This window comes from Pogoniulus pusillus, chromosome 21 (assembly GCF_015220805.1).
Source record: "Pogoniulus pusillus isolate bPogPus1 chromosome 21, bPogPus1.pri, whole genome shotgun sequence".
NCBI lineage: Eukaryota > Metazoa > Chordata > Aves > Piciformes > Lybiidae > Pogoniulus > Pogoniulus pusillus.
The window spans coordinates 12,850,367-13,427,082 of record NC_087284.1 but is presented as its reverse complement, the minus strand read 5'-3'; the positions used below and the strand labels follow the sequence as shown (position 1 = coordinate 13,427,082).

At 42.2% G+C, this 576,716-nt stretch overlaps 2 protein-coding genes, 1 long non-coding RNA gene and 1 other non-coding gene across 9 annotated transcripts; 2 read left to right on the top strand and 2 right to left on the bottom strand.

The window, feature by feature from the left end:
* Nucleotides 1-146,277: 146,277 nt before the first annotated feature.
* On the bottom strand, nt 146,278-146,367 carry TRNAY-GUA (transfer RNA tyrosine (anticodon GUA)). Its single transcript is given in 2 exon segments — nt 146,278-146,313; nt 146,331-146,367. It is a non-coding gene; the product is annotated as a tRNA-Tyr (tRNA).
* A 54,926-nt stretch (nt 146,368-201,293) lies between these two features.
* Nucleotides 201,294-434,765, top strand: JARID2 (jumonji and AT-rich interaction domain containing 2). Of its 3 annotated transcripts, XM_064160993.1 has the most exons (19): nt 238,647-239,301; nt 240,966-241,077; nt 302,133-302,268; nt 337,167-337,308; nt 368,402-368,571; nt 382,479-382,655; nt 394,645-394,874; nt 403,576-404,593; nt 408,624-409,123; nt 414,275-414,367; nt 414,796-414,914; nt 415,048-415,118; nt 415,889-416,003; nt 420,087-420,192; nt 421,028-421,210; nt 426,865-426,995; nt 428,963-429,146; nt 430,568-430,675; nt 432,728-434,765. In XM_064160993.1, exons 2-19 carry the CDS (start codon nt 241,039-241,041, stop codon nt 432,902-432,904), a joined length of 3,699 nt encoding a protein of 1,232 aa, XP_064017063.1. In that variant the 5' UTR covers nt 238,647-239,301; nt 240,966-241,038; the 3' UTR covers nt 432,905-434,765. The 3 variants fall into 3 exon arrangements, with proteins under 3 accessions (XP_064017062.1, XP_064017064.1, XP_064017063.1); XM_064160992.1 differs by lacking the exons at nt 238,647-239,301; nt 240,966-241,077 and adding an exon at nt 201,294-202,185; XM_064160994.1 differs by lacking the exons at nt 238,647-239,301; nt 240,966-241,077 and adding an exon at nt 205,943-205,984.
* A 658-nt stretch (nt 434,766-435,423) lies between these two features.
* DTNBP1 (dystrobrevin binding protein 1) lies at nt 435,424-505,564 on the bottom strand. Of its 3 annotated transcripts, none has more exons than XM_064160995.1 (10): nt 505,458-505,564; nt 501,985-502,035; nt 500,134-500,184; nt 497,490-497,550; nt 492,378-492,510; nt 486,133-486,265; nt 476,714-476,736; nt 440,709-440,864; nt 439,714-439,857; nt 435,424-436,348 (listed from the first exon to the last, which is right to left on the bottom strand). In XM_064160995.1, the coding sequence occupies exons 1-10, from the start codon at nt 505,511-505,513 to the stop codon at nt 436,101-436,103; spliced, it is 1,056 nt and encodes a 351-aa protein (XP_064017065.1). In that variant the 5' UTR covers nt 505,514-505,564; the 3' UTR covers nt 435,424-436,100. The 3 variants fall into 3 exon arrangements, with proteins under 3 accessions (XP_064017065.1, XP_064017067.1, XP_064017068.1); XM_064160997.1 differs by lacking the exon at nt 505,458-505,564 and adding an exon at nt 505,366-505,390; XM_064160998.1 differs by lacking the exon at nt 505,458-505,564 and adding an exon at nt 505,217-505,235.
* On the top strand, nt 504,996-572,309 carry LOC135184842 (uncharacterized). Of its 2 annotated transcripts, none has more exons than XR_010306211.1 (3): nt 504,996-505,253; nt 513,425-513,532; nt 544,565-544,704. It is a non-coding gene; the product is annotated as an uncharacterized LOC135184842 (long non-coding RNA). The 2 variants fall into 2 exon arrangements; XR_010306210.1 differs by lacking the exon at nt 544,565-544,704 and adding an exon at nt 571,376-572,309 and having other exon boundaries at nt 504,998-505,253.
* Nucleotides 572,310-576,716: the final 4,407 nt, after the last annotated feature.

The window sequence follows — 576,716 nt, the reverse complement described above, 5'->3', positions numbered from 1 at the left end:
TCCTCCCAATGGTGGGTAGAGGATGAAGATTAAGGTCTCCCTCTGTATGCATTTCTGCATGCTTTTTTCCCATTTAATAAAGACTGGGGTTAATTACAGTCCCTGATTTTGTCATCTTGAGCTTCCCGTAGCATAGTTAAACATTGGTATGGAGAGTAAGATCCAAGCTTCCTGGAATAGAGGGAACCAGGATGGACCACAGTCCAAAGAAGCAGTGTGTAGAGTTGTGGGTCAGGAAAAGGAATGTGGGAGCTGTGATATAAGCTACTGCCAATCCATTTTATCCTCAGATTCACACATCTACAAAAGCCAGGGCAGGTTGGAGACTTGGCAAATGACAGGGAGTAAGTGGCACACCATGCCTGGCTGCTGGTGCACCTGAGAACTAGCAATGAAGCCTCATGACCTCCAGATAAGATGTAACTGAAATAGGCAGGAATAACTTGCATTGACACACGATGCTGACCTTTAAACATGAGAAGAATAGCAAAGAAGCACCTATGAACCAAGTTCTTTCTGTTCCCAAAGCTTCTTTTCAAGTGCTTGTAACTTAAAAAGAGCCTGGCTCCTGGAAACAGTGGGAATTCTCCTCTGTTCCTCAGAGTCTCTTGCAATCCTTGAAGGTAAAAGAAAAGTCCTCAGATGAAGGGAATATCCAATTTCATTCCTGTAAAATAGCTATTCTATAACAGCATGATGTTCACATTTTGACTCTGTCATGGAAGGCCAATATAGGCCTAATACATGTGCTGGCTTGTCCAGGCATGATCTCATGGTCTCCTTCCCTCTGCTGGGGAGAGAGACCCAGTCTGAGGGCCCAAGACTTGATGAGACTTGTTCTGCTTTGCAATGGTAAACAAGGTTCATACATACAGACCATAAACATGTCCTGTGTTTTCTCAAATAAGGGAAAGCTAGCCCTAGTTTCACCTAATATGGTCAGTTTTGGCAAAGTGCCATTCTGGTTGGTGGATCTCTGTGGCCAAAGGAGCAATTACACTTGGGCAAATAGTTGGCAAGTTGGAAGCAATGGGCTTTTGCCACATGCTCTCTCTGCTTTTGCTGCTCTCTGCTTTACCTCCTGCTCCAAAACAGCTTTGCTGTATTACAAGCTTTGATGCACAGCTTGTCTACCTGGAAACTTGCTGTGCCTCAAGTTTACCAGGAGAAGGCACTTAGTGCCTCACACCATGACAAGGATCAGTCACCAACAAGACATTGTGCCTGCCTGAGCACTCTAATCCCTCCACTAACAAATAACAATGTAAACTTTGCTGGTTGTTTTTGTTTGCCTGTCTGGGAAAGTGGGGGGGGGGGGGGGGGATAGCTTTGAGCATTTCTGGGAGGGAATTTGGATTTCTGTATTATTTCTAATTAGTATATAATTGTATTTAATTGTAAATATATTGTACGTATATGCTTGTAAACCTTGCTTTGCTATAAATGTACCTTCATCTTCCTTTCAAGCTGTCTGAGCTAGTCTTGTAAATTTCAATAGTGTGGAGGGAGGAAGTTCCTAACCCACCATACAAGTTTTCCACCTACTGGGATTGAGTTCCACCTTAAGGTCCCTCAGTTAACTCTTAACCCACAACAACTACCCCCTTAGAAACAGAACTTGTCATATTTTACCTATTTAATAAATTCTCCTAATTAAGCCAAATTGCTTAATGAAGACCAGCAAGTCAGAGTTCCAGGTGGTGGCAAACACCACTAAGGCACAGCAGCACTCAGCTTAAATACTGTACAAGCTCCAGTCCTGTTTACAGTCTGGTGTAGTCTTAACAGTTTCATCCAAGTGAAAATGCAGAATGATAGCAAAAAAGTACTCCAGCAGCAGCCAGGTTCCTGCACAGGATAAACTACCCCAGGTAGAGGAGAGCCTTACCACTACAGTTATTTCCCTTTTAGTGCCTTTCACAATTGTCATGAGTCAGCTGCTTTCTGCTCTACATGACCACCCATTATGCAGCTGGGAGCATATGATGCCTATGGAGCAAGTTCAAGGCAGACAGAGGGAACTGGGATAGCCAAGAAGGTTGGAGATGCCCAGTGCCATGAAGCTACTCTTTCACAGCCAGAGAGAGCAAAGCTGAGTTCTCCTGAGCACCAGTTCTGAGGCACACTTAGGAAATGCCTCCTCTGAGGACCAGATGGAAGGCCTGTACTGCAGCAAGAGGACTGGGATGGGAAAGGATTGGAAAAACAACACGGAATAAATCCCATCCATCAATACCTGTGGCCAGAGGACACACAGTAGCCTTCCTGTGGCTGATGTACATGGGTGAGGTGCTTTGCACCCAGCTGCGCTCATGAGAAAGCCTGAGTACAGTGACAGCCTAGCACCAAGAGCTGCCCAAATCAGTACTGTGCATGCTCCTGCTCCACGCAGCTATTCTGCCCCAGCTGTGTATTTCTGCTTCATTTCCTAAGCTTTAGCTTACGTCTGGCAGATACAATATCCATCAATCAACCTCAGCAAGGCTGTTATTTGCAAGAGTAATAAGTCTCTCTCCATACTCTCTTCTCCAGCTGCCTCCACAGCCAAACTAAGCCAGACCATCCTAGAGCTCTCAGGACAGGCCCATATGCCCAGCATCTGGAGAGCGCACACAGAGAGCACAGCCTGTGCCTTGCCAGGGCCATAGTAACCGTTGGAGGTTTTCCTCTCTAGCACAGTCTGATCTGGATCCTTATGTAACCCACCAAAATGGGCAGATGGCAGCCACCTCCTGCAGGAACTCCCAGAAATCCTTAGACAATGTGACAAATGCTACCTGGAAGTGTCTCTCTTCTCACCCTTTCCACAGAAGGGATCCCCAGGTGATATATATCCCGAGATGACAGATAACACTGCTTGTTGGAAACTCTTCTGAAGATTAAACTACTGTGATCTTAATAATATTATTCACAGTGTCTCCTATAACATATTTAACTGCATCCAAGAAAAATAAACACTACTCAGTGGATCTAGTTACTAAAATGTGTCAGAAAAATCATTAAGAGCAATAAATTATGACAATGAGAGATAATTTTAGAAATGAAGGCCTAAAAATACCTGCAGTTTCATGATATGTTTATAAAAGTAGAGAAGACTGAAAATAAAATGCTCATAAAGTTAAGGCACAGAAATGAAAGGCAGTATGGAAATTAAATGATAGTATGTGATGGAAGAAAGCTGCATGTGGATACAGAAGTTTTAATAGTCACACTTCCTATGGACAGAGCTAGCAAGGGGCTTAGGCAAAGCAAGCAACTGCCTATGGCAATTTCCAAGCCTGCAAAACACCCAGTAGTGTTACCCACCCTCTTTTGCCTGTGCCAGCACCCTAAAGCCAGGGCGGCTGATGATGAATTGGGGGTGAAGGAACAGCAGCCTTTCAGATACTTGCCAACCCATAGCAGTGAGACCAGAGAGCCCACCCAGCAAACTCCATCCCTGCCCCAACTGTGCCCACCTTCCTCTGCCCTCTTCAAGGGGCTCACCTTCCTGGCCCTGCATCAGCTCTGTCCCTTGCCCTTTATATGGAAACATTCAGTGTTGCCTGTGCAGTTAAGGAGTTTGAGCAATTAACCATTGCTATTTCAGAAATAACATTTATGGTGTCAGGAAGCCAAAGTAAGCCATACCTTCCAAACTGATTTACTGTCTTGCACTTTTTTTAATGGAGGAAAAAGGCAAAGTTGTGCCAGTACTGCATTACTCAGCACTAGAACTGCTCAGCTTGAGATTTGTGGTCTTCCCATGGATTTGCTACCTTCTGACTTTGACTGGGCAGCCTGTTTAATCTCTAAGGAACTCACTTTTAAAGCAGAAGATGGACTATTTAGACAAAGAGCTTTGTATTGTGGGGATGAAATCATTAAGTCAATAACTACATAACATTAATTTTTCTCTTCAGAGGGGAAGGGGAACCAATTTAGACAGACCTACACAAATTGCTATCAATAAATACACATACTTAAAACTCATTATAAGAGGCAGTTCAGACTTGAGTTGGAAAGAAAATGGCAGTGAGAAGATCAGCATAAAATGGATTAGGAGAATTTTGAAGGAGAGGTTTGAAAAAGAAATGTGATTGGCATGCAGAAGGTGGGCAGATTTTCCAGACACAGAAAGCAGCATGAGAAAGACTTCCAGCGCCAAAGGAAACAAGCTAAGCGGCCTACCAAGCAAAGCAAAGTTGAAATGGGAGCTACATTTCCAGCAAGAGAGCTGTCACTGTTGCTCCCACAAAATATGTGCACGTATTTTGCAACATCTGTTCTCAAAATGTCACACTTGAGCAAGAATGGGCACTGCCCTCATGTGTAAGAACCTAACATGAACGCGTTTGTATTTTGCATGGTCTCATCATGTTGGTGCAACTAGAAGCTGATGTTTAAAAATTTGGCCCCAAATAACTTCACTGGAAGCAGAAAGCAGACAGATTTTCATGAATCTCAATGTGCTTTATTTTTATGGCACTATCTTTGCTGCCTCAGTTACCAGCTCTCCTGAACTGTGTGCCTAACCAACCACACAGAAAGAAGGGAAGCTTCATTTTACATTCAAATTAATTTATGTATTAGCAGACTACAGGACCCACGGTACCTAGAGAGTTCAATATCACCAATCTAACATGGTAGCAGGACTGCCACTTCTTGAAGCTGTCATCACATCAGATGGGATTGTTGGCTGGTCAGAAGGCTGGGATGAGAAACCAGATGGGGAAAAGGAGCAGGTAAACAAAGTGTTTACATGAAGATCTCACAGATCACCAATCTAAAGAAGCCTGGAAAAATATCAGAAAAAATTGTTTGGTCTCTGGACTTCAGTAGGCAGAGCAAGAGGTACCTCCATGACTACCTACCACACTCTCTCCACAGGATTGCTGCCTCAGCCAGCTACGGAGGTGCTGAGCACGGACCAAGACAGGGCAACAAAGGCAACTGTTCCTTGTATTGCTCCTGTCTTGCCTGTTGCAAGTCTCCTGAGACTGCAGTAGCAGAAAGGAGAGCAGACAAACACTGACCTGGGGAGCTACATCTGCCTGCTGCAGGACTAGGCAAGTCTCCCAGATCAAGCAGCTTTTCGTCCATCAACAATGCCACAATCAGAGCACTTTCTCTGAACTTGGCAGAAGCATTTGCTGAGCAACGGTAACCTAAGTGGAATCCAGTGAGCTGTATAAAATGCAGACACAGAAGTTAAACAGAGCATAGCTGGAAAGGGGTGAAGGGGGAAATTAGGTGTCTAAACCTTGCCTTTGTTCTGACCTTGACCCTGCCCTTTTTGCCACTGCTCCATAACTTAGCTGCTTCATAACTACCAACTATGTAGGCAGCTACATTGTGAAATTGATCCTCTTCCATCTTATGGTTCTGATACAAAAATAAAACCATTCATATTTTTAGAACATTCAGGATACCATCATGCTGAATGACAGCAAAAACTCTCTGAAGAAATTAATAATTCTGTCTTGTTTGCAATATCTGAACAGGATGATGGAATTAAAGGATCATCTCCTCCCTCCCCCCCATTAGGAAATGATGAAGAAAAACTACTGAATAGCTGCTTAGTGAAAGAGGACTGACAGTCCCATGAGCCACCATCCTGTGAAGCTCATTTGTAATTGTGTCCATAAAGCCAATGGCCTAATGCACCTCCACAAGGCAGCCAGGTTAAAGTCACACTGGCAGCTGAGCTCAGTCTGCATTTTCAGCAGGGACTGGCAGGGAGAGGTGGGAGAAAAAGCCTCTCATCTCCAACACATCAGGATTTCAATCTCTAGATTGGTTTCCACTGGAAAAAATCTGTCATCCTTACACATTTACAGATTATGCAAGGCAAAACACCCACCATGGAAAAAAGCAAGGGCTCTAGAAGGGACAAGATAAGGCCATAGAGGTGAAACAGGCTGAGTGTCAACAGGAAACTCACCTGGCCAGAGGGCGACCCCCAGGAAGCAAATCCAAGGGGAACAACCTCCAGGCACAGGCAGGGAACCCCCATCAGGGAAAGGGGAGGAGGAGTTGAAGTCAAGATGAGGGCAAGCTGTATGGACCAGCACTGGGGGAAGGAGATAGCAGATGGCATAGCTGAAAGCAGTCATAGGAAACTGCACACAGTGGGAAAGAAAGTATGCAATTCAATCAGTCCTCCAAAAAAAATTCTTAGAATTACAGAACTGTTTCAGTTGGAAAAGACCTCTAAGATGATCAAGTCTAACTGCTATATAACTACCAGGCCCAGTGCTAAACCATGCACATCAGCACCACATCTATACATCTTTTAAATACCTTGAGTACTAGGTTCAGTTTTGGGGCCCTCACAACATCAAGTACATTGAGGTTCTGGAGCAGGTCCAGAGAAGAGCAACAAAGATGATGTGAAAGGTCTGGAGAGCAGGTCTTGTAAGCAGCAGCTGGGGGAATTGGGATTATTTAGCCTGGAGAAAATGAGGCTGAGGGGAGACCTACTCACTGTCTGCAACTACTTGAAAGGAGCTAGTAGTGAGGTGAGGGTTTGGTTCCTTCTCCCTAGTAACAAATGCTAAGACAAGGGGAAACAGCCTCAAGTTGCACCAAGGAGGATTTAGGTTGGATATTAGAAGAAAATTCTTTACTCAAAGGATTATCAAACACTGAAACAGGCTGCCCAGGGAGGTGGTTGAATCCCCACCCCTGCAGGTGTTTAAAAGGTGCAGAGATGTGGTGCCGAGGGACGTGGTTCAGCACCAGACTTGGTAGTTAGATAATGGTTGGACTCGATGCATCTTAAAGGCAATTTCCAACCAAAGTGATTCTATGATTTGATATTAAAGACAACTGGTCCAAATACTGGTGAACAGCACTTGTGACTGTCTGCCAAGTGGATTTCACAACATTCACCACAACTCTCTGGGCTTGGCCATCTAGCCAGTCTTTTACACAGTGAAGTGTCCACGCAGCAAAGCCATGAGCAGTCAGTTTCCCCAGGAGGATGCTGTGGAAGCTTAAAATGTGGATGCTTAAAAGCTGTAATGGGGAAGGAGAGCGAGACCCTTCCCACACAGCTTCTTAAAATTGCTCCTAGTAGTGCCTAAGCCAAGAAACTCTACCAGCTATGTTGAAACTGTACAGGCAGGCTACAAGGCAGCTCGCCCAGGCAGGCACTGAAATCCAGGTGAGAAGTAGCTAGCAATCTGTGAGAGGATGTCACAAATCTCAATCCTTCCCTGGTCTTTCTGTGACCCTGAAGCTTCTTTCCAAAGCAATTCCACTTTCTCCAGCAGGCAACAGTGCAGAGAGCCCTACCTTGCACTTAGGGCAGGATGCCCAGCCAATGCTTTCCACAAAAGAAGGCAAACACCAGAAATTAGCACCCATCATAAATAAACCACCACGGGCTGAACCAAAAGAAGCTGTGACCCTGAGCCCAAAAGCAGAAAGCCATTGTTGTTTCAAGGGCTGGGTTTGTTCTCTATTGTGAGCATGGTACATTTTCATACACAGATCTCCCTTTCAAAAACGCCAGCCCTTTCCTAGGCCTGCACTTTGAGGTGATTGTTGCTATTTGTGAATGACTTGGGAATTAATTAATGTAAAGCCAACTGGCTTATAAATGGTTGGCATTGTGAACAGCCCCAGAACCATGGGGAGAGCAGTTTATGTGGTCAGAGCCACATTCAGTACTGCATGTCAAGGGAGAAGATTTATTATCACAGTAGGTCCGTTCTCCAAAAGTTTGCAAGGGCTGTTTCATAATGAAGGGACACTGTTCACAGCACAGGCAGCACCCTTCTTTTTTTCCTGGGCTGTATTATTATAAATCCCAACTAGAAAAAGAAGGTGGGGGAGGGTTATTTGGCACCTAAGGAATGAAATCTCAGCGTAAGAAAGGCATACTTAGTACATTTACTACAGAAAGAAAGAAGGTAGAAAACTGGAAAATACTTAGGGAAGATAAATAAACCCCAAAAGAATTCAAAGTAGTAAAATTATTTCTATCTTGATGACAAGGGTTGAACTCCCACATTAGAGCTAATTAAATTAAATTAGTCTACCAAGTTGGATTTTAACCTATAAATATTTTTGGTTCCTTACCTCCCCCAGAAACCATCTCTGATTTAAAAATATCACAGAATAAAAACAGATAGCTGATTATATGGCTAGGCACTTAAAAATTAGAAGGGGGAGGGAGGAAAGGCATATGTACTTTCATAGAAAAAAAATCAGATGGTTGTTTTTAACTGAAACCCAAACCTGAACAGACCAATGTAAAATGGGTGGTGGCAATACCCACTGAAACCCTTCCCACTCTGTTCTCCAAGTGAGGTTGTGTCTCAGGTAATGTTCTTGTTCATAGGTGAGGGGCTGGGAAGAGGCCAGGGTGGCTGTGGCCAGGTACAGGGCCAAAAGGTGTTTGGTCTGGCCACAGGGAACACCAGTAAGGTGAGTTGTACTCTGTGAGAAGCTATTTGGTTCCACCTGTACAACTGACACTGGCAATTATAGGCCCAGTGGATGCTGATGAAACAGGCATAGCAGCAGGATGTTGCTTTCTGTACCCATCCTTGCCCTTAATGACTACACAACCTTGGGCACATTTGCCAGCCTCTGTGCCCAGGGCAATATCCTTCCCTCCATCCTTTCCTTATTTGCACTTCACCAGGTCACTTTCTCATCTCCCTTGCCATCTGGTGCCTGTAGAAATTTGACTGTGTCCTTACCCTTGGGGCCAGGTACAGCAAAAGGAACCTCAGTAGCTGTGATCAACCTTACCATCTCTGTTCACCCAGCTGGGGCCAGTGGGGAGGGGGATGAAGTTGCTGGGCTTGGTCCAAGCTGACTGACAAAGAGGTCTCCTCCATGCAAAAAAAACACTGAAGTAAACACAGCTGGTACTCATGTGACCCCATTGCCTGGTCAGCACAATCTCCTCTCCCACCACAGTCTTGCATCTTCCCTGCAGCTGAGATGCTCTAATGCAGACGTTTATCATGGGGTTTTGCCCTGAGATGGCAGTCTTACAGTAATATAGGGATCACACAGCTCTTGATAACTGTGTGCAAAGGTATTTCCAAGAAGTACTCTATGATTTGCTTGACAAACATTACACCAAGAAAAACATCTCTATCTAATTCTCCCAGCTAACCTCTGTGTGTGTTATGATCCTCCCCAGAAAGCATTGCTATTGTTGTGCTCTCTTGAAAAGAGAATAAGAAACTGTGATAGCAATAAAAATTATGATGCTGCATGTTCTCTTGCTTCTCCCAGCAAAACTCCTAAAGCCATTTAACAGTCATCCTGTATTCTGACATAGCGGGGGAGAAAATGAAAGGTAAAGTGAAAAAAACCAAAGAAGTCCCATGAGGGTAACTTGAAAATTCATGCTTTTACCAAACCACAAGTGAGGAATCAGATAGTGTAATGTATATAAATGAGAGCAGCAGCTCTATTTCATGCTAGTTAGACCTTCAGATGTAGAGAACATCATCGCCAAGAACTCCCATGTAGTTAGCTTTAGAAAAGAAATCTCATACACGACGAAGCAATTCTCTGAAAAGATGGGGTTTGAATCACTTGTCTAGTGGGTTTCCATAGAAGCCATCCTGCTCTCAGAGCAGGCTAAGAATCATGTTAAGATCCTGACACCACTCACAAGAGCTAGAAAATTCAGAAATTAGAGATGCTGCCGGTTGCCTGGGTCACACCACATGCTCAGACTTTGTTACATTCAAATAACATCTCTTCCTTAAAAGGAGAACTTTGACAAAAGCTTTCCATCTCTCTCTGATAGTGATAAGAAAATAGAGAGGAAAAGGAATAAACACTGTAGAACTGACGAGCATGAAGGGCTTATCTCCTTCAGACACTTCACGTTGTGGGATTTCTCTCACATTTATAAGGGGATTAAATGTAGCACTTAAAAATAACAAAAACAAACCAACAAAAAAAATAACACCCAACCGACCCACCGACAAGTCCTCACTGTTCTGTATTTGTTAGCTTTAGGCTTCTAACTACACAGAACTTATTTTTACCAACAAAACCACAACCCTCCTGTGTTAAGAGTCTGAGCTGCAAAGATGTTTTCTCCGTCTCCTTGAGCCCGCTCCTGCATTTCCCCTGCAGCTGGTCACCCAAACACTGTCTCATCTACTGGCCAGAATGGACTTCCTCCTCTCCCTTCCTTGCACCCTGTTACTGCCAGTTCCTGACAGGACTGGCATTTGGGACACATGGAACTGCATGAACCAGCTTGTCACAGCAGTAGTTGAGCACTTCCCTGTCTCTCCTGGGGACCTGCACTGGCACAGGTGCAAGGACACAGCTTGAAAACGGTCACATGGAAGCTGTGGTGTCACAGGGGATTTAAACGAGGCTTCTGAATCCCGAGTGGCATCCTAGTCCCCTGGGTGACCCTTCTCCATCAGAGCAGAAGAGGAGGAAAGGAAGAGTGCAGTGACAGCCTTCAAAAATTAACTCCTCTGCTGCAAAGGTATCTCACTCTGGAGAGAGAAGGTGAAATTGCAGCTTCAGTCTGCTCCTAAGGAGAAAGTCCAAGCAGTTGCTCTCCTTTTGTTTGTTTTTTTTTACAAAGACAAATAAGAGAGGAGTATTATTAGAGATTTGGAAGTATTAAGAGCCTGCTCAGCTGTGTCCTTGATAACAGGTGTTCCCAGCAATGAAATGCAATTAATATGGAGAGGATTTCTGGGAACACAGGGATGGATAGGTCAGCCAAATAATCCCACATTAAAACTACAGGATTGTTTACAGCTTGTAGTGCAAGACAGTTCTGATAACAAATCCAAACATTCAGGTGGCACTGGATGGTTTTGAAACAGAATTATTAAGCTTTTCACACCATAATGGCAGTGATGATTCTGTAAAAACCTGGCAAGGTAACGAGCAAAGCCAAAAATGCCCCACTACACACTAAAAACAACTCTTCTCTTGCTTTACTCCTACTCTCTGTTGCCTTCCTGAGCATCCTGGTCTTTACCCTCTCTCATTTTCTTTGATCTAGTTCTCAAGAGAAGAACATCTGATCCCAGTAATCTCAAAAGAGCAACAACAGTGGGAGGCCCATTAAATCTCATTTTCAGCTTGTCCTGAGAAATTGAGAGGAGGGAAAGAACGAATAAGAAAATCCTAAGCATAGCAGTTGCTGTAAATAAGAGAAAACTGAGGGCACATCAAAAAGGAAAGAGGCTGTTGAAGGATCAGTGGTCCCAAGCTAGAGTTTATTAAAGAGGAAAGCAAGAGAGGGAGACACTCCAGCTGGCTTTCCATAAGAAGCAGATGTATGCAGTGAAGGAAGCATGAAACCAAATACTGGCTGAAGCCTGCATTGGTACTACATCAAGATTGCTAGTGTGAATTCAAAGAGGCCTTTGAGGGCCATCATTACACATCCTGTGTGATAACACTGAAGTGGGACTAAAGCAGGAATGAGAAACTTGAACCCTTTCACTTATATTTGTCTCTGGAGGCTCAGACACACCTCCACACCCTGGGTTCAGATGTCCCAAAGAAGCTGTAGAGAAAACACAATTCCCTTTGTGTGGGCAGATACGAGGGAGTCTCCTGGCAAATTAGCTTTATCTTTAAAAGTTTTTTAAGGAAGTAACCTTGCCAGGCTAACCAACAGTAGGGGAGACAAAATGCAGGATTCCCAGGAGTGGAGAGGAGGCTGAAGTAAATTAATCCCTATATAATGCAGTACTCAATAAACCTATTTACTAGATGTCAGGAAACCAAGACACTGCTTTGAATTCAGTACATTCTGCTCTTAAAGCCACGGTTCAGAGAAAGGGTTTTGTAGATTAAAAGAGACCACACAGGTTACTTCTGATCTTCAAAGTAAGTTTGGATCTCAGATGACCTACGCATTTGTGGAACGGTCCTGGGAGGAACCCAACTCTATGCACAGTCTTGGCACGAATGTGAAAAGCTGCATGGCTGGGAACCCATCAGCATTTCCTCTCCTCCTGGGGCTGTGGAGGCAGCTGATGAAGCTCAGTAACTTCTAGTAATTAAAGAAACAGGTGAAAAAACATCACGCTGTTACCCAGCAACTTAGCACACTACTTCTGCTGCTGTCCTCAGGCTCAGATGCTTTCTTTTTATTCCCTTCCCCTCCTCCCCCACTACATCCATCATGAAAATTTAATTTCCCTTTACTGGAGTTTGCAGGCAGGAGGGGAAGTTAAACAGTTTACACGCATTCATTTGTACTAGGAGGGGGAAAAAGTTCAATCATTGCAGGCCTTAGTGTAATTTAAAATTATGTAATCGCATCCACTAGCAGGGTAGAAACATTTTAGCTGGCAAACAGGATGGTAGAGCAGACATACCTCTGGAGGCTTGAAATAGCAAGTGGCAGACCATTACTTAAAATAACCATAGTGAAATATAGAAGATTAGAAGGGAAAAGGACTCTAACTATGGCTTGACCTTGGTTTCAGTTTACTCTAGTTGAAACAAATAAGATGCTTATAGCCCTAAGCCTCATCATTTAGTCAAGAATTGCCTGTGATGAAAGCAGTTGGAGAGAAACATTCTACACACATTTGTCTGCTCCAATTTTCCTCCAGCTGTTGCCTTTCCAAATTTGATCTCCAGGTGAACAGCTTTGAGACAGGTGATTTAACAGACTAAGCTAAATTGAAGTGACTCCAGCAGCCAGTGCACAAAACTGACATCCAGCTACCTCTAGTGAAGAAACCATTCCATGCTGGAGAATGGGGAAAGGAGATGAGCTTTGGCTCAGTAGCCGCCTCAGCCACTCCACCTCAGAGGTCAACTCACAGCTGGGGCTGTCCTGCTCTGCCTCCTGCTCACCACCCTCTCCACCCAGTGCACCCCTCAGCTTTGGGGCCTTCAGAGAAAGGTTGCATTGCTGAAACACATCATCACAATCTGTGTGTCCATCTTGAGTGGAGCTGCCAAAGTACAAGTAGTCCCACAACCCTCTTCCCTGTCCTAAGTGCTCTGCTCTCCCTCACTCATTATGTTCTCACTACAGCTCTTCAGCACCAGGATTCATGCAACCCTGCTGCAGCATGTCAAGGAGTCCAGAGCACAGAAAACTGTTCCTACAAGAAGAGGAAAAGTGTCTTGGCCAACACAGCCTCCCAAAGGATGTAGCAAGAGAGCTGCATGGCGATGGGGCCAGGAGGGGACAGTCCCCACCTAAGGGAAGCCTACCATCAGATCAAGGCCTCTGCACCACACAAGACACCCCCTGGCTTTCCACATCCTGAGATGTCCTTTGCTCACCATGCAGCCATGACACTGCTAGGCTAGGGGAAAAACACAAACACTGTCATTTCATCTGGGAGTGGATTCACCTTCATATTTCTTGCATGTATAGGCCTAGAGTAGAGATGACTCCATGAGGGACCTCAGAGCTGCCTTCTAGTACCTACAGGAAAGGACTTTTCATAAGGCTGTCTAGAAATAGGACAGGAGGAAATAGTTTGGAGCCAAGGAGAATAAACTTAGACTGGATGTTGGCAAGGGGTTCTTCAGTATGAGGGTGGTAAGATTCTGGAATATGTTGCTCAGAGGAGCTGTGAATGGCCCCTCTCTGGAGGCGTTCAGGGCCAGGCTGGATGATACCTTGAGCGGCCATGTTTAGTTGGGAGGCATCCCTGCCTGTGGCAGGGACAGTTGGAGTGGGTGATCTCCGAGGTCTCTTCCAACCTAAGCCATTGTGGGACACAGGATGAAAATGGGCAAACCTGATAGCAAAGCCTGCTCAGAATGAAAGTTGCCAGGCTCATGGTTCTCACCCAGGCAAGCTGACAGTGTTACACACACACCCCCCATGTCACAAACAACCACCAAGGCACTGGGCCAGAGGCAAGGGTCATCCCTCATAGTTTTCATAAATCCACTGCTTATGCTTCCCTTTCCATTCCTCAAAATCATCTCTACACCTCAAATGTACACGGGTATAATCAAAGCTGTGCTTGCTGGCAAGCAAACAGTTCCCATGGAGAGTCCCTCCATTCCTGTTTTGCTGAAAGGTACAAGCCCTGCTGTTTATGCCACGTTTGTGTGGGAGCATGTTTGCATTCTTAAGAGCAGTGGTGCAAGTCAGTTTTCCTGGGTATTATCATAAAAAGCTAGGTTTCCCCCAATTGCTTCTCTGTGCTTCACAAGATTGCCATTTTGGGTTTTGTGCCAGGGCAGCAGGGGTGAGATTAGCTTCCCAAAGAGAATTAAATCCATAAAAGAGGTAGAGGAGGGCCTGCTGCTGCTATTCAGGGGCAGTGGGAAGATACACTCCTCTGCAGACAGAGCTTCAGAAAATGCCCTCCCCCCCCCCCAGCCCCGACCTTTATTATTACTCTTTCATTGCCAGGGAACTTAATTGATCAAAGCAACCCAATTCTTGGCACAAGTGCTTGAAGGCGCAAATCTGTTCAGACCTCGAGTTTACAGCCAAAAATCCCCTAAAGTCACCGCTGGGTTTTGCACTCTTCTACAGGGAATGCATCCCAGCACTGCAGTAAAGAGGCAGAGATGAAAAATGCTGAGAAAGAGGGAAGAGAAAGGACTGATTAGACAAGCTCAGAATATTTGGACAACTGGGATTATCTGACCCATACAAGGCAGGAAGCCAGAGATGGCAATGGAGCACTGCCATTTCCCCAGGGCTGTCAAGCCTCAGCAGCACCTCCAGCCCAGCAGCACTTTTTTGTCACATTTGTTCTATGACACGATGTAGTGGGTCCCTGCTGGGGGTCCAAGATCGGTGCCACGAAGACAGAGAGGATGGCCACATCAGCTCCTCTCCTGTTTTGAAAATGCTGCTCAGGTGCTGTTAGTAATCACCTCAAAATTGGAGGAAGAGGAATAAAACCAATCAAGAGAAAAAATCCCATCCAGAGGCACACACCGAGGGTGCAGCTCTGTACAGTAACACTGCCAGGTAGGCAGCTCCTGGTGAGCGCTGGTTGTGAGCCACCTGAAAGGAGGTCGTAGGGAGGTAGCAGTCAGTCTCTTCTCCTGAGTAAGAAGCCATAGGATAAAAAGAACTGGCCTCAAGATGCACCAGGGGAGGTTTAGATTGATTATTAGGAAGAATTTCTTCCCCAAAAGGGTTGTGAAGCACTGGGAGAGGCTGCCCAGGGAAGTGCTGAAGTCACCACCCCTGGAAATAGTTAAAAGACTTGCAGATGTGGTGTTGAGGGACGTGGTTTAGTGGCGACCTGGCAGTGCTGGATTAGGTGTTAGACTTGATAATCTGAAAGGTCCTTTCAATTGCAACAACTCTATGATTCTATAGGAACCACTGATCACCATGCAGTACTTGTCACCAGTGTGTGGGCAGCCAGCAGCAGCAGCTGGCAGTTGCCTGGGACACTGTGGCCAACCCTTGCCTGTTTCTGTTGGTCTCCAGCACCCACAGCCCTGCTTTGATCACCACTTGGCTGTTACTGGTATCTACAAAAGCCACCCAAATTACAGCTCCCCATAAAACCCCAAGCTCGTTGCTAAAACAGACTTAGATCAGGAGCACAAACCTGGCCCGGTCATTGAAGCAATTGGCAGTGGCAGGCCTTTAAAATTATCTACCCAAATACAGAATTGCAAGAGAGAAACCAGAAGTTAAAAGAGTGTAAACCGTTAGAAATATTTGAGTGAGATGCAGGCTGGAACGAGAGCCTCTTGGTCTGTTGACTGTAAAGATGCCTTTTACATCTCCAAAACATCCTCTGCTACTCTTTCTCCTCCTGTGGCTTTTTCTAGTCTGACTTTATATAAAATCAATGGCACCTGAAAGGAAAGCTGCCTGTGTTTTATGCTGGTCTTAATTTTCAAGAAAAACAAATGTAAATTGCACCTTATATTTGCAAGTACTGCAGAAGAAAAGGTTAGATTTAAGGCTCCGGTATGCACAACATTGGACTCAAAAGGTATGGTGACAATGATTGGATACCTGAAAAAAATTATACATGTTTTTTAAGGTCTGCTTGGGGAAAAACAAGAAGGCTTGAACATGAAATATCCCTTCTCCTAGACCCACTCAGTATCTGCACTGTACCAAGCGTGGAGAAAGCTGGGTGAACGGACCGAGTATGCTGCAGCAATGTACTGAGCAATCACTGCTTATTTATTAACATTTTGATACAAGGTGAAACTCAATTTAGTTGATGTCAGCAAGCTTCCTAATAAGGCCTCTTTTTATTTTTTTCAGTCTTTTATTATGAGAGGGCAGCTTTGTGCCTCCTCTAATCAGCTTGACAAAGGACATATAAAAATGCAGAGACATAAATATTACTGTAATTACCAATGAGATATGGCACGGACAAACGCAGGAAGTAGCTGCAGATCTGCCTGCAGACATAGTGGCTGAATGTTGGAGGTTACTTGCTCTGCTCTGAAAAGGAGGAGTGTTTTGTAAGCCATAAACCATTTTCATCAATATCTATATCCAACCCCAAATTTGCAGCTCTTTCCCCAGACTCAGACACATTCAGAAAGTAGCTCTGACTAAACATGATCTATTTTCCTCCTTGCTAGTTCTGCAAACACTGATATGTCTCAGTTTACAAGCTTTCTGCCAGGCCTTCAGAGGGGCTTTCTCCTGCCCTGGCAGATAGGTAAAATTGCCCTTCAGTCCCAAACCCAGAGCACACATAGCCAAGTCTACAAAGAGCCTTAGAGGTGGCAACAGCAACGTCAAATGTAGGTGCAAGGGAAGGTATAGCTGCTAACTTAGGAGCTGCTATGCAAATTAAATGATGCAATGTAAGGGTATGTTAATGCCTGCATTAAGCCTCTCAACATGCCCAGTGTGAACCATTTCCAGAAGCCTAAGCAGATTCATTCTCAGCTGGAGACTTGTATAATTAATAAAGGCACCGTGCCTTCCCTCCTGACCCAAGTGGCTAGGTACCAGACCATTTATAGCTTTATAGGTTAACACCAACCTCCAAAAACGTATTGGCAGCCTGTGCAGATCCCAGCACATTAGTGTGATGTGTTCCCAGCGTGAAACGCTACTTAATAAGCGGGTCACTGCATTCTGCATTAGCTTCAGTTTCTGAGTGGGCTCGACGTATAGCCCCATGTAGAGTGTATTATGGCAATGACATCTCAAAGGGTCAAAGGCATGGATAACTGAAGCAAAGTCCATTTGAAAAGGAAAAGTAACCCTGTTCTCACTGGAGACAAAAGTGTTTTCAAAAGAGTGCTGCCACTGTTCAGGCATCCTGGAACATACTTCAATTTAACACACTGAAGCAGTTCACATGTGTTAGAGAAAAAGGTGGTTGCTCCATTGTATAACAGCCTGGACAGCTTCAGCCCTCTCCTCCCCTGGTCCCAACAGCAACAGTCCTCATTTCACCCACTTGAATGAGCAACCCATCTTGTTCTTAAGTCCAGCTCCATACATGGCTAGTTCACGGGACACTACTTCTTCACTGGAAAAGAGAGTTTTTAAGAGTAGAGAAGTGATTTAAGATGTTATTGGTCATTCTTCAAAGCAGAAATTGCTGCTTGGCAAGCAAGACAATGTCTAGCACAGGTCTCCATAGCTGAGTACAGAGTCACCTTTGTCCTTCACAGAACCACAGAATTCTTGAGGTTGGAAGAGACCTCTGAAATCATCACATTCAACTGCTTGCCGTGAGCTTCCAATCCCACCACTACTGCTAAGCTGCTACCACTAATCATGTCCCTAAGTGCCACATCTTTTCAAATATCTCCAGGGATGATGACTCCACCACTTCATGAGTGTTCAATGCTTGATAACCCTTCCTGTGAAGAAATTTTTCAGAGTACCCAACATGAACCTCCCCTGGCACAGCCTGAGGCTGTTTCCTCTTGTCCTGTCACTTGTTGCATGTGAGAAGAGACTGAACCCCACCTCACTCCAATCCCCTGTGACGTAATTGTAGAGGATGTGCCCTCTTCTAAAGACTAAACAGTTCCCTCAGCCATTCCTCACAAGACTTGCGTTCAGGGCCCTTCACCAGTTTGGTTGCACTTCTCTGGACATCCTCCAGCACTTCAATATCCCTGTAGAGAGGGGTCCAAAACTGAACACATTACGCTAGGTGTGGCCCCACCAGTGCTGAGTACAGAAGTACAACCACTTCCCTACTCCTATTCCTGATACAAGTCAGGATGCCATTGGCCCTCTCAGCAACTTGAACATGCTGCTGGCTCATATTCTGGCTTTGGTAAAGACGATCTGGTAGGGACCAAGCTGACTTTGCACCATAATATATCGGAAGATTTTGTACAGAATGTGCACAGTAGATGTGTGCAGTGCTAAATGCTCTCATTCGTGCAGTAACATGCTGGAAAACAGAAGTGATCTCTACCAGCGCAGATCAGTGTGCTCAAGTTCTCTGGGCTGGATACAGTCATAAAGTAAAGGAATGATCTATTACATATGTAGTACATTAGAGCTCTTCATTAACAGAGGGACTAATCAATTTATGGAACTCGTGAATCAGAAAAGCTATTACTTACAATGATTATTGGCAAATTAGTGTATCACAGTGTACTGACCCCAACTCATCTCCAGTGTACACCTACCCATATGTAGCTAGTGAAGGACCCAATACTCTATATACATTCAGATCCAGTGCCTGGGTTCAACCCACAAGAAAGAAAGAGGTCCCTTGACAAACAACACAGTCACAGAATATCAAGGGCTGGAAGGGACCTTGAAAGGTCATCTGTCCAACAGCCCTGCCACAGCAGAATCACCTGTACCAGATCACACTGGAACACATCCAGATGGTTCCTGAATATCTCCACATCTACATTTACTTTTTTTTTAATTGTGGTATTATTCAATCTACACTCAACCACAGAGTGCAGTAGGCCACATGGAATGATCCTTCACTAGCAATCCTCTGGCTTTAAATCAGAAGAGACACAGCCTTTCAAATGCCCAATCATTGTCTATTTAATTCTACTAGGCTTTTTCACAGAGGCTTTTTCCAGTCTAAACTGACATTCTTCTCTCTATTCATTATGGCATTCCTGGCCTAAAAAATGTATGACAAGGGAAAGGAAGTGGAAAATTAGGTTACAGTACAAACAAACACACTGAAAACATTGCACATTTGAAAAATAAATTAAGTTTAACTATGCTTTGCAAAGGTTAACTTCATAGGTTTTATTATTAGAAAATATCAAAACAGTGTTCATTTACTGCAGGGCTCTCCTGCCTGCTGCTTTGTTTCTGGGTCAAGCAAGTGTCACAAAGGGTCAGCTCCACATTACTTACAAGCCACGCTTGCTTAACAAAGTAATCCACAATCTCTCCCAACATTCACCCGCTCTTAAGAGCTCTCACACAGGGTGTGGGCAACATCCACGAGGTACTCACAGGTTCATCAACACAAGGAATCTCCTACCAGCTGGATTCTTGGCTCTCTGAACATGCACAGAAGGACTCCAGCCCACCTTAAATCAACACTTTCTCACTGCTCTAGACAGTAAAAACTCCATCCTTGGCATAAGTTATATTGCTTTTACTGAATTAAGATTTAATTGGAGGTTATCACTAACTTTGCTCATTCATTATAGCTTATTTTTGTCTTCAAAACAATAGCCCCATCAATACAAAATCGCAGGGTATTAGTGCAAGGCTCTACACTTCTTTGATCTACAAAGACAAACGTCTTGTATGTCAGCTACGCCCAGATGCACCTTCCAGCACTACACAGTTCAAGCCCTTTCTCTCTCTTCCTCTGCTCCAATTTTCATGGTAAGGGAGTACAAGCACCAGAGAAACTTACATGTTCTGTCCAGTCCCTGTTCAGGAAGGTCAGGAGATGATAAACACCACAATCCACTATGGCATGTCTGAACATGTTTAGAAGTCTTTGTGCCTCTGTTTCTCATGTGTTAAACTTGGACACATATTTGAGGTTATGTGTGCCAAGGCAGACAACTTTGTTGCAGAGGAGGACCATAACCACATGAAGTTAGCATCAGACATGATGACATAAGTAGAAAAAAAAGCTCAGTTTTTAGAGCTATGCAGGGTTTTAACAGGTTTCATCTCTGTGTGCAATTGTCAGTGCTGTGCCCCGGTGCCATCATTCCAGAGCTCACTGTTGCTGAAAGCTGCCCAGTCTCTTGACTAGAGCTACAAACATGCATGTCTTAATGATTGCCATCTTAGCCAGACTCCACAAAGTAAACTGCAGAAGCCCAGCTGCAATATTTACTTTTCTATCAATTAAAGTCCTTCGGGGAAAAGAAAGAGGTGGGGGATGGGGAAGGGACCCTTCCTTCCTTTTTTTCTTTCTTCTGAGCACTCACTGTAATTACATTCCTAATGGTGAATTTATAATATCTTATCTCATGCACAATGAACACCCTGTGTGGGTCACCAGATTTGATATTACACTAAAAAGACTGGCTCACAGTTAAACAAAGCTGGAGAACTGGATGGCCAAGTTTTTGTTCCATCAAGCACCAGCATTTCATCACCTTGAGGGCATTATTAAACTTGCCAACCCTTTTTGCTCCTCCTGTTAGTAGGACATTTCCTGAAGAACAGGAAAGGAGGAGGGGAAGAGGCACTAAAACATACTCTCCAAAGGCTTGAAGACGTTTGTCCATTTTATGACTCTCATTTGTTCTTGCTCTCTCTGGTCTTCCCATTGTATGCCTTCCTCATTTGGATCGTGTTGACATCACTCCTTTGTTATCTTCCTAAATTAGCTGTAATGAACTCCTTTGAGCTACATGTGCATGCCTTATTTTTCAGTTTTTGCTTCTCCAAACTGTCTCTGTTCACTTTTCCTCACACTGGAGACTCCCTCCCCCCAGCCCTCAGCACGCTTTCTAATCTGCTTTTCATTTGCTCCGTTTCACCTTTGGTTACCTGGTGGCCAATAGCTGGCATGCTTTATAAAATAAATTGCATTATAACTGACTCTCATTGAGAAGTGATAGGCAGCCACAGGGATAGAACTGAACAACTAGAACAAGGACCATCTGAAATTTCAGTGTCCCAAAATACCAGGACAAAGGGAAGAATCAAAAGGAGATGACACAAAAAAACCCCACCTGAAAGGGCACTTGTAATTTCTGGCACGTGCAAATGAGTCCAAGGCACATTCGTAGCCATAAAACCACTGGAGTGCAGATCATGCAGCCATGCTGCAGCAGCCTGTCTGGCCATGTGATCACCACTTGGCTAGATTGGAACCTGGTTTTATGTAGCATCTTTTGTAATTGTGGTATTTCACTGCACTTCACAGAATAATGAGTTAGTGTATTACAGCTATTACGCACTTAGCAATAGCACAGACAACCTTGCCCGTTTAGGATCAATTTTATTGAGAGACTGACGGGCAGGGCAGACAGGTTATTCTCTGCCTCTTTGGTTTGAGGAGTATCACGGATCTTTAGCTTGTCTCTTGCTCAGCAATACAAAAGCTGGGCTGCACCTTCAAAAGAATAAAGGAAAGGTGTGGTTTTACAGAGTGATAGCTTGCTAAAAGCGAGTGACAAGGACTCCCTAACCCAAGAAATACATCTTATTCCCTATAAAGTGATGGGAATATTTTGATCATTAACTACATTGAATAACATATTTTCATCATTCTGGATCTACTTGAGAATTTCCCTCAAAATATACACAAAGTGGAATAATCCAGGCAGAAGAGAGAGAGGGCACCAGCTCTGAATGGCATATCCCAAGAGCAGCAGCTGTGTCCTACACAGTCTATGGTTCAGCCATGATCAGAGGGCTGGAACACCTCTCCTATGAAGAAAGCCTGAGAGAGTTGGAGTTATTCAGCCTGGAGAAGCCCTTATTACAGCCTTTCAGTACTTAAAGTGGGCTTATAAGAAAGGTGGAGACAGACCTTTTAGCAGGGCTTGTTGCAACAGGACAAGGGATGATGGTTTTAAACTAAAAGAGGGGAGATTTGGGCTAGATATAAAGATTTTTTTTACAATGAGGGCAGTGGTACACTGGCACAGGTTGCACAGAAAGGTGGTAGATGCCCCATCCCTGGAAATAGTCAGATTGGATAGGGCTGCAACCTGCTCTAGTTGAAGATGTCTGTGCTTACTGCTGGGGCTGCTTGAGCTAGATCACAGAATGCCAGGCTGGAAGAGACCCCAAGGATCATCCGGTCCAACCCTTCTAGGCAATAACGGAGTCAAAACGAGCTATCAAGCTGAGTCTTACAACTGTCCAGTGTAGAGGACTCCACTGCTTCCCTTGAAAGAGTATTCCAGTGTCTGACTGTGCTCATGGGGAAACATTTTCTTCTGGAGTGCAATGGGAATGTCCCCAGTTGTAACTTCTCTCCATCACCCCTTGTCTTTTCCATGGGACTCCATATAAAAAGGTGTAAAGGGTTAACCCTCCTGGGGGAGTGGTTTTAACCCTGGCCCCAGGTGGTCTTGACCCCTCCCCAGGGGTGGGTCTGAACACTACCAGGTGATGGTAGTTAGCCCACTTCCTCTCTAAGATCCATAAAAGCAGAGGGACATCGTGGTTTTGCTCTCTCTCCCTGCTTACCAGCATCACCATCCTGTTCCTGGTTCTCTTTGTTTTACCATGTGGCCATCACCCATGAGGTGGACAAAACACTGCCATCAAATCTGCTTGTATTTACACATTCTGTATCGTGTTTTCCCTTCCCTATGCCTTTGTAACTTCCCTACCTCATATACCTTTTAGTTATGGATAAACTTTTCTACTTTTAACTTCCTAATCGCAGAGAGATTATTTATTAGAGTCTGCACACCTTCCTCTCTCTCTCTCTCCATCCAAATCCCTTTCTTTGGGAAAGAAGGGCGAGAAGGGAAAGGCATCCTATAAATTGTTATTGGTTCTATCAACTATATTTGAGTCTCTGGGAAATTTAAATTAGAACTGAGACAAAAGGGAGTCTCCATCACCCTTTGCGTACTGGTCCATGATAATGTCTCCCCTCAGCCTTCTCTCCTCTAGGCTGAAGAAGCCCAGCTCTCAGCCTCTCCCCCACATAGCAGGGTTCCCAGCCCTCTGATCAATCTTGTGGCTCTTCTCTGGACACTTTTCAGTCTATCCACATCTTTTTTGTCCAGCAGGGACAAAAACTGCAGGCAGGACTGCAGGTGTGGTCTGCTCAGCACTGAGTAAAATGGGTCAATGTCTTCTTTATCTCTGTGGTGATGCTCCTGTTGATGCAACCCAGTGTCCTGGTGGCTTTCTTTGCCTCTAAGAGAGTTTTCTGCTGTGGCAAGCAGCCTTTTTCTCTGTAAGCAGAGTCCAAATATCCAAATTCCTTATTTTTGAAGATTAAAAAATAATTATATTTTATGTATGTATAAGACCCAAACCCTTCAAGTAGAAACAAAATCTAAGTGTATGTTAAACTGCAGAATAAGGGAGAGAAGGTGCAGGAGAAAGAAAAACTGTTACGAGACGTGGAAGCAGAGAACAAAACACCAAGCTGCACTTGTCTTTCCAAAATGCTTAAAGTTGAAATCAAGTTTATCCTGCTCCCATCTTCCTTTACAGGCCGACTTCTCCCTGAATACATGGTGTCTGGAGTAGTGTGTTGTGAATACACCCATTACAAGCTCTGCTAGATTTCTCTATTGGCAACGTGAAATTTTCAGTGGCAAATTGCTAACTTGGAGATAGTTGAATGAACCATCAAAATTCCCCCTACATAAGTTGGGACCGACATTAACAAGGCCCTTAGAACAAGCCCTATCCTGCATAAGAGGAGAAGTTCTTCCAAGGAGAATGGCAGTTCATATACCAGGCTGCATTTAGGCAAGAGACTTTACCCAGGCTACAGCCAAGAGAAGATCTTGTCTAGTTGTCTTCATTAAGCACCTAACATTTGTTGCTGTTACTGCTTTGGAATTTTAACCCATAAACCTCTGAATCTCATGGTGCACATAAGAGTGCTGAAAAACAGACTTGGAGACTTTGGGGCATGACCTGTGCAGTAGCTTTATAACTTTATCCACTGGGGAACAAATCAATATATTGTGCAACCAAACCACAGAACACCTGGAGAATTGCAGCTTGCAGTCACAATAGTGTGAAACGAGATTGCTTAGTCCATGTGAAGAATCAGTACAGTTTGAAGCAGAAGCACACGTGGGTTGAGATAACAATTTGTAAAAAACCTCTGGCTGTCAAGCAGCTCAATAAAGCAAAATCCTGAACCACATCACAGTCACCCAGAGCCCTGACCTGCCTTCACACAGTCAGGATTCCACCTGGCACTGAATAAAGCAAGTTTCAACTTAGTTACAAAACAAGACAGTTTTAGCCACTCTGACATAAAAGAGTGTCAATGAGACTTGAGTTTTACTCCCTTTGCCTTGTTAAGAATTCTCAGACATTTCCTCCATGCTCATTCAATATTGCTCAAAATGTCTCACAGATTTGTTCCTGGTGTTGTTACAGTTTCACAAGTGAGCAGAAAGAAGCAGCTAAACTGAGAGGAGCTCAGCCTGAGGAGCCCCAGCCAGCCCCTGTGAGTGAAGGCAGAGTGACTATCAAGTCTCTGTCCAGCCTTTGTCCCAGTCCCCATCACCCAGGATGAACCATAAGGACTCACCATTGACGACAGGAGAAGAATCCTTCTGCCCAGTTGGGTAAGCTTAGGGCTTCTGCCTTCCTTGGGGCTGATTAAATAGGGGAGTGGAGTGGGAGGGCACCTGGGGTGGGAGGAGACTCCAACAGAACACAGGTGCTCTGGGGGACAAAAGGGGGAAATGTGAGCTGGGGAAAGGGGCAGATATGGTGGGAAAAGGGAGGTGGTAGTGAAAGCAGGAAGATGGAAAGAATGGAGAAGAAAGGGGGAAGATCACAGAATGTTAAGAGATGAAAGAGACCTTGAAAGGTCATCTAGTCCAGCACCCCTGCCACAGCAGGATCACCTATACCACATCACACAGGAACGTGTCCAGGCAGATTTTGAATATCTCCACAGAGGGAGACTCCACAACCCTTCTGGGCAGGCTGTTCCAGTGGTCTGTCACACACACAGTGAAAAAATTCCTCCTCCTGTTTGCATGAAACTTCCTATGCCTCAACTTCCACACATTGCCCCTTGTCCTGTCATTGGGCATCACCCAGCAGAGCCTGGCTCCAGCCCCCTGGCACTCACCCTTTACGTACTTAAAAATATTAATGAGGTCACCTTTTAGTCTCCTCCTCTCCAAACTAAGGAGCCCCAGCTCCCTCAGCCTCTCCTCGTAAGGAAGATTACAAAAGAGGTGTAGGGAAGGGAAACAAGATACAAAATCAGATTGATGGCAATGGATAGAGGTAGATTCAGGAGATGGTTGTCCCACCATGTGGTAGGGTGGCCCCATGGCAAAAGCAGAAGCAGCAGGAACAAGGATGCTGCTGGTAGGCAAGTAGGTCAAAGAGAAAAAGCAAGTCCCTTTGTTTTTAAAGGGGGTCTAGACAGGAAGTGGGCTAACCACTACACATGGAGTCAGGTACAGACCACCCCCAGGAGGGTTAACCCTTTGCAACCTATTAACCACAGCCCTTCTAATACACCCCAGGATGGCATTGGCCCTCCTGGCCACAAGAGCACACTGCTGGGTCACGGTCAACCTCCTGTCCACTAGGATCCCCAGGTCCTTCTCCCCTTCAGTGCCTTCCAACAGGTCAGTCCCCAACCTATACTGATACCCAGTGTTGTTCTTTCCCAGGTGCAAGACTCTACACTTGCCCTTATTGCACTTCATTGAATTTCTCCCTGCCCAACCCTCCAGCCTGTCCAAGTCTTGCTGAATGGCAGCACAGCCTTCTGCTGTGTCAGCCATTCCACCCAGTTTGGTGGAGACCTTTAAAGGTCTTTGTTAGCCACCTCCCTGGATATTTACATATTGCTCTTTCATGCATAGATTCATTAAAGCACCTGCATACCTACATGTCCCGTTACACTGTGGGGTATACCCTATGAGCTTGCCACACTAGACCCATTCATCCTTCTCCACTGCATGCTACCTGTAAGAGCAAAGCACTCCACTAGCCAGGATCTCTTTGGGAAAGTGAGCTGGAGAGGAGCTCCTCTCTGACTTCTCCCCTTTCTCTGCAAAACATCTGACAATGCCTTTTTTTTGGTCTCAGCCTCACACATCTCCACTGAGTGAGAGATGAGACAGATCATCAGTGAGTACATCTTCTGGGCCAACATCCTGTCCTGGCAAAGCTGTATGGGACCCAAACAGCTGAAGCCTTTGTTTTGGTTGAAAATTAGCTCATAGCTATTAACTCAAAACAGAGCCCACAGCTTCCAGCATAGGGTCATAGTAGGACCTCAACTCTTATTTTTTTAGCAAAGTTCTTCAGTGTGTTTTTTCTTGCTTAAATGAAAGGCAAGATCAGCATTAGTAGTGCACTACTTTTGAGCTTTCCTTGTTTTTCAGTTTTCTGAATGCAGGCAGTGTTCAGAAATTTTCTTATCACTCTGTTCCACAGTGGCTTTGTAATTCGCCTCGGTGTTTCCCAGGAGAGTCATAAATGCCCTGCAAGACCCCAGCAATGTTTGTAGCAGTGATTATTGGGAGGGGACCACAACTGCTAACATTAGATATCCTTTAATTTAGAAACAATAGACACAAGAAAGGCAGCACGGTCCAACAAAACAGTTTGAGGGACTTAGTCCCGGTGTCTACCCCCCCTCCCCCCCTTCCTCTTGTACTTTGTCTAGCTCATTCTTTTAAATGTTAAGCTCAGCAAAGCAGGAGTTGTCCTGCTTCTCCATACAAGACCTAGGATGTGGGGGCCCTACTAGAGAACATCAGGAGCCTTTTGCATGATACAGTTGCAGAGCAGTCCTGGTGGTTTGACAATCTCCCAGCCGTGCTGATAGCCCACTTGTAACTGCTGCATAATCCTTCCTATCCACCACAGGTTGCACGTAAGAAAGGTTATTCTCCAGCTTTTATGATTACAGTGAAACTTTCAAAACAAACACAATGCAGAAAGACATTATGACAAGTCACCTGCAAACCTGGAAGATAATAGCCCTCAGAGGTCAGACTAATCCATTTACTCAGAAGTGTTAACTCTTGTATCTGATACAATGTCACTATTCAATATGTGACACATTCTCTTCACAGAAATACAAAGACGATCCATTTATCCACTAGTGCAGGGTGTCACATCAATTTCTGGGGTAGATGAATAAGAGAAACTCAGTTGCTCTCATAGGTTTCTCCCAAAGTTAAAGTTGCATTGCTCTAACTTCAAAGGAAGAGCATCCTTTCCACATTATTTCACATCTCCACTGCTGCACAAAGACCCAACTGCCTCTCATAACTTCAGGGGGGCAAAATCCCTCAGCAGTGTCTTACCAGGATCTCTGTTACCCTGCTACTATAGGGCAAAAACTTGCCTTCAATTCACAGATCTGTGGTGCAAATGAAAAACGAAGGCTAGAGTATCATGCATTAGTGACACTCATCTTTCTCTGTCTCCTCTCATGCATGCATCAGGCACCATCATCACCATTTTAGAGAGAGAGAGGAAAGCTGTTGCAGCAATGAATGCCATTGTGAGGTAGAAGAGCAGAGCTGGTTATCTGTCAGGTAAGATTTGTGAACAAAGTGTGGAATATCGTATGAAAGGAGCAGAAGAGCAACACCAAAGTACACACTAATGTGACATTTTGACCCTCCCTTCCTCCTCTGGCCTGAATTTATGTGCAGTAAAACACATCATGCATTTATTTTCATGGATAATTGGGTGGGAAGCCCAGAGACTAAAAAATCAGTACTGCCAAGTACATCCTTAAGGGACACACAGGCACCCATCACAAAGATTTTCTTCTAGGTGACAAAGCAGCATCCTCAAAAGCTGTGCTATTTCCACAGGTCTCCAGTCATTGTAAAAGCTGATCTCAGGGTAAGTTTACCAACTTTCCAGTTCTCACACAGTATAGCCTGGGGGAGAGGTGAGTACAGAGAAGAGTAAAATGGCTTTCAGAGGCACTGGAGCTACATTAGATGTTTCTAATCTTGTTAGTCTGGCCTTATGGTTTGGGAGTCATACAGAAATCCCCCAAGGGCCAAGGCAAACCTGCAGTCTCTTATGCAGTATCCTAGATCCATTAAAACCCATTATTTATTAGCTTCTGAAATCACAGCTGACAGAATACCACGAGAAAGGCTAACAACAGCTTCACCAGGACTGGCAGATGTCAGAAACACTTGAAATCTGGTGAGAAACTTCCATCTCATGAGATTTCTTCAAACTAAGGAACTTGACACAACTCATTCAGCTTCTTCAAAGGTCCTGACCTTATCTGGAAAAAGGTACCACAAAGGCAAATATGAGATGTAGTGTTTGAAAAGCAGCCAAAAGTATTCCAGACTATGGAAATACCTCATTGACTCCAAGTTTGCAGGCCAGGCCTGTGGTTTGCTCTATACAGAGTAGTTTGATAAACAAGAGGGGGGTCATATGCTACAGAAATGCTTGGAAAGGGCAAAAGGCAAGCTGGACTTGTTGATATTTTCCATACTACATCCTTTTAAGAAAGATCACACTCCAAGTTTATCTGTATTTCAGAGGACAAGTTGTGATTCCTGAGCTGATTTCATCCTCTACCATTTCAATCCCAAGTGTCTTGGCACAGTTAGGGAAAACACACTCAACAGCAAAGCAGCTCCGTAGCAAAGTATGCACAGGCACTTTAGTCACACTGCTACTTCATGACCTAGGAGCCTGGAAAATGTGGTGGTAGCAGGCTGATTTCTTCAGAATTGGCAGGTCGGGAAAGTGATCCAAAAGATGCTATGTCAGCTCTTTACTAGAGCAACAGCTTCTGCTAGATTGGCCCATCCCACTCTGTGCACCCCCAGCCTTCTTTTTTGAGGATGAAAAGGAATGGAAAACAGCTGAGAATCTGGAATGATATCATGCCTCTCATCCCACAGTCCAGTGATTCAAGCAAGTTCCTGTAGGAAATCCACCTTCAGTTCCCTCCTCTGCTTCAGAGCCTGAACCCACACCCTACCTTAGATGGCCCCCATCCATGAGTACCCAGTAAGATGGTGGGTATTTCAGGAGTCACATTTGGCATAAACCATCCCAGACAGAATCAGAGAATCAACCAGGTTGGAAGAGACCTCCAAGAGCATCCAGTCCAACCTAGCACCCAGCCCTGTCCAATCAACTAGACCATGGCACTAAGTGCCTCATCCAGTCTTTTCTTCAACACCTTCAGGGATGGCAACTCCACCACCTCCCTGGGCAGCCCATTCCAATGCCAATCACTCTCTCTGCCAACAACTTCCTCCTAACATCCAGCCTAGACCTCCCCTGGCACAACTTGACACTGTGACCCCTTGTTCTGTTGCTGTTTGCCTGGGAGAAGAGACCAATCCCCACCTGGCTACAGCCTCCCTTCAGGTAGTTGTAGACAGCAATGAGGTCACCCTGGAGCCTCCTCTTCTCCAGCCTAAACACCCCCAGCTCCCTCAGCCTTTTCTCATAGGGTTTGTGTTCCAGGCCCCTCACCAGCTTTGTTGCCCTTCTCTGGACACATTCCAATATCTCAACATCTCTCTTGAATTGAGGAGCCCAGAGCTGGACACAGTACTCAAGGTGTGGCCTGACCAGTGCTGAGTACAGGGGAAGAATAACCTCCCTTGTCCTACTGGCCACACTGTTCCTGATCCAGGCCAGGATGCCATTGGTTCTCCTGGCCACACTGCTGGCTTACGTTCATAGTCTCCCTACTTCAGCAGAGCAGTTAGAGAACAGCCAAACAAGGTTTTGCATAACCCTGTTAACTTGTATCTCACCTTGTCATACACATTTTCTAAACTCTAAACTTTATTTTACCATCCATTTATTAATTATTGACTTCCTAATCAAGCACTGGCAAACAAGGCATTAAATAAACCAAGCAGAAGTACCAATGTGATAAACCAGAAATAACACATCAAAGGCTGGAGTCTCATGGTAATAAAAGTTGTAGTTAAAGGCCTCCCCACGCATATATGCCTTGATCTGTTAAGGTTTTTTAACTAGCAAGCACAGCTGTATTTTCAATAAATTAATTAGCTCCTTCAGACTGTCTTGAGTGATGTTCCTCATTTTAGAATCGACTCAAGCTCTGTCCCATGCAAAGCAGCTTATGACTGCAAGTTATCTGTATCACAAATGAAAGTTACAGTGGCATGTAAAAACTAATTATTAACTCAACGTTGTAATGGCTTGAACCTATAAAGTGTGGAGTCCTTGAAAGCCACTGTAATTCACAGGCATTAGGGTGTGATTATGGCCTCCTACCGAAAGCTGGCAGCTGCAGCCCTGCACCCCACCTCAAAAGTGTCCCCGGCGAGCTGGCGTTGGAAGGAATTTGACACTTCCTGCAGACAGCAGGCAGCCTCTGCCTAGCACAACTTTGTGAACTTCTCTACAGCAGGGTTAGTTTAAGTAATAATAATATTTATATTCTAAAGAAGGCTGTTTAAATTCACCTCCCACACAATGAGATTTCCTATTTTTAGAAGGAAGATGCCTGCACATAAGGGGGAAAAAAAAGTGAGTAGCAAAGATCAGAGCAAGAACTTTGAAGTCAAAACTCCAGTTTTATGGTTTTATTTTGGTTGGAGGAGGCAGTGTTTGTTAGCTTGGGGTTTTTTATTTTATTTTTAGCTACCTCCAGTTGCTAAGCACTTTTCACACAGAAGTCAACAGAAATACTGAAATTCCAAGTGAACTTTGTAAGCTTTGCCACAGATACTCACTGCTGCTGGGTATGGACTAAATGGCATGAGCACCACAGAGTGAAAATTAGCCCATCTGTGACATGCACAAAGCTCTTTGACTGACAGAAAGGGATCAGATTTAAGTTCTTCCCTGTCAGGAAGCACCTAATGAGCTGTATTGCATTCTGCTCAATCAGCCTGATCATGGTGCTACCCTTGGCTTACTGCTCAGCCCCATGCAGGGTGAGCAGCCAGTCACTAGTGGTGTGCCCCAGGGATCAGTGCTGGGCCCAATCCTGTTTAATATCTTCACTGATGACCTGGATGAGGGGATTCAGTCCTCCATCAGTAAGTTTGCAGATGACAGTATCACGGTATCATCAGGGTTGGAAGAGACCTCACAGATTATCAAGTCCAACCCTTTACCACAGAGCTCAAGGCCACACCATTCCTGATGCAGGCCAGGATGCCACTGGCTCTCTTGGCCACCTGGGCACACTGCTGGCTCAAACACCAAGCTAGAAGCAGTTGTCGATCTGTTAGAGGGTAGGAGGGCTCTGCAGAGGGACCTGGACAGGCTGGATAGATGGGTGCAGTCCAATGCCAAGAGTTTTAATGAGGCCAAGTGCCAGGTTCTGCACTTTGGCCACAACAACCCCATGCAGTGCTACAGGCTGGGAACACAATGGCTGGAGAGCAGCCACACAGAGAGGAACCTGGGGGCACTGATTGACAGGTGACTGAACATGAGCCAGCAGTGTGCCCAGGTGGCCAAGGCCAACAGCATTCTGGCCTGGATCAGGAACAGTGTGGCCAGCAGGACCAGGGAAGTCATTCTGCCCCTGTACTCAGCACTGCTTAGGTCACACCTTGAGTACTGTGTCCAGTTCTGGGCCCCTCAATTTAAGAAAGATGTTGAGGTGCTTGAATGTGTCCAGAGAAGGGCACCAAGGCTGGTGAGGGGGCTGGAGCACAGCCCTGTGAGAAGAGGCTGAGGGAGCTGGGCTTGTTCAGCCAGGAGAAGAGGCTCAGGGGACACCTTACTGTTCTCTACAACTACCTGAAGTGAGTTTGTAGCCAGGTGAGGGTTGGTCTCTTCTCCCAGGCAACCGGTGACAGAGCAAGGGGACACAGTCTCAAACTATGCCATGGCAGGTTTAGACTGAAAGTTAGGAAGAAATTCTTCACAGCAAGAGTGATTGGCATTGGAATGGGCTGCCCGGGGAGGTGGTGGAGTTGCCATCCCTGGAGATATTCAAGAGGAGTCTGGATGAGGCACTTAGTGACATGGCTTAGTTAATTAGAAGGTGTTAGGTGACAAGTTGGACTTGATGATCTTAGAGGTCTCTTCCAACTTGGTTAATTCTATGATTCTGTAACTCAGGGCCTGGGGAGGCCGCCCCTGGGCTTCTCTGGCTCCACCACACCAGCTTCTGTGCAAGCACGCCACATGCCTTCAGGTCAGTATTGAAACAATGGACTTGCACGGCAGTGGGAGATCCTGGTGCTTCAGGTAAGAGGGCATGAGCTTCTTGTGCAGAAAAGCTTGCAGCACTGCCTTGCAGCAGCACAGGCTAGCAGCACCTTCCCATTGTGGGTAACCATGCCATCCCACCCCTACTCTCCCTGTAATGGGAGCCTTTGGGGCTGCCTTCCAGCTTACAGGGAGTGAGCCTCATGCTGGGAAGAAGAAAAAGCACTTTGCAAATCCTACTTTCTGAATCTAGGACAAATCATTAATTATTTTACAACAGCAGTGTCTCAGAGTCAAAGATGACCACGCAGGCTGCTGAAATTAAGGGGTTTTGTCACAGACAGAGATTCTCCTTAGTCCTGTTTTTGTTGCTGATATGTTTGTAGAAGCATTTCCTGTTCTCTAACAGCTGAAGCCAAATTAATTTCCAGCTGGGCTTTGGCCCTTCTTTTCTCCCTGCATAGTCTCGTGATAATCTTGTAGTCCTGAGTGGCCTGCCCCTTCCTCCAATGACCATAGGCTCTCCTTTTATTCTTGAGCAGGCAACAAACCTCTCTGTTCAGCCACTTCTTTCTCTTCTTCCTCACTGACTCTTCTTCCAGCATATGGGGACAGCCTGTTCCTGCACCTTTATGACTTCCCTCTTGGACAGTGTCCAGCCTTCCTGGAGTCCTTGGCCATTCAGGATTGTCTCCCAAGACACTCTGTTCACCAGTCTCTGAAACAGGCTAAAGTCCCAGCTGGCAGCTTTGCTGACACTCCTCTTTACTTCAACAACCAAACCCACTCTCATTTTGTGATCGCTGTGCAATGCCCCCAGCCATTATGTTGCTCACAAGTCCCCTTTTCACAAAGAGCAGGTGCAGCAAAGTGCCTTCCCTAGTTGGCTCTATCACCAGCTGTGTCAGGAAGTTATCCTCCACACACTATAGGAACCTCTGGGACTACTCCCTCTCTGCTGTGTGGTATTTCCAGCAGCAACCAGGGAAGTTGAAATCCCCCACAAGAACAAGGGCCAGCAATCACAAGACTCCTGCCAGACGCCTAAAGAATAGTTTCTCTGTTTCTTCATCCTGGTTGGGTGATCTGTAACAGACTTTCATCAGAATATCTGCTTTGTTGGCCTTCCTCCTGATTACCCATAAACACTCAACTCTATAATCACCATCATCAACCTCAATATAATCAAAACACTCCTCAACAAACAGGACTACATCACCACTTCCCCTTCCTTGTCTACCCCTTCTGACAAGTTTATGGCATCAGCTGTGGCACTCCAGTGGCATGACACATGCCACCATGTTTCTGTGATGGTTGCTATATCATAGTTTTTCTTACAGACAATGGTTTCCATCCCCTCCTGTTTGTTTCCCATGCTGTGTGCATTAGTGTAGATGCAGTTCAGATGGCCTAAAGGTATTGCCATGTTTTTGTGGTGAGAAGTCCCAGTTTCTCCCTGGCTGGTCTCAGGCACTTCTATGCTGCCTTTGGGCTTATTTCTAGCAAGGCCCATTTTGTGCCTTTTTCCCTTCAAATCTAGTTTACAGCTCTTTCAGTGAGCCCTGCTAGCTCCTGGGCTCGGATCCTTTTCCCGCTCCGTGACAGATGTATCCTGTCTTTTGCCAGCAGACCTGGTGTTCTGTAAATCAGCCCATGATTAAAGAACCCAAAGTCCAGCCTGAAACACCAGGCTTGGAGCCAGGCATTGATCTCCCGGCTCTTCCTGTTTATTCCTTCATCACACCCTGTTACTGGGGAGATAGAGGAGAAAACTACTTCCACTCCCAGTCCCTTAACCAGTCATCCTAAGGCCCTGAAGTCTCTCTTAATTGCCCTTGGATTTCTTGCCTTCCTTCACCACTGCCTACCAGAAGGATCAGCAGTGGATAGCAGTCTGAGGGCTGCACTAGAAAAGGAAGGTTTATCCTCACATCTCTAACCCTTAAGAAAGGTAAAGTGATTACAGGAATTCCTAAACCAGAAAAGGTGTCAGGTAATCGCAGCAGGAAGGCAGCACAAAATCCCTGCAGGCAGGACATAACTAATGAAAGGAAAACAAGCTTTGCAGTAGATGTGAGCAATGACAGAAATAAAGGTATAAGAAAAGTTAATACATGCTTACAGAATCAGGACTTTGAGAAGTTATTGAGATTGTGTTTACACAGACATGCTCATCTAAATTCACTCCAAAAGTACTCTATACTTTAAGCAGCCTGCCAAGAATTAATGAAAAGAATATATGTATATTTTTCTGTATGTTCTCTTTTCTGCCAGTATTTCACATAAACAGAGCAGGGGAAAGAGGTGGGAAAACACACACACATATACACACAAATAAAATGGTCAAATACTGTACAATCCTTCAAGGTTTTTGGCTTCAAGATTTTTCATAGCTGCCAAAAGGAAGAATAATTTTTTACAAAATCAAATTTAAAAACAAGAAAGGAAAATGTTTTGACTCAAGCAATCAAACAGCACTCACATCCTATTTAAAATCCAGTGCCGGAGAGCCTTTGGTGTTAACTCCAAAGGACAGAAGAATCACAGAGACCTGAAAACCCAGCGGTGAGCATTTTCTCCTATCTGCTTATTTCTCACAGTATCGCACGCATCAACAGAGGTTATAGTGTTCCTTCATGTGCCAGCTGTGCTAAACTTTTACAGCTTCCTGCATCCAGGAAAATGTGCACGAGCATTCAGCCCCTTCCCCGTTACTTATCCCAAGGGGCTCTGCACTGGAACTGATTTATTCCAGTCCCTCTCTCCACAGAGAGGCTGCACGCAGCCGTGCTGAGGGCTCCCATTTTCCTTTGCACAACAGGTCACCAAAACAGCTTCTCTGTTTGTCAGCAGGTACCGTGCATGGATCATAACTGATGGACTGGACCTGTCACATAGGGAAGATACTGAAAAGATCAGTTTCCCTTCCAGAATACAGCCATGTCATGTAAATCTACTGCGCTGATTATCCCAGAGGCTTGGGACCGTGACACATGGCTTCTGGTCTGTTTTTGACCACCTGCATCTTCTTTCTGTATCTCAACAAATGTAAATCCTCAGAAATGAAAAATACTGAAGGAGCCATCCCTCCTGAGTCCACCCACATTTTAAAAAGTAAAAAGACAACCAGAAAAAAACCTCTGTAGTTTCCTTTTGAAGGTTTCCAAAGAGAACATATTACTAGAGGTATGTTGAGGCAGGCAGGAAACACCAGTTCCGTGATATGTGACTTCAAAACAGAGAAACAGATTCTGTTTTCTGAAGTCTTGCCATTTCCCCCCTTTTTGGTTTGGTTTTGGCTGAGTTGTTCTGGTCTTTCCCCACCCCTGCAAAGCTGTTGAGCTTCAGAACTGGGGACTTGGTTTCATTCATGGGTCTGGGTCCTGACCCTGGCCGAGCTCCAGAGGATGGGGTTCTGTACGATATTCCTAGATACTTTTTCAGGAGGCATTTAAAAGCTCTGTCAAGAACACAATGGTCTGAAAGCTTGCCACAAAAATTATTATTAGTGGTCAGCCTCACTAGCAGCGTTTGTAAGCATTGCCAGACTGCTCTGAGTGCAGCTAGACATGCTGGTCTGGCTTAGCCTGCATGCAGGTGTGCAGTTCTCCCCAACTCTCCCCTACCTTGTCACTACCTTCCTGCTTCACCTGCAATCACCCTTTCAGCCAGGCTGAAAAACAGTCAAATTAGAAGTGCTTCAGCAAACGGAGATCCCATGGGCAGGTGCAAGACAAGGGCAACTAGGAGGCAAGCAAGACAGGCAGGCTGGAGCTGTGGCAAGCTGGGGGACTACACAAGGTCAGCAGGGCTCAGTGATGAATCCTGCTTCAGGAAGACCTGAAAGGAGATCTCTCCTCTTGGAGGTTTCCAGCAGCTCCATCCAGCAGAGTAAGTATTCAACCACTACAAAAGGCCATTGCTCTACTGTTTCTAACACAATGTCCAAGAAACACAGCCAAAATGCTTCACTCACAAAGACAAATCCTCTTGTTATCTCCAGGCAGTTTTGGACACCAGGAAGCTTGCATTCGTCTCTATTAATAGCAGTAACAGATTATCTAGAAGGAATGAAAGGCAGCTCATGCTAAACTTGGTGCAGGGGATTGTCTGTAGACAAAACGTGTTGCCTGCTTTGTTGTAACCATTCTAGCATAAACACAAGATATTGAAAGAACAAATCTTAACTAACAGTGCATTTGGGTGGGGTTATCCTCTCTTTTCCCCTCCAAACATGTATAACTTCTTCATAAATTTCAGTCCTGGTGTTTCCTAAGAATTAGATTTTGAGGGCAGGAGAGGAGAGGGGATGGGTACTACCCCAGGCAGTGTCCTGAGCCACACAGTGCAGACCCCAGCCCAGTATTCTATGGTACTATTCTATGGGACTCACTAGAGTGACCAAAGCTGTCCAAAGCACAACCCTGTCCCCCTCTTCCATTTCTCTCCCTGTATAGATATTTCTACAGAATTGGCTCAGTCTTTATTGTGACACTATTTTGATCAAAACACACAAAGCAAATGGATGATTCATAAGGAAACCCCACAGCAAACTTCCTACAGACATTGGTTGGACTGATCAGCTATCTCAGCTATTAAATCCGAACCCTAAGAAACCCTGCTAGAGAGCTGAGACGTGGGCAGCCCTCAAAAGCACCTTTATAATTCAGCTACTCCCACAGCCTGCCACAAGACTGCTGAGGGCTTGCTATACTTAAACTAGTGCTTGAACTCCTCTTTCCCTTTCCACATCTAGTGCAAGTTTTTACCCAGGACACCTCCCACTGCCTTCCTTGCTACTGTAAAACTGAAACAGAACAAAAACCCAGCAATCTCTTAGCACTGCGACTACTGAGGTAACTCTGAGCAAGGGACCTGGGTTCATGAGAGGAGACACTTGCTCTTTAGAAAAGGGAGTGACACCTACCATCATTGGAAAAAGCTACAGAGATTATACAGCAATTCCAGGTGAGTCTGCATAAAAAAGCTCTGTCCTTAACAAGACCTTCATGGAATCTCTCTTTGCAGTGAGGTGCAACCTCTTTCCATGGGACTTCACCTCGCAGTAGAGGAGCAACAGGAAGTGTCACTAGCCCCTGTGCCCCGCAGGGGTACAGCACCCTACCTGCCAACTCACTCTCTCTTCCACTTTCAGGATCAGCAGACTCTCTTGACAGCCTTCTCTCCTATAGCACAACTCATCCTTAAGAGGATCACCTCTCCCCAGCAGGCAGATCAGTCAGTCATTAGCCCTTCCACCTCTTCACCACCAGAGCAAGGACAATGTCTTTCTGGCAGACAGGAGAAAGGAGAGACACATGTGATTTAAGGTAGTGAAACCATGGTGGGCACCAGAAGTCCCACAAAGTTGTGTTTCTTGTGGTAGTGATGGTGCCCAGTGTTGGTACCGCAAGTATTGGCACACCCAATCTGTTGTAGATTCACTCAGGAACTAATCCTCTGAGAGGTGCAAGCTGCTGCCCTCATCTCAAGATGAGTCACTTGGATACCAAAACTTTAAATGTCACTATTGTTAACTCACAGCTCAGCAAAACACACAAGGGACTGCAAAGGGGTGGATTAGGAAAGTCTGCATGATTAGCATGAGTCAGAACTCATTTTGACACCAACAGTGAATAGACCATGCACCCACCAACTTTTCCTTGCCTTCATGAATCTGAACCCCAAGGCAAGCTCTGTAAATCCATCTACAAAGAGCCTAGGCCTCAAATGAAGGCCAAAACACAGGAAGCAAGCAGAGCTCCTGGGCGTATTCCAGCCTCACAGAAGGACATCTCAAAGAGTCAAAAAAGACTTGCACAAGACAGTTTATCATAACAGAAGCATATGATTTTCCAGCTGTAGCCATCTTCACGGAGCCTTGAAGAACTGTTCACGAAGCCCACACAACCAAAGGCTGAATTTCTCTTTCCCTTCAAATCAGATACTTCTTCCAGCTCTCTCTTCACCGAGCAAGCTTCTAACTGGAGCTTTCCCAGCACAGCTAGCAAAGTGCACACCTTCCTTGAGCACAGCTTTGCATCTTACACCAGAAATGAAGGCAGAGGCTCGACAGGCACAATGCTGGATGAAACTTGTGTTTGCTAAGCTGACACAGTGCCAAGCGTGAATGGGTTTGTGGTTTAATTAGGAATCATTTGATAAGGAAAGAATTATAAAAATATAGGTACTTTTCCTGAAAATCCTTGCCCCAAAATTATACACAAAACTAGTTTTATATATTTACAGGTTCCAATTTGGTCAGGAATTTTCACAAGGATGCTTATGGGCAATTTTTGATAATTTTAAAAAGTCAGAAAATGGAAAAGAGTAAGCCACAAGATAGCTTTACCTCACTTGGGAATCAGAGGCAAAGCAGAGAGCCTAGGGAAAGGCCAAGAGAGCACCAATTTACTCACAAGGGTGAAGTAAGAACCCAGATCTCCTTTGAGGCAGCCTCTGGAAACTGCAAGTCATAATGAATTGTGGAAGCACACAGCATAAGTCCACTGTGAATGGAACCTGCCAGAGTCAAAGTGTCTGCAGACACAGCTTCCATGAGGCAGATCTCATGGAACAGCACTGCCTTAGCAGCACAAGGAAAAGGCACACTGTGGGCATGTTCCTGCAAGCAGCAGCAGTTTATGGCAGAGGCAGGGTTGGTCCAGCTCAGGTGTAGTGAGCAGGAAGCCAGGGAACGCCAACCCGAGGAGAAGCCAAGTCTGGGTGCCTCAGGGAAAACTCTTGAATGGACCTAATAGACTTATGGGACTTTCTGGTCACTCTACTCAAGTCTTTCCTAGACAATGTATCCAGTGCCAATATATCCTGGGCATGAAGAATCAGCCAATCACAATCCCAGATTCCAACACAGGCCTCCCAGGAGTGACTACACATGGGAGAGCAGGAGGAGAAGGACACCTTTTACCGGTTCCTGTTCAAGCCCCAAGGGGGCAGGGAAAGCAGTTTCATGCCTTCATCTTCCCCCATTCAAACCTCCACTGATGGAATGGGAGGAAAGGGAGTTTGGAGCACCTCTCTACAGTTTGCTGAGGAGCATGCAACAGTGCCTGTTGCTTTCTGTTGAGCACGAGTGAAAAAGCACAGTGGAATCTCTATTAAATACAATGAAAATAGAGAACTTGTGGTAGTGAATAAGTAAATTCCTCCAGACCAAAGAATCATAGAACCACCCAGGTTGGAAGAGATCATCCAGTCCAACCTAGCACCCAGCCCTAGCCAATCAAATAGACCATGGCACTAAGAGCCTCATCCAGGCTTTTTTTGAACACCTCCAGGGACTCCACCACCTCCCTGGGCAGCACATTCCAATGCCAATCACTCTCTCTGCCAACAACTTCCTCCTAACATCCAGCCCATACTTCCCCCAGCACAATTTGAGACTGTGTCCCCTTGTTCTGTTGCTGGTTGCCTGGGAGAAGAAACCAACCCCCACCTGGCTACAGCCTCCCTTCAGGTAGTTGTAGACAGCAATGAGGTCACCCTTGAGCCTCCTCTACTCCAGGCTAAACAATCCCAGCTCCCTCAGCCTCTCCTCATAGGGCTTTAATACTGGCTAGTGGATGTAGCACAGAGCAAAGTGCATAGTTTGAATAACAGAGATAGAAGAAAGTAATTTATGTTAACTACATGATATGCCATAGTGAGGAAAGCACATGGATAGAAAAAACCCTTCATTCTATTCCAAATCTAAGACTGCTGTGACAACAATACCACTTCATTTAACACCATGGCCACATCACAAAAGGGCCTGAGAACATGGAAAGCATAGAAACAGCACAGGCACTGCCATTCTCACCTTTTGAAAGAGTCTTGAGATGACTGCAGGGAGATTATCAGTAAATAAATGGGGCATGGTACCATTAAACATGTCAAGGATGTAAGAAAACGGAACAGGAGACAAACAAATGCATTTCTTTACATGCAAAATTAAAGCACCTGTGTGATTTTAGATTTAGGTTATCAAGGCTTCTCAGCTGAGGAGAGGAGATCTACAGAATCCTTACCATTTCTCCAGCAAGTAGATGTCACAGCAGTGCTGCTGGAAGTGCTACACTAAAAAAGGCATTGCATTTAGAGTTTGTGTTTTTGCAATTCAAGAGGCAAATGAGTCTCATACAATTCCTTATGCTTCACTATAATCTGATTTGGTTACCTTTTATTCCAACTCCAGCTTCACCAGCAGCAAACTCTGCTCCCTGAAGAAGCTCGCTCTGAAATTACAGAAGCAACAGTTTGAGGGTTCAGTTAGAAGTTAGCTGGTCAATACTTCACTTGTGGTTCTGTAAGGAGGAGGCACTGGGGTGGAATTCACACATCTCTGAGGTCACTTTGCAGCTTGCTTTCCCTGGCCATTGTAGAAAGATCTGAAGAGTCTTCTTTGCTCCCTTTTTTTCATCCACAAAGCACTCCATGCTTTCCCTCAGGACTACACTCTTCTATCCCTTACATATCAGTCTTCTCTCACACCCAATCGCAAACACATCCATCCTGCTGGGCTGGAGAACTTGTGCTTGTTCACTTCAAAACTAGCACCCTGTACACTGAATGGCATTACCTGTCAGACTAATTTGACCTAGATTAACTAGAACTTATCTTTCTCTTCGATGAATACTGCTGACAACCACCAAGCAGATTTCAGCTAGACCAGACTGTTGGAGTATTATAAATAATGGGCAGACCTGGTCTTATTGAAGGATTTAAACCAAGCTCTTGTACATATTGTCCTGATGCTGTTGACATGGCTTTATGGGTTTTCTTTCTATATGACTCAAAAAAACCCCCAAACCAACCACCTGCCCAAGGAAAACTAAATCTCATTTAATAAACCAATGAAACCATCCATTCAGAAGCAGATTCTCCCAAAGTCTTTCCCTGTCAGTGAAGTGTGGTGTTCAATATTGTCCTTTGCTTTTTGATGTGCTGTGAATGGAGAAAATGGACTAAGAACACTTCGCACTTGTTTTCTGCACAAAGTCATGTAAGCATTGTTGAAATCCACTGCAGATATGTGAGTTATGTTTGGATACTGGCTTCAGTGTCTCGCAGCTTTCAGGCATGCAGAGATTGACAAAGACAGAGTCAAAATAGCTCTTTTTAGTTTCCCACAGCACCAGTGTCATTCACCCGAGCACAGATGATCAGTGTTTCTCCTATTCCCAAGCATCAAAGTGCCTCTCACAGAGCTGAACAATCCTTGTGACAAGACAGCTTGGGGAAAGAGGATTTCCCAAAATCCAGCATGACTTTTGGAGGCTGTTAGTCTCTGTGTGTACCTGTCATCAATTCATTTTTCTCTCTAGGACTGTGTAAACCACCAATGTGCCAGAAAGTTGCTGTTGTCACTCTTTGCAAAGGTCTGGCTTATTTTCTGCTATGCTGAGGCATCAACATGAGAGAGCCTTTGAGCAGGTGTAGATCAATGTCTCTTGTAAAGAACTTACCACCACCTCCCAGCACACAATAAGGAGCTGCTGTGCATTGGTAGGGGGTGGGGAAAGGCAGGAGGACATTTATTCCATGTTGTTAAGTATTATAAAGGCATTGGTTAGGTTTATCAGTAATGGATGGATTTGGGGTTAGGATCATTAGGATAGGAGGATTCAAAGGGTCCTTCATTTCCAGTGTCCCTACTCTTTTTTTTTTTTTTTAATGGTGCCTTTTTTTCCCCCTCTCACAAGTAAATTAAAATTGTTGATGCAGTATTGCTGACCTCTTTCACACAGGGCATCAAATCTCCAAAGAATCCCTTAAAGCCCTGTCCTTTCCCAGTGCTGTATCCTATTAGTGCACTGACCCTTTGTGCATCCAGCAGAGCTGCTAACCAAAAAATGCCTTTGGAATCTGAAAGCTGTGGCACAAAGGCAGTCCTTTCGTTTGAATAGGGCAAAGTGGAGGGTTTATTTCTTGTTGGAGTGATCTCTTCTCCATGGCATGAGGGTTACAGTAGAGCAGGCAAGGACAGACTTTGGACCCTTCAACGGATTTAATTCTCCTATTAAAAATGAAACAAACTGGGATCTATACCAAGAGTTTCCCAAAATGGAGCTCTCACCAAGTGACTTTGGTTGCATAAGCAGGCTCAGACACAGCCAACTTCCAAGCCTAGCTCACTGCAGAGGACAAAGTCGGGGAAAAAATATGGGGTGTAATTTGTATCATAAAAGCAGCAGTCCAGTTATGTACCACAGAGGGGCATCCCATCCAGAATGTAATAAGGGAGCACTTAAAAAACAAAGTGTCTTTCAGGTATTAGAGCTACAGAAGTTTTCTTGAAACGTTCCTTAACCTTAAAAGATGGGAGCAGGGTATTTAGCAGCATTATCATGGCAGCTTTTAAATAAGCTGGTGTGAGTTGGTTTACAAAACAGCTTTTTCCTTCATGTCTCCAAAAGTTTTGAGAAAGAGTGGGAGACATCTATATGTAGAGAGCAAACATGTGTCCTAGATTATCTGGGACAATCTCAAAACACAATGACTGTTCTGGTGAGTGTAGCTGGTCTGCAGGAAGAAAAATCCAAGATTAAATGATAGGACAGATTAATGAATTCTCTCCTACACCCCATCACAGGCCAAGGATCCTGAGCTGACTTATTTCCAGTATCACTATAAAAGACCAATAGAACAGAAGCATTGAGCCACAAGGCTACATCCCAAATGCTTGCTTTTCATTCCCTTTACCAATCCCACCACTGAATTCTTTACACAAGAACATTTTCTTTCTCAGTAAAAAATTTGGGGGAAACAGCAAAAGACAGATGAACTTCTGAAGATAATTATCCTATCACAAACAAGAGACCACATTAACACAGCTGTGTTTTGCACTTGACTTGAAAGTTTTTTGTATCTACATTTTCATCTGCAATTATGTTTACCTTTCAATCCCCACTCTGTTCAAACCATGCTTTTTTCACAGGTAATTTGAGACTCTGAATTTCTCTCATCCTTCAATTCAGGTGCTTAACATAGGAAATAAAGACTTAAACACTGGATGTCTGCACCTATTACAATAATTTCTGCACTCTGTCTTTCACATTGTCATTACCACCTTCCTTCAACAGGCAAGTTAGGAAGCCCTGCCAGGTCCTAGACAAGTTAACAGGAGGTTTACAAAGATACACTTGTCACTTCGCTAGAGCAGTCAAAATGGAAGTCTGCTTTTTCATCCTTCTCCACTTCAACACTTAGTATTTATGTATTTTACTAACCTACCTAATTGACTGACTATGCCTTCCTGCAGAAAACAGATTTCGGTGTCTGCTCCCTTGGTTTGATGCGGCCCAGAGGAATCCTGGCTCAGCCAAACCCCTGAATCACCTTGGCTGCAAAGGAAGCATTTGACAAATCTCTTGAAGTTAATGCTGAAAACACAACACTCAGAAGAGCACTTCAGGTACAGAAAGGTTAATTTTCTGTAAAAGACTTTTACAATATTGAGGAAAAAAAGGATATGATCTTTTAATGTTGAATCAACTTTGGTTAACATGTCTCATCTTCAAAATCAAAATTAAAGATGAACATGTTGTGGATATTTGCAACTATAATTTGCACCCATAGCTGCAGAGAAAATGAAACAAAGACACATACTGTGGCCTCTACGTGGTCTAAAACATACATTTCTTACTGGGAGGTTAACTTCTTTAAATGAAGCTAGGAAAGATACAGATAAAATAATAATATTGAGGTTAACATAGTGAAAATAATTGGCTCTTTCCCTTCTACTTCCAAATATTTCTATTCTTATTGAAGAGGGCAAACTCGGGGACGAAGGGAGAGGTAGATGTGCCAGTACTATCATAAGCTTTAATAGCTGCACAGATCAACACATAAAAATCCTTCCACACTGATTATATGTTTCTCCTAGCAGCAGACCTTCTGCATGTAGACCTGTTTTCTTCACAGCTCTGTGGTCATGTAAGCCTTCTCTTAAAAAGAAAGGCTCTTTAGACCCTCAACTACTCTGGGGTCCTCAAAGAAAAGGGGTTTGGAGAGTAAGAGGGAACAACAGATTTTCCATTTCCCTTTCTTTTTGATTTTTTCCTGCTTATATTAGCCAGCTGTGCATGACCAGAAGCAACATCAATTTCATTAATAGTCTGCTAACATCCTTGGAGGCAGGAAAATAAAAGTGAAGCTCTGATTTCAAGCTTCAGCTGGAACAGGCACACAGCACCCACCACACAAAATAGAAGACAAAAGCCAGGGCCTCTGGCAACATCCAGACACCAGTGTGTCTAGCAGGGGGCCCACACGTAGCTGCATTTGTCACTCCAGAACCACAGGACATCACAGATCTCTGCAGCATTAGTTCAACGAGATCAGTACCATTCCCATAGCTGACTCTGCTTATAAATCACCAACACTGGTCCACCCCTACCCTTCCAGCCTTCCCTACTGCAATCATAGCTTAAGCAAACACCAGAAACTCACAGCCACACCGAAGAATCTAAAAAGCTGTGAATAAATCCTGTCTGGAGCATAAAGTTAAGGACTACAGCTAACAAAACCAAAATGTTTCTCATACTAGTCCTGGGTGTCTAATCAGCTTTTAGAGTATTTTTGCCTCTTGTCTTCTTACTTGGCACTTAACTAATTGATGACCTCAGCAAAGCAGGCAGCAGACCCATCTCAAATTCACCTGCTCCTGCACCCTCTTATCTAGCAATTCTCCTGATGCAGTTCACCCTATTTGCAATTAGATATTTCCTTTATTGCTAGAAAACAGGTGTACAAATTTCTGTTATCTCAAGGTAAACAGCATACTTGTGTTAACCTGTTCTGAGTAGACAAAGCAGAAAGGTAAACTGATTTCTTTGCCAATATCTGCATGCCATTAACTCTGACATGATTACATTTGTTACCATAGAAGTCATTCTGCATCATTTTCAGTGAGGTCAGTTCATTGAGTCAGCTGCAGATAGGCAGCACTCACCTCAGTGTAAAACTAGAGTGCTCTGTTGGCCCACGTCACAGGACAGGTCATATGCCACATAGGGTTGAGAAAAATACCTTCTGTTTGTCTCAGTTAAGAGCAAAGAGCCTGCCCCAGAACATGTTCTCCTAGTCAGAAGCCTTAGTAAGACTGACAGAAGAGCACCCCAGTGATCAATACAACTGAAAAGTATGAGGTAGCTTTCATCTCTTTCTTGCAGAGCTGGCTGCTGCAATCTGAGTATGCTGTCTAGTCCATCACTCTGCAAGAGGTCTCTTTTTGGACCCTCTTCTTGGTCATTATCGTCTTACACAGTTCAAATCAAAAGAGACTTATCAGGAGCTCCAGCTGCATTCAGTCACCATCTTAGTGTACATATCTTGTGACTCCTGAGGACAAGCAGGCAGAAGCCAAAAACAGCTTCCTCATCTTATTTACACAACAATCACAAGTGCTGTAATTTAACAAATAAGCTCTGATGAAGCTGCTTTATGAAATCACTTCAGATTTAAATACTTTATCTTCCACCAAGAAGGATAAGCAGAAGTGCTAGCACTATCTTTAAAACAATTACCACAAAGAAAATCATAACTGCTTGATTGTTTATGCCTAATGTATGTGTGAATATTGAAGATAATCAGAAGCATGGAAATTTTTTTTTTCCTCAAGTCTTTTTTTTTCTCCCTACAGTTCTTAGTTAAACTATCCCAAGCAAATATGTTTAATTCTTGCTTTATTTAGCATAAGCTGTGCTTCAGTTCCACTGACCCTAATGAAACTTAGACGAGCACTTCATTATTCCTTTGATTGAAGTGTTCCCCAAATCAGAATGCATAACGAAAGGCAAAATTAAACTACAAAGAAGGTAAACTGCAGCAGAAACATGATCCTGAGAGTGAAGAATTTTACTCTTGGGGAAATTGCTCTCTGCTTTGTCCATGCAATCAGATCAATCAGTTAAAAATTTACAAGGAAGAAAGTTTTCATGCTCCTATGGCATGCTGGGAAGCTTCAGTTCAGGGTTTTTGTTTCATGTGACTTTTATCAAGATTCCATTTCAAACACTTCGTAGTTTTTAAGTCCAGGACTCTGGAAACAAGGGAAGGAAGCTCTGAGCCACAAATACACTGGTTCTAGATGACTGAGCATGCATGGCAAAGGTACACTGGCCTTGCCTTACCAGATGAATCTTGTGGTCTTGATTTGTTTGGTACCAGAACTGTGATGAGCAAGCTGCTGTAAAAGGCAGAGTTGTCTCTGCAGCTGGAGAAACCACTCACTCCACAAACCCAATGGGAATACCATGCTTGCTTACAAAAGTTGAGCAATCTTCAAAGCCATGTGAGCTCTGAAAGCAGCAGATGAACTTACGGGGAGATCCTAATTTTAATCTTTGGTGGCACTATAAATGTCCTTGTAATCCCTGATCTAAAGCCCACACAAATCTGAGGTTTTTTTCCCTGCTAAAATGTAAGTGGACTGGCCAGAGTTTATAGAGACTGCAGTTACAGCCAATTCAAGCTTTATTCCATAGGACCTCTTTTGGTGGAGCTTGCATGGACATTTCCCACAAGGATCAGGTCTTAACAGAGGAACTGGGATTCCCAATCTCAGAGTCACTCATTTCCACTTCAAGTACTTCCCGAAATCTGAAAGGAACTGAGCATTGCCTTTGCACATTTCTGTGCCAGCATAACATAACATATGCTTGACACGTCTGGAAACATTATGGTGCTGCTTCCATTTCCTGCCAACCATTAAAAGTCTTCCTTTTCCATCCTGATTTTAGGTTTTGTTTCATAGCAGGAAGAGGAGGAATAGAAGAGCACTTCTGTACCTGGGAAAAGAAAGTGTTTAGAGGAAATGGGCAAAGCATGTGTTCTCAGGATCAGCTGGCAGAGGAGGCAGAAAATACCACAGAGCGTGACACAAACTGAGAAAAGATTTTGTACTTCCTTTTCATTTGTTCCCACAACAGATGAGTGCTGGTCTGACTCAAACACTACATGAAGCAGCAGCCACTGCATATGCTTCCAGATCTGTGTCAACCTAGCCAAAGGCAGATGCGCTGCCAGCCGAACACTAGTTCAAGCAGCAGCTTAGAGGCTACAACCATGATGGCTCCACATCCTCAGAGCTCCACCACAGCCTGAAGAACCTAAGGGTCTTCTCCCACCTCCTTCAAGATTAATTGGGTTTGGTTGTCTCTGCTGTGAGCAGCACTAGGTTCAAAGTGCACAGCAACACTGATAAACTTGGTATTCAGTATTTGGAAGACAAGAAGTGGAAGATCCACCCTTTAAACAGGTTCAGATTTGGAAGATAGTCAAACATTTGAATTATTTGCTTCTTATCTAAATGATTCAAACCATCTGAGTATCACACAAGTCTGTACAAATGGACTGAACTCCCTAGAGAAAAGCCTTTCTCATGAAATCTTGAGAATTTCCAACCCTGGCTTGGCAAGAAGTAACACAAAAGATGATTCTCTTGTGGTATTTTGGTATTTCTGATTCCAAACACAGCCTAAAAAAAACAGAGCAAAAAGATGGATTTCAATACATTATCTGAATTAGCCATATAAAATATATTAGGGTTTTCTTTAATGACAAACCCTCTAATATTTTTGAGCATAGACACAGTAATCTTGCTCTGTGTGACAGCTCAGTTCTACTGTAAGCTCTAAAGCCTGTCTTCTAATTATTGAGTGTTTGCTTGTTTCAAACATAATTGCATCATATTGCAAGAATATCTCTTTCCTTCTTCCAAAACAGTTACCTCAGTCCCGTGGCAGTCCACTGCTCAATAGAAAGGCAACAGTAAAACTCTGCTGACATTTCTACAACAAGAAGTTCTCTGCCTGTCATACTTACTATCAGCAAGGTGGCTCTAGCAAAGAGTGATGTGAACCCATCTACTCTCAAGGGTCAAAAGGGAACTGACATCTATGAATCTCAAGGCCTGTTTAAACAAAGTAAAAAAGGGCACAGTCTCACCTACTAAGGAAGGCAAAAGAGTGTGAAAGTTTCCTCAAAAATGGAACAAAGGTGCAGCCAAGACCAGAGAATAATACATACATCTTGACTGTCTACAGGGGGAAACCTACATTTTGGCAGAGAATGAAAGATGTGTATTTACATCCAGCCTACATAAAAACAAAACAACCCCCTCCAAAAAAAACCCAAAAAAGTATTTTACCTACAGTCTGATTCCTGAGGAAGTCTGCAGTGGCAGAAATAGGATAATTGTAAAAGAATAGCTCATAATCTTCTTCCCTTTTTTTTCCCCATGCTGCTAAAAGCAATTTACTCAATCAGCTGTTGGCTATCACTGAAATTCCCTCCTTCATCTCCATATTCCACTTAGGGAGTAGCAAATATAGGGCACTCAGCTCAGAACTTTTGAGGTTTTTTTCAAGGCAGAAATGTCTCAGAAAAATGAAATAAGCTGCTAGTTTACTGGCCATCAACTAAGCACAATAGTTATATTGGGAGCAGGAGATCTTTAGAAGTTCACTCCATGACTGTAGGGCTGATCGTCTCATGCTAAATGATCATGGCATGATTCCAGATGCAGAAAAGCCAATTCCTCCAGGATGGCTTGGTCTTGATTTTAGCTAATCCTCTCAGTCTATAGACTGTTCTGCAATAAAGCAATCAGCAAGTGGGCTCCTGGGGTGCAACACTTTGCTTCTCAAAACTTGGATTTGTATGCAGTCACGCAAACTAGTCTCATCCTACACCAAGGCATACATTTGCGCACCCACCACTAACTTCCAGAGAGCCTTTGCCACGGGCATTCTGGGAAAGTGGTTATCTTCCATCTGCAGTTTCTTTTCTCAGCTGGTCTTCATAATCAACTGGCTTCCTTATACTCCTTTTGATCACAGTCAGTATTTCTATAGCACGATCTGTACAACTACTTTAACCTGGCACAAGTTTGGATGTTTTCTACTTTTTCCACAGCCTTTTTGACAAAAGGTCTTTCTTCCCAGAACATACCAGAGTGATCCAGCCTGCAAATAATTCAGGACCCTCACTAAAATCATACAAGACTAGTTAAAAATAGAAGGGAAAAGGAATTAGATCTTGCATTTATTTTGTTTTAAATACATCCAGCAGACACATCTGTTAAATAAAGGCTAAAAGAGGTTAAATTTGACTTTATACAGCAAAAACCTTACCATAATTACAAAGACCAGGTTCTATGTAACAGCCATCTTCTGTGCCTCTCTCTTCAAGCACCCTCCCAGTAGGGAGGTTTCTCCTCTCCAGAGCATTATTCTGTCTCACAGGAGCCAACTATATTTCTACTATGCTCTCTCACAGTTTCCAGGAACAAGATATCCCTTCCCTCCTTTCAAACCATTCTGGGACTTTGTTACACACAATCAATATGCCATGCTCCATCTCAAAGGTAATTGAGGATTAAGAAAAGGTGCAAGGTAAGTGCTAGATATCATATAATTACTTTAATTAGGTGTCTGTCTACTAACAGCTCCTCACTGAAAGCATGAATTTAACACTGGATTCTACTAACTTCCTGCTCCATAATGCCCATTGTCTGCCAGAGACATCAGAAAATTAACTGGAGCCCGGGGAAATAGGAGACACTCAATTGACCACATGGTAAACATTAATGCAGGGAAGAACCCCTTTCAAATCCAGCACCCTGGTTTTGTAGCTCCCACGTGTTTCATCTCTCAGTCTACTGCCTCATTCTTCAGAAGTCCCAACATCTGAAATTAGTCTAGATGGTATGGATGAAGTCAGGTCATTCTTCCAACAGCTCTAAGTACTGCCAGCACAACACCCCAGAGCTATCAGCATTTTTCCTCTCCTTTCCTACTCCCTCCAAGACAGTCCACTAAAACAAACTATTTGTGGAAAGTCTCTGTAAAAGGTCATGCCAAGGGAGCAAAAGCCCTAACTGGTGAACCAGTCAACAGTCCTAGAATTATCACCTGGCCAAGTTGACATGAATTTCACTTGATCTGGCTAAGTTTACCCTTTATTTGCAAACATTCTCAATTCACAAATCAGTAACAATTCAGAAGCTATCACTGCTGCATTACACAATTTTCTAAGAACAGCATCACAATGCAGATGCTTGCTACATCTATGAGTATTTTATGGATAATATGCACAAGTCAAAGAGAAATACTTTCTGCCAGTGCTCAGCAGTTATTAACGTACTGAAAGAGTAAAGGTAGGCTAAAATGAGGACTGATTTACCCTTCATCTCTTGTGGCTTATATTTCTATCTGCTGAAAGCTCCAAGTGAATGGAGGCTGGCACACTCTTTGAAACAGTTCATTTGAGTTTCCACCCCCAAACCTATCATTTCCAATTTGGCAAAGTAAGAAAATTCTCCATAGAGGTGTAATACAAGTTGCTGCAAATCAGGACTCAGGTGCTTGGCAGGTATCTGCATCCAAAGTTCAGATAATACCTGGCTGTGTTGTCCTGTCTATAGCTAGAATGGTGATTGTCTATCTACTCTAAGTTCAAGGAAAGCAAAAATGCAGACATCTAGAAAGCAAGAACACAACAGATTCACAGAAGCCACTGGACCTTGAAACCTGGCGGAAAGCAACTGAGTCTCCTGGTGTGAGGAGGTAATCAGTTAACTTAGCCTGCTCTACTCCTTTCTCTTGCTCTTGGATACTCTAGTTTTCCTAACAACTGTTTTAAGAGTTGCTCAATAAAACATATTAGGTTTTCAGGATTTTACCTTAAACAGTTATATGATTTGTGTGCTTATTTGAGGCTTAGCTATGTAATCCCCTTGAGCAATTTTTCTGTCAGAGGTGCTAATACTTCTGGAGGTAGTATCAAAATTATGCATGTATTTATGACTAGATAAAAAGTTGGCATTATTCAACTGCAAATCTGTAGCCAAAAGAAGAATGGAAATTCCCTAAGCCAAAGATAATTTTAAAAAGTAACTTCTTTCAATCACATCTGGCATGTCTCAGGTTGCCTTTTTCCACCTGGTCCTTCTGCTTCTGTAGTCCATATCCTGTGGACTGAGACATGCAAGTCACTGCTCGATCCTTGCACTCCTGCTCCTGTGTTTAGGCTGCCATTAGTAAGAGGCAAGCTGGAGGAGACACACTCCAAGGAAAGCAGAGACAGAACACCTCTCTTCTCTGCAGCCAAGTACACTGTGCTGCCAGCACATCTGCTCTCCACCAAGCCAGCAAGAGTCAAGTTTATTTTGGGACCTACCTACTTCTACACCAAATGGTGGCACAGAGCACCAGCACTATAAAACACAACAGCTGAGACCTGAAATTCAGAGACCAGCAAGAACAAAGGCAACTAACCTCTGAAAAAAAAAACAGAAGGCAGATGTGTTTTCAGGGACACAAAGCCCTTCAACATGCTACCTCCTGATGCACTGAAGTGGGCACAGAAGACCCTCATAAAAAGGATTTGAGGATGAAGCTCTGAGGCCCTCCCTCCAATTTTGGTTGTGCCTTTACCCAGACAAAGCTGCCAGCAAGAAAGTGTGGCATGCATAGACTTCAGGCCATCAAAGACCAGTGCCTAGCTTGCTGGCCTTTGTCCCTCTCCCTGACAGATGCAGCAGACAACTCGCAAGACGTCATTTTCCTGTGTGAACAGATAAGGTCTGCTGCCCAGAGCTCAGCCAACCATGTCGGCCTTGAAAGGGAAGATGAGTAGGCATCATGTGAGGGGGGACAAGGTGAGTTCAGCAGGGAGCAGTCCTCCACTGTGAGTGGGCAGGCCCCTGGGACTGGCACTAGAGTGCTGGTCCCCTTCTCACAGCCAGAAGGCCTGCTCTATAACATCCTGCCTTTTCTGTTATTGTCGTTTATTTGTCATGGTGGTAGGGGAGGCTGTGGTCAGGTGCAGCTTTCAGTGAGGACCCCATGCCCAGTGGGCACTCAGCACCTAACTGCACAGGGTGCACTTACAACTGCATTTACACTCGTTGAAAGGAGAAGCCGCCTGCCTGGGTAGCTATCACCTGTGGGACACAGCATCAGTACTTGGTCCTGGGCTCGTGTACACCTCCACAACACTCATAGCTCACCTGCTTGAGCACAGGGGTAGCAGATACTCCAGGGGGCTCAAGCGCCACACACTTGTCCTCAGCTTTACTGTAGCTGGCACACACACCTGGAGCCATGCCTGCCTGTAGGGTCAGCACCTGGTAAAACAAGAGCGAAATGTGGCTTCAGAGGTGGGGAGGGAAATGTGGGAGACATGTCAGAAAGACATAGCTGACAAACAACGTTTAAGCAGAAAAAATGAGTTGTGACAGTTAAAGCTACAGGAGGCTTCACCCTCTCTTCCTAGAGATGCAGTGCAGTATTGCCTGAAATGCTCGCTCTCTCTCTTCGGTGCCGTGCCTGTGGGCTGCAGAGCATGCCTGCTCATCCGCACAACTACACCATCTGCTTCTGCAAGAATGCACCTCTCCATCTATACAAACCTTGCTCATTTATATTCTTACATCCAACACAGCAACGATGCTACTACTGCTAGAATGATTTGCTTGTTTGTGAAATTGGCGAAGACTGCACTTAAGGAAACAAAGTTAAAAAACTTGGAAACATGAGTACCTTAAACTCGAGAAGAGTTCCAGTCTCACTGCCTTCTGCAGACCTTCACCAGAACATTGAACCATAACAACACCAAGAAAAGTAAATAGAGAAGACATCTAAGCAATAAAGGTGCTCATCAGCAACAACCTTTCACACCCTTTAAATTTCCCTGAGAGCTACATCCCCCCAGCAAAGATCCTCTCTGCTGTGGGTGGCAGGAGTGCATGGTAGAGGCATCACCTGACCAGGATCCAGCCCCTAAAGGAAAAATGGGGCATGCAGAACTCCAGCCACAGCTGTTCCCACAGCCCTGCTCCCCCAGGTAAAGCTCCAGTTTTCAGGCTGGTGATATTTTGACAACACACTGAAACTGTGCACAGAAAGCAAGTGTTTCACATCATTACTTATGTAGATACTAAAAACACAGAGGGGTTTTCCCCTCATAAAAATATTTCAACAACAAAATTGCTGTAGTCCTCCTTTGAAAACAACAACAAAGTAGTACTCTCCACAAAGACATGAAGTGTACTAGAAACTGTATAGAACTTTGGTTTATGTAAGATATGAACACCAAGATCTGATCAAATCACAGTAACCATCTGCTTGCTGGTCAGTCTGTGATTTACATGCTACTGTACATGGGAACAGAAAAAATAAATGTTTATACTTCACTCAAACTGGCCTCTATACATTTAAATTTCAGATGCCAACCTAAATAAAACATTCATCCTGCACAAATTTCTATCCAGTCTGTTGTCTGAAAGGCCTTTCTGTTCACCACCTGAATAGAAATCTAGCTTTTGTTTGTTTTGAGACATGTTCCGAAGACTTACAGTTCTCAATTCTACCTCTGCATCATAACAGTACAGGAGTTAAAATAGTTTCTCTTCTTTTCACTGGAGAAAGTTTGGGTTTCATTTGTTTGTTTGAGGGGGCTGGGTTTTGTTTTTTTTTTTATCAGTCTTCACAGCTGCATTTCAAATGGCTTATAAAAGCATTACAGCTGCTAATTGGTCAAGAACAGCAACTAGTTTCTTGATATATCCTGGGGTTTGACACTTCTTATTTCCAGTTGCCTGTCATACAGACTTACTTTTGCAGCAAGGAACATCTTTTAATATCCACACAGAAAAAAAGACAGAGACTCGAGCAAGGTGGATTCACTGTGCTCTAGATTGCAACACAAAGAGCTAAGAGTGCAAATCTCTACTAGTTTTCACTTACAAAAATTAGATACTCAGGGTACACATCCAGGGGAGAATTGCCAGATGTTGACTTATTTATTGAAAACCCTAATGGCTGAGAGAGAAACTCTGAGGAACAGTGTTAAATAATTCTTACAGAACAAGCAGCCTGTAACAGAAAACCAGTTAAACCCTGGGAGATGTCCTAGTAAAGACTAAGTACAGCAAAACCACTGCAGTTGACTCGACAGGAAAACAAGCAGACAAAACTACTAAGTCGTCTTCTGCATCCACTCTGCCACGGGAGAGGTCAGGTCATCCTGTAGCCAACAATGTGGCAATAATTTCTATTACATTCTGGGGAAAAAACTCAACATCCGGGAAAAATAGTTTCCTTCAGCTATTGTTTCCTCTCCAAAGATCACTTTTTCAGCCAACAGGATGGGGAAAAAGGAAAAAAAAAAGAAAGAATGGAACTGGGTGAATAATGCTCCGTGACTAATAGCCGTGGTCTGACCAGTCTGAAACAGCTTCAAGTATCCGTGACCTTTTGAAAAGCCACAAGTTAGACGCTAACAAAAACGCATAACACAAACTCTCACACCCCCTTCCTTTTATCAGATAGGATGAATAAGCTGACAAAAACAACATGGAATTAATCTGCTGAGTAATTCCTCTAATAATCCACTGTGGGCTGGTTCTGAGAGTCTGAGGCACACAGCTACGACAGCACTGTGCTGACTGTATTTCAGGTGACAAATTCTCATTAATCACCCACAAATATTACACATTGTTCCACAGCTTACACAAATGTTCTCCTGAAGCAGCACTCAAGCCATTAAGAAACTGCTGAGCCCTCCCATTATGCAATTTATCCAAAAACACATGAATGCTCCCACCCAACCACTCCACATCTTCTACTCCCTGTTACCATCCTATGGAGCTTCACTCAGTGCATGTGTTCCTCACACCATTTAAAGGCCTTTTGTATAAATTCTTCTTTTGGGGGGGACCACCAGGTAGCTGTTGGAGGGATTAGTTTGTGTGTCTTTTCTGTTGATCAACACAAATCCATCCCAGGCTGCAGTGTCATTAGATCACACTTACTGTAAAGAATTTCTTCCTAATGTCTAGTCTCAGTCTGCCCTCCTCAAGCTTCATTCCATTATCTCTTGTCCTATCACTACAAGGCCTTGAATAAAGTCTCTTTCTGTCTTTCTGCTAGAAAGAGTCTAGCATAGAGCCACAAGAATGATTTGGGGACTTGAGCATCTCTCCTACAAAGAGAAACTGAGAAACCTGGGGCTGTTCAGACTGAAGAGAAGACTGAGAGGGGATCTTATCAATGTGCACAAATATCTGAGGGGTGGGTGTCAAATGGATGGGGCCAATCTCTTTTCAGCGGTCAGCAGCAATGGCTACAAATTGGAACATAGAAGGTTTCACCTTAACGGGAGAAGAAACTTCTTTACAGTGAGGGTGACAGAGCCCCAGAACAGGCTGTCCAGAGAGGTTGTGGAGTCTCCCTCTGTGAAAGTCACCTCCTGAAGACTTTCAAAGCCCACCTGGATGCATTCCTATGTGAACGATCCTAAGTGATCCTGCCTTGGCAGGGGGGTTGGACTTGATGATCTTTGGAGGTCCCTACCAACCTCTAAGGTTCTGTACTTCTATGATTCTTGTAGGCCCCCTTCATGTACTGGAAAGATGCTATAAGGTCTACCCAGAGCCTTCTTTTCCCCAGACTGAACAGCTGCAACTCCAGGTATAGGACTTTGCACTTAGCCTTGTTGAACTTCATGAGGTTGGCTTAGGCCAACCTCTTAAGCCTGTCCAGGTCCCTCTAGATGGCATCTCTTCCCTCCAGCATATCAGCTGGACCACACAGCTTGATGTTCTCTACAAACTTGCTAAGGATGCACACAATTCCACTGTCCATATCGCTGACAACAATATCTAACAACATTGGTCCCATTACTGACTCTTGAGTGGTGCCACTTGTCATTGGTCTCTCTTTGGACATTGAGCCATTGACCACAACTCTGAGTGCATCCAGCCAGACAATTCCTTACCTGGCAGTTTCATAGGAGACAGTGTCAAATGCTTTGCACAGGTCCTGGTAGACGACACCAGCTGCCCTTCCCTTATCCACTGATGCTGAAACTCCAACACAGAAAGCCATCAAGTTCATTGGGCATGATCTGCCCTTGGTGGAGCCATTTTGGTAACTCAAATCACCTCTTCTTCATTTTCTGTACACCTTAGCAAAGCCTTCAGGAGGATCTGCTCCTTGATCTTGCCAGGCACAGAAGTGAGACTGATTGGACTACAGTTTCCAGGATCTTTCCATCTCATTGGGTCCCGGGGACTTGAGATTTCCTGAGCAGACAAGAGCACAATTCCAGTTCAAATTCTGAAACAGTTCTTGAAACAACAACTGTTACAAAACAACACGATCCTTTCTGTAGTGAGGAAAAAAAATACTACTCTGGTTATATTTTGAATGCATGTTACCAAATTCTGTAATGATTGCATGACCAGAAAAAAATGCATACCACTAAGTAAAGCTGGTTAGCAAGGATATCTCAATAAAGCTTAATGGAAAGTGCTCAAAACTCCCAACTAAATCATCTGCTAGCTGTGAAAAATCAAATCATTATTCTGTCTTGTGGCGAAGAGAAACTTGAGTCACCTAAATCTCTGGGGAAAGTCTGGCAGTGTGTCCAGAATTCACACCTACCTAGCAAATGCTTATGTAAGGCAGAACACTAAAATCTGGATTCAAACCTGAAATGTAAGGGGAATTTAATTTTCAGACCATACCTACCTAAAAGGAAACTTGTTCAAAATTGGGAGCAAAACTCAGGATATTAAAACAATGCAAATGCACTACATAAATCTTATGAAGGGAACCAAGGTTGTTTAATATGAAGGAAAAAAGGCTCGTGGGAGACCACCTCACTCACTACAACTCTCTGAAAGAAGGCTGTAGCCAGGTGGGAATCACACTCTTTTCTGAAGTAATATGCCATAGGACAAGAAGAAATATCCTCAAGTTGCACTAAGGGAGGTTTAGGTTGGATATTAGGAAAAATTACTTCCCTGAAAAGTTTTCCAAGCCCTGGAACATGCTGCCCAGGGAAGTGATGAATTCACCATTCCTGGAGGCGTTTAAAAGGAGTATAGATGTGATGCTGAGGGACATGGTTTAGTGGTGACTTGGTAGTGTCAGATTAATAGCTGGACCTGATAATTTGAAAGGTCTTTTCTAGCCAAAACAACTCTATAATGCTATGAACTTCATGCAGCTGTTGAAGAACAAAGCAGAACATCAAGGTACAAACTGAGCCATGAATAACAGGAGCAAGACCACTCCTGTCTTGGGGACAGTTTAAGCAACAAGCATACCTAAAATAACATGGTAGCAGTATAACAAACTGTGGGAAACTTCTCAGTTGCAGACCTAAGAACAAGAAATCACAGATGAGAACAAAAGAGGGATGAGGAAATTAATGTCTTAGGCTCTGACAATTCTGAAGATGAGAGGTGACAGGAAAGATTTTGAAGAGAGAAGTAAACAGAGTGGAAGTCGCAAACACGAGAGCTGACAGCCAGAAATTGTTTGGATTTTAAATGAGCTCAGTGGACAGAGAAGGGGAAAGATCATTGAACTGTTACTCGTGAATGACAAGGATGGAAGTGGAGCACTTTGTGAAACGAAGACATCCAGCATATCTGGCAGCAATAGCTTTAGGAGGGTCTTGAACAGGGACACAGTGGCAACGGATCCTGCTTAGTCTCTGACATGTATCAAAGAAAAGGGAGATGGGGATAAGTGGGAAAGTGTCCAGCCTAGGAGAAGAGATGGAGAAGAAAGAAGCACCAGAAAATTCAGCTAAGACAAGAGAGGAAGGACTCTTGGGCACGTGCAGAATTGGCTGATGAAGTGTTTACCAATGAGTGGTGAAGGAATCTCGTCATGTCAGCTCAGCGAGCTGGGAAAAGTACCTCAAGACTGAAAAGGGACAGAGACAGTCCCTAGATCAAAGGCAGCAAACATGCAACAGTAACTCAACGCATTCTAAACAGGGGATTTGTAGTACAGGGGGGAACATCACAGCAGAGGCCATGGTGAACATGAAACCAATCACTTTTGTCTTGACCTGCAAAAGATGCACTTCTTCTCCCATGCACCCCAAAGAACAAGATCACCTTCTACATTTAAAACTAACCCTCAAGTATTTGAGGACATAAGGGATCTAAGGCAGGGGAGGGGAAAGTACTTCAGAAAACTTGTGAACTGTGGTTATAAATCTTTCTAAGGTCATGATTTAGTTGGGGCAATTACCAAGGCAGGAATTATTATTTTTATTTCCAGAAGCCCCACCCACAACTATATACAAATTACTTAAATTTGGGCTCTAATTTGGTCAGGAAAATCTTCACAAGGATGCTTATGGGCAATTCATTTAAGAGAACCAGAAAATTGGAAAAGTTTAGCCACAAAATGGCTTTGTCTCACTTACAAATAGGCAGCCTGCAGCCCTAGGGAAAGTCTGTTCTACTCATGGCAGTGGAGTAGAAATTTTGTGATAGTCCCTGGCTCCTTTGCAGCAGTGTTGGAACTGCTCAGACGTTGAGAGGCTTCCAGATCTTCCCAGGCTCTAACAGAGTGGTGGGAAAGAGGCAGACAATTTCTGACCTGCTCCTGGTGCCTCTTGGCACAAAGGTTTGAAGAGGTGCAAGCAGGATCTCTTGCAGATGTTCAGAGAGCACAATGTTGGTGGCACTTAATGCCTTCTTCTGGGAAAGTTGAGGCACTTAAATTTCCAGACAGTTCAAGCCCATAACATCAGGACTAAGCTGGTCTGAAGCACAAGGCAGAGCAGAACACACTATCCAAGAGCAGTAAGGCAGGGCAGAGCAGAACATAGAGCAGAGCAGCACACACTGAGACAGAGCAGTGAGGCAGAGGCAGCACAACTGCTTGCAGCTTAGCTCAGTTTATATTATCTGCCCGAGAGTAATGGCAGCTTTGGCTACAGATTCACCACTCAGAATGGCATTTGCAAATCTGACCACATCAGGTGAATCCAGGGCTTGCTTACCCTTATGTGAGCAAGACACTAACAAGTACCTAAACACCTGTGCGTACCTGTTTATCACTTTGGGAGGGGACATAATGGTCCACACCTTTGTTTTCCTCCCACCCTTGCTTTCCCCATCAGCAGAAGTGTGGGGCAAGCCAGGACATGTTTTAGGCCTATTAGCCTTCCATGACACTCCCTAGTAAAAGTCTCTACAAACATCAGCATGGCTAGCAACGGTCAGAGGTGAAGCACCATGCAGTGTTTGCTGAAGTAACACACTTACATTTCTCAGATAACATCCGTTACCAGACAGGTGTTGCACTCACTGTTTGTCCCCTCAGAAGATGGATCTCACCTAGGAGGACTGCGACCACCAGTCTCAGCTTTTGTGGCAGCTACTGTAATGTGCTTTGGTCCAGTGTGACAACACCAATGCGTTGTCATTTTTAAGGTGAGTAAAGACTCCCCTGCTCTGTAGCCAAGGTGCTGCTGGACCTGCACCTATTCAATAGGGAATGCTGCTGCTACTGGGATTCAGTAATCCTGAGCCTTGCTTACCTAGGGCAAGGCAGAAAATTTTAAACACTGTCAGGAAACCAGAAAGGGCAGAGGCAAGGGAAGAAAACAGCTTTGGCTTCTCCAACAAGAATACCTAGGCATCACCTGCTACATTTTAAAAACTTGGGTCATGGTACTTTACCAGGAAGGTCCACAGGCAAAGAAGATAAGGCATCCATGAACACAACCATACTAAAATACCCAGGCTGATGCAGCTGAACATGTCACTGAGCTGTTGCAGCTAACAACAGCATCTTTTCTCCTGAGGAGTCTTCTGACCTCTCATGGAACTCAATGCTCAGAGCATGCACTCAATGGAAGAGGCACCTCCATTTCAACCCACTCTGCTTCTGAGCCACCCAGAGGTCTTTCTAGACACGACAACATAAGGTGCTCTGTCCTCCCCACCAGACACTCTTTTCCCTATCTAATGGAACCCTCAGCCTTATATGGATTAAGCTCCCTGTAAGGGGAGCAGTGGAAAACGCAAGGTGGTATTGTATTGTATTAATGTCACTTAATGGTAACTGTCAATGACTGTGATGGAATAAATATGGAAAAGGAAATTACTGTAATTGATTGACAGTCTGGAAACTTCCATGTAGGAAGGTCTCTTTAATGAGAGAGACCTGCAAGAAGCTGCTGCAGTAGAGGCTATTAATGCAAATTATATGCACCATGCCTGCTCTCTGAATTATGCAATGCCATGTGAATGTCTAATCCATTTCACCAGGCTTGTCTCTATCTAGGAAGCCTATTCCACTTACATGCTGATTAGTATATTAGGAGAGTTTTAGAAGTTCAGTGCTGGAGCAGGTGCCATCACAGTGTTATTAATTTAGTTCAGAGCACAACAAACAGGTCTGTAGAACCATCCAAATCACTATGTAACACTACAAGATAAGTTTGTCACGCATGATGGGAATTTGCAGGAATGTCTGGTGATCTGGGGAAGGAGATAAATGAGTAAGGAGGGTATCACTTTCCTAGGAAACTACTGTTTGGAACTTGGAAACTGAAGACAAGGAAAAAAGCTTGATACAGCTTCACCATATTTTGCATGGATTTCCAGAAAGAACATTGTGATAACAGAAACAGAGGGGAAGTTTAGAGGTGGTAGCTGCCATATTTATATTGCAGCAGTGCTACATTGTGCTAGTTTGAGCCTAGCTGGGATATTTTGGTGAGAAGAATTAGGTTATAGGCTGTGAAAAGGAAACAATGGTGATGTCTACTTCACTCATAGGCTCGCTGGGATGTATAAGAACAAGAACACATAGATAGCAGAGTCTCTCTCTGGCTTTTGGGCTGCACTATTCTCTCTAACCTAGCTTGCTGTCTGCTGACTAATCTGTCTGCTTCCTAACCCCCCATTCCAACCCTCCAAACTCATCTTGAACGTAGGACAAAGTCTGGGGTAAGGTAGAGCGGTGGGAAGAAGGTGGAAGGGTGGTTGAGAGCCCCTCCTAGGAACTCTGGTTTGTGGGAGGGCTGTTGTGCTTCTGTATTACCTTTTTAACTTGTATATTTCTTTCTATAGCTGTATATTCTGTAAATATCTGATTGTATATTGTGCTAAGCTGTAAATATAAGCTTCATTCTTCAATTTCCAGCAGTTGAGTCTAGTCTGGGTGATTTTCTTAAGGGGAGGGTAACAGCCAAACCTTCATATACAGACACTCCATTTTAACAAGAAATTGGGCCAAGATACTGCAATATATACAGGATGTCTTGCTACTTTCTAAAATCAGACATTTCATGAGCCTGAAACCTAAATAATAAAGCTGAAAAGAAGGCCTGTGTCTTTCAGCCTAGCTAAAATGAACACTGAGGGCAACCATTTTGCCTCAATGTCACTTGTATCAAAGGATCACGGGCTAGCTCTGTCTTAAAAGAGGTGGAGAGCCCACAAAGCCATGGAAGTGAAAAATTGCTGAACACCTTTGTCTCAAGAAAACTGTTGCTCTCCTCTTATTTTGGCAACAAAGTCACAGCCCTGGGAGACACCTTCTCCTTTTGCATCTGCCTAGCACCTGCCAGGAGAAGGAAGGGTTCCTGGTGATCCATACAGAATCACTGTTTTCCACCAGTTCATCTGCAAAGCAGAACAGCAATAAACCTTCACTTCTGTGCAAGTGCTGTGATTTCACTGAGTTATTGATGTGCAGAGACAATTACAATACAGCCTGCTACAGCCTCGGCTTTACAGCACCTAGACATGCCTAAGGAGAGACGCTGGCAGCAAAGCCAAAGGGACCTTGAAAATAAGTACAAGGAATGAAGTAAGAGCTTCATATTTGGCACGTCAGCACTGGAAAAGCAGAGATCCACACGTCCTTGCAACATCACATACTCCTGTATGGAAAAGATGCTGGAGGCCTCCCTGGATTCAGCCATTGTTACTCTGTTAGTGTTATTTGCAGTGCCACATCACAGTAGAGCCTCAGCCACATCAGCTCTGCAAACATGGTATAAGGAAAGGGGGTCTTTGACCCAAAAAGCTTTCAAACACACCAACAGGCCATCAGTAGAAGACACTAATCTTCTGAGCTGCATGAAATGATCAGCTCTGAGGAATTATATTTGGGCATTACTTCTGGAAGTGGATGAAAGGCTGCTTCCACCCACACAGGCAGCCCATAGGCCAGGAGTGGGATGCTGGCTGGACACTGGGCAGTTTGGCTCAGCAGAGCCTTATGTACAGGAATACCTGCTTCAGACCTGGTCCTCAGCAGCATGATGAGTGGTTTCATGCCAACCCTAATGTACTGTGAGATACACCTTTGCAGAGAAATCTCAAATCTCTTCCCTCAAAAAAACAGAACAAAACAAAACAATATGTTTGGGAGCCAGTGGTTTAAAAGTCCTATGAAGAGATAAATGTAAGCTCTCAAGAGATCACACCTCTCTGGCATCTAAACAACTCCTGTTGAGGCTGCAGACACCCTAGAACCTGTAGATCACCAGCTGGGGACAGAAGAACCTACACTGGCATGGCATTTTTTCCTGGTTCTTGCCCCTTTCTGCACTGCTTTGGTAAGGCAATGTTTCAGAACATTTTGCTCAGAAATGCTTTGTTAACAGACAAGATAAACTCCCAATGACATTTTGATGTTTTGAATTTACACCACAAATTTATTAATGTATCCTGTGGGGCTGAATTGTCTGGGAGGGATGCATAATGCAAGAGTGGGAGGAAGGAGGGTTTTCTGCAGAGAGCAAGAGGAGTCTCTGGCCTTGGAGGCAATATTTGCTACCTAGAGGCCAACACTCACATTTTTGTACAGATTGATGTTCTCAATCCATAGAAACACTGAGAGGGAAAGTGTGTGTGTGTGTGCATGTGTGTGTGTGTGTGTTCAGCATCCAGGATTTCGTTATTTTACTTGCAGAACAGATTCATCGATCATCTCTGTACTCAATCAACAGAGGGTTTACTTTTGGGCAGGATAGGCCAAAAAGGCAAAGTCATTTGCCCCCAAAAGTGTAGGCACATGAGGACTATTAATTAACATTCACCTGACACTGGCACAGGCAAAATATCTACGGGAGAACAGATCTTATACCTTAAACCCCATGGCACACCACTCCAGGACCTGGGTAATGAAGGAGGATGGTATTAACATTCCAATCAAAACATCCAGAAGGAGGAAAAGGAGAACTGGTACTTCCAGTGTCAGCTCCAATTAGGAAGAAATAGAAGCCACAGATGAGAAATAGGAAGCATCTGTATGTGAAAGCATATTTAGCTTTGAAGCTGGTGTGGGAATATTGGCTTAGTCCTTACTTTCCCCAAGTGTTATGTCATCTCATGTGTAATGTTGACACTTACAAGGATTACTTATTAAATAATTCCCTTACAAACAACAGGGAATAATTCTGGCCTTTGATATAGACAGATTATGATCTCAGATGCTACTATAAAAATCTTATGTTCATCTTAGCAGGCTAAGCACATTAAGAATCAGGGAAGAAAATATATGAATGCAAAATATGGAAAGTAAACCAAAGAACAGGAAAATGAGAAAAGCCATGCTGAGCCACAGGTTTTAGTAGCTGAGAAAGGGAAATTAAGAGATTATACCAGTCCACACCAGTCTTCAATTAAGTAAAAATAATGTTCTATGCCAATCTGGGCAGAAGGTCTTCATTTTTTTTTTAAATAGTTTCCCATTTTGGGACTGCAAAGAAAAGAAAAAGGGGGAGGGTGTGTGTGTAAGAATAGCCTGCAGGTGTCTAATTAACCTGACACTGCCCTCAGGTCAGGCACAGGCAACTTCCAATTACCTGCAGGTGCTTTATCCAGGTTGTGGATGAAGTCTGGCATGGTGCAGGGACTCCCAGGCCAGCTCTGTATGGGTGCAATGCTCCACGTACACTGCTATCCTGCTTCTCCTAGTCCTGGAGCAGTTTAGCCTGTTTGACACGGCACAGTGCCAGAATTAATAAGCTTTGCTGGGCTTGAACCAGCTCTAAGGAGCTGTCCTAGATACTGCTGCTTTGCTGCAGAACCAGGATCACCAGAGGAGCACACAGTACATGGCCATCCACAGGCTCCCAAATGCTGTCAGCAAGTGGGGAGACCAGAGCAGTGATTGCCCCAGAGCTGTTTGTTCTAGGAAGGCTCATTATTCAGGCACAGCAATGGAGAAGCACAAGCCCATCAAGCTCATGCCCTCACAATCAAGAGTCAAGGCACTGTATCCATCTGCATGTGACAGGGTGCCCAGTAACCTCAAACTGCAAATCCTGGCATATGCATGAATCAAATGAGGCATTAAAGTTGAGCAAATGCATTGAGACCCTTCAGCAGCACTTCCTTCAGAGGAATGAGAATGGGAAAGGCCCTTTTCATACTGTCCCATTGTCCCACCTAGGTGTTCCAGCCGTGGAGCTCCAACTCGCTGCACAGTATGGGGTTACCCAGAGCAATGAGCATCAAACAACTTTCAACTTTTCCATAAACCTGAAAAACAAAAAGGCTTTTTTATCTCTCTTTTGAAAAGAGTAAACGAGCAGAGCCTCCATAACCAGAGCCCACTGCACCAGCTTCATCAGAGTAATCAAGCTGACCGTCTGACAGCAGACCATCAGCAGGCAGCCCCGTTCTTACAGTAAAGAGAAATCACTTCCCAACTGCCTGCTACAGAAAGAAAGACCCTTCCCCCTAAACCCCAGTATCCTACCTGCCTGAAAAGTAAAAGCTGCTGCTTCTCCTGCCAGCCACACCATCCAGAGGCACGGCTCCCTCAAACTCTTAAGTGTCACAGCAAAGCTCACTATTAGCCTCTTCCTAAGTTTTGAGGAGAAGCTCATGCTCTTTGGTAAAATAAATTAATCCAGAAACACTTTTTTATAAAGCAGTGAGTGGAAAAACAAAGCAAGAACTTTTACCCAACCTTGAGAGTGGCACGGGGGAGAGAATAGAGACTGAAATGACTGAAAGCCTGCGGAACATTTTATAAAACAGTTATTTTTTCCCCCCCAACAATGGTACTCTGTCCCTGACATGAATCAAAAATGTCACAAGGCAGTTTGGTGAGATGTTGTGTGAATGCTGGGTATTGAGCTGCAGCAGCTGCAGGCAGACTTTGTGGTTAACCCTGTGAGACTTTCACTGCTACAGCTGGCTTCGATTCTGTTGCCACGTCCAGGCGGCCGCTCCTTCCCACTGTGTTGCTGCTAAATATAATCACCACCCTATCAGTGTCTGCATTTCATTCCAGGACCAGTTCCATGGTAAAGATGTCAGATTAAGAGACATCTATATTACATATGAGCTTGCTTTCTTCTGAGGTCTTAAATTTATGCCTTAAAACCTAATGACCCAAAGTGCATTGAACTCAGACCTGAGCTTATTTAGGAAGCATCAATTCACTTTGAAAAATCTTGAAGAGAAGAATAAATCATCTCTGCCTAAGGAACATCTCTTCCTCTGCCATTTTGAAGCCTCCTCTTCAACATCAGTACTAGGAGGTGCATAGCCACCCCTTTATAATCCAAAGCCCTGAAACAGGCTACCCAGTTGCATTTTGGTCTTCGTGGTATCCAGCTCTACAACAGGACACTTCTCCTACAACTCTTAGCATAAGCTGTGCTCTCTGCTTCTGCAGTACCAACAGGTCTGACAAGGCAGTAAAGAGAGAGAAAAGCAAATACGTCTTAAGTGTCACAAAATTTTCTGTAGCTCTTGAAGCTGTTGTTAGGAGTCTAAATTATTACATTTGCCTGAGAAAATCTACATTATATCTGCCTCAAAAATTCCTCTCATGACATGTCATGTCTGTATTAAGAAAGGTAAGGAAAACAGCTGGAAAAAGTGGCACAGTTCAAAAAACACAAGCCTGATTTTGCAGGAAAAACCTCTGTTAATGTATGTGTGTATGTATATTTATATATATGAATATATATATTGGTTTTAAAGTGTAATCAAAACAACTTGGCTTGATACAGTCAATTGCATGTGTTTCTAGGCATCACTGGAAATCCTTGCACACTGATTCATGTGATGGTTTGGGTGTTACTTGCCCCCCCCACTCTTATGAAATCACCCAGACTAGACTCAGCCAGCTGGAAGTTAAGGAATGAAGCCGTATTTACAGCTTAGCACAATTTACAAGCATATATATATATACAGTTGTACACAAGTTGAAAGTAATACAGAAACACAATACCACTCCCAGAACAATCAGATGGCCAAGAGGGCTCCTGACACAAATGTCCTGCACCTCACCCCACCCCACTTCCCCTCCCTTCAGAAATAACCAGATCAACCCACATATATCTCACATGATAAATCTGGAGATCTGAGGTGAGATGCCAAAAAGACAACAAGGAGGTCAGAGGAAAAAGGCTTAGGTTGGATTAGAGTTAAGGCAGAGGCAATCACAGAGACCAGCCTGCCAGAAAGAAGGAGCAGAACAGCGAGCTAACCGGGAGTATGTGAGAAGTGAGTGTCTCATCTATATTTTGACTAGTTGGTTTCTCAGCAGAAGAATGGGTGATACAGGGTACTGCTGAGGGTTTTTTTCTTCCTTCTCACAGCTAAGGATTTAATTTCTCTCAGTAAAATATTTCAATCAGCCCCAAACCAGCACAATTAGTTACGTTACAGAGGCAAATGCTCCCATAAAGACAGCACATCTGACCAGAGCACTCCCAAATTAGAGTCCTGAGCAGAGGGAAAAAAAAAAAAGAAGGAAATGTGTAAGTCTTGCATTTAATCAATGCATTTATATGCACATAGGGTTTTAATCACTGGATCCAGGTTTTTTGCATTTTCATCTGCATGAGCTCAGGTTAAGTAGAAGTTCTGTTTGCTGCTACAGAAGTGATTTAAAATGAAGGCACTATCAACCTCCACCCAGGGCGTTTGCAGGCAATTTTGCTGAGGTCCTACTTTCCAAACATGTAGCTTTTTTCTTTACAGTGGAGGCTTGGCCTTCTTTAGAAGGTAAGCTGCAATCCTAATAAAGATTGTGTGATTTTTTTGGCACTGCATTATTGTCCTCTCCCAGCTCTGTCACCCTGCTGACAACTCCCCTCCCAGCAAACCCCTTTAAGTGCATCCCACTTCCCTGCAGTTCAGTCCACCAGACAGTATTGTTTCCAGCACACGCAGGCAAGGGGTATTTTTAGGAGCAAGGCAGAAGACACACATCAACTTAAACAGAAAGCCTTTCATATGTGGCCTCACAAAACACCATGGTATGTGAATGTGCATTAGCAACAGCAGCACCCCCCAACTTTGTCCCCAGAGTTTTTAGTAAGAGACACAAGGAATAAAAATGCTAATTCCAATGTAATGAGATTGCTTGTGAGCACATGTATGTGCAGGATGGCAGGGCAGCCAGGAGAGTTCCTGCTTCTCCCCATCACCCCAGCCTTCTGCTCCAACTGACAGGGGTTTAGCCTGAAGCATACCTAAGGGCTACAGCACAGACTGCCCACAAGAAGAACACAACCATGAAAAGCTTCATCACATCATTAGGCAGAATTTGTGCTAATCCTCTAAATTCTGGGGGAGAAGGTAAGCACTAGGAAACAGCCTGTCTTTACAGAGGAGAACTCATAGTTGAATTTAAACTACCTGCCATCCTATTCCTTCAGTTAATCACTTCTCCACACTTCAGCCTCATTTTTTTTACACTAGGAAAAAAAAAACAATTAGAAGTCCTCTTTTCCTAATTCTAATGCAAGCCTCCAACAGTGAGCAGCGTTGTTTTAATAAGCCTTGGCAAACTATGCCCATTTTTAATCACACAATAGAAAAAATAATTAAAAAAATAGAGCCAGTGAGAGGAAGAACAAAAGCAAGAGAGACACTGGGCTGCACACAAGTGACTGGAATCAAAATGTGGTGTCACTGAAAAATGTAGGATCCGCTAAAGCCAAAAAAAAAAATCCTGTGGTGCCCACAACAAGGCTTCAAACTGGGCTCTGCAGATAAAAATTGAGAGGGATGGGCAGGAGAAGGAAACCTTGGTTGCAGTGACAGGGTGGAGCTCAGGAGGGGAGTTCACCAGCTAGTATTCTGTCTCTCCCAAAACCTCACCTATCCATCAACTTGCCAGGCCACAAGCTTGGAGCTTAAGCAGCAGGAACTACCAGGGGATTTGTGGTAGACGTAGGTGGTCCATTCGCTTTCTCTCCCTCGCTTCCTGTTCCTGATTTTGGCTTGGTGAACATTTCACCACCATCAAGAAGGGCCCTGCCTTTCACATGGGAGGCAGAGCTGAGAGTCTGACTTGCTGCAGGCTGGAAAGCTCCCACAGCACATGCTGAGGGAAGGATGTTACCCTTTTGTCCCAGCCAAAATCCACCTTGGTAATTGTGTCAAGCAGCCAAGGTGTTCCTGTCTCCCTTACTGCAGGCAAGCCTCTGCTCCTTGCCTTTACTAGTAGGCACTAGCCTAGCCTAGGGGACAGAGGTGGTCAGCATCAGCATCACCTCCCCAGCACATTAGGTACAGCAAAGAAAAAACGTCCATAATCACCCAGCAGATTCGTGGCTATTCTTGAAATTGTCAGTCTGCCTAAAAATTAGCAGCAGAGCAAGAAAGGATCCCAGGAGTGACAGCAGAGCAGTCCTGACCCCATCCTACGGCTTCCCAGGCAGGGCCTGCCTTAGCAGCTGCTGTCAGAGGAGGGCAGGAAGGGCATCTTGAGATTATGCCACTCCAGAAGTCTTCTACATGATATGCAGAATCCTCAAGGGCTAGAAGGCTGCCTAGTTACATGGGTTTGAAGCTGGACACCACAAGGCTCTGGCCTTTTCCATAGAGCAGTGAAGCTGCAAAGTGTCTTTTTAGTCATAAAAAGGATTTATGTCACTTGACTAGCCCAACAGCTTTATGTTACTGATATTTTTTAAGCATGAGCTATCCTGTGGTAGTGAGCCTCCTTCCTTGGAAGTACATCATGCTTATATTGCTATGCTGTCAGCATAACTTACACCTGGACTTACACAATGCAAGCAAAACACCAAGATCAACTCCCAAAAGCTTCTGAAATGATTTATCAGCATTTTTCTAGGCTTTGCCTTTCCTTAGGCCCTGGCTCAGAGATTTTTGCCTGCACATAATTTTTCCACATTGATTTGCCCTGTGAAATCAATGGGGTAACTCATACAAGTCAAGGCAAAGCACTCACGGGTCCAGACACTGCAGCATCAGTGGATGAACTCAGAAGAAGAGTTACCATTGTGCAAGTGTGCTTTAGGTTCATACCCTCCACAAGGACAAGAGATGTATATTGCATTATATGACTAATTAAATTATCTTGGTAAAAGCACAGAGATTTAAAGAATCATACACTGGTTTGGGTTGGAAGTGGCCTTTAAAGTCATCTAGTTTCAACCCTCTGGCCATGGGCAGGGACACCTCCCACTAGACTAGGTTGCTCAAAGCCCCATCCAACCTGGTCTTAAATACTTCCAGGGAGGGGGCATCCTCAGCTCTTCTGGGCTTACATGTTCCTTACAGAATTCTACAACTTTATTGTCATTAACAGGTGTGCATTACACATATCTTTTAAAAGTTTATGAAATAGATGTTTCCAAATTCAAAATGTTCAGACAATTATTGATCAGATTGCACATAGAGGAGTCTGTTGCAATTTTTAGAATCAACTTTCTGCTGTAATGTAACATTTTAAAAGAGCCCAAGACTCACCACACAAGCATCTCACAAAAACTATCTTGGTCAGCTGTGCATTCCCATAATGGAAGGTACATTTCTCTGTAGATCTACCTGCACAAAGAGCAGAGCAGTGAAGAGAGGGTTAGTGTATGACAGAGCTGCATCAAATCTCTGCAAATCTCTGCATTTCAGAATGGGCAGGGGGGTATGTGAAATTCTTTTGAAACAGGATTTAGACACTATGAGAGTTTAGCTCTATTTGACTTTGTAGCTGAGGAACAATCCAACTTTATTGTGATTTGTACTCAGTCTTCTTGTATTTTTCATACTCAGCATAGAAATGAGTTGTGAGACCCTGGAACAGCCTAGAAAATTTACGTTGCAGAAGTTTGCTGCTACGAGATTCAGGGAGAATATGTTGGCTAATCACATTCAAGGACTATCCTAAGAAGCAAGAATTTCATCAACAGTCAAAGGGGAAGAAGGAAAAGAGGTTGTTCAAACTGTTAGCACTGCAAAGATCTTCTTAATGCTCTCTACAGTGATGAGAATCACTGAGATCCATCAGTGTGCCTCAGCAGTATCTACCAAGATACTGATATCAGTTCTGACACACACTAGCATCTACTTGCTTTAGTTTACTTTTGGACAAAGAGTAGCAGAATCCACACTCAGAGCTCAGCTGCTAAAGACCATTTCTGCTTGGTTATTAGTAGACAACACCAAACGTGAAATCTTAATATGAACAGCCATAACTGCAGGCCTTTGGAGGAAGGCTCATGGTTTTGTTCTGTAGCTGCCAAGTGCCTCATGAAGTTATGGTTGATAGCCAAGCCTCCTAGACGTCACTGCAACTTAGATAAGTAGCAATGAAGGCCAGAATCCCACTGGAATAAAGATTTGTTATTGAAACAAAACAAGAGGAAAATCAGTGAATCTCCATTTCAGTGGATTTGGGATTTCACAGGAAGTGTTTCCTCAAGACTTGCTATAAAACTTCTCTTTCACTCAAGCTTACCAAATTCTATGGACTGTATGGCCAAATAAGAACCTGCATGCAATGAAAGTCACCAAGGAAAAGTTTCCTCGCTTAAATGAAGCTTGAAAGGCAGAAAAGGATAAGTAAGCTCTTTGTTTCGTGTTACTTCAGACCAGACAAAGTAATTGTTAGCTTTCTATCAGCAGGCACATATTTTTGAACCATTTTATTGTCATCATTAGGTCCAAGAGCTAAAAGCATCACTCACTTAAGTGACTGGGAGGGGGAAGGGATAGAAAAAGTTTTTCTTTACAGCCTTCCCACTCCCACAACTCTAGTTGCAGCCCCCCCCACCTGCACAAGCTCTGGAAGTTCAGCCTGACTCCTGCCTCACGGTTGGTACCTTATACACCCAAAAAAGACTTCCCCCATAATGAGCTTGTTACAGCAGAGGGACTTCACAATTTAAGGTGCTCCTAAAGGACCATAGTTGGTCCTGCGACTGCAGGACACTTTCCAAGTTTGAAGACATATACTTAATTAGCATTTTTATGGCATTGAACTGGCAACTGAAGGAGCAACAAAGCCAGAGCAAGCCCTCTGATCTGCTGCCACATCCCCTACCTCCTGTCCACTGTGAGGGGTTTCGTCCTGCGTTAGCAGAACCATGTCCTGCCGGCCACGCTGCTCTGATCTGCTTGCTCTGTGAACTCGCTGGTTTAAAGGGAAAGGTGAGCAGTGCCCTGCCTGAAATCCCATTGCTACTCAGCCACAGCCTTTCCAATCCCCCTCCCCAAAAGCCACCGTGGTTCTGGCGGTGGCCCTGCGCTCCCCTCCGGTAGCCACCACTCGTTTTCCGCTCATTGTCCCACTCCCATTGTAGCGGTTCTCCTACTGCAGCAGGGCCACAGCAGCACTTTTCATCCCTGAAACGTGGCACACAAATGGGGAGCACAAGTCAAACAAAAGCTACAGCCACCCTGTTTACTAGGGGGAAAGATCAATGGGCTTCAATGAAAGGACAGGAAGCTGATGTTCACACTCTGACTTGTTGGCGAAGCAGTGAATTAGTGCTATCGAGGCTGACAAAGGCTCTTTTTCTCCCCCCTTTCCTCTTTTCTTTTTTTTTCCAAATGAAGAATCCAACGGAGAGTGTTATCTTGTCGTCATCAACAGGCTACGAAATGGGAAACACCAGCAAGTTTACTCAACAATTTCATTTGCTCTTTGAGAGACTTAAACAGAGGTCTCAAAGCCTCACACAGAGGGGAAAAAAGAGAAAGTTAAAAAAAATCCCAAAAGCAAAGAGACAAATTCTTAGGATTAAAAAAAAAACCAACAACAAAAGCAAGGAAGTGTGTGGCCAACTTACAGGAACAGCTAAGCCTGTGAGGCCACAGCTGTGACAGGTTAGCCCTTAGAACCCTGCCAGAAGCATTACAACTGGTGTTTAGATGATTGAGGCTCTCCAAGTACATCTGGAGTATGCTAGGATGCTCTAGTCTAGTTACCACCTACATCTTGGAATTTCCAGGCACCATAAAAAGGCAGCTGTAAATGTCACTGAATTCATAGATTCACAGAATGGTTTGGGTTGGAAGGGACCTTAAAAGTCAGCTAGTTACAACCCCCCTGCCATGGGCAGGCACAATTCCCACTGAAGCAGCCTGGCCTTGAACATATGGAATCACAGAATACACCCATTTGTAAGAGACCTCAAAGACAATTTATCAGCATTCCTGGCTCACTGGAGAGGTCCCTGAAGACTGGAAGCTGGCCAGTGTGGTGCCCATACGCAAGAAGGGCCCAAAGGAGGACCCAGAAAATAACAGACCTGTCAGCCTGACCTCAGTGCCATGCAAAATAATGGAACAGATCATCCTGAGTGCAATCACAGGGCTTCTACAGAATGGCCAGGGGACCAGACCCAGCCAGCACGGATTTAGGAAGGACAGGTCCTGCTTGACCAATCTGATCTCTCTTTATGACCGGGTGACCCAGCTGGTGGATGTGGGGAAGGCTGTGGATGTAGTCTACCTGGACTTCAGCAAGGCCTTTGACACTGTCTGCCACAGCAAACTCCTGGCCAAGCTGGCAGCTCATGGCTTGGACAGGGGCACTCTGTGCTGGGTTGAGAACTGGCTGGATGGCTGGTCCCAGAGAGTGGTGGTGAATAGTGCCACATCCAGTTGGCAGCCAGTCACTAGTGGTGTGCCCTAGGCATCAGTGCTGGGCCCAATCCTGTTTAGTATCTTCACTGATTATCTGGATGAGGGGATTGAGCCCACCATCAGTAACTTTGCAGATGACACCAAGTTGGGAAGATATGTAGATCTGTTAAAGGCTAGAAGAGCTCTGCAGAGGGACCTGAACAGGTTGGATAGATGGGCACAGTCCAATGTGATGAGTTTTAACAAGTTCAAGTGCCAGGTTCTGCACTTTGGCCACAACCAACCCCATCCAGCACCCTGCTGGAGAATAGCCAGGCAAAGAGGAACTTGGGGGTACTGGTCAATGGCTGACTGAACATTAGCCAGCAGTATGCCCAGGTGGCCAAGAAGGCCAATGGCATCCTGGCCTGTATCAGGAACAGTGTGGCCAGCAGAACCAGGGAATTCATTCCTCCCCTGTATTCAGCACTGGTTAGACCACACAGTACTCATACTGTGTTCAGTTCTGGGCCCCTCAATTTAAGAAAGATGTTGAGGTGCTTGACTGTGTCTAGAGAAGGGCACCAAGGCTGGTGAGAGAACTGGAGCACAGCCCTGTGAGGAACAGCTGAGGGAGCTGGGGGTGTTCAGCCTGGAGAAGAGATGGCTCACGGGAGACCTTACTGCTCTCTACAACTACCTGAAAGAAGTTTGTAGCCAGGTGGAAGTTAGTCTCTTCTCCCAGGCATCCAGTGACAGAACAAGATGACACAGCCTCAAGCTCTGCCAGGACAGGTTTAGGCTGGATGTTAGGAAGAAGTTCTTCACAGAAAGACTGATTGGCATTGGAATGGGCTACCTGGGGAGATGGTGGAGTTGCCATCCCTGGAGATGTTCAAGAGGAAGCTGGATGAGGCACTTAGTGCCATGGTTTAGTTAATTGCAAAGGTTAGGTGGAAGGTTGAACTTGATGATTTCAGAGGTCTTTTCCAATCTGGTTGACTCTGTGATCATCCAGTCCAATCCTTGACCCAGCACTGAAGGGTGCCTGCTCATAAGAAGTGTATTGTCCTTCCACAGATATGGCTCCTCTTCTCTTACGAAGACTTTTCCTTCACAGTGAAACAACATTTTGTACCTACTCACAAGAACATTCTTAAATCTCTGGATGTTTCAAAACTGTGATTATATGAATGACATCAGAAATGATGGTACTGGAAAAGGGGCAAATGTGAATAAACATCATAGCCCCCAGTATCCCTAACTACATGAATCTGTCAGCCCACGTGTATGCACTAAAAATAACACACAACATATGCATACACAGATCTGCAGTGTTGGTAAAAAATGAAAACACTACTAATGCCAAGTGTTTTGCAAACATGAGAAGCAAAAATCATTTTGCTCTCCCAAGACTCCTTCACGGTGTCCTACATATAAAAGTTCAGATTCCAAATTCAAAATGAAACTTAGCACAGGGGAAACTGATTTTTCCTTGAGGGCTCAAAGGAAAATTCAGGATTATATGAAAGACAGGAGGTTAGTTATTAGTGATGTTGATCTTCAAAGGACTATAGAAACTGAGAGGATTGATGTCATGGGAAAGCTAATTGGTGAAAATGTTTTCAGAGGTTAACCCTTTCTTTTACTGCTTCTGAAGAAATGTAAAGAGGCTCAATAAGATTTCCTTCTTGCCTGCCTCATGCCAAAATTACAATTCCCTGGACTTACCACTTGCAATAGGCCTGTTCTCCTACAACTTTCTCAGTTCTATTTTACACACTGGTATAAAGCTGGTAGCTGCATCAGTTTATCCAGCAGCCTGAACACAGCTACACAACAGCAAGAGCTGTCCTTTCCACTGAGCACACATCAGCTATTGCAAAGCCACAAGGAGTCTACACTAACCTTCTGTCTGTCAAGGTGTCTGTCATGTAAGACCTGAACATTTGCTTGTTTCAAAGTCCAGGACTTATACTGGAACTATTTGGCACAATTATTGTTTGAATCTCTTTTTCCAGTGCCCCACTTGCACTGACACAGGTTCAGAAAGTTAAACAATCAAATTGTTTTATTAGAGCAACAGATTCAGGACTGCTGGTGACAAATGCACTAACTGCAACATTATCTCAGGGCTGATAAATTCTTGGCAACATCTGAAAACTTTGGAGATGTAAACTTTTGCAATAGCTTCAATATATAATAGAAACACATTGGAAGTTAAGCCATATATTGAAGACCTTCTTACCAAGAACAGTGGCCCTGTCTTCAGCTAAGGAAAAGAAACACAGCTCACTGACTGTCCTTGCCTCTGTCTTTCTCCCCCACCACGTGCTGCTGATGGCAGTGCCTCTCCACACCTGTTGGTGCTTGCACCCAATCACATCAAGAGATGTTCCTCTTATGGATTTTATACCCTAGCCTCATCTGTTCCTGCCCTCTAGGTGACATTTAGCATTATTTGGGTAGAGAATTGAGCAACAGAGTCATATAAACTTAGCATGTACTCATTTTGGTTCATTAGCATACCAAGAGGTGTTAACTTTAATATTAAAATTTCAGTTAGACAAAGGTCTCCACTCAGGCACTTTAGCCTTCAAAAATCTGTTCTGAAGTTGTATGTTTATGTTATTTCAGCCTTGCTGCATCAGTTTTTGTCAAAGCAGGGCCATCTTATCTCCACAAGATTCCTTTCAGCTCTTTGGCAGGCCAGCCTCACAGATTTTCATTTGACACAAACACCTGCTGATAGTCAATGACCTCGTTCCCCCAGTCACCTAAATCAACTTGCCTTCCTGTCCCACACTAAGCTAGGCAGTTATCTCACAGGGTCCCCAGCAGCCATGGTTGCAGACATGCAACTTTGTTCACTCCTTGTGAGCGTTATTTGTTCAAGCAACTCTCATAAGCTAATTAAACTAGAAGCACGTGGATAGTACACTTTTTAGCCCAAACATCAGCTTGCTTGAAAAGCAGATGGGACATGTGCTGGCCTTGCAACTACCCTGCACCTGGTTACCTTCTGATGCTGCAAAAAACACAGATGTGAGGGAGGGAGGGAGGGAGGGAGGCGATGGCAAATTTGAGATAATCTCACTCACATTCAGGTTTGCTCTGCCTCCTGTGTCAGATCTCAACAGAGACAAAAAGGTAAAAAGAGTCTGCTTGCCCAGATCTGTGGCATATCTGCATGGACTTCAACAGCCAAAGATTGGTCCTCTTTCTTTTCTTTCTTATAATCATAGATAATGACATTTAAGAGGCCATTGCCTCTGTTAGGGTGGCTTGTACCAGGAATAGCGAATGTGTAACCGTGACTCACTCCAAATAAAGGACACACAATGCTCTCGTGTTAGTTCAGTGTTGTTTCCACTAGCCAGCTCAAAATTCTGTAAATTGCTTGTGGTGGTCCTGGCTATATACATTGCTTCAGGTTTTTCACTAAATAACCACACAAAGAAAATTATCTTCCAAGTAGAGTTGAAATGCATTTTGTATCTATATGCAGATAGTGTCAAAAAAGTGCTATCCCCTCAATATCTCTGAACATTGGTGCTTACTCCAGAATAAGAGCTGACTTGACGAGGTATTCAGCAACAGTTACTACACTTTAAGTGTACATCCTGCCTTAATCACAGTATCACCAAGGTTGGAAGAGACCTCACAGATCATCAAGTCCAACCCTATACCACAGTGCCCATCCAGCAGAACTTTCAGCTTTCTTTTAGAGGCATAACAGTTGAATTGATCTTTTATACAAGGAGACAAATTTAATTTTCCAGCTCTGATTTGGAAAAGAATACCTACTGAAGCCAACATCTAAGCCTCATAGAAGTCCATGGGACCTAAACACATGTTTACAATTAACCATGTGCTTAAGTGGTGGTCTGAACTGCGTAAATAAAAGTGAAATCAGTAGGTCTGCTTGACTAAGAGAGAATTACCAGTCTGCAAGACTATTACAGAATTTGGCTATAGCAGGCTGCAGGATTAGTAACAAATGTGTCACTCCTGTAAGTAATTTACCTAAAGCAAGGCCAGGACAGAGCTATTTAGAGTAGGCACTCTGATTAATTTGAAGGACAGACTTAGAGCATAATTATTAACTTAGGACAGCTGTAAATTTGTAATAATATATTAGAATCACCAACTGACTTCCAAATGAGATACACAGAACCAAACATCCAGCTCAGATTTAAAAAGCTCCATCCAGGCCCTGTCAGAGCTAAGTTGTGACTTCAGGCAGAAAACTGAATAAGTAGCAGCACAGGCCAGAGAAGTAATTGTGGTTCCAAAAAAAACTAAACCAAAGAATGTATGTAAGAGCCTCCAAACCTTTCCAAAATTATTTTTACAGTAGCTGTTTATGAGAAAAATATGGGAAGCCATCAAGAGGGCTTAAGGAGTTTAAGCTCCCAGCTCTCATTGACTGATAAAGATCCTGTAGACTGTTAGACGTTTCTCTGAGTATTCTTAAGACGATTTGACGGTGAGGATAAATCCCTGTATTGGCCATATTTAAAGCAGCATATGACTCCCAGGCAAGTTTATCATGTATCTCACTTAGACTCATTGTTCCCAGGCCTGCTCAGTATTATAGATGTGTAAATAGCTGGTATGTCGAGGTTTGATAAAGTTTGCATGCTCCTGTGTTACATAGAGGAAGGGGAATCATCTCCAGATGTTACTTCAGAGCTCTGTAAGATCAAGTTTAGTGATTAAGAAGACTTGGACCAAAAGAGTCTTAGTTTTGGGTTTGGGTTGTTTTGGGTTTTTTTATGCTCTGACTACATTTTAAATACATTGCAGTCACAGCTGGCTATGGAAGGTGACTCAAATTGGACTGACACCACTTTTTTTTTTTTTTTTTCTCCTGTTCCAAAAGATAAAATCATCAACCAGAACAACTTGAAGAGCATGCAACTGACCGCAGTTCTCAGAGGCAATGCAGGGCTTCAGCAGCTCCAGTTCAGCTCACAGCAAGGCAGCTGCGTCCTGCTGCCCCATCTAAGAAGGCTGCAAGTCCCTGCAGGACCCCGGGGCAGCAATGGGAGCAATCACCTCCAGACATCTCCCCTCCTCTTTGCTAACTCCAAGAGCAGCAGAAGCAGCCAGCCAGGCATCTGTGCTGGCTTTCCCCTTGGCAACAGGTAACACTGGTGTCCTTGTGCTCACGAAGCTGTATGCCACCATTCTAAGGCTTTACAGGTAATAACCCAGCTCTAGAGGCTGAGACAGCTTGGAAGTTACTAATTAATTCACTGCAGCTGCTCTGCCTTCTCCATAGTAACTAAATCTGGTAAACATGTGGGTTGTCAGGCTAAGGAGGGCAGGGCTCTGAGGTATGAGGAGGGATATACTATTTCCTCAGGTTTTCCTCTGCTGAACCCAAGGTATAACTCTCCAGGGAATCAACACCAAAACCACACATATTCCTTCAGATGTGTGCCAAGCACCTAGTACATAAGGCATACATGACCAGGGATAGCATCACTGCTGCTGAACTGATTTACATACTTCAGAGCCCTATTAGGGCTGTTACTATATTTAGACATCCTAGCTACCCAGGAAAAGCTCCATCTTCCTAGGATGCTCAAACATGTCCCAGTAGGAAGGCTCTCTACCTGCATACCCTCTCACAAAAAGAGGACTGTCCACCTCAGCTGCCTTGGGCTCCCAAGACAAGTTTCTTAAGCTTTTCCCCAGAATTTAGACATCACACACACATAAAGGATTACAGCTGGTCTCAGAAACAAGAAAATTGAAGCAGATAATGGTCTCATCTTCCAGTAGATCAAGAAATGCATCTGTCTAAACAGAAATTAACTACCAATACCTATTTACCTGCTGCCACTCCTTCAAGACTTTGAGACACTTCTGAGGCTGACACCAGTCTTTCCAGCACTGGAGACCTTTTTTCCACTACTCAGATCCAACCCTCCTGCTAAATCACCCGGTATAGTTCCAACCCCTACAGTCCCTACAACTACTGAGGAGGCTCTTTAAAGACATCACAGCCTGTGTTTTAGCTGTCCCATCTGATCAACATTAACAGATCATCAAAGTCCCAAACACATCATCTGATGCTTAATTACCACCAGTTGAAACTGGGAAACTACTTAGGAGGCCATGTCTTTGTCTAAGCATGCTCTGCCTTCGTTGTATGATCACCCAAATGCACTACCGTTACTGCCAGCTCTGGGCCAGGTGCAGGAATTTCACCTCCTGTTTGCTATGGAATTTAGATCACAGAATCACACAATCACAGAAACGTTCAGGTTGGAAGAGACCCCCGGGATCACTAAGTCCAGCTGATAACCCTGTTCTACCAGGTTTAGGGTGAAGCACCTAAATCCTTAAGCACCACATCCAAATGGATTGGATGCAGGATGTCTCTGACCTGCCCCTGCCTCTGCCTCACCAGCCCAACCCACTAATGACAACCAGCGTCAGGCAGCCATCATCACAGAGGAGCATAAGCTCCACAGCTTCTGGCTGGCTTTGGATGCACCAGCTGCAGCTGGTCAGCTGGCTGATCAGCAGTATTTGGCAGACAGACTCCCAAAGCTAGAGAGAAACCACAGCAGAGTGCTGGGAATATATGACTTGTCAGCACCACAGCGGGAGAGCAAGAGACAGGGATGAATGGAGGCCACTGAGCTGGTTAAATCCATGCTAGCACACAAAATGCCTGTCAGAGGACAGGCCAACATGGGCAAGGAGGCTGAGGCACGAAGGGTCGGGCAGCTCAGTCAAGGACACATGGCAAGTTGGCGGCACAGTTGGGTACCTGAAGAAGGGTCCAGGATTAACCTGAAGGGACATAAGGCTCGTGGTTTTGAGTCCACTCTCCTCACCCCTACACAAAGCAGCCTGCCTGACCATAGATTGTCTTTCTTCAGCTTGCTTTATTTTATCCTCATTGTAAGACAGTGCCCTGGCTTCCACAATGCAGCATCTCTTCTCAGCAGGTCCTGTGCCACTGATCGCCTGCTGCTTGCAAAACCTTCATGCCAGAATGCCATGCTCAGCACATCCTGCCGCCGCAGAAGCTGCTGCCATCAGAGCTATCTGTCACTCTGCACGAGCAGTGAGCAGCAGTGAGCTCACAGCAAGCCAAAAGAAAAAAAAACAGGCTGGAGTGGCAGAGCAAGCCCATCCAAGCAGCAGGCCTCTTGACCTCTTCTTTCATTAGGATGCTGCAGTGTGGTTTGGAAGCAGGAAAAGGCATGCCAACACCATGACTAGGGAAGAGATCATTCCACTCTATTCAGCAGTGGTGAGGCCACAACATGTTCAGTTTTAGGGCCCTCACTATGAGAAAGCCATTGAGGTGCTGGAGTGTGTCAGAGGAGGGCAACAACGCTGGTGAAGGGTCTAGGGAACAAGTCCCACAAGGAGCATCTGAGGGAACTGGGGTTGTTTAGCTTGGAGAAAAGGAAGATTGGGGGAGTCCTTCTCACTCTCTCCAAGTACCTGAAAGAAGGTTGTAGTGAGTTTGGGGTCAGTTTCTTCTTCCAACAAGTGACAGGGTGAAATAAAATGGCCTCAAGTTGTGCCAGGAGATGCTTAGGCTGGATACTGGAAGCAATTTCTTCCCCCAAAGGGTTGCCCAGTCCTGGAACAGGCTGCCCAACAGTCACTATCTCTAGAGGTATTTAAAAGATCTGCCAATGTGGTGCTGAGGGACAGGATTTAGTGATGACTTGGCATTACTGGGTCAACAGTTGGACTTGATGATCATAAAGGTCTTTTCCAACTGAAATGATCTTATGGTTCTATGATCCAGGGGGTACTCATCAGCCATAATTCTCATCATTTTCCTTTTCTTTTTTTTAAACTCTTTTCTTTTGGGAAGCAAACTTCATGGCACATTGCATGAAGTATTTTGCCTACCTCACCCATCTCCCAGCCAACAAATCCAAGACGTGCTGCTCACACTAACAAAAGGCTAAGCCAGGGGTGCAGGGAGGCAGCCAGGGAAATGCAGTCGATACAACATTTGAGCCATAGCAGAGACCTGAATAACATTCACCATCTGCAGCTGCAAGCTGGAATGACTGCTTAGGCTCTTGCAAGAGTGCACAAGAAGATATCCAGACTCTTGGGATGGTCAGGCAAGTAGAGGAGCGAGCGTGGTTTGGCAGCAGGAGGAAGCAGGATGGCCGTCAGCTTCCCTCCAATACCTGCCACATGCCCGGGGTTGTTGCTGGAAAGAGAAGGTACAGAAGAGCAGCTCATTGGCAGTGCATGTTGGAGGCACATTAGACACACAGAAACACAAAGAGGGTTTTTTCACTGCAGCCAGCAATAAATTCAGCAGTCAGCTCTTTTCTGTTCTGGATACAGGTTACCAAGTTGGATGCCCAAAGAAGATGCTGCAGATACCATTAGAGTCATTCCAGCAGACCAGGTAGGCAGGAGTCAAGTCACTCCTGACACAATTTGAAGCCTTCAGAGCTGAACTGGTGCAGATGCCTTTACATATTCTGAACAGAAATGCATCCCAGGGACTGTCCCACTTTTTGCTGTTTCACTATTACACACAATTGTTTGATTTTAGCCATGTTACTGAGCTCTCCCTATCTAGAATCTACTTGTAAGTTCTCTGGCAGGTGAACAGTAGTGAGCTGTTGTGTTTGGCATCAGCTGAGGAGGGGGAGCCTTAGGAGGAAAGTTGCTGTCTCCTCTGGGACTTCATTTTGGATGCTTGGGCTCTTCTCTGCAGTGGGAAGATGTGGCACTAATGCATGCTGGGCAGGACAGGGCATGCAGATCATCTGTCTATGTCAATGGAGGGAAAGTCCTTGCAATGGGATACTGTGGCATGAGTTCAAAAGGCAAACCAGGAAATTTATGACAAAGACATGCATGGAGGTCTAACAGCTATGATGACATCAGTTCTTGGACAGACAGTCCCTGAGTCACAAATCACTGGGAACTAGACAAAAGCTGAGAATGAGTGACACAATTTGCTTTCCAAGTCCTCCTGCTGCATCCCTGTAACCATGTAGAGACTGGACACTGAGCTGGGCGGACCATTTCTCTTAGTATGGAAGGAAGAAGTGGGGAGCAGCATTTTCCCAGTCTCTTTGTGTTCCAGACAGGTGTCTTACCCCTTGGGGACTCTGGGAAGCAGGAAAGCTTTGTAATCCTGCCAGGGAACCTGTCCTGCCAGCATGAGATGGGGGAGAGTATGCCCCTGCACACATGTTTCTACTGCATGCTGCTGCCAGTTCCCCTGGGACAGACAGGAATACAGCTTCCAGGACCCTGCTGCCTGCTGGCAGAAGGATAATGTCTATGTGTAACACTAATGACTGGCCAGAGCAATTTATTGAAGCTCTTTTGTGGCAGCTCATGCCCTGTGAAGACAAAAGAGAGACTCAAGACATTAGATCACCAAAATCAGGTCCTGACCCAAACTTTGAAATGCAGCTTCATCCAAGGGAGAAAAAGCAAGGAAATGACACATCTCTGTGTGTATGCCCACGTGTGTGACCCAGGAGACCTCCCTGCACTTCACCAGCTCTCACAGGACATTTCATTGCACAGCAGGATTAGGCACATTCGCACACATTGGGATGTTCTGGGAAGCAGAGCCAGACAAATTCGAGGGACAGCCCTGGGCTGCTAGCACGGTTCCTCCCCCACTGACACAATGCTGGCAGACTGAACAGGGAGGCCAGGGGTGGAAAGGACCATGGAGAATAGGCCTGCCAGATAGCTTTCTCTTGCTGAGCACATTTACCACTGCAGTGTTTGGAAAGAGCCCGTGTGGCACATACAGACTGTGCTGGAGGTGTATACAGCAGTTTTCTGACCTAGCAGCAGGCACAGTGCCAGTGCTTTCGTATATACATTTTATTTCTTTTCAGTTTGGCTGCTTATTTACTTGCCTGTCCTGCTTCTGGACAGGATCTTCCAAGCAGCCACTTGCAGTAATTCTGAAAGGCAGGAAACTGCTTGTTCCCACACTAGAGCCTAACCATGACATCACACCAACAACCGATAAGAAACACTCCCTGCAGCTGCCCCAGGAGCTTCACTTCACCAGCACACACAGACCAGCCCACCCAGTGCTCACTGGGACAACAAGGATCCTCCCTCATCACACACCCACCAAAGCCCAGACCAAAGTTACTCAGCAGCATTTCATACAGATGAGCGTTTTCAATGATGTAGAAGAAAGGCCTGATGGCCCGGGAACATCGACAACATAAGCAAAGGCTTCCATTTCTCCTCCTGCCCCCAGGGGAAAAGGCACAGATGTAGTGAACATCACTTTATTGGTCAGTCTGTGCTGAAGGACCCTGTGTGCACCCTGTCAGAGTTGCAGGAACAGAGGCAGCACGAGGCAAGTCAAGAAAGAGGTCTACAGGAGTGATGGAAATAGCCTGGAGAGCCTTTTGCTTGTGAGATTATTGCTCTGAATCCGGCCCAGCCGGTGGACCTCATCAAGCATTGTCACTACACAGCACCTATTTCACGGCCGTAAGCTAGGCTTCTTAGGTAGCAGCTGTTTGCATCCTTAAAAACACCAGTGGCAGCCACAGCAATCTCAGCAGTGATACTGAGGATTTAACTAAAAAGGACACCATAAATACTCTGCTTTTGTCAGTCTAGATGACACCTCAGCCAGGCCTAAGGCACAGAGATGGAAAAGCTGCTACCACCCTGCTCTGCATCTAGTGAGTTTAGTTGCTGGATTGGTAAAAGTGTCCCTGGGAAATATTTGTTTAAATGCTAAAAAAACCCCAGCAAACGATTAGCTAACATCTGCTGAACTGCTGGCAGTTTGATTTATCTCACCATTTAGAAAACTCTGTATTTAAGAAAAAGCTCTAACGTAGAGCTGGTGTGTAACAATATCAGAACTGAGGGCTTGAAGCAGCAAATTTTTGTTACAGAGGAGGACAGTTACTGCTTATTTTGTTACTGCTTTTTTGGTAATCACGCAAGGCAGTTTTTCTGCAGCCCCTCTCAAGCTATACTGAAAGGCTACTCCTTGACATAAGCCTTGCTCTGGTAATGAAGGGAGTAAATATGCTTTCTTCATTAGAGATGTGAAGGGAATTAAACTTCAGACTCACATCACTTTATCTTCTGTAATATTTTCCAGCCAGATTTCTATCAGCTCTGGGGCAAGCCTTCACCTCTGGAAAACAAGCAGAAAGTAAAGGATTGGGTGGAGTTGGTTATATAAGTTATTTCTAGGATTTTTTATCTCCCCCTTTCTCCTCACATCTGTAGCTAAGAAGCAGTTAGGATTTTACTTCAGAGAGTGAAAGTATAGATCAATACAATTTTCATACTTTATATTCATAATTAAGTGAGCCTGGACCTAACATGGTCTTGCTAATGCTTGAGTTCAGTAGTCAGAATTTGGCCATAAGTATCACAGCTATACCAGAAATTTTACTGTACCAGAAGCTTCTATCTTTGCCTCAAGTTTTGGAAAGACAGTCATCCTGCAGTTCTCTCCTACTTAGCTATACTTCCATTACTCTCTTTCCCCATACAAATATATTGTAATCATACATACATTATAATGAAGGATTATGTGTCCAGTCCATCTACATTATACTAAATACAGATGTTTAGTATCTATAGTCACATGCTACACATAAATAGGGGCTTCTTTAGAAATGCAGCACATGAATGTACTACCTCACTTTGTCATGTCAGTCATAAGTGACTGACACTGAACTGCAGCTTTAAAAACAAGAGGAATAACAATGCTTTTTATGATGTGTCATCACTTACATCCTCCTGCTTACCTAGTAACTCACAGTGTCAGAAAGGCTGTAAGGCATCCTCAGCTGTTAGTGTGAATTCACAAAGCTCCTGCTGTACACACAGCCTTTACTAATGCTTGCTTATGCCTTGAGCACTTAGATATTTCGTAGTCAGAGATCTGAACAAGAGGACTGGCAATTTTCACACTACAAAAGTAGCCCATAGTGAGCAGGACCTTGGCTGATACTAGATCCTGCCTTAGAAATCATAGAATCAAAAATGTTTTGAGTTGGAAGAAACCTTTAATGGTCTTCTAGTCCAACCTCTCTGCAGTGAGCAGAGATGTCTTCAGCTAGATCAGGTTGCTCATAGCACTATCCAACCCAACCTAGAATGTCTCCAGGAACGGGGCACGTACCACCTGCCGGTGTGGCTTTTCCAGACACCTTGGCCCCCATCTCCTCCACCAGCATCCATTGCCCTATGATATCACCCTGCTCTCTACCTGCACTGGGTTGCAAAGCACCTTCCAGGGCCCCAGAACTAACAAAATCCCTCCTCTGCAAGTCTAAAACTTGCACAGGGACCTGGTGGCAGCACTCCCATTGGAAGGCATGGGCAAAGGCCATGCTCAGGGTCATGACCAGGCCAGGACCATGGTGGAGAGCTTCCCTCTCAGGTGAATTTGCATCTGTAGCCTAAGGCACAACCACTGGTGGCGCAGAACAATCAAGTGTTCATTGTTGCTCTGCACAGCCACAGTGGAAAAGGATGAGTGTGAATATTGCTTCTGACTTAGACAGATCACTTCGGCTACAGAGGCTGTTTTAGAGTGCAGTTGCCTGTGTGTGATGTGCACATGGAAACAAACTGAACCCAGGTATGTGCTCTGAATGTGTTCACATCCCAAGGCTATAGAGATAAGCCTTGAAGTCATGTTTAGAGAGTATCTACCCCCCAGCACCAAGTTGAAGCTAGTTATTAAAGCTCAGGCTTAATCTTAGTGGCATGTTCTACCTTGTAAAGGGTTAACCCTCCTGGGGTGGTGTGAACCTGACCCCAGGTGTAGTGGTTGCCCACTCCCACTTCTTGTCTAGACCCCCTATAAAAACAGAGGAACTTCCTGTTTCTTTTCACCTGCCTGCCAGCAGCACTCTGGTTCCTGCTGTTCTTGGGTTTTGCCACATGGCCACCCCACCACATGGTGGACAACCCCTTCCTGAATCTACCTCTGTCCATGGCCATCAGTCTGGCTGCATACATATTTTGTACCTTGTTTCTCTTCCCTATACCTTTTTGTAACTCCCCTACCTTAAATACCTTTTGTTTACTGTTAAAGTTGTGTTTGGGTTTTTTTAACCTCCAAGTCAAAGCAGACTATTCTTTGGATGTTTTATCCCTTTTTCCTCTCTACATCTAATTCCTTTCTTTCCAAAAGGGGGAGAGGGGAAAGCATCCTATCATTGTATAGTTCTGTTAGGTATTTGAGTCTCTGGGAAGCTTAAATCAGACCAATACATACCCCAGGGCAATTAATGAGTACAACTCATCCTGAGGCAACAAAACAGCAAAGAAAAGGCTTTAGTCTTGCATAAACCAAGCCTGGCAAGGCCAACACTCACTGTTCCCAGGAAGGAGGAATACACATCTTTGTGGCTGATGTTACTACTGAGACAAGCAGCCTTAGGAAGATGACAACTTTGTGCCAGTTCCTGTTTTTCTGGGTGATGTTTTATGATTTTCCTTCAGTCACATATTGCTTTTACATATAAAGGAGGAGAAAGCTGAGCAGAACTCGGCAGCAATTAACACGCAGCACTGAGCTCTGCTTTGGAGAAAGTGAGTAAATTAACTGGCTGTTATGCAGAGACCACAGAGACAAAGCACAAAGATAGGAATGATGATGACCTCAAATTCAGGAAACTTAATAAAAGCTTGAGGCTGACAAATGGCAGCAATTCTATTCTAGCAGCTCTCTTTTGAAATCAAAATTGGGATTAAAGACATGTTTATAACAAATGACACCCCCATCCATCTGCAGCCCAGCAGCATTCACCTGGAGAACAGACAGAAGAGCTTGATTAACCACCAGCAAGGTAGGGAGCTGCAATGGGTGGTGGAGCCTCACCGATCATTCCCAGAACAAACCCCTTTGAGAAGGGCAGAGGTATTATATCCCAGGTGAAGTGCTCTCCCCACGGATTATCATCCATAAAACATAAAAAGAAGAAAAACAAGGACAGTGATTTATGCATTCCACTACTCATTCTAGCCAGCAATATCGTAGGGCAGTGACCAGCAACCCCTGCCATAAAATATCAGCTGACCTGAAAAGGAACTTTTTTCCTTTCTGCTTTTTTCTTATCTGAGCGGCTTACATGGAGAAACCACTTATCCCTCCCCAGCTCCCTCTGCTCCAGCAGGCAACAGAGCTGGCAATTCTTCTGTAGGTATTAAGGTCCTGATCTTGCTCCTAGCAAAGTCAAAAGCAAAATTCCTATTGCATGAAGGATCGCAACTAATTTCCTGCAAGCTCAGTGAAGTTGTTCAAGCCAGCTTCCCAAAACAAGCCAATGCATTTTTTAAACCACAGCTGAGGGTCTGTTCTCTTATAATGTGACTCCTGAGAGGGTAAAAATCGCTGCGAGGTGGGTCCTCCTAGCCGTTGTTTTAGGCTGCTGACTCAGGAAGACAGGGCTGCCTTATTTCACATCTGAAGGACTTTTTTATTTATTTCAGGACCACACAGGATAGAAATGGCTCAAGGTTGTTGTCTTGTGGGTGGAAGGGGGTGTGGGAGGCTTCTTCCATCAACATAAATTGTGAGGAAACTCAGGGTTCAGCAGAAGCCCCTTCCCAGTGCCTCAGTATGGCAGGAGGCTAGCAGGGCTCTTCTGAGGACTCCCAGTGGGTGCAGATGCTGGAAACTTTGGTAGCAGGATGGCAGGTGCAAGTGACAGTGTCCCTGGGACAGCTGAGTGGTGGGAGGGACCTTCTGGAGAATGTGGGAACCAGATCAGAGAGTGCCGCACAGGAAAATGCTGGGGACAGACAAGTTTGAAGAGGAAGCCAGGGCTATGATAGGCGTCATCCAGTTCCTGTGAGCCACTAATAAATGCCAAAGAGGAAGGGACTTGAGCTGGGATGCTAATTAAGGACCCCCTTGCTCCACAGAGGGTAGGGAAGGGCCTCCAACGATGCACCCTTTGTCTGTGCATGTCTAGAAAGCTGGCTGCAGCTGAGGTTGAAGCCATGGTGTACCACTGGCACAGCCTGTTCCATGCCCTCTCCAGATCTCCCAGCACAGGGACTACCAGTAATTGCTACTGAAGTAGGGGCTGATCAGTCTATCTTAGGCACGACTGCAAACGCTGCTGAGAGAGCCTTTGCCCAAGTCTGTTTGACTGGTCCTGAATTAATCCCCACCGAAACACACGCAGAAATAATATAGGACCATTGCTTTCCTATCAGCAGTTTATGGAACATTAGAGCCTGAACTGGCAAAAGTCCCACTTTGCTGAGAGCAAGATCAGGCAGTGGTGCAGCACTCCAAGTACGATTGCTTTTAATTCAGCTCAGTTACCAGTGAACTATAATGTCTGTGAGATTTTTTTTAGCAGATCATTTTGTCAGGTTTTCCTCCTTACACTTGCTCTGCCTTAGACACTTGTCACCAGTTTTATTTAATTAGCACCACAATTGTATTAACACCACTTTTTTTTTAATTTAATTATGCTTCTGCAGCACCCCAGCTTGTTTTGTGCAATTAGCGCTCTACTTTCATACAAATTAATCTCCCTGGAGAACTGCTTCAAAAATAGAGAAAAAGAGACCTCATTTAATGGAAATGACAACATCAACTGACTATATATGTATAGAGACCTTGTATGTTGCCAAACATGCAAGCTGAGGTTTGTGCCTCCCATATAGATGAAATGATCAAGTGGTTTTCTCAGGAGTGAATTCAGTCATCTTATTTTGCTGTGAGCTTTCTATCCTGGATGTAAACCAAAAAGTTAACTCTGTCTTCTGCTCTATCAGGCAATTTAATCTAAAGACAACAGGAGGAAGACTGGTTCCTGTATCTGGTAAACATTTGGCTTATCAGGGAAGGTAAGAATGCCTCTAACAGCCCTTTCTCACTTCAGCCTCAAAGGAGAATTTGAGGAGGATTTAGGGTATTTAAAGTGACTGACTGCTCAGTCTCTGTGATGCTCTTTCTGTGCTAAGGTTTGTTTAGCGTACTGACTGCCCTCAGCACAAAACAGCGATGAACCTGAACCACTAACTTATTCTTCAGCTTGCTCATATGCCAACAGCAAAACACGGCCAGTTCCTGCAGCAGAAGCAGCCAAGCGTGTCGAGTTTACTCACGACTCTTCTTTGTGCCATGGTGTCAGAACTGAGCCAGGAACGTGGCCCTGTAGGAAGTGTTTTGCCCAGTTGTTTGCTTTCAAGTGTTTTGTGCTGTCTTTTACATTAATTTGCCATCACCTGCACTTAAGCATGCATCTCTATTTAGCCTGTTTTGGGGGCTAGGCTATAGCAGTTGCTCTACCACCCAATAACGCCTTCTCAGCAGAGAAGACAGATCAGGAAAAGGACATAAGATCCATGTGCTGAGATGAAAATGGATTTAATGAAGCAACAAAACTAATGCTAATACCAATATAGAGTATATAACTTAGCCCAGTGAATGCAGGATGATGCCAATAACAGGAAAGTGGTCTTGAGCAGAATGGTAAATGAGACCCTTCAATGTGGAGAGAATGAGGAGGAGAAGGAAAAAGAGGAGGGAGAAGGAAAAAGCGGAGCAGAAAGAGGAGGAGCAAAATCAGAAGTCTCCTTCCCCTTTTATACTGAGTGTAAAGTTTACATCTGGGGTGCAACTGTAGCCAGCTCGGGTCAGCTGCCCTGTCTGACTCCAGTCTGCTAATGAGAGCAGAGTGTGGGACCAAAGAGGTGAGCACACACCTACACAGTCAAGTGACAGGGTGGTGTAATTCATCTGGAGTATCACAGCTAAGGGACACAGCAGAGCAAGTGGGGCAGTCAGTAAGTGTAATGAAAAGATAGCAAGTGTGATGGCATGGTGAGCAGCTGGTTAGTAACCATTCAGCACAAAACAAAACTTGCTTTCAAATTTTGTTAAATAATCGAAGAAACTTGACCTGGAGTGGACACCTGACCATGACTGAAATCACCAGTTAAAAAAAAAAAAGGATGTGGTACATTTGTGAGTGTTTCCACTAGCTGGGTTTCACAGCAGGTGATGCCCCCACTGCTGTCCTCAAAGACTACTGACTATGGGAATAAACCTCTCCAGTTACTCCAAATCTAGCAAGGTGGCAGAATCATATCATCTTCAGGTATCTGTCTTGGAGATACCTGCTTCTAGGGCAACTGTATCTGCCCCAGTTCGTCTCATCATGAATTGAGAGTCTGCAGAGTAATCCAAGCAGGCTCAGGTAAAAGCAGCATGGTGAAAAAGAGACAGAGAAGTTTGTGCCTGAAGCATGTTCATTCACATTCATTTCAGCCCTAAAGCCATGGTGCTTTTCTGCCAGTCTTCAGAGGAGTGAATTTGAGGGGCAACTGTGAGAGACTTCTCCTGAAAAACACTGTCTACGTCACAGAGGAGATGGAAATATCTGCGAAGGAGAGTTTGGGCAGTTCAGATATTATCCCAAATCTTTTTTTGTCTATTAGAATGGTACTAGAAATTTTGTGCAAAGATACATTCACTGTTTGATCAGAAATACTACCAAAAATACACTCACTGTTATGGCTTCTCCTGCTTGCTCAAACTGTGATGGAGAACAGATACATTGAGAAGAAAGGCACAAATAGAAAGCTGGTTAAAAAGCGGGGAAGAGTCAATCAGACACTCAGAACTGAAAACAGATCAAAGACTGCATCAATGATTAACAGGAGTGCACCGGGGGTTTGGTGTTTCAAAGCTTACTCTCAGCCAGCCAAAAATGAAATGTGATGTGCTGCAACCTTCTGGTGTGTTTTAGAGCAAAAGAAAGTCCTACTTAACATACATCAGTGAACTACAGGCTCAGTATTCCTTTCTTGAAACTTTACCCTTTATCCAGTCAAACAGGCTGTTTTGAGCATATGACAACTTTGCCCTAGCCAAGTCAAATTAACTATCAAAGAAATAAAAGGCCAGAATTTGCCTGGCTGTTTTCTGTGTTCTGGGATAGCTGAACATAAAAACAATGCCAGAGTGACACTTGGCTTCACCCTGCTGCTGCCAATCTGTGTTGGTTTGGGATCTTCCAGTTTTATATATATATATATATAGGACAGAAGGAAATTTGTCACCCCCCAATCACACAATACAGTGAAGAGATTCAGATTGCTATGGAAGGGTATCCAGAAGCTCAGAAACAGTCTTCCCCACCATCCCTAGAGACACTCTGGAGAACATTTGAGCTGTAAATGTCTGCAAAGAGCACACTGAAAGCTGTACCAGCACAGTCCTTGTGTGGATGAGCCATGAGTCCTCCAACACTCCTTCTGTGGGAACTGCCTTGTGCCTGTGGCAGAGGGTCTGTATGCAACCCACCTTGGGCAGCCAATGGCAGAAATGCACCCACCTGCATTTCTGAGCTGCTGTGGTGGGCTGCAGAAGCCGGAAAACACTTCTTCATGTGAGAAATTAGGAAAGCTTTAAAGCCACCTTTGCTTTTGCACTCCTCACAGCCTATATTGTGGTTTGACCTCAAATCTAGTGCTGTCTTTGTGGTCAACCATGACGTCTAACACAGGCAGCTTATGTCTCTGGTTTTCAATCCTCTCCCAGCCTACAGCAGAGTTGCCAGTGTGAGTGTTTAAAAGAGTTGTGCAGGCCTTTTTCTCCTCCAGGCCAAGGTGCAGGCAAAGGCCACATTTCATGCAATCAGTATCAAATTATTCCTGTTTCCCACGACAACACTGCTATCTTTCTAAAGCTTATCTGGTACATTTGAGTTCATGTTAGCAGTCCAGTGAAGGGCAAAACGCCTATGTGATACATCAGGTAGGCTACAGCTAGCAGCCCCAGGAAAACCTGGCACCTTCAGAGGTTTCCTGGGCAGTGACTTTCCATCTTCCCTTACTTAGACCCTCACGGCTAGCACTGGGAAAGATGTTTGTAGGCAGCATTGCCCTCCCTTAGGGTGCCTGGCAGAGAGAAGTGACATTTCATCCCTCTTCTCCACTCACCAAGCCAAGGAGGAGCACATCACCACTGCATTCAGAGCAGCTGCATTTCCCAAGTATTCCCATGGGCACCCCAAGCACAAAAGTCTGTGGCTAAGTGTCATGGTTTAGCTTTAATTATTCCTGAGAGGCAAACTGTAAGGGCCTCATCTATCCTGGGCATCTGCCTTGGTTGCAGCCAGCAATGATCTCACCAGCAGCAAAGGTCTTCCAGTGTAGACAGACACAGCCATGCCAAAACATCATTCACACCTCTGTGGTTTCTTTGGCAGGCACAAGCTGGTGGGTGAAAGCTGCATTTAGCAATCCTCTGTCAGGGGGCTGGTGTTACACGGGTGAAGCCATTAGCATTGCCGGCATTGGTGCCTGTGTACTGCTCCCTCTTACTTTCCTCTTGCAGGTGTTTGCTCTTTAGAAAGCTCAGACACAAAGCACTGGAGGGTCTTCTGACTATGGAAGCTTCTGCCAACCTCGCAGGACTGGCATTTCAAGGCTCAGCTTTATGCCTGGGTGATACCTCCTAAAGGGTTTCTCGTTAGCACATTAAAGCACGGCTAGCTAAAAATCCCTTATTAGCGCTGGTTGCACAGAGCAGTTGATGGCTTCAGCCGCAGACCAAGTTACTTTGGAGATTAATGACACAGTCATTCAGCTTTGTCCTTTCTATTTGTTAACTAGTTCGTTCTGCAAATAATAAATAGGAAGGGGGGAAAAAACCCAACTCTATTCTCCAGAACACCACTGTGAGGAGACAGGATTAGAATGACATCAAGTGGCTTTCAGCGTGACTTTGTGCCGTGTCAGGGTAGACATTCATACTGCAGTACAATTATTCAGTCAATCCCACTCCCTGTGAATTCAATGGATACTGTGCCAGGGACTTCAAAGGAAGAAGGATCATGCCCTCCTGTGCATTTTAGGGCTGTAGCAGAGGTTGCTAAAAGCAGTTTTTAAGCAAAGTAATCCCATTTATTTTTTCAGAGAAGCATGCAGAAACACCAGACTTCCTAGCTGCTAAGGGAATTCCATTTTTTTTTCCAAGTTAATTGTGCTCCTAAGCAGAATGAGAATGAAAACGAAGATCTTTCTTAATCTTCTGCAAAACAAAAATTCCAACGCCTGCAAAGCTCAGTTTGGATCAATGAAAACCTTGTTTTCCAGTAACATGAAAACAAGCTTTTTTTGGTTTGGATATCCGCTTCAGAAGAGATTATCCTTTTTCATAGAGCATGCAATGTAAGTCTTTCAGTGATGTTTTAGTTAAATGAGGTAGCACAACAGTCCAGTCTGACAGGTCCTGTGAGGAGTGCCTGGACCACACTGCAAACTTTGTGTTTGTTTGTTTGTTCGTTTGCTTGTTTTTTTAACCGAAACCCAGAATACATTGATTTTTCATTCTCAGATAGAGAAAACAAAAAAGGGGAGGTTTTGAGTAGTCTAACCACTGTCTACTAACCCACAACTTGCATTATGGGAACAGTTACAAAGAGTTAATAAATGACTAGCAGATATGACAGACTTGCTGTATTATAAATGCTCATAAGCATGCAAGTGTTACAGAATTTGAGAGAAGCCCATAGAACTCCTGTCTTCTATAGTAACCAATTAACCATATCCTAACCCAAATAGTTATCCTGCATTAACCATGGGTCCAGCTTAGTCTATTGATAAAGCCTCTCCCTCATACAAAGTGTGATCATGTATTTGAGATCTACTTTGCATCAGCATCTGGGTGACATTTCAGATGTGGAGACTAATCTCCACAAAGGCTTTGCTTCTATGCAGGACAAAGTACACTGGGTAAGATGCCAAGTGCAGTACCTGGAGTTCTTTATACCCCTGCTCACATCAAGCTGGATGTGGCATTGGAGGAGACATTGGAGAGCCAGTGGCATCTTGGCCTGCATCAGGAATGGTGTGGTCAGCAGGAGCAGGGAGGTCATTCTGCCCCTGTACTCTGCACTGGTTAGACCTCACCTTGAGTACTGTGTTCAGTTCTGGGCCCCCCAGTTTAGGAGGGACATCGAAATGCTTGAGCGTGTCCAGAGAAGGGCGACGAGGCTGGGGAGAGACCTTGAGCACAACCCTACGAGGAGAGGCTGAGGGAGCTGGGATTGGTTAGCCTGGAGAAGAGGAGGCTCAGGGGTGACCTTATTGCTGTCTACAGCTACCTGAGGGGTGGTTGTGGCCAGGAGGAGGTTGCTCTCTTCTCTCAGGTGGCCAGCACCAGAACGAGAGGACACAGCCTCAGGCTACACCAGGGGAAATTTAGGCTTGAGGTGAGGAGAAAGTTCTTCACTGAGAGAGTCATTGGACACTGGAATGGGCTGCCCGGGGAGGTGGTGGAGTCGCCGTCCCTGGGGCTGTTCAAGGCAGGATTGGATGTGGCACTTGGTGCCATGGTCTAGCCTTGAGCTCTGTGGTAAAGGGTTGGACTTGATGATCTATGAGGTCTCTTCCAACCTTGATGATACTGTGATGCTGTGATACTGTGATACTGTGAAGAAGATGCAAAGGAGATGGGAACAGAGTGGAGATCACGAGGCTGGTGGTTTTCACATTGTCCAACATAATGTACTTTTTAAAGGCTACAGCAGTGAAAGCATTGCTTGTAGAGTCCTGAGCACAACTGTCCCACATCAGTGGTCTCCTGAGGTTCCCTGTTCCATGCTGGTTCCTGATTTTAGAGCACAGATGCTCTCCATATGCATCAGGTGATGAAGCAATACTGCCTGGTACCACAGTGAATGCCTGTCAGCAATTCCACCTTCTACTGTGGCACCCACTGCTCTAGCTTCATTTATGAGATACAGAGATCTGATGACAACCTAGGACAGAGTAATTTATGTGCTTCTGATACAAAGAGACAGCTCCTCTCGATGCACCTTTCAGACTCTCCTCTCACCAAATGGAAACTAATGATCACAAAACCTAGGAGTGTGTGAGGATTCAAATGTTCAGAACAGCCATTTCCTACCCAGACAAGGAGGGAGACAGACAACCCACAGCACAATTGACTGCCCCAAAACAACCTCTTCAACTAAAGGCACAACTATAATTGTCGGTGAGAAAAAACACTTCCCACTAAGGTGTAAATGTGATTTACAATATGGCTCCCTTCCCAGCACAAGAGTTCTTGGCAGCCAGGAACTCTGGGCACACTGGTTTAGGGCTGTAGCATGTGGGATCACATGGAGATCTGAGGACCTTCTCACAAGAGGGGTGCTTTCTTCTTCACTAGCCTGACACTGCGCAGCCACAACACTTCAAAATGCATTCCTGCTAAAACACAAATTCAATTATGATAGCCATAATGAAGAACAGGGCACTGAAATAGTTTTAGCTTTTGAGATATTCCAGTTAATGTTTCTGGTTTATGGAAATCTTAAGCTTACTACATTAGGTCTGTTTCCTTGGTTAATCAAAATCAGCTTTAAATCACTCTTCCCCAGGAGAGGCAAATGGTGAGTATAGGTGGTGGGTATTAGAGGAGCTTGAATTGCACCAAAATTAGTTTAAATTAACACTGAAAATTTCACCACAAGTCTTTGCTAACTCACTCAAAATTGGGCATATATGAGTTTAAAGTGAAGTCACAGAGGTTTGCTTAAGCCATTACAGAATAAATTAGTTACATAGGCTTCCATCTATTCTAACAATTGCTAACAGTATCACTACTTCTAAACTGAACAAGACAGGCCAGGCTCAGGCTTCAATCTACTGCTGAAGGCTTCAAGGAGACCTTGTAGTGTTCTGCCAGCATCTGAATGGGGCCTACAAGAAGGCCGTCTGAGGAGGGACTATTTACAAGGTTTTGTAACAACAGAATGAGGAGTAATGGGTTCAAACTGGAAGAGGGGAGATTTAAAATAGATGTTAGGAAGAAGCTCTTTACAATGAGGGTAGTGAAACACTGGAACAGGTTGCCCAGGAAGGTTGTGGATGCTCCCTACCTGGAGGTGTTCAAGGCCAGGGTGGATGAGGCCTTGAGTAACCTGTTCTAGTGGGAGGTGTTCCTGCCTGCCTATGGTGAGGGATTGGAACTGGATGATCTTGGAGGTCTCTTCCAACTTAAACCATTCTGTGGTTGCAGAATAATTTAGTTAAATAGATTTCCATCTATTCTAACAATTGCTAACACTATCACTACTTCTAAACTGAACAAGGCATGCCAGCTTCAGGCTTCCATGTGCTGCTGAAGATGTCAGCGGTCTATAGTCATCTTTGAAATTAAAGTACCAAAGGCATAAAGGTGTGTATCTCAAGGAGAGACTGTGACACATGCAAAGCTTTAAAAAACAGTCCAGGAAGAAAGGTCTTTGTTGTGAAGAAACACACCTGCAATTTTAGGAGATGGAGGGTAAATTCAGCTTCAGTGCTCTTGTATATAAGCATACAGGTTTCAACAGAGCTGTGATAGTTCATCTAACGTCTGAATTTGGATCTACAAAATGGCCTCAGTGCCATCACAGGTTTTGCATAAAATAGCCTCTTCTTCCTGCATCCAGGTGGGTTTTAAAAGGCTCCAGAGAAGGAGACTCCACAACCTCTCTGGACAGGCCGTTCCAGTGCTCCATCACTCTAACTGTAAAGAAGTTTCTCTTGTGTTGAGGTTCCAGTCTGTAGTCATTGCTCCTTGTCTTACTGCTGCAGACAATGAAAAGAGATCAGCTCCATCCACTTGACATCCACCCCTCAGATATTTATAGACATTGATGAGATCTCCTCTCAGTCTTCTCTCAAGACTAAATAGCCCCAAGTCTCTCTGTCTCTCTCCATAAGGGAGATGCTCAAGTCTCCAAATCACCCTAGTGGAAAAAACTTAGACAGAACGAAACAGGAAACAGAGGGCAGGGTGGACCTCCATTTCCTAATTCTTAGTAGTCCATATATAAGTCTCCATATACTGCCCCACGGCAGGACTGTTATATGTCAGTTAACCCATACTCTGCCTAGTTCTTATTTTGCTGCAGAATTATGCCTATTTCATTACAGAAGGAGGAACTGCAGTTCAGAAAGCCAGAAAACAGAGGAAAGAGCCTTGCCCTACCTCCAGGATTGCACTGCAAAGAAGATATGGTACATTTCCCATTCTACCTGACACAAGATTTATAAACATTATCCATATGAATTATTTCCAAATTTTACCAACCAGCCACTATTGTTGCTGTTCCTACAGAAGCTGTTTTACTGCCAAGGATCAGTAACAGCAGTGGCCCTGAGAGCCACATCAATAAGCAGCAAGACAAATTTGCTGAGAGTATGCAATGAGTAGAGTCACACCTTCATACTAGAGCAGAGATTCTGGTTCAGTATTTTCCATTCATCTCATTGCCTTTCTCTAGGTATTTCCTGCACAATTACAGCCAGGTGTAATTCATCCAAAAGGTACTTTTATCCTACCAATTGATTTATCATTTGTCTTTCCTCAGACAAATATTAGGTGGTTGGGCAATCTGCAGTTGCTTTTTGAAACAGATAATCATCCCATCAATAGAGCAGTGGTGTCTTAATAAAGGATACAGCAAAAATAATTAATTTGGTCCTGAATGAGTGAATTAATGGTTTACTAGACCTAAATAAATAATCTGCTACTTCCTCATGTATCTCATGGGAAAGCTTCAAAGATGCCTACAGGGGCAGATTCGCTCATTGGTGGCAAAAAACACAAAAAAACCTACTTACAGGTGAAAGTCTGGGAAGTTGAGGGGGAAATGGTGAGGCTGGGTTACTGCCTATGGTCAGCTGTATTCAAAACCTGAGAGGGCTCAGATGGGAGCCTGCCATGTGAGTGCTCCAGGCTGCTGAGAGCTGGAGGGGCAAGAAGACACTGTATGGAGTGACTGGACTCCGTGGAGATCCTGGTGCTCTCCTGCATCATTGAGAAGCACCACAAAAATCAAGGTGCTAGACGTCAAAGAGAACACACTGGCTGGAGGTTAATTGTTGCCATCAGAGATGAGTGGTTATGTGGACATGCCCATGTAAAAATAATGTGGCAGTTAGCAGCTTCTATGGGTCTTTAAAGAAAAGGTTGTAGAAAAGGAGGGAAGCTCCTCAAAAAAAAATCTAAGCATTGTTTTTCTTGTTCTTCTGAACAAGATCAGACAGTAATAGATGAGCCAGTAGCATGCTAAGGTGGCTAAGAAGCCACCTTAGAGAGAGCACTCTGGCCTCTATCAGGAATGGTGAGGCAACCAGAAGTAGGGAAGTGATCATCCCCCTTGTACTCAGTACTGGTGAGGCTGCAGCTTAAATACTGGGTTCAGTTTTGGGGTCCTCACTACAAGAAGAACATTTTGTTGCTGGAGTGTGTTCAGAGAAGGGCAACAAAGTTGGTGAAGGGCCTAGAGAAAAATTCTTATGAGGAGTGGGTGGGGCAACTGGGGTTCAGATACCTCATTACTCTCTACATCTACCTGAAAGGAGGTGGGGGTTGATCCCTTCTCCCTAGTATCAGGTGACAGGATAAGAGAAAATGGCCTGAAACTGTGTCAGAGGAGATTTAGATCGGATATCAGGAAAAATTTTTTTACAGCTAGTGTGGTCAGGGTAATAGGCTGCCCAGGGAGGTGGTGTAGTTGCCATCCCTGGAGGTGTTGTAGAAACATGTGGACACAGCATTTTGGGACACTTTAATGGCCAAGGTGGTGTCAAACTGATGATTGGACTCAGTGATATTAGAGGTCTTTGAAACAATTCTATGATTTTATGATTCTATGATTCTAAGATACTGTCTCTCACAAATGATTATTGCATCTAGTGGAAAGGAAACCTTAGTGCAGGAGGAACCTAGACCTGCCTGGACATGTTCCTGTGTGATCTGGCATAGGTGATCCTGCTCTGCAGATGATTTTTCAAGGTCACTTCCAGCCCCTAACATTCTGTGATTCTGTGATTCTTCAGATACCTGCTTGGAACGAGTAACTTCACTGATAATCTCAATGGACTTAAGAAAAAATGCTGACCAGAGCCCACCAAATATAGAGTGGGTGCAATTCAAGATCCCTAGATTGCTCTTTTAGAATATATTCAGTGCTCCTTAGGACTTTCCAAAGAGGAAAGTAGGAAAAAAAAATGGACAAAACCCCTTGCTGCTACATCTTCTTAAAAACCCCTGCATGATATGAGCTAAGTATGGTGTGCACAGCAGCAGCTGGATATCAGTGTAACAACACTGATCTCCCATATAGCCACAGTAACCAAGGCTCCTTCATGCTGCTCACTGAAGGAACAGAACCCCCTTTCCTCCTCACCAGTAAACTGATTCCTACTGGTGGTGAGGCAATAGGTGACCTGCTGGGGGGTGAAACAGCGGTTTCGCTCTATCCCGCTGTGCTGCACAGGAAAGTGATGCTTACGTGTTTATGGAAAAGAAAGTTGTGCTGCCGTCAACCACTGCAGAAAATGAGAAAGATATTTCTATGCAACATTTTAGACTAGCCTCCTTTTAATGTTTGTATTCTGTTCAATTACTTAAATCCAGTCTGTGATTTCATGTCCCTGGAGGTACTGTAAAAGTGTAAAATAAAAAGGCCCTATCTCAAGGAGTTTGCAGTCTAAACACAAATCAAAAAGAGAATAGATGAACAGAAGTAGGGAGAATGGCTGAGATTAACCAGGGATAAGATACAGAGGAGGAAGAGGTGGGGATAAAAGGCTCAGCCCGATAAAACCCATACAAAAGAAGGAGGGAGATAAGAAGGTCCTCCAAAGGATGTGCTGAAGGAGATTAAAATGGTAGGAGGAGAGGAAGGAAATGATAGCACTGTAGAAGCCAAAGCAGAAGTTTTCTGGTGAAGAAGCATTGACAGGCTCAACGAGAGCTGGCAAGTTAAGAGGAAAGCACAGCAAAAACAGTTTGCCCACATTCCCACTGCCTTTTTCAATGTTTTCCAGTGAAAGTTCAAGGGTATCTGTTGCTGCAAACCATACTGGGGAAAGGGATTGTTGGTCTGAGGGGTTTGGTTTTGGTTTTCTTTAACAGGGATAGATCTTGAGAGATTCCTTGGAGCATATTCTCTTTATAATCCTTTTGGGATTAAATAACTCCAGACACATTTCCCTGAGGGCTGGATCCCCTTTCAGTTTGGCAGGCTGGATAGGCAGCTGCGAGCTCTCCCCGCAAAGAGAGAGGATGTTAACCATCTCCCTGCCACAGCTGGTGTGCCACATGCCTGGTATCTCTTAGCCCAGGATCAACCTGATTTTTAAGCTATAGGTCTGCTGCAATACACAGAGCAGCACAGCACTGTACTGCCATCCTTTGGGAAGGACAAGGCTGCAGAAGACTTTGGTGCATCCAGACACATAGCAGAGGAGCAAATGGCCAACAGAACCTGATTTCCAAGTATCAAGCTGAATGCTGTAGCACAACAGAGAGTCAGGGAGGGAAAGTGGTACTGGCTATTAGAACAAGCAAAAACTTTTGTGCATCTGAACACTTCAGTAATATATCAGCTTGTGTGTTTAGGACATATACTATACTACACCACTAGAAAACAAGTCTTGTTTTCCTGGTATGTGGAAGAGAACAGAGGACTCTTCCCTGCTCTGATAAGACAAAGCACTCCTGAGAATGTAAAGCCATATCATCTCATCACATTTGGAAGCTTACCAATTTAGCCCAAAATCCAAGTGTCCTGTTTGGGATGCTTTGCTGCATGGTGCAAGTGCATTCTCAGATTTCAAATAAATTATGATGGATCAGTCTGTAGGGCATGATGAAACCTGAACTTCCTTGGTTCAGAGTTTGCCATATTTACTTCCTCATTAAAAAAGCCCTACTACTTAAGTCAGTGAGAAGAAAGTCAGGGTAAGGCAAGCAACAACCTCCTTCATATTATTTTAGTCTTTCTGTTAGCAGCTTTGTTTTACACACACACACATACACACCCCCTTTCAAGAAGCTCCATGTTAGAACATGCCCACTTGCTTAGTTTCGGTATTAGGTCTGTAGCTAGCAATAAAACTGTCCAGTATCTCCTAGGAGAGGGCAAACGTGACAAACTTGCACATGGTACATTTCGTTTTGCAGGGACGTGATGGGTAGTGGAACAAGAATTTCCTACTGACACAGCAAGGGAGAATTGGAAAAGAGTCCTTGTGCTCCCTGAAAGTGATACCGTGAGGGGAGTACCTGGTGTAATAATTTACACAACTGGCTAAACTTCATTAGTGGAAGATCAAGTAAACATTGTTAGAACCTGAGCAGCCCCTGCTCTTTGCTGGCTTCGTCTGGGGAACTCACAGCACTGAAAAAGAACTGAGCAGAAGGCACGTTTTTCTGATCTAAACTGGAATGTCCCCACCACATGGGGACACATGCCTTTCCTCTCGGTTAAGCCGAGCTCCCATGCCGTGCGTGTGGGAACACAGCTATTGCTGCTTCCCCTTTGCTGCTGAGAAGGGGGGAAGCATCTGCAAATTTATAAAAAGGCTAAAATAGGGAAATAAATGTTTCAGCGACACCAGTCGTGCTGCCTGGAGTGTCATGTGCATGTGGTCCAGCAGATGCGGCATTTGCCTGGTGTTCCCCTCGGATGGAAAGTCAGCTCAAGCCCCATGCATCTTGCAGCCGTGGGGCTTGGCACTTCCTCCAGGCCCAGCCACACTGGATAATAGAGCTGCAGCTCCTTCCCAGAAGGAGGGTTTTAGCAGCCCAGCTGATTTTGTTTGATGTGCACTTAGGGGAGCAGGCACATTGAGCCAAAAGAGAGTAAAGCTCTGCACAGGAGAAAGGATGAGCAGCACATGGTCATTCAGGTGGGTGACGCAGCCTCTGCAGTACCCAGGACGTGCTCACAGCTCTTGCAGTCTGGTTTGATGCTTTAGGATACAAGCACTCAAGGCCACAGGGCTGGTGTGCTACCTTACTGCAACAGCGTCTGTTTCAGTCTGGCTTTGCATGGCAGATCCTCTGCAGGTAGTATGATCTTTACGTAAACGGCAGGTATATGTGTTTATTCTCTGTGGGCATAGAGTAAATCTGATTAAATCAGAAGGCTTCCAAAGTGCCATTAAGGCAAATTGGTGAAACATATCAAATTACACTCCCACCATTTTCCTGTGGCTTTAAGGTCCCCATCTGAAGGACAAGAGTTTAAAGCAGATAAACCGATGGAAAGTTCCTCAGTCTCCAAGGAAAGATGGGAGAACAAGTGGTCTGTTCACATTTTCCCATAAGTATCACAGTAGCAGTCTGTGAGGGAAGGGTTTATTTTAGGAAGAGCTATTTTGAAAGCTGAAGTGTCACATCCTGGCTGGCTCTTTTCATGGTGTTACTATAGTCATCCAGTTATGACAAACTTAATGCAAAAATAGCAATATTTTTTTTTTAATTCCTTTTTTTAGGAAAGAAAACATTGTAACCAGCACATTTTTGGACAAAGCCTGTAATTTTATTTCTTTTTCAGTATTCTTTCTCCGCCCCCCCCCCCCCCCCCCCCCGTCATCTAAATTCTATTTATAAATTGCCAGACATGAGATCTAGGAACTGCCTATCCTTTTGAATGTAGAAGTCCATGCTGGAAGCTCTGCCTAGTCCTGCACACTTCTTGGGAGGCTTTTTCAAGTCTAGCATAGCAAGTTCCTTTCTGTCTGGCACACAATGCCCCAAGTTCCCTGCTCTCCCCAGGCTGAGGCTGAAGGCAGGGAACCACAAATAATGAGAAATCATCATTTCCACTGCCTGAGTCAGCACTCTTCGATGTTAAATTGAGGCATTCAAAGATTGAAATCACCCTGAAGGTACCGGTTGCCATGTTAGGAGCAAGCCTGCTCTCCCCGGGGCAATGCAAGTAGGTGGGCAGCAATCTTGCTATAGATTCTGAGCTAGAGGAGCTAAGTCTCAGCTTAATAGGTGTGATTGCTGAGGGAAACCAGACTGCCTGGTCCTGCTGTTACCACACGCAGCAGCGATCAAGTGTTAGAGCTCCATCCTCCTCTCTGCTCTGCAGGCTGGACTCCAGATGAAGTCCGAGGCTGCTCAGAGCAGGAGGACGAAAAGACTGGGGAAGCTTTCATAAAATAAAATTCTTTTTGCAGCTGTAGTTGAAGCACAGTAGCTCATTCTGGCTTAAAGCGCATTCTCTGTTGACCAGGCACGCAAACGAGACAAACACAGACCGCATCTTTCCTCGCACTTACATAGCTCCTGCTTTGAATCCAAAGGGCATAAGTAGGAAATTGATATACTTTCCAATTTATTGGAGGGACAACAACTCTCAAAAATCAAGGAGACTGCTCTCAATTTATGGGAAGTGAACACTTTTAAACAGTGAATAAGCGAATATTGAAAGAGTCCTGCCTATAGAGCTACATGCATTTAATATTCAGAAGACTCACAGGAGATGCTAAAGTGCCCTCAGCTCAGAAAATTAATAAAATATTATCTCATGAGTGAACTTCAAAAGCTTTGGCAGTTATATTCATTCCATTTCAGATAAGCAGCCAAAATATTGCAATATCCTGCTAACCTGATGTGAAACATCCAGCTCTCCTTGGCCAGTAACATTCAGCTGGAAATGTGTGAACAATCTTTATTATTAAATATTTAGCCATTTCATCTGCTCTGTTACGCCTCCCAATGCATGAATTCAGCAATTTCTACTTCTAAAGGGGGATCTAGGCCCCAACAGTCAGCAGGGCTTTGATGCAACAGCAAACATCTAAAGACCTCAGAAATTACAGACTGCTCTTGAGCAACCTTGCAGTTCTGTATTTAAAGGTTGCCCTCTCAAGAGATCTTTCTTTCTGGGGCAAGAAGACCCTATTCGGCTGGTGAGTAAAATGACTAAGCTGCAAACGTCATAGCAAGAGAACACCATCTGAACAAAGAGCATTTCAGAGAGATCTTCAAGTTTGGCGGCTTAGTGCTCACCTTGTCTCTCAGCAAATCACCTACTCCCAGCTTCCTCTGGAGCATCCTGGACAGCCTTGGATTTGGGTTCTCTCCCTACACAGGTTTGTTTTTTTCTTTTGTTTTCCTCAGACTCCTGTTGCCATAAATTACCAGAAATGCTAGACTGTAAGCTATTGGTACATCCGAAGTTCCAACCAGTCTGCTCTAGTAGCTCAGCTGTATCTTTCCCAGAAAGTAGAGTAAGAGACTAGCTATGCTGCATGTCATCACCCAACAGCTACAACCTGTTTACGTGAGTCTGAAAAAAAAATCCAAAGCCTCCTCACCAACATCCAAGGAGTCATTTGATCAGACCGTTACCAAGTATCAGGCCACCTGAAATATCTACAACCTCTGCAGTTCTTTTTCCAATGCTACATCTTCTAATTTTGAGTCAAAAACTGGAGGAGAGAGGAGGACTCAGACCAAGGCATGCCAACATGTAAGGTCTGTGCTCTGGACTTAGGCCCAGTGTTTGCTGAGAACACAGGTGCAGGGTCTAACACTGAGATCTTGAATTAACCTGATGTCTGTGGGAGTCAGCATGTACTAAAGTTTCCCTGATACTTCCTCTCTGCTGCAACAGCCAAGAATGGGATGGTACATCTCAATGGCATGCCTGTGTGAATATCACCAGTGAATGATGTTTTGGCAAGTCAGTGTTATGCTGGCAGCATAATTCAGGACTGAAAGATCCTGTGTTCCTCACCTCCTCTCCATCACCCTGAGTGCCACTTCCCCAGGGACTCCCAGTGAATGTAAGAGATAGCTACGATGCTTCACTTTCTGCTAGAAGAGAAGACAACCTTAAGTAGCAGTGAATAAATTCCCACAAATTCCTCTGTCCATGACTGGATGCTGCTGTAAAATAGGACAGAAATCCATTCTCAGCCACCAGTTTAATAAGAGGCAATAGCAGTCAATATCCAGCATCAACTCAGGGCTGTCTGGTTATCCACACTGCATCAGTTGTCTCTCTTAGCCCAGACATTCACTTCACCCCTGCCCAAACTGACACTCTTCTCAGTGTATTCTACAGACAGAATGAAAATGAAATCCCTGTGGCATCTTATTCTCCTCTCATCCCTGCTGCTGGTCCCTCCATGAGGAAGGGAGCTCAAGGCAAACTTTATTAGCCTGCCAATGAACATAAAATGATTGCACTTGCAGGACTGTCAATCCAGAAGAAGTAATGATTTATATATACGTATGTGTGTGTGTGTGTGTGTGTGTGTGTGTGCATTTAATTGCCAATTCATCAGTAATTCCCAACAGATGGAATCCTTGCATTTCAGGTCAGCTTGACATCACCAGCACTCAAAGGTCCAAGCGAGCACTGCCAAATTTAATGAGCTGTAGTAACAATGTCTCCACATTATTGGACTAATTACTAGATTCTGAAAGGGGAAAAAAAAAGAAGAAAAGAAGAGGGGGAGGAAGAAAAAGAAAATCCTCTAAACAGATGAAACTTTAATTAACAGCATTTTGAGACATCACTTATTATGGAGCAAATGCAACTTCAAAGTGAAAATAGCCTCTAGGTGGATAATAGATCTAATGAAAGGTACAGTAGTCAATTTAGTACTAACTTGCTTCATATGTACATCTTTAAGCCTTTGGAATAACCAGACTTTACGGCAGCAGCCAGCACAGCATGCAGACCATCCAGAAGGGTTGGCACAAGTGCAGCCTGCTGCAGGTAGACCTTGTTCATTGAAGCCAACTATAGCACATGATCACTTCAACCAGTGGCCAGCAAAATGAAGGCTGGGCAACTCATGTGTCTTGTGCAAAATTTCCAATGCAAGATTTTTACATCAAACATCTTTTCATTAAAAGTAATGGCTACAGTCTTGGCCCTCCATGTCAAAAGCACACATTTCATTGAAGCCAGTGGAAATGTTGCATATCACACTTCTGGAACTATCAATAGAATTTAGTCTCAAATGAATGAAGCAAACGCAAGACTAATTTCTTCAAATTAACTTTCAGTAACTTTTGTTTCTCTCTCTCTCTCATATACACACACTCTCATTCATACACTTCTCTAAACAAACACAGAAAAAACAACGATCCTAGCCTTCAAACTAGTCAAAATATTTTCCCTGTGAACTGAGAAGGAAGAAAAGGAAGAAGTTTGTTGCTATTTCTATTTTTGAGTACTGAACATTGCTCAGATCTGCTATGGTGAGTGGCCATGTCAAATTGCCTAGATCAAGTAACAGAAGGCTGCAAAAACCTTTCCTTATCCTGCAGAGACCTTCATGAATCTGTTCATATCTTGCCCCCTACACGAACCAGTGTAACAACCTTTATATCCCCACAGATGTGAACTGCAACCACACCAGCAGAAACCAGGCTGGCAACTCCCTGCAATAAATTTAGATCATGCTTATTTGCACTTGGAGAGCTTGGCTGACACAACAGTATCTGCGTACATTTAGGTGCATTCCCCAGATGGGGACGTACAGAGCGAAATTCAGCACTCACTGAGATCCTGTGCAATCTTGCAGGATTTACCCAGCCAACCACTGCCCTCAAGGCAGGAGGCAGCGAATGATAAAACTTGGCATCCTCTGGCTCTGCAGAGCACATGCTTGCTGCAGACTGAGCTTGAATATTGCTTGGAGGCAGCGGGGGGGAAGAAGACATCAGATTTGCTTAGGCATAAGAACCCATCTCAATTTTCTCCTTGGTTTTCTTCCCACTTCTGCCCCAGTAGGCCCATTATTTCCCACTTTAGAATTAGCACCTTTGCCAGCAGAACATAAAGGCGATGGCTAAGGAAAGCTGCAGCCTGTGCCCTTGGAGCATTTTCTGCCCTGATGATGAGACCTTAATTGAAGCCATTTGCTGTGGGAACAAAACACCAAGTATACGGAAACACAGGGGGCTCTGTGAATCCATGTTTCCTAGGACACTGCCAAGGCACAACCTAGCAGAGTAGAAGAGAAAGCTCCACATCCCCAGCCACAGCAGGCATCCTGCTCTGTAGAGCTCTCCTGCACACTTTGAGTATTGCCTTAGGTAGCACTACTTAGGTTGCCCTAGGTAGCTCTAGACAGGTGGCTCTGAGGGACATGGCTTAGCACCAGACTTGGTACAGTTAGGTAACGGATGGGTTCAATGATCTTAAAGGTCTTTTTCAACCAAACAATTCTCCAATTCTATACATCATAGCTTCTTACCTCTCCTTGTGTAGTTCTCTGACCTTCCATCACGCAAACAAGATAAGCAAAATTTCTACACTTCGGTAAAGGCCCAAGACCACACCTACAGCCCCTGCAACTGGGCTAGTCTGAATCCAGGAACAGAATGGTTTAAGAGTTTACTTTATCATCATCTCTCCCACCTTCTCCCTCCAACTAAACACTTCAAAACGAAGAGGCAGCAGCTAAGAAGCTGGTGGCTATGTTTAGCTGGAACAGGATTTGAGATTTTGAGGGAAAACCCCTGGCTGTAAAGAACCTGGCTGATGCAATTTGAGAAAGAAATAGGCTTCTCCTTACCAGAAGAGGTGGCCGTTCGGTTGCTGAGAAGGGGATCACGCACGCAACATACCGAGGGGTATGACAGGAGAATGGATTGCAAAGAGTGCCCGTGTTGCAGGGGTCCAGCTGCTTGTCCCCTCGCTCTCTTTCAGAGGCCATTCAAGGGTCGTTAAGGCCTATTGAGCCTGCATAAAGGGTGCTTAAGGTGGGAAGCCGTTCCTCGGAGCGGAGCGCCAGGGGCTGGGGAGAACTCTGCGGCAGATGCCCCCCGCTACGTGCACTCTCCCCAGGCACAGAGCAGAGCCAGCACCGCCTGGGCGGGAAGGGCGCAGCGCGGCACGCGGGCACTGCGCGGGCACTGCGCGGGCGCCCCTCGCGCCGGCAGGGCAGGGGGCAAACAGGGCTTTTCCCGCCCGCTCCTCTCCTCTCCCGTCCCAGCCACAGAGGGACAGCCGTGGGTCTGAAACACGCAGACACGTATTTGATTCTTGTCTAGTTAGCTCTTAACACCTGATTTGCTATCAAGAAGGGTGGGGGGGAAAGAAAGATCAAGCAGATCATGCTGACAAAGGAGGTGCCTGCACCTCGATCGTTTCAAGTCCTCGGAAGCCTGTTACTGAACGCAAAAGAGGAATAAAAACCAAACCCAGCCATTAAAAGCAACTAATGTATCCAACTTTTATGGCCAAGAATAAAGGCACTGGAAGACAGGGTTTCTAATGGCTATCATTCCTCCTGTGTTATTTGAAGATCCCCTTATAAACGGGAATCCTGGGTCTGTTTTGCCATCTGTTCCCTCCACTCCTGCCTAGGAATCCTAAAAGGGTATTTATTGTATATGCAGGTTCAGTGAGGCCCACTTACTATAAACAAATACTGCATGAAATATGGTGGGGCCAGCTTTTCCTACAGTGTCTGTATTTATGAGGCAACAGTATAAAAACAAATATGTAATCTGGAAATAAACCTGTTCAATGAATAAAGAATCCTACAGAGCAAAACATAATGATTAGCAGAGCCATTCAGGGAAAGACCCTGTTAAGGGAACACATCTGCTGTCATCCACTTTGCCTCAGTGCTTTTCCCCCCTGATGAAAACCCATCTATAAGCAGCCATCAGAAAATCATGGGGGATGGGAATTGGGAGACGAGGGTGACCCAAACCTAAGAGCTACAAGGCCAGTCACAGCACTTTTGCTCTTGAAATGCCTCTCGAGTCCTGCACCCTGCTGTTCAACTGATATAATCTTTGTTATTGACAGCACGGACTAGGGACAGTTTACAGCCACTCTGCTGAAAGGAATAGGGGAAAAAAATAGGGGGGGGGAAGGAAGGAACAAGAAGTAATAAACCCCCCCCAAAAATCCCAGCAAAGCAGTGGAAGGCCAGCATGGTGTAGTGAACAAAGACTCAAATAAAGAAGTGCAACATGTTTGTTCACACATGCATCAAAAAAACTCCTATTTTTCCTACAGTGGATTGCATAGAGACTAATAGGTAGGTTATATGGAAGAGAGCAGTACAAGGTAAACCAGCTACGGAAATGCAGTTCAGTCATGACTTATGACTGGCAGCTTCACTTGTGTGCAGTAGCACTATTTGGATGCAGGAAGTACAATTCTAGCTACCTGTTCCTATCGACTCTCTATTTACAGACCTTGAGTAAAATCACAACCTGCTCCACACCCACTCCACCCACACAGGCAGAACCAGCTACAGACGGGTGAGTAACCACACTTGTCACTTTCTCTGTGACTGACATTTGCTCCGAGACGTTCTGTGTATTTCCTACTTCAGTTTCTGCTTTGCACTGTGGGTTGCCTGACCTTCCCCCATGGAGCTGGCTCTTAAAACCCTAGCCTCTACCAACAACACAAACAAAGTACGTACAAGCTGATGCAACTCTGGAAAGTGTTGTACCAAACACTGATGCAACCCTCCCCTCCCGAGAGCTGAGATGACTCCCACAGAGCAAATGGGACAAGGATGCCCTGCTTGCTTTCAGCTTGACTCTCGCTTTCACCTTTGCCTGCTGACACAAAACCCGACAAAACTCAGATCTTCTCAGTCTGCTGCTCTGAAAAGCTGTGGCATTACCCTCGTCATAGTTGTTCCCAAGTAAAAGCATTGTGCAGACAACGTGCTTTTCCTTCACATGTGTGACATCATGGTAAAACTAAAGTGCATTGCCTTGGTCACGTTTTTAGCATCAGGGTTATTTCTGCTTCTTATTTATCAAAATAAAGTAATAAAACTTTCAACTTCACAGTATCACAGTATCATCAGGGTTGGAAGCAAGGAAGATAATGCCTGAACATCTGACTGGGGAAACAAGCAGTAGATGCGTCTGTGGCTCCCCTTCGCCACCCAAAGCACAGAGTAGGGCATCATGTAGGCACCACATATAGCATAATTTGAGTACTAAATGGCAAACCAGGCAGAATAATTTGCTGTACTGTTTGCAAGTTACTAACCAGCAGAGTCTTGCTGCCTTTGGTGTATGTGAGGCACACACTGATGGATTTATATCACTACAGTTACTACTGGCTGACACATTTTAGTGTTTTTATTACCTTTTCATAGCTGACATGAGTCTGATGGTATGTAATTAAATATTTTACAAAGATAGGGTCTGATCTGACAACCTTTATGCACATGAATAATCTCATTATGTTCTGTGCCTCTACTTACTTAGCCAAAGCAGACAAGACTGGGTCCCTACTGCTCCCAAAGTATTTTTATTTTCCCTTCTGTATTCCCCTTTTGGGATTTTGATGGAGTTAATAATGGGAGAAAAAAAAAATAAAATACTCTTAAAACTCCATCACATTCATTTTATTCATTGAAACCTTTGCCTAGGATTTGAAGAAACAACAAGAACACCGTTGTGGCAGTTATGCTTGGCCAGGGATGGAAAGAAATAAGAGTTTGTGTTTTGTCAGAGCCTGAAAGACATATTGCTTTTTTTACAAGTCTATATCTTAGTGTGGTTTCCTGAGACTGATTAAGGGTTTAAAGGGGATTTTTTTTTTTTTTTTAAATTCATGACTCACTTGAAAAAGTAGTGTAGCTCAGGCACAAGGGGATTGCCCATGGGGTTTTTCAGTATTACCTGCACAATATGTCACAGTCATATGCTTCCTTCATACCGATATGGATGCAAAACGTCCAGGCACGGACTGTGCACGTACTGCTCCCCACTGATAACACATCTGTGTGTTCACTGGGATGTTTTGCTCGGCTCCAGCAAGAGGCAAGCCCAACCCAAAGCTGGACTGAGAGCTAAAGATCCTTCTTACAAAGCATGGTTTGGGGTTGACCTGCCTTAAAACCAGCCTTTCAAGTTGTGATTCAGACCTGAGCCAAATGCAGACCTGTGCCAGGTTGCATTGCCATTCTGACACCTGGTGAAACCCATTGCTACTCACCCAAAACAGCCAAAAAAAAGTTGTGTGTGAGGAAGGAGGCGCAGGTGAATCTTTGGGTCCGAATTTCAGGTGAGGATTCATTTAAGAAAGACATGTTTAAACTATTGTATCCACAATCAAAGCATCAGCAAATGAAGAGGGCATCTTGGCCACCTTGAATCTCAGGAAAAACACCAACCCCAAATAAAAACTTGTCATTCTGCAATGCCTCTGCAGCAGAATTAAGGCATTTTTCTGGTATTCCCCCAGCAGGGAATGTGGGAAGGCTCTGAACAGAGCTGAGCAAGACTTTCTGGTCACTTCACACACACTGTCTTGTTATTCTACTACCTCTTGGACCCCTGAAAAAAAAAACTCTCCCATCTTTAGACAGAAAGGGAACCAGATAGGAGTTTCTGGATACAAACAGGCCTTTTAAATTAAGCTCTGCTGAGTTATGAGCCTAGTATGAAAACTAAGATATTGCATAGTTTCACCTAATCTTTCACTGGGAAGCATTAAACCCACACACTGCAGTGTCCAAGCAGGAGAAGGACAACCCTCTGGCTTTTGGGGAGCTCTGTCAGACTAGTAACTCTGAGTGTCACTAAATCACAAGCCACGATATGATGTGATGCCTTTTCAGCACACAAAGTGCAGATCTTTAGTGCCTGGGCAGGGATACAATGACCTCTCCAGGTCCTGTTTACTCAGCCAGGGTCATACCACAAACTAATTCCATTACCTTTCAGTTGCTCCACCCTTTGCAGTGATTTACTGCTGCACCACAGAGGACTGCTTTGAAAAGAAGTTCAACCTAAAGCTAAACGTCACTCATGACAAGGCTCACGAATTTATCCCAAGACCCAAATTTAAAGGGAAAAGAACAAAAAGTCATTTATAATGTGAACCAGCAGTCCAAACTTTCTGGCTATACAGCAAGGGAATATTACCCTGCCCCAGTACCTAAGCCCAAAAGAGGATGCTCGTTTTGAGATTCACCAGTGTAGCAGTGCTGGGCTCTTTGCCTCCATCATGCACTGGTTTTCTTGGTTAGAAAAAGCCACGTCCCTCAGTCACCTTGTAGCTTGTCCATCTTTATTCAGTCAGTATGGGGAAATAGGCTCCCAGACCTGCCCCTCCTCTCCTTCCCTTCCTTTTGGATGAAGCACATGCTTGGGCTTCAAGCCTGCTTCCCTTGGCCTGACATTCTGCTGCCAAGTTGTTGTCAGGGACAAAACTGAGAGCACTGAAATGGCAGGAGAAAGCTCATCCCACATGACGCATTAGGGAAAGACAACTCACAGCAAGGTCTCTGGAAAACAGACTCTCTCCTGGCTTCCCAGCCTTGTGCAGATTTATGAAGTTTGAATGAAGTTCAGCTGAGACATTCAGGCCAAGAACTGATTATCTCAAATGAACTCAACCGCTGGACCTTTGTCCATTTAAGAGTCACCTGACCATGTTCCACCCTGCCCAGGTTAAGGCACGTTGGTATCCAAAATACCTCAAATAACATTAATCCTTCTCTTGGAACCACAATTTGGGACATACTTCAAAAAAGCCTTCTGAAAACATGATAAAAACACACATAGCAAGACACGAAAGTGAGCCCAACATGAGCCCTTCAACAAGTCAGGGGGAGCACAAGGTTTACTTGCCCATAGGAACATAAACACATAGATTTCTTTACATCCTGACTCCAGAGAAAGGGCATGAGACTTGAAAATGATCACCTGATTTCAGGAGTTATTTTCACATTTAGAATCATAGAATCAACCAGGTTGAAAGAGACCTCCAAGATCATCCAGTCCAACCCATCCCCCAGCCCTAGCCAGTCAACTAGACCATGGCACCAAGTGCCCCATCCAGTCTTCTCTTTAAGACCTCCAGGGATGGTGCCTCCACCACCTCCCTGGGCAGCCCATTCCAATGCCAATCACTCTCTCTGTGAAGAACTTCCTCCTAACATCCAGCCTATACTTTCCCTGGCACAGCTTGAGACTGTGTCCCCTTGTTCTATTGCTGGTTGCCTGGGAGAAGAGACCAACCTCCACCTGGCTACAATGTCCCTTCAGGTAGTTGTAGACAGCAGTGAGGTCACCCCGACCCTCCTCTTCTCTAGACTAAACAACATCTCATGTGCACATATTTTTTTGTTGCAAAATGGCAGCACAGACAATTTCAAAGCAAGAGAAAGAGGATTTCTAGTGACCCAGGGGAAAAAAATAAAGGGATGTCTGGGCCTGCCAAACAGCTGGTTAAACTTCAGAGCTCATTTTGAGGCTGTTCTGAGGTTTGTCTACCAACAGCAGAAAAAAAGCCATTCTCTTCTGTCTGCTTTTTTTCTGACACCACTCTCCTGATGCCAACATGCTGGTAGGAGCTCCATGCGATGAGATCAAGGCTCACCTGAGTGAAAAAGCAGTGCAATTTTAAACATGGATTTCTGAAAGCAGCACAGGAGCTTGGTCAGATGAGTGCTCAAATGCTTCTAATGTGCTACTACTCTTTCCTTCAGCTGTTCCTGGCTACTCCCATCCCCCTGGGCCTGGACATACTGCTAACTCATTGCACTGCAACCTGCACTGGGGTTTTTGAGCCCATCTCGGCACAACGCCAAGCCAGCCTTCATCTTGGCTAAGGTCCCAAGAAGAGACTGCAATACCTATTAATCATCAACCCTGCTGATTAAATCCATCTAGATAGTTCATTCAGCTACAACTAGGGGTGAAGGCTGTCCTGCAAACAGCTCTGTTCTGTGATCCAGCTGCCCAGCTCTGCACACAAAGCCACGGGAAGAACTAGGTCTTCAGCTATGTTAAATTTGCTGCTGGCCCTGGGTTTTCCACCTCCATGCCACCGTGGTCTGACATTGTCTAGTGTGAGATTTGTCAGGATGACAGGAGAAGCTGAAAACTTCCACCAAGTGCTGCAGGGGTCTGTTAAGTTTTTCACTGAATGTTTTCAGGGGTAAGAAAGGAAGAATGGACTGTGTTCCCATGCTGCTGACTCCATGTTTCATGCCCTTAGAAAATCATATGCTGGGATCTCAAGCACAAGTTCAGAGCTGTTCAGAAAATTAAAAACAAAGATTCCTCAAACACTTCTTTGTCTTCTAGTCATAACCACAATTTCATTTGCATTGATGTTTCCTGACCAATTCTCTCCTCAAAATAATTGATGTAGAAAAAGATCAAGACATGTGATTAAAAGAGAAACAAACAAAAACAAAGGGAAGAGGGTAAATGAGCATGTGACTTCGGGTCAGGCAAGGAAGAGGAGCAGGTGGTGGAACTGATGAGGGAGATTTAATGAACTGCGATTGACTTCAAATGACAAAGGAGGAGGAACCTAATCCTACCATTGGATCTGTACACATATGGACTTACCATAACAAATGGTAATCAATCCATCGGCCTTAAATTAAAGATAAGGTGGGTAGGAAGGAACAGACAGAGTTCATTCCCTCCTCCACCTCATCCCATCACACTAGGCTTGTTTGCGTGTGTCCGTGCTGTCAGAATTAGCATCTGCCATATCTCTCTTTTCAATCTAAGCAGCCACCTTCCTATGCCTCACTATGCCACCTCTTTGGAGACTGCTACAGGAACTGGGATCTTGGTTATCCTAAATCTGCTGTGGATTTCACTTGACAGCAATTGAGACCCTGTAGCTTCAGACACACATTCATAGGAGTCTGCATGTAAATGCTCACTGAGCTTTAATCAAATGCACATCACAGACAGTCCTGCATGACAGAAAGCAGAGCTGCCACTCTGCAAACTTGCCAATAATAGCCTCATCTGTGATACAAGCATTTTTCCTCTTTTGTATCACTTTGGCCCTCTTTTTCTCATTCTAGGTCAAGCTGCAGAGATATTCTGGGATTTATATGTTACCTTCTTTCAAGCTGAAGCAAGTTCACAAGATTTTCTAAATATATACCTAGGTTTTATGCATCCTCATTAAGTTTTCTAGGAGAAAGTTTCTATTTTAAGGCCTGGATCCTCCAAATAGAGCTGCACAGCTGGACACCCCTTTCCCACACATCAGCCAAGCACGGCTGTGTGTAGTTTTCTTCACAGGTGTCCCTGCCCATGGCAGTGGGGTTTGAACTAGATGATCCTTGGGTCTCTTCCAATCCTGACAATTCTGTGCTTCTATGATTCACCCTAGTGTTAAGGCCTGGCAGTTTCTCCAAGAGAAAATACTTCTAACCTGGTGTCTCCAGGGACGGTAACTAATATTTCTTTCTCTGCTTCTTTTGGCCAACGGGCAGAAAATACATAAGCAACTTATCAAGATCACTCTTGACATACATTTTAAAAAGTGAAAACATGTGACTCCCAGGATAGTATCAGGAACTAAGAAATACAGTTTACAGCTTTCTGGTCTTGCCATAACCTTCTTTTGTGATTTTTCTGGCATGATACTGTAAGCGCATGCCAAGAAAGTACAGCCAAATGCTTGGCAACACTGTGGTGTCTGGTCTCTGACTTTGCTTCTCCAAATGCCTTATCTCCAAACATCACCCTTCCTCCCTCCTCCAGCTTTATATGATGCCATATGGTATGGGATATCTATTTGGTCAGTCAAGGTCAGATGCCTGAGCCATCTTCTCCTAACTCCTTGTGTAGCCCCCAAGCCTACTTGCTGGTGGGGTGGTATGAGGAGCAGAAAAGGCCACTGCTCAGCAATAAATAAAACATCCCAGAATTATCAACACTATTTCCTGCACAAATCCAAAATATAGTCCCATAGTATCTACTGTGAAGAAAATGAACTCTATACCAATCAAAATCAGCACACCAGGAAAGCACTCGAGTCACTGTCGCTGAAGACTTGTAGCTGTGGAGCTTAAGGATATGGTTTAGCGGTGAACTTGGCAGCGCTGGGTTTGTGGTTGGACTCTTTATTCTTAAGGTCTTTCCCAATGAATATTATGCTATGATTCCCATAACATCACACTTGCGAGGTGAATTTGCACCACGTGGGTGTTTTAGCTGTCTTTTGTGTACTACATTGGCTGGTTGAGAGTAGAGATGGCACATTCCATCACCCCCTTCAGTAGGGCATGCTGAGGGCTGCTTGCTCTGCCACCAAGCTAGCAAGGATGGGTTGGACTTGATGATCTGTGAGGTCTCTTCCAACCCTGATGATACTGTGATACTGTGAAGTCCAGCTCCACAGGCTGCTGTGTCCAGACCTCATTACATCTCCACCAAAGTGGGCAACTCCCCCTCACCTTGCTGAAATGTGACCACATGACAACAGAGCATCCAGAGAGGTATTGTTTATCACCACTGGCTCCTGAGAAGACATTTTCCAGCAAGAGTACAGCACAGGATCACTCCCCTGCTCCCACAGAAGCAAACACTAGGGTTTTTGGAGAAGTGGCCATACATGTTTTCTCATGCACACATTAATAAGTCACCTTCACCTCCTTCTGTTGGAACTTCAATCTTACTCTGACTTTTTGCTAAAGAGCTTCTTCTCTTACTTATTGTTCAGCTGGGGCCTGAAGTAAAGCACGTCAATGATGAAGGAGGAGGGAGAAGATCAAAGCAGGATTTGGAGGTGCACAATCCTCCTCTCAGTGTTGCAGTTTTGGGACCTCTCATGTTTTCACCTATGAAAATCTGGCTGCTTGCCACAGCATAATATAGCAACAGGGGAAAGAGAGGAAGAAGGCTTAACTTTTATTTATTTTAGTGCAATCATTAGGATTATGTCGGGGAGAAAAAACATTAATACATAATCTTTTCCCTGCGCTATACAACACTGGCTGCTTTTAATTTAGAATTAAATTGAAACACTCTCTCAGAACAGCTTTGAACAGCAGCCAAGGCCTTCTCTTGCATTGTGCGAGCAGCTGGGTAGCCTTCCCACTCTTTTTTTTTTGCTCCATGCTGCCTTTTTTCAAGACCTGCACTGAGGACTGGTCACTGATGGTACTCATCATTTTGTTACAAGTGCTTGGGTCTCCTTGGCTTGGAGCTGGCACACTGACCACAGGTGAAGCCTAATGCATGTGTGCACAGCCCCCAGCAGACCAAACCTCAACAAAGAAAGCTCCATAGCTCCAAGTGCTACAGAAATTAAAGAGCAAAGGGACATTTTAAAAAGCACATCAAAATGCACATATTTAGAAGATGCTAGATAGCAGTGATGTCATCTCTTGACAGCACATGTCATTTTGTGTGTTCTGTTGCCACATGATGAGGCAAGTTCAACACAACAAAAGCTCACTTTGGAGGTATAGCATAGTGAACAAGGCTGGGTGGGGTAAAGCCAAATTTAGTTAAGGGAACGGGTCATCCTGTTTTGTTCATGTGACAAGCCAGCTCCAGACGGTTCTCACCAAGCCAGTGAGAGAGATGCCTTGGTCTCCCTGTTCATTTTGATCTGTATAAATACTAGGTTTTGTCAGGCTAAAGAATCCACTGTGAACTCAAAGCTTTTTCTTTAATTATTAGTATTCACTGAAAGAAAAAGTTTAAAGAAGGGAGGGGGAAGAGGGGGAAGAGATTGCCACCCTTTCAGTGCTGCTATGAAGGGAGCTCTGCTTATCACAACAGGTGCAAAGGCCACTCACAAAACCAGAAGCAGTTCAACACTGAAAGGCTAAGAAATTACTTATTCTCTTTGTCAGATGCTCACATAAGCAGGGTAAAGGCTACTTGGAAGGAAAGAGAGAGGGGGAAAAAAGGGTTAAAGTTTTTCACAGAAAAAAAGAAAGGGGTAAAAAGGTTACAAAGGTTACACAAGCCCAGGTTCACAGGAGTCTTCAGGAGATACACTGACCTTAAATTAAAAAATTAAATTAAAAACAAAGAAAGAAATCAGAAACAAAACTACCTCCTCACATAGAGCAGGATTGGGCAGCACCAGCAGGCTGAGGACTGGAGAAATTTTAACAGTCTACCACTCCAGCTGAATGGGGAGGGGAACAATGCCAGCTGAAAGCACAGCATTCCTGCCCTGCGCCCCCGCAGAAAGGGGCTCTGCAGGTCTTTCTGATGGCTGCCTCTAATTACGCCTTCTTCTGTATGGCAATTCATGGCCAGCTCAGAGAATGTACGCGTTCCCTGTTGGAGGGGTGATTTGTATACCACACCTACAGAGTCAACATACTGGGGGGAAAGAAATATATTTGAAAAGAGAAAGAAAACACCTCTGGTGAGGAGCACAGAGTTTTCAGGGTGCTGTTTTCCCATGGGTTCTTTAGCTAGGTTTTACTTCCTCCACTCCTCCCCTTTCAAGATAAGGCATCAGAAGTAACTGAAATTTCATTCTGTAACACCCCTCTATTAATCCCTAGATCTCTCTCAAGTACTGCATAAATTTCACCCTCTCTTCATAAAGCCTGAGGTTGTTTTACATCTGGTGCATCTTATTTTCTATTTATTTTAACCAGGCCTGGAACGCTGTGCAGACCAGCCATGCCTATTAGATGTCAGTTGTTCCCAGAACCAGATGGTCAGACATTCCTCCTTTAAGACAGCTGACTCAAAGCCATAAAAGAAAACACCAAAAATGAAAACAATCATCAACAGCAACATCAAAAAACACCCTGTGGTGTGGAAAAAAAATTCAATGTTGGCACTGTGAGACAGAAAAAAAAAAAATCAGAGAAAAGAGAATGTTTGGGTTTCAGATCCTGGAGGTCCAGCATGCAAAGGAGGGAATTTGCTCATCAGGAAGTTTCCACCAGTGGTAAGCTAACAGGAGGAATTCCCTAGCTTAAATATGACAGATGTTCATACCTCTGCTATCCAGAAGCAGTAAAACCCCCTGTGGTTATTCTGACTGCCCTGCTAAATGAATGGTGAGTACTAGTAAAACATAGTGATGTGAGTTGCCACCGCCCACACCTGCAGGTTCTCTGATATCCACACTGGCTTCACAATTTACAGTCAAACACAACACACTCCAGTCAGCACCATGAATAGTTTCTTGCCACCCTCACAGTTCTCCTCCTCAAGCCTTTTCTGACCGGTCCTAGTTTAACTAGGCTGCTTTGCTGTAAGCGGAAGCAGTCAGGCACATTTCAGAAGAGTCATCACACTTTTACAAAACCAGACTTGCCTATGGTGGGTTTAAGGAAGCAGAGGGGCTCTGTTCTTAAAACTATTCTAGCCTAAGGCAGAGAAACCCTACACTTAAACAACAGGTTGCAGGCAATGCAGTGTATGTACAGCCCAGTAGTGTGCACTGGTTTAATAGAGCCTGTTCCTCCCCACCTTGACAAAAACTTAATGTACATTTTCATAACACTGTACCTAAAATGAAAAATAATTAAACCCAAACCCAAAAACCCCAGTATTTACATTTTTTTTAATAGAGTTAAAAAAACAAACCACAGTCAGCTTATGGACAGTAACAATTAAGGTACCACAAAGCAGATTGTGAATTTTCCAAAGGTGTAAACACAGCACATCAGCTGCTCTGTAGTGGCAGCTGCCAGAGAGGCTCTCTCCCTGGTAGACCTAAGGTAGTTTTTCCCTTATTCCACTAACTTTCACCTCTCCAGAAGAAAACAGGCACACAAGCTGCCTATAAGCTCTGAAAAATCAATCCCTTTCCCTTTAACCATCTGAAGAAATAGAAAGCCATGTAAAAAGAAGAGATTCCTGCATGCCTTTCATCAGCTGCTTTTCCTTAACTTTCCTTAATATTCTGTAAGAAATATGTGATCCTGGCACACAAAGACTCTGAGAATATTTCAAGAACAGAAAGCCCACTTCAAACATTACAAAGAGAGGAGTGGTTTCAGAATTTTTCAGAGCTTCTCATTCAAATTTCGACAGTTCTTAAAAATGGTTAAGTCCCAATTTAAGGATATGTGCCCTGCGTTTGGATCACTGTAAAGTTTAGCTACACAGAGAACTAGGTTTAACAGAAAACATCACCTACCTGGCTTTTTACACTTGAGCTAAAATCAGCTGGTGAAGGGCCTAGAGAATAAATCTTATGAGGAGTGACTGAGGGAGCTGGGCTGTTTAGTTTGAGAAAGAGGAGGCTGAGGGGAGACCTCATTGCTGTCTACAACTACCTGAAGGGACACCATGGAGAGGCTGATGCTGGTCTCTTCTCACAGGTAACTGGAGACAGACCAAGGGGGAATAGTCTCAAGCTGAGACTGGGTAAGTTTAGATTGGACTTTAGGAAGAAGGTTTTCATGGAGAGAGTGGTCAGGCACTGTAATGAGGGAGGTGGTTGAGTCACCAACCCTGGATGTGTTTAAGGGTCATTTGGATGTGAGGCTTAGGGGTATGGTTTAAGGTGAATCTTGTAGAGTAGTGTTATAGGTTGGACTTGGTGATCCTGAGTTTTTTTTTTCCAACCTGGCTGTTTCTGTGATTCTGTAAGTTAAACTACAAAGATCAGATACACAGTCAAAGGTCTCAGTGCAAGCATATCATGGGAGCCCTAGGTTGTAAGTCTCTCCATTCGTGTCAGAAAAGTTTGGGTACAGCTGTTAAAACTCACTCCTGATGGCAGTTACAGGTAGGAAACCCAAGTTCAGCATCTCTTGCACATAAGCCTTCACATATGATATTGGCAGAAATAATTGTGTATCCTCAAGAAGTATTTCAAAGTGTCTTGTCATTTAAAATCAAGCTCCCTAATATGTGCCAAGTAAATAACACCACCACAAAAAACTTTAGTAGATAATGCTGTGATGATACTGCTGTTGAGGACACCTTGAGTACTGTGTCCAGTTCTGGGCCCCTCAATTCAAGAAGGATGTTGAGGTGCTGGAACATGTCCAGAGAAGGGCAACAAAGCTGGTGAGGGGCCTGGAGCACAAATCCTATGAGGAGAGGTTGAGGGAGCTGGGCCTGTTTAGCCTGGAGAAGAGGAGGCTCAGGGGTGATCTTATTACTGTCTACAACTACCTCAAAGAGCATTGTAGCCAGGTGGGGGATGGCCTCTTCTCCCACGTAACCAGCAATAGAACAAGGGGACACAGTCTCAAGTTGTGCCAGGGTAGGTATAGGCTGGATATTAGGGAGAAGTTCTTCACAGAGAGAGTGATTTCCCATTGGAATGGGCTGCCCAGGGAGGTGGTGGAGGCACCGTCCCTGGGGGTCTTCAAGAAAAGCCTGGATGAGGCACTTAGTGCCATGGTCTAGTTGATTGGATAGGGCAGGGTGATAGGTTGGACTGGATGATCTTGGAGGCCTCTTCCAACCTGGTTGATTCTTTGATTCTTTGACACTGTCTAATGTCTGCTCTGGGCTGAGGACGCTCTCTGCGTTTGCAAAGTCCCCTGAACAACAGGGCTCTAAGCTTCTTGCCATCTCTAGACTCTGGTGCAATACAGACGTTTAATAACAAGGACCACATGTCTGGTGCACACAACACTCACTTGTCAGTGTTCCATATGCTGAAAAATATTTTCTGTGCTAATTGGCATGGGCGGCTGTTAATCCACTATAGAAAAGCTCCCATGCAAACCTCAGCAAAATCCACTTACCTTTGAGCCAGACACACTTCAGAAAGTATTTGTCCTCTTTGCACTGGGCTCGAGTGGAACGTAGAGAGAAACAGTGCATGTGTAGTTGGGCTTTAGTAAAACTTCAGCAGTCCCACAAGCACATGAAAGAAGCCACAAGCTCTGCATGGAGAAGAGCAACTGGTAATCAAAACCTTGATACAGCAAGTCGTTTGAGTTTATTTAAATGTGCACTTAAAGATAAACACAAAGCATTTTGCTCAAACATTCTGAGGAGTATGATCCTTAAGCAAGATTAACAGGTCTTTAATAGACTTGTGTTATGAAATGTCACTATAATGAAGCAGTAAATCAATAGTGCAGTAGCACATGCTGCAGATGGCGAAGGCTGTGTTTTGAGGAACAACAGAAAGGGCAAGCTCCTCATCTTTTGTGACAGTGGTACATGTTACCTATACACCAACACCTTTCACACAACGATATTTTGGTACTTCTAGTCACCCATGAGGTCATCTTTCTACATGGTAAGGGGTGTATGGAAAGGGATAGTGACTTTTTCCTTTCATTTGCACAATCTTCAAAGCAGGCTAAAGGCAGGACTCCTCCCTGCTGAATGGCTCTCACACTAGTGGTGTGCCTCATTCTATTTTACATCTGCTCTGATCTGCTTTGAGAGCACTCCAGGGCAGCAGATGAGACACTGCAAAAACCACTGGTGGTCACCCAGCTTAGAGTTGCAAGGGGTCAGCTCCATCCATCTCATAGTGCCAGAGAGGGGACGCCCAGCCAGGGCCTGTGGTTGGTGATGAAGGAAGGAATACCTGCACAGAGGTTTAGCCTAAACTGAAGCTGTCATAGCTACCACTCCAGTGAGTGAGATAACACATGTGTTCCTCTGCCTGGCACAGCCTGAATTAATACATCTGGGGCCCACATTTACCTCTGCTTTGAGCACCTTTGCGTTTAACAGTAAAAACACATCCTGGAGGACATCAGGACTTGAGATGAAGGAGGCAAGAGGGGAAATAAGACACTTTGCCTCCACCCTCACCTTGTTCCTCCCTCCTCCTCCAAATGGCTCTGAAACACTCTGCAACTCGAATGCTATTAGTCTCCTTATGGGAGAAGTATATTTATAGAAACCCCCTCTCTGTGGCTGAATACTTTCATGGTACCAGATGTTGAAGGATGTGAAGATGTTAAAATAAAGCCTAGTCCAAGGAACAGAGTCAAAATTTTCTGTCACCAGCAGTGAGAATATGCGAAACAGTTCTGAAGTCCTACAAGTGCAGCCAGTCAATGGGGAAGATTAATCAACTACCTTAGAAGTATTGCCAAGATTAAGGAAGCCTAAGCCTAGAATTAAAATGGCTTCTACCACATAAAAGAGAAGAGTCACTGTTATATGTGACTCCCTTCTAAAGGGAACAGAAGGCCCAATATGTACACCTGATTCATTTCTAAGGGAACTGTTGCCATCCTGGGGCCTGAGTTAAGAATGTGGCAAGAAAGGTCCCTACCCTGGTGCAGTCCACAGATTATTATGTGCTATTGACCTTCCAGACAGGCAATGATGAACAAGAAAAAGAAAACTGAGGGCTGTCAAGAGGGATTTCAGGGTCCTGGGTCAACTAGTCAAAGAAGTGGGAGCACAGGTAGTGTTCTCCTCCATTCACCCTGTGTGGACCAACCCAGACAGATCAAGGAAGATCCACAGGATGAATTCTGGACTTTGAGTCTGGTGCCACCAGCAGAGCTTTGGGGGTTTTGATCACGTCTCAGTTTACATGATGCCAGGTCTGTTGGCAGCATATTTGACCCACATCTCTCAAAGAGAGAGGACTTTATCACAGGAGCTGGCCAGGCTCTCATATATAGGGCTTTAAACACACAGAAAGGGGAAGGACCAAGATCGCTGTAGACAAGTCTAGAACACCTGTGGGACAGTGTGATGGCTCTACTGCTGTCTCAGGGGAGGTAGAGGACAGTGGGCCATGTTATAAGTGAGATGAAAGGGCCACTGATGAGCTAGGACTCACAGTAGTGCCTGGGAGTGATTGAGCAGGCAGTAGCCTCCTACCCTGCAAAAAAAGTACAAACTGAAGTGTATCTGTGTCAATGCAATAAGCTAGAAAAGCTCAGATCTATCGCCCAGCAGGAAAACTATGATATTATTGCTCTGATGGAAACATGGTGGGATGAATACCATACCTGGAGTGCTATGCTGAATGGCTACTGGCTCTTCAGAAGGAATAGACCCAGAAGGAGAGGCAGTGGAGTGGCCTTATGGGAAAGTCTGTCTTGAGCATGACAATGACAGTGATGATAGGGTTAGAATGCTTGTGGAATCAAGGGAAAGTCAAAAAGGTAAATGTCATGGTGGGGGTCTGTGAGGTTGAGGAGGTTGACAAAGAGTTTTACAGGCATCTGAGGAAGGTCTCAGAATCACTAGCCCTTGTTCCTGTGGGAGACTTCAACTTACTGCGTATCTGCTGGAAATGCAATACAGCAGACGAGAGCTGGAAGTTCTTGGAGTGTGTGGAAGATAAATTCCTAGCACAGCTGGTGAATGAGTCAGTGGGGGATGGCTCTCTACTAGACCTGCTGTTTGTAAACAAAGAACTAGCAGTCGACAAAATGACCATGAGATGGTGGAGTTTACAATTCTTAGTGAAATTGGCAAGGCAGTCAATAGAACTACATCCTAGGAGATTGGTTGATGGCACTGCCCCGGAGGCAGTCCTGAAGGACAAAGGAGTCCAGGAAGCTGGACGTTCCTCAAGAGGGAAATCTTCAAGGCACAGGAACAAGCTGTCCCTGTGCACTAGAAAACAAGCTGGTGGGGCAGAAGACTGGTCTGGCTGAGCAGAGAGCTTTGGCTAGAACTCAGGAAGAGTACTAGCTATGGAAAGAGGGGCAGGCAACTCAGGAAGAGTACGAGGCTCCTGCAAGGACATGCAGGGAAAAAAGTAGAAAGGACAAAGTTCGACCAGAACTCAATCTGGCCTGTGCTATTAAAGATAATTAAAAGTACTTTTATAAGTATGTTAACAGTAAAAGAAGAGCTAGGGAGAACTTCCAGCTATTACTGGATGAAAGAGGGAACCTGGTGACCAAGGACAAGGAAAAGGCTGAGCTGATGAATGGCTACTTTGCCTCAGCATTTTTCAGTGACACCAGTTGCTCCTTGAGAGTTCAGCCGCTGGAACTGGAAGACAGGGATGGGGAGCAGAAAAACACTCCCAAAATCCAGGAGGAAATGATCAATGATCTATTGTGCCACTTAGACACAAGCTGTAATTACAGCTTCTCTGGCACTGCTCCATGGAAGTCAAGCTACCCCAGTGAGAACTGGGGCTGGGGCCTTCAAGCAGGTACAGACAAATAATTAGGCTGATTATGCTGTTTGGATAAGATGATGTTTGGCCTCTGCAAGGGAGATTTTATTAGAAAGGGTTAATGCCTTCTCCTTTGAAATACAGCTGCAGATGACATCAGATTTTCTGTCATACTGTTTTATATCAACACACACAAAGCACCCAGGGAAGACCAAGCACTGCTTGAGACTATAATGAGAGCAATGGTCAGAAATACAACAATAAATTGTATCATTTAGAGATTTCTTGATAGTATGGTTGTGTTTAAAAACAGGGACAGCATCAAAGTATCAGAGTATATGGAGATGAAGCAAAAGCACCAAGGTTCAGGCCCATGAGAAACACAAACTCAGGTACACATGTGAAACTCACCTGCTTTCAGCTAAAGCCAGCAGCCCAGGAAGATGCCAGGGTATGTAGCTGAAGGATCCATATTGCCATATTTTGGCACTATGCAGCAAAGCTAAGGAGGAGTATGTTAATTAAAATTCATATGTCATTTCCATTTCCTCTGCATGTCTACAAGACTGTTTATTCTCACCATCTGAAAGAGATTCTCACCATATGAAAGATATATTAATTGCTGCTCTTGGTTGGTGAGAATAAACACTACAAGAGATCAAGTTCCCTAGCAAAGGCTTCTCAGTTTTGCTTTTAAAACCTAACAAAACGTTCTGAAAGGGCTGCTTTTACCTGCAATCCCAGGATGAAGTCCATTACCACTTGTCCACCAAAATTTTCTTGATGAACACCAAATCTGGTTTTATCAGCCACAGTTCAATGCAGTGAGAAGATTTCATCTGTACATTAGATTTATGTGCTTTTCTTCAAAGAATCCCCCTCCTTCACCAGTTGTGCCAAACACTGTGGCTGCTGAAGTGATCAGGAGCAGGTAGGATTTAGAAACAGGACATTGCACACAACCTGCAAAGACACAGTACAGAAATAATGTATGTGTTTGCTCATCAGAATTTCAACATTGATGCAATATTGATGCTAGATGAAGTCTAAAAAAGGCTGTGCTGCTGCACCGCTCATGATGCGTCTTGGAGACTGCTTATCTCCTGCAAACATCACATAGCACCTTGTAGTAATGTAGTGCTCACAGATGTAGTAATGTAATGATCCTTCATACCAGAGATTGCAGTGGCTTGGGTGGATAGCACAGTCAGAGCCAGCCCAGAGCTGCAGACTACACATGACTGGTTTCATTTCCATTGGCACTGCTTGCATTGTGGTTGTAGGTGTGTGTTTAATTCCTAGATGTGAATGGTTTCCCTTTGCCAGCATCACTGCTTTCCAGATCTTCAGAAAAACTACAACTGCAAACCAGTAACAGGGGTTTCAACTGGCGTCTTCACCTCCAGGAACACAAGGCCAACAAAACTGGACAGAATCCAAAACAAGGTGAAATCTGCCTGCTGTCAGACCCTAGTCCACCTTACAGCAATGTTGCTCCCCATGCTGTTTCATCAAGGCCCTGGTGATAACAGTACACTTGAGATATGCAATAATACACCTACAGATTTCACCAGTTCCTGGCAGAGGGCTGATCCACAGTCCTGTGATCCACCCCAGAAAAAAACATGACAGGAAATGTTACTGTCCATGACAAAGCAAGATGCTGTAGAGTGAAACACTTCTGTCAGGCTTTGGCCAAACCAAGGAAGTAATAAGTGTGTACTACTGAACCACCCAGCAGGCACCAGGAGAGAAGTTACATACATCAGGCATCACTGCATACACTGATGCAATTTCACAGCTGAAAATAGCTCACAGGAACTTTTTAAGAGGATACCATTTTTATAAACCAATGTATTTCACAGAGACTTGCAAAAGAATACTCTTACCACTAAATGGCAGGTGATGGAAGAGATTGGCCATCCCTTCAGCAGCACAACAAATGTTAACTGCATGAGGGGCAGTGGGTGGAAGTTGAGGCATAGGAAATTTCATGCAAATATGAGGAGGAATTTTTTCACTGTGAGGGTGACAGAACACTGGAATAGGCTGCCCAGGGGTGTTGTAGAGTCTCTCTCTCTCTGGAGATATTCATAGCCCTGTGTGACCTAGTATAGGTGATCCTTCTCTGGCAGGGGGTCAGACTGGATGATTTTTTGAGGTCACTTCCAGCCCCTGCCATTCTGTGATTCTGTGAAAATGAATGGGGCTGTGCTTGTGCAACAGGGTAAGGAAGCTCTGATCAACATGCCTCTGGAGGCTCCTGGATGCATCATGTAACACCAAGGAGTTTTCCAGGGCTGTAGATCAGGCTCATAGTATTTTCAAAAATCAAACACACTACATAAATGTTGGAAGAAGTGCATTAAAACAAACAAACAAACAAACAAGCAAGCAAACTCTGTTTTGAAAATGTATCTCACAGTTGCCTATGAATATGCAAATTCAGAAGCTGGTTGTGCAGTATTTGTTAGACACTTGAGCTATGCATAGTGTGGGTGAAATGGATTTCAACTAAGCATGAAGGAAAGGAATTATTGTGGTGTACATTCAGAATGGAATTTCAGAAAAAGTACATAGATTATACATAATTAATTTCTAAGAGGGAACAATTACAGAATCACAGAATGTCAGGGGCTGGAATGGACCTCAAAACATGATCTAGTCCAATACCTCTGCCAGAGGAGAATTACCTATACAAGATCACACTGGAACACATCCAGGTGGGTCTTTAAATATCTCCAGAGAGGGAGACTCCACAACTCCCCTGGACAGCCTGTTCCAGTGTTCCATCACTCTCACAGGGAAAAAAATTTCCTCATGTTTACATGGAACCTCCTGTGCCTCCACTTCCACCCATTGCCCCTTGTCCTGTCATTGGGCGTCACTGAGCAGAGCCTGGCTCCATGCTCTTGGCACTTGCCCTTCACATATTTATAAACGTTAATGATGTCTTCTCTCCAAACTAAAGAGCCCCAGCTCACTCAGTCTCTCCTCATAAGAATCTGATAATACTTCTCCAAGTGTTTCTTCTGTCTCTCAATTAGTTATTAACCTCAACGCTTTGATTCTCAAGAGAATCTGGAGTGATGTAAAAAACACACCTCTCTTGCAGCATCTGTTTACAAAAGCTGTGCCTGCTGCAGAGTCCTCGCAACAAAACAAATTTGGCTTCAGTGCTAATTTGCACACCACAAGTGTCACTTGAGACAAAAGCTAGGCATGGAGTAATAGGTAGCAATCTCCATAAACACAGTCAAGCCAAATACTTCAGTAACAGGAAGTCTGCAAAACTTAATAAGCAAAAATACAGAAGTTTCAATAGTATTATCTATTGGGCATTTCTGGGGAAGCCAAGGTATATGCAGGACCTTCCCTCTCCCCATTCTTTGAGGGTACCTGCATCACATTCATTTTGTCCACAGCCCAAATGCTAGGCCAGTGCTTTACAACTCATTCTTGTTTTCTTGCATATACCAGCTTTAGCATTTTGTACCTGCTTCTGACCCACAAGAAGTTCAGACTTTGGCCACTGGGTTAAAGGCAGCAGGAGAACCTCTCACTGAGAAATAAAGAGAGGCTCTTTGTTGTGTTTGAATACGCTTTTGTCACACTGCCATCATCACTTGTTGCAATTCTCTTGGGTCTGTTTCTAACATGAACACATAAAGCAGCTCTATCAAATGCAAATAATGACAACTGTGAATAAGTAAATAAATAAATTAGTAAATCCTTAGGTTTTTGAGTAGAAGAGAGCACATTGGTGACTCACTAATCAACGCATGGACCCCCTTGTGAAGCACTCAGGCCTCTGCGTGGAAACATGTTATGGATACTTGATTTTTTCCCAACAAGTTTTGGCTACAAAATGACACATTGCAAATATATTTAATATGCAACATATATTTATCCCTACATTTTTGCAATAGTATAGCTTCCATTATTGCCAATGCAGGAATCAGATACTAAATCCTATCCATCACTTTAAAAATGTCACTCTGTAATACCAACCTGACAACTCCAATGCACAGCCTTCCCTGGAAATCCTCTAGCCCTTGTACAAACAGCTATTTTGAACATCCACTTATGAAGATTTGTCTTTGCCTCAAGGGCAAATTTTGCTTATTTATTATTATCTACAGAGTAACATAGGTTACATTTGTTTTGCATGTTTTGTTTTAAATGAACATGATGCCTTTGTCCCCCAGAAACAATCACACTCAGAGCTATCCTAGTCCACAGAGATGGTGGTGATCATCTGGAGACCAAAAAAGAAACGACATTTCCAGAGTCCCTTCTCAATAAAGTTCCTGATTGATGAGTATGCTTATTTACATGACTGCAAGGCATGCTGTGATAAAACGTATTTTCCCCCTTGACCAGTGAAACATCTGGGATTATCCCCAGGTGTCTGCAGACACTAGTCCTACACCCATCACAGTATTATTGCATGCATGGCAAAACTCCAAGAGCACCAGGAGCAAGGTTAAATATCATTAAGGGAGGTGCAACACCAAATAAAAGGTGAGACCCAGGGGGAGGAGAAAGATTACCACAGTGCAGGATCCTGGGGTGCTCCTGTTACACATGCATCCCGAGAGCTCCTCTGAGCTTTTGGTTTTAATTAGCCTTTGTTAACATATGGAGATATTTACCCAGAAGGAAGGTTAGTGGAGAGGTTACCAGGTACAGCCTCTCTCCTTTTCCCCCCATCCCCTTCCCACTGGAGCACAAGAGCCAGCTCTCCAGCTGGTATAAATCTGCAGTGCTCCACTGATTTACACCAGCTGAGCATCTGGCTTCAAGATATTTCTGATCAGATATATAAAAAGAACAGCAGCACAGCGTGCTGCTTATAAATCTTATAAATCCTGAGCCAGGGCTGTAGTCCTCACATGGGCCCTGCTTGGAAGTCTTGCCCCATGCTATGTCACCTCCCGTGGCGTCAGATGGACACAGCCAGGGGTCACTCCCAGATGCTGTCACCTGGGGAAAATAGGTGCAGAGTCCCACTTCTCATCTCCTCTTGCAAAATGGAGGTGGGAGAAAGGAATGAAAATCCCTGGTGTCTCCCTGCCCTGGCCGTGTGGGGAGGATTAGTTAGCCATGTTTATAAATTGCTCTGAAAGGGTCAAGTGTGGGAGTGATTGATGTCAGCTTCTCAGTGTCATGTTTAACAGCTGACTGAGGATTGCTTTTCATTTCTCTTAATAACTAAGCAAATAGCACCCACCACCCAGCTTTTGGCTTGCAAAGGTGAAGCATGGCCCCACACTGCTGTTCTCTATAGAACAGGAGGCAGCTCCTGGTCCTTGCATGGGTTCCAGGAAGGAGTGCAGGCCCAGCCACCCTCCTTAGTTCCCAATGGAGAGCACCCAGTTCCAGCCCAGGTCCAGTGCCACCCACAGCACCCCCTGCCCAGGCACTCTGCTTGCTTGACTTTCCATCCACTTCTTTTAATGCAGGAGAGCATCTTTCCCCCTGACCCTAGCAGGATTGTCATGTGCAGAGCACTGAGCAGTCAGGCATGCTCTCTAGAGTTCTTATCACCTGCCACAGTTCAAACCATGTGCCATAGCTGCTTTGGTTGAACTCATGCCCACAGTTCTTGCCAGCATTTCCTCATGGGCAAGTGACAGGAAGGTGGGCTGCCCACTTGGCTTTGCTGCAGGCCATCTTTGTGCATTTGCAGCAATGTTTTGTCCAGTCTTTGCCTCATTCTTCTGAAGAAAAAGTGATTCTCCTTATAACAGTAAAGCAACTTAATTCAAGATTGTCTGGCACTCAAGTCTTCTGGTTACTCTGGTTTTTGAAGTCACTCAATTTCTTTTCCTGCTTGTACTTTATAAGGAAAATCTGAAATTTATGTATGCATATTTTGTTTATGTTTAAAGGTGCATTAGCTTCAAAGGTAGCTTCAGTGTGAAGGAAATTAACCCAAAATTTGATACAGCAGGTCTTTTCACATTGTGGACACCATGTTTTGCCTATCCTTCTGCATTCCTTTGTCAAACGTGGCTAAGCCTGTATGACAGCACCCAACACCTCTGGAAGGAGGCCCAGAATAAGAACAGGAATTTTCTTAGGTGAAAACAACAGAAACATTTGCTTAGTCATACTGAAAATGGTCGGTTTGGCTAGTGCTACAGCCAACTGTCAGGCCAGGAGCCAGCCCCTGTAGCAGTAGACGGCAGAGAAGAACCTGAATCAGCAGCCACCCCATCACCTCCAAGGCCACCAGGGCAGCTTTGTTCTAGTCTCCCATGGCAGGTCGCCTTTCCTCTGGATCCCACAACACAGGGGCAGCTGTGTACTGCCAAAAGCTGGATCATAGTGTTCACCTGTTTCCCTCAGAAAGGTAACAAGATATTTGGCTTTTAAAGCAGGCAATTGTGCAGCCTCAATTCTGCAGCTCCTGAGATCCCTGGGACTTTTACCACTGCTTTAACAGAAGGGCAGTTGGAGTCATTTTATACTGCTTGAGCAGCCCCTCTGGAATCACAGCCCTAGACCGCAATTAGTGCTGATTTATTCTGGGTGACTACAGTTCAACACAGACCAGTACTGGTCTGGCTGCCACAATTCATCCTTGAGATTTGCCAGTAAAGGCTGCAATTCTTTTGATCTTCTTAACAGAGAAAATTGAAGAGGATACAATTAGCCCCTCTTTTCCCCCACCGTCATTTGTATTTGACTGCAAGTGGACTGAGGGGGAGCTCTGCTTGGAGCAGACTGCTCCTCCAATCTTCTTGGCCACATAATGTCAAAGAATTTAAATGGTCCTGACTCTATGTCAAACATGTGTGCAGGGAAAGACCTTGATATAATAGCGAGGGTGTTGCCCAAGGCAGAAAGGATGGAATGACAGAGGAACTCCTGGTATCATTTGACTGTAGAGCAGCTTGTTTTACACAGCTCACTCAACTTGCTCTAGAAGGGATCAAGGTGTGACCCACATCTCTTTATGACCAAGTTCACAGCCTGGTGAAAAAAGAGCCTCTGTTTTACCCAGTTCCTCTGACTGGGAGATGCTTGTTCACCTCTCCTCCAGTGGGGCATAGAGGAGGGTAGTTGTGGGGCTGTACTACATCAGATCTGGACAAATACAGTAGCAAGAGGTAAGCAGCAGATAAAGAGGAAAAAAAAAACAACAAAAAACCAACAAAAAACAGTTCTTCAGCAACAGGAAATGAGATATACCCAAGAGACATATCCTCCTGTACAAAGGACCCAAAAAAGATGATGTTCATTTAGCCATGCTCTTCACATTGTCCTTGTCCTTGGAGGTGTTTTCTACATGCCACTCAGCACTCATTCAATCTGTAGACAAGATGTGATTACATGGAATAGCTGCTCTAATGACAGTTCCAGGCTAAAAGGAGTGAACAATCACAAGCCCTTTCTGAAGAAGGACAGATGGAAACACAACTCACCACCCCAAGCAGTGGGTTAGGCAGTGAGGCTTGAAGAGAAGCTAAGCCACAGGAGCAGGATGGGGACTTCTGCAGCAAACTGGCAGTAAATTAGTTCTGTCCTCCCACCCTCCAATCTGGTCGTGATTATTTAAAAGCAGGGGAATACCAACCATTACATCTGTACAAACACACCACAGGAAACCAAAGACATCAGCAATCAAGACCAGACTCCTGGTTTGTTTGTGCAGATATCAACATCCACTAAAGACTGCCTCAATCCCAGCTATAATTGGCAAGGCAGTAAATGTTCCTGGGGCAGTGTGGAAGGTGAATAGGGCAAGATGGACACAGAGCAAACCTTGTCCCTCTGGGATCCCCTACTGTTTCAAGAACACCTTGGGAACTGTTGTGGAGCAGGACATAATGAAATTAGTCTGAGGAAGAGAAGGGTCATAAAAATATGTCCTGGTCAGTGTCGTTCATTTTGGCATTTCACTTGACATTCATCTTGATGTTCAAGACAGGAAGCTGCCAGAGAAACCATTCAGCTACAAGCTCTCCTTTCTCCTCATGAAAGCATCAAATAACCAGAACATTACTCAAACCAGAAGTGTGCCTGCTGTTCCTCACAAGTCTTGCAAAGTGTCAGGCATACTTTTCCCACCAACAATGATAAAAGGTTGGTTGGTTTATTTGTTTGTCTTTTTTGCCTTAACGATTAAACATTTACCCTACAGGGGATTTCTTCTTTGGAGGTTAAAATAATGAGAGAGATTTTATTTTAATTGGCCTAATGTGGCTCAAATTTTCACATATTATCTCTGTTCTAGAATCCTACGTGCCAGTTAAACATCATGCCTGCTAACACCCAGTTATAATGCAAGCATTAGCATTTAACAGACATTTACTCAGAAGAAACAAGCCCAGGAAAACTATGAATATCTCAACTTCAAAACATCCAGGAGAGTCTCTTTTAAAAACCTCCAGGAGGAGACTTGCTTTAATGTTCCAAGTGCCTTCAAGTCATTCACAAATTAACAAGCACAGAGTATTAATAAACTGAGCAGCTTAAAATGAGCATGTGGTCTTACCCTCATGGGGGCAGGGAGGGCAGGAGCCATGCCTTTCTGCATTAGAAGACTGTATCAAGAAGAACCCTGATAGTAAGACTGCAGGGAATTCAGCAACACAGTTTCCTTTGGTGGTCGTCCACTGTCACAGGCAGTCTAAAAATAAGAGGAAAATTCTGTTTACCCTTTGCCATCTGCACAGAAGAAAATCCATCTCTTCTGCACACTGCACATCTTGTAGCATATTGAGTCTTTGCACACACAGGCATGGAATACAGCAATGAGATTAACAACAATATCACTTTTTTTCTGCAAATGCTTTTTTTTTTGCATCAAGACCTCAAGTAAATTAATCACTTCAGTAAATACTTAACAACATGCTGAGGCCAATGGGACTTAGGTGTTGTGCCTCACTGTTCCCTCAATACCTGATTATGAGCTTCCATTTGATCAGCTTCCAAAATCACAAAAGTAGTAGGTTAAATCTATGCAGAACTCACCACAATTTGCCAGATCTTGCAACGCCAGAAACAGGACCACTGCTTGAAACTACTGATAGTTTAAAACAGATAACAAAAGCTACTTTTTTTCTTCCTCTTTTTTTTCCCCAGCAAGTAGTGATTTCTTGACTGTCCCTGCCTTGTCTTCTTTCCTGTCCCTCTTGGGATGCAAGTAATGTTGCTCACCCCTTAATCTTTTCCAAACCTCAGCTAGAGAAGAAAGAGAAAGAAATCAAGGACAGGAAAGCTCAGAACACCACATAGTTCTGCCGGGGAGAGCAAGAGAGACATTTAAGGATGTTGGGTACGTAGTGATAGGACTAGGGGGAATAGAACATTACTAGAAGTGGATAGATTCAGATTGGATTTTAGGAAGAAGTTCTTCATCATGAGGTGTGGTGGGACACTGGAACAGGTTGCCCAGGGAGGTGGTAGAAACCACATCCCAGGAGGACTTTCAGACCAGGCTGGGTGGGGCTCTGAGCAGCCTGATCGAGTGTGAGTTGTCCCTGCCCATGGCAGGGAGGTTGGAGCTAGATGATCCTTGAGGTTCCTTTCACAGTTCTGCAATTCTATGATTCTAAATTCATTCCCCAAACTAGAGAAACTCATACAGCAGAGAGGAAGTCTGCAATGCTAGAGAGAAATGTGAGAAGTTAGATAAGATACCAAAACCCAGGTATAATATTTCTCTCCTGTTTCAGTGGGGGGAACCTAAAAATAACAACAACAACAAACCCTAAAACCAGTTTGATCGAGTTATGATAATCCAGGCATAACATTTATATGAGAACATAAAATACAGCACACAGCTGTAAGTAAAACAATATGTGTGTTCCTGAATAATGTGAAAATAGCTTGCCAATAAGGATATATTTTGAGCAAAAGAAAGATGACCTGGAATTGACTCTGGAGTAACAACTCGATTACTTATAAAAATAGGAGGTAGGGGAAAAGAAAAAGGGAGAGGAAGCAGAGGTTGGAAAGAGTTTATGTTATGTGGTATTTGATGTATTTACTTTGAAAAGATTCCTTTTGATGAATAATAAAAACAATGCTGTAGTAGCCACCCTCATGCCAAAAAATAAGATTGGCTGGGGATTTTACAACTAATGTGGCTCTGTTCACCCAGTTTCTCCATGTCAGAAGGTCAAGTTTAAGCTCAGATGGTGAAACTAGAGCAAAATAGGTTGAATAAAGAGCAACTCTGAAGGTAAAAGGAGAGAAGAACATGTGGCACAGCTCCTTGAGAGAGAGCTTACCAGCTCTGCAGCCTGCAAATTGTTTCCATGCTGGTGTGCAGAGGAACACACAAGTGTGCCTTGGAAGACACCCAACACACTTACCAGCTAATGCATTTCTTTCTTTTAATATCTAAGGTGAACTCAGTGTGCATGAAAGTACAAGACTGCCAGGCTTGCTGGCTGAAACAATTCATCACTATGGGTGAGAAATTTCCCCCCAGGACCCAGAGGTCCTCCACATATGAGGCAGAGCTGGCAGAGGGAGGAGGGGGGGACAACACAACTCCAAGCCAGGTTATTGCTGGGAAAGCTTGCCCTGTATGCTTGCAAAATAAATGGGAGGAGTGTTGTGATGCAGGGCCTTGGAAAAAGCCATGGGTAAATGGTATCACATTGTCCTACATCTACCCAAGCAATTAATGCCCAAAGTAGCCTTCCACTTTCCGGGCCTCATCCCCCAGAGATAACTGCACTAAGGATGTCTCTATAAATCCTTGGATCTGCATCTTTCTGTTGATGTTGTATGAAGTCATATTTTCTGGCCTAGCAGTGACATAAATCAAGAAAAAGGAGAATCAGCTCATTTTACACTAGTTTCAAGCATGTCTACAGCTAAAGAAACTTTCTGTCTGATTTTTTCAACCTGTAATTGCATTATGATTTCATCTTTGTAAAGTAAACATCATCCTGTTCCTTGATCCTCTCCTCCTTTCCCCTATCTGTAATGGATCTTTTCTCTTTGCTGGTTTTCTCATCTTCTGGATCTTTATCCATCTCTTTCTCTTCAAAAAACTTCCTTATTTTCAAATACCAGCCTAAAGCTTTTCCCTCTAATGGCTGAAGAATGCAGTATTGAGATCACCTGCAATGCATTTCTGCCCAGCTCAAAAGGTGAGAGGCTTCCTTGAAACCCACACATTTGCTGTTGTAGTGAAGAAGGAGCAAAGTTCAGACCTTGGTCCGATTTCAAGCTAATCTGATCTTACATGAAAGCTCCCCATGACACACAAGGAAATATTTACTATATGAATTTAAACAATGTTTCCTGCTTTGCAAAAACAGAGTTATTGTTTGAGCTAGGTTTTCTATCCAGTGGGTTTCTGCTATATGCTGCTTATAATGGCATTCTGACAGGCTTCTTCACTTTCTCAGCTGGACCTGTTCACGGGAAATAGGAGGATGAGAATTTATGAACCTAAAGCAGCATTTTGTTGCTTTTCATGACTAATTCAACAAAGGTCAAACTGTGAGAAGCAAAGAATAGAGGAGCAAGTACAGAAATAATGTAGAGGAGCAAAACTGATTATTTTTCCCTTGGAAACACCAAAGAGAGAGTTGTTTTCCTTGGAGAACGTGAGTTTGTAACAGAGATGTTGCCATCATTACGAGGATGACTAAAATGTGGAGTGGGACTCCTTCATATTTTATATAGCTCTGTGTCCAGAGAAGGTAAAGCCTTTAGAAAGCAACAAGCCAGCAAAACATCCCAGTTATTAATCTGGGGTATTTTATCTGTTTTCCCTGGACGCATCTATTAGCCATGCATGTGATTCTTTAAACAAATCCCTTCTCCATGTCCTCTTCTCACAACCTCTTCCTTTGTTCTTTTATTGGTTTAAGCTGTAACTTAGCAAGTCAAGAAAATCATTCCCATTTTTATTGTAAGTCTCTATAAATAAGAAGTCATACATATGTTAGGAGTAAAAACTATGAGCAATTTTTTTCCAAGGCCTGTCTTTCCTAGCAAAGAAGAAGCAGACATCACCTGGGTAGTTTTTTTTTAATGAAGTGGACATCATCATGTGCACTGAGCAGAGGAAGGCTTCATCAGAAAGAAAGCAAATGGGAAGGAACCTGTTGGCACCTTGGCTTCAGTGAAGCCATATTTCAGAGGCCTTTTCACTTGGGTGAGGGGAAAGGGGCTCCAAATCACACTCATTCTCAAATCACCAATGATCCTGTATCATCCACCTTGACATCAGGCTTTTTCATTCACTTTTATAGCAGGATATGAGCTTTCTTTATAATTCATTCCAGCAGCCTACCTGCACTCCCCTTGTAAGGAGGTAGTTGATGAGAAAAATATCTCTGCACTTCAGCCCTAAAGGAGCAATCCAACTTAGATTAAAGCCTGGATTTTCCTTTTCTGTTCCTGTGTCCACCTGCACATGTCATGGGGGAGACCTGGGCATTTACATGATGACTGCTCCCAGGGCAACGCAGGCTCTCCACAGTGGAGCCCATTCTTTTCATTGGCATCCCCTTTGCTTTTTTTTCCAGCAAGGCTGAAAAGCAGCCACCCAGTTTTATGTACAACTTAAGTCTTCAATGTCTCTCTTCTCTTTTCTGAATCAACACCTATTTAAACCTGACACTTTGGCCATGTAGGCTGTGAGCCTTTCTCTTTATTCTGACCATCAGCCACCTTGGGAGGTAGACCAATGGTAAAAGCTATGGCAAAGTTTGTGGCAAAGCAGATTTTGTTTTTCTGAGTAAGTTTCTTTCTCTGCTATCTGCTGCTATGAATCACACTTCCTACACTTCCAAGGACTGTGCAGGCAAGGAAGTTTCCATACAGAAACACCCAGCATGTTGCTCCAGCATCGCTCTGCTGCCTTTTTATTTTGGATTTTTTTGTTAAATTTTACAGCATTTTACAACACAGACGTTGTTGCTACTTGTGACAAGCTTTTAACTAGTAAGGAAGAAGCTTTTACAATTGTACTTCTGAAAAGGCTCCAATTTATTTCTCATAAAGATCCCTGGGATAAAAAGCAGATTAACGTTCAGAAGTAAGTTAAATGAAAAATGGTGTCTGCTCAGAGGGAGATGTTAAAGGCTGACTGGCACAAAAGGGTACTTTCTGGCAAACTTCTCAAAGCACTAAAAGAAAAAGGTCAAGAGTCATCTGCTTAAGTAATGATCTCCAAGGCAAAAATATTGGCTGGCCAATCCCATAACTACAATGGGCTATTATATCTATGTTCTATAGGCTGAATGCATCGATTATACTCATCATGGGGCTTCTTGAACAGGCTTAACTTGCTATTTCCTTTTATTCAATGTGATAGGACATAAATTAATGTAAAAGCATATATGAGAGTAATTTTATACCTTTGCTTCTCTGTTTTGAATTTTGAGGATCAGTGGCTTCACTATGAATAATTTAGAAGAAAAAACTTTCAGAGCTGAGGCGGGTGGTAGGGCACGTCTGTGTCTGTGAGTGAAGTTCTGTCCACTAACCACACTTATGCAGGATGGGAAACAGCTTTGCCAATCAATAGAGCATCATAATTCCTCTCTTAACAGGAAATGAGGACTCAGTGCAATACTGCAGTTTTAATTTTAATGCAATGTAAAAGAAAAAAACCACCCAGAACCAGATGCTCATCAGAAGAGCATTAAGTTTTATTGCTATATGCTATTTCCCTTAGGAACTCTCATGGTTAAACATCAACAAGAAGTCTATACCTTCTTGCAGTGAATCTCTTCAACTGCAGTTCAGTTAAGAGAGCTGACAGGTCACAAGACACAGCACAAGTTTGATTATTTCTCGATAGGCAAGCTGAGATGAGGATAATTGCTATGTTTTTAGAGACCTCACCACAGAGTCCCCTCATGCTCACCTTCTGTCAGCCTGGTGAAATGTGGCTCAAACACAGCTTTGTGTCCTCTCTGCTTCTTTCCCTGTCCTCTCCTGGAAAACACGTGGTGTTTCATTTCTCATGAAGGACTGAGCACTGGCCTGGTAATGTGCATGCAGCTTCCTACAGGAAAGCAACAATACGCGTCAGTTGGTGGGTGACTGAACACACCTCTCAGCAGGGCTCCTGCGCTAGCAGCCCTGCTTGATCACTACCACCTTCCTCCTTCTCACTTTGACCACAACAAAAGGAGCTCTCCCTCCCAGCACACACCACGCAGCTCTCCAGGAATGGAGAGTCAATGCTGGAAAACTGGTGGTGGCAATGCTCTGAGATTTAATACAGCAATATCCTCTTAGAGTTTTACCCATTGGTAGTTTGACAGCTTTCTCAGAGAAGGAACCAAAGAGACCATGTAGGCTGCAAAGCTGCTGCAAAGTGGTTTGGGCCTGGCTGGGGATCAGATACACACCAAAGCTGCTCTATCAGTCCCCTTCTTGGGTGGACAAGGGAGAGGGAAAATATAACAAGAGGCACATGGATGGAGACAGAAGCAGTTTAATAGGGCAAAAGCAAAAGCTAAGGCTGCGCACAGAAGCCAGTACAAACAAAAGCATTATTCTCTTCTTCCCATCAGCAATGTCTGGCTGCTTCCTGGGAAGCAGGGCTTCAGCAAGCTTAATGGTAGCTCCAGAGGGCAATCATCATTAATGAATGCCCCACTCACTTCCTTCTTTTACTTAGCTTATATGTCTGAGCTGACATAGTATGTTATGCAATACCCCTTTGGTCAGTTTGGATCAGCTGGCCTGGTCATACCACCTCCCAAGATCTTGCCCATGCCTCAGCATACTGCTGTTGGGGGGAATATTGGAAAAGCACAGCCAGGGTGCCATGTGAGCACTGCTCTGCAGTAGCCAAAACACTGCTGTGTTACAGAACTAACTCCATCTCAGCCAAACCCCATACAACTGAAATCAGGGGAAAACTCACTGCTGCTTTCTTGGAGGGTTAAATCAGCAGTTTAGCAAAAGTGAGGAACTCAAGAAGCAAGGAAGGGTAGTCAGAACACACATGAGTCAGAGCCTTTGAAGATTCAGATTACTTGTCCCATTCTGCTGCAGCCGCTTACGAGCATCTATCAGCAGCAGCAGTCTTAGGGACTCACAATGTTATATGAAATAGGGACATTGATACTCCTCTGTGTTGCAGGGACATGAATCTCAGAACATTAGAGGTTGGGAGGGACCTCCAGAGATCAAGTCCAACCCCTCTGCAAAGACAGGATCACTTAGGGTAGTTCACACAGGAATGCAGCCAGGCAGGTTTTGAAAGTCTCCAGAGAAGGAGACTCCACAATCTCTCTGAGCAGCCTGTTCCAGTGCTGTCACCCTCACTGTATCATAGAAATATGGAATCATAGAATCAAGGAATCATAGAATCAACCAGGTTGGAAGAGACCTCCAAGATCATCCAGTCCAACCTATCACCCAGCCCTATCCAGTCAACTAGACCATGGCACTAAGTGCCTCATCCAGGCTTTTCTTGAAGACCTCCAGGGACGGTGCCTCCACCACCTCCCTGGGCAGCCCATTCCAATGGCAAATCACTCTTTCTGTGAAGAACTTCTTCCTAACATCCAGCCTATACTTTCCCTGGCACAACTTGAGACTGTGTCCCCTTGTTCTATTGCTGGTTGCCTGGGAGAAGAGACCAATCCCCCACCTGGCTACAATGTCCCTTCAGGTAGTTGTAGACAGTAATAAAATCACCCCTGAGCCTCCTCTTCTCCAGGCTAAACACCCCCAGCTCCCTCAGCCTCTCCTCATGGGGTTTATGCTCCAGGCCCTTCACCAGCTTTGTCGCCCTTCTCTGGACATGTTCCAGCACCTCAACATCTCTCTTGAATTGAGGGGCCCAGAACTGGACACAGTACTCAAGGTGTGGCCTGTAAAGAAGTTTCTCCTCACACTGAGGTGAAACCTTCTATGTTCAAGTTTGTACCCTTTACTCATTGTCTTATTACTGCGGACCACTGAAAAGAGATTGGCCCACTTGACAGCCACCCCTCAGATATTTATATGCATTGATGTGATCTCCTCTCACTTATCTCTTCTCAAGACTAAACAGCCCCAAATCTCTCAGTCTCTCTTCATAGGGGAGATGCTCAAGTTCCCCAGTCATGAAGGATGGATACACTACAGCTTGTGTGGTACTCAAAACATAGTGATCCCAGGAAAATGTTGACAGTGTAATTATTAAGGCTTCTTTTAGCTCCATGTACTCTAAAAAGAGCAATATGGTGAGTCAACATCTCAATTCTGAATTTGAAGAGGCCCTTTATTCACAAATATAGATCTTCCCAAGCCTCTACAATGTTATGGGGACTTACACTGCAATCATGCTTCACCTGCTCACATTTCTTTCCCTCAGCCTTCAAATAAGCATGAAACACACTGACCCAAGAGTCAGCAGTAACTTTCCTTCCATAATGCCTGGGAAATGGAAGGGCAGTGTCCTGTAGGAAAAAGGAATGCTAAGCCCCCTCTACACTCAACAAAGAAGCAGCTAAGACCTTTAGAATCCTTACTAAGCATAAAAGCACAGACAGACAGACAAAGACTCCCTGGCAACAGCAGAGTCCATCCAACTCAGAAATTAGAAAGAAGTGGTTTGCAATGTTGTGGAAGGATCTGACACTTCTTTCTGTGAGGACGTTGGTGTCATTTAAGTAATATTCTCAATGGGAATCTTGCTAAAGTCAAGGAGCTAATTAAATACACTGTCTAAATATATTGCTATTGGCTAAGGACAGGCAAGGTACGTTGCTAAACTTTGTCTTTTAGTCCTGTGTTTGGGTCATACAACTCTTAAAGTTTTGGGCTCTGAGGAACAGTTATCTGGTTCAGTAAGGATTTGGTACCAGCTCTGTTTCACAGCAGCTGCCTTTAAGTGGTCAGCTAAGGAACACCAATGCGGCATTGAGAGGGCTGAGAATCTTCTAGGCAAATAAACTATACAGCTACAGCACCTCATCACAAGGGAGCAATTGAACACCTTGATATGTTAATTGATTATTGTGCATTGATTAAAACTGACAAGAAAGAATACACTCTCCAGGTGACTTTCAAGTTACAAAGCCGCAAACTTCAAAGGTTATTTGGATTCACACACCAAAATAGATTTTGTTATTTACAATGTAGAAAAAAGTGCCCTTACAAATGAGACAAGAATTTTAAACCAGTGACTGGTGAAATGGCACAACCTAAAATAAGGAACTAATCAATGCTATCAAAATGGCTTCAATCTGTCCTGGGGACTCTAATCATTTCCAGATGATAACATGGGACTGATTGGATGTCTCTGGCAGCAGCTCTTATCAAGGCCTGATTACCACTACAATAGGGAGAAGAAGAAAAATTGGCTTGTAGAGGGTGGTTAAGTAGACCTGAAGAAATGTGCAAACAATTGCTCAGTTCAGTGTAAATCTACCTGATCTGGCGGTTGCAAGTAAGGGCAGCAGCTGCTGTTGGTCATCTCCAGCCACGCTGAGATGCTTTTCATAAATTCATCCAAAGACAGAATAGTTTTACTTCATGGTAAAAGCAAACCAGTTTGCAATCTCTTGCAATTTCTACAAACTAGCAAAACATCAGCAAAGCATCTTAACTTGCTTCCTGCTTTCAAAAGCCTTTTCAAGCCCTCCTTAATCACATTTATTTGTATTAGTACTCCAGACAGGAATAGGGATCATGTTTTCCTTGTCATCATGAAAAACTTTACAAAGATATGATCCTGCTCAAAAAGCTTTACTTAAATCTGCAAGACCAGAGGCAAGAGGTGGCTTCAAAGTAACCACAGCAGCACAAAAAAATTAGGGCTCAAAGGAAAGCTGTGGGCTCAGAATAAAGATAGATCTTCAGTCCTATCACTGCTGCAGTGCTGCATTTCATAGAATCATAGAACACATCAGATTGGAAGGGACCCTTAAAGGTCACTTTGTCCAACCCACCTGCAGTGAGCAGAGACATCTTTAACTAGATCATGTTGCTCGAGGCCCCATCAAATTTGACCTCGAATGTCTCCAGGGATTGGGTCTCCACCATCAGCCTGTCCCAGTGTTGCACTACCCTCGTTGTAAAGAGCTTTCTCCTCACGTCCAGCTGTTGTGTGTTAGATTTGCACCCCAACAAACTGGAAATTCACTCTCCTGAGTAAATTTACCCCACTTGTCCAGAATTTTGGAAGTTAAATGAAATTATATAGCAGACTAAATATAAAAGTATAAAAGGCAATAAACATGTACAGGACATATTTACATATATTTACAGCTCAATAACAATACAGTGTGCCCTTGTACAATATTTCAGCTCTCTCCCTTCCACTAGACACAAAAAGGTCCACAGGGCCTGCTGTCTCTACCTCTCCACCCTGTACCTTTTGCAAACCCAAACAAAAAGATCATCATGTGAGGTCACAGAGCAGAGAAGACAGAAGTAAAGCAGAAGGCAGTCAGAGACAGAGAAAGCAAGCTTGTACTGCAAAATATAGTATATTAAGCTGGCCAATGGAATTAGATAAACTTATATTATTATTATTGTGCTACATCCAATCCCTGAAATTGTTTATCCTTTAGACTGGAATTCTCTGGAAAAAAACTTATTCACAATTAAGACACTAGCCCTAAACTGCAACACCAACTTGAATCTGCCCTGCTCCAGTTTAAAAACATTGTCCCTTGTCCTCTTGCTGCATATCTCTGTAAACAGTCCCTCTCCAGCTTTCTTGTAGGTCCTCTTCAGATATTGAAATGCTGCTATGCAGTCTCCCCAGAGCCTTCTCTTCTCCAAGCTGAACAACCCCTACTCTCACACTTTCCTCACAGGACATGTATTCTGGGCCTCTATATTTGCAACCTGCCTCTGGACCCATTTCAGCAGGTCGATGTCCTTCCTTTGTTGAGGACTCCAGAGCTACATGCACTTCAGTCAAGGTCTCACCAAAGAAGAGCAGAGTGGCAGAATTACCTCTCTCATCCTGCTGGTCACACTTCTTTTGATGCAGCCCAGGATATCACTTGCCTTCTGAGCTGCAAGTGCACGTTACTGGCTCATGTTCAGTTTCTTATTCCATGAGCATTTCTGAGTCCTTTTGTGGAGGGCTGTTTTCAAATCTCATCATCCCCCAGCCTGCACTGGTACCTAGGATTGCCCTGACCCGGGCGCTGGATTTTGCATTTCCCTTATTAAAGGTCATGAGGTTCACACAAGCCCACTTCTCCAGCCTGCCTAGGTCCCTCTGGATGCCATCCTACCCCTCAATCTTATCAACTGCATCAGCCAGCCTGGTACCATCAGCAAACCTGCTTATTTCTAGGCTGAAGACCAGTACTGGAGCATAATTCAAAATGCTGAGATTACCCAGCTTTCCTGAAATTTCTTTAAGGTTAACCAAACTTCCTTAGGCAAGCCCTGTATTGATCAGTCATTCCACACTGGATCAGAAGAAGCATTCCCTGCAATGGCCTTGATGCAACAGGTGAAATCAAGTGTCTACACTGAGGCTGGGACTAATTTATATTGGAAAAATCAAAATAAAGGTCAGGATCTACAAAGTCATTCAAAGCAAGCACAACTGAAAACCTGGAACTGTGCCACTGCCAAAATTGCACTTTTAACTTTTTAATGAAAAGGTACTTTCAGAATGAGCACAGACAAGACCAGTCACAAACCACCTAACACTTGCTGCTTGCCAAAGGCGCACAATAACCCCAAAAGACATGCTGCAGGCATAGGCTGCAGAACCGATTCAGCAAGCTGTCCTAGAATCATAGAATCAAGCAAGCTGGAAGAGACCTCCAAGATAATCCAGTCCAACTTTTAAGGAGAAAGTGCAGATATTTTGCAATATGTTTATGCTAACTGTGTAAGCTATGTTTTTTCCGCCATGCATTGTTCTGCTTTGGGACATGAGGTGAGACAAGAAGAAAAAAGTATTTCAGAAAGGGAAGGAACATCCCATTCACCCCACTTATATAAATCAGTATTGTGTCACCACTGTATCATTACAGGGCAGTCCTAGCAGCTGAAATAGCATGGTATGAAACAGCCATAGCATAACAGAAGCTACCATGTCAGGTGGTGTTCTCCACCAGGACCCAGTCACCTACTAGTTTGCAATAATATGAGGGTGCACCCATGCTGCAAGAACTCACCCTTTCCAAATAGAGAAACATTTCCTACTAGAGCATCATTTCTGATAAGAACCCACTTTAAATTAATCCTTTCTCCCTCCATTCCTGTTTTGATTATACTTTGTGCAACCTGTACTGAAATATTAGGTCAGCAAAGGTCTGTACATCAACAAAAATGCCTGTGAGGCAGTCAGTCCACTCATCAGTCATCACCACACCCCTGTCTCAGAGAAAGCCTTGGTCCCTTCTCCAATACAAGCATAACAATTTACTTTTCATGATTATTGGCAGATTTTGAACCAAAAGCTTCAGGCTTATTGCAGCAATTAAATGCACGAGTCATGTATTCCCTCATTTGGAAAGGTTCCTACTTGGTCTTACTGCTCACCAAGACTGCAAAATGTGCATTGCAAAGAGGAAATCTTTCCCAGCTGCCATGGGAAAGATTTATTATCCAAACTGGTTTCAAATACATCTGAATTCCTCCTGTGGCATCACCCAGGCTCATATCCCTCACCTCTTCCTTGTGTAAAGTGATTGCCAGATTCCCAGCAGAGATGCTGCTGCTATGCATTCTCCTCCCAGAGAGTCCTGGCAGGACTGCAAAGGAGGCTGCTTGCCTTTCTCACCCTTGCTTTTACAGGTCCGTCTCGCTGTGGAAGGACCTATGGAGCAATCAGTCGTTGACCTGCCTGCTGCTCAGGGCATGGAGAGCTGGTTTTGTTGCTCCACTGGAGAGGCAGAACTACCTCCTTCCTGCTATGTGTCTCCTTGTGCTGAAAACCTATTATAGTTCTGAGGCTGCGTGTACCACTATGGAGGCTGAAGAGGAATTAATGCAGCTGGATTTGGAAGGACAAACAAAACCAGTACTCTGCTATGGCTGATGGTCATTAATCTGATGCTCATCAGAAGGAAAAAAAATCTTTCATAATGCCAGAATGAGATACAGTTGCTTGATTATTCACAGCTTACTCCTGGTTCTGTGATGCATCTGACTCTAACTTCTAATAAATATTTCTATTTAATAATAATTTTAAAATTTTTAATAAACAATACTAAGAGAGTGCAAGATAAGCCACAGAATAAAGCTGCCACCTCCTTCTCAGCCTAGCACCATGCTTTGCATGAGGAGATGTTGTGTGTGAGAAGTTTTGCATAAGCTTTGGCTTTTAGATTCCCTAATGTTGTCTAATTTAATGTAAACATCTAAACTCCTTCTTCAATAAAGCTTCGTACAGACCTCTCATAGTTGGTTTTGTCTTGTGAAAGTGAGTTCCATGAGTCAATTTCCTGTGTGAAACAAAAATTTTCTCTAGCACATCACAGTGCCTTGTTTCCTACCCTCTGAAAGTTTCTGGTGTTGGTTTCCGTGTGAATGAGTTCTTAGCATGCCTTGTAAACCTGGCCTGCTGTCTCCTTTCATATGTTTCTACCCCAAAACTTCAAAATGCAAGAATGAGATAGGAAAAGGGGTGAAACCAGCAACCAGTAACCAGACCTCCCCATATCTTTCACATTCATCTTAACTGAAAGAGGCTCTGCAAGCTGTGCACTGTGGGTCTGCTCTAGCTAGCAAGGGTCTATAGGTCTTGAGCCCTTGCAGATAAGAAGTTCATACGATGGGCATCAACTAATTAGGGCATAGAGGTGGCAAAGGTCAAAGCACCATTGCCCAGAGCATCAGGTGAAGCAACAAGGCAGGCAGTGAAAATTAAATCCTCGAAAGTGATATGTTTTAAGTAGACTAAATTTCTCATGGGGTCTCAATGAGCACATGGTTGGAGAGTGCAGCTGTGCAAAGTTATGAATTCCAGAAAGAAGTGAAAGACAAAGAGGCTCGGGGCGGGGGGGGAAGAAAAATTATAAAGAAAACTCCAAAACCTTTCCTTCGAGCCAGAATTGAACCAGCGACCTAAGGATTACTTTCTACACACAGCCTACAGTCCTCCGCTCTACCAGCTGAGCTATCGAAGGAAGACAAGGAGGGAGTGCCAAGAATGAGTCAAGAGTATGTCAACAATAGCCTTAGGCTTTAATGGGTTTCCATATGCATTGCTTTTCACAACATGAAAACTGCATCCAAAAAAAAAAAAAAGGCACAACTTTAACTTTCCTGCAAAATTGGATTTTGGTTACAAAGCTGCCAATTTGCTTCCAAACAGTTCACAGCTCCTGCAAGACTGCTGCTGGTGGTAGCATTAAGGTTGGAGTCCCTCTGATGACCCATATGAAATCTGTCTACTGCTTGACAAAGACATTTGCCCACTCTTGGGTGAGCTTGCTACACTTCCTAAATTAAGCTAGGAGAAGAGGGACAACTCCCCTCCACACAATCCCCCACAACAGTTCTCCAGCCAAATTCAATAACAAATCAGCAAATCAATCAGTTAACAAGCTCCCCTGCCGCTCCCACAGTGAATGCAAAGGAACGGAGGGAAAGGACAAGATGTGTGCTCCTTCAGGGCCATGGGCTACTCGATACCAGAGCACAGGCATTGTACTGACTCCTCTGAGGGAGCAACAATAAAAATGCAGCACACAGACTGGAAGTTTAAAGGGAGATTCTATGTACAAGCACCTCTGTACAAAAGGCATTCAGGGAGAATGAATACATCCATGAACTGGGCCAAACTTACCAGATCAAAACCTTCTAGAATCGTCCAACCATCCAACCTCAGCAGGCCTGAGAGTAGGCCAGAACTGCCCTCCCCACCTCAGGCTCAACATTCCCTGCCAGCCAGAAGCCATCTCCCACACAGACCTTGAGCTCAGCGGGGATGCACTCTGCTTGAGGAGAGGAGCGGGGAGGAGATGCAGGGAGGGGAAAACAGAGAGATCAACTAAGCACTGCTTTATAACCTGTGTGTGACAGATGATGATGTAAAATCAATCACCTCTATTAGTGTTGATATCCGGGCAAAGATTGCTAATAACTATGAAAATGCCATTAACATTAAAACTCAGCAGAAAACTTACTGACAAGGCTCAAAACCCACACGCTTTGGAGTCCTTAGACACTAGGGCTCCAGGTTCTTTTGTTCTCTTCACCGCAGTTGCTTCTCCCCACAGCCGCCGAGGGGAGAGCAGACAAACATGGCCTGGACAGAGCAGGGCACGCTGAGCCCGTTTGTGGCCTCTCAGGCCTACCACAGCACTGTGACGCTGGGAAGCTGACCAGAGCAACATTACAACCTCCTGGCATGTCCAGGTCCCTGCCTCTTTTTGCAGGACTTTGTCTCTGGGGTCTTTTTAAAGGGTAGCTAGCCCAAACCACCACAGGGAGAAACAACCCCGGAGACATCGACTCCCACCGATCGCCATGGTGCAAGTGAGACTCTCAGGAGCAGACGAAGCTGCAATGTCTGGCACCGCAGCCGGTGGCCTCCCTAACCTCTGCGCCTCCCAGGCTGCACTCTGGGTGAGTTGCCTGCGTGGGTGCTGCAACTCACCGCTGTGGCAACTGGAAGCACAGTGATTCATGAGCATCTTGGCTGTCTCGTCACCAGGGCAGGGCCGAGAGATGTGAGCAGGCGCCCTGCTTGCCAAAACCACGCAATGGGAACGTGTAGCAATGTTACTCAGTGTCCCACAGCATATTCCTCCTTAATCCATGCTTACCTCAGCCTTCCCCTCAGGATTCAACCCTGAACACTGTTGTTTCAGCAAGCATGTGGCAAGCAAGTTGAGGGAAGTGATTATTCCTCCATATTCCATGGCACCAAGTGCCACGTCCAATCCTGCCTTGAACAGCCCCAGGGACAGCGACTCCACCACCTCCCCGGGCAGCCCATTCCAGTGTCCAATGACTCTCTCAGTGAAGAACTTTCTCCTCACCTCCAGCCTAAATTTCCCCTGGCACAGCCTGAGGCTGTGTCCTCTTGTTCTGGCGCTGGCCACCTGAGAGAAGAGAGCAACCTCCACCTGGCCACAACCACCCCTCAGGTAGTTGTAGACAGCAATAAGGTCTCTTCCAACCTTGATGATACTGTGATACTGTGATACTGTGATATTCAGTACTCAGGAGTTTGCATTGGGAATGCTGTGTCCTGCCTTCCCATCTTGGCATAGGACAGATGAGGGCATACTAGAGTGACTCCAGTGGAGTTCACCAAGATGATCAGGGGAGTAGAGCACATAATGTAGGATGGGAGGCAGAGAGCTGTGCTTGCTCAAATTTAGGAAGAAGTTGCTGTGGTCAGCAACTACTAAATGGGAGAATATGGGGAAGGCAGGGCCAGGCTCTGTTTGGAGGTGCAGCAAGAGGATAAGAAGCAACAGGTGTAAGCTGCCCCCAGAGAATTTTGATGAGATATAATGGCAGAAAGACACTATGAAAACAAAAAAAAATCACTACTGGAAAGTTTTCCTGGAGGGTAGAATCTCCACCCATGGAGATACTCAAAGCTTAACTGGGCAAAGCCCTGAGCAACCTGACCTAACTTCAAAGTCTACCCTGTCTGCAGCAAGAGGTTGGACCAGTGCCAGGGGAAATTTAGGCTGGAGGTGAGGAGAAAGTTCTTCACTGAGAGAGTCATTGGACACTGGAATGGGCTGCCTGGGGAGGTGGTGGAGTCGCCATCCCTGGAGCTGTTCAAGGCAAGGTTGGACGTGGCACTTGGTGCCATGGTCTAGCCTTGAGCTCTGTGGTAAAGGGTTGGACTTGATGATCTGTGAGGTCTCTTCCAACCCTGATGATACTGTGATACTGTGATCTTCAGAGGTCTTCAGCAAACATACACAAAAGTGACCACCATGTCAGGAAGGTGACTTCACAGAGCAGATGAACTCACAGCAAAACTATCACCACATACTTATCTGTGTGGGAAATACAGCCTTTGTCTCACAATCAAGCTCACATACACATTTTTGGGTTTTATTTTCATACTAGCAGACATCTTAAGTCTCCTCCACTGCCAGAAGTATCACAGACCTTCACAGAAACTCAGTAAGACATCTCACTGTTCTTGTTCATGGAAATACAGGAAGGTCAGGAAATATTTCTTACCTATAAGGCACTATTCCAGCTTCTCAGAGGCCTAATCCTAGGACCTGTGATGAGTCCTAACATTCACATACCCACCAAAAACTATCAAGTCAGCTGATACTGTCAAGAAAAACATATAATGGAGACAAACAGAACTGTTGTATGCCTGTCAGAGCAATATCTGCACTCTCTGGGGTCAGTTGATCTTGGTGGGAGGAGGTCCCTGTGATTCTATATGTGACAATTTGAGGTTATCCTGTGCTGTTTGTGCCAAAGAATGACACAACAGATAACACTGGACCCATGCTTCTAAATTAGGGTAGATAGCATAGCTCCAAGGCTCTAATCTTTTCCAGTTTGCAGACCCCACAGCACTTTGCAGGGCCCCTTCAGGCTCCTTCCAAGGCAATTGTCATCAGTCTGCCTTATCTGAGTAACCCTTCACAGACTCCTTTAAAATAATTCTCTGCTCCCTCCCATACATTCAAGGACACCAAAAACTGCAAATCATTGCTCTATCCAGTTTAACTCCTCGGCATTGTCATCTAATACAGTGAGGTACCAAATACAAACTTTGGAGGAAGTCTCATCATCTCTTCACTGTCAAAAGTTGTTACTAGTGAAGAAAAGCTTAAACAACTTATACTTTCCTGCAAGAAATCAGTAGCAGTTGAGTCAAGATAAAAATTCAAATGGAATCAGATAAAAAGTGGATGCTGTTACTATCTACGCATGAACAAATGGGGTGCAGAAACCACAGTGTTGCCTTGACAGTAAAAAGCATTGGAGTTATCTTTTTGTGGAGCTTGCTAGTGATGATACCTGAGTGATTTGTGAGAGATACTCTCCTAAGCTACAAATGTACCCCTCAGGGCAGCTTTTCAGAGTGGATATTCCTAGGAATTTTTTTTCTTATGGGTTCGGTGGGGTTTGGTTTGGTTTTGTTTTGTTTTGTTTTGTTTTAACTTGGTAAGCTTTCAGTGCTTAACAGAATTAAATTTTGGCATGGAGTTCATCAAAGACCTTCGATTATTTTGTTTATTTTAAGTGATTAAATGAAGATAGGAAGCTTTGAGAGCCATGTGACTGGAGCCCTGTGCTACATAAAGGCTACAGCTCACCTGTTTCATGTGGTATAGAATAAGATGAAAGGAAAGGATGCAGCTTGAAAGCAGGATGGAGAACAGACAGAGGTAAAGCTACTAATAGCCTGACTGTGTAATTACACTTGGTAATGCTATGTGTTTTGTTAAGCTCAGATTAGCATATGATGGTCTCCAGTGTTTTGTATACTTACAGGATGACTTTCTAACACGGCTTTAAATGGTTTAAAGGGTGTTATTTTCCACTGAAAAGCTTTCAAAAATCTGGTTGATTCTGAGGGACTAAGAGGGATTCTTTTGAGGTGGCAATACACACAAGCTCTGAACGTGAGCATTAGATTAGACCTGCAAAGAATTTGTGAAATCTTTGTGATCACTTTAGTTTTACCCTGCATGTGTTACATGCCACCAGTTGGCTGCTGTGACCTCTGCACCATCAAGAGATAAACTCAGGATATCTCAGTCTAGTGGTGGTATCCCTGCAACAGAGGAGGTCTTCACAAAGCCTAAGACTCACAGCAACTTGAATGAAGAATCTGAGGCATCAGCAGAACAATCATCACCCTGTCTACCTGTTAAAATTCAAGATAGAAATCTCTTTGGACTCGTCTATCTTTGTACTTAAAGACCAAATAGCAGCTGGCACAACAGCCCCTCAGCCCCGTCTGATGCCTCTCGGCTCTGTTGTGATGTAAATAATATGTATGGCTCCTTGGGCCAGCTTCAGAGACAACTTTAATAACATGTCAAGGTGAATGAATGCCAAGTGACAGGAAAGTGGAACGCAAAAAGAGAAGAATTGGCAGAGTACCTGAAGGTTTCATATGAAGAAAGTTTGACTGCATCACACAGTAGGAGCTGCCTTCCAGGAAACACAGTTTACAGACCACTACTTGCAGCTATCAGGTTTTTGTTGTGCTCAGACAACACGCTTAACATTTCAGATGCTGCACCATTATCAGTAACAGGCTTCCAGAAGAAAGCATCCTTTGGGTACTCAAAACCCAAGCTGTATATACTTACCAAAAGATAAATGTCGTTTAATTTTGCTATATAACATTATATCTTTGAGCTGGCTTCTAATAAAAAAAATCTTCTTTACTACTACTTTATTTCAATTCAGGTTTCTTTCTGTGTCTGACCAATTTCATAAGCAGTTAAAACAGACACCATGGCAGTGCTCAGATACCTGATTCAGATCGCACAGCTCCCTTTGAGCAGTTGAGCACTAGCAGCAATTATACGAGTGGCCAAGAACTCACGCCATTAGTGGGCATGGAAAGGAATAGCCTGCCTGTAACATCTGGCCATGTTAAGTCAACGTGAGAAATGCAGTGAGCAGCAGTGTCCCATCTTCTCTCATTTCTCTTCCATAAAGGTTTCCAAGCATTGCCCTTCTCCTGGTGAAAGACAAGGCTAACAGTATGTGATGATCAGTCCAGAAAGGTTTTATAGCTGGGTGGCAATTAAGACAGTCAGGACATGCCATTCATCATCTACAAGGGACTACCTATTCGCTGCTGTCAGTCCTAAGTCATCAGAGAGCCCAATCCATACCGAGTCTATCTTAAATTTCTGTTCAACAAGTACCACATTGGAATTTTTTGTTTAAGCAAAAGGTAAGCTAATCAGGAAGAGACTCTCTATGCTCTGGTCTTATCCTGACAGCAAAGTAAAGGAGGGTATTTCTGATTGATACCTTCCACTTTCCAGCCCCATTTCCTCCCCCTCATAAGTAAATATTGCTTTTCAATAGCAGTTGTAAAGGCTGTGGTCTCATGCAGGCTTCAGTGTCAGCAAAACTCTGCATCTTCTGGGGCTCCCCAGAAGATGTTGTGGAGGACAAAAGCATCACTACCTAGGACACAGGAGAGTCAACGATCTCCTGTGACCATTTCCCTCCAGGAGGCAGCCCTTCCACCCAGACATTTCCCTTTCCCTTGCTCAGCAGGTTTCTCAAACTATAAAAGTCCTAATGAAAATGAAACATGCATGTCACATACAATGAGCAAATGAGGAGACTCAACTGCTGGCGAAAGAAAAGTGTAAAATCATAGTATCTGTGAGAGGGAGACATATAAGCCCTCATTCCTCAGGAGACAATTTGAAAGTGCATAATTTATTCCCATTCATAAGTGGCGCTTAAGGGACAGCTTTTGGAAGCTGAGAGGAAGCCCTAGACAAAAAAACAGTACTTAGAAGCAGAGTGAGTATTTCTGTCTTAAATATACGGAGAGATGAACACACACAGCCCTCACGAACAGGTATGGTACCTCATGTGTTCTTCTGCCCAGAGTTAATGGTTTATCTAGCCTCTCTGAAGACCAAATCCTATAGGGGTCACAAAAGCAAATAAAAATAGTTTTCTGGCTTTCCTGAAGGATTTAACAGTCCTGGCTAAGGAGCAGCCTTGCCTGTGTCAGGTCTGGCTGTGGTAGGGGATACTAGTCTCTTGCACTCATAAGAATCTCATTTCTTTTTAAAGAGCACTTTAATGTAGCATAACAATGTTACCACACATCTCGCTCGAGCAAAGAGTTTTTTCAATCTATAATCAGTGCCAGATAGAGTGACTATAAAATGAGTTACTGTATCTTAAATTTCTGGCCTGGCTACAGTGACAGGAAGGTAATTAGACAAACTGACCATGTCATCTGAACCCAAATTCACATTACTTGGACACATAAGAATTACCAGCTATGTGACAGCTTGTGCTTCTGGAAGAAGCTAGACTTAAAGGATGAAATAACAGGTAAAGGAGCAGAGAATGAAGGCCAAAACCAATAAAACAGCAGCAGCATTTAAATGCTTTTCCAGCTACACTTCTAACACCTCACAATGTGGCCAGAATATGTTAGAAGCATGTCTGAGGCCTAAGTACTGGGCTCAGACCACAGGTAAAAGTAAGCTCTAAACACAATTTGATTTTCCCAAATTATTCATAAATGTCAACCACCAGCATACTGCAGCCAGTGGAACACCCTAACCCTAAGGGACTCAGACCTAAGTTTCATAGCTATGGTGGTTTTGCCATGATTTGGACCAAATGCCCACCAAAGCTGGTCTATCACTCCCCTCTTTAAATGGACAGGAGAGAGGGGAGAGGGGGAAATATAACAAAAGACAGTGTAAGATAGAAGCAATTTAATAATAACAATAAGCAGAGCAATAGATCACACCAATCATCCAGTCCAACCTATCACCCAGCCCTGTCCAATCAACTAGACCATGGCACTAAGTGCCTTATCCAGTCTAATTTTTAACCCCTCCAGGGATGGCAACTCCATTGGCAGCCCATTCCAGTGGCAAATCACTCTCTCTGTGAATAACTTCGTCCTAACATCCAGCCTTTATCTCCCCTGGCACAACTTGAAACTGTGTCCCCTTGTTCTGTTGATTCCATGATTCTATGATTCTACTTCCCATCAGACTATGTTCAGTCTCAGGGAAGCAGGGCTCTCTACGCTTGGTCATTCCTCTGACAAATCTCCCCAAACTTCCTTCTTTCACTTTGTTCTTGTATCTGAGCTGACATCGTATGGCATGGAATATCCCTCTGGCCAGTCTTGGTCAGCTGGCTCAGCTGTGTCCCCTCAGCAGGGGCAGGGACAGGGGCAGGGACAGGGGCAGGGAAGTGTTGGAAAAGCACAGCCTGGGTGCTCGGTTCAGCAGTAGCCAAAACACTGCTGTGTTGTCAACACTCAGCTACAGCACTGCAAAACACAGCACTAGAAAGATGCTTTGAGGAAAATTAACCCCAGCTCAGTCCAAATCAACTACAATAAGCTACAAGCAACTGACTTTGACTCTGGCAAGCTTTGCTGGCTGGTGGTGGATCTGGGCCTACCAGGAATCAGCAGGCCAGGAAACAATAGTTTCAAACCCAAGCTCCACTTCGGCCATTAAAAGCAAAAACCTTTGGTGAGGTAGGAATGTTTTCTGATGCCTCTTTCGCAACATCTGAGTTTCTGGGAAATGATCCTTGAGAGATACTGTCTTCTTATGGAAAAATCATCTGTCCTTTTCCTGCTTCCTTATCAGAAGTTGGACTCCAAACTATGCTGAGATACTGTATGGTCCCCTCTTCTGGTATTCCTAATTCCTACCTCTGCATATTCAGACTTTTCAGTTATTTCTGAGTATTGAACAGAGAGAGGGACAGGGTTACTATAAAACTTAATCAGAGGTTGAAACATCCTTTCTGAAAAGAATGAGCAAACTCCAAAAGGTAAGAATGAACAGCCAGGATAACAGCTGCATCCATACATGCAGCAGAGTCCTTCCTTTTCCTCACTTTAGGCTCAGTCAGAAAAAGGGACACAACATTCAGGAGCTGAGTGAAAGCATCAGATTGCTACTATTTTCTCTGTATTATTGGTATTGGTATAGCACTCAGAAACCTCAAACGGGGATTAGTGTCCCATTGAACTAGGCACTATAAAAACAAACACCACAAAGACAATTCCCTCCCCTGAGAGCTAATCTTTGGCCATTTCTCTGCATGGTCAGGCTAGAGCAGGGCATAAGAAAGTGTATAAGGGTGTACTGCATAGACTGCATTTAATCTTATTTCTATAACCCTTGTCCTTCCTTAACCTATTGCCCCACTTTTGCTTGTTAATCTAAATCATCACCTCAGTCTAAATTTAGTTTATGAGCTTCTTGGACAATAATCCTTGTGCCTTTTCATTCATCCTAGTTTTGTTTGGGTTAGGTTGTTTTGGTTTAGGTCTTTTGGTTTTTGTTTTTGTTTTTCATTTTGTGTGGATTTGAGCCACAAAAACTAATATACATTAAGGAAAACATGAAACAAAATTACTTCCTTCCCTCTCTAAGAAAAAAACTGATATGATCTACTTCATTATGCATCTTGAATTGTTATGGTTTTGTACGTCTCTAGAGCCTAACTTAATCCCGTGGATCAACAAGCAACACAACTGGTAAGGCAATATGAACAAAGAAGTTTGGTCAACATGCGTATACATATCAAGTACTTCTCCAGATGATAGCCAGACAATCTGCAAAGTAATTCCTACTGCTTAAATACCAGAGAAACCTGCTGATGTACTGCATTGTGGTTGGATTTGCAGGTCCCCATAAATTCAGGGCAATACAACCTCAGCAACTGTAGGACTTCAAACAAAAAGTGAGCATTCTCCCATCTCTACAGTCACTCTTTCCAGGGCAGCGTCACACATGCAGCAGCCTCCCCAGACTGCTGCCACAGCAGCCTCAGTTGCATCAAGGGACCGTGTTTTGGCAAAGGAAGGTTTTGGAGCACTGACAGTTTCTAACCAATCCAGGGAAAAGGCTACCTGGAACTGAGGGGGTAGGTCCAGAGAAGGGCCACAAAGGTGATCAGAGCACCTCCCTTATGGGGACAGGCTCAAGATTCGGGGCTGTTCAGCCTGGAGAAAAGAAGGTTCCAGGGAGGCATCCTTCCAGTACCTGAAGGGGGCCTACAAGAAAGCCAGGAAGAGGCTTTTTACTAGGGCTTGTAGTGACAGGACAAAAGGGAATGGAGTGAAGCTTGAGGAGGGTAGGTTTAGACTAGATAATAGGAATAAATTCTTTATTGTGAGGGTGGTGACACACTGGAACAGGTTGCCCAGGGAGGTGATGGATGGCCCCTCCCTGGAGGTGTTCAAGGCCAGGTTGGATGAGGCCTTGAGCAATCTGATCTAGTGGAAGGTGTTCCTACCCATGCCAGGGGAATTGGAATGAGATGATCTTCAAGGTCTTTGCCAAGCCACACTGTTCTATGAATCCATGAAAAGGCATTACCTGGATAGAACATCTGGTAAGATGATAGAGTAGTGCAGGAGAGTCTAACAGCTTTGCCACCATCCATCCACCTTGAATCTTACATAACCCATTCGTGCACTAGATGAGAGGGGAAAAAAGTATTTGTTTAAAAGACGGTACTGAAGAACTATAAACAGTATGGGATGTTAGTTTACACAGAGTGGCAACGGTACAGACAGCTTAATGGTGCAATTCACTCCAGTTGTCAGCTTTAAACACAGCAACTCCTTCTGCAGGCTTGCAAACCTCAAACTTACTCTGCCCATGAGAGTAGCGTGTGCGTGTGATAAAGAGTCTCCAAAGGCGAGCACTCCCTCAAATATCGCTCTGCTTCTTTTTACGAGCAGCAGAGAAAGGAGGGATCAAAGCTTTTGAAGGTGTATCTGCAAGGCAGTGAAAGCCTGCAAACTTTGTGAGCATGCTGCCCTCCTCAGCCCCCGAGTGCCCCACGCCTGGGGAGGTGCGGGACAGGGGGGAGCCCCTTCACAGCTTGGCAGTCAAGGCTGCGAGCTATTTGGATTAGATGAGGAATTTCAAGTGGAAACCATCTGAATGTGTGTGCAGGCCTGTGTGAAGTTGAACTGAGTGTAAAGAAAACAAATGGCTTCTTACAGTACCTCACCAAGGTCCGGTTCTAAAGAGGGCATAAGCAAGCCTCATTTTCTCTTGCTATTGCAAACTTAAACGGGATCTATGTGGGCTTTTTTCTCCCTGTTCTGAAAGCAAAAAAAACCCAAAACCTATTAAAGACCCATGACAGCAACAGTATGAATAAATTGGCAAGATAAGCTGTAAATAGCTTTGATGCTAAACCAAAAATAAACCAAAAATTGTATTGCAGCCATTTTAAGATTTCAGCTTCCTTTTTCACCCCTGCCACTAAGCAGGCTGCTTCAACATGTGACAAGAAGAATACAGAGGGATGCTTGCCAAGTGTTTTCTGACCCAAATCCTAGAGGTATCCTCCATCTGCAGCAACAGACAGCTCACTGTGGTCTGTCATTACCTTCTGTTTGGTTTTCAACACCAGCTACACTAGTTAATGAAAGAAGATGAAACCAGCAAAGACAATGAACAGACAAATGTTAGCAAGATTTCTGGGAAGCTTTGAGGAAGACTTCTCTAATCTTGAAGAGGCCAGAATACAGAACAATAATGACTGACACACGCACAGACAAGCATATTGCTTTAATAAACTGGGTAAGCTCAGCTATTGGGAAAACAGGCTGTATAAAGCCTGCAGAAAGGATTTAAGGCCAAGAGATGAAGGGGAGAGCTAACCATTCCGTTTCTGTCACAGCACCAAACCTTCCTACTTGGCCTCTATCTGCAGGCAATAAATTTCATAACCTGAAAGAGGCAAGCAGTTAGAAATATTTCTTCTATAGGACTGAGGCTCATCTCCACATCCATAATATTCTTCTATGTAAATGTTTGCATGTGGCCCCTCACATCTAACGTTTGTAGCAATGCATGGTATTTAGCCAAATGCCATTCCCCCAAAGGGCAGCATATTTTTGTTCTTATAATCTTACATGGAAATTGAAATGGACATATTTTAACATGGGAAAAGTAAACACATTTCCACTCAGCTCGGCACTGCTGTATCACTGTGCTGGTGAAAATGGTGGCCTGAGATATTTCTCCACACTTTGCTGATCAAGATTCAGAAACCGACAAGGAAGAAAGATCCCCACAGAAAATTAACCCCCTCAGTTTGGTCTAGGTGCTGGGCTGGGGATTGAATCTACTTAGCCTGACAATATAGGCAGCACTAGTCTCATCAGCAAAGCTCTGTCATTTTGTTCTTCATCAAGCCTCTCTATTTCATGCAACAAACTCCCATTTAGCTACCACATAAACATGCTGTGCTCAAAATGCTTGTCTCTGATAAACCATTCTCTCCTTTGAGGATCCATTAGGCCCAATATGAATCAAACCTAAAAAGCTACTTAAAGCTTTTGGAGAATTCCAGCTTCACATTTCAGTTACTGCGATGTTTGCATTAAGATGCTTGTCTGAGTTCTGCCCTGCAGGATTTGGAAAAAGAAAAATGTTCCTTTTGTACTGAATGCAACCAGTAGGTATTTAGGGAGGTTTTTCTGTTATTATGACAATACCATCTGGCATTCATCTGCTGGGTACCTCAGGAGAATGTCCCCTTCCTACTTGTCAGTATGATGCTGGCCAAAATGATAAAGTACACCAAAGGTTAACTTCCTGTAATATGGTCTCTTGGTTTAACTTGAGCAAGACAATAGTTCCTTTGTATTCTTAACTTTGAATTTCACATATTCTTCTACCTACCTGGAAAATACAGTTACAGAAGCTTCTGATAGCTCTGACACCTCCTAATCCAAAACCAAGGAGAAAGCAAGCAAACTTATTAACAACAATCTATAAGGCCAGGTGGCAATGCACATGCAGAAGGAAATATGAAATAAAAATGGAAATTTGCCCAGTTAGACTCGTTCTGTTCCACTGAAATGCTTTGTACAGTGGAAGCATAAACAAACCACTGCTCTCAGAAGTCATGGTTCACCTGCTGACTCAAAGACTCATGTCTGTCAACCAGCGTGAGAGAGGCCACGGGGACTGTCTGTTTGGGTTTCTCTTTTGGTCTCAGACTAATCTATCTTGTCAGTTCCAAGGCCTCCATTCCTTTCTTGAAAGGACAATAAAGGAAGTTTGGCTTAGCCATGTCCTCCAATCATTTGATTGTTTTTGAGCAAACAAGTAAGAACTTAGCATGGACCAGTTCAAACTGAGAGGTTCAGACGTTGAGTAATGTCATAAAGCTAGTTACATCTTAGTCCCCTCCTCAAACGGCAGTTCCTTCATCCCTTTCAGGATATATATTTTAATATTCCCAACATGCTTCTTGCAAGTAGCCTTTTCAAAAGAAACAAGCCAGTCTTGAGCAATTAAGACCTATAGATCTCCCTTCACTTCCTTCAAAGCCATTGTGGAGGTGCAGCTGAAACCCATTAAATTCAATTGAGCCCAAATGGCCCATAAGTCATACGGAAACTTCCTCTGGGCTTTTAACAAAGAGCCTTGCTTTAAATTCCAAATTACAAACAAATTCAGTCTGTTCAGCTTTCACATAAAAGATGAAAATTAAAGAAAACATACAGGAAAAGTAGCATCAAATCGCAGGGAGCATTATAAGAAAGTGCAATCAGTTACTCTTGGTCTGAAGTTACATTCTTCAGCTAGCAATGTCATGTTAAGTCATGGCATATTTTCTTTAGTCTGGACTAGAGGCCAGCTTTATTCGGTGTATCACAGTAAACCTGGTGGCATTCACCATTCCATCCTCTCCTCTGAGTTTTTTCCCCACAAGAGCTAAAAATTACCTATACTTATGGAAATGGATGATGTATATATAGTGTATATATGCATAATTATACTACTTCACATATAGCTACCAGATTAATCTCAAGTTTGTATATAATAAGTAGATAGTAAACATTTATATAGTATATATTAAGTATTGCTTTACTATGTGTCAGTGTTTTATCAAGATGACACATCTATTAAGGTGGCTTTATATAGGAACTCTCAATCTAAGGCTAGGGATCAACAAATGTATGCGAGATCAGAATTCAGCCAATACATTAAGAGATCCAGGCAGATACTGAAGTTGAAAATTATATAGTAAAAATGTTCTACAACACATCTTTATTCGGATGCCCCCATGGGACTGGCATACTGTAAAATACTTTTAAAAGCCTCTACCTGAGGGTTAATTTCACCCTAAGGGCTCTGAAAATAACTGGAGGCCCAGGTTTTTATGACTTTGTATAAATTAATGGGTTTTACATTCCTTTTAACATGAACTTGATGAAAAAATATCCTGTTCTACTTATTCTATTTGGCACCCAAGTAACAAGTGATTAGAGGTACCTGAGTTATTTTTACAAGTGCTGTAGAGTGTATTGTCTAATGACAAATGGGGCTGAGAGGCAGACGTGTTTCTGGGGCATGTCAGATTGCACCAGAAAGTAGCAGGCGTCCTTCACGGCTAATCAGGACTATGCCGAGCACCATTCCAAGACACACAGATTCAGTGGCTGATTTCTTTTGCCGCGGTGCGGCAACATCCCTCAGAGCAGGGTACCAATACCTGCTTGCAGACTTCACACCACCTCTGCAGTTCCATCACGGCACTGGCACACCAAGCTATCAAACAGCAGTGACTGAGGCATGGACTTCTTCTTCTCATGCCCCAGCAGCAGACATCATATGAGCCGACTTTGTACAAACCCACTGGCAAAGGCACAAGGGGTTGTTGCAACGAAACAAGCATCTGTTTTTCTCATGCTTACTCCTACTTCCCTCAGCGTTTTCCCTTAAACCTGTGCTCTTGCTGCTCCCTCTCTAGCGGTCCAGAGCCACTCTGACAAAACAGGCAAAATAATTTAACAAAAGTAATCACTCACAGAAGAAGCAAAAATGATGATAATAAAAGGAGGTCTAACATGTAGCAACAGTGAGCAAATGGAAAAGGCAGCTGAAAAGTGTTAGCCTGCATCTAAGGCAAAACAGCAACCAAAAAAATCAGGTCAGCATAGTATATTTACAGCTTGACTCCCACCACAGTCTTTCCTCAACATTTCCCAAAATTTATTGGTGTTTTAACCTCCCTCCTGGGACAGTGATAACAGAAAGTACAGAACTTCTAAGTCTATAACTGAGATTTGGGGATATTAAACAGAAAACTAATTTCACAGCAATGAATGAAGTGACATCTACTGGGAGTGTTTTAGTGGGGGGAAATGGAAAGAAAGAAAAGATGTTGAAATATCTGTTTGGAAGAAGCATGTTTGATGGTTGGTTTGCTTGTTTGGTTAATTGTTCTGAATTGCAGCAACCATAGGAATGCCATAAATGTGAAGTGTAGATGTGACACACTGACTTTCAAGTAAGAGGGAGAAGGAGAAGCAAATGCTTTCTCTGCTTCCCCACCACCAGGCAATAGCGAATTAAGACTGCCCGAGAAACCAAGTATGCTGAAAGCACCCCTTCTGGTGGATAGAAGTTATCTGAGGACAAACTTATCCCCACAGCTGTAAACATGCTTCACAGCCCTGAAAATGGCAAGAATTAAAATAATAACAAAAAAACCCAAACCAAAACAAACAAACAAACCCTGAAAACACAGGGCAGTATTTTAGCCTTGTGGAAGGAAATACTCCTGTATAATTCAATGGATGTTATTTAAGGGGAGAGATGAGGAATCTCAGGGTGAGTCTTCAACATTCAACACACTGAAAGCAGTAAACATAGTGATGTCTATAGAGCCAGCACATCCCAGCCTCAAGCCTGGCTCTGACCCAATTTGTCTTGGGCCGACCTAAATACAGAAAAACACTGGCACTGGTCACTTTCAGGACACTTTTGTTTACAGCCTAACTCAAGAGTGCTTTTCAAAGCACTATTTCTGATTTTTTTTCCTCCCTTAGCAAACACCATGACTTGTAATTTGAAAGGAAATGTAAAAGTGGTTGTGATTCATGGGGATTTATGGATGTTTCCCAGGGAGTTTCACAAGCCTGGCCTTTCTTCCCACAACTCCCAGGAAATGCAGTCAAAAGTCTCCCACAGGTTCAGCACATTCAGACCGGCAGCGCAGGAAAGTCACCCAGCAGCCTCCACACCAGTGCCTGGATAGGGCAGGACCCCTACAAATGGTATCCAAGCCTGCATCCAAACCTGGGGGACATCTGAGAAAATTATTTCTGAGTGTTGATGCTACAAACATGAACCTGAGCAAGTTACTTGGCATTTCCATTTGTGCATGTTGCTAATTTCTAGAGAAGCAGTGTAGGACTGGAGGCCAACGAAACAAAGTGGGAGAGCAAAGGGATGCTCCTTCAAGGAAACAAGTGTTAGAAAATTTCTTAAGCCAAAAGCATGCTAAGGATGCCATTATATTTAACCTGAGAATAACTTTGCATTAATCCACATTTAGCCACCAGTTCTTTTCAGCTTCAACTGGTTAGAGCGAGGAACGCTCTGGAAAGCCCTGGGTGAGGCTCCTCCCTCACACAGAACTGGCTTCTAAGAGCTCTTTAAATGTCAGTTCCCGAGTGATGAGTTTCACACATCAGAGCCAGTTGCCTTGCACAATTTGAAGTAAGACCTTCCATGTTTTGCTTTCCAGCTACTTTTACTCTTCATCCTGAATTCTGCTTCCAATGATAAAGCTAAAACACCCCACCCTTGCTCATTACTCTAACAATATTTAATTCTGACAGCACATTCAGTACGCTTCATGATATATACAACCCTGTGACTAATGCAGTATTTGCACGTAAGGGCCATATACAGTAAATTGCAGGGCAATAAAAGGAAAGGAAAACCATGAACTGATCAGCCAGCTGTTAAAATGATGCACAGTGTGTCTTATTGCATGTGTTGTGTTATATCCAGATGCTGACTAGAACTCAGCCCTGGCTCCCTCCATAAAGCTTCACCTTAAAAAAAGCTATAGGTCTCCCTTTCTGTTATTACACATTAGCTGCCGACTTTTCAAACCCCGGTGAAAAGTTCACCTCTTTACTGCCTCCCTGCTTTCCACTCATCATGTTAAGGGGAGTACTATTTTGATTTTATACGTGTGATTGCATCCGCTCCAGTGCTAAGCATCCTATCAGCATATGACCAAATAGCAAAGCTGACATTTTTGCCATGATTATCCATGAAATGTGTTTCCTACCTCTGATTTACAAGAGTCCTATTCACGAGAAATGATTAATAGCTCACTAGTGCTGCCAAAAAGCATATAAATCTAGACATACTCTGTCCTCCTGACATGCCGCTCGTTTCCCAGATATGTTCAGATTTCTCTCCCTCTCTCCTGCTTATCTATGTCTGATTCCCCAGTGGGTACAAGCTCATGCTGAATAGGCAATACAGTTGCTGACTGGGACGATTTTAGGCTTATATTACTGATGGCACCCAATTAGAGGCTGCAGAAAGCAGCGTCCTTGATGGCTTGTACCAGACTAGCATGATTAAGTGTTAAATGCCTTCTAAATTAACAGGCAGCATCACCCATGTGTCTGCTACAACTTATCAGGGTAAGAAGCCAGCTCCATTGCCAAGTTTTCTCTGTTCGCAGTTAAGTCTCCCAGGCTGTAGACTAATAGAGCCGAGAAGATGACAAGCTTCATACAAGCGTTCACCTGACTCAGCTGATGCTGAACTTATTCAACAAGGTTTCATAGGCTTGGCAATAAACATGTCTTTAAGTGCCCCACTCAGATGTGATAGATTTAAACAAATGCCATCTGAACGGGGGCCCATGATATCAGTCTCCATTGCCTCACCACCCACACGCACACACACTCCTCCACCCTAAGTCTAATAAAAGCTCAGTTCTTGAGCATCCTTCTTCTGAAGACCCTAGAGTGGTTTGCAATTGGGAAAGAAGACATCATACCATGCCTATCCATTTTATTCCATCATTTCAGTGGAGTTGCTAGCACAGCAAGACACACAAAAAATGAGTAGCTCATTGTGCCTGGTACATGAAGAGAATATCAAGGTCGCAGTGCTTTCACTATGTGTGTCCACTATGACACAGGCCTTTAATTGTATGATTGTGTTCTACTTTACAAATAATACAGGGTACAACACATCTTTTCCTTGCTGACTTTGATGCGGACGGGTTATGGCTTGCAATCATTTTTCATTCTTGCATACACAATATTCACTGTTGTTACAATACAGTGCATTTTTCATTCAAGACGCTAGCATCAGACCTCAGAATCATACACAGCTCCAGTGACTTCTCTGGAAACCTCAGCTATTACCCCAGCTGCAATAAAACCCCCAATAGTATTGTTAATAACATAATTGCAAAAGAGCACTGATTTCTCTAGGTGTGTTTTGACAATATTCTTAGCACTGATGTTCCCCGCTCAGTGCTTTTTTTTCTTCTCAACTTCCTCATGAATAGTAACTGGTACAAGTTTACAAGCAGCTCTCAACTTTTGAATGTACCCACCCAGAATTTTGCCATTTCAACACTGCATTTTCAAAAGACTCTGTTTGCAGCCAAGTTACTGGGCTTTACCAAACTACTACTCAGGTAAATATCTGGAAAGAATTGCATCAAGGTGAAGGAATATCTTGTCTAGCTGGACAGTCTTTAGAAGTGTAAATGCTTATCTTCAAGCTGTCTGTTACTTTTGCTAAGTAACAGAGATGCTTTCTTTAAACCAGTACTCAACAGTTTCTCTGAAGAGTGGCCTATATAGCTTTCATTGCTGCCTCAAAGATAAGAAAGTTGTTAGTGCTTCTTCTCTGGCCACTGTATCACGAATTCTACCAGAAGCAGAGTATTTCGTTACTGGTTCTTGCCATGGCCTGATGCCCAGATATGTATCCTGCACAGCTGTCTGTGCACCACTAGCCATGGGCTACATCCCTGAGAAAGAAGCTGCAAATACAAACAGGTGTTCACTGCAGACATATTTTACGCAATGCTGTTCCCAAAGTATATAACCACACAAAGTGAAAAACCCAAACAACAACAGCTACTTTCATTGCTCAGCATGCCCAAGCCTCCCTGGCTGTTGAGTCATAAGCCCTGAAGGGTCTCAACTCTCCTCTTACTCCTAAGCCATGGTCTGAGCTTCTTACTTTACTAATTTCTTCTGCAGCATTTGGAAACGGCCTCTCAGACTGCATGGCCTAATTCTGCTCAGCCTCTGCTTGGCTTCATTGCTGCCTTCCTACAAGCACCTAATCTGTGTTTAGATATGCCTATCATTTAGCCCAAAGCAAAGCTGTTTCGCACCTTGTACAACTTTAGGCAGACCTGAGACTTTCTACAGATGTAAGAACCATCTGATGGCAGCCACTAACACTGTCTTGTATTAAAAAACACATTTCTGAAAGAACAGCTACATGCAAAGTAAACAGAAAATTCCTCCATAAAGTGATGCAGTTTGCTGCTGCAAGCACAAAGGGAGGTTTTTAATAATCAGCAAGTTACAAATTCTGAATGCTTTTTCACTCTCCTTCCCGCAATGTGTGCAAAGCAGAGCAGTTAGAATGAGGTGTTCATTTTATCATCTTCCAAATGGCACAATCGAGGCAAGTAGAAACTGTGATGAAACCTCTTTCTACTGAGTATTTACATACCACTCAGCTTTCCAGAGAACACAACTTTGTTTTCCCTCAAGACTGTGCCGAATAACTTAGAACTGGGCAGATCACAAACCAAAAGACTCATCTCAAAAACTTGCCATGTCTTTTTACCACTCTGTATCTTTTCTTGGCCATTTCACTGGGAAAACAACGTGCCAAGCTCTCTGCCGTAACCCCCCTTAAGTGGTGCACGTAGGAAACATCACCTATCAGGGTTGGCTGCACTATCTAATTAGAAATCTCCCAATCACTCATCTTCACCAAGTTTCATAATGACGTGATGCTGAGTGTCAGTGATCCTCACTCAGCAGTTCTGTGGGAGCTTTCTCGGTAGACATCATTTATCATATTTCTATTACTTTCATTCTTATTTCACCATCTGCAGTACTCAGAACAGTTTTCAGATACTCTGACATCCTTTTGGGTTTTTTCCCCAGAAGCGCTGCTGCTTGCTGCTTTGGAGACTCATAGTGAAAGAAGTGCAGAGGGGAATAAATGACATTTGGGGTATTTTGTTACAGCTATAACCTCAAAGGTAGGAAGAAAAAAGACCTTTGATTCCTCTTGTCTACAAAAACATACTGACAAATTACATATTTGTGTTTTGGTGATAGATGATATATTTACAAGGGCTCTTCTGCATCTCTTCTTTTTTATAACAAAATGCCCTTACCCAAGGTTTGGGTTATTTTAAGGATTGTTCAGTGCTGGCTTATTCCGTGGCTAATAAATGAATGATTTAACTCAGGAATGCTCAGAAGTGCAGGAATCAACACGCAGCTTGATCTTACCCTCTTTGGGCAGGTGCTACTCTTTCACAGACAAAAGTATTGCTAGATCAGCTTTCAGGGGAAAAAAAAGAGGATATTATTTTCATGGATCGTTCACCTTAACTTTCCAAACTTGGTTCCTATTTATTTATGAAAATAAGTACAAAATATCATTTGAATTCAAATAACTGACCTAAAGAACTGTGATAAGCTGAAGTTCCATAAAGCACTGTGCATGTTCTGAGCGCAGTTTTGGTCAGTCTTAAACTAGAAGTACAATTTGTCTAGCTGAGGTTCATGAGGCTGTTTAGTCAATAAAGAAATTAATGGATAGCAGTACCCAGTAAGACATGAAATATTGGAAGCAACTTTATCACTGCTCATTTTTCAAGAGCATGTGTTCAAACCTCAAACACTTAATGGGAGCAGTGTATACTCCCATCTGCTTGGCATATCTAAATGATACCAAATAAATCATGGCATACTTTGGGAGTATTTTATCATTAAATATTTTGCACATATCATCTTGACCCATAGACAGCTTGATGAAAAAAAAAATCTGAGCAACATGAAAGTATTTTCCTAGGCTAAGAGAGCCTTACATGACCTAAGCTCTGTTTTCTTTACTTACACAAACTAAATCAAACAGACAAACTGAAAATCCAAATCTTGAGCTTTCTGAATAAATTAATCCTACTTCAGTAAGGAGAACAAAAGTTGTGTGGTTGTGCAATCAACAGAATCCAAACACATTCCATTATTTAGCTAGTATGCAAGCAATTTTCTTAAACTATACCTTTGTTCTGTACATTTTGGAAGTTGGGCTTTGAACAGATATTCCCTGCTGGATGCAGACACGCCAAGGGAAGGTTATAGCCCCAGCCCTAGCTCTTTGCAGAGGTTACCGCTCCCCCACATTTGCTGGCAAAGCTTTCTTACAGAAACACTCCCAAACCTCTTGAAGTTAAAGTGAGTGCCATTACTGTTAGGACGGTTTAAGCTAACTAACACAGCTGCTAGAAGACTTGGTGCCTGGTGCCTGTGTGTACCTTTAAACCTGCGCTGTTCAGGAGACTTCCAAGTTTTCACAACTTGTTGTCAGGGTAGAAGCTTTTCTCACCTTTTTGTGTAGGGCTGAAGACAAACCTCAAATGCTACACTGGAATAATTAGCCTTAAATGTCTCCTAATTAAACGCTGACAATTGTGTTAAATGTGCTGGCAAACTACAGGTCTACTTCAACTCTTTACTTTCCTCTTTGTTTAACTTTCGAATCACTTTTCTACCAAGGTAGAAAGAACACTCAAAATTCATTATTATTTCGCTGTGCAGGAGCATGCTGCAGACCTGTGAGACACGTCTAAGGATACCAAACACTCAAAAAGCAGCTCTGATGCAGTGAGGTCAGGAGGCAACAGGCTGTGGGCAGAACATTAATTCTTTAGACATGCTGTGATGCTCTAACCACTCTCCTCACTTTTCTCTGCTGTTTTCCTAGCTACAAAATAGTGACATTTTTGCAGAGTTCTCTGAAACCCGATTGAAAAGTGCTAAGCACTTGCGTATGATAATTGTTATTAAGGATATGGATCCTATATTCATAGGATCATAGGATGTTAGGGGTTGGAAGGGACACGAAGAGATCATCGAGTCCAACCCCCCGTGCCAGAGCAGGCAATACCATCTAACACAGATCACAGAGGAACACATCCAGACAGGCCTTGAAAGGCTCCATAGAAGGAGACTCCACGACCTCCCTGGGGAGCATCTTCCAGTGCTCTGTGACCCTTACAGTAAAGACGTTCCCCCTTGTGTCGAGGCGGAACCTCTTTTGCTGCAACTTACACCCGTTGCTCCTTGTCCTATCACAGGGAGCAAGTGAAAACAGCCTGTCCCCTGTCTCCTGGCCAGCCTTCAGATAAGCAAATCCCCTCTTAAGTATTCTTTTCTCCAGACTAAAAAGCCCCAGGTCCCTCAGCCTCTCCTCATAAGCCATGCCCTCCAGTCCCCTAATCATCCTTGCAGCCCTCCACTGGACCCTCTCCAGCAGATCCCTATCCCTCTGAAACTGGGGAGCCCAAAACTGAAGGCATTATTCAAGATGAGGTCTCACCAGGGCAGAGTAGAGGGGGAGGAGAAAAGAAACCATGCCAATTTTTAATCAACCATTAGTATTGCTATACGAATGGTTATGATTTTAGAATAATTTAAGGTTTACTTTATTGACTGATGTGGTCTAGTGGAGAGCTATCCCTGCCCATAGCAGGGAGGTTGGATTAGATGATCTCTAAGGTCTCTTCCAGTGATTCTCACTCTTTTCTAAGCAGCATGTCTCTATTAGGAGATCCCAATATATTTGCAGTGAATGAGGTGCATTGAATTAACAACTGTTTTTTGAGGGACTTTTATCTGTTCTTTGGTTTGTTTGTTTTTTTCCCTGTCAGGATAGTGATTGAGCTGCCTAAAATGTCATTCACAGAAGGCTATTTACATGATGATTTTTCTATCCCAGTGAAATTGCTATGTCTGATACCTTTTCTCCTCTCCAAGGAAAAAATATTATTCTGTAGACAAAACAGAAAGTTATCCAAGGGTTTAAGAAAATAATTTGGTGTTTCTTTCCTTCAGTAGGATTACTTTATTTTTATGCATTTCACCTCCTCTACCTCTTGAGTTATAGATAATACAAAGTAGCAAATCACATTCCAAAAATCATATTAAAAGGACATTACAGAGAGAAAGTCAATCACTCAAAACTTACAACCTTCCAAGACTTCCCAGACAATTGGATTTCAGGGCCTTTGGCATACACATTGCATCAGGACTAGGGATGACATGGCTATTTTTTCCTAAAGCCATTTCCTCGTTCAGTGAACAGACTGGATGCTAACTAATACGCACACCAATGTTCAACTTTTTTCTTCTTCATTCTTACTGCTCTCTGTGAGGCACCAGATATTATTTACTGACCTGCACTCAAGATTTGTTATAAAGACAGAATTGTGAATGTCTTCTGACTCTTCTATCATGTCATTCTTGTATACTTGTGCTGGTTTGAGGCTAATTGGAATATTTTAATGAGAGAAATTAGATTGTTGGTTGTGAAAATAATGATGAAGTCTATATCATTCATTGGTTTGCTGAGAGTGCTCACAATCTCAGTAGAGGTACCTGAATACAGCACAGAAGCAAAAATGAGCATCTGAACCCCCTTCTCAACATTTCTACAAACAAACCAGTAAACCAGGGACGTAGCACTGCACAAAGAAGCCAGAAGGGAAAACTTTACTAACAAACAAACAACCCCCTTTGCATTAGTTCAGAAGAAGTATGTGACTTTGACCCAGCCAGTTTTTACTGTGGTGAGTCATGGCTAGACCTGCCCTGATAGGGCCAACAGTAATTACCAGACATATCTTCTCACGGTCAACACTGTCCCAGAATGAAAAGACCAGAAAGGAAAAGGCATTTCCCCTAATAAACTTGGTTCTTTGTCATTGTAAGGAACACCCCAAAACGTACCTAACACTTGCATTCCCTTTTGTCTTAATCTGCTACTGTTTCTAAAGCCAGCTTTTCTCCAGATAGGTTCTTAAGTGTGTCCACTGACTACAAAAGAGAAAACATTGCTCTATCACAGCTCATTTACTCAACATACTACGATATACTGTACACCCATAAAAGGCTAAGAAATCCTTGCTGATTTGAAAGCCTGTATTATACTACCACACTTAGAATCATTAGATAACAGTGAAATAAAATCTGTAGTTAACTGAATAATTGTTTTATTCCTCCCCATGGAACTGGAAGGAAGCATACGCACAGCTCATATTGGTTTATGGAAATGAAGACCAACACATGCAACTAGCTAAGAGGTTGTTTACCCCTTTTTTAAATCAGAAACAAATAAATTACCATTTATTTATGTTTTCAAGATTGTCTTGGCATCTGTTCTTAAAAAGCACAATGAAAGGCATACTTTTAACTACAAACAGTGACAAAATACGGTAACATTCTGTTTTTCCCTGCTGCAGAACTGCCAAGTAATAAGGATTTGCATGACTAAGCTTCTATTATGCTGACACATGCAAAACTGAGAAACAGTTGTTCTTTCTAGTTTGACAACCCTTAGAAGGCAAACACTCCTTTTACTCTCTTCTAGGACATGTTGGGCCTCAGACAAGATGAACAGTATCAGTCAAGAAAATCAATTCCGAAATAGATGTTTAAATGCTGAGTTCTCTTAAGCAGACACATTGGGATAGCAACCTTATTATGTGGGCTAAAGGTCAGGAGAGACTGGGTAATACTTGCAAACACAGAGTATTTTATATGTCTCTGTGCAGAAACTGGCCACACCATTTGAAATTCACTTGCTTAGATCTAAATAAACATTTAGATAAGTTTCTTGAAGCACCTTTACAAAAGTCCTGAATCTGTCAGCAAGATGTTGGATTAAAGCAACGTTAAGGATAAAAACATTAACAAGCATTCTCAAACTTGGGTGCTTAAGGTCACTTCCACACAAATAACTACAATTGGCTTCTCTGGGAGCAGCATCTCTGGGTCCAGTTAACTTGAAATGGCTCGGAGTTGCTCAGCTGCCTAATTTTAGGCATAAATGGTAAAATGTTGCCCTCTTTCAGAATGAAATTTCTCCTTATTTACTTAGTATCTTCCAATCACAAATTAGGTTCCAACAAAAATCACAAATTACATTCTAAAATGTAAATACAGTGTGATTTTGTGCTAAGGTCCTTGGGGTAACGAGGCACCATTTCCTTTCTGCACACCTAATCCATACCATAACTTACAGCATACATCTGCTTGAATGTCCATTACCCTGTGTGTATCTTTGACCTGTCTAGAGAATGTAGATGCTACATATATAGAATGAGACATAGCCTTATAATTTCTAATAAAAAAAACCAATAAGGTAAAGCTGTCAGTTGTAAAATGTTCAGAAACTGGCTAGCAGAGCACAACTATTACAGCATCTCTTTTTCTCACCTACTATTACATCATTTCTTGTTACTATCTCAATGTAATCTCCCAAATAGGGTGAACAGTATGTGGAAGTCTGTATGAAAGGCATTCCCAGGAAAAGCATAGGATGCCCACTTTTGTCAAGATGGAGAAAGAGAGATAGCATTCAACACACATCAGCCTCAGCCTCTTGCAAGGGATTAAAAGGACTTTGGATGGTGAGTCCAGTTTGGATGTTGATTATGATCACTGACAAAGAGATTTTGAAAGTTACTGGAACTATAATTAAAGCACAGGGGTGGGAGGGAGAGGCAACTGCACAATGTCCCAAAAGCATGGCAGGTACTGCTGCACCTTTGACATCTCATTGCTGCATTCTGAATAAACTTTCATTAATGGTAATTTTTAATTAGTGTTGTAGGTAATGAGGCTTAAATGATTGTGCTATCTGTGTTTTTCCATCTGTTTACCTCTTCCCACTCACTCACTCTCTCCCAGTCTCCCTCTCAGAAAACTTTCTGAGTTGTTAGCCAACCCAAATTAGAGATTGCTCTGAGGGAAAAGCAGGCAGAGCTCAGCTGCTGCAGCTGGCAGCAACAAATTGCCCAGCTTGTACTGGGCATGTAGAGAGCTGAGCTAGGCAACATGCACACCGGTCCCGACAGAACAACATGTCATGAAAGACATGGAGAAAGGTCATTGTGAAGAAGAAGGGGCAAAGGACACCACAACAATGGAAATTATGTTTTATTAGTCCCATTGCTCACCAACCTATTTCTTTCCGTGCCAATTCTCCCTTGTATGGTCTGTTTCCATTCTGTACGTACCCACCAATAGCACTGCTATTGGCAGAGCAGCACAGGAGGAAATGCACTGATGAGAAGAAAGATTTGCTTTCCTAGTGACCTATCAGTGATCACCTGGAACAGCCAAAAGATGGAGATGACATGAGAAATAGGAACCAAATGTAGTAATTCCAGAATAAGGGAACAAGCCTCAGTGCAAGTCTTTCCTAAGCAACTATGCACCTATATACAAAATTAAGGTGAGCTTTCCCCTTAGTGTTTTCTCAGCTTTTCAGCAACTCACTGTTATCTTAATGCTGAAAACAGTAATTTTGCTTAACACTTATCAGTGGGTATCAAGTGTGCTGAAGAACACACACATTTCCTTCACCTCTCTTTCTTCCTCTCCAGGACCATTCTCCTCAAGCAAGGAGTACTCTGCACTAGGATTTAGGCTGAGAAACCCATACTCAACAATCATAAGTCAATCAGATAAATGAGGGTGGAATTAACCCATTAATTAATTATTTGGTAATACTGTCCTCCAGATTCATGTCTCCTTTGGATTATCTAATAAACACTGCAGTTAACTAACTTTCTTTTGATCCTCCTACTGGGAAATATAGAAAGGCTGAGAAGGTGGGGGTGGAAAGATAATTATGCTCAAGAAGATGACTGTATCTTATCCATACTAGGAAGGTTAAACTCAAGTAGTTCCTTCTCAAGACTCCTACTACCAAGAAGCTGTTCAGCCAGTTTCGTACTGGTACATGTTCTCATGTTCTTGCGACACCTGGCATAGGGTGAATGCAGTGGGACTTGTAAAAACCAGTGATTCACTGTTAATCATTATGAAAAAAGCCAGAGACTGATGGTAACCCTGTACTTCTGGAAAAGTACATCTGCACCCCAACTTTTTTTTTCTGTTTTATGAGACAGAAACTGTGGGTGAGGTCAAGAACAGAATCTGGATCCCAATCCATTCTATCAGACTTTTGGGAGTGTCACTTAAATCCACAAGCAATTTGTGCAGTATTATGTGCAATGAGTTGTGGAAATTCAATAAGTGGCCCCGCAGTCAGGAAAATCTTTTTGCATAAACTGTGCACTTTTCAACAGCAGGTTCACCCTTACACTAATAGCTTCCTCCATAGGCTGAATCTGATCTCTTCTCTTTTGCACTGTAGCGTCTGAATTCTGATCTCCCAGTTTGACACAATTGCTTGTCACAAAACAATCACATTTCAGAAGAGAAAGCTCGAGGAGACCTTGTAATGGCCTTACAGTATCTGAAGGGGGCCTACAAGAAGGCTGGGAAGGGACTATTTAGAAGGTCTTGTAATGGCAGGATGAGGAGTAATGGGTTTAAACTGGAAGAGGGGAGATTTAAACTAGACGTTAGGAAGAAGTTCTTGACAGTGAGGGTGGTGAGACACTGGCAGAGGTTGCCCAGGGAGACTGTGGATGCTCCCTCCCTGGAGGTGTTCAAGGATGAGGTTGGATGAGGCCTTGAGCGACCTGTTCTAGTGGGAGGTGTCCCTGGCTATGGCAGGGGCTTGGAACTAGAGGATTTTTGAGGTCCCTTCCAACCTAGCCCATTCTATGATTCATGTGCACCTTGTCCAAACAAAGGTATTGATTTGCATTTGCATAAGGAATATTTAAAGTAATATTTTATCCAAAATTTGCCATTTCCCTCTTCCACTGTGCTTTTTCAAAACCAAATCTCCGGGTCAGAACTCCACGCTCTGAGATCTCTAGCAGGCCATTTTACCATTAAAAAGAAAAAGGCATGTTAATTACTTCTCATGTTTAATATAGCTTCAGAGTTGCTCCAAGCTTAGCAGGAGAAATGTTCAGATTTAGCAGCCCCTGCCACTTTCTTCGTGTCTCATCAACTGTCCTTAGCACCAGGAGTGAGGAAATCAAGAAGACAAGCCAGCCAAATTGGGTGACCCTGTGAAGGAAGTGGAGCTTATAAAAGATACAGAAGGCACAGGCACAGCATGTAGCAGACACATGGATTGAGGAGAGGGCTGAACAGGTCCTTGATGAGTTGTGGGACAGCTGGAAGGGAGCATGTAGCAGGCAGTTTGGGGAGAAGACCTAGGAAGTGAAAGCATGCATAGCTCTGTAATGGGAGGACAGGGAAAGGATAAATAGAAATTTCAGTTCTTGAAGCACGAAAGTGGAGAGTTTGCCTTGTGCTAACCCTTCAGTGACAGAGATTGGTCCTCCAGGCTCATGGCCATCCAGGTCCTGCAGGAGCACAGCATTTCCAGACCAAGTTATCAGTGCATCAAAGGCCTGAAACAGATTATTGACGGCTCCCAACAGAGCAATTGTGATGCTGCTCTCAGGAGGCACCAGGTGCAATGGCACCAGGGACTCTCTTTATCATGTACTAGCCTGCACTGGGGAAAAAATAACTCCTAAGAGACCACATGTTCACATACAGCAGGTACAAAATGCAAAGCTAAACATTATAAAGTCTTAGATCAAGCTGGGCAAGCTGTGGATTTGAAACCACACTTCACAGGGCCCAGGCTCAGTTCTGCTGTGAATCAGAACTGAGGCAACATCACCAACAAATAACATCATAAATCCTCTGCTTGGCTCCTCTTCTTATTGCAGCACACTCCACGGCACCAAAGTCACTAAATAAAAATGCACCCAAAAAAAAATGAATAAGCTTTAAAATTGTACTCCTCCTTCCAGTTCTTTAATTCCATTAATAACACCATCAGTATGCCAGAAGACAGATTTTTCTCTAAATAAATGAAATAAAAGCTTATTTTCAATAAACTAAAATATGCCAGTTAATCAATAAGGTATCAACATATCCAGGCCAGTAAAAAATTCACCCAGGCTAGCAAAAGTACTAGTAACCATGACTAAATTCAGCCTCTCTGTGTAGAGCACTGCCTGTATTTGTTTGTACTGTTAACAAAACACAAAATACTGAAGTTATTGTTGAAACATGTCTTCCAAAGAATACAGGAACAGTCAGGAGATGAAGAAATGTATGATGCAGTAGGGAAGAAGTTTACATTTTGATCAGTTAGTCACAATGCACCTCCTGGTTCTCTGGAAAATAGAAAAAGCAGGCAAGGGAGTTAGAAGGGGCAAGACAGCAAGGGGCACATAAGGCTGGGTTTGTTCAAAAGTGCTTAGAGCTATCAAATCCAACTTCACATCTGCTTCCAATTTTATAGCCTTCTGTGTCTTTGATGAAAATCCAATTTTTCCCAAAAGGAATCGCAGCACAGTTGAATAAAGAAAGGTCTATTGATAAATCTAATGCATCTTTTACAGAGTGTGATGCTTCAGGGGGTTGGCAGTGGGGGGGAAGGGAGTTGGCTCATAATGTTGTGCTGCATCTCTAAAGCTCCCTTTACATGTCACCACTTTCCTACTTAAGAGGTGGTCTGTTCAGAGCAAGACTGCATTAGAGGCTCCAAGGGAGATCCCTTCTCTTTTTAAAGTGAGAGTCCCTAGGCATTTGAGTCCATCTAACCAGACACAACCTGAGAAGTTTTTTTAGCATGGGTTTTTAAGCAATGTGAGGTAGTGCACATCCAAATCCACTTGACACTGACCTTTTGACACCCTCTCCAAAGAGAGAAGCAAACCAAAAATAACACTTCAACAATAAATAAGGCTTATTTTATTGTGCTTCCTTCACAGGCATTCCTTATCCTACAATAAGCACTATTCAGATAGTTCCTAGTGTAATGCCAGCCCTACCCATGGGCTAGTTCTCATTCCAGCTACTTAAATTAAACTTTTTGCCCTTTTAAAGGTAACAGAAATCAACAGGGAGAAGACATACTGCTCCTGTTTCAAGGCACATAAAAACTTTGGGGTCTTGTCTGTCATCAGCCCACTATTTTCTGCTCTGCAGCCTTGTTGGCAGAAACAGTCCCCAGGCTACACAGGACACATAGCTTTTCAGGGGGACATGAAAGGTACTATAAATTGCCATCTGACACAATTGAGCCAGAAATCTGACTGGTATAAGGATGCAAAATTCCACTGAAGTCAGGGGGGCTGTGCTCATTAATGTCAAGGTTTCATTTCACCCATTAAAAAAAAGTGAGCTGTCAGCTAAGCTCTGCTCTGTGAACTCTGGTGGGATTTCCTGCCTGCTTAGGTTACACATTTCCAGTTTACCTATGAGCCCAGTCTAGAAGCAGGCATTGAAAATAAAATGCATTTCTAGAGACACAGGCTGTCTACATTACATGCTGCTCCCACCCCGGGGGGGAGAGGGGGAAAATAAAACATTTAAAAAAATTAAAATGAATCCATTTAAAAAACCCAAACCAAGCCTAAAAATTCAAACCCAAACAAACAACAGCAACAAACAACCAAACAAAACCCCAAAACATCCCCAACAAACACATCCAAAAACTTTTTCGTGTAAAAGTGCACTTATGCTCCTAACCAGCCTGAGTGGAGGAAAGGCTAAGTATTCTTGCATGAGACAGGAAGGTCAGGTCAGCTGCAGAAGAAAGGTCATAGTGCTGATCTTCCTTTTTTTGCAATGCAAATCTACAGTGATTGTTGAAGTTAACCTGCTGCTTAAGAGGGACAAAAAAAACCCTCCACAACCTACCCAACACTTCAGAAACATTTTCCTTCTCCACAGACAAGACAAAGCAATGACTATGCCATACTAGTGCTAATTTACTTAGCATACTTTCTTATTTGAGCACCTGTCTGGAGGGCTGTGGAAGTATTGGGACTGGATAATCCGAGGAATGATCTTTAATCAGACAGTAATATTAGGTGCTAATAGCCCTGATAAAAGGGGCTGTTTAACTCAACTGCTAACACAAAGGTGTGCCTGCCACGACTATTTCAACAATGCATTTGCCAGTCATATTAATTAAAACTAATTCCTGGCAGGCCACAGAAAGCAGAGTAAACCCACATGGAAAATGCCTAGGTTCTACTATGGCAAATCACATTAAAGACTGAAAAAAAATAAAATAAGCCTAAGGCAATGAAATTTGTCTCAGAAAATATTCTCTCTTGGAAATCCTCAAATTGTAAATTCACAGCAAAGGTAAAATGATAATAAGAAATTCTTCTGCATGTGTAACTGCGTATCTGTGGCTCTATCCTCTGACTTTATAACCATCATTATAAGTTTTTAGTAAGTCAAATACAAAGCACTAAGCCTTGCTAAAGATCCTGAGGTGGCAGTTATTTACATATCATTTGGAGGACTGTCCAAGACTAGAGTGGTTTAAGTCAAGTATTACAGTTAAGTCACTTAGAAACATCAGCCAGATTTTATCTTCTCAGTCTCTGGAAAGTTTAAATCCATTTTATATATACATGTATCACACTACAAAGGAGTAAATTCTTAACCCCCTGCACAGAGGTTTCAGGCATAAAACTTGCAACTAATTGGTCTGGAGAGCCTTGGTTAAGATCATTCTCACAAATGATTCTCACTTATTCTCTAGAAGTGTTTGGTTTTCAGAAAAGGGTTTGGCTTTCCAAAAGTCTTCCTACACTAAAAGGAATACAGTAAAAAAAAACCAAACCCAAACCAAAACCCAAAAACAATTCAAGCAGGTGAGTAGTCAAGTTAATCCTCAAGGATATTTTGGTTGAGGTATACAGCACATCTAGGTTAACTACCCACTACACTTCTTTTAGGAGTCTGTGAATGGAGAGCTAGCAAAATGTAACGTTATCAGCAATGTGAGTGTAGGCCCCAAAGCTGTGCTCAGGTGTGATAACACAAACCTTTCTGCCAAGATCTGCAAGAGCCAGAAACTGGGACAACAAAGGAGTGTCATGAAAAGGAATATTCCAGAAATCTGTGCAATGTTCACTCTGCTGGTAAGATGTGAGTGGTGGACATAAATTTTAGGATGAATATGTGTCCTGGGTTAAGGTGGATCCCTCCCCCAGTAGAATAAACTCACTATAACATGGATTTTTTTTGGATAGTCAGGGGAAAATGAAATTGTATTTCTTATAGTTTAAATAGAACAGTATAAGGAGAAATAAACTACTAGAGAGATTTCTAAATTAAAGCTGTCTTGACAGAAGGCCAGTGACAGTTAAGTATTCTATCTCCAGGGTAAAGAAGATTAAAAGCCATCTGGACATAGTCCTGAGCAACCTGATCTAGCTGACCCTCCTTGTACAGGTGGTTTACACAAGTTGACTGTTGAAGATTGCTTCCAACTTCAATCTTCCAAAAATAAAACCAATCAAACAGAGAAATCAAAACCCACTGCAAGATGATATTCCAATTATTAACACTTGCTTAAGTACCTCCTGGGGAAGTCAAGGCAGGAAATCTGTGTAACTTTTGTTGGAGATGATGCAACACATCTGGAGCCCCATTCACTTCCACAGACTCAAACCTGACTCCAGGTGGGTAGGTAGGCATGTGAGAAATCTTTCCTTCACAGATTTTTTGGCAAAGTGTTACCACTACCTTAATGCAGTTTTGGTAAGTGAATTATTTATAAACTTGATACTCTTATTGGTCAGCACAGGCAACTAACCTCAAACAGTCAATTGGACATCTGAGTCCAAACCAATAGCAAGGATATTTTTCTTTTGGTGTTGTGCTAGTTTGAAGCTAGCTAGACTGTTTTGGTGAGAAGAACTAGATTACAGGCTGTGAAAGGGAAACAGTGGTCATGTCTCCTTCCCTCATAGGCTTGCTGAGATGTATAAGAATAAAAGTAAAACACAGATAAGAGAGTCTCTCACTGGGGCTGCTGGCTGAGCTGGTTCTTACTTTCTAATCTCACCCTCCATTTTGGACTAATCCACTTTGCTTCCTAACCCCCTGGCCCAACCTCCATACTTCCTTGGGACTGGGGTAAGGTTGAGAGGGGTAGGGGGAAGGTGAAGGGGTGGTTGAGAGCCCCTCCTGGGGACTCAGGTTTCTGGGAGGGGAGTTGTTTTTCTAATACCTTTTTACCTTGTATATTTCTGTATATAACTGTGTATACTGCAAATATCTGCTTGTCTATTGTGCTAGCTGTAAATATAAGCTTCAATCAATTTCCAGAGCCAGCTGAGTCTAGTCTGGGTGATTTCTAAAGTGTGGGGGAGCAGGGAACACCCAAACCATCACAGGTGTACATAGGGAACTCCCATTAAACAACAAAGGGAAATGTACAAGGAATTATCTTACTAAAGATCATGAAAAATTAATACAGATTTTTACAATACCCATTTTGGTGCTGGTTTGTGGTTTGATTTTAACCTGATCCACATCATACACTACTGAAAACTAACTCTGGCTAAGCTTTCCCATAGGATAGAATCTGTTTGCTGACTGGCATTACTAAATTTTTCACCATACAGGTTTCTACTTTTTCTTTAAAAATACATTTATTCTGGAATCACTACTCACTTTGTGAAACAAAGTCATTGTTACAGGCCTTAAACACAACCTTTATTATCAAATAAAGCATCCCTATAGGATGCTTTGTAAAGTTCTGTAAACTTGCTTTGTACAATTGTTCATCCCATAATAGCTGTGTCAGTTAGTGTCCCTGTGTAGGTATGTTCTAAGCTTAGCTGAGCAAAAATTTAAACTCTCATTAAGAGAAAGCTAAGTTTTAATGTTTTATTAAGGTTTATAAGCCAATCACTTCCTAGTTCTTAGTAAATTTACAGCACAACATTTGATGGACTGCAAATTGCTGTGTAGAATTATGTCAGTAGCTATTTTATTGTTTGGGAGACAAATTAATTTCATTCTGGAGCTGTTGGGTTGGTTTTTTTTTCCCCCCAAGGGAAATGCATTGAAGTCACTGGCACTGAGCATTAACAGAATGCTTGTGTTTGTCAAGAAGGTCACACAAGTGTTGACGCCTTCTGGAAGTAAACTTCTGTTAGAAATGCTGTTGTCATTCATTAAAAAAACCCAACCTTCCAAACTTACAGAAGCATGCCAATTTTCCACAGTGCTTTCACTCAAGAGTACTTAAATCACCTTGCACTTTTTCTCAATACTAACACAATTGCTGGTAACTCATGAATATAACTGTGTGACCACAAACAATCATTTATCTCTAATTTGGATATAAACATTTACAATGGTGAAGAACAGACAACTGCTAATCACCATAGCAGAAGGTCTTAGACATTTAATTGACAATTATATGAAGTGTGGCCTTTAAACTGGTGGCCATTTTCTTTGTTGCTTTGTTGTTCTTTGTTGGACTTGACCAACATTCCAGATCCTGCCTGCCTTCTGAGCCAAGCACAGCAATAGCTAGAAAAACATTAAATGAATATCAACATTAAATGAATGTCAACTTAACTTTTATGTATAAAACATTGGCTTTTGGAAGAAGAATCTCTTCTTGTGTGCATACCTCTCTGATACCTGCTCCTCGCTGTTGTATGTCACATAGACATTACCATCTGCAAACCTGATCACAGGTGAACTTTTTCCAGAAATATATGTTTCACTACCCCCATCACAAAGGAGGTGCAATATTGTCCAGGCCAGTGAAGGCACTGGCACAGTTAAATAAAGCTTACATTAAGAGAGTGTTTGCATATCCTTGTGATTGCAAACAAACTATCCCTCACTTTAGACTGCCACAACCCACAACCCCATTTTTCCTTCCTCTGTGGCACAGAACAGTCTGATGTCTAAAACCATCTGGAGAATTTTATTGCACTTTGGCTAGGAAGGAAACTTAGTCATGCCCTGACCTTCGTTGTTGACTTCCTGTAGCACATTAGGCTTATGCTATGTACTATTGATTCTAACCTTTCTAAAAGGTTCTCAGAAATGTCTTTTGTCCACCATACAGGGAGTCTCAGAGGGAATATTTTCTTTGTAGCCTTCTGGAATATGCAGCATATTTGCGATCGACAACAGTTTGCAAAGCCTAAACTGAAGACTGACTCTTTCCAATCTCACCTGTCTTTGTCAGTATAGATCTTTTCTGGGGATATCAACCATATGTGTTTTAATGGCATGTTTCAACGCTGCAGTGGAGATGGGAGAACTCCTCTGTGGCAACTGGAAGTTATTTTGTTTGAAAATAATCATATTTGCTTTTGTTTTACAAAGAAAAGCCAGTGTTGCGTGGTAGTGAGTCCTCGTGTGAATGAATTAGATGTTCTTGTCCATGGACCTGTTAGAAATTTCTAGATGAATCAGCAGCAGTAGGGTAGGTATAGGCTGGATGTTAGGAGGAAGTTCTTTACAGAGAAAGTGATTTCCCATTGGAATGGGCTGCCCAGGGAGGTGGTGGAGGCACCTTCCCTGGAGGTCTTCAAGAAAAGACTGGATGAGGCACTTAGTCCCATGGTCTATTTGACTGGATAGGGCTGGGTGATAGGTTAGACTGGATGATCTTGGAGGTCTCTTCCAACCTGGTTGATTCTATTCTATTCTATTCTATTCTATTCTATTCTATTCTATTCTATTCTATTCTATTCTATTCTATTCTATTCTATTTCAGCAGAGACCAGAATGTGGGAACACAGTGGAGAATTCCTGTAGTCAGTTTGCACTGGGTAGCAAGAAAGGTTTGCTAACACTGCTTAACAAAAAGGAGATGCTTTGCAACATGAGCCTCTGCACCTTTCCCTGAGCCGTATCTTTGAGATTACAGAAATAAGAAATGACCAAGTTAAAAAAAAAAGGGGCACTTACTTGTAAAACTGATCAAAAGTGATTGTAATTTCTCTATTTTTTACCATTCTCTACATGCTTGTGCATGCAATAACACAGATTTAACATCATAGGAAGGTATGCTCATGAAACTTCTGGAATACACTTGAATGTTACTTTATTTTTAAAAATAGTTTGGTTAGAATTGCTCAAAGATACATTTGCTTACCATCCATTTTTCAACTTTTACTCATTGAAAACCTAGTATATGAGAGAGATCTAGTGCATTTGTCATTCTTGTCTTGCAAAGCAAACTTAACTGGTCAGCCTACAGTTTCTGGATTGTGTAACCAGAAACACTGACGAAAATTTTCCAACCCAATGATTTCCCATCAAAATACTCTAGCCAGAGATTAAGGATGAAAAGCTTCCTGGTTCTTCTGGCTCCACATCATCCTACCAGGTGAACAACTGGAGCATGTATTTGATGTGTGAAAACGATGAGGTATGCCAGGTGTGGGAATAATTTCACATTTCGCAGTTGTGGTGTTGTAGAATATAAAATACACAAAGATGTTCCAAAGTGTGCTTTTCCTGAGCTCAGAATGGAAACCTTTCCCAATGTCCAGCTTTTCCTTTTTCTCACTCAGTTACAGTATACATCGATGTATGCCTTCTTAGAAGAAAAGCTTCACTGACTGAGACACTTGGAAATTACACAAATGTTAAATTTCAGTCTACAGAAAACCCCTCTCTGTAAAATCCTTTGATGACTAACTGCTACTGCTGAGCCTCCTCCTATACCCAGACCATACTACAGAACCTTGTTCCTTCGGGTTCTGAAAAGGATCGTTTCCAATCCTGCCCAATTCAGTTTCTTTTGTGAGTTCCTGGGCGTTTATTTCTTTGGCTAAGGGAGTACCAAAGGCTCAGCAGGAGACAAAAGCAAGGTGCTCACGGCCAAGCCTGCTGGCATTGTGTTAACAACTCCCAGGTGACAAGCGAACGCCTTATCTTAAGTCGTCGTTTCCCATGCCTTTTGGCAGGAGGAGGGATGGCCCCGTGGATAACTTCCCTTCCTGGAGGCCCGTTCAAACTAAACCAACATATTCCTAAAATTAACATTAAAAAATCTAGGGCAACATAAGGCGTTTCCCCATCATTCCCACACCATTCTGCTTCATGTAGTCAAACCCCATCCTCCTGCAGTATAAATGATGGAGGCGGTGGACTTAACGATCGAAATACGCACACATACACACCTGGGAACTACCAGTGAAACATCAGAGGAAGAAAACCACCTAGGATCACAAAGTGAAACTGGTTTACAGTTTGCTGCATGGTGTGGCTATGATTTGAATAATTTTTATTCCATCTGCCCCTATGCTTCTCATAGCTCGGTCTACAAATGTGTGCAAGTGTGAGCACATTGTTATTATGAACACACAGAAGCTGTGCTGAAAGCTGTCATAATGTTTCTGTATTAGGAAAGTTATTGGTTTCTTTTACACATCCTAGGACAAAACCCCCATACATATATGGGTAATAAGTACCATGGAATTCTAGTACAATTCACCTGCTCTCTATCATTCCTTCATTGCTTGTTTCAATGAAAGATAAAAGTCCCACGGATGTATCTTGAAAAAAAATAATATGGATATTTCAGATAAAAATTATACCCTCAGTGATACTGTGTGGTAACTCAGGCTTTTTATTTTGATTCTGAAGCTCATAGTCCCTTCATGTGCAGGCTGTTCTTTGCAAAGTGAGTATCCCAGCTGCAGCAATAATTCTGAAATTTTTAGTAATAAGGAAATGAAAAAGAACCTAATGCTGTATCCCTACCAACGACAGGAGATGTGCTCTCTAAAACATCCCAATAAAAACCACAGCACCGCTTATTTTACCAAAACAGAAACACAAAGCAAACATGCAGAGAGGCTGCACATAAATGTAGCTAACCCTGAATCAGGAGGATTCGTATTTTAGCATTTTCCTATCTGAGATCTTGCGGGTTTGTAGGACTTGGCGAGATCAGGGAGTTTGCCCTGACTCTCCCTTTTCTTTTTCTATGTGTCTGCCTTATACGAAGTGATATTTGTATGCCAGCAGGTAGCATGTTTATGGAGTAGTCACCCAGACCTGACAAGTACTGTGGTGTATTTCTTTTGAAAATTGCCCAAGGTGGGGTTATTTCCTCTGCTTTGACAAATTGTATATGCACTATCCACGTTACGCTGTCACATCTACCTAAGGTTCATCAGTGTTATACTAACTGATGCTGTGGCTTTCAAACCTACGGCACGGGGAAAGGAAGCAAGCACACAAACCTATCTCAGCAGTAATTTTAGAAACAAAGCCTGAAACAATGACACTGTGCATAGCCTTGAGTGGTTTTTTTATAGCTGTGTTCCAATTCTTCAGAGAACAGAGAGGGAAGCTTTGAAAAGGTGCTAATAGACCATGAATTTGCAGAACTGTAGTTCACAGTTAAGCACACTCCCGCTCCGAGCTCCTGCAGGAAAAATGAGGGCACCACAGAAGTGAATTAAAAATAATGCAAACGGTCCCAGCAACAACCAGGACAGTAGCAGCTTATACGATCAGCTTCATTTGGCAGGGTGCCCATCGCACCATGACCTAAGAGGGCCAGGGCGGGAGAACATCTTAGGGCTTGCAAAAGAGGATGGGGCAGGCTGCCAGGGCAAGGGAGGAAGCAAAAGAAGCATCTTTAAAGCCTGCGTCGAATTAACTTGTTTCACAGAACACTGACAGCAAACTTTTAGATCTTTCTGATGTGCTCAGAGAGTTATTCTATAATTCATTTCAGGCTGCAGACAAATATTGTCTTTGGATCAGCTGCGCTACTGGGAGAGATTATTACTGCAACGCCCCTCCTACTGCCCAGAGGTACTTCCCCTCACATCTCCCAGAGTTGCTCATGTGCATACTCCAAATGAGACCACGGTTCCATGGCATTCTAATCCTGCCTAAGCTGGGGCTGCCACAGCCCCTGTACCACCAGCTGCTGCCCTTTCTGTGCCAGCAACGATGCTTGTCTGGTCCCTCATTGAAGTGGTTCAGAAAAGACAGAACTAACTCAAAAAATCCTAAATCTTCCCTGTCGGTTAGCTCCCTGTGGAGTCAAACAAGCACCGGCACCGGTGCAAGAGATGGGGTAGGGATATACGTGATGCAAAGCCAGGCTCCGACAGCTCTGGTGTGGATCAGCTTAAACCAATTCGGACCCACACTTTAGGCTGCACTAGCCAGTGCCTGGTATTTAAACTGTTTGTGCTGATCTAGCTTTTTCTGCCTGGCACACATACAGCAGTGGTCTAAAAAGAGCCTCCTCATCAGATCAGAAGGGGTAGGCAGCCTCCCCTCACTATCAGTAGCCCTTTCCTCAGGCAGTCCTGTACACAGGGCTTTGCGGGAATGGCCTCATGTGATCATCCAAGCATACAAGGAGTTTCTGAATTCTTGTGGCTTGACAGGCATTGATGAGCAGTCTTCCGTGTTAAGATGGAGGAAGTCCCCTCTCAGGAGCAAAGCCAAGTTCCCAATCATCCCATAACAGCCAGAACACTCTGGGAAGCTGGGATCCAAGGACAATCTGAGAGATAATTTGAATTTTAAAGAGGAGTCAAGGAAAGATGGCAAAGGAAGGGACACATCAAAGTCTACCTGGAGTGGAAATGCAAATGTATTCTCACCCTTTCTGAAATTTACCAGCTCTTTCACCAGATCCTGAATTGTAAGGCAGAAAGCAAAGTGGTTTGATACCTGCTGACTTGTTTGCACACATCATAGAATCATTTTGGTTGGAAAAGATTACCAAGTTCAACCATTATCTAACTTTACCAAGCCTGGTTCTAAACTATGTCCCTCAGCATCATGTCTTTGAGTCTTCTAAACACCTCCAGAGATGGCGAGTCAACCACATCACTGAGGAGCCTATTCCAGTGTTTGACAACTCTTTCAGTGAAAGTTTATTCTACTATCCAATCTAAACTTCTTCTGGTGCAACTTGAGGCCATTTCCTCTTGTCATATCACTTGTTACTAGAAAGAAGAGACCAACCCCCACCTGACCACAGCCTTCTTTCAGGTAACTGTAGAGACCAAGAAATTCTTCCCTGAGCCTCTTTTTTTTCTCCAAGCTAAACAACTCCTCAGAAAACCTCACCAGCTTCATTACCCCTCCCTGGACCTGTTCCATGAATTCCATGATCTGATGTGTGCGTGCTGGCACAGAGATGGGGAGGAACACACAATATCAAACTGCAACATGCAATTAAGACAGTTTTGCCACCTTTGAAGGTCACTTGCTCTTTTCCAGAGTAGCCATGGAATACCTTAGAGCCGGAACTCTGCAGAGCAAAACCAAAGATAGTCAAATTAGCCACTAGACAGGGAGAACATCCCATAAAATATACCTTGTATCTTTACTTGGAAAGTGGGTTTAATTGCCAGCTCCTCCACTCTTTCCTCATGATCCTCGTTTCTTAAGTATTTAGTTCTGCTAGACTCACACGCATCTGAGAAGAGTACATTCTACTAAGTAACAGACACATCAGGAACTGTGAATGTAGAGTGATGAGGACTATACAAAGCAATCAAGTGAGAGAAAAAAGCCACCATCAAACTAAATTCAAAGAATGCGAGAGGAGAAGACTGGATTCACTGAGAAAAGCAGTTGAGCTTCTGAGGAGACAAAGGAGGAAACCAGTTAGGTTACAATAAAACCCCGAAGCCACCTTGTAGATCTCCGAAGTGGTACTGAGAGGCACATCTACACCTACAAACTCCCAGATTGTGATAGCATGCTTACAGCAGCACATCTGAATAGTTGGCTTGGGAAGGGAGCTGGAGTAACACTGCTCAAATTTCAAACTGTGAGTTAGAAAAATCTCAGAAACCCCTACAAGGATTGCTAGGAGGGAGGGGAGCAGAGAAAACAGGTATAGATGGGAGGGAAGGGGAAGTTTGCAGAAGTACTTACTGGAATCAAGGCACTAGAACTAAAATTACTTCTTAAAAAACAAGGAAAGCTTTCCATCTTATTGTCAAGCAGCTGGCTGTTTGTTGCAAATTGCTTTACTGTCTGATGCCAATTCATACCCTTGTGTTGAGACCATGGCCCTTTTCAGGGGTTAAGCCAGTGGCCAAGACAGAGCTATGCCTTAGGTGCACCTAATTTGTAACATAATAAAGATTTGCAATCTCTGTCAGGAGAACGCTCCAAACTATATTAACACTCAAGCCAAGAATGTTATCTGTTTCCCCTCTCCCATCCCCCCTCCCCCCCCCAAAAAAAAGTGGATTGAGGTCTCTTTTTTCCTTGATTCTCAGAAGAAATATAAAGATCTTCCCTGCCAGTTGCCTACGTGTTCTATTTTTTTCCCTACATCAGAGCTTCTGAATCACTCTTAATAATAGGCAAAGGCTATTCATACCAAATGGGGAAGTTCTCACACACTATTGATGATAAAGCATTTCATCCACTTGGAGAAAAAGGAACAACACAATCCGAAAAAGCGCTACCCACAGAACTGCAGCATCACATCATCTGCACTTTACTGAATGTTCACAGAACAACACTGGAAGTCATTGAAGTGTCAGATAGTGATTTCATCATGTGTCAGGCCACCCACTAACAAATGATTCATCTTTCTCAGTACTGACACCTCAAAGAATTAAGGAGGAGAAGAAAGAAATTCATAAACTTTAAAGTACTCTACTAATATTATACACCCCAAGCAAACACAAGTTTATGCAGTCACTAAGAGTGTGGTTAGAATTTAACCTTCCATTTATCTGAAGTGTACTTTTAAGTTTTAAAAGTGAATCTTCTACATTAAAAAAAAAAAGTATAATAGAATTCCATGAGTAATATGTAATCATAATACAGGCAGGTCCCAATTTACAAACAGGAGATTTCACATGCTCCACTCTCCAGCTTTGTGATCTGAAACTGGAATTGAGGATTCTTTCTGGTTTACACAGCAGCATGACAGGATGTAGGTGTAAAGGGTTAACCCTCCTGGGGAAGTGGTCTTGACGCTGAGCCCAGGTCCTCCTGACTCCCCCCCGGGGGTGGGCCTGAACCTTACTCAGGTGGTCAGCCCACTCTCACTTCCCCGTCTAGCCCCCTATAAAAACAGAGGAACTGCCTGTTTCATTCTCTCTTGCCCTGCCTGCCAGCACCACCTTCCCATTCGTGCTGCTCTTTGTTTTACCACGTGGCCATCAGTCCACGAGGTGGACAAATCCACTGCCATCAATCTGCTTGTATATATATGTTTTTTGTATCTTGTTTTCCCTTCTCTATACCTCTTTTGTAACTCCCCTACCTCAAATATCTTTTGTTTATTGTTAAAGTTTTCTCTTTCAACTTCCAAATCAAAGTGAGACTATTTATTTGGGTATCTTTTACCATTTTCTCTTTACATCTCATTCCTTTTCTTTGAAAAAGGAGGGGAGAGGGAAAGGCATCCTAGAATTGTTATTGGTTCTATTAACTATATTTGAGTCTCTGGGAAATTTAAACTAGAACCAAGACAGTAGGTGACAACTGGCCTGCCCCAACCTCCGAGTAATGATTTGTAAAAGCAAATCTATCTCCTCTTGAAGGGAATGAGCAACTTACAATTGACTCTAATGAAAATGGGACTGGAAGAGTTATTTGTAATTTTAATAGGACTTTACATAATTGTTCTTTGATGCTTCATAAAGCTAGAACATCTTCCATTGATGATAGTGGCTCTGCTGGATGAAGTGGACTAATTCAGCAGTCCAAATTTACTTCTCTCAGAAGGTACAAACTTAAATACAGACCCAAACCAGGCAATGTACTTAGCAAGCTCCTACCATTCTGGTTTGGTTTGCTAGGACACAGAAGTTTGTGTAGTCACACACTGAGTTTCCAGTTAATTTATTTCTATTTCAACTAAACGCGGTAGAGGTATAAAGGTCTCAAATTCCTGCATTCTTTGTGAAAAATAAATAGCTAGGAGAAGAAAGAGACTAAAAGTGAATTTAAACCTTATGAAACATTAAAGCAGCCACATGGGAGAGAGACCTAACAAATGACCCCACTGTAGGAAAAAAAAGAGACAATTGTAATTCACTGTGAAACTATGAGACACTGACCTACAGAAAACCAGGCTGTGCTGGTTCTGCCACTAATGGAGCTCCTTTGGCTGTAGGAGGCTTTTTTTTTCCCTCATCAAAACAGCATCTATTATAAACAAAATACTTCAATCAGCAGACTCAGAGCTGAAGAAGTGTATAGATACAGAATTTATCTCACTTGATTCCTCTCCTGGAATGGGGAAAAGAATTGGACGAAGATGACAAAGTTTAGATTTGGACTCAGAGACTGATTCTCAGCAGAAATAATTAGGCTAGTAGGAAAACTGCTGGGGACAGAAAAAAAGTCACAAGCCCCTGAGGTCTCATATCCTAAGCAGGTACTTATTTCTTTGGCATACTCTGAATCTGTGTATAAGAGACAATATCAGAATGAATGGATACATGAAAGCAGTAATACAGAAAAGATTATTTGCTGTTTCCTCACCTCTTTCTTTGGTAGAATTAATCTGAGCATCTTGGATGTCCAGAACGATGATGTCCGACTTCTCCACCAACTTCATTTAGCATGACCTCTTCACTGTCAGAGAGGAATGTAAAAGACAGCAATGAGCATTTGTATGGGGGGAAATTTGCATGGCTGTGGGGCAGGCTGCCTGGACGATCAGACAGAAAAGAAAATATTAAATACTTAAAACACTCTACCATGAAATCGCCTTCTTTCCCCCTCCCCCCCATGTTAAATCAGGTAGAAAACTATGATAATATTAAGGCTTAATCCAATTTAAATAAATTATTTTCTTGTAAATGTTAAAACAATCATTACATGCATCATTTACCTCCTCCTCTGCCCATAGTCTTAAATTATGCTCCATTATATCCAGATGGAAAAAATATGCAGAAATGTTTCTTAAACATTCTGAAATTTTGGGTTTGATTATGTTCAGAAGTAAAAGTCGTTAAGGAACCCCAGCAAGAAAAACAGTATTTTTTTTTTAGAAAGCATTATGGGATTTTGTGTAGCAAACTTAATTTCTTTGCTATGTTAGCCACAATATTTTACTGCAAGCTAAAGGTACAAGATCGTTTTAGCTCTCTGTCATGCTTGGCAGCAAAGAAAGAACACATGCAAAGAACAATCTTGGGTTTACAATTAATTACAAATGTCCAAATGAGTGATATATCAGACTCTGTCTACACTGCACATATCTATATAACCACTTCACCACACAGAGTTACTAGAAAGCATGCTTTACATCTACAGCAGCTTGATGCCACATCACAGTCATGGGTAGTTATATTTATTCATGCACAGCTACCATCAGCCAGAATTATATATATCTATCAATGCACTTTAGCAAAATCTGCATCAAATGACCACTAGTGCAGGTCTCTTCATCTGGCACTTGCTTTAAGCAGACTGGAAGCAAGACAGGAGAAGGCAAGTCAGAAAGGCAAAGGGCAGGCGGGTTTCAGCCACTGGCTGTTCTGGATTAATTGATGTGGTGACAATCTATCCTGTTAAACTCGCATATCCTTACTGTCCCAAAAGATGTCTGCAACAGTAGGGGTGAGAAATTCTCTCCCCACTGGCAACATAAAGGGCTGAGGGGGAAACACTGGAGCCCGTGTAGTCCCTGGCTGCTGGTGGGCCCACAGTTGGTGGGGACCTCCACTGCAGTCTGAAAATTACTAGTAGATGAAGCCTGCTATAAATATTTATGCAGCACAGCAACCTGCAGCACACAAGGCAGCAAACAACATGATACTGACCAGTTTTCCTCACTAGAAATGTCCATCCTTAACTCTCTCCTCAGAAACCTCTGTTCATTTAGCTCGGTTACTGGATCACAGCAAAATGCCAAGTCTGAGTCTCTAGCAAAGATGGAAAATAGACAGCTACAGAAGAAAGAACAGTTCAAAAGGTGTCCACTTCAAGACTGAGCCAAAGTCAGGAACAGAAATCCCTGCTATGGCTACAAGGACACTGACACCTACACGTGCTTGTCCCTGTAGACACAGACCCAGCCACACATAGCTCAGGGCTTGTAGCACTGATGTCACATGCAGGATTTAAAAATCATCACTCTGCAACTGTCTCCCCAGGACAGAAAATGATATTTTGTTTTAACCTCACACCTTCAGTCCACGCTCCTCAGGAACATTTGTTTCACACAGCTGTCCAAAGCCAGACCTAGCCATGAGAGTGAATAACATCAGTCTCACTGAGAAGTGTTTCAACAAACCCCATTCACTGCAGCTCTGAGCGTGTAACTTGCCAGACAGTTTTACTGGTTATAGTGGGAATTCCAGTCTTTGACTCACAGTAAGTCAGCCTGTTCACATGCCATTTCCTCATTCACACAATTCTCTCATCCTGAACTGTTTATTAAGAAAGATTATCTGTGTTGTGTTCCATGTAGAGAAACTGCAACATGCAAACACCATCATATAGTGATGAGATGCTCCAGTTCCACAAGCCATACATTATCTTGCTTTAAAATTAATCTTTCCTGGTTCACAAGATGAGCCATCTCATGGCACAGATAGACACAATGACTTACAATGGTTTATGTTACGATCACATCAATTAGCAGGCACACACTTATTAGAAAGGGCTAGCAAGGCTGTTGCCCACACTCTTCATGACAGCTGCAGGCGTTGTGTTCTGTCAACCGGTGGGAAAATGGCATAGGAATGTAGTAAGACAAGCATATTTTTAATTTACAGGTAATACTGGCAGCTTGAAAACTTGATAATTAATGAACACAACTGACTAGCTACATGTGTGCTGCAAAGCTGGCTAAACCACCTCAACTACTAGAGACAGACTTGGTTTTCCGCATTAATTTACCATCACAGAGGAGTAATCTAAGATCAAACAATCCCATTTAGACCCCTCTACTTCATTGGCTAGACTGCCAGAGGTACTCAAACTTGGCTTGCTCAAACCCAGCTTTGTTGATCTTGAAAACTGCAAAGTAGATCTACCTTATGGAAACATCACAGGCAGAGTGATTTCCACCTCACTGTCCTGTCTGCAGAGCTGCAGGCAGCTGCACTACACAGATCTAGCAGAGCTCAACCAGAGAACGGAAGACAGGCGACACCAGGACGCTGCCCACAGGGCCTGTAGAGATGGAATACCTGATTCTGCTCCTGAAGAAGCAATACCATGATCACTGCTCTACTCTGCTCCCTTGGCAATACACAGGCTTCAAAAAACATCTTTCCATTGTGACCAGATACTCACTTTAACAAACAAACTTTAATAAAACAAACAATTAAAACCCAGAGCATTCTAATTACAGAGAACCACTCTCGTGGGCCAGCAAGCACTCTCTTCCCAGGCCAGGCACCAAGCAGGAATAGAGCCTGCTCTGGCTGTTGGGCAGGAAGGGCTGGGCCCACTGGGGCTTTGAAATAAAACAAATAGCTTCTTTGGCAGAAAGCTATTTCATCATAGAGTAGTTAGCAGGAGGCACCGTGGAAGCTGGCTGGTGATTTGAGCATGCCTGCTGGTTTCTTGGTGTGTTGTGTCAATGCCAGTGAAGAAGGCAACTTTCAAGCTGCACTCAAATCCCTTAACAATTATGCCTGACACTTGGTTGGGATCCTTTCTCTGTTGTTAGTATTGTCAACCTAGTGCAGTTTTCCCATGACTCATTCGTGCCCAATATCCTTAATCTACAAACACTCAAGGATGGTAATTCATCTTTCTTATCCACATTCCCTGGGATCACATGTCATAAAACTGTAAGCATGCTCAAGAAAGAACAATTCCTAAAATAGCCAAGCACCTACATTTCCACCTCTCTTCAGGAAGACAGTTTGAAAACATAGGTCCTACAGGTCCTTGTTACACTTAAAATTGCTAATCCAAACCTCTTGATAGCAGCAGGCAGTATCTTCAGAAACAGTTGGAGTTTTATCTTAGCCTCTCACACCCAGCTACTACACACCATCAGCTGCATTTATATGACAGTGCAGCAACAGAAGACATAGCACGAACCATGCAGAGAACAAATTCTGGTTCACACCAGCAGAAGACTTCAAAACTGCCTATTCAAAGCCAGCACACATATGACAGCTGTCATAAACATAACATCAACAGAGACCACCACTGGAGTTATTATAACTGGTTATCACAAATAAGAAATAAACATAGCCAAGCTTCAGGGCAACAGCAGCTATTATTAAGAAGAAGCAAGTGGTTCTTGTACTTTATTTCCTACACTCTGCTCTTCACTTAATGATTTTAGGTTCTCAATCTCAGATCTGTGCAGTGCTAGTGTGCTTCAAAAACTGGCCAAAAACATCCAGCATCCTACAGGATCAGGCCTTTTTTTTGCTTTTATTAAACATGGGATTGTCTCATAAGCTTCTTTATGACTACAGCAATAATTTGCTGGGTTCATCCTTTCAGTAGGACTTACCACTGTGTGTGTGTTTCTGGAATATTTATAAACATGACCTTTTATTAAAAACACAGCCTCCACTGTGCTCAAAACTAATTCTACTTGGCTGTAATACAAATGATATTTCAAATGTATGAACTTTATGGTCAGTTACAAGACACAATGATGGCTAAACTTCGGCTAGTAAACTGGATGCCTGCAGTGCTGCCCCTGCCAGCACTGAAGCTGAGCCTGAGACCTGATTCACCACTTTTCCACACTACTCATTATCTGGAACTGACTCTGGGCAACCAAGCTGTGTTTTTTTCCAAACAGGAAAACTGAGTGAGTCCTCTATTTGAGAGGAACCTCATTACTGCCTACAAAGATGGGGTCCAGCATGCTACATCTCATCTCAGTGTCATATGTACCCTCTCTTTGCAAACTAAGCCACCTCAAAAAAGACAATCTTACTGCTTTCCTAGGAAGGCCTGAATGTCACTGCCAACTAAGGGAAGTGGCCCAGGAAGAGAGGATGTGCTGAGACCAAGCTGATGTGCAGACAGAAAAGACAGACAGGCAAAATGGCACATGTGCGGGGGAGCGGTGACTGAACTGACAGTCTCTGGAAGCAGTGGTCCAGCCTGCAGCACAAAAACCCATGCTACCTCTTCTCTTTCTCCCCTAAAATCACCAGACAACTTCTACAGCAAAGCTCTTGGCCCTTTCTGGCTATCTATCACCTGCACCTTTCTATGGTCCTTCTTTTTCAAAACCTCTTTATCTCTATTCATGCACTCCAGTGCCAACCTCCATCTTCCCCCTTTCCCATGCCAGTGCCAACAACAAAATGCCAGCGCCAACAACAAAATGCCAGCAAGGCAAACATCTTTTCCTACTCTGCTCCAGCACTATCCCTTCTTTCTTTTGACCATGCTGGGCTCCCTTAGGTGCCATGTCCAAGCCACTAATGCTCATACAGCAGCATATTGCACCAGCTTGGCAGGGCCTACCATTGCATAAATGGATAGGCAGAGGTGGCCATGAAGATATTCTCCTCTTGCCAATCTAGCCAACCACAGCCTAGACTGCACTGGTCCCACAAGCTCTTGTGTTTCAAAATGAGCATTACACTCTTCTCAAGGCTGGAAGAGAGAGACAAGAGGGAGGAAGAAACATAAAACTTTCAAATGGGCAAAGATTAGGAAGAAGAGGAGGAAGAAGGCAGGATAGAGTATTTATCTCAGTCCCCTCTTCCGCACACTAAGACACTCCCATCTCCTTTTTCCACATACAGCTCTTATTTAAGTGTAAAAGCATCTTCAATTTATTGAACGGTTAAAATTACCCACTCAACTTCATTCAAAATGCTCACATTTCTGCAAAATAAGTTTGTGCAGCAACTTGCACTGAAACAAGACCCAGAAGTTCATGCCAGTTTGATAATTTTTCATCAAGCTTGTGTGCTTTCATGGATTTCATTCAAGCTTGCATGCCTCATGGGTTACTGTCTCACAGTCCAATTTCTCAACATGTACAGTGCAAGTAAGCAAACTGCAGCCAATACTGAACTATGTGACAACATGAAGCAGTACATTGCCAGCTGTAAGAGGCAGTGAAATAAAATGTAAAGAAAAGACAATGTAGTACTAAATCCAGTATAGAAAAGGTAGAGAGCCAAATGAAGAGATACTGATTTCTCTGTGGTGTTTCCACCAAGAACATCATGACTGTCCACAAGTGCCACGTCTTTGACAATTGTGTGGGCTGAAGGAATATTAGTTCAGTTTTACAGATCCAGCTTCTAGCAGCCTTTGGTGCAGATGCATTTGTATAGTCTTGAGAAACTATAAAATAAGGAACATAATCTAAAAACTACAAGAACACTTTAGCAACCACAGACATATTTATTTCCCTATCTTCTCTTTTACATTTTCAAGTGGGAGAACAAAGCAGCCTGCACACTAGGAGATATGGATCAAAGAGCTACGATGGTAACAAGTCACAAGTCATCACCCACCTGAGAACTGTAGCTATTTATGTACAAATTAGTAGCGCTGACCTGGCCACTATTAAAAGATTGATGTAAATGGCTCATCCAGCATCACACTCCTTGGCAGAGAATCAACTTCTCAAAAGGAACATTCAGCTGCCATAACAATGAGATTATGTCTCCCTTCTTGCATTCATAGGAGCACAGGAGGCTAAGAGTTCAACAGACAACACTCTCCTTCAGCATGCACTCTGATTTATCCCCAGAGCAGACTTGTTTAATATACTGAGGAAGAACCAATCATCTCACAAGGGAGGAAGAAGGGGAAGGGAATGTATGCAATCTAAGATTATTACAAATCAATAGATAGATTGATGATAGATAGTATGAGTGGAATAAAGATTGCAAAAGCATTTCCTAATTCTGCCATTTTCTGACGTTCCCATGCTTAGCTTAGCCACTTTAATATCCGTTCACTCTGACCATCTGTGTAGCGTCTGTCTGTATGTGTACATAAGAATGCCCCAAAGATCCTGGAGATGGTAGGCACAATGTCTCAATTGGCCAGAGGACTTTAAATCACATGCATAAGACTGTGTTGCATGAATCCAGCCTCTTTGTGCATGTGCTACAGAACCTGCTACACATGTAGAGTGTAACTGCAGTATGGCAGCTGCCTGTTGGGAAATCATTAGGCCCATATGCAGAGACATCCCTTTATGTCACCACTAGCTACACTGTACGGCCATTATGTTTGTACTATATGTATGTTTAATAAACATGTATATTTAATAATTAAAAATGGTTATGGAGAAGTGGCCAAACAGATTGACAGCAACTGACTACTCCTACCTCCATTTTACCAAAGGAACAAATAAAAGGAAGTTCTACTTCCCTCTTCTGCAAGGGATTCATTCACAGTACTAGCCAGTATTCCCTTAGATAACAATTCTAACAGTGTCCCTAATACTCTACTCCAATATTGCAGTAATGTTCTCAAAGACAAAACAAAATGTGCTTTACACAAATGGTGTTGGCATTTGCGGCACAAAAAGCTGCTCTGTACAAAAGGTCTGGATTTTACAAACTACTCCTATAGTTTCTTTACCTAATGGAGCTACTAGGAAGCTATTTAAACCTCTAAAAATGAGAATTCCTATGCATTAATGTATCTCTACAGATACAGTCTGATTCTAGGGCTAGAAACAAGTTCTGTGTCCCACAGCACAAAGATACCAATTTGCTCCCACTCTCATCCTTCTCAGTGTACAAAAAAAGTTTTGCCTTTAAGCACACGAGAGATTAGATCTCAGAGTTTAAAGTTGTATCTCTTTCAAATGCAGAAAATCTGCTCAAAGCTCGACAATTTAATCTTGTGGGGTTTTTTTAGGCAGGCATAATTCAGGTGAATATGCCACAGTGAAGGAAAAGGAATCCAGAAGTCATTTTTATGAACTGGTAACCAGCCATCTGTCCACAAGCAATCACAGCCTGCCCCAAGACAAGGCTCCTTTATGGCTGTACTTGTCTGGCATCATGCCTTTTGTTTGCTGACAAGTGAATTATGGCTCACAAATTCACCCCATGTTCTTTCTGCCTTCCCTGTACTGCTTGTGTCTATTGTTTTATCTGTTTGACTAAAAACAACAAAAAAAAACTTGAAATGGAACTTGGTTTATAGTAGATCCTCATTTTCCATACAAACCAGGGCCTTCCCCATTAGCTTCCTGAAAATCTTGCCACAGAACTTTGAAGACACCACAAACAATTTCATGTGTCTGCCTTCCCAGTTTGAAAGTGTCAAAAGCAGTAGCTCCTAATTAAAAAAAAGAAGTGCCATCATACATAAGTCAGGTATGATGAGTATTCTTTTCCTATAACCCTAGATTTTATCTGTTTTGATATGAAGTAGCCAAGGATTGTGAGAGCTCCAGAAGCTAGATAAGTATCACCAAAGTTCCTTCTGAATTAAGTTTCTTCTCATTTTTCATTGGAACCATGTTCTAAAAGATTCTCTCATGTGCTAGAAAGTCACCATATTTCACCTCTCACTGAGAGATAACTGTACTTACCATGTTTAGTGTATACAAGTCCAAATAACACAAGTCAGTGTTATGCAAAGAAATAACCCACAATATCCCAGAGAAAGGGTGTGGTGAGGAGCAGCTGAAAGAACTGGGGTCATTCTGTGGAGAAAAGGAAGCTAAGGAGACATCTCACTGATCTCCCTGAAGAGTTGGACTGAGATGGAGATTAGCCTCTTCTCCTTAGTAACAAATGACAGGACAGTAGGAAACAGCCTCAAGTTGTACCAGGGAAGTCTGGGTTGCAGGTTAGAAGAAAACTCTTGACTGAAAGGGTTCTCAAAGACTGGAACAGGCTCCCCAGGGAGGTGGTTGAATGCCTATCCCTGCAGATGTTCAAAAGAGGCAGAGGTGTGGTGCTGAGGGACATGGTTTAGTCATGAGTTAGAGAATGGTTTGACTCAATGATCTTAAACATCCTTTCCAACCAAAACGATTCTATGATCTGTGATCATCACTATCATGGGTTGAATTGAATCTGCTGATGATATTCATTACCATGCTGTTGTCATGCTGGCTTCAAAATGAAAGTCTGCCTGGAACAAAGTGTCATGGCACTTGAAGTTCAAGCTGTAACACGAGAAGCTTACTGTTCTGGTTGCTGATTCTGGTTTCAGGTTTTTGAGACTTTGGTCTTTTCTACTGGGCTGGCTTCTGCACACTTGGGTGGGGGGAACCGTTTTATCACTGGTCTGCTGCCACTTCTGCATTTTGCTGCATGGTTTCTGCAAATAGGCTAAAGTAATTCTGCACTGTATTATTTCAGTAAATTAATTATATCAATGCCAGTTTTCTTGTGGCACTTTCCTTCCCGCCTGTGTGAGGAGAGGGGGGCTCATGAGACTGGACTGTGTTAACCCAGGACAATCACCCCCTGAAGAAACACCCACAGAAATTTTGTGAATGATAGTATCAGATCAGACCACTGATCCTGTTCAGGCCTTTGCAAGTTCTTGGAAAGCTTGACTCTAGACATTGAAAAAAATTACCTGCAGAACACATGAAACAAGTTTTGGAGCTTCTTAATAAATCTGTGTAACTCCCTGTAAAAGGATTAAATGCAATGAAGAAACGAATGAGATGCTAACAAGGAAACTCTACCTTGCTAATGTTAGTCACTTCTCAATCATCTTACAGGTCCACTATATGGTTGAAAGTGGCTAGGATGAAACTATTAAATCAGGAAAAAAATGATCAAATTGAAATTCTTCACCATGAGGGTGGTGAGACACTGGAACAGATTGCCCAGAGAAGTGGTGGAGGCTCCAACCCTGGAAGTGTTCACAGCCAGGTTGGATGGTGCCTTGAAAAATCTGGTCCAGTAGGAAGTGGTGTGCCCACTGCAGGAGTTAAACTATATGATCTTTAAGGTCCCTTTCAACCCACACCATTCTATAATTCTGTGAAATGTAAAGGCAAACTTATGATATTAACTGCTATTGTATCAGCACGTACTTAATGTTATAAATCAGTTCAGCTTCAGGATTTGAAAGGCAAGGCTCCAAAATGCACATAAGGTAGAACTGAAAGGCAAGATCCACCACAAACACAGGATATGAAGCATATACATAATAATAATACTCTGTAATATTGCTCTGCAGAAGAGGATACTAATGTAGAGTAATGGATCTATGGAAAATGTTTCTGCCACCCAGCCTTGAGAAGAAAATTTATTACTTTGAACTAACAGTAAGCTCTTGTTCAACATATAGCACAAAAGCAAATGCAGCAACACCAAGACCTAAGAGCACTCAGGAAGCAATCTCCAAAGCAGGGGCAGGGAATAGTTGCTTTTGCTACCTTATGTTAAGAAATGCCAGGTAGGTTTTCTTCAAGAACCTTTTTTGCCCAATTGTTGACTTAGAAATACATGAATGACTATCTTTGTGCCTTCTGACTTTCAAAAGTATCTCTTGGAAAAAAACTCATTAATTGAAGGAAACTCAAGACACAAGTTCTTTTTTACAAGTGCGTCCTAGACCTTCAACCTACAAAAACACCTCAATAGAGCATAAAATTAAATGGTCCTACAAGAAACACACATATTTCCTCTTTACAGGGGAGGGGAATCTGTCTTCAGGCTTACACTTAGAACTAATGTATATTTTCCTACAACAGGCCTCAAGAAAAAGCTTCAAAAGATTAACTTGGTCGCAAGTAGTATTACTGTAAAAGTCTGGTGGTGGATAAGGTCAAGCACTGATTTTTTTATCCTCCTCCCCATTTTTTAATTAAACAAGACTATGGAAAGAAACGCTGAAATAACTAAGTAGTAATCATGAAGAAGTGAAAACAAAGAAATTACGGCAGTATTGTTTCCATTTAGTATCTTAAATCCAATTCTGCATCATGTGTCTAAGGAAGAACTCTATTCTCAGTTAAGTGAGGACGGGTGGCCTCATCGTTAAAACAGAAAGCTAGGAACCAGAGAATGAAATTCTGGGGAGTCCTGGGTGTCCTGCTCTCCTTAAAGCAGAGGCACTCAATAGCCTTACCCAAAGGCTTTTGCATATATGGAGCAGAGGACATAGTGTCCAGACACGATGTGAACATGCCAGCTGCCCCTGGAAGACAGGGTAAAGTCCCTAAAGTGTTACAGCAATGTACACATCAGCGCAGAGGTTTGCCACTTGGTAGTCTGCAATGAGTGGTACAGAAAAGCACAGCCTCTGACTAGCAGTACCTCACCAGAGAAATCAATTCAGGGTCCCTGGAAGGGACGTCACCACCATCAAAGAACCGATGTGTTTTCCCAGGGGAGCTCCTTCTCACAGAGTTTCCTGGTAGGTTTGTTTCGTTGTTTGTGGAAGTTGTGGTTTTGTTTTTTCCCCCCTGTCTGTGTGTGTGTGTGTGTGTTTTTTACTATTATTTACTCTTAAACTGAAAAACAAATAAAAATGAGTTTGAACTTCAGGATTTCGCACCGTCATCAGGTTTCCGAGTCCCGTGAGGGGCCAGCTCGCTGAACGCACCAGCCGCTCCGAGTAGGGCCCCAGCCTGGAAGCGCCGAGAACCAGGATCCTGCCTCTCGGGAAGGCCTCTTGCTGCTCCTAGGAAATTGCTGGGCGCTCCGCGCCGTGCCCTAGCTCCAGCGAGGCCGAAGATCTAAAAATCCCACATCCACACAAAAAGGTTCTTCTCCCGTGCGCCGGAACACCGGGTCGGCCCCGCCGCCCGTGTCGCATGGGGCTGAGCAGAAGCTTTTCGCCGGGAGGCGCGACCTCAGGATACCTCTGAGACATCAAGCGAGCCTCAGACAGCACAGCCCCACAGCCTGTCCTGAGCCGACACCGGCCGGCCGCAACCAGGCCGAGCGGACAAGCCTGCCGCCGACCGTCTTCTCGATAGCGCAGCTCACAGCCACTAACTTTCGTGCCGCTGCTTCCTACCCGAACCCAGACACATTAATCTCCGCCGCTCTACACAGCAGCCTCCCGCGGCGCCTGCCTGCTTCCCCCACTCCTTATCAACGAATCCAAATATTCCTTCTCTTCCCTCCCGGCTCTTCCGCGCCAACCCCACCCCGGCACCCCGCAACGCCCAACCTCCCCGCGCCTCTACCAGAGGGCGCCGCGGGCTGAGGGTAAGGGGGGACAAGGAGGGTACAACCAACGGAGAGGCTGCCGGGGGGGAACGACAAGTGCCGCGGAGGGGTTTCTGGCGCCGCAGCCAATGGGGGGCGGGCACGGGCGGGCGCGCAGCACGCCGGGAGTTGTAGTTTAGCGCCGTCACCATTTTGTGGCGAAGGAAACTACAACTTTTCCCGCGACAGAAGATCATTCTCGGGCCCTGCACGGAGCCCCGACGGCCAGATCAGGTGCTGCCAGCGCAGCGGGTCCCGGGGCATGCCCGAGCCGGAGCACAAGCGCGATGGGCGCAGGGACGTGAGCGGAAGGAGAGCCCGAGGGAGGCTGCTGCGGAGCGGGGAGGAGAGAGGGAAGGGGGGCAGGGCGAGCCAGCGTGCTGTGCGGTGAGGGACCATCGCCAAACTCCCCTCTCGGGTTATGGCGCAGGGCTAGCGGCGACCTTGTCTGCCGGGTGGTCACACTTAAATGCCCCTAGAAAAGAGGTGGGAGGAGGGGTGAGGGGGGTGGGTGGGTGGAGAAAAAGAGAAGCGTGTGACGACGCTTGACCTGCGTGAAATGTTTAGCGAGGCCTGTTGCATGCGTTGAACGCATCGGGGGCTCGGCGTTGCGGCTGCTGTCCCGGTTGGGAGTTAGGAGCAGGCCCCAGGCGGTGTATGTATGTGTGTGTGTGTGCGTGCCCCGGTGTATATATATATATATACACACACGCGCGCACACACACGCAGGCATATATATTAAAAAAAAAAAAAAAAGCCAGGTCCATTTAAAGTTGTTGCCTGAGAGCTGTTCTCATTGGTTAGGAGGGAGCTGGAGGAGCGGAGACACACACACACGGTGCGTGCAGCCCTCGCTGCCGCCGCCGCCGCCGCTGCCGGAGCCGCTGCTGGAGTTGTCTCTGCCGCTTTCCCTGCTGCAGCGGCACAAACGTGACTTCCAACGATCTGATTATTTATCTTCTCCTTTTCGGTCCCTTTCCTTCTTCAAGATGTAACTACAGCTCTGACACTAAGGACCTGCAGATCGCTTAGGTGGCTTGAGAAAGAGAAAAGGGGATATCAAGGGCGTCGGTTTTTGTGTTTAGGGAGAATTCTTCCATTATAATGTTTCACTAAAGTGGTGGTTTTTTTGGTTGTTGTTTTCTTCGCATTCGTCTTTTTAATTTTTTTTTTCGTCCCACACTTCTCGGATTTATTGCTAGGAAAATTACATTGTGAGGAAAGTCGGATTACAAGATACCACTACAAACAACCCCCTCCCTCGTGGATTTTTTTCGTGATTTTTATGCCTTTTTTTTTTTTTATTTTAAATTGTCGCGGCTTTAATTCATGAAGCAATTGTCCCCTTTTGCAATCAGAATTTGGATACCAGAATGAGCAAAGAAAGACCCAAGAGGAATATAATTCAAAAGAAATACGTAAGTGGTCATAACATATATCATTTGACTCCCAGTTTTAGGAAATGGTTGTGAATGTCAAGTTTATAGCTAATCCTGCAGCTCTAAGGCTTTGGGGAAAAAATGTGATACTGGGTTTTATTTTTCTGTGGTGTGGTGGGGGAGTTGCAGAGGCCCCTTTTAACGGGGGAGCCTTCTATCCAGTTGGGTTATAAAACCAGATTTGTGTCGCGATTCCTCTAGTGAATAAATGTATTGACCTCAAATGACACAATCATAATCTAGTTTTAGATGAAAGGCGGGGAGCTCGGGGAGGGGGGGGAACGACACACGACAGGACGGCCAGCTGCTGCGATAATGTCGCGAAACTGCATTTTCCAAGAGCTTTTATTAATATTGCGCTTTTGCACGGGAAAGGAGGTGTTTTTCTGTGCTCTGCTTGTGTGTCTATCCACGTCTGGTGAAGCGGCGTCGGTGGTTGTTGGAAGCCCTTTAAGTTGCAGCCGAGTGTCTGGTTATGGCGAGCTCGTTTCTCGCACTACCACATCCTATCTCCTGTATGTGATCGTCTGCTTCCCTGTATTGCGATAGCAACCCGGCCGGGGATCGCCTTCCTTGGGGCATGACTGGAATAATGGGGGAAATGGCTCGGTGCCGTTTAAACAGAATTAATTGCGACGTCTTGAAAATTTGGGATAGTCCAGTGCTGTCTTGGCTATGTGTTTCTGTGTCTCTTTAGCTAGTCGCTTAACCAACCCCTCTTGTAATTGTCTAATCCTTTAAACATATAAATGTGGACAGAGAGTTGGATTTTTGTTCGTGCTCTAGTTACGTTTTGATTGGCATGGGGGAGTTTTGCTTTGCATTTGGAAAAACTGAAGGGATTAGCCAAATATGCGCTAGAGCGAATCATGATTATCTGCACGTTAAGGGGGGGGGGGGGTAAAAAAATCATCTTTTTGTTGTTGTTAGGGGCGGTTAACGTATATAAATGCTGGGTTTCGAGTGTTTGCTGCGAGGCTTTAAAAGTTTATATCGCGCCTGTCGTCTGTGGCGATTTCTTTTCAGCGAGGGGTGTTTCTTGGCAGGGAGGGTGACCTTCGGGACACTTTCCTTCGCTATTATATAGATTTGGTTAAAACTGCAGTTGACTCGAGCTGACTGTCGCTATCGATTGCCCGCCCCGCTTGAAATGCAGCCCGGGGAGGGAGGTGGGGGGGGCTGCGCGCTACTTCAGAGCTAGTGTGTTTGTCCCCCCCTTCCCTTGCTGTGTCCCCCCGCGAAATTTCCGAATTAAAATACATCCGCATTGCAGAGGAGCGGGGAGCCCGGGGCCGGCGAGTTTAAAGTATTGCATCGAAACGGGAACGACGGGTGGAAAGTCTGGCGAAACACGCGAGGCGTCCACGTTTCCCAGGCAGGCAGACAAAAGCGGGCCGGGGGGTGGGGGAAGGAAACCGCAGTGTTAATAATTAAGGGAGGAGGAGGAGGGTGTGTGGAGATGGGAGGATGGAGGAAGATCGCCCCAAACTGCTGCACCCGCGGTCGCCCCGGGCTCGCAGAGGCGAAACAATGCGGCGCCGTTCCCGCACCTCCGGGCAGGGGGTGAGCGCGGCTGCCGCCGGCCCCGAGGAAGGGCAGGAGGAAAGGGGACAAGTACGGCGGACGACGTGCTCCCCGCTCGGAACTTGGTGAAGATGTTTGGGTTTTTTTTTTAACCGCCCTCCCCCGTTTTTCTCCCCCTCCCCATGTTTATTTGTGGCAGGGGGCAGCGGTGTCTGTGGGGCGCGCTGCCGGCGGCGGCGGCAGCAGCAGCAGCAACAGGTTGCCGGGGCTGTGACGGGAGCCCGCGGGCCGCCGGCCACGCCGCCGCCCGGCTAGGTTCGCCCTGCTCCCGTGACGTCACAAAGGGAAGGGCCTGCGCGCAGTGGAATCTTCGTCGCCTCCGTTTCCACCCCCCCTCCCTCCCCAGCGCCTGGCGCCCCCCGCCCTTGGCGTGACGTCAGAGCCGAGCGGGGCGGGGGCGGGGGGGGAAGGCCCCGGGGCAGCGCTCGGTGGCGCTGCGGGGGCAGAGGCCAGCCCCGCCCTGGGCCAGGTGAGCAGGTGCGGGGCCGTCCGGCTCGGCTCTGCTGATTTCAGGGTGGGAGGGAGGTTAGTCAGCCGCCGCCCCACGCGGCGGGGAGGGCTAGTCACGTCTCCTTTCTGGGGCGGAGGCGTGGGGACGCGGCATGGCGACACGCGTGACACATTTCCTCCAGCCCGTGACCTTCGGGCGCTGCGGCAGCCTGGCGGAGCACGCCGGGCCGCGGCCGCCGCCTTCTTGCTGGTGCCAGCGGGGCCTTTTGTTGTTAGCCAGCAGAACTGCAGGTGTGATCGCCCGCCTCCGGGTCGGGGCCGCAGCCGCATCCCGGCTTTCGCGGTGCTCGTCCGGAGTCAGAGGCCCTTCAGCTCCTCACCACACTGCTGTCCTATCGAACTCAGCCCTACCGACACTCGGCGCCCCTGTGGCAGGCCATGGGCTCGGGCACTCGGGCACCACGGCAGGTGACCCAGGAGAGGCGGTGCGAAAAGCTAGAAACAGCTGAGACAGGCCCCGTGGTGCGGCCAGAGCCGGCTACCGGCCTGCCGTGGTCCACACCCGGCCACAGCAGAGCCATGGGCCACAGCAGAGCCATGGGCCACAGCAGAGCCATGGGCCACAGCAGAGCCATGGGCCACAGCAGAGCCATGGGCCACAGCAGAGCCATGGGCCACAGCAGAGCCATGGGCCACAGCAGAGCCATGGGCCACAGCAGAGCCATGGGCCACAGCAGAGCCATGGGCCACGGAGTGTCGGGCCCTGCTGCCTGGGGTCGAGGCCCCCTGGTAATCCCAGTAGTAAGGTGAGGGCTACGACAGGGCTGGGGACCCCGTGAGAGGGTTTCTCCGAGTGTCCCCAGTTGCACAGGCACCAGGTGCTGCTTCACTGTCCCTGCTCCTCATACCGTTGCGGGTTGTCCTGTGGGGAGTGGAGCCTGTTTAGGCTGCTGCTGTTTGGTATTTGCAAAATCATTTCCAAAAGTAAAAACATAGAACAGTAGGGTAAAGCCCTGAACCTTGTGTTGTGGGCTGCCATCGCTGGGCTTGACTCCCCATTCTATAAGTGGCCACAATTAAAAGTTCTCTTAAACTTTAAGAATGTTATCTTTTGCAACCGATAAACCCAGGAGTGGAAAGAAAAAAGCAGCATATGCATATTTTTTTCCTACACTCTAAAAATGCTATCACTTGATTTTTTGAAAGAGCTATAGCAGACTCGTACAAATCTTTCTTCTCACTTTACCCTCCTCCTTCTCAAACATCTTTACATATCAAATATTGCCTTTTGGCTCAAGCCTCAGAAAACTGACAGCTTTGTAAAGCATCAGCCGAGAAACCAGACTGCATTCAGTATGCGCTTGGAATTAATAGTTCTTAAATGAAGAGCTTTGAAGTCTTAAGCGTAATTTCACAGGTGCGTTTTTCTGCCTGTTTTTGTGAGGCTAAATAGCAAATCTTCTGTTCCTGCTGGCTTAGGTCTCAGAATGCCAGACCTGGATTGCTGTCTTAAAATACCTGCACAGTTCTGCCACAGTAGCAGACAGTAAAAGAAAAGTAAGAAGTAATGTCACTACTATAGCCTCGTGTGATTTGTTTCTTTGTCCTTGCAGAAATAAAAGTGCTGTAGTGTGCCATGAGGTGACATGCTTCAGCTACGGACTGCCTGGTAAGCCCCTAAGACAGCGGGGCCAGCAGGGCCTGTCCAGGATTAGCATGCTTCAGATATCCGAGGAGAGCTCCTGTGAGTGCTGCAGTCTTTGAAACAATACTTGAGCTTGAAGCAGATTCTCTGGGGGGAGCGTGTGGTGACCGCGTAGCACCACCCCTTCCTGTTTAAGGGACGTTTGTGTTCAGGGTCTCGTCCCTGTGCACCCCGGGGCTTCAGCCTGACCCTCATGCCCTGTGCTTTTTTCCTGTGAGGGTTTCCTCATCTTCCTCTCCCAGCCCCACAGCTGACATAGTGCTTTAAATATGATCGCTTCCTACAAGAAATAGCATAAGTACACCGATGAAGCAGAGACACCATTTGGTCTACTTTGCATCTTATTTCAAATAACATTATGGAGCTTTCTTGTGGTGGTCTTTTTCAGGTCTTTAGCAACGACTTCAGCAGTGTAAGCATACTTTTTTTTTTAATTCCTTACGTATAACTTCAACTATCAGTGTGAAGATGTACTTGAGATCTTAGTTTGGGTCTTCTTAACATTCTCCTGGTCTCTCGAGGCTACATTGTATGTTAAGTGCTCATAACTAGACATTAGTAATTAAAATATGTATGTTTTTAAAGGGACATTTACTTTTTTTTCCTGTCAATACATGCTTTGCCCTGAGGTATACTAATGGTCTTCTGCTTGCTCTGATGAACAGTGAGACAGGTTTCTGTGCAAGATGTGTCCAGAGCAAATTATAATGAATCAGGGCCTCTGGAAAGAGTTTCTAATGTTCGTTAAGCACTTTCACCTTCTCTTATGAGGCCCACTAAGTTGCTATTAAAAATATATTACCTCTTCCATTTCTGTAGATGTAAAATAACAGCTAATGTTATGCATATGCTGAAGTGTGGTATAAACGTCAGTTGATTCTGTAAGGCAGTAGCATTCCCTCCATTTTATTGTTTGATGAAACAGAAAGAAGTCTAAATGACTTGCCTGAAGCTACAGACTGTAACAGTGGAAGAGATGGAACTAATCTGTATTTCTGCAGCCTCGTCCAATATTCTATCCTGTAGCTTACCAGCTTTTGCTGTGAGGCACGGCATCTGCTGTACAGAGACCACTTCACACACAGTGCAAATTTTCTTCGAGATTCCTCCTCTCCCCACTTAGGGTTTAGACTGTTAACAGTGTATTTTAAACATAATTAAAGAGGCATTTCAGCATGGATACTTGACACTTTTTTTTTTGGGTGATCATACCCTGCAGTTGATACAGACCAATTGATACTGTGATGACTCAGCTGTGGGAGTATTACACTAAGTAGGTCGATTTTTAAATCTCATAGTTTGAAGCTAAAGAGGCTCCAGGTTTAAAGTTTGTATTCTGTTTATGCATATTACTGATATTTCCTGCTTTGAACGTAACTGAAAGTTCTTGAGGAGGGGGGAAATGTTTTATGAGGGTTGGTTTGGAGTTGGGATTTTTTTGCCATTTATGTTGGATGATGACTAAATTAAATCGACTTGCACTTGGGGAAGGCAAGGAAATACCAGCTGCTTTCATTTCAGAAGTTTCCAGTTTGCAGCTCTTATGCAAAAGGGAGGCTTAAATGTAATTTTGAAGTAGAGAATAGAAAACCAGGGACACATTAATTATTTTTTATTACAAGCACCCAGCTTTTGTGTGGTTTAGCAGATGTGGAATTTGCAGAGGAATACTTGCATTGCTTCGAAGTCCAAATTTACATTTAAAGTATTTTGCTTCCCCCCCCCCAAGTCCTTTGCATGGCTTGCTTTCCAACTGTAAATGTAAACCGAGTGTAAATGATGCATTGTTTGCCTTAGTAGGCAGACAGTCTGAAAACAATAGTGCTGATGGATTTGACTGCCTCTGTGTGAGATTAAGGAGACATTAACTTTCAAGTCTAATAATGCAAATGTTAGCATTTCCTAACCTGAGCATCCTTTAAATGTTTCCTGATACTGATAGTTGTAAATGTCCCTATGCTATAGGCCAAAGCTGCATTTGACAATTTTTTATGATACAGCTCTTCACCATAAATACAAAAACCCTTAACCTGTTGTTGTGACTTCAGAAAAGAGAGTAGAACTACCAGAGTTTAATGTCCAAGTGAATAATGGGGTATGGTACTCATATGCTTTTTATACTTACTACTGCTTTTTAGTTAAAGCATTTTAGAGTGGTAGGAAGCCACCAGGAAACTGTAAAGCTGCAAAAAGCTTGTAAAATTCAGGTCTATCATGAGAGGAGTACTTGGCACTGAAATTCAGATACCAGAAATAATAATATGCTTGCCAAAATGTATTTGGTGTTCTCTTACATCTTTGGTGAGTTGATTGTTTTGCTGGCTTACCACTGGGAGTACCAGATGTGAATAGGTTTTATTTGGAGATTCTGGGTCTTGGTTTGTAGTGATGGGTTAATTTCAGTCAGTCACAAAACCGTTTCAGCGAATCAGTAGGTAAAGCTTTAAAACCATTCGCTCTTTCACTTGCTTGGGTTTCACACTTTCCCTCGTGTAATGACATCCTGTTCTGATGTTTCTTGAGTAATTCAGCAGAGGCCTGGTATTTCCAGTGGTGGGCTGTGGGAAAGGAATATACCCTTTAATTATAGCAGTGAGGGCTTGTTTGAAAATATGCTAGCTCTCTTTCCCTGCATCTTGTGCTGGCTTTTTGTCTGTTGCTTCCTTATGCAGATGAAGGGTCTGAAGCTGTACAGTGCTGCTTTTTAACTTTGCCTGAAAGCATGGCCACAGTCTGTGGCAAAGCTGGGCAGTGACTGAGAGCAGAGCATCGTCATGCTGAATGCCATGTCTTGAGGCTCTCAGAGATGACGTCTCTCTGGTCTGTGAGCAGATGAATGGTGTGAACGTATCCCATCTGCTCCTGTGCAAGGTTTATCGATTTAATTTATGCTGCTGCAGAAAGCCATTCGGAGTGACCATCTTGGCTGAGCATAGTAACAAGTTAAAAGTGCTCAGGTGGAAATAATCATTCATGTGTGGAAGTTCATAGGGAAGAAGGGCATCTGGAACTGCTTCGGCGTTTCTGCAGCAAACATCACATCCCAGACTGATGTGTCGTAAACCATAACCCATGTTTTTATTTAGGAGAACAAAACCTTTATAATCTGATATAAAAAGGGGACTGTGATTGGAAAGATGCCTTGAAAACAAAATGAAAAACCTGTAGTCAGGTCTCCATACACTTTCAGTGTCTAGATCAGGCTCTTTGAGCAGGGGTAGTTTCTGGACAAGTTCAGTTTAGCGTGTGTAGGATTAGTACAGTTGCAGTTGGACATTCTGACACCACTGAAACCAGTTTAGCAAAAATTTGGTGATGCACCCAGAGGGGTTTGCAGTTACCTCACTGGATGGGCATGGTTTAATCCTTTCTAAATGTCTGTCCCCTGTGATGTGTAATCTGCTTGGCCTATCCAGCTTGGGTTCTTCCTGTTTTTCCTGCTATGTGTGTCACTTGATTCACTCTGTGTAAAGGCAGTTTTGGATCTGTGGCTGTTACTATATTGCTTTTACTTCCTAAAGACTAGAAGAGATGCAAAATAATAAGAATCAAATTTAGAAACTGTGGCCTGCTGTTGTGCTCTAGGAGGGCTTGTGGTATTCCTGTCCCTGCCCTCTGCTTTCGGTTCTTTGAGGCTGCCTTGCTGCTCTGACATCTTTTGGATGACGCGATGGTTGCAGATTAGCATGCTTTGGCACAAGCAGGCTATGATGACTGGCTAATGATATTTATAAAGTTCAAAAATAAACCATGGGAGCTCATTCTGACATAATCTACTAATCTTAGTTTAGTACTTTGATACTCTGTTGTCTGAGCCAAGTTAGGATAACTATATATTGCAGGCAATTAATTTTTAGCTTTGCTTGCAGATTAGTGCTGAAGTAATGCCTGCTTTAAATTAAGAATGAGGGGAGTGTGTTTTGAGAAATTTTCATCTCTTTCAACTGTCTTCATATGGAAATGGCTCTATACCTATTTTTAAAGCAGATTTGTGTGAGTGGGTAGAGATAAGTGTTCCCCAATATTTCTGGACAATGTTGTATCTTGACATTTTGGCATGAGGTCTTTTTTTCCTTCACAGCCCAAAAGAAGAGGATTGTCTTCTGAAGGGGACCTACAGGAAGGCTGGGGAGGGACTATTTACAAGGTCTTGTAATGACTGGACAAGGAGTAGTGGGTTTAAACTTGAAGGGGGGATTCAGAATAGATGTTAAGAAACGGTTCTTTACAGTGAGGATGGTGAGACACTGGCACAGGTTGCCCAGGGAGATTGTGGCTGCTCCCTCCCTGGAGATGTTCAAGGCCAGGTTGGATGAGGCCTTGGCAACCTGTCCTAGTGGGAAGTGTCCCTGCCTATGGCAAGGGGTTGGAACTGGATGATCCTTGAGGTCCCTTCCAAGCTAAACCATTCTATGATTCTGTACTTTTTCCCACCTTTTTATTTTGCTTTGAGGACTATGCTGTATTTTCTTCTGGGAAAAAAAAAATCTACTGCTTTGAGTAAGCTTTAGTCTTGTGTGAAACATCCTGTAATCACGCTGGGTTTTGAGGAGTCCAACCAAGAGAGCAATCTTTGAGGCTTCTCGCTGACAGGAATTCAGTTTCCTCTGGACCCTGACAAACCATTTAAACAGATAATAACATTTTTTCTATTTAAGGAATATGAAGTTTTTTAAGTTTAAAGTTTATTAAGAAATACAAAGAGGTATTTGCCAGCGTAAAGGATGCAAGTCAACTGAATTGCAATGTATGAATCATTTTTGAGGTTGCTGCTAACGAAGTGGACAGCAACTGTGAGTCTTGGGCAAGACTCTGTCCAATAGCTCACTCCTTGAGATGCTTACCATTGTTTTTATTAGTTGCTATATCCAGCATATAAATTTTTATTGCTTTAAAGCTAGAAATCTTTAAGCCCCAAAAGTACCTAGCCTAGAAATAGCATTTAGACTTCTAAGTTGCTGCAGGCTATCACCATATGTTTATAGCTGCTTTTTTTTTTCCTTTCTTTTTATAAGGTGTGTGTTAAGCAGGCTAAGGGTAATTTAGAAAAAGGATATGGTTCCTTCTTTCTTGCCTTCTTTATTTCATGGATATTACTTTCAGCCAGTTTGTCCCACAGAGTTCTTTTTGGTACATCAAAGTTGTAATCCAAATCTCTCAGCTGTAGTGTGCATGCTGAAAGTCCTGTAGTACAAATTTTCCAACTCTGCATGTATGCCAGATCAATTAGCTTCTTAAGTCAATTCAAGCTGAAAAAAAGTAGAACTGCCTCTGTTCTGGTTTCAACCCTACAAAACTTGGTCCAGACTTTTTTGAGTTCATAAAACTCAAAGCCAAGCTAAAAGGTTTTCTGTTACTGTTTGTAAAGTTGACTGATAAATAGGCTGGATGTTGTATGTGGTTCCTTTTTGGGTGATATTGCAAATGACTGGCCCTAATGTGAATCTTTTTCACAGGATGATGTGGATGGCTGTCCAAGGCATGGTTTTCTGACTGATTGTCCTTTTTTTTTTTTACCCCCTCTCAAAGCATAGTGATAATGATGAAAATTCTCATGGCCTATTGGCATGGTGCAGACTGGCTTTCTGAGACCAGGGAACGTCCCTTTCACTTTTAGATGTGAATTGGAATAGTATTTCCTCTAATCATTTATTAAAAGCTGTGCTGTGCCCAAGGAGGATTGTAAGAAGGTGGTAATCTTTCAGTCTTTTTTTGCTGCTGAGGCCTTTATCTTAAGTTTGTAAAGCCTTTATGAATGTTGTTGGGTTTTTTTTTCCACTAGTTGTTCAACCTATAATGAGGACACAGCAATATCACTTTGTAAGACAAGAGGCTTTGTGTTACTTACAAGCTGGGGTTACAGCATGCTACAGTAACTGTAACCTGTGAATTATTTATGAGTGGGAAGAAATAATTGTTGTCCTAATGGCCAATAATTTTGAATCTTTTTTTTTTTTCTTCTTTTTTTTTAAGTCTATCTGTAATGCCTTGAACCAATAAAAACTACAAAAATAAGCAGGTTTCAGGAGAAGCTGTCCTGTCCTACTGCCCTTCCTTTCTGTCTCTTGTGGCACTGTTCCTGTCTGTAGTTTTTGTGGTTTGCCTTCGTTAACACTTGTGAATGTGGAGACTAGTAAGCTGCCTAATACTGTGGTTTTATGATCACTTTGTGCCTGCCCTGCTCTGAAGTAAGTGGTCTAGCTTTCCTCTGGCTGCCTGTTCCCGCTCTGTTCTGCAGGCCAGCATGTATCCCAGATGATGGCTCACATGGCAGACCAGGGATGTTACAGGTTAAAACTGAACTGACAAAATATGGTTAATTTTTAATGTGGGTTCATTTAATATTGCAGTTTATGATTAACTGTAAAAATACTTGGTCTAGGGAAAGTGTGACAGGAACACAAAATGAAGTGTCAAGAGAGGGGTAGGATTGCTTCTCTTAGCTATAGTGTGAGCTTAAATGGGCTGTGAAATTATGACTAAATAGGAGTCAAGATACATGTTTTATTTCCTAGCAAACAGAATTAGCTCTCCTTGTCTATTCTAAGGATTGTTTGGGCACTTCCTCCCAGAAATGTGGTGAATATTAAATAAGGTGGAAATGAAGTTAGGCCACGCAGGTGAAAATTAAGTGGAGGTACTTGTGCCTGTGGTCATGGTAGTGTCTAAACTTTTCCTTAGTGCTAAAATATGTTAGAAGAGGATTAAAAACATGTTATGCTTGCTTAGATAGGATTTGAACAATTCTAAACTGGAACAAGAGGAGAAAAAAGGAGGAGAAAACAGAGTTAAGAAGGTCAGTTTCAGAACTAAGTGTGATAGAAGTAGTACTACTTTTTTCAATTCAACAGCCATGTGCACCACCCCACAGTACTAGAACTCCACTGTGGAAGTGAAGCCATTGTACTGTTCTGCCTTCTACAACAAGGACCTGCTTGCAGAAGGGAGTTCCTTCAGAAATTTTCCATGTCTACTCCTTTTATCTTTCACTACTGAAAAACAAGTTCAAGTAACTTCTCTAGTTAAAACCACTCATATCTACTGGATGTGGAAGTGAGCTGAAGTGCTGGTATATTTTTGCCCCAGGTTCCCAAGCAGTGTGAAAATTAACAAGCCACAAAACCCAGGGTTTCTTTTAATTGTAGGAACGTCAGGATGTGACATCTCATGTCTTTTCCTCACCGTTGATGTCAGCGGTGGTAATGCTGATCTTTCCTTTATGGTATAGTGCTTTGGCCATATCAATGCAACTAAACAGCTGCACATAAAATGTCATTGAAATGATCAGGCTTAAAAAGTAGTTATGCCAGTGCTCTCCTTGCTTTCCCCATCTCCTCATCTTTTAACAGTCTGGCTTCAGTACAAGCCTGCAAAGGCTTTTTAGGGACAGAGTTAAAGACAAGCACAAGACACAAGGACCTCTGTGGTTTTGCTGCAGATTAAAAAGACACGTGGAACTGCACCCTCAGTTTCAGTCCAGCAAGGTGCTGTACCGAATGCCTGTCTCAAATATATGAATACTCTTGCTGCCTTCAGTTGAAGTACTTGGAGCTTGTAAGTTAAGCACATGCCAAAGTGCTTTTCAGGGTTGGAGATTTTGCCATTCCTGTGTAAGAGTGTGTGCAAGTATTTGCAGGCAGGAATGGTAGTTTTCTAAGAGTGTGATAGCCATTTAGTGGGTTTAGTGACTTTATAAGATAGAGTTTTGTCAGTTTAGTTTGTTTGGTGTTTGAGGTTTTTTGTTTGTTTGCTTTTTCTCTCTTCTCTCCTGAACAGTTGTTGTTTGTTTTTGTTTTTGTTTTTTTTCCCCGGAATCTACTCTTAATGTTTCATTTAAATATAGTGACTGTTCTTTTTCTTTCCTTAATCTTCTCTTCATTAAAGTCTGTATACGTGCATAGTACTGGCATTTTTTACAGTTTACTTCCCAGACCCCCATCCCCTTTCTTGCCCTTTTGTCTTCCAGTCCTATGCTTCTCTCTCCCTCATGTTTCTTTGATTGTCTTCCCTGTCCAAGGAAGTTAGCTCTTAGGAAGCTGTTGCTGTCTCTCCGCAAAGAAGCGACATGAACTCTTGCTGCAGTGTGATTTTTCTTTTCCTGAAGGTCAAAAGGGGGAGATGAGGAAAGGTTCCTGCAGTTCATTTTGTGGGCAGCTCCATGCGAAATACTTTGTCTCTCAGGTCTGTGTGCAGAATTTGAGTGTTGGTTATAGAAACTACTGGCTGTGTACTCACTCATGTTATGCAAGGCTTGGCAAACTGCTAATGTGCAAATACTGTGGGGATAATGTGGTCCTGCTCATTCCTTTTTACAGTCCTTTTATGAACTTTCAGGAAATTGAATCCTGCTGATGTGAGCATTCAGGAAAAGCTAATTTCATAATTCACATACATTAAAGGCTTTTATTTATAAGACATTAATATTCATGCTCCTTCAGTCAAGAGCAGCGTTATGTGACATGAGTGACCAGTCGTAAAACTCAATGCCTAGGTTTCATTACTGAAAGGGTCTCTGCAGTCTTCATTAGAGTATGACCTTCTGAAATAACTGAAGGTGATCAGATTTCTTCCAGACTGGGTGGCAGACCAGATATAATGATTTCTGGGGCTGGTTGCTTTGGAGAGCAGAAATACAATTTTCAGCATAAATGTGTTAGGACAAGTATGATCTCTTAAAGTCTTCTGGGTAATATAATTTCTTTATATCATTCTTAGTATGTCACTGAAAGCTGGTAGTGTATCACAGCAATGAAGGGAATGTGTTTGTGATGTAGGTAATCATGTTTTTGTTCTCTTCAAAGCATGTTTTCTTACTTTCTTGTTGATTTTTGTGTGGTGTCATTTTATGCCCATTGCTCTTGCAACAAGGGATGCAGTGAAATGAATTCCCCATGGGCATTCTGGAAATTTCTGGTTCGCTAACTTGGATGGAGTGAGAGGATAAACTATTACTACCTTTCCTTTTGGATAACTTTTCTTAAATCCTGCCAGGGGGAAGTCTGTATTTTTTTCCCATTGCAGCTAGCCAATTTCCTATTGTGTTATACCTGGTCTGCTTGTGCCTGATGACTGATCAAGCCATTCCTTCTAGCTTCCAAGTGGGACCAAGAGTGACATTCCTGCACGCACTCCTGTCTGTACTGTGTCATGCTTTCCCCTCTGGAATATCCTTGAGTTAGCCACAGAGATTCTCTGGCAATGTGTTCAGAAGCTTTTGAGTTACACCTTTGTTTCTTTATTTTCTTACTGTTTTTTTTATATGTCCTTCCATGCTGATCTAAGGACTGCCAGGTTACCAGCTCTGCAAAGTCCATCTCCTCCATGTGAGCTCTTTGCAGAGGTGCTTCAAAGTGGTGTCATTTTGTAGTCTACACACTGCAAGCATCACCACAGCTGCATCTTAGGCTCTGCCAGGGAAGCAGGAATGTGTGCTTAGCTCTGGTGAGATGACCTGCTTCTGGCACAGTATGTGAAGCCAAGGTTAGTACCATGTGAGAAAAGCGGGCAGGATGTATATCCACGGTTAGAGTCCTGCTCCTGTGAAGGATGGCCTGCCCTTGAGTGCCTGGTTAGATCCTACCACTGTCCCTGTCTTTAGCCATCTCAGCAATATGTTTACTGCTTTTACTTTTGTGTTCTCCCTTAGCATTGTGTTGTGGACAGACCTTCAGGAGGCCAGCTACAGCTTGCGTGATAGGCATGATAGCTTAGGAGGGAAGTGCTGCTTCATCATTTCATCATTTACAATGGCAGAATATGAACACACTATACTGTTGTCTTTGGAAGGAGACTTTGAAGATGTTTGTACAGGCATGCTTTGAAGGTGTTCTGAAATTTGCTCTCAACAATTGTCTGTATAGATGATATATCACCATTCTTATGTTTCCATGGAACAGTAAATCACATCTAGGCTGAAAGGTTATCCTTTTTCCTTAAAAAACGACATGCTTTTGCACTACTTTGTATTTTTTATTCCATCCTCTCAAAATACTCTTGGTTTTTTCCCACCATGCTCAGTATTTTAATTGGGAACCTGAATCTTCCAAAGCTGAAGCAACATAGTATAGCACTTCAACTTTGAAAACTTTGTGGACAAATGCCATTGGAATAGTTTCAGCTGGTTTCCAAATTTCCAATCCACTGACTTTCTCAGTGATTAGATCACCTTTTGCAATAAAAGCAAATATCTGCAGTTGGTCTGAGAGAGTTACTGCGTAGTTTCATTTCAATACACGTGAATGATGTTAAGCCCATGCATAAACTAGTCCCCTTAAGGAGAAGAACAGAATAATAGGTGATCTCTTGAGGTAAACCTCTGAAACAAGGAGTAATATCTTACACATTTTTTTAAGTGTGTAAGAAAGAAGACTGAATAGCTGACATTATTTGAGACAAAAGACTGTAAGAACAATTCCAAGACTGGCTGACCTGCTGTTCATCTTAGAAACTAGAGCAATGTCTAGCAAGGGAAATGTCAGTTACAGCGGACTGGTTATCAGAGGTCCTAATCCTGTCATAGATAGTGAATATAAAACTGTCAAACCCAGGGTTTTAAGTCTGTGTCTGCCAGCTTGCCATATTTGCATGGCTTTTGGTGGTTTTTTTGGGTTTTTTTTAATTGTATGTTTGGATGGTTGTACGAGAGGTCTCTAAAGAGAAACCAAGAGTATTTTCACAATGACATGACCTTTAGGTTCCTTGAAGGCGCAAATGTCTGCTTTCAGGGTTACCCGTAGCAAAACTTGACTTGTCCTTTTACATTTGCATGGTTCATACCTCAGCATGAGAGAGCTTTCTGGAGCAAAGTGTAACGCTATGCAGCCTCACTTTGAGATACTTGCAAGTGTGTGGCTTGTCCAGTGCCTAAGTAAACTTTCTCAGCTTTTCTGTGTTGCCTAGATCAGTGCTCTCACTTCTTTCTGTAGAAGATTCATATGTCTGGCTCTTCCTGGACTGTGTTGAAGAGCTGCTTTATTATCACTTCTGAAAAGTGCCTCTGCCCACATTTTCTTGGCACAGCAAGTCTCCTTGTTGTCAGTTTAACTTTCTGATGTGGAAGACCAATACCACTATTACTGGGGCATAATATGCAACCTACTTTTGGATGGCTGTTACTGTTGTGATAAAGATTGATACAAGGTTGGTTGCTCATTGATTTGTGCTTTTTGGCTATCTTCCAGGATGAAACTAACTTCATTACATAAGAGTTTGAGAACAGCAGAGAGTTGTCCATTTATTTCCTTCAACTGTTATTGAGCTGACAGCTTGCATTTGGAGGGTCATATATTCAAAAGCTGCCAATTGGATCTACTTCATTTTAGCCAAGTGTGGCACAAAAAATCAGAGCTGCATTTTCTCCCTAATAGTTCCTCTTCTTTTTTTCCCCTTTAACTTTTTTACCTTCTGCTTTCACTCCCTTCCTTTCCCACAGTTTCTCTTGCTGAAAATAAGAGGCAATGGCACAAATAAAATTATGTGTTTTGGTTTGTTTGTTTTTTTATTGTTGCCTGTGATTTTGGTTTCTGTTAGTAAGAATTTAGTTTCTCTAGCTAGTTCTGCTTTGTGGAGAAACATTTGGATTCCAAAAATGATAAATGGAAGATATGTTGAAGGCTATACCTGGAGTACTGTGTGCAGTTCTGAGCTCCCTACTTCAAGAGGGAGAGAGAACTACTGGAGAGTCCAGCAAAGGGCTACGAAGATGACTGGAGGACTGAACCATCTCTCTTACCAGGAGAGGCTGAGAAACCTGAGGCTTTTTAGCCTGGAAAAGAGAAGACTGAGAGGGGATGTTATTAATGCATTGAAATATGTAGAGGATAGAGGTCATGAGGATGGGGCTGGGGTCTTTTTAATGGTGGCCAGTGATGGGACCAGGGGCAGTTGGTACAAACAAGAACAGAGGAGGCTTTGAACTTAAGGAGAAACTTATTTTCTTTGAGCATGACAGAGCAGTGGAACACACTTCTCAGAGAGAGCATGGAGTATCCTTTGGAGACTTAAAAAACCCTCGTGGACATTGCATTCTTGTGCAGCCTGATCTAGGTGTGCCTGCATTAGCAGGAGGGTTGGACTAGATGGTCGCCACAGGTCACTTCCAACCTTTGCTGTTCTATGATTTTTGTTTCTTGCTATTTTGCTGCTACCATACTGCTACCTCTAAGTTAGCTGCTTATTTTCACATTGCACCTTGGGATTCTGTTTTCCTCCTGCTTCATCTGTGCTCTTCTGGTACCTTTAATTGGAAGCCCATGTGTAGTCATCAGCGGGAAGCCTGCATACTTAGCTGAGTGATTTCTAGAAGTGGGGGGAAGAGAAACCATTCATAATATCTGTCTATGTATTCTGTGAGACCAGAAAGTACATTTCTGTTGTAGTGCCCAGAGAAGTGTTATCCTCACATTGAAGATTTGTGAAGACAGGCTTAAAGATTTTTCACACCTTGACAGCACCTTGAACTCTTCCAAGTGGTTTGCAGAGTGTAGCTGCTTTTACTGCTTTTCTCTGCATTTCTGAAAAAGCATGGGTTTGTGATTCAGTCTTAAATGTTCTTAATAACTGAGCAAGGTGAGCTTTATAGTCTTTACAGACAACTTTATTTTGATTTCTCTGGCCTCTGTTTTAAATGCCATATTAAGTGCAGTGGAGGAATAGAATTTCAGTTCCAGAGCATTGTCTTCTCTCTAGGAAAACACTTTTTCAAATAATTACTTGGAAATTACTTTCCCTAAGTCATTCCTCACTCTCCTTTTCAGCAAGTTTATGTACCTATAACGTGGAAAAACAATGTAATCAATATCTGCCTGAATATTGCTGTTTAATGTGTTCAGCTGTTTGCTTTTGTCTCAAAAGAAGCTCCAGCAATGGTGTTACAAGAAAGCATACACACATCCATTTCCTCTGTAACTATGTCTGAAATTCCTTCTGATCTCAAGATTGGTAATACTGATAGTTACTTCACTGTGTAGCTAGTTATATGTTTGTTTTTTAGAAGTTTGCAATGTGTTTTATAACTTTGATGTGGACTATTTCTTAATTTTTTTATCCTTTCCTACTTAATTGATATGCAGTAATTACCTGATTCACTGTGGTTGTGTGTAAACGAAACTATGGAATCTATTGTCAGTTAGCAATCAACGTGGTTTCCATTTTTTTTATGTTATAAATTGCCTATTAGAGCTAATTTTCCAGGGCATTTCTATCTCCATTCGTAATCTAATGCAGAATATTTTACAATAATGCCTAGGTTAACAATGATAGTCTTGCTGTATTGTGCAAAAAAGGCTTCTGTGCAGACCCAGCTGGGTTTCAGGCTTAATTCATTGCTCTATGGTGGGATCACCACAGCTGCTGTGGGGCCTTTACAAATGCAAAAAAGCTGTCAGTGTTTGTTTCATCAGATGCATAAGTGATGAGGCCAAGTTGAGGAATCCATTCCGGTGCATGGTGTGCATGCTGGAGGCATTATTGTTTACAGAATTAGTGTCTTAATGCTTTAAAATACATAGTGCATGTTTTGCCTTAGAGCAAAATATTTTAGGAGTAAGACGGTTTAAGGATCCTTTTTAGCTTAGTCCCCTCTTCTGACACTGCTTGCCCCACCTCGTGCAAGTGTGACTCAGAATTACTGTGCTGTACCTGGTTTGATCACAAATAATTTAGTTCTCATTCTGTCTTGTGCATATGTTTTTGCTAGTAGTTTGATTACCATAGGCACTCACAATTAAATAATTATACACTTTTATTGCAGACTGTTTCTCCCTTAACTGTCAGCTGGAAGAGTTGCACTAACAGTCTCCTATGGTCACCAGAAGTCAGAGTTCTTTTTTGCTGTCAAGGCTTGGAGGAGGCTCCTTCCAACCAATTAGAGAGTAACGAGGATTGGTTTCAGAGGGTGCTGCTTAAGAATGCAAAGCATGCCTTCGTGGTGGGGTCAGGCACACAGTTCCTCTACCAATTCTCCTTTTGCTTGAGGCTCCAGGAATGTAACTTGCAGCAGGGCTTTTGCGTAAATGACCCCAGACTGGCTCTTGGAGGGTAGAAAAGGGGGTGGAGGCACTGGATTCAGGTCTTAAATTGTTTTTCTGTGTGAGCGTTCATGTGATCTTCCAGTCTTTGTTGCAGTCTGTTAGCTGCATGTGTGAGGTTTCATTAGGGCAGGTCACCCTTCCCTGTATCATGTAACTCCATGGGTAAGAGGCAGTGCAGGAATTTTAACCAATGCACTGTTTAAGCTGTCGTCACTGTGATTTTATTAAATGTGCTTGCAGTGTGGAATTCTGCTAATGCTGTGGAGTTATCTGTTATGCAAATTGAATGTGAGAACGGGCCAGTGGGATTTGTTGTCTGTATATTGGAGACCTGTCTTTTGCATGTGGAAATTAAATGAGCTGACGGTGTCGGCACAGGCTGCGGTTGGAATGTTGAGGCGTACTTGGCTTCTATGGCTGGGGATGCAGTATATTGTCACCAGAGCGGCCCAGTTTGGTTTGTAGAGAGGCACACCTCTCTGGAATAGTGCCTGCTGCTGGTGTGTGCTGGGCATCTGTGGGCTGTGTAGGATAGCCTAGGCACAGTCACATACAAATTAGATTATGAGATTTATTCTGGCTGGTTGTCATGGCTAGGCAAAGCTGTCATCTTGCTTCAGCTCTTCTACCGTTGTACAGGCAGATTCCTGTGCTGGAGCAAATGATGTTTTAGCTCAGTACACAGCTGGTAGTATCCGTGTTTGCTGGCTAAGCCGTTGGCCTGTGGCTAAAGCAGCACTTCTCCAGATGTGATGTGTGATGAGGATACTCTTGAGTACTTTTGGGTGAAGTGGGATTTTGGAGTAATTTCTGAATTTGCTGCTTCCCCAAGGCACATGAGCTGCAGTGGGCTGGCACACATGAGCGGAGTCACCTCCTGCCTGCACTTGTTGCTGCTCTCACGGCCTCTATTTTCTCAAGGTTCAGGCTCAAAAAATGACCATCATCCTCTTCTCCTGCTGTTCCAGAGAGCACATTGCTTGCAGTAGGGCGGACAGTGCCCTCCATTTCTCCCTTTCCCACACCTCATTTACAGTCACTGTGATCAATGCCATTTATGATCCTTAGAGTCTCTGTTGCCATTTTATTATTCTTCATGTGCTGCAAGGCTTACCATGATGTGGGAGGGCTGATGCAGGATTGCCAAGCAGATTGTAGTGGCAGCAAGTGCTTAGGCAGCACTTGGAGGGTCCCTCCAGCCTGGAAGAAAGGTAGTGGTCTTTAAACTGCAGCTGATGAAATTGCAGTGCAGTGCTTTCTCTTGATGTTAGTGAAAATGAGTTGAATGCTTTTTGAGGGTGGTGATTTTAAGAGAAAGTAAAACCTCCTTGACAAAAGCTCTGTCCATTTTTTTTAAGGTTAGGGCCCTGCTCAGCTTCATGGTGCAGTGGTTTGGCTTTGCACGGTTTGAAATTCAATATATGAGCACATTATGGGACATTTGATAGTGAGAGTGTGGTGAGGTTAGGAGTAGCCTTTGGTCATGCCTGCACAGGCAAGGCTGAGGTGGGAAGCTGTTTTTTTTTGTTGTATGGAGGGCTGCTACACTAAGCCTCAGGAGTGGAAATACTTTTGTGAGGCAGAAAGCAGGTGCTGGAGTGCAAGGAGGTAAGGTTTGTGCCCGTGATATGCTGTACCCAGCACACAGATTGCTCCCACACCCTGTTCCCACGCAGAGTGACCTAGGTTGAGGCTTCTGTGATGGCCGGGTATCCTATTAAGAGTCCAGATTCTGTCCCGACTGCCATGAGTGTGCACTTTGAGGGGTCAGGGTGGAGGCAGCTCAGCTGTTTTTATTTTAGCTTTATTTTACTGCAGGCTGTCCACTCTTCTGTAGGTAGAGAGGCAGAAGCAAAGGAAGAGCCATTAAATCCAAGATGTAGAAGGAGCAAGAAGGGAATGTGTCTTCTACCTCTTTGCCCAGGGCAGGCTGCTCAGCTGCCTGCACTGCCTGTCCCTGGGGTGGCTGCTGCATCCCTGAGTCACTATCCTTACCATTCACAACATCCTTGCTGCTGCTGAGTCCTGAGTCATCCTTCAGTTTGAGCATAGATTTAGAACTGCTTTGTGAGAATATTTTAAAAATAAACCCAAATTATCTACTGTTTGTTGGGTTTTGGTATTTTGTTGTTGTTTGTTTGTTTTAAATAAAACAGGCATAACTGCATAACTAGGCTTTAGGAAAAAGCCAAATCAACTTTATGGCTTCCTGTTGCTCCATGGGTTCCTGGTACCTTGCCAGATATTGGTAAGGAGAACACTTTGATAGTTACATACAATTGTGGATACGTTTAGATGCCCTGAAAAATGGAGCAGTACTGTTTTAGGTATAATAAGCATTTTTATTATTCTTATTTATTAAGATTTCTCCCCTTGCTCCCATATGTTAAGCTACTAATGAGGAAGTAATGGAAAGTGCGATTCCAGCTTTACATTTAGACTTGTAAATGCATTGGCTTTGGAAATAGTCTTGTCAGTGTTAATGTGAATGTTTGCATTGGGAACTTACTTCATCAGAGGAGGCTTTGTTAAGCAATTGTCCCCTTGCTGGTGAATTGGCTCTTCAGAAGAGCTTATTTTAATTAGGCTTTGTTTGGAAACATGGCTCAATCTACTAATTGAGGTAGGTGCAACTTCCCTGTGGACTTCTCACAGTGTTATTGCAAAACTGCTGGATATTTGTTTTTCAAGCATACTTCTGTGCTATTTGAGAGAAAGACAATTGTGTGGCAAGAACTTTGTATTTTATAATAGGAAATGGAAAAAAGTTCAAGAAGCACATGGTTCAAAACAGTATTTCAAAATGCTCTTCTGAGAAGTTGGGTTTTGGATGAGGAGCATGGAGTTAATGTAGTTTTACTAATGAAACACTGAAGCTTTGCAAGCAACAGATTGGCCATGGGGAAGTGATAGTGGGCACTGAAAATACTGATGCACATTCTCTGGGGTGATAGGGAGCTTTTTGTTTGATACCATTGTTTATGAGCTCACCTCTTCTCTTCCTGTGGCAATTGTGTGTAAGAGAGAACTCCTCTCTGTGCTTCATTTGGCAGAAGGCACAATAATATGTGGCTATCCAGTCTTGCTTTTCTTCTAAATAGATTAGCTGATGTTCAGGGCTGAGAGAAATACAAAACAAACTCTGAAAATCTTTCAGATGTTGTAATTAAAAGTGATGGAAGTGGAGAATTAGAGCTGCTTCTGTGCTAGAACGGCTTATTCAAACATGCAGCTTAACCAGTTAGACTGCAAGGTGGAAAATGCTGGAGATTGTGTATCTGAATTAAGCAATTTTAATTTGGTCTTTCATCTGTGTCATTACCGAGGGATATCCTGCAGGCTGGTTTAATGAACTCAATCTAGAGGTGTGTAGAGGCACATCTCTTTGCTTGACAGCAGCAAGATGGCATGCTATGACTGGCAGACATATCTTCGGCTTGTGTAATTGTCTGCTCTTGTCATATGATGACAAATGGAGCGATGATCATATTAAACAACAAAAAAGTTCAAAGTAACACGAAGGCTCTGAATAAACTCTTGGAATCAAAGAGATTCTCACATGACAGCATGTCAGCATGGGTATTTTTAGCTTGAATTAATGTAGCTATAGGAAACTCCCCTCCCCCAGAGAAGTATTACAGTGTTAAGTTAAATGTCAGTCAGAATTTTTAGCTTAAATTCTCCACTTCCTACAGATGTGGGAGCTTGTTTCATCAGCCCTCTGTCTATGTTGCACATGCAGGAAAGGGAAAAACTGTACCAGGTCAGTAGGGCTGGGTTTGTTTGTTTTTTTTTTAATATGTGTGTGTTTTTTAATAAAGAGATTTATTATCTGAAGTTCATCTGCTGGCTGACAAATCTGATTTTTTTTCCCCAAATTTAAATGGGTTTCTTCCAAACTGAGGTGCAATAAGGATGAGATCATACAGAAAAAAAAAATATGTAAGGAGCTGAGCATAGTTTGGAGTTTTGGCAAATAAAGTCTGAGTGGAATAGATGTCCTCTTCTCTTCCTTTTCTCTTTCAAATTTCCTCCCTCGTCATGGATGCAAATTAATACACTTCTGTTTATGTTCTTCGGTAGAAGAAGCTGTTTTTCTGATGAAGCCTGTAGTCAAGTATGAGAAATATCTTTCCTTTGGTGAATGGGATTCTGCAGAAGGGAACTACCATTCTGAAAATCCAGGAAAGTTGTTTTAAAACAAAGCAGAGTATTGAGGCGTTGAGAAATAGCTGCAAAATAAAGTGCTGGAGGCACAGAAGCTTTCTCTCAACCTTGGCAGGAACTGGGACTGATTAGTTAACCATGGGAGAAAATGAGTGATAGAGATAACCAGCTTTATTCGCTTCTTGGTGTTTGTAATTCTTCTTTGGTCAGGCACATATCTGTTACAGCTTAATTTCTCTCCCAACTCCTTTTTTTTTCCCCTCTTCCTTCTTTTCCCTGATAACCTTCCTGCACTGATACGGGGGTTTGTTGCTCTGGTAGACACAGAGCTAGACAGCTCAGCCCAAAATTCAACAGTACTCATCTCAAAACAAGTCTTTTCATGTGGCCTTTCCCCTTTTGTTGATTGAGTTAGTAAGTGGCAGGAAAATGCTTCATCTTTGTGCTTTCTGAAGTATACTTTGGGATTTGAAAATTTTTACTTCAGTGGTCCTGTAGTGGTTTAATTGTAATGAGACTGGTGCCTGGCACATGTATGTTTCATTAGCTGGTACAGCTGGGACTCTCAATTGCAGCAAAAAGTAGTCTTAGTCAAAAGCGTGCCTATGTAAAAGTAGCCCTACACTGCTCAACAGCTAAACCTGTGTCAAATATGTCACTTAACTCTGTGTGTATTGTGTCTCTCGGTGCACTGGCAAAGCTATTTTTTACTAGCAGTTTTATTCTTAACACTGCAACTTCCACGTTCTGCAGGCATTGCATGTAGCTGCGGCTTTGGTACGCATAAGTCTGTATCTATGTGATGTTAGAAAGCCTAAGCAGGATTCTGTGCCTACTTGTGGTTACATTTCCTTTCCATTTCTTTAAACTGTGCTAATGGAGTCATAGAGACAAAGCAGCAGGATTAATTTTTCACTTGTGCTCATTTAAATGTCAACTAAGGCTCAATCTTACAATCTTGCAGGGAAAACAGTTTGGTTTGCAGTCTCGGAGCTTCAGAGAAAAAAAAAGGTTTACTCTTTTTGTGCTGATACATTTTGATACTAAGAGCCATAGAGAGCTGGCAAACCTGGACCCTGTGTTGCAGCCAGAGCTTTTTGTGAGTCTCAAAGTACTTCAGGATTACTGCTTTAACTCTCCTCCTTTTAGTACAGACGGAAATTCATGAGTAGACTTGATGTAGCTTAAGGAATAAAACTAATTTGACCCATTGGATTGTTTTATGGCTGGAAAAAATAGGTGGTAGATTAATCAAATGTGCCATTCAGCATCTGGACCATTCATACAGACATGATGGAGACAGGCTGCAGAAGGCTTTAAAGTGTGAAGCAGCAAAGAAAAGAGAATGAGTCAAGAAATGCAAAGATGGAAGTGATTGAGCCAACACAGTAGTTAAAAAAATTATGAAATCATTCTGTTCTGTTGAGATTCAGCAAAGAATGGAGCGAAAGAATATTGCAGTAATGGGGAAAGAAAAAGGAGAGTCTTTCACAAAGAGTTTCAGTTTTGAGGAAGATATTTGTCTCTGTGACATTTTGCAGGAAGAATTGGCAAGATGTGTCCCTGGCACGAATGCTGGTATCTGCAGAGTGGTTTGAAAGGCTCGATAGCCATATTGTATTTTGAGTGACAGGCTGTGAGTCAGCAAGTTGCAGGGCTCTACAAAATTGTTCCTGCAGTCATGCATAGAAAGGTGGGGGCTGGTTCTGTTACGACTCTCTCAACAGTAATGGGAAAAGATTGTCAACTCTCTTAAATAATCTGTTTTCATTTTGACTGCAACAAGAAAACGTTTGGAAAAGCTACGGGACAGAATCTTCAGGGACACTAGAAAATAGCTTGTTTATTGTGGCAAACAGTCCACTTACTCCTCATATCAGCAACCATTTCCATGTGGTCAGTGCAATCTTCGACTGGCTTGCCAGCATGCAGTCAAGTGCTCTTGGTTAAAACTACTCATCAGCCACTTGGATGTGTTGGTCAAGGTAATTGTGCATCATCTTTCAGTTAAGCAGCATACGTTTGAGTTATGTGGGCTAGAAAGGATGCATCTTCTCTGATCAATCTCTCCTTTGCCTTATTTCTGCTACTAATGGAGGATATGTATGGATGTATGTCACAGCCCCTGGAGATGTTCAAGAAAAGACTGGATGAGGCACTTAGTGCCATGGTCTAGATGACTGGATAGGGCTGGGTGCTAGGTTGGACTGGATGATCTCGGAGGTCTCTTCCAACCTGGCTGATTCTGTGATTCTGTATGTGTGTGTTTCTTTATATATGTGACCCCCATGAGGCAATGTGAGGTTTCCAGTAGTTTGAGAGTCCAGTGAGAAAAAAATGTTCATATTGGTATAGAATATACTCTTTATGAAGGTTGCCACTGTGAGGTTTTTCCTGTCTGTTTTTTTTTCTTAATGTTACATAAATGGCTTTTAACTTTCTGTCCCTCATATTCTTGTTGCCCTTCTGCCATACATGTGTACTTCAAATTGTGTGGCAGCAATATGGGATTATGTGGTTCCAGCTGGTGTAGATTGCTGGACTTCACACTAGTCACCTCATACCTAGGACAAGAAGAGATTGCAGCCGTTGGTGCATGCCCTGTAAATCTTAGTTCAGGACTGTATAAACAAGCACATGAAAGTTTTGATTCTTCAAAATAAAAAGCTGTATCTTTCCTTCAGTCTGTATGGTTTTTTTCTCCTCCCTTTCATCTTCTGCCCTCGTATTTCCACAGAAATTTTCTTCCAGAGTTTGAGTGTCTCCATATTTTTGCAAAAGACTGAGGATCTTCTTAGGCCTGTACTGATGCATTTCAGAGTGTTACCACTGGTTGATTTTACAACGGCTGCCAAAGCTTCTGATGCTGTCCTGGATCGCCCTTTCATTCCAGGCTATTGACATGCAGAGTCAGTGTGAAAGTAATTTGTGATACCTTGCTGATCCTGAAGTCATCTTTGTGTCTCGAAACCACATAAATATTTTGGAGAGAATCTTTTCCATTCTGTAGGCAGCAGTGTTTAATGAAAGTATCAGTAGCAGGTACCAAGCAGCAGGATTAGTCCCTGCCATAGCCAGCAGAGGAGAGGCTGAGTGCCTGGAGGGTGTAAGCATTACAGGCACAACACCTTTATTGCCTTCACATTTAAAGAATTTGGAGCTGTCTGCTAAGGAAGAATAAAGCAAATGTAAATGTATTACTGCTCCTATTGTAGTGCTTTTGGAGGGTAAAAAGAGAGAGAAAAACTTCCAATAGCTCTGATAATAGCCTGCCAGAGTAAATGTTGGCTCTGCAGCAACTGTGGTAATGTAGCTTTTTCTCTGAATCTGTTTGACTTAAGTGAGTGTGGGGCCAAGCTGAGGAAGGAGTTTCTGTGCAGTGCCAACTCTGCTGCTTCCAGGATATTCTGGGGTTTGCAGACTCCCCTGCATCCACCTCCCGTCCCTCCTGTGTCCCCTCCTCAGCAAAGCTGAGTGGGTTGGGTCAGAGGCTCTATCAAACTTAGCAGCAGCAAGTGTTTAATTGCATGTGACACAGGAGGGAAGGAGGAGTACTTGGTCAGGCAAGATTTTACATCTAAACTTGGGGCTTATTAATGGCATAGTAAAAAAAGTAATTTTGATTAGAAAAATGGAAGGTGTGAAGAATGTGAGCTGGCCTGAGTGTCTGATGCTTTGGTGTCTGACATCTGGCTTTACTTCTGAGTTTGTAGGCTTGAGTTCAGCTTTCATCTGGTCTTACAACTAAGACGTGCTCTTGTAAGACTATATAAGTAGAAGAGCTGTTTATAGGCAGCTTCTGAAATGACCATTTTTAGAATTTTAATTTGAAACAGGTGTAGGTGCAAGTTAAAATCTTATTTATTTAGAGTCTTTTGGGACTGGGGGGAGAAAAATGTCTGCAATGAAAAGAAGGGGTTTCAGAGCCTGTGGAAAGAGGTTCTTGCTGCCAGTGGCTGTGGTGATGAGGAGGGTGACTGGATGGGAGTTTTGCTGCTGCTTTTCAGTTCCTTTGAACCAGTGGCTGAAGGAGAGACACTGAGCTAGTCTTAAATTTTTTTAGTGCTGTTTTTTACAGCTCATAGATACGTAGAAGAGGAGGATGTAGTCAGATAGTGAAACTTTCCTCAGGATGCTATTAGACAAGAAGGTAAATGTGAGACAGCTTGATATTAGGTTAAGTATTTTGACTATTATAAAAAATGCTCTCACTGCCTGTATTAATTTTTACCAAGAAACCAAAAGAGACCAGAATTCAACAAGTTACAAACCTACCTTTTAAGGATAGACCACAGACATTATATGGACTTGACTTGCTTTTGGTTAGAAACAAAATGTTAACACAAGTCCAAAGATACCCTTGATCTTGGATCTTTGTGACCATGTTTGTGAAAAATGGCTGTGGTTTCCTGGTGTCTAATAATAAGATAGTAGCAGGAATCACAGGTATTGTGGTATTCCCACTCTGTGGGTTCCCTTTTGTATCTTAATACCACTTGAATTTCAGTTAATTATGAGGTGAGATCTTCATCTGTTGGAAACTGGCAGTTGAATTTTAATGGATCTCTGCTGAGTGAATTCCTCCTTTTGGAATTCTATACTTTCAGTCCCCTATTCCAGCTAGTATACCCAAAGCTTTGATGTAATTTGAAGAGGAGAAGGAAGGGAAGAAGGACAATGGAATGCTACTGGAGGAACTGGAGAACAGGTCTTACAAGGAGAAGCTGAGTGACCTGGGGCCCTTTAGCCTGGAGAAAAGATTGCTGGGGGAGACCCTCCCACTCTCTACAACTATCTGATAGGAGGTTGTGGTAAGGTGAGTTCTGGTCTCTTCTCCCTATTAACAAGTGACAGAATGAGAGAAAATGGCCCAAAGTTGCACCAGAAGAGGTTTAGATTGGATGTTAGAAGAAATGTTGTCGCTGAATCTGACTCACAGAATCACAAACGTATCTGATTGGAAGAGACCTTGAATATCATCCAGTCAAATCTTTGACCCAATGCTGAAGGGTCAACACTAAAACGTGTTTAAGCACCAGGTCCACACACCACCTGAACTCCTCCAGGGACGGTGACTCTACCACTACCCTAGGCAGACCATCCCAATGTTCCATAACCCTTTCAGCAACAAAACATTTCCCAATCCAGCCTAAACCTCCCCTGGTGCAGCTTGTAACCATTTCCTCTAGTCCTGTTGCTTGTCATCAAGGAGAAGAGTCTGGCTCCTGCCTCGCTCCAGCACCTCTGAAGGTGTATAAAAGACACAGAGATGTGGTGCTGAGTGAGGTGGTTTAGACTTGGCACACTTGGGAGAGTTAGATAATGGTTAGACTCAATGATCTTAAAGGTCTTTTCCAAACAAAATGATCCTATGTTTTTTGAAAGGGCAGCTGAGAGATGTGTCTGCATACAAAGGAAAAAATCATGTTATAGGATCTTTTCATGTGAAAGATACCAAATAAATACCCAAGATTAGGTCGTTTACCTTAGCATTATAAAGTGTTGCTGTTCAAGAATTAGTTGTAGCAGGGAGGATTTGTTGGGGCTGTGCTGTTGTGGTGTTGTTTAACTTTTATGCTCCTTCCTAATACAACGTGTCAGTGCTATTCTCAGTTAGTCTGGTTTCCAGCCTTTCTCTTTCTCTTACAGCATTCTGGTAGGATACAGGATTACAGTCCTGGGAACCTGTTTTGCACATGGCTGTGCACTGCTCACAAAAAAGCAATCGCTGTAACTCATAAATATGTGCACTCATCCTCCAAAGACATATAAAACATATTTGAGCTGTAAGGCTATACAAACATGAGGCAATGCTGATGACGACATGCAAACCACCAGGGGGAAGCTTGACTTGCTCCATCTTTTTAGAACCTGAAAATGTTTGCATAGCCTCCTTGCTCTTTTTTTCCTTGACAGATTTCTGGGTAGGTGGGTATCAAAGACTTGAGTGAAACATATTCTTCAGCTGTATAGATCCTATTCTGTTGTCCAACTTTTTTGCTGAAGTCTGGGTTTGTTTGTTTGTTTTTCTTCACCTTGCTTTTTGCAGGTGTCAAAAAAATAAATGCTTGTGACTTAGGCCTAAGCACTTGCAGTCTGGTTCTGGGTCTGCACTGATTCTCCTGTTGGACAGTGAACAAAAAAAAGCTGTGCAGCCTAGAGGAGATGCCTGTGCACTATGTGGTGTAGGTCACATGCAGCTTTATAATCAATGCATTCCTATGCCAGAAGCAATTTCAGGGAATGTTGGATCATGCATGGAGTGAAGCTGGACTTGATTATGGCCAGAAAATACATTGCTCAGTTGTAAGGAAGACAGTGAATTAGGTGTTTGTTTGTTTTTTCCCTAATAAAAATTGGTCCCCCCCCACACCTTTATGCCACTTCCTTGTTTAGGTTTGCTTTCTTTGGCCAGAGGAAGAGACGCTTCCTAACATCTAGTTTGAATCCTCCCTCTTCCATTTTAAACCCATTACTCCTTGCCCTGTCATTACAAGATCTTGTAAATAGTCCCTCCCCAGCCTTCCTGTAGGCCCTTTTCAGGTACTCAAGGTGATGTTGTTTGTAAGACCATAGGTGGTTGTTAGTATGTCATCAATTAATGCTTTTTTAAATAGAGGGTTTGAGAGCATGTATTAATAGCTGTGTTTTTCTGTGGTAAGGATGCTAAACTTCATGTGCAGCTTACAGCAGCCTGGGGGAGTTAAGGTTGGTCCTGACTGTGTCCAGTATTCAACCTCTGTCTCAGAAAAATAATAATCTGGAATATTTCCAAACAGCTGGAGCTGCAGACCATTGCTTGGCTCTGCATCAGGGTGAGTGGAGACTTTAAGAAGGATGCCAGCACAGGCCTTGTGGTGGGGCACGCTCAGTGTCCTGAGCTGGCAAAAGTTTACTTGGTTTTGTGTTATGTAAAGGCAGGAAAACTTTTTACTGTACATTTGGAGCAGCATTTGATCTGCCTGGCCTTTCTGAGCCTTGCAGGAAAGTGTGACTGCGTCTTTAATTTCCCCTGAGCACAGCTGCCAGAAATAACTTGGTGTGGTGTTCCAGCCCTGGAGCTGCCCCTCTAACCCACTTCCCTGCTATGCTGTGCAAGAGCAAGTGGTATCTCTGGCTCAGATTTCCACACGGGTTCCAGCGGCAGTAACACCTGAGCCACACCAATTTTGCCTCTCTTCTCAGTGATGAACCTGATCAGGTTGGGCTGGGCTATATCAGCCTTGGTGGTCTTCATTTAATGATGTTGTGCAAAATGTTAATTGCATTGTTTTGTCCCTCATTTTTATGAAAGGACATGACTGCTTACTGGCTTCACTTGATGAACCTGATGAATGTCTTGAAAATGATTGTAGATTCCTTTGGAACAGGTTTTGTTGTGACTCATGAGCTGGTAAAAAGTCAAAGATGGCTCATTCCTTACTTTTTGATAAATGTTATACATGGCTTTTCAGTTGTGGAAGTTCAGAGAAGTGGTGCAGAGACACAACAGCACCAAAAGAATGGCCAAAACTAGTCAGCTGGAGTTGTAAGAAAAGTTCCAATGACATAGGTGTGTGCATTTACTGTTTGGCTTTTTACTGATGAAGCTGATAGGTAATTGGGATGTGTCTTTCATCAAGACCTGTATCTTAAAATTTCTGCTGTTGTCAGTGAGCACTGCTGGCTCACCTGCTGCCTTACTGACAGGACAGTGGGTACCATCCCTGCAGGGTCTGTACATAGGCGGTCTTAGACCCCAGGCAGTTTGTGGATGATTCAGGAAAGCTGTGTTACAATGGCTCTGCTAGCACACCTATTTTAATTTAAAGGAAAAAATGTGCTTCATTGAGACAGCTGGATTAGGAAAAGAAAAGGCAAATTGTTCATTCTCTTTTTGTTTCTTCCCATGCAGTGAATAGTAGACTAAGTTGGAGTGCAAGCCTGTCATGGAGAAAATTTTGTTCAATGTCACACCCTTAAGTTCTTTAAGGAATTCCTTAAGCAAACAATGGCTAGATTTAAGGGACAAAAACTATACACTTTTGAACAGGGGCCTTTTAATCTTGGAATACAAAGAATGAATTCCTCTAGGTATCTTAAAAGAGGCACATTTGCTCTTCTTTCCAACTTGGCAGCTGAACGAAGGTGGTGCAGTCAAAAGGAAGTGGCTACAAAAAGATGAAGCATATTGGTTGTGAATCTGCCAAAGGTGGCCAGCTGTAATGCTATTTTCAGCTACTTCTATCCACTTAGTCATAGTTTTCCCTTAAATTAAAGACTAAAGGTATATTTAGCAATCGTTAGGTTCTCATCTATAAAAGGTTTTGTTCTAGGGTTTAATAACGGGGATGGCAGAGAAACAGAAGGTATCATCTAATCACTATTGTGTCTTTCCTTAAATGTATGAGGTCCCTGTGATCTGTGGAGGGTTTAATTTGTACTTTGAGATAAAAGCCTCTCTTGGTGCCGCCACATCATTTGGATTCTTGGCCTTTTTCTCTTTGGTGGGAGTATTTTGGAATTAGTGATCCATCAGGAGCACTGTAGAAATGTGTGCTTGTGTGAAAACTACCAATACCTTGCTACCCTGTAAATGAACCTTCCAGTCTGGGTATCTCAACCATGTCCTGAGTGAAGGGTAGCCGGGGTCAAAAGGCCAGTGATCATAAGCCTTGTTTCTCAAGGCCTATTTCTGGCTGGAAAGCAGAAATCAAATAAACAGGATTCTCATTTGACCATGCAAAATTGTACAGGTTCTCTGAAATTTGGAGGAATTAAAACAAAACCAAAAGAGAAAAAATAAAAGAGAGAGAAATGGTAGGGATGAAGTGGTGGATTTGGGTTTATAAGGGCAACTGGAAAAGCATATATAGACCTTATAGATATATGTGTTTAAAATCTGTTGAGTTACTAAAAAATACACATGCAATAAGCATTCCTGGAGTCATTCTTGTATTTTCCCACCCCCCTCATGCCAGGCATTTATCTTTGTCTTGAATTTATACATTTAATTCTGTGTCTTAAATGTGAAGGAGTATTTTTCCCACTGTCCTTAGTTTGCAAAGCAGCTTCTAAGTTTTGGTCCCTACGCAATTTTGAACATTCTCAGCCACAGTCAGGTGTCTTAAAATTCTCTGGAAAAGATCAGGTTTGTGTCACAGCTTAGAAATTCCTTTTACCAGACGAGCAAGGTAACAGCCATGCAGCCTGTTGGCATCAGAGAATCTGAGTTACAGCACCTTAATCCTGCAGAATTAGATAACGTGTTTTCAGTGGTGTCCTTGCATCGTTCCTTCTGCTCTCCCGTGGATGGATTTTCTTCAGCTTACCATTGAGGTGCACTTTTGACATAGTACCCACAAGGGTGTGTAAAGAAGGAAACCACCTCCCCTGAGTAGCAGCGTAGCAAAGTGCAGTCCATAAACTCTGTTATAATCTTGTAAGAAACCATGTAAAAAATACGAAGCCCTAAATAGGGAAATGCAAAAACACTGTTGTGTTTGAGGAGGATTCTTTCAGAAGGTTCATATTGGTTGCCTTACACCAGCAATTGAAGTCTGTGATCTGTGGTGGGTTTGAAGCATAACTGAGAGTGTTTGTTGTCCGCTGATATATTCTGCAGAGAGAGGTGCAGGCTTAGTTAGCTGCCTTCTGAATACACAGTCCGTGGTCCTCAAGATTGCTGCTGGACTCAGTGGGGCTGGAAAGATGCCCCATGTCTTGTGGGTGAAGTATGGGAGTTGTTTGACCTGTTAGCGTTCCTGCACCAACGCCTAGTGGGGCTGGCTGGCGTTTGCTGAACTCTTGTTCACACACATTTTCAATTATGGATGCATCCCTTGAGGATATATAAGCTGGTTTTGACAGCCCTACCAGGAGGATTAATGTCATTGGGATGACACTGGGTAAACCTTTGCAGAATACATGTGCTGAACTAGTTAAAAATGGGTGAGTAAAGTGCATGTATATTCATTTTACCGTTGTACTCGATTATACCATAACTGAGTGTTAGACAGTTTGGCATTCTCTAATAGTTGGTTAGCAAAGTCTTTTCCTCCCATCAAAAATATCTTTCCAGTTGGATCGCCTTCTGTTTATTTGTTTGCTCATGTTTTGATCTTGCAAGACAAAGTAGCTGTTTGTGCACAACAAAATAGCTGGATATAGCTTCTTGAAACTTGTGCTTCGAGGGCGGTATGTCTGGCTTCTGAAGGCTTTAAAACATACTAGTATCCAAGCGGTTCTCACCGTGGGCGAGACAGATCTTGTGGACAAACTGGTGTAGACCCGAGGTGTCTTGAGGAAGCCTGTTTGCGAGGCAGAACTTGAAGCAAGCGGCCGAGTAGGAGACGGATCTTCTTCCTTTGCTGCAGCCGCTGCCACTGCAATTAATTTTCAACAGCTCCCTTGCCTTTCAGATCTGTGATGTGTCTCCATTTACTCAGATCCGAGAAGGCAAGCTTTGGAAAACAAAAAGCATTGTTCCCAGTAACGAACTGTCAATTGCTCCGTCATGGTTTTCAGTTGTTTTCCCTGATTACACTTGTGAAAGAGATTAAAATACTTCTCCTTTATTATCAGCGAAGTGAATTCCTCCGCTGCCTGTTCCTAACAAAGCCTGCCTGGCATGGCTCTCCGGTGCCTTGTCCTTCACTGTCTGTTCCACACGTGCTTACTCCTGTTCTGGCTGGTGTGCATGCTGCAAAGGCTCTTCGAACTCAGTATCGTCGTGATGGCTTTAAATGTGCACATTTCTCACTGCTTCCAGACCTGCTGCGCTTGTCTGGAGACCTTAAAAGAGTGTTTTCTTCTTCTGTGTTTGTGAATAATTTGGGAAATACTCTTTACATTAGTAAACCCACAAAGTCTATCAGTGAAGCCTTGCTCTGCTAGGAACGTTTTGCGTTTTGTATTGTTACCCTGTTTCTCTTATTTACTCTAGGAAGGGAGCTCTGTGCTCAGGAATGCTTATTGCTCCGTATTTGACTCTGTCTTTTGGATTGTTTAAGCAGGTGTGTGTCTGTGTCCTGAGACAGTGAGTGTGCTTTATCAGTGCCTCACTACACACTTGTTTCCCATCTATGATACCACTTTTTTCCCCCCGTGTAAAGCAGTTTTAAGCCAGAATGTGGACAGTATGCTACTTCAAAATTTATATATTTTAGCTGACTCAGTGCCTGTGGTATAAGTTTTCTGTCAACTTGCTGAACAAAGAGACTGCATGAAGAGTGGTTGTGATGCAGTGTATTGAGACTGAGGACTGTGTACACTTTGCATCATTGTTGATAAATTCATGTCTGATCCAGGAATCCTGCATCTGAACAGCCCAACTTGAGAACACCACTGACTGCACCTGCCTTACCTGGAGCCATAAACTATCCAGTCATTGAGACCAAAGACAAGGCTCTCCTTAACTGTGCGCAGGCAGGAGAGTAATGACAGCATTTTAAAAGCACAGATAGTTCAGTTTGGCCCCTTCCTCTTTCAGGCTATGAACAAAATTTATGAGCCACTTATAGGCTGGGGGATCCTGTCCTCCCTGAGACTAGGAGATGTGGCACCAGGACACGGCTGCCCAGGAATCTGGCAGTGTCTCCTGTAATTTAACAGCGTAGGGTCGACATCCTCAGCCTGGGATGATTTTGAGAGAAGCTTAATGCTGCCCAAGCCTGTAACGTTATTGCTAATGAAGTGTTTGCAGTAGTATGGCAAGCAGCTTCAGTGTGTGGGTTCAGCAAACAAAGTGTGGTGGAAGGTTTATATAATTACCATTAATGTTTGGTGCAAAAGACCCCATTGATGCTATCAGCTGATGTATCCCATTATGAGCAATAGCTGTGTCAGGAATCTAATAAAACATGAGTTTTAAAGACAGGGTAGTGAGAGCAAGAGGAAGGCATGAAATTAGATTAGCATCTATAAATAAACTCCAGCTTTCCTGCCCTTGTCCAAAGCATGGTTCAGGCTTCTCTCTTACAGAAATCAAGGGCTTTATTTTGGAGCCGTAAGAGACAGAATAATATAATTCTGGGAAAGCCCTTCTGTCAGTCTCTTAAAAAGAGGGGTTTTCTAAATTTCCTTTAGTGCAGTCTGAGGCTTGACTCAGCTGTAGTGGAAGGTTTAGTCAAGTGATCACTGTACACTAGTGACCATGTCCCTCATCTTCCTCTTGTTTTGGAAGATAGAAGTTCATCCATGGAAAGGAGAGAGGAAATGGTAAGCACTGACTAGTGTAACAGTAAGAGCCAAAATTTCATTTGCAGAAGGGCAAGGAAAATTCCTGAGTCCCAAACTGGGTTGCTCCTGGGGCAGCCATGGAATTGGCAGGGCGAGCTGCAGTGTGACGCTGAGTTGCATGATGTCATTCCAGATGGTGGTGAAAGGGCCAGCTTTACGGCTGTGCACTGTGGCAGTGGCTGGGCAGAGCTGAGCTGCTTGAGGAATGCTTATTGTTCATTTCCTGACTCCAGTGGAATTTAAAACCCATCTCAAAACTTCATTTTGTAATGGCAGTTTTTATTTAGAAAGTAAATAAAACCTCAGGCACATCAAGGAAGGCTGATCATGCTTCTGGAAGAAATGGAGTCGCTTCTGAAATCCAGAGCCTGAAAGAACGTTAATGCTAAGGCATGAGTTTGGTAAGCAGGAAGAAGGGCTGGAGCTGGTCCCTGCACTCGTCAGAGCCTTTAAACAAGGCAAGAATGAACATGCTGTAGAGTTACAGGATGTCTGAGGTTACCTTCCACGAAAGAGCAGATTAGCAGGCGGTGGTATTTTATTTGAAGTTTCCAAAAATTACCATACCCAGATATACAGAAGTTTGCTAGGAAATGTACTGCCCCTTCTCTATGAGATTGTTTCCTTCATCCTGGGCTGTTTATGAGAAAATCCAGTGTCCCTCCATAGATGTGCTTTACTGAGAAGTGTCTTCATTCAGAAAAAAAGGAAATTTATGGGATGATGTTTTTTGTAAAGCCACCTTGGAGTCAGTAAATCTGTGATGTTTTCACAACAGGATTGACAGATGACTAACTGGATTTCCCCTTTGTTTTTTACAGCATTTCATAAATGCTGAATAGTTTCCTTAGGATGAATTGTTTTCATGCTGCTGAGCAGTTCAAAGGGAAACTGGCATTGGTAACTATACCCACTACACACAGTGCCTCAATCTCTTCAGTTGTTTTTAATAGAAATAGTGTAGGTCAGACATCCTCTAGGCAGTCCTGGCTGTCCCTTGGGCAGTTCCTTTTGCCATGCAAATGCCTGCAAACACTCTCATAGTTCCCACAACCTCATGTATCCTGTGTGCAGAGATGGAGACACAAAGCACCCTGTTTATCCAGATGTTACTCTGAGGATGGGCTGTCTCCTTCAAACCCAAAATGATAGTGTACTACTTCTTGAGCTGCATGGATGGCTTTAACTCCCTAACTTCTTTCTGTGAAATAACAGTATGTTTCTATTTTTAATAATCTTGCCTAGAAACCTATATGGGTTTTAGATGATTTTTCACTCTTGTTACCATGCTCTTTGGCAAAGTCATTCATTGCCTTGCTCGTTCATGATATATCACTGAATTAGTTGGAGCAATTAATGAGGCAGGAAATATAAAGTATGTAGTTATTTTATTTCCAAAAAGCCCTACCCATGAATTATATACAAACTAGTTAATTTTGGGTTCAAATTTGGTTGGGAAAATCTTCTCAAAGATGCTTATGGACAATCCATTAGTTTGGGAGAATCAGAAAAATTGGAAAAGTTTAGCCACAAAGTGGCTCTGCCCCACTTAAAAATAGGCAGCCTGGAGTCCTAGGGAAAGTCTGTTCTACTCATGGCTGTGGAGGAGAATTCAGAGATAGTCCTTGGCTCTTTTGCGGCAGTGTTGGAACTGCTCAGTGTCTTGACAGCCATCGAGAAGCTTCTAGATCTTCCCAGGCTCTAGCAGGATGCTGGGAAAGGGGCAGATGATCTCTGATCTTGTCCTGGTTCCTCTTGGCACAGAGGTTTGAAGAGGTATAGGTAAGATCTCTTGCAGATGTGCAAGAGAACACGATGTCAGTGGCACTTCTGGCCATGTCGTGAGGCACTTAATGCCTTCTCCTGGTAAACTTGAGGCACTTAAGTTTCCAGATAGTTCAAGCCCAAAACATCAGGGCTAAGCTGGTCTGAAGCACAAGGCAGAGCAGAACACATTGTCCAAGATGAGAGCAATGAGGCAGTCAGCACAGCTGCTTGCAGCTTAGCTCAGTTTGTATTCTCTGCCCGAGAGTAAAGGCTCCTTTGGCCACAGATTCACCACTCAGAATGGCATTTGCAAAATGACCGTATCAGGTGAAACCAGGGCTTGCTTACCCTTATTTGGGCGAGACACTAACAAGTACCTAAACACCTGTGGGTACTTGTTTATCACTTTGGGAGGAGACAAAATGGCCCAAGCCTTTGTTTTCCTCCTGCTCTTGCTTCTCTCATCAGCAGAAGAGTGGGGTGCCAGGACATGTTATAGGCCTGTTAGCCTTCCATGACAATCAGCTCTGCAGAAGTGGAACAGGTTGCCCAGAGAGGCAACATTCTGGGTCAGGTTGGATGAGGCTCTGAACAACTTGAGCTAGTTGGAAGATGTGCCTGCATTCTGCAGAGGAGTTGGACTAGGTGGCCTTTAAAGGTGGCTTCCAACCTAAAACATTCTGTGACCTATCAGCTATGGAGGAGTGTCCTGACTGCATTTCTTAAGCCAACCAGATTTGGCTCATAATGGGAGAGAATTAGTGTTTCATCATTAGGGATGTAGATCCCAGTAATAGATGCATCTCAAGTGTTTGTGATCCTTACCAGCTGGGCCATTTCTATTGTTGTGCCAGCAGCAGTGTTGCAGTGGCATGGTAGTGCTCTATATCCCATGTGGAGCACATGCAGAGAAGCTTTCATTTTCTCCTTGGCCAGTGCTTGGCTGGGAGGAATAACAGACAGAGTTTGTTTGCTGTATTTTAATGGTAGTTGCTGGGTAACTTTTGTAGTCAGGATTTTTCTCCTGTGTGTCTAGGTAGTCTTTAGGGGATGTTGTCAGTCAAAAAAATGCTCCTAGGGGAGAATATCTATAGTAACTGAGGGTGGAAAACAAACACAAGCTGCATTTGTAGCTTAGCTGTTGGATCATCATCTCTACAGTGTTCTGCAAAGGTAAGGATTGTGCACTTCTATTTGTTGGCTTTTTCGTACTTGGGTTTTAAAAATATGTGATTATGAGCAGGTGTAGAGTATCTTGAGGTCGTGTTTTGTTTAAATTCAGAAAGCTGATATTATTGTGTGAAAGTTCAAGAAGTGAGTGTGTTTTGGAATATTGGTTTAACATCATATATACTGTAGAGCCTCCAGGCATTTTAGGAATAAGCTACTTTCCAGGACCTCTGATGACATCCAGATAATACATGATAGTGGCCAGAGGTAAAGCTGCCTCTTTTTAATAAACTTGCAAATTTCCACTACTTGCCTTGGAGAAAACCTGTCCTTTGGGAAATGGAAATTTATTTGGGATTCATTCCAAGATACGGTTATGTTCAAACCTTTTCTGCAGTCTGGAAAGAAACAGACAAGAAGAATATAATTTTAATGAGTACAAGATGCCTGCAAAATGCTGCTCTGAGTTCATCAGTCAATGAACTGCCCCAACCCTGACAGCAGTTTTGGCTTTGTCAAACGGCTGGGCATGGGGCCAGCAGGAAACAAACCCCACCAGCAGAGGGATGGTTTTCTGCCCAGTGAGTGTTGCAAAGTGGCTGAGAGTAGAGCCAGGGAGGGTGCATGGATGAGAGGAGTTGAGAGTTTTGCTGCTGTCCAGAAAGATGTGATGGTATGACATTTTTGCTGCTGTGGAAAATGGGTGGTGTGGGTTAGATGAATCAGTTGTGTTGGCCCATGAAGGTATCTGATGAGATCAGAAACAGTGGAAGAGATGGGGAGGTGTGATGTGTGTCTGACCCTGGGGCTGGAAGGAAGAAGCAGGTTGAGGAGAGAAGGTGAGCAAAGAAGCAAATCTCTCAATTTGGCATCATGTTGTTATGGCCTCAAGGAGATTTATCTTAGGGCTTTTACCAGGCCTGAAGTCCGTGGTATGGTTTGTCACATCCATTTGTTTGAGGGTGGCCACTGGACCTGATGGCCAGCCCGATGCCATGTCCTTTCATGCCAGCTCTTCCAGAAATCCCTGCTGCATCCCAAGGGGCAAGAGGGGAAGAAGGCTGCTATGTGAGGACTATCCATTTGCAGTTGTCAGCAAGAAAGGATAAGCAGATTGAAGACAGGGCGAGGAAAGTAGAGCAAATGTTTTGTTGTTGCCTGCTCACACTGATGAGAGGAGTTGGGCATCTGTGTATGAGTTTAGGTTTTGCTAAGCCAACTGATCTCTAAAAGCAGGGAGTAAATCCATTTTCTCCCCACTACTTTAGTAATTGGCAGAAGGCAGAAAGTCATTGTTGACTGAGAATAAACAGATTTCAGGCATTCCTAGACTGAGAAACCTGCTTAGCTTTCTAAAATCGGTCTCCCTGGTGCTCTGCTAAAAGCTTAATTGGCTGACATTTTGTATGGGAGAGATTTACTCTGCTGGCCTAAATTGAGTTATTTTGTGTAAATGTTTTCATGGGGTTTATAAAATATTCTCCTCAGAACATACATATGTGTGTAAACTCTGGACTGTTTCTTTTTAAAGAGTAATAGCAAGTACTAGATGTTGTGGCTTTGGCATACAGAGGATAAGTTAACGTGGAATTCAGTTTACACTGTTAGTTAACCTCGTGAGGTATTTTGTTGGTTAAAAACTAAATATCTGTGCTTTTTTTCTGCAGAAGCAGCTGCTAAGATCAGTCTCTCTGCAATTATGGAAAAGGATGAGTGCACTGGTCATGCCAAATAGCATGAATGGATAGCAATCCTCTTAAGGATGCCTTTCTAAACTGTGTAAGTGTGAGGGCGTTGCCATAACACATATGACATAAGGCTTTGGGAGCACTTGGAGCCTTTATAGTTGCCAGGTCTTGCCAGGAAGGAGTTAATGTCATTGTCAGCAGCGCTTGCTGCGTGCAAGTGACCAAACCATCACCTCCTCTCTTCCTTACAGTGCTCAAAAGTCATCGTGCACACTTCCTCGCTCTGTTTTTAGTATGTTGTAATTAGTATTTTCATTCAAGCTTAAAAATTCCCTGGAGATTTGCCTAGGAGAAGGCTGTGCACTTTTAACCCAACTGCAGAAAAGGGATCTGCATCGTATTAACCGTGAAATTTGCAGGTCAGCATTGGAATTTCAATATTTAGTGTTTATAACTTGCTGCCTGGTTTGGGCCCTTTTGTTTCGCATTAATTTCCACCTCTTGTGCTCCCAAATGTGGCTCTGCTTCTCACTTTTTTTTTTTTAAAACGTTGGATTCAAGTGCTTGCTCCATCCAAATAGATGAACTTCTTTGGCAGGGATGAGCAGAGCCACAGAGTCTCTGCTTGGGGCTGTGCTGATAATCTGGAATGAATTTTAAACATTAAAGCTTGTTTACTTTTGGATTTGACAAGGGCTCCCCTTGGACCTTTTTATTTGCATGCTGTTAGTACAGTAGATGTCTAGTACAATAAAGCCTCCCCCAAAGCTGTAGGTGTCCAGCAGTCCAGGCCAATGCCCTGAGGATGGAGAAGCCAAATTTCTTAAGCAAATGAGCATGTATATATATGTGTGTGTTGTGTGTCATCCTGTCCTGAATAGCTTTTGAAGTTGCCTTCCAGTTCCTAATCATGAGATTGGTTGTCCTTCAAATAATTCACCATGTCTCTAGTGTGTTGGGTTGTTGTTTGTTTGGGGTTTTGGTGGTTTGTGTTTTTTTTTTTTTTTTTTTTTTTTTTTTTGGGGGGGGGAGGTCGTCGCTGTTTGGTGATTTTTAGTTTGTTTGTTTTTTATGGTGAAGTCGGCTGGGGAGATCCCAAACTGATGGGCTGCACAAGCAGAAAGGCAGGCAGGGTTCAGCAGCTCCCTCTGTGTTGAGTTGTGTCCATCCTTCATGCCCAGCGGATGGAAGCGCTGTCAGGGACGCAGGGAGGTGGCACTGCTGTAGCCAGAGGAGTAGAAGAGCTTTGGGAGCAAAGGCCATGCAGCTCAGGGTACCCTTCTGTACCCACCTAGTGAACTTTGACCAGACTTTAGTCAGATGTGCTAATTGGTGGGATTGAAGATTTGCAGCATGATTGCAATGCCAGACTAAGACTATTTTAGGAAAATGCTGATGCCTCAGAATTTGTTGAAGGTGCCAGCTGTGTAAAAGAGGGCTGGCTGAATCAGAGAGGCAGTGCAGCCCAAGGGGGAAAGCCTGTGATGGGATGAAGGGCTCTAGCCTTGCTCCTGGCTATTAGACTTTGTTGGTGAGGAGGAAGGAAAAGCTTTTGCTGAAGGCCGTTTTGCTGTGAGTTGTGGTTGTGCATGTATAAAGAAGGTGGCTTACAGTAAGCATAGTTTCTAAACATTTTCTGGGGTGAATTTGTGCTTTTTGTGTTGATCTGTGCCCCAGCAGGGTATGCTCCTCTCTCTCTTCAGCACCTCTCCCTGCAAACTGTCCCATCTGACTGGTCGTGTCAGGAAATACAACAGTGTTGTGATGTGCAGGAAAAAAAAGCAGTCCTGAACAGACTTCTCTGGCTCCCAGAGGAGCTCCAGGAGAAGCTCCAGGGATTTCTGAAGGGCACTGGTTTTCTTGCCCTGTTGTAAAAGGGTCCTGTGGTGCATACCCTGCGTGGCAGGCTCTTGTGGAGTAGGTGCTCAGAAGCATTGTGAATGCGTGGCTGCCACCTTGGAGCTTATATCAGGAAATAAAAAATGTGCCTACAGCAGTTCAGTCTTTAGATAGTTACAGTATTACTAACTCCAAAGGCTTAGGAATTTGAACTGCAGATGGAAATGAGATAAAATCCACATATGATGATGTTAACTAGATTATGGAATACACTTCTTGCAGTTAAACAGTGTGGTCTGAGGCAGATTGGTGGCTTGTGTGAGTGGGTGAGCCTTGCTCCCTCCTCCTTTGTTGTCAGCTTCCAGTTGCAGTTTTCTGCTCTGCCCCTTGCATCAGCTCAGCCCTTCATCTGTTTGCACAATAAACAGAACCAATGTGCTGATTTGTCAGAAACCCAATCCAAAAAATAGCAAAGCAGGAGGAGTGGGGATGGAGAGGAGGGAGCAGGGCAGGCCTGTGAGCATAGGGAGCTTGCTCAATAACGTTGTCTAACCACACCCTTGGACAAACATGGGCTCTCTGTCTGCCATAAATCATCCCTCAGTGTTTCATTTGAAAGGCGGCAGAACCCTCCAGGGAAGCAGTGGCAATGCTGGCCGACTCACAGCAGGGAATGCCAAAAGTGAAACCTTCACCTCTCTGTGATGCTGAGACACAGCTCTGCATGTGGGCATTATTTTACCTGATTTTCCTTTCCATGAGCTGCAGCTGCATTGCAGTTTCAGGGGCTGGGCATCATACCTAGCATCCTAGATGAGCTGCAGGAGTGAAGGTAAAATCTGGGACTTCTGCTGTGGATATTACAGAGGTGAGAAATATATGCCAGAGAATACAACAGCATGATGTAGTAGAGAATGTAATTTATTATAGAATTGGTAAAGTAGTTATATATTCCCCTTCAAAAGTGGAGTGGTTTATATTATGGAAGGAATGCTTGAACAGAGTCTAAAGAATAATGTAGGTTCAGCTTGTAAAAAATACAAGTATCTCCTATTGTTTCCTAGAGGGTTTTTTGACAAGAGTTATGTCCAGTGATGGCAAATAGGAGTAGACAGAGTTGTCCTCTGGGCTGGTCTGTTGTGAACCTGAACATTGAGCTGAGTCTTTGATAGTTTCCATGTCAATAATTGGTTTATGTAAGGACAGACTAGGGAAGAGGCTGAGCGAAGGCTGCAGGACTGGCCTAACTGGTCACAAACACAGGTTTTGTAAGGGCTTCCATGGTATCCAGAAAGTACAGCTTGTGTTGGTACATACTGATAACACACTGCTTAAGAAAAGGAGTGATCCAGGCTTTCGCCAACATGAGCATGCTTATTTTGTTGATAAGCTTCTGGAAGCAGTAACTGGGGGGGGAAGATAAAAGAAAAGGAGAAATTAATAGAAAATAATAAAGTTTTACTCTGTTCACACAATGCTGAAGATCTTCTAGAAATTGTGTTCTGCAGATTTTTTGTTTGTGTGGGTTTTTGGTTTGTTTTTTTTTAATACAAAGATCACAACAGTAGGTGGATATCACAGAATAATTCAGGTAATCCTGAGTGTTGATCCTGAGGTTGAGGTGCCTGTGCTTTGTGCCAGGGACCAAGCAAGAGTGGACTTTGCCAGCCAAGATGTATGGAGGCAGTGATTCACTCTGGCCACCAGCTGTCTGGGAGGTCTTTTTGGTTAATTCTTTGCCATGTTGTGAATACAGTCACATAACAGTCCAGGCTGGTGGTGTGTGGGAACCAGGAACAGGCACCCATCACCAAAGCTGGATTGCAGCTTTCTCCTAGTTCTTTGCAAGAGGTACCCTGGAGCAAGAGAGCAGCCCTAAAATGGCAGATGAGTTACTCTGGGCCTGTGACTGTCCTTTGCTTTGCTGGTAACCCAGGGGATCTATGAGTAGTGGGAACTTACTTTGGTGCCTGGGTTGTGTGCTGTAAGTAAGACTCCTGTGGTTTCTGCACCACCTAAGTCTGATAATTCTAGCACATCCATGTCTGTAAGTTTGGAGTGAGGTGGATGGACAGGGTGAGCTCTGTGACCTTCTCCATCACTAGAGTAAGATCTTGTAGCCTGCCAGTAGGAGGACTGAGTTGGAAGTAAAGATCAGCTGAGGACTTCTTTTTTTGGCTTAGCATTTTGGACGGGATTGTGTCTGCCCACTCTTCTTTCAGAGTGTTTATGCTTTGGCAATGTCTGCCATTAAAAGATTTTCAAGGATTTTTGCAGATATTAATTCCTCCTCCTCCAGGTCTTGTCAGGCAGGAGGGAGTATGACTGTGCTTAAGTCCAGTGTACACATGGACTTGTCAGCAAACACATGCAAAGAAAGCAAGAGTGTTCCCCAGGTCTGCTCTTTGCTGCTTGATTTGCTGCTTGATTTCTACCATAGGACCTCCTCTTCCAATGATGCTTCTTGGCTGGACACTGAAACCAGCAGAAGAGTCCTCTTCTGTGAAGCTGGAGCTGGACAGAGCCAGCTTGCTGGCTGTGCAAAGCAGGTGTGCATAGTTGTCATGGAGGCAGGGAATAAATGTGTCTGAGTCAGGAATAATGAAAACAGAATTACTTTATTTTCCTGAAAGCCCCACCCTCAGACTGTATACACAACTAGTTTAGGTTTATTTGCAGGCTCAATTTGATGGGGAAAAATCTTCACAGGATGCTACAGGCAAATGTGGAGATTTAGGAAGTCATAAAATGTAAAAGGCTAAGTTACAAACAAGGCTTTTACACCACTAAAACATGCCAGGAGCTCTGTCAAGGTGCCTTCTCCCTTGCCCTGTTTATGCTTTTCTAGACAAGGTGTCCATTTGCCATTTCAGACTGGGTGCAAAGAACCCAGCCAACTACCAGCCTGATTCCCAGCGTGGGCTTCCGCACAGGTCAGTACACGTGTGGGTAGGGGGGAAGCAGTTTTCACACTGCCTCTTTCTCCCCATTCAAACCCCTTGACTGAGGGGAGTGGAGAAGGAAAGAATTTGGCGTGCTTTACAACAACAGTCTTTGAAATGTAAGGTGCTTTCCTTCCTTTGGCAGTTGGCCGATCTGTCACTGCAGCCTTGCTCTCTATCCCCACCCTCTGCAGTGTGTTCAAAAAGGAGCTGAGAAGGAGGGCGCTTGGAGACACTACCTTCTGCTCCCTCAGTGCCTCGTATAAATCATAAGCAGCGATGCCCCGACAGCTGATGTATTAGATGCATCCTCCTTCTACTTTCTCCAGAGTTCCTGGAATAGACTCTGGATGATGTCTTGTCTCAAACTGTGGTAAGTCAGCCTCGAACAAAGGCACTATGGGCAGGACTACCCACATACGTCATGGGAAGAAACAAAAAATTGCAAGGCTTTTTACTTCTGTGCTGTTGTCACAGAACTTCCTCTTTTTCTCCTCTTAAATGATTCCAAGCTTTAAGGAGGGTAACAACAATGCAAACAAAAAAAACGAATACCAGGTAACAATGACCTGTCTTAAGCTGTTCACGGTGTGTGGTCCACAGAGCTGAAGTAGCTTCTCTTTAATTTACAATAGGCACATGCGCTGCCCAGTGCATCAGGAAAAAGTACAAGGTTGGGGGGAGGGGGAAAGGCAAGGAAAAAAAAACCCAACCAAACAAAAACCTTGTGGAAGAAGGGGGATTAGAAGCAAACTGACAGACTGTTTATTACACAGCGTATAACTTACCAAATGGCTTCATTTTTCTTAGCGGTCCAGACTTGTCACTTCCATTTGGCAAACTCCAACACTGCAAAGTCTGAAAGCAGCTATTATTGGCTTCTGCCCGAACTCTGCTCAGCTCATATAAATTTAGTGTCTGGTCTTTTATACTGTGATTAATAAATATTTATTTAAGCAGACCAAATATCACCAGGTCTTTTTCTACAAAACGTGAATTTGAACACTGTGCAAGATTTTCAGGTAGGCATGTGATTCTTTAAATATGTCTGATTTAGCATCACACATTTATACCTTTTTTGGCTCAGTACCTCTCTGTTCTGCAGTGCTATATGTAGAATACATAGCCAAGCCTACAGGCAGGGACTGTTATTAGATAATGATGTAAAGAATGTGCAAAACTGGGATGCTGAACACAGAAGAGAACAAACAAGGTAACTCTTGTTCAGCACAGCACGTGCTGTTTAGACTGCATACTGTATACTAAGAGTTTGTGTTTTCTATGTGGTGATTGGACAATCTTGCTGAATCTGTCTAAAGATGCTTTTTATAGTTCAGCTTTATCCTTTCCTGATCCTTTTCTGAAAAGACCAGCCATCATAGAATCATAGAATCAACCAGGTTGGAAGAGACCTCCAAGATCATCCAGTCCAACCTATCACCCAGCCCTATCCAATCAACTAGACCATGGCACTAAGTGCTTCATCCAGTCTTTTCTTGAAGACCCCCAGGGACGATGCCTCCACCACCTCCCTGGGCAGCCCATTCCAATGGGAAATCACTCTCTCTGTGAAGAACTTCTTCCTAATATCCAGCCTATACCTCCCCTGGCACAACTTGAGACTGTGTCCCCTTGTTCTATTGCTGGTTGCCTGGGAGAAGAGGCCATCCCATAGCATTGTGTCATTGGTGTGCTGGAAGTATGTGTAGGAGAGACTTTCTGGGTGCCGTTGGAGGAGTGTTGTGCTTAATGTAAGTGATACGCCACTTTTCCATTGCTCTGATGTTCCATCACTTCCAGTTCTCAGATTTGAGATTGGCTCCTGCAGTTTTACACGTGCAGAAGTAATTGTGGGAGGCTGTGGCAACTGGCTGTGCAGCTGAGCACAGGGCTTTTCCAAGGGTATGTGGTGCAGCAAGTTGTTGAGATGCTCTTTGAGGAGCTGGTGAGCCTGCTCTTTGGCTTTGACTCCTGCAGTGCACCTGGCCCATCCGGTCCTTCTCCTCACCAGACATGTCACCTCATCTTGCTTTTGGAAAAGAAGAGGTGTGAAGAAGTGTGTGTTGGCAGAGAAATAGGGAGAAATATTTGGAATCTTCAGAGGTTGATGGGTATTGGGCTGTCTTTTGCTTCCACTTTCCTTCTGCCTTCCAGGAGATTGCAACTAACTCTCTGCTCTTTCACATTAACCCCCTGAGGCCATTGTCCCTCATCCAGCTCTGGCTTCCGGGTGCCCGTTTAATGAGTATTGGGCAAATAGGGTGTTGGACGTGCTGTTTGTGGAAAGATTCTGTGTTTCTTACTCTCTGTAGAGCACCTCATGTTGGAACTTGGGAGTGGAGGGTGGAAAGAGAGCAAATGCTTGGACCCACCTTTCCCAGGCTCCCATCCAGGAGGCAGAAAACTTTGTCTCGGTGGAAGTTTCAACAGCAAGTGAATCACATCACTAAATAGCTTTAGGAACTGAAATCTTCTGCTGCCAATTTTCAGGTGTCCTTCAGTCTGAATGATTGATTCCTCTCTCCTGCAGGAAGGCTGGAGACATGTATATGATTTGTCCTTGTCTTACTATCATGGTTAGCTGAGAGATTCAGAGCATGCCAAGTGCTAGTAATTTGCATTTCCTTTTTTCTTGCTTTTAAGACACCTGTCCCGTTGGCTGATAAGGGAATTTATCTGTAAGACCAGTTCTTCCCATATTCGTTGTTCTCCTCTGTGGTTGTCCCCTGTCACTTGTGAATTTTCAAAGGTGTCCCTTTGAAGTCCGGGAAAGCTTTTATTTTAAGAATGCTCTGAAGAGCTCATAACGGCTGGAGCTTGTGGTCTGCATGCAAAGGCTATTAAAACGTCTCCTTTATGCTGTAGTAAGTAGGGAGATTGCATTTTGATCTTCTGCACACCATTCTCCCTAACGTCTGATGTTAGGGGAGTCGTATTTGGCTTTTCTGTTTTGTTTTCCCTAGGGGGAAAAAGCAAATGAACAGCAACAAAAAAATAGTTCCCAAAACATCAAGTCAAACAGATTGTTCATTAGTTTTGCTTCAGAAAATCGTGGGAGGAACTTGATGTCTCTTGAAACCTCTCAAACCTTTTATGATAGCAGGAGGGATGCAGAGCCTTCAGTGAAGCATTCATACTCCTACATCTTCATCAGTCACTGGAGGAGAGGGAAAGAAAAGCACACAGCTGCAGAGTGTGAATAAACTGCTCTCTCCTAGTTCCTGCAGCTTTTGTCCTACCGGGTAGCCTGCCGTTCTGCGCTCTGTAATCTCCAGGAGCCTTTCACAGGGTGAGCAAGACCTCACGTTTTGTGTGTACTTACACACAAAGCAAAAAGCAACCGATCCACCCTCCAAATTTTCTTGACAAGGTTTCTTTGTGTACTGTAGAGAAACAAAAGATGTATTTTCATTTTTCTACTTATGCTGCCAATTTTCTTTTTCCTCTACCTGCTATCTTCAAGGCAGGTTTACAGTGAAGGCATTTTTGGCATCAGTCAGTGTGAGTCAGCGAACCTTTCCATCACTTTACAAGTTCTGACAAACCTGCATTTCAGACACTGCTTTTGATGCACACCAGGGCTCTGGTAAAGTAGATTTCTTTCTGCCTGGCCACCTCTGTCGCTAGAAGAACGCATCAGGAGGAGGAGGTTTTGGGATTGTCTTTCTGTCTGTCTCCGAGGACAAAATACAAACCTGTCCCTGTGGATAATGTGATGGCTCAACCTGACCCAGAACCTTTCTTCCATTTTGATGTCTTCAGCTCTGGGCGAGCATTGTGTCTTCACAGAGCAGGATTTACATAATCTGGCCATTAGGATGGATGTCAATTTTTTTTTGAACTTAACTTCAAAGAATGGGAAAACCAGAATGTTCTTTCCTCTATTTGGAGATAAAAATATTTACTGTATCTTGGAATTTCTCTCTCTCTCTTTTTAAAATTATATCAGAATGCTTAATCCTTTGGTTAGCAGTGCTCCTAACATTATTGGAGACTATTTGATCAAATGCATATTTGGTCTAGGTCAGAAAAGAGTCTTGTACAGTGAAACAGCTGTTACCTGCCATTCATTCAGTGGTTATGAGAGATTGCTCTGCTTAGTGGGCTGTCCCAGCTCCTGGTTGCAGTGTCCCGTAAGCCACTTCACACAGAATGTGACTTAAACTATGTATAACTAATAGAAGAGCTCCTGGTATGTATTTAAACCCGTGTAATAATTTATGTTTCTGGTTGATATGGAAGGCACCTGGCCTCTTCATCATGAGTATTTGTTACTGGCTGCTCCCATTAGAGATATCCCTGTAGCATTGGGTGCATGTGTGAGAGTGGGCAGAACAACTATGGGAGAGGTGGAAAAGGTTTTAGATTCTGTCCTCTGAGTCCCAGTTTTTAAACTGATGCTTGCAGCAAATGGAGGCTGCTTTCGTACTGCACTGTGATTACAGAGGACTTAGTTGTCGAGAATCATAGAGTGGTTTAGGTTGAAAGTGACCTCAAAGATCATCCAGTTCCAACCTACTGCCATAAGCAAGGACACCTCCCAATAAGCCTCATCCAACCTGGCCTTGAACAACTCCAAAGAGGGAGCATCCACAACCTCCCTGGGCGACATCTTCCAGTGTCTCACCACTCTCTCTGTAAAGAACACTTTCCTAATATCTAGTTTGACTGTCTCCTCTCCCAGTTTAAACTCATTACCCCTCATGCTGCCATTACAAGACCTTGTAAATAGTTCCTCCCCAGCCTTCATGTGTGCCCCCTTCAGATACTGAATGGCTACTATAAGGTCTCCTCGTAGCCTTCTCTTCTCCAGGCTGAAGAGCCCCAACTCTTGTAGCCTGTCCTCATAATAGAGGTGCTTCAGCCCTGTGCATCTTCGTGGCCCTTCTCTTGACTTGGTCTAATGGTTTGATGTCCTTCTTGTGTTGGGGGCTCTAAAACTGCCCACAGTACTCCAGGTGGGGTCTAATGAGAGCAGAGTAAAGGAAGAGAATCACCTCCCCTGCCCTGCTGGCCATGCTTCTCTTGATGGTGGCCCAGGACATGGTTGGCTGTCTGGGCTGCACATGCCACATGCTTGTTTGGGCAAGCTCAGGTTTCTGGTGCCTTGGAGTAGCTGTCACTGCCTTGGGCAAGGCTGCTTTGCAGCACTGATGGAAATAAAAAGTGTAGGTGATAAATATTAGGGCATGGTATGAAGTTCTGTCAGGAAGTGTTTCTCAAAGAGCTTTATGTGCCACAGCTGTGCACCTATTCACACTGGTATTTTTGCTGCCTTGTGAACTGGAAAACAAAACAGTAGAAGACAAAAAAAAAAAAAGAAAAAGTAATTGTCATCCCAAAATGTTGTCACAGCCTTGCCAAGGCAGAGCTGTGATTTCATTTGCTTTTAGAAAGCCCAGGCTCTCACTGATGAGGAAGGAATGTGCGGGTTAGAGAGCTGAGACTGGCTTACAGTTTCAGTCTTAAAACTTTGTCTTTGAAATTTAGAGCACTGCCCCTTAACAATTAGCCTTCAAGGCTAACAGAAAGAATAAGTTGTTAGAGCAGACTGAAAAGAAGACTAGGACCTTGCACGTTAGCCAGCCTCAGTACTATTTTCTCTGCTGACTTTAAAAGCAGTGCTTTCCTTTCCCATGGCAGTGCTGGGTTCCTAGCAGTTGGCACCCAGTTTCTATTGTATGCCTTTTCATTTTTAAGCAATTTCTTTCCACCACAAGACTTTTCCTGGAGCAGCTTGCATGGCAGAGTGGGAGATGTTTTTTTTGTAGAAAGGTATGAGCTGTGATTCTACACACTGTGAGGTATGGAAATATAATTACTAGTGTTTACATAGGAGGCAGTGGAAGCACAGAGCTGTTCTGTGTAACACCAGCACTCGGTGACACTCTCCGGCCTTCAGGAGTAGTGTTATATGCAGGACTGGCTGCCTCAGCAGGCAGATGGAGCAGAATGCTAAGGTGACTTGGATAGGGAATATTTGGTCCAAAATGTTTATTGATCAGATTTGGTGGCATCATTTATTTTCTGTGGATTTGGGCCACATTTTCTTTTTGCCAAGGCACTGCAGAGGGAATGTTAAAGATGTGCAAGATCTCCTCGTTGCTGCTCTAAACCAATTTTAAGCAAACACAAAAGCATCTCCTCCCTTTTGAAAATGAGGTTACATAGGGATTTTCACATTGGAACAGCTGCTAAGTTTAATGCTGAGAAATCTTCATCCTGAAAGGAAACCTTTTTATAGTTGCCATGTGTGATTCTGTGAAGGAATATAAATAGATCTGTAGATCGAAGGACTCTTTCATCTGCTTTCTGGAGTGGCCAGGACAGTGGCTGCTTGTGCCATGGAGCTGGTGGGCTTGCAGATTCCTTGGGAGCTGGGAAAGCCAATTAAAGGGAGAGCAGTTAGTGCTGTGAAGTGCAATGCTGTATATACGTTTTCAGATATGTATTCCCTTCCTTCCTCACCTTTTATTTTTTGTGGTATTTAAGGAACAAATCCCACATTTTGAACAAAATCACCACCATTCTGTCTTTTTTTGTTTGTTTGTTTTGCCCTTTTTTTGGTGGAAAAAGTGACTCATAAATTATTGTAATCCCTGTTATTGAGGATCATTAAAATGAAGATTGTTCCTTGGCAGTGTGTTTTTGATTTAAGAACTCTTCATACTGTGAGTGCTCTCTCCATTGAAGAATGACAATAAGTTAATGAAATTGGAAGTTTTATAAGACACCGTAATAGTAAGTTTCTTATGTAAATGAACATATTTTGTGATTGCTAATTTTCTTTGCTTTTACATACACAGGCACATGTTATTTGACAATATATAAAGCACACTAAGCTGCTGGTTTAGCTAGGAAGGAAGATGAGAGGAATAAATTCTACACCTAAAGTTTTTTATTATCTTGTCTTTAAAAAGTGTTCAGTCCTCACAGCAGATGTGACTTGAGGAAAATGTGTTTCTGGGGAACCACGGGGAAGTTTCTTATTCCCCTCTTCCTAATGTGTTCTGGTTAAAAGGAGACATACGAGCAGAAATATGCTCAGTTGCCATGGTGAGAGGGAGCATGGGCCAGGAAGATGAGCAGTGGCTTTTGCCCATGGTGTCTGTGTCCTGGCCCTTGGCCAGGAGCCTGTGCCAGGATGGCCCTGGCTTTGGGTAGGTTTGTGCCCTCTGGCTTGGGAGCCCCTGCTTCTGCTGGTAGAAGGAGGGCAGTGTGTGCACAGCTCGTTAACACCTGCATGCCATATTTGGGGTAATTTCTTTTGGAGTTTCTTCTAGGGGTTTCCTTAGTGTGTCTGTGTCCACTTTCCGTCCTTTATGGGTCCAGTCGTTTGCTGATGGGTATGACAGTGGCCCCAGATCTCTAAACACAGGTTGTGTGAAAACAAAATGCACAAACAAGTTAAAAAAAAAAAAGAGGGGAGAGACGTGGGGAGAAAGGGAGAAGATGCAAGGACAGCAGATGCTTGCAACATCCTGTGCATTTAGCACGCACTTTCATTTAAAGGTTTATTTTCTTACTGTTAAAATGCTAAAGCTCCCTTTGAGAAAGAGCAATTGCTTTAGATGCTGCACATTCCCTACTACCATACATATTACTGGCATTTGAAGGCAGATCATAAAATGCACAGCAGCATAAATCCTTCAAGTTTTAGTGATTAAAAATAACAAGCTTTTTTTTTTTTCCTATGAGCTACCATTTTGTGTGCAACAAAGCTAAGATGCAGGGTTTTTTTCTTTATTTCTTTTAAGATTGTCTGTGTAGCTCCTTGACTCGCAGTGGCTGTAAAGTCATTAAAGGGCAGAGGTTTCATTAGAAACCATTCAATTTAAAAGGAAACTGGTGGGGAGATAGGAAACAATGCCGAGTGGGATGCCTAAATTGCTCAGGATGTCGTAAATAAGGTTGCTGCCTTTTGATCTTGTGAAGGGTCTGAGATGCCGTTGCTTTGACCAAAGGATGCTGGGTGCAAGTGGCAAGAAATCACCCACCTTCCATCCTGTTTTCCACTGCCATTACTTGGCTTAGGGCTGGTGTTATTAAGGAGGTGTAAGGAAGGAGCTCAGACAAGGCTTCCCTTTAGGGTCTTGGTGTCGCTAGAGAATTGGAAAGCGTGTCTGTTTCTGGTCTGTTCAGATGTTTTATGGCAGCCCATTGCTTCTTACTGCCTGCTTAGACTGGCTACTGGCTTTCATTAGGTGTAACATCAGGCTCTTGCTTAGGAAGGAAAGACAAGATGAAAGCTCACACCTAACTGGGTAGCCTGAATGAACTGTTAGTGCTGGGAGATTGGTCTTGAGTTGCACAGAAAAGAGAACGTGAGTAAAGACCTCATGCAGCTGAAGCAATGAACTCTGTATGTGTGTGTATTTATGCATAAGTGATAACAAAATAAAATACATCATAGATTGTTTGGTTTTTTTTTTTAGTAAATACTTTCAGTGTGCTTTTTTGTTAGTTTGTTTCCTGAAAGGTTTAGACAAAGGCAGGTTTTCAGCGATGTAAATTAGACTGAAGCCTGAGAGTCAACTTAGAGGAGAACAGAGAGCACCTCCTCTCAGCACATCACTACCTGACATTCTTCAGGGAGGCAGAAGTAGCTTTTTGTAACCTTCATCTGTGGTCATACCCTGCATAGACCTGGGGAAGTACTTGCTTCTCCACCTCCAGTCCCACAAGGAGGAGCTTTGGTTCACACCACAGAGGAATGTAAAGACTTAGAGCCTTCACTGCCCGATGGTTGCCTTGTCCTAATGTTACAGGGATTTAAAACCAGAGCTAACTGTGCCTCCTCTGCTGTTCAAAAGCAGCCAGGTTTGCTTAAACCAGCTTCAGCTGGTGGCAAGAGGCTTCTAAAAATGCATCGCTGTAACCAAAGACACCTTAAGCGTTGGTGTAGCTCGTCTTACGCGGCGCAGTCTGAACACTGGCACTCAGAGAACACTTTTGCAACGGTGTTTGGATGTTTCTTATAGACAAGATATTTTCTGCATTATTTAGGCAATTGTATGTGGGGGAATTAGTTTATGTAAAATAATTGCTTCCTGTTGAGATAATATGTCTGTATAGCAAATGGAGTAAACTGTTTGTTTTAAACATTCCCAGTGAGTTACAGGAGCAATCTCTGCAAATATTGGTTAGGTTGTAAACTGGAAAGCCTGATGCCAATCTGCTAAATGCCAGTGAAGCTGGGGACAGGAAATACGTTCAGGCATTTACTAGAAAGATCCAAATGGACTGTGATCACATTCATGGTTTTCGTGAGCTACTGTATCTTCACTCGTCTGGGGTCCATTATGGTGTGGTTCATAAACAAGATGAAGCTATGTGGCTAATAGCATGAAATGTTTCCTACTTTGATCTAATCAGAAGCCTGTCTTGAGCTGCTGGTTTAGATCTTCATCAGAGAAGGGGAGGATGTCGGAAACAAGTCCTTTAAGTGTTTCTCTCTTGGCAATTAGCCACAAGAGCTCTATTATTACTTTTTTGCCTGGATCAAATGAGGTCAGTGGTGTGAGCTTCCTGCATGAGGTCTCTCTCAGAAGCAGCAGCAGATGGTAATTGTGAACATTTCAGTTCTGCAGGTCCCTGTCCTGACAAGGGGCACAGGATGCAGTGTAGAACCTCGGAGGGAGAAGTGGGAAAATCAGACGAATGGCTTCAATGCCTCTGAGGGAAAGAGCTCTTTGCCCATGTTGTTTTGCATTAAGACAAATACTAATAGCTTTCAGAAGGTAGCAGTGATGGTGGTGAAAGAACAGGACTCGCATGAGACCTCTCTACTTTAAAATGATGAAAGTAACTGAAATCTGAAATTCAGCTTTTTACTACACTCTTTAAATAAAAATTGATACAATGTTAGTTAAAAAACGAATGCAGTGAAACCAGTGCCTGCACATATATATGAGGGTAAATGCCAAATAGAAGAGGTTTTTTCCTCTCTACCTTACAGTGAATTTTCACTATGTTAAATCTATGAGCTGAAAGAAAATTATTTAGGGCTATAATTTTAATTGTGAACTTGCATGTGGAGTAGTTCCTTGAAGTGTCTTTGGGAGCTGCCTTAGCACCAGTCTGTGTCCTGGTGAGGGATATTGTGCAGATGAGTGGGACAATGTTATCTTTGGCAAATTATAGAATCATTTAAGTTTGGAAAAGACCATTCAGATCATTGAGTCCAACTCCAACATCCAACAAATGAACATGTTCAGTTTTAGTAGCAGTGTTAGCATTGACTTTCAGCTCTCCAGAATAAACAGCAGAAATGAGAAAATTGTATATTTGATAATGATCTATTGATGTGGCAGCTTTAACCCTGCGACCTATCATGCAGTTTCTGCTGTGCAGTATAATTAAGTTGCCTCATCAAGTGAGGAATTAGTCCTATCATAAACATCTTTTAAAATAATGCTCAAATATGCAAATATTTTATGCAGTTGTAAACAGTGAATTTCATCAGCATTGCTGCAAAGAATTTGGGTTGTTGAGAGATTTTTTTTTTTTGGTAGAAAATCCTGATAGAACATGAGTAACTCCATCATTTGTGTCTTTTTTTCCTGCCTTTGATGTTTGAGTGTGTGTAATGACAAAAATTATTTGAGATAGTGTTTTTTTCCCTTTAGAAGTCTGAAGGTTTATTTTCAGTTGGGTGGGTTTTTTTTAATGGAGCCAGGACACAGTGATCAAAGTTCTGTGCTCACTCAAATCCCTGGCTGGGGGGTTCTTCTCTAAATGCAGCCTTAGGCAGGTGTTTGGATTTGGGCTACAACATATCCTTTAAGTTGATACATTCCCATTGGAGATCCAGGTAGATTATGCCCATGTTTTTATTTGCCTTTATTCCTTCCATTCCAGAAGATACCACTGTGCCTCTTTGCAGTGACTCAGGAGAGGATCTTAGAGTTTTCTTCTTGTGTGAAAGATATGCCCTGGGATGCAGAAGGAAGTGAGGAAGCCAAAATATGGCTAGGGCTTAGATGAGAGACTCATTTCTCAGCCTTGGCACACACCCATGAACCTTGCTGAACCCTAACAAGGCATTTCTGAGCAGAGTTGAGGAAAGAAGCAAAATCAGTTGGTGTAAATCTAGTTTAGGTATTTGCAGGGTGTTTGTGGAGGGCTTTGGAAGTTTTTTTTTTAATCTTGATGCTATTCATACCTGTGTGAGAAAAGCAGATTTTGTTTTGAAATCCAGTGATTCCAGATGTCATGGATATAGAGGGGAAGTGTCAACTGTCTGGCTGAACCAAAAGGTTCAGAAAAATGCTAACACACAAGTAATAATAATAAAGCCAAACAACAGAAACCTCCCACAGGACCAGAGTGCAGAATATTTTCAGTCTCTGCAAAATCCAAAAATACAGTATTAGTTTGGGAACCTGACACGTAATTGAGAAATCCTTTGGACAGATGGAACTGGTGTAATAAAATAACGCTGAAGAAAGAAAGGCAGAGAAAGCTGCCAGAAAAGAGAAATGTACAATAAAATCTCAGCAAGGCAATAAAGTGGCTTCAGTCTTTCAGTATGCTGATGCTGGTGGCTAAAGATAATCTAACACTTGTTGCTGAGGAGTGTGGTTTTCTGATGAGCTGATTTTAAGAAATGAGGATATGAAATACTTAGAGGATATTGTCTTCTGTCTCTGAAAGGAAAGATAGCATCTCTCTCATATAGGCTGGTTGAAATTTTAATTAAACTCAAGCCAAAAAGCATTGCTGACTAGAAGAAAGCAAATTCATTTAGAGACTGAAGAGACTGAGGGCAAGGAATTTCAATGTGAGGAAGATAAGGGAACGTGATTTAATAGGTTTATGCCATGTCCATAGTCAGAATATTCATATGCCAAAATCTTTGAGTAAAAACTGTTTCATTTGGGGTTTGTCAAAGATGTAGGACATGAGTGGGTCAGAAGGCAGGGGGGGATCACACTCGATACAGGCAGGGAAATGGAGAAGAGTAATTGTCTCCCCACCTGACACGCTTTATTTTCCTCCCGCTCTTTCAGTTGCCTGGGTTGGTAGACATCTGCAAGCAAATTCTCTTTAATTTTTGTTTTGGTACTTCCTCCTCCCCACCCCTGGCTTACTGTCGTATGTGGCTCCAAGCTCAGATTCACCCTGCATGGCTGCATGCAGTGAGTGCTGCAGGGAGGCCAGAGCTGGCTCTGGGAGCACACGCATTGGTGGGCACTGGCTGGGCACAATGCAGCGAAGGATGGAGCCGTCGGAGCCTCCTTGCCTATGCAGATAGGCATTGGAGGGCTAACTAACAGCATGCCTGCTCCACTACAAAGAACAGTGTTTAAGCATGATTGTGATGATGTGTTGAAATAAACTCTGTTATGGTTATGTTTCTACGTTCTTGGCAGGCTTACCATAAACCACAGTGTGTTTTTTGGTGTGTACATGGCTTGCTTTCTCTCTCTCTTCTTCTTTTTTTTTCGGTATGGGTAAGCAGCTTAGTTAATGCCTGCTTTTTATGAGCAGAGGCTTTCATCCTTAATGCTGGGGTTAAACTGCATTCAAGCTGTCTGTAGCCTGCAAAGGTCACACTACCGTTTTGATTTTCTTTCTCTGCATCACAAGTTTCTGCAAGAGCAGGTACAGGAGGGGGAATGCGGCCCTGGCATAGAGGCTGAGCCTGACCCTGCACCACCGTGCTCTGCTTGAGAAACGCTCTTCTACTCTGGCCTTTCAGAAGGAGGATTTAATTATTTTTCTCCAAACCACCCCCCAGCCCCTTCATTGTGCTTACAGGCGTATTATTACTCAGAAGGCAGCAGCTCAGAAGTAGGACATTGATTTCTCTCCACACTTAAGAAGTTTTATCTTGACTTTAACAGGCAGCGACTCCCACCTGGCATGCTCAAGTGAAATGAGATGCCCTGAAACAGCTTCTGCTCTGAGCTCTTGTGCTCAGAAGGACACTGTTGCCTTCAGCCTTTTGGATATTTAAATATGCCAAGCCTGGACTAAAATACCTTTCCTCTTGCCTTCCCTGCCACAGCGTCACTGCTGTCTCACCTACTGGCTGCCTGAGTATTCATCATCTGGTCCCAAAAACCAAATTAGAGTGGTGTGTTGTTTTAATTATTTTCTACTTGTGTGGTCAGGAGGTTATTTTGCCTGGCGAGCTCCACTTTGTGCCCTTTTGCTCATTAATGCCACCTTGCACACATCCCGCCTGAGTACAGGAATGGCCACTGGTGTGGCAGGCTCTTGAGATGTCACAGTGGCCAAGAGGAAGCTGTTACATGTAGATTTTCCTGTATTTTTCTGCAGTCATGGTAATTACTTAGAAAACTTTCCACTTAATTCTAGGACTGAAGTCTCTCTAAAAATACACACATTAAAAAATCCATTATCTTGAGGTAAATTTGGATCATTTAGGTGTTTTAAGTGGTATTTATTAAAGAGCTGCTTTCCTGCTTTGGAGGAATCCTGTGGAAGACTTTGCCTGTTAAACCCCTCCTAGGCTTAAGAAAAGGTGCAAGACATAATGGGAGAGAGGAGCAAAAGCTGCAAATAGGAAAAATAATTTTGTCAGTTTGTAGGATGCAGGTTCAGTTTTCATTGGTGCAAATGCCTGTCATGGGAACATTGAAGCTGGAAATGCCTCTGAAAGACATTCTGCTTGACTCTGGGGGGTTTTATGCATCCTTCTTGGAGATCAGTGCTAAAGGTAACAGACCAGAATTCACAAGCAGGCAAACTCTCACCTCTCCAAATCTGAACAGTTAAGTGACAGCTTCAAAAATGCCATTGTCATCTGGTTACCAACATACGCTTTACTGCAGCAGCTTGGTACGGCGCAGAAACGCTGGCAGGACAGGGTTTTGTCTCGGACTGGTTTCCTTCAGCCTTCTCGATTTCAGGAAAACAAACCCTAAGGGGGTATAGCTGGAGGAAGACAGAGTGCTAATTAGGGGCGCTGTGCGCTGAATTTGACAGAGACTTTTAAACCTGTTGCTGCCTCCAGCTGCCACCACAGCAGTGGCAGCTCCTTCTTTGTAACTCTGGAGCTGCAGTGGAAGCAAAACCCATACCAGGGACCTTTTTGGGTGCCTGCGAGGCCATTCATGCTGGATATTTGTGCTGGAGGTCAAGAAAGAACCTGCTGCCCCTTGAGAGTGAGAATAGCCACGTGTGATGGTGCAGGATTAAACTGACATGCTTCCAAGTCACCACGGGGCTTCTCAGTGTCAGTGTTTAGATGGTGTGTGTTCAGCAGTGGCCCTTTCCAATGGAGTAAATCCTCTGGTTGTGCATGTGAGAGTTTGGTATTGTCAAATTGCAATTTGAAATGGCAGAGATTTCTTTTGTCTCTTGGGAAGCTCAAATTCCAAGGGCTTCTTTAATGAAGAGACCATACTATTTTATATTTATTTCCAAGTTTTATTTATGAGCAGAGCTCCTTTCAACTATGCTGTTTGTGTGCCTCGAATTACTCATAAAGTGTGGAAGGGGGAAGAAACCTCAAGAAGTGAACAAAAGGCAAAATCTTTGTACAACAGAGAGCAGACTCCTTGTCACTGGCATATTGAAGAGCCTTTGGACATAGCAGTGGGATGTGAAGGAAGTTCAGACTTGTGCTTTTGAGTAGGGCAGCTGGGTTGTGCTGTGTGCTAAGGCACAGCTACTTCTGCGTGAAGGGCAGAACACACAAGTCTGTGTCACAAGGAAACTCTAAAATACGTTCTTGGTATATTAACAGGAAGGTTTTGTGTAGACTTCAGCATGCATTTCAGGAAAATATAAATCCAACAAAAAGTGTTTGTGGTTTCTGAGTTCCCTCACGCCACCTCTTCAGATCCCTGTGATGCAAACCAGGTTTCGGTGAATTAATCTTCTTTCTGTCCATGTGTGCAGCAGCTCACTCAGAGCTAGGGCGCAGCTAAGGGAGAAGTGTGTGTGTGTGTGTGTGTGGGAGGTGCGAGTACTGAGGTTGGACCTTGTGTGCTTATGAGTAATGGTTATTTCCCACAGAATAATTCCTGTGTGGCTTTGGATAAAAGGAGGTTTTCATGGCATTCCTTCAGCTGCTATAGGTTGTGTGTGTATGCTCCTTATCTGGATGGAGTTTTGGTGTGTTTGTTTGGTCAGGTGTAGGGTTTTTCTTTGTTGTGTGTCTGTTTTGTTTCAATCTGCATCTCGAGCAAGTGTTTCCAGATCTGAAATTTGCTATTGAATTTAGTAGAAGCTGTTTCCAGCCATTTCCCTCTGAAGCTGTGTTATAGTTGAACGTTCTTTCTACAATTTTCTGCTGTTAGTTTAGGTTTAAAATAGTCTTTTTTTTTTTTTTCTTTGCAAGACACTACAAAATATGTAAATTATTTAGAAGAAGCAAAGGCCAGGTACAGGATGTCTCAGCTTGATACAGCACTTTCCCAAGGATTATTATGACTTGTTAATATCTTTGTATGTAGGCTCCAGCTCTCTGCCTCTAATAGCTGGTGTAAGTGTATGCTGGCTGAGAGAAAAGCTACTTGAAAATAATACATTTGAGTACTTCAGAATTGTCCTTATGTATGGCACTAGATAAAATACCAAACATTAAATGGGAGAGGTTTGTGTCCTCAGTAAGTACTTCTTTAAAAATTAATCTATTTGATGTATCTAAACCCCCAAATCTTTCATGTAATTTTGTCAGAAGATGGCAGATGTTTTCACTTCTAAGGTATTGTAAAAGAAAATTGTGAAAACAGCAACAATTACTTCATTTTATACTGGAAGACATTTACTATTTCTTGCTGGATTCTTCTTGTGTCTTTCCAGATGGACTAGGGAAAAAATACATAGTTAGTTAGTTTTATATATATATATTTCCCCCTTTTTCAGTAGTTTAGTGCTTGCCAGGAGTGTTGTGTCACAACAGCTGATCTGTAGGGATACCCTCCTTACATTTCCGAGCTACACGTTTTGCTTTTCTTAAGCCTCAGTTTTGAGGTCAAATTTGACCCAAAATCATCTCTGAAAATCTCTGAACAACTCTAGCTTAAGTAAATTCTTGAAAATTTGGGCATTTAGACAAAATAAGTTTTGTTTGTATAATCTTTTTTTTTTTCTTTTTTTAATACATCTTTTTTTTTTTCCCTTAACTGGGGAAGATTTGTTACTCTTGGATATCCAGGAGCTGAGTGTGTCATTGCTAGACACAGTGCAGTCTGAGATACTGAATGACGTGCTCCATGTGGAACAAAGCCCTGAAAATCAAGAGTTTTATAGGGGGAGAGTTGGCACAACACAAACTTTATTAAGAGTTGTGGTCAGTCTGCTGTAATGTTTCAAACCCCTGGTTTCCATGTCACTTTGTAAATACAGCTTTACTTCGTTTGCTCAAAGATTGACCCTTTTGGACTGTTGGATTTGTGCATGTTTCTGCTTCTACTCCAGGTTTTGGTTTTCCTTTTCTGTTAAGGAAAACATGGAGGCCTCGCTTTAAGATTTGAGATGAGGGATCCCTGCATCATTTTGATTGTCCGAAGATAATCTGTATATATAATAAAACAGCTCTTAAAAAGAGCCCCTTTTTTTGGAGCCTCTTCAATAAGTAGAGTGTTTGCAAATCAGTCTTGGCAGGAGACTAGACACTGAAACACTTGACACTTCAGTTCATCTCTGTTGAGAAAACATTACATATTTCGAAAGGTAAAATGTTTCGTTAAGATGCAGTGTTCTGGTTATAAATACTGTCTGGGAGGCACGTTGGGAGATAGTTGGCTGTGGCAGGCTCAACTGAAAGGCTGCCTGTGCTTCTCTCCTGGCAGTTCCTGCATCACAAGGTGCAGGGGCATTGGCTGGCCAATTTGCTCCGGAGGGCGAGTTTGACAAGGGCTCATTCCCAGAGCAGCAGATACGGTGTCTTTAGCTCTTCATTGGATGTGAGTGAATTAAAATGCCTGTATTTCTCTGTGCTATAAGGACACAGGAGAATTGAATTCTCACTGGTTCTCATTGCAGTGGTTGGTAAAATGTTTGGGATCCTGTCACCTTTGCTCTCCCTTGAATATGGTGCTTTCTGTTCTTGTGGATGATGCCTTCAGTATAGGGTCAAGCCCACATCTTAACCTTAAGTCGTCTTTCCCTTCAGAGTATCATCAGACATTCAATTTACAAATCCTCTAAATCTTCTGAGGTGTTTCCTTAGGAGTGTTTCAGCAAGTTTACATTATATCTGTGAGAGAGACTTGTGCTAAGCTGACATGTATTTGCATGACACCTTGTATTTGATTAAAACCTTGCTTCATGTTTGAAGGGCAGCTTGGCTCATTTCACAAATCCAGTGGGATTCCTTGTTTGAGATACAGGTCAACTACAGTGTGGGGTTTTTTGTTTGTTTGCGGGTTTTTGGTTTCTTGTTTCCTTGTCTCTTTTTTTCCCCCCTTGCTCCTAGTCTATGGTGTATGGGAACTGGAATTGCAGTGTGCATACTGGAGAGAGCAAGTCATGCAAGAGCTGTCTCCAGCCAATTGCAGGAACTAATTTTGGCAGAGCATTTGGCAATATCCTCTGTTAGACACAGCGTCAGTGTTTCCTATCTTTTGCTTTATTTTGCCCTTCTTAGCCAGGTGGTTTATGCATAGCATCCCTTACTATAGAGACCCAGATGACTTGTGGTAGGGCTTTACATCTTCCAACCAATCCCTGCATCACATGCTAGTATATACCCATAGGTATGTTCCCTCTGACTGTGAAATGCCTTGGCTTTCTTCTGTCCCTTTTCTCTACTGCTCTGTCTGCCATGTATCTGGCACACATCTGCTACCATGGTTTGTCTCCCCATCTTTCTTCCAACTTGTATATTTGGGACTTTGTCTCAGAAATTACAGAAACATGCAGGTTGGAGAAGACCTTTAGAATCACTGAGTCCAACCTTTGTTTAACAAGGTTCACCCTAAACCATATTCCCAAGTATCACATCCAAATGACTTTAAATACATCAGAGGTTGGTGAATCCACCACCTCCCTGGGCAGCCCATTCCAATGCCTGACCACTCTTGCTGTGAAGTATTTTTTTCCACTCTCCAGTCTAAACCTACCAGTTGCAGCTTGAGGCCGTTCCCTCTTGTTCTATCACTAATTACCTGTGAGAAGAGACCAGCACCAACTTCTCTCCACAACATCCTTTCAGGTGTCTGTAGACAGCGATGAGGGCTCTGCTCAGCATCTTCTTTTTCAAAGTAAACAGCCCCAGCTCCTTCAGTCAGTCCTCATAAGATTTACTGTCCAGTTGCATTACCCTGTCGTCTTCTTCAGGATACTTGTTCTTGTGTTAAAGGTCTAGACATTTAACTGGTTACTAAAGGGTCATGTTAACTGCTTCAGTCACAGATGGTGATGGCTGGGGAGGAGGGGCTGGTGAATGATACTTTCCTCCATGTGCTACAGCCCAGAGCCTGAACTTTGGAGCTTCTTTGCTGTGAATGCAGGTGCTCCATGCTGAGGAGGTCAATCACTCTCGATTACATTTTATTTTAAATGGACTGCAGTGTCACTCCATCGTGTTATCCTTCCCAAAAGGATCATGACATGCAGTTTGTGTTGCAGGGCAGGTGTAAGTGCCAGCCCATCAGTGTTACCATCTTATGCCATGTAACAGTGCTGCTGTCCTCTTGTATCTCACATGAGGTTCTGTGTGCTTGGGACTGTTGTTCATGGATGAATGGGTATGATCATATCTTCTCCACTTGATATCCTTAGGGGCCTTCTTCAGTTTGCCATCTTACAGTGTTTGCTATCATCATTCCAGCATTATGTCACAGACTGGGAATTTTCTGGTAATATGCCATGTGTATAGTTTTATATATCTCTCATATATAAATGTATGAAAAATACAAATGTGTGAAAATAAGTATAGCATTTTTATGAAGCTATACCCTGCAAAATGCTTACATAGTGCATGTTGTTATGTGGTGGTGTTCCACTAGCTTTTTTCTTATCATCTCGTGGTGATGCTTATTACCGCACTCCCTTGCAGCTCCCTCTGTCTCATTTTACTCTGTCCTGCCCTACCATGTACACTCTTCTTGTGCAATAGCCTGGAGTGATGGGGTTCAGGTCATAGTTTGCATCTGGGTGGGGCAGTTTTAAAGGATCTGAAAATAATGTCTGTTTAATGCTTTCTGTCCAGTTCATTTAACTGGCAGTGTGTTACCTGGTCAGGCTCAGCTGTGGTGAAGAACCTCCTTGGCAGCTAGCTAGTGCAGGAGCTCCTGCATCTTATTTTCTGGTGCTGTGAAAGTAAAACTACTGTGTTTGTTCCCAGTGCTGTCAGTTGGAGCACTGACCCAGAAAGAATGAACAATTGACACAATTTTGTAAATGTTGTGTGTTTTAATAGAGGGAGATAGCATCAAATTTAAGAACAAACCTGTGTGATTCTGTGCATTGACCTCATAACTAATTTTTGCAGAATAGTAATTTTCATACCCTTTGAAATTCATATCAGAAGCGATTTTTTTTCTCCCCTCTTCTGTAAAATTACCTTTGGAGACTAAAGATTGGTACACACCAAGAGGGAATTTTTTCACTACCGAGCTATGTAAAAATTTTGGTTCTTGTGGCAAAGAGCTCTGGGGTTTTGTTTTTGTAGGGGTTTGTGTGTGTGTGTAGATTGGAGAAGTGTGGAACTAAAATCTGGATGACTGGTAGATAACTGATCCTGTAATTCCTGCTCTGATATTGCTGAAAATGTCAATAACAGGCTGCAGTTGGTATTTTTTCGTGTCATGTGAAAATGTGCCTGTTGAGCACAGGCCTCCGTGGAGAACTGTGACAACATGTACAAGCACACACTATGTCCATTTTTTCCCAACAGTGACATGCTCGTGCAGCTCATGTTCAGCCTTCTGATTTTTTGCCTTCTGATGGCTCTCTCCCTTCAGCATGGAAGAAGGCTGCCTGCCCCATGTACTCTAGCTCTGGATTTTCCCATGTGCTGCCTTCCCTGTGCAACTCCAGATTATGAAAGCCAAGGTCTTGAGACAAACACTGTAGCTTTTGTGGAGATTAGGTACTAGTGGTTTCACCCAGAAGTTTGACCTAGAAAAATTTGTCTGCTGCTGGAGATAAAACGAGTAGAGGCAACATAGAGGTGCTGTATGAGTTGTTTGGATTTCAGTGCTAGTCAGTGCCTGGGTAGTAGAGGACCAAAGCAGAGGTGTGAGGATTGTTATGTAGGATGTGGGATGTGATTTCCTCATTGACACAAGCCGGCTGGGTCTCTTTCTCCTCTCTTTGCTGGCAGCTTGTCCCTTCTTACCGTTCATTGTTGGCGTTTGGCTACAAATAAATGCTTTAATAATTCATCAGAGAGCAGAAGTGCCCCTGTCACCACAGACTGAGTTTTTTGTCAGCTTAAGCCAAGCATAAAACTATACCCAAGTTTTGTCATCGCTGGAAGCTTTCCTTCCAAGTATAGGTAAGTGAGTGAATTAATGGGGAAAGGGGAGGTACATCACAAACCCCCAAACTCTAAAAGCAACAATTGAAACCAAGTGGAGTTTAAGCATGTATATTTCTGGAAGGCTGTTGGGTATTCTGTTTTGTTTGTCAGTTGAGGAAGGGTAGACTGAATTAGTAGAAGGGAGCTGGTAAAAGCTAAGAACGTGCAACTTCAGCCATGCCATGGGGGAGCCATCTCTGAAACTGACATTCCCGAGGAAAAAGTAAAAGCAACACACAAAAAAGAGTGGTTTTAGCATTAGAGTGGACTGTGTGTTGCTTGTAGTAAGTACAGACCTTTTTGATAGTGTCTTGCTTCACTCTACTAAAAAAAAAGTTTCTTGTTTCATTGAAGTGGAATGAGCACTGATCTAAATGTTAGTATCTTTTGAAAGACACAGGGGAAACAATAATAGTTTTACCTCGAGGCAATATATAAACCTCCAAAAAATCACAACGTTATGAAAGCTAAATTAATGTACATTACTGGAATGAGATGGGAAAATGATGCAAGGAGAAAAAGGGCAGTGTCGATACTCTGCCCATTAGCCTTGTAAGGAGTTAGCATACCTTTGTACATGTAGGAACATCTTACTCAGATTTGTGTCCTCTCAGCACACTCTATTCTGTTTGGAAAATCACTTGAAAAGCAGAAACCTTCCTCTGGAAATTCTGTGCCCCGGTTGTGTGGTAGCAAATGAGGTTGCTGTGCAGAGGCTGCTGAACACTGTGCTTGCATACGGAGATCTGGGGCTTTCTTGGGGTCATACTCAATGATGGAAAGTGAGATGAGAAATCCCCAGTTCCCAGTATGTGTTCAGAACTTGAAGCATGAAGCCTCAGCAGCAGCCGAGCACTGAGATGTGAACTGCGTGGGATAAAGTGGAGGCCAGTGTAGTGCAAAGGAGCATGTGGTCTGCAGGCTCCTGAAGCACATACTGCTGTTACCAGACAGTCCCATTTCATGCTAGCTGAGGTTTCAGAGCTATTTTTTTCCTTCAGTCTTCATTACATGAACCCTTGTAAAACAGAGATGCAAACAACACGTAAATATGCTCAGTCCTGTTGCACCTTAGATTTCCCCGTGAGTATTTGGGAGCTGATGATATGTCAAAGGATCTAATCAGGTTAACATGAACATGACCAAACGAATGTGAACAGAGCTGCTGTGTTGGGGAAGTGCCTCAAAGATGGTTTCTTTCTATTCAGATTGCAGCCAGGTGAGTGGATTTTTCAAATAAACTTCAGTCCTCTGAGGTTTGTTTTCTCTAGAGGTCTGGACTATGGAGAGTGCAGGAGCTATAGGGATTTTTGTCTGACCTGTGAGATGGTTGCCTATCTCCCATTTTTATGTTTCATTGTTAACATTGCTGGCAAAACAATTTTTTTTTGGTTTGGGTGGGGTTTTCTTGTTCTCTTTTTTTTTTTTTGTGGAGGGGTGGGTGTTGGTGTGTTTGGTTGGTTGCATTATTTTCCAATGGTTTTGCAAGTGGTGTTTCATCTGACCCTTTAAATAATGGCATTTTGGAGTTAAACTTAATGCCATGTCACTTGTTTGTCTCTGCAGTACTGAGCAGATGTTTCTAAGAGTTAATGTCACTTCTCAGTTAGCTTTGACAAAAGCAGAGTCTGCTCAGCATCAGAGGGTTTAGACTAATGCACATTGATCTTGGCAAGGAGAACACAGGCTCCTCGAGCTTTCTAGGCATTACAGGCCTGAAAATGGTTGTATTAAGAGGACAATTAATTAATAAGCAGGAAATTTATGTAACCCCTGAGGCAGTACTGATACTATATTCTTAGGTTTTGAAAAATAGATGTTGCTTTAATATATAATACAAAGCACCCTCCATGCCATTAAAGTCCAAGAGAGGAAAAGCTTTTCACCTTGAAGAGTGAGCTGCTTCTGGCAGTTGTCACTGCCAAAGATCGCTCTCTCTCCTCCTCACCAGCCATGCATATTTTTCCAAGGAAGCTGCGGAAGGGAGAAGACCATTTCCTTGCTAAGTGGGGTGGTGCAATAGGCTGTTTCTCTGCACCTTAACTACTTGCTTCTGCTTTAATAGTTTTTTGTAGGTTTAATTTTGATGCTTTATAGATGAAGCAGAGACTGTTGCACAGCGGTGTGCTGGAAGCAGTAGGTGGATGTAATAGGAAGAAGTTCTTCACAGAGTGATTTGCCATCCAAATGGGCTATCCAGGGAGGTGGTAGAGTCTCTGGAGGTGTTCAAGGAAAGACTGGGTGAGGCACTTAGTGCCAGGGTCTCATTGATTGGATAGGGCTGGGTGATAGGTTGGCCTAGATGATCTTCCAATCTGGTTGATTCTATGTAGGCCTTTTGGGAAACAGAGTCTGTCCTAAGCCACAGCTGTGACAGAGAGGGCTTTCTCTTCTGGCTTGATGCACAGCAATGTCTGAACAGGAGAGAGAACAAAATACCAGATTTAGGATGGTGTTCATTTTTATTTCTCATCAGTGTCTTTGTACACCCCAGGAACATGTTGAATTCATCTCATCTGTTTCTCATTCAGTGGCTCAAAGCTCTTCAGTATAACTTGTGTTTTGATGGTTACTGCACCTGTAAGAAGTAAAACTCAAGCCATGATACACTTTGAATTTATCTGTAAATAGCTTCTATTCCTCAGGAAAATGTCACCTTCAGTGGTAAGCAAGCAAATATAAATCTCATCTCCTTGAGAAATACATCACCTGAGTTTATAAACTAGGGTCCTTTTTACAGTGTTGGTGACTTGGTTTGAAGTGGTGACATTAACCTTTAAATTAGTGAGGTGTTTATATACCTGTCCAAAAGAAATTAACCTCTGTTTGCAGTTGGCTGACTTTTGTGGTATTTTAATTGACTATCCCAGAATTCTGTGCTCCTAATTTAGTAAATGACTTTTTGAAGGAATAACCCAGGTATACATTTGTCTGCAAGTGAGATTTCACAAGATTTTTTTTCACTGAATATATCCCAAAGTGACAGCAGGAGGAGAGCTGTGAAATGTGAGAGCCCAAGTGCACTGTGACCGTGGCTCTGCCATTGCCTTGCCGTGTTTGCAAGATGCATTTGTTTTGTTAGTATTTTTTTCCCCAGGAAGGTTTCATGTGGAAGCCCACACTCTTGGCACATGCAGCTCTCTAGGCTGATTCTGACTTTAAAGCACTGCAGAAATGCCATGTTCAAAAAGACTTTTTTTCCGTTGGGAGGATATAGTTTACTGTGCTTCCTCCCTTGCTCGGTGGTGGTGGTAGTAAATCACAAACTATAAATCAAAGGCAGGTTTTGATGCAAGGAAATGCCCAGCAGTGTGCAAGGCGCTTTGGTGTTGTCTCAAGGCTGAGTGGGCAGCATCCCCCTACATCAGCCAGGCATCCTCCCTACATCTGACTGTGTCTGTCTAGACCTGGGTCTGCTGCTTCCTGCTTGTGCCAGCGTAGTTACTTTTTTGGACTACTATCTGAAACAGAGCATCGTATTGACCTACATAAAAAATAAGCAGGAAATAAAAAACACCTCTCAGAGCAAGAAACAGTTGTAGTGGTTGTTGGAGTGCAAGGAGGAGGAAGCCCCTCTGAACTGCGAGTGTGCTGAATAGTGTTTGCACGTTAGTCGCTGTCTGAAGTGGGCTGGGGTTTCTGCATCTCCCTTTCCAGATTGTGCCTGAAGCACAAAGACAGGGAAGAGTCATCCTAAATAGCTGGGATTTGGGACCAAAAGTCAGCAGTATGAATTTACTCACAGGAGAAACACCTTAAATACAAGGCAGCTTTAAGAATTCATTTTAGATCTGGCCTGGATGAAAAAGAAGCAGAATTTCTTACTCTGCTGAAATGAAGGGGGACACACCTTACGGTTAACAGCAGTGATAAATGTTGGACTGGTTTGTATTAAAAATGCTTTAATCTGATTTGGCCCCATTAATTTTTAAACTAGCAGAGGAGGTCATTAAATCACAAGTCCCTTTTTTGTTATAAATGCTTGCACCTCTGTGTTCCCTCTGCTTCCCCAGATTCTGCTTCTAATTAGAGCGGTGATGTGGTTCATGGCTTGTCAAGCAGATTAATGTGCTTTTGAAATCTGGATGTTTTTTTTCTCTTATTCTGTCTCTGTAGCTGCCTGCCTGTCTTCCTGGAGTTTAGTTTTGGGTATTTTTTTTGGGAGGGGGTGGTGGTGTTACTGCACCTGTATAACAGAGCCTGTGAAAAGGTTTTGGTTCCTACTGTGCAAGCTTAGGTGAAGCATTGAAGAGCCAGGGGGAGGGGAGAAGAGCTTGAAAGAAACCTGCTCTTCACAAAAGGACACACTGCTTTGCATTTTCTTTGCAACTGAGTGATGTGTGCTTTTTTTGATGGTGGGGATGAGACTTGTTTGGAGATTTCAAAATCTACAACCTCCCCGATTTTGTTCTGCCCCGGATGGGAGCATCCCTGCTTTCCCCTGGCTAAACTCAAATGGGGTGGGTCTCATATTGGCACTGTGAAACTCCTGCGGTACCAGAGCCTGAGCTGGCACCTTGCCAGGAGCCTGAGGGTTGCACTTAATTTGCATATAAATTTACATAGGAGTTTAATTGGAGATAAATGCACATGTTTTTTATTTATAGAGCTCTGCAAGTGTTCACAGAGATTCACTTTAAAAACAACAACAAAAAAAACCCAAACCAAACCAAAAAAAAACACAACCCAGCACGCCAAGCCTGCCCAGTTTTAGATTTGTGCAGGATTAAGGTTATAAATGGGCTTCAGACCTCATCGAGTCCACAACTCCCTTGCAGCTCAGTAGCTACTTTGGCCTGGTGCTGTGTATTGCTGAGTTCCCTGCCAGCCTGCAGTCCTCATTCACACAGTCTGCCTTCGTCCATCCCTGCTTGCCACAAGGAGTGGAAAGACTCTGACGTAGAGCATGAGGGTTTTAGAGTGGCTTCAAAGCTCTCACCCTGTTGTTCTTATCTGCAGGCAGCCTTGTGCTGCTGCTGTATTCCTTGGTCATGGAGTTACAAAATGTAGCCCAGAGCCCAAATAAGTGCCTTCTTTCCTCTTTTATGTGATATACAGCCCTGGTAGGCTCCATGGGCAGCTTGCTGGAAGATAAAATTAATTTTTGAGTAATGCATGTTAGAAGGAATAATCTGAACGAGACCTGCACATCACTGGGTTATAAATTAACTGCAACTACTGAGGGAAAAAGATGGGCATCACCCAGCCTGCCTCTTGCAAACCTTTCCATATTCTGTTACAGCATGCATCAATAGACAGAAATAAAATAAAATGGTGCAGAACAGAATGAAATACAATTATGAAACTCCTCTGTTGTTTGTATAGAATTTGGTCATTTGACAACAGGTCTAAATCAGTTTAATTTTGCTCATCTCGGAATGCTGACAGAATACAAAGCAGGCCAGAAATGAATCATGCTATGAATAAAGGGCTAGAAAATTTTATGTTGGGGGTGTGTGTGTGTGTCCCCTTAAAAAAAAAAACAAACCCACAACACAGTAGTTGGATGGGTGGAATTGAAGAGATGGAGATGAAAAGGTAAAATGCTTGCAAGGTGTATTCAGTGGGCTTAATGAAGGAATGCGTAAGCCACTTATGCAGGGTAGAAATTAAATGGCAGAAGCATGCAACATAATAAGCTGTGCAGAAGGGGTAAATGGAGTGCTGCTGTGTTTAACCTTGCTGAATAATAGGTTGTCCTGCCTCTCTTGTGGCTCCAGCAAGCCTTCAGACACAATCCTTTAACCAGGGCAGGGGTAAATGTGACACAAGGAGGCATTTAAGTCAAGCTGAATGGCAATGTTTGAAATGGTTAAAGGGAATCTTATTTTCACGGTGAATAATTAAACTGGGAACTGATTGCCTTCTGTGCAGGAAACATCCGTGGCTCTTTATAAATCAAGTCTTCATTGCCTGCAACTTACTGTTCATTAAAATGGACAAACAAAAGCTCAAAATGCATATTAAGCCATTTTTGCTCAGTCAAGCTCCCTCGTTTGTTTTTAAGCTGTGTTTCTGGATTTTGGGCTGTCTAAAATGGCTGTGGTAGCTGGGTGATCTTGTGCTGTGGCTGTTAATGGGCAGCAGAAGCTCTCATCGAAGAATATAGTATGGCTGAGAGTGTGCAGAGGAAGGGAGGAAGGGGAAAATGTTACATCTGAAAATGCAGGCCTGCTTAATGCTTAAATACGTAGATTTGACAGTGAAGTATGCTTTTAAATAGATTCTGGAAGCTTATGTGTTTTCCAGGTGAATTACCTTAATCTTCATCAGATTATCCTGAAAAATGTTCGCTCTTGGATAACCCACACGTGCATCTGTAGTAAGTATGTGCAAGATCAGTAACAATAGTGACTCATGGGTTAAACACAATTTAATTTACTGGAACAGAGGTAAAAGGAGAGAAGAAAGCTGCAGCACGAGACATGATTTAGGCTGTTCAGCTTCTTTCAGATTTCTGATGAAGGGCCGATGTGTGAGTGTGGGTTAGAGCAACCTGTAATGTCAGATAGCCCAATACAGGGTAGAAACTGCAGAAATCTAACGAGCAAAAACTGAGCAAAGCCTTGCCCTTAGGAGAATTTGGAACAGTACAATATCAGTTCCAGCGGCAGCTTTATGAAATATTTCTCTTTATCATCTTGGTAAGTTTGACTCATTTTTTTGCTACAGATATCTCCTTTCCACTGTAATTAAAAAAAAAAAAGTACTTTCCACACCCCCCTGTTTCTCAGTGAGTTTTGGGGTGGCAGGGAAATTTCCCCTTTCTGAGGTCACCTCTCTGAATTAGAGGCATACATCTTGGGTCTCCACTGTGTGTCTGGCTGAGGTGCTAAGGAGGTATGCAGAGTGCACCCACTGTAGAGGACCAGTATGTCCAATGGGCTGTGAGCTGGTCTTGCTCTCCTGAAGCTGATGGGGAGACTGTGCTGCCTGGTCTTCAGTTGAAAGGGTCTAAAATGCAAAGGATTGACAAACTTATCTGCAAACCTGTTTGCAGATCTGTTATCTGCTGAGCCCGGTGGAATAAACCTGGTTCTTCTGAGGTGGTTCCAGTAAGCCACTGCATGTATGCCAAGTCTAGACCAGGAACCTTGAATCAGTGATTCATAAGCATCTGGCCACTGCACAGTTTAGGGGAGGGCATGTTTGGCTGTCATTCCTCCCCAGCTCGTCTTTCACTTTGTGGTTGGGGTTGAATCATACATTTAAACATAGGTGCTCTGTCATCTAATGAGTACCTGGTTGGTAGGAAGAAACAAAGATTAGGAGCTGCAGTTTCACATTTATGTAAGTGGATGCAGCCACATGGCAGAGCAGAGAAACCAGCACACAGAGACAGGATGTCAGTCCCAGCATCTCTCCAGATTGTATGTTGGAAATTACAGAATCACAGAATTAACCAGGTTGGAAGAGATCTCTAGGGTCATTGACCTATTGCCTGATTCTCCTAATTAACTAAACCATGGCACTAAGTGCCTCATGCAGCCTCCTTTTAAAACACCTCCAGGCATGGTGACTCCACCACCTCCCCGGGCCGGCCATGCCAATGCCAATCACTCTTGCTGAGAAGAACTTAGGATTCCTTAACAACCATCCTAAACCTGCCCTGGCACAGTTTGAGGCTGTGTCCTCTTGTTCTGTCACTGAGAACCTGGGAAAAGAGACCAGCCCTCACCTGGCTACAATCTCCTTTCAAGTAGACAGCAAAGAGGTCTCCCCTGAGCCTCCTCGTCCCCAGGCTAAACACCCCCAGCTCCCTCAGCCGCTCCTCACAGGGCTGTGCTCCAGCCCCCTCCCCAGCCTTGGTGCCCTTCTCTGGACACATTCAAGCACCTCAACATCTTTCTTAAATTGAGGGACCCAGAACTAGACACAGTACTCAAGGTGTGGCCTAACCAGTGCTGAGTACAGGGGCAGAATGACTTCCCTGGTCCTGCTGGCCACACTGTTCCTGATGCAGGCCAGGATGCCTTTGGCCACCTGGGCACACTGCTGGCTCATGTTCAGTCAGCTGTCGACCAGTACCCCCAGGTTCCTCTCTGCATGGCTGCTCTCCAGCCATTCTGTTCCCAGCCTGTGGCACTGCATGGGGTTGTTGTAGCCAAAGTGCAGAACCTGGCACTTGGCCTCATTAAAACTCTTGGCATTGGACTGCACCCATCTATCCAGCCTGTCCAGGTCCCTCTGCAGAGCCCTCCTACCCTCTAACAGATTGACACATGCTTCCAACTTGGTGTCATCTGTAAACTTAGATATGGTGGAGTCACTCCCTCATTCAGGTCATCAGTGAAGATATTAAACAGGACTGGGCCCAGAATTGATCCCTGGGGCGCACCACTAGTGACTGGCTGCCAGCTGGATGTGGCACCATTCACCACCATGTGGTTCTTGTTCAGTACCTGTGTATGGTGGGTGTGTGGTGCAGGTGAAGGATGGCAGGACCCTTGATAAAGTGTATGGGTTACTTGTGGCCTGCAGTTTGAGGGATTCCTGGTGTCCTCTTCCTCTGGGAGGAGGAAAGCCAAACAAATTCTTCTGTCAAGCCAGGTCTCCCTCTGTGTCTCAGTAAATGTCTGCTATGGGCACTCTGCTATCTGTGAGCATGACTGCCTGTCATTAATTTGTTTGAATTACAATAGAGCGATTTTTCTTGTTGTTATTTGCTTGTGGTTTTGTTTTTCTTTGGCTTTAACATGCCAAACTATTTGAATTCATTGATGTTTGGAGATGGTTTATGCTTTTGCTTTTCAAAGGTGTTTCTTGTTTGGCTTGCACAGTGCTGCGGTTTGCTGGTGCTATGAGATGCCCTGGTGCTGTCAGGCCTGGTTTTGTTCTGCTCCCTGAAATATTGACATTCCTGGTGCTGCCTTTTGCTGTGTTAGCACGCACAAGGAAAAGCTGATTAAAGGTTTGCCACATGTTGCTCATCTGAGTGAGTTTCTTTATTCTGTGGCTTTGGGCAGTCCTGTGTATGTGGCAATATCTCTGATTTGTGAGAACAAGGTCTGCCTGTCTTGATTCTTTTGGAAGTGTCTGTGGTTTCTTTAATGTAATTTTACTGAACAATTTTAAATGCAGTTCATACATGTATATTATATCTGTATACTTGTTTAAAAAAAAAAGGGGGGGGGGGGGGGGGGGGGGCACAACAGTAAAAAAACCCAAAGTAATTCTTTCCAGAAGGGAAAAGAAATAGGAAGAAACACATTCAAACTGGAATACCATTTTCCCAAGGGATTTTCGTAGCTGTTGAAGTAATTCTTTCTTTGTGTTTCCTTCTATGTAACATGCCGGCTTATTTCTTTTAACTCCAAAATGTAAATGACTGCCATTGTGTTCTCTATTCCTTAGGATTCTTGAAACATTTGTCTCAACTTAAATGCTAAGTGCCCCATAGCCTTCCGAAGCTTACTAAAAATTGTGACCAGCTTCCCGAAGTTTTCAGGCATTTCTTTCAGCTGCAGTGGGGCTTTTTGCCTTTGTTTGCTTTTAAGCACATTTAAATAAGATTATTTTGGCCTGCAGAGAATTTTCCAGCAGAGAAACTTACTGAGAATGGATAAAGTAGTAAAAAACAAACAAAACAAAAACCCCAAAACCTAGACCACTGTTTTTTTTAGACCACAGAAATTGCCTGATAAAGGTCTGCTATGTTTTAGCCTCCTCAGGCAGAAATACTGTGCTTAAAATGTTTTAAACTACAAAGAGCAATTCACCAATCAGTATTTCTTCTAGAATTAGTGTTTTGGAAGACAAAAGCAAAGGGATCATTTCAGCCTGGTGTTTTTACATCTGTTGGGGGAAAAAATCACTCCAATCCCCTGTGTTAAAAAAATACATATTTCTAAGCACTTCCAGACCTGAGCATCATGCTGCAGCTCTGTGGAAAATACAAGTGGAGCGATAAGAGAAGCAGCTGTGGTGAAAGAAGAATTAAATGGAAATGTTTAACTTCATTATTAGGGGTGGTCTTAAAGACACAAATCACCCATTCAGGTTGAAAGAGAAATAGCCATCTACAGAGTTTATCTCTTTGGGAAAGCAAAAATAATCTCAAGTATATGTGTCATGGATAGATGCAATGATGTGAATGCTTGAAGTAAGTTTTTTGTGGAAAACAAAACAAAAACAATTAAAAATTTGGAAGCATTTGTGTTCTTAATACGTCCTTGAAGTGTTTCTGCTAATAATCCAAATGCGTTTGTGTTGCTTTTTTCATAGGCTGCTAAGTAAAGCTAACCCTGTCAAATGAGTAACCTTTCTGGTTGTTTAGATCTGGCTAGAGGCTGTAAGCTGTGAATCATTAGATTGAAATTAAAATCCATTTATCACCTTTTCTCTTTCCAACTAATTTAGGCAGTGGTGTTAGGTAGATTGTTTTGTTCTTTCTAGTGCTAAAACCACATGTTGGTTGCAAGTATTGCAGGTGTTGGGGTTTTTTTCTGATGTTCTTATCATCCAAGGCTAGATTTCTTTCACAAACTTATTTTTCTGTATTTCTACTTCATGAATCAGGTATCAGTATTCATAAAAATAAGACAAACCTTTTTTTCCAGGGGAAATACAATATTAAATGGGATTTCCCCCACTAAGTATTGTGGTCTGGCCTGGGGGACAGTTGCACATCAGCTTATGAGTTTCTGCCTTTTTGCTCTAATACGTAGCGGGGCTACAACTGCTTAGCTTTCCTCTTGGCATCTCTGATGTCCACATCCTACACAGTTACTGGCCACCCTGACTTGCCTCCAGAAGCATTTCAAGAGGGACTTCCTGCAGGACCTTTTGCGGCATTTTGCTTCATGGAAAGTAAAGAACATTAAGGACTGATTTGTACTATTTTTACTGAAGCAGTGTCTTGAGGTACTGAAGCCTGAGGGGAAATTTGGAATACTTCTTGAAGAACCAGATGGATTCCAGATGTCTTTCCTTTTACCCAAGAACTCTAGCTGACCATGCTTTTCTGGTTAATTCATCATAATTAGTTATCTAATTTGGTGGATTGGTGAAGAAAGGCCTGGAGATGAAGTGTATCCTCGTTGGAAATACTTTCCTATTTCCAGCAAGTAGTTTCATGTAAAGGCTGGCTTTAAAAAAATCTAAAAACCGACAAAAGTGAAGTTCTCATCGGAATAAATCTGGATTCTGGCACTGGCCAGCTTTAGAAGTGAGGTTTCAGAGAAGCCGTATAGGTTTTGGCTTGCCAGACGTAAGAATAACCCCCGTGGAACAGCTGAATGAAAGGAAGGATACCATAAAGGGAAATGAAGCTTGTGCAGGAGATGCCAACACTTGTTTCTTTCTCTCCCTCTGCAGACTGCAGCTCTGGGTCAGCTAAATAAAGGGGCAGGCCTAAACGTAAGAGACTCAAAAAGCAGTTCTCAGCTTTCAGCTCTGGTTTTCATCTCGTGCATCCCTTCTGCGTTTCCTTGCCCACACCTACAGGTCTTACAGGTGGTGAAGCGCACGGGATTTCCAGTGGTGAGGATGGTGTGTGGCAAAGTTCACTTGATAAAGCCGTGCTTGCCAGGACAAAAGAGCTTTAACAGCTTTACCTAAGCTGAACTCCTCTCTGCCCCTCTGTCTCACCATATGATGGATATGTCAGGAGTAATTAAGATACAGGGCACTGCAATCACTGGGTCTTCCTGGATGCGCTCACACTTACTCGAGTGTGCAGATCTCTCAGTGCTGCCTGTCTGAGGAGAGAAGTGGCTGGGCTGCCTGGCTTCTTAGAGGCCTGTTGCTGAATGCAGCATTCCCAACAGGCTGTTTCCTGCCCACTGTGGTTACTGGGCAGATCAAGTGTGTTTGATATCCTCTTCATTCATTATTGCCTTTTTTTTTTTTTTCTTTTTCCTTCCTCTTTTAAACCCAGCTCTTTCACTGCTGAGTAGCAAGTGGGAAATTTCGGCTCGAGGTGAGGAGAAAGTTCTTCACTGAGAGAGTCATTGGGCACTGGAATGGGCTGCCTGGGGAGGTGGTGGAGTCGTCATCCCTGGGGCAGTTCAAGGCAAGGTTGGATGTGGCACTTGGTGCCATGGTCTAGCCTTGGGCACTGTGGTAAAGGGTTGGACTTGATGATCTGTGAGGTCTCTTCCAACCTTGGTGATACTGTGATACTGTGATATTTGCCAGCCTGACTTTTCCACTGAAATACTTAATCACCATTTCCACTTCCCCTGACATCATGCGAGTACTATATGTGCTTCTTGGGGGAATCCTCATCTGATGAAAATCGCCCTGGCTTCTGTCTTTGACTTGTGTCCTTGACTTCCTAAGAGTCTGTCATACTGCACATCTTTTTGGATGTTTATGCCTTCTAGTTTTAAGAGGTCAAAAAACCCCATTTTTCCATCCCAGCTGTTAAGGTGATTATTGTGTGTGTGTGGTAGTTGATGTGCCTGTGAGGTTTTAGTTTTTTATAGTCTGTGTAAGGCTTTGCAGGTGAATTAAAGTGTAACAACACAGAATTTGTTGCACCCTACTTAGAGACTTCTGGTTTTATCTGTTATTCTGTCAGTGCCAGTGGTCACTCAGCAGTTAAGGTTGACACTACACTGCAGAATCCCTAAACTGGTTCTTAACATCACAGGCTCCTCCCTTGTTTCCAACTATGTTGTTTCTACAGTAAGAAATCTCTTTGCATTACTACTTATGAGGGCAGGAACATTAATCAGATTTGCAGACAGTTGCCTACCCTCCATCAATTTTCTCACTGCTCCTGCAGCTCCAGCTTCTCTTTTGCATACTGTGGCCCATTCTGAGTGGCTCTGTAGCCCTCCTGGTTTGCACCTACCTGCAAGTTGCATTGTCTATGTTCCAGACTTTGTGCTAGGGCTGAAGAGTCCTTGTTCTGCATGGAACCATGGTTTCAGGCAAGCCTAGATGTGCTCATACAAAGTGTTTCCTAAACAAAATGTTGATTACAGGGCTGATTTGAAATTCTGTTTACATGAGAGGTTGGGGTGTTGTACCTGCATTTCCTGACTTGATTGTGTTTGTTATGATGTACTAGCAGGAAGGTGCAATTTCAGCATGGATAAGCATGGCCTGCTTTGGCTTTCACCTAGCAGCAGAGATGTAGATGCATGAAAGAAAAGGTGTGAGACTGCAGCAGCAGTGAGGGTTTTAGCTTGAGCAAGTAACTGGAAGTGAGCCTTCCGGGGACACCCAAAAGAAGTGGTGGTGATTTGGTAGCTGAGGCTGAAGCCTGTGATGTCACATCCTTATTACCACTTAAGTTACTAAAAATACTAGAAAATTAGGCATACTTGATTTGTCTTTAAGTTTTCTTCAACTAAGAGTATGGGAGACAAGTTGTTGGTTGCTCAGAGTAAGAGATATTTTCCATTCAGTTGCATCTGGGGGCAGCTTGATCTGTGTCTAAAGGAGAAACAGGCTCAGCTCTTGGTCCACCAGGCACCTTGGCATCTGTGTGGATGTAGACCTTAGTCCTCAGGTTAAACCTCACTGATGTTCTGCATTTTCTTAGAAGTCCGATACATTTCCAGCATGGAAGGAAAACGAGTTTTGCCATAACCATTTGAGAAACTCAATTTATCAAGTTTAATTTTATTTTATCTTAATGGATATGGAAATCACGGACATTAAAAAGACAAAGAAAATCAGTTGAAACTGTTGGATTGCTCACGGAAATGGTAGGTTCCTTCTCCAGTTTCTAGTTCTTTGTGAAATTCATGTGAAAGATTTGCTAACCCAGACCAAAACCTGTGCCCTTTTAGATGCCCACAACACTTGCTTGCTTTGCCCACAAAATCGAGGGAGGTGGTATCAGAATATGCAGAAAACATTTGAAAAAGGAGCACCTGTTAGGCAATGGTTGGACTCAATGATCTTTAAGGTCTTTCCCAAATAAAATGATACTGTGATTCTTGGATGTTGCATTTGGAGAAACACACACCAACAAGAGGGTAAATCTCTTGAAAATGTGTTGGCTACATTCATAAAGTGATAACATCTCCGATGTAGTTTGCAGATGTTTGCAAGTATTGTCTGCAGTTGTGCTCTTGGACCGTACTGAGCATCTGTGCTAAAGGAGCAAGATGATGCCAAGAAGAGACTCTCAATGTCCTTTCACTGTTTCTGTGAGTTTTCTAGCAATTGCACACTTTGCATCTCTTGCTATGTTTCCTTGTCATCTTCCCTGAAAGTGTAATGCTGATAGATACTTGTCGAGCTGTTGCAAGAAAATCTGGCAAAATTACAGCAGTGAAAGCTGCTTCACAGGTGTCTCAAACGCTGTTCTTGGTGGAGACTGGATATGTTTGAACAGAAATCCTGTGTGCTTTGTTAAAGAGGAGGAAAACTGGTGGGGAGCCTCAGGAGCTGATAGCTAGCATGAGGATTTGGGCCATGCTCGTGCTCCCTGGTGTAAGGAGGAGCCAGGTAGGGATGTGGGGAAGGGAAGAGGGCACTGTACTCCCACCATCTTCTGCCCTTCACCAGCAGGTTCATAACTTGTCAACAGATGTCAGTGAAATGGGAAAGAGGAGCTTCTCAATGATAAGTCTTCCAAGTGGAATGGCTGAATTGAGGAGTGGGAGGAAGGCTGGTGACCATTCCCAGAGCAGCATTGGCCAGCTGCTGGCCATCAGTTGCTTCGTGCCGGCCAGCAGGAAGCATGGTGCTGGAGCAGTAGAGCGCATGGACCTGCATACAGACAGGTCTTATTAATCGAGCTGCTCATGGACATTCTCGTTTTAATTAAGTCAAATTTCCATCTATGAATGTGGTGTGCAAAATAAATCTTTTACTTGTGTCTCATTTGATGCAGCAGCCAGAGAAGCTGCTCTGAAAGCATTGCCCTGCCTCTTTTCTGCCAGCTGACAGGAGAGTGCCCATGTTGCCAGAGCAGTGCCCAAGCCTGATTCTGATAAACGAGTAATTAAACAGCCCTGCTTTTATTGCTCAAACACAGCAGCTGGGCCCTGTAAGATGCTTGGCTAAAATGGAGAGATGTTCGTTCCATTTACTAATTGATTTTGTTTTCAAACTTCTGTAATGGTTTCATTTTCAGCTACATGCAGCAATAGAGATAAGAGGGAGAGAGAGGAAAACAAAGCAAAGAGCAAGTGAAGCCATTTTGTCTCCTCCTTTCTAGGCTGGTTCCCACCATACTGGTTCAGACATCCCTGTGGGCAGGCTCATCTGTTTATAGGGCAAGTTTGTGTGCACTTCTTTCACTGACAGTGGATGCTTTGGGTCTATAAGTGCCCTGCCTCTTGCCTCTTCCTCACAACTGGCCCTGGCAGTCGAGCAGCAGTGGCAGTGGTTGCTGGGGTGGGTTTCTCGTGCTCAGACAGGGTGGCCTTTTGGACATGGTGGCTCATGACTTGCTAGGGCATTTGTGTGAAAGCATGAAGGGATGAATATGTCTTTGTTCCCAAGGAGTGAAGTCTCACCAACCTGTTCCCACGATAGTTTAGTAATTTGAGTTTCATCTTGGGTAGAAATCCACTTTCAAGCAAGCAGGAAAACAGCCTCGAGTTGAATGAACCTGTTTGAGGTGCTCTAGAGGAGGAGAATGGTGGGAATGTTTTCTTCAGCCACTTTTCCCCACTACCCATTTATGCTTGATACCTCCTCATCCTGATGCAGGACCACTGTTCCAACTGTAGTCCCAACACCCCTTTTTCTATATTTCCATGCTGATGTCCATTCTTCCCTCCTTCCCCAGCTCTGCAGTGTGATCATGAGCACCCATGCCAACCACCTCTAGCTGTGCCAGTCACTGTCATAAACTACCTGGGTGGTCACTTCCTTTCCTGAACTTTGGCCCGTTCCCTGTGTCCTCACCCAGTGCACAGGATCATATTGTGCAGGTGCTAATGCCTGCAGCTCCAGTGGATAGATCGCTCTCCCTGAGCGTTGCCTAGTCCCAGTTCATTCATGTGTCCTGGATCTTAAAGCTGTTTTCTACATTGCAGTAAGATTTATTACAGAACCTGATTGTGATGCCATCTTCAGTGTAGATGGTGCTGCATCCTTCACTGCCTGTGCTGGACCAACCTTGTTTCTCATGATGTGTCTGCAAAGCAAAAGGGTAATTTCAGCAGAGGTAGCAAGCATGCATTGGCTTCCACAAAGACCACATAAAAATGATTAATTTGTGGGTGAAATTAGACATAGCATTCAGCAGTGGCTTACTGTATGTGACATTGTAGTATTAAATACTTTGATGCCTGTGAATGCTTCATTTGGTTAGACTTAGCTCTGCATACTGACATGTGCCTTGAGTTTCCCAGCACCGTGCTGGCTTTTCACTCAGTCTTGCTCTCCCACTCTTCTCTCTTCTGCCAGTCTCCAACGTGCATCAAAGGCTGATTATTATTTCACAGGTAAAAATTGTCCCCCAGGTTCGTGTTTTGCCCAGGTCATAGGCTCCAGTCAGCCCTCTCTGAATGCCAAATTCAAACTTCATGTTTTATGACTTTTTGTCCTCCTTTTCATTACCTTGATGTTATGTGTATGTTGTTGGTCATGGATCTGAGTTTTTACCCAAGGAGATTTTCTACAAAATACTCTAGATTGTTTAACAATTAAGTTATTTCACACATTTTGATTTTCATCCCTTTTTATCTAAACTTCAAAATGTTTTCAATCTGTAAATCACTTTTCTACTTCTTCATATTTTGGTACTGTACCTTTTTTTGTGAGCTGGAGAGAAAAGGATGTCTAACCTGAGAGGTAAATATTCTCTCCTCCCTTTTCACATTTGAATGTCTCAGTTTTATTCTTGCACATAAATTTTTTCTTCTGCTATCTGACACTGGTCTTAAAAGGTAAACACTGGGGGAAGCTAAAGGAGATTAGAGCATCACTTGGCTAACCTTTCTTAGTGAATGGGCAGTTGATCTGCCCGTAATGCAAAGCACTTAATGTATTGAAGCATCTAAGGAAAAAAAGCTACTAGTTCAGCACTCAGAGCTCAATTCCTGGATAATAACATTTATTTATAGGGAATAAAGAGTTAGGTCTGCAATGTTAAAGTAGATATTGTCACTCAAAGCATGGTCTTTTTATTAACCTCAGATTTATATGGTTAGGTAATTGTTGTATTAGTAGCAATTCTTGAGTGGTAAGGAGGATAAAAATAAGGCAGATGTCTGTGAACAACATGCTGCTTGTTTATTTATCTGTAGTAGGCTGGAGCTGGTAAATTGGCCCACTGTCAGAGGCTGTGAGCGATAGCCTAAAGCTTGAGACAGCAACTCATTTCTTTGTGTGTACATCTGTCCATCCTTTTTTGTGCATAGCAAAAGGCAGGAGAAAAAGACTTTGCAAAAAGGCCACATACTGAATTTTTACTGAATTTTGGTTTTCTTCAATGAGCCATCTGACAAAAAATGTCTCTTTCTACTATTCGTTTGTGTATGTCTTTGACTTTGCAGAGGGACCTGGACAGGCTGGATAGATAGGCACAGATAGATAGGCCATGAGTTTTAACAAGGCCAAGTACTGGGTTCTGCACTTTGGCCACAACAACCAGCCAGAGAGGGACCTGGGGTATTGGTCGACAGCTGACTGAACATGAGCCAGCAGTGTGCCCAGGTGGCCAAAGGCATCCTGGTCTGCATCAGGAACAGTGTGGCCAGCAGGACCAGGGAGGTCATTATGCCCCTGTAGTCAGCACTGGTCAGGCCACAGCTTGAGTACTGTGTCCAGTTCTGGGCCCCTCAATTTAAGAAAGATGTTGAGGTGCTTGAATGTGTCCAGAGAAGGGCACCAAGGCTGGGGAGGGGGCTGGAGCACAGCCCTGTGAGGAGAGGCTGAGGGAGCTGGAGGTGTTCAGCCTGGAGATGAGGAGGCTCAGGGGAGACCTCTTTGCTGTCTACCTGAAAGGAGATTGTAGCTAGGTGAGGGCTGGGCTTTTTTCCCAGGTTCTCAGTGACAGAACAAGAGGACACAGCCTCAAACTGTGCCAGGGCAGGTTTAGGTTGGATGTTAGGAAGAAATTCTTCACAGCAAGAGTGATTGGCATTGGCATGGCCTGCCCGGGAAGGTGGTGGAGTCACCATGCCTGGAGGTGTTTAAAAGGAGGCTGCATGAGGCACTTAGTGCCATGGTTTAGTTAATTAGAAGGTGTTAGGTTGGACCTATTGATCTTAGAGATGATCTTGAAGGCCTTTTCCAACCTCGTTAATTCTGTGATTCCATGACTTTCTGTGGAAGCAGGACACATTTCTCCATGACAGAAATGCTCACATATTTGATGACTATGTAGCTCAGTGGTAACACATACAGAATGCCTGGACATACTTCTGGTATGATACTGTTCATATTTTCAAATGAAGGAAAATTCTCCTAATATATCCATTTCTACTTTGTTCTTCCAATTTCCATAACATTTTAAATTAGAAATGTCGTAAAAGTTGGTGTGTGGCTAAAAGCTTATTACAAAAAATAAGCTGGGAGGATATTTGTAAAGGGAAGTGTATTTAATCTGTATTCTTCATGGCTGTTTCTTGAACTCGAAGTAAATATGGTGAAATTGAGTGAATTTCTATTAAGCAGACTCATCTGCTTTCATGTCACGTACCCAACAGACAATTGATGGCATATTTCCAGCTGGCAGAGCTGTCGAAAGGTAGCATGCAACTTCAACTCTTCCTCCCCCCCCCTCTTTGCAACATACGACTGTGCAAGTCTAACTACATCCATCAGGGAGTAAATATTCATTCAGTATGTAAAATAAAGATTAAATCTGCGAGCCGGATTCAGCAAGTTAACAGATTATGGCACTACAGAGTTTGCTTCGGTACAGCAGGTGCTTTAGGCACACAGGTTTTTCAAACCTGATGTGGTGATGGATGTGGTAACAACTGCTGGAGTCAATACAGAGTCCCATAGGTCTCCCTTGTGCTTTTTTGGGTTTGGTGTTTTTTTGCAGAGTGGGGAAGGAGGAGAGGAGGGGCAGGAAAAGGGGTTTGCACAATGCATGTTTCCTACTGCATGTGTGGAAAATCAGCATATGTAAATCTGTTCTCTTCTTGAGAAATAGTGAAGAACTTCACCATGCTTGTGTGGCTGTTATTTTTTCCACACAAGGTGCTTTGTCTGGAACTAATAATGGTGTTTGCATTTACTGCTGGTTGTGTCTTGATGGTGTTTTCCCAAGAATTAACTGCCTGTCTGAGCTCTAGCAGCTTCTCATGGTCTTCCTCTTGTAAAATAGTGGGAGGTGATATTTCAACTCAAATAAATTTGCCTCTAGGTGGAATTGTGCTGAAATCTTGCCTTTTTCCTCTGGAAAGTGCTTGGGTACCCTTGGGGCTATTGTTTTTGTGGATGTAAGGCCTGTGGGCACCACTGAGCTTCCCCAGTTTTGAACAGACTCTTACTGTAAGACTCTGTCTTGGGAGCATATAACTCTTGGCGTGGGCTGTGCTGGCTGTGGGATATTGTAAGAGCAAGGTGCTCCAATGGTTTCTCTGTGAACGTCATCACCTAGTGAAAACAGGTAATGCCAACCCAAAACAAGCCTCGTGTGTGTCTGCAGTTTTGTTTAGTCACATACCAGAGATGAAAAATCATTGAATTGCTCTTTCCTGACTTGTGCCCCTTGAATGGAGTTGGTGCAAATGTAGTCAGTTCACTTTGTTGAGTATTGAGAGCAGTGTGATAAGTAAATAAAGCTTTATCAGACAAGATAGATTTCAAATTCCACAGTTGGTGAGGAAGCGTTAGCAGTGTAATAGAATACAAATATTTACACAGTAACTTCTAAGTCTTCAATAAGTGCTTAATATTTGAAATAGGTGTTGTGAAAACATGGACTGATTAAGCCATACCATTACTGCTACATCTGTATGCAGCAACTTGCCGTTGTTAGGACACAGGAGTTGGCAGGGAGGAGTAGGTAGGTCACCTAGCAATGCAAGGGCATTTAAATAAGTCACAGCATTCTTATTGTTTTGAAAGCAATTAATTAGGATTCAGCACAGTCTGCTCTCCCAAGGCATGTGTAGCTGCATCCCTGTGCCCTGCTGGAGCTGCTGCTTTCAGAGACTTGCATTTGTGCAGTGTGAGTGGATGTAAATCACAGGCTTGGTGCATCTAAGACAACTTCAGTAGCAAAGTTGAGCTACGGAGTTTGTGCCTGCCCACAACACAGTGTGTAATCATGGAATGGAATCAGAGAGTCAGTCAGGGTTGGAAGGGACCACAAGGATCATCTAGTACCAACCCCCCTGCCATGGGCAGGGACACCTTACCCTAGATCAGGCTGGTTGGAGCCCCATCCAGCCTGGCCTTAAACACCTCCAGGTTGAGGCCAGGAATCCAGGCCTCAACCACCTCCTTGGGTAACCCATTCCAGGCTCTCACCACTCTCATGCTGAACAACTTTCTCCTCACGTCCATCCTGAACCTACCCACCTCCAGCTTTGCTCCATTCCCCCTAGTCCTCTCATTCCCTGATATCCTGGAAAGTCTCTCCCAAGCTTTTTTTTAGGCCCCTTTCAGATACTGAAAGGCCTCAATAAGGTCACCTCAGAGCCTTCTCTTCTCCAGATTGAACAGCCCCAACTCTTTCAGTCTGTCCTCATAGGAGAGGTGCTCCAGCCCTCTGATCATCCTTGTGGCCCTTCTCTGGACATGCTGGAGTATGTCCACGTCCTTCTTGTAATGGGGGCTCCAGAACTGGACGCAGTACTCCAGGTGGGGTCTCACCAGAGCAGAGTAGAGGGGGAGAATCACTTCTCTGGACCTGCTGGCTGCACTTCTCCTGATGCAGCCCAGGATCTGGTTGTCCCTCTGGGCTGCAGGTGCACCCTGCTGGGTCATGTTGAGCTTCTCATCCACCAGCACAAGTCCCTCTCCTCGGGGTTACTCTCCAGCCAGTCACTCCCTAGCCTGTATTTGTGCTTGTGATTGCCCCAATCCAAAGACAGGACCCTGCACTTGGTCTCGTTGAACCTCATGAGGTTGGTTTGTGCCCACCCCTCCACCCTGTCCAGGTCCCTCTGGGTGGCATCCCTTCTCTGCAGCATGTCTGCTGCACCACACAGCTTGGTGTCATCAGCAAATTTGCTGAGGGTGCACTCAGTGCCTCTGTCCATGTCACTGACAAAGATGTTGAACGAGGCTGGTCCCAGAACTGATCCCTGAGGGACTCCACTTGTCACTGGTTTCCACTTGGACATGGACCTGTTGACAGCCACTCTTTGGGTGTGGCAGTCAAGCCAGTTCTTTATCCATCTAGTGGTCCACCTATCAAACCCATGTTTCACCAGCCCTTCCCTGTTGGCCGGAACAAGGTTCAGCATAGCACCCTTTCTTGTTGGTTCCTATACCATTTGGAAGAGGAAATTGTCATCTGTGCAATCCAGGAACATTCTGGATTGCTGATGCCTTGCTGTGTTGTCCCTCCAGCAGATGTCAGGGTGGTTGAAATTCCCTGTGAGGACCTGGAAGCTGCCTCTATTTGCCTGTGAAGGGCTTCATCTGTTTGGTTCTGCTGGTCAGCTGGCCTGTAGCAGACCCCTACGGTAACATCACCCTCCCCTGTCTTCCCTTTAATTTTAACACATACACTCTCAACCAGCTCCTCATCCTTCCCCAGGTGGAGCTCCACTGATTCTAGCTGGTAACTGATACAGAGGACAATGCCTCCTCCTCTCATTCCCTGCCTATTCTTCCTAGAGAGCTTGTACCCATCTAGCCCTGCACTCCAATAATGGGAATCATCCCACCAAGTTTCAGTAATAGCCACTATGTCATGGCATCCCAGCAGCACTAGTCTGTCCCTCCTCTTTGTATCTGTCAAAGAGATTTGGTCAGGAGTTGAAATGAACTGTAATGATGGATGCTTAATCTTTTGCCTGCATGCAGCATCACAGACTTGGTGCTGGGCAGGGACCAGTCCACTTGTTTTGCTGGGAGCAGAGACTGGCAGCAGAGAGGGTGTGCTTCTGGGGTGGGTGAATCTGCCTTGCCCAGTCCATCACTGCATTCAGCCTCCAGTTCCAATATTAGTCATGAGCAAGCTCACAAAACAGTAAAATCAATAGACTGCAAATTAAAATAAACAGCAACACAGCTCCTAAACTTGCCTGGGTGATTCTCTGCTGCTGCCTCATTTGCCAAGAGACTGCAAGAGCTCTCTAATCTAGTCTTTATCTCCTTGTTTTATTCTTTTTTTTCCTTCCTCATTTCTGCCTACTTTGTTTCACCTTCCACAAGTGCACAGCAAAGCCATAAACCATAGTGGTTTAGAGTGTGCTTGAAATGTGAAAATCAGGGTGAGTTTAGTGTAGGTGGGGCAGGTCTGGTCTGCCCTTCACATCACAGGTGCCATCACAGTCTCCTGGCTTGACGTTATGCTAGATATGATTTAGCCGCTTCTTGGAATGTTTTGGTGTAAAACTGTTGTTGATAAGCTGTGTGCTGCTTAGACCCCCACAACAGTTTTCCCTGTCCTTTTCCACGGAGAGGCTAAGAGACAGCCCACAGTCTTTTCTCTAGAGAGAGGTGAAATGATGTGACTGGTCATGCAGGAAACCCAGCCCCAATAATGAAATGCTGCCTCTTTTCCTACTGCAAGCTAAAGCAAACAGCTGCACCTAATGCCGGTGATGTGTGGGGAGGTATTTATCAGCCTGTGCTCTGCCCACTCTGGATTGCTGCTCTACTGCTTGGCTCGGTCTCCAGCAGGGCTGGAAGTAGATGCATCTGCATGAGCTGTGAAGGACACACAGAGATGCCCCCAAATCCTAACTCGACATTTTCTCTTGCAGCAATTGCAGGAGGTTTTCACATCTCTGTTATTTGTTTTGGTTTTGCAAGAGAGAAGTGAAGTAGGAGGTGATTTTGTCAGACGCTGATGCTGGAGATGTTGCTTAGGATAGTTTAGCAGGCAGATGATGTGCTGTGGTTTTCACCTGTGAAGGACCATTTCCAAGGTAAGGTTGCAACATCTGCCCATTCCAGTGACACAAGCAGGATGATTGCAGTGAGCTTAGATTAATGCTAATGAAGAGAGATTGGGGTTTGCAAGAAAAATGATGCAATTCTTGTACTGCTTATGATCTTCTTGCAAGGTTAAGAGCAAATAATCTTGAAATGAGCTGGCAGTTTTATGATTGGGGTTTATGAGCTTTTATGATATTTATAATCTGACACTGAACTTGCATTTTAAGAGGTGAAAGGTTTAAAAGAACACAGTAGCAAAGGTGTACCTCTGCATTTCTGCTGGGTGTAATTTTAATGTACATCTCAGATTGCGTCCCTGACATGGTGGGTTTGCTAGAGTATGGGTGATGCATGTCACAGTGTGTCAGTGAGTAAGACAGACTGTTCTTATCTACTCTGCCTTCTGTAGTGAAAAGCATGGACCAAAGGTAACTGCCTTGTATGTAGTGCAACTGCATAGGTGCCCAAATGTAATCTTTGTGTTCCTATTTAAACCTTATTCACAGAAGAACTTCATGTTGTCCATGTCCACTTGTTTTCTTGTGTGTTCTTCTGGTATTAGTGAAAATCTAAAGTCCTCTCTAGTCTTTAAGATGGAATTCTTAAATTATGACCTTTCCCCCTGGCACTGTTGGAGAAAATGAATTATGCTCTCTGGTCCTTGTCTTGCAATCCTGCATCTGCTTCTTTTGGTGAATGTGTGCTTCAGAGGTCCTGCCTGCAGATGTTTGCATACCTTCAGCACCAACCTGTTCTTGAACTATCCATTTCTGGTTTCCTATGTTATCTCATACTGCTCTGCAGGGCTTGGTGAGCAGCAGCTTTGCTGCTGGCTAGCTTTTTGAGGTTTCTGTTATGCACCGTACTGTATTTGTCTCCCGATTCTTTGATTTGCAATGTTTTGCCTTTGACTGCTGCTGAAGGTATAAACAAGCCTGTCAGAAGCCTTGTTTAGCACACAGATTCTGTGGGGGTGGCTGGCAGCCTCAGACCTGAAAATAGATGTAGCAATGAACTGAACGGCTTAAAACCCTGAGAATTTAATTTGATCTTTCTTGTTACTTTAAATACTGAGATTGAATGAGGATTTCTCTAACAGAACAGAAGGTGAACATGTTGGTATATGACAGTAATAGAAGAAGGGTCCAGACCTGCTGTCATTAAGATGCTCTTCTGCAATTAAAGGCTGGGCTTGGCCACTGGAAAACAGCTCATCTGCTGTAAATCACCGTACCTGGGGAGGAGAATGCTGTGTCCTCTGATTTTGCTTCCCTGGGATCTTGTTGAGGAATAGTCGCTGGAGGAAAACCTGAAGCAGTCGCTCACATTTTGTTGCCTATTTGATGCTAGCTTTGTGAAGGAAGAAGGAAGGAGCTGCAAAATCAGCTGGTGGTTCTCCCTCCCACTTTCTTTTTTTTTCTTTTTTTTTTTCCTCCCTTGTTCTTAATTTTCTCCCCCCCCCCCCCCCCCCCCCCCCCCCCCCCCCCCCCCAATTTCATGTAGCACCATGCAGTTTGTAATATTGTAGCCGGGGTTTTCATTTGTGGTGGTGTGAAGGTAACAATGATTTGGCTTTGACATGCCATAACAGCTGCAGAATTCATTGGAGCTTAGAAGCCTCTGAGTTATAGCTGTGATACCATTTACAGCTTTTATGGAAGAGCCCTTACATTTGTGAAACGTGTTGCTTTTTGAAGTGGATTAGATTTGTAATTTGAATTCTCTAAAATCCTCTCAGGGGAGGGGAAAAAAATCCTTCTTTGCCCCCTAAAAACATAGGCAACTCTTTACCAGCTGGGGAAGCAAGTGCCTTAAATTGAGTGGTAGAACACATAGATGGATTTGTAAGTGCTAAAATGTCAATTAGTGCACTTAAAAACTTAATGGTTGTCTTTGATGTGCTTCTAACATCTTCAGTAAAGTTTGAATGTTGTCATTGATCAGGGAATGAATGAGGATGAGGAACTGAATGCTAACCCAAACAATTGTCCCAGTTGCATGAGCAGTGCCAGCATGGGCACTCAGCACCTTGCCTGTGCATCACCCCTGCCCTGTGCACCCAGCCCCAGTACTGCCTGCCGTGAAATTGCAGAAGCAAAGGAAGAAGAATTGTACCACTCTTTAGGAAGTTCTCACACAGACTTGTTGGCTGAGGAGGGGGGAAAAAAAAAGATCATGAAAAGGTCAAATCTTGATTACCTGTTTTCCTTATCGGTTTCACACAGATGCAGATGTGAACACACCTGTGTGATTAAAAAAAACCCCAACTCACAGTGTGCAATTAGGAAAGCCTGCTATCTCCGTAAGAAAAAAACTTCTTCCCCCACAAAGCTTCCCAGCTGCCCCTAATCTTCTCAATTTAACTTCACAAAGTAGGCTAGATCTTGGAGCTGCTGGTAGCCATTCTCTCTTTCTCCTCCCTCATGTTTGAAATTGTGGCAAGAAAGGAAGCTTGGTATGTCAGAGCAGTGCTTCAGCTTAGCTCTGTCTGAAATTGTGACTTTGGCACCCCGAACAATGTGCTGTGGCTTCAAATTATTTGTTTCTCTATGGTACTAAAATACCATCATTTATTTTCTGGGTAGCATTCTCAAAGTAAAATGTGTTTAATACTGAAGGGCAAGCTTGGTAAAGCCTTAGAGTGTATTTTTTTACTGATTATATAGCTTATTTTCAAGCAGAAAATTTGCTGATGTGACTAACCTGAAGATACATTTAGAATAGCTTTAGAGTTTCTTCATACATCTTATTTAATTGGCTTATGAGTGAAGAATACAGGTTTGGTTTCCTTCTCCCAGCTTCAATGGATACTTTCCCCCCAGCTTTAAAGGATATTCTGCCAGTTGGGAATGTAAATGAAGACAAAATATCTGATAAAATCTGACTCTGTTAGTAGTACCTCAAGCAAAATCAACATGTCATGCTCTTAGTGCAGTACAGCATGTCCATCCCAGGACCCTATGTCAATACAACTGATACAGTTCACCAAAATCTATTCAGGCCCCAGTATCCTGAGATTTCCCAACAATAGGTTCAGTGTATTTGAGTCTGTCACTATGCCTTCTGAGTTAAAAGACTGACAAGATTGGTTGGTGGATTTTGAGTTGTTTTCTGGGTTTGGTTGTTTGGGTTTCTTGGTTTATTTGTTTGGGTTTTGGTAGTCTTCTAAATCTGATGATTGCCTGAATGAAGGCTATCCTTTAGATTGATGTGAAGGAGGAGGAAACTAACTTAAATATTTCCAAGCTAAGATAAGGCATTTCTTGCATCACTCAGATTGGATTTGAGGCAGATTGGCATGAACTTAAGGTCTGTCACTGTGCAGGTTACCGTGTGGGTAGAGTTTGCCATGCCATGACTTTTGCAGTTCTAGTCATGATCCTCTTTCAGGGCTTTGGTGGTGGAGGTACTCATGTAAGCATGGTTTGCTTCAGTGCCATCAAAGTGAGTCACATGAGCCAAGTCCTCTTGTTCACTTTCTTTAAACCACCTCAACCAGTACTAGCAAGTTTTAAATGGCAAAGAGTGAACAACTCTGTTTGGCGGAGGATCATCCAGAAGGGATATGCTGAATTCCCAAGTCTGCGAGGGGACCTCTGTCTCCAGGCTCAAGCCTGTGAAAGTGTCATGTTCCTGATGGGCACAGCTGTATTAGATAATGTAGCTGAACTATGTAGGTGTTATTTCAGTGAGGAAGTAATGTAAGTTTTACATGGGCATATCTTTGCTGGTATATACAACTGTACTAAAGAGCAGATAGCTCAGCAGATCTTTTCCTGTGGTAGGAATGGCTTCATTGTTCAAGTACCAAGTCTCACCAGAGAAGGGACTTAAGTGCTGACCTGCTGTTGTAGTTGTGAGGATAGATGCTAAACACATCAACAGTTGTCCAGTTATCTTTAGTGTTGATACCAGTGACCTTTCAGACACTGTGTAGTGCCAGAAAATTAGATCTCTTTAAATTCCCCTGTGAAGACAAATTTGTAACAGACTAGTTGTGTCTTTCTCTCTTCCATACTGACTTTGACACTATTTTAGCATGTAAAAGCAGCTAGTATGTTGGAGGTAAAGGATCAGGCTTTCTGTTTGAGGGTGAAAAAAAACATCTTAAGGTAATAAGTATTATACAGCAGCCATGAAGTAGCCATGTTAAACTTCACATGTGTAGGTCTTACTAGCAGACATTCACATTCTTGCAGTGTGAATGCAGAAGACACTCTTGTCTTGGACCATATTCCTATACTTGCATACTGCAGCTTGAACACCTTATAAAAATATGAATTGAATAAAAATGAAATTAATTGGAATATATATTAATTTAATTATCTTGAGCTGCTGAATTCTCTGTGCATACTGGGGTTTGTGTGTCTATCTGAAGTGTACTTGATGGAGAGTTTTAATGAGAAGTGGAGAAAGAATAAGAATATTTGGAATGTGAATTTTTTAAGTGGCAGGGATTTTCAGCTAGGAGTGCAGAGGATTTTTTGGAGCTCACTCCCATTTCTCGCTTCTTTTTTTTTTTCCCCCCCTCTTCTTAATAAGCTACTTTTATGTTCAAATTAATACCAGATCCTGAAAAAGAAAAGAATCCTGCTGTGGCTCTCAGTCTTCTGCAGCAAGATCAGAGTTGTCAGATCCACAGCTGCAGGAGATTTTTTTACCTTTATATGTTTAATGGCTCATGCTACTCTGTTCTTTGATGGTACCATTTAACCCTAAAAATGTAGGGCTGTGGATGGCACAGGACATGTGGCTGCTTTGACTACTGTCTCAGATGTCGGACATGCCAAGACTCAAAGAGCTGATTTGGCAGCTGCCCAGAAGATTTTTATAAAGGCTCAGTTGGTGGCCAGAAACTCAGGCTGTCAGAGTTGTATTATGCAATAAATTGTTTCTGAGCAGAAGTTTCTAATCCAATTTCAGCTGTAGTGTTTTAGTAGTCTGTAATCAAAGATAAGTATACGTTATTTCGTGGTCTCTTGGAGAAGTGAAGCCATGCAGTGTGAGCATCCCCCATCAGACTGCTTTGTTTGCTTTTAAGAAGGATGTAGACCTGTTTATCTACATAGGAAATGATGTTTAAATTATTTTGTCTTCTGCCTGAGAGACACAGAGCTGTGTGCAGCATATCCTTTCAAAGATGGTTCAGTGCCTGTTTTACGGAACATTCCCTTGTATTTGAATAGAGCATCAAATAAGGAAACTATCAACTCTCATCTTCTGCATGGACAAAAATTAGCTACAAGTGATGGTCAAACAGAAAGTTGTACTTTATCAGGCTGTGGCCTACCTAAAACATTGCAGGATCCATCCCTCCGATGGATACATCCCTCCTGTGTATTTCCCACTCACTCCTCTGAAGTAAATAAATAGTTGCGATAATTGTGGGGGAAAAAAAGTATGGTTCATCTGGATGCAATGAGATATTTGGGGGTTACAATAGTTACTTTATAGTGAAGTGATTTTAATTTACTGAATACCATCTGCAATGCCCTCTCTGCCTTACAGTGTCCATCATAGTTTGCTGGTAGGATGGGCTTGCATTGCTCCAAGCATGGATTGCTGCTAAAAAGGTCAGCCTTGCCTTTCTCTCTGCCCTGGCAGAAGCTCCCATATGGCCATGTGGCTATAATAAGAGAGCTGATCTGACTGAGAATGATCATTTTTCTTGCCTTGGGGTGAGATTTTGACTCTACCTCAGTCAAGCTTGTCAAATGGTTTTATAAGGGCTGATGCTGGCATTGATGTTGGGGCAGGTGCATCCCACCTAGAAACAGGTGAAATTGTTTAAGTTGGCCATGAAAAACACTCCTAGTTTGAATAATTATCTTGTACCATCACACCTCTTTCTTCCAGCATTCTGCTACCCTCATCTTTCTGTTGCTTGCTTCTATGCATTCTTGTTAGAGCCCAAAACTCTGGCCCTATGGTTGCAAAATGACTGATGAGATTCCTGGTCTGGCTTAAGAAAGTGGTAGGTGCTGCTCACTGCTGTTGGTGAGAGAAGGTTTGAGTTGAAATCCTGCTGTAAGTTGATAAATTGAGACACTTTAGACTTGGCTGTAGTCTGAATTTGTTTGGGTTTAGCCTTTAAAAAAAAGCATCTTTTGTTTTAAAGTGTTTAACTTCACAGACTAATGTGGAAAACAGTTCATGTTGTAAGCTTTCACTGGTTTTGTGTTGAGTAGCAGTTTCCTAGAGATGCAGAAATATCACTGAGGAGGCCTCTATGTAAAAGAAACAATAAACACATGAAGCAACCTTTTAAAAATACTTAATTATTAGGCCCAAGGTAAACTTAGGATTTTTTTTTCAATGTCTCAATTCTAGAAGCCTGTATGATGAAGACATTAGTGAATTCTCTTTGGAGATTTTAATGGTAACTCTTCTAACCCTAATGTATTGTTGCAAAAGCAGGTTGAAACTCTCTGGTCCCAAAAGTGCCAGAGGCTTTTACTGACCCGAAAACCAGAGCATTTCTCTTTGATGTTGCTCTTAGAAGAATTAAGTCTGAAGGGAGGAAACACAATCCCCAGTGCAGCAGGAAATGGCAAATGAGCAAAACCAATGGGAGCTTGGAGGAGATGAACACTGTGGAGGGAGGATAGGGGGTTTTATTTGTCTCCATCGTTTCTTTGCCATGTTAACATTAGGCCTGCTAGTCTGGAGCTGTAAAGTAATGTGACTTCTTTGGGGGTGTCTTATGGAAGTACAAAAGAAAAAGATGTTGTAATTACTAGATACACTTAAATGCTATAATAGAACCATTAATAAAGACAATTTCCCCTTTATTTGCCTTAGTTAGCACATTTTAAAAACATGACCTATTTTCCTAAGATAGACAGAACAGATTACGTTTTCCAGAAGGCATGAATCACTGCACTATAAAGTCTCCAAGCCATATCAATCTTCATCAGCTTAAGCCATTCAAGAGATTCTATTTTTTTCTCACTGAATATAAGCAGTTTGTTTTAAATGAGGAACTGCTACATTCTCTCTGGATAGTTAAATATTAAATAAGTGTGAACTTTATTCTGAGAGGAGAAGGGACTTGAAGGACCTTGATAGTAGGCAAAAGACTGCAAGGTTATTACTGTGGGTATACATGGGTATATCCAGTTTACACCATGCTGTGCTTGGCTATAAGAAGTCCAAGCAGGATGATAGCTGCCAGAAGGAGACAAAAATCTTTATTTATATAGCTTTAGCTGAATATATTAGAGTCTGATTTCTGCTCACTGCCTTGGAAGTCCAAAGTTTTGCTAGACGTGTCTGCTGCAAATAGCTTCTGCTCAGTGTTTGTGGAATAGCCCCCTTGCTCCTGCAAGTTATATAGAGGAGGAGTTGGCACCCGTGGGCCAAGGTCAGTCAGGGTTTTGCCCTGTGAGTAGTGTGTGCATTTGGGGCAGTGAAAAGATTGATGAGACTTTGTAATACGTCGGAGACCTCTGCTAATGCAATAGGGGAAGTATGTTTGCTGATAAAGTAGTAAGACTGCACTTTCTCATGAGGTCCACACCATGCCACATGTATAACAAGGAAATGAGCTTTGCAGATGAATAAGTGTGCTACTTGCCCTTCGTGGTAACTCACCCAACTCTGCACAAAAGATTTCTTTCAGCCTCAGAAGCATGTCTAGGTTTTCTACCAATTATTCTTAGTTCTGCCTTTTAGAGAAAAACAGGTATAACTGTTTTTCATTGATAATATGCAGCCAAAAGGCAAAAATCTGTTGCAGGGCTTGAATCTAGTAAACAAACCCTTCCATGTTGGTCCTCCAGCTGAAAAGTAGTTTATATGATCTCTGAAAATGTGTTGTCTGTTTTCCATGCAAGAGATGGATTTTTGTTTTGTTGCTAACTAAACACAGAAAAAACTCACCCTTTGAAATAGCTCTCCTTCAAAAATATCCTTGAGGAAATGGTAGAAGTTTGTGGTTTATTTTTCACGTTGCTTCAAAATGACCTTCTTACATCTGCGGGAAAGACTCTCTGGGGGCTGCTGAGCCATGAAAACATATTCATTTAGGGCATTGGGTGCCACACTGATTTTTACCAAGCATTGGCTGCAGTGCTGGAAAAAAAGAAAAAAAGAGGGGGGTTGTGTTTTGTTGTTTTGCTTTCTGCAACCTGGCACGAAAAATGGGGTCAGGAGATGCGTGCTTGGGAAAGACCCAGAGAGAGAGCTGGAAACACACCAGCCACACTGAGTCATAACACACATGCTTATAAGTATCTTTGTACCTTACAAAGCCCAGACTTTTCAAATAAAGCCATCACTGCTGCTGAAGTATTTACATAAAAGTAAAACAAATAACATGGAGTGCTGCATGCATTCGCCCTTGTTCCAGCACTCTTTTACCCTGCGAACTCTGACTTGTGTTTGCTTAAGGCAAGGCTGGGCCAGGCTGAAGAATGCCTTATCTGGCGATGAATGAACGAAGGAGTGAAGGAGTTTGAGTCCTGTGTATGTTTCTTCTGCTTCTTGTTCAGCAAAGTGGCATGTGACAATGCCTGCTGTTTCAGGCTGACGTCTCACCTACCCAGGGGCTGGTGTGAAGCCTGCCTCTCACTTCTGCTATGCCTTCAAAACTATTTTGTATTTAGAGTGTCACTTCAGAAATAGGAAGGCTGTGTGTAGGCCACGTGTGTAAGGCAGGTGGCTGGACTGCAGTGAACCAGCACCTGAGGTGTAGGTGAATGATGAGAGGTACAGGTGGTGGATCATTTGATTTAAGTTTTCAATACCTGTTGTCTATTACTGTGCACTGTTTTCTGTATATGTATACACGCACTTAGGTACCAGTTAATATGTGTGCATTAGTTTGTATACAGGCTTTAATATATGTGAGGTAAAGTATTTTATACATTTAACATACACATAGCAAAAACACCTGTGTGTGCATCTGTTTCTTCTCAGATTAGCAGTCTGTACTAATAGCCTGTTGCACTGTTCTGCAAACATCACCTCTGCAGCTGTAGAGCTGAAATCAAGCTGCCAGTCAGGTGGCACAAAGGAGAGGTACTCTGATCCCTACCAGGTTGCATCCTGTGTAGGAATGTACCACGTAGGTGAGCGGAGGTTGTGCTCCTCCTCCCCATCCTCTCAGACTGAGCTTGCCAAGCTGTTTCTGGGCTGCCCTGGCACCTGAAGTTATTAACATTTCGGTGTAGGACATGTGATTCCCTGAAATGGCATAACAAAGAAAGTGGCATGCTTTTATTTCTCAGCTGTGAAGGAAATGCCAGAGTTCTGTTTCTTAATTCTGCCCCGGGGCTTCCCTTGTTCTTTGTCTATTTTTACTGGGTTTATAAACTAATCTTATTGTCAGATTGGGAGGCAGAAATCATTTCAACTGATGTGCACAGTGAAGGCTTGTGATGACCAACTTGCAGTTTAAAATGTTACTCGGCCCTTTTTTGGGTCTAAGTCAATAACAGACAATCCATTAGTTGCCTGTAAGTTGTTTCAGTGGCTAATTACTTGCACAGTTGCAGAAATTGCTGTTTAATTCTGTCTTACGTTTTCCTGAATTTGAGTTGCAGCTGTTGGATGATGTTAAGCCCCTCTCTGCCAGCCTCCAGAGCCATCTATTATCGAATTTCTATTCCTTGTGGAAATGCTTACAGGCAAAGATCAAGTCAGTCCCTTTGATGGGTTGGTGGGCTTTTTCTTGGTTTGCTCTTGTGAAGTTACGTAGATTAAATTCCTCAAGGGTTTCACTTGGGGGTATTTCTAAACGGTTCTTTCTCTGTGTGTTGTTTTGTTAAAGTGAGATAACTCTCGTGTTTGCTGATGGTGTGAGTGCGGAGCAGGGCAGACGGCAGCTCTCCCTCGGCTGGCGTGTCAAGGCAGAGACGATCTGACCCATGTAATGATGGTTAAACGTGTCGGGCGCTGGAGCTGTGCCGCCGGTGGAGCTGCAGCTCAGCTGGGCTCCGAGTCAGCTGCTCGCTGGCTTGCGGCTGCTTTCGTGCCGCAGGCTCAGGGGAAGATGCCATTGACGACTGAGAAACATTTTCGTTGCTCCTGCATATGGAACTGTGTGAATGCGGGTGTTGGCAGCAGCTTAGTCCCTGTTCTGCTGATCCTAGATAACATGGTGTTGGGGAACTTGAGGTCCTTTTTGTCAGGCCAAGTTATAGGTGTGGGGAAAGCCCCCGGTGGAGTGACTGCAGTCTTGGCTGCACTGGGCTGGTGGGAGTTCTGGTGTGGAGAGACTCCTTTATGTGTATTTCTGTTGAGAATGCTGCTATTAAAGAGGAAGGATGAAGCCAATATGGTTCACCTTGAGTTTGAAAGCTTCATCAACTGTGCATGGTGTGAAATACTGCTGCATTGCTTCAGGCGTTGCAGAGGGAGGTAGTTGTGTCTGCCTCCTGGGACCCATCTCTTTACTGGCTGCATTGTGGCCCATGCAGCCCCTGAGTTGTGGGAGGGCAGGCACATCTCCTGCAGCAGAGCTGAAGCCTCCAGCTGACACCAGGGAGACATTTTGGTGGCCTTTTTCCTCAGAAAAAGGGGTGCTGCATTGCATGCCATCCTTCTGTGTGCCCAGCACGTGTGGGGAGAGCAAAGTGACTTCAAGCCATGCACAGAAAGACTTGGATAAGATTGCCTAGACCAGAGGCCTCTGTAGTGTGATGGTGGTGCTCTCCTTTCCTGCAGCATGGACTGCAACTGGCATAGCTTAAGGCGTGGGCTTCCCCTGCCAGCAGTCACTCAGCTGCTGCAGTTGGCTGCATGATGGGCACATGCCCATTTAAAGATCAATCCTGTCAGCAGGTTTCACCCTGTTGCTACTGCCAGCACTGCCATGCGCTCCTTGTGGTGAGCTGCCATGGCAAAGTGGATTTAAGTAGGATTAATTTTATTGGGTATTTTTAATACTTCTTTTAGCAGGGCTAAAAGGGCCAGTGGGATCGGGAATCAGTGAATGTTTTCATGCAAATTCCATCTCCTCAGGGATCACAGGGTCTGGTGCAGGAAGGGGTGTGTTTGTGCTTCAAGAATGGGCTTGGTGTTTCACCAGAGAGAGGCCTTGGGCTGGCAGGGCCTAAGGAAAGCAGCATGTCTTAGGTTAGCTGTGCTCCGTCCTTACATGTGCCTTGTGTATGTTTGATTTGAAGTTCATAAAATACAAGGTGATGCTTTTGTTGCCCCTTGTTAGGGTTCTGTGTAACTCCTCTAGCCTTCAGTGTTGGGAGCCGCATGCCTAGCCACAGGGTTCTTTTGTCCTCTCCCATTTGCTCTCCCTTATAATAGAATTTGTTCAAATGACAAGGAAAGGAACGAGTGGTTTCTGCCAGTCTGTGTAACATGGACAGGTACTGGAGATGCTTACGACTGTTTCTTAAAAGTGTGGTGTCCCACCAGGCCTTTGTTGGTAGGAACATAAATGGAGACTCTTTAGGCAATCCCTCTCAGGTTTAGTGTTGCTTCTGATTAGGGGTGAGGTTGCATTAGCAGCAAAATGATAAGCCTCTGTTGGTTAAATAAGTAAATGTATGAGTCCTTTAGAAATGCTTGCCTGGGGATTTGTTTGTTTGTTGCTTTCTTGGCCCAGAAATGCCTGTGCTCTAAAGCTCCCAGGGGATAGCTCATCCTTCTTCAAAGTATAGTAGCTTGTCCCTTGTATGAAATGCACATCCTTTTGCCAAACTATTTGATGCTTTTCACTGCACTCATTATGTTGCCCTTTTTTTCCTCCCTTCCTTCTCCCTCCCAGGTAATTTGTTATACTTTTTTGGGTGGCAAATGCTTTTGATCACATTTCAGCAGCTGAATGCCAGTGTCTCACTAGAGGAGCTAAGAAACAGCTGTCAACGGTCACCCTAAACTATGCTGCTTTTGGGTTTTTTTTTGGAAGTTGTTGGTGTTGGTCACTTCACTGAATCGTGGGATGACAGAAAGCTCCCAGCCTTCTGGTGGAGATTGCTAATGGAGCTTTTCTGGGGTTTCCAGTGTGATGCAGGAGTATGCTGTGCTACATTTACTTAGATAAGGCCTGCCTAGAGATTTTAATCTTTTTGCTTGATGATGATGTATCCCTTTGAGGAGTTCAAGGGCAAAAATGCTGAAATAGTGTTTTTTAAAGACCCCCCAGATAATTACAGAGCTTATGAGAATATGATCACTTACCTGATCTCACTTAGGTCTTTATATCAATCTGCTGAGTTAATTTATTTGAATGCTGAAAGCTTTAGGGAAATGCTTTTCCAGGGAATTAATCTTTTAACTAAATCAAGTTCCAAATATGACATATACTAGTATTCCTTTCGACAGTATAGCATTTGTCTCCTAAAAATAAAGTAGAAAACAGATGCCCCATGGGCCAAATTCCACTCAACTTTACACTGAGATAAATTCAGAATAACTTCGTTGCTATCAATGTGGAACTTCATTTAGCACTGCAATAAATGCGCATCAGTAAAAGGGAGAATAACAATTCTTAGGCCAAGAGGCACAAACCGAGGCCAATAAGGCAACAAGATAACTTGGTACACAAAACTTACCTCTTAAATTTCTGCAGCATTCAATTTAGCATTTGGTTTGTTGTTTGTTTGTTTGTTTATTTTTGTGGGATTTGTTTTTTTTTTTTTTCCCCCCTCTCCTCTTAATTATCTGGGAGAGCACTTCCTGGCTGTGATAAATTTCTCCATGAGGGATTCATTATGAGGATTTCAACAAATAAGTTTTACCTCCTGCCTGATACGTGGTACGTGACTACCGCTGTTTGCGCAAAGAAGGATTAGGGGGACTAATATTCAGATTTGGAGGTAATAGTTATGTTTCTGTTCTCTGTTAGAGCTGATCAGGTTTAGGTTGCATTGTGTTACACAGTATTGTTCTTCAGCTTATTTATCTTCTTGTTTTGAAGTAAAAGTCATCTGTGTAGCCTTGGGCTTCTGCATTTGTTTGGTTTGCTTTTGTTTCAGGTGCCTGCAACTAATGGCTCCTTTCTGTTTTTGTCTTCTCTAGGATGACAGTGATGGGATTCCCTGGTCAGAGGAGAGGGTGGTGCGGAAGGTCCTTTACTTATCCTTGAAGGAGTTCAAGAATGCACAGAAGCGGCAGCATGGCGATGGCATTAGTGGGAGTCTCAAGGCAGTGAACGGTGAGCTGCCTCTGTGGTACCACTGAAAGGACTCTGGCCTTTTCAATGCAGTAGTTCTGCTGTAGTCAGGAAGGAGCCCACCATGCCACCTGGCATGTGCTGTGCCCTTCTGATCTGCGCAGAAGAACTTCTTTCTCAAGTGCTTTAAACACCCAGTTTGAACAACTCATGTGTTTCCACCTCTGGGAAACCGATTGAAAAGGAGGCTTCTCTGGTCAGTCTACTCCCTGAGTATGTTGACAGGGAAGATGCCCATTTAAAGGTGATGATTGACTTCAGATGCCTTGAGGGAGGACAGTTGGTCAGAATTTACCTTCTCCTATGTCATTTAGATGCAAGTAACTGACTAACCAGTATCTGTTTCTCTGATCTCAGTCCACACTGTCTGTTGTACAGAGATGGAGTAGTGTAACACTTACGTAGGATTTAAAGGACTGAGAGGACAGAGACTTTGGACTATTGGAGTCCCCTAGTTTAGCAGTTATTTAAAGGTTTTGAGAGGACATGCAGGCAAGCTTAGATGACAAGGCCTTGAAAGGAGTTTCATTAATCCTTTGGCCAATCTGTTGCTTCCCCTTGCCTTGCAACTTGCTTAAAAAAGCTGTGGTCTCCTGAGTAGTGAATATAAAGTGTTGTCTCTTTCAGTCAGTCCTTGACACAGGATCTGTTCTTGAAAAGGCCTTGTCTTACTGGCTTGAGCCTTGAAAGTCACGACGAGCAGGATTCAGTTTTGAGGGGAGGCGAACAGTTCTCATTCACAAGAGTTTGTTTCTTTATGGAGGTTTATGGCAGTTCCTTTTAGGCATGTGCATAACAATATGTGTGCTATTGCATTAAAGCAGCAGCTGGGAGCTTCCTTGGTATGTTATTTATATTAATATGTACCTTGTGGGTTTGATGTGGTGAGTCAACTTTCACTGTATTTTCACTGAGCTTTATTGCCTACAAGGCAAAAACCTAAGGGAATGGCTGGATAGCTACAGGCAGCATGATAAAGTTACTGTGTTGTGTAAGCAATTGCAAACTCCTTAATGTGATTAAAGAAGACCTTGCACTTCCGAGTTCAGCAGGAATATCAAATACTGATCTGATGGGAAGGGGCATTTAGGTTTAGCAGCAAGCCATTAATAAGCTTGGAGATGTACACAAACCAGTGCTGGCTTTTTTCCCTCCCAACATCTCTGTATCATTGATCTTCTGTCAAACAAAACGTCTCTTGGAAAGTTTCTTAGTCCATTGTGGGGGTTTTGTTTAGTCAAAGGAAAAAAAGTCTAAAGGCGTGAAGCACAGTAATTGTGTGTTAGGAGGCTTTGATGATATGCCAGGTTACAGGATGACTGAGGTTTTTATGGTGTCTAGTTTCTCCAAAGGCAGCTTAGATGAAAAGTGAATTGGCTGGGAATGCTGTGTACCAGACGCGGAGTATGCCACTGACAGTCTCTGGCACTGGCATGGGTCACATCTTCAGAGCTTGCTTCTCTCCTTGAGAACTGTAGTGTTCAGTGCTTTTTCTCCTTCACAGAAGTAGATGATGAGTTCCATGGAGATCTGAGTTTTTTTGCTTGCTTGTTTGGTTTGATTTTGGGGGTTTGTTTGTTTGAGCCAGGATGACATTCTGTGTCATACTTTGTTTGCTAAAGGATTCTTTAAGTGTCTTACTTCAGTGCTGTAGAGTTTCAACATCACTTCCCAAAAGTGGCTTTTTGTCCACGTGGGAGAATATTTAATTATACAGAGAAAAAACATTTACAAGAGAGGAGGTTTGATGTTGTGCTGTAACATTAAGGAAATATATTTGGACATAAAATTTGTTTAGTACATCTTTGGAAAAAAATGTAGCCATGTATTATCAAATCCACAGGTCTCTATAGAATGGGGAAAAAGCAGGTTGCCTTGAGAAATGACTGAGCTATTTTGAGTTTAGGAAGAGACAATATTTTAAGAATGAGTCTTAGATTCATGATGTCATACTGCTGAAATAAGAAATATTTCCTTGCATATGTCCTTTGTTCCAGCACCCAGGCCACAACCAGCATCACTGTTGCTACTTGAAAAAGTCAAATGATACTAAATATGGTTTCATGTGAGTGATCTCTGCTAATACTCAGCACCCATAGCTCTCAAGCAGGGCAGCAAGGAGAATTTAGCCATTCTAAAGCTGGGATCCCCTGACTGGAATTCTGGTTAGAGTGCTTTGCCTTGACAAACATAAAGGAAAGTGTAGGTTTTGTGCTGCACAACTTTGATATCCCTAATGAACTCTAAAGGGTATTGCTCCTTCGGCTGTTGAAAACTGAATAGGTCACCTTTCAGTACTTGGCAAATGTAACCACTTTGAGGAGTGGGAAGGAGGCATCTGGGCAGTGTTCAAGCTTGCCAAGTTCCCTTCTTGGTGTGGAAGCATGGACTGGTTTATATACTTTTGAGAGCTCATATGTGAGCTCAAATGACTGAGCTAGGTAGCAGGATTTGATCTTCGTGCCACTGTCTATAGAGAGAGGTTCTTTGTTCTGGTTTTATAACTGTTTTCTCTTAGATGTATTTACTTATAAACTTGCAACTTGTAATTTGTTTCAGTAGAAAGTATTTAGTTTTGGCAATAGAGGAAGGTTAAATACGTACCAGCCCCTTGCAAATGATATCTTTAGAAAGTCGCTGAATTAGCTAAGCATGCTACAGAAGTTGCTTAGCCAGCATTTGCCAAGCTACAACTAAACACTGTCAGTGGTGTTCCAGCTGGTGAGTACTGTAGTGTCTTTAATAATTTGGTAGCTGAAATAATGCCTCTTTGATCTGATGGTGCAAAAAGCAAGTTCATTTTAAATGTAAGAGATGAACCCGTTACTGGGAGTATTTTCTGTACCGAAGTTTCTGCAAGCTTAAGGATCTGCTAGTGGTGGCACAGAGACAGTCAGCTTCCATGCCTCTCTGAATAATATAATAAATGAAGTAGATTCAAATTACTTTTGGAGATTGTATGTTACTTGACTGTCTCCACTTTACTACTAAAGGTACTTGTTGTCTTGAAAGCAGTCCTACTATTTTCAGTTTGTGTCTGAATGATCTTGATAAGGAGTTAGTGCACCATTAGTAAATTTGCACATGACACCGAGTTAGGTGGATGTGTTAATCTGCTTGAGGGTAAGTAGGCTCTGCAGAGAGACAGATCAGATCAATGGGCTGAGGTCAGTGGTATGTGCTTCAATGAGGCCAAGTGCCAGCTCCTGCACTTGAGTCACAGCAACCCCATGCAGTTGTTAAGGGCTTGGAAAAGTGTGGCTGGGAAGTTGTCTGGCAGCAAGGAGCCTGGGAGCAGCTGAACATGAGCCAGCAGTGTGCCCAGGTGGCAAAGAAAGACATTCTGGCTTGTATCAGAAATAGTTAGACCAGCAGGAGCAGGGAAGTGATTTTCCCCCTACACTTGGCACTGATGAGTCTGTGCCTCAAGTACTGTGTTCAATTTTGGGCACCTCAGTGTGAGAAAGACACTGAGGTGCTGGAGTGGTTGCAAAGAAGAGCAGCTAAGCTGGCAAAGGGCCTAGAGGATGAGTCTGATGGAGAGTGGCTGAGGGAACTGTGAGTGTTCAGTTGGAGAAGAAGCAGCTGAGGGGAGAGCTTATCACCTTCTACAAGTATCTGAAAGAACAAGGCAGAAGGGTAGGTGCTGGTCTCTTCTCACACGTAATTACTGATAGAGCAAGAGGGGCAGCCTCCAGCTGCACCATAGTAAGTTTAGGATGGATATGAGGAAAAAGAATCCCCTGAAAGAGTGGTCAGTTGTTGGAATGTGCTGCCCAGGGAGGTGGTTGAGTCACCATCCCTGGATATGTTTAAAGGTCATTTAGATCTGGTGCTTAGTGATATAGTTTAGTGGAAACTTGGTAGAATAGGGTTAATGATTGGACCTGGTGATCTCAAGGGTCTTTTCCAACCTAAATGATTCTGTGATTCTATGAAACTATTATTTAGGTGGTTCTGATTGAAGTAGCAGAGTTATGCTTGGGAGTGGCTGTGTGTTTGTAGGTCTCCTTACTCCGACCTTTTCTTTACCTCCTTTTCACCTAGTGATAGTTTTGCTTAGCTGTTTGTGCTGCCAGATATTTCTCATCCTGGTTTCTTTAGTGTTGTCCCAGCCCCACTCCCAGCGAGTGGTATTTCAGAGAAGGGTGAGCAGGTGTGTTATGGCTGTGGTATAGGTAGGTCTATTGCATGCATCTTTACGTTGACTCTAGATATTCATGCAGTAGGGAATGACGCTCTACAGTATGCCTGTTTTGTATATGTTCTTCTGCAGCACACGGGAATATAAATTCCAAAGGAAGTACTTCTGTAGGTCATCAAGAAACCCTCTGCAGCCCTAAATGGAGTACTGGAACTCTGATTATGGAAACAAGGTCATGGCTGGAAAACCCAGAGGGACATCTTTAGTGATTTTGATTACTGCTGCCTGTCATTTGCATTAGGATTTTAAGAATAGGGATTGGTGTTTGGCACAGTGATACCAGTTTTCAAAGATCCTCGTCTAAAAGGCAAACCAAATCCCTTTGGAAATTGTTTTCTTCTTGTGTGGCTCAGAATGTGAGATAAGGCTATAAAAAGGCAGTGAAAGATGTAATTATTGCTTGTGTTCCGTTTATGTGAATAAATCCAGTACCCTCAAAAGAGTACATCAGAAAGCAGATTTTTATTAGGTAAGATTTTAAATTATGCTATTCCACACTTAGGATAAAGAGCAAATTTGTGGTACAGAGATGACAAACCAGATGATGGAATTACTGAAGCAGGTAGTCTGTTTTTGCCAGCTGTACTTTGTCCTAGAAAGGGGTCATGGCAATTTCCAAACATGCCAGCTTGGTTAAGCCTGTGACAAACATCATCTATTTGGGAAATCTAATGTAAATGAGGAAGTGCTTTGGCAGAAGTTGGAAGTCTTGCTCAGCTAGTAAATAAAGAGCTGAGTAAAAACATGGGATTTTGCTGTTCTGAGAGCTTTCATCTTACATATGGGGTTGTTAAAGTCATTTTTTCATTTAATGTGTGTTCTTTAAACAGAGACAGAGTGATGTCAGTACTTTGAAGTTGGTGACAAGGCCATAGATGGCTGTGGTGGTGCTCCTTCCTCCCTTTTGCTGCTCTGCTTCTGCCTGCAGCTGTTCCTGCAGCAAAGCTAGTGTGACTTCTGTTGAAGGCTTGCTTTTTCCGGAAATGAAATCATAGAATGGTTTGGGTCATAAGGGACCTTAAAGGTCACCTAGTTACAAGCCCTCTGCCCTGAGCAGGAACACCTTCCACTAGACAGGGTTGCTTAAGGCCCTGTCCAGTCTGGCCTTGAACACGTCCAGAGAGGAGGCATACACCATTTTCTTGGGCAGCCTGTTCCAGTGTCTCGCCACCCTCCCTATACAGAATTTCTTCCTCATCCAGTCTAAGTTTTATAGATCTGCCATCTTAAAGCCATTGCTCCTCATCCTATTACTACCAGCCCTTGTAAGAAGTCCCTCCCCACCTTTCATATAGACCTGCTTTATGTACGGAAAGGTCTCCCAGGAGCATTCTCTTCTCCAGGCTGAGTAGCCCTAACTTTCACAGCCTGTTCCCATAGAGGAGGTGCTCCAGACCTCTGATCAACTTCATGGCCCTCCTCTGGACCCACACCAGCAGTTCGATGTCCTTCTTGTGTTGGTGGCCCCAGAACTGGATGCAGTACTCCAGGTGGGGCTTCACCACAGCAGGGTAGAAGGGAAGATTCACCTTACAGGTCTTGCTGGTCACAACGTCTCTGCGCAGAGGCAGGAGCCTTTGAGGCAGCCTGTGGCAGGACTGGGTGCTGGACCCAGCAGCAGTAGCATGCTCTGTTTCCTGGGTCTGCCCATCCCTTAGCTGCCAGGCTGACTGGGGCAGACAGCAGTGCTAACTGGAAACAGCTGGGTTTGTCTCTGCTGCGTGGATTTTTCAAGCATTCTTTGTGTGATACGTGGGGGGTTCCTCAGTGTTCCCTAGTGGGCAGTGTCAAAACAAAGGTGCCCTGTGGTAGAGTGCTGCAGAGGCTGGGTTAATCTGATCCTGAGTTGGTGGTGAAATCTCTTTTCCCTGCCTTTGTTGCTAGTATAGTGAACACAGCATACAAATTATGACAGATGTGGTAGAAATGCTTATACCCAGCTAAGCTTCGACTCTCTGTTGTGCATTATTTGCCAAAAGCCAACTACATGGGTGTGGCAGGAGCTGCCGGCAGGGTAACCACATCTCTGGGACGAGGCCATCTCTCTTCTTTTCCCACTTCTGCAGATGAAAACACCATAGCTTGCAGGAAAATGCTGCTGTCCCCTGTGTGCCCAGAGTCTGCTTCCTCTTTGGTGCAGGCACTTAGGCTGGACAACTACCCAGTCTTTAGTTTTGAATAAGAAAGTACCTCTCTTCATTCACTGTGATGAATCAAATATGCTGGTAGCTTCATCTCTCTTATTTCTGAAGGCTGCAATTAAATAGCAGAAGAAGGTTTTATGCTAACGTTTGTCTAGGGAGCTTTTCACTCCATCAGTGATGTGAAATTGCATTTGTTGACAGTGGGTAAGGTCTGTCTGTCTCCTTTAGCTTTAGTAGAAGATTGTAAATGTGCCAAGGACCCTTGTCTGTGTAAGTGGATTTTAAAAATGCATTTACAGAAACAAACACCTCTTTCAGCTTTGCAGTGTTTCCCCTTTACATTCTGAATAAACAGCCCTTTTTGGCTAGTTTCAAATTGTGATTAAATATCGATGTTTTCACTAAAAGGTTCTGAAAGTAAGCATTTGAGCAGATTTGTTGTGGCACCCAACATTACTTTCACTTTGGTGCTTGCTGTCAAGTGAATTTAAAGTTTAACAAATAAATAATGGGATGTTGGAGTTGGGCTTCATTTAAATTTCCAACTCTCCATTTCTTATTTTTTTTTTTTAATAACAGAATTAATTTTTGAGCCTGCCAGGGATCTGCTTGTTCATTGTCTGACAGACACTTCTTGCCTTTTCTATCATCACCACTTGTAAAAATTCTGCAGGCCAAATTATGTGCTGGGTGATCTCAACCCAATTTGATTATGGCCAAATTGTTCTCCTGTCTTAATGCAATTTCAGTGCTTGGCAAGACTGCCAGAAATTTATCTCTTGCAGGACACTCATCATCCTTTTTCTCTTACACATAGCAGAGGTGGATTTTTGTTGTTGTTGTTTAACAAGAAAAACAGAGGAATTGTGTAATTAATTTTCCTAAAACTTCATTTTGTGGCCATCTGAAATGAGTTGCTGTTGCCCCTGAGTGCATTTCTAGTCAAAGTAGTTTTTAAAATAATCTTGCCTCCTTGTATATTGCTAATTGCAGGTAATGGAAAATGAAAATGGCAGGGAAGAGTCTGCAGAGGCTGAGATCCAGTAGGTCTAAAATAAATACAGTGAGGAAAGGTTCATCAGTGGCTGATGGGTATGAGCACCCTCCTTTTGCCCTCTCTCTTGTGCTGGCTCTGCCGTTTGTCTGCCCATGCAATACAGCCCGTTCACTGTCCTGATGTGGCAGAAAACTAGACTGGAAAATTATGTAAATAATTACCTGCTAGAGGTTCATTAAGAGGTCATATTAGTACCAAGTACGCTTTTGGTTGAAGTGAGGGGCTGGAGTATCTTGACCAAAAGCTGTAGGAGACCAGGCTTGTTCCCTTTTGATAGCAGCAAGCTGCTCCTTTTGTCTAACCACAGCCTTGGGATTGGTGCATCTAACCACAGCCTCAGATGCTGGAAGGGACAACATTTGCCAGAAATAGAAGGAAAAAAAGGCTGCAGCTTAAAAACTCACTGAAAAATGCCTCACAACCATAGGTATTTGGTTTATGGATTTGTTTAGTTTACAAAAATACCACCCAAACCAACTCCTAACACTGACACAGTGGTGAAATTCATTGTAGACTACCCATGAAGCCAAACTCTACCTTAACCCCAACAGGGGAAAACAGTTTTGTTTTCCTTGATTCAGGGTCACTCTGCATAGCTGCTACCTTGGATTTATTATTTCTGTCATCAGTCTGGGGAGCATCCTTCAGTGTAGACAAGCAAACTGTTTCATTCCTTCTTTGGCAGCCATAAAATCACTAGCCAGCCTAAATTTACACCCTGGCATCTTTTTGGCTGGCATGTAGAGCTGAAAGGATGATGGTGGTTTTGTCTTGTAGCTCTGTCAAAAATGGTATCTTTCATCAGTTCTAGTTTGCTTATTTTAGAAATGAGAGTAATGCATAACTTAGGCAAAGCTGGTGTTTTGGGTTTTTTTTGACTGCAGAAGTGATACACCACTTTGGATTCTAACCCAGCAATTTCTTTGGTCGACTGGTAAAGGAAGTTTAAAATTGTTAATAATTTTATTTTGACTAGTTTTTTACTGGCATGTTAAAAACCTGAAAGATCTGCTTAGAATGTTGTTTTTCACACTAACATGTTGGTCTGGATGAAGCTCGTGCTGAGATCTGAGAACTAGTGGTTGGTGTTGGCAACGTCCTGAAGTTGAGTCAGGAGGTAAAAAGATAACTTATGGTTTACATAGAAATCAAGACAAAATTAAACAGCTGTTAAAGGTAGTGTAAATGATCGAGTTCCACACCATTATGTGCCTGATGGATCCTGTTATTGAAAGGCCTGGACAATTTGCACGAAGCTAGAACACAAAGGAGGCAGGAACCCAGCAGTATGCTCAGAGAAAGTGAGCGCAATGCTTCTCTGTCTACGAGCAATAGTTCTCAGAAGGCATGGGTGGGGAGAAGGGTCCTTTAGCTGTCTGATGCCAAATGCTCATCATTGTTACTGTTTTAATGTTTATTAAAATATCCTAGTGGGGATCAAAGATCTGCAGGTCCTATGTAGGTGCTGTTGTAACGAAGGTTTAGATTTCAGTATTCCCGTTGCTCCTCTGTTGTCCATGATTGACAAAAGGAAGCTATGCATTAAATAACTAGTGTCTTTAATTTGAAGGACTGACAAAAAGTAATATAACCAGAAAAGCAGCAGGGAAATAAAAAGTCCGTCATTGAAACAGCATACTCTCTTTTATTAAGAAATTAGAGATGCCACAGGAAATAAAATCAGTGTCACCAGTTAAAGCAGAGAGAAGTTTTAGTCATACTCACAGGCTGTGTAATGCAGTTTACTGCAGTTGGTGTCCCAGGGAACTTGCCATAGATTGGGAACCACAGAGTTAAAAATCTTCTAGGGACTAGAGGAGCCCAGGAGATGGACCCAGGAAAGTGTGATATTGTTTTTCTGTCCCATAATTTTGCTCTCTCTTTATAAGCTGGCAGCAAGGCTAGCTTATCCTGCTTGTCTCTCTCTCCTGCCTGCTGTCTCTGCCAGGAGCTACTTACCTAGGCCTGTTTGTGGCTTCCAGAGGCTTGGATTTGGACCTGTGGGTGGCAGAAGCGCTGCAGGGGGAGGAGAGGAGCACTGGGGATTGTAGATGAGTTTGGGTTGGGGGAAGGTTTAAGGGGGTTGCTATGTATCCTGTGTATGCTCTGTAATGCTTCTGTATCTTTCCAGTTCATTTGCGAGCATCTCATTCTGTCCACTCTTTAAAAAAACAACCCTGAGAGAACTGTGTTTTTTGACACTGTCTGTGCTTAGCTTTGCATGTGGCTTTTGCTAATTGCTTGTCACTAGAGCTTTGAGCTGTTAGTGCAAGAGTACATTTTGTGGAGCCCTTACAAAGTGTTGGAGAGAATATGTTTTCAGTTTTCCAGGGCAGTTTTTCCTTGGTGTAAGGGACATTTTAGAAGTGGCTTGCTGTTTGAAAAAGTGGAAGGATTCTGAGAGCTCTTTGGTCCAGCAGGATATTCTCAAGACCATTAGTCTGTGTTTAATCAGAGCAGATGTCATGTGTACTGTAAATGTTAGTGTGTCAGCGCTGCAGTTAAAGTCAGTTTAAAAGAAAGAGCAGATATTAGTGACAGGTGACTGTAACTGCTGATGGGCACAGCAGCCATTTCTGCAAGTTGCTGTACACAGTGGCCAATGCACCTTACTCTTCACCTCAAGTACTATGAATTCTTGTGTTCCCAGGCTTTGGCTTGTTAAATGTACAGGTGGCTGCTAATCAGAATGGATTTGGTTATCCTTGTAGTGATGTGGAGTAAACTGAAAATGTCAGTTGATCGGTATCACATTATTTGTAGGTGTCATCAGCCCACTTTTGAATGTAGAAACTGCTGTGCAAAACAAGAAAATCAAATCACCTCTCTGAGCAGAAAACCTCTTCAGGAATTAATGTTCATTTCACAGCTGATAACAGCCTGGGAGACAGGTCTTTGCTTTAAGTTTATGCTTCCACATTTCAGTTTGGTTTCAATGGGGTATTTTTGATTTAAAATCTCCAAGATGCTGTTCTGCAATTACTACTCTCTTTTAGTAACTGATGATTGATGAGAGGTTCATCACATAGCAAATACTTCCCATAGCTTGTGGGTGAATATTACTTCAAAAATAAATATAGCTTAGCATGTATACTTTAACATACAATCTGCTATGGTAAATCATGGCAGATTGCTCTACATTGTAATTGTGAATGCATTTCTGAATCATTTTTTGTGTATCTCACTAGCACAGATTTATTGCATGCAGATAGTGTGATGTTGGATCCAGAATTAGTTGAAAATGCATTTTCAATAGCTTGCTTTTCATGTTTGTTACTATCCAATTCAGATGAATTTAATACTGTGAAGGAGGTGTCCGGTCAGAGGTGCAGCTATAGAAGGCTTGCGCTTAGGGTGACAGCAGATGACAGTGACAAGCTTGACTTGAAAATGTTGGTTCTTGTACACCTGAATGAGTTCCCAGCTCCAAGAGCTAAAGGCAGCTGATTTTCCACCTTTATCCATCCTGTTTTCTCCTCTCACAAGACTGTTAGCATCACAATTGCAGTCAGGACCGTGTGACGTTTCAGATCTGTCCACTAAGAGGCTAACTCATTCCAGATAAGCCTTGAACAGACAACACTCATTTTCTGCTTTGCTCAGAATTTCCTGTGCTTTGTTCTGCATCTGTTTGTGAAAGGCTGTGTTATCTTTGAGAGCCTTCATCTTGTTTTCTTTATTCAAGCTATACACTAAAATGGAAAAAGGGAAGAGCTGGAAGGGACCCAGCTGGAGCAATCTGACAAGAATCCCACAGAGGGAAAGAGCTGGCAAACTCGTCAACTGACCTCTGGTGCAATTTGGGAAACCAGGAGATAAGCCACTTTCCCTGCAAAAGATTTGGCCTAAGCCAGCCGTTCCATGTAATGCTCAAAGACTGTGCCAGCGTTTAATTGCATTTTTCTCTTCCTTCAGTCATCCTTCACTTAGCTTCAGTAGCTGTTGGTCTTGAAAATATTTCAGTTTGGCCTCTTGGTAGTCTTTGTGTGTGTGAGAGGTAAATCACACCTTGACATGCTCTTTCTCAGACAGGTTGACTCAAAAGCAGTTGCTTCCTAAAATACTCCCTCAGACAGACTCCCTCTCCTGTGGTGCTGTGAAAGGGGAAAGCATTTCATAGCCCACTGTTTTTAAGGATACTCTGTTTACTGTGACTGCAAAGCACTCTGGTGTTTTTATGTGATGTCCACTCTGCACATGGAGAAATAGCCACATACACTTGATAGAGTGATGAAAATTGCACAGAAGGAGATTTTCCTTCACAACATGAGCATTTTCTTTGTTTCAGGGCAAAACTGCTGTCACAATGTTAGCAAGATCGTGGTAGAGCCATGATAGAAGCTTGTCCTCTCATACAGGGCGTTGAGAAAAGACATCTGGTTTGTACTGATTACCAGATGCAGGTGTACTGGATGGAGAGGACTGAAGAGAAATTTCATTCCCTTCCATTTTTTTTCCTGGCCCCTGCTGCCTTGCTGTGATGTTGGGATCTTGTTTCAAAGCCTCAGGCTCCATATGCCAGAGAGAAGTGGTAGGGTTGCACAGAACCTCTAAACTGAGGCATCATACAGAAGTGTCGGGGAGAACCATATTCCTGTTACACAGTTTGCATGCAGAGCTTGATGTCCCTTCCCTCCTGGTGGTTCCTGTGCTGCACCTATACATGAGACTCTTTAAGGAGAAGAGTCCCAATTCTTCTCTTTAATGTGACAATCCACTCGACTGGATGGTAAGTAAATAATTTTATTGTTTTACCTGATGCTTTTTACAGTAGTTGTTCTGCCTCTTTACATCTCAAGATGTCAGCAGCAGTTATCTCCAAGTGGAAGCCATGAATAAGAAACAGAAGCTACCAGAATGTGGCTTGAATTCCAAATCTGTTGCTACTCTTCTCCTCCAACTCCAAAATCAATTGAAGATGGCCTTTTGTGCAGCAACGAGATCTGTGGTTAGGGACTACTTGTCATGTTTTATTTAGATAGAAACCTGTCCCAGAAGCTTTACCATGTCTCATTGTCCTGCAGGGATGAACTTCAAATGCCAGTTTACATTTGCCTAGAACTGACCTACTCTAATTGAAATGAACAAGGCTGTCTTATCTAAGTAGATAAACACAGCCCATTTGCAACTGTAGATTTAAATGCCCTCTTTCATAGATTACCTTTGCACAGTATGGTGGCGTCCTCGAATATTTAAAGTCTCATTAAAGACTTTAACAAGAGACCAGAATTGAAGAGTAAAAGTTCTTTGTGAAAGAGAGGTTTTTGGGCTGCAAGCTGATGTTGATCTCTCCTAGGCTAAAGGAATACTGTTTGGTACAAAGTCCCCTTTATGCCAGTGTGGAAGGCACTCCAATAAAACTGGCCTGCAAAGTCTTGAAAGTTGATTAACATCCAGAGCATAGCACAGTTAAATACAAATACTCTGCTCATAAAACAGAATAAACGAGCCATTGGTTAAGGCATTGCTTAGAGCAGCAAACCACCTTTCTTTCACTTCTGGATCTTGGCGTTTGCCATTAACAGCCTGGGAAGCAGGACTTTTGAAAATAGGGAAGCAGTGTTGTGGAGGCAGGGAATTGATGTGGCCGAGTCAGGAATTATAAAAATAGAGTGGCTTTGTTTTCCTGAAAACCCCACCCCCTAACGACACGCAAAATTAGTGCAGGTTTATTTATGGGCGCAGTTCGATTGTTAACAAAGAATGTTATGGGCAAATTTAGAGATTTAGGAAGTCAGGAAATGGAAGAGACTAAGCTATAAACACAGCTTGTACCCCACTGTCAGTCGGGCTGAGCAGAGAATTAAGGGAACAACAGGCTTTACTCACAGAGGTGAGAGAGGAAAGTGGAGATGATCCCTTACTGCATTCCTCTGCAGCTCGGCTGCCTTCTGAGCTGCAAGCAATGTACATTGGTGGATCCAAACGGCACAAGTCCAAGGCAGGTGGAAAAGCCACCAGACTCAGAAGTGTCTCAAGATAGGACTTCCACAAGGCAGAGATTCGTGGAAGTGACACTGCCTCAGCAGTGGCAGGGGAGAGCCAAACTGCTAGGGCCTCCCCAGTTAGGAACAGTAGCCAGGAAGTCAGCGCGGTATGGTCAAAGAGCAGCTGGGTCCGGGTGCCAACAGCAGCTCTCTCAGGTGGACCCCGGGACTTGCCAAGCTCACAGGTTTGCACAGAACGGTGCACAAGTGGGGAGAACCAGCCAAAGGCAGGGGTGGTGCAAAAACTGACAGCTGCGCAAGAAAGTATGAACTGTCCGAAAGCGGGGACGGTCCAAAGCGGGACCTCTGTCGCGGGGGGAGCTCTGTCACGCAGAACCCTCGTACCTTTTCCCCTTGCTCTGTTCATGCTCTTCTAGACAGTGTCCATTTGCCATTTTATATCGGGCACAAAGCACCCAGCTGACCACCATCCTGTTTCCCAGTGCGGGCTTCCACACGGATCAGTACAGGAATGCAAAGGTGCCTTTTGCTCTTCCCCCTTCAAGCCCGTGGAGCGGGGGAAGCAGTTTTCACATCTTCTCCCCGTTCAAACCCGTGGGGTGGGGGAAGAAGAAAGGAATTTGGAGTGCTCCAGAACAACCAGTTGGAAAAAAATCAGTTACTGCCTGTGACCTTGAATATTGGGGTTTATAGGAAAAAGGTGGCTTTGAAGTCTGTTAATTGTGCAGGCACAGCTGGGTGTTGAGGTGGTACTGAGTTGCTGTCTGGCTGGATCAAGTAATCTTGGATTCTGTGGGGATATTCTCAAGAAAATGAAATCTGCAGGGAAACTTAGAATGGAACAGAGTTTGCTGAGAACAAACATCTATGAGATGTCCCCCACAATGTCCATCTCCTTAAATTGGAGAGATAAGGATTCAAAGGGTGGGGACAAGAGTGACAGCAGCAGTCTGAAACCTGATGTAGCTGCTATTCCAGTGAGGTGGATGAGGTGAAGGGCTCCAGAGGAGACTCCTGGAGTGCCTTGATGATAACTTAAGAGAGTGTCTTGGTTTTAGCTGGTTGGCTTCATGAGAGGGGATGAGTGGAGCTATCCTCCCCTGCCCTGCAGTGCTGTAGTTATTCAGTACCATGCTGACAGCATGCTTGCTGCAAAGGGAAGGAAAGTGCTGGCTGAGGGTGAAAGGGACTTATGGTATTTGGAGTGTATGCTATGGCTTGCAAAGTTTCCCCTTCTAGGTTTTCCCTTCTTTTTGCCCACTCCTATGCAGGCTTGGGTTCACTTGTTTGTGTGGTTTGGTTTTTGTCTGTTCTACTGCTGCTACACACATCAGCATTTTTCTTTGTATTATCTGGTACCACTCAATCTTCCTTATCTCAACTCTGCATCCTGAGTCCTTTTTCTCCTTGCCCACCTAGAGGGGGTGGATGGGGGGAGCACTGCAGTAGTGGTTCAGTGGCAGAATTCTTACCTGCTATGCGGGAGGCCCAGGTTCAATCTGAAATTTGTGATCAGACTGTTACAGCTCAGCTCTGGCTGATTTAAACCAAGACAGATAGGAAATAGCACTACTCAAGGGAGTGCAGTACTGGATCTGGTGGTCACCAGTGCAGTCAAAGGTCATCAGGGATGTCAAGACTGGAGACAGCCTGAGCTGCAGTGATCATGCACTGGAGGAGTTCTCAGTCCTAAGGGATGTGAATGAGACAAGAAGCATACTAAGGACCCTGTATTTCAGGAAAGCAAAATTCTAGCTCTTTCAGCGAGTTAGTCAGTAGGACTTCCTGGGAAATGGTCCTCAGGGACATGGGAGCAGAATGGAACTGGCATATCTCTTAAGGTCACTTTCTATGGAGTGTGAGAGCTCTAGATCTCCAAATGTAATAAATCAGGTGAGGAAGGGAAGAGACCATCATGACTAAATGGAGACCAGCTGATAAAACTAAAAGGCAAGAAGGAGCTGCATTTCAGGCAGGGACCGTTACATTGGGATGTACCCAGGCATGGATGCTGCCCAGTTGTGTAGGGATGAGCTCAGGAAGATCAGGGTGCAAGTAGGGCTCAACTTGGCAAGGGATGTGAAGAATAACAAGAAGGACTTCTCTGGGTATGTCAGTGGGAGCAGAAAGGTTAAAGCATACCTTCCATGATCAGCTAGAATGGCAAGTTAGTCAAAACCAATGAAGAGAAGGCTGAGGCTCTCAACAGTGTTTTTGCCTTAGTCTTCACTGGCAGCCTCTCTATCACACCTGCCAAATTTAAGGACCACAGGCTGGGGACCAGGAGGACAAAGTCCCTATCACTGTAAATGAAAACAAAGTTCACGATCTCGTGAGGTGTCTGAATGTACACAAGTCTATGAGACCTGATGAAATGCATCTCAGGGTCCTGAGGGAATTAACTGATGTAGTTTACATAATCTAATGACTATGTATAAAACATGTCCCCTCCACTAAAGCTTGTAGCTTTACTAAACATAAGTACCATTTTGAGAAAGAAACTGGGTATGGCCCTTCTGATTGAGACTTGAACACAGAGCTCATGCCTTGGTCAGTGATAGAATTTCATTACAGAAGCACACACGTGCATCAAAGAAATGAAAGAAAAGATGCTGGCTTAATATTCTGTTGGAAACTACAGTGATAAATAAAATGAAAGCTGATGGAACTGTGTGGATTGCAGAGCTTCCAGCAATTCCTATTTTTCCCCTTAATTCACTCAACTATGATCTGTGTTTAAGACAATGCAAGCTACAGCTTTGTTTTATGTACTAGCTAGAGATGCACAGCAGATGTTGCTGAACACGTTTTGTGCCATCTCTAGAAACAGAGCATCTAAAACCTGCACAGGTCCCTGAAACACTGACATGTGGTTTCTGTCCCAGTTGCAGAGAAACTGCTCCCGGTCCAAATCTAACTGTGTCTGCTGCTGATGCCTGTTGTGAGGGATATTCCTGTTTGTACTTTTTCTCTCTGTTGAAATGTGGGTCATGATTTTTAACTTATTATGGCTCGTAGGACAAATCTCAGATACTTCTGTGTTTATACCAGACAACAAAGATTGTTTCTTGTCTTTCTGTTTGCCAACAGTTTTTCTTTTGTCATCATTGTTTTTCCTCCCTTCTTGTCAGAAGGAGGAAAGTGTATTTTACTGTTTCTCTGTGTACTTTTCTTCTCCAGCTACTTGTTTTTCATTCTGTCTTTGTCCTTGTATTTTCTGTGCTCCCTTTGAAGTGAGAGGGTCTGTTCCTGCACTGTGCCGTGCTGTGAGGACAAGTCCAGGCTGCTGGCTGCAGGCTCGGTGTTAGAGTCATGGAGATTATAGATTTCTTTTTTTCCCCTTCTTTTCCTTTCCCCTCCTCCCACAAACTCCTGGGCCATCCAGCCTAATGTGAGAGCAGATTTGCCTTAGTATTTGGAGAAAAGATCTGTAATAAGCACTGGGGACATGCTGGTAAAAAGCATCAGCATGGTATGCCAGCTCAGTTGGAGTACTGACTGTACATTAATTCTCTAACTTATAATTAGCTATATTAAATTCCAATTTTCTGAAAGGAACCATTATCAAATAACACTCTGTTTGAAATCTCAAAGAAACATAAGGAATGAAAGCTTAGTCCTCTTATGCTTTCATCTTTCAGAAGCAATCCCTATCTCAACATCTTGACCTACATTTTCTTTTTACCCTCTCCAAGAAACAGTGTGTGGATTTAATGTCTCAGAAGGGAGGTAAGGATTTTTTTCATCCATGTGTATGTGTTGACATATAAATTTGGGCAAAAACAATGAGGCCTTCATGTCCCTAATGACTTTTTTTTTAAACTTTAAAGTGTTTTTCATAATATCTTTGAGACAGAATTTAAGTTCAGAAAGAAATTACATGGAAAAAGTCCACTCCAGTCTTTTATAAGTGGTCCACTTTATCCAGCTTTTACCAAAATCTTTCCTGATTTTACATGCTAGTAGAGAAAAAAAATTGGTCTTTCCTTCCTTCCCTCCTTCACCACCTGAGATCCAGTCATACATTTTCTTTTTACCACTGCACAGAATGTGCAGTCTTTCTGGGAGGGTAGGTGTTTGAAATGATCTTTTTGTTCACATGCATTCTTGTTCTTACTATGTAGCTGTTTGCTTTTATTAATAAACAGTTCTACATGGGAATTAAATCTTCACTGGGATGCCTCTTAACCTGTGAAGAAGCAAAGGCTGTCAGTGCATCAAGCAGCTTTTGCAGGTTATGGGCTAATCTGGATCCCAGCTTTGACACTGACAGTAATGATTCCCACTCCTTGTACTGTTGGCCTTCCAAAAGGCAGCATGGCATTCCTTCTGTGCTGCTTTCCATTAGATTTATCCATCCTGGAGAGCAGCCAGGCAGAGAAGGACCTGGGGGTACTGGTTGACAGGTGACTGAAGATGAGCCAGCAGTGTGCCCAGGTGGCCAAGAAGGCCAATGGCATTCTGGCCTGTATCAGGAACAGTGTGGCCAGCAGGACCAGGGAAGTCATTCTGCTCTTGTACTCAGCACTGGTCAGGCCACACCTTGAGTACTGTGTCCAGTTCTGGGCCCCTCAATTTAAGACAGACATTGAGGTGCTTGAACGTGTCCAGTTTAAACCCATAATCCCTCGTCCTGTCATTACAAGACCTTGTAAATAGTCCCTCCCCAGGCCTTCATGTGTGCCCCCTTCAGATACTGAAAGGCTACTATAAGGTCTCCTCGAAGCCTTCTCTTCTCTAGGCTGAAGAGCCCCAACTCTTGTAGCCTGTCCTAGCAATAGAGGTGCTTCAGCCCTGTGCATCTTTGTGGCCCTCCTCTTGACTTGCTCCAGCAGTTTGATGTCCTTCTTATGTTGGGGGCTCCAAAACTGCCCACAGTACTCCAGGTGGGGTCTGATGAGAGCAGAGTAAAGAGGGGGAATCTCCTCCCTTGCCCTGCTGGCCATGCTTCTCTTGATGCAGCCCAGCACACGGTTGGCTGTCTGGGCTGCATGTGCACGCTGCCAGCTCATGTTGAGCTTTTCATCAACCCAGACCCCCAGGTCCTTTTTCTCAGGGCTCCTCGCCAGCCATTTGTCACCCAGCCTGGATTTGTGACCCAGGTGCAGGACCTTAGCCTTGGCCTTGTTGAATGTCATGAGGTTGACCTGGGCCCACCTCTCCAGCCTGTCTGGGTTTCTCTGGATGGCATCCCTGCTCCTCTAGCTTGGTGTCATCTGCACTCGAGCGTGCTCTCGATTTCCTCTGTCCATATCACCCCCCAATTAAATACATACTTTTGAAAATGAAGCTGCCCAATAGGCACTAGCATCTTTGTTCTGGCCAATGAATTCAGAGCTTTGTGCCTCGTGTGACAATGAGGGCACATTGAGGGACAGCACAAGACACCTGACAGATGTGCTAAGCCCCTAGCCCTCCAGGCTTTGCTGGGGCCAAACCCTCCATTGTTTGCTCATCTACTCCTGGACCTGCAATAAGAGGAGAGCAAGGGTTAAGACAGCCTGGAGGGATTTATGCCCTACCAGGACAGGCACTTGGTGCCATGGTTTAGTTAATTAGAAGGTGTTAGGTGATGGTTTGGACTCAATGATCATGAAGTTCTTTTCCAACCCAGTCAATTCTGTGATCCTCCCCTCTCAGGACAGCAGCTCCAATACTCAGGATGTGCTGATGCCATCGTTTCTTCCACATCCCACCACATGGGGCTATGATTATAAAGCAGGACATCTTCTACCACTGCAGGATAAATGTTGCTGTAGCCTTGCTGCCTGTGGGGACAGGCAGAATTCTTCTCACATTTGTTCAATGTGGTTTTGTTTGGTGTTTTTTGGGAGGCTGGGAGTGTGTGTGTCTGTGTTCGCACTTTGAACATACGAAGTGTTAAATGCATGCTAAGCATGAGTACTATTTAATAGCCTTTGTAGCTTGAGTTGTGCTTGGTAGAGATGCCTTGAAACAGTGTAGAGACAGAATGTTTGAACTCCAGGAAGGCTGTTGTGGTCTGAACTGTTTAATCTGTCTTTTTAGCTTTTTATAGGGTGCAGTGAATGTACAGATGGATTCCAGTTGTCACTTTAGTCTCTTTTGTTTTTTCCTCCCAATATTGTCATGTCATCGTGAAATATAGTAATAGAGGGGTTTTTGAATATCAATAGTGTACTTTTGGCCTTAAATCGGAGGTGGGGGAGGGAGTGTTGATTGTAGTTATGCAATGGTGAACTTCAGCATACACACAGCCTCTTGGGTATATTTTGAAAGCTCACTTACTGTTTTCATCCTGCATTTCTAAGCTGTTTCAATGCACATGCCTCCCACCCCCTCACCCTATTTTTCTGATGCTGTACTCAAAACAAGAAATATGCTAAGGGATATCAGCCTACAGTTACATGAACGGATGGAAAGAAAATTCTGTGCAGATTCTTGTTTTATGGGGAGAAAATGGATCAGTATTTTTTTTTTTAATAGCAGAAGAGCACTTACCTCCTTTGCTTAGTCAGAAAGATAAAATCATTTAATACACATCACTATATAGTCAGGATTGTGTAAGTATGTGTTGATGGTCGTTCTAAGGCTTTTATTAAGTCAGGAAGCAGATAATGTTGTTTCGTTTCCCCTTATGATGCCCCAAAATGTGAGCTAAAAAAGCTGTTTAATAGCAGCAGAATGATTCATGGCGCTGGAATTTCTTTAACTCTGCTGGGGGGTGGTGTGTCAGGAAGTCTCCTTAACATTTCAGAAGCCTTTTCTCCAGCAACAGATTTTCAAATGCTTGCCCCCTACCCCAGCTCTCATCTCTTCCCCCTGTGGTTTGTCTGTAGAGCTCACAAAAGGGAGGTGAAAGTAAGGTTAAGCTGCTGGTCTCAAGAGCTAGAAATAGAGATGGAAATTGCTTGGCATATGAGTAGTGTTTCCTTAAAGGCTATTAGAGTGCTGACATTTCATATGCCAATGCTTGGGAGAACAGCGTTAATGCTGTTGAGAATTAGATGTCCCCCCAATTAAAATGAGAACGGTTTCTGCGTAAGCTCTGGCAGGTGGCTGAAGTTGACACAATCCAGTGCCTTTAAGCTTGAGTTGCTCTTGCTTTGGCCTGTGTCATTTCTGTGACATTCTCAGAGCTCAGTTCATGGCAGAGTCCTCCTTCTCTGTCCTTTCACCTGCTCTACAATCACTGCAGCACTGAAGCCAGTCTGGGATCACAGGGATTTTTCCCGAGCATCTTCCAGCTATGGATTTAATTCCCAGTGTTTTTTTCCACTGCTCATGCCCGGCATGTAGATAGCTTCTGTGCCTCAGAGAGACATCCACCAACCTCTACCACTGCTGTCAGTGTCACATAGGATTCTCACCTTAGGCAAAGGCTTAGTGCCAGAATAGAGGTGAAATGTCATTGCTGCCATGCATGCCTGTGGCAGAACAATTTGTTCATTTGCATCAAGCTTTCATATCGTGCTTGTGATTTCAGTTTGCAATGGTTGTTGTCAACATTTTACTGTCACTGTCATGAGCCTCCTCTGACAATAACTCTGCAAACAGGCTACAGGCAGCTGAATCAAAGCAGCAGAGCAGCTTTTCATTCTGAACATAGAGTGTACTCTTTTGACCTTTAATTTAAGGAAGTGAGGAAATTATATTCTCTTTCCTGCCTCCACTAAAAAAGAAATACATGTTTACAATCACTTTTGTAAGCTAGATGTACAATTAACGATGAGGAGGGTCACGTCCCTGAAGTTTAAAGGTGTGTTTGAGCTTTTGTGTTTTATGGTGCCTTGTAGCTGCTTTCAAGGAGAGGAAAGAAATGGTACATGGGATAGAAGGTGTCAAGGGGAAAGGTTCACTCCCAGAATCAGCAGCTTTTTGAAAAACCAAAACCAGGAATTCAAGTTTACTCTGAGGAGAAACACTTTCCCCTGCTTAGCAGCAAGGCTCTGAGCGTTGTAGATGAAATTTTGGGTTACGGGCAGAAAAACTGGGAAACCAATGTGTGGTGGTTTTGTTTTTTTTGTTTTGAAAGGTGTTTGAAAATTGCTCAGGCAGCATTCTTCCCTCTGTTCCTCCTGGGATGTCGTAGGAGCGTATGCTGGCATGGTTGTCAAGCCTGTGTTAGGGTTCTCGACAGATACGTGAGCACTCAGGCTGGCAGGGAATTGGAAATTTGGCTGCAGGCAGTGCTGGAGCATCCCTGTCTGCCTCCCTGCTGAGTGGCATTGACTGGGCTGTCTTTGGTCCAGCTGAGCTAACCTGACCTCCTGGGGCAGAGGAGTGCTGTCTGATGTGTTGCTGAAGAGGCTGGAGTGTTAGAAGTGACTCTGGTCTGTTTTTTTTAAAGTCAGTGGATATTTAATTGCCCTAAACTCAGCATAATTCAGTTGCTTAGTAGAAAGCGACAGAACAAAACACTAACTCCTTGTCAGCAAAAGACGTTGACATCTTGACTCCTAGAGCTAGCTGATGGATGATCTCAGAGTTAGGGAGGGCATGTTCACAAAAAAGTTATTGAAAATGTGGAGTGAAAGTAATTTAAAAGGTTTAATTCAAACATCTTCCATATGTAGCTGGAGTTCTTGTACAACAGCTAGCATTTAGCTCAGTTGTTTTTTCCCAGGACAGGAAGAAGTCTTCTCTCTTCCTTTTCTTTGAGTGAAATCTCAGAGCATCACCAATGAAGAGAGGGCTAAATCTGTACCAACATTGTCTGGCTGTGTCACCAGACTGCGTGTTCTTGCAGCAAACAAGATCTTCATAGCTTGTGTCACATCACGGGAAAAAATATTTCTTCTATCTGGAGAGCTGCCTGTGCTCCTGGCAAAAGTAATGAAAGGCAAATCCTTGGTGACATGCATTAAAATATCAAATGGGACTCTGCAATTAGAAGTATGTCATTCAGCATTTGCCTTTCATGGCTTTTGTCACATAGGGGCAGAATTAGGGACAATTAAGCAGAGCAAAACCTCCCCAAAAAGGGCTTTCTGTCACTTCTCTTGTCCTTTCCTCATCTTTTTTCTTTTTAAATGCTACACTGCTCTGCTAGAACACTTTTCCTGATCCAGAGTCTGGTGTTTTGCTCACTTTTGATGTGTGTGTAGAAGTCAAGTCTGACATTTAATGCTCTGATAATTCTTTTTAGTTGAGAAAAAAGTAACTCAGACTGCCTGTTACTGCTGCATCCCATTTGCAGATATTGGAGGGGTGGCCTGGTCCTTTGGAGAATTACAGAGGTAACTGAAGCGCTACAGTGCTGCCACAGACTTAGTACCTGCTGCCAGCAGTCCATGCTTCTCTGAATTGCTGGGCTTCTGCTGAAGGGCACAGCAAAGGCTGTCCAGTTGCTGCCTGCTGCTGCCAGCAGCTGCCTTTGTAGAGGGAAAATACTTGCTATCTGTGGTGCCACTTCCAGGAATGGGCCTTTTGTCACCATTCTGTGCTTGTAAGCCTGTGCAAGCCCTCACCACTGATCAGTTGGAACCTTGCTTCATTGGAGGAAAAGTACATAGCAAATGTTCATCGAGATGCTGTTTTGCTGTTGTATTCGGTTTCATGCAGATAAACTGGTTTTGAGTTTTACAGCCTGTAAGAATTTCCTAGAAATCATAACAAATACAGCTAAGCCTTGCTAAGCCTCTGGATTTTAGCTGCACATCTCTCCTTTTTCAGTTTCCTGCATATTCATTGTTAGTAGTGAGCCATCTTGTGCCTTTTTATATCCCTTGATGTTTTATTTGCACAGTGCTGTGTTGTATTTTCTTCCACTTAGCAGACCCTCCCTTGTTTCACTGTGTCTGCCTTCGCCTTCTTTCTTTCTGTTTATATTCTGTGGAGACACAGTTGCTAATGTTCACTTTCTACTGTAGAATAGCTGTTGTCTGGAGACGTGCTTCTGACATAGCTTTCCTCCTCATGTTACTTAAAATACCAGAATGTCTGGTTTTGATTTTTGTTTGTTTGTTTAATTTTTACTAATGGCTCTAGTCCCTCAGTGCTGATACAGGTATTTTTGAAATGTGAATTTATTGTTCCTTTGTCCATCCATTCCTAATGAAAGCTTAACTCTCCTGAAACAGGGTGAGATGTGTCACTGAGTCTCAAAGCATGTTCCTATGATGCTGAGGTGGGGGGTAAATAAATGCCAAGAACTGATTTATTACAGTTAAAGTGGATCTGTAAAAGTGCTTCAGAAGGGGGAGTAATTGCTCTCATTCATGCTTGCATATAGGTGACAAAGACCTCTAAATGCTGACTTGCTTGCTTTACTAATTATTTACCCAAATAATCCATGCTCTCCTTCACATGAGGAGATGTTTGTGAAGAACAAGCAAAAAAAAAGTTAACTGTCAGATAGATACAAACCAAATAAAAGTGGAAGAGACAAAAACCATTTTCAAACTAAATGCTTTATTTCGCAGACATGTCATGGATTTTCCTGACTCTCTCCTCATGGGTTGTTACCCACTGCTTCCCCATTCAGATGTAAAATAAACAAGACATGGTGGCATAAAGACCAAAGAATTATTTGTTCATATGTCAGTGATAATCTTGTTAATACCTGAGAACTTAGACTTTTCTCTCTCTCACCATTTATGCTGATTGTTCTGTCATTGATGCCCTCAAACTAAATAGACAAATTACACCTGTGGACCTGCTTGTGCCTGTAATTTCAAATCAAATGCATGTTTAGCTCTATTTCCAGGTTGCCTGTGTAATTACAAAATGAGAGAAGATGTCCTGTAAGACAGATGTCTCTGGTATAGCTGCAAATCAAAGGGCACTTTTCTCCTCAGGGAGAAATAAAGTCGTTCTGTCCAATGCCAAAGTCAACATGAGGCACACATTGCTCAGGGATTTCAGTAATAACCCCATGTCTCGTGTCATGCTTACTGTCTGTACCCCTTCCTCTGCTTCACCGTGGAGTCTGATCTCACTACCTTTAAAGGTAGGCCAGCTGAGCTGTGTGGAGGGAAGGTGTCTTTTCCAGGGGTATCCACTTGGCAGTGGCTGCATGTGGATAGAGTCTAGATCTCTGTCCCCTAACTGGGCTTTCTTCTGTTCATGGTGTTCTCTTGCTTCTACAAGGGGCTTCCTGCCTTCTCCACTCCTATTTCTCTAAACAGCAAGTCTTGCACTTGGAGTCCTCTTGTTCATCCAAAGATTTCTGACTGCAGTCAAGGGTGGATGCCAGCTGCATACACCAAATACTGTGATTCATTGGCATCACATGGGAAGAGTACATGATGCTCATTTCCCCAGTGCTAACAGGGAGTGCTTATGGTTATTATAAAATAGACTGCATTTGCTTGTCAAAACTTAATGACCTTTTTATGGCCTGATACCTCCTTATTAGATAATCTGCTGCTCTGTCCTTATCACACAGCTCCAGGGGCAATTGGTAGGAGCTCAACAGTGCAGTGGTACAGATACAACAGATAAGGTAGCAGCTGGTAGGATGGTAGCATGATTGTTCTCTTTCCTGCTCTCCATTCTGCTTAATCCAGGACAATTCTAGCTTTTGGGTCTTAGGTTTCCTTTTTTCTCCTCTTAAGTTTTATTTTTTTAAGAAGGGTAAGTTGAAGGTAGCTATGTGTGGTTTTAAGCTCTGATTCAGCTCTCTGTGTAGGAAAGGATTTAGGGGAGAGCTATTCATTGCCTCACCTTTTTTGAGTTGGCATTACCACTACTGCCTTCACTTGTATATGAACACCTATCCTACTCTTCAGGTTGTTCGGTATTTCTCTAACCTCCTTCATCCAGGCTGCATCACTGTGAAGCCCAGGCTCATGGCTTCCATTGTGCCACATGAAGAATAAGGTGTCAGAAGAGGTCATGCAATTTCCTGGGGCAAACAGAAGTTCAGAGCTTATTGTGTCCTTAATGCAGAGAAATGCCTTTAATTAGAGAGGTGTCCCTTTGAATAGATAGTTTGTTTTTTTAATGAACCAAAAATAAGGTAAGTATAGACTTCAGATGAGGTTTTTCTCTGTATATGGTATGTTGCAAGCATTGGTACGTTTCTCATTTCCTGCAGATGAGACTCTGTGTCCTGTGGACAGGTTAGTTTCCTGACAGAATTAAATTAGCCTTGTTTTTAACCCTTGCGCTCTTATTTCTACAAGTTTAATACTGCCATCACCATCCAAAAACTCCCCAAATGAAAACAAACCAAAAACCTTGTAAAAGTCTTGTGCTGAAACACCAGAACAAAATAATTTCAATGAACACTGCTAACAGATGCTTGATAAAGAGCTCATGCAGGGAGCAAAGTCACACAGATATTTTTGGTTACTTAATAGTAATTTTGGATGGAGATGTAATGGGAGCAAGGAGCTTCTTTCAACCGGTATTATTTAATCAGTTCTCTTTTGGTGATCTTGTCTTGTGACAGGCTGACAAACAAATTTGTGCTGTAATGTCATTCATGCTTGGCTTCCATAGTAATGATGTATGTCTACATATAAAAGCACTCTACTAGTCATTTGTGAAGACTGTACAAGCTATTTGCTAACAGGTTTTGGCATAATGGGATTGCTTTATGCATATGCTCTGTTATGTTCTATAATCAACCTAATGTCCAGTGGCTTTTCATCTGAAAAGCCCATGTACTGTTAACTACCATCATGGCAGCATCACAGCATCATGCAGTATAAACAATGACTGTTTCATGCTGTGGTTTTTTTATTTGGAGACAGAAAACTCTTGTGGTTTTGCATTACCAAATGAGATCAAAATAGCACTTTCTATGTGACAGACATCCTTAAGAAAATGGTCAGGGAATTGGTGTCTTTTATCCCAGAGAAAAATGTTTTGGTCTGGTTTTAAATGCTGTTACTATCACGAAAACTCAGTTCTTCAGTCTCTAAGACAACCATGGCATGAAAATAGGCCTTTTTTTCGAGGCATGTTGTCTGTTTGATATGTAATGTGATACCTTGTCATGCTGTGACAATGTGACAGATGGCATTTGCACTATAAAACTAAATTATCTTTTGTGCATAGCTGTACAACAGCTAAATACAGTAACTCTCTACAGTGTGCTGATTAATGCAGGCTGCAGATGTTTTAGAGATACCAGTACATTTTAACTTGGCATCAAGTGATTAATGGTTTTATTTAATGTATCTACCAAGACTTTGGTAGCGTTTCATCAAGTACTCTCATATGTAAGGGCATTTTTGGTAGAAGATGCATTTAAGGTAGTGGGACCTGAATTTCTGTTGTATTGCAGCTCTTTGTTACTTCTGGAAAATGGGTGAGGACTAATCATTAAAGATCATTTGAAAGGAAACGTGTGTGTAAAGTTACAGCTCATAATATACTGTTAAGTCCTGTAGTTTTTAGGGTAAAGGAAAACAAGAGGTGGAGGTGAGCCATCAGTTTATTGTATGTCAATTTTTATCCAGAATATTACCGTATTACCTGTGTGAAAGTAAGCACCAGAGTAAATACTTAGAGCTGAAAGTAGTGACTATTTTCTTTTTTTTTTTTTTTTAAGCACAGATCTCACGTTTGTGGTGTTCCACAGTCCAGTTATACCCAAGGGTTCAGGAGACACATACCTCTCAGACCGTGGTGTGTGATGGTGATCCTCCTGTCATTCTAACATTGTGGCAGCTCTCTAAAATGAGACTGAAAGAGAAGAAACTCACTCTTTGTTAAACAACGCTTTCCTGTACAATTCACAAGACCACACAGCTAACATTTGGACAGGCAGGTGACGCCATAAGTGAATAAAGCTTTAGCTCCATGCCTGCCTAGCTACGACCCATGCTTTGCATACTCACAAATAACACTGTTGTCCTAGTGGGGTGAGAATGCTGCTTCGAGTGGATCCACTTTTTAAACTTCTTGTAACTTCTGCTTGTTTGTTTTGCCAGTCACCCTGGAAACTGGACCTTTTTACAGGACCAGAGCAGTTCAACTTGCAGGGATTAGAGAGGAATGCAAGGAGGGGTGTGCCTGGGAGGCAAACCCAGTGTTGCTTGTGTAGTGGGGGTGTCCCTTTGTGGTCAGGAAGTACCCAGGAGCAGAGTTGTATATTTCACTGCCCTGTAGTGTACTTGGAGTGTTCATCCCATTTTGAAATCCCTTTTATTTAGATCAGTCAGTGGTTTGACTCCCGTTTGTGTGGTGTTGACTGCTGTTTTTTCTAATGTGATGGATTTGTGGGTTGCCTCTTAACTGTGAGAACTGAGTGGAAATGCAGTTTCTTCTCCTAAACTGCCTTTGGACTGGGAAATAGCAAACTGAACTAGGTGTTGCTGTCATGTAAGAACATGGAATATGGAAATGTTGATGCTCAGATGCCTCACAGGTGTTTGCGTAAGTGATGTAGAAATACTGGTGTGGAAGCATTGTGAAAGTCCTGTCACCCAACCACTGTGTTCAACTAACCATGGAATACTAAGATATGTTCAGATGCTTCCTTTTGGTTTCCTGATGATCTAGTAACTTTAGTAATGAAAACCATACTGGTAATTGTAATCTTAATCTGTTCTTAAAACCAGCAAAACTTTTGTCTTCCCTTATGGTGCTAATTTCTGCATCTTTGTTTCTCCTATGTTTACATCTGATGTACTTACTCTTACATGGTGGTTTCTTATGTGGTACATTCCTGGGAACTGAGATTTTGCATGACACATTCAGGTACTTTCAGGACCTGCCCTTTCAGTGCCTGTCAGCCATCTCTCCTACTGACCAGAGATGGGATAGATCATGGCTTGAGAATGTGAGTTGTAGATTGCTGCTGAAAGCATGTGTAAAAATGGTAAGGTTAGCAAGTGTGTATCCATATAAATTAAGTCCAGCATGCAATGGAGTAGTAAGTCTTACTTGCTACGCTATTGTGAGAGCCAATCTGCTTGAGTAGGTGCATGCCCCTTGAAGTAAGCTCATTTAAGCTGATCTAACTGTTTTTTACACTGTGTTTTTGGTGAAAGGGACATGGCCATTGCTGGAGAAGACCTCCAGAAATGCAAGACCTCTGCTCAGTTAACAGCTTCAGCCAAGAAGCAAAAGGGATAGTGAGAGACCTCATGAACAGGAGGGAGCGTGCTCTGCAGAGGTTGCAAGGCTGTGATATTCTCTAACTGCAAGGATCACCCTAGATGGTATGGTTCAGCTCACTGCAGAGCCCTTCATGCATTTGAAAGAAAACAACCACCTGTAGTCATAGATAGATTTGGAAACATTAGGAGTGTGGAAGGCAAATAAAAAGGAGGTGATATGAGACTCTTTAATAACGGCTGGGGTGCAGAAGGCAGAAATGGCTTTCCATGGCTTGAAGCAGAGTGAATTTCTTTTCCTGCTGCTTTTTCTCAATGCATTTAAAAAAAGCTTATAAGTGGATTTTTTTCTTTTTAGTTTTGTCTTTTTAAGCAGCATGTAATTAGAATTGTCGTTGGCTATTGTGGGTGTCGTTCAGAAAAGAATCCATCAAAACTGTAAGTTGACATTCATGTGGCTAAGATACTTTTTAGAAGCAATGTTAAGATTTCCATGGTTCAGTTTTAAGCTACCCTTTTTAATTACTAGGAGTTAGTAATTGGCCTCTCTGTTATGGCCTTGCTCAGTTAGAGCCAAGACAGTGTATTTAAGAAACTTTAGATGTAATTTGATACCTGAGTTCCTGTATTTGTAACTTAATTAAGTAATTCATTTTTACTGACTTGGTTAAAGCAATGTTTATTCAGTGACTTTGAGCTGTTCGGTGTTTCAGTTCCTTTTAAACTTTGTCAGCAAATATGCACTACTTCATTCCCAATATAAATTACTACTTCACCTAAGTCATTTTACTATATGAAACCCTACACTGATGTGTAATTCAAGTTGCTGTGCCTTCAAATTTAATTTTAATGAGCTCTAGTTTTTTTAAAAAAGCATTTTAAAATCTAACCTGACTTTTAAAACAAATACTTTCTATTACAGAAATGCAATCTTTTTTTATCAAGCCTGTTATTTTTCTGCCTAGTTATTCAGGCATCGTGGCTGGTCAGAGTGCAGCTGCCAGGGGAGAAGGCAGTGAGAGCTAGGGCTGAGATGAGCACAGTGGGCAAGGAGCAGGCAGCTGCTGCCAGCTTGCTGCCAGCTGAGAAAGTAACTGGTCACGGGCTCTGCCATGAGTCAGGGCTTGCTAGCATTGTGATTTAGAGGTCAAAGGGCACAGCCATGGAAAAGCATTAGAGGAACTTTTTGTCCTTTTGATTTTATTTGACTCTTGATGGTTCTGGTTCCTTGACTACTGGGTGCTACAATCTAGCAGGGATTTAAGAGATGTTCATCTCTCCAGACTATGCAAAAGAGTGTTTTCGTAGTTGCTTTTTGCTCTTTATATCTGTATACAAGTGCAGTTCTTGGCTTTCATGAGACATAAATGCCTGCTGCTTCCTGTAACTTGGTTGTCTTTGGAGAATCAAACCCATGTGGATTGACATGCATCAGACTCTGTTCCTTTATGTCTTGTCAGCTACACTGCTGCCAACTAATTAAAGGTGAAGAGGGTGCCCAAATGTCACATTGCACAACTGTGGGGTCCCCCACCTTATCCTAGGGCCTTGAGGCCCTATATAACCTCTGACTGATTCACAGCAAAGAACGTGGTTTATTGCAGTTAGAGATAGCAGGAATGGCATTTGAAGGAAGAGGTATCTGGGGGCAAACTGAACACATTCGATGTAAAAATGATTGAGTGGCAATAAACTTTATAACAGCCTGCTTCAGCATGTGCTTTCTCTCCAGTGCTTGGAAGGAGACTGTGGCTGTCTGTGCCTTTCATCACTTCGGAGTGGATTTTGCAATTATGCTGGCCCTGAAAACCTGTAGAACATGACACTCGTTGCCATTATTTATCAGTATCTCTCATTTGTGGTTCTCTGCCTCTGTTGTAGGGCACTTGTTCTAACTGGTTTCAGCTGACCATAGCTAAGTTCAGTTCTCAGCAATATTCCTGCGTTTTCGGGTGGTTCTGGTAATGATGAATAATAGTAGACAAACCAATGTATTTCCCTAAGGGACACAAGTCACGCTTGTCTCCCACGTGCACTCATAGTTTAGCAGAGTGAAAGGAGGAATAAAACTTGCCTACCAAGTGTGTGGAATTTGACATCCTGAAAGGTGATTTTCTTGACTCATACTTCAGGTTGCTGGGATTTACATATGGCAAGTCTCCAGAACAAATACTGCTTTTGGAAAGCCTAACCAAGTTCTGCCATAGGAGTTAAGTTACTGAGTATCAGACCTCAAATGATATGTTTGATTTAGATTTCTCTGGAGGTCAAAAACTGTAAAATTTATCAGCAGTGGTTCTATGGGAAAAGGTAAAACAGAAGTTGAAACTTTTTAAAGAATAAACTTGGGCATCAGAGTTTCTACTGAGGGTGAGATTGGCATGAAATGTCATCTAGTTAATGAGTTTGAAAAGGTTGTCTTAATTTCCTTAGGAATAACTTGAAGGGATGCTGTCACCCCGTGCTGTATCGTTGGGTTACCTTACAAGCCTTGTTGCAGTATTATGTGCTGATACTGGAATTTGTTTTATTTGTTGGGCTGCAGTTTGTGATCTGGTAGATATGGGAAGAGCAACTGAGCTCATCTACCTGAACTTGTGCAAGGCATTTGACACTCTCCTGCATGACATGCTTGTCTCTAAAATGGAGAGACATGGACTTGATGAATGGACCACTTGGTGGATACAGAAGTGGCTACATGGCCATGCTCTAAAGAGTTGTCTCTAGGTGGAGACCAGTAATCAGTGAAGTTCCTCAGGAGTCCCTCCCGGGTCCCGTGCTTTTTACCATCTTTGTCAGTGACGTAGACAGTGGCCTTGAGTGCGCCCTCAGCAAGATTGCTGATGATACCAAGCTGTGTGGAGGCTCAGGGGTAACCTTATTGCTGTCTACAACTACCTGAGGGGTGGTTGTGGCCAGGAGGAGGTTGCTCTCTTCTCTCGGGTGGCCAGTGCCAGAATGAGAGGACACAGCCTCAGGCTGCGCCAGGGGAGATTTAGGCTGGAGGTGAGGAGAAAGTTCTTCACTGAGAGAGTCATTGGACACTGGAATGGGCTGCCCGGGGAGGTGGTGGAGTCGCCGTCCCTGGGGCTGTTCAAGGCAAGATTGGACGTGGCACTTGGTGCCATGGTCTAGCCTTGAGCTCTGTGGTAAAGGGTTGGACTTGATGATCTGTGAGGTCTCTTCCAACCCTGATAATACTGTGATACTGTGTGTGATGCAGTGGACACACTTGAGGGAAGGGCTGTCATCCAGAAGGATCTTAACAAGCTTAAGAAGTGGGCCAGTGCAAACTGCATTAAGTTCAACAAGTTGAAGTGCAAGGTCCTGCATTTTCTTTTAGGGCCAACCGCAGGCACAAATACAGGCTAGGTGGAGAGTGGCCCTGGAGAAAAAGGCTTGGGGATGTTGATTGATGAGAAACTCATCGTGAACCAGCACTGCACTGACACAGCCCAGAAGGCAAACCATTTCTTGGGCTGCATTAAGAGGATTGTGGCCAGCAGATCAAGGGAGGTGATTCTTCCCCTTTCCTCTGCTCCCGTAAGATCCCACTTCTGGTGCTAGTCCAGTTCTGGTATCCTCACCATAAGAAGGATGTAGAAATGTTGGAATTAATCCAGAGGATGGCCATAAAGATGATCAAAGGGCTGGAGCACCTCTTCTCTTGGGGCAAAGAAGGGGACAGCCTCTTCTCTTTGGTGTTAAGTGACAGAACTAGAGGAAATGGTTTCAAGCTGTGCCAGGGGAGGTTCAGGCTGGGTATTAGGAAATAAATCTTCACAGAGTGGTTTATCAAACATTGGAATGTCCCTGGAGGTGTTTAAGAAGCATATGGACTTGGTGCTTAGGGATATGGTTTAGTGTTGACCCTTCAGTGCTGGGTTGAGGGTTGGACTAGGTGGTCATTGAGGTCTCTTCCAAACAGATGTTTTCTATGAGGATAGGCAGAGGGAGGGGGGGTTGTTCAGCCTGGAGAAGACTCTAGGGGATCCTTATTGCTGCCTTCCAGTACCTGAGGGGAACCTGCAGGAAGAGAACTTTTCATAAGAGCGTGTAGTGATAGGACATGGAGGAATGGTTTTAAGCTGAGGGTGAATAGGTTTAGACTAGAATGTAGGAAGAAGCTCTTCAGTATGACAGTGCTGAGACTCTGGAATGGGTTACCCAGGGAGGTTGTGGATGCTGCCTTCCTGGAAATGATTCAAGGCCAGATTGGATGAGACCTTGAGCAACCAAGCCTAGTTGAGAGGTGTCCCTGCTCATGTCAGGGAGGTTGGAGTAAATGGTCTCTATGGTGCCTTCCAATCTAAGATATTCTGTAATCTCTCTAATTGAAAGGAAGCCTCAAAAAGAACAAAAGGGCTCCTTTAACTTCTCCTTGCCAGTCTTAGGCTGCCTGAGAGAGACAGTCTAAAGGAAAAACTGGCACTCTTGCTTTGTGGGCTACACAGTAGCAAGCAGAAGTTATGACTCCAGTTCAGGAAGTCAGTGGGGCAGAGGGCTTCAGAGCGGAGGACCCTTCTCAGAGCGGAGGACCCTTCTCAGAGCGGAGGACCCTTCTCAGAGCAGAGGACCCTTCTCAGAGCAGCTGACCTGCAGCAAAAGAGCAAAAAAAATGAAGGTAGAAGTGCAGAGAGCACGAGGGTGTGCTGTGTCTCCACCTCAGAGTGGAGAGAGTCTGAGCTGCTGGCCAGCGGCAGCTCTTGCTCGCTGTGGCAGGGAACAAGAGTGACAGCGGCAGTTTGAAACCCGTCGTGGCGGCCATTTCAGCAGAGTGGCTGAGGAGAGGGCCTTCAAGGTGATCTAACCTTCCCAAAGCAGCAACACTGTGGCAAAAGAGCAAAATGAGCAAAGGCAGAACACAGGGAGAGAGAGGGTATCTCCAGCTCCCCCACGGTGTGGGACAGATGAGAGCTTCTGTCCAGGGGCGGCTCTGGCTCGCTGTGGGCAGGGGCAAAATGGCGGCGGCGGTTTGAGACCTGCTCTGCCTGCCATTTTTGTACTCACTGAGGTAAACGTTTCCAAGGTGGAGGAACCTTCCCCAAGTGGCAAAACTGCCTCAGAAAAGCAAAAATAACAAAGGCAGAAGCAGGAGGAGAGTGTGAGCTCTTGGTGAGAGGCAGTTTGAATTCACCACAGGTGGGGACAAGTGTGCCTGCGGCCTATGCCCTCTCGCACAAGAGCAGGGGTGGGCAGGAGGGGCAGAGATGGTGCCGTGCAGCAGTTCACACCTGCAGATGTGCAGGGCAGGCAAGTCTGGCGGCGGTCATTTCTCTTGCTCTGGATATCCTTCCACGTGTCTCTGAGTTTGGTTGAATGCTTGGTTATGTGATGATTTACCTGAAAGCAGAGGTCTGAAATGTTGTGGCGCTGATGTGTCGCTGGTGGACTGTTTTGGGCTGCTATTATTAGCGTTCTTGGTTTAGTGCTCTTCCCAGTCTTTCTGCCTGGCTTATATTGCAGTGGGTCCATCCCCTCCCTGTTTCCTTTTCTAAGATGCAATTATCAAAAATGGGACTGAAATGGCCAAGGGGACAGTACTTACTAGCATTTCTCTGAGGAAATAAAACTGAGAAACGAAGCTTTGTTATGCCATTTGCAGAAGTGTTTTGGTGAAGATGTGGGAAAGCGTTCTCCCGGATAAAATTGCAGCTCCTGTGGTAATAAGCTCTTAAAACACTGAGTAAATACTGAACTGATAAAATAGTTAGTAATTTTCCTCCCTCTTAACCCAAAACCTAGTGAAGAATATGTTACTATTTTATTTCTTCTTAAGTATGAGTGGTTTCACTGTCTGCTGTTGTTTGTAAGAATCAGATTAAATTATAGAAGGTGAAAAATTTGTTAAACATTATGTTTATGTAAGGCCCAATGCTGATTTTTCATTTAGGTGACACTGTAAAGGCACAAAAAGGAAAGCAGCTGTGAAAAGAAATTTCCCCTGCGTTGTGTACCTTTGCTGGCAGTCTGGAGTTTCTGTAGAGGAGTGACACTTAGCCAGAAGAATTAATCAAGAAATAGATGTTTCTGTATTTGATGTTCATCCCTTTGGGATTTCAGACTTTTTTTTTTTAAAGGATCATAAATTGCAATAGTTGGAAGCAGCAGGGTGAAGAACAAGATGACAACAAATTGAACCAAATGGCACCTTAATTTTATATTGATCTACATCTACATCTCATCTTTGTCAGTCAATAGGAGTTCTGTAAAACAGGGATGAGTTTGACTAAGCTGCCTCCCTTTTCGAATGAGGGACGTGACAAGATTGCAAATAGTGCTGCAAACACCCATACTGTGGTCATTTGGGATTGGGGCCTCACAGTTAACCAAATCAGAAACACAGAAGCAGACAGGTTTTTATTGAAGTACCTCTGGTGCAAAATCAATGTTGTCAGTGTATCTCTTTGCAAGACTCTTGCTTTGTTCATCAGCTCTCTATTTCTAGTGTCATGCATGAGTTTTTTTGTAAGATCCATTTGGCACTGGTAACACAGGTTTTGAATATTGTGTACTGCTTTGTCACGTTTGCAGGACTTCTCACTAATGGCCAATCTAAAGGATTAGGACCAGGATCAGAACAGCTGGAGAACGAGAAGGATGATGCATCGCAAGTGTCCTCAACGAGCAACGATGTTAGTTCTTCAGATTTTGAAGAAGGTCCCTCGAGGAAAAGGTCAGTAACATGTTTTGATTAAAGTACTGCCTTTCTGCTTTGGCCTTTTTGTGCTTTAAGGTTGTGATTATGTTATCAGTAGGGTGTGGTTGCATATACTGCCTTGCCGTAAACTCACTTTTCAGCATGGAGTCCTTATTGTAACAGTGAGGATATAGCAAATTCTGCTTCATCTATCTGTATGGATTGTTCTTGTTGTTTTGGAAAGCATGAAAAAGCAGTTTTGAGGAGGTGATTGCTAAATTAAATACTTCTACATTCTCCCCTCCTGTCCTCCTTCCTTCTCCCCGGCTTTAGCCTTTCAGGATCATGTCAGTATGTATGTGTGTGTAAGTTCAAGGAAAGCATCACAAAAGTAGTTACTGTTGTTATTTTTAAGTTTTCTCTGAAAGAAGACATGTGAAGTTAAAAAAAAACCAAAACCAACAGAAAACACAACAGAGCAGATGTTCCTGAGAAACTGTATAGTGGGGTAGGTATTTGTTGCGAAGGACTGCCTTGAGATGCTGCTTGTAGCAAGCTGCTTCTTCTTTCCTAGAAGTCAACTGTGAGGTCCTTGTTTTGCACTCTTATGAATTATCCTGAATGTGCAAAACGCAGGTTAAAATAGTAGGACTCAGTATTATGGAAAATACTCTGAGAATGTAGGAGGCTGGGAGTTGTCCTCTGTACGAAATAAGAAGCAATGCAAGCTGTCTGAAAAATGCCATTTGAAAGAGAATTGGAAATGCTTTCTCAACCTGTTTCCTTCTTGCATCTTAGTTCCAAAATGAACCATAAAGTTCTTTTTGAAACAGAAGAACTCTTCTGTACTGATAGGAGTTTTGTAAGACTTATTACTTCATCTCTGGTCAGGAGAAGAGTACTTGTGTGTGTGGTTTTTGCTTTATGAGATACAACACGAGCTTGAAAATTATTTCTGCTTAGAAATTCAGGTGACATCCACTGTAGATGTGACCTTGGAAGACAATGGTCACAGTTTCATGTTGTTGCCACTGTCATTTGCATGTTGTCTTAAGGAATTTTTGCTGCCCTCTGCACTTGCTTTGTCCCTTCATGCCCCATACGTGCTGACACAACTGAATGGACAGTTACACCATAAGTAGGTTCAAGTTGCTGGTTAAGATTAAAAATAGTATCAAGGAATACAGATTGAGGCTTTTTTTACAGAGTTCTTTATTGTTACCTGTGCAGGTTTTCATCTCTTGTTCACAGGTGTCAGTGCACCTGTGGGGACATCCCCTTTCTTGGGGCTGCTGTCCCTGCTGCTGGTGCCCTGCACAGTGCAGCTGCAGAGGTAAGGGGGATTGCTCCATCAGCGGTCCCATGAAACTGCATTTGAATATTGTGGGTGAATTTTTTTGAGGAGTATTTGCTGTGAGAATTCAGACATTTGAGAAGCAGTTGGGTGGTACAGGCCTCATATATAGGACTCAGTGTCTTTGGTAATTCTTGGGTTAAACCCAAAGGAAACCCCCAACTCCCAAAACAAGAGGCAAGATGAAAAATGTTTTTATGTCTTTTGTTTAAGGCAAGACATCATTTCAGTTCTTCTTCATACTTTGTGAACTGTTGAAATAATATTACATTTGTTGCTGCAGTTGCTGTGAGGAGTGTTCCTGTTTTGTTTCCATATACACCCACCACAGACTTTATCTACTTTTTTAGCTCCCCTAGCTTTTGCTTTACAGACAGACCTCTTCTTTGCTCCTTCTCTTAAGCCATACTGCAGTCCCTTAAATGTTTTAATGTCTTCTTGTCCCCTTTTATTTTTTTTTGTTTAGCTGAATATGTAATGCTTCCTCTTTCCAAGTCATTTTGGGATTGCACAAAGCATTGTGGGAGAATGAGATGGGAGAATAGGACAGAAATGGTATCTGTTTGATTTCTATGGGTTGACAGCCTCAAATCATTGAGTTTTCAGAAATTGTGCCCTCCTTGTCTTCTCCCCTGGACTTCTTCAAGTAGCTGTGTGTATAGCTAGTGGCACTCTTGTACTAAAATACACATTTAAACACTGTGGATTTAATGCCTGCTTCAGTCAGCATTTGCCCCTCTGCAAACAAGTATTTGTCTTCTTGAAATACTGTGGTTTGTAGCTGGTAGTATATGCAGTGAAAGGATTTTAGGGATTGGTGCATTTAGTGAAGTGTATGTGTAATACAGTGTGTTCTGAAGTACCAGAGTTTCCTGTGGTGTTTGAACTTGTCCCTTGTCAGGGCTTCCCTGGGCCCCTTTGACTTGATTCTTGCTGCTGCTCGTGCTCAATGACAATAACCCTCATGCCTCACATCTAGAAGGAGGAATCTTTCTGGACTCCCAGGACAGGGATGCCCTTTACATATTTATAAACATGAATGAGGTCACCCCTCATTCTCCTCTTTTCCAGGCTAAAAAGCCTCAGCTCCCTCAGTCTCTCCTCATAAGAGAGTTGTTCTATTCCCTTAATCATCTTTGTAGCTCTGCGCTGGACTCTCTCAAGCAGCTCCATGTCCCTCTGGAACTGGGGGGCCCAGAACTGGACATGGTACTCCAGGTGTGGCCTGACCAGGGCAGAGTAGAGAGGGGGAGAACCTCTCTAGACCTTCTAACCACATCCCTTTTAATACACCCCAGAATGGCTTTGGCCCTCCTGGCCACCAGAGCACACTGCTGGATCATGGTCAACCTCCCATCCACTAAGACCCTCAGATCCTTTTCCCCTTCACTGCTCTCCAGCAGGTCAGTCTCCAACCTATACTGTTACCTGGGGTTGTTCTTTCCTAGGTGCAAGGCTCTACACTTGCCCTTGATGAATTTCAATCAATGTCTCCCTGCCCAACCCTCAGCCCGTCTAAGTCTCACCGAATGGCAGCACAGCTTTTGGTGTGGCAGCTGTTCCACCCAGGTTGGTGTCATCAGCAAACTTGCTGACAGTGCACTCTGTGCATTTTCAAACCTCATAAAAAGGGATTGCTGAAGGAGAAGTGCAACTTCATTGTAGCTCCACCTTCTTGCTGTGAATCTCCAATTTCCAGCTTTGATTCTTCTTTGAGGTACCAGACCAAATGTGTTTGGTCACTGTGCTGGATGCTTGTATGTCTTTATGGGCAACTTAAAGACTCCAACTGCTGGCAATTAACAACAGCGTGCAGAGACAGCTTTATGTTTTCTGTCAACAGTTGCTCTCCTTACCCAAGAAGAGCAGATGTTAGGTGACAGTGTATTAATCTTTGGTGATAGTAGGCCATTGCTTGCTTCCTGTTACTAATCAGGTAGCTACTCATTCATATGGTCTCCTTCCCAGAAATGCACACAGGGAATTGCCAAATGCGCAAATGTGTTTCTCCTTCATTGTAAAGGCCATTAGAAGGAAGGCTGTGTGGGAGGAGGTTGACTGATTTTAATAGTTGCTAAGTTTCAAATCTGGGGAGTTTTAATGTCAAAAGTTTATTTTCTCCATTAAGAGACACAAAAAAGTTTGCTTAGTTTAGAAGAAAAATAGGGTAGAAGAAATATTCCCCCTACCTTGCAGAAGCAGCAGAGTGGGTGGATGTCCCATCTCTGGATCCGAAGCTGGATGTGCTTCTGCTCTTTGTCATGTGCTGGTTCTCTGCTGCCTACTGCATTTTCCTGTTTGACATTTATTTATTTTTTAATTTAAAATACCAGTTTAACTCCCTGTTGCTGGCTTATTGTGGGGCAAGACGAGTGTCAAGGTTTATCAAAACAAAAGGTATGTGCTTAAGGAGGGGGAGACAAGCACAGTGATCTCCTTTGGCTGGTGGCTGCGTAGCTGCCAGGCTAGCAGAGCCCAATTGCAGCACAAAAAAAAAACATTCAAGAGTAGGCAAGCTTCTGCTAATTTCAGTGTTTTTTTAGTGATATATCCTTTTCAGTTTGAGCTGCAGAACACTTTCTTGTAGCAGAGCTGTCAGAATTTTGAGGAGAGTCTGGATTGGTTTCTGCTTTATTTTTTCCAAGTTGTTTTTATGCTTCATAATGAGCACTGTCTTTAGCACTAGGCTTAGCACCATCTATGCAAGATGTAAGATAAGGTCAGTCCTATTTCCAGATATGTAATTTGTGAGAGTTTTCTTTTCAATGTTGTATATGATGGAGAGAGCAGTGTGTTATGACTTGGGTGTGAAAGCAGGAGACTGCTAGTAATATCCAAGTGTTTTTTCAGGACCTTTTCTAGTGAATGATCTTTTGAGTAATTGAAACACTATATAATGCATTTTTGTTCAGCTGTTGTCAACTACTACATAGTGTAATCCACTTACCAACCAGGTGCTTCTGTTATTTTCTTCCAATTTCAGTTGGAGGAACTACATTAATCCACAATGAAACCAAAATGGCAGTCTGGTTTGTTTTTGTTTTGTTTTGGTTGGTTGGTTTGTTTGTTTGGTTTTGTTTTTGTTTAAATTCTCATCTCCTGGAAATTTTGATATGAATGGAATATATTTCTAGTGCAGCACATTTATAATTAAATAATAGGCCTTATAAACAAAACAGTAATAGTCAAGTGGAGTGAATGTGCACAAGATAGTAAGAAGACAAATGACCTACTTTATAATGCAAGCTGAGATCATTTTATTCAATTTGAAAGGAAAAAAAAGAAATCAGGAGATTAATGTTCTTTCAGAATTTTCATAAGGAACAAACAGAAGTTGTTGACATGGATTATACTATCCAAGAAGTAAAGATGTAGTAAGGTACAAGAATATGGGAACACTAATTTTGTGGATAGGCAGCTATGTAAACATTAGCCCTAGTAGTGGTTTAATAATTACAAAGTGTGATTTACAGCAGCTGAGAAGTTTTATGCAGTGTTTGGTTCAAACTCGCTTATCCTCACCTGCTACCTTCTTTTCAGAAGCCAGAGTTGGCAGGAAGTCTTCATGACCCTGATCTTGGGCTTGTTCCCTGAGGGACTGTTTCCAAAGCAAGACTGGAAAGGCACAGTTGTTTCTGTGGTTCTGTACATGGCAAATACTATTTCAGCTGCTCCACAACCCATCTCTAATGTCATTCATATTATTGGTATGTCTCACCCTTTTGTTTTATAGGCCAGATGTTGACTGCTTAAGTACCAGGGAGAAGTTCCTCTAAACAAACTTGGGAAATGATTGATTCTATACCAAGAGACATTTTTTCCCAAGCAGATTTGTGTGTCAGTGTGAAAGATGTTCTTTAACGCACATAATCTGCTGTCTGTATAAGATTCTAGGCTGATGTTTGGGTTAACAAAACGTTAACTCAGATGTTGCCTCTGATTTCTTCTGTCATGCATCTGTGTTGTTGCTTGGCTTTCTCTTACCTTGGCATTGTAGTTCAGCTACTGGCTGATGACTCAGCCCAGTGCCCAGACTGCTGCCTCTGAGATCAAGATAACCCGAAATCAAGTTTGTTGTTGTATTTTATTTTCTTTTTAATTTGAGTCATGTTACCTTGGTAGGTAAAATGTTGTCTGCTCACTCCATTAATTGATTTTCTTGATCCTGTAGCATGAATGGGTAAAAAAAATGCCAAAGCAAAACCAACCCAAACGTTTCCATGTATTGGCAGTGGATGTCTTTCGACTCGTTACTTCATTCATGAGTCTCTCCAAATGAATTCAGAGATGGGAAGAAAAAAAAGAGCACGTAACTCTGCTTTGAAGATCACAGCAATATTGTGTTTTGTTTTGTTTTCCTCTAAGTTAAAAGAATGTAATTCTATTTTAATATTCTGATTCTTAGAAATTTGCCATCCTAGCATATGTAGTGGACTTACTCTTTTGGAAGAGATTACTTAAAATATTCAGCACCATCAAATATGGGTAAGATTTCAGAATTAAATTAAACAGTTCCAGTATCTTGCATTAAATTAGAAATTCAGCATAAAAAGATCTGAAGAGATAAAAATTATTGTAATGAGAATAAAAGACCAAGAATGGAAAAGCAGAAACCTGTTTCTGAAATAAAGGTGGAAAATTCTGTAATATCTGGCAGTAAGTAGTTTGCTGAGACTAAACTTAGTAACAACTTTGTAAAGTTAGGCCACAGTATAATGCCTGTCTGAAGGATTAGGTAACAGAGCATATGGGAAGAGAAGTACAGTCTGAAGATTCTTGGTCCTCTAATGTTTTCATTCAGTGTAACATTTGGATGCAAGGCTGATTTCCCAGAAGAAATGTTTCATTTTGTTGTAGTAGGCTGGATATAATTTAATAGGCACAGTATTGTATCTTCTTCAGTCTCTAAACAATATCTCCAAAGATTTTGCTGCTAAGCTGTATAAAACCTGGTTTGTGTTGTAACTAATACTCAGGCAAACTGGTTTTCTTTTATATGAACATTTGGAGATTTACCATGGGCCGTTTGCATGCCACATAATTTCTGCTCTAACTCTGACCTGAGTGTTTCGTATGTGTGCTGAGCTGAAAGCCAACCTGGGTTGGAGTAATGTTGTCCTGTGTGCTGGTTGACCAAAGCTGGTCATAATGTGTGTTCTAGTGTCATTATAGAATCGTGGAATGCTGTGGCCTAATGTTCTGGGTCACAGAATCACAGGATGCTGAGGGTTGGAAAGGACGTCTGCAGAGAGAGTTGGACTCGATCATCTCCTTGGGTCCCTTCCAACCCCTAACATCCTGTGATCTAGTCCCAACCCCCTGCTAAAGCAGGGTCTCTTAAAGCAGGTTGCATAGTATTGCATCCAGGTGGGTTTTGAAAGTCTCCAGAGAAGATTCCACAACCTCTGTGGGCAGCCTGTTCCAATGCTCCGTCACTCCCAAAATAAAGACTCTTCCCTTATGTTTAGGTGAACTTTCTATGTTCTGGTTTGTTCCCATTGCCCCTTCTGCTGGTGCCATGCACCACTGAAGAGAGTCTACCCCCATCCTCTTTACCCCTGCTCTTTAGATATTTATGAACATTGATAAGATCCTCTCTTAGCTCAAAGCAGATGCTGTTCAAAGTGGGGAATGGATCTTAACACTTGCAGATGGCTAGGAGAGGTGTGGGATGATCTGGACACTGGTCAGAAATAAGGTAGCCCTGATTACCGTCGTTGAAGCTTGGCAGTGTAAGAGTTTTCTGCCTCTGAACTGGATTTGTAAAGCATAGATCTTTTTCAGTGTAAATATCTTCTCTGGAATCTTCTCAAGTCTCTTGTGTTGACAGAAAAATCCCAGCTGTTTTACATACATGGCCCGTCTTATGCTGGTGTAGCACTTTGCCTTTATTTTCTTCCGTGGCTGCATCCAGAAGCAGAGGGTTTCTTGAGGGGAAACTAATGAAAAAAAAATTTTTTTCTTTCTTTTTTACACCTGAACATTTCTATTTTTATTGTTATGTTTGTTTTTAAATAATTTGTGCAATAGTGGCCATGTCATCAGTATGTTTCAATTTTACGTTTTCCTTCTTTGCTTTTCTCTCTTGGTATTTGTTGTTGGCTCTGATTACATAAACTAATGCTTAAAAGATCACTGACAGTGTGGCGAATTATTTGCAAGGTTGGTTCCTCCCCTACCCCCCATTGCATTGCAGTCTGTTTCCACTGGTAGCACTCTTTCAGCTTTCAGACAAGTTCTCCCCTGAGTTTCGTAGTGGTAGTTACTATGGAGATGACTGTCCACTTTTCCTCTTTTTCCTTTCCCTCTTCCTTTCCTGGAGCTTCCTCAGCTGGTATTTATCTTTTCAATAAAGTAAGTAGATTTGGTACAGACCCTGTTTCTAGCATCTCTTTCATTGCAACAAGTCTTTTGCCTGTAACACTTTTTCATGAAATCTTTCGGATACTCTTTTATATGAATGAAAAATCTGGTGTGTGAGTAGAAGGAGAGGAGATCCTTCATTTAAAGGGTCACTCCTGAGGCTACTATCTGATTTATTCTTTTTTTCGCAGTCATAATTCTGCAAGATAAATTAGCTGGTAACATGCGTGTGTGTATTTATGCTGAGTGTCTAGGAAAGCTTTTAGAATGTGTTTATTTTAAATGGCAGCTTTTGGGAGTTATTGTAAACATATTCTGGTATTAAGTTAAAAATTCTCTGATGAAGAAGTGAAAACTTGAGACAACACATCATTAGCCTTTTAGGTATGAGAGTCTTTTCTTTTCACCTCATCATAATTTTGATATCTCTTTATACAGTTCTATGTAATCCAGCTTTGGGTATTTGTCTGTTCTGCAACAGACAGGATATATTCCTTTGCACTTGTGCAATTAGATATCTGAACCCCCTGTCTTGGGGACGAGTTGTTTCGCTGGTGTCAGTGGTTTGCTGAATGACACACAGATTTGAAATGTGTTCTCCAGCCAAGAATTTCATAGAATAATAAAGTGCTTTGGGTTGGAAGGGACCTTTTAAAAGCCACGTAGTCCAACTGTCTGCTCAGAGTCCTGTCCAACCTGACCTTTGCTGTTACCAGGGATCACATATCTGCCACCTCTCTAGGTAACCTGTGCCAGAGTTTTGCCACTCTCCTTGTAAAAAAATTTAACCTTTTATCTAGTCTGAATATTCCCTCTTTTAGTTTAAAACCATCACCCCTTGTCCTATCACAACAAGTCCCATATTTCTTAGAAGGTCCTTTAAGTACTGAAAGGCTGCAATAATGTCCCCTTGGAGCCTTCTCAGCCTTTCTGCATAGCATAGATGACATCCATAGCTCTTCCCTTGTCCACTGATGTAGTCACCCTATCATAGAAGGTCACTGGGTTAGGCAGAACTTGGCCCTTGGAGGAGGAATGTTGGCTGTCTTGAATCACCTTATTGTCCCCTCTGTGCCTTAGTATATCTTCTAGAAGCATCTGTTCTGTGATCTTCCCAGGGTTTTCCCTCTTTCTTTAGGGAGACTTTGCTTTAAGTGATTACGAATCATAGTATTGCACTGTTCTCCTTTGGCTTGCTGAGCCACGTGAAGAGGCCTACAAGAAAATTGGGAAGAGACTTTTCACATGGGCTTTTTGTGGTAGGACAAGAAGGAATGATTTTAAGCTTGCGCAGGAGAGAGTTAGACTAGATATTAGAAAGAAATTCTTTACAGCACGGATGGTCAGACACTGGAACAGGTTGTTCAGGGAGATCGTGGATGCCCCCTTCCTTGGAGGTGTTCAACGCCAGGCTGCATGAGACCTTGAGCAACCAGATTTAGTGGAAGGTGTCCCTCCCTGCCTATGGTAGGGGGGTTGGAACTATACAATCTTTAGGGTCTCTTCCAACCCAAATCATTTTATGATTCTGTCTGTGGATTTCTGCAATCAGGAGCCTACAGAGAAGTCTCTCTCTTTTTCAGTTATGTGAATACCCTGCCTTGGGCTGTTAGATAATGCAAATCACCTTGCCTCCTGTTGAAAGTGTTGGGTTGAAATTACAGCTTACTGGGCCACTGTGCAGCCAGACGATGGACACATAAGGAGGAGCATGCTTCCCCTGATATTCATGCTGGTTCTGGCATAGTTTGCCACCTAGCAAAAGCAAAGGCAGCTGGTTTTCTGCTATCTTAGTGGTTTCAGAGACATCCCCAGGGCAACTCAGTAAATGCAGCAAAGGTGGCCATGGGGAGAAGGACGAACAGGAGGAACATCAACCCTTCTAGGTGGTGGCAGGCTGTTCAATCATCTCAGCCCTCAGGGATAACATATTCTTGGATTTATTCTAAGCAAGCAAACACCTCATCTCTTTTGGTTGTTCCTCTTCCCCGGGTGAGGTGAGGAATAGACTCTGAAATCCTCTGCTTTTTCCGAGCTCTTTTATTATGCTGTAGATTATTCCTGGCACCATGGCAATTTGTTCTGCAAGTTGTCAAGCAAAATGTGTATTTAAAAATAAATTACTCTAAAATTTTAATCAACTCTTTTTTTAGAAGGGAGTCTCATGTTTTTCTTTTGCATACGTCTAGCTTGCTGTGAAAGTAAGCAGCTGGGACTTTCTTGATTACTTCTATTTTTAGTGTTGTCTTCTTTACACCTGCAGATTGAAAAACATGAAGTTTTTCTAACCGGCTTTGAGAAATCTCTCAGCTTCTCCTCAACTCTTAAGTCAAAAGCCTTGAAACCAACCTGGCCTGCTAATTGTAGTGTGTCTGTGTGCTTGGACTTTATATGTTTGTCCTTATGCTAGAAAAACTGACCACTGTTGATTTTTTTTTTCTCTGAAATCTAGTCCTTCCTCTACCCAGTTGATTTGTAAGAAAAAAAGACAAATCAGGTCTTTAGTGGCACAATTTTCAAAAACCTTTCTTTTATGTGTCTAGGTCTATGAAATCTACTTACTACCTGAAAATGAGATAGTGAGTATTGTGTGATATCTATGTAAATGTTACCACACAGTCCAGGTTTGGGGTTTTGTCAGTTTTATATAATCTCTGTTATGTAGCAGTCTTGTTACTAAATTTGCTCTTGATGCATGTGTGACATGCTGTATCAAGGATTTTTTAATTGCTTCCAGTTTCCAGGTGGACTGCAAAGTAAACTTCAAAGGTGAATCAGATCAGAAATGAAAAAACAGGGGAGAGTGTTTTAAGTAAAGGCCATGCTGTTCTTATCAGAATTAACTCAAAAAAAGGCCATGAGAAAAAAATTGTTCCTTCCTTCGAGATTACAGCTGGAGGACCCTGCTAGAATGTGAATTCTAACATTTCTTCCCCTATGTACAATAAAGACATAGTATCCTTGTAGGTACAGGGCAAGGGAACATGCATGTTCAAGTTCCTGACATACTGTTCAGCCTTGCAAATCCCTTAATGGTAGTATTTCTCTTCCATCTTCAAAATTAATTGGCGAAGTTTTGAGAGATTTAAGATTCTAATAGTAATTTGTTTATTGTTTTGAAGAGTAAAGTAAAAGTATTATTTATTTATATCAGTTTATATATAGGTCTCTATTTTTCCACTTGTGTATTTATATCTCTGCGTCCTTGTTCCGGTATTAAATTAATGTCTATATTCATAAACAAACAGCAAATAAATCATCTCCCTGAAGGTGGATTTTGAGAGTGCTTTATCAGCACAACTGCATTTTTAAATAACAAGAGTTAGCTCCTGGATCTGCTGACAGACAGTGCTTATTTATTATTGATTTCAGTGGGTCACACATTTTCCTAAGACCAGCTGAAGAATGCTGTAAATTAAGTGCTCTTGGTGTCGACTCGGAGTAGCCCTGCTTAATATTCCTCTATTTTCCTGGATTCTTTGGCAGAGAGTCTTGCTTATTTTCCTTTTCAGTTATGTTATTCTGTGTATGATGGAGTTTTGCAGCACAGAATGAGTGAGTCATCAGCAAATGATGCCACATAGTGTCTGCCATCAGTTTCCCCAGGCTCTTAACCTGGCTCATATCGGCTTGCGGCCTCTGAAGTTGTTCATTGTGAATTCTGTGAAATTGTTTATTGAATGGATGGCTGCCACCCTAGGTCTCATACTTACTGGGTACTTGATTGTTTTAGTGGCAGAGAAGAATGTCCTCTTCATTAGTAGGATCGTGTTTCTGTAATTGTTTGTTCAAAGACTTCTGCGCTGAGTATGTGCTGGTGTTGAGAGTCCTACATTGCATAATTTCGTCTGAATCTACAGTTCATGTGCAGGGTTACTAATTCAGTGGGAGTACAAAAAATATGTGCCATTCATTGTAAAAATGGGATAATCTCTGCTTTACGTTTTTATTTGGTGTGATTCAGTGAAAATAGATAACAGAAGAACCCCCTGTTTCCTAAACCACACTGTGTTCTCTCTTTTCAGTCACAGAAACTTACCAATATGAACCTGTATTCCACACTCTAGTGGTTATTTTCAGCTTCTTAGTTGCATCTTCTGGAGCACTGGTTCCACACCCCAGTTCTGAAACTCTTCAGTTTCAGGAACTGCTTTAGCTGTTTCACATATGTCTCATTCTTTGGTGTTACATACTGTCTTCAATTAAAGGCATCAGATTGATTTGCTTCTGTATTGAGTTTTTACATGCTATTCTCAAAGCCTTCTGGTAGCCTGGAGATGCAGCTGTATGCTAATTTGCCAGTTTCTACAAAACACTGACAGGTCACTGCTGAAATAGTCCATTTGCCATGGAGGAAGGAAGTTCTTCGTTGGGGCGAGTGAGAAATACCAGGTCTGGGCCTGCTGCTGTTTCTTATGTCTTAATTCTTGGAGACAAAGACACTTTTCCTGAGACAGACCTCTGGTCTTGTTGGAAATGCATCTCTGTCACATCATTATTTCTAATTTTTAACGTGAAAAAGGCAATTAAAAGGGAATTGTTATAAGTTTATGTTATACTGTCTTTTTTAAAGAAGCATGAATTTAGTCTTCATGTGACAATTTTTAAAGGCTCTTTGGGCTGAAGTAGCATTTGATGTGAGTACAGACAACAATATTTTGTATCTGGGTAGATCTCCAGACCCTGATACTATCTGCTTATTCTCATCTGTCCTGTCCTCTGGGTGTGCTTTTTTCCAAGACTTTTCTCAGTGCTCAGGGACACATCTTTTAGAACTTGACATTCCCACTAAAAATTGCGTTGGCTAGAGGACACACATACATTCAGGAATCTTTTTTTTCTGGTACAAACCAGAATACCCTGTTGAGTCAGGGATATTTTTTGAGGTGTAAGATTATGGGAAGATGTCTAGCAATGTGCTTGTGGAAATAAAAATAGTAGTGGTGTAGGGATGGTATCTATGCAGTGATTTGGTTCCCCACTTGCCTCTTTGATATCACAGCGTTTGCTTCAGATACCAAGAAGGCAGGACTTCAGGAACATGTGCTGAAGATGTAGAACGGTTCTATTCATGGTCTCAAATAAAATGTAGGAAGAAAAAAAATCTTACTTTGCTTTTCTGTGTGTTTTTTTTTCCACCCCCACTAATAAGAGTGGCAGAGTCTCTTTTACTCTTTCCACCAAAATTCTTTTTCTTTTTTCACACGGTGTGAAGAATGTTTTGCTCTTTTGAAGTAATCTCTTTTGAGAGTTTGCTGTCATTTTGTATGAACAACAACAAAACCTTTAGTCTGTAAAAAGAAATCAATTTTCTGTTTGTGTTATTCTCTGTGCTATTTTAGTAATTATTAGACAGTTCAGGATGTGTGAATTAATTGTTGGCTTTTCTCCTTCATTTTATTCCATGTTTATTCCTTACTCTGCTGTTCCTGTGAGCCATCCCAACCTTCTATACTGAAGTGTTTTTCTGTTAGGCTTTATTCAGCAGAATCTGCATGGTTTCTCAATATGGGCCTTAATGAAAACAAATGTTTATGGCATATCCTGAACATTAGGTAAGCTGCTATCTTTAATTATGAAGGGCTTGGAGATGGAGGAGGAAACCCACTGCTCTCATTTGCCTTATGGGTAACAAAGGGTCCTAGGACTGTTTGTGCTTGGCTCATTTAGCTCTCTCTGCTTTGCAGACCAGGGAGACTTTCTGAGCATTTGAATACAGTTTATTCTATCAATTAAAAAAAGAACAAAACAAAACCTGTCTCTTACATTGCTTAAATGCCTATTAAGCCCATGAACAGAATACTAATTTAGGGAGTTCTGTATAATGAGCTCTGAATTTCTGAGTCATGTTGACCATGGAACCTTTTAACAAGGACCAGGAAAACCCCACCAAAAAAAAAAAAAAGTTGGTCTCAGTTCCTTAATTATTATTTTAATGAGTGTAGAAATAAAAAGCTCCATAGCATTATGTTGCATTGGTTATTTTACAGATTGAATATCAGAGGGGAGGATTTATGAAGATTTTCAGCTCTGTTGCTGAGGTGGATAAAACACAGAGCAAGAAGGTCTGAGCAGTGGCAATACTTACTGCCAGCAGCACACCTCATCAGCTGACAAGCCCTTCAGTTTTTCAGTGCTTCTTTTCTTTATCCCCTCCCCTTCCTCAATATATATGCCACCACATAGAAATCAGTGACATTTTGCTGGTGCAGAAGGGAGGTGTTGCATTGCAGAGCTGCAACCAGCTTGATAGGTAGGCAAAGGTAATAATCTGAACTGTGTACACTAGAGTTATTTACCTCTGTATGGGTGTTGCTTTGAGTGTCTGTGGATTTTAATTAGGTAATGCACGATGCTGGACACTACCTGCATTTCATAATGCGGATATTGCTTGAGTGTAATCTATTCTTCCTTTAGTACAGCCATGAGTTACTTGATTCTGTTACACAGTCCTTGTAGAAGATGCTGCTGAGTGCACAGTTGACAGCTTGTACACTCCCTGTGCATCACAGAAAGCGGTCTGCTCATTCCTCTGGAAAATGTTATTATATAAGGCAGTATGGGGCTCCACTGTGTCTGCTGGGTGATGACCCCTTTGTTATGAAGGCTGCATTATCAAGTTGGTTATTACAAGCTTAGAATTCAACGTTACTTAATGATACATGAAAAGTAACTTAACGCATTTATCATCACTTTGAAAATTTCCACCCTTACATAATGAACATCCCACAGTGTGAGCTTCATTTTCTCAGCAGACTATATTTGTATTATTTGTAAATATCCTCATTTATACTAGGGAGAGAAAAACAAAGGCAAAGGACCTTGAGAAATGCCAGCTAATAAGACAGTTGTGTTTTCTGGTAAACAATGAGCATAGTAAAACTGGTAATGCTACAGACATCTTGTGTTATTGATGAAAACAAACTGCTTACTGACATCTGCAGCAACCAGCCCCTGACTGATGCCATCCCAGAGCCCTCCTGTGCCATGTTTTAGGCAGAACTGTTGGAAATCCCATTGTGAAAGTTGCACTTTTGGAAGGGTATTGTTTGGAAGGTGTTAGGCACCCCTTAAAGATTTTTCTTGACAATTTAGGTTTCTCATAGGAAATAAGGAAATAGTTACTCTTTTCTTGGAGGTAGTATTAAAAGTCATAGCTGTTTCTTTTCAGTAGCTGATTAGCCATCTAAAATTCACTTTGATAACAGTTACAACTCTGGAACAGCATTTCATGTACTGTAGACCCTCACTGCTGCTCCTCAAGAGTTTCTTTTCTCTGGTGCATCCCACTGCCCAATTCAGAAATTACTTTTGTTTCCTCAGTTCGTGAGTGTCTTCTGCTTCATGAGCAGACTTGCTTTGGTATCACAGCTTCTATATTGAGTTGCTGAGAAACTTGAGTTTAGCCAGTGTTTTCCCTGTAACTGCCACTGCCTTGCTGTATTATGAAGCTGATTAATTCAGTTTTCATATTTCAGTTGTTTCTGAGATTCTATAGATGAGGGTGCCATAGTTTCACTTCGTATTTCTTGTCTAGGACCAAGGCAAGTTGAAGAAGGGCAGAGAAACAGTTTTGGTAGTAGCGTACAAATGATTCATTTAAGTAATAAGGCACCCAAGCTTTTGACATACCTCATTTTCTATTGCAGCTGTCTAGATCAGGGAAATGGATGCACTGGGTCAGCTCTGATTGATTTGAAGATTGCACTTTGTGTGTGATTTTCCATCTCTAAATGGAACGGGACGTTGGAACATTGCCCAAAAAAAACTTGTACAGAATCCCCTGCTATCCCTTGACTAGTGACTAGTTGTTCATAGGGGGTGACCCCGGGAACCTCATTGCTGCTGTTATCAAAATGGACACCACATACCTCCTCCTCCACTTCTCTTGGCTTGTTGAAGTCATCCCTCACTTTTTTTCCCCCCCCTTCTTCCCCTGATGGTTTTCACCTTAACACCTCCTTTCATCAGGGAAGTGATCGTATGCAATTATTGGCTGCTAAATCCTTCTGAAGAGGCTGCTCAGTAAAACTGAATAGTCTTTAATTTGACATTCCTAATACTGGGTGAAAATGTGAGCAACAACAGCTGCTTTGCTTTGCATCTGCACTTTGGGGGTCATAGCACTCCATTGGTTTAATTCAGATTTAGAAAATCTCTTTTAAAGGACTAGGCCTGGAGATGGGCTTAAACTCTCAGTTCCCTCAGAGGCATGTTTGGCAGGTTATTACAGAGTCTGCTTCACCAATCTTGCAAAGATGGGTTTCTTACTAAGTCTGAAGAAGTGTTGAGTTTTGGGGTTTGATAATTTTTAATGTTTTCTTTTCCCTCGGGGAAGGGGAGAAGGATGTAAAATGCAGTTAATGATGATGGTTTATTATCTCATTAAGTTAGGAAATACCTTCTGCAATGCTCATTACTGTAATCTAAAAATTGGATATTCCTATTTCTGATCTTTGTCTCCAATGGTTGCTTTTTATTGCAGATAACATACACGTGTATATATGCTTGTGTGTCTGCATGTATAAAACGCTGCTAAGTTTTACTTTATTCAGTGCAGTTTAGTTTTTTTCAGCTTAAAGCTTTGTGAATAAGATCAGTTAATGTTGGGCTTGGCTAGGGTCATGCAGTGTCTATGAAGAGGGTTATTGTTGGTGACCCAGTTACTTCCAGTGCAGCTTCTGATCTTGCAGATTTATATAACAGTGATGCACAGAAGAGCTGGAACATTTCTTAAGCTGCCTGCCTGCACAAAGTCCCTTGTGGGTAGGGAGAGCCTTGGTTGAATGCACAAAAATATAATTAGCATGTTGGGCAAAGCTCATACCTGGATTTTGAACCCCATATGAGACCAGGGATGTTTCCATCTGCTGTGTTTTTAATATTGCCCATATAGATTCAAAATGCAAAACCTGAGTCAGTACCTCTCACAAAGTATAGAGTTTGAATATTTAGAGCGGGAGTCACGGCTTAAATTTCTTACAAAGACAAAATCTTCTTCTGTCTGCAGTAGAAAACCATCACAGAAGACAGCAGGTCATGGAGTGAGTGGGCTGAAATCTGGGAGAGTTTGAAGGCAATTTTGGATTTACTGATCTAAAATCATTCAAGTCTTAGTGGTAGTGCTTTGCAGAGATTTCTATATGGCTTATGTTAATTTAACTTGGGATGTAGGTTTTAAATTAATGAAGTTAAACTGGCACAGGAGGCTGTGTGGACAGGCTGTCTTTTTGATTTATCTGTCAACAAGGCACTGGTTTAACCTACTCTTAACCCATAACAGTCTATGTGGATTTGAACTGATTTAACAAAACTTATTTAATTAAATTGGGGCAATCTTGTGTTGCCAGCAAGGCCTCAGGAGAAGCATCTCTAGTTCTGCCTTTTGGCATTTTCTTCCCTTGGTAATAGTGCGATAAAAGATGCATTTATTTTATTTGTTGATTCTGTTGACTTAATTCGCACCTTCAAGTGATGAAGATTTCCTTTAGTGCTAAGGGCAGTCACTTACACAACCCATTGTGGTTGCATTTGTTTGTTATTTTGAACAGTATCAGTAGCTGCTGAACCCCTAATTAATGTAATTTAAAAGAGAGAAAATACTTGGGGGCTTTATGAAATCCTCCACATGCTTGTTTACCTGTGGCTTAGCAGCTGGCTGGGTATGAAGAGGAGTGCATATTGTGTCAGATGTCTGCTGTCTTCTGTTCACGTGTGTTAGCAGCTTTGTTCTATCCTCAGTTGTCTGGTCCTTGTGGGATTTCCATTTTATCTTCAGGTACCTTCCACTTCCCTGAACATACCAAGAGCTCTTTGCACTCTCTTGCAGTGTTTTACTTTCTTTATTGCTTCTGGGCCTTATTGCCTGCTTTCTCTTACTGCTCAAGTGCTCTTCCAATTTCACTTCTTCTTCAGTGGGGTTTTGTGTGGCGTTTTCACCAATTGCCTTAAAGATGCACAGCTTTTGAGAACTAAATGAACTGGTGCCAAGAGTTCATCAAATGTTCACCAGCAGTCTCAGCTGAAGTAATTGCCAATTTCTTGTTGCTCCTGTGTGAGAGCACTCTGCCATGACCTATTGTATGGCCATGTGGCAAACTGACCTCGGGTCCTGATCCGACTTAAACGGGTGTGGGTACACGCACACAGTTTCACAGGATTTTAATCCCTCTGCATGCCCTCCTTTGGTCAATGTCTGGTTTCAGCCTGAGAAACAAACAGAAAAGAAAACAATTTTAGAACTCAGAGTAAATAATTGACCAACGTTGGCTCAGTGCTGTTAAGAATAAGAAGTGGTATTGGGAAGCACCACAGGGTTTTAAGACTCTGCTTAGTGCTGTGGGGTTTTCTGTCCTGAGGGGCCTTCTGTCCCCTAGAGCCAGAGCCACAGGTGACAGGGTTGAATGGATGCTTTTGGTGGGCTGTGGCAGAGGCAGTTTTGAGTCCCAGTAGGATTTGAGAGATAGACACAGCCAGCTGTAGTGATGCATGGGAGCCTCTCGGAAGGATATTCTGAACAGACGCAGACCTGGGAAGAAGTTTAAGTGTAGCTATGCAATCTTTCATGGAGGATCAGGTTGCTGTGCTGGGATGCAGTGCAGAGCAAGGTATGCACTGGCATTATCACATTTGAGACTCAGTGTCACAGTTTGCTTTTCAGACTGAGTGTCAAGGATGTAGAGCAGGCTAATGAGTGTACATGTATAACAGGAAGTGCTTAAGTACCACGTTGAGTTTGCAGTGCATCATGGTAAGAGGAAGGCACCTCACTGCCTTCAGAGTGGGCTACCAGCAGGTTAAAAGGGCTGAAGATGGTCTTCTTTTTAATTATGAGATTAGTTATCAAAATGTGTTTAAACCAATGGAGACATGCACTGAACGTGGCCCTAAGATTGTAAGTGTGCGCGTTCCTGGAGGTTGCAAGTGGTCTGCTTTTGTAGCCCTTCCTTTACTCTCACTGTCAGGTGTATCTTGAGGCAGGGTTCTGACATGAGGCGCCGGCCAACCACAGCTGATTACTTGGCAGGGCAGCCACACCTCAGGGACACTTTCTGGAGTCTAGTATGAGCCAGCATGCTGGCCGCTGCCAAGCAGAATACATCAGGATGCAGCATCTAGATCAGCAAGTGCTCAGCCGCCATCCAGCATCATAGTCAGTATGGACAGAATCTGTTTCAAACATTTACAAACTGGGGCTTTGCATATCATAGAACATGGAGAGTAGTGTGGGTGCAGAAGTGCAGGAAATCAAACATTTCTTAAGGTTATCAGCTAAAAATAAATGCCCAAATCCTTGCTGCAAAGTCTTCGTGGAGTAGAGGTTCTGTGTTGCAAAAGGGTTGACAGCAAAGGGGCAGGCACATTTTCTGTTAAAATTTTACAGTTCAGTAACCATTGTGTTTCTCAGTCAGTTTAGGGTGATCTCAGTGCAAGCTGCTACTGGAAAAGGCAGTCGCATTCTTCCCTCCCATGAGTTCTTGCCACATCTTTTGTGCCAACACCAGCACTTCTGTGCTTATGAAACCCAACCCATCAAAGAAAAAAAAAATCAACCTATAAATTATTTTTCAGCTAGATTGACTTCCTCAGCCAGCTGATTATGGGATCTCAGGAGCTTTAGTGCTGCTGTAAGCAGGAACATGTGGCTGGAGATGAAGGGAAGAACATACACCATACCTCTTTTTTTTTTTTCCTGTAGTAGCCCTCACTGAAATCAGTTTAAGCCAAACCAAGTCCCCTTGCTTAGGATGGAAAGATACAGGTGAGGCAAAGCAGTGATTTGTTGCTGCCTTTTTCCTTCTTCCACATGGACAGTGTATTCCTGTGCCTTCATTGTCTGGCTTCATCTGACTCCACAATGGGATGCAGGACTACAAGGACCATGTCTTTTTCTGTCATCACCAAGCATTTGTGTTTTACCACCAAATGCCAGGCATCCTGCTGCTTACATATCACCATAACCTAAGTATGAAAGTAAAGAGTATGTTTAGGAAGATGAAGCACTGATAAATGTCTCTTCTCTTGTGAATGAAGTCTTCTCAGAGGGACTGTATTTTTGTCACTTTCCAGACAAATGCAGAGTGTGTACACATTTTTACTGTGATTACCTGGTACCAAAATGACTTTGATATCCACTGTATGATTTTACTGGAGCCTCCTGGAGCAGGGGGATGTGATGAATGCTGGGAGAAGCAAGATAGTATTGAATGCTTAGTACTGCCAGTAAAGAAAGTCCATCCTTGGGGAAGGCTGTGTATTGTGATGGCACAGAAATTGTTACCATAGTTTCAATCGATATGATTAGTTTCGAACTTTATCAGTGCTTTATCAGGCATTCAGGGAGAAGTACAGCATGCTCTGGCAGCCCAGCCAGCCCCTTCTCACAGGATTTAACATCCCTCAAAAAAGAGATGTGGGATGAATGGCTTCTTTTCTTTCAGGCAGATTTACTAATAGCAGAATGTGGCATGGCTTGAAAGAGGGCATGAACACAGCTACTGGAACTATTGACTGTGTCTGTCTGATTGACTTGGAGGGGTGGACTGTTTGATTTCTGGAGAGAAAGCCCGGAGAGGGTCATGGTTTGCATCCAAGAGAAACTTAGTGCAAAAAGTTACAGTGTTGTAGGAAAAAAGACCAAGAAGTGGAGATAGCACCTCCTAAAGTTTATCTTTTATCTTAAGAATGATGCAAAGATCATGTGGGTTTGATGTAATGGACTATACTGATAATTTTTTCTCCTTCAATAGCTCATTCATGTGCTCCTATTTATTTAGTAATCCTTTTTGGCAAAATGGTGAGTGTGATTGGTAGGTGTTTTATGCAAAAGTGATCTGCTTATCAGAATAAAGTCTGTGTAGCAGATAGAGGATGATTTTTATCTTTCTTTATTTCTTTCTCACTGTGCATCTAAACGTTGTGGTTTTATAATAGAAATGTTGAGTCTCTAGTACTAGCCAGATGGTAAAGGAGCCTTTGAGAGATTTGTCTCATAGGAAGTGCAGATATCTGGTTTCAGGTGTGGTTAAATTGCAAGCTGCACCTTCTGCAGGAGGTTAAAATGTCCTCAGCCTACTGACCGAGTAACTTTTATCACTTCCTGCCAGCAGCTGGAAAATTTTATTCAACTGGTAGGGATTAATGGAGTACTTAATTGAACAGGAAGTTTTTCAGCCATTGAGATGATGGCTAAAGTGATCCATAAACTGTTTATTCTGACATGTCTACTAGAAGTAGTCTCTGACTTTCTGGCTAGTGCAAGTTGCTTTTAGAGCAAAGGTGAAAGAGTTGCTGGAGTTGAGAAATGCACATTTTTGTGAAATTGGAAAACAAGAATGAAATGATCTGTAAAATAAATTGCACAATTGCAGAGAAAAAGCTTCTCAAAGTGAAAAGAGAATTTTTCTTCAATCACACGGCTTTGATCTTGCATCCTCTTGAGTTTTAGTAGTTGATCGAATTACTAGGGAGGGAGCTGCAGATGCTTTTGGTGTTATTTGGCATGTCATTCACCATTCAGTCTGAATCTTCAACTGTTATAAAGAAGAATGTGTACTGAAGAATGGCAGTGAGTTTATCAGGAACTGGGCTTTTGGATAATGCCAGAGGGCATCGCAGGAGTAAGGAAGAGGGAAACTCTGTCATCCAAACCATACTGGTTTTGTTTAATATCTCCTGATTGGGAACTGGGAAGCCAACAGCTTTTGTGGGTATCTGTGCACACTGAAAATGGTACTAGAGGAGTCTTGAAGTTGCACATTGTATTATGCTAAAAGTAGCTTTGGCTTCTGTGTAATTAATCTGGGAAAACACTCAAGTTTTGTGAAAATGGACAGGCTTTAGCGTTGTGTCAGCTGTCTGCAATAGGGTGTGAAATCTTCTTGGGGACAAAAAGGCTTTTGAAAAATCTCAGTGGTAAATGACAAGGTTCCTGTTACACATAATCCAGCACAGACAGAAGGATGATGTTACAGGGTGAGTGAAATCGTTGTGCACCCCTAGGCTTGCCCATGATGGCTTTACTCTGAGTATGGAAGACTGAGACTATGACTTCTCCACCTGCTGTGTGCCCGGGCAGCAGGACGTTGTCGATTCTCTACCAGTAGATGGAGACTGTGCAAGTAAACTGGAAATTACATCCTTCTCCTACTGTGAAAGGGACTTAGCGTCGAGTTTGCCTTGTCAGCTTCCAGCATGTGGGTCATAGTTTGTTCTGAACAAGCAACATGATTCTTGTGGTTTTCTCCTTAAAGTCTTTCAGAAAATAATACTCACTTGGACAGGTGTGTTGATCTACTACTGAGTATTAAAGAAACAAGTGAATGTAAATGAGTTCCTTGATGATTTTTTCTTTCTGTTTATTTTATTATTTTTTCATCTTCTCTTGCCCCCATGCTCTAGTGGTTTTGCTTATGAATTTGCTGACATGTGGTGATGCTCTTCTTTGTGCAGTAGCATGGCATAAAATGACATGCCTCGCCTTGAGTTTCTACTTGGTGATGTAGTTCCTGTAAAACTTGCTGGTATTGGGTGGTGGCTTGGGCTTAAGCTGAAAAGTAGGAGCCTTGGGCCACACCACCAGAAAAGAGGGGGTGCCTCTGTTCCTGGATGCAGAGACCAGTAACCCAGGTCTCCGTGTGTTGAGTGCTTCGGTAAGTATCAGTGCTCAGGTGTGCTAGGTAGAGAACTAAGTAGCTGGCGAAGATGAGAAAGACTGGAAAAATAAAGGCTCCAGAGCATGGCACAGGAGCAGAAGCAAACTGCATAGAAGGCAGTGTGAGTAGGAGTCAGAAGGTGTTAAAGCTGACAGTACAGTTGAAATAAGTGCTCATCAGATGGTACTCAGTACTGCACCATACTAATGTGGTGACTCCCACTGTGGCTTAGTCACATAGAGTCAACTTGCCTGCCTTTTCTGGTAGCATAAACTGTTTCTGGCTAGCAGTTTCTAGAGTGTGCATACCCTGATGGAACAGCAAAGAGAGCAATATGTCCAGGACGCAACCCTCCAGGGTGGACTGCTGCCATACATTCCTGTTTCTTGTTCCTTTTCAGTGCAGATGCTTTTGTGTAACTGTGTTCATTTGTAGCTTGTGTAAGCATATCTGAGCTTACTCAGTTGAATGCTGTCGTCTGTGGTCAGCAATAACCAGGATCTTTAGAGGAGTGTTGTAGGACCCACACTGAAGTCTTTGCAGCATTTTTGTTAGATTTTGATGTGTACTGATGTATTTGAAGGATTAGCCTGGGTGGCTTTATGCGACCTGTAATGTCATGGCAGTGTAGACATAACTGAAGTACAACCCACTGCATTCAAAGATTCAAGTACCTGTGCCTGTGTTCTTAGACTAGAAAGGAAGCTGCTGCAAAATGAGAATTTTAAGAACCATTGCAGGACAAAGGAAGGGTGGCACCACCTGTCTCCAGTATTCAGAAGGATCTCTTCTGCCATCTATTGCCATGTATAGCTCACCACATGCCCATATGGAGCAGAAAAAAATTTCCTGTCCGGTCTCAGCTAGGACAACCCTGAAGAAAGTGGATTTAAAAGAGCCATTGTCTTGCTGAAATAGTTTGTCCAGATCCTGCACTGAGAAAAGAAAAAAGCCTTTAGACATGGATTCACAGACAGTCTGTAGGACAGTTGCTGTAGTGTGATTGGATAACAAAAGCAGGTAACTGTAGGAAAATGGCTTCTGAGAAGCATCATTCAGCTGCCATATCCTCATTTGGTCACACTGCTACCGTTCTTTCTCCATGGGCAGCAGGTGATAAAGGCTCCTCTGCTTGCAACGACCACCAGCACATGGGGTGGGTGGAAGTGTTTTGAGTATTTGGTGGTAATTAATCTACTTACATCTGACTAAAACAAATAAATATGCTTAAATTGTTTTCTCCAGCTTTTGAAGGCTAGGCTGGAAGCATCCCACTGTTGAGGTGTTTAAAGGTAGATACATAGTTTTGTTTGTGCTGGAGTTGCGCATTGGAAACTCAGGATCTTATTTTGGACTGAACATGACAAGAGAACTTAACAGCTTTTCATCCAGTGCTGCACTGGTGCAAATTGTGTATAAATATAGACTGTTCCTCCGTCAGATCCAACTAAAACTAATTGCAGCAATAGGATTGGGGGAGAAGGGCTGCAAGATCAGCTTTCGTTTTTTTGGGTTGGTTCTTGTTCCTGTATGCTTTCGTGTGTCCTGAGGTCTGTGGAGGGGATTTAAGTTCACATCATGAAACCCTGCTGCTACATCAGTGTAGCATTAAAATTCTCTAGCCACCAGAGATGTTTCAGGACCAAACCTATGGTGTTTAATACTCAGCATCACTCATTCCTCTCAAGGTTGCCTGAAACATGCTAAATGCCTGGATCCATAGCTGAAATGTGAGTGCAGTGTTAGTTTTCTGCACATTCCTCCTCACCTTTATCAGGAAAGGTTTGTGTCCCTGTGCCATTGTGGCTACTCTTACATATGAGGTACAGTTTACACAAGGTGAATTGGTGGAGTATGCAGTGGCTGTTTTTTTTGTGTAGTTCTTCCACAGTTAACATGATTGGGGTTGTAGACAGTGTGCAGTGGCTTTAAAGAACTCCCAGTTTGCCCAAGGCTGCCATGTAGGTTATTTCAACTGATAGCTATTTAACTTAGTGTGTATAACTATATCTGCTAAACTTGCATAAGGTGAGGCAGTTTTGAAGACTGGAGATGCCTTCTTGTGATCAGTGAGCATGGTCAGGAAAAATTGGTGATTCCAGAATTAGTGTTGATTTGGAGCGTTTTTTAGCAAACAAGTTTTAAGTTGCCAGGTGTACTTTGAACTGGTCATAAAGCATATGGGTTACCTTTGTTAATGTCATTCCCAAGTACCTTTCCACTGTTAGCGGGAGAAGATGTTCTCAGAAACAAACTGTTTCACATTTAAAACAAATACAAATCCAAAGGAAAATGTGTGTCCATTCATTTTAGAGCAAAAAGTGTTATTTATGGATGTGTGCCCACATGCCCTGTTAAGCTCAACAATCAAGACCTAATGGAGATAAGATTAGTGTTTTATTTGGTTTTGCTCATCTGAGAATGTAAGGCTGGTTTAAAATTGTGTTATTAATATAGGACTGATTGTACTTTCTTGGACCACAGAAGCTAAAGAAGATTGATTTACTGAAGGGCTAATTGTCTTGGAAGGCCAAAATAGGCCTAATACATGTCCTGGCTTGACCAAGCATGTTCCCTCTCTTCCTGTTCCCTCTGCTGGAGTGGGAAGCAACAGGTGGGAAAAAGAACCAAAAGGGCCTGGAGTCACCCAGTCTGCTCCTCTGGTGAACAAGGTGCATACACTTGTTTAATGTTTTCCCAGATACAGGTAAAGCAAGCCCCTGGCTTCACCTAATATAGTTAGTTTTGGCAAAATGCCTTTCTGATTAGTGAATCTTTGTGGTCAGATAGAGCCATCAGGCTGAGGCAATTGATAAAATTTGGTCAGAAGTTGTAAACTCACTTTGCCATGCTATGCTGCTTTTGCCTTGCTTTGCCTTGGGTACCAGAAAGCTTTACAGCTTCACAGCACCTTTGCTGTATAACAAGCTTTGATGTTTCAAGCTTGTCTACGTGAAAACTTTGCCAACCTCAGTTTACCAGTGAGAAGCATTAACTGCCTGCACACCATAGGCAAGAGTCATTGCTGAAAGCTGCCTGAAACTGGCCAGCCTATAAGTAATATTAGTAAGTAATTTTCATAGTTTTATTAATATTTTTGCCTGTTTTTTATAGCATTACTACTCCTGCTGCACTTATCCAAGTGACGTTACCCCTCAGCTGGGGGGAAAAATCATTTTAAGTTTTGGCTGTAGGCATGTAGGTAGCTCCTTGGTTTGAGTTCTGGAGTGCTGGTCTCACAAGCTGGTGGTCGTCTAGAAGATTACTGTTTGGAATTGGGAGTGAACGTGTGGAATACAGATTAGCCATACTGGCGCATGCAATAGTGATAAGAATTCCCAGTTGTCCTGTAAAGAATGATACTGAATGATACCTCTAGCACCATGTTATGCATGCTTACCTTGGGTGTGCCTGGAAATGCCTGTCACATGGTTGACTTTGTTTGGGATGGAAATTACACACTTGATAATCATCTGATCTGCAGCTAATGCTTGCCTAATAAAGCATAAATCATTATTCTTTCTCTCTTTTTTTCCTCTTTATTGCGGGCAGAACTTAGCTACAAGCTGGTCACTTCCATGTATGTTTACCTTAATAAATGAAGCTGCACATGCAAACAAATCTTGGCATACAGGCTTGTGCACTAGACTCAGTGTTGTACAGTACAACTGAGCACAATGCTTAGTTGTGTATCAGCTCTGATGAGAACAAGAGATGATGTACTTCGAACCTGACAAGTAAAAATCAGAGAGAACTATTTTGCCAAACTAGCAAAGTGTTGCAGTAAGGAAATTAATTTCCCAGGTATATGGCAGAGTGGTTAGTGCAAACACAAAAACTGGTGAGACAGAGCACTCTGTGCCAGAGCTCTCCCTCTAATGGATGCTAGTGCCTGATGGGAGGACAGCCGTAATTCTGCACTATGGATATGTGTAGTTGTATGGGATGATCAGGCTGAAACAGCAAGATGGGAAAGGTCCTGCAAAGTATAGCTCCAGCTAGCTCTAGATCAGGCAGTAAGCAACTATCTATGCAGTGTTTGATGAAAACTGATGCCAGCTCATTGTTGCTAGCTAGTAGTAGTGACTTTAACGTGGTAGAAATATATATCTACTAATACTTAGTATGCAGTTTCTATGAGAAGTGACAAAAGCAAAGAAACCAAATACCAAAGTTGCTTTTAGAAATACAGAGGTGTAGATTTCTTTATATTGGCTTCCAGGTTGCTTACTAGCACATCAGAAAGTAAAAAACACACTGCATTGAGAAGGGAAACGAGAATTAATCAGGAAATGGTGACACTCTATCAGCTGCTTATGCTGCAGTTCCCATAGAGTTTGGAAGTGTAACTCTAGTGGTGCCGTTATAAAGAACAAACATCAGGCAGTAGCAAAGTGGAAAGCAACAAAGGTAATAATAGTCAAGTTGAAGGAGTAAGAGAAGGAGGAGTGCACCTAAAGAGCAAGCAAATAATTGAAGTGTATAACAAGCAAGAAGTTTGTGCAAACCCCCAGACTGCTGGAGGTCAGAGAACATTTGAAAAAGGTAGTTTGTTTCATTCTGCACATCTCTTTTTAGGTGTGAGGACAGCCTCTCAACCCCAGAATTTATTATAACCAGATGAGTGTGAAAATATCTATATTATCAATTCAGTTGTGCATGTTGTTCTTTGTGTTTCAGACTACTTATGCTTGTCTTTCCGTTAGAACTTGTGGAGTAATAAATGAATTGGTACAACTAAATCTCACAGACTGATACTTGAATACTTGGTCTGTAGCAAGCACAGTGTACACTGTTGTCTGGAGTATTAATACTTACTAAATTTAACACCAAATGGTGTTACTAGCCCGAGGTTTGCTTTGCAAAAGAAAGACTGCCGTTGTGTAGTATGTCTTTTCTTCCTAAGCATGTCCTTTTCTGCAAGCCAAAGGAGTCGTGCTAGGATATCCTATTTTAAAAGACGTTTCTGACGTATTTTTAGCTCACACAAACTGTAGTGCAACTTGCTTAAAATACTCAACTAAAAATAAGTTCCAGTCTGGAAAAGCTTCAGAAATACATTTTACATTGTGGAGAGATGTTTTCCAGCCTAGTCTGAGCTTGTAAATTCAGGTATTGTTATTATGGAGTATTAGTCCCTGTCTGTAATTTGCTGGTTCACTGGAAGAGAAGTGTATGAAAAGAGGTGGTGCTTCCTTGGGCTGAGACTTCTTTGAACTTTGTGTCATAGATAAGTGTTTTAAATCTCTGAAAAGCAGCAGAAAGAAAAATAATGATCTGTGGAGAGAAGGGGAATTATTATTTAAAACATTTGGATATTTCTGGATGCATGTTGGATATTTGCACGATGTTTAGATATGCTGATAAAAGTTTTGAGTTGTCCGTGCGTTCTTACCGTTCTTTCTTCTGTTTGTCTGTTTGCTAAGTTTTATGTAGTGTATACCCGGTTGAAGAGGACAGAATGTGCAATTTGTTTTGAGTAAGACCAACAGGACTTGTTCTTTTTGCCACCAGTGCCTGTCTGTCTTCTGTTAACAAATGTGTGCTAAATAGGTCATTGCAGCAGAAATGGTCGCATTAGCAAGCAAAAAGCAAAGCCCTGCTGCTGGTGGTGTGTTTTTATCACACACAAAATGTCTTTCTGAGCACTTGTATCACTTCCTTACCTATCTTGCCTTTCTTAGAAGTGGTGTGTGAGTTTGACGGGCTGTTTGCACTTGATCTCATGTAACCAGAGTGGAGGGGGCTACCTCCTTTTTTGGCAGCAGCTTCACACTTACATTGGATTAAGTGTAACGTGAAACCATACCCAAAATAATTGGTTTTATGCTTTTAGAGGTTTTTTTTTTGTGGGGATGCATGAGGTAATTTAAATGCATGGTTTTGCTTCACTGGCCTGTTTTTGAAACTGGTCACCTTTACACAATTCTAGAGCAAAGACTGCTTAAAAGCTTTGGTGCCTTATTCTATGAAATTGTAGCTACAGCATAGGTTATTTCTTGCTCAGGGGTGTTTATAAATTGAACTGGTGAGGCTTACATCCTGTAGCTGCTTGTTGTTTTAGTAAAAAAAAACCCAACAACTGTATTTCTTGAGGAGCAGATGTGGTTTTGTGGCACTGTTGACTTCAAACCGAGCAGGACCAAGTACAACAAACATCAGCAGAGGTGTGAAAGGAGAAGCATATTGGCCATGAGTCAACAAGTCTCCACAGCCTCTCCAAGAAGCAGCAAAAGTTCGTGTTTGAAGTCTGAAATTGGTTTGGGGGAAGGTCCTGCATTTTTACTGTCTTCGTTGAAATGAAGGTCCCTGTGGGATCATGATGAGTAGTGAACAATCAGTGACACTGCCACACGAAGCCCCATGGGAAGTGGGCAAGCAAAATGAGTGGGAAATGATTTGTGCCAGAGGAGGGCAGACAGCAGAGTGTGTATTTTCAGAGACAGACCGAATCAAAAGTACCATCAGTTCACTAATTCATTTCATGTCTGCAGAACGTCCAAGTAGTTCTCTAATCCTCTTTCAATGCTCTAAGGGCTGATAATAGGGATGCTGCAAACAGCTCTGGCTGATCCCTGCTGCAAAGGGTTAATTTTGAACCATGTAACAGGCTTAACCTTTACTTTTTGGGGTAATGATGGTTGTGGATTCTTCCTTGCTACTTATCTTTGATCACATGCGATTTGAGCAGGTACTTTCAAAGATGCAGTGAGTGGATAGTGTATGTTTTTAACAGCTAAGCTGAGGAAGCACATCGATGGGGGAAAATTGCTGTGCAGATGAGAGCAGCAGGCAGGCTTGCTTGCTAACCTTTATAGTCTGTTTCTTGGTGAGAGAGCGTGCATTTTGCGCAGAACAGAAGCCAACACAAAACGTTTTTCTCTGGCAGCGTGTGTGGTTTTAGTGATGGAATTATAGTCGGTTGAAATTAAAATCCCATTCTTCCTGTGTAGGAGTTCTCTGTCTGCTTGAAGGAATACAGCTTTGCAAAGCAGCCCCGAGTCATTTTGGAGATACGCAGGCAGATGTATACAGGACCTTCATTCTGGAAAGAAGAAATATTTATGTTTAGCATGTTTTAGTTCCAGTTCACAAGTTATAAGTACCATGATGGAAAATAAAAATTACAAACACCGTGCTGTATTTGCCACTAAGGAGATGAAAATCAGCAGCAGAAAGGGCTGGTGGGTTTTGTTGTTTGTGGAGGTGGGATTCAGGTAGTAAGGACATGGATGATTTTATTCAGAGTTTAGGGAGGAAATCACAGATGCTACTTTTGGTTTCTGCTGTTGCCAGGGGATGTGAATATGGATATACAAAATGCTGGGATTTTCAATTTTATTTTTCTTCTGTTTTAGCCACAAAATTGTGGAAACGTAAAGTACACTAACAAACATCTTTTTACTCAACTATTTAATATCCACAAAAACCAAGAGGTTTCCCAATTACGTGTTTCATCCACAGTGAACACTAACTGTGTTTTCCTTAAGTCATAACAGTCGAGGCTGCCATGGAGTAACAAGACCTGGCTTTTCATAGAGTCATTTCCTTCAGTGTTATTTGATACGTGTTTCAGTTTGACATTATGTAAATACTCTGCTATTAGGGAAGAAAATGACATAAAATTGCATCCTTTCTCAACAAGGTCTTAAGTTCTTTCAGTAGCTTCTTTCCTTTTTGAAGCTGTAATAAAGATTGTAATTAGAATCCTAGTTACTTAAGTGAGAAATTAGCATGTTCTTAAATGCTGAGTCGAGCCAGGTTCCCAGTGAGACCCCCTTCGAGTATATGGCCTGCCCCAAAGCACTTTTCCTAATACCAATTTGTGTTCTAGACGTATTAAAGAAAATCATATTCATTGCCACCTAGCAGTTAATCAGATCCTTCAGATAGGCTTGAGATAATTTGCAGCCTGACTGCCAGAACCACCAGCATCCACTCATTGCCTATGTCCATAGCCAGGCATGCTCTCAAATGTATTAGAAAGTGTCAGTACATCACTCAGTATCAGGACTGGGACAAATTAATTCCATGCATGTCCTTCACTCTTAAAATTTGTCACAAATACTACTTAACCCTCCCTGGGCTTCCTTGCCTTCTAAGCTGTGGCTAAGGCAACAAAAATCTGATGGCTTTTAACTGACATTTTCTCTGTCAAAAATATCTTTCCATAAAGGATTTGTTTTTGTAGATTTAGACACTAACATAGATACCTTATCTGTCAATATGTGCTTTACCATATAAAAAATATTGTAGCAGATTGGAATAAATTAAAACCTTAATGGAGCTAAAATAAACCTAATTTGTTAATTAATTAAAAACAAGCAGCAAAGAACACTAACACTACATATATATATATATATATATATATATATATATATATATATATATATATATATAAAATTTTTAAAGACAACACTTCATGGTGCAAAATACAGATTTAATTTCCAAATAAGTGAATGGTAAACTGTAATTGTACAACGTGCAAGAAAATACTTGGAGCATATGTAACAGTAGTCACAAAATTCTATAGCCAAGATGTTCTTTTTCTGGTTTTCCAAGTTGTCTCAGAAGACACAGAAGGGTAAAGCAAATAAAATACGGTCTTTGCAGCTGACCCAGGTAGGGATATGATATTCATAGGCAATGGATTTAGATCTATTTAATTTTTTTCTCTATAACAGTGAATATTTATGTTCAAATGTCTCCCCTGCAAGTTCTGCCTAACATGCTTCTGATATACTTTTGTTTTCTACAGGCCGAGGCTGCAAGCACAAAGGAAGTTTGCTCAGTCCCAGCCAAACAGTCCCAGCACAACTCCAATAAAGATAGCGGAGCCGTTGTTACCCCCTCCCGCCACTCAGATTTCTGACCTCTCCAAAAGGAAGCCCAAGACAGAAGATTTTCTCACTTTCCTCTGTCTTCGAGGTAGGAGTCTCACAGCAACTTAGGGGGACAGTCTCATTTGAAGAACAAACTGTTCTTCAAATTGGAAGAACACTGAGTAGCAGCTAGACAAACAGGGCTCTGAGGAACCTGCTTTAATTGAGAATGTGTCTGCTGACTGCAGGGAGATGAGCATTAGGCTAGATGACCTTTGGAGATCCCTTCCAGCCTGGACCATTCTATGAAATGCAGTGATGCTAAGCTTGAAAATATTGTGTGCATTTCAACTCAGCAATCTGACTACCTGCAGCAGGAGCATTTGAGTTTGTGTTGTAAGGACTGTAAAATGAGGCTGGTAATAATGCAACAGGAACTTTATTTCATACTTAGCACTGTTATCCTGAGTAGGCTTTTGTCTGGCTCTCTTAAATTCTCCCCATCCTCCTTTATTTTGTCTGACTATAAACTGACAAATTGCTTAATTTGTCTGAGTACTTGTTCCTGCAAGAGGAGACATCTGGTTGAAAATTCTGCTTCTCTACCTACTCATGGTCTTCATCTGATCAGCCTGTATGAGACTTTTCATTTGACAGTGGGTGGAGGGATTGCCATTGTTCTTAGCTGATCCAGGTGCCAGATTGTTCCCATAGTGAAAATTAAAACAGCTGAGCCCCTCCGCTCTGCAACTGAAGTGCTGATGTGGCATCTGAAGTTGTACAGCAAGATACCCAAATTATCTCAATAACAGGTGCCTGACCCTGGCTGGAGCTATCTGATGTGCAGCTGGGATCACTGGTGTATGCAAGCCTACATGTCAGACTTGGGGACCTTAGTGTGAGGTACAACTGACTGTCCAGATTAAGCTAAAGAAGGAGACCATACCTGAGTTGTCATTTTTCTTGGGATTTCTCATGTCTCTGTGTCCCAAGTCGTGCTAAAGACTTTCTGTTTGATCTCCCAGTTGTCTTATGGTATGCTTTGTTTTTGACAGATCCCCTTATCTAGTCACTGCTCCATCCTTGATGTGCCAGAACAATGCCGCTTGCTGTTGTTTTGTCACATCTGCTGAAGGGTGCAGTCATTACAGATAGGACTTGTTTGCAAAAGTCTTACCCTGTTGAGTCCTTCAAAGCTTGTGTTTGAGTGTCACTTTCCAATTATTTTTTTCTTCTCCTCCAAGAGATTTTAGGCTAGTGGTAGCTTTTGAGTGGCTGCTAATTTGTCTGTCTTGACTCTGGTCCAGTATGGAGCTTCTGTCCTGTTGGGATTTCTGGTAAAGCGGATGGGTGGCGGGGATGGAGGGGAGTGGTTTGCTAGCTTTTGTGTTTGTTTAAAGGAACTGCATCTAATGGAGTTTAAAATGGCATCACAGTTCTCTGAAATTTAATCTCTGGCAATGTATTTCTAATTTAGTCTGCTGTAAGGTTGATCAGTCTGTTGGCAGCATGTCACTGCTGTGATCTGGGCCAACTGCCACAGTTGTTGGTGGGAAAATTCAGATGGTGGGGGGTGTGGTGTGTGTATGTGTGTGAGCACACATGGCTGCATTCACACACTTGTTTCCACTGCTTGCTAACTAAGCATGTGTTATTTATAGCTTTGGAGGCGCTTGCACTTAAAGAAAGGCAACCTGTGTGTGGATGTGACCTATCTCTGGTTTTATTTCCTACTGTTCCTCTGCATTCTGTTTTAACAATGCAAATGAGAGGTGTGGGTGCTGTTGTCCTATTCCAGTGCTTTATTCAGAAGACTTGTGGGTTGGATTGATTTTTTTTTTTACTTTGTTGATTCCGTACACTCCCCTACCCCCTCTTCTAATCAGTGGCTGTGTAACTCTTGCACCTGTAATTTTCTTCTTTGTTATTCATCTGTAGGGTAATTGATGTTTTGTACTGTCAATTAAGAACTTGCAGTTCATTCCTAATTTCTTCAGTAGGCAGGAGTATGCAAATATTTCAGACAGCACGTGTGTTCAGACGGTGAGATCCCAATTGCAATTGTATTAGAAACCACAAGGGAAGATCCGTGCTGAGTGCCATACATGGCATGTTCTTGGGTTGCTTAAATAAGTCCAAGGAAAGCAGGAAGACTGTCAGCTCTCTGTTCCATCACCTCCACAAGCTTATTGCTGCATCACCCCTATGTAAAGCCTGGAAAAATGCGGTAAACAGCAGGAAGAAATCTTGTTGAACCTGGCTACCTGGATGTGTTTCTGTGGAGAAGCAAGAGAACAGCTGTAGCTTGGAGGGGAGAGGAGTGGGGTTTTTAAGATTGTTATTGGCATGACTATGGCTTCAGCATCTGAACTGCTGTGCCCCTTGGGAGGTCTTGGTTGCCTGAGATTGTGCTTGTTGGCCCCTTGAGAGGTTTTAAAGCTCCATGTGGTTGTCTTTTCAAGGTGCCCACTGGAGAAAAAGGAGGTGAGAGCTGGTTCTTAACATGCTTACAGGGAGTTCATGTAGCAGCCTGCTGGTAGATCCAGCTCAAGAAAGGTCCCATAAGTAGCCTTCCAGGGCCCTGGTAAGCTTAGTTTGATGTTGCTTTTCTGGTGATACGTGGTGAACTTTGACAGGGAAGAGCCAGAAGCTTATTTAACACCTGGGGAGACTTGTGAATTTCTTATTTTGGAAGGGATTTGTTTTGGATTTGAACCTCTGTGCTATTATTTCTTGAAGTGTTGAGGGATTTAAAATTGCGTGCACAGTGTGGCATGTGGTTGTTCTGACTTGTGTCGGTACATGTCTGTCCACCCCTGGCTGTTCGCACTTTTCTAGTGAAAAGTGACACAGTTACATGGAAATAAGAGCATGCTTAACAGTGTGTAAGTTTAGCACTTGGAAAATTGTTTAGTATTAGTGTGGCAGTGGTAAGGTCCAGGACAGTAAATCCCTGTGTTTGTCTCATCTTTACATTTATTTAAGATGAGACTGTCCTAGGTCATAGTCCTTCAAGATGCTCTTACTTTATTTATTTGTTTTTTATTAAATTGTGACCTAGAATTTTCAGCATGAGAGGAAAGGGAGTAGCATGGACATCTCTGCAGTGTTTGCAGTGTCCTTATCTTTGAGTAGCTTCTCTGATGGAGCCCATATGCCCTTTGACAGAAACATAATTAGTATGTTTCAGCAGTGCATGTAGATACAAGTATCATCTCTGTGTGGTTGTGCAAGGGCTTTCCCTTCTGCTGTATTTTCTGCCTCTGATCAATTTTTTTCTTAATAGCTTCTGTTACAGTACATTTCAGTTACCTTTAGTCTCCATAATTGTTTGCAGGTTAAAAGTATTGCAAGCAGAATAATACCAGGCTAAGGGGGGGGAAGGAGAAACAACTCCCCGTGAGCACTAGATCTTTGGCAAAAAGTGGTAACAGAAAGGAAATGATTAGAAGTCTACATTTTAAGACATTTTACCATGATCAATTTTCTAATTGAGGCAGGCCTCTGGGAGCTACGTGCTAGAGAATTTCAGGGATTCCTAAATAAAGATGATTTAATTGAGATCTCATAAATGGAGTGTTCACACTCTTATAACACCTGCTCTACAAAATGCATGACTGTTCCTTTTCTTTGAGTGCTGCAACGACTTAACAATCCGATTATAACAAAAATAGAAAATCTTGCTGTAGCATGTTTGTCCAAACCTCAATAACTGCTAAATCTCAGTGCCCAAGTCCCCTTAAGCAGACTCTTTATTTTTTTTAACACTCTGTTTGGGTGATCAGCTCTGGAGCCTTTGAACCCAGTCTCCTCTCTCTTTTGAGTCTTAATAGAAGAGGACGCCTGTGCCAGTAGATACTGCAGAGGCTTTCCATTAAAATGGGAGAGCCCTCAGAATGCAAAACTTGTGAGGTATTGATCTGGGGCATGTTAGGCACCAACTGTTAATTTGAAGTTCAGTATCAATAAGCACACTGGACATTCAGAGCTGGTGGATTCATCAATCACATTCTTGAAGTGCCAGCCTTCTGAGGGAGCACACTGCCACTATAGAGACACCAGATCAGAGTAAGCAAATGAAATTGCACAGCAACTTTATTAGGCTGAAAGCAAAGCAATGACATTATGACACTTACAAAATGTGAGCTGCTTTACAGTCTGGTTTAGTTTTTGTAATTCCAAAGTAATATTAAAATCTGCAGATGTGCAAGAATTTGTTTAAATTACTAGAAGATTACATTTTATAAAATTTGTCATGAAATTACTTGATATTTGAGAGTAAAATTTTGGCATGGATTGAAAACCATCCCAAGAGTAGATTATTGGACGTTGGATCTTATTTGCACACAAAATTTAATAATAATTTTGCATTTAGTAACTATAATCTTACAATTTCAGAGGGTTTTTTTAAAGTTAGCAGTAATAGTGACGTGTAGACTATTTTTCATCCATTTAGTCTGTCTATGGAATATGCTGCTCTGGGCTGGTAAGTAACTCTCATGGTGGCTTAGGACAAGAATAATCAGTGTTGGCAGGGAAAAGTGGATGTGTGGGCACACAGTGAACAGCACACGAATGAAGTACACAATGAGAGCCTGGCCACCAACACCATGGCATCATTTCCTCCCAGGGGATGGTGTTGCTGCTGGACAGGCATGCCTTCAGGATGCATGGGAAGAGCTGCTGAGTGCCAGATAGACTAACTTGTGTGTAGTACTGCAGCTGAATCAAAGTCCTTGCCATGCTTTTCCTGCTTTGAAGGCTCTTTCTGAAGTTAATGATTCCAATATCTACATCTGCAAAAGCCTCAGGTTGAACTAGCTCCTTGAAATGGGAGACTGATCTTGCTGCTCAGCTTTTGTATTTGCCACAGTTGCCACATACTCTGAATCTTTTGGTAAGCTGCTTAATTTTTCTTAAACATGAGGATGAAAGTTTAATGCTGTATATAGGTATTTGTGTTAGCTGGATAGTGATTATGGATGAACTACTGGCCTAAAATCCGAGTGTGGCGATGGCAGCAGGAGCACTTGTTGCCCACAGTTTTTGGTGCCCAGGAGGGCAATGTAAATTATTCTGGGAAAGGAAATTCTTGCCCTTCCTCCCAGCCAGAAATCGGTTGGTTTACCTCTGTAACCTATAAACCTACCAGAGGTTTAGTGCTCCACAGAAGACTTATTTCACCTGTTGAAAATGGGGTTCAGGATCTTTTGGATATGAAACAGACTCTTGTAGACTTTTGTGAATGGCAGTGTGATGGTTTGGGACTTGCAGATTTGTCTTATTTATGTTGGAGGGGAACATAAAGTTGGGGGTTAAAGTGGTTTTGAGGTTTATTGCCAAATCTAGCCAGGTTAGTGGAGGTAAGTTGCCTTGAGATTGTCAGACGCGAATTGTAGATGTGAGAAGCACTTTACTTGTTTTTTTTTTCTCTAATAATCAGTAAGCTGTTACTCTGGTGTGTGTTTTGTTAACTTCTTCCTTGCAGATTCACACGTTTTCCTCATCCTTATTCCATTTCCCTAGAAAATGAACAAATTTCCTTGGGTTTTTGGTTTTATCTTTACTGCTTTGAAGAATGAAGCAAGAAGCAAAGAGGAGTTATGTCACACTAGCTTCTAAGTTAGCCATAACATGAAGCATCCTGAGATTTATGCAGGGGCAGAGGAAGGGATCACTTCAGCATCAACGTGTTCAGGTTCTTTTTTTTTCTGTACTTGGGACAGCCTTTTTGTCCTTCTCACTCAGGCACTGGGGAGCTCCTTTTGGAGCTGTTCCTGCAGGTGGAATCAGACAAGGGAGACATAATTAAGCTATCCTTTGGAGTTGTTGCAATTCATTCTGTTTTAGCCTCGCTCTGTTAAATGACTGTGAAGCATGGATGTAAATTACTTATTTGCACTTCAGGGACTTGGCACTGTCCAAAATGTAGTAAGTAAGACATATAATAAATGAAATGCAGACCCTGCATTTTAAGCATTGAGATGCTAGTACATCAGGACCATTTGAGAGGCAAGGTTTTTCCACCTGCATACAGCTCTAAAAACGGGGTCGTGTGTTGGAGCAGAAGCCCTAGAGATGGGGTCATGTATCAGAGGAGAAGCCAAAACTCTGGATGTGACTCACTGTAGGCCTTGGCATACTGCATGGTTATGGGGGTAGGCTTAAGTCCCACATACCTTGACCTGCCTTGTGCTTAAATCATTCTGATGTCTTAAGTTGTTTTAAGACTTTTCCAATCCACATCTGGGTTATGTTTAATTTGTTAGCAGGGGGAAAAAAAGGAAGAGCTAGTGGGGGAGTTGGTGTAAATAATTCATGGATAAGAATCCTCCAATTCTGCAGAAACCACAGCCTAAATTGCAAAGAAGACTTTTGGATTGAGATGATTTTTTGTTGTGGTTGTAACATACCAGTGTTTGAATCCTGTCCAGATGAAAACATTTGGTTTGCACTTCAGTAAATATTGCAGAAATACTGCCAGCTAATTCTGAAGAGTAATGAAATAGTGCTTTTGGCAAAGTACGTGCACTTTCCATACTTCTGATTCCACTCTTCAGATCCAAATTCAGAGTTACAAAAATATGTTTAGCTAGTCCAAGACAAAAGTTAATGTAATTTAATGAGATACAAAGCATACTGTGATTTAGGAGAGAAAATTAAACATTTGTAAAAGTTAAAAAAAAAAGGGAAAGAATAACCTCATTAGTCAAATAAAATGGCTGAAAAAGAGTATAGTTTAGTCTGTTAATCAGGTGCTTGCTGCTGAGGTCAACACATCTATGTATATGGGCTGCATAAGCATCAGTTCTGCCTACTGATAGTAGCAAGCCTGAATTTTGTTTGAGAAAAAGGACATCACCTTTCCAAGAAAACCATGCCTTAAAAACTGTTTTACTTTGTACTTATTGTCGTATAAGCATCCAATTATTATAACAGAGGACATAAAATGCATTTGTCATCCTTTTGTGTGCAATAAGCAACACTTTGTGTATAGTTGTGGTAATTGTTTCTGCTGTATAGTTAGATTTTCTTTTGTATTGCTCTCACAATGGGAGGGAAGACAAAAATATGCAAGAGAATTTCAATAATGAAACTGCAGATACTGATGGAAACAGTTGCCAAACATACTTCAAACCTCATTTTAAAAGAGCTGATTGTCCTCCTCTTTTTCTTTTTGGTAATAATTCATAGATCACTGTAACTGATGAATGAATTAAAAAAAATGAGTCATCATTAAGGGTTTTCTGAAAATTAGCCATAACCCAGTGGTATCTAATCATGGGAGCAGGAGCTCCTGTTCCAGTAGAGGTGAGGAGAGGCTGCCTGCAGTTCTGTTGCTTAGTCAGTGTGGTAGGTTGAAATTACCCCCCAAATAAAATCACTAGGCTTGTTCAGAAGGTTTGGAAGCAAAACAAAGCTGTAATTTACAGGCAAGCTAAAATCTAAGGGCATAAAACACAATGTATATGTGCAAAATATATTACCACGTGTTTACAATTATTTACAATTCAGAATAACACACACAAACCTCTTAAAATCGTTCCTCCACCCCTCTGAATAAGGGAACGAGGGAATAGGTCTTCCCCCAGAAAGAAATCAGGCCCCACTGCTATCGACTTGGCCGTAAACAAGAGTCTCGGCCAAGGTTAGTGAAGCCATGCATAGGGACTAGCCAGCAGCCAGAGCAAAGAAGAGAAAAAGAAGGGAACATCAGTTTGTGCAGCAAGTTATATACTAAACCAGCCAGCAAGTGGAATGATAGAGACTTACCTATTATTTTGCTTTTGCGTCCAATACATTTCATTATATACCTTATAGTATTCTGTTCAGTGACTCTGGAGTTTTCCTATTTCTTGTTTATAATTAGAACCAGGCTCTAAACCACTGGTCAGCTGTGACAATTTGTTATGCTTTCAAAATCACATGGCTAGGGCCAGTTTTGGTGATTTGGACTTCCTGCGGTTGTGGAGAGGGAAAGGGCCAGGGAGTTCCTTCCAGGCTGCTGCCTGGACTAGGCCACCACATTTCTGCCCTTGAGTGTGAATTAACAGTGACTTAAGTGGGAAAAGTTGAGTGGCATGTGTTCAGATTGGGGCAGCAGATCAAAAGTGCAGATGGTCCTGTCAAAGCTTCTCAATACAAGGTATTCTTCCAGCTTTACTGGATGTGTTACTATTTAATGTCTGTAATTCTTTCAGTATCTTCCTTCTCATTATTGTTCTTGCAGCCTGTGTCTGTTTGCTCTCTCAACACACTTTTCTCCAGTTCCAGCACATCTGGGCCCCTTCTGCTGCTCCATGCCCTTTCTTTTAGCTTACTTCTTCTGATACAGCTTCTCCTCACTTCCAAATGTGTTGTGCTTGCTTTGGCCAGTTCTCTGGTGATGGCACATCATTTTATGCAAATACTGATGCAAATAAGAATGTCTTGAGATTGGGGGGCAAAGCATTTTGGAAGTGTGTGCCTAGACATCATAAAGACAGAATGTAACATGTGCAGCTCCTACAGGAGACTGGAAACATACTGCTTTTTGTGTTTTGTTTAATAACATAAAGTGATATATTAAGCTACACATTCAATAAGAAAAAGTGTGCAGAGACATTTTCCAAATCTTTCCTTGAGAGCTTGTAACATTACATTGCAGTTACAGCATTTATTAATGGACTTTAATTTCCTTAGTCTGTGATTTTAATCTGAATGAGTTCCCTGGTCTGATTCGCCATATGTCCCCACAAAAAATTATACTGCCACATTCAGGGTGGTGGCACAGGAGTATGATGAAGAGACCAGATGGAGGTAGATGCTCTGCAGACCATTTCTGATGCCAAGAAAAATGTCCGCGCAGCCACAGACAGTCTAGATGATTCCTTGCATGAAATGTCTTCTAAATAACTGGTGAGAAGTTAGGTTTTACTTTCTAGTTTGCAATCAGATTTGCTGAGTGAGCAGGTTTTTCATTCGCCTGCATGGCAAGGTGGGTTTTCCAATGTGAATGGCTGCTCATGTGCTGTCTTCAGGCACTGCAGAGCTGCTGTTCTGGTCTTGTCTTCACCTGCTGTGGTGCCTGTGATAACAGCTGCTACCATGAGGGACGTGTAAAATTGAGTACAGCCACGGGTCTGTAAACTCTCACAGATTTTTTTCTGCTGTCTTTTTGGGAAGGGAAAGCAAAGGAGGAGGGATTTCAATATTAAGAGTCCTAGGGCCAGACATGCACCACCTCCTAGGCACAGATGCTGCCCTCTGCCGGCAGTACTGCAGCTCTTCTCTTTTGCAGTTGCCTTTTAGTTAAGCTCTAGCGTTGCCCTTTAGGTGGCCTTTGGTAGACTTTAAGAATCATGCCTTGGTGCTGGGGATGGCAAGAGAAGAGGTGGGATGATTGCTCATCTTTACGCTTACTGGCTGGCTGACAAAATGTGTGCCAGAATGAACTGGCATAGCTGCTGAGTGTGCCCAGGCAAAGACAGAAATGTACAGAATGGCATATCGTAAATTTAAAAAGTCACAGAATCACAGAATGGTGGAGGTGGGAAGGGACTTCTGGAAATCATCCAGCCCAATTCCTCTGCTAAAGCAGGGTCACCCAGAGCAGGTTGTCTAGGATCACATCCAGGCAGGTTTTGAATCTCTCTGGAGAAGTGGACTCCACAGCATCGCTGGGATGTCTGTTCCCAGTGTCTGCCACCCTCAGAGGAGAGAAGTTTTTCCTCATGTTCAAATGGTTACATTTTGTGCCCATTGCTGTGTATCCTGTTACTGGATACCGCTATAAAAACCTGGTCTCACCCTCTTGACCCCCACCCTTCAGGTATTGATACACATTGATAAGATCCCCTCTCAGTCTTCTTGTCTCTAGAATAAACATCCCCAGGTCTGTAAGCCTTTCCTCATGAGAGACACTCATCTCTGTATCCTCTGATGGGTTCTCTCCAGCAGTCCCTTGCCTGTCTTGAACCACAAAGCCCAGAACCTGACACAGTGCTCCAGCTCAAGTGCCTACAGCTGTATGTCATGTGAACATACAGAATCATAGAATCTTTCTGATTGGAAAAGCATCTAGTGAACCTGCACTTTCCCTTACTCTCCTGCAGTTTTGGAGGAGTTTTGTAATCTTGCTGCCATACATAATTTTCATTGTAAACGTCTTGTGCATGTGGAGAAATCTAAAAACAGCAACTCTCCATGAGGTCTCTCAGTAAGGAAAACCACCGCGTTCTTAACTTGAGGTGCAAGACAGACCAGATGTATGAGGAGGTGCAATATATTTTGTTAGGCCAGATGATATAGTTGGAAAAAATAAAAGTAGCTCTTGAGAGTACATTCTTCTCTCCGTCTCCACTGGACGTAAACATTTATGGCTACAGTAAGACTACCCAGTACTGTTTATATCAATCAGCAGCTTGGAGTGACAAATCGGATCCCCTGTAGAGGTAGGCAATGAAATCATATACACATTCCTGTCTGCTCTTGAAGACAGTGAGGAATATTTAGGGCAGGAATCTTGATTATAGTAAAGAACTTAAGTGATCACCTAGCTCCCACTATTACCAGTGCAGTTTAAACCACTTGCGTGAGCTTTACTAGTTCGCCAGTCATGACAAGTTTTGAATGTCATTTCTGTAAGAAGAGTCTTGTGTGGTTCTCTTAGCTCTTTGCTTGGTGTTAACCACCAGTGCACATCACTCACTCATACTTGCACATTAGATACTGCCTAATCAACATACTTGTCATTCTTTAAACTTGAATGAAAACAGTGTGCTTACAGGCTTCTCTTAGCTGGCTCATGAGGGAAATTGGCAGTACCTCGAATAGCCTATTTCAGTATTTTAAACTAGTTTTTTTTCTTGGTCATTTGGATGTGTTTAGCTATGTAGATTTAAAGTGAAAGTGGTTTTAACAAGCTGAAGCTATAGGTGTGAACAAATTCTCAGTATCTGAGGCTAGTCCAGAACTGAAATCATATTATAAAGGATGATAATGAAAATAGTTCTAATACAGAAAGTGAGCAGGAAAACACAAAGCTTTTCTATTTCTTTCAGTATCTTTTTTCCATAACAATGTTTAGACAGAATAAAATTCCACAGGTCCAGCCTTTTTATTTTTTTTCTTTCCTTCTGTTTTGTAAGTCAACCTTAATAACTATATTGGAAAAGCTGAGGGGGAGGAGGTGACCCAGACTCAATGTCAGCTTTTCTCTGAGGTCTCATATTGCAGAGTGCTTAGATCAGTAAAGGGAAGACTAGCAGGACTCTCCTGTGTTATTGGTTGTTGCAAGTCTAATTTCACTGGAAATGTACTTCCCAAACAGTCCCAGCTGTCCCAGGAATGCAGTTTAACTATTGTTGTTCATAGTTCTTGATTGGAAAGTATTAAAGAATGTCATTCTGACTGAAGATTTATGCACTGAGATTACAACAATTGAATGCTGAGAGTCAGGTGAAGTTTGAGTCTGCTCTTGTACTTGGTTAGCCCCTCTTTTTTTTTTCTAAGGAGAATGGTACAGTATTCCATTTTATTCTGTCCTTTAGGAAAAATAATTGTAATAATCACATTTGCATCACAGAAGATTTTTTTTTTTGTGGTTGCTGTTAAAAGCAGCTGACAAAAGCTTGGGGAGCTGTAGGGAAGATGAAGCTTAGAAACAGGTACTCTATCTGGTCTCTTAGTGCCAGAAGGATAAAGTTTCTGACTGTTTCTCTAATGATAATGGAGAGATTTTAGTCTGTGAATCTAATTTTGAGGGCTCTTAATAGTAACTTTCTGTTACTGCCATCATTTGTCAATGTGTTAATGCACTGATGGTGCTAGACTTTAAATTCTGATTGGAACTGATGCATGGTACATACCTGCAGAGCTAGTAACTTCTGAATCTGTGTCACAGACAAGGCTACCTAGGTGGAAGATAAAGACAATTTATTTTTCAGGCAACACTGTCCGAGAGAATCTGTTTTGGAGTCATCTAGTTAGTTGCTGTTGAGACTTAAAGCTCCTCTCAAAGCAGAAGAATTAATGTGCCTCTCAGCACCTTTTACCCACTATGGTTGATTGCTTAGTCTGTGCCAAAAAATTCTGTGCTTGCATAAAAAATGCAAAGATTTTTGTTTCTGTAAGTTGTTATAGCTCCCATGTCTTGTAATATGTCATCAGTGTTAATTTAGACATTAGTTATAGAAATATGAAAGTTGTGGCATGCAAAAGGCTTTCCCCCTAGAATACACATATTTGTCCATACATTTATGTCTAGGTTGGATATGTTCATTATTTCAGGGACATCAGGACCTAGGTGCTGCTGCAGTGTTTCCTCTAGCTGTCCCAGGACTACCACCAGTGCATAGCAAAGGATGCTGATGGGAAGTTAATGCTACTTCCCAAGGCAGTAAGAGTCCCAAGGGGGCTGTTTTAGGGACCAACAGAAAAGGCCTTTACAGGTGGGGGTAAAGCCATGTACAGCAGCTCACACACTCCCTTCCATTGGGATAGAGAGTCAGAAGTGTAGAAGTGAGAAAACTCAAGGTTTGAGATAAAGCCAGTTTAGTAAGTAAAGCACATGTCATGCATGCAAGCAAAGCACAAGGAATTCATTCAGTGCTGATCATCCCAGTGGCTCTTCTCTGGACATGCTCCAGCATGTCCACATCCTTCTTGTAATGGGGGCTCCAGAACTGGACGCAGTACTCCAGGTGGGGTCTCAGCAGAGTGGAGTAGAGGGGCAGAATCACCTCTCTGGACCTGCTGGCCACACTTCTCCTGATGCAGCCCAGGATTTGGTTGTCCCTCCAGACTGCAGGTGCACCCTGCTGGGTCATGTTAAGCTTCTCATCCACCAGTACCACAAGTCCCTCTCCTCAGAGTTGCTCTCCAGCCAGTCACTGCCCAGCCTGTATTTGTGCTTGTGTTTGCCCCAGCCAGATGCAGGACCCTGCACTTGGTCTTGTTGAACCTCGTGAGGTTGGCTTGTGTCCACCTCTCCAGCCTCTTCTCTGTTTAGATCTTTCTGTAAGTGGAAGGCCCCTAGGGCACCTGTCCTTCTGAAGGACAGACAAAAGCCTCATTTCACAGTGGAACCTAGTATCAGACATAAAGGAAAGTGTCCATTAGTTGCCACCAGTGTTTGTACACTAAAAAATGGTTATTAGATCACTGTTAGTCGCATTATGAGTCCTGATGCAGTGCAGGGAAATCTTTACACTACTGCATGACAGACACTGAAGAGATTTTGTGCAAGAGTTACATTTAAATTCAAACTCTGTGTTGTTATTAAGTTCCTGAATCTTCACTTGTCTCTCATTGAATCGTGTGCTGTAACTTACCCTTGTGCAAACAAAGTGGGTTAGTGAGAGCATTGTGGGAACTAAGCCAGAGATAAGAAGCAGCAACATCCTCAAGGGGAGCACGGAGAGGGACTTGGGAGACCAGTACTCTTTCCTCACTTTTGCTGGGGGTCTGCAAGACAAATGTAAGCATCTGAATGTCTTGGGTTTTCTGCTTGAAACAGAACCAGAATACTGCAAAGTATTGTCTACAATAGTGCCGAGGTCTGCAGCACATTGTGAAGTTTAGCTACTAATAGTTTAATGTAGTAAGAACCTAAAAATGTTACCAGAGCACAGATTGGTTTGTAAGTGCTCTTTTTTGTTCTGTTTGGAAAAGATGTAAGCTTCTGGTTTGGGCATTAAGACTTCAGTAAGGCACTTAAGAACGCATTCAAAATTAAGTATGTGCATTAGTTCTTTTCTGAATACACAAAGCTATTAATTAAGCCTTGTAGCAAGACTGTTATTGTTTAAAGTATGAATAGAATGTTCTTGGTGGGGAGAGACTCTGTGTTTCAAGCACCCATATGTCTTATTCGTAAAAACTAATAAATAAAACCTCCACAGTTAGTCCTGCACTAGTGTGACCTTCCCTCTCCAAGTTGCCCCCTCTTCCTTGGCTCTGCATAATACTAAAGTAGGTTATGATCATGCAGAAAGGGAATGTAGTAATGCTATTAAGCTGTTTCTTTATCAGGTTCTCCAGCCCTGCCCAGCAACATGGTGTATTTTGGAAGTTCTCAGGAGGATGAGGATGAAGAAGAGGAAGAGGAGGAGACAGAGGACACAAAAACAGCCACAAACAATGCTTCATCATCATGCCAGTCAACCCCAAGGAAAGGAAAAACACATAAACATGTACCAAATGGGCAAGGTAGGTCCTAAATAGTCCTGTTCTGCACTGCCTGGCAAAAAAATTTGCAAGCTGAATGTGCTTGATCTTTGTCTGTCCTTCTGGATCCGAATGAAAAAGGATACAGGGGAATGAAAAATGATACTGGGAATATGGAGTGATGTAGTATTACCATCTTCTGTTCTAACATGTCTCTCCTGACATCCTGTCATCAATTGAAAGATTTTATCTGAAACTTTTTCAAGTTCTCTAGATGTTTCTTTACAAATTAGCAGAAGCTGCATTCATTGCACGCTACTTTTGTCACAGTGTCCTCGTGCCACATCTTGATACGTGGAATAGTGGATATTGCAATATCACATAGTGTAGAATGGAAAACTTGAAAGACAATGCTGAAAATTTTATGAGCCTGCTGTAATGCTCCACTGGCAAAGTCTTGTGTGATGTGGTTCTCTCTACAGCAAGAGCTCTTGTGTCATAACCATTCTGTGCCCTTTCTGCCTGGCTCTCCCTTCCCTTCCTCCATACCAGTTTACTGTGAAAATCTTTCCTTCTATGACTGCCCATTCAGCTCGCCTCCTAGTGGAGGACTGGGAGGAAGATCTCTCTAGAGAACACTTCAGGAGAGAAGATTGTGACCTCTGCCTGCTGCTTTTTCTTCTTTCATGCTACTCCACTCTGAAGTGATTAGTAGATCCCAGTTACTTCACTGTGCTGGTCCTCATCTTTGCTTTTCAGAAGGTGGTGTTCAATACCCTTGTAACATATACCAAAATGATTTTTTCATGACCACATCTGAATCAGATTTTTATTGCACACCTAAGCTCCAAAATACTTTTTCATGAACCATTTGCAGAGAAATGCAAGGAGACGTTAAGCCTAATAGTGTTTCAGCTGACAGCTATTAGCAGGAGCTTTAGTGCTGTGAAAGCCATGGATCAAAACATGGCACTTTGGATTGATTTCTAAATAGACTCCCCAAAATAACAGGCACAAAACTCTCCATATGGAAAATGAGGTTGCACGTACCAGAGCTGCTGCCTTAGAGTTTTAAACGTGATATATTGTTACAAAAGGAGCTGATCGTGTTCCTTGAGAATGTCCCAGATGGCAGCCACTTTGAAATTAGCTCAAAACCAGAGACACCTGAAATCTTAATTGGGGGTAAGTAAAGGCAAACTTAATGAGCCATCTAATGGCTTCATAATCTTTATCAATATAGATCAGAGTGAGCATAAATGAAGCTGCTGCTTTAATAGATCTGCAAAAAGACCTTTATAAAATACATAGGGGACAATGTGAGATGTTTTGACAAAGGTGAAATGGGAATTCCCAGGGAAGGCAGCTGCTTCCTAATCATTATAATTTCTTTTTCTCTTTTTCTTCATCTCCCCCCCACCCCTTTTTTTAATTAAATTTTTCTTACCCAAGAGTATTCCTGATTTTCCATGTCTGTTATTTTGGTTGACAACCAATAGCATTTTTGTTTCCTGTGAATAAAGTAGGTTCTGGTTTATGTGTGTCTATTTTAAATGAGACCACACACAAAGGCAGACCAGGGACGGGTGCAGCAAATGAACTTAATCTAGCATGAGAGTCTATTTTTAATGAATTAAGGTCTTTTGGTTTTAATATACAATGTGTAGACAAGCACTTTGGACCTGAAAAATGCTAAGCATTTGCTATGATATACAACAACAAAGGTTCAGAGCTTGATTAATGTCATTAGACAGTGTCAAATGATTGCTTTCTACTGAATAGAGGCCAGAACAACTTTCCTGGGTGAAGTCATTTGTCAGTATCCTCCTTTGGTGCCATTATGGGCTATTATTAGGATTGCACACCAAACTATTTGTTATAACTTAAGCAACATTTTGGACAGCTAGTTCAGTCAGAAAAGCTGTAGTATAAGTAAGAAGTAGATAGAACACATGGCATAACTTGCTGCATAAATTGAAGTAATTAGCTCAACTGACTTGGCATCTCTCAACCTTACTGCTTACATAGATGTAGTTAAAGCATTGAGCTGTTACCTGTGCCTTTTCACTCTCCTGTCTTAGTACTTCTGATGTGCTGCACATATACCCAACTGTTAAAGTGTTTGACAGAAGTGTTTGTCTCCCCACGTTCATAGGAGTGTGGAAAAGGGACATGTAGCAGTGTATAAGCCTTTCCTTTGTGCACCATCTCAGTGCAGGCAGTCACAGTCTTGTGCTTAAACCATTTTCTAAGGTCTTGCTGTGGTTGGCATGAATGAAAATGGTAGAGCTGTGCTCTTAAAAATTGGCATTATGTCCTTGCCAGACTTAAGCTGATTATTATGCTGAATACAAGATATTTGAAGTAAGCAGCAGATAGTCTTGGATGTAATTGGTACTGCTTTGTCACTTGGTTAGAACCTAGCATTAGATCTGAGCAGATATCTGTGTGGAATGTTCTGCATGTAACTCTTCTCGTTACTGCTATTTTCAGCATGCTTAAACTCACGATGAACAGTTCTTGCTAACAAAAGATACGGTCTAAAGAATTTCAGTTGTTTGCACAAAAATTGTTCTCTTGTAATTCTCTTGTTTTACTTGTTTCTGGATTGCAGTATGATCTTACAGTTTATCCTAGATTAGTTCAGGTCAGAGAAGAGCACAAGAGGTTACTTAGTCTTAGGTCTTCTGCAAGGTACTGCCAGTACATTTTCTGACAAATGCAGCAATAAAATCAGCAGAGGTTTGTGGTTTTAATTACCTGTGTCTTGAGGAGCTGGAGATTGTAGAATTTTTCTGGCACTTGATGAGGACTTTTGGTCCTAGTCAGAATAATTTTACCTGGGTTAGGATTTATAGTGGAGTGAGAGGCTAGAAGCTGATCAGTTGTTCTCCATATAGCTGCTGGCTTCAAAAGAATGCTTTCCTAGCTATGAAACCATATGAACATTTGTTTGGAATAGAGAAATCCCTCTTGCTGTTTCAGTCAAGGATTTAGTATTTTTTAAATAAGTTTGTGATGAGTTTCAAAATTAACATATGGAAAAATTAGGGATGATATGATGCTGTATATTGCAGCCCTGTTACTGACCCTTCTGACTGTGGCTGTAGGAACCCTGTAAATCTCTGTGTTTAGATCCAGAATGCCCAGCCATGGGGCACCTGCATGCTGCTCTAATGGATATGCTTATTTTCCAGCTTTCATTTTGTACACATCTCAGATGACCATCAATCTGTCTGAGACTATTACACAGCTTTGAACACAAGGAATTTGGTGGAAGAAGCAGGCAGGAGTGATGGATTAAACAAAGGGGTTTTTCTTCAGTGTAGCTGCCAGGTGTGGGGAGAAATATCTCAACCACAGTCTGGATGACAGGGCATCTTGCCAGCATGGAGAAGGAGATAGAGACACTGATCTGTTAGAAAATTGACCTTATGCAAAGGGAGGAGGGTGTCAGTCATCAGCTGCTGCAGGCTGATGTGCAGGGAAAGCAGATTCTCCACACGTGAACTGTACTCTGCTTCCCCGAGGGACAGGGAGGTACCAAGTCTAAATTACATCTCCCTGCTGCTTGGAGGAAATTCCACATGGTAGGTAAGAGAGTAGGGTTAGGCCTCTGTTTCTTTAAAACTAATTATTTGAATTCCTCACAACTGAAGAAATCCTACTTTGATTTCATTATGTGGCATGATGGAAGGTTTTCTCTGCTGTCTCCTGAAGGAAAATGTTTGCAAGTGCCAAATGTTTTATTAGGCAGGCTGGGATCAGGAGCTGGATGAGTTAGGGAGTTGTTGGCTCACTGGTCCCATCACAAGAGCAAGGGGATAGGTGTTCTATCTACTTGAAAGGGCTTGTGGACTGGAAAAGGGCCTCAGGAGGAGCAGTGTACACAGATACAGTTGTGTAGACAACTTAGAAATTGCATGCAACAGGTTACAGTTCCTCTGATAAAGGTCATCTTAAATTTCTCAAGAAGGATGATTGCAGGATTAGGTATTTCTCACACTAACACAGCAGTTCAAAGGTGGAGACAAGTGTACATCTGGGCCAGCAAACCTGGTGCTGTTGAGTTTGTCTTCAGATGCTTGAGATGGACAATTGAATTCTAATTTACATTTAGGGAAACAGAGTTAGTTGTTATTATTTGTCATGAGAGTCTTGTTTCCTTAGCTGGAGTAAACCAGCACTAGTGTATTAGAAAACCTACTGGATTAGAAACAGCTACTGGTCTATACTGTGTTTCATTAACTTGGGTGGTGTAGATCGAATTTACACCCCAGGAAAGTGGAAATTCACCCTCCAGAGTAAATTTACCTCAGTTATTGAGAATTTTGGAAGTACAAAAGTGGACTAAATGTAAAAGTATAAAATTAGCAGGTACAAGGTATATTTACAGTTCACCAACAACACAATAACAACACAATGACCCCTTGTACAACCTTTCATCTCTCTCCCTGCCCCCATCTCCTGGTCACAAAGAGGTCTGGAGGGCCTGCTGTCTACCTCCCACCCTGTACCTTACAAAAGGCAAACTGGAAGAGAGTTAGCTAGGCAACACAAGGTCAGAAACAGAGGGAGAGCAGCCAGAAGCCAAGTGGAAGGCAACCAGAGAGAGAAAGAGCAAGCTTGTACTGCAAAATATAAGGTAATCAGCAGACCAATGGAGTTAGATAAATTTACTATTATTCTGTGTCAAATCCCCCAAATTGTTTATCCTTTAGACTGGAATTCTCTGGAAAGACGTAGTCTTATCTACAGTTAAGACACTAGGCTAGGGCACTGACCCTAAACTGTAACACTTTTTCAGATAAAACATGCTCTGCCTACCTTTTGCCTGAAATGAAGAGGGAAGAAAACCATATTGATGTCTTCTTACCTGTGGCTGAAATTTCAGAATAGCTCTGGCGTGCACCGTAAGCAAGCATCACTGCAGATACCACGCTCTGCTTTAGTGCTGTCTTCCTCACCAGGAACACAGAAGAATATTTTGCTTCTCAATTTGCAAGGAGTAATTTAGCAAAGTAATTTCCTTTCCATGTGTAGTGACAAAAATGATGCAGGCGAAGACCGCGGATCTTTTTTTTTTCACCCCTTATTTCAATTCAAGAGAGATGTTGAGATGCTGGAACGTGTCCAGAGAAGGGCTGACAAGGCTGGTGAAAGGCCTGGAGCACAAACCCTATGAGGAGAGGCTGAGGGAGCTGGGGTTGTTTAGCATGGAGAAGACGAGGCTTAGGGGGGACTTCATTGCTGTCTGCAACTACCTGAAGGGAGGTTGTAGCCAGGTGGAGGGTTGGTGTCTTCTTCCAGACAACCAGCAACAGAACAAGGGGACACAGTCTCAGGTTGTGCTGGGGGAAGTATAGGCTGGATGTTAGGAGGAAGTTGTTGGCAGAGAGAGTGGTTGGCATTGGAATGGGCTGCCCCCAGGAAGGTGGTGGAGTCACCGTCCCTGGAGGTGTTCAGGAAAAGACTGGATGAGGCACTTAGTGCCGTGGTCTAGTTGACTGGATAGGGCTGGGGGATAGGTTGGACTGGATCATCTTGGAGGTCTCGTCCAACCTGGTTGATTCTATGGTATCATTCAGTGGGATGTTTGTGTGTCTTGGAATTACATGGCTTCTCTTTTACATACGTTACTGTTGGAGAATGTTGTGAGAAAACCTCAATTTCTGTTTGCAGTTCTTTATGCAGCTTTGTTTTTAAATATATTTACTATTTGTGGGTGGGGGCATAAAACAGCTTCTTAGGCTTGTGCATCTCTTTTTGGTGAAATGGAAGAAGAAAATATGTTTTTGACATACAGCTAAAATACAGAATGAGAAAATTTCAGGCAGAGAGCTACAGTAGTTAATGGGTAGGCAATTATTTTGATGATGTACAGCCTTTTGTTGAAATAGCATGGAACCAGTAATTGTTGCAATAAACATTTTTTTTTTTGCAGAAAAATTAAATGTGCAAAATATGTAACATGAAAATTACCCGCTTTGTGATAGTTTGCATATTTAACTATGCAAATCAGGCACAACACATTTGGGGATTTGTGGATTTTCTGTAGCTAGATGCATGACCTGTGGAGAAGAATTGGGGAGCTGGAACTTGCTCAAAAAAATGGGATTGTTATCCTGGTGACAGACTTGTGATAACAGAGAGACACTTCTTGTGTGGACTTGCTGCTTAGTGAGTGACCCTTTTGATGTTGTTTGTGTCGTAATGGTTAGGTGAGAGTAATGAATTTGTGCTAAGATGAGACACTTGGTATTGGATTTTTGCAAACGGTGGTGTGGTGTCTCATACCAATAATGCTCCTCTCACTGGCCCAAATTATTCTTCTGCATATAAAGGTTTGAACTGTGTTATTGATAGTGTCAAAAAGAAATTCAGTGTTATCTGCCACCGTTCTCCTGTTTGACTTCTGTTAGCATGCAGCAATGGAAATTTTATTGTAGAGTTGCCTGCTGACGAATTGCGCAGAATTCTCCAGTTTGGGCTGGAGAAATTGCAGTTCCGCAGGTTTCCTATGATGTTGCGGTGTCCTTTTCTCCTGAAGTGTGCCTTTGTTGCTGACCCTGAGTAGGCAGATTGTGTTAGGGGACTCCAGAAGACAGCTTCTATCTCTGGAAAATGGTTTTGAACATAGCCAGCACTTCAGGAAAACAATCGTCAGTATTAAAATACTCTGGCTTATGGAAGTAGATAATTGTTTTATGGAAGTAGATCATTGTTTTATGGAAGTAGATCATTGTTTTAAGTCCTCTGGGAGGAGAAAAGAATTACTGCCTGGGTCCTTTAAGACAGTTTGAGAGCCACATAAATGTTTTCACAGTGAAAACAGCAGAACTGAATTAAAGCCAGAGCAAGAATGTTTTTGTGCAGTAACGGATACTTAATGCCAGAAAGTTGATTAATATTACATCTCTTCCCAAACACAATCTATATAACAACATGAGGTTTGCATTGGAATAGCTGGCTCAGGTTCCTAGCATTGGCAAGCCTCCCTCTTCTCCTTCTAAAATCAAAACTTCTCCCTTTCACTCTTATCTTCCCTCTTTGTTTTGGATAGTTTTATGAATACGCAATCACTTCCTTTACATGGAATGAGCTCTGCAACATGCAGCATATGTGTACATGTTCAGTCCAGCCCTCCATCTTCCAGATGCTGGCATAAAGCAAAATGCATCAGTGGTCTGCTTGTTCCTGCAACAGACTCCCCTGTTGTCTCATGTATAAAGCATATCTGGTGCAGAAATAAATCTCTAGGAGGGCTTGGAAAGAAAGCTTTGCCCTTGGAGTCAGTAGTTGGCTGAACCCAGTCCAGTAATTCTGCTGCTTGTCCAATGAGAGCCTGATTATTGCGCTTACTCTAAATCGGCTTCTCAATGCCTGACTGGGTGTATCCTATAAAATATTTCTGTGCAAAGTAATTAATAGAAATACCTCAGAAAACTGCTGAAAACACAGTAAATGTCTGTCGCTCACCACAGTGTCAATTCCTAGAGTAAATGCTTGGCTAATCTGTAGTAACTGAGCATATCTGTGGCTTTGCTTGATCAAACATTTTTGCAGCCATTATTACAGCCGTACCTGGTATACACACAGTTTGCATTGGTGTTGTTTGCATAGGGATTCTTTATAACTGTTCAAATGAGATACCTTGAAGTCCCTACATGGGATCCTGGGTGAATATTGGTGCCCAGGACACAGTTCCCTCAATGCAGAGAGCACTGTGATGCACCATGGGGATCATGTCTGCCATACGGTTTTGCTTTGCTGCCATAAAGTGCATCAGGGGTTTTAAAACCCCTGGGCCTTACAAAGTTTGCATGTACTGGTTCTGTTTCTTAGCATTTGATCATCACTGCTAACCCAAAGACCCACAAGTATTTCACTCTGGGACTCTTATTGTTTCAGCTTAATAACAATAATAATTGCTTTAGAGGACATGGCATTTTGAGAATGAGCAATATGGATAGAAAGATAACCATTTATTCTATTTGAAGTGTCTGAACATTAATAATTTACTTCTAATTATTTGTTAGTAGTGCTCTTACCTTTAAAAGCTGTTCTGGAAATACAGAATTGATTGAGGTAGTATAAAATAATCATAATTCAATAAAAGATTTCTGCTTTAATAATTAGAGTTCCACCACTCATGTGGGTTGGGCTTCTTTTTCTTTCTGTTCTTTAATGCAATTACTGCTTCAAGGATGAAAACTTTATTGACATTACTCTTTCATAAGGAGAAAAAAAATAATTGGGAGCAGAACATTGGATGCTACACATCTAGGGTGGAAAATTGTAGCTGGGACATACCTATATGTGGGCTTAGTAAAGCATGAGATACACCCTTTCTAATTCTCTGAATGCCTCAGAAATACAGAATTGCTGGTGGGTGTGAGACAGAATGCAATTTGCTGTAAAAGAAGACACAAATTAATTAATAGTTCTTCTAACAATGACTCAGATTTGGTCTTGGTGATATTTAAGGCAGAATTTGGGCTTTTTTTTTTTTTTTTTTTTTTAATTTCTGTCTGTCAAGAAGTGAGTCTTCCAGTTACTGCCCAACAGCAAGGTTTACTTGGGGTCTTTTTGGCCTTTCCTAGTAGTTTCCTCTTTTCACTCAACTGTTCTACTAGCTATTAGAGCCAGATTTTAATCCTGCGGCGTACTGAATTTCTTGTCTAAATACCTTCCTTTTACATTTTTGCTCTTGACAGGAGCACAATCATAGTTAAGGATGTTTGTCCCCTTTAAATGCTTGGCTTGTCATAGTGTTTTATGCTTAGGCTAACATTCTGATACTTGTTCGCTTAATAAGTTTGTGAGTTTTGCAGAAAGTGTTATTGCAGGAAGGTTTTTCTACCTATCTAGCTGGATATAACAGCATTGTAGGTCGTGAAAGAAACAAACACTGGTTTTTATAGAAACTGATACTATCTACAATTTAACTGGAGACAGCTTGACTAGGACGGGCTTCCATCTCTGTCTCCCTTTCTATTGTGTTTCCAGGCTTTAAGCTTTTTAAGCTTTTCCAGGGAGACTCAACATTTTTTCTCTCCCATTTTGCTCTTTCCCCTTTCAAGAATCTTAGAAATTAAGACAAAAGGTAATTACTCAGAGGGTAAAACTGGCAGGGTTCCCACGACACTTAAGATTAATGAGCTGTTGCATATAAAATATACCTTGTCTCATGTTCACTGGCTTGGTGGTGAGTGTTTGGGGTTTTTTTGTGAACTATAAAAGTGCACATTTTGGCTTTCTGGCTGTGTTTTCTGTTTTAGTAATTTTCAGTTTATAAAGTGGCAGCCGAATCCAGAAAACCGAATCCCTCTGACTTAACGTTTCAGCACACACAGTTTGTTCCCTCTGAAGGAAAATAGCACTTGCAGTGATGAAGTACATATTAACGAAGCTGCCATCAGTTGTTTGCGCTGTCTTATTAAACGTAAATAGTTGTGCTTCGTGTGTCTGTAGCGCCTTCCATCTGATGTGAGAACTTCATACAAAGGAGGATAAATGCATTATTGTGAACTCCCTGAGATGGGTGGGGGTTATTATCAGTTCCATCACTGGAGATGAGACGCGGAGGTTACGCGGCTTTCACTGAAATGGCTGAGAAAGCCTTGGCTGGCTGGGGCAGTGCCAGTCACTCCTGATCTCAGGAGTGTGATGGTTTGGGTGTTACCTGCCCCCACACGCTTTAGAAATCACCCAGACTAGACTCAGCCGGCTCTGGAAATTGAATGAAGCTTTTATATTTAGAGCTTAGCACAATATACAAGCAGATATTTACAGTATATATAGTTACATACAGAAATATACAAATTAAAAGGTAATACAGAAACACAACTCCCCTCCCAGAAAACTGAGTCTCCAGGAGGGGCTCCCAACCACTCTTCCACCTTCTCCCACCCCTCTGCCTTACCCCAGATGTTGCCTTGTGCCCAAGGAAGAATGGAGGGTCAGGCAGGGGGGTTAGGAAGCAGCTGGATTAATCAGGCTAGGTTAGAGAGAGAAGAATGCAGCCCACAGCCCGAACAGAGAGTGGCTACCTTATCTGTGTTTGGATTCTTGCTCTTATACCTCTCAGCAAGCATATCAGTGAAGTAGACATCACTATTGTTTCCCTTTCACAGCCTGTAATCTAGTTCTTCTCACCAAAACATTCTAGCTAGCTTCAAACTAGCACACAGAGCCATAGGCAGTTTGTGATGACTTCTCTGCTGATGGCATTGCTCTCATTCTTACTCACTTTATGTAAAATGGAAGGAAGAAAGAAGAGCAATTGCAATTTCTAATTTTTACACAGTCTATGTCAACATTATGACTGACTGAATATGAGCAAATCTTAGGAGGAGCAGCTAAGGGAATTGGAATTGTTTAATCTGGAGAAGAGGAGGCTGAGGGGAGACCTCATTGCCCTCTACTACAACTGCCTGAAAAGGAGGTTGTAGTGAGGTAGAGGTCAGTCTTTTATCTCTAGTATCAGCTGATAGAATGAGAGAAAATGGCTTGAAATTGTGCCAGGGAAGGTTTAGATTGGATATTAGGAAAAATGTCTTTACTGAAAGAGTGCTCAGGCATTGGAATAGATTGCCCAGGGAGGTGGGGGAGTCACCATCCCTGGAGATACTAAGAAATGCGCAGACATAGCACTTTGGGATGTGGTTTAATGGGCATGGTGGTATTAGGTTGACAGTTGGACTCAATGATCTTAGGGGCCTTTTCCAACTGAAACAATTCTATTATTCTGTGATATGTGACCTGAATTACAAAGTTGTCAATAGGTTGTTGGAGTTCAGGTTTTCAGAGGTGGGAAGATTTTGAGGTAGACATCAAAAGCAGCTTAGATGCCCCTCTTTCTCTTCAGCAAAGTTGTTGGTTGTTTGTTGTTACTACTATTACTATGGCTACTACTGTAATACTGCACCATATCTATAGAGACAGCTAAGCTTCACAATTCAGATTAAAAGGTAGGTTTTGTAGGTATGTCTTGTTCAATGACAGAAGGTGGCTTTCATTTCACAAAAAAAGAATATTGTCATTAATTTAGTTAATATCCCAAACAGATTGCTTGTTGTGCATAATAAATATGATTTTTGGGATACTTACGCTATTAACTACTCCTGAATGCTATTACTTGGATCCCTTTCCTAAGGGAAAGGATCCCTGCCTAAGCAAAAAAGGCAGGAGTAAGAACTGAGCGTAGATTAGAGAAGGCAGAGGGCGCTTGCCGTTGTGGGTGTTGGATCACATGCCTCATGGACCTGTCAAATGCTTTGCTGAAGAGAGGGCAGCACTAACATCAATTCCCCTTGTTTTTGACGACCAGAGAAGTGTGATGTTTTTCTTTAACTTCAGGTTTCCATATTCCCAGACAATAAAAGAGCAGTAAGTATTCTTAAATTCAGCAGTATTATGCTTGCATAATACTTATTGTACCAAAAAATGTGGTTTGGTTTCTGTGCTTTCTTACAGCTTCACTTCAGTGTGTTCCAAAAACAGCTTTAGTGTTTTCCTTTCTTTGTAGAAGTACCTTTTTCTGTTTGCAGCTTGTCTGGTGTAGGCAAACAACTGTCAGTTTGGTTCAGCAGTTTGGATACCGATAAAAACAAACCCTACTTTTTCATGGAACATTTTCTTTCTTGTATGCTAATGTAAGCATAAATCCTTTTTCTGCTTAGGTTATGTTTAGAATTCCCTTGCTGCAACAGGAAAAAGTTAATTAAAACTGTCATAAATAAAAATCAAACTGATAAGGCTAAATTTATGTCAGTCCAAGTAGTAATATATATGTTTTAATTTGGATATTGAAGATAATGTGTGTTAACAAGCAAAGGAAATACTTTAATGTGAATCTGTTTGTATAAAGGAGTATGCAAAATATTGCTTCTATTTATGAGTCGATTTTAGTTTAGATATGAGATGACACTCACTAAATACCCAGCACTGACAGAGTGAATGAAGAGTTTGGTTTCGTATGTTAGGATTTTCTTTTTTTCCTTAACAGCCTGTTTTTCTCTCTTCTCAGTTTTCAATGGGTCCAGCAAATCATCCAAGGAGAAAGAACCTGCTCAGAAACACAAAAGCAAAGAGGCCACGCCAGGGAAGGAGAGGAACAGTGAGCATAAGGCTGAAAGCCGAAAAGACCAGGCTGCTGCTAATCACCATCCTACTACAAACACTGGCTCCTCTACGAAAGGGCTCACCGCTAACAACCACCACACTCTTCATAGATCGGCTCAGGACTTAAGGAAACAGGTAATGAATTGTACTCTACTGTGGACACACGGGAGACACAGACTTTTAAGGTTCTAGCTCAATTTTCCACTGCTTGGCACAGAGTGAAAGTGTTAGTCCTTAAAAGCATGCTCTGGAGACAGCAATGATTTAATTTTCAGTGAAAGAGAGAAAAAAGAAAAGTGATGCATACATGCGAAGTTGGTGTGACAAAGTAAGCTTTGCAGTCTTCTCTTTCTATTATTCAGTGTGTACATTGAAGTTCACATGGCTGTTTATTAAATCTTTCTGGCTGGCACTCTTGTTGGCCTCTCTGCTGACAGTGCCAAGCTGGCAGCACGTGGAAAAATGAACTTTTATGTATGACTCGTTTGGTTGGGTTATTCATCTGAAGAGCTCACTAGTGTTTAGAGAAGCTGACATTATGCTCAGGTGCCTTGTATTTCAAAATACACAAACCTTGGAGTCTGGGAAAAATGTTTTGCCTGGTGAAGATGGTGCTCCAGGATATTGCTACCTTTGCAGTGGAAGTCCCAGGTGGGAAGAAATTCAGAGTTTATTGTTACCTGGCTGGAAATTAGCAAAAAAATATTCGGCAGTAGTTTTATCTTCACCTGACTTGTATCTGAGCGTGAAAGTTTAGCAGACCAATCTTTTGGTGCTTGTGACTGGCATTTGGGCAGGATGCATCTCCATTTCTTTTTGATGACTGGATCTAATAGCAACTATCAAATTTTTGCCAACGATTTTGCAAATCCCTGTCTGTCCTTACTCAGTCTGGGGCTGGGTTAGCAGAGGACCTCTGCTAGGGCAATGCAGAACAAAGAGCTTGGTGCACTTAGGCCTTATATTTTGTTTTGCAGTGGTTAATTCTCAACATGCCAATTAGAGACAATTTTTATTTGCTGCCGTCTAAAGGGTTTTCTTCTAAGTAGGCTGGCCTGGACTTCAATGGAGCTGACATGGCCATCGTGTAAGGCTGTCAGTGCCTTAAATGGCACCTCTCAGTCATAGGCTTGGAAATTAAAAATGGCAAAAAGAAAAACAGTGGTGCTCTTACTGAGGAAATCTTTCATGCCTTGTGCTTCTGTGGTGTTTAGCTTCTCCTGAAATGCCTCCACTGGATTTGTATTACCTTGTAAATCAAATCTGAGGTCCTGAAAGCTATCCGCAGTATATTTCTCTGTGCTTTTGTAAGACTTCCATTCTTTATTCCCCTGTGAACATTTTTCCTTATGTAGTCATCAGCTTGAATGCCTGCTGCCTTCTGCATCCTTTCAGCTGTTTCTGTGACTACCAGCATCCTATGGTCCTTGCTGTGACAGGCTCTGCTATGAGCTCTTTGTGTTGAACAGGCTTCTGGAAACATAAGGATGCACATCGTACTTAATTATTTGAGCTCACTGGGACACGTGTGCAGTGCTTTAAAGTTCCCTTGTCACAAGTATGAACAGTTAAAATTCTTGTGAACAAGTCAACTGCTTTCACTTGTGGAGGTAGTTCTGAGAAGGGAACAGACAACTATAGAAGAATTTCAACCACAACCCAAGCGGGTTTTGTTTCGTGGAGTATTAGTCATTTTCAATTGTGCTGTGCAAAATGAAGAGAAATTTTACAGCCTTTCAGTACAAGCAAAAGTTACACCACACAGACAACTTGCAGAGTGTGTGTGGTCCTCAAGCTTCAGAGAATAAGGGGGCTGTAAGTTGAAAGGATGATTTAAAAAAAAAAAAAAAGGATAGGGATTTTAATTTTCTTCTGCAACTCACAGTAGCATAAGTACTTCCTTACCAATTTTAATGAAAATGTGGCTGTGACTAATTAAAGGTGGATTATGCCTGACGTAAAGACTTAGCTTTGTGCAGATTCTTAGATTTACCAGTTATGTGACACGGCTGAATTTCATGCCCTTGTCCTGAGGTTTTGTTGACTTTTCAGTATTTCCTTAAAGGAGATCTGTTTTCCCAGTGTGCCAGCCACATGTTCCTCCTCCTTCCAGTATGTTTTTGCTCCTTTTCCACATATGTTTACATGGTTTATTTCTGTGTGTGGTTTTGTTCCTTCCAGTTTCACAGAAAATAAAAGCAGAACACTAGCAATTACTTGAGATTTTTTTTTTCTCTCTTCTTTGCTTTCTTTCCTTTTCTGGTGTATTGTTGCACTTGTCGCATGTTCCCTTTCTCTCTTTTTTCCTCTATCTTTCCAAATCCCCTACTTCAAAGGGGTTGTGGCAAAGGAAATGTAGTTCAATGGGGCCCTCTCTTGGCCTAATATGGTAATTTAGCTCTGCACAACTCTGACCAGCACTAAAGTATTTTTATGAATGAGTTCAAGATCATTTCCACAACGTTAATTTGCTTGGGACCAAAACTATTGTTGCTATTGCTAATGTTGTGGTTATTGTTGTGGTTGTTATCTAACAGTTCTTTTTGTGTGTGTTTTCCTGTGTCTGGAGCCTGGATCCTAGCTGCTATGCAGAGATGTGCACATAGACCAGTTCAAATCCAATATATAAAGTGCTGGCCCTGTTTGCTTTTTAAAAGGCAATAAAATGTAAAATCTGTCATACTGTTTTTTACTGCAAGGCCAGTATTCAGTAAAGTGAAGAAAAGGGTGGTCTGAAGACAAGTACATGTCAGCAAAACTGAGAAAATAGCTGAAAAGCAAAGATAAGATTATTTGTATCACTAGTTTCACATTCAGCTTCAAGTCCTGTAAGGTTAATGTCAAGCACTTTGTTCCTGCAAAACAACCCTCTTAGTGGATGAGGGAAAGTCTCTGAATCTTGTTTACCTAGACTTTAGTAAAGCCTTTGACATCATTCCCCACAGCACCCTCTTGTAGAAAGTGGCTGCTCATGGCTTGGATGGGTGTACTTTTTGCTTGATAAAAACCTGTCTGGATGTCTGAGCCCAAAGAGTTGTGGTGAATCCAGCTGGCACCCAACCACATGTAGTGTCCCCCAGGTCTCAGTGCTGGGCCGAGTTCTGGTTGGTATTGAGAATCTGGACAAGGAGATCAGATGTTCCCTCAGTAAGTTTGCAGACGACAGCAAACTGGGCAGGAGTGTTCATCCACTGGAGGGTAGGAAGACTCTGCAAGAGGGACCTGTACAGGCTGGATCAAAGGGCTGTGGACAGTGGTACAGGGTTCAGCAAGGCTAAGTGCCTGTGTCACAACCACCTCTGCAACTCTACAGGCTTGAGGAAGAATGGCTGGAAAGCTCTGCCTTGTGAGAACAGTTCTAGATATGTTGGTTGACAGCCAGCTGATTGTGAGCCAGCAGCATACCTAGTTGGCCAAGGAGGCCAACAGCATCAGAAGTAGTGTGGCAGCAGGACTAGGGAAGTGACTGTTCCCTTCTACTCAGCACTGGTGAGATGGCACCTCAAATACTGTGTTTTGTTTTGGGCTTCTCACTACAAGAAGGAAATTGAGGTGCTAAAGCACGTCCAGAGAAGGGTGAAAAAGCTGATGGAGGGGTCTGGAGAACAAGTGTTTTGAGGAGTGGCTGAGGGAACTGGTGTTTAGTCTGGAGAAAAGGAGGCTCAGGAGAAACCTGGCAACTATCTGAAAGGAGGTTGTAGTGAGGTAGGGGTTGATTTGTCCTCCAAAGGAAATTACTATGACAAGAGGAAAAGGCCTCAAGTTGTGCCAGGGAAGGTCTAGGTTGGATGTTGAGAAAAAGTTTATTTCCTTAAAGAGTTTTCAAGCCCTGGGACAGGTTGTCCAGGGGAGTGATGAAGTCACCATCCCTGAAGATATTTAAAAGGCTTGTAGATGTGGTCCTTAGGGATGTGGTTTAGTGGTGACCTGGCAGTACTATGTTAACGGTTTAACTCTTATGATCTTAAAGGTCTTTTCCAACCTAAACGATTCTGTGGTTCTATGATCCTATTTGAATTAAATTGACTTCTTTCTTATGTGCTTAGTGTAAGCACTGCCTCGTGATGGAGCTGTGGCATAGACCCCAGTTTGGTGAACCTGCGCACCTGGCCATATGGCCAATTTTTTAGGCTGACTGTGAGTGTATGTTTGGTTTGGGGGAAGACATATCAACAGTAGAAAGGTAAGAAAATGCCTACCACAATTTTCTTGTTTCTTTTGGTTCCAATCATCTGGTGGGTCCTCAGAGGCAAGTACAAACCAGGAATGTGCAGGTGATGGCTGACCAGCCAGAATTTCACATTTCTCAATGTGAAATCCTGAATCCACCTGTTGCTTTGATGGTGGGCTATGACCACATTGCTTGTTCCTCTTGTTTCCACGTGGAAGACATTTGTTGCAGCCTATTCCTATTGGAGAGTGGTCTGTTCTGGTCTACGTACTACTGTTGTATCTTAAACATTATCTTAGCCCGTTTGAAAACACTCAACTTACTTGTGGGCATTTGGGGAGGGAAGAGGGAGAAGCATTTGAAAACCATTGTGTTGTGTCTGCTTTAGAAAGGTGATGGTCCTGAGGAAGTTTTCACCAGTGTTTCATTCTTGTGGGGTCTCCTTATTTAGCAGTCAGGAAAAAAAAAGAAGTAAATTCTTTTGGTATTCTCAAAATCAAGTCTTCTCTGCTCTAGGACCTGTTCATCATTGGAATAACTTCACCAAGTTAAAAAAAAGAACCAAACAGCAAACCAACAACAACTCAAAATAGCATGCTTATAGTCTAGAAGTGAAGGTTAGATAGCCCAAGCTTATGTACCTGTTCAGTTCAAGATTTGGCCCTGAGAGATCAAAACTTTCATTGTGTGGAGGTATCCTAACAACTCTAAACAGTTGCGATAAGTTGCTGTTTTCTTAATTAATTCAGTTTTCCAGAGTTTTGTATCTTGGCAGTTTTCATTGCAGCCTAAAGCTGGTAGTGTTGAGGCATGTTTTCCTTTGAAGAGGAGGAACTGTGAGGATCTTGCCTTTCTCTGTGAGTGCTTTCTCCAAGGCTGTGTTTTGTTCTCAAGCCCTGTGTCACCACCCTTTGCTGAAGGAGTGCCCCAAACAGCCCTTCAGACTACTGGCTACAAGCTCCTCTGAAAAAAATCAGAGGAAGGCTGGAGTGACGAGGTACCTCCATACAGCCTGACTGCTCATTCTGAGGTGTTGCCTTGACTGTACCAGACAATGCAGTAGTTATTGCTCTGGCTTCCTCAAAACCTTCTGGAAAACCTCCCATAGAGGACACTCCAGAATATCCAGTGACAGCTTCTTCCATTTACTTCCTTTTCTACTAATGAACAAGTTCTTCTAGTGCCTTAGATCACTGTAGGTAACAAAAGGTTGGTGGTTTCTTCCAGTTTTCCCAGTGAACATGGAAAGAGCTTTTACTGTCTTTTTTTTAGAGAAGTTCCTTATGTATCAAAAGATCATTACAGAATTGTCTCTTAGTTCTGTTTTGTTCATACTAAATAATCTCTTGCTTAGCTTTTCACTCAAGCTCATATTTTCCAAGTACTCGAGCACTTTGCACTCTTTTAGGTGTGCTTCACTGTCTAACTTGCTCTCACAGTGTAGGCATGATGCTGGACCCAGTCCTGCTTGGAAAGCTTGTCTCCTGGTTTTGGCCTTCTTCATAATGGGTCTTAGAAAGTGATTTGAGTACTTCTGTCACATTTTGCAGATCACTGTGGTCCCCAAGTCTTTTCGCTCCCGGGCACGTATTTGTTTTGTCTTTCCTAAGAACAGCACTTCCTCTTACTGTAGAATTGTTCTGAAGTAAGTTCTTCAGGATTGCCTTTGACTTCAAGCTTGTCTCCAAAGTGCTGACAGCCTCTTCCAGGTGTGTGTCACTGGCAGATTTTATGATAATCCAAATTACTGATGGATGTTCTTAGTGGAATTGAGGCCAAGACAAGTCGCTGCAGAAAGGCACCTGAAATATGCCTTCCCAGGATGGCAGTGAACTGTGACAATGGTAACTTCTTTTGAGGAAGAGTTTATTCCTGGGTGAAGCCATTTTAGAGTAATTGTGTCTAGGACGTGTCTCAGGAGCTCGTTCGGTGGAACATCGCATGGAACAGTGACTGGAGCCCTACTGAAGCACAGGTGTTTCTTTACCTGCTCAACCAGGCATCTGTCAGAAGATAATTAGTAGTAGTGCTTTTTTTGGAAAAACTGTGGGCCAAGTTTGTTTTTTTTTTCTCCTTAATTGTGATTGGTTTTGTTTAGTTTTCTTTTAAAATTCTTAATATAAATAGCGTGTTTATAAAATTAGTTGTTTATTAATGTGTTGCAGAATGATTTTAGGGGGTCAAAGTTAAGTAGACTCTGTCTCCCTTGAGTTTATTTCTAGGAGCCATGCCCTAAGTCATCTACATCCTTTTAACTTAATGGGATTGACTTCCTAGCTCTTAAGTTGGTTAAGTTATATATCCATCAGGTATTCAGTCAGTGGTACTTTTGGTGAAGGCTAATGCAAAAGAAGCATAAACACTAGAGCCAAATTGTGGTTAACTTCTACTGTTCTTTGTTGGGTTTGTATTTTTAAGGTATTTACATATTTTTTTTTTTAACTTTCGTTTTATGTCCCTTGCTAACTGAAGTTTCTTTAGCTCTTTAGTGTTTCTGATCTGCCCCATGTGTGCTTTTGCTGCTCACGCATAGCTGCCCTTAGTCACATAATAGGGTTTCCACATTATACTGTGAATCTTGTCCAGTCATTGGAGAACTTTGTGAACAGGCATTATGACCTGCACCTTGTACCCTTCCTCTGAGTGGGGACTGCTTTGGTTTGGATTTTTTTACAGGTTTGTGGTGTGTCTTTTTTTTTGGGGGGGGAGTGGGGGAGTGTTACTTTGTTTTGTTATGGTTTGGGGATTTTGTTCTGTTGGTTTGGGCTGGTTTTTTATTTTGGTTTTTTTTGGTGGGGGGGATTTGTTTTGCCTTTTTGACAGTCCTACTATTGTTGTCACATCTTAGAATTGAAAATTTATGTCGTGATCACTGTCTCCCAGGTTACCTCACCCTGCCAGTTCTCAGTACTTCTCTACTAGTTGAGATAAAATCTGTAATCAATGTTCCTGACTATTTATAAAGCCAGAGATGTTTGATGCATTTTCTGACTGCTGCAGGCAAGAAACACAGTATCTCAGCAGCTCTCTACCCAGATCCGCTCTTTGGCATGAAAAGTGCTGTAAAAGTCAAACCTAGGACTTCATTTCACATGCAGAGTACTGCCTAAATTTCAAGGCAAGTGGGTGAATGAATTTCTCATACATCTTCGGAAAGCTCAAGAGAAAAAACTCATGTCCTCAGTTAATTTGGAATAAGTGTTGGAAAGGCAAGAATATGGATGGGTTTAAAAATGATACTACTTCTGCTCCAGATTTTTCTCCACAGAGGAGAAAGTGCAAACAGTAAATGTATACACATACATGTGTGTGCATGTGCTTGTGTGCAGAATCCCTGACATCCAGTCCTCTTCCACAGGTAGCTTAAAGCACAATCTTTTCAGTCTCTATTTGATCTCTATTCTGTAACATCTCATTCCTCCTTTATAAGTGGCTACAACTCTTGCATTTATATGAGAAGCTCCCATACTTACCGATATGGCCAGGGTTTTGAAATCCCACAAGCAAGTGTTAGAGCTTTGCAGAAATGGTGTTATTCACCTGAGCACTGGTGAGGGCTGACTGTACTGTATGCGTTCACTTTGAGCACTTTATCAATGTTCCTGGTTTCTGGATGCGTTTCTCTGCACTCACTGTAGTTGAAGGAGGTGAGAAGACAATGTTTAAACTTGTTTAAATGCTGAAAATTGTTTGAGATTTAAACTTGCACTAAATTTTCTTAGTAGTGTGGCTTAGCTTTGGCAGTGCTGATCCATCACAATTCCCTTTGAAGTTGAAGATTCTGTTTGGTGGTGAACAGATCTTACACAGTTAAAACATAAACTTTAGTTTCATAGCTGGGTTTAAACATCTAACAGTGGAGTCCAGCAGTTCTGAGTTGCAGTGACACATTAGTGAGCAATGAATATGATGTAATAAAATGTGTGTCAGCAAAACTGCCCAGATATCAAACTTAAAATACATTGAGCTACTGTATGCATTTTTGTTTCAAATTAATGACTTGGCAACAAAGATGCCTCCCAAGATTTAATATGTGTGACAGACTGGATCCTTCATGGCCATCCTGATCTGTTGGGTGCATAATGTGTTCAGTATTTCTTTTTATATGTATGTATAGACAAGATGTTGGTTTGAATCCGTGTGTGTGGTTTTTTTGCAAAACATGCCCATTCCAGTTAGTTTGCTAGTAGACTGTCTGGTTTGTCTGCTAAGTAGTAATAAACTGTATATGCACTTAAGAAGAATTGGGTGGGGAGAGTTTTTGAGGGCCAGAAAAGGAGATACCGAAGGTGTTCATTTGTTTTTGCCATAATGTAACAAGCTGCTTGGTAGATAAAGAAGGAGGTAGGGTAAACAAGGAACATCACCCTTCTTAGTGCTAGAGGTTTCATACGCCCTGAAAGCAAGATTTGCTTTCTGGGGACTTCCCGATTATTTTTTCTAAACAAATATTTCTGTTGTATGTGTTTAATACAAATACCCAGTCCCTCTAACCTGAGTGAAAAGCACTATATGAAGATTGTAGAAAGGGTTCAAGAGTCAGAATGGCAGAATACAGTTGTCCAGCAACTGGGATGCTGTGGCTGAGTTGGCAGCATTATTAATTTACTTTTCTGTTTTCTGTTTCCTTCCTCTGCTCCCCCTGCAACACTCTTGGCATTGCAGGTTTCTAAAGTCAACGGGATCACTCGAATGTCATCTCCGAGTGCAAACGTAGCCAGTGCCAAAAAGATGAGAGAAGTCAGACCTTCACCGTCCAAAACTGTGAAGTACACTGCAACAGTGACAAAGGGAACTGTCACATACACCAAAGCCAAGAAAGAACTGGTCAAGGAAACCAAACTAAATCACCACAAACCCAGTTCACCTGTCAACCACACAATCTCAGGGAAAATAGAAAGTAGCAATGCAAAAACCCGCAAACAGGTGCTATCCCTTGGAGCATCCAAGTCTAACAATACCGCTGTTAATGGTGTAAAAGTCAATGGCAAGTTGAACCAAAAGACATGCACTAAGGAGGTGGGGAGACAGTTAAGGGAGGGGCTGCGCAATTCGAAGAGGAGGCTGGAAGAGACGAACCACATAGACAAAATACAGTCGCCCACCAAGCGAATGAAAGGGGCCGTCAACTTGACAGAAGCTGCCAGCAAAAAGGCAGCCATGGAAAAGCCTTTGCTGAATGGACATCTTAAAAAGGAAGTGCCAGAGAAGAGTTTGGAAAGAAATAGGCCGAAAAGAGCCACTGCTGGAAAGAGTACGCCAGGGAAACAAGCACATGGCAAAACTGAAAATGCCTCCTGTGAAAATCGTTCTACCTCTCAAGCGGAGTCCTTGCACAAGCCACAAGACTCAATGGGAAAGCACGAAAAGGGCAGTAGTAAGTCTGGGTGGGGGATGCTGGGGGAAATTCCCATCCTTAGGCCCTCCACCAAGGAATTTCATGACCCACTGATATACATTGAGTCAGTCCGAGCTCAGGTAGAGAAGTATGGGATGTGCAGGGTGATTCCTCCTCCAGACTGGAGACCTGAGTGCAAGCTAAATGACGAAATGCGGTTTGTGACCCAGATTCAGCACATACACAAGCTAGGCAGGCGCTGGGGACCCAACGTGCAGCGGCTGGCCTGTATCAAGAAGCACCTCAAATCTCAGGGCATTACCATGGACGAACTCCCACTCATAGGTAAGGGCTGTGGTCTCATTGGCCTATTGCCAGTGTATAGTGTCCATATACAACTTTGTGCTCTCTTTGCCTTTATGCTTAATCAACCCCCTGTTCAGTTAACACTGCAGAGCTCTGAATGTCTCTCTTTATCCCTTGGTGAGGCACGATGCAGGTAGGTTGCTGGAGAGCTTTCCAAAGAGACTTTTTATTGCCACTTTCTTCTTACCAGCTCTTTATTTCACCCAGGGCAAAAAATGCTATGTGGGGGTCTCAGTCTCCAGATTTCAGGATCTTCGCCTTGCCCTTCTGTTTATTTTTTTGTAGGTAGTACAACTATGGATATTGATAGCCTTGGTTTAAATGCCACCTCAAGAGTATTTTCTTGACCTTTCCAGAGGTGTTTTCCAAACAGGTTTCAGTGCTGCCAAGCTTTAATACAAATAATTCCACCACCCCTCTCTGACCCCAGCTTCGTTTAAAAGCATTTAACCATGAGGGAAAGAAAATATGGCAGAACCGACTTCTATTTGGGTACTCAAACACTTAAAATCACAAATTCGCAGTGACCTGCTGACATTTAACAACCATTAAGTGTCAAGAATAGGCAGTAAAATGTGGTTGATTGCAAAATGGAGGTTTCATTATTTCTCCCAGCAGGTGTCTGCCAGGGCTAATGCCTGAGTGAGAATCACTTATTTAACAGAATCCTTGGTTTATGGTCTGCTGTCAAATATGACACGTGACAAAAATGTGACAATAGTTTGTAAAAACATGACAACAGCAGCATACAAATGAACTGTTGAATGAGCCACCTCCATCTCTGCTGCCTTTACAGCAGTGACATGGTAACAGACTTGTGGGTTTAATTTTTGTTAGCCCTTCCCTTTGTTTTTGAAGTGTTTTGAGTCAGAGCTGGCAGGACCTCATGTTGCAACTTGAGGCTAGAGTTTTGCCTTTGAGGCATTATGCAACCAGAGGCAGCTATCAATGCTTGTTGGATTAAAGGACACACTTTTCTGCCTAAACTGTTCACAGCAGTTCCCCCTCATTTTCAGACTTTTATATCGCATGTGGAAAGTAAGTGAGAAAGCATAAAAAGCACAAAAAGAGATTGCAGAGTTTATGGTGAACCGATTCAGGGCACTACAGAGACGTGACAGAATTTAAGGAGGATGAACGAGAGGCAGCTCTCTGTTGCAATAGCCATGCACAAACGTTCAAGGAAGCCTGAAAATTAAAATCACTCAAGCAGCAATAAGTGAACATTTAGTGTGCCTAATGTATGCAATGGTTATATGTTAATAGAGAAGAATAATGAATTAAATTTACATTGGCAAGAGAAGGGAGAAAATGTGCAAGACAGCTCGATTAATGCTCCTGGAACAACGTTAACTTTTTAATGAAATACCTTAACTCAGCATTAAGATGGCATTACTGTTAATTATTTATATTATTTAAGCACCTAAGAGCCTAATTAATAGGTAAGGATTCTGTTCTGCTGGGTGCCATATAGCCAGAGCAAACAATGGTGTCTTATAAAATTTGCATCCTATGTATCCTTTATGCAATTAATTTCCTACCTATCTCATGTTTAAAATTAAAAGCCAAATGAGGGAAACAAGCAGGAAATCATTAGTGTACAGAGATGAGAAATCCATTGGTTCCAGCAGGAAAGTGCAGAATAATCTGGGGTGGTACATCCACACTTACTCGAGCAGACATCCATACACATCCTTCCTTTCAGGGCCAAATCACGTTTCCATTGAAACAAGTGGGAGTTTTGCCAATGACTTGGCATGGCTCCAGCGTTTGGTATTAAATGCATACATGAAGATTTTAAGATTTTATTTATTTTAAATGATCTTGCTCACTGGGCAATGTAAAAATATTCCTAGCTTAGTGAAATGAAGACCCACTAGGAAAAAAACTCAAAAACCAGATGCTATTTCTGCATTATGTGTGCCAGGTCTCCTGTTTAAGCCATTTTGCTGTAGGTGCTTAAATGGGGTTAAAACTCTTTTTTTTTTTCCCTTCAGCCTGTGAAGGAAAGTTTAAGCAACACACTTAGGTCAATCCTGGAACACATCAGCCTGAGATATAAATGCTTCTAAAAGTTATGAGTGTGTGAAATGTAATTACAGTTGAGATCATTTCGTAAAGCTTAGCTGTAGCTGGCCCTGTAGAAGATCTGCCAGATCTGTGAGGCTCTGGTTAAATGGTGTGGTACTCAAGCCTCTAATATTGCAAGTGATTATGAGTGGTCATTCCATGATGTGGGAGAAAAATTGTATTTCTTAAATAGCTTATAAACAGTGTTGAAACTAGGACCTCACTCAAGCTGTGTGAGTGCTGTTTGTCCCACTGGAGAACATGTATAATGTTAAACTTGAAACTCGCTTCTTTCCAAGTTAGGAGTGTGTTACTCAGCTTCGTGTAGGTTGCTGAATCTATTGGGATGGAAAAGATATCTTGAATTATGCCTTCAGCTTATTTGTGAACTGTGCATGTAAAACACTAGACCAAAAACAGTAACAGCCTGTAGTAGAGGCCAGCTTGAAAGTTGTTTAATGGGGAAGATTAAAGAGGAAAGTAAGTTAACCTTTCAGACTTTTCCTCTTTTTTCACACCTTTGTCCAGCATTAGCAAGCAGACTCTGGTGTGGCTTTCCCACTGTCACAGCTGTTGGCATCCCAAAATACTGCCTGCAGGTTTACACAGGTTTACTACTCCTCACTGGATTGGCTTATGTAGTGGAAGAGGGGAAAACAGAGGGAAGAAGGAAAGTTTGGATCAGCTGTGAAGCATCTGAGCTGCAGCACAGGGTAGCTTGAAGAAAGTAATACTGCTTGCACTAACAGGCAAGATGATGTGACTCGTCTTTAAGATACTGTGCATCTGACAGTAAATATTTAGTATTAGCACTGCTTTTTATGCTTCTCTGTTGTGTAATCACATGTCCAAGTGCTCTGAGGCAGCTATGACATAATGATTTTTTACTTTTCCCAAAGAAAAAAGAGGAGAGACAATGTGGCGGCAGTGATGTTGACACGAGTTTTGCATTCATTCTCTTTTTTCCTTTAGCAGTTCCCTGTTGAATTGTAGGTGGTCTTCAGTCTTGTTTCTTCACTCTTTCTCCTAATGATTTATTTCTGCACTTTGAGAGTATTTATGATGTTTCTTTTATTGCTCCTTGTCCATTTGGCTGCCTTTTATGCTGCAGTTTGTATAATCGTCCATGTTTATGCTATGTTTTTTGGCTGGAGTGTGAAATGTGCTAGTCATCTTAAAACATAGGAAAACATAGTAGGTATAAACTATGGATGGTCTCAAACTGGAAGAATAATGTGCCTGGAATTTCTTCTGTGCAGTTGCAGTTGCAAACCCCAAACAACTCCCTTCCTCCCTTGGGTGTTTTTAAATTGTTTGTGGGTTTTTTAACTTTTTTTTTTAAACCTGTGGAATTAATGCTGCTACTGTGCTTCTTTGAAATACCATTTTCAAAGTGTTGTGTAAACAATAGATAATGGACATTTCACCTCCAGGAAGGATGGGTACTTGTCGCTTTGATTGTCACCACCTATCTTGACATTTATTTTGCTCCTTCCTGCTATAAACCAGATGTGGGATTTGTGGTGGGTGGGGGAAGAATGGAGGCGTTTAAAGGGCCACATAACTCCCATCTGCCTGATCACTGCACAGTGACAAAGGGAAAGACACACGTCAGGAGATAGTGGGAGATAATCTGAGAAGAGATGGGAATGAAACTCTTTGAATGGCAAATTTAACCATAGGGAAGTCTGTTGCAAATGGCCAGTTACGATCTGCTGCATGAATTAAATTATAAAAACAGTGGTCCATACCTGTCTTTAGCAGAAGACCTATGAGACAGGGACAATCCTACTCTAGTGCCCAGGTGACTGGACAGGTGGCACGTCCTGTATGTGCCCAGCTTAGTAGTGCATTTGACACAAGCACCTCTACAACTTTCCTAACCTGCTCCTGTGTTTCCCTTTCCCCTCCTCTGCTGCCTGGCACACGTGGACCCTAGGAGGCTGTGAGCTCGACCTGGCCTGTTTTGTCCAGCTGATCAACGAGATGGGGGGGATGCAGCAAGTGACTGACCTCAAGAAATGGAACAAACTGGCAGACATGCTGCGCATCCCCAAAACTGCACAGGACAGGCTGGCCAAGCTGCAAGAAGCCTACTGCCAGTACTTGCTCTCCTATGACTCCCTCTCCCCTGAGGAGCACAAGAAACTGGAGAAGGAGGTCTTGCTGGAAAAGGAAATTTTGGAGAAGAGGAAAGGACCTTTGGAGGGACATTCGGAGAATGCCTACAAGTTCCATTCCTTGCCCCGTTTTGAGCCCAAAAACGGACTCATTAACGGCGTGGTTCACAAAAATGGCTTCCGCAACAAGTTGAAAGAGGTTGACGTCCCGCTGAAGACGGGCAGGCGGCGGCTCTTCGCTCAGGAAAAGGAGACCACGAAGGAGGATGAGGAGGAAGAGGAGGGAGTTCTTAGCGACTTACACAAGTGTATATACAAGGTAATGAGGTGGGCTGTGCTGGTTTTGTTTTGCAGAACTGATGATGCTGGCATCTGGTGTTTTTTTGCTGATTTGCCTTGCTCTTGTGTGGCGTCTGGAAAAACTGGAAGATGCTATTTTCATAGTGAAATGCACTGGGCTCTGCCTCCCTTCGTCCTTATAAGAGGTTCCTTGAATAGCTCTGCACAATTGTTCTTTGTATTTTCATTTTCATGTGACACTTGAAGTAATGTTCTGCTTTCTCATTCCTGCTTTTCTTGCAAGTCTCTTGTTGAGTGAAGTAGTGCTCCACATCAGAACTCACATCACTAGAAATACTACTACCGTTAGAAAGGGCAAGGTGAAGTGCAGACTGTTTTCATTGATGATGCCAGCTTTTGTGAAGCACCAGCAGTCACATGGAGGCTTACTCCTCTGTCAAGTATGTCCATTTCCGAAGGAATGCTGACTCCTTCACTGTATTTTATTTGGCAGTCTCCAGCTCTGGAGCCAGACTTGGCACAGCAACTCGTAGTACAGTTTTGAGTTGTGTTGAATTGCATAGCTGTGCTCTGACAGAAATATAGCACTGAGTGTCTGTGCCCAGTAAAGGACTACACTGTTCTTCCTCTTCCAATATCTCTTCCATCACAGGGAAAGGAAGCCAGATAGCCCAGAGGGGTTTATTGTTAAGCTATTTAGGGACTACATGAGCTCATGACTTGAGCTTTTAAAAGCTTGCTTCAGGTTTCTTTTGCAGCCTCTTATGATTTGTCAGCCCAAAAGTTCTTTTACTCAGCGACTCCGACCTCAATCCCGTCTTTGAAAAGCAATCTCTTTGCTATGCTGCTGTTGGGAGAAGCTTATCTAATGACAGCAGCTTTTGTGGATAGCAAAGAGGTATTTTTGTGCTTAATATCCTGTGCTTAATGATGTTAAATGAAAAATTTGGTATAACTTACCCTGACTGCTGTGTGATCAACCTCAAACTTAGTGGGGAAATGTCTCCATCTTCTTTTCTAGTGCAAGTCCTGAGTTTAGAAGCTATAAAGTAACTCAAAAAGCAACATCAGGATTTATGACCAGTATGATAATCAGACTTGGAAAGTAAAAAGCAGGCAAACAAAGCACAGGCAGTATAACCAGCCTGAGCCTGCTGAGCCCCAGGCTTTACCCAAAAGGCTGATTGCTCCCAAATTGCTGCTGCCTCCCAAAGAGCACTGGCAGTACTGACAGTGTCAGACCCTGTATGAGCCCAGCAATACTTGGTACAAATACTTTTGTTCTGGACATAGAAGCTGTTAGAGCTGAGTGTCCCTGAGTCTACAGACCAGTGCTCTCCCCACACACCAAAGCAGCTGCAGCACACAGAAGCCATTCAGGCAATGCCTTAAGTTGAATGCTGTGGTTCCAGCAACTTCCTAGGCACTGGGCCTGCCCGCTGAATGCCAGCCCATGCTTATCTGTGGTGCAGAGACAAAGGACTGCACTGATAGATGTTGGACCATGGTGGGTTTCTGCATAGACACTGTTGTGAAGTGTCCTGGGGGTGCTTGGTCAGTCTGAGTGCAGAGAGACGGGTAGCTTGGTTTTCACAGCACTAAAAGGAAAACTCTCTAGAAGAACTGGTGCATGAGAACTGGTTACATCACTCAAAGAGAGACTCAAGATGTAGAAATTATGCAACAAACTTAAACTGGACAAACCCACAGGATTTGTGACTAAGGTGAGGTGGTGCTGGTTACAGATTAAGCTGGTGGTGCTCTCTGGTGTTTTATGAAACAAGCCTTTTAATCCTGTTTCCTGTGTTTTTCTTGAGCGTTGGTACCTTTCTGTGCATGTGTCTGTGAAGGGGTCGGTGTGCTTTACCTGTTCATAGGTTTCCAACAAAATCTGAGTATTTTCAGCAGAACAGGACTTCAAGTTACAGTTTTTACAGGTGATGGGATTGTGATGGTACCTTTATAAAGCACATTACTAACTTTGGTTAAGAACAGGAAACACAGTGTGGTGTATTTAAAACTACCCCTAAATAAAATCACCAGATTAGCTTAGAAGATTTTGAAGCAAATGAAGCTATATATTTACAGCAAGCTAAAATCTAAAAACACATAATACAATGTACAAAATATATTTACATATATTTACAATTATTTACAGTTTTAAAATAACACAGAGTCCAAAAGGGGCCAACTGCCACCACGTTCTTCCCACAGAGAGAAAAACCAGAAAGGCCCTAACTGTTACCTACTCAGCCTAGGTTAGTGCAGAAGTCAGTCAGGGCAGAGGAGCGAAGGAGCAGGAGAACCAGGAGGCAGAGAGGCAAAGGGAAGGAAATTGCTTATACAGCAGACTTGATCCTAAACAGCAAGAGGATGGAATGATACAGACTTGCCTTATGGTTCTTCTGTATTCAATACAATTCTTTGTAATTTCAAATAAAGCTCAAGGGGTGACTCTAAAACTACCACATACAGAAAGCGAACCAAAAAAACCAAACCTTTGATAGAAGTCCAGGCCAATAGATTGAGGGCTGGAGGAGAGAACATACTCATGTGGGTATAGGGTAGTATAGGCCATAAAGTCAATGGCAGAGCATGAAGGAGCCATTCGTTTGTGGTTTTGCACAGCAACTCCTGCAGTCAGCATGTGCTCTCACTGGAGCAAAAGAAGTGTCCAGGCTCCCAGGAGCAGTTACTGCCATATCATGTGCCAAAGCTAGAGTAAATCTTCTTTGTGTCCTTCTGTCTCTCTGCTAGGACTCCAGGTGTTGCTCCTTTCCACGTTGTGGGGCCTGCTGCTTTTCTAATTAGTATGCAGGCTGCTGCGCTTGCTTTTGTTACTGCTAAATGGAGGAGTAGCATTTTCTACCTGACTGATAAAATGTCATTTCTAAGTACCAGAGGTAAACTTCTGTTTACTTCAAGAAGGATCTGCTGCAACATTTTCACTCCTCTCTTCTTCTCCCAGTGTTAGCTCTGAAAACACTGTTTAAATCTGCTGGATCTGACTGAAAGCAGCATTTGCTTCCACACAGAACAAACTCAAGGCTTCTTGTCAAACGTGTTAGAGGGGCAGGCGGAAGATACTATCAGTGCAGTATTGCCAGCTCTCAGATGAAACTGTCTGAGAAATCCCATGCTGAGAGGTCTCTTCATCTAGGGACTGGGCATTTTTGGATAGTGCTTAACAGGAGTTTGTCCTTCCTGCCTGTGACTGTTGTGAAAGCTTTGTTTTCTGCTCATACTTATGGTTACTTTAATGTTCTTAGTATTCATAATCATTGCAGTGTTCTTCTCTATGTCTTCCCCTCCAGGCTTGGTGGTGGTGATGCTCTAGGTTGGCTCCTATGGCTGACACAGAGGCCATGGAAAGAGTCAGGAGAGGAAACAGGAAATTTTGTTCCTTAAGTTTTCCTCTGTCATACTGTTACAGAAACAGAGACTCTGTTCAGTAGTTGATGAACTGTTGAGACACTTTTGAGGTCATTAGAAAGGGTATTTTTACTCTTCAGCAATTCATTTTGCATTATGGTTAAAATGCTCTATTACTGCATTTAAAGTTCTTTTCTAAAAGAGTTGGCATTAGAAAATTTTACAAGGTGCCCAAGATGAAAACAAAAAAGGGCAAACAACAGAACCAGGCAACAAAAATCCCTCATCCGTTTAATGTGTGGTGCAACTTCTAGGAGACTGAAAACGTACCAAGTTCTTGATAGAAATGGGTACATGCAGTTTTAAAGGGCTAAGCTGTTCAGGATTTCCACTTTGTTTTTTCATGCTTGCTGTGTATCTGAAGACTGGTAAGACATGGTTCATCTTGGAAGATGAGTTCGTTCTGTTCTGTGCGAGTAACTGAATTAAGGAGGCTGCTGCAGAGCGGTGAAGTCAGCGCTACAGTGTGACTGTTGCTGCTGGCCCTGCATTTTATGAGAGATTTTGTTGTAAAAGGCTGCCTCAATAAATGATTCATGAGAGTATTAAAAGATGAAGGAAATTGCTTATTGTATCGCAGAGCATCCAACTCTGAAGTTTATGGGAATCAGTGGGCCCCAGGCCCTGGACGTTTCACAAACTTTTTGTTACATCTAATTACGCTACATTCAATTTAGAAAGTGACAACGTTACAGCCATAGGAGCACGGCAAAGTGATAAACTTGGCCTCTGGGGGAAAAGCTGCTTGTGTAGTTGTTGCTGTTTACTCTTGGGCATAGTTCTTAAATTAAACACAAGAAAAGGCTGAGGTAGTTTGGCAGATCTGTTTCATAATTGAAATACTAGAAAAGATATAGTCTGAATAATAAAGCATTCATCTACGTGGAGTTTTTAAGTCTGTGGTTGCTCAGATGGGCAACCAGTGGGCACTGTGGCAAGGAGACAAAGACATTTTAACTTCGTCTTTGCAGGCCGATGCTAGTCTCTGTCTGCAGTGACGCTCACAAACCAGTATGACCAGAGCAGCTAACGTGATGTCTCCCAGCTCACAGCTTCCCAGGATGATTCTTCTGCCCTAGAACAGAGAAGGCAATAGTGGGGTATCCCTCTCTGGCCATACCAGAATGTCTGAGCTGAAAGGGCCAAGCAGGTTCCTGTATTTCTGCCTTCACAGGCTGCATCCTAAAGTATCTGGTGTTATAAGTATGTGTGAAAGCAGGCACACAGAAACTTAGGTATAGCTCTAGCAACAAAACAGGTTGTATTCTCTTCTTGTGTGGCTTCTGCAACAGTGACAAGAAAGGGTTCACCATGGCAATTTGACTGTGTTTTACTTTTCTCAGCCTTGTAACAACAGGTCCTGGTTCCTTGCATTTGAACAGCTTTTGTTGAATTGAGGTCCTTTGCTCGTGTGTTGGTTACACTCTCATAGTAATCTGGGTTGCATCCATCTTTTGCATTTATCAGTGTTGTGCAGGGTAAAGCAGGATATGTAGCCTTCTGGGAACATGAACTTGGCCTTTAAGATGGTTGGTTTGGTGAATCAATGTGATTAAATTTCTGTATCTTTTGAGATGTTTTTCTTCAGTTAAGAAAGAAACTTTAGGCCCACACATGTCTGAAGACATTGTCCCCCTATGATGATCTGAGACCTAGCATGTAAGGGAAAGAGTGAAGCCAAGGGGAATGGAGGCACCTTTTTTATTTTCCCTTTTAATTTTATTTTCTTTTTCCACAGGGTAGGTCTGTTTCTTTAACAACCTTCTACCGAACAGCAAGAAATATCATGAACATGTGCTTCACAAAGGAGCCGACAGTAGCAGAAGTAGAGGTGAGGCAAACACAAAGGGTGGTAACAGTTTTCATTTCAGGGGATTGAGTATGGGGATTAGTATAGATGATGTTCAGGCATTACCAGAAGCAGTTTAAGACTTGTCTAGCGTGGGAGAGAAAGAAGTGGTTGCACAGACATGGTACTGATGCTCCTTTTAAATTTTTTTGACGTTTTTAATAAAGGTGTCAGTGAACTGAGGGAGCGAGAGAAGCCTTAATCTGTCATGTGCTGAAGCACAGGAGCCAAGAGGATCTAAATTCTGTTCATTGTTACTTTCAAGTATTTATATCTTTATTTTTAAGCAGTGTTTTATGTCAAATTACATTGAGGTTATGAAAGCTCTGTGCGTTTCTGGGCTTGGTATTTTAATGAGAGATACCTTGTTCAGTGAACTAAAAATGCCCTGCTGCTTTCTCTTATCACAGCAAGAATATTGGCGGATAGTGGAACAGAAAGATTGCCATGTAGCAGTGCATTGTGGAAAAGTAGATACCAACACCCACGGGAGCGGCTTTCCCGTGGGAAAATCTGAACCATTTTCAAGGTAAGTTCACCAGATCCACCTGCTCTGTCAACTTGTAACAGCTGCCTTGGTGCGCTGAGCAGAAGTTGAGCACTGGAGATGCTAGCGCTGGGAGTGTGCACTAATGTCTGCCTCTGTGTCATCCCTTGAACAGGCATGGGTGGAACCTCACAGTCCTTCCTAATAATACGGGATCCATCCTGCGACATCTTGGTGCTGTGCCTGGTAAGTCTCTTTTCTGTGTTTCCAGCAATTACAAGTGTCATCTAAATGTAGTGGTGTAGTCACCAAAGTCTCTTTCTGGTCCCTCTGTTTGCCAGCTGACCCAGTAGACACAAAGGTGTGTGTAGCAGGTGGTGTTTAAACAAACTGATGCAGATGTGTGGATGAAGAATTAATGAATATTTGGGATTGTATATCTGGGACGACCCACTGTACTTATAGTACACCTTACTGTTGTTGTCACCACATCAGTGTGTTTGCTTTGTGTCAGGGTGATGAAGGACAGAGCTGTGTGACTTCCCTTACTTGCAAACATAGTCCACAGTGCCGGGCACACAAGTTTTCTAACTGAATTTTCATGAGTGCTCCAGCTGCATGTGCCATTGGAATTTACTGGTAGAAACATTAGCTAAAAGCAGGGGTTGACCCTAAACAAACCAGTTAGGAAACAGGTACACTTAACAATATGAAGCAACCTCCTCTGATAAACAATATTGAGCCTGAATTATGAGTAATTGTTAAATAACCATTTTTTTACAGCTATTAGAAAACAAGTGTGTTCAAGGGCACTGTAAGTGGCTGGCAGATATTTTGTTACTGGAAAATGCTGAATTTGTTAAACTATTCTCTGTCAATTATTCACTCTGGTAGGAAGACTTTAAACTTAAGGATCAGCTCATGGGTGGGAAAAGATTTTCACCTAAAATGCCCCCTCAAACCGTCTTTTAAAAAGCACAGTTACTCAAAACTCATTTCCAATCTCTTTGTTTTAGGAGTGACAATTCCTTGGCTAAATATTGGCATGGTCTTTTCTACCTCATGCTGGTCTCGAGACCAAAATCACCTTCCATACATAGACTACTTACACACTGGTGCTGATTGCATTTGGTAGGTATTCCTATTTGAGTCTCTTCACAGGCATTGCAGTGGCTGTCTGGAGGCTGCTGTTAGCAGCTGCTGCAGTACCTTTTGCATGAATGAATCTTACCTAAAAGATTCAGTGCGTGTGACTACAGTTTAAATGGGAAAATGTAGTATGAACTTCAGTGATTAAATACTCTTTCTAGGAAGAAAAGTTGCACTTTATCTTCCATGCTGTCTTCTCCTTAGCAGTTAACTGTTTCTGCTTGACATAGGGTTTAATCTATGGAAAGCTTTCACACCATGAAAGCCAAATGGCAGCTAGTCAAGGTAGACTTTCCTGAGGCTGACAGAGACACTTGTCAAGCTAGCTCTGTATTGCCACTTGTAAAGTGATTGAATCCATGCTCTGACTGCTTTCTTATTTCATGCAAAGTATCTTGAACTCTGTATTCATCCTGACCCTGGTACTTTCTTGCGTACATTTTTGTTCATTACCATGTGATGATCATTTTTAATATGATTGCACACATGATTCCAGTGTCACACAAGTAGAACTTCAAGAGTTGCTGGAAGGATTAGAGGAAGCAGGTGCTGCTGGTGTGTCAGGTTCCTGTGATGTTGGTGTTACTACCCAAGAGGATCATCATAGAATCCTGGAATGGTTTGGTTTGGAAGGGGCCTTAAACATCATCATGTTCTAAGCCCCTGCCATGGGTAGAGACACCTCCTGGTAGATCAGGTTGCTTAAGGTCCCATCCAGCCTAGCATTGAACATTTCCAGAGTTAGAGCCTCCACAACTTCTGTGGGCAACCTGTTCCATGAAAGCAGCGAATGAAAAGCAGAGTAACTGTGTTTCCTGATCAGAGAAAATGCAGTAAGTGCATAAGCTGGATCTCTTTGACAGCTCCAGTAGCTCCTCTTGAGCCTTTGGCTCTTTGTTTGGCGTGATAGGAGGGCTGCATCCAGGAGTTCCAGGTTGTAATGGCAGTGTCAACTGCTCTTCATTCGTATGTAAAGTGTGTACTTAAAATCATAGAATCAGCCAGGTTGGAAGAGACCTCCAAGATCATCCAGTCCAACCTGTCACCCAGCCCTATCCAAGACCATGACTCTAAGTGCCTCATCCTGTCTTTTCTTGAGCACCTTCAGGGACAGTGACTCCACTTTGCCCATTACCTTTAACTCCCAGGTCTATCAGCTAAGTGCTGGTGTCTGGGGTGGTGACCCAGCTGTCACTAGGAAAGTGCATGGCCCAGAAAAAAGGATTTGATATCTCAGAAGAAACCCATTAAAGCAGAAGCACCTCTAAATATTTTAAGTTGGAAAATTGTTCTATATGTGATCATACCAAGGGGTAAAGGTAAATGCTGTGTTATGCTGCAGACCTGGGAGTTTATCACTTTTTGTCATGGGCATTTTGTGGCTCCTCTTCTTCATTTATGAATCAGGAATCTATGATATTCTATAATAACACACTATCAGGAAAAGCCATGTTGTCTTCAACCTTAGGTGAAACTGTTTGACATTCATCTAAGTCTTAAATGACAGTAAATTCCAAACAGAAGGCATTAAAAGATCCCCTAATCATGCTCTCAGGGCACTCTGCATACTGTGCCTGTCAAAACGTGCCATTTGGAATTGAACAGGCTCAAATGCAGCTAGCTGTTGCTTCCAGTGGCTGCTTCAGTAATAAAACAAAGTAGGCCCCTGGGCACCAGAGTTCTCCTCCATCCTGCAGAAGTCCACCTAGCATCCAGAAACCATCTCTCTGGGGACAGATCTTTGTGGGACTATTATCAGTGGTGATTTATTTACCTCCATATTGCTCAGGTCACTCTAATCAGGTTTTACCTCCTGAAGAGTAAATGGGGGAGAAGAGAATTTTCATTCAGGGCAGAGTTCAGGGACTTAGGGTTTTTTTTTATTCTGGAGGGATCCTTAGTGCCCATTAAAAGAAAGAAAATCTTTCTTGTTCTGTCCAAGTCACTCAGATGTCTGTACTGGCTGCTCACTTCCCAGTTTAAGTACACCAAGAACTGCAAACGAGTGAAATCACAGCATACACCACAGCTGCTAAGCATCTCTGTTCCCCTCAGTCCTGCCAGTAGTCAGGTAGTTCATGCACTTCTCTGCTACCCTTCTTTACACATCTTTCACTTGCTTTCTGAGCCCATCTTGTGAAGGACTGCACACTCAAGTCTTTCAGCTGTTTCTTTCTGACTAGATCAGAGTGGGCTCTGCCATTTCCTGAGACTCAGTTAAAAGATCGTTGTTACCATTTGTAATGTGTTATGACAATCACTAGAGATACATGCTGCACACGTGGAGCTGTTCTGACGCTGCCAGTGTTACAAACACAGGTACTGCAAAGTATTTGATACATGTGTGCATTTAACCTTGCTTTTGGGACTTGCTGCAAACCAAGATGAAGTTATTCCACTTCACCTCTCTACAATCCCGGGATTTCTCAGCAAGGTGCTGATCACTGTCAGCACACGTATATGGAGTCTATGTCAAGGGTTATCAAACACTGACCCAGGCTCCTCGGGGAGGTGGTTCTCATCCCTGGAGGTATTGAGAAGAGAGACAGATGTGCTGCTAAGGGACATGGCTTAGCACTGGGCTTGCTAGAGATAGATAATGATTAGACTTGATGATCTTAAAGGCTTTTCCAACCTAAACGATTGTATGATTCTATGCACACCTGGATGGATAGTTACAAACCCTTATTGTGGCTGCAGTTAGCTGAGTCAATGCTGTCACGTCTTCTGGTTCTTCACTTGAAGGTTAACAGACACAAATAAAAGTCATCATCAGTGCAGTGAACAGTAACGAGATGTTCAAGTCACAGGGAAGTGCAGCCTCCTACAGACTCACCAAGCAGGGTAACTCCCATGCAATGCATATGGAGTTAATAGTAGTGCATGCTGCAAGCAAATACCCTCACAAGATTAAGGCAACCAGAAGGCTTTGTGAAAAAGGCAGCAAGATCTGATAAATGGCAAGAAAGCTGCACCCTTTCCCCTAAATCATGCTAGACTTACTCTCATTGCCAAGTGTGGAAAAATGGCTTTGTGTGTTTGTGTGTGTGTGTCTCGTGTTGGAGGCAAACAGGCTCAGTCGCGATTAATCTGGAGATGTTTTTTCACTTGCCTGAGCATAACAAATCCAAATAAAGCAATGTCACAGACAAAGCATAGCATGGCAGCAGCTCAGCGTGGTTTTGGGAAACTCAGGACTTGCACTGTGTTTCACATCAAGCTGCGCTGCTTAGTTTGCAGTCCTAGGTACCAGCTACCAGATCTTGGAACATGTGCCTTCTGGGTAGACATAAACCCCTTCTGGCAGGGTACTACAACCAACAATCTAATTGCCACCATATTGCCTCCCTGCATTCAGCAAAATAGCAGATCTCTGGGTGTGTGAAGGTAAGACCTAAGACTCCTGTGTTACCTCTTTTCACTTCTCTGTAGGGAGCACTGCTCGCAGCACAGAGGACAGCTTGGCTTCTGAAGGAGGGGAGGATGTGCAGCATGGCATTATACCCAGCAGAGTTTTAAATCGCTTTTGCTGCTATGGATCTTTCTTTTGTTGCGAGGGAGAGGAAGAATGCAGGATTTGTTTAGTAGGCAAGGCAAGAAGGCATTAGGCTACCTTGGGTGTTAACAGTAAAGATTATTTGTGGTGTCTTGATTGTTCTGAACAGAGAACATTATTAAATAAAAAGGTCCTTTGGTAGATGCACAGGTAATTAATACAACCATTTATGATAAAGATAACATCTACTGGTGCTCAAAAGATGCAAGCTGTTCTGGTGCCATTAAAATGAACAGCATTTCATTGCTGATTTATATCCTCTGATACTACAGCACATTGAGTTTTCACATTTCTGTTTTGTGGATTTTGTGTCCTGTGGCATCTAGTGAACACCTTCAGACTGAGTCTAAATAATTTGACAGCTTTCCAAGAATACTCTCTTTTACCAAAAAGAGAGCTGTATGGGAAAACCTGTGTTTAATTTTTTTTTTCCCAAATGAATGTCTTGGGCTGTGGACCATTATTTACTCCACAGTAAATTTTTCTCTTTTCCTCTGACAAAACAACAGGTATTGCATTCCTGCTGCGGAGGAGAACAAACTTGATGATGTGGTACATACCCTGCTGCAAGCCAATGGCACTCCAGGGCTGGAAATGCTTGAAAGTAATGTAATGGTAGGTTAGCACTGGGAGAAGTATTCCCATTTGAGAACCTAAGGCTAATCAGAAGGCTGTTTTGAGGGGGAATTTCTCTTGTTTTTTTCTTACACTACAGTGATGCAGAGGCTGCTGTTAAAATCTGGCTACTTTTGCAGTGTTTACCCACACGGCATTTTTCTAGCAGACTTTGCATGTTAAAAGTGACAGTGCAATAGATTTCCAATTTCAGTATTGTCCATAATGTATTTAAACTCACAAAGGGAGGGTTCTGTAATCAATTAATCTGATGTGATAGATATTTTATGATGCCAGCATGGAGATGAAAAGCCTAATTGTGTCAAAGGATTTGAAAGTATTTTGGGCTCCCTTATTTTGTGGATAACAATTTCCATTTAGTGCATTTAAGTACAAATTTGGGAGCCCACAACAAAAAAACCTCCCTCAGCTATATGGCCATGTTAACATTTGTAACAGAAGTTAGCAAGATGGATTCAACTCCAAGTCTGAAAAGATTTGGGTGCAAAACTGAATGGTCCATGCTGCTTTCTTGGTAGTATTGGTTTGGGGCTTTGTGTTTGAGATTGCTTGGCAAATAAGAGTTTAGGCTGTTGGTTTCAAAGGAGCCACTTCTGTAATTCTCACTTCAAACACTAAGCTTCAGGTTCGCGGGAGGGAAGAGAGAAAGCAAACAGAGTTGGGCTGTTAGCAGAGCACAGCTTTTTTTTTTCCTCAAGTAGCATGTGGCAGTAGCCAGCAAGAAACGGGCTCGAACTGTAAAAGATAAAGTTCTGATGTATTTTTTTCCCCTGCCCCCCCGCCCCCTTTTTGTTTTGCTTTTATGTCTTTCTAGATCTCCCCAGAAATCTTGTGTAAGGAGGGGATCAGGGTGCACCGTACTGTACAGCAGAGCGGGCAGTTTGTTGTCTGTTTTCCTGGATCCTTTGTGTCTAAAGTGTGTTGTGGCTATAGTGTTTCTGAATCAGTGCACTTTGCTACCACCCAGTGGACAAGTATGGGGTTTAAAACAGCCAAGGTAAGTTGAGAAAGGCGTGAAAATGGATTCACGGCCCTGCCAGCTAAAACAAGAGCAAACCCGACATTCCAGGATTGGTAGCATTGCAGACTAGTACAACTGCATCTCGTTTTGTGGACTGTAAATTACAAAACTGAACAAGTTCTGCAGGGCATAAGACGATCCAGTGTTTTCAGGAAAGCAACCGAGTTAATAACTGACGGCTAAAAACTTCTCTCTGGAAAATTCAGAAGATTGTTATGCTTGCAAACCAGTTTGCCAGGATACCTTTCAAAAATCCTGCCAGAGCTAGTGATAAGATACTGTCGTCTGCTCAGTAATTTATATTTTAAAGTGATGTTTTCTAGAACCAGTAGCATCTCAGGTGCAAATATCTAAATAACTATGCTTGCAGCTCCTACAATAGGCAGTCAGTTAATACTCACAGCTGTATTGCTTGTCTTTCTCTGCCCCTTCCTTCAGGAAAAACTGTTGATCAGGGCAATTTCAGTTTTAACCAACTTGAAAATCCTTAGGATCACTGACAGCCCATCTGATACTAAGATGTAAATACAACCCCTTCCTGTTTCCTCCTCGCACAGCCTAAACTGAGGCAGGTTGCCTGCAGAAACAGGTGAATTGTCCACTCATCAAGATTCTGGGTACATTTCTGTGTGGACAAAGAATACATATCACTAGTTATGTTCTTGACCTCCTCAAATACACTATGGGTTACAGATGCTATTTTGGTAGTGGTTTCTAGCTAAACCACTAGTAAATTTACATTTACAGCTTCAGACCAAGTGGGTAGTAAGTAATTAAATGTATTACATCCACAGTTAGGATTTGATTCTTTAGGCTTAATAGAATTCTTCCAGCCTGGGTATACTAACTGTATATTAACTTAGTTTGAATTAAAAGGTTATTTTACTACAGATTTATTATGGGGGAAAGTGGGAATTGTATATCTGTGTAGGTAAGGAATGAAAGTCCTGAGTTAACCACTTCTATCTGAAGGTACACACTATATTAACTCCGTATGCTGTATTTATTGCTCTACTGAACACTTGTTTGATATTGTGAAAATGCCACTCCTGTAAGAGACAGAAATCACTATGCAGCAATTAAAAAGCTCTTATTGGTGCCTCAAATTCTGAAGAACAGTTTCTTTGATTAGTGTTTAAGAGCTTTGTACTGGGTAAATATAAGTTGACTGAAAATCCAGCAGATTCCAATCTGTGGTGACCTACCTTGGAAATTGGAAGTCACAGCTCCCACAAACTTTGCAAGAACCACAGATAAGTGTTTATATCAAAATAGCCCTGGAAACACCTACTGCATTGTTCTTTGCCGCTGCCTTTTGCTTTACTTTCCCTTCTTCTTTCCCCAAACTAGCCAATGTTCTGAACTCCCTTGAATGCTGGAAATTCTTCCTTGGCTCCTCCACTTATACCAAGGCATTTTGCCATTTTTAAAGGCTGGCCGGGATTGTGCTCTGCAGAGGTTGTGAGAAGTTCTGTGTAAGGAGCAAGGTTCCCCTTTTGGTGGACTGTTAATGAACTCTGACAAACAACTAACTGTACCTTCCTGTCTGTCCATTCTCAGCAGCATTATTGACAGTTTTCAGCTGTTTGATACATTAACCTTGTTTTCATTCTGTGATACTGTGACCTTATTTTTTTATAGTGACTCTCTTTATATTACTAAATGATATTGTTTCATTTCTGTATTGAATGAATGCTCAATCTCCTTTAATATATGGAAAAGTGAAATTCTGCATGAAAAAATGCATTGATTTTGGTTTATAAGGAGTTGGGATAATTGCTGGAATAAAAGAATGTGTATAAAGCCCCTGTAAAGGGACAGAGAGGTTTCACCTAAACCGTATGTGGAATCAGGTTGCTGCTGGCTTTTAAAAAACACCCTAAGAACTCTTGACATTTTAGCTAGGGATGAGGAGAAAGTTTACAGGTGTGGTGGAAGAGTTTGTGTTTGGAATGGCAAAGGGCTACCTCCATACACCTGAATAAGACATTGGGCAAAGTCAGTAAAATTAATTTAGGAAATAGGAAAGCAGAATATTGGATTAAAGGAAATTACTCTGGTAAAGAGGTTTGGAAGTAAGAAGGAATGTCTGGTTTTAAAGGAATGCTTAAGTGGTATATGGCCTACCAGAAACTTGGTGGAAGGGAGACATGTAGCCAATACCATAATAGCAGAGCAAAAAGTACATAGGAAAGGTGGAGTTAGTCATCCAGTTGGAACAGGACTGCTGCTCATGGTCAAATGATCCAGGTTTAACTCTGTCACCAGTGACAGAATCCCTGCACATTGATATTTCCATCCTATATGGTGAGAGTATAGTATTAGCAGTGTCCAGCCCAGGTGCTAGCAGGATCTTTGTATGTATTACCCCCAAGTTTTAGGCTGGGGGAGGAATGCACCTTTAAAACACCACCCAATTACCACTCCTTCATTCTCATCAAAGAGCTTGTCTTAGCTTGAGCAGACTGTGTTGTTTTCAAATGAAATCAAATGGAAAGAGGCACTACAGAAGTGCACACACCGGTGGTAGTGTGGCCACAGGCAGGCTGGACTGCTCTGAAGTAAAGCCATTGGCTTCTTTTACTCACATGTGCCCTGTGGATTTTTGGGTCCTCATAGCTGTATTGCCCTGCACATTCACGCCTCCTGCTTTGCTATCCCGGATGGTGTGCAGACATAGCTTGTGTCATACTAAAGAAGGACAGGTCACAAAATGATGATGGGACATGCTGGCACCCTCCTCCTAATTAGGATATGGTGGTTGTGTTGGTGTGCGTTATTGGAACCCAAATGGCTTCAAGGAGCAGCTAGTCAGGAAATCCATGCAAGGAGAAGAAACTGTAATCTCACTTCTTAGCAGTGGTGCAGTCCAGGTCCAGACATCATTATGAAGGAGCTGTGCTCTGATAGTGAGCAGAGATTAAGAACCTTGAAAGAGCAGCAAGAGGCAAAATCTCCACGACTGTGGTGTTTCATTTCAAAAGACAGCCAAGGAAGCTTGTTAAATTGCAGAAGCAGAAAGAAGGATGAAGTGTTTGCATGCAGCATAGAAGTTGTTTAAAGATGCAATGTTAGGAGCTCACAAGACTTGCGCAAAAGAATTGCAGAAGGGCGAACCTCCACTAAACTTGGCATGGCTAAACACCAGAAGAAAGGAGTCTATTTGAAGCAAGACCAAAAAAATCCCTTTTCTGTCCGGAAGATGAAAATGCAAATAAAACAACCACTCTCACAAGAGGCTTGTAAACACACACATGCAGACCCCAAAGAGACTTTCTGAATAACTTCCTAAAGGCCAGGAGAAAATAAGTGTAGAAAAGAATGCAGCCTGTTTTTTGCAGCGAGGTCATGGCCCCAAGCCTGGAAACTTGGAAGGATGGATGGACGGACAGAGGAAATCCGGTTGACAGTTTGTGAGCATTACTTTACTGGGAGACTTTTGGCGAGGCTCCTCAGAAAAGGCTCTTAAAGAAATTAACCTGCCATGGGTTAAAGAGGGGAATTCTGTACAGTGAAAAGTTACTGATGTAAAGAGAAGTAGAGAATGAGTGGGAACATGGGGCAGTTTTTATTATTGAAGGGGGTCTCTTGCTGTGCTCCTCAGGAATTTGTACTAAGACCGAGACAGTTCAACATACATGTGAATAATGTAGAAAGGGAGGCAAACAGCAAAACTGATCCTTTATACTGTGAATATTAATGGTAATGACAGTAAATCTTCCAGCTACGAGGCGTTGCAGAAAGACTTCATGATACTGAGTGATCTGAGTGAAAAAATGTGTGGTTATATTGTAAATGGCTCGTAAGTAAAAAGTAATGCTAATATGGTGGACACAGCGATGGTCTCTGAATGAGCAATGAGCAGAGGGATCTTTGGATTCCTATGGGGCTGGCAGCAAGTGCCCCAGAAAGGTTTAAAAAATATGTATTGAATGTTAGGAACTACATTGCTGTGGCACTGTGTAGGCTCTTGCTTTGGCCATAGCTTGAACATTTGAACATTTCTGAATCCCTAATTGCAAAAGGAATATAGAGGAACTAGAAAAAGCACAGGAAGTTGATGATTAAAGGCATGCCTTTGCCTCTGTATTGAATATAAGAGGACTACTTAGCTTGGAAAATTAATGACTGAGAGACACATACAATAGTAAAACCAGATCACAAGTGGCAGGATGGTGATAATTATGATATGAATGTTAGCTGTCTCCCACAACACTGAAATATGTGTCATTAGAAGACAGGATTAGGCAGCAGGTCAAAGGCAAACAAAGTGTTTCAAAAAACTTCTCAGAGTATTTTGGTACTATATGGAACAGAAAGCTGTACACTGATTCAGCAATTGACACAATGAATTGTGCTTAGCACAGCGCAGGCCCATCTTGAGCTCAGAAGGTCCCTGAGCTGCCAGCCAGCAGCAGCATGTCTTGCTTCTCTTCTCCAGCATTGTGGCCTTTTATCCTGGCTGCGTGTGTTCCCTGTACAAGCTCTTGGTCTGGCTTGAGGCAGCTGTTCTGAGGCAGCCTCAGATGATATACTACGCAAATCCAACATGTAACAGAACTTCTCATGGCATATCTAAACCTGAGCTGCTCCAACCTCAGACAAGCTCTAGCAGAACTTTCTGAAGAATGCTTTTATTACATAGTACCCTTTAGGAACACCTTTTAGTTAGCAAAGATTACTAATCCATTTTATCATACATATTAGTTATCACTTCAGTGTATGCAATCTATGCTGTTAACAGTTAAGATTTGTTTTGATAAAAGAAGTATGAAGAGAATGTAATGAGGGTTGCAAAAGAGGATGAAAAGAAAATTAAGAATAAAGATAAATCTTCATTTTTGTTTGAGGGGAGTAGGTATTTAGTGGGCTTAATTCCTAACCAAATTGGCATTGTGCTTCAGCATTGATACCAGTTGAAACTTGCCAGACATTATATCAAACAAAACATACCTCTTCAAACACTGACTCTTGACTTTCTCTTACCAATGAGCAAATAAAGGAATTTACCTCGATGAGAGTTATCAAAAAGCACTAAAACTAGCAAAATCACTCAGTTTGTATTGACAGGAAGATAACAACTTTAGAAGCTTACACAGAGGAAACTCTTTTGGGCCTGTTGTCTCTTCTCCCAATATCTGCTTCTTTTGTTAGTTGTTCTGCTTAATTCTTAAGCACCTAATGTATCTTCAGTGCTGTGAAAGACACAAAATCGTTCCAGTCCTGGACTTCAAGCAGGTCAGAAGGATAGATCTTACTGGTTGGCTGAGCCTGTAAATAGCATATTGCTGATCTTAAGTGTTTGAGTTACTCTTCTTGGCCTTCACCAGAGAAGAGTTTTGGGGGAGGGAATTGTGAGGTGATCATTGGTTCCTCTGGTTAAGTGAATGGCATTGTGACCTCTGCCTGGGCATCTTCCTCCTTTTCATTTTCTTCACATTCCTCCTGTTCTTGTTTTCTCCACTGAAAGGACTGATTTATAATGTAGCTCAGTGTGAAGTTAGGGGCTGGATATAAGTCAGGAACATAAATACTGTGAAGAAGTTCTTTCTTTTTGCTACATTGAATTAGTTTTCAATAACTTTATTTTCAAATTAGGCTGCAGACTAATTAGGTGATTTCTGTCCCAGGAAATGAAGAGACGACGTATAGCCAAACCATTTTCAATGGAAAAGTTGCTTTATCAGATTGCAACAGCAGAAGCAAAAAAGGAGAATGGGTCGACTCTGAGTACGATATCATCACTTCTTGGAGAGCTCAGGTAACGAATTGGGGACCTGCCATACTTACTTTGTTTTCATTGACAGACACCAGAGGTGGATGACGTGAGTAACCCTTTCAGATGCATGTCTTTCAACTGCTTAACCAAGCAAAAGCCCAACAAACATATCTGAAGAAGCAATTTCCTTGGCTGTATCAAATTTGAGAGTGCCCATGGTTAGGATGTCTTACTTTTTAAGACCTCCATTCTTTGGGCACCATCAAAGAACTAGAACTACAATGTGCCTTGGAATTGTCAGTTCTTGTTGCTGAGCATCAAGATGTCCTGATGTGTTAGGTGAGGTATGTGGTGCCAGTTTTTCAGCCTCTTGGCATCAGTAGCCACTGCCAATCCATGTCTGTAATGGGTTTTGCACCAGGAACCCTTGTCTTCAGCATCAGTGTCCGAAGGTACTTTGTGTACAGAAAGTTGTTTTGATTTAAACCACTGAATAAGTGAGCAGTTTATGCATGGGTGCTAACACATCTTGCATTAGTACTTGAGTGTTTTGAGGAAAAAGAACCTTCACACTCCTTTTTCTCTCCAGTATTAAGGAAAAATACTTAGGGTATAATGTTGCCTGGCTTCCTGTGTAATGATCTTCTCTTTTGTTCCCTACCATGTAGTTGCTACCTATCTTTCAAGTTTGTGACAACTGGTACTCGAGATGTCAAGAAAGTTTTGATGAATGGAATCTACAAACTGTATTTAAATAACTAGAATGTTCATTTGGAAAATTTCCAGTGACATATTGAAGGGGAAAACAGCTCATGTGTTGTTTTAGTGTTCAGAAAGAAATACAAAGAGGTGTGCTGCCTGCTTTACCTGCAGCTGGTTGCCTTGTGGGAATGATCACTTCCAAGTGCTTTTTTGCCTTTTTTTTTTTTTTTTTTTCTCGAAGAGGAAAACTCTGCAAGTGGGAAAGGTGAAACAGATGTTGGTGCTTGCTCTTAGACCATCACACTGACCTCTATCAGAGTGGTTCTCAAACTTCTTCTTACGCTTAGGTTGGGATTCTCTGAGGATATTGGTCCTTCCTGTGGCTGCTTATGTAAAACAAAATCCCAAACAACACAACTTGAAAAAAAGCCCCAAAGTGGAATACTGTACCATAGCCTTTTCCCTTTGCTTCATTTTGCTTGTTTGGTCTGTGTCTTTTGATGCCTCCTCTCCTGATCTGCCTTGGTTGCTCATTTTGCCCATGCCATGTGCTTAGCTTGGCTCTCCACCCATCTTCAGCTGTGTCTGGTGGTGAGCTTTTTTACTCTTCCCTTCCATCTGCTCAGCTCACTCTGCACTTGCTGTCTTCCACTCAGCTCCAACCAACCTGCTCTCCTGGTGCTGTGTAGTATGGGAAGTATTGTCCACTGTGCAGACACTGTGGGCGAAGGGCGGATGGAGGGTTTAGTTTTTACTTTGATTGACATCTCCTCCTTTGTCCCCTGGGTGTACAGCAAGATCTTCAGGTTTTGGCATACTCGCTTACCCTGCTTCCCCTTTCCTGCCTGAAGCACCTTACGGCAGCAGGTCCTTGGTTCATCTCTGCCTCCTGATGTGAAGGCTGGCTATGTTACTCCTGACAGCAACGGCTCCTCCTCCTCAAGGTGGCTTTTGGCAACTGCAGGAATAGACAGTTATGTTAGCCACATCTCCTGACTCTCCACATGGCCCTGAGCAACCATCGACCTCCAAGAAGTACTCTGCAGTCGCCAGTTCTCTGTGGAGCAGTTTGAGAACCACTGGCTTGATACAGTGGTCGCTGTTAGAATCCAGAGACGGCTTTTGCAGTTTAGCAGCCTTTCTGTGGTACTGGCTGTCTCTCACCAATGCGTAGGGAACGGCACCAGCCTCCAGCACTCAGGGCTTTGGGCTTTGCTTCAGTGATGAGCGTGGTAATAGGGTGATTATATGTGGCTTTGTGGTGGCAGGGGGTGATGCCAATGTGTAATTGCATCAAACATTCACAGGGACACGGAGCTGAGGCAGCGGCGGCAGCTTTATGAGGCAGGTCTCCATTCTTCAGCGCGCTATGGCAGCCACGACAGCAGCAGCACAGGGGTGGATGGAAAGAAAAAGCCTCGAAAGTGGTTGCAATTAGAAACATCAGAGAGGAGATGTCAGATTTGTCAGCACCTCTGCTACCTTTCCATGGTGAGTAAAATCCTTCGCCACCAGTAGGTACTGTCCCCATTTTACTATACTGTAATGGACTACAAGTATTTGAGAGACAGCACATGCCTAGAGAGTCATCGCTCGCACTCCACACAAGGCATAAAGGTGCTGATTTGGTATGTGTTGGAACATTTATCACTTTGGGCAGTGGTGACAGGAGACAATGGTTGGTGACAGCTAGCTTCCATCCCGTTGTTAAGGAGGGGCTGCTGAAGTCACTTGGCTGCCTTTGAACCCTCATGAGCATGCCTGCATTGCACTAGGAGGTGTGAGAAAGATACCTGCAGGTTGCTGGTAGTAGTAAGTCATGGCAGAACAGTTCTTGGGGTGAGCTACCAACTCAAATACATGCCCCGAGGTTTAGGCATGCAGCTATAGCCTGTACTGTGGCAATTTCCTACAAACCAAATTGCAGGGTAGGTGTTTCCTCTTAAGAGAGGATGGTTTACCAGCCTGTCTATTCAAAAATAGAGAAGTCATGCCCATAAGCTTCCTCTTTTCAGAAATAGTTGCCTGCTGGCTTGTAGTGTGGTGACATTTCAGGTTTCTGGCTGTCTGCAGAACACCTAGAAATCCAGCAATTTTGTCAACCACACTCAAAGCTCCTTGCACAATCTTAAGGGCAACTGAATTCCATGATCATACACTAAATATAATACAGTGCGTGTATCTATATTCAGCCCTTTTTTCTGTCATCTTTTGGGCTGCTTTGGTTACAAATGTTAAGATTTTTGATGGAAATGCAAGATAACTGTTAAATGAGCAACTGTAGCTGCTAGGAGAGAACCAAGTGTTATGCAGCTCTTAGACCACTGTTTAAGCAGCACTAGTTTGAAATAACTTTAAAATGAGTTTACTTTTAAATCACTCAACCAAACTCTCTTAATTCTGGTTCATCCACTATGGAGTAATTGTAATAGAGGGAAGGACTTGCCCTTATCACTCTTAACAGCAGTAAGGGACAAAAAGTCATCTCAGTTGTTAGATTCCATGCAGAACATGTAGGATTGGCAGGTGGCCAGCTGAACAAAAGTGACCTCTGTTGAACGAGATAGTGGCTGAGGGACGAATCCTGGGGCCAAGCTTAGTCAAGACAGTGTTTAGAAGTAATGGTAAACAGCTGCTTTCAGGAAATCTTTAGGCTGTAGCTACCAATAACCACACCTTGTGCACATGTCATTATTTGGATTTGCTTTTCATTACTAGTGCTGGGGTTTTTTAAGTTTGGAAGTATTTGCCCAGATTAGCACCCAAAATGGGTACACACTTCCTTTTTTTAAGCCTCGCTTCACTAGCTTGTAGTGAAAATAGAGATTTAGTGATTCAGACAAGAATTCAACACTGTGCACAATGTGCTGCAGTTTGGAGCTGATGGTACTTTTCTTCCCCTGTTTTTGTAGGTGGTGCAGGAGAATGAAAATGTTGTCTTTTGCTTGGAGTGTGCCCTGCGGCATGTGGAAAAACAGAAGTCTTGTCGGGGACTGAAAATGATGTACCGTTACGATGAGGTCTGTACCGTGCAACTTTGGGATGTCACTGAGCTTTGGTACTGACAGCTTGGAGGAGCCTTAACTCTGCTTCTGTCCTACCAGGGTCTCAGGAGACACTGCTTGGGTTTTTCTGCTGTGGGAAGAAGGTGCTTTATTATGCTCAAAGTAAAAGAAATGGAAAGATGATTATAGCAATTGAATCTAAAGCATGTCCTGTGTGACTGTATTACCATTTGTTGCTTTGAGATGCTGCAGAATATGAGGCTGTGCTTTTTACTGGTTTAAATTTATGGTAACTTCTGTGCTTTAGGATAACTTCTCTCTGGCAAAAGCTGAAAGGTTATGCTGACTTACACCAGTCCAGACTGAACTTTCTTTAAGGCAAACTTGTGGATGAAAGGTCCAGTAATGGCATCACACAAATGTGACTCTGAAAAATGACAAAAACGCAAATTGGTGACTTAGGACTATGCCTGGCACCCGGCCTAATTGTGCACTGCTGTACAGTCAGATACTGCCCCTCACTGGCACAGACAGTTCTGTTCATCCATAGAGAGAAGGGGAGCAGTAGCCCAAACTGTGGATAGTGAATTACAAAATAGGCTCTTGCAGAGAAGTGCTGGTAGAAGTAGCTTTGCGAAATGGGCCTCTCTGCAGTTTTTGATGCATATGCATAGGGGTGAGGAGGTGGGGAAAAACCCTCAAAATGTGAGACTATGACCTTGTTGTTTCATTTATTTTTAACTGTGGCCTCTGTTCTGGTGTTAGAAATATTTTCACTGAAAGGGTTCTCAAACGCTGGCATGAACTCTCTGGAGATACTTCAGAGACAAAAAGATGTAGTGCTAAGGGGCATGGGTTAGTGCCAGACTTGGTAAGAGTTGGAAAATGGATCTGAAAGGTCTTTTCCAACCAAAATGATACTAGGATTCTATGATCAGGTACGGGAGATACAAATAAGTACAGGCAGGGAACACTGAAAGTGCCTTTGGAATGTGAATGTGAAAAATGCCCAAGTGTTTGAGGAAGTTACTCCCGAGTTTGCCCAGCCCCTTACATCCTGTGTTTTCACAGATCTGTTAATTCTGTTGAGGTTTTCAAAGCTGCTCTTACCACCAGAATGAGACAATTGTAACTAAGTGCAAAGTAGGTATTTTAGGTAGTACTGGGAAGGGCAAGAAAACCTATCCTTTGGTGCTAAGTGCACACCTGGCTGTTACTCCAGAGGTATTTTTGAGGGCTGTGAACAGAGAGAGCGATAATGCGCATCTCAAATGCCACTTGCTAAATCTATTTAATTGTTAGATAATTAAGATGCTGTTTCAGCTTTGTGGAGCAAGGCTTCTCACCATTTGTACCAGGACAGGATAGCCAGCTCAGAAAAATCTCTCCCCAACACCCCAGATTTCAGCAAACGCCTGAATCCAATGGAATGAGAGCAGTTTTGGAGCTGAGACACTTTGAATGTGCAGCTCAAGGACTCCTGTCTCTGGCTGATCACAGAGCCACGAACCTATAGCCCTTTCCCTGTGTGGCCTCAGAGATCCTAAAAGGCATTAAATTAACAATTTCATCCTCAACAGTGGCACAATGAAAAAAGTGATTTTTTCCCCCCTTCAATATAAAAGAAATATTGAGTAAATAGTAAATTCTAAGCAGTGTTACTGTAGGCTTACATCTGTGGCATTTACTACCCTCTTTGGCAGTGGATTTTCAGTCGCAGCTGAAGCATGTTTCTGATGTAGCCTTGCAGTCCAGCTTCTCTGTTCAGGCTTAGTGGCCGCAGCTTAGACATTTCTAGTTCTGCTGATTACTGTCTTGCAAGTTTGGAGGGGGAGAACTTCGCCAACAGCAATATTTGAAGCACTGCACAGGGCTTTTTACAAAACTCCTGTCTCCTATGAGCGAAGCTTCTCTTTGGTTTGCAAATCCATAGGATTTCTCACCCCACCCACCCCAGTTAGGTGTTTCAGTGAAAAAAGATGGCACTGTATCTCTGTCTGTCAACAGGGTCTGGAAAAAAGAGCAGATGCTAATTAATTTGTTTTGTTTGTCTCATTTCCTAAACAGGAACAAATAATCAGTTTAGTCAATCAAATCTGTGGAAAAGTATCTGGTAAAAATGGCAGCATTGAGAACTGTATCAGCAAGCCCACACCAAAAAGAGGACCTCGTAAGAGAGCAACAGTTGACGTGCCATCATCTAGGCTTTCATCCTCCAGTTCATCCAAAAGTGCTTCAAGTTAATCCTGAAGATGCCAACACTCTCCTTTTGTCAATTTATATATATTTTTTGTAATTATTATCCCATAGTTTGGAGTACTTGCTGTAGAATACAAGCTGTCTTTGCACTAGCTCTAAAGAAGATTTTCTTCTGGTTTTAGAGAACTAATTTTGTTTTAGCATTAAAAACTGTTGAATTTTTTTTTGTACTTAGACTAGGTAGATACAGCAGTCTGATTTTTTACAACTGCCGCCTGGTCACTGTTTGACAGGGGCAAGGGGCTGATGAAATACTAATTTGTATTGTCCTTATGGCTGGGGGAAGAAAAAACAAACCAACAAACAAAAAGCCTTTTTGGTAACTGGGGGGAAAAAAAAGGCTTTTAACCCATTTTTTGGAATAGTTACAAGTTTGATGTGTTTTCTAATTTGTTCTCCAGTCATGTGAGCAGATTTTTTCTAGAGAGAAAAGGGATAGGAGACAGAAAAAAAACCCCAATAACTTGAAAGAAATTGCTTTACTTTTGGCTGTCTTTTCTTCTGTCACAGCAAGACGAGTTTTGTAATTTTTTAAATTGGAGGATACACGCTTTCTTTGGGAGGTTATGGCAGCTGAAGATGGACTTTGTTTCCTAACTGTAGGCAAAAGGAGGAGATTTGGAGTATGTTCTCTTTTACCAGCACATCACTATGCATCTGTTTTGAGGGGGAAAAAATAATAATTAAAAAAAAAAAAAGAAAAAAAAAAAAAGGGAGGTAAAAAGACTGCCTGCCTGGAGGAGTCACGTGAGGGAAAACTGTGCCTGATTTCATTAGGAAATCCATTCTGTTATTTTTTGGTGCTGTTGGCTACTTTATCAAAAAACCCTTCAATAGCATCCTTAAAAAAAAAAGGAAAAAAAGAAAAAAAAAAAAAAGGAAAAAAAAAAGAAAAAAAAAGAAAAAGAAAAGAAGTGATTGAAGCCATAAGTGCTTCTTTTGTCATAGACGTGCAATCTTTCTAACATTCCATTTCCATTCCACTGCTGTTTTTCACACCTTTACACAGTCAAGCATTAATTTGTTTTGAATTTGTCTCATTCTCGGATCACATTTAGAGCCACTAGCAGGTCTGCGTTGTTTCTTTTGAATGTGAAAATGCATTTGCTTTATTCTTGTCTATTTTTTTTCTCTTCATGTTGTAACAAAAAAAAAAAAAGAAACAAAACAAACAAAAAAAAAATCACACCTTTTGTACATATGCCTGTAAATTTTTTTAAATACTTGAGCCTTTTCTTGGGGTGGGGGGAGGGATGGCAAAGAGACGAGATGAAGAAAAGCCTTACGTTTCACTTTCTTCATCGGTTGGATTGGATGCTTACAGGGTTTTTCTTGTAACATTTATAAGTGCTGCTTACATCACTGAACAACAACAAAAAATAATAATGGAGTAGCTGTTGCCCTTTTCTGGTTGCGTGTACAGTATGTGTGGAATAAAAAAGGGAAAATGTTTTCACAAACTGTTTTGTTTCGTAATTGAATTCAACAATACCATAGCTACCCATATTGCACTGAGCTTGCCAGTGGTGACTGTCAGGAAAGTCCTATAATACAATTTGTTGGTTGTTGTTGCAGAAGACTGAACTGTTTTGGAATATTTAACAATAACATAAACAGAGTCAAGTGTTTTCAAATGTGGTTGTCTGGTTTTTATGGCCTTGCTGTGTACTTTTCCCTCTTGACAGTAAACTTCTGACTATGGCTTACAGTTTGACATTTAATTTATTAGCGCTGCTCTGCTCTCTTTCCTTGCAAGGAAAGACTTCATGTTGTTTATTGCCAGTTTTTTGTTTACTTTCCAGATTTGTACTACGAGGTTTAATAAAAAAAACAAAACTTTTTTGGACATTTTGTCTGTCTTCTGGAAAGTGAGAGAAAAGTCAGCTCCTTCAAAAAAAAACCCACTACTTTCCACAGATACCTCTGTAAATAGTAAATATCTATTCATAGCTTTCATTACCCAAAGAGGGGAGAGAGAGTGAATCCTTAAGGAAACAGGACACTTCCCAGCTGGCAGCAGCGGGAGATACGTCATTCCTGACCATTGGATTTGCTAGGGCAGGTCTTTGGAAGGGATCTGCAGCACAACTTATTCTTTTACTTACGCTCTTTCTGATTACATTCCTTCCCTCATGCATAAGGAGCAGGAGCCAGGAGCCTTCTCAAAGGAGAGCAGATCCCTGCAAATAAAGTGTGAGACCTGACAAGAAACAGCTGTTAGGTAAGTTCAGACTGCAATTTGAGATAGAAAAAAAAATGGCAATAAGAGGATGACAAGACTAGGTCCTAAGGTTTATAGAATGTACGCCCTTAATTCATAATTCGTCCAGGTTTAGTTCCCTTACAGCGCTGGCTTGCATCAGTGTACTCAACAGATGTTATCATGGAGCAGTAAATTACACTGCTGCTCGGTATAAATAACCATGCTTTTTCTGATTGCTGAATTAGTCTCCTCTCTTCACTGTCACAGATAAAACATTGCAGTAATCAAGTAAAAGACATGGTTGCGATAGAAATACTTTATTTTATCTTGAAAGAGGAGTAAGTTTATACAATGCTAAGATATCTTCTCCGTGAGGAGTGTAACATTTTGATATGCATCTCTCTCCTCCCTTTCACTTTCTTGGGTTGTTTTTGTTTGTTTGTTTGTTTCCTTAAACACTAAGACCTATGATAACTAAGTTGGTCCTGGATAAGAAGTGTGAGAATAGACACTGCTGCATTAGTAGACAAAGGCAGTAGGCAGACAGTAGGTAGTAAAGAGTAGAAAATAATTTCATTTTGGTTTGGATCCTAAATCTTCAGTTGTGGCAGCTTTAACATGCAAGAAACAATTTGGGTTCAGTATTACACATCCAGTCTAAATATTTCAGCCATTTAAAGGTTAGTAGTCAAAGTAACTTGTATCTTTCCCCTTTAATTCTCTTATACATAGTATATACAACAGTTTTACTGCTCCCATGAGCCCCAAGACTACTGGTAAAGTGTGTGTGCTTTAGGCAATTTTTGTTTTGTTTTAAAAAACCAACCTCCACCCGACTGGCAATTTGGTAAAAAGGCAGTATTACTCAGTAGAAAGATCTGGCTGTTCTGCTTGGTTAGGAAACTGTTACACAGGCAAGCTCTTCATTCACTTGATCATTCATTCAGAAATCGCTCTTAAAGGATATGGGTTTAAGATTCACAGAGTTTGAGAGTCACTTTCATCGCTAACATCTGAAGCACCCTTTCTTTCAGTTACAGCAGCAAGAGCAGTGTCCACTTGAACTTCCTCTTCATCAGACTGAATAACTGGAGACTCTCCTTCACTTGCTTCTTGGCTGGCAGAATCAGTACAGGTTGATGACAGCGAAGACAGTTTCTGTCGTAATTCAGACTGGCTTGGAACCTGAAGACTTATCTCATTCACGTAGGTGTTGGAGTCGGGCCCTTGTAGTTGGAAAAAGAATGACAATCAAGCTGTGGCTCAGCTAATTAACTCAGAAATCAGTGTATTAGCTGAGCTCAACACAAATTAATGAGTTGCATTCAGGCTCTGTCTCCTGCAAACCACAATTAAAAAACACTCCTAAAACACAAACACTGCCGTAACACTGCCTTTTGGCTTTTTAGAAGCCACAGGCTGGTTTAATCTGATTCCGATGGTGTGTATGCCTCTAACATACCATTGGAGACCATATAAGGTAAGATTGCAGGAGTGTTAAGTCCTGAATATTCAGAGACATAGCTGATGTCCAGCTTGCCTGTTACACTTATTCCTCCTAACTCTGACTTTCATACAAAGTTCTTTCCGATTTCAGTATGTGCTGACAATTGTTGCCAACCAGGGGTCACCCTCCAGACAAAGTGTCCAACAGAATGATACAAACCTGGGCAAAAAAAAATCTAGTACAATAATTAGGAGATAGCTAATGATGGTGATCTCCAGTTAAGAAAATCTAGATGGGGAAGTATAACAAATTCTTGCTCACAGCATGAAAAACTTTCATTCATAAAGCTGTATCAGAGCTCAAGTGCACAGCAATGGCATTTTAAGACTACACTTCCTCCTTACCCTATGCCAGACGACTTGTTTTAAGCAGCTTTGGTGCAATGGTGTTTTTGCTTGTGGTCTGGAAAGTTGACATTTCAAAATTATCTCATGTTCTATTTTCTGGACTCTTTCTGGCAGTAGATAAAATAGGCAGGTACCTAAGCACTCTGATCTGCCAAATAAACCCCTTTTTTTCCTTCCTTATGACACCAGAAAAGGGTTTTTCCATAGGGCACTGAGCTTCAGCGCTGAGTAACCTTAGTGACCAAATAACTCTTTAAAATCCTGTGAGATTTTACATAAGGTTTCAAAACGGCTGGATGGAAATGAGCTGATTGCTACAGGACACCTCACTCTTCCTAAAGCTCCTTGCAGAGCAATTCCCACTGCTTTGCTCTGACTGCTCTCCCGTGTCTTACCCACATTCGAGTTAATATGTAACTAGAAAATGGAGGCAACAGAATCTTCTTGTACTAGGCGCTACAAAGTACACTAGCTGTTGCTCAGGCACATTTCTCACCCTAATTTGCTGCAGCCTTAAATTCTGGACCTAACAGTTACTGGAAACAATTATGGACTTAAAGAGCAATTAAGCCATGTATGTGACATGGTTTTAGCCTCTCTGGGACTCAGGAACTCCAAGGGGAAATCACGTCTTCAGCATCAACACAAGTTGATAAACATGGATGTTGTAGCTGACAACTCTTGACAGCCAACCTGCCTGCCTGGACTGAAACCAGCCAACCACTCGAACCAGCTGTGTTAGTTCAGGATGTCTAGCAGGGTCTGCTGAGTTGCTTACCTTGAGCAGTACCTGAACTTAATGTTGAGCAGAAGTTACACAAGTAATATGTCTCTAAAGACACCTGTCTTTATGTTGTGCACATCACCATGCGTTTACACAACACACAGAAGAGTCTTCTGGAATGGCAGAAGTATGTGTTTTAGTTCAACTTCTCAAGTATCATGAAATATGGTAAAGTGAATGCCCATAAGCTGGCAGCAGTTATAGCAAGACACATTTGAAAACATTGTCATGTTTTGAGATGATTTTCCTTCTTGCCAGTTACTAAAATATTTTGGCTGCATTTTGTCACATTCAGGACAATTGTGAAACCAATCTTGCCCTGACTAAGCCAGCTCTCCCCTGATGGCAGAATGAAGAGTTAGCATTTAAGCCACCTGATTTTTCAGACAATGAAGGCTACTGTCTATTTGGCTTGATACAAGAGTGCCAGGGCCTTAAACCAAACACAAAAATCCCTTCTGATGCAGGGGAAATGAATCATCTGGAATCACAACAGCCAGATTCACAAGACTGTAGGTGCAGGAGCTGCAGACGAGTTCAAGTCTCACTGCTAGCCTCTCCAACCTCTGCATTAAGGTTACAGTGCTAGAATATTACAGCACTGGTGCACTGAATACAGTGGATGTGCATATGGATAAGAAATACATCTGCACTGTGCACACATGCTGTTAATACTTTGATTACAGCACAACAGCAACATTTTTTCAGACAGCAACAGGTTTACACCTATTTAGGAATCAACAACCACACGTAGTAGTTTCTAGATTTCGTTAGATAATCCAGTTACACACTTTGTTAAGATATGGAACTTCTTGGCCCAACAACTGCCAGCAAGGGGAACACAGCCCTAGAGTATGTAATTACTTGCATGCTCAGGCAATGATCAGATTTAATAATGCATGAATTGGACACCTGTTCAAAACCAGTCCTGTGAATTTAGGTTTTGCAATAAAACATGAAAACCTTTAGCAGCCAAGTGCATACTGCTACTTGCCATATTCACAGCAGGTAATAATCACCTTCACATAGGAAGGAAGAAAATTACCCTAGGATATTAGCCTTTTTCTTTACGTATCCCAGAATACCTGGTAGGATTTAAAGGGCACTTGTTTCTTCACTGTATTAATATATTTCAACCAACAAGAAATCCGAGAACATGTAAACAAGTTCAGTCATCTCATCCCACAAAAGTTATTCTGGCTTCTGTGAGAAAAGCCATTTTGGTACTAACTTGAAGTTTTTAATTAATAAAGCACATGTGCTTGGTGGGTAAAGGATCCAGCATGACCAATTTCCTGTTCTGATCAGATCCCTCATCATGCTGCTACTTGCCAAAACATAAATCTGTATTTTCTCACCAGAACGCAAACAAAATTCTGGATAAAGATTAATTTAATCCCATTTAACTAACATTACTAGCAGTAAGAAGGCTACATGGAAGATCTGTGGTAACAGAATAGCTATTTAGAAGCTTCTACAATGTTTCCTCTCTATGGACTCTGAGTATCCCTCACTGAAGATCTTGCGCTGCAGAGCTGGTCTGAATTTCGTTCAAAATGCAAAGATTCTGGACAAATTATAGGAAAGCAGCCTTAAAAATACAAACCTAACCCCCACAAACGTTCTCTTCTTTGTTCAAATGCCCTCTATGAACTTGATCCAGAAAAAAATGCACCTTAAAAGCAGTATGCAACATATCACCCACCTGTCCTGTGACAAATAGAACATGAAGCTTCAGTAACTGGATGGAAAAAGAGACAACCCAAAAATACCAAGCAGTTTTACAGCAAGCTCTCCTGTACTGCAAACTAAATGCTAATGTTTTGAAAACCACTAATGAAACCGTTCAACCTGTGAGCAATGTTTTATGAGATAATGTCAGGCATCACAATTAGAACAATTCCAGTGATGTATCACTTGTCTCTAAGCACACTGTAATTACTAATACCATACCCAGCATGGGAGAAAGCACATTATTGTCTTCGCCTCCTGAGTTTAAAAACACATCAAGTGCTTCTTGGTCAGACATGTCCATCAGGTCCATCTGCTCCAGCATGTCCACGTTCACCTCCATGGAAGACATACTTCCAATTGGTTCTGCAGTAAAAATAGTGCAATGAGCAATCTGATAGTCAAGGACACGGTGCTGCTGCCTATAAAGGCTTCAATTGCTGCTATAGTTCTATGTATTTGTACCAAACTTAGAACTGGAAGGAGCACACCCACAGGAGCGGCTCAGCAGCAACCTCAGCCCTCATCCAAGAGTACTCTGTGCAATCTTTGTTGTAAAACTAATGTCCATTACTGGTTCTGTAAGACAAAACATTTTTAGCAACAGCACTCTCAGAAACATGCTAGGCTGGGCTTCAGGGGCAAAGACTGAAACTTTCCATTTTGTAACACTCTGTTCCAGTTCTCTCAACTAGAAATATTTCTGAAGAAAACAAACACATTGGAAGATGCAACCACTAAATGTCAATACACAAAGGGACATGAAAACTCAGAAATAAGGATTAATGTTAACAGAAAGCAACCATTCTTCCTCATTCCATCAATCAGTCTAATAAATAACAGTCACATGTGAAACCTAGCCTGATGCTCTGTATCTTCTCTCAGCATGGGGCTTTTACAAGGTACTTATTGTCCAGTGTAATACTGACAGTTGGCAAGGGAATTAAGAAGTCAGATGAATATTTGGATGAGCATCTTCTTCCCTGAATGATAAAACATGCAAGACAGCACAACTAAGTTCAATTTAAACCCAGCTGCTGTGTGCAGAAGATCAAATACTACCATGAATGGTTTAATGATTTATATAAACTTTAAAAAAATTATAAACTGCAGTGGTTTCATCTGTAAGCATTAAACCCACTGCTGACTCCAATCTCTCAGTAGTGTTCTCCAAGTTATGAGTCTGTGGATTACATAGAAGGGATTTTAAAACTTGCCTCGCCTCTCTGCTATCTGCAAGTATCCTGTAGAAAGGTATTGCTCCATGTCCTGCTGGAAGGCTTCTTCGAAGAACTTCTGACGTTCCTTCAGCTTCATCTGCTGGGCATGCTCCATATCCAAAACCTTCTGGGCATGTTCAGCATCTAGCTCAGCTGAGCATAAAACAAACAAACAAACAAACAAAATGTTGTATGTACATTCCCACTGACTCTCAGATTTTAAAGGCTACTGAAGCAGCTCAATTCTGCAACTGTTGCTGCAGGCTGTTAGCAAAGGCTGTTGTCAAAGAAGACTTCGGTGCCTTGCAGCTGTATTTTAAAACTGAGAGGGTAGCAATACAATAGCAGCATAACCTTCATGTTAAAGTGATGTCATAACTATTTATCTTGAGGCAAGATGAAGATTTCTCCAACTGTATCAACAGCAACAACCGAAAGCACTGTCCACCAATAACCAGGATTTCAGAATTTTGCCCCAAAACATCTGTCACATCTAACTACACACAAAAGTAGCATTTTGGGTTTGAATGCTGCAGCATATTTCCAGCATAATACAAGCATAAACATACACGTTTGTGCATGCTTATGCAGATAAACACAAACACTTATGTGCATGTGTGCATATCCATGGGAGATTCTCATTGTGTCAGCTTTCACAGACTGAAAAAATCCTTTGAAGAGCGTCCTACATTTTTACCAGGTACATATCCAGCATCATGAGAGTCAAGACCATTCTGTATACAGCAGCAAAAAATGCACCAAAAGATGATGATGATACTGAAACTAAAGAAGTAGAGCCAACTGCCATGAATTACTAATGCCACCAAGTAACAAATGCCACCAAGTAACAAGGCTCAGCTTGCATACCTTGTGCAGACACAAACTGACAACCAAGTTTGCTTATACACACACCTCTGCTGTATCTCCACGGTTCCTCTTTCCTCCTACAGGAGTAGCATTAGACTTGTCGTGGTAAGCCTGAATAGGCCAAAATAGGCTTATATATGTCCTGGCATGCCCGGACACATTTTTCTGCTCTCCCTCCTTTTGCTATGAGGAGAAGCAATTGTGGGAAAGAGGACAAAGAACCTGGAGCCACTGGGTCTAAGGACTCTGGCTTGCCCAGACTTGTTTTGCTCCTGTTTGCATCCTATGGTAAACACACTTGGCTTGTGCTTGCCTTGTGCAAAGCATGTGTTATTCCCAAATTTGGGTAAAGCAAGCCCACGGCTTCACCTAATATGGTCAGGCTTCGCTGTCATACTGATTTGCTATTCTATGTCCAAAGGCCCATTGGTCTCAGGCTGTATGGATAAAAAGAGAGGAGCAGGTAAACACAACGTGCTCTGCTCTTGTATTTGTGCTCGCTTGCCTGCTGTTGCCTGCTGCTTTCTGACATACTGCTCCTGGCAGTATGCTGCCTTACTGAATCTTGCCATGCTATACTAAGCTATAAGCTAGCTCTGCCAAAAAGTAACAAACTGATGCTGTGAATTTGTTTGCATGGAAACTACACCGCCCCAAGTTCACCAGGAGCAGGCTCTAAATGCCTCCACACAAGGCATAGCCGATCTGAGACTGCACATCACAAGACATCCTGCCTACACCTGAAATTCTCCTACCAAGACAGGAAGCCCTGGAGGAACACAGATCATCGAGAGGAGCCAGGATAAGGGCAGAGATCATCTATCTCCTTTCCCCAGTACTGTGTCAAGCCTGGGAAGAATCAGAAGCCTTAGCGGCTGGCAAGACACCAACAGAACCCTCTGCAAGTGTTTACTGCCCTTCTTTGGACACAGTCCAGCACCTCTACGTCCTTGTAGTGAGGGAAGAACTCCTTCCCTCTTGGTTTGCTCTACCGGATTTGCCAACTGGCCAGAGGGCATACTAAGAAAAGCACTGTGCTGTTTAGAGAGGAGTAACATCTTCTAGATTAAAAAGCTGTGTTAGCTACTGAAGTACTATCTCCTGCCAGGCAACTATTAGAATATGCTTTTAAAAACATGTTTTTCAGATGGAATACATAAACTGGAACCCTCTAGAGTTCTCTGTCCATTTTTCTAAACCATGAGCTCTCTGCTTACATTTAAAAAAGGAATTTGCTAGCTGAGCTGCTGATGGAAAAGACAGGGACAGTGAGAGCTGCTGGTCTGGGTTGTCCTACCCACTAAGGAATGCTCCAGCAAATACTGCTAGTTAAAAATAAAGTCCAGGCTTTCACAGGGCAGACAGTTAGAATATGACATGCATACAGATAAATGCTGAAGGAGCATAAGTTTTTCTAGAACAAGCATCATGTCAGTCTTCCACAGAAAATGTTCTATTAATGACACTTTAGAATACAGAAATTCATTAAAAGCATTTACCATTACGGGCATTATTATCATCATGCAGAACATGTTTTATTACACCAGGCAAAAGCTGCCTGCATCAAGGTCATAGATCATCTACAGAAGCACCTGAGCTGCAATAGTCACCAAAAGGAGCCATAAAACTGCACTGACATCCAAATATCCATGAAAACATCAGTAAATAAGCTGAAATATTTTTCTTAGTGCATATTTCAGGGTATAATAAGGAAAATGTTTTTAAGTCAATGTATCTTTATTATCAGTTACACTCTGGTGTATGATGATTCTCTACATTCCTTGGAGCAGCTTCTCTACTAGAGTCCTAAATGATGAGCAACTATTAATAACACCGTGAGTCAGAAATGCTATTCAGTTGTAATAATGAAAGCCAGAGGCTCTCACTGACAACAGAAATTTCCTGTTTTCTCATAATGAATTCTGACACTTTTGCACTCTATCTTGGTTCTTCAGGATATTTTTAACCCCAGAAAGAGGCAGTATCCAAACAACATGAGACTGATAACTTCTTAGTATTGCGGTCTCTTTTTGCCTAAAATGTCCCATTAACTACTCAGACTCTCACTGGCCAAAGCTAAATGATAACAGCTGCTTGCTGTACTGGCATATTCCAAAACACTCTGGTTGAAGGGTTGTCACAGGCTTGCCCTCCAAAGCCAGTTACAGAGAGTTAACATCAAGAACCTTGCTGCACAATTTCATGCTCTGCCACATATAATAAAAATTGCTTGGCTAAGCAAAACCAAACTGCTACATGTGGGGTTTCTGTTTGTTGTCAGAAATGCTAAGGACAGCAAGAAGAAACCAACAGCCAAACCTGAAACTACAGAAAAATGGGGATACTGTTTCTTTTACTAAGCTTTTCAGAATTGTGTGTTTTACACTGAAGAGAAGTGTGGCCAGCAGGTCATGAGAGTTGATTCTTCCCTTCTACACCGCTCTTGTGAGACCCCACCTAGAGTACTGTGTCCAGTTCTGGAACCCTTATTACAAGGAAGACATAAATGTGCTGGAACATGTCCAGAGAAAGGCTATGAGGATCATCATAGTGCTGGAACACCTCTCCTATGAGGACAGGCTGAGAGAGTTGGGGTTATTCAGTTTGGAGAAAAGAAGGCTCTAAGGAGACCTTACTGGGGCCTTCCAATATCTGAAGGGGGTTTACAAGAAAGTTGAAGAGGGATTTGTTAGGATGTCAGGTTGTGATAGGACTAGGGGGAATGGATCCAAGTTAGTGGAGGGTAGATTTAGATTAGATGTTAGGAAGAAGTTCTTCATCATAGTGGTGGTGAGACACTGGAACAGGTTGCCCAAGTGAAAGCCCCATCCCTGGAAGTTTTTCATACCAGTCTGGATGGGCCTCTGGAGCAACCTGATCTAGTGGAAGACATCCCTGCCCATGGTAGGGGGGGTGGAACTAGATGATCCTTAGGGTTCCTTCCAATCCTGACAATTCTGTGATCCTGTGATTAGAACCAGCATCAAAGCAGTCCTAATACAGACAAAAATATCACCCATATACCCCTCATAGGCTGTTCACATTCATATATAAATTCTTACAGATCACTGAGACCTGACATACTTAAAATATGAATGCATTTTTCCTTTCACCATAAAATTGTACCTTAGAATTAGTAACCACATCTATTTCTTAATCACACTGCTGCACACAGAAAAAAACCCCAGACTACAGAGAAAATGTTAATTCACCATTAGATGCAGGCTTACTGGACTTGTCATGAGATTACTTCAATTCCACTCCAGCCATGGCTTTCAAGAGAATAGAGCTAAACAGAGGCAAGATATTTCTTAAAAACTGGCAACTCAAGTGCTGACATACAGCTTTCTGCACCATCCCCAGGAGCAACCCTGTGGCCAAGCCATGGCTCACCTCCCTTGCAGCCACAGTAAAACTTGCAGCTGCCTCCTCGGAAGCCCAAGTGCAGAGGTAGCACTCATCCACATAATGTCTGCTTGCTACAAACATCTCATTTTCTTCAGGACTGCTCTTCTTGACCTTTCACTCCTCTTCACAAGCCTCCTACATTTTTACCTAAGCTGCTCATTGCAGCACAGAAGTTGGTTCTACTCTAGAATAGGTCACCCCAACATGATGCGGTCTCTGAGTACATGAACCTCTGCTGAGATGCCTCACTGCCCTCACCTCCTTCAGCCAGGTGACTGCTTATCAGGAAGTTTCAGGGGACAACTCCACTTCTCCAAACACCTCAGCATGAGAAAAAGCTACAGTCATCATTTTCTATCTCTGTGGATCCTACCTGCTATCAGCCAACAGGACCTAGAAAGCTCTATCAGCCAATCCCAGTCATTAAAGACTGCCCTGTGCTCTTATAATTCAATGAAAGCTAAGTATTTTCAAAAACCAGTGCCCACAGGTTAGTCCTCAATACAATGATTCTTCTTACAGGTATTTCCCCTCTCAGCCTATTGCTGGGGAAAAAATATCACCATGTAGTTATGCAATTTGCCAAAAACTTAGAAAAAATCAAGGGAAGAATATGTGGCACAACATCCATGTTTCACATCTTAATTCATGTTTCTGATACCTTTCTGCTGCCAGCAGCTGTGCTCACCAGACCCTGTATTCCTGTCACAAGATCAGTTTATTAAAACTGAGTCTTCAAGAGAATTTCTTAATGACTTTATGAAATATTTTTATTTGCAAATAAACTCTACTTCTGGAAAACTCCCCCCATGTCTTAAGCATTTGAACTAGATACTAGAAGAATGCAAACTGCAAAAAACCAAATCACAACAGCAAAAAAAACAAATCACAACAGCAAAACCCCATAATGCCTCAAATATAAAGGACAACATTTTTCTGATATAATTCATACTCTTGACTAACACTTCCTGCAAATTAAAATTTAGCCACAGTAGCTAAAATTCCTATGCAACCAACAAGCTAAATGATCATTTTATGCTTCAATATAAAACATTTTCCACTTAGGCACAACAGATTTCCTGAATAAATTAATCTATAAATAAAACACAGTAGAAGAATGACTACAAAATACAATAATCAGCAGCTGAAACCACTGGTTGTTTAGATTGCTAACACATCTCTTAGACTTAACGTGGAAGATGTCAACTTGTCTAAATGGATGGCTTTTTGGTGCCTTCATACTGTTATGCAAGCAGTTTGCCTCCCTTCAATTAATTTATTGTGTTATTTCATAGTTCTCATGTGAACTAGAATCCATAAATGTATCTAATTCTGAAGAGTGGATGGCAGAGAATAACACAAAAAGTGGAGCTTTGACTAAATGCCCTTTTACCCCTTTCCACAGTTATCTGGTTTTAGTAGATTCATTCAAACAGACCATAAAATGCATGCAAGTATTCTTCTCAGGAATTTCTGCTTTCACTGGAAGTATCAAAGCTTCAAGCAGTCCTTCACTGAACTCACTCCAGGTTTTTGATGTTCCTTCTATCCTGGGAGGCCCAAAACTGGACACACAGCATGCAGACATGCTCAGTAGAGGAGGATAATCCCTTCCCTTGATCTCTTGGCCACATTCCCATTCATGCAGCCCTGGATGCTGTGGCCTCCTTAGCTGCCAAGTGTGCTGCTGGCTCATGCCCAGATCCCTGCCCACCCACACCCCTAGGGCCCTTCCACAGAGCTGCTCCCTGGCCAGTCAGTTCCCAGCTGGTCTCCTTGCCAGGGCTCCTCATGCCTGAGCGCAGATTACCTGTTGAATTTCACCATTTTTCTGGTCAGCCCAAGCCTCTCTAGTGCCCTCAGGACAGCAACTCTGCCTTGCTATATCAACTGTTTCCCCCGGTTTGGTGTCAGCTACCCAAGCTGTAACATCGTAATTTGGCAATGAGACTGTCAAAAGATATTAGCAAGCTGGCTGCTCACTGGACAACTGGAAGCTCTCAAAAATCAGAGTGATAAACACAAAGACAGCCAGCGGAAGCCAGCCAGTCAAGTAACTTTTCAAGTGCATTGTAACTTGGTAACTTACACTTGCAATTGCCTCATTATATATCCTTTTAAGTAAGAATATCAAAGCAAGACAAGATGCGAGGAAGCATTTCAAAGAACACATTTTTTTTTTCCCACTCAGAAATGTTTAAATTATTCTCAATAGAATTTAGAACACACTTTGATAATCCGAGGGATGGAGTCCAGAGCACTTTTGCACTGTACTTTGTTAAGCAGGGTGTATGTGAGAGACTCTTGGCAAATGTGGAATTAAAAAGAAAGAAGATTGTAACATATGGGAATTAGGTACATGCAGTGCTTCTTCCAAATAGGAGTAAAAAGCAAATGAGGGAAAACGACAAGATGGAATTGTTTTTAAACTCTGATTGAACAGTCTCTTATAAAAAAAACAACCAAGACTATATTCAAGTAATTACAATCAAAAAAGAAAAGTCCTGATTTCACGGGATTTCATTAGACTTTGGAGACAGAAACATCCTCTCTGATGGAAAAACCCACATTATTCCAAAGGAGATTTATTGTTTGATGACTCTCTAAGGCCTGCATTGTCATTAATAGGTATTTTTACCATTGGTCTCTTTTCCCAGGTTCCCAGTGACAGAACAAGAGGACACAGCCTCAAGCTGTGACAAAGCAGCTTTAGGCTGGATGTTAGGAAGAAGTTCATCACAGCAAGAATGATTGGCATTGGAATGGGCTGCCTGGGGAGGTGGTGGAGTCACCATGCCTGGAGGTGTTTAAAAGGAGGCCGGATGAGGCACTGTGTTAGAAATTAGTAATAATAATATTAGGTTATCAAAATTATTTTATTACAGTGTTTCTTCATGTCAAAAGTGACTCTGTATGTATTCCTCGATAATTTCTAACTAGTGCTTTTATGGATTGCATTCAGAATATGAAAACTCCAATTAGCCCAGAAGTAATCTAGAGTCAAGAGGAAAGGCAGAGGTTTCACCAGTGCAGGGAAATTCTTTAAGTTGCCCAATAAGTACCTTCAACAAGTTGGTTTACCCTGGAAATTCCCTCTAAACTTACTTGAGATCCTTGAAAAATACAGAATAAGCCTAAATAAATATCAGAATAAACTACTGAAAATAACCTGCAGTGTATGCCAAGATCCCAGTTACTAAAGCAGCACCTGGAGGAAGAAGCAGCTTCCGACCAACACGACAGGAAACAAAGCTTGGGAAAAGGTTTCCATCTAACTCCAAACTTTATCTGGCTACCAGGAAATCATGAGAATTAAGAGATGCTAAAAACAAACAGCAAATGCAGGAATTTGGTTCTAAAAATTAAAATACAGCATGGATTTTAAAATTAAACCCCCCCTTGTACTCATATGCCTCACAATGTATGGAAATACTACTAGTGCTTTGCAGAATTAGGGTGGTTTAGGTGAGCTAAACAAAAGGTTATGGTATTTACGTTTATGTCACTTTCATTTTTTTTTAGCTCTCTCCTACCTTTCAAAGCCTTGTCAAGTATTTATATAAAAGTATATTGGTGGGACTTGGTGATCCTGAGGGTCTTTTCCAACTAGAATGTTTCTGTGATTTAGGAGATCTATTTAAGGCAGACTAGTGGCCTGCTTCTGCAAATGAGAAAGCTCCCAATGCTATGGATAGACTGCAACCAGTGTCAGTTTTCAAACAACTAAAATGGCTCATATTATAAACAACTTAGGATTTCAGATAAGCCTAAAAGATCCAAAGTTAAATACAAAAGTTTAAGCCCCACCTTGTCCACCTGTACTTTTCATGACATCACATATAGCAGCTATATGTAACATTATATTCTTTAGATTGCTTTCAGCTTTCTCTATTCTCTGCAAGCTTGCAAGTACAACAGGTTAAGGACTCCTCTGCAAGGTGGTCCACAGCAGCACAATGGACTCTCATTTTAGAACTAGGCCTACTGTGGTTCAGAAACAGTAAGAACGCTTCCTGAAATCCAAGTGCATTTGCCTACTTCTTGACTTTTTAATGAAGAGCAGACAAATTTTCATGCCTGCAACATGGTTAAGAGGAAACAATTTTAGAAGTGTTTTAATTACTTTTGACTATTACCAAAATCATCATGGATATACTGTTCTACATTAGGATTTTTTTCCCCCACAACTGCTTCAGTATTTTCCTACCCTCACATGTGCAAAACTGGCAAAGCATGGCAGTGTTACAGCAAATGCTTTAATGGCAAATTTTCTCCTCCAGGCCCATACATTACAACTGCTTGCACAAATGTATAATCCACCATTTTCCAGTTTCCTGATTCCAATTCATTTATGATCCCAAAAACACTAACCAACAATACCTGTCTTTTTAGAAGATGAGATTTAGTAATGTGGCTTCAGTGTGATAGGAGTACCACAAACCATTCTCAACTTGCACCAGGACAAGCTCTGTTAGGAAAAAGGTCTTCTAAACCCCCCAATTCCTCCTCTAGGCAGATTTCTATCCAACTGAAAGAGAAGAAAAGGTAACAAGGGAAAGAGAACACTAAGCTAAACCCTACTAACATAGAAAATAAGTGGAAAATTAACAAAATAGCAAAAATCTGAGCTCACATGCTTGCTTCCGGCCTCCCTCCCTAGAAATCTATCATTTATGGTACTGTATGAACAATTTTAGCAAGCTGAAAAGTATTTATTTTCACTATAAATAAGCCTGACAATGCCCCACACATCTTCAGAACATTCAAGTTGATTAGTGAATAGTCTGACTTCAAAAAATCTGGACACACACTCTAGAAAAATCCCTCTGTTACAAAAATTGCACTTGAAAACATTTCAAATGACTCAGCACTACTTGACTGTCATGAGAAGCTCTATTTTAATACATGCACTCTACAATTACTTTTTTTTCCTTGTCATACCTCAACAATACTCCTTTTGAAATGGAAGAACTAATCAATAGCAAATCTAAAACCGAAGTACTTAACATAGAAACCACAGCATTGCAGCACTCTATTTGGGTTTGCAAAGTCCATGGCAACTGTCCCAAATAAGATTAATAGCATCCCATTACCTGAGTACAAATTGATCTATGAAATGATTTAATTACTATTTTCCCTTCTGAAAAGATAATCATCCTTGCTTTGGAATGTGAAGGCTCTCAAAGACAGGCAAATGGCTTCTGCTGCTACAAGAGCAGTGCTATTCTTAACCTTTGCACAACCCTGAGATACTTGCCTTCTAGATCAAATTATGTGCATGCATACATACATGAATAAATTATGAGATACTGTTTTGCTGTCACAACACATCGTGCCCATGTTGAAAACATGAGTTCCACAACATGGCAAATCAGTTGGCAGGTATCAGCTTTTACTAGTCCTTAAGAATAACACCAAGCATGGAACTCTTGCTTTGGTGAAGCATCATCCAAACTACAACCATCTTCAAAACACACAGGCTAGCAGAACAGCACTATCCAGTGCTTAACTAAATCTTGCCTTAAAAAAAGGGAGATGAACAATTTGCCTCCTTCCCTATTAACTGAAACAAAACAAGGCATTTACTCTATGTTGTGTTTTCAAAAGAATCAGTTTTCTGATCTGAACATGCAATTCATATGTCCCTCTCCATAGGGAGAGGTAGAGCCTGCCAAAGAATCCTACATGCTTCAGAGCCAAAAGGAACGAGCTGCAGATTCATAGTCTCAATACAGTGCAGCCATATCTCATTTTACCTTGACAATGACTTATGTTAGACTTGAAGAGCGGTGGGGGGTGCGTGTTTAGGTTTGATTTTTTTTTTTTTTTTTTTAAATACATACTTTAATCAAGCCTTAGGTTAATGGTCAGGCTTCATCTTAAAGGTCTTTTGCAGCCTGATTCTCTGACTCTATAAGCAATGATTTCTCAAGTGGAAAGAAAATATCCTAACTTTTACCAAAATAATCATGCAACCAGTTGAAAGAGAATTTGAATTTTTGACATCTTTTCCATGTCGTAGGGCAGTCAGAATGCATTCCATAAGCTACATTTGATAACAGATGTGCAGCAAATAACACCATGCAATGATGAAAGTTCTATGCTAAAAATCCAGTCCAGTGCAACACTGTTCAGTTAATGTCCCAAAATGAATCACATTACAGACTATCCTTAGAATTCCTAGTGGTGACTAAATACTTTTGTTTGATACCATTAAAAAAAATGAGATCTGAACTACCATTGATTCTAACAAACCAGCATCCAGGAGCATCTAAATATTTACTACAAAGTAATACGAGAGGAATGGTTATTAGGGATGAGCTCTCATCTGAGAAATGCTAAAACACATACAGTCCTGGTCCAAGGATGATCAAGGCTGGAGCACCTCTCTTAAGGAAACAGACTGCGGGTTGGGGTTGTTCAGTCTGCAGAGGAGAAGGTTCCAAGCAGACCTTACTGTGGCCTTCCAATATCTGAAGGGGGCCTACAAGAAAGCTAGCAAGGGACATCTTTAGGATGTCGGGTAGTGATAGGACTAGGGGGAATGGAGCAAAACTAGAAGTGGGTAGATTTATATTGGATGTTAAGAAGAAATTCTTCATCATGAGGTTGGTGAGACACTGGAACAGCTTGCCCAACGAGGTGGTGTAAGCCCCACTCCTGGAAGTTTTTAAGGCCAGGCTGGATAGGGCACTGAGCAACCTGATCCAGTGTGAGGTGTCCCTGCCCATGGCAGGGAGATTGGAATCAGATGATCCTTAAGGTCCCTTCCAGCCCTGACAAGTCTATGATTCTATACTCATTGCATACAGAGTATCAGTTATGACAGATCAGTTTCTTTTTAAAAATCTGCATGTATTCTAAAATACAAATCAAGAATGTCATTCCTTTTAAAAACAGACAATATCTAAGAGCTATTTACAAGCAAAGTTAATGTGCAACACTAGCAATGGCTTGTCTTTTACAGTCTTTTTATAGTACTGTAATAAAGATCTCTTCAAACTACCTTATGATACTCTCTTACGTAAGTCTCATTCAATTAATAGGTTGCTTTTAAATTCAGCCAAATTAATAGTAACAACTACACAGGCACAACAAAGAGAGACAGCCAAAACAAAAATTCTGCCACATTTCAAACAGAACAATGGGGTTGAACACAAAGCTACATGTTCAGAGTATACGACTGTATTTTCACAGTTAGAATTATGCATTTGCTACTATGGAAAGGCATTATATAACAGGAAAGAGGGCATCTTATGATAACTGCAGAAATACACAACCATGTGTTTTTCCATGGAACATTTCTATTTTGGAAAATGAAAAGGCTTATGTGAAAGAAAACAAACAAAACCCCAACAAAACCCAGTTTTGTTAGGGCACAGATTGCAATTCAGAAATAAAGCAACTTTTAGTGTGCCAGGTCCAAAGAAAAGATAGAAAGTTTTAAATTTTTAATTAGACATTTTAATCTTTCTTCCATGCTTCTAGTTTTCATTATTCTCAAAACCATTCAGTTTTCTTAATTTTGGTTTTACAGAGTAATAAATAGTCTACAGCTCAGAAATAACAGATGCGAAGAGAAAAAGCAGCCCAGGGAAAAATTCCAACTTGCAGAACACCGACTGTCTTTAAATAGCTCAATGGTAAGAATAAAATTCTTTTGATGATCTTGAAAAACATTTAAGATACAGCTTTTCTGAAAAAAAGAGTTCTGAAAGATGGTTTGTTCCCACTGACTTCCTGACTTGTGTGGCATCTTATAGCCGAGTTGCTCTGACTTGTTCAAACTTGCATCTTTGAATAGTGAAGGTGGAACAAAGGTCATCTTATATATACTGGTGTCAAAGCACTTCTGTCATTTTTAGAACAATTTCTGCAACTTTGACATTTCTTTTTTTTTTTTTTTTTTTTTTTTTTTTTTTTTTTTTTTTTTTTTAAAGCATTTAAGGGCAAACTTGGAAGAGCCACAGGCAGATGGGAAGAAAACCAGAACCCTGCCTCTTTTACAGTCTGTAAACTGCAATAGAAGAATGTGTTTGGTTTTACTACTACATTTTGTTCAGCTCAGAGGAATGTCACATGCTTTAAATTTCCCAAGATTTCAGTATTTCATATGGTAGCCAATATCTGCTACTAACAAGAAGAGAAGCTGCTACCAGTACCATTCAAAGTTTTACTCTAACATTCATGTTTTTACCATGTTTACTCCTTAAAGACAACCAGACTAAACTAGCACATCAATATGGGTATAGCCAAGGGAGATCAATCACCCAAGAATGAAACCTTATTTTATGGTACTAGATCAAATTAGCACTGCCACATGAAGGAAGGACTGCTAGCTGGGTACAAAAATAACTCTTCTAGACAATTCTGGTAATTTTTCTTTGGTTGAGTTTTTTTAAAGAGGATCAGCACCAACAGCCAGCTCCAAGTAAAGCTACAGTGGCAACTGTGTTCATTCAGAACTATTTTTGCAGTTTAGCTATTAATTTATCAATGTTGCTATTGATGCAATCAGGTATGAAGTAACTCCAATTTTAGCATGTACTCACATTCATGTAGTTTACAGTTAACAGATAAACTGAATTCTAAAATGTGATATACAAATCAGAGAATATATACTCAGTGAGAAGAGACCTTTGGGATCATCCAGTCCAACCTTTGACGCAGCACTGAAGGCTTAACACTAAACCATGTCCCTAAGCATCATGTTCACATGCCACTTGAACACCTCCAGGGGTGGTGACCCCACCACTGCTGTGGGCAGACCAATCCAGTGTTTGATTACCCTTTCAGTGAAGAAATTAAACTAATTTAAAGGACTGCAATATTAGTTTTCCAAGAATTGCTAGGTTGATTTAAAGATACTGTGCAAAACCTAGCAGGTCTTTGTTTATGTGTGCAAGATCTAAGATTAACTTTGTACAGCTAGAAAAAGTTTCACTGATTAACATAACTAAATCAGGTCACCTGTATCCTCATTAAAAGAGCATAATTAACAGCTAGGCCTTTTTCTTTACTTGATGTTCATTATTCTACATCTGCTTCTTATTAGAAGAAATCATTATCACTACAGCAATATAAAACTTATTAGGTCTATCAGTTGCTTAGCCCAACACCTCAGCACATAGGTAACAAATCCAGAGACACCTACAGAGTAAAATATAGGGAGGGTGTAGCAGATGTGTGATGTCACTAACACATCAGTGAAGCACTAAAAACAGAAATATGAAAGGAGATTAAAAGTAATAAAGATGAGGTAGGGACAGAGAGAAAGGGCAAATGACAACTCAGATGGTCAAAGAGAGATGATAAATAAGATACAACACTTGATTCTGGGTATCCTCAGTCTAGTAGAAACCAAACAAGTTGTAGTAAGGAAAACAACACAAACCAGGAGAAAAAAAAAAAAAAAAGAGGCACAGAAGGCTTTGCCACGTTGAAACCAAACACCAAGAACAATGAGGCACTGCAATAAAATCAGCCCTTACCAAAAGAAATACACACTACTTAAGCTACTCTACCCGACAAAAAGCCAGGAGGCTGTAGGAACAATTACTGGTGAGAAAGAACATACTGCATGACCATCAAAGACTGAACCCTATGCCTATAGAAAAAACGATCTGACAGATGACACCTAGGATACAGTATCTTACTCAAGCAAACAAAGAAAACCCAGCTAGAGGATACACAGGCAAAGTGACAGTGAGGAGTGAATAAAAAGCAGAAATTCAGGAAGCTGATAAAAGCACTTATCAAGGGGAAGAGAAAAATTAAGGGGGCTGACTGGGGAGGGAAGTCAATGTAATTAGAACTTTGAAACTTGTAAAATAGGCTTCCTATGAGATCGTTCCTTTCAACATACACAGCTATATCAAATCTTTCACATCCTCTCCCCACATCTTCTTCCATTCCGTGGGTGCCATGCAAGACTTAAACATCTCCTGCAAGATCGGGGGAAGGAAAGACTTATGCCTGTGCTACAAACAGTACAGAATGAGGAATTAATTCCCCTGACACCTGTATCAATCAACTTCTGCAATTTGTATGCACTTTAAAAACATTCATCTTTAGGCAAACTAAAAATACAGAATACTTAATGTATAATCTTTTCCTCATCTCCTGAATATGTATAAGTCTCTACTAGTTTAATTTTTCATTTTATTCTTTAGAATATTTTACCAGTAAGTAGTTGCACGTGCTTTAAGCTTCACAAAATGCATGTCCCTTCGTACTGTAAATAAGCAGTTGACGCCTGAAAAAGTTAAATTTCTTAACTTTTATTCCTCTGAACAGCAGCTCTCTGCACAAGATATCATTTTCTATAGCTATGAAAATCACATGCTGTACCTTTACAACAGATAAGGCCATCCGTACCAGCACCAATTCAAACAGCCCCTAAAGAGGTGCAGAGAGATTCCACAAAAGAAAGCAGCATTGCTTATTTTAAAAACATTAAGGAAAACTGTAAGCAGAGGTGTTCTAGTCCCACACAGTGGACAAATCTTCCTTGCTTTAATATCTAAGCTTGCACAATGTGCCTCTCAAAAGCTGAACATTCACTAATTTTAGAGAAGGATATCATTAGAACACAGTATGACCTTTATTAAATATGAATTCACAACACATTTGGCATGACAGTGGGAAAACTTTGCCTTCAGGCCATCATTATATCTGCCCTGTTTCCTTCTCCCTCTTTCCCTCACCATACATCTGCTTTGTCAGCCCAACAGCATCCAATTTGCATCCGCAAAGAGATTTGTTGCTTCATCATCAAAGCAACCAACAGTATTTTTATATGATACTAGCACAGAAACAAAAGTATGAAGTTTAATATTTAAGCTTGCAACAGAGATTGAGGCAAATATTTCTTATCTCATAGCTGATGCTGTAGATGCCAACAGATATCACCACATTTGATTTTACTGACTTCACACAGGGAAAATTTCATCTGTAGTCATGAAGACCATATATTTTTAAATAAAAGATCAAGTTTGATGGAAGTGGGTTGCAAACAATATTATGGGATCTAAACATCTGGTGCTCAGACTTTGAGATGCCTTTTAAAACAGAAATGAGACAACAAGATGAGACAGTGATGAGCAGTTAAGAGTATGAACTCCTCACAAGACTGAAGTGAAACAATCTGATCTGTCCTGGGGCTTGGGTAACAACAGACCTTTAAAATGAGAAGAACATCATGACTATAAGGTCTTCCAAGACAAACATAGCAGGGACATCACCTGGCATGGGCATCACCCTTCATATCAGTTTCTGAATTCACACAAGTTATGAGCAAGGCTTGAGGTAGAAATCCAGTGGTAAATACTGTGGGGGCATTCCTGTTCTGTTGGTGCGAGTACTCTCTCGCCAGGACTGGATGAATTGTACACCAAGAGGATCTCAGAAAAGGATGAACTTCAACCTATTGTGATCTTCTTACAGACTATCAAATCTGTTTACATTGGTGATTATTCAAGGGTAATGAGAACGAAGGCATGCATGAGGAATCAAAGTAACATCATTATTATCATTTCATGCTCTATAAAGCTGTAGACATTTGGTAAGAGGTCTCCTATTTTGAAACACTCTCACTGATATTCCTTTTAAACTATTTTTTGTGCATGCCTTATTAAGGAAGTTCCCTTGACAATACATGTGTTTATATATACACACATTAAATACAGTATCAACATCAAACAACAGCTACATCACACAGAGACCAATCTAACCATAAAGTGCTGAAATTTGGTCCAGAAGGAAGAAAAAAGCACTAATCCTTAGCAATATATCAAAACTGTATTTTCAAAGTAAAACTGGGAAATTGGGTGCATTGTTCAAGAAAGCAATACATTCTTCACAACCAAGCATAAAATTTACATGACTATAAGTTTTCAGGAAGCATTAATTAACTTCTTTCTTTTACTCAAAAACCCAGGTTCCCTGTAAAATGCTAGTTTGTCTAATTCTATTTAGGGCAAGGGATGCTTTCACATGCATCTGGTTTAAATAAAATGCATATATATTCACTAGGGTTTTTAAAATCAATTAATTTTATATACTAAAAACTCCATGCAAACATAAAACCTCTATGTCAACTTTAAAGATAGAGCTGCAAGTGCACACTTAAGTACAGGGAGGAGGTGGAAGCCCCATCCCTGGGAGTTTTTAAGGCCAAGCTGAATGGGTCTCTGAGCAATCTGATCTAGTGTGAGGTGTCCCTGCCTGTGGCAGGGGAGTTGGAACGGGATGATCTTTGAGGACCCTTCCAGCCCTGACAGTTCTGTGATTCTGTTAAGTGCATTGTACTCAATGTATTACAAATAATTTCACATACAAACACCGTAAGTACTAGAAGACTAGAATTAATTGCGTTTTGCTGAACAAATTGCAAGGTAGCAGATTCTATTTACCATCCAAAATAGGTCAGAAATTATATACTTGCACACTGCTATTATGATCCATTTCTTAAAGTGAAAACTGTAATCATATCAGCAGTTATTAAAGACTGATGGCCTGCTTTTCTAACACTATTTTAATGCTTTCTAAATAGTAAATTGAATGATGGTGTCTCAGCCTAGGGAGCAAAAAAAGTATCAGCAAAAAGCCTGAGAGACTGCATTTTATAAGCTTGCTGGATAAGAATGTATTTAGAAATCAGAACAAGCAACGTCACTCTTAAGCCCATAGGTAAAATGAAGAACTTATATTTACAGTGAATCAATCTATAATAACACAAGTCACATTTGAGGACTCCTTATTTGGAAATTATCAGATCAGGAGTTGGGGAGCCCTATTCACATTTAAATAAGACTTCAATGCAGGGCATTTCACATTTGCTTTCAGGTTAAACACTCTGCAAAAGTCTTAGGTAGTTGAAAAGATTTCACCCTTCATCTTTATTCACCTAAAGGAAGACATTTGACAGATTTGAGAGAAAGTCAACTAGTCGGACTGGTGGTATGGAAGTATAATGTACTGAGTCACCAAGGCTGTACGAATTGATAGAGCAAATTAACACCATTCCTTCCCTGCCTTCCAAAATACAAGCTACTCAACTATTCAGTCATTCCAAATGATAGCTTTGTTTCAATGCTAGGAGAATGACTGTCAGAGCTCTGAAACTGAGCTACCTAGTCATTCCACAAGAGATATGCAGGTCAGAGCTGAGGCTTATCAAATAAGGCAGCTTGCAGACCTGCCATTTGCACTTTCACTGCTCCTGCTGCACTCATCCTGAGGATGAATACAAAAACTCTGATCTTTCAGATCATTCCAAGATTTCTGTAAAGAGTTGAAATAGAAAGTCATATTATGCAGGCTGGATTGCACCTAGGCAAAAGGCAGAAGTATAAAAGAACAGTATGAAGGAGCTGAACTATAAAATATAGAAGAGCTATGTTTAGAAGCTGGCATGAAAAACATTTCCCTAGGTATATGCACTTTTTGAATTGCAGAATTTAACAATGTTGGGATGAACTTGGAGACTCTTGAAGTGTAAGACTACTCAAACAAACAAAATACTTGTCCAACAGTCTTTAAAAAGTCACAGTGCAAAGAATTCTTAAAATAGAAGCTTGCAAAGCGCATTATATTGTCAGAGCAAATCTGCCTCCATCCCGTTAGAGATGCTAGCTCGGTGATCCGCGTATAACTCCACCCATCTTTTAAGGCAAAAACTGTCCTAGTACCACTGCTTGTGGGCTTTAATGCAAAGTTCTGGCAATTGTCCAAGACTCTGAAAGGGAAGGCACGCAGCTTTTTAAAATTTCCTTTCAGGTCATGACATAAGAGATCACACTGATGTCCACTAACGCTCATTTACAAGAGGGAAGCCAGCAACTAAAAAGAAAAAAGGAATGTACTTCTAAAAATAATGCTACAACGTACAGATTTTTTGTGTTTACACAAGTTATCTAACACTTTCCACAGGGCTTGGTAAAACAGAAAACTGAGAAAATATCACGTACCACACGGAACTGAAAACCAGAGTATTTTTGTCCATGGCAAACAGGCATTCCTAGCAAATAGGGATGGTTTTAAACAGAAGTTTTAAAGGAAAAAATATTATTTTTATCCTGTCTCCTATGCTTAGACTATGAAAGGGCATCTTCATCACAGAAATACGATCAGACTAAGTTAGAGGTCAGTGTATTTTAATGTGAATGAGTGATATTTGGCACTTTTGTCATCTATAAAGGAATCAAGATTGGACTCGAGACTTGAGATGCAGCTGATCTGTCTGGCAATGATAAAACTAAAGACCTTTCCCACATTTTTCTCAGACTTGCCCTTTTGAACAAAGCTAACGGTTGTATATAATCTTGTGGCTTTATACAGAACTCTTAACAGTAGCCCTTGCCAGCAGCCATATTGCCTTCTACTTCAAAATAGCAACTACGAATGATGGGTAAGGACATCCCTGGAATAGGGATCCAATTAACAGAATATGGCAACTTTGACATTTATATAACAAAGTTTCAGTTTAGTCATCAGTGACTAAATTTACACCAGAGATATTAATTCTCACCTTCTGTAGATAGAAGAGCAGCAGTTTCCAAGAAACTTGAAAAACCAGTCACTTACGAAAAAGACATTTCTGCCCAACAGATTTCAGAAGATGTTATTCAAACACTCTATGTTCCTTCTCTTCAGTAATTTGATGACTGGCTCAGTCAGAAAACAACTAAAGCTAGACAAAGTAAATACTGAATAGCATCACAACATCAGCAGACAATATTTTAAGTGCTTACAGGATTTAGGAAAGCCTCTTTGCTGAATTAATACTGGAACAGTTTAACACAATTAACCATTAGCTGGAGGCATACTAATTACTGCAAAACAAAATCCCAAAAGCTGCCTCCTCACCTCAACACACACTGGCCTTTCAAGAATTCTACTACTCTTTTTCTTGAGGATTTCTCTTCTTAATTCCTTCAACATGTTTATATACAGAAGTCTCTTCTCCCCACCCTCTCCATCAAGCAAGCAAAGCTCTCCTAGAATCACATGAAATAAGCTTTCTTCTCAATTGTTTCTCAAACACTTCTTCATTCGCAGCTGTCCACTGAAAATCTCATGATTGATTCCTCTCTGGATTCCACCCCGCTCACAGTTGAATTAATCTCAATAGCTCATTTCTCAAGAGCAACTTCATGACAGATTGTTTTCCTCCTAAATATTTTTTGCTCAATAACCCTGTCACTTGCAGAACTTTTTGGCTTACTATAGGACAAAACCCTAGAAAATTGTTATTTTTTGCATGTGTTAGTGCTGTTAAGAGCCACCTGTTCTTAACACTTAACCCTTTCATACATGTGCTGCTGCCTGAACAAAATACATAATGCTCAAGTTAAAACTGAATTAGAAGAAGCATTTCTTAAAGGCTACAGAAACATGTACATGATGTGACTCTTTTACTGAAGCATAAGAATACCCTGCTCACACAAGCATTCTGGACTATTTCTTTCATTCAAAAAACAGCGGTGTACATGTTAAAATTGTCATAGTACTCAATGTCAAATCAAAAAGCACCTATTTTTATAGTATCTTGAAAAAGAAAATGTCTTATTATCTCCTTGAGTTTCAAAGTATTTGAAGTATTCAAAAAAAGCACTGTAGAGTAAGAATACTGGCTTCTTCAAAATTAATTACTGCTGGTTTTAATAATGTATTAAAATATCTTTAGATATTCTTGCAGTGTATAATTTCCCTTCTAAAATAATTGGATTTCTTTCATCTCATGGAAATCCTCAAATTTTTCAGATTTCTGTGAGATATGACTTAAGATACATCCTTTCTTTGGTCTATGTTAGAGAAAACCTTTTCTGTTTTCTCCTTCATTGTAGTTAGCCCATAGTATTTCCATAAAGCAGATTATTTTAACTTAAAGATTATTATACTGAATAATCACTAATATGCAAGAGAAATCCTCAGTGGCACAAAAGCACCCTGAACTATATGTAGGGACAGAACAAGGGGAGAGAGAAGTACCTCTGGCAGACTTCTTCCCATTCTCTCACTAGCAGAATTTTCCCTCGAATCATTAAAGTTGGAAAAGACCTCTGAACACCAAGTCTAACTATCAATGCAACATCACCACGTCCACTAAAGCATGACCTAAAGTGCCATGCCTTCTGCACAATTTTTGAACACTTCCAAGGACGGTGATTCACCTACCTCCCTGTTCCAATGCCTCAGTTACTGTTTCCCAGATGTGCTAAAAATAAAAAATCTTGAACTTCTATTCTGTCAGCCTTTACGCAGCTTTGCATCCAAAACACGTCCAGGTGTTCAGATACTAAGTGAATGGCAGCACAACCCTCTAAATATGTACCAACCATCAAAAAGTGAAAATACATCTATTGCCCAAATCCCTACCATGGAAAGACTACCTTCAATCACACAGGCCTGTAAAGACAGAAGCTGCAGCTGCAGGCCCTTCCCAAGGATTCTGGTCTCCAGCAACTTCCAGAAGCTACCTTACATGTAACACTAATCACACAGAGACAACTAAATAGTTCTTAAAATGAAGGCCAAAAGACACCCTCCTGATTTTACTGGCTAAACAGATTCAGACTTTGAAAACTAAATTGCATTATACTCATGAATATGATTTGGACAGCTGGAACTGCACTACTGGAATTCCCACATTTCCAGTGAGCCACAAAACTGAAGCTTATCAAGTACCATCAGATCCATTTCCTACCCATGTGAACGCACAAGATACACCAAAAACCACTCAATCTATTTTCAGTCATCTTTTCTGTGAAGCGTGGGGTTTTCACTTTAATGTTCAATAAGCAGAGAAGAGGATTTAAGATTATGATCCAAGTGAAAACCCTCATGAGCCAATGGAAGCGTTGGAAGTGTGAGGTCTGGAGTGATTATATAATCATCTAATTAAGCCAGAAACTTACTCCTATAAATGATACCATTTCTGTTTGATTTAAAATGGGATGTTGCCAACTACATTTTGATCAAGTCTCATTTATGCAACGTTAACATAGCTGGCTTCTACATAAAAGGGAAGAAGGGCTGAAAGACATCTCTACAAGACTTTTATTTTGCCTTAATTCACATATTTATTGGATGTGTCCATTTTAGAAATGCTGCATAGTTACAAAAAAAAATTTACTGATTTTTAAAAGTAGTTCACCTTTTAAGAATATCATTGTGATTATTACTCCATGCCATTTCCCAAAAGAATATTATTTTCACCTCTTCAGTAAAAACAAATCACAAGAAGGAGGCCACTCCTGCTACAACGTTGAAGAATTATGTCTGTGCAGTTCCAGCTCTAATCCTTGATATAATTTACCATGCCATATACAACATTCATAAATAAATGAGGCAGAATGGTTTACCAGAATATAGATAGTTTTGTTCCATTTACTAACCAGGAGAAGTATTTGGAATTCTTACCCACATAAACACTTCAGCCATCCACCTTTTCCAACTGCATCATTAAAACCTGAGCAGAACAAGCAGTTTAATACCACACTACTGTGAGATGGGACTAAGATTGATGCAAGGGCATGCCATAAGGAAGGAATAAATTATTTTCTACTGCAGCTTTTAAAACAATTCTATTATTTCTCAACACTGTAAGGGGTGCAAGAGTATCATATTCACAGTACCACTATAGAAAGGAGTAGCGCCACATGGAGGACTATAAAAAGCATATAACCTATGATTGTACACTTATTAAGCTACAAATCAAACTGATGCCTGCACTTACATTTATAACATATAATAAAATAGAATTGTCATGCCAAAAGAAAAAATACTATCATTATATAACTGTTCAAAAATTTGTTCACACCAAGATGCAGCCACAGGCTGCAAGAGCCTACAACATTTGGTATTTCAGCATCCCAAAAAGTATTACACTTGACCTTATTAGAGAGAAGCAATCTTTCTAAAAGGAGGTAGAGGACTATTTATTTTCCTATTAACCTCAGCATACACAGATGGTAAACAGATTATCATAAGAATATAATAAGTAGTTTTTAGGTTAGCATTACCTTTCTGCCTGTTGTCAAGCTACAAAACAAAATGTGATTTGGGAATAAAAAAAAAAGAATAATCCTGGTTTTCTTAGAGGTGCTATGCTCTAGTAGTGTCAACACTGAAGCTTATACTTACTGCTACCCCTTCCCAGCAGGAGCTGGAGGACTGACGTTACCTAAAGCTCACATTTCAGAAATAATTCTCCAATTACATGTTCTAATGCTTATAGAAGTATAATTTCAAGGTTGGCCCCTGCCTCATGCACAGAATAGCTCCTCTACTGTCCAGGATATGACTGCAAATAAAGAAAAAGAGCAAGATTCACAGTTGTGCCCTCAATTTATCATACTTCCATTTCAATTTCAGGAAACAGCAGTAAGACAAAAAAAAGAGACAAGGATTAGTTGTATATATATATTGCTTGCAAAACTGACAATTTTGTGTGTAAAGTGGTAACATCACATTGAGCAGGACAGAGAGCAAATTCTGTCATCTTCAAGCAGTCAACTGTTCTGTCCAGACTTATGGAAATCAATTCTTTGGATAAAGGAAGTACTTCTAATAAACACAAATGCAAACAGATCTTTACATTTTTTAAAAACAAAATACTCCACTTACCTTGCTGCTTAACACAAATAACAAATTTAGTGGTCAGAATTACAATTCACAGGTAGAGCCATGGTAAAGGCATACTCCAACAGGTTATGAAAATGTTATCTTAATTCTTATTATCTTAAGTTACTCCTATCTTTAGGTGCTGAACATCAACTAAAAAACCAAATAAATCCACATGAATGGCAGCAGAAACAAATCCTCCTCCACGGCTTATATATATAAAAAAACCCAAATATAGAAAGAATCAGAGGAGAAATCCACACCTTGTTTCTATTCCAATCAATGCATAGTTCTAAGCATCATTAGTTACAAATTAACAGCATTAAAATGTTACTAATTGCATTATTAGGAACATTGTTTTGTATGACACAGAGTGGTCATATTGATGTAAATAACACTAACAGGTTCATTAAAAAAAATTACCTACCATTTTAGCTGAAGGAAACTAAGAATTAGCATAACTGCATCTATACTAATGAATTCAGTGTTCTAATTAGATTTTATCTTCAGATAATTTTCTGCCTTGCCTTATCCTGTATTATTACCCCACCCTTAGACAAGTCTGCTTGAATTTTAGCTAACAAAGTATGTGTGTATTTGTATTTTTCACTAGTTCTGATTAATCTTGCCTTGACAATAATGCAAAGCAGCAGACAAAAAACAAAGCAATAAACAAAAGCCCTGACAGCACAGACTTAAATTAAGACCCTAATTCTTTTAAATTTGTTTAATCAAGTTGACAATTCAAGCTATAATTTATAGCACGTCCTTAACAAATCAGGCAACGGTGGTAACTGAAGAAATTAACTAAGCCAAGTTCAATTTCATTTTTCACATTAGCTTAGCAAATTAAGCTGATAAATAATGAAAAAAAAAAAAAAAAGAAGAAGTTTCACCTACATGAATTCTTTTGAGTATTCTCAGTGGCTCCTGGAGATGACATGGCAGTAAGAAATAAGCAAGTAAAAATAAACACAGTACTGGTCAAGTGAAAGCTCCAGTTACCAAGCAGCTCCACTGATGTGCATCTTCACTGATGTAGAACAAAGACCGATGCTGGAAGGCTGCTTTTTCAAAGCAGTAATACCGCAACTGCCAGTTTTCAACGGGTCACTCGCACACAGATGCATACACATGGATACTTCAACTCAGCGCCTTTCCAGAACCTGAACACAAGCTATCAGCAGCTGGGCTATACCAGAAATGCACGCATGTATTTGGGAAGGTACCACATGGTGCTAAATAAAGGGGTGCTAGAGAGAGTGAAATCTTCCTGGCAGGTTATAATCTGACGACATGCAGTTAAAGCATGTGTTGATTTGGCAGAGAGACGGAAGCATATGAAAATTATTCCAATGCAAGGAAAAGGCAGGGAAGGGTTCTGAGTTCTTTTTTTATTAGACAATATTCATAAAGCACTCCCCTCAAAGTATTTTTCCTTAACATGGCTCAGCTCAGAAACCCCACGAAGCAGAATACGTACTATTCTTACTTCACATATAAAATATTAAACATCTTAGACGTGATTCTTAAATAAATTAGGAGCAGCCTTCTCTACTGAAAATTAGATTTTTTTTTTAATATTACATATCCAAATTACATTTTCATCTAAAATTGAGAAAATGGTTATGTAGTTTAAAAAAAAAATTAATTACAGAAACAGCATATGACCGAGAGTCTTAGATTATGGTGATGCTGCAGTTACACAACAGTGTATTTATGTTTCAGAAACTGTAAGGCACTGCTCAGAACTGGGAACACGAGCACACGTTGCCTCCTTAGTTTAGGAGCATCTGCAGTACTGCTGGAAAAACAGGATAGCCATAACAATTCCTTTATTTTACTTAAGGTCACGTTATGAAAAGCTTCTTGATGACAATCATCAAAATAGAGAGAGCAGAGACAAAAGGGAACTCTGTAACAAATACTTGTCATCATCCAGCTGTCATCATCAGAGGAAAAAATACCAAGAACTTATGGGCCAGTGATACTCGGGTTCAAATTTCACTGATGAAAATCACACCAAAAATATCTGTGCAAAAGATTTAAACAATAATAAGAATAATGAGATAATCTTGCCTTCAGACTGAACTTTGGTATTTAAGAGATGAATTCAAGTTAAAGCTGCAGACAAAATAAAATTCAATTTTTTTTCATGAGTCCTTTAAGCATTACAGACAACTTAAGTATTACTCCTTTAAGTGTTTTCTTTTCTACATAAACTGAGTATGACAGCACTTACATTCCCATGAAATTTCTTCCCACTATCTAGACAGTTAGCTATTCACCCTGACAACAGCCAGAGAAAATACTATTGTTACACTGGCCTCCTCCACTCCTTAGAAAACCAGGACTCTGCAAGGCTGACTCCACTATAGGGCCAAGTTCTAGCGCAAGCAACAGGAGCTGTACCTGCACATCCAAGAGTAGTCTTATTTTTAGCTGCAGCAATGTCAAAATTGTTGATACATCTGGCCTCGGAAAGGGCTTCTGACTTAGTGCAACACTCAAATGCAGAAAAGAGTAGACTCCAGGAAAAATAGCAAAACACACAAATGTGTCAATATTAAAATACGTTGGGAGAATAAACTAGATCCCTCAAAATGCAAAGCAACACAAAGCAGGATGAAAGAGCATAAGGGTGCCACATTAAAAAAATCCACAAGATTCTCCAAAAGAACATGGAAATGAAGCAGAATTTAAAAACAAAACAACAAAACCCAAAAAACTCTGTTCCTACTCTCCAATTTCCTCATCAGAATTTATGTAAAACCTGATAAACACAAGGTTCAGAAGTATCTGTAACATTATCATTCTGTGGGTTATATTAATTCATCATCTGAATACTACTTTCAGGTGACAGCCATCATATAAAATCCTGACATCTAATTGAGAAAATAGATTGCAAACAGCACTATCAAATTTGTAACATACATAACCATATTATAGCCAAAACACACAAACAAAAAGTAAAGAACACATTTAAAAAGCATTAAACCAGAAGTAGTTCTGAATAGAAGTGACAAAAACCAAAACCTATCTTTGATCAGATGACTTGCAAAGGTACATAATATTTATTCCAAGAAAATTTGATTATCTGGTTTGCCCATAAATAATCTAGTATCTCTACAGCATCCCTTTCTAAACTGCAGATTTCATTTAGAATCTTTACTCCTATTTACAGCTTTGAAAATTCAGACCTATTTCCAATATATATAATCCTTAGAAATGAAAGCCTATTTATGACTGACCATGAACCACCCACTCCTGTGTTGCAACTATCAAAGAAATCCTTTTTTTCTCTCTTGATTGATAACTAATCAAAAATGGACAGGGGAAAATTTCCTATCCTATTAGATTAATCCATTTCAAAGCACATTCCACCTTTTGGCAAAGCCTAATTTGGGGATTGCACTAGATGGCCTTTGAGGGTCCCTTCCAATGACCTTCTATTATTCTATGACAGTGAGAAATAGCGTTCTGATGTGGTAATTCAAGATAAAATTATAGACAATTATTTCTATAGTTTACATACACTAAAACATTTTTTTTCCATCTTCCATTGTGTCGCAGGTTTTTGAAATGTAAATTCTATTCCTTGCATAGAAAATACTGTCTGTCTTGTACAGAAAATACAAGTCTGAAGACTTGGCATTTGCAGACATTAACTTATTAGGTAACACATTTACTTCCAGACATTTGCAAAATAAATGTGTACACAAGATATTGCTCATTGCAGCTTGCTTCACCCCAGACATAATGCTTGATCCAGGAAATGTTTTTGTTTTGTTGTCTTGCCAAAGGCATCTAATAAAATTTCAACTGCATCTAATTTCAATAGAATATTATTGCCAATAGGGAAAAAAAAGTCACATTTAGAGGTAATCAAGAGGCAAGCAGTCACCTTTGTGTGGTATCACATGTAGTCTCTGTCAAGATAGCAAGCTGAAAACTTCCCTTGCTCTCAGAAGCATATTAATATATAGAAGAAGCTCTGAAAATACATCATTAAGTTTGATAGCTTAGCCACATAGAATCATGTATGGGCAACTTGAGACCATGCACATAAGGGCTACAGAAATATGGAAGCATACAATCAGTCACGGTTGGAAGGGACCACAAGGATCATCTAGTTCCAACGCTCCTGCCATGGGCAGGGACACCCTGCGGGAGATCAGGCTGGCCAGAGCCTTATCCAGCCTGGCCTTAAACACCTCCAAGGATGGGGCCTCAAACACCTCCCTGGGCAACCCGTTCCAGGCTCTCACCAGTCTCATGCTGAACAACTTCCTCCTTACATCCGGCCTGAACCTACCCATCTCCAGCTTCGCTCCGTTCTCCCTAGTCCTGTCACTCCCTGATATCCTGAATAGTCCTTCCCTGGCTTTTTTGTAGGTCCCTTTCAGATACAGAAAGGCCACAATAAGGTCACCTCAGAGCCTCCTCTGAAAGCTTTTACATTGCTGTGCTGGTGACAACTACCCTGATGCATAAAGATTCACTGATTTCAGTCTTCCCCAGTACATAATTGAAAGACCAAGAGTGAATCTTCCTTTAATGTTTCTATTTAAACAAAAAATTTCAAATAAAATAATTATTTTATTAAAAGGTTTGATTTGAAGTCCCTATGTATTTCAGATGACACAAGCAGTTAGATTCAGATGTAGAAACTTTAAAAATGTGTTCTGAGAGTTAAACAGCTGTGAGGGTCAGCAAGCTTGAAAACACAAAGAGCAAAATCAAAAGCAAGGTAGCTGCAAGGACACTTATTTGTTTTTCTTCTCCATCTGCCTTATCCTATTACACTATAATCAAAGACTTAAGCAGTTAAACTTATTTGCCTTCCACTCAAGATTTGACTAGAAGTGGCCAAGTCTCAAACCTTTCTGTTTTCCTAGAGAATGGTTATAATTCTGGGGAGTCTTGGTCAACTCCTGCCACACACAATAAAGGACATTGCAAGTCACCAGGTTCTCTTCCCACAGCCTAGATGGGAAAGAAGCTGGTAATGCACATAGTTAACCAGAAATTGATACCACAATATTTTCAGGTTGTAGTAAACCAGTGAGGAAAACCTCATAAACTCAAATAGCCTTGATTTTTTAACTCTATTTTAGCTTTGATGCAATAGAATTAAACAACTTCCCAGTTTCTCAACTGTTCTCTGGTATGCAAAAATACAAATTTTTGTATTTTATATCACAGCTAAAAGGTTTAAATATTGAAGGTTTTGACCACGGTCACCTACAATTCCAAACCAATTAGTAATTGTGGCAGACGCATTGCCTATCTCCCACAGCATGCTTTGGAAGAGGTACTGAAATAACAAAGCACACTCTCCCTCTCCTACTCAACTGAGTCACTGAAATGCAAGACCGCAATACACAACATTAAATGAGAAGTGTCATTATTAACTAACTTGGTTACAGACACAACTTGTAAAAAAAAAAATCATCACAGAAACATCTTGAATATTCCTAATGTGACGGATTCTGGGTTAGTAATTTGGAAATGTTAAAGTAAATTAACTCCATGTGGCTGGTACAATTTTCAGCCACAATGTTACCTACTCATGATCAGAAGAAACACACAAGACTGCGTAGTCAAAATTACAGCACAACTTCTTGAACAGGTACATTATTGAATGCGTGTTGTCAAACGTGAGCTCTAAAGATCTCCACTACATATTACTCCTACATCTAGAAAACAATATGGCAGCTAGGAAAATAGTGCTTATTTTGAGAGCCATGAGAATACAGCACAATGAAGAGGATTTCTAGACTGGAAGAAAAAATATCAGCTTGACACTATCTGTTGAGAAAAGCAGATTAAAAAAAAAAAAAAAAGGAGAACAAAAGGATGGAGACAACTGACTGCTCCAAATATTGTGTGCTCTTAAGAGAACAAACAGTAAAAGCCAGGAAATTAAAGTTTAGATACAAACATATTTAAGCTACTGATAAAAGGACTGGAAAACCGCAATTTCAACGGAAGCATCTTAGATGCATGAACAGGGATGACAAAAGACCTGCCTATCACATGTGACCCAATGACTTAACCAGAAGAGAAAAGCAAGAAAAAAGACCTCTTTACTTCATCAGCCTTCTCCTCAGAAACAGTATTTTGATAAAGCTTTAAAAACTTATCAGGACTTGTTTGGGAGAAGAAGTGGAAACACATTTTGCTGTATTGTAAATAAAAGTACTGAAAATGGTCATATGAGCACTTTCCCTCAGCTTGAATGAAACTAATCCTGTTAAAGCTTAGAAATATGCATGACTCAGTAGCCAAAGCCATGCACAGATCTGACCTTGCAAAGTTTCTGCCACCTTTTATTGTCCAAAAGCACTGTGCTGCTATTTCTAAATGGCCTCTGTGGTTTTAGTTCTCTCTTCTGAAACCAAACCAAAACAATGTGTCCTAGTTTGATTTATTATTTACATAAAAAATAAAAGAAACGTTTAGAAATTATTTCGCCATTCCTCATGTATACAGTTCCCATTTGGACAAAGTCTAAAGAAAACTCAGCAACATATGTTACAGCCATTGTCATACTACTTTTAGAACACTCCTCCCCCCCCCCCCCCATTATGTACCTCACTGCTCTGCTTCATTCCGTCTTGTAATGAGATTAATAAGAGTACTTCATAAATAGCTACTGCATAGTCCTAGTTGTGCTGGAACAGAAGAAATATTAACTTAAATGTATGTATGTGGGTATATATGTGTGTATATATTTACAGTATATAAGAATCTGTAGTGCCAGTTGGGGTTGTTATGATTCAAGTGCAGGACCTGGCATTTGGCCTTGTTGAGTTCATCCCATTAGCACTGGCCCATCAATCCAATCTATCCAAGCCCCTCTGCAGAGCCTCCCTACTCTCTCAATGATCAACTCCACCACCTAGCTTGACATCATCTGTGAACTTACTGACAACACATTCTAAGTCTTCATCAGGATCATCAATAAAGATGTTAAAGAGAAGTGGTCCCAACATTGAGCCCTAGAGGACACCACATGTGACCAGTTGCTGGCTGGATTTAACTCCACTGACCACCACTTTTTGGGGCCCTTTGTCCAGCCAGTGCTTCGTCCAGCAAATCATGTGCTTGTCCAAGCCATGAGAAGTCAGTCAAATGTAAATCAAGCTTCCTCCAATTTGAAGGACTTCTCATCATGTCACTACAGGACTTTTTACAAAGTCTCTCTCAACCACACACTTTATAGGTCAATGAATTACCATTTTGCATCTCAATGCACATAATAGGAAGACCTAAATGAAATCAGAAACAACTCTCTTTCTTGGTTATGTGAAGGCTGATTTTGTTTGGATATTTAAAATATCTTCAGCAAATATTAGGTATACAAGTGCCCTTCAAAGTTTTCATAAGATTGTATGTATTTTAAGATTCCACAAATTTATGGAGGTCTCATCCAGACTATACCTGTGTAACTACATTATTTATACGTGCACAAAACTGCATGCAAGTAAAGTTCTAAAACCGGTCTGAGAGACCTGTGAAACTGCTCACCAAAGGCCCTGTGAGCCATGTAAGGAGTGATCTGAAGAGCATTATGTGTCTCATCACTGTCATCAGGAATTAGGACCCTGTTACCTCAATCACTTGACTGAAAGCCAGGCTAACATCTTAGCAGGAGTTTTGCAGTGGCCTACCACATAATAAGTTACTGGTCCTGCATAATTGAATGTAGTACAGGCACAGGCTGCCATGGGAAGAAAACCAGCCTGGTAACAAAGGGCTGTACCTCACACCTGTGATAGACGGTTCCACTGTTGTTGTATTTTTGTGTTTAAGAGCCCAACAGACTTAGATTATTCTGCTTTACTCTTTCTCTAAGGAAAAAGGGCAGTATAATAATGCTCTTGCTGAATTGGAGAGGAAAATACAGAAAAGTTGTATATAAAAGATGTGCAGGAAAAGATACAGCATACTTGAATCTTTAACACCTAATACAGCTACAGGATACATGAGAATTCCCCCAAGCCCTTCATAGAATCATAGAATCAAGCAGGTTGGAAGAGACCTCCAAGATCATCCAGTCCAACCCAGCACCCAGCCCTATCCAATCAACTAGACCATGGCACTAAGTGCCTCATCCAGTCTTTTCTTGAAGACCCCCAGGGACGGTGCCTCCACCACCTCCCTGGGCAGCCCATTCCAATGGGAAATCACTCTCTCTGTGAAGAACTTCTTCCTAACATCCAGCCTAGACCTACCCTGGCACAACTTGAGACTGTGTCCCCTTGTTCTATTGCTGGTTGCCTGGGAGAAGAGGCCACCCCCCACCTGGCTACAATGCCCCTTCAGGTAGTTGTAGACAGTAATAAGATCACCCCTGAGCCTCCTCTTCTCCAGGCTAAACAGGCCCAGCTCCCTCAGCCTCTCCTCATAGGATCTGTGCTCCAGGCCCCTCACCAGCTTCGTTGCCCTTCTCTGGACATGCTCCAGCACCAGATGCAAACTTAAACCAGCAAAAGCCCAGTGCTCATTTCCTCCCATCCCCCACTGTCTCCCAGTTAGGCTGCAAACAGGCCAGACTCACTGCAGCGCGGCCTTGAAGGCCATGGCCCACAGGGTACTCCTACCCAGTTACCTCGATAAGGATCCCTCAGGAGAGCTGAAAGGAAAACGGAGAAAAGAGAACGAACTGACCTTGATGCTTACTTTTAAAGTGTTTGCAGGATGAGGGGATTGGATATCAAACACTACAATACCCAGGGGTGACCAGTGTATCCCCTGGGACGGGTCTCAGTCTCTGCAGATTCTCTCAGGGGACCTGGAATAACCGGGAACGCCTCAAACCACCACAACTGTCTAAGCCCATCACCTTGGAGTGGAGACTGGAACTGCTATCATAAGAGACTGATGTTCCTGGCATTGCTAAGGAAACCAGGAACTTGAGTGAACTTGGCTCAGGATAATAAGGAAACACTCCTCAGCCTACCCACCTCCAGGGCAGACCACGTCTTGGGCACGCGTCCTTAGGCCCAGACCACACCTCGGTCAGTCCTCCTTGAGCATCTGTGGAAGCACTGCATGTGGGGGGCAGGAGGGGCAGACAAAGGCAGATCTGCTCATCAGCAGGTGTGAAGTTAAATTTAAGAGATGTCTCCCTTTCACCAGGAAAAGTCTTTCAACAAGAAGAGCTCTCACAACAAAAACAACAGATGGCTACAATAACAAGATCAAGAAAAGATCAGAAGGACCAGCAGGACCAGACTCTGGGACTAAAAAGACATCCTCGGGACCCTCTTTCCCTTTTCCCTCCTCACTTCAGCTTTCCCCTTTTCTCCTCTCACTTTACCTCTACTGGCCAAACAGTAAAGTTTTACTGTTAATTGAAGTGAACCCCCTTTGGTGTGGTCGCCTGTCCACTGCACTTTGAGATCACAATAACGAAGCACCACGAGCCCACTGCTTGGACCGTGACAAGCCAGACCTGTATTGTCACGGTTGGTGCCAATATAAAATTAGTATTTTTTTCTTATATTCGTTGTTAAACTGATGGGATGCATCACTGAATCCAAGTTTCCAGTCCTGTCCTATTTTGACCCTCAAAGTACACTATTCAGTTTTTTAATTCCAGAACATTTACTGCCTATCTTGAACAAGGCATGAGAATGCAGCCCTGGTGAATGGGAGAGTTACACCTGGACAACAAAATTGTGCTTATGACCCTCTTTTTATTCCCTCTAGCAAACGTTTAAGGATTTTTTTGGTGATACTTCAGTTTTGCAAGTTCAGACATATTTATATTATACATTATGAAATATATTTTTTGCAAGCCATCTAAAATCCTTATTTTGGAAGCCAGCATTTTTTTGCTTGCAGTACTGAAACTCACAAATTGCAAGTTACTATTATGAAAACTGGCATTTCTGTTGTTCTCCATTAAAATGCAATTAATGTACAGTGGTTTCAGCCACACACACATTGAAAGATGCAACTATGCATAAAGGTACTTAGAGTCATAGAATGGTCTGGGCTGGAAGGGATCTCCAAAGGTCATCTAGCCCAACCTCCTCTGCAGAAATCAGAGGCATTCTCGTCTAGATCAGGTGGCCCAGAGCCCTGTTGAGCCTGACTTTAAACAGTTCTTCTCTCCTGGCCCCTGCACTAAGTATTTTATGAACGGAATACTTATGGATACATTTCAATCTGAACAATTGAGGATGTACTATATACTTGCAGTACAAAAATCTGAAGAATCATCTACCCAATTACTTCACATATTTCATCTGGAACTGACCTCTCTTGAACACAGCAAAACAGTTATAAGCACAGTAAGATCTTACCATGAAAGTCCTACATAAGCTTCACTTACCTGAACCTTAAAATGTATTAGGTTATGTAACATTAGAAGTATTCGCTTTTTAGACGACTGTTACAGTAAATTAGACATGCTTCCTGCTATTACTGCTGCTTTGTGCCACGATTTCTATGGCCATCTACTGAGATATTTCAGCCTGCTCTGTCAACTGAAACTAAACCACATGGCCTATCATTTCCCACACAAATCTAGTGAGCCTTAGAAGTAGCTTGAAACAGAAAAAAAGGCAAGGAGGAGCCACAATTTAGATTGGGCAAAGCTACTACAGAACTGAAGTATCTGTCACTATGTCATCAAGAATTCTTCATGACCAGAAAGATCACACTCCCCATGTTTCTAATGAGATGCTGGAATACATGCTAGATACTCAGAAATCCGCTGAATCTCCAAAAGGCTGGAAAAAGCCTGACTGAGGCCAACACCTTCTTTTTACAATCCAGGTTAACAATAAAAATTCCAAGTAGCATTAGATCTGAGAAAGAACAACTTTGTAAGTAAGAAGCCATAAAAATAATTCCTCAAAGCATGTACTTCCAAATCAACCATGCAATTATTTTTTAGTAGCTTAGTCTCAATTTCCTGGTAATACGACAGGTAAACAAGTGAAAGTTGTCGCCAAGGTCAAAATACAGTATTTTTTGTTTATCTTACAGCATGTTATTTTCATCTTAGAAAAATCATTTACACTTGCTTGATATGACTATTCTTAGCAGTAGCTAACCAACTTGCCTCTTGTTAGGTACAACCTTATCCATGAGTTCACTGTAGGAAAAAGAGAAATTACGCTGATGTTTTTAATACCCATTTTTAATGATCTGTCACTCAGCTTTTCCAGCCTTCATTAGCCACAGACTGCAGTTGAACTTTTCAGTGAAAAAAACATGCAGAGTCTTTGGTTTTTATTTGGTGTCTGTTTGCAGCCTTCTCTTTTTCAGTAAAATAAAAACCTCTTTATTTCCCAAGACAAGTCTTTCCCAACTTGCATTGGAAGTTTGTATGTCCCCATATCCATTACAGAACCATTTGCTTTGAGTGGTATAAATTTCATGGTCAACAAGCAGTTAACACCTTCTTCTTCCATAAAAATGTCATAAAATACTGTCAAATAAAGTTGCAATGTCTATTGGAAAACCAAGAAGCTAAGAGAGAAATAACTTTGGAAGCCATCCTCCTGGATTCCGGGAACTCACTTAGAATGCCTAATGTGATGGTTTGGGTGCTATCCGCCCCCCCCCACTTTGGAAATCACCCAGACTAGACTCAGCTGGCTCTGGAAATTGAATAAAGCTTATTATTTACAGCTCAGCACAATAGACAAGCAGATATTTACAGTATATACAGAAATATACAAGATAAAAGGTAACACAGAAACACAACAGCCCTCCCAGAAACCTGAGTCCCCAGAATGGGCTCCCAACCACCCCTTCACCTTCCCCCCTACCCCTCTCAATCTTACCCCAGTCTCAAGGAAGAATGGAGGTTCAGCCAGGGGGTTAGGAAGTAAAGTGGATTAGTCAGAGAAACGGAGGGTGAGGTTAGAGGGAGATGAAGCTTGGAGCTACCCATCAGGAGTAGAGCCTTATCTGTTTTGATTCTTGTTCTCATACATCTCAGCAAGCCTATGAGGGAAGTAGACATCACCACTGTTTTCCTTCCACAGCCTGTAATCTAGCCCTTCTCACCAAAACATTCTAGCTAGCTTCAAACTAGCACACCTAATCAATAGAAAAACCCACCAGGATTCACTATTCTCACAAGCACCAGGTACTGCAAACTAGCTGGAACCAAATCAGTTTAGTGTTCTTTGGTTTTTGTATTGAGCTAGTCTGTGTTGAAAGCTGTCAAATAAATCAAGAATAAGGTTGTTATGATAAGCTACAGATGAAGTGACATTTCACATAATTTGTGTTGCCTGTCTGTTAGTGTTAGCTTTATTGTTTTCCTTTATTTAGCATTATGTGAAGATAGGATTGTAATGAACTGAAAATGTGAAGGAATGCAGTTGACAGAAATTTCCATACCTTCTTTCATTGCAAGAGACAATTAATTGACATAAGTCAGTGCTCTTCACTGTCATAAATAAAGACTAGTCACAAAGCCACAAACACACCTTATTCAAAGCAGAAGATAATAGCAACTGTCAAGCTGATAAAACATTAGTTATCAGTAGTTAGAGTAAGCCTGAGTTCAAGATTTACTGAAAATGGTAATGTGTTTCATCTAGACACCACAGACAAAGCAATAAGTACATGACAGAGTCTCTAGCCATTGTGTATTATTTAGGACAGACATTTGTATATATGACTGTGTATATCCAATGAGCTACAATAATCACACATCTTACGCAACATAGTATTGTATTTCCCAGATAAAGCTAGGCAAGAGCCTAACAAGTTACACCCTGTGACACGTGTCAAAACCACATTCATGCTAGAAAAGACATTGACTAGTTCAAGACAAAACTCTTAGCTTCCAAAACTGAACACCAAGAGAAAGGTTTGAATTAGATCCAGAATCTCTGAAACCCAGCTAAGACAACAGAACCATCTGTGTTCTTCCCACAATCATGACTCTGAGAAACCAGTAGCAAGACAAGGTAAACCAAAAAATAAACACCCTGCTGAGTCAACGTAACATTAACATTACTGAATATAGAACTGGAACAGTGGCTTACTAGTTTCACTTAACACAATAATTACTTTAACTCATGCAAACATGTAAGCAGAAAGTTAAAAACAGAATTTACCTTTGAAGCTCTCAAGTTCCTTCCTATTGGAGAAAAGCAGAACAATAAAACAAAAATTAAAGATACTACATCTAGAACCACAGGATGTAATTTACATGGTTTAACACTCATTAAGAGATAAAAAACCAAATAATTTTATTATCATTTTATATAAAGGTAAAATTATTATGTTTAAAGCAGACACTATTATCCTGTTTATAAATTAGGCTACTGCCTTTTTTCAAACACACACAATTCTACAAATATTTCACATTTATACCTAGCCACATAATTTCTGATATACACTTGCAAAAATAACCCAGATTACTGAAGGGTTTAGGTACTACACCATCCACTTCTTAGAAGCATTTTTATCAATTTATAACACAGTGAATAACAATCAGTATTTCATTTTTATCAATGTGATTCAAAGTCCTTTTGGCAATATTGAAGGAGAAAAAATTGACAAGAGCACTCAGTCAGTTACAATACATTTTAAAGGTAACACATAAATTAGTTAAGAAATTAAAAGAGCAATAATACTTTTTTTTCCCCTCAGACCAGGACACAGTATACTTCTAGTAGCTATGCAGTCATAAGTGCAAAGGCTATAAAACTAAGAAATATTTTCAACAAATTGCAAAATGCTCCTCCACTTCACATTGCTACAAAGTAGTGATTTATCATGAATTTAGATGCTAAAGAAGAATCAAAGTAATATATTAGATAAGGTAGCATGCTGGTCTTTTCCTTATGAAATGCTCATTTACAGCAAGTATCTTTTAAATCTGTGCCCTGCAGACTGCCTAGGTTAAAGCCTAAATTTTGAAAGCAAAAATCAATATAAGAAAAAAGAAAAAGACTGAACTGAAAGTTGTCCACATAAATTATTCTATTCACTATCCACAGACAAAGCATGCTTCATTCATTACTGGGTCACCTACTACATACATTATTTCACAACACATAGACTATACCATAATAAATCCTTCTGCTCCCTAGCAGATGATATAACTCTGCATTTAATCTTGCATCAAGAATAGACAAAATTACTTATTTTCCAAGCAGGATGAAGTATTCTAAACGAAGAGAGAGAATACATTTACCTCCACATTTTCATGAACATCCCAGCAAATGTCAGTTACAGTTTTTTGAAAGAATGAGTGCTTTCTCAGGAAACAAGCTATAGTGTGATTCACAGCAGAGAAGTCTATCAGTTGTAACTTCCTGTGAGTATCCATTTCCCTTTCTGCTTCCCCTCCATCCCTTTCCCGAGCTAGTTTCTCCTTTTTTATCAGAGAAAAAAAACTTCACACCACCTATGAAATCAAATAAGTTCATACTCCAACACATTTTTCCAACCCTGTGTACTCTAATTACAAAACTCTTAATCACTGTCATAAGTTGCACTCCTCATTTTTAATAATGTCAAACTAGTTGAGAAAACAACAATCACAGGAAATGCTTGTTTTCCACAGACTTAAACAAGAACATACAGAGGAAACATCTTGTCAAAGTAAGGAAAAAAAAACCCCATGCTACTTGTGTCTAAAATCAGGAGGTCTTATGCCACTTGTCTCCAAAAGGAAAGACAAAACAATGACTGCCCTTGTGTTCAAACACATTAGCAAACAAGACGGCAATACAGTAACCAAATGATTGCTTTTGACTGAAATTCCAGAATTTCCCTTTTCAAAACCCACCAATATTTTTAGGGTTGATGTATTAAGATGTTGTCCCTATATCCATATATACAATTGCCATTAAGAAAGTTGAGAATTAATATTTAACCAAACTTTTATTAGAACACACACCTCTAAAAAACTCTACAGATAGCATACAATACAGATTTGAAACCTAAGGATCTGCATTTCCAAGTATCCTCAGATCCAATGACTGATGGTTCTCTACATTTTAGACAACATGAATGAATTAATCTTATCCTGCAGTTTCTCACAAAATTTAGTAAAACATATATTTAGAAATATATACTAAAATATGCTTAATGAAAATATGCCTTGCATCAAATCCAGACCTTCCTTTAACTTGGCCATCAAATTCCCCATAAGCATTAAATAAAAAAAAATAATTACAGTATCCAAAACTGGACAAACTTTATTCACTAAGTGACATATAATTCACCACAAGTCCAAAAACTCAAAGAAGTAAAAAAATAACCCTGTAACCCCACGTGCACTCTACCTAAACTTCCGAATGTGGTTCCACACAGCATGAATGCATTTATGGAAGACAGAAAATTGCAACCTGTATCACTTCAGGAATCTTCAACATGTCACTTTGCTAGTCTCCCTCAGAGAGGTGCAGTCAATAAATGATTTCAATACATTTTGGAAACTACTTTTAAACAAGCTGAGGTTTGTTGAAAGTAAAAAGGAATTTGTAAAGATGTGAAGAAAAGAATTTATGATGAAGAATTACACATTGCAGAATACCTTGCTCAAAAGCAGAGAATGGATTTTACTATAATGACAAAAACCTAAGCCCTGTTCTCCTGCCACTAGCAAAAGTTAATTACTTGGGTAAATAATGAAGTTTTTGAGGTGAAGGAGCATACAAAACAATAATTAATGCAGTTCTAAACTATTTGTTTCTATTACTCATACAACAACAGATTGACAGACTTTGTGTGTTATGCCCAGCAACCAGGACTACACACAGGTAGAAAACAGTTATGCAGGACTGGCAATGTTTAACATTTACTAGAAAATGTGGAGGAGGCAACATAAACATTCAGACTTTAATCACAGGTCACAAAAGTGAAATAACTCTTTAATATTCCAATTCAAATGAAAATTAATCTATTAGAAGAAGCTATGCTACAAATCTCTCCATAACAATGTCATCGAGCAAAATTAAATCAACTTGTGACAGAAATAATTATACTGCATATTCACACTTAGCAAATGATATAAAAACTGCCAAAACTGCTACAATCTTTTGATCTGCTATATATTTAGTCTTGCCCAGTGTTTTTAAATACTCAGAGCACTGACAGAAGTAAAATTCAGTATAGCAAAGCAACAGACTCCTTTGGGTTTGATGCATACAAAATACTGTACTGCAAATGTCCTTGCAAACGAAAATTCAACACCATTAAAATTACACAGAAGGAACCACAAATACCAAGGGAACATTTCCAAAGCTCATTTAAGTCCAGTTTTTCAAGATCAATAGGAATGCTCATTCCATGTGTCTGTATGAGGAAGTAACTGACTGCTGCAGACACATGAACAATGGAATGGAAAAGATCTCTGCAATGTGAACTCTGCCTTGAGCACAGAAACTTAGAGAGTCAAACAACTCATCATGAAATCATTTTGTTTAGAAGAGACCTTTCAGATCATCAAGTCCAACCATCAACCCAGCGCCACTGCTTGTTACTTAGGAGAAGAGATGAATTTCCACCTTGCTACAACCTCCTTTCAGGTAGTTGTAGAAAGCAAGGCCTCTCTTCAGCCTCTTCTTCTCCAGACTAAACAATTCCAGTTCCATCAGGTGTTCTTCCTCAATAGTACCTGCTCTCTAGACCCTTCACCAGCTTCACTGCCCTCTCAACATGCTCCAGCACCTCAATGCCCTTCCTGCAGTGAGGGACTCAAAACTGAGTGCAGTATTCAAATTCTGGCCTCACCAGTGCTGAGCAGAGGGGACAATCACTTTCCTAGTCTCACTGGTCATGCTATTTCTTTTGCAAGGCAGGATACTGCTGGCCTTCTCAGCCATCTGGGCACACTGCTGGCTTACATTCAGCTGTCTGTCAACCAACACTCCCAAATCCTTTCCCAAGGGACAGCTTTCCAGCCACTCTTCCGTAAGCTTGCAGTGTTGTCTAGGGCTGTTGTGACCCAAGTGCAGGACCTGACACTTAAATTCCCTTGTCCAGATCACTGATGAAGATAATAAAAGAGAATTGGCTGAGCCCTGGGGAACACCACTTGTGAAAGGCTGCCAATTGTATTTAATGCCATTCACTACAACTCTTCGGGCTCAGCCATCCAGTTAGTTTTTCCCAAGCCATGAGTAGCCAAATGCTTAATATCTACTAAAAAGTGCAAAGCTAGTCATTCTCTGTACATCTACCATGAAATCCGTCCTGAAAATAAAGGTTCTGCATCCACCCCTGCGTAATCTTTATTTATGCACCTAGGTACACAGAAGTATAGAATCTATACTACTAGAAGACTCATCAAGAGTCACAGAAACATCCAGGTTGGAAAAGACTCTCAGGATCACCAAGCCCAATCTATAATCCCACTCTACAAGATTCACCTTAAACCATATTCCTAAGCACCACATGCAAACGACCCTTAAACACCTCCCTGGGCAGCTCATTCCACTTCCTGACCACTCTGTCCATGAAATTTTTTTTCCTAAAGTCCAATCTAAACCTACCCAGCCTCAGCTTGAGGCCATTCCCCCTCATTCTGTCTCAAATTACCTGTGAGAAGAGACCAGCAGTAGCCACTTCACAACATCCCTTCAGGTAGTTGTAGACAGCAATGAAGTCCCCCCTCGGCCTCCTCTTTTTCAAACTAAACAGCCCAGCTCACTCAGTCACTCCTCATAAGATTTATTCTCTAGGCCTTTCACTAGCTTCGATGGCCTCCTCTGGACCCTCTCCAGCACCTCCACATCTCTCTTGTATTGTGGTGCCCAAAACTGAACACAACACTCAAGGTGTGACCTCACCAAAGCCAAGTACAAGGGGACATTCATCTGCCTACTCCTGCTGGCCACAGCATTTTTAACACAAGCCAGGATGCCATTGGTTTTCTTGGCCACCTGGGCACACTGCCGGCTCATATTCAGCTGCCTATTACAATCCCCAGATCCCTTTCTGCCAGGCAGCTCTCCAGCCACACTGCCCTAACCCTTTAGCATTGCTTGGGGTTGTTGTGACCCCAAGTGCAGGACCTGACATTTGGCCTTGTTGAAACTCATCCCATTAATGTAGGCCCATTGATCTAGCCTATCCAAGTCCCTCTGAAAAGCCTCTCTACCCTCATTCAAATCAACAATGCCACCTAACTTGGTGTCATCTGCAAACTTATTGATGACTAGCATGAAACAATCTGATGAAAATTTGGATGATGACTATGAAACATGTATTTAGTCTTAGAAGCAATGATCAATATTATTAGAAGGGAATAAATACTTCTTTGAAATACTTGCAACAATGATGTGGTTTCTTTATGCATGAAAAGTTCATTTGACAAATGACATGTAAAGCAGAAAAGGATTATGAAGGTACAATTTAAATTTATCTCTGCCAGATGGAAAGGAGTCATCACTGAAGATGATGTACTGCACAAAGTACCATTCTGGCATATCACTTGGGGAACACTATGGAATCTAAATGAGATCTACAGACTTAGATTTAGGCAGCACAATTTTGTATGGCAACGTATTGCCTATTCTGTCTTCTCTCTTCAGACCATGGAATTAGCAATTATTAAAAAATTTGGGACAAACAAGATCACCAGAAAACGACAGCTTTTGACAGTCATACACAGGAAATAAAGATAAAATTTGAAAGCAAAGTAAAAAAATAAAACCAAACCCAAAACATTTTTCTGTTAGCAAGTAAATAAACAATTAATTGGTCCAAGTTAGAGGAAACTACAAAAAGGTAAAACCAGACTAATCTGAGTTGCTTAAAGAAGTAAATTTTTCATATTTGTTTTTTTGAATGCTTATGTTTGGCATGCCTATCATGAGCCACTGTATCTAATGCAACAATCCTTACTGCCCCTTAAGTTCCCAAAGCAATTAGAAAAAGGGGTAAAACCAATAGAAGATCAGATGGAACAAATAAACTTAACAGTGGCAGCCGATTAAGATGTTTTCTCACATACACATCTCCAACCTGCACAATGCAGTTGTCATAAATTCTATATTGAGAAATCAAATCAAGTATTCTCCTCTTCCACCAGGGCAATCAATGCATGCAACAAGAATGATCATCTAACTCCTCATCCACTGCACTAATAACCAAAACACAAGCTTACACACTATTTGATAGCAAATAAATCTTTAAAAATTAAAAAATTAGGAACAAATATATTTTTTCTGATCAGGTAAAGCACTTCTTTAAATCTCACCAGAAACAGAAAAAAATACTAAATATTCCTTTGTTAAAGTATGCTCTAGCATCAGGCTACACTTCAGAGTCAGGATTTTAGTTTTCTTCATTTTCCTTCTGTGTCTGCTCTCAAAGCACAGAAATGGTGAAAGCCAGAAATGATGCTTGAGTAAGATATCTTAAAAAAACATTGGCATTCAGACGACTACTACTAAAATCAACTGACACATAGTAAAATGTATTCACTCATTTCTAGTGACAAGGACTCTTTACTATCTCCTACATATCCCTACAAAATTTTGTAGCTGGGTAGACCTTTTTCATCACAAAAAATACCCAAGAAAACAGTGACGTGTCTGAAACAGATATGGATGGTACTAAGAGCTTCCTAGGAAGTATAGCTTCAGGATGGAAGCATTTTATCTTATGCCATAAAGCTCCAACTTGGTAAGCACAAAAATTGGCATGAAAGTGGTCTTCTAAATGATTCAGTGAGCTGCCTTGGCAATGCAAGAGCTGCCCTAGAAGACTGGAGGGATACAAGGAGTTTTCTGCAAGCAGAAACAGCACATGTTCAGTAGGAGGGTGAAGAGAAGGGAAGAACTGTGCTTGACTGGAGAAAAGAACAGGAAACAAACCAGCAGGATTTAATGCTAATGTACATGCAAACTAGCAAGACTAGAGAAAACAAGGGTGGGATCTAGACTTCATATAACAATACCTGTACCTTGATCAATGGATTTAAAACAAAAAGAAATATTAAAAAAACAGAGATAAGCATACAGAAAAACAATTAATAATCCCTGTCTCCCACCCCTCAAACACTAGGCTTTAGTAGATATTGTGGAAAACATCTTGGATTGGTGAATTTACTTTGAAACCAGTACTCAGAATGATAAAAGGGGAAAAAATATCTGTTTGAACTGAAATAAAGTTGCTCTACTTAATAAGGAGACCCATTTCTGAAAATCAGTTCCCAAAAGTACCATAAGCTGTGTTTCAAAGGTTTAACGTTGACCGAGAGCACTTCCAAATTTTTCACATAGGAAGATTTTCTCCAAAGACTTGAAATATGTAGGATTTGAGTCTAAGCTTTGTGGTGGCTTTATTATAAAACTACGTTTTGTTAGATGCTTAAAATAACCACAGCTGCCAGAGTTTGTGCTCATCTCTGTTTTCATCCCTATACTGTCAATACACATAGAAAACTTTTCTGTTTTTTTTACTTCACAATAACACTTCTTGAAAATAATTCTTGTCTTAAAGGGAAAGTACAGACTCCTGAACCCCCACTTCATGTCAGAGTAAAAACCTCCAATATTAAAGACATGAAAACAGGATATGAATTCCAAACATAACACAACAAAACACACACAAACTTAACCAGCTGCACATTTTTCAAGTATCTATATCAGTAAGCATTCTTCTAGTAATAAGGTAGAGTTAATTTCTTACCTAAATAAATATAGTGGTAATGAGCAACCAGAAATTACCTGCATTTTTCCTGTTTTGTCTAGATCTGACCAGATGTAATCAGCTTATAACTACATTAAGTAGTTTGCTTAGCATTCTATTTATAAAACTGATTAGTTGCTGCTAAGTGGAGTAGACAACAGCTGAACACTATTCAGATGTTGAAAACAGAGGTTAGCAGAAGGGTAGAGGGAGCAAGGACAGCAGACAAATTACTGTATTTTAAGGGTACAAATTTTTTTTGCACACTTTACTTAGCATGCTACTTGGTTAAGTAGCACATATTTAAACATTTTTGTATTATTACTATTACATATTTAATTACTTAAGACTAAACAAGTGAATATTTAGTCATATTGACTGCTGTTGATTCTTCCCTGGATAGAGAGAGAAAATGGAGTTGCCCTGTTTTGGGAAAGAGAAAATCCAGACTGCAGGAAAATTACAAGTTCACTGCTAAGGTACTGGCCTGAGGTTAAGCTACCTGACCACGATGGGAAAACCTGTAATATGAGACATTGCTAGATGTGACAGATGACATAGTATGGCATTGTCAAAAGCTAAAGGAAGGACCATGAAGAATGGTTGGATTTGCCAACTAGTTAATGAGGAGTTAGAAGACACAGTCAAACTTCATAGAAAACTAAAGAAGGACCTATAAGGTATTTGAGACTTACTGGGAAGCAAAACTTGCAATACCAGCAATAATTCGGTAACAATATAGAAGGCTGAGATTCCCTGAATAATGGTATCAGAAATACCAATTTGAGTAGCAAAATTAGGACCAATAGGGGGGAAAAAAATTAGGGGTAGATTACTTATTTAGGAGAAGACTAGGATTAAAAATAAAATACATTAAATTACAAAAAAGACCTACAAGGATGGCAAAAACAGAAACACAAAAGAAAAATGCATGTGCTATGCAACGTGACCAGTGCTGTCTGGCACAATCCTGCCCTTGCTCATCTCATCCTAATCAAGACTATAAGCCAAATCAGTTGTTCCAACTGTACCATGAGTCAAACTTGCTTCCACAATCAAGAGAAGTGACAAGGGTGCCAGGGTGTTTCCCCTGTTGAACAGAACAGATCAAGTAATTTGGCTATCTCCATGTCAGTGTTGGCACCAGGGCTGTCAGCATTCACATCTACCCACCACTCCCTAATAGAGTCTGTCAAAGACTGTCTGACAAATTGCCTCAATTTAACTCTTCATGTCCTCCTTTATATAATGGACTTAATACTGCTTTTCTCATCTCCTGTAGTCAGTTATTTTGGGCACTTTAGTAACAAACCCAAGAAAGTCAACAGTTTAATCTACTTAAACTCATAATACTACCTCTCACTATTTTATCTTTCAGGTAAACATTAAGCTCAAGATTTGGAAGTTGTGACATTTCACACATACTGCTACAAGTTGAACTTTGATTCCCAGTACGAATGTCCTGTTTTTCAAGTTAGAGAACGTTAGGAGATGAACAGCTCATAGTATAGGAAAGGATATAACTGAAAGGAAAACAGAGCAAAACACAGTTCCTAACCTTATAAAGGGGAAAAAAAAATAATCCAAACCCCACGGGGCTAGGGATTAAAAGAAAAAACAAATTTTAAGTACTTAGTAACAGCAGCCCTTGCTCCAATAAGCACAAATGCATCTGAACAACAACAGAGTGACCATTTTCCAGTGCACACTCTTTGGTTATCATCATGAGTTACACTGACCTTGAATAAACTATTAAAAATGTGCAACTTCCTATCAAAGACTATTGTTTCTCTAAAAGATTAAAGGGGTTATATTACATACAGGGGAAAAAGTAGAAGAAGGCTTATATTTGTGATGATCTTATAGCAATTGTTTTATTTACCTTTTTGTTTTCTTGTAGTTTTCCAGCTGTAATGTCTGCATACATTTGTATCTTTCCAACTCACATTGTTCACATAGGTCCTCAAGACACAATAGATGATTCTCCATTTCCTCAAAGTCTGCCTCTAGCTGGGCTACAAGAAATACTTACATGAATATCAAATTGTATCAACAGATGGTCAACTCACCTGAACAGAAACAGGAATCCATAAAAGTACATAATTAACACAGTGCTAGCTATGCATACAGAAATGGTCTAGAAAGATACAAAATCTCAGTCCACATCTCAGACAGAGTGACAGCAGAGCCACGCTAAGGGTGGTCCATCTGAGGTTCCCTTTGTAGTAATATGCCTGGCCAGCATCTTGGTCTCATACCTACCCCAACTCATGCCGGGGAAGGATGCATCTGGATGCATTGCCACATTGTGGTCTATACTTCAGGAACAGAAGTATCAAGAACTCAGAACTTAGTCTTGCTTCTTGGGCACACTATCAGTTTAGCTCTCCCTGACTGGTATGAATCTAAGGTACAAAGCTGTGCTGGCCAAAACCAGTACTAACCTTAATTATTTATGTGAAGCAAGACTGAAGCATAACATGACAACTTTAACTTTTACATGACCTCATGACAACATAAAAGATGACAAGTTTAGTTTACTCTGAAGACAGAGTCTCCACAGATATGTAGATTTAGCTATTGTACATAGCCATGCACTTTAAAACATGCAAAAATTCTTAATCTCCTTTTCAATGGTAATTGCTTAAAGTCTCAACTTAAAAGAGATCATGCCTTGAGAAACCTGATCTTATCTCACAGCACACTCTGTTTTGAGAAGAAATTTGAACTAGAAAACTTCCGAGGTCTTATCTGATCACAGGGTGGTTTATCTCGGAAAGGACCTCAAAGATCATCCAGTTCCAACCCACCCACCCCCCCCCCCCCCCCCCCCCCCCCGCCATAGGCAGGGACACCTCCCACTAGAACAGGTCACTCAAGGCCTCATCCAACCTGGCCTTGAACACCTTCAGGGAAGGAGCATCCAAAACCTCCCTGGGCAATCTGGTCCAGTGTCTCACCGCCCTCACTGTAAAGAACTCTCCTAACATCTATTTTAAATCTCCCCTTTTCCAGTTTAAACCCATTTCCCCTTGTCCTTTCACTACAAGACCTTGTTCAGAGACATACCACCTGCTTTGCCATACTTGCTATTGAAATAGTATTAAAAGATAACAACAAAGAACAGGAAAATAAAAAGGATGAAGTGAATTCTAAAGGGCAACTGATTCCTAGCACTAGCATTTGAGCAGCCTCTAGTGGGAATTGCAGGAAACACTGTTGTCCTGAAGACAGGAATGAACACTTGAGTCTCGAAAAGACAATTCTACTTCACTGCCACATAGCTTTCAGAGTTCTTCTGTCTGAAGAGAAAGAAAACTTTGTTGCTTTCCACAAAAAAAGAATCGAAAAGCAGCTCCATAGCACCAGCTATGCCTGTGAATCAACACCTACCTCCCATTCCCAAATGACAATGCACTGTGCAACAAGAAGTTCCAAACAAACCTACATATTTAATCCATTTGAAACTGATGCCACAGTGCTTTGAATAGCTCTTAAGTATATTCAAAGATAAACAAGCTTATGCTTTAAAAAAAAAATAATTTCCAGTTTATAGTTCACAATGGTACCTAGAATGAATCTGCCCCAGAAAGTCAGCTAATGTTCTAAGGAACATCTGTAAGACTAGTACTTCTTTTCCAGCTCTTCAAGAGACCTTCATTTCGTGAAATCACAGAATCACAGCATGGTGGAAAGGGTTGGAAGGAACCTCTGGAGTTTATCTAGTCCAACTCTACTGCTAAAGCAGGTTCACCTGGAGCAGGTTGCCCAGGATCTTGTCCAGGTGGGCTTTGAATCTCTCCAGAGAAGACTCCATAACCCCCTCAAGCAGCCTGCTCCAGTCAGTGCTCTGGCTAAACAAGTTTTTCCTTATATGTAGGTGATTACGTTAACCTCTTTTTTTCCTCCAAGAGCTATCAATTGCTAGATGCTAACAAAAAAAGAAGCTGTTATTTAAGCAAAAAAACACAATTCAGAAGTTCAAGTTCAAATGTCAGGTCTTGTGAAAAACATTAATTAAAACAGTCTAGTCTTAAATTCCCTTTCACTTGATCAATATCTACTAGTCCCTAAATCCTGACATAAGCCACAATTAATAAATAGATAACAATAAACTAATGACTTCTCTTTCTCAAAGTTACTCATGTATTGCCCCAAGAGACAAGTCTATGGGCTGTTACTCACTGAATTTTTTTCTCCTGAAAGTACTATTTTAGAGGCTGTCTACAAACTGATTAAGCAACCTAAAAATTAAATTCTATAATCTCAGAATACTGTATGCTATTGGAATTATGTTGCATTATCTAAACTGGAAAAAAATCATTGTCATTTTTAATCAAGAAATGGAATAATAATTATACTTAATTAAAACATATTTTCTTACTGCAAAATGAGTACCCAAAATCATAGAATCAACCAAGTCAGAAGAGACCTCCAAGATCATCCAGCCCAACCTACCACTCAGCCCTATCCAATCAACTAGATCATGGCACTAAGTGCCTCATTCAGTCTTTTCCTGAACACCTCCAGAGACAGCAACTCCACCACCTCCCTGGGCAGCCCATTCTAATGGCAAATCACTCTCTCTGTGAAATATGGATTATTAATTTATTAAAATATGGATTATTAAATTCTTGAAGTAGTTCAAATGTTACCAAACTCAAAATCTCATAATGAGAAGGATAATCTTGTAAATCTTGTAATGAAAAAGATATTATAATCACTGTGACCTTCTACTTTGCAATTTTTTACATTTCCTTAATGTCTGAAGAGGCCATTAAGATGACTTTAATCCCACTTCTGAAACAAAGAGTACATGTCTTTTTTTACAATATATTTGTGCTTCTCTGAACAAATTGGAATGAGTTTTACAAAGCTAGAAAATGTTAACTTTCATACTGAAACTAAGGCACATCCTTCTGCTCAAGATACAAGGATACCCTCCTTCAGCAGCACAAAAAGTTTATTTCCCTAATAGATTTACACACTCATCTCACCAATACATGGAAAATCCTAAGCAACCAACCAAAAACCCATAAATCAAAGGCTAGGAAGCAATTACTTTTATTTCTGTAAAAGCCTTATTGTCTTCCAGTCTGATTTTCTTCCCAGTCTCACTAGTCTAAATATTTTCACCCTACATTAAATGTGTCACCTAGATTCATGATCAGCCTTTCTGAAACCAGTATCAAGTTGATGGCTAACATTAGATGTTTAAAAAAAGCAGTGAACCTTGGCTTTGGATCAAGGTTTGTGCACACTAATTTGCTGCAATCAAACCAGATATTTAAGAAAAAACATTTCTTCTCAAACATGAAGCATTTTTCATACTGAGACAAATATGTCAGGTGCATATTTTTGGTATCTCAAAAATTAGCCCAAATGATGACCCAAATTCTGGACTTGGACAGGGAAATAACTGTCCTTTTTACTTTCACACAGACTGTTTTTTTCTTCAACATTTTCAACAGTAGTTACGAGTTATTGTGTAACAAATTCATCAAAGACACAGACTCTTTAACTGACACGAGGGGATGACTGATAACATGAATACCTAAGTTAAATAGCTATTTCCAAGAGTACTCATTAAAATGTATCTTGTAACTCACAGCAAAAGCTGAAGAATCTGTACATTGCTCATACCAATTCTAAGTAGGTCGCTAAAAGGGCTCGTGACCTACAAGGAGTGTCTGAGGAAGCTGAGGCTGTTCAGTCTGGAGATGAAGAGGCTGAGAGGAGACATCATTGCTCTCTACAACTACCTGAAGGGAGGTTGGAGTGAGGAGAGGAACAGCTTCTTCTCCTTGGTGTCAAGCAACAAGACTAGAAGAAATGGTTTCAAGCTGCACCAGGGGAGGTTCAATCTGGATATCAGAAAGTATCTCTTCATGGAGAGGGATATCAAACACTGGAATGGTCTATCCAGGTCAGTGATGCAGTCACCACTCCTGGATGTTTAAGCAGTGCACAGACCTGGCGCTTCAGGACATGGTTTAGCACTGACCTTCCAGTACTGGGTTGAGGGTTGGACTGGATGATCTTGAAGGTCTCTTCCAATCTGATGTTTTCTGTGAGTTTTGCTATCTGAAATTTCTTTTACCAAAAGCAGCCAAGGTTCCCTATCTACTTTCAAAATGAAATCATTACCATACTTATTAGAAATATATTGTGTCACAACACAGAACTATTACTTTTCCAAAATGATGATTAGCCAAATTATATCTTGAACATACAATCCAGGATACAGCAAATCAGAATTCTATTTTTGCCCCCTCTCCCCCTTATTTTCCTCCCATTCTTTTTCCAGAACGTTTCACTTATCTTTAAAATTCACAGCCATAGTACATTTATAAACCATTTACATTTATAAAAGGCAGATAGTTCAGAGTTCTAAAAACTAAAACCAGTGAGCAGAATGTTGCAGCAATTTCTGCAAAATCACTTTTAGAAGTTTTGATGTTGAATCTGGGACAAATTATACCTCTCTCTTCAAACCAAGCCTGTAAAACTTATCAGAAAAAAAATATTCAAAAAACCTCAGAGTGCCTGGAATGAACTAATAAAAACCTCTAGGTGATTTACCTGAAATTCCACATAAGGTCAGGCTAGAAGATTTGGTTCAAATCTCAGTCTTAGCAGTAAGTTTAAAAATCCATTAGCTTACCCATGCAGACTGCTTAACACTTTCTTAAATCCTGCTTGTAGAGTAACAAAAAAATACTGTAGAGACAGTGAGAGCTCTCCAAGTAATTCTACAATCAGAGTGAGATTAATTCTAGTTCATAAAACTGTAACGTTAGCAATGGGAAGGTAAGCCCAGTTCATCAGCATTTATAGTATTCACAGTTATGAGCTACAAAACCCCATTCCAACAGGTTTTAATAATTTGCTTATCTGTGGGCTACAACTGCACTGCATCATTTTGTGCAGGAGGATATTAAAATAAGTATTAAAAAAAATCCTTATTTGAATTGGTATTTCCTCCAAAAATAACAGAGCTTTTCAAAAATCCAACATTATATGGTTACCACACATGATAAAACCCTTACCAAATAAGGTGGTGTAAGAAAATTGTAATAAAAATATATAAATGCATTCCTTGGTTCAGAAATAGCCAAGTTATTGCCAGCCTACCTAGGAACAAAAGCCTATTTGTGCATATCCACTGAGCATGAAAGAATGAGAAATTAGCCTTTGAACACAGAAAATAACCCTTGTCCTCATATCAGATGCCAGCACACAAATCCAGCCCACTCCACAAAAAAAGCTGCAATTACATGAAGAATTTTCTGCTTACTTTCAACCTGGAAAATGGTAGACAAAGTCCTTGGGGAAGTTGACTACTACAATCCATGCACATGCAGCATTCTTTCAAAACTTTAATTTGACTTTGAGGCTCAGTAACACTAACAGTGTTTAAAAGGCTGAGGTCTATTAAATTCTGCCCAATATAATTTTAAACAGCAAATCAGTTTGGTATGAGAAGTTTCCAGAAGTAGTGCACTAAAGGATTATCTTTTAATCTTTTAAATTAAATCAATAGGTTAAATTCGGTGAAGTTCCAAAAAACTGAACCCATGTAGCAAACATGAGGTATTTGGTAACCTTAACATGAAGCATCGATAGCTTCACCCAGTGTGGTACCACTTCAGATTAGCCTAACCTTGTACACTAACAAATTACAGAAGCTACTCCCAGTGAAAGGTTTCTGCCTTGAAATTATCCCTAGCCAAATACATTACTTGCTTCTCTTCTCCCAGTCAAATGATAATTTCAAACAAATGATTACGTAAGATGACAGAGACTGAAAGTGAAGCAGCTACATGGAGAAGTGCTTACACTTTTCACAAATCTTAAAGAATTCACAATAATTTCCAACTGTTCACACCAAAACATGAAGCACCCATAACATTACTCTTTTTCCCCAACAGTGACACACAATATTTTAATGGTTGGGAAAGCAATGGCTACCAATTTTGCTCTTTTACAAAACCAGTTTAAGAACTGTTAAAGAGGATGTGTTTGAGAAGCAAAACAAAGTTTTATGATTGCAATGTTCTCAACAGCTGAGCTTCAGTCTAATCCTCTGTACTGACATGAATGCTTGTCACATCTAAAAATCCTTACCTAGATTTGCTGTGAGGCATTCCAGATCTGCTAAAAACCCAGGTATTTGCTGGAGCTGATCTTGCAGTTCCATCAGACTGTTCCTTTTCTTCTCCCAGTGGGCAGAAAGCATCACAACTTCACTATCCACCAGCTGAAACAAACATTTTCTTTACTTTACTTGCAAATTTATGAACTTATTTATAAGCATCTCAATTAATTTTTGTCATTCCCACATCTGCAAGTGTAAGGTTAATAGAGCAACCTTATAGAACTCTAACTTCTGTATTTCTCAAGTAAATATGCAACGTGGTCAAGAAAGCCCTTGTATTACAAAAAACTTAAGAGTAAAATGCTCTGATCAAAACAAAAGTTATTTATCAATATATTACTCAATATAAGAAATATTTTACAGGTACACTTAAAAGTTTTGTCGATATAGTACAGTGTCTATAAAAACCAGAAAGATCAGAAGATTACAGGTAACAATTTCTACTACGCATTCTTCCTCCTGCACACAACTGCAGCACAAAGCTGTATCAGCAATCTGGATTCCTCAGGTTTTTTACAACTTAGGTGCAGAAACAGAAGCAATGGACAGAAGCTCTCCAAGATTTAAAATTTGACCCATTTCAGACAGATTTTTTTTTAGAAAAATGACAATGTCACCCATTTCCAAATTCCTTCAGGTACCTATCCCTGTTGAAAAGCCATCCTGTTGTACCAAGCAAGGTCAGGAAATTTATTCCAAAGCTTGGTACCCAGTGAAACACTTCAGAAGACCAACATTCTTAATACAACTGAAGCCAAGACTATTTTTGAGACTGAGATATTGGATTTATATCAGCTAAACAGTAAACAAAAAAAACCCAACGCCATGAGATGATGGCACAGCAGAAGAACATTTCAGTCTAGAGACATTATAATTTTAGCTGCATTCAATTAACCTAAAAGCAGCATTTTTAGAATAATTTTGTAGATGGTACTGGAAGTTAGCATCTATAATTTAACATGGTAAGAACGCAGGAAGCAATTAAAGCTTGACATTTTCACCTTCCTTTCTCTACTCAACATTTATAAATCAGACATCAGTAATTCATCTGCTACTTGCCAGTACCAGAAAAAGGATGCTGGACAAGTGGACCTTTAGGCCTGGTACAGTACAGTTTATCTTGTGTGCCTACACAATTTTAATCTAATTGAACCCTGTATTCTCTACCTTTCTGTAGAAGAAACAAGCAAGAAACCACAAGCAATATTTATTCTGGATTCTCCCAAAAGTAACCATCTGAATTTCATGGAAATGTCAAGGACTTTTTAGAAGTTTTTTGTTTTGATTTTCCCAAGTAGCCACAATATATAAGAAGATTACACAGGTTTTATACATATGAGCCCTCACACTGTTTTCTGAACTACAATTTTAAAAGCAAATTATTGAAAATACTATAAAATTTCAAGCAAGTAATTTAAGATATCTTAAAAAAAAAAAATCAAGAGTAGTACAGCATACAAAGCTGGTTGAGAGAACCTCATCTCTTTAATATAGAAGGATTTCAATCCAAAAGATGGAAAATTATGGGCCATGTTATTATGCAAGAGAAGACCAGGAAACAAATATTTTTTACTCTTACTACATCTCTTCAAAATACATCAAACAAGAGGCTTTTATACATTGGCAAAAGATACAGAGAAGACACTGTCTCCCACTGCAGCCTTATGAAGAAACTGTTCATGGCTTGGATGAGTAGACACTGCTGGGCTGGAAAGTGGTTGGATGGCAGAGCCCAAAGAGCGGGGGTGAACAGAAGTAAATCCAGTTGGCAGCTGCTCACAAACAGTGTTCCACATGGCTCAGTTTTGAGGCCAGTCTTGTGTAATATCTTTATCAATGATCTTGATAATGGAATTGAGTGCATCTTCAGTAAGTTTGCAGATAACACTAAATTGGATGGAAGTGCTGATCTGCTTGAAGATAGGAAAGCTCTGCAAAAGGAGCTGGAGTGGCTGGATTGATGTGACAGTGTAATTTGTATGAGGTTTAACAAGGCCAAGTGCCACATCCTTCAGTTGAGCTGCAACAATCTCGTGAAATAGTACAGACTTAGAAGAGAGCACCTGGAAAACCGCCCAGCAGAGGACCTAAGGGTACTGGTTGACAATCAGCTGAACATGAGCCAGCAGTGTGTTCAGGCAGCCAAGAAGGCCAAAGACCCTAACCTGCCTTGAGAAGAGTGAGCAGCAGGAGTAGGAAGCGACCGTCTCTGTACTCAGCACTGCTAATGCCACACCTCAAATACCGTGTTCAGTTTTGGGCACCTTGCTATATGGAGGATGCTGAAGTGCTGGAGCACATCCAGAACAGCAATGAAGCTGTTGAAGCTAGAGAACAAGTCTTAAGAGGACCAGCTGAGAGAACTGGGATTATTTAGTCTGGAGAAGAGCAGGCTGAAAGGGGACCTCATTGCTCTCTAAAACTCTCTGAAAGGAGATTGTAGTGAGGTAGGTCTTCATCTCTTCTCCCTTGTATCAAGTGATGAGAGGAAATAGCCTCAAATTGCAACAGAGAGGTTTAAACTGCACGTTACAAAAAATTTATTTACTGAAGGAATGGTCAGGCATTGGAATAGAGTGCCCAGGGAGATGGAGTCACTGTTCCTGGAGGTGTTCAAAAAACGTGTAGACATAGCACTTTAGGATATGGTTTAATGAACAAGGTGGGTTTAGGTCAATGGGTCAGATTAATGGATTTTAGAGGTCTTTTCCAGTTGAAACAATTCTATGCTTCTATAAAGCCTCCTAAGGAAACCAGAAGAGCCAGGGAAGATGCAGCTGGTCAGAGTGAAGGTTTCAGCCAGAAGAGAGAACTCCGCAGCTCAGTCTTGTTCCACATTGTGGCCATCCAGCTTACATTCTCTGGCAGGTCTGGTGCAGAGCTCCTGAATAGCAGAGCAATGCATCACTAGCAGTTGCTGGAAGTTTTCTTTCCCCACATTCCAGAAATAAACCACACAGCTTGACACACTACTTCCAGGGCAGAAAAAGAAAACCTAATAATTGGAGAAAGCACTGAAACTTCTGGATCTTGTCAGCCAGACAAGTCAAATCTTGCCATTTCCTGTCCACTAGGAGAAGGCAGCAAACAGAACCAGTGCAACAGCCCTACCCTGACACTAACCACCAACATGGTTCAACTCCAAACAGCAAGTGTGCTTGCCCCTACTCTTCTTTTAAAGAGCTGCTGTAGTAACATGCAATATAATTTTGCAATTGTTGACATGGTGTGATGTTATTTAATGTTTGCATTACATTACTGTCTACATTACTACTTACTCTTTACAATGCCATTTATTTGCAATGTTAAGATTTCTCAGGCTGTCTCAAAATAATATTTCTAGCTAAGTTAAAGTATTTCAAATAATCATAGAAGAGTGCAGAAACACCACACAGATTTCTGGACATGTCATATTTTTAACATCAACTTCTTGTCACATTATGACGAAGCTGTACTTCTAAATATGCTTCTCTAACCTAATATAATCAAGAGAGAAACAGAAGTGCAATATAAAATATTTTTGAAGTGAAAGTAGTGATTGCATGTATCTGAACAAAGGACAGAAGACAATAAATTCTAGGTGTCCATGTATCGAGGGAAAACTGCTTTAAAAGCAGTAGGAAATTCTCCCGGATGATGTTGAAGTATCAAAAAGCAAACACAGAAATGAACTTCAGATCATTCTTGTTAGACAGTATTTTTTGAGAAACGATCACAGACACAGAGAACTTCCAGTTTTACAAGGTCTGTATTTAATGGTCTAAGAATACTAACTGGAGGATGAGTATCATCCAATCCGTACGAGCTGTCAGACACAAGGAAATGGATATTCCGACCCATTTCGTCAGCTGCCTGTCAAATGTTGTCTTAGAACCGCAGTAGAAATGAAAAACCACACAACAGTGCAACTTGGCAATTTTTCCCCCAAGCAGCAATATAGACCATTACTTTTTCATTATACTGGTTGCACTGGTTTCAGGTGAAGTTTATTTTCTTCATAGTAGCTTGTGGGAAAATAAAGCAAGACTGGCAAGGATGACAGCAAACACACTGAAGTGACTTCCAGCTGGGGGGTTGAAGAACACATATCATATTGTTTTGTGTGCCTGGTAAGTACATCTGTGTTTAGACAATGGGCCTGTGATGAACTCAGGTACTTTAATAAACATGTTTGAGACTGTTGCCCTGTCGTGGGAAAGATCAAAGCACAGTGGAAAAAATACACCAGTTGCTCTGAGCAACCTGGTGCAGTTGAGGATGCCCCTGCTGACTGTGTGGGTGGGGGAGTGAACTAGATGACCTTTGGAGGTCCCTCCCAGCCCAGGCCATTCTATGATTCCACAAAAAAAAACTTGTTATACAGGAGAAAGCAGCAGGTTGAGAAGCTTTTCCACTCTTTAGCACTAAAAAAGCTCCACACTGCCTGCATCTTCACTTGCGTGCCTCTGGCTGGGTGATGCTAGAGAGGTCCCCCAGTTCATGATGTAATGAGAATAAGTTTATTCTTTGCATTTCACCCATACTTTTGTGATTATTCTGTGTCCTGTCTGTTGGCTCACATACAGCCCACTCGGTGCTCTGGTTTGCATTGCTAACAAAAAGCATGTTGGTAACAAACCAGTGTTTTGGATATTGCTGAGCAATGCTTGCACATCTCCCTTCCCCACCAAGTAGGCTGGGAGTGCAGAAAAGGTTTGGAAGGGGACACAGCCAGAACAGTAAGCACAATAGTTTCCAAACCAAATGGTATCTAAAGGGATATTTCATACCACGTAACATCATGCTCACTGATAAAAACTACAGGCTTGGTCTTCCAAAGTAACCACTGCCCATACTGGCTGGGCATTAAGACTGCTTGTGGGATGTTGAAAGATTTTTTTTCTATCAGTTGTTTTCCTATTGCCCTTCAATTATTAAACTCTCGTTATCTTGAACCGTTCCTCCTATGGGGGAATGAACAAGGCTGTGTGGGTGCTTACCAAGTAGTCAGGGTCAACCCGGTACAGGTACTAAACATTTATGTTAAAATTAGTTACACATTTGAAAATATTTCAAGAGTGGCATTGTTATTTTTTTCTTACCTCCCCAGCTTTTGCACAATCTTTGGCTCCTTTGTGAAGGGCAGCCCAAGCATCTTCATATCTGAGAAGAAAAATAAATTACTATTCTCAGTGTGTCTCCTTGACAAGGGAAGAGGATTTCACAGATGCCACTGTGCTTGTATTTACAGAGAATACCAGAAATGACACAGCTAAAAGAGCTGCTGAGTTCTTTCTGATATTTACTGTTCCACCAATCGATTAAGTAATATTTTCTTTCTAAGAAGTAGTGATTCATGTTTTTTAAACCTATCAGCTCCTATTAAGAGCTAAATGGATCCAGTAATACGTAGAAGACTACACATAAAAGCCTTAGGCACAACTGGGAACTCAAGTTTTCATTAAGAAATTAAAACAATTAACAAGATTGTAATCACACATCTCCACCCAAAATTAGAGAACAGGTTTGTTTGTTTTTAAGCTAGAAATACAAAGGAAATTTATCACGCAGATAGCTTCTGTCGCTCTTTGGGAGGCCTAGGTTCCCCTAAGAGCACTAGAGAGACAAAGTCCTCCAGAAAGAGACAGAGAGTCCCAGGGGACAGACCTGGTCATCCTAGGATATTGTAGCACTGTGTTCTATTCCACTTTCCGGTGTCACTGCTTACAAGGCCGTGCCTGGCTGATATGGCTCTCCTCCCTGCCTCTCCTCTCCCCAGGAAGGGCACACGTATCATGGCTTACAAGGCCGTGCCTGGCTGCTATGGCTCTGCTCTGCTCCCTGCCTCTCCTCTCCCCAGGAAGGGCACACGTACCATGGCTTACAAGGCCGTGCCTGGCTGCTATGGCTCTGCTCTGCTCCCTGCCTCTCCTCTCTTCACTCTCCCCAGGAAGGGCACACGTATCATGGCTTACAAGGCAGTGCCTGGCTGCTATGGCTCTGCTCTGCTCCCTGCCTCTCCTCTCTTCACTCTCCCCAGGAAGGGCACACGTATCATGGCTTACAAGGCCGTGCCTGGCTGCTATGGCTCTCCTCTGCTCCCTGCCTCTCCTCTCCCCAGGAAGGGCACACGTATCATGGCTTACAAGGCCATGCCTGGCTGCTATGGCTCTCCTCTGCTCCCTGCTCCCTGCCTCTCCTCTCCCCAGGAAGGGCACACGTATCATGGCTTACAAGGCAGTGCCTGGCTGATATGGCTCTGCTCTGCTCCCTGCCTCTCCTCTCCCCAGGAAGAGCACACGTATCATGGCTTACAAGGCAGTGCCTGGCTGCTATGGCTCTGCTCTGCTCCCTGCCTCTCCTCTCCCCAGGAAGGGCACACGTATCATGGCTTACAAGGCAGTGCCTGGCTGCTATGGCTCTGCTCTGCTCCCTGCCTCTCCTCTCCCCAGGAAGAGCACACGTATCATGGCTTACAAGGCAGTGCCTGGCTGCTATGGCTCTGCTCTGCTCCCTGCCTCTCCACTCTTCACTCTCCCCAGGAAGGGCACACGTATCATGGCTTACAAGGCCGTGCCTGGCTGATATGGCTCTGCTCTGCTCCCTGCCTCTCCTCTCTTCACTCTCCCCAGGAAGAGCACACGTATCATGGCTTACATGGCAGTGCCTGGCTGCTATGGCTCTGCTCTGCTCCCTGCCTCTCCTCCCGTCACTGCCATGGCCTGTGCTGGGGAGACTGCTTCCTAGCTTGAAGGGAATTTGAGACGCATCATGTGGCCTACTGAGGCCTTGTAGGCCGGAGGTGGGGAGGGCAGTTTTGGCCTACTCTCAGGCCTGCTGCGGGCGGAAAGGGTGAAGGATTCTAGAAGGTTTTAGTTGGATAGACTTGGCCTAGTTTGTAAATGTATTGATTCTACCTGATCACCTTCTGTACACATGTACCTGTAAATAGAAACTCCCTTTGAACTTCAAATTGGTATGCAGTGTTTTCATTTTCAGTCCCCAGAAGGAGTAAATACCAGTTCTGTCCTTCAGGCCCATGTGTCTCACGGCCCTAAACGGGGACAGAAATTAACAGACTCCCTCTGGAGAGCTGAAGGAAAGAAATTGGGGCCCATGATGGGCACTGATCAATTTCTGTCTCTATATGGGCCACCAATTTCTGTCTTGGGTTTAGAGAGCAGACAGAAATGATTATTTTACTCTCAAAAGAGTTAAACAAAAATGCTCTTGCTGGAGAGGAGTACAGAAAAGTGTATTTAAAGAGGAAAACACAGAATACATGAATCCTTAACACCTAATGCAGATACAAGATACACGAAAATTCCCCCACACTTTCCCCCCCAACCAAGCTAAATCACAAAACCCCAGTTGTTGTTTTCTCCCCATCATTGTCTCCCCTTAGGCCCAAACAGGTCTGATCACGCAGCAAGAATTTCACTGCAGCCTTGGAGGCTACAGATAGGTTACTCCCTCATTAGTTGCCACATAAGACTCCCCCTGGAGAGCCACAGGGAGGGAGAGAGAAAGATCTGGATCTGATGCCCACTTATAAAGCGACAGCAAGATTAAGGGACTGAATAACAAAAATTACTATTTGGCCCAGATTCCCTTAAGAAAGCCATAGGAGAACATCCAGAACAAATTATTATTGATACCACAATTTTCTTCTCATTGTCTTCATGCAATAACATTACTTCTGAAATTCTAAGCAGCAAATGTTAATAAAGAAATTGCAAGTCATACCTGCTCAGTAATTCTGTTCCAGCAGAAAACTCTGGCACACCCTGAAAAGTTCTACAAAACAAATTGTAGATATACAGAAGTTAAGGAATAGAATGCTGTTATAAAAAGTGTTCACATACCTCCATGCTTGACAATATGCTGAGCACAGAAATACTCCCTACTGTTCACTTTCACAATTATTTCCTTAATTCTGGCTTTAAAATGCCTCTCACAGTGTATCTTACAAGAACATTCCAAAGACAGGGTTGGGATTTCCCCCCCCTTTTATTTTATGTTAGCCTATTATTACCTCTTTTTAACAACATCTATTAAAACCAACTTTAAGATACGGCTAATAAACACACAGGATGAACATTGCTTTAACACAGAATAGTGGACAGAAAGACTCTAAAAATAAGACTGCTACACAACTTCTTTACTTATCTCAGTAAAGAGATTGTGTTTAATATATTCTACATAAAAAATACTTAGCCAGTTTTATGCTGTGATGATTTATTGGAAGCATAAACACATTCACGTGGAAAACGTCTTTATTTTTAGCTATTGGATCTTTGAACATCTAATTTCAGGTTATGTCTATCAGCTTTGAGTTCCCACCACATACCAATCTTCTTGATAATCCCTTCATAGGTAATGACACATTACTGTTAAGTGTCTGCAAAGTCATCTATTCTTTAGGCTGAACAAACCTCAGTGTCCAGGTGAGCTCTAGCTTTCCTTAGCCAATTCCTGCATGCCGAAAGTTACAAGGAGGGTATCAAGAAATTACTCCTAAGTCCTCCTGTGTTGTACTTTCAGTATGTATAAAGTAAGTTAAATAGCCTCATGAGAACGGAGGTTAAATGATACAGAGAATTCCTTAAATTAAGAAGGCATCATCCATTCCTTGATGAAATGGTTAGTTGTAAACGTCCATCTGATCACCACCTCTGGTGACTCACAAGGCTTCAGTCAACTTTACAATCAAAGTAATCTACATTTGTCCCAGAACTCTACCAGCAAACTAGAAGTCACTTGCATTTCCTTACTTGTGATGATCCAATTGGTTTGTCCAGTGCTTTTCTCAAAAAGTGGTAGATATTTACAGTACACCAGACAGACCAAAATATTATGGACTGGAAAAATACAGAGAAATCATCTGCCTAAAATAGTTTTATTTAAACTACCCATTGCTGGTTTAGTTTCTGCGTCTTCTTGATACAACCAATCTTCCATTAAAAACCTTTATATGCAAACCACTAAGCTTCAGAACTTAATACAGCATGTTTCAGATAGCTTATTTTTGTTCAGGGCTTGTTTCAAAACTGTGTTTTAGCAAGAACATGCTTTACACTTGAGCATATTTGAAGAAGCAACATTCACAGACATCACTTACAAACCTTAAGCAGTCTTTCCCAGATTGAAAGAATGAACAATATATTAAAATATAGAGGATAAAGAAAACCTATGACAATTCTAATACTTTCTTGAAATAGTTCTCCATTATACATATATTTTTCCATAATAAAAAGGCACATACTGCTATTCTTACACTAATAAATTGAATCACTGTTTTCGTACATGAGATTTAGAGATCGTAAACACATCCATTTCAATATACTGCAATGAAGTACTACAATAATACTGAATAGTCACATAATCTAAATAGTGACTTATAGATTGATTCATCACCATCAGAAATTACTTGGGCCTATCAATGGCAGTCCTGTTAAGCCTTTCAGTTGTCACAAGAATGTACTGTAAAGTTACATGCATGTGTTCTTGTAACTGGCTCATATATATGGGCCACTTTCAAATTCTTTAACGAGAGCATCCTAGGTCAATACTATACACTAAGACATGCAGAAGTACCTCTGTCTGCTTTTTTTTGCTTCTCTTGATCTGTCACCCAAAGTCTTCAACCTATAAATCAAAAGACAAAACTGTCAGACATGCCTAATACAAATAACAGGTAACTTGTATGAACATATAATTGTTAACTCCAGTCTATTACAATTAATTGTGTTTCAGCTTATTTCACAAATCAAATTTCACTTCATTTCATGCAGACTGTCATATGAAATTATTTCCACCAACATTGTTCGTAAATTACTAGATTTTTCTACAAGTAGATAAAGCAATTGGGTCTGAAAAGTTTAATAGAAGCTATATATTAAAGTCATCCAGCTCTTGATACTCTTTCCTCAGATGACAGGTATTAAACACCTGCATAGAAATAATCAATCTAAGCCCTAAGAACACCCCTTACAAGAAGGCACAGATGTCAAGAAAAAGTGTGACAGTTGCATAAAGACAAAACTTCTTTTGTCAGTTCTCAGGATCTCCAGCAGCAGCGTCACTGCATGCTGCTGACTGTACCTGAGGCTGTTTCACCTACAACCTATTTCAAACTGACTGGTATCTTGCTCCTAAATAATACAAGAAACAAAACAACTTAATCCCAAAGCAACACAAAACAACCACATAACTGTTTTCCACTCTTTACTCCTTTCCAATCAAACCATCTATGCTGGTTGAGTTCACAGAGCAGTGAGAACCAAAACCTCCTGCTATTCTCTGACCACTAAGATAACGGATGCTGCTCAGTCTCTATGTCCTTTGGAGTTTCAGTTGTTCAGGAACACAGTAAAAGTAACACAGGTATGAACAGGATGGAAACGAGCTATGACCTCCAAAGTTATCCTCCAGACATGACACAGAGATATATAATCCTGAGTGATCCAGTGACTGAGAAACACCCTTAATATAAAGCTGTTTGGGTTGCTCCTAGGCTGAGCCAAATAACTTCCAGTCTCGAGTATCACTAATTTTCAGGCCCTCAAAGAAACCTCAAAGCCCTACAGCAAATGTGAAAAGACATGCTACTCCCTGTTAAAGCTCTTCATAACAGTGAAGCCAAGTAGGAACCACCACAGCACACTGAGGAAGAGCACTGCTGCAGAAAGCTCTACAATTTGCCCTGTGCCATGCTCCCCAGCCTGTGACAGCAGGTCTCCTCTACGTACAGGTAGACACTGTGTCACAGCTACCTTTTTTTTTTTTTAAACTAGAGTATCTACCAGGCAGCCAGGACAAACAGCAGCGAGCTTCATACAGAGCAGTGAGCTCTGTATAAAGAAGAGGCAGCATGAGCCACATGCCTCAAGCTGGCAGAAGCACACAAATAACTGCCTGAGCACAGACAAACACAGCTCACTGCTTTTTTTTTTTCTTCATTTGTTTTGGTTTGTTGGTTTGGGGAGATGTTTTTGTTTGGTTTTGCTGCTGTTTTGGGTTTGTTTGGTTGTTTGATTTATTTTTTCCCCTCCTCTCAGAAAAGGTTGCTTGTAAGCAAATGGGTCAAAAATCTAGAAAGATGCATAGAAAGCAGGCAGCAGACAACTGAACAGGGTGTACAAAGAAATGACCAAACTGCTCTTTCTCTAGATTACACAATCTCACATTTTATATTTTTCAGCTGTACACAAAGATTTCTTTATTCTTTTAGAAGTAGTATTATTTCCTTAGAAGCCCTGGGAAAAAAAATTCCCTTACAATGTTTCATGAAATACAGCTGTTTTGCTTTACAAGCATTCACTTAGCTAACAAGTTAGCCACAACTGATCCAGCATTCTAGACAGCAAAAACACTTTCTCTGTATTTTGAACTGAAGTAAAATTACACCTATTACCACTTTGGTGGGAGAAGAAATGGAGTAATCCAGAACAATATGGCATTGACATTGCATTGTCCAGAAAGAAAAGAGGACAGAAAAGGACAAGTCATGCTCTAGCCTGACTCCAGGGGGAAACTGCCGGGAGAAAAAAATGGTCTCCACAGCCTCTGCTTCTACAGCTCTGAGACACAGGTACTCGGTGACAACAAACATTGCAATGCACATGAAAACGACACTTTAAAAGACGGGACACTCCAAGAAAGGCATATTTCTAGAGTTGCTAAAACATGAAGATGGAAATGATGGAATCAGAGGCTGTTCTCAAAACAGAAGAAAACACTGCAATACAAGGAAGAAGAAAATTGGAGGCTACATAGAAGCATAAGGACTCCACTGCTGCAAGACATGGAGATAGAGACTTAAATGCCCTTCCCATTGTCATTTCATCACGTGAAAAAAATAATCTTTTTTCAAAGGAAGCTCACACTGTACTTAAGGCAGCAAACTCTCTAAGTTCTAAAAATAACAGAACAGAAAGTGAGATAGTAATAAAGCAATGCTCTTGTATTCTTAAGACATTTTAATATCCAATTGCTTTTTGTTGAGACAACCGTATAAATTGCTTGTATGTTGCCTAATTGCTCGTTTATTTTGCCAGTTTCTTTGGACCATCGTATACTGCTGCAAAGATGCCATTATAAACTATTAAGTTTCTGGAATACACAGACATCCACCACTATATGTGAATTTACTATAAGGGTATTATAAGGCTGCCTCAACATTGCTGAAGGCCATGTAGTTTAAAACAGCAATTGATTACAAAGCGATGCTCTCCTGTGACTCATTATGCACTAACAGTTTTGCAACACAGGCATGACCTTGTTCTTCAACTATCCACCTGCTTCCAGTAATGCTCATTTGGATCACCTGCTTGTCCTCAAAATAGCACAGACACACAGCCCCTCTAAAACCTTGTAAGACAACGTCAGAGGAATATCTTTTTACTTTCTAAATGTACGCCAAGAGACTAGTCCTTCTGCTTTATCCTGCGCTTCTTTTCCCAAATGACAGCAACTCATCCTCCAAGGAAAGAAAACCTTTTCATCTGCCGAACACCACACAAAGATGCTCTTTAAGCAGTTATGTTAATCCATAAAACCCTGAAGGTCACTTCATTAAAAATTCATGCGCGTTAATTGAACCCGTTCACACCTCCCTCACGCTCTCAAAGCAGCGGCCTCAGCTCCTTTCCCCTGACCGCAGCAAACGCTAAAGCACCTTCCCCCGCCCCAACAACTCCCGACTGCAGCTGCAAGCTACCACACAGCTGCAAGCTACCACACAGCCGCCAGGGCCCGCTAAGTCCGTCATCAGCCGCCCAGTCATGGCGGGACGGGTGCCTATGACCCGCGGATCCCCTCTCCTCACGGAGAAGGACACCACCACCAAGCTACCACCGCAAGAGGTAAGAACCCCAACCACGGACCCCGCCTCCTCACCCTCCTCGTCTTCCTCCCTCCCTCTCTCCCGCCCGCAGCTCAGTCCCCGCCTCCCCTCCGCTTCCAGGACCCGGTCACCTGCTTCTTCCCCCTCCCGGCTGCGGGGCACGGTCACTCTCCCATTCTCCCTCTCCCCGCTCCTGGTGAGCCAGGGCGGGCGTGCTACCCACCCAGCAGTGAAGTCTTGCTGGACGCTCAACAGTCGCTCCCGCAGCGTCTCCAACATTGTGTCGCCCTTCTTCCCAGGCAGAGCCCAGCGCCGGGGGAGGGAAATGGGAGGGGATGGGAGGGGCGGGGACCGGCTGTCTCCTCCCGCCCCGCCCCGCTGCTGCTGCCAATCACCGCTCTCGCGCCCAGCGGAAGGCCCGCCTTGTCTGCTCCCTTGGGAGCCTCCCTCAGAGTGGGCGTGGGTCACCTCACGCAGTTGGCTGCGGGGCCTTGGGGTGGCGGTGGGCGTGTGCATTGTGTTTCCAGTGGGTGTGAACGCCGGGCAGAACCGGGTATAGAGCCCAGGCTGCTTCAAGAATAGCTCCTGACAAGGATGCGCGTTCCGGAGGGTACAGCTAGAGACTTTTTAAAGGCGGCAATAAGTTTGTTGAGGGAAGCCGAGCACTGGAGCAGGCTGCCCTGTGAGGCTGAGGAGTCTGCGTCTCTGGTGACAGTCGAAACCCGTCTGGCCGCGTTTCTGTGTGATTTACTCCAGGTGGTCCTGCTCTAGCATGCAAGGCTGGACTAGATGACCTTCAGAAGCCCCTTCCAGCCCCTACCGTTACGTGTGAGTTTTTTGGTGGGCTGGGATCCGCACTGTAATGAATTTAACATCAGGGACAGCAGTGTAGCAGTGAACTCAGGGAATCGGGCTTCGCAGCAAAGTTCTCTTAAGTGGGGAAAACAAAATCACTGGCTCTTCCTTGGATTGTTTGGCTGTTAGTCAAAGGGGTAGGTAACAGTGTTTCAAAGTCCCTTCAAAGTCAGTGAGTTTGGTCCAGTGCTTTTCTCTTTGGAGACTGCCAGACGTATATAGCTATTGAGGATTCTTAATTACGAGAGGAAAAAAAACCAGGAGGTGGAGCTGTTAGTTATTGCAAATAGTAATGATGCAGTGAAACTTTTAAACTCAGTTTCTATTTATCTGTCATAAATAACAGGCATAAACTTGCGTTCATGCCAAATAAGGCTTTTAATAGAGTCACAGGAATCAAGCAGTGCACTGGCCTGGGTGTGTGGGGAGGCTCTGCTCTGCCCTAACGCACACCCTTTGCCTTCAGTTTTCTCTTTTTATATCCTATTCTATTACATATTCATTACTAATTCTAAGAAAAGGTTGGGTTTTCATTATCAGTTTTAGGAATGGGAGGTGTCTCTTCCACGCATGTCTCTTTTTATCCAGTGCTGGTCTTCAGTGATGAAGTAAGGAGTCTCCCTCAAGTGTCCTTTCCACGAACTCCAAACTAGTAGTGTCCTTTGTGTTCCTCTGTTTGCTCATGCAAAAAAGTGGTGCAAGGAGGAGTGCAGCTCCATTGAAAATCCCCTCTTCCTCCCTTTGCTCATGCAAAAAGGCTGTCTCTTCCACATGCCTCCCTCCTCCACCAACCTTTCTAGTTTCTAGTTACTTATTACTGTTATAGTAAGCATATTGTATACCTTTGCAATGGTGGTGCAAGGAGGAATGCAACTCCATTCAAAATCACCCTTCCTCCCTGTCTGTAACCTCTTGCCACAAATTGATCAGATCAAGCATATATTTCTCACATACCTATTCAAATAGCTGTTGAGGATCATTCAGCTCATCTTGATTCTTAAATGGAACCAAACAATTTCAGAAGAATTGGCTAGGCTTTTTGGATGACTATATTTACAGCCACAATAGTAGGAAGATAATCTCTCATCCTGTGTCTTCAAATTATATTTGGAGAACATGGACCCAGGATTTAGATGATCTGAGAAATCTTAAATTTCCATTAACTGAGATTTCAGGTTTCATGTAAAGCAGCTGAGGTATAATAGTCAGAACATTTTATTTGTTAACCAATTGAGTTTTTATTGAAAGGTCAAAAAAAAAAATGAAGTGGAGATGCAGAAATAATTTGTTACAAGGTGAATGGACGTGGCGTTCAGTACTGCAGAATTATATGTCCAAGGTACATTCAGTCAATTGGAAAATTGACACCATGAGCCCATTCACTTGCTGTGTGTGCTTTTAGAAGAATGTGGGACCTACATGTTGTTTCTGATTTGGCTTACCGAAAACCAGTACTGCTCCCTGGCCTTACAGGTTAAATGCCTGCTAGAAGAAAAAAGAGTAAATTGAACATTCTAGGCATTGCAATTGATGTAGCTCACTTTATCTGGAGGTCAGAAAGACTGTTTTGGTGGCAGACTGCATGGGAAGTTCTGCAAAAAAAGTGTATGATAGTTAGACAGTATTTTTCTCTTGCTTGGCCTAACAGCAATACCTACAAGTAGAGACTTTCCACTTCCCTGGATAGTGAACTCTGCAGACTAAGAGAGGAAGGACTTGAATCAACACGGTTTTTTTCTAATATATTCTTAGAACTGCATTACAAATGCTGACAAAAGCTGTGCAATCTGGCCTTGGGCAATATACATGTTATGGCAATTAAGTTTTTCAGAAATCAAGGCAGAGGCTTTAACCTTTAGTGTTCACCTTTTCTTTGAAAAGACATAGGAATTTCTTCTCTCTTAAGTATTTTCAATTTTCTTGCAAAAGTTTTTGTCAGAAATGGATCTAATATTTCACAGTAAGTAAACACTTTAAGACTCCATTGCTTTTTTTTTTTTTTTTTTTTTTTTTTTTTTTCAGTTAAAAAGGAACTATTCAAAGGCTGCTGCCTTGTACAATTTCATTGCCATCCCAGTGAATAATTTGGGAAAAGAAATATGTCACAATACTGTTAACAGTCACAGTAATTCTGACAAAACAGGAGTGGAAGAGGCTTCTAAAACACATGCTGTGTCAAAGGGCCATGATGAATTCTAAATACATTGTGTAGAGTTGTGTTTAACTGATATTTACAAGTGTAAAATGAAGGATATTCTGCCAGCTACTGAATTTACCAGCTCATACATTTATCTTGATCTTCTTTTTTGTTTCTAGAGTAAGTCAGTTGTGTGTGGTTTGGGTTTTTTTTATCTTGTAGTCACATTCCATAATTCTTGGTGCAACCCAGACAGCTCTGAGCTATGGCACTTCCATCACTCAAGGTGAATTATGTGGCTTCATTCTGAGCCCTACACAAGTTACGTATTTCTATTAATAAGTTAACATTCAAGTACAACAGCAATTAATTTAACAAACAGCATTTATGTGACACAACTGTTCATCTGCTTGACCAACATAGATTATTACTTTGCTCATATTTGTAGTGAGTTTGGCTGATTTGGAATCAATTCTCCCCACAGCATCTTCCATAGTGCTGTGTTTTACAGTGATGTAGCTGGGTGCTGATAACATGCCAGTGTTTTGGCTGAGTCAAGCACCAAGGCTGTACTTTTCCAACATTTCACCACCCAGTACCAGGCTGAGGAATGGGCAAGATCTTGGGAGGGCACATTGTCAGGCCAGCTGACCTGAAGTGAGCAAAGGGCTATTCCGTACCGTATGATGTCAGCTCAGATGTAAAAGCTAAAGGAAAGAAGAAAGTGTGTGGGATACTCTGTGTGTATTGAAACCTTGCTTCCTAGGAAGCAACTGAACATCATCTGCTGATGGGTAGTAGAGGATGATAGTTTTGTTTACTCTTGCTTCTGCAAGAGTGTTACCCATCCCCCCACACTTTGGAAATCACCCAGACTAGACTCAGCCAGCTCTGGAAATAGGAATGAAGTTTATATTTACAGCTAGCACAATATACAAGCAGATATTTACAGTATATACAGATATATAGAGAAATATACAAGATAAAAAGGTAATACAGAAACACAACAGCCCTCCCAGAAACCTGAGTCCCCAGAAGGGGCTCTCAACTGCCCCTTCACCTTCCCCCTAACCCTCTCAACCTTACCCCAGTCCCAAGGAAGAATGGAGGTTCAGCCAGGGGGTTAGGAAGCAAAGTGGATTAGTCAGAGAAATGGCAGAGAGGGATACAGCTCAGCCAGTTCCCCAGCAGAAGTGAGACTCCCCTATCTATGTTTGGATTTTTATTTTTATACATTTCAGCAAGCCTATGAGTGAAGTAGACGTCACCATTGTTTTTCCTTTCACAGCCCGTAATCTAGTTCTTCTCACTGAAACATTCTAGCTAGCTTCAAACCAGCACAACATGTAGCCTTTGCTTTTGCTTTTCATCCTATTAAATTGCTACTATCTTGTCTCATGGGCCTTTTGCTATGTTTTCCCTCTTCCTGTCCATCTAAGAAGGGGAGCAATAGAACAACTTTGGTGGGCATTTGACCCTCAGCCAGGGCCAAACCATTACAGTCTTTTTTGGTGTATTGGCCAGGAAACAAACACAAGAGCAGTTTTGCTCTGAGGTTTTATATAATTGCAAGCTCGTGTGCAGGTCACAGCTCTTGTTGGCAATGTTGCTTTGTTTTGGAACATTTGCTTTGTTTAGTAACACATTAAACCAGATAATGGCTATGTGTCTTATTCTGGTGTTGGTAGCCCTTAGATGCTGTGGCATCTATCTTGGAGGGGCTATCATCTCTCCCTTTCTGAGATGGTGGCGGAGGGTTTTATTATTCAGGCTCCCAAGATTCTTGTCCACCCTTACATGACCATTTAGTACTGCTAATCAATACTACTAGCATATGGGTTTTGTGGAACATGTTATTGTGACGTAAATGGAGTCAACCTCTAGGTAAGGAGATACTGAAATGTACCCCAAGGTGACTGGTCCTTGGTCGACAAGGTGTGTGGAAGGATTTGGGCAGATTCCTAAGACAGTTGTTACCTCTGTGTTGTAGCTTTTTTTGTTTAGGAGCACAACAGACTGAGATTACCTTACTTTACTCTTTTTAAGGAAAGAGGGCAGTAAAATATTAACACTTTTGCTGAATTAGAGAAGAATACTGAAAAGTTGTATTTAAAAATATGCAGGAAAAGATACAGCATACATGAATCCTTAAAAACTAATACAGATACAGGATACATGAGAATTTCCCCCCAAATCCTTCCTCTAAACCAAAAGTCACCAAAACCCCAGTGCTCATTCTTTTCCCATTGTCTCCCAATTAGGCCCAAGCAGGCTGGATTTACTACAGCCTGCAGCATACTCCTGCATAATTACTTTGTTACCCAAATAAGGATCTCTCCAGAGAGCTGAAAGGAAAAGAGAGAAAATAGAACAGATTGACCTTGCTGCCTACTGCTTGCAGGATTTATGTGATTGAATAACAGAATTTCTATATCCTGGGTTACTAGGTCATCCCTTGTGACAGATCTTGGTCTCTGTAGGTTTTTTTAGGAAGTCTGAGATAACCTGGAACCCTTCAAACCACAACACATCCCATAGCCTGGGACTTTACAACAGGCAAGTAACCCTGGCAAACTGATGCACCACCTGATAGAAGGATGCCTTGCCTGCCCCAGTGAAAGTCAACAACTTCTAACAGTGTATTTGAGTATGGCTTGTGCCTATTGAGCCACAGGTCAATACTCTCAAAGGACTGTGGTTGTGGCAGTTTGAAGCCTATCAGGTGTGATGCTCCACAATAAGATAATGTGCTCTGGCTGTTTCTCCACCAATGAGCTTGCAAATGAAAGTTGGGACTAAAGCTGTATTTTCTACTTACATTAATGTTTTCTCTCATTTTTATGTACTGTTGTTCAGAAATTAGCATTGGAATACATCAACGGTGGCTCCAGAATACTTCAGCTCACTTTTTCTCTGCCTCTGACATTATGTGAAAGACCACAAAACTAGATTTTCTTCTATCAAAATAGCAATTAACAGAAAGGATATTTCACAAATTAAAAACTTTATTTAAAACCATATAATGTGGATTCTCTCAGTATCTTGAAACTTCTGTAGCATTAAGTTATTTGAATTTAATGCAACATCTCTGTATAAGGAAGTGAGCATCCCAACTCCAGCTACTGGATGTAGTTCAGATAATGAGTTGGTTTTGAGAAAGCAAAATGTGTGTATTAGGCAGTGCCACAAGAGGGCGCAGCTGTGCATAGAAAAGCAAGATAGATGCTAGTATTAATTTCTCAGGAAGTGCATGTATCTCACATGAGCAAAATAATAGTGATAATGTCTTAAGTAAAATCCATAGCTTACTTAATCTCAGACACCTTTAAAACTGTTTCTGATTTGAATGGCATCATGCTTAGTGTATTAGCAGCTACCCCATATTTCACACAGTCACAGGGTTACTTTCATAGACACCTTTCTCCTGGTTAAGCGGGGTGGTAAGATCTATTTTACACTGTTTCCCTTGTATTTTTATGGATGATGCAGATGATCTTGGGGGGGGGGGGAGGGAACAGAGACAACAGTCTCATGTCCCAGTCTCCTAGAAGTTATGGTGTTTCTATGACTCTTCCACTGTCCCTTCTGTTGAAATGATCTGAGAGATCGCACTTGGTAGCAATTGATTTCAAAAAGGGCTATGCTGCTGTGTCTTTGTGACAATGATCCTGTAGTCTCACAGACAACAGCTGCCTCTATCAGGCAGGTTTAGCCTGTTAATTAAAAGACATACTTGTATAGCCTGCATAGTTTGTACAACCATTGACCCACTTATCAAGGAAATTAAAACAATGTATTAAGTATGAATGAGTGCTGTGCAAGAATATTTGGAGTGGTATTAAGAACTTGTTATATCTGCATCCACTACTTTTTGGTTATTCCTCTGTTTAATTTTGCTAGAGCAGACATGGTGTTGTATGATTAGATGTTCCCCTGGGCTATGAAGCATAATTAGTTTGAGGGGAAAAGTCGTGTGTTTTCCGTGTCAACGCTGTGCCGACAAATGCTGATGTGACTGTAGCTGTGCTTACAGGAGGTGTGGCATGCTGGAGAGGCCTTTAGCAAAGGCTGTGTCTTTTGGAGGTGTTCCCAGAGGAACTCCCGTTCTCTTGCTGTCTGCCATGTCAGCACTAGGAGGCTCTACTGGCATCTGTGCTGATGTCAGTGAAGCAACAGAAACACAGTTTGCAGTGAAAAGTGACTGCAAAAATGCTAGGAAACTGCTACGATCGGATATGTCATGAAGCACAAGGGCTTTCAGTCGAATAAAATACACATTTCCCCTGTGCTTACTGCTCTATTTAAGTTCTTCTGTGTTACTTTCTATTAATCACGTCAATTTTCTATTAACATGACCAATTTCTGCTACCCTGGATGTCAGAAGCATCGTTTGAGGGAAGTGGAATGAGGCCCAGAGTGATATTTTTAAAGGAGAAGCATATTATGTGTCAGTTTTATTGATCAGAGGCAATTAGCTCAGCCAAACCCAATTAGGACATAGTTTTACTTTTATACACACAGACATTAATCACTCATTTTCCAAGTGAAATCTGAGGGGAATTACAACAGACTAACAGAATAAAATGGCTGTACCTCTGCTGTTTATGTAGTTTTCTAGATTTATATTTGGTAGTAAACTGCTAATTTCACCAGTGTCCTTAAATTAGGTTTTTGGTTGATTGGTTTTTGGTTGTGTTTTGTTGCTGCTTTTTTTTCCCATTCACAAGATCTTAATCATCTGTCATTCTAGCCTTTCTGGTGACAAATATCATCCCACAAGTTAATTTCATTATTAAAAAGCAAAAAACAAAACCAAATCAAAAACCAAAACTCTTAACTCCTCCTTTTGTTTGCAGCTCTTGCTTAAGGCAATTTTTGTTGAAGCCTTCTGGCTGGCTGCCTAGCATTTAGCTAATAATTCTGTGCACTTGCCAAATTCATACTGTTTCAGTGTTTGAAATGGAATTCTTCTTCCTCTATTTATATGGGTCTGGTGTTTACTAGTCTATTATGTATAGAGTCAAATCCACTTAAGCTGTAAATAGGTTCAAGACAGGTTTGGTTTTTTTTTATCATTGCGTTATGTTTTATTCATTCAATCTGAATGAAATAAAGTAGTCATAATAGTTCTTGTACTGTTGCAGAACTTTCTCATCACAGTACAATTTAGCGGTTTGATTTATTTTATCTATTTACAGTTGTTGTGACAACCTGAAGATGCTTCACAGCAAAAGTTCCCCATCCTCCTGGAAAATACTCCCTATTTCAAATTACCTGGCTTCAAGGTGGACCTGAGAATCGTGTAGGTGAGTTCTGATTTAAAGTGTCATCTGCTCTCTTTGTATTTTATTTGGTTTGGGTTTGTTTGTTGTTGTTGCTGTTATGGAGGGGTAATTAATTAATGTGAGATGATGTTGTCCCAAAAGTATTATAGTTTATTAATTTTGATATTCAGAACTCTTGCCACCCTTGACCACTAATTTTAATAATAATCAGGTTCTTCGTACGATCATGAAAACTTTATACAGAGGAATAGCTAGATCTAGAAATAACTTGCAAGAATGTATAAACATTAATTGAACTGGAAGAGAAGGTTCCTGTGGTCAGTATACCACCTGTGGTCAACATAATGCTTGCCCACTAATGGACTTGAAGAGCCTCTTTCTGCTTATGGCAGAAGGTAATGGTGAATTACAAGAAGCTTTAAGTGTGTACTCACAAAAATTATTTCGCTGGGCTAGCTACAGTTCAAATAGTACTTTGCTTTCAGGGAATTCTGTTACTGTCTTGTCGAACGCAGTTGTACCAGGGGAGGTATAGGCTGGATGTTAGGAGGAAGTTCTTCCCAGTGAGAGTGATTTGCCATTGGAATGGTCTGCCTAGGAAGGTGGTGGAGTTGCCATCTCTGGAGGTGTTCAAAAAAAGACTGGATAAGGCACTTAGTGCCATGGTCTAGTTGATTGGACAGGGCGGTGCATCTGATTGGACAGGTTGGATTGGATGATCTTGGAGGTCTCTTCCAACCTGGTTGATTCTATGATATTTAGGTGCCTGCAGTTGCAGAACTGACTTCTGGGATCATTAAATGTGGGATGTGCCCGTTCTGCCACATATGACTTTAAGAGGCTTCAATGCCAGATTTAAGGCACTGTGTTTGCTCATGCTGGCCTCCTGGTCTCAGTACCATAAAACAGAAAAAGTGGACTGCACCTATTTGTTGATGATTTACTGCTGTGGGATATAGTATTGGCTTCTGTAGGAAGTCTTTACAGCATGGACTCTCCAAGAATGAGAGTGAGGTTAATGTTTTTAAGAGCAGATCTTTGATATGGAATGCATGGGAGGCTTACAGAGCCTTCAGCAAAATGTCTATATTAACTTAATAGAAAATACATTGACTTTAGAGATGTATCTGAAGCAGTGATAAACAACATTTGTGGCAGAGTAAAGGAAGTAGGTAAGTCTTGAAAATACTGGTTTTTGTTTGCAGAAGAGTTGTAAATGTTATTTGCAATTCAAAAACTTTCCTAGTACCTATACTTTTCTAAGATAGTCCCAAGGTTTCAGATACTTTAAGACTATCATACATCTTTAAATAACATGTTGAATAATATTTAAATAATATGTTGAATAGGAACAAAATATATTTTGTGAATATTATTTCATGTGGTGGGTCCTGGTGAAGATCAAGCTGACCATGAGCCAGCATTGTGTCCTTGTGGCAAAGGAGGAGGATGATGTCCTGGGTTGCACTAAGAGGACTGTTGCCAGCAGGTCTACTCAGCACTGGTGAGGCCACACCTGGAGTGCTGTGTCCAGTGCTGAGCTGTACAGTACAGGAGAGTCATGTAGGTACTGAAAAGAGTGCAGTGAAAGGCCACAAAGATGATGGGGAACTGGACCATCTGTCTTATGAGGAAAGGCTAAGAGATCTGGGGCTGTTCAGCTTGAAGAGAGGGCTCAGGAAAGATACATACTGGATTATGTCAATGTGTGTAAATACTTGAAGGGAGGATGTAAAGAAGGCAGAAACAGGTTATTTTCAGTGTTGTCTAGTGTGATGGTTTGGGTGTTACCCCCCCACATTCTGATGAAATCACACAGACTAGACTCAGCTGAGCTGGAAGTTAAGGAATAAAGCTATATTTACAGCTTAGCACAATACACAAGCAGATATTTACAATATATCATAAATATATACAGAAATATACAAGTTAAAAGTAATACATAAACACAACACCCCTCCCAGAATTCAGAGTCCCCAGGAGTGGCTCCCAACCACCCTTCCAGCATTTTTTCACCCTTCTGCCTTATCTCAGAGTATATCTTATGTGCAAGGTGAGTTTGGAGGATCAGCAAGGGGAGTTAGAAAGCAGAAGGATTAGTTACACAGAAGGAAGCCCAGGCTCTGATGGAGACCCACACACTAACTGTCTTATCTATGTCCATATAATTTTCTTTCCTTGAAATACTCTATTAAGTGTTCATCTTATGACCAACCATGATTGTATTTGTACTTCCTTATTACTCTGATGTACAGCTTGTGGAAGTAGCCTGTATGCTAAAGACAGAGATCTTTGAAGTAGAGGTTGCCTTGCATTTTGTATGGAAGACTGGGCTAAAATGGTGATTCTTCCATTCTCACTGCAATATCTTTTCTGTATTGCTTTAATCAGGCAGTGCTAGGATTTTTTTTTTTTCATTTCACTGTACCATCAGTCTCTAGGAATAATTCAGTTGTTTCAAATTAGCTCATTTGAGGATTCAAAAAATGCTTTCTGAATATCAGTAATTGAAGACTCAAATATATGCAAGCAGAAGATTTTAAATATTCAGGAATTACTGATGGAATTGTATAACTAGAAATCAGGTCTTGTCAAATTTCTCAGCCTTAAGTATTCTTGTTAGTCCACAGATTGAATTCAGCATGAGATTCCATACATTTTTTTCTATTAAGAAGCTAAATATGTCTGAGAAAAAAAAAGAATATCATGTCATACATTGTATTTTGTCTGTGTAGGTGTGTGCATGTATAAATTAATGTAATATTTGTAATACTTTCATTTTTTGCAGTGGCAGAGGAAAATCTTTACTCCATAATTTATATTGGACTTTTTTTTCCCCCAAAATATACTTGACTTTAAATAGACCATTCAGTGTATTTGAATTGTCAGGACATTGGAAGATGTAAACCACCCCAGTTTTATTTACTAATATTTAGGGAATTTATTGAGTTCATAGAACTGAGTTTACATAGAGATATTGATGATGCCATTAGTCCATTCTGTCATTACCAGAGTAAGAATGCCTACTTCCATTCATCTTTCTGTTTAAAAAATCTAACAGCTCTTGCTTTACATTGCCTTGGTGCTATAAAAGCAGAGCAGCTTGTTTTTCGTTCTATTCCCAAATGAAGCATAGGCTTCTTTACTCTCCAGTAAAATGTATCTTTTTATAAATAAATCATCAGTTAAAGAAACACAGACTAAAAGGCAGAATTACTTATGTTAACGTACATATGCATCTTCTGTGTAAGAGAAGATGCCTATTTTTGCCTTTATCCAAAGCAAAAAGTACAATTTTAAGATACTGAAGCAAGTTGTTCTGTAAACAGTGGAACTAGTGAAGTTCTGAAAATTATTTTTTTCCACATTCCTCAGTCCTTTCCATCTTCATTGATCAAGTATTTCTTCCAGCTCCTCATGTCTTTTGCCAGTTTGGCTGAGAATATGGCAACATATGCTGTTGCTGAAATAATCCTGTGCTGATTGCCTCTTCATTATATCCATGGTGACTGGCCAACTGGCTGAACTGCAACTGGCTTTTCCTTAGAAGTAGCACTAGTTTTGATCCATCTCTATAGATCAGTTTTCACAAAATATATAGGAATTTGCTGTCTCTGAGACTGTGTATCTCTCTGAAATCTGAAAAGCTCCATGGAGTCAGGTTTTAGAAAGAGAGTGCTTGAAGTGCAGTTGTCTGAAGTCTCACTTCCTTGGGAGATCAGATTTACATTTAGTGTCATACTGTACTTGCCTCTCAGAAAAAAAAATAATCTGGACGCCCACTGAAATTTAGAAAATGATCAGAAATATCAGTTCTAACTAAAATTTCTCAGGACAACAGAATTACATTTAATTTTGTAGTGTTATTAAAGGGAGAACCATTTGTGAAGTTTTAATGCCTGTTGAAATTAGTGAGGTTACATTAAGTGTAACATTGTAGAGTCATAGAATTCTTTAGGTTGGAAGGGACCTTTAAAGGTCCCAGAGCAGAGACAGCTCAAACTACACCACGTTTCTCAGAACCCCATCCAAGCTGACTTGGAGTGTTTCCAGGGGTGGGCATATGGAATATGGCTTTAAAATACTATTATATTATGTGAAATAACATTAGATTTATTTTTCTTAATACCGTGTTTTCCAGAGCAAGGGTGTAGTGGTTTGGGAATTACCTGCCCCCCTACAAGGTTAGGAATTCACCCAAACTAGATTTATTTGACTGGAAGTTAAGGAATGGAGCTTTATATTTACAACTTAGTACAATTTATAAGCATATATATACATAATATACACATGTATTTACAGTTAAATACAAATTAAAGGTAATACAGAAATACAAAATCCCTCCTGAAACAGTCACACTGCCCAGAAGGCTCCTGAACCAACCCCTCTCCCTCTCCCTCCCTTCTTTCTCCCCCAGAAATAACCAGACCAATCTCTGTATAGCTCATGTGATAAATCTGCAGAGATCTGAGGTGAGATGTCAAAAAGATGACAAGGAGGTTAGAGGAAAAGGGTTAGACTGGGTTACATATATCTCATGCAGAGAAGCCTAGGCAGATACAACCACACAGACCGACAGACTGGAGGAACAGAGAACTAAGAAAGCAGTGTGTGAGAAGTGAGTGCCTTATCTGTTTTCACTACTTGTGTCTCTCAGTAGAAGAATGAGTGATAGAGCTGCCACTGTTATTTTCTTCTCACAGCCAAGGATTTAATTTCTCTTATTAAAATATTCCAATTAGCCTCAAACCAGCAGAAGGGGAAAGATGAATCTTGATGCATCAAAGCGAAATACTCAAATTATAAAACAACAGCTCTATCTCTGAAGGGATTATTAAAGTTTCAGGAGATTAAAAACATGAGTGGTGTATGGTCAGATCCACTGATACACAGGTGCAAGGCAGGTTCTTACATTTTTCTTGACAAAGCTCTTCTCATTAAGGAACTCATTTAGACCTGAAATGTCAAGGCAGTACACACTTTTTCTAGGTCCAGCTTGCATCTTGCATGTCTCTCTGTCCATAAGGTGTTGTTATTATTTTTCCATTACAAAATCCATGTCAAGTGATTTTTAGGGAGCTCCATGCCAGACATTACAGAAGGAATTCTTGCTGCCTCAGTGACCTGGAAATGTAAATCTTGAAGGTTTCAGACACTGAAGTCCTCCTAATCTTCCCTGGAGCAGAGGAGCCATCCAGCAGAAATCCATCATCCTGCAGAGTCTGACAGGTGAACAAGGTTTCCACTGAGCAATTTCAGTGTCTAGATGCATTCTTCCATCAATTATATTCCATCAAATTGGCATTTACCAGTTGAAGCTTGGTTTTCAAGACATTTGCTTAGCAGCTTTTGTAAACAAAGAGTGAGCTGAATATTAATATTCTTTAATTTGCTTGTTTCTTGTGGTGCCTTCTTTTAAAAAATGAATGTTTCATTTCATTCTTTTCAGACAGCTTGGTTGAGTTAATTGCATTTATCAACTGTTCAAGTTATTTAATACAATAAACAGGATCACAGGAACACTTAAACAAAATGACTTCACCATCTATTAAGGGTAGCAGTTACCTGTGATACACTGGGGCGAGACTCCTTGTTGATAGCGGGAGAATTACCTTTGTCTTACCTGAAGACTGCTTTTATCAGGGCAATTTTGAGTTTAAGGTACAATAACTATTATGAAAACTTTTCAGAGACATACAGAAGTGATTGAAGTAGCAGATGCCTCCTGATTTCTGGAATTAGAAGGGCTTAATCTTGTGTTTCTGTGGTGGGTTAACTGTAGCCAAGGACCAAACTTCTACCCAGCTTCATAAGGACAAGGGGGAGAAAATAGGAAGAACAAGGGAATCGAACATCTCTTTTATGAGGAGAGACTGTGGGAGCTGGGGCTTTTTAGCTTTAGAAAAGAGGAGACTGAGAGGTGATCTCATTAATGTTTGTAAACATATAAAGGGTGAGTGCTGGGAGGATGGAGCCAGGCTCTTCTTGGTGATGCCTGATGACAGGACAAGGGGCAATGGGTGGAAGCTGAGGCACAGGAAGCTACATGTAAATACGAGGAGGATTTTTTTCCCTGTGAGGGTGACAGAACACTGGAACAGGTTGCCCAGAGGGGGTGTGGAGTCTCTCTCTCTGGAGATATTAAAAACCCGCCTGGACATGTTTCTGTGTGATCTGCTCTAGGTAATCCTGCTCTGGCAGGGGTGTTGGACTAGATGATCTTTTGAGGTCCCTTCCAGCCCCTGACATTCTGTGCTTCTGTGAACAGGCACAAGAAAGATCATGGGTCAAGGTAAAAGCAGGGGAATTGTTACCAGTTATTGTTGTGTGCAAAACAGACTCAACTTGGTAAAAATTACTTTATTGCCAACTGAAATAGGTTTGGGTAGTGAGAAACAGGGAGACAAATGTTACATCTTTTCTCTCCCTTTTCTCATGTTCTATTCTTTACATCTCGCTCCTCTGCGCTGTCCTAGCCAGGCTAGATGGAGCTCTGGGCAGCCTGATCTAGTGGAAAGTGTACCTACCCATGGCAGAGATTTGAGCTAGACAGTCCTTGAGGTTCTTTCGAATCTTGACAATCCTGTGATTCTATAACTGAAATGCACTAGCTTTAGCTTACATTAGAAAAGACAGTTATTTAAAGTCCATGAACTACTATGTAATGAATACTATGAGCTGCAGTGTGCTATTAGTAAGTATTTTCAAAATGGAAAACTTTAAGGAAAAGGCTTAAATTTATCCAGAAGTTGCTGAGTATTAGATTGTGCCTGACACTCAAGCAGTAGGAACTTCTACAATTCACCTGAGGTCAGTGTTGTCTAGGAAAGATTAAGGTCCCAGTTGATTATTTCTAGCTAGCTGAACTTTTTTTCTTTGTTGGAAATTGTCACTGTACTAATGACAATCCCATTAAGTAGTCTGATATGGACAATAATGGAGGTGCTGGCTATTGGGATAATTGAAGAAATATTCTCACTGGCATCCAGTGAGATTCCTTCTTTTGAAAACTCTGCAATTTGTAATGCCTATTTTTTAAATCAAATTAATGTCTCTTAATAAGATCTATAATTATGAAACAGGAAGGCATTACAAGATTGGCTGATCATAATGCAGGAAGCATAGATGAACACTTCTAGCTCTCCAGAGGATGAAGCTCTCTGGTGATGGTGCTGGCATGCTTAAGACTGCTAAACTTCTGATTCTAAGCATCCCCATTTTGAAGGAATTGTCTTCACAGGAGCTTAGTTATTAGTCTGGTGTGTTCAGCATATTTTCTTGTAACTGCTGTTTGCTTTCTTTTTGGTATTCATTTCTTCTTGTAGTGGAAGTAGCACACCGTAGTAACAGAGACTGTGTGGAATATTGGTGGAACAACTCTGCTTTTACAACTGCAGAGTCCAGTCCTAATCCTGCAGCAATTTAGTAATGCAGCTATTCAACATGGTGGCTTATTTGGATCAGAAAGGCTTTGCTGCATCTCCTGATCTGTTGGGTGACCTGAGGCAACTTCATTTTTCTCCATCTTAATGTCTGTCTGCATAAAAATTGAGCTTGTTCCAGATCTTCAGTCTCTCTTATTTAGAATTCCCAGTATGTAGCCCAGATGCTTTGAGTTGAGGACTGAGATAAACAGCAACATCTTGTATTTTGGATTTTGTCCTCATTTCTGAGCTGATTGCAAGCTGGAAACCTGTTCTCTCACCTTGCTCCTTAAGGTAGATACCCCTTCCAAATTATCTTCCTGTTCATCTCCTTAGCATCATACTAACCTTCAAATGAAGGCATAGTATCTATAGCTTGTCTGAGGGTTGCTCTCTTTCCTGTTCTACATATTGCCTAATTTATTCCCTCTTACTCCTTATTGCTGTGTGGAAGTCTTTGCATTTTAATGTTAAGTAAGTTGTCTGTGGTGTTTTGCATGGCTGACTGGTATGATGACAAATTAAACCAGATGGATGTATTTGCTTAGTGAAAGATGCCAGTTGCAGAGCATGTGAAACTACACAATCACTGGACTTCTTTATGAGCAGAAGTTTGAAAGAATGTCAGGCCTTTGTCAAGGAGAGGTTCATGATACTGAACTTGACTAGCTATGTTTGTGTCTCAGGATAATAACCAAAACACAGCAGGAAAAGTATGTTCTTCCATGTTTTATCTGTCACTGACTGTTACAAGGGTGACTGCTTAGGTAGGTTCAAGCAAGCATCCTCACAGCAAGCAAACTCAGGAATTGGTGGAAAGGAAGAGAATAACTGGTAATCTAGGTTTCATCTGGGAGGGAACACCAACCAAAACAGCCAGCTGAAGCAGCTAATGGGTATTCAACACCATGCTGATGTCTTACCTGTTGCAAAGGGCTGGCCAGGGCAAAGGATGATGGGGCTTGGAGTTCAAATTGTGACATGAGATACTTCTTATTTCTGGGCTTCTGTCTTGGTTTAAGAAGTGCGACAGGCTCTTTAACCCTTCTCAAAGGAGTTAAAAGAAAAACACTCCACTTGCCTTTTCTTAATGCAACTTAGCAGTTAAATTAAACCACAGGCATTGACTTTGTAAGTACATCAAAACAAAATGAAACCGGATTGCACACTTTCTTATCTACTTCCCATGACAAACTGTAATACAGAAAAACTACTCTCCTTAGGATTTGTGTACACACAACATAGTATTATAGCCAAGCGAGAGAATCAATTCAGGATTGAAATTAGCCATGGTACAGCCTCTGAGGGAATACAGAAAAGACTTAAAGCCAGGTCAGGTTCCTCTACCTCGTGCTGTGCCATGCACGACGTGTTTTAAGTACTTTAGCATCTTGCTCAAAACTCTTCTTTCTGATTATTACTATCACAGCATCTTCGTAATGGAATTCAGCAGGATGTCATATTTTTTATCTCAGTGTAATGTATTTCAGTAGGACATTGTGTTTCTAGTGCTTTGCAAGGTGGAAAGATCCAAGAAATTATTTTCAGCTCAGCTGAGTTCTCTCATTGCCCTGTAAACTACAGAGCTTGGAATTCTGCAATGCAGCTCACACATACAGTGAAATGCCACAAGCATTTCCATGAACTTGACTCCCTTGCCTCAAAATAAATCCATAAGATGATAAAATCTTGCAAGAAAAGGAACCTTGAATCCTTCTGTGGCAGGTTAAAATATACCCAGCTGTAATTTAAAAACTTTAAAGATCACACTCAATTCAGCTATTTTACTTTTAGTTTGGTTTGGTGGGGCTTTTTGTTTGTGTTGTTTTGTTGTTGTTTGGTTGATTTTTGTTTGTTTGTTTGTGTTTTTTTCCTATTGATATTAAAAGTAGTGTCCAGTTTACAAGAGGGTTTGAAAACTTTCTTGCTTTATGGCTGCTCTAGGGTAGAACAAAATATCAATAGTCAAACAATAGATCAAACAATATGGACAGCATCCAAGTCTCAACAAATATCTGAAATATCTCAGGGTAATGAGAAAATTCACTTCAAAAACAAGTTAGAATAAACTCTGTATTTAAAGACTAGAAAAGAGAAAAAAAAAAGGGGGGGGGGGGGAGGGGGAAAGGCATCACTCCTTTGCCTGTTCTTGCACAAACAGACTCTCTGAACTTTCTAAAAGAGAATTTTCATGTGGGTAAAGTTAGTCACGCTTGAAAATGTTCAGTGCTTGTAGGACATTTTGTTTTATTAAATTTGAAGTGCTATGGGTAAGGTCATGTTTTTTGTTTGCCCTTAGTAGTCACTTTGCTCTCTTTCTGCAACTCAAAGTAAGGATAAAAAGGTATGTGATATGGAACATAGGAGTCTAAAGGTTCCCAAAGTGATTTGAAGAAAAACATAGTATCTAGACATGCACATATTTTTTCAATGCCTATATTTCAAGTTGGCAAACTCCCTTTGAAGATTACTTTCTAAATATATTGTCCAAGATTTTGAAACACCGCTACTCCTTTAAATCATGCTTATTCATGGGTTCAGGAAGGATGTCTCACACAAAGAAAAAGTAATCATGTAAATATATTCTCTTCCAATCCCTACATGAAGTCCTTTTCAGATCTTATCCTAGTTTAATGGCATTTATTTTGTCTGTATTTAGTTTTTGCTGTACATCTGTGTATTTTCAAGTGTGTAATCAGAGATGCAATCACACTGCAGCCTGTACTCTGCATGGGACTAATAGAAAATGACTATAACAACCTTGTTAACTCCTTATACCTCTGTTAATCGTATCTGAAAGAGGAAGTGCATTTTTAATTATTTTCCTTCTTATTTCTCTTAGTTGCTTATGGGACCGAACCTTTCCTGTTTTGTTTTACAAATGTTTTTCTACTCCTAGATTATCATCATGTTGTCTTCTCTGATTTGATCCTCTCTCAAACATAGGTGTACAAGCTCCCAATTACTTGGCAGATCCCAATAGGAAACACCATAAGGAGATGTTGCAGTAGGGTATTCTGAAAGTCACGTTCTTCACTAGAGTTTCTGCTCTGGATATTGTTATTCCTGTATACCACTGAATGCTTTGAACAAAATCCTTTCTTTGTAATATCCTTCATTTACACACTTTATTCTTTCCCCCTTAACTCCTAATCCTGTTCTCTCTCAATTCTCTCATCTTTCATTTTATAATCTTCCCAATATAATTTAACCTGGAAGGCTAACTGGAAAATCCCTTCTAAACTGTAATATTGTAATGCTGTCTGCTGCCACATCTTGGTTGGTAATAAGTTGTGCTACTCTTTTTCTCATTCTTTCTTTTTGTTTCCTGTTTAGAGCCTGAGATCATCGGCTAAAAAGTCATATTATATTACGATTGAACAGTGTCTGGCTCAATGAGGCCATGCTCTAAACTGTACCCCACACATTGATGCCTCAGTATCTACCTGCTAAGCCAAAGGGAATAAATAGTCCTATTAGTTAACACACTGGGTAGAGGAAAGCACTTTGCCCTGTGCCTTTAGGATGGAGAGATGCAATGACTCCTGTGTATGTTTTTGACTCATCCAGCAGCTGAGTTCCAACAGAGCCGGTCACTCAAAACTCTGAAACGCACCAGATTCCTGGTGGGATGGGAGGGAGGATTAAGAGCAAAGAAAAAACAAAAGCCTGATGAGTTGATGTAAGGGATGTTTAATGAAATAGTCCAAAATAGACTTGATTTTTTTGGAGAGAGAAGCCAGACAAAGCAAGGCGAAGTGGGAGAGGTGAGACAGGGTGCAAAACGTGGAAGAGGTAGAAAAAGAGAGTGAAGCCCAGAAATAGGAATCATCTCACATCACAGCCTGAACCCCTAGCCCCATCATCCTTTGCCCTGGCCAGCCCTTTCTTTATACAGTGTTCATGACATCAGCATGGTATCAAATACTCATTGGCTGTTTCAGCTGTCTCTCTTGGTTGGTGTTCCTTCCCAAATGAAAAGTCTGGACTGCAGCCTTTTGAGTTAGGTCAAGTTTTTGCTTTTCTGTGGGTGGTCTGCCAAAGAAATGATCTTTGAGAGGCTTCACACCAGCATACTGTTTGCATCACAAAACAGAACTATGTCCATCCATGCATATATCAAAGGAAATGGGTCTGATATTGCAAGTGTATTATCAATTAGTACTGAACTATTTTGACATTTCTAAGTATCCTGTTTCTGTTTGAACACCCATTGTATCAGCTGCTGGAACTGTGGGAAGTGTGGGGAAAGTTCTTGAAACAAACATAGCATCAAAAAATGGTTCCAATCTCTTAAGAGGATTCTTTAGATGAGGGAATTTCTATTGGTGGTAGCTCTTGAATGCACACAGACTAATCTTAAGGAATATGCCACTGAATAGCAGCTACATTATTGAGCTAAATCATGTTTTGTTAATATCCGTGTTACTAGGCATGGAGTACTACATCCAAAGCCTGAAAGTTTACTGAGAACTGATTATTCCTCTTTTTACAAGGAAAATACATTTCTTTTATAATAAGTTACAAATCCTCATTTCCATGGGTTTATTCCATCCTTTATTTTATTACATTTACGCAATTTTCCACATTTTCTCACTGCTTAAAATTCCATATATTGTTTTCTACATAATCTGATTCTACTCAGCTGCCTTCCATATGTCACAAATTTCTGACGTAATATTACATGTTAAAGAGCTTTCAAAAATCAGGAGATGAAGATGTTTTGTAATCACTTCATGTGTCATGAATACATTTGATGAAACTAAGCAGAGCTACTTTATGAAACCTAAATTCTGTGTAGTCCCAGTAAAAGTTTCCCCATGTGTTAGGGTGAATATGTTATGGCTTCATAAAATTATTGTAAGGGTGAATATGTTATGGCTTCATAAAATTATTGTAAAATGTCCTTGATGACAAATGACTTTGTATGCACAATGGACTTGTGATTTCTCTCTCTTTTTTTGCATCTCCTAAACGAATTATTAAGCTGGCTGCAAAGTAAAATGGTAGTGCACTCTCTGTCCAAAAACCCCAGTTAGGTGTGCCTTTTTGTAAGTGACATAGTCTTTAAAATGCAGTGCAACTAGCACTACAATTTTTTAAATTACTTCCCCTATGTAGGGGCCTATTAACTAATTACATATTAATATTAGCAGGATGATCAACTTTTATGTAGCCTTCTAGCTTCCTGATGATCAATTTGATTGACATAATTGGGCTTTTAGTTATGGAAGAGCATCTCAATTATATCAGTATAAATGCAAAGAAATGTATATTTTTCAGTTTAGAGGACTATGAAAATTGCCATAATCTTGAAACCCTGCAGTGTTTTATTTAATCCAGAACATGTAAGAGCTTTTACTATTATTATTGTTACTATGTGAAAGGCACTTTTTATTACGTAGTAAAAGGCAAACAACAAGAGAAATAGAGAAAAAGTGCCATTGGCTTTTAGAAGTTTAAAATACTGCACGAGTTATTATGCAGGAGTAGTATGGGAAGAAAGGTATGGAGAAAAACACAACGATCTACTTAGTTTCAAAGTTGTTTTATCAGTATATGTACATTTTTACTGTAATTCTGCTTTCATTTCCCCTCAATTAAACCCATACATTTTAGAATGAGAGATCCATCTGACAAGATTGCATATTTAACTTCAGTAAAAAACTGAGGATAGAATAAAATGCAATACTATCATCAGCAAATTCAACCTGGTAGCTTACTTCCTAGAGCTCCAGAGCTTACTTCTCCCTGGAGAATACCTTTCCAATAATTATTCCTATGTCTGAATGCTGGCATTTTAATTCAGTTTAATGTGCCAGTTCAAATCCAAGCGTTTTACCAACACTTTAGCATGTGCTGCATTTATAGTAGTTTGCTCTCTTTGAAGTTTTCCCTACATATACTAATTTGATCCATTGGCTCAAAGCACCATTTATTTCAGAAACTCAAAAATGGCTGCAGTTTTCAATTTGGTTTTGGAGAAGTACTTGTTTGATGATTTCAGAAGAGGCATTTCTCCTGCCTTCTTGCCAGAGGCCAGCAAAGTTTATGCAAATGACAATCTGAATGCTAACTGTGAGTTAATAATAGGGGGATGGTCTCAACTTAGAACAAAATAACTGGAGGGCATTAGTAATATAATAAACTACAAAAAAATAAAATGCCAGTTAATATTGTGTTCTTGCCTGGAGAACTTAAATGCCATTAATATTTTATAGAAAGAATTATTGTTGTTTCTGCTCATCATATTGGAAAATGCAAACAAATCTCAGCAATCTAATAATTGCATATTTAAATCAATAAGATTTTTTTCCCTTTGGGTTCTAGAAAATGCTTCCCACCTAGTGTATAATCATAAAATAATAGAATGGTTTGGGTTGGAAGGGATAATCTAGTTCCAGCTCCATTGCCATGGGCAGGGACACCTCTTACAAGATGAGGTTGCTCAAAGCCTCATCCAGTCTGGCTTTGCATACTTGTAGGGCTGGAGCCTCCACAAGTTCTATGGGTAACCTGTTCCAGTGCTGTACCACCCAAATGGTGAAAAATTTCTTCCTAATCTAGATCTATTTTCTTCCAATTTGAAGTGATAAACCCTCATCCTGTCACTACATGCCCTTGTAAAGTGTTCCTCTCTAGCTTTTCTACAGGTCCCCTTCAAGTTCTGGAAGGCTGCTGCAAGGTCTCCCCAGAGCTATTTCTTCTTCAGGCTAAACAACCCCAACTCTCTCAGCATGCCTTCATAGGAGAGGTGCTCCAGCCCTCTGATATCTTCATCACCCTTCTCTGGACCTGCTTCAATAGTTTCCTGTTTTTTCTTGTGCTGGGGGCTCCAGAGCTGAACACAGTACTCCAGGTGGGGTCTCAAGAGAGTGGAGTAGATGGGAAGAATTCCTTTCTTTGACCTGCTGGCTGTGTTTCTTTGGATGCAGCCCAGGATACAGTTGAATTTTGGGGCTGCAGGTGCACACTGCCAGCTTATGATGAGCTTCACATCAACCAGCACCCCCAAGTCCTTTTCATGCAGGGCTGCTCTTACCTACTTACTTATCTACCAGTAGCCCCAGGTCCCTTTCTGCCTGGCTGTTCTCCAGCTGCTCTGTCCCCAGCCTGTAGCGCTGCTTGGGGTTGTTGTGGCCAAAGTGTAGAACCCTGCACTTGACCTTGTTAAATCTCATCCCACTGGCCTCTGCCCACCCACCCAGCCTGTCAAGGTCCCTCTGCAGGGCTCTCCTACCCTCCAACAGATCAACACCATCTCGTAGCTTGGTGTCATCTGTGAACTAGAATAGTATTTAGTGTATCAGTTACTAAGCCACAGGCATAAATAAATCCAGTAAAATACTAATTTATATTATTTGGGTAATTTCTAAGATTTCTATGAAAAAAATTAATTGGATTAATTAATGCAGAAAACAACAAGCAAAATGTTATCCCCATGTCTATTCCAGTGTGGGCAAGAGTAGCTCAAATCTCTTTGTCCCCCCCCCATCTCTGCACACAGTACTTATTCTGGGACGATAATTTTGCAGTCTGTGCATCTTACTGACATGATGACATTGACCACGAAGATTACCAGTGTGAGGCAAGGACCAGTGGCTCACACACAGCTGGGATCAGACACATCTCATGTCTTCCATCATTAGCTCTGGATTGTCATATGCTTTTTCTTCACTTGTGAGGTTCTCAGGTGTTAAGTAGGAATTGTATTTGCACCTACAATAAATTTAAAATGCTGGGGCAGTTGAATATGGTTTCCAACACATACCAGTAGTAGATGAAAATCAGCAGAGAACTTTGATCATAACTTAAACAAATTTTACTCATTTAATTTGGTCAAGGTTAAGTTTACCTTTCCAATAATCCAAATATTATTTGAATTTTTAAAAACAAGCTAGTTGGATACACTCTAAAGCAGTTGATTCATTAATTCTGTTGTACTGACACAATATATTGTCTTTCTTTTCAGGACTTACTTTTGTTAGAGGTAGGACTGATTTATTGGCAGACCACAGGAACAAAGCTGTGCTCAGTTTCACAGAAAATGTCACAAATAATATCCTCTGAAATGCCTCTCACAGATAGAGAAGACTATAAATTATAGGAAATAATTGTGAAAAGATATCCTAGAGTGAGGTAATTAAGGCATTCAGGCATAAAGCCAGTAACACAAAGAAAAAAAATTAAAAGACATAGGGCAGGGATAATATCTATGCTTTTGACTGAGATTTGAAAAGAGGGTATGAATTGATGAGGCAGAGAGAGAGGCAATCTGTTTCAGGTGGCAGGTTAAAGATGAGAAATAAGTGTGAAGAAATAAGCCTGGCTCTAGATTGCAACAGTAGAAACAGAAAACGGAAGAGAAATGTGTTGAACTACATCAAATCAGTGGCTTTGGAAAGCAAGAACATGCAGGCTTCTAGCTGAATCATGTACTGTCTGGAAATATTAGCTAAGCAAGACTCTGAAGTATCAAAGTAATTGTGAAGAATAGAATAGAAGATGGGGATAAGTCTGTAAAGGGGCTATGGCAAAAGCGATGACAAGAAAAGTGCTTGTGGAGTAGTGATACAGAGATCTTTGCACAGAAATTGAATCCTGGCTCATGTTATGCTATTGCACATCAACATCAAAAGGCTGCACAGCCCGTCCTTTCAAATGTATTCATAGCTGTGTGGGAAACAGAATAGAATCTTTTCTTACTGCTCAGAAAACATCCTAGGCTGAAAAAATTAACCAGCACAGAACTTACACATTGCAAATCAAAGCTGAAATTGTCTGTCAGTAATAATCAGGCTGTACTTAGCTTGCAGCCAGTCTGTAGGCAGAGCCCTGTTTTCCTATTGTTCTGCTCTCTCCTCACATTTCACGTTGTACCTGTAGTGTGCAGTGAAGCATTCCTCCTCCACCGGTGAAGTGACCAAACAAGCAGCGGGATGGATGAGATGATGTGTTGTGTTTTGTTTCTTTTTTTTTTTTTTCTGTCTCTTGAAACATCACTCAGGGAAAAATTGGAGTTGAGAGGTAGGATACGTGGAAGAGGAAGGTGGTACACTGCAAGATTTGGTCTTGTTCACCAAGGGAGTGAAAGCTCTCTCCAACAGGTTAGCTTGGTAATTGCATGCCACACCAAGGCATGCCACAATACTCAGCCTTTCAGCAAGGCAGAGAGTCACTGTATTTCTAGGCAATTAATATATTTATAAATGTTTATTCCTGCAGCACAGTAGAGGAATTAATGTCATCCAGAAACATTCTGTTTGCACCTAGCTTTGTATTTATGAAACTTCAGCACAGAAGGCTGTGATTTCTTTGAGAAGAATGACTTGACTTGTGTTAAAAATAAAAAGGCAAACAGAAAGTTCCTGCTAGTGCAGCCACATGGAGAGGAACAGATTCCCACAGAAGCACATTATTTGTGGATGCTGGTACTATGTCTTTGAGTAAGATGTTGAAATGCAGTCTGGGTGTGCTAGTTATACACATTTTTAGAATGATACAACTTGTGAAAACTAATGGAGCTGAAAGAATAAGTAGTTAACATTTTAATGGAATAAGGGAGGTCAAGCAGAACCAGTCAGTTAATTACCAGTAAACAAAAGTAGACACATAAGATGAGGTCATTTTTGCCATGTTCTCTCTGGAAGTCAAAACCTCTTCATTCATTACGAAATGAGGCTCTACAAGAGTACAACTCCTATTTTGATTCTAGTTTGGCTTTTTTCTAAAGATTTCATTTGTGGCACACTTTTTGGCTTCTCTTTTTTCTTCTTTTTTCAACAGTTATTTGAATTTTAAACTCAGGAAATGTGTATTATTGATTTTCTGAGTATTTTTTCCCCAAATTGTACTTAGAGTTCTACAGAAACCTGTTTCCTGTTCAGTGGCATATCCTGGCACTCTCAGATGCTACTCCTTTTCAGGCTTTTTCAGCCTTTTTATTTGAGATCTTCCATTGGCACCACAGATTACTTTTGCTTCCATGTAGTTTTAGAAAGGTACAGTTAGTTGACTTTCTGTGTTTTTGTTTTAAAGGGTAGGCTGTCTCCTTTCCTCTTGACCCTTATTAGTTTTGGCCCTGGCGTCCACTAGATTGTTCACATGTATGTGAGTAAAACCTTCAAGAACTAAAAATGTCTCCAGTGTTACAAAACCACACCCTGCAGTACTGTGTGTAAATGTCAGGACATTGAATATGTCAACATACTGCTGTGCACAACTACCTGAAGGGAGGTTATAGCCAGGTGGGGGTCAGTCTCTTCTCCCAGGCAACCAGCAACAGAACAAGGGGATGCAGTCTTGAGTTGTGCAGGGGGAGGAACAGGCTTAATATTAGGAGGAAGTTCTTCCCAGAGAGAGTGATTTGCCACTGGAATGGGCTGCCCAGGGAGGTGGTGGAGTCGCCGTCCCTGGAGGTGTTCAAGAAAAGACTGGATGAGGCATTTAGTGCCATGGTCTGGTTGATTGGATAGGGCTGGGTGCTAGGTTGGGCTGGATGATCAACCTGGTTGATTCTATGATTCTATGAAATGAGAACATATACAAATGAGAAGGCTCATTGCAGCACAGATTAACATTTTTCAGTCTGTGGTGGTCTTGTTGATTCTGATAAAAGACAAACCTACAACAAATGGTAAAATCACTCAGTTGTTCAGGTTCTCACAGTAAATATTCAAGCTTTTATTAGTTCCTGTATCTGCAGCACCTTATTAGGTATGCAGTCAGCCGTTTTTATTTGTTTCCTTCGGAGAAATGGTTTGTAAGTTGTCAGATGAGTAGTAGTGATCTCTATCAGCCTTACACCTCGTTAAGCTAATGGTCAAGAAACAAGTCTGTAAAGCTATCATCCTGCGTTCTGAGCCTTTCAGTAAAATCGGCTAGCATGATGGTTCACTGCTTATGATATTCAGGGGAAGATATTGCAACAATACTGACCATCTTGAAAAGGCTCTATTTTTGTTTTTTAAATGACATTGTCTTAAGAGGAAACAGCTTAATCTGATACTTCCAAGGAGCATTGCTGTACTTTGAAGGTGTTTCCTGATGTAGGGCAAATATTCTTAAAAGAACATGTGTAATTTGTTTAGAAAAGTTTTTCAATGTCTAATATTTCATTTGATGTACTGAGAATTGGTTTAGGGAAAAAAAATTAACTTTAAGTAAAGAGAGATTTTTTTTTTTTAATGTGAGTTTACCATGATGAAGTGATTTTGATCATCAAAATTTTGACCCATGAGGTCAGTGCATTGAAGTTGTGCATGAGTTTTGAGTTAGGTAGGAGCCACTTGGCATTTGTATGTGTAGACCACCTTGAAAATGTTATGTGTGATGGAGACAAAAATGTGGAAAACAAAGGGTATCAGAGCTTGGATAAAGGCTAAAAGTGGAACGTTGCTTAGCAGTGAACACGCTGTGGAATTTCAACATGTAAGAACTCTCTCACAGACACAGAATTTAACTGCTCACTGGTTATATGCTGCCCTTGCAACAGTCATTAAAACAAACATTAGAGCAGAAGAAATCTGCTCTATAATCAGGCCATCATGACTGTCTGACCGGGGTTGCTTCTGTGCAGAAGCAGGAGAGCTAAGCTACCATTTTAACAGGTATTTGAAGATTTACTTTAAATGGATAAAGTGTCTTGCTAAGCTGCTCACATTATTTTTCTTTTCATCCTTATTTGCCTGACAGATGAATTTGGAGCCAAAAACTCCTGAAGGTACTGGAAAGAAACCTGAACTATTGCAATTCTGGCTTGCAGGGTCAATTACAAAGTTTTGATTCAAAAACCTTTTTCCGTGAAAAAAGGATCCAGACCTTATATGTACATGATAAGGAACCCATGCAATAGATTGTATAGAGAGACCAGGCATGCAAGTCTCTGCAAAGATATGCAATGTCTTCCAGGAAATCTCTCTAACTTATGCTCTCATATGGAAGCAACACATATTCAGGCAAGGTACTGCATTAGCCGTGCCAGTGGCATCAGCCCTCCTGTGGGAGACTGAGAGTGCTGCAGGAGATACAACAGCCTGTGCCTCTGAAAGCACAGTCCAGTCCAGGCTGTTCATGCATAGAGCTTTGCATTGTATGTGCCTCTGGGATGAGAAAAGACAGAGGCACGGAAGCTGTACTGTCCTTGGGGATCCTAGGAATTAGGTTGGATCAGCAAGAATTGAGTAGGAGGCAAAATCTGCTGCAGTACTTCTTCATCTAACCTATAAGTGAGATTTACCCTGTGTATGTACAGTTTTGTGATATTTCTTTCCTGAAGCAAGTCTGTGTTTGATGACTCTCCTTTACCTTTCTCTCTTGGACAAGATTAGTGCTTCCATAGCCCTAGCCTGGTGCAGTGACCAGGGTATCTTCAAGGAGGAAAAGCTCTATGTGTGCTCTCTCCCTGTGCATGACTGGGTGGCTGGTTTGAAAGGAAAAAGGTCACCAAAATTTTGCATCTTTAAACCCAACAATTCTTCATTTCTTTCACTTTCTAGGTGTCTTATATAACGACTCTTACATAATGCTGGCAGGTGTTATTCACTCTCTCCCTTCTTTGTGTGGGGAAGTACCACACTTGGCTCATGCTAAATTACTGCTGCTCGTTCAAGTAGCACAAGTATCTCCATGTTACACTGAACTATCTTGTCACTATGCTAATCTTCTGCTCTAGGTTTCTGTTACATGCAGTACTACCTTATTTCAGAGCACTTTCGTGTTTATTAGGGGATAGTTCTCAGAAAAAAGAGGAGGACATGTCACAGATACAGTAGTTCCCACACAGGTAAAGCACTGCACTAAATGCTCACTAATTATACATAGCTTGCAAAGTCATAATGATAATAGAAACTGCAGTGACAATGTCCTAGGTCAGAGATTTGTGCGCATTTATGATTCAAATGCATGCAAGAGATTCTATTAGACCTTTAATATAATCTTAAAGGCTTTGCCTCAGCAAATTTTCATGCTCATTTAAGCCCTTGGTTTATCATTATGAAGTATATTAACTTTACCATGTTTAAAGCTTATTTGTGTCCTGAGAGAAATAAACAAATAATACTTTGCAAATGGGTTTCTTGGGAAAGGAGGCTAAGTGGCAGCAGGGTATCATTTGCACTTATAGCTGATTGCTTTAAAAAGCTCTTCTCAAGTTCAAAAGGTGAAAAAACAGACTTGGTGAACATGTGCATTTTACTTATACTTCCCTTTTTTTTGCTCAGAACGGATTTACAGCACAGTCTTTTGACAGGCATGAGGCAGTGCCAGTTATTCTAGTCTTGCATGAAAGAGGAGAAAGCAGTAAGTCATATTTGCACAGTACTTCTGTGAGACTGCTAGCCTCAAGTGTAGGCTGTTTCCTGCTGCTGCTACTATATATACCTCATGAAAGACTGGTGTAAAATGTAATGAAACCATGGTGGGAAAAGATGTACTCCTTTTTCAGAAGCAGTTAGAAACAAATAGGCATTATTATGAAACAATAATGTCTCCTGTGCAAAAGCAAAGGCACCCACAAATCTATTTGCCCCAGTGGGATGCATCTGCAAGTGTTAAAGGATTATTGATAAGCCACTCTTCTTCATTTTTGATAGGCCAGGGAGAATGGGGGAGATGCCTGAGGACAGGAGGAAAGCCAATGTCCATCCTATCTTCAAATAAAGCAAGAAAGACAATCTGGGAAGCTAGAGGCTAGTCAGCCTCACCTCCATCCCTGGAAAGGTGATGGAGCAGCTCATTATGGAGGTCATCCCTAAGCATGTGGAGGAAAGTGAGATTATCAAGAGTAGTCAGCATGGATTCACTAAGGGGAAATCATGCTTGACCAATCTGATTGCCTTCTATGATGGTGTGACCAGCTGGGTAGATGAGAGGAGACAAGTGGATGTTGTCTACCTGAACTTCAGCAAGGCTTTTGACACTGTCTTCCATAACATCCTCATAGATAAATTTAAAAAGTGTGGGTTAGGTGAGTGGACAGTGAGATGGATTGAGAACTGGCTGAATGACAGAGCACACAGAGCTGTGATCAACACTGCAGGGTCCAGCTGGAGGCCTGTGGCTAATGTTCCCCAATAGTCAGTACAGAGTCCAGTCTTGTCCAACGTATTCATCGACAACCTAGATGTAAGAACAGAGTGTACTCTCAGCAAGTTTGCTGATGACACAAAACTGGGAGGGGTGCTCGACACATCAGGAGGCTGTGTGGCAGTTCAGCAGGACTTGGACAGGTTGGAGAGTTGAGCAGAATTGAACCTCATGAAGTTCAACAAGGGCAAGTGTAGAGTCTTGCACCTGGAGAGAAATAACCCTATGCATCAGTACAGGTTAGGGCATGACCTGCTGTAAAGCAGCTTTGTGGAGAAAGACCTGGGAGTCTTGGTGGTCAAGTTCACTGCAAGACAGCAATTTGCCTTCATGGCCAAAAAGGCCAACGGCAATCTGGGGTGCATTATTAAGAGTGTGGCCAGCAAGACAAGGGAGATTCTTCTCCCCCTCTGCTCTGCCCACTTGAGGCCACACTGGAGTATTGTGTCCAGTTCTGGGGTCCTCAGTTCAAGAGGGATAAAAAACTACTGGAGAAAGTCCAATGGAGGGCCACAAAGGTGATTAGTAGACTGGAGCATCTCTTATGAGGGGAGGCTGAGAGACCTGGGGCTGGCTAGCATGGAAAAGAGAAGTCTGAGAGAGATCTAGTAAATGCATGTAACTATCTAAAGGGTGGGAGGGCATATGGATAGGACTGTGCTCTTTTCATTGGTGGCTAGTGATAGGACAAAGGGCAATAGGAAGAAACTAGAACATAGCAGATTTTACTTTAGAAAAAACTTCTTTGCTTTGAGAGTGACAAAGCACTGGAACATGCTGCCTAGTGGAGTTGTGGAGTCTTCTCTTCTGGAAACTTTCAAGATCCACCTGGATGTGTTGCTAAGCAATCTGATCTAGGCAATTAGCAGAGGAATTGGACTAGATGGTCTCCAGAAGTCACTTCCAACCCCTACCATTTTGTGATTCTGTTAAAACATAGGCATGCAGCTGCCCACAGCAAAGGTTCATGTAGGGCCATTTAGGAATGTATATTACAGGACTGACTGGCATTCAAAGAATATTGTTTGAATGGAAAGGAAGGAAGGTGAAAGTAATAGAAGCAGCAAGTGGAGTGGGTGAAAAAAGGCAAAAAACAGTCCTTGGGATCATGGTCCTGTATGCTTATCATGCTGTGGGATCATGGAGTAATGAGCAGAGATGATGTCTCTCACTGTGTGCACTTGTGTACTTAGGAAACAGAACTTTCTAAGTAAGCAGGAAGCACCAGGGCTATTTTGATTAATCTCTGTTTTTTTGTTTCCCTGAAGGAAATTAAAGTCTAATATGAAAATGCTTTTAATTTTCAAAAGTGAGGTTCAGCAAAGATTTCATGCTTTCCTCTGTACATTTACAGCCAATGGGTACAGTCAATGTTCAGACTCAATTTCTCCTCATCACCTACTGCCAGTTGCAATTCTTTCTGGAAAAGCAGATACTGATTTTTGTAATGTGGGAAGTCAGTTGAAGGCTCAGATGACCATCACATTTTGTGTGATCTAGTCTGATTTTTAAGTGGAAAAGACTACTACATTAATTTGAAAGTGTTTTAATACTAAAATTAACTGAATATGCAAATGTTTGAGAATAAGTGCTCAGTCAAACCAGATCTTAATATCTTCATGCCTATTTCTTGGAATTTATATAAAAATAGCTTTTTTAACAAATAGTTCAACTTTTGCATCATCCCTTGGTTTAATAAGCATGTCTTGTGTGACACTATCACAGTACAACTCATTTATAAATCAGTCCTTGTAATATCCATGGAATTTGCTTGCTACAGAAATGCACTGTGGCAGTGGGTGAGGGAAAGGTTATAAAAAAAAAATATTGTAGCTAGGGATCTGAATCACTTTAGGGCTTCACACGAAAACTGCCTCCCAGGAGGTGTAGCAATTCTTCACAAAGACTCTGCAATTTATACATGGAAACTTTTCCTCTCCAGCACTTTTTCCATGCATGATTAGGCTTCTTAAAGGGAAAAAAAAAAAGAGATGGCAGCCACGTTGCAATGCTAACAGCAACGATGTGTGATTGATGATCCCCCAAAGGCAACGAAAGAGAGAATTACCTACTTCCCTCATTTAAGTACATTATTAGAAAACTCAATGAGTTCAAAGCTCAGGAAATTATGTTAAGAGGACTGAATCAGGCTTTTGAAAAAATCAGGATAAATTATTTTCTCAGCAGTTCAAGGGTAAGATTTAATGCACTGTAAAATGAGAAATACTTTGACACACTGCTACATGGCACTCTTAAAAATATCTGTCACACCATTTGTGCTGTACTTGCACAGGTCCTATTCTGTCCACATACTAAAGGGACTGCAGTTTGCAAGCAATGTAAGTTAGTACTACATGTCTTAGTGCCTCAGTGAAAAAACGGATCCTTCTGTCAGCTGTGGAGACAGCCTGATAGTGAAAGGAGGTTGAGCTAGCACACCGTTCAAAACATCAGTGTTTTCTCCCACCGGGTTTGGCAGTGAGACCGAGACAGTCTGTGTCAACTGGCAATGTACCCTCCTACCGCTAGGGAAAGGCAAAATGGGAACCGTACTAATCAGATCTAAGGAGACTTTGTTGCCTTCCCACCCCTCCCATTCCTTGTAATTAACTGTCTTATGGCACTGTTCTAACAGCAGTCAGGAACTGGTGGGAGCTAAGCAGCAGCTGATCCGGACACGGATCTGGCTCAGTTCTACTGAGGGCATGCATGGCAGCTCCTTTTTACTGGTTTCAGAAGGAAACAAGGGTTACACAGCATCCCCCTCCTTATCTGTCTGATCAGTGTCTGATCATTTTAGCAGAAGTTGTCTGAATTGTTCAGAATTTGGAAGAGCTAGTTGTCTCAAAGATACTCTATTCAAAACAATTTCCAGGGGGCAAAGAAAAGGCAGCTTCAGCAGGCTTGTAAAAAGCCTATGTAGCATGAGTTTTATCCTTACGAGGCACAGAGGAGTCTATATATAACAAGCATTCAAAATAGGAAGAGGGTCAGCTGGAACTGACACCGTGCGAAGTGCCAGTGAATGCAGTCACAAGACACATCCTTATGTTCCTTAAGAATTTTGTAAAATACAACTGTCCTCACCTGATCTGACCAAAATGCGTTTCTGACTCCAAAATTTTCAAGTTTTAGCACAGACTTTAAAATAAGGGGGCATTGAAGTGCCTAGAGAATACATTTTGTTCCAGCTTTAAACCAAAATCTCCCACAGAAGTGGTCTCCAAGTACATTAAGTATCCTTATGTCAGCATCTGTGGATGTTATGCTTTAAAAAACTCTTGTGTTGAAAGTGTAAATATCTTTTTAGTTAAAAAATGGATGTGTAATGTATCTCTGGTTTATCACAGTGCCTTAATGTGAGTTTAGATGTCTTTTGAGGGGGCATGGGGACAATTTTCAGATTTTTGTCATCAAGTAGAAGAAAAAAAATATTTCTCACCTACCAAGAGACAGTAAGTTACACTGGCAATGTTCATATTGCAGAACCTTTATTTAATGTAATAAGGAAATAAAAGCATATTATCATGTGCTATGTAATAAATAATGGGCACAAATAGTATATCAATGATGCACCATGCAATTTTTTTTTTGTCTGTGCCACTTTGAGGGGCTGGAAGCACCACTTCAGTGACAGAGGAAGTAAGAGAACAACAATATTTTTCAGGGGCTTTTGATTGATTTACACATTCCCATAACTGGCTTAACATTTCTTGTCCAAGGACTTGAAATTACTTCAAGTTTAGAAGAAACTCAGAGAAATTATCTGCATTGTAGTGATTTCTTAAGCTTTAAGAATAATATATGAATCAATTCTCCATAGACTTGATCAAGACTAATGATTCCCCAATAATCATATCTTTACAGCATTGTAAAATAATATGAATTATTCATCACCTGGTGAATGTGGGGAAGGCTGTGGATGTAGCCTACCTGGACTTCAGCAAAGCCTTTGATACCATCTGCCACAGCAAGCTCCTGGCAAAGCTGGCAGCTCATGGTTTGGGCAGATTCACTCTGAAATGGGTCAAGAACTGTCTGGAGGGCTGGGCCCAGAGAATGGTGGTGAATGATGCCACATCCAGTTGGCAGACAGTCACTAGTGGTGTTCCCCAAGGATCAGTGCTGGGCCCAGTCCTGTTCAATGTCTTTATTGATGATCTGGTTGAGAGGATTGAGTCCAGCATCAGTAAGTCTGCAGATGACAACAAGCTAGGAGGTGTTGATCTGTTGGAGGGTAGAAGAGCCCTGTAGAGGGACCTCGACAGGCTGGATGGGTAGGCAGAGGCCAATGGGATGAGATTTAACAAGGCCAAGTGCAGGGTTCTACACTTTGGCCACAACAACTCCAAGCAGCACTACAGGCTGGGGACAGAGTGACTGGAGGACAGCCAGACAGAAAGGGACCTGGGGGTACTGGTAGACAGTAGCAGAACATGAGTCAGCAGTGTGCCCAGGTGGCCAGGAGAGCTAATGGCATCCTGGCCTGTATCAGGAACAGTGTGGCCAGTAGGACAAGGGAGTTTATTCTTTCCTGTACTCGGCACTGGTCAGGCCACACCTTGAGTACTGTTTCCATTTCTGGGCTCCTCAATTCAAGAGAGATGTTGAGATACTGGAACATGTCCAGAGAAGGGCAATGAAGCTGGTTAGAGGCCTGGAGCACAGCCCTGTGAGGAGAGGCTGAGGGAGCTGGGGTTGCTTAGCTTGGGGAAGAGGAGGCTCCAGGGTGACCTCATTGCTGTCTACAACGACCTGAAGGGAGGCTGTAGCCAGGTGGGGGTTGGTCTCTTCTCCCAGGCAACCAGCAATAGAACAAGGGAACACAGTCTCAAATTGTGCCGGAGGAGGTCTAGGCTGGATGTTAGGAGGAAGTTCTTCCCAGAGAGAGTGATTGGCATTGGAATGGGCTGCCCAGGGAGGTGGTGGAGCTGCCATCCCTGGAGGTGTTCAAGAGAAGCCTGGATGAGGCACCTAGTGCCATGGTCTAGTTGATTGGACAGGGCTGGGTGCTAGGTTGGACTGGATGTTCTTGGAGGTCTCTTCCAACCTAGTTGATTCAATGATTCTATTCTATGAATTTGAAAGAGTTTCTTGAAGCTGCCAGTCTGAATTGAACATTCCCACTTTCCCTTTTGATTTTTTTTTAATACACAAAAAGTGTACAGAAAAGTGTGTTCAGACTGAGACTCTCAAGATCTATAAAAGCAACAAATCAAGGAAGTGTAATACTAATGTATCCATCTTAAAATTGCTCTCTTAATATGTTGCATTAGTTGCTGTTATAAAACAGCAGCTGCCTCATAGCTACCATCACAGAAGGACAGAAACTTAACTTTATTGGAAGTGCAGCAGACAGGAAAATGGCAGTGGCTAAGCCTAAATTAACTGAGCCGGAGGCGCTTCTCAGCTCCTATGTATAGATATATATGAATGACATGTCTGTGAGGACTCAGATACACACCAATTCCTGTCCACCTTCAGATGTGTGGTTTATTTGGAAAGGAAACAGGTGTGTAGGTGTGAAGAGAGACACATTTGTTCTCTGAACAAAGTCTGCTGTTGAGACATTTTGGAGCTTGTGTTTAATGCACAGTTTAGAATTAGCTGTTATTTACATACCTTCACCTTGCTGAATATACCAATAAAAGCATTATGTTTCCACATGAACAGGCTCCCTCAAAAATTTGGCTTTAAAAGCTCAGCACAAACCATTAAAATGCTGACTTCATCATCATTAAAAGCTAATCAGGCCCATCACTGCTGAAACATCAGCTTCTCTTGTTTGTATACAGAGTGCATCATTAATTTATTTAAATGTCAACAACAGACTTCATCAAGGTTTCCTACACATCATCCTACATCCCTTTGCAAGATGGGAAAAGAAGTTGTTGCTGCCATCTCAGTTCAGTGCAACATAATTCAGACATGGCCTTGGATGCATCCTTCAAAATCTTTGAGGCTAAAGTGTCACAGACATGCTGGTTCCTTAGCACTTTTTATGCCAGGAGTGCTTGCTCAGAACATGTACAGCTTTTTATTTTTCTTTATGTTTTCCCCACAGGGGTATAAAAAATCGACCTGTAAAGGCCAGAATTAGCACCAGATGTGTATGTGTGTGGCTGGGAAAGAAAGAGGATAATTGCATATACTTTTAAAGTGAAAAAACATTTTTCCTCCAAGAGTGGATGTGCTGAATTCAGCGGGTCACTCACATTTGCTTTGCTTTGCTGCCTGCTGGGACTGAGAATAGCATCCTCTTCTATTCTGCCAAAGCTTACTTCCCTTAGTTCCTAGATGATCTGTGTTTTCATGAAAGCCTGGTTGTTATTTGGTTTGAAGGATTTTTTGGATACAAACTACATGTTAAATTAAATAAAAAAGGCAGATAGTACAATTAGCATACAGAGAAAGAAAGTCCATGAAAACATCAGATGCTTAAAAATGTAGGAAATTGAGTGTATTAATAACTTTTGCATAGTGAGATGTGCTTGACATGAGGAGTTAATGCATTAGCCTTTCATGCTAGAAACCTGCACTCAAAACCAGAATCAGACAGAAATTAATTTGGTAGCTTCATACTATTCTCTTTTTTAACATTAATGTACCTCATGTGAGTTACAGCACAGTCTGATCTGCCTAAAGAGCAGGAGACTGAAACTGCACAGAATGCAGCCAGCTCTCTTCTACCTACAGGGCAGTTAGGTCCTTTAACTCCCATGAGTAAAGTTGTTTCTACTGGAGGGTTTTTCTTTCTTCAGAGGACATCTGATGCCGGGATACACTAGTTAAAATTTTGCCCTTATAGTTTCGCAATAGAAAAGTTATAGTCTGTTACTTAGATTTAATTATGACACAAAGAAAAATTATCTTAGCTAATTATTTTAAGTTTACAGGCTGTGAGAGAGGGATAGAGAGGCACCTACTTCAGCAGACAAAATAAAAACTGTGAAAAGAGAGACCTGGTTTTCATCACTGTGCTCCATTACTTTATAACAAAATCAAATTGCTTTAGGCTACCAGAGCACTAGCTGACACACACATTCAATCAGGGCTTTCCAAAGCATGCTCCCATTTTATTACATGCATTATAGGCAATACTTAAATATTAACTGAATACAAATTCCACTTGGAAGCATTTTGAAAATAACTTCTGATGTATTTTTTTCAGGCTTTTGAGAGCATGGATTGGGTGAGGAGAGGGGATACCTACCCAAAGTGCTCAGTTTCTCAATGATACTGAACAACTAACAAATAGGAAAAGTTCAAGACAAAATCCTTAGTGTTGAGTTTCTTAGAACATGCACAGCTTGTTAAATGCAAGCAGCTAATTCAAGATCAGACCTTCACACCCAAGTACTATATTTTTCAAATTGCAAACTATCAAAATACCCAAATCACAAACACATCAAATTACAAACTTGTAAAACCAATTCTGATTTGCATGGTAGCAGTTCTTTTGCATACTGCAGGTGAACATTTCTCCTTTTCATTTTTAACCTCTCTGAAAAAATATCGAATACTTGTGCAACTGTACAAGTTGTAGGAGGCTTTTTCTCCCTGTTCCTGCCTTCAATATTTGCCAGCCTGACTGTCAGAACAGTGCAGGTCTTGGACTTGTAATCTGGAGCCACAGTCTTATGAGCTTGTTTTTCTTTCACTAATGAATCTCTTGAGTTTTGTTTTGCTCTCAGCTACTGAGATTCACTGTGTCCCTCCCACCAGATATAGCTACACTGAGTGTCTCTCATAAAGACCAACTTCCCATCATGCACACCTGCACACTTGTAGATTTGATTAAGTCTTTGTTCCAAAATCACTACTCTGTTAGGGCTATGATTCAAAGAGAGAAAGGGGGGAGGGGGGGTAAGAAACCAACCAAACAAGATAAGTCCTCGGAGCACGATCTAAGCCCAATCTGATTCGACTAAGAAACATCTTTGCCTAAAATAAGCATCTGATTAACTCTTTGGCAGTGTGTTTTGTGTCCACCTTTAGGCTTCTGTACAAGCACACTAGTCTCCCAGTCTGAACAAGGAAGTGATTAATCTCTGTCTCATCTCTGCTCTCAGCCAATAAAGTTACCAAACACCCTTTGTGTTTCTGTTTTATTCAGTGTGCTTGTAACGTTCTGGCATCCATCTGTTCATCACAAAACAGAGCCATACTGATCCCTCCCAGCTTGCTGTGGTGGGCTACTCTTGCAATGTCAGGCTCTCTCTTGCTGGCTGCCTGTGGCAATCTAAGCATCCTAGTGGCACAGCTCTAACATGGAAATTTAAAGGTGCTTCCCAGCTCTTACACAATGCAGGCATTTACTGCGGAGTTGGAGGAAGTATGGTTGGGATCCTGCGAAAGATCCTCACTGAAGAAGGGCTACAGACCAGAGCTCTCATTTCCTGAGCAAGTTCAAGGAGCAGCAGGCAATTACACAGACAATGTCTCCCACTATCAGCTCGAGACAAGTGTCTTTTGTTCAGTACTAAACATAAAAAGAGGAATAAAGTACTTAAACATGAAGCTCCAGCTCAAGCAGCTAACCTAGAAATAATAGAACTCCAGAAGTGTACACTTCTGATGCTTAACATTTTTCTCTTAAGCATGCTGTGGTCATGTTCCCAAGTGTAGTAGTACCTACAGTACCTCTCTGTGTATCACCTTCAGCTCTAAGTCATCCTCCTATATTAAGTTACAAAGCTTTGTCTCATCTAAAAGTGGCTCAAGTAATTTCTGTAAACTATTATCCACTTCTTGCAACAGAGTAATGCAAGGATGAAGCTGTAACCACCAGTGTCATTGTTTGAGGACATGAGCTACCCAGGACTGGATGACTGAGGTGACTCTTACTCCTTTTAGAGAATAAGAATGAAAAGTACTGCAGACTGATTGGAAGTTTAAAGAGAGGTTCTATTTAATAGTGCATATATGCAAAAGGCAATCAGCTAGCTAAGCCACGTCTGTTGGCCTCAAACCATCTAGAATCCTCCACCTGTTTCCCCCTTGGCAGGACTAAGAGTAGGCCACATCTACTCCCCCTCCATCTTAGGCTTACAAGGCCTCAGCAGGCCACATGACACAGCTCAAACTGCCAAAAAGGGGTGGTGGAGCTGCCTCTTGAAGTGATGACATTACCGTAGCCAAAGAACAACGGTTCAATTCAGCCTAGTGCTGGACACTGCTAAAGGGAAAATCCAGTCTTTCTCTATTGTCAGTTTATTCTGAGACACCTGAACATCTGTAATAAAGAAACATTCTCCCATGAAACATTTTCCTATGAATGCTGGCATTTCACTACTTTACACTTCAATTACTCTTGACTAAAAAATGCAACAGGAGGATTCCAGAGGCTACCCAGTGGAATACACAACTGCCTTTGTAACTGCAAAGACTATAAATAAGCAGGCTGATAAGAGCTGCATATCTGTCAATTTAAATGGCATTCAGCAGGTGAACTTTTAATTGAGATGAAGCCTTGTGGCACAATGTATTCCATTTATTACTTTCCATTAACTTTCATGTGACCTATTTCTCTACCTCTTGACAGGTTCATCTTTCTGAGAACTTCACAGACAGGATGATATTTTCCTTTTCTGCCTGATCAAATGTGATCTCAGTATGAAGCATTGATTAGCATTCCTCGTTAAACAAAATAATGCCAAAGGAATTAAAGATTGCTTCATGCTACTCCTCCTCTTATTCTTTTCTTTTCCTGTTTCCTAACCATACTTAGCTTAGATAAGTCTGGAAAAAGTATATGGTGATCAATCTTCCTTTTTGGCCAATTAAAATGAGACAGATGTCTTGCACTTGCTAATCTGGTGAATAGAAAGCAAGAAACACCAGAAACTACTGTTTAGTCTTTAAATAGGATACAGGCATAGAAAAGTCATAGAATCAACTAGGTTGGAAGAGACCTCCAAGAACATCCAGTCCAACCTAGCTCCCAGCCCTGTCCAATCAACTAGACCACAGCACTAAGTGCCTCATCCAGTCTTCTCTTGAACGCCTCCAGGGACAGCGACTCCACCACCTCCCTGGGCAGCCCATTCCAATGCAAATCACTCTCTCTGGGAAGAACTTCCTCCTAACATCCAGCCTAAACCTCCTCCGGCACAACTTGAGACTGTGTCCCCTTGTTCTGTTGCTGGTTGCCTGGGAGAAGAGGCCACCCCCCACCTGGCTACAACCTCCCTTCAGGTAGTTGTAGACAGCAATGAGGTCACCCCTGAGCCTCCTCTTCCCCAGGCTAAGCAACCCCAGCTCCCTCAGCCTCTCCTCATAAGGTTTGTGTTCCAGGTGTCTCAGAAGGTTATCTGATTATAGTGAACTTATTTACCTAATTTTATAGTTTGCTAAAAATGTTTGTTTAATTTCATTCAGTAAAACATAAATCAGCTCCCATGTCCCATGGAGAAAGTAGCACACACATTTTGAGCAGCATCTCTTCCATACAAACCAAAGATTATTGTAAATTGTTATCCAGATGCTCATTAATAGACAAGCTGGCTATTTACCTTTAGTCAGATAGTTCCCAAGTAGTAACATGAGGATTATAATTTCAATGACAAATATTTGAAAGTGAATTCCAAGCCTCCAACATGTTCTGCATGAAATATCATCTTCATCTTTTGTAACCTTTTAATCTGCAGCCTAGGAAGTCAGCAATTTAAATTCCCATATGGCAATAAACCAAAAGATGCTGACATGCATTTGCTATCTGTTTTCTTTTTACTTAGCCTTTGTTTCCTGAAAGTCCCCTCTTCTTTCCCCAGTCACGTAGCAGAGATCAAAAAGTCATATGCAATTTCCTTAGTCCAACATCTTTTCTTCCTTTTGCTGCAGGAAAAGTTATTACATTAAGTTGTAAAAAGAATAGAGCTGAATGTTGCCATCTCGATTTATTGAGAAGAGAGTCAGCCCCTACAGGTTAGTTTCTGCTTTCAGGGAAGAGAAGGTGGTGCAAGTAAGAAGTTTCCATAGGTATAAACTGCTGTGGAAGTAGAGAACCCACTGCATATGCAAGGAAATGTTTTTCCAAGGACATATTTCTTGTTCCTAAGATGTTACATGCTCCACAGTCAGAAGCAAATGGGAGCATGATCTGTTGTATGATCAAGGTTGAGAGACTGCTATTAAGAATCATAGAATGGCTTGGTTTGGAAGGGACCTTTAATACTTATCTAGTCCAATCCCCTTGTAGTAAGCAGAGACATCTTCAACTAGATCACATTGCTCAGAGCTCTGTCCAACATAACCTGGAATGTTTCCAGTGATGAGGCATCTACCACCTCTTCAGGCAACCCATGCTATTATTTCACCAAGCTCAGTGCAAAAAATGTCTTCTATCTAGTTTAAATCTCCACTCTTTTAGATTAAAACTGTCACCCCTTGTCCTGTAGTAACAGGCCTTGCTTAAAAGACTGTCCCCATTTTCTGTACAGGATCACTTTAAGAATTGAAATGTTGCAATAAGGTCCTCCACAACCTCCTTTCCTCCAGGCTGAGTATCTGCAGCTCTCTCAGTCTTTCTTTATAGAGAAGTGTTCCAACCCTGGATGAAGAAGTCTGTAAAAATACTGAAACATTCACTTTTCAGGAAAATATGTAATCAGGTTTCATGATTTTTCATGGATATTTTTGTTCCTCTGACACATGTAATCCCTCCTCTGAGAAGGGAGTATCCATAACATCCTGTTCTGTCATGTCTGGGTGTAAATGTTGTTTGGAAAATGCAAAAGGAAGCAGGGACTGTGACACATGCTTCAGGGCTGTGTGCTTGTCAGATGCTAGAATACATGAGGGAGATAACTGAGATGTTGGCTAACAGAGACAGTGGTGGAATCACTACTCAAAGTGACTCCATTATGCCAGCAGTATTTCAAGACATTTTGCTGTCTGGAGACCTTACTAAATCCCACCAATCTTCTACATGAAAAAAAGCACCTACTTCCTTATCCAGATTGTTGCTTAATTCCTTAGAAATGGCTAAAAGTATTTTCTGCTAACACAAATATCTGAGCAGTCATTTATGCTGGTTTTGTAAATGAGTTTATTATTTAATAATTACTTGTTAACTGCGAGGCAATCAAAACCGAAGTGCAATCATGGAGACCTGGTGAATATGGATCCCCCATTGCATGCATTGATAGATGCTACACTTGAACTGTTTCCTTGTGTTCGGCTCATGTTCTGTGCAGCTGAAGATACAATTTCACAGAATCATGGAAAATACAGGGCATATTAGAAAGGGCCTCAAAAGATCAACTAGTCCAACACCTCTGCCAGAGTGAAATCACCCAAACTAAGTCACACAGGAATGCATCCACAGAAAGAGACTCTTAACACCTCTCTGGGCAGCCTGCTCCAGTGTTCCATCAACATTATAGTGAAAAAGCTTTTCCTTATTTTCATGTGGACCCTGCTTGCACTCATTGTCTTCTGATCAATAACAAGAGCATGGCTTTGTCCTCCTGACACTTGCACTTCATGTATTTATAACCATGAGTGAAGTTACCTCTCAGTCTCCTTTTCTCCAAGCTAAAGTGACCCAGCTTTCACACCCTTTCCTCTTAAGGCAGATGTTCCACTCCCTTAATCATCTTTGTGGCTCTGCACTGGACTCTCTCAAACAGTTCCCTGTCTTTTTTTTAACTGAGGGGCACAGAACTGGATAAAATATTCCAGATGGGAACTCACCAGGGCAGAGTAAGGGGGGAGAAGAACCTCTCTCAACCTTCTAGCCACACCTCTTCTAATACACCCCAGGATGCCGTTGGCCTTCTTGGTCACAAGACACACTGCTAGTCATAGTCAACCTTCTGTCTACCAAACCCCCGAAGCCCCTTTTCCCTCCGCTGCTCTCAAACAGGTCAGTCTCCAATACATACTGGTCCATGGGATTGTTCTTTCCCAGATGCAAGACTCTACAATTGTCCTTTCATCAGATCTCTCCCTGCCCATCTCTCCAGCCTGTCTAGGTCTCACAGAATGGCAGCATAGCCTTCAGACAGTTTTAAGTTCCTAATTAGATCTGCTCAATATTTCAAATTATTTATCTCTACTTCAATAAATACCTGCCTAAATTGTGAAGTAAAGTATAAGAGAAGAGGAAGTTTACTGCTACTTCATTTTAAAGGCAAAATAACTGCCTAACATAGTCTTATGGTAAATGTTTATAGTGGAGCAATGACACTCCTATTAAGTAACTTTTGAGTTCCCATTTGTTACCATTATCTATGATTTGCAAACAAAATTTCATGTCTCAACTTCTCCAATTGATTTATAGAGTTATGTACTCCTGACCTGAAAGGACTTCTGAAAATCTGGTCTTCAGAAGAGTCCTACAGGTCCCTATATTCACTACCTCTTACACATCTCCCACCTCAGTTACTGTCAGTAGCTGTCAGCAATGTGCTCTTCCTCACCGGTTGCGAAGAGCATCACTATTCATGTTCTTTAAGTTCTTAATGACATTTTGCACTTCTAGTTACTCTGCCTCAGGTACCTTAAGAATTAATCACTTTGTAGTCACTTGGGTTAACTTGAACTTGGATACCCACTTACCTCCTTATCATCAGCAAACCAAAATGTTTTGATTACACATCTGAAAGCAGACTGGCATGCTGTTTATTCACCATGACAGAGCTTTTTTTTTTAATGTGTACAAACTGGTCGCAATCTTTGGTTCATTCCCTCTTCTCAGACATCTTTTGGGCTATTAAGTTGTCTAGCAGGCATGCAATCAACAATATTCTTTACAAAATTACTTGCAATCTCTCTTATTAGCCCTCCTCAGGCTCGTTGTATCTTGTTAAGCCTGTTTCACATTTTCATCTTTTGGAAATAGCAGTGATTCACTGAAATACTGCTAGGAAGCCTTCAGTTTGTTCTTCTGTTCCCTAACACACAGTTTCTAAGTGGGTTAAATTTAGAAAACAGCAGAAAGATACTTTTTTTTGGGAGATACTTAAGCTGCTGCAGTTTGCCAGTGGCATTACAAGTAGGAAGAGGTAACAAGATGACTCATTTAATTTATACTGAGTTCTGAAGTGATACAGTGCTGGAGAGATGAGATCTACCTATAAAACTGGATTAGCTGGAATCTGCTTTTGGGATACGAGTGGTGGTTTCTTATCTGCAGTACCTCCAGGAGGTTTGAAATTGTTCGTAGAAAACAATATGTTTACCTGCCAGTTCTCATACAAGCATGCACTTATCATTATGTTAACATTAGCAAGCAGTGCTCTAGGCACTCTAGGTCTGTCATTCCTCTAGCTTTTTATTTGGCAATCAGTGTTTTAACAGGATGGTATTTTACCAGCTTTCTGGAAACTTCCTGTATTTAACTGTACTCTCCAATATTCCTGCTAGAACAAGAAGACAGCACTGCCTTTCAATTGAAAAAAAATTAAAAAGAGATAGAGAGAACACTTTGGATGTACATTGGGGGTTAGCAATGAGAACGAGAAGTCTACAACACATGACCTTCAAAGAAAGCCTCTGAATTGGTATTACTTAGAGTCAAAAACAAAAGACTGAACAGAGTTGAATTAGCAGTCTTCAAGTACATGAAAGGCTGCTTCAGAAAGGAGAATGATCCATTCTCTCTCTCCATGATGATTACATAAAGAAATATTGAGCTACATCTGCAGCCAGGAGATTTACTCTTAAGTCCTACTGTGACATTGGTATACATAAGAAGTTGATTAGCACCTGCTCTGTGCAGGCTCACCATTCTACCCAGGTTCTTTGCAAGCTGGTTCTGTGAAACACTTTGCTACAGTAGTTATTTTTTTGTAATTTCAGTTTTAGAGATATTTGACCTTTTAATTAAATTGTGACCCTGTTTTATTAGGTGTCCTATAAGCACAAAAATAGTCCCTGCCCTGAAGTGACAACTTGGAGAATATTAAAAACAATTGTTTTGGATTTTTTACTTCGTGGTTCCACTTAAAAATGCCAGGCATTGTTTCATCTCCTCTGTGTGAGACAGAATATAAATGCCTGACCATCACAATTATCCAGGGGTATTGCAGCTAAAAAGTATTCTACTCTGTGGTGATGTAGAACAAAGCCTCTTCAGGTCTTCAAGCAACTACTTACTGCTCATGAAGTGGAACAACATAGTTCTAGTAACTTGTAACAGCAAACTGGGTGGAGTGGCTGACACACCAGAAGGTTGTGCTGCCATTCAGTGAGACTGGAGGGGTTGGGCAGGAAGAAATTTAATGAAATTCAACAAGGGCAAGTGTGGTCTTGCACCTGGAAAAAGAACAACCCCAGGTATCAGTATAGGTTGGGGACTGACCTCTTGAAAGGAAGCAAAGGGGAAAAGGATCTGAGGGTCCTAGTGGATGGGAGGTTGACCATGAGCCAGCAGTGTGCTCTTGTGGTCAGGAGCACCACTGCCATTCTGGGGTGTATTAAAAGGGGTATGGTTAGTATGTCAAGAGAGGTTCTCCTGCTGCTCTGCTCTGCACTGATAAGGCTGCATCTGGAGTACTGTGTCCAGTTCTGGGCCCTCAGGTTCAAGTAGGACATGGAGCTGCTTGAGACAGTCCAGCACAGAGCCACAAAGATGATTAAGAAGAGAGTGAAATATCCCTCTTACGAGGAGAGACTGAGGGAGCTGAGGCTCTTTAGCTTGGAGAAAAAAAGACAGAGAGGTGACCTCATCAGTGTTTATAAATATATAAAGGGTAAGCACCAGGAAGATGGAGACAGGCTCTGCTCAATGATGCCCAATGACAGGACAAGGGGCAATAGGTAGAAGCTGAGGTATAGGAAGTTTCATGTAAACATAAGGGGAAATTTTTTCACTGTAAGGGTAACAGAACACTGGAACAGGCTGCTCAGGCGGGTTGTGGTGTCTCCTCCCTTGAGATCTGATATAGGAGATCCTGCTCTGGCAGAGGGGTTGAACTGGATGATCTTTCAAGATCACTTCCAGCCCCTGACATTCTGTGATTCTGCAGTCCTGTTTTATGCTTTGCCTTCTGTAGACCTTTGAAACAATTAATTTGTCATTTTTCCTTCGGACAACCCTGGGAAAAATTTACATTTACAACAATGATAAATCTCCACTCTGATGCTACTCAGAGTGGAAAATTTAAAATTACACAAAGCCACTCAGCATTTAAGTAACCTCTTAAAATGCAGCTTACAATTTGTTGACAGCTATTTGGTTATATTTCAGCTAAGTGTTGAAGACCTACAGTGAAAATTGTTCTTTGTTTAAAGGGGGACAATTTAATCAGGATAAGTTCTGTAGATAAGGAATTTTACTGTATAGATGATTGAATGAGACTATCAAGTGCTTTGGCTGAGACACTGAGTGAAGAATCACAAGAAGTCAGCATTTTGAGATATTTTAAAAAGATTGTTATTGTTACACTTTCCACTTCTACAACATCTCTCACTTAATTCTTGAAGTGGTGAAAAAACATTTGAAGAGTCCTGCAAGAGATATGAATATTAAGAATCTCCCAGAATATGGAGACACAAAATATATTCAATCTTGAAAAGAACTTATGAAAACACACAGAAGTTCTTACACATGTTCTTATCAGTAAGGGACACAGGATGTAGTAAGAATATTTTCACTTATATTCTTGAACTTGACTTTTCTTTCAGAAAGATGGTTGCTGTTCTACTAATCTATGAAACTCTAGGGTTTGTGAGTGACCAGATTATAGCAATGATAAGCAATGTCTGCACTTCAGAATAATCTTTCCAGGAAATAACTGATTCTGCTGTAATTTCCTGTCTAAGTATATGGATATGTTTTTTTTCCCCAAAGTCAAATACACACCTGTATTTAGCACAAGGAGAAGAGCTAGTTCCATAGATGATAGAGATCAAGTACTTCCATAAAGTAAAGATCAAAAAGACTTTGGACTACAGAATAATATTTCTTCTCCACTGCATGTTGTTATTATCTAATACACTCTCAAATGACTCATGCTCCAGAATAATCTCTCCTAAGAGTAAGTTTAAAGGCTTCTTTTGCAAGATATGAATGCATTTAAATTCTGCAGACCTCGAAATACATGGGTTGTACTTACATCAGCTGTATGCAAAAGAGTGAGTGGGGAAATAACAGGCTTCCTGTTTCATTTATTCTGAGAAGGCAACTCACTTCAGCTGTAAGTCTGTTCTTGTATGACTGATGTTTAAATTGACTAGTGCTAAAACAGAAATACATGTCATCTACTCCTGATATTAACTCAGCTTGATTTTAGAATGAGGTGAATGCTTGATTTTTTTGCTTGTTCACTATAGCAATTATTTAATGAGGAAAAGAATGAAAATAATCCTTGTGTTGTGGATGAGTATGTTTGACATGGTTTGGGAAGACAAATGCCATCACTTTGAATGTTCTTCTTTTCCCCTTAGTTTTATATGCTGAGCATGATGTTGTATGGAATAGAACAGTCCTTTGGTCAATTGAGGTCAACTGTCCCAATTATGTCCCCTCCCAGCTCCTTGTGCACTCCCAGCACTTCCAGTGGGGTGTGTGAGCAGCAGAAAAGGCCTTGACTCTGTGTAAGCACTGTTTAGCAATAGCAGAAACATCTCTGTGTTATCAACACTGTTTCCAGCACAAGTCCAAACCATAGCCCCATAATAGCTACTGTGAAGAAAATTAACTCTATCTCGGCCAAAACCAGTACAGCAATGAGGGGATAATCTTTCTAATGTCTGGCATCAAAGATTGGCTTAAACTCGTAAGCATGCAGTTGGGCATTTCTTCCAGCTTGTGTATGAATAGCAGTCACTTGAATTCCAGATGGCCTTATCATCCTTTTAAATGCCCAGTCATGTTTTATATCATTGTCTTTTAAACTGTAGCCACAGTCTCTGCAGTTCAATGGCATACGCTGTGAAAAATAAATCTGTTGTATCGTTTAAGAAGTGTTCAGAAGAACTGGTGGACTTCTTTTTGCTGCTGCTGTTAACATTGATGTATCTTAACAAAATGTGCCAGCTGTCATGAAAATCTCTCAGGTGCAGACTGAATTTTCTGGAAACAAGCAGCCCCACCCCAGAACAGCCAGTAAGCCAGAGGCTAATGTGGTTATCTAAATTATCACTGAGTGAAAACCTGGGTCTCTTGTATCCCAGGTGAGTTCCATAATTGCTTGCAGTCCATTTAAAAACTAAAAGCAGATGTCCCATGGTGCATTGCATCTTCATTATACTAGAGATGGCTTCTCCACCTTGGCATTTTAAGAACTAGGTTGGAGTACATGAAATGGAGGCTCGAGTGTCTGCTGCACCCCAGGATATACAACCTAACAATGAATTTTCTGTTTGCTAGGTGAGTACCTAAGGATCCAAGTTCTTAGCATTTCCAGATGGTTTGCTCTCTTAAATGCTGCCCTCCCTGTCAAAAGAATCATGAAACACAAAGTTACCTGAGGATAATAGAAGTGGGTGTGGGCTTGTTTTTGTTTGGTTGGTTGTTTTTTTTTCCCTTTTGGAACAAAATATATTTTAAAAATCAATAAATGTAGTTGTTTTGCCTGTCAGTGATAAGAAATGATGCTTCAGACTGCAGTCCAGGAATGCCTCACACTCTGATTTATGTTTCTGTACTGTTGTCCATTCCCTAGTCCCATTTCTTTGGCTTTGTTTGTTTCCCTCTTTCTCCAACTTTTCCTTGTATGAGGATGGAGAGCCACCATCTTCTGTACAAGCTGTCAGCAAGTCTCAGTCTCAAAAGCTTGAGCTGAGCGGTGTCAGATGGGTGAGCATACGTATAAGGCAGCATTTAACAGAACTGAGTTCATTTGCCACCTTGCTATCTACCACAAGGTCCAGGACTGAAGTGTTAGCTCTTTTGTTTGTGTCCTGTGTGGGTACCAGGACACCACTACCAATGAAGTATACAAAGCAGATGTAGAAGAGACATAAATTCTGTTCATTTGTACTCTTGAGAAGTCAGTAAAAGCACATGTGTGATCTTTTGAGTAGTTAAGATGGTGCAGTACAGCTTCAGGGAAGGAGTGTGAGTGTTTGGATCACCTGGCCTGCGTTACGTGAATCTCGACACTAAAAGTAAGCCTAACACCTTAAGCTCTGCTGACAGGCTGTCTACCTTTCAAATGGAAGAAATATGACCTCACTCATGAGCAGTGCTCTCTGAAATTCCAGCCTCAGAGCAATGAAATCCCTTTTGTCCTCTTCTAGGCCTTTGCTCAAAGGGGATGGAAATCTCTGTACTAAAACAGTTTTGGAAAGCTTAGTTCTGCTTTCAGAATGTCCTACCTTTTCTCTTATGCTACTACTCACTGAAGTGTCAGACAGGTTGGGAAAGGCCACTCATGCAATCAGACTAGGGGTAATCTGCACAAAATGGTTTGGTTTGGCCAAAGCATACAACAGATGCTGTAGTAAATCTGATGTTATTGGCTGTGCTTTGCTAGAATTATGTGGTTCATATCATCATCTCTTGTCACTGGAGAGTTCAGAAGTGTATTTTATCATTTTGTAAAATATTAACATAAGCCTATTAAAATGCAAAAGCATCACATTAATATGGGCTAAATCACCTAGTCTGGAGCCTTTAAAGCAGACTCTGAATTATTCAATACCATGATAGATGTAGCCAGCACAACACAGCAAGCCTCTGATTAGCCCCAGGATAAATTTTGAGAGGTCATTAAGATTAACACATTCCTTTAAATGTACCCTCTGTCTGTGAATGTATGTGGAAGCAAGGAGAGGCAGGGGGGGAAGAAAAGCTAAAAGAAGTGTAAGTCTTAGGAAGGACAATCAAAGAGATCCCAGTATAACAAGTTGTAATAAACCATGGCTGATACCAGACCCGTCTGCAATTGCCTGGAGGCACTTCTTATGTTGTCTTGCTTACAGCAACAATTAGAGATGGAGTTTCCAATAAGGGATGTGAGCATAAATCCCCAATATCTGAGTGTCAGAGACCATTTGTCAAACACCAGGTAAATAAACAAACCTGGTTCCAGTGGAGCTGCTTCAAACAAAATGGAAAGCAAACAGTTTCAGCAATATCCAATCATCACTAACTCACATGCACATATCTGTACACTATTTGTACAGGAAAAAGAACATACAAACAAAATGCACTTAGGGTATTTTTATGCTCAATTAATTGCCATGCTCGCCTCCCCCCCCCCCCCTTTTTTTTTTTTTTCAATCTCGGGTGATATCAAGTAGTGTCTTTTAGTCTTTAATTAGAAATACCAAGCATTTGGTCCTGTTAAGCTGGCCAGGCAATGCATTACAATTAATTTTGGTTCTGTATTGCCTGACTTGTTTAGTTTTAGCACAGAAAGGAGTGCTGTACCCACAAATGTGTTTAATCAGGTATAGGACCTTCTTGCTGCTGCATGTGTAATCAGCTTCTGCTATTAAGGCTCCTTTGGGAGCTAATAAATGAGTGGCATATGTAATTTCTTCATTAGCATACCTGTTTACTTCCAGCTGTGCTTTGAAGTAGGTAGTCCTTACTACATTTTGTTCCCTACCCTCCTGCATGTATACTTGGTGTATACTAGCAAGTCATGCATTGACTTTTAAATTGCCAGTAGACTGAATGCACATAATATCTTTAAACAGATTTCCTGAGGCAACTTTAATGCCCAGATGTAACTAAAGGTCAGGATGAATATAGTGTTTATGTTAAGAAAGCCTTCTCTGGCTCTAACTCACAGCTCTGGCACTTCTTTCCAAAATAATTGGGGGAAAATAGTGAACCTGCTATACTACCAAACAAATTCTCCTGCAAACACCCATTTCTTTATGCTTTCTGCTTCTCCCTCTACTTGCTTTTCGAGCTCTGTAGCAAAGCAGATTTCTCAACGAAGCTCCTCCTCTAATGTACTTATGCTCTTTTTTAAATGTTTTTGCTCTAAATTTTCTAGTGGCCCCAAAGCTCTGTGTGATGCCTTTCCCTGAAAAGGTTTTACCTTCACAGGTACTGTTTGCATTTGTTACAGTGGCACAAAACTTTTGAGATGGTAGCCCTTAAAGGTTTTCAGATAGTTCCTGTGCTCCTGAGGCACTGGAACAACACAACTGACTTTTTATGGCATAAATTACAGAAGTGACATGAAAACAGATGAGTTTATTAAAACAGAGTGAATCGCTGATGACATTTAAGTCTAATTAAGTCAGGCTACTCAGCTTAATGATTTTGTTCCAGAGGAGGTAACTATTTTGGAATTCATAATATTTAACACAAATCTTCTGGAGTAGGGTATGGTACCTAGGGGTGCCATTATCAAGGTCTGTAATAGCAAATGCTTTCACTTCAAAGGCTGTGCCAAGTTAAATCACAGTGAAATTTATCCCAGCCATTTGATAATGCTGTCCCAAAATGTTGTCATGGTTGAATAAACAGTTGGGAATGGGAGGAGGGCAAAGGATATTCACAATGCAAGGCAAGTCTAACTTTTAGCCTGGAATAAGGTAAATAAAGCAAAAAAGGTAGTTGTCATCCTCACCTACAAAAACACACTATAATTTTATGCTCAAAATATACACAAGTGACACTTCTATTTAAGTCTCAGTAACAGAAGTACTCCAAATTAAGGGGAAAGCTGCTAGATGCTGTCCTCTTATCCAGTGATGTACTCCATGCTGTTAAAAATACAAATTTCCTTAAAAGTTCACCAATGCCCTGAATGGCTTTTCTTGTTTCACTTCTGTGCTGCAGAATTTCTGTCTTTGTGCAGCCAAGACACAATTGTAATTAATTTTGATTTGCAGTCTTTGCCTGCAGCTTAATAGTTCAGGAATATTTTGTTGTGTCAACTAAATATTGCTCCTCTGACATAGCGGCTGTTACACAGACAGCCTTCCTGGAAATTAAACCTTAGACTCCTTTCAGTGCTAATGTGACTGGTTGCTTGCTGCTCAGATAATTGAGTAGAAAATGCTGTTTATTTCTTCAACAGAATGTGTTTAAATAGCCCTGTTACCACTGACAGCAAGCAAGGCTCAGAGAGCCCATTGCATGCCCGTATGTCGTATCTGTACCTTCTGGAACTTTCCAAAGTCATATCTTTATCAATATATGAGACAAGTAGACAGAAAATAGAGATTTGTCATCTTTTTTTGTTTGGTTGTTTGTTTTTTTGATTTTTTCCCCTTCCCCCCCTTGCTGCTACTCTGCGGTCGGCAGACTGGACAACAAGAAAGTTCTTGACCCCAACTCTCTGGAGGAAGTAATTTAATCTGTGAGGGAAAATTCTGACTTTCTTTTTGGTTGTTGTTGGGTTTTTCGGATGGCACTAAAAGCAGCAGAAAGCAGAACTACAGATCTCAGCATTTGAAATGTTTCTTGATGACTGCATAGAGCAATAATTGAATCACAGAATGGTCTGGGTTGGAAGGGACCTCTGAAGGTCGTATAGTCCAAGCCCCTCTGCAGTCAGCAGGGACATTCTCAAACTAGAGTGGGTTGCACAGGGTCCTGCCAAGTTCTCCAGGGATGGGGCTTCAACCACCTCCCTGGGCAACCTGTTCCAGTGATCCAGTACCCTCATAGGTATTGATAGTGAAGATTGTTCTGGCCCAAGTGCAGAACTTGCCCAGCTGGTTAATGTAGAAATAGCCAAACTTATTTAAGCAGAGGGCTATGCTGGTCACCTGCCAGAAGTGCTACAGTATTTTTGTATAGGTATTTGCATAGTCTTGTAATCTAGAATAAATTTGATAATATTAGCAACTTTATTGCAAGCAGAAATAAAAGCATTAGCACTGCAATAAGAAGCTGCAGATTGTATGTTCTGCTTTCCTTGTAGACACAGCAGATGTTTGTTGTTTTGTTGGGAATGTTGAACTTCACATTTCCCTTTACATCTATCTGAGTAGCCGGGACACTGGTTGGCTGCATTGCTCTAAACAGCATAACATGGCACCAGGTGCTGGCTTTTTCCTTTCATTTGCACACAGTTCAGCTCACAATATTCTCATTATCTAAATGAACAATGAAAAGAAACAATTCACAGCACTCTTCAGGATTGATGATGCTACAGAGGCTAGACTGGTTGTCATGTTTAATCATTTGATAATACAGGAGATCTCTAGTCCAACCTCCTGCTCAAAGCAGAACCAGCTATGGGATCAGACCACGTTGCCCAGGATTTTAACCAGTTGGATATTGGATATGTCCAAGGCTGGAGACCACACAGCTTCTGTGAGCAATATATATTCCCCTGAACTGTCCCCATGAGGAAAATCTTAATGTGACATCATGATACCAACACAGACTTACAGGCAAGCATCTGAAGTGCTCAGATTTACTTCAATTGATTCTTTTCTTTCTTTGCTTTCCTAAAGAATCTTCTGTGTTCTAGGGCTCTGATGCCATTGTGGGTGGGTACACACTTAGCATCAAGGGCAATACAGTTGTGTCCTAATGAGTCCTGCCAAATCTAAACTAGATGTGTAACCAGCTGTACACAGCAGGTTTCTCTATTGGGATGCCTTATTGACCACCTTAATCCTAGATGTAGCCCCTACACTGCCAAGGGTCATCCCTAATACAGAGTACACTGGTTAGACTCCAAGATAAGGAACTGAAGGTTTGGAGGAATTATTTGAGGTATTCCTGACTTTGAAAATGATAGTATGATTGTCACCCAGACAGAAGATTCTCCGCATAAGACTCTGAAGGGCATCCATTTTCAAAGATGCCGTGCTTGCTATTGCTTGTCTGTGGACAAAAAGCTCCGAGCAATCTGCAAACACCAGGAGAGTAGAATCATCTTATAAGGGCTTGGCATTATCTGTAGAAGATAGTCATCTCTTAAAAATAGCCAAAGAGTTTTAGAACTGTCTATACTTGCCAACAAATTTCACTGACTGTCCAGTAGGTCGTGTGCCTTTACCTACTGCATCTAAGTACAGCACGTTCCTGGAATCATGGAGAGACCTCAGTTATACATCTCATCCTCAGGATCTTCTATGCAGATTAATCTGTCTTGGAACAAACACATTCTAAATAGATGGAATGCCCTTGAGGGCAGAAAGTAAAGAAGGAAAATCTTCATAAAACTCAAGAAGAGTGGAAGCTATTGCATGCATAATTACCTCTTGTGATAGTTCTCTAAGTCAACCATACAATCTGGGGACAGAAGGAACTGAAAACTAACATATAGTTGGACATTGCTTAAAATTTATCATTGGAGATACAGATCCTGTGCAGTAAATCTGAACCTACTGAATCTAAACTTGCCTTTTCTCCTTATAAGTAATCCATATCTCTTTAGGGATCCAGAAACCACAGGTTGAAGTAACCGAGATACTCTAATTACCAGATCCAACACTTGCTGATTTCAATCAAGGTGGCATCTGCTGAATACTGCCCTGTAGATTGCTTTAAGGAAGAATTTTGCATGATCAAATAAGGAATGAATCTCAAGAAATGCATGAACTTGTCTTTTTATTGCATCTAATACAGATGCATCTATTACTTTGAGCAAGTGCTGACTCTTGTCAAAGTCTGCAAAATAGAAGGGAAGAGATTAACCGTGCAGCCTCTCAGCTCTGATACCAGAATACACTATACTTATCCTTATCTCTGGGTAAATACAGCTTTGTAGGCTGCTTTCTTTTTCACTGCAAGAGCCCAGAGCATGTTGGAACATCAGAGATAACCTCCTTTGCCAAGAAACTGAAATGAATGTAAATGCTTAATTGTTCTCTGACTATTCATTGTCTAAATTTTCAGTGCTCACCCGCCTTTGCTCCCCTAGTTCTTGTGCCTTCTTTCCTTGTCCAATCAGCTCTACCCTGTGAGTTACTGACAAGTCTTGTGTCTGCAGCTCCAGGTCTTGTTACCACCTGCCTTTTCCCCCCCTCCTTTTTTTTTTCTTTCACAGGCTAATTTTTTAGGTTCTACTTTGTATTTCTCTTCTTTGTATGTGAGCGATGTACACCCAACCACAGGTCATATCTTGCTTCTGTTTCTTCCACTACTGAGTGCCTCGAAAGGGCATTTCAGAAGCAGAGAAACTGTACTGAATTATTTCCAACAGTTCTTTCAAATCTTTCTCAAGCAGAAATCCCACTTCTTTCATCAAATCCTGAGACTTTCATTTCCTTCCATAAGCCTTCTTGTTGCCATTCTGTATTTAAATAACACAAGCATGAATGACTTCAAGAAGGAGGAAAGGCTCTGGCACGAGTTTTTTCACCAACTTACCTTCTTTTCTCCAGACAGCTTTTGTTCCTTTTTGTAGTCATCAGCACCCGTGCCCTGTTCACTTGCTCTCCTTCACTTTTGCTGGCTGCTGTGTTGTCTCCCAGCCTGTGAGTAGCTCTGTTTTCATACTCAAATTTTTCCTCAAAGTGCGTTTCATCAGACCTGTTGTCCCTAGCCTGCCCTCAGCATTTTGTTATTTTTACAGGCCCTTTAATGATAAGAGAAAAAGTAGAAAGTGAAAAGAAAACTAACAGGAATGTTGTAAGTTGTCGCTTTCTCAGCACCTTCAAAAGAGTCTTTTGACATTCGTTGTTCTTCAGGATAAAGTAGGACAGTGTTTGCCTTGTAGAGCATCACAAATGCTACTGGTGCATAACAAATATTAGTAATAACTGTAACTGGTCTTTCTAAGTAGTGTCTAGGAATTGCTTATGTTTAGGGGTTGTATAATCATGCTGCTGTCTCAGGGGCCCACTGTCAGAGTTATCATCCAGCAGAGAATGGCTATGTATTAATATATTAATAATGAACTATGAGATTCTTGAGATTTTCATCTCTTTCACTAACCAGAAAAAGCCAAAGGAAACAGATGTAAGAGATCCTTGTCTGAAGTGAAGACAAGATGCCATTTTCATGCAGTTCCAAAATACTCTGCAGATTCTTTGACTGTATGCCACGGCAGCTTCTTATAGAATGCAAGCAATGTGGAGAAACAAAGGCATCGTTTATGTGGGACATGAATACTTTTTCCTGAGGTACTCATACTGCCAGTGGGAATTGCATTTTCTTCACTTGCTGGCTGAAGAAGTGGGATTCTGCTACTGACTTCAACAGAAGGGGGCTTTAGTCTACACTTCCCATTTCAGAAGCTTACAGAGAGTGATTGAAGAATTAAGTCACTTTCATAAACGTGTTTTCATTTGTTAAGAGAGGGCAGATCATTCAGTGCTTTTCCTTTTTCAGCTTTCAACATAAACCAAAGTTTAAATGAAGGCAAAGTCCTTCTCTTGCATCCTGTTTTCCATAGCATGAAATTGCATGCCCACACTAGAATTCAGTGTGGATTTTTAATGGCTTACAAACAGCTTCCCTCAACAGATTGTAGCAGACAACAGCAGCAGCTCCCTGGTGCAGTTCAGAATAGTGTACAGCCTGTTACAATAGAATATGGACACAAAAGGAACACGTGGACTTTCATCAAGAAGAGAACAATTACAAAGAGACTCTGAAAGTCCATTTGTGCTACAATATTTTTTTATTCCTCAGTAAGAATACCAATAAGAAGTTCTGTCTTGGGTTGCTTTATGGTTTGGGTTTTTTCTGTCATTGTTTTGGGTTGTTTGTTTTTTTTTCTTTTGAGGGAGGGTTGTTTTCTTCCCCTGAGGACTGCTACCAGCCATTGGCATATTTTAGCTTACCAAAAAAGCCTATTTCTTCATGGTCAGTCTGAATTCTCTTTTCCTATAGATTTAAAATAGAGCAGTGACAGAACTATTAGAAGAGTTGGTTGATTGTGGCAGGCTTTTTGTTGTTTGGTTTGGCATTTTTGTGTTTCGTGGTGGTGGGTTGGTTTGGTTGTTTATTTTTCATGTGAAACAGCACTCTTTTTTTTAAACAAAGCTGACTTCTGAACATATGAGGGATATTGAAACAGAGAATACCAAGTCTGAAGGTGTTTTCATTACACTGCTGTTGTGATCACTTGTACCAATAGAAAAAAAACCTCAGTTTCAGCAGCACTTTCTTTGCAGTGCAGGTCTAAATACCTGTACAAGGTATGGGGAAGCTCTTAGGTTTCAGCGTATTGATGCTGTCTGCATTTCAGAGTTCCCAGAAGAGGTTTTATATCTGAAGGCTATTTCTGCTAGCTTTTTGATCATATATTCAGTATCTCATTCCAAATTTGTATGTAACTTCTAATGGTAAAAACTACTCTGCTATCAAAAGGGGGAAATATGGTTTTTGCAATGATTTTTTATGTTGTAAACCAAATGGTACACCATTACTTAGGTCTGCAAGTGAGTTTTCTTATCTGTCATACATGAAACCCCTTGAGATGCTGAGCACGTGCCTTTGCCAGTAGGTATTAACATGCTTTGCTTCCCACTCTTGGGCAACTATTTCCATTAGTTCCTAACTAATACTTTCGGCAAGAGAGACAAAGTAAGAGAGGCACTGAGGGAGAAGAGCAAATTCCTCTTGAATAACACAGCTTGTTTACAAACCTTCCACAGCCTGAACTAAGTCAGCAGGAGGTCTCTAAATTAGCTATTGGAAAAGCATTTCAGGATGGTTTGTGTGGTGGAATGGAATTGATAATAAAAGTTGCTTGTCTGTACCCTGTGAGCTGATTAGCTCAGGAAGAGTACACACAGTGTTACAATTAGCATTCAAAGCCTATTCATCTGTACACTGGCACAGAAAACAGTCTCTGTGGGAGGCTTAACTGGGAGAATTATTCCTTCTTCTATGCTGTTTATAGCTAGTTGGGCTTTAAAGGATCCAAAGCCTTTAAAAGAGTCTTGGTCTTCAGGAAATCATTGAAGATGCTAGAACCTAAAGTGCTTGGCAATTGGCAGAACTGAGGGCAACTGCTGTATTGCCCTCTATCAAGCCTGGCATTTTGCACTACAAAAAACATTGTTTATCAGTGACACATCTAAAATAAACTCATTAGTCAGGATTCAGTAGCCAAGGCAATAAAATGTGTTAAATGTAACAATCCTTTCCACAGTGCTGCTATTACCAATATAGATCTAAAAACCCCAAGAACAAATTAGTGGTCCTATAGTGATGTCAATGTTCTGATTTTTGCTTATATAGTAACAGGTAATTTTAGCCCTACCTCTAAACAAGAAATTAATATTTAGAAGAATGATGCTAAAATACTGTGGAGAACCACAACTATGTGATTTTCTAACAGCTGTTGCATTAACTCCTGCATGTGTTTTTTTCCATGCAAAGTCAAAGCATGAACTTCCTTCTGACCAAACTCTAACAGTACTAGGGAAGGTTTACAGAAACCCAAAACAAACTTACATTCTCCCCCCAAAAAACCACTACATTGGCACCCCCAGAGTCCCCTATACCTGACTAGTGTGCACAAAATAAGATCCTTTCAGACATAACTTGCAGGCAGGCTTGGGAGTCTGACAGCACCCTGTGTAATGGTGCATTTTGACTAGTGCATCCTTGGAGCCAAGGTTTTCAAGGACAGTATCTCCATGTGAGAATAGCTGTGGGCCACGTGGGTACTTGACAGGCCTTCCCACATCAAAAGGAAAGACAAAAGCCTTAACACTCTGGGATTAAGCTGACCTAAAAACTCTCAGAAACTCTCCATGTTAATACAGGTTTTATTTGTCTTTTGATTTCAAAAAGGTCTTGCTTCATGTGGTTCTTTGCTCTCCAGCTACTATGTTACAGTTACGTTGCAGGAACTTGAATGTCCTAAATATGTGTCCCAAGGATTAAAAATCTATTCGGGCCATGCCAGATACCAGAAATATGTGGGAGCTGGAAAGGTTGCATGGTCAGCCAACTTGACTTTGTGCTCATTGCAGTATTGCACCTGTGATGGTTTGGGTGTTACCCACCCCCTCACACTTTGGAAATCACCCAGACTAGACTCGGACTAGACACAGCCTGTAATTTAATTCTTCTCACCAAAACACTCTAGCTAGCTTCAAACTAGCACAGCACCTTATCTGTATTTTTTCCCAGGAATGTATGTCTTTTGAGAATTATGAGGATTACATCAAATGTGATAGTCTTCTTTAGACTCCAGCTGATTATTTTAGCATTCAGAAATATACTCTGAGCTAAAGTCCCAACTCTCTGTTAGCTTGCCTCTGTGCCTCAGCTTTTGCTGAGATTGAGTAATTACCTTCATTTGTATTTGAATTTTAAAGGTGTTTATAGATTGAAGCTATAGCTACTTGAGTTTTCTTTTCTCTAGGTTATATTTATAGACCTTTGATAACCCTCCCTCATGTTTTGTGCTTATCTTCCAATGGCTACACACTTTTTGTTAGCCATTGCATTGCTGCCTCTTACCTCCTGTATTATTCCTGAAGTGGTGATACTAGGACTTGTTTTACTGTGAACTTGTTAAGATGTATGATGCAGCCCCAGGAGATATGATATACTATCTATCAACACACTAGTCTTGAAAAATGCTTTTAAACATTGCCTATTTTCTTACCTTTTAGAAGCTTGCTGCTCTTTCTCCTGCAGCTTAGGGCAAGGACTATTTCTAGCTGTCTGTGCAGTGCTTGACACAGTGAATTTCCAGTTGCCTCTGGATTCCTTCTGTAGTTCTGTAATGTGAGATAATTAGAAACAAAGGCAGAAGTGAAGGAAAAGTGAAGAATCAAGTGTAAAGCCAGAATCTCGCCAGCTCTGCTTTTGTAAGGAATTTAATTTTCACACTGATCATTCTCAAACTACTGTAAGAGAGTTAGAATCAAAGGTGATAATGATATGGACTGGTGCAGATTTCCCTGAACCATATGCAGTATCAGCAATGGAGGCTCATAATTCAGTAACTGTGAAAGTGCCTTGAATGATTTAGTTTGCTTGTCCAGTGAGAACTCAGAATTTTTAAACTTTTGTCAGCACGCAAAATCTCTTTTCACAACAAATTTTTCCTTGTGTGCAGTTGCCATAGTTTTAAACACACATGGTCGATCATCTTTCTGTCCTCTGGCTCATTTTGAATTCTTCTCTTTATAACCTTTTGTCATGTTTGCCCCAAATCAGTCCCAAGTCTGCCTCCAAGTTTTGGACAGACCCTTGATCATATCTTAATGCTTATTCTGACCTTAAAATATCTTGCCTTAAGAATTTGTGGGTTGATGTAAGCGGGGTTCAGGAAAGAAGAATATAAGTTCCCTCTTAGTTAACTGATTTCTCCTTTTAACCTTTCAGAACAACTTAAAATGTACCTTGTTCTGAAAGGACTGGGATTTTCATTTATGCCTCTCTAGGCTTTCCTCTGGTGAGAAGGCGTTTTCATAAGTCACATCAAAAGAAAGATGCATCTCTAATTTCAAATACTGGTAAAGATCCAGCTCTTGTTCTTGTCATCACTCATGGAAAGCAATCACAGTTCACAATTCATTCTTCCTCCTGCATGCTGAGATCCTTCATTTGTGAGCAGGACACTGTGGATGCAGCACAGGCTGATCTCTTGGGAGATCTTGGGAGATCAGCCTACTTCTATAGCTGAAAAATAGAAAGTCTGGACCTTGAAGCTGCCAAGTAACAAGGAAGTATTTCATGTCTGCTGTCCAGGTTTTCAGCTGAGATCAGCTAATGGATATTAAATAGCATGCTGATGGCATGCCCTCAGTATGGGGAGGGGGCTGGCTGAGAGAAAGGATTATGGAAGTTCAGACTGTGACTTGTGAAGATTCCTGTTCTGGCTTTTTGCTGGCTCTTCTCCCATTTCTGGGCTTGGATGTTTCCCTTTTCTGCTTGTGGCTTGCTGGTGTGAGTTTTGTCTCTTCTCATGCCTGATACACAACCCATTAAACTCTCCTTATTGTAACACACAGGGTTTTCTGTTACTCTTTCACTCCCAAATCCTCCTTCCTGTCCCCTCTGAGGCATGGAGGCAGGGGAACAAGCTTTCTGCAGCCTCCTGTGGCAGCTGCTGTGTAGGTTTACATGCCTCTGGCGGTCCAGCAGTCAAGATTCCTGGTGCTCACTACTGTGGCCCAGGTTTAATTCCCAGTCTGGGAGGTTTGAGAACAGTGTTGGAAGTCAGCTGGGTCAAACCCAAACGCCTCAGAAGTGCCCCCTTGTGGCTGCTCTGTAGTTCTGCATGAAACAAGACACTTTCACAGGTCCTTCTGCTCTTGCTCCAGGTAACACAGCCTTCTGCTTTCCAAATAATATATGGGCATATTTGGTATGGGTGAAGGACTGACCACTATACCAGTTCCAAAAGTTCAGCTGAAATACCAATATAAGCACATTTCATTAACTGCTCTGTGAGGTACTCTGTGGCCATAAAGATCATTGCTCCACTTGTCTTGCTTTAAATTATTTGGACTAATGATGCTTCCAGCCACTTCCATCAGGAGATTATTTTTCAGTTTAATGGAGTTCCAGAACCTCTGTCCTGATAACATCTGACTTATATTGTTTTCTTTATTCAGTTTCATCCTGTTAAATTTAACATTTTAAAGAAAAAAAATCTTCAAGACATTTGCAGTTTTATATGTTCTGAGTATTTTCAGGGTGTCTCATAACCCCCAAGTAACTATTACTGGAAAATATTTTGTTCTTCCTTCTTGAAAGCTACATGCTACACTTAATTGCAAGCTTGAGATTATTGTGAATAAAAAGTCATTTAATATAGAGCTGACTGGAAAATACAGCCATGGGACAGGAAGCCAACAGGAATTCCGGACCAAATCCAGCAAAGATTTTAGGCCATTACTTTTCAATTAGCTACATTAAGAGGTGAGATCTCAAATGCTTTGTTGGATACAAGCCTTTGTATTTCCATACATTGAAAGTCTATAGTCATTTTCTGGAAGTACATTGGAGCAGAAAGCCTTGGCTGTGGGATACACAAGGGTGGCCATTTGCTGCCTTCATCTGATGCTGACAGAAGATAACAACTCTCTGCAAGACATCACAAAGTGTGGGCTGTTGCTGTACGTATTTCCTTGTCTGTAGGTCAATGACCTTACGGAAAATCTTTTAAACCTCTGGCAACTGACAGAGGAGGTAGGAGGCAGAAAGGTGTCATAATCTGCCCAGGCCCACAACAGCCCAAGAAAGAGCAGGCACCGAAGATGACTTTCAACCATATGAAACACTGATTAGCCCAATGTTTTATTCTTTACATGCCTGTAGTAGTGTTGTGTCAGTAGACACCTCTGGTAAAAGACATCTAGGGATTTGGGAACATCTGGTGGGATAGATCTCAGTTTTGAAGCTGCTAAAGGCATTCACCAGTTTGAATAGAAATTGAATGGTGCCCTAGTTCTCCAGGGATTCCTATTCCTAACCAGGGGTATCCAGGGAGAAGCAGGTTTCCTCCTGCCAGTGCTAGGCTGTGCCAGTCGTTGCTAACATGTGGCTGCAATTTTTCTCAAAGTGAAGCAGTGTTGGTGTGTACCCTTGGCAGCATACGAGTAGCAGAGGACCAAGCCTGATAAATCAAATGGGTTGGTGGTCACAGCAGCCAGAGATACCAAGGGAAGAACAAAGTGACCCAAGCAAAGAAGTACCCACCAGAGGTCTCCAAGTTCCCAATTGTGCGCTATGAAACCTTGTTTCTAGAGCCATTAGTGAGGTGAAGAGCCTGGGCATAGCCCCAGGGGCATTCTCCATTGCACTGAGGACAACACAGGCAGAAGCATCCTTTTTCCCCTCGAGGATCAGCATCCCTGTGAAAAACAGCAGTCTCTTTCCCTGTCCCTCTTTGCAAGGCCTTCAGAGATCTGACCAGTCCAGGATCTAAACACATTTTAGAGCTCTTTGCATCTTTTTGGGAACCATTTCACATTTCAATGGCAATAATGCTGTAACTCCTGGAGATCAACCACACAGATTTTTCCCTTCAACTATCCTATTTAATTCTTGGCAGACCAAACTTAACTTTAAAATATTTATGCTATTTCAAAGATTACTGGGTTTTTTTGAATGTTTGGGGTGGGGAGTGTTCCTGATTTTTTTTTTTTTTTTGGCTGCATCTCGCACTTGTCAGGAATATTTCTGGATCTGTCAAACTTTGTACAATTTTAACTGTGAGGGACCCAAAGGCACCAACAACCCCAACATCCTTGCCCAGCTCAGGACCCCATCTCAGCTGCTCAGTGCCATCAGTCCCTGCCCCGGCAATGCTGCAGTAGTGTCAGTATCCAGCTCCCCACATGCCTTCCCTGCCGGACTCTGGATCATGTCCCAGACTAGACTTGGCTATCTCTTCCTCCTGATGCCTCCTGACTGCCCTGCTCCCTTCTTGGGATGGTGGGATGGGTTCTGCGGAGTCCCATAAAGAACTGCAACTCCTCCTGGAGCTGCTGGCTCTTGCTGTGCTTTGATTATTATTTTGTTTTCATTTCATTAATCTGTCAAGGATGTGTAATAAGATGCAAAATTAAGATGAAGAGCTGTCAAGAGCCAGTGAAATGTGTGCTGAGGGCTGCCCTGCCTCTCCTGAGTGTCTCCATTGTAGTGATTCATGCCTTTTACTTCTGTCTACCTTTTTCTAAACCCCAGGTTGGCAGGTACTGGAAGAAGTATGCCCCTGCTGCTCACACTTCCTTTTCATGTCCTCAAGCACAGTAATTTAGACACCTGATTTCCAGTGTCACTGAAGCAATGCTTCTAATCCCAGATGCTTTGGTTTCTTTCTTGGTACTATTACACATTCCTGGAAATCCGAACTTGAAAAAAACCTCAGTGGTTAAAGAAAAGGGTGCCTGGTTTTGCTGCAGTGTGTCTCTTTCAAATGGGAATAGATGCTGATGTACACAACAAATACTGAACAATGTCTATTTTAGGAGTCTTCAATCTTTGCCAGCCCAGGAACTGATACACAGGAAATAATGTGTTACTGCATTGGATGTAATGTTTTGCTGTTCTTTGCTGCTGTCACTTTAACATTTTAATCTCCTACTGCTATTACCAAAATGACATCAAGAGTTCTTCACCCAAGCCAGCATTTCTCACGTGAGCTGTACTGAAAGGATTACCATGCCAAGTGCTGGCAGTGTCCCAGAGTTTTTTGCTGTGTAAGGACATCAACTCTCTCCTCCTTCCAAGGGCCTAAAAATAAATGCATTTCCTCATTATCAGCCTAGTTCTATAGGAGATGGCAGCACAGACCAATGTGATCTTTCCCTGTTAGACCATTTAAGTCCTTGTAACATTTTGGTGATCTTTTAATTGTGTGTTGCAGAGTACATTTCACTTTGTTCTGTTTCTTGTACTTAAAACCTGTTTCTGTAAACTCTTGAGTATGTGAAGTATAGAATCATAGAGTAGTTTTGGATGGAAGGGACCTCCAAAGGCCATCTAGTCCAATCCCCTTGCGCTGAGCAGGGACATCTTCAAATGATCAGGTTACCCAGAGCCCTGTCAAGACTCACCTTGATTATCTCCAGGGATAGGGCCTCACCTACCTCCCCAGACAAACTGTTCCAGTGTTCTATCATCCTCGTGGTAAAGAGCTTGTTCCTAACATCTGACATAAATCTACTCTTCTCTCATTTAAAACCATTGCTCCTCTGTGAAACACCAAGTGTTTTCATTGGCTCAAAGAGCTCCACTAAGGGGCAGGAGTGCACGTGGTCCGGGGGTAATGTCCTTGGTCTGAGTGGAGAGGTGAACATTCTAGGGATAGGCCATAAAATGGCAACAATGGATAAGTTAATACAATTTCACTGGAGTATCAAGAACTTTATGTCTAGAAGCACAGCTTGTACCTTCCCCTTGCTGCTTCTGCTGTGCCTGCTGCTATCTCTTCCCTTACCGCTGTTTTGGCTGCTGCTGCTTTTGCTACTTCATGCCACTTGACCCCTTCTCCATCTTCATTAAGGTTATTATATTTCTGCAGTTGTTTATTCTCCTTATACTGTTATATTTAAACTATAAGAAATAATAATTTAAAAAAATCCATATTGTAGTGAGTTTATTCTACCAGGGGAGGGATCCACCCTAACCTGGAACATCTGTGTTGAAAGCTCTAGAGCCAGACACAGTACTCCAGATGAGATCTTATCAGAGCAGAGTAGAGGGACAGAATCACTTTTCTTGATCTGTAGGCCATGCCTCTTTTGATGCAGCCCAGGATGCCATTTGCCTTTAGGATGCCATTGGGTTGCAAGCTCACACTGTTGGCTCATGTCCAGCTTCTCTTCCACCAACACCCTCAAGTCATTTTCTGCAGTGCTACTCTCAGTTTCATCATCCCACAGCCTGTATTAATATCTAGGATTGCCGCAATCCAGGTGCAGGACCCTGCACTTTGCCTTATTGAACTTCATGAAATTCTCTACAGCCCACCTCTCCAGCCTGTCCAGGTCTCTCTGGATGGCATCCTGTCCTTCAGACTTATCATCTTTCCTCTTTTCAGTTTCCTCAGCCTTATTCTTTTTACAGTGGGGGAAAAAATGAAGGAAAAAATTCCAGTTTATTGTGGCAGCATCAACCAAGAGCTTGCTGCAGATTGGAGGAGTGCAACAGGTTGTCATCTGTTCCTAAGCTGGGAAATGTAAAACAGTATCTCATTCTCATTCTGACAGTTACATCAAGTGAACCTGTGAAAGTAATCCTAGGTAACTCTTAAACAACAATGTACAAACAAGTATGCATGTGATGTGCTTCTTACTATTTGGTTAGAACTTTAGCTCACACGTTAGTGGGGACAGTAAAAACATACACTATTTGATTCATAGAATAATTTCTGTTGGAAAAGACCTTTAAGATCAAGTCCATCCATTATCTAACTCTGCCAAGACTGGGACTAAACCGTATCCCTCAGCATCATATTTCTGCCTCTTTGAAACACCTTCAGGGACGGGAATTCAACCACTTCCCTGGAGAGCTTGTTTCAGCCAGGGTTTGAGAACCCTTTCAGTCAAGAAGTTTCTTCTAATACCTAACCTGAACCTCCCCTGGTGCAACTTGAGGCCATTTCCTCTCCTCCTATCACTTGTTGCTAGGGAAATATCCCATCCTTTGGAGTAGCTGTGTGAGGCCGCTTTGGTTTCAGGCTGAATCTGAGTACTATTTCAAAACAGTAGTGAACAAGCAGATGCTTGTGTCACTGAATAAGCTTCAAGAGTATTTTGTTGTCAGAATTTAAATGTGAATACTTGAAGTATACAAAGAGACAACTATTTTACTGCTTTAGCAGAAGTAGAAATAGTGGAATAAATATGCAGTCTGTACAATGCTCCTGTATTAATGAGATTTAACATAAGTACAATAGGTTTCTGGTAGTCAAATAATAACAAAGAATGGAAATTCTGTGTGATGGCACAAGTTACTCAAAGCTATCTCTTTGCTGGGCCCTTGCATGTTTTTAGCAAGTAGTTTTTATGGAAAACGAGCTTTTTCTACTTACATAAGTATCTTCCCAGCAGATACTTTCTTGCTTCAATGACAATAACAACATCTTTCCATTTTGGTCTCCAGAACTCTTAAGGATATTATTTCCCACAAGACCGGTGAGTTAAACTGCCTGTCACACCACATCTGAAAACTATTCCATTCCTAAAGAAATCCTGTGAAGCCCTTTTCCTAAAAGCTGCAATCCTTTAAAGACTACTTGAAGATGCATCTTTTGGATCACTACTTATGGAAAAACTGCTGTGCTATTTTAAGAATCTTTCATTTATTTTTAATTAATTTTTGTCCTGCATCTTTGGGTAAACATTGGTGACATTTCTCCAGGAGTGACCAGTACTGTACTGAAGCCCATATGCAACTAGCTTTTTTTATTAAAACTTAAAATGTGAGCATCAGGAGCTCAGAAACTGAAAAACTATATTTCTCTCAGCTTTTCTAATTAATTACATAATGGACAGATTGAATGAGTAAACTGTCTGTTATATGTTTTTGTGAGATTTCTTTTAGGAACTGTAGGAGAAAAGTTATATAGCACACACACACTCGCCCCCCCAAAAATTGAAGCAAACCACTTAAAGCACTGACATTCTGATTTATAATTTCTCAGCAGAAGCAATAGTGACTTGTACTTTAATGTCTTTCACTGGAGATAAATCTGAGGTTGCTTGGCTCAGGCACAACTCTTCCCAGGGAAAAAAAGGCCAAAAGCCAATTTACAGAAAGACGAGTTGAATACTAAAACTCAAGATGACAAGCTGACAGCCACTTGGCATCTGCTCTCAGATGGCAGCCAGCTGGCTTCTCACAACAGTATATGCACCAGAAACACTGTCAGGAAGAGCTTGCTGTGAAAGTCAATGCAGTACAAGCATAGATGCAACAGCTCCTATGAAGTTCCTCTTGCATAAAGTCCACTAGCTTGGTGCATCACATCAGCATTGTCCTAGCCCTTGTGTCTTTCCTCACAATGCACATGTCTCTCAATACCTATAAGGAGTTATCAGATTAGTCAGGAGTACATATCAGTACTAACCACCTGTTTTTCTCAGCCTCATCCTGCTAATAGACCACAGGATCTAACTTTATGCAAAGCAGAGTAAACTATTTGACTTCAAGGGCAATGTGACTATTGGACAAAGGCATTGGACTGTGGACCCTTTGGAAGTGGATTTGCTTTTGTCTGCACAGTGCCTCACACAAGATGACCTCATCTATCATTGTGGTTTGTAATGCCAGTACAATTAAAATTATAGACCTTCTATTGGAAGAAGATGAAAGTTTTCATCTCTGTTCTGCCCTAGAGACACAATGATAAAACAGCTGTCATACAACGCTGTCATACTCTGTCATATGGACCTCTCACAGTCCTATTTACAGGTCCTAGTGACTACATAGATGAAAATGTGCTAGTGACAGTGGTACTTTACCTGTAAGCCATTGTCCCTGCTAGGTGTAAAAACAAGAGCAGTGAGAAATCTCTGCATCTAGAGAGAAAGACTTCATTGATCACAGGATGTTAAGGATTGGAAGACACCTCTGTAGATCGTTGAGTCCAACCCCCCTCTCAGTGCAGGACCATAGAATCTAGCTCAAGTCGCATCCAGGTAGATCTTGAAAGTCTCCAGAGAAAGAGACTCCACAACCTCTCTGGGGAGCCTGTTCCAGTGCTTCGTGACTCTTCCAGTAAAGAAGTTCTTCCTCATGTTGAGGCGGAACTTCTTGTGCTGTAGTTTATACTCATTGCCCCTTGTCCTATCACAGGGTGCAACTGAGAAGAGTTTGTCCCCTCCCTCTTGACATCCAGTCCTCGGCTATTTATACACATTTATTAGATCCCCTCTAAATCTTCTCTTAACCAGACCAAAAAGCCTTAAGTCCCTCAGCCTCTTCTCACAGGGCAGTGCTCCAGCTCCTTTATCATCTTCGTAGCCCTTTGCTGGACTCTTTCAAGTAGATCCCTGTCCCTCTTGAACTGGGGAGCCCAAAATTGAACGCAGTGTTGAAGGTGAGGTCTCACCAGGGCAGAGTAGAGGGGAAGGATTAAAAGGGATCTGAAAAATCTAAGCAGGATCTTCTCTTAACAGCTGTTAAATGTGTGTCAACTCCAGGTCTTTTTCTACATCCTGTCTGCACCAGCTTTTTCAAGTGCACTTGGTTTTGGCTCTGAGAATCTGTGCTCCATCTCTGTCTTACTGGTATCACAGCCACACAATCCATCATCTGAAGTATTTCTATGATCATAAATTCAGTGCAGAATGTTGAGAGCTTGCCACTTCTAGCAATTAACTTGAGATAAATAAAAGTGTAAGAGGAGGCATTAAGTTACCCACCTGCAGAAGCCTGGTTCAGTTCTGAGTGCTCTCAACAGATAACTGCATCTGAGGAAGTGCTAATTGCATGTGTTCCTTACAGTCTTTTTGTTGATGCACAGGTGATTGAGGAAATGAGAAAGAAAGGAAAATGCCTCTGTGTTTGAAGTCACTGGAGAATGCAAAGGGCTCTAGAAGGAGACCATTTATTCTCAGAATCTGTAGAAAACGAGCACACTAAGAACAGGGGAACAGTCAGAGGACTGATGCCATGAATAGAAATCTCCATCTGTGCTCTGGCCATGGTCCAGGCTGTGTGACATAGCTCAGAGGATATAGTGCCCATTTGGATTATTTATATAACGCCATGGGTGCTATGGATATTGTAGGAAGATGAGCTGTGTGACCTGAGAATCTTGTGATGAGAATTAGACAGATACAATCCATCTATTAATTATAAGGTGCACACCTCTGAAAGGGCAGCACCAAATCAGATTACAAATAAAATTCAGATAAAGAAGCAAATGCTGACCAGGACCATAAAAATGGCATGAGAAAAGGCAGGGGATTGCTAGGTGGAGACAAAGTGCTCTGAAGTAAGGGAGATAAGGGTGAGACTGAGAGTAGGACAGGAAAAACAGATTGGGTAGAGCTATGTGTCCCTGGGAAGTGAAGTCATGAAGACTGTGATCTTGGAAGAAAACAGGAAACTGGGTCATAGGTGTAGTGGACTACAGTGTAGTATACACATATAGTATGCAGCTGATTAGGCAGAAAATCTGACTTAAAATACAATATTTGGGAAGAAAAAAGAGGCAGGGTAAAGGTGTTTAGATTTGATTTAACCAGTGCAGTAAATGTCTGGCATGATTAGAGCTATGTGAGTTGGCTGGCACTGCTCACTTGGGATGAGTTGGCTCGGGACAAGTAGTGTTCATGGAATGGGAGGGAAATACAATGTACTAGCATCCCCCTGGCCATAGCTGTGGAAATAGAGGGAAACCCACTACCCAACACTGCATCCTGTATCCTCTGACCCTTAAACACCACTAAGTGCACCTCATGTCCACTGGACTATAAAGACCTCTCAAAAGTGAGTGCAACATTTGCTCAAAACAGGTATCCAAATGTAGCAGAGATAAATTAACCCACTAAACCAAATGATTCCCTGCGTGTCAGTATCACAGTTGTGCATACATCCAATTAAATGCCTCACTCTTAGAAAGGGAAAATGCATGCACAGCCGGAAATCTAGATGCTGTGATGGGCTGGAGACCATCACTATAGTCCTGCATTAGCTCTTCTTTTCCATATAGACTACCAAAAAAATACTGCTAGAAGAACCCCTACTAAAGCTTTTGTCAGAGGTTAAGTAGATACTTTGGCTACTCAAGTGCTGCCCCTTTGGCAGACATGCATCTAGGATTGCATGTGGCAGCTCTGGAACATCCTGAGGAGCAATATAAACATTTGTGACAGCTGCTGGACTGCAACACAGAATCTGCCCTGTGGAGATCAGGATTGATGACTATACCGTGGACCTGGCGTCAGACAAGGGGTACAGCATGTTCAAAAGCCTCACTTAATGCACAATTTCAGGTCAGAAAGAACCAGGAAGGAAATTGTTTGCAAGTGTTTCTTCACTGTATTGTTTACAGGATACACAGGAATTTTTTTGGCTTAGTATTTCGGTAGTTCAAAGGGCAGAGCCAGCATAGTTGAGAAGAATTGGCAGCACTGAATTTGGCCACAGCAAAGGCACATTTCTGTGCTGACTGCCACAGAGACTGTCTCCGTTTGTTCCATCAGTGACAGACTCCCACATCAAATCACTCCAGCTCAGTCCAGAAGAGCTATTTTGGCAGATTTTATCTGCTTACCTAAGTAGGGAAAATATGAGATGTGACCTTGACCAGCATAACCAAGCTGGGAACAGCTTCCAGTTCAGAAACAGTTTTCCTGGCAGAACCACAGTTACCTGCATGACTTGGTTTGTTCTATGAGGTTTCTAATGCCCTAATTTTAGACTGTGACTGTGGTGCAGTCTGCCTACCTAGATCTGACTATGCCTTTTAACTCTGTATACAGAGGCTGTTTTAGCCTTACTAGAGTTTCCTGGAAAAGGATAGCCCAAGCACTGTTTCTGTAATGCATATATTTAAATGATGGCAAGGGAAAGAGTTACAGAATGTTAAGTCTGATTGTCTGATTAAATGTTCTGTTGTAAGGAGCAGAGACAGTCTAGTAACCCATATTACTCTCCTATTATACTTTGACAGAAAGTTCAGACTAGGATTAATGATACAATAGCCAGCATCATTCAAATAATATTGGGGTTAGATTTTCAAAACCCAGGATAAACTACTCCTCCAGCAGCCTAATCCTCTTTGCTTCATTAATGGCCTACTGCATTGCAGGAAAATGCATTTCAGAGGGCAAAATTCTTCAAACAGGAGGAAATGGCTTTAGCCTCTTTTGCGTGAGAAAAAGGCAAATAAAAAGATTATGGAAGCCAAATTGTGACACATTTGTTTTGAATCATTTAAACACCTCTAGGCATGGGCTGCGTTTTTCAGCATTTTTTAAATTATATTTTTATGTGTTACAGTAGGAGTGGAAAGCACTGATATAATTGATGGGTTTATTTCTGTACAAGTATGGTTCACTAATCACTGTTAGCAGCTCTGTGTTAATGGCTTACTCTTAAAAAAAAAAAAATAAAGAAAAAGAGATCTTTAGTGTCCCAGAAAAAGCATCTTGGCTTGATCATTCCAGTTGTAAGCCAAGTTGTAAATCTGATACTAAGAATCCTTAAAAAACATAGACCATGGTATTAAGTAACAGCCAAGAATTAGAACAGTTTCATTGCTCAATTGTTTTAGCTGAATTTTAAAATCAAAATCATCTGTAGGATGGTTTCATGACATATCAGTTGCAGTAAGTGTCAGCTGAGGTGTTATGCATTATGCAAAATTAATAATCACTATTAATTTTGATATGTAAGCAAATATTGTTAATTACTATGAAAACTGTTTATTAACATTAAACCTTGCCAGAAAACTTATTTACAAGGTTCGAAATGCACGATGGACACCTAC

What these genes read in the sequence shown, in the direction of transcription:
- DTNBP1 (XM_064160995.1), bottom strand. Translation starts at nt 505,513, where the DNA reads ATGTTGGAGACGCTGCGGGAGCGACTGTTGAGCGTCCAGCAAGACTTC. An exon ending in AACTACAAGAAAACAAAAAG is followed by an intron (nt 476,737 to 486,132) that starts GTAAATAAAACA and finishes TTTCTCCAATAG; the next exon opens with GAAGGAACTTGAGAGCTTCA. An exon ending in GGAACTTGAGAGCTTCAAAG is followed by an intron (nt 440,865 to 476,713) that starts GTAAATTCTGTT and finishes TTTTATGCTCAG; the next exon opens with CTGAGCTAGATGCTGAACAT.
- JARID2 (XM_064160992.1), top strand. Translation starts at nt 202,141, where the DNA reads ATGAGCAAAGAAAGACCCAAGAGGAATATAATTCAAAAGAAATAC. An exon ending in ACATGTACCAAATGGGCAAG is followed by an intron (nt 382,656 to 394,644) that starts GTAGGTCCTAAA and finishes CTCTCTTCTCAG; the next exon opens with TTTTCAATGGGTCCAGCAAA. An exon ending in ACTGGTGCTGATTGCATTTG is followed by an intron (nt 416,004 to 420,086) that starts GTAGGTATTCCT and finishes ACAAAACAACAG; the next exon opens with GTATTGCATTCCTGCTGCGG.